The sequence below is a fragment of the Hemiscyllium ocellatum genome, chromosome 5, assembly GCF_020745735.1.
Source record: "Hemiscyllium ocellatum isolate sHemOce1 chromosome 5, sHemOce1.pat.X.cur, whole genome shotgun sequence".
NCBI classification, from domain to species: domain Eukaryota; kingdom Metazoa; phylum Chordata; class Chondrichthyes; order Orectolobiformes; family Hemiscylliidae; genus Hemiscyllium; species Hemiscyllium ocellatum.
This window is the reverse complement of record NC_083405.1, coordinates 54,146,928-54,719,427: the sequence shown is the minus strand read 5'-3', so window position 1 is coordinate 54,719,427 and position 572,500 is coordinate 54,146,928. Positions and strand designations below refer to the sequence as shown.

Here is a 572,500-nt window from a genome sequence, read left to right as displayed (position 1 = left end):
CCTCTGGGACCCTCTATGATTCTAGCGATTCCCGAAAGATCACCACTAACGCCTCCACTATCTCTTGAGCTATTTCCCTTAGAAATCTGGGGTGTAGTCAATCTAGTCTCAGTGATTTATCCACCTTCGGTTTTTCTAGCACTTTCTCCTTGGTGATGGCTACCATACTTAGCTCTGCACCGCCCCCCCCCAACTTGCTTGAATGTTTGGGATATTACTCGTGTTTTCCACCATGAAGACTGACGCAAAGTAATTATTCAGTTCCTCAGCCATTTTCTTGTTCTTCATTACTATCTCTCCTGCGTCATTTTCCAGCAGCCCAATGTCCACTTTTGCCATTTAGATATCTAAAGAAACTCTTAGTCTTCCTTTATATTACTGGCTAGCTTACGCTCATATTTAATCTTCTCCCTTTTTTGTTGCCCTCTGTTGGTCTTTGTAAGTTTCCCACTGCCCTTCACCAAGTTATATGCCTTTTCTTTTGCTTTCATGCTATCCCTGACTTCTCTAGTCAGCCACTGTTGCCTCCCTTTACCTTGCTTCTTTTTCCACAGGATGAATCTCTCCTGTGTCTCCTGAATTACTCCCAGAAACTCCTGCCATTGCGGTTCGACCGTCTTTCCTGCTAAGCTCCTCTCTCAGTCAATTCTACCCAGGTTCTCCCTCATATCTCTGTAGTTGCCTTTATTCAGCTGTAATACAGTTACATCTGATTCCACCTTCTCCCTCTCAAATTGCAGAGTAAATTCAATCATATTATAATCACTGCCTCTTAAGGGTTCCTTCACCTTAAGCTCCCTTATCAAGTTTCACTCATTGCTCAACACTAAATCCAATATCGCCTGTTCCCTAGTGGGTTCCACCACAAGCCGCTCTAAGATGCATCTCGTAGGCATTCCACAAATTCTTTTTCTTGCAATCCACTACCAACCTGATTTTCTCAGTCCAGCTGCACATTACAATCCCCCATGATCACTGTAACTTTGTCTTTCCTATCTGCTAGTGTATCTTGCACCCCAGCTCCTGACTACTGTTTGGAGATCTGTACATGAGCTGCAAATGTGTTGCTGGTCAAAGCACAGCAGGTTAGGCAGCATCTCAGGAATAGAGAATTCAACGTTTCGAGCATAAGCCCTTCATCAGGAATAAGAGAGAGAGAGCCAAGCAGGCTGAGATAAAAGGTAGGGAGGAGGGACTAGGGGGAGGGGCGATGGAGGTGGGATAGGTGGAAGGAGGTCAAGGTGAGGGTGATAGGCCGGAGTGGGGTGGGGGCGGAGAGGTCAGGAAGAGGATTGCAGGTTAGGAGGGCGGTGCTGAGTTGAGGGAACCGACTGAGACAAGGTGGGGGGAGGGGAAATGAGGAAGCTGGAGAAATCTGAATTCATACCTTGTGGTTGGAGGGTTCCCAGGCGGAAGATGAGGCGCTCCTCCTCCAGCCGTCGTGTAGTTGTGTTCTGCCGGTGGAGGAGTCCAAGGACCTGCATGTCCTCGGTGGAGTGGGAGGGGGAGTTAAAGTGTTGAGCCACGGGGTGATTGGGTTGGTTGGTTCGGGCGGCCCAGAGGTGTTCTCTGAAGCGTTCCGCAAGTAAGTAAGATCTGTACATGACTCTGTTTTTTTTCACTTTTACAGTTCCTCAATTCTACCCACATGGATTCTACACCATCTGATCCTATTTAGTTTCTTACTACTGATTTAATTTCATTTCTTACTAATAAGGCAACCCCACCCCCTCTGCCCACCTGCCTATCTTTTCAATACAATGTTTATCCTTGAATATTCAACTCCCAATCCTGATCCCCTAGCAGCCATGTCTCTGAAATGCCCAGCATGTCATACCTGCCAATTTTGATCTGTGCCACAAGTTCATTTACCTTATTCCTTATTCTGCATGCATTCAGATGTAACACTTTAAAGTAGAAGTAAGTTTAAAGGAAAGGTGGAGAGACAGAGGGTCCCAAAAGTTTAAGAACACCACTGAGCACATGGGACTTTGATAGCAGAAGGCAAATAGTGGTGTTGGGTTGGGGCAAAGGCAGGAGGCAAATAATGTAATAAAGTAGAGGATGGCACGGTGGCTCAGTGGTTAGCACTGCTACCTTTCAGTGCCAGAGACCCGGGTTCAATTCCCCCCTCAGGCAACTGTCTGTGTGGAGTTTGCACATTCTCCCAGTGTCTGCGTGGGTTTCCTCTGGGTGCTCTGGTTTCCTCCCACAGTCCAAAGATATGCAGGTCAGGTGAACTGGCCATGCTAAATTGCCCATAGTGTTAGGTGCATTAGTCAGGGGTACATGTTGGGGAATGGGTTTGGGTGGGTTGCTCTTCGGAGGGTTGGTGTGGACTTGTTGGACCAAAGGGCCTGTTTCCACACTATAGGCAATCTAGTCAAATGGGAGAGCAGTAGTAAAACTTGAGGTTATACAGTGATAGAGAAGGTCAATACCATTAAAAGGATTTGAAGAAAGATTTGAGTTTTGGGAGAAGCAGAAGCTAATGCTGGTCAGTAGAAGAAGTAGAAGAATAATTTGGTATGAGATCAGAGTTTTGGATCAGTCGAATTTAACTCAGGAGGCTGGAGAAGAGGAAGCTATTAAGTATCAGGGATTAATCCTGTTTTACAGCTGCCCTAATCAAAGGAAATACACTCACTATTCATGCCAACAGTGTCCATCATGTTAAGAGTTTATTGTAAAGGTAGTCTTGGTATTACAGTCTGTGGCTTATAATGAGACCTCATCTTATACAGCAGCACAAAGATGCTGGAACTTTGGCTATCAAATATTACTGCTTGATAGAAACAGTTCTACTCCACACTTCTGATCTTTATAAGGGATCAACATTTCTCCACAGTCGGGGTAAAAGCTGTTCTGTAATCCTGTAGTGAGATGAAAAGTATTATACACTTTGCTGCCTCCCATCCTTGCAATTTCTCATTCTCACTGAAGTTCATTTTCTCAAAATATGTATGATACCCTCTCCCAGCAAGCTACCTAAAAAAGGAAATTCACGTGAAGTAACTAAACAAATCAAACATAATGTGCGAAAATTTAAAAACAGAAAATGCTAGAAGAGTACAGCGAATTAATCAGTGTCTGAAAAAGAAACAAAGATTAATATTTCAGGTGTGACCCTTCATACAATCAAGGGTCTAAATATATGAAATGCTCAAGCATTCCAACAGACTTTGTCTTTAAATAGTAATTAAAGTAAAACATGTAAAACAAATGCTCACACCAATAGGCAAATGGAATTGTAATTTAAAGTTTCCTGAGCTGGGGCCTCTTGCAGGTGGGCTCGTTTTATATTCAGAGCATTGAAAATATAATGCGAAAGTTTTTACTAGGGCAAGGTTACCAGGATGATGGACAACTCGCAAATAGTGGCACATGTGGGGTACAGGAAAGTGGAAAGAGCACAAGCAACAAACACAGACACCAAACTCTGTTGCAAGCATAGCTAAAGGCAATGTCCAATCAAAGGGTTGTCACTGGTGTACTCAACGAATAAATGAGCTGCTTTGACAGGAAATTCCAACAGCAATTTTAATTCTGATCAGGCTTCAGGAAGTGGAAAGAATAAAAACACATCAATTATAATGACAGGAAGTCTTAAATAACATGGCATACAGCTGCTGCCAGCAAACATGATGGTTTATCTTAATTTTTTTTGAAATAGTAACATAATATACATAGAACGAGAAAATTCTTAACAGGATGGGGCTGATTCCCAAAACATATTTTTTTTTAAAAAAAAGAATACTGGTATTTTCTTTCTTGGCTGGACTTCTTGGGAAAGCTTCAGCTTTGCTTTATGGATAGGGCATAGTTTTCCCCTCAATCACAATCTCCCAATAATCAGTTATAACAAGTAAACATTTGTAAATACTAATACAAATATCACATTTGCAGAATTGCAAACAATTTTTTTTCATCTAATGTTTTTTTTTACAGAATTAATGCCAAAAAGTGTTATAAATGATGTTAGGCTTACAAAGTATTTTGCAGCAATGCAGCTGCAGGAAATTGCAATTTTATTCTGTTGTTAAAAACTAGAAAGGCAAGCACCAATCATCATTCCTAAATGCAATGCTCCATTTGCCTTTCTGACATTTTAAGTGCTTTACTTCTGTCGTGGTCAAATACAACAAGGTTTTTTGTTTTCATTTGAAATAGTACCACAGAATAATATATGAGTACAAAACAACTCCTGGCTAAATTGGCATTTCAAAGCTCAACCACTTCCAAAGTCTCTGATAGGTGATCACGTATAAAAGAATTACATAGAATTTCTATATTTTCATTATTTAAACTAAATTCAACATAGCAAATCTGTACTTTAAAAGATATTTCAAAACATGTACATATCTTTTAAAAATCTGCTCCGATGCAGATATTAACAAAATTGTGTAAGTGCTGTACTGCACTGGGTTTCGTTTATACTCATGGTACTAAAATTTCTTTAATTTTCAGACTTATTTTTAAATAGAGAATTATTCATGGTAACATTCAAGTTCTATAGCCTAGAGCTACAAATCAAGGTGCAATCTTCATCCATTTTCCCATTAATTATGCAGTCTGTTTCATGGTATTCATGATGGTTAATTTAATTTTTAATACCTTCATTAAAAAATTGTGTACACTAAACTCCAATAGCTAAAGTAATATTCGCTTTCAACAGTTTTGAAATACTGAACATTTTGATTATTTAACTACATTCCAGATTTTAATGCACTTTATTGCATTTTGATCCATGTACAACTAAATGACTTCTAACAGCATCATTAAAATACAAAACAGATTCAAATGAGGAAGGCCATTTGGTCCATCTTAACATATTTTTTTGAAAAACCTAGAATTCCCAATTTTAAAACAAATATCTCAAATTAAGACAAGGTTCCAGCCAGTAGGACAGAAGCCCATTTTAGATGCAAATTATGCAATGAAAGGAAAAAAAACTAAGAAATTTTGCCAATTTGAATTGGTGCCCCTATCAAAGTCATATTTCAAGGAGTCCTCTGTTCTCCTTTTTTCATCTCACTGACTATATTACATGCACCCATGAGATTCCTTCTCAGTTGCCTCCTTTCAAGACTGAATATTTACATTTTCTCCAGTCTAACCTCATAAATCAATAACCGCTGGATTGTCATTTGACTCCAAAGTTTTATTTGTCTGATTAGAGAGTTGAATTCTACCAACAGCGAACTTATCAAAATACATATGTGTATGCATGGTAAAAAGTCACTGGGGGTTAAATTGGATAGTCTTTGAAAATGGACGGAAGGATCACAATGCATGATTAACGTGAGCTTCATTCAAAGCAATGCAGGCAGAAAGCCAGCTTCGTGCTGGCTGCTCATTACATTGATTTCTGCAGGCAACCAGCATTAACCTCCCTATTCAATGGTTGCACGCAAAAGTAGGGAGTCCAATTACTTATTTTTCAGCACTAATTGAAGCTGGACCTCTCTTCTTAAAGGGAAGCTGCATTATGGTTGCGGGAGGTGTTGAGATAATTGGGAATACTGCTAAACAACAATGATTAGCCAGAAAAGCAAATAAGCCAAAGGTATTTGGGTACTAAGTTTGAGATGTTGGTTGAAGACATCAAACAAGAGAGAGATGCTCTGAAAGCTCTGGCTGGAAATCGGAGGCCATCCAGACACGTACTTAGCAGGCAGTGGAAAGAGACAGTGGACACAATTAATGCACGGAGTTTATCTCCAAGAACAAAGGATGCAGTGCAGAAGGAAGAAGTTGAATTATCACACCAAAGCAGCCACTGAAAATGAATACATCTTTAAATGCCATATCTCAAGTCAAGCATTACTCAGTTCACACACCCTACTCACTGATTAACAATTTCCATCAGTCAAAGCTGCAATGGAGCCAGGGCACATGAAAAAGGGTAACAATTATGTCAGCTCAGTGGCTGATAAAAGTTAGAACTCTATTCTGAAAGTATCAATTAATAATTAAGTTTAATTCAGAGATCAATAGATTTTTGTATTATCCACAGGTATTAAGAAATAATGGGTACAGATGGTCTGCTACGTCACAGATCAATCAGGATGTCACTGCAGAGTTAAATAGTCTACCCTTCTTCCTATAGTCCAGAGCTCTTCAGTACTACCCAGTCTTACCTGAATACCAACTAAATTTTGACCAGTTCCAAGAAGCATTCAAACATCAAATGCCGCAACAACCTGAAGAAATTACCAACAACTAACCAGTAAGTATCTGATGACCCCTTTAAAATAGTGCAGCTAGGGGAAAAGGGGTCCCTCATGCAGTTTAGCACAAGGCCAACTGTAACAAGAGGATGAATTCCAAAGTGGAATCATTAACTATTGTACAACATTAATTTACCACTATCATGGTCTTCAAACAGACATACGCGCACATTGATAAATTATTTAAATGTAACAACCGGTACGTTTTGGACCAGAGGTATGCATACACATCACGGACACCATTTTGGAAACTTAAGAGACATTACTGAACCTAAATTTACTGTCCCAGTGCATTTAAATTTATTATGGAGTTGATAGTTTATATATTTTGATTGGAAATAGCACTAATTTACACTTTGAGAGACTCAACAAGATGCACAAAAAAGTAATAGCGCAGTACAGGCCCTTCGGCCCTCGATGTTGCACCAACCTATGAAACCAAACTGAAGCCAGTCTAACCTACACTATTCCATTATCATTCATATGTTTATGGAATGACTGTTTAATTGCCTTAAAGTTGGTAAGTCTATTACTGTTGCAGGCAGGGCATTCTACACCCTTGTTATTCTGAGTAAAAATACTTGAACACGGCTTTGTGAGGGGCAGGTCATGCCTCACAAACCTTAGAGTCCTTTGAGGATGTGAGTAAGAAAGTTGATGAGGGTCGAGCTGTGGATGTGGAGGATATGGACTTCAGCAAGGCATTTGATAAGGTTCCCCATGGTAGGCTCATTCAGAAGGTCAGGAGGAACGGGATTCAGGGGAACATAGCTGTCTGGATACAGAATTGGCTGGCCAACAGAAGACAGCGAGTGGTAGTAGAAGGAAAATATTCTGTCTGGAAGTCTGTGGTGAATGGTGTCCCACAGTGCTCTGTCCTTGGGCCTCTATTATTTGTAATTTTTATTAATGACTTGGATGAGGGGATTGAGGGATGGGTCAGCAAGTTTGCAGACGACACAAAGGTTGGAGGTGTTGTTGACAGTATAGAAGACTGTTGTAGGCTGCAGCGGGACATTGACAGGATGCAGAGATGGGCTGAGAGGTGGCAGATGGAGTTCAACCTGGATAAATGCAAGGTGATGCATTTTGGAAGGTCGAATTTGAAAGCTGAGTACAGGATTAAGGATAGGATACTTGGCAGTGTGGAGGAACAGAGGGATCTTGGTGTGCAAGTACATAGATCCCTTAAAATGGCCACCCAAGTGGACAGGGTTGTTAAGAAAGCATATGGTGTTTTGGCTTTCATTAACAGGGGTATTGAGTTTAAGAGTCGTGAGATCTTGTTGCAGCTCTATAAAACTTTGGTTAGACCGCACCTGGAATACTACGTCCAGTTCTGGTCGCCCTGTTATAAGAAAGACGTGGATGTTTTGGAGAGGGTTTAGAGGAGGTTTACCAGGATGCTGCCTGGGCTGGAGGGCTTATGAGGAGAGGTTGACTGAGCTCGGACTTTTTTCATTGGAGAAAAGGAGGAGAAGAGGGGACCTAATTGAGGTATACAGGATAATGAGAGGCATAGTTAGAGTCGATAGCCAGAGACTATTTCCCAGGGCAGAAATGACTAACACGAGGGGTCATAGTTTTCAGCTGGTTGGAGGGAAGTATAGAGGGGATGTCAGAGGCAGGTTCTTTACACAGAGAGTTGAGAAAGCATGGAATGCGTTGCCAGCAGCAGTTGTGGAAGCAAGGTCATTGGGAACATTTAAGAGACTCCTGGACATGCATATGGTCACAGAAATTTGAGGGTGCATACATGAGGATCAGTGGTCAGCACAACATCGTGGGCTGGAGGGCCTGTTCTGTGCTGTACTGTTCTATGTTCTATGTTGAATTCATTTTACAATAATTTTGTACAAGATACTCTTACATCTGTACTAAATAAGGCGAAGAAACATTTTTCCCCTTTGAAGACTTTGTCCAAATTAGCTTCAAAGATTAACTTCATGATGATGTCATCGGAAACTAAATGTGTACTATCTTCTGCTCAAATCTCAGTAATTTTGTCCTATTCCCACAATTATCTGAGTACTTTTGTTTTTATGGACAGACGTATCAATTTAGCAACAAATTTCATTTGTAAACATACAGAAATAAATTAATTAAACAAAATGGGAAATGAGGCATTTGCCAAAGTAAGACAGAAAGCTAACTTGTTCTAGTAATGTTGCCAATGATTTGATCAATTGAAGTAATTTAAAATACTGGTCAATTTTGGCCAATCTTTCTTTACCTTGATCATGCAGAGGTGAATGAAATCTAAAAGTGGAATTCCAAAACAATCTTGTAATTGGCCCTATTACATGCAATTCCAGGTCTCTGCCTCATCTACAGTTCTTAATCTTATGAGGATTCGAGAAAACAATCTTCAGGGCACACTCTGTTCCAAGGATGCTACATTTGATTGTTTTAAAACATTGACATGATTCAAATCGGACTAGCAACTGGGAAAAGGCTATTCTCAACACAGGGAAGATAGAGGAGTTGTTCAAAGGTTACAGGCAATGCATGAGAATGCAAGAGGGAGAAATGAACAGACCCAATGTTATACATGTTGCAGATGGCTGCAATGCTGGGAAAGCAACTGAACCATACAGATTCGGTGTAGGGGAGTTGGTAGCAGTCAAACGGTTCAGTGTTGCGTGAACTCAAGAGAAGTTTTAGGAATTAGAAGGTAGCTAAGTGCTGCAGTTAAAACTCAGAAATAATCCAGGATAGCTGAGAAAACAGGAAAGTTGCTGGCCATGTTTGGGAAGCAGTGAGGGGTTCGGAACCAGTTGAGTGTGTTTATAATTGCTAAAAATGCAACTCAAATCTGGAGCTTTGAAATGTACAGTAGACTTTAGCCGATCAAATGTAAAGTTATTAGGAAGCATGGTTTGGAGGTTTACCTTCATCACACAATAAGCTATGAGCTATTTGATTTGCAGGTGGTGAGACATGTTACCTAACAAACATAATACAAGTGGTAAAACAAATTAGTATGTTTCATTTCTTAAAATGTCAACAGACAAGTATTGAATCCACAAAAGCAAATAACAAAATTATCCTCTTCTAAATATGAAAATGCTTCAACAACATCTACTACTACCACACTGCACCCAAGTTATCGTAATGGTTTGGTGTCATCGCTTGCGTAACTTGCTCAAGTACATTTTAAGCATTTTATATGGAAATCTATTTATGGACAGTTAAACATGGGATATATGATTGTTCTATGTATTTGCTGGATTTAACTGATTTTAGCTTGTTGGCAATAATTTTAAAATGGCATAATCACAAGTGAGAAAGGAATGTACAGCTATTTTGCTACAGAGAGAGAGAGAGAGAGAGAGAGATGAAGATGGGAAGGGGATCATTAGGAGCATGTACACAAATGTCAGTTATAGCAAGTAGAATTTACGGCATAGTCACTTGTTGAGATATGTGAGACCTTTCAATATTTCCTGTTCGCTGACCATTTATTGCAAACTGAAGCACAGCCAAGTTTCCATTTCAACTACACCACTGCCAGTAGAACGATGAAAAACTTGCTTTCTAACTGACCTGAAAGCAAAGTAATGTGATCCAAGAACTCTGACTTTATACTACACTATTACATCATTTAGTTAATCAAAAAAGCTTAAAAATCATTTGATTGCAATAGCAAGGAAGTAGTGTGTTTGACTGTTAGACAAAAGCAGGCAAGGTCTCATCACCTATTCAGAACATCACAAGCTTGATCAGTTCCTGCATAGTTGGTAAATAAATGTAAAATCACACTTGCAATATGAATAAATTCCAGTTTTCAGAAAAAAACTATACAACAGTCAGATTATTCAGAAACGATGAAATGCATTTCCAAAATATCTATCAAACTCAGTTTGTTTTGATAAAATAGTCCACTGATTACTCTAAATATGTACTCTGATGAAGTGCACATCTATCTCAACTGGTCTAGATGTCATTATTAATCAACTTTAACACAGTCAGCATGAAACAGAAATGGTAGATTGGTGACAATTTAAACGATGACCAAACATTTAAGTTTTAGAACATCTGTGACGATATTATGGCCTTGAGGGGTGTATTTTGTCCTGTTTTTCTTTGAAAAGAGATTTTGAGTCCAAGATGCTGTTAGGTAATTAACCAATTTATTATTCGGTTCAGTTTTCCAATATAATTAAAGTTATAACAATTCTTTCTTCTGTTTGCATTTTAACTGGGTGTAAGAATAAGAAGTGCTTTGCTTAAAGCAGAGTAGCGTAACTAATTGAATTATATCTGGAACTCAGCAGCTGACACTTGCCTTTACATAAAAGTTATAGACTAGACAATCTCCTTGATATATTGACGGAGTTTGGTCTGGTCCATAACAAAACCCAAAGTACATTATGAGCCTACTATCCTTCAAATATGGGGATACAACTGTCATTCAAGTCCGCACATTATCCAAATTAAGATGCACAGCTAAGAATCTTTCTTTCTTTGTAAATTACTTTTTCTCACCACCTTTCTTCTTTTATAGAATAACAGAAAATATAAACAGAAAGTTGGTTACAGAGGTTATCACTATAAAATTTTAGATTATCACATGAACTGCAATGGACTGCTAACTTTCTTTGTTTACATCCCTATTTAAGATCTACTGACTCAAACATGAAAATGTTTACCCTAAACATGAAAATGTTTACCTTGTGAGAATATAAATTGCAAAGAGAAACTTAAGGCTGCATGATATTCATTTTTCTACTCAAAATGACCAAGTCAATTTCATTCAAAGCAGCACAAAAGATAACTGGGAGAAAGTATTAGGTTTATTTAAGGGACATGCGGGGCGCGGGGGGGGTGATGGCTCGTGCAAATCAAATGGAAGTGCCTGTTGTTTTTTGCTCAATGCGGTTGATCAAATTTAAATGTTGATCTATTTTTATTTGCCAGATGTCCTACATACTCCTGAAGTCACCTCAGAGCCTCTGCACCTTATTCACTTGTGCTGTGGCCAAAGAAAACTAATTTAACAGAGTGACTCCAGAGAATGTCAATACTTTTCCAAAAGGTATTTGCCAATTAGTTGTAGAGAAATACTAATATTTGCAACAATATCTAGTATTGCAAATTAGGTAGTCTTCTTTCACTGTATCTTTCAACTATCACCACAAGAGGGTGCATTTTTGCTTTGCAAGTTAAAAAAAGAGGGCAGATATGCATCAAAATTTGTCTTTTTTTCTATCAAGTTTTGTTCCAAAAGAAAAACTGATGGAAATCATAGCATATATTACAGCATGCGACTGGATATAAACATTTTAAATTGTTGTGATGTGAAAAATCTGAAATTAACACAGGTCATTATAATGGAGTGGCACATCAGTATATTATAAACTCAACACTGGTAGTTCATGTTGACCTTCAACAGATGGAGCTTCTCATTTCACATACGAAGAGTTAACTTTGTAACTGATTTAGCAATTTTTAATATATTTCATTCTGAGGTTTAAGCAGGCTGCATTAAGTCATTGACACAGCTCTTCCTGAAGCATATCAGACTGTGTTGGTTAGAGTGCAAGGGCTTACTACTGCCATATGAATGGAACAGAATGGTGTGTGGTAGATGCCATCATTTTGTCTTAATTGGAAGTTGGACACCATTTTATTATGAATTTACTACTGGAAATACAAACGATGCACAATACGCCTAAATCAGTGAACACTTCATTGCTAGAAGATTAGAAAAGTACGCATCAAAACAAATTGTCAACTTCTGCCCAATTTTCCTCAAACTCAAAACTCACACTTCAATAACAAGACCATTGTTCATATTACATAATAAAGACCTTGCCTAAGCATGGATTTCTGCTGTCATATGCTGCTAACACACAATGACATTTTGTCAACAATTGCAGTGTCAGAATGTAGGCAAACATTTATATTGGAAATACTCCTAAGTAAAATGCTGCCCATTACAAAATGGGCAGTGTGAAGTAGGTAGAATAGCTTCCTTGAACTTTCAGGCAACTTTAGCAAAGCTGTTTCTTTCTTACCTTTGTCTGAATCTTAAAACCCAATTTTCTGCTTTTCACTTGTTAACTGGAACACACAAGACCTCATGCATGAATTTACATTTTTCCCAATACTCACTTGGTTTTTCACTCATTCACAATGTTCACCAGCTTTTCACCCTTGCCCCAACACCCGAAAGTCATTTCTGGCTAACTTACCTATTCAATTTCAGACTAGATCCCATCAAAGTCCAAACATTCCTTGGTAGTAGTGTGCCCCTGTTAGCTTTCTTTGGTAATATTATGGTCAGCACATGCATTTAAATTGAGAAAATAGGGAACTAAGGCTATCAACAAAGTAGTTCTATGCTTCCCAGAAATCTGGAAGCCACCATTCCAGGGTGAACAGCATTTTAAGGAGACACTGTAACCACTTTTGGAGAAGTGCGACATCACAAAAATTGCAAAAGGTAATGAGTTGGATAATAGCCATTAATTCAGAGGCCTTTAGGAGAGACATCTAGTGAGAAAACTCTTGAATTGGCCACAAATATCAGGCTTAGTTTTAAATAAGAATTTGAGTGAGCAAATAGGAGACAAACAAGTTCTAAATAAAATACAACTGAAATGCAGATTTCCAAATATATAATACATCCTGAAGATGTTTGAAAAGCAAACTACCTTCTGGCTGGTGAGCAATGGGCGTTTGGGTCTCTTTGGAGTACGACACCACTTCTCGAGGTAAAAAATCAACTTGGGTAATTTTTGAAATCACAAGTTTCGGCATGCGACGGCTGCATCAAATAATGAGAAAGATCTTTTATATTTTCAAATACGTTATTCCAAATGACTTATTTTAAAATCAAAAGGCACATCATATTTTCAAAAACAAATGAGGGGGAAGGAAAATTAAACACATCTGTTTGAAGTCTAGATTATTGCAGGTTATATACATTTGCTATTGTTAACTCAATTCCATTTCATTCCCTGAAAGGTATATTCATATTATATCTATGAATGCAAATAGATGTTGTACGTTTGCCATTTAAAATATTGGATGTAGGCTTGCTCGCTGAAGTTTCATTTTCAGACATTTCGTCACCATAATAGGTAACATCTTGAGTGAATCTCTGGATGAAGCACTGGTGGTACAGCCTGCTTTCTATTTGTGTTTGGGTTTCCTTGGGTTGGTGACATTTCCTGTGGTGACATCATTTCCTATGGTGATGTCATTTTCTGTTCTTTTCTCAGAAGGCCATAAGTGGGATCCAAGTCAATGTGTTTGTTGATAGAGTTCTGGTTGGATCCCATTTACCACTCCCCGAGAAAAATAACAGAAAACTATGTCACCACAGTAAATGGCATCACAAACCCAAACTCAAATATTAAGCGGGCTATACCACCAGTGCTTCAACCAGAAGCTCACTGAAGAGGTTGCCTAATATGATGACAGACGAGCTGAAAACGAACCTTCCAGCTCAGCGAGCAAACCTTCATCCAGAACTTCAACCTGAGCTACAAATCTTCTCAAAACCCGCTAACGTTTAAAATATTATTTTCGTTAAGTTAGGTGCATCCAGGTTAGTTGCATGGTAATAGATTATTTTTATCAAATTGTATTTGATTTTCTTTTTAAGAAAGATGATCAGGTTACTGTTTAATTATTGTGTACAATAAAGCATGGAGAACAATTATCACAGATACATACCCAAGGTCAGAGTCAGACTGCAGCTGGAGCACAGAAGGATCAGTATCCCATTGCAATGCTCTAAAAGACATACAATATCTCATCAGAATACAGACTAATAAGATGGCATAACAATTATTAACACCTGTAAGACCAACTATTGCAATGTGTGTATCTATTATCCAATGTATGAATTTTTTTTACCATTCTCCTAAATACTCCATAACAAATGGCAATAGTTTGTGTTTTAATATTGGATGGAACACTACTAGGTAAAAATAACGCTGACAATAAAAGGTGGTATTAATATGGAAATTAGCCAGCAAGTTCAGGGAGATCTGGCAGCACCTGTGGAGAGAGAAACATTGTTAACATCTGCAGTCTAGGATTTTTCATCGGAACATTTCTCTTTCACAAATGCTGCCTGAGCATTTCTGGCTTTTAATTTCACATTCCTAGCATCCACAGTATTTTTATTTTGTTGTCGTGGTTCTGCTCGCCGAGCTGGAAGTTTTTGCTGCAAACGTTTCGTTCCCTGGCTAGGGAACATCATCAGTGCTGTTGGAGCCTCGTGTGAAGCGCTGCTTTGATGTTTCTTCCGGTATTTATAGTGGTTTGTTCTTGCCGCTTCCGGGTGTCAGTTTCAGCTGCAGTGATTTGTATGTGGGGTCCAGGTCGATGTGTCTGTTGATGGATGTTCTTGTCGTTTCCGGGTGTCAGTTTCAGCTGTAGTGGTTTGTATATGGTGTCCAGGTCAATGTGTCTATTGATGGAGTTTGGGGATGAATGCCATGCTTCTAGGAATTCTCTGGCTGTTCTCTGTCTGGCTTGTCCTATGATAGTGGTGTTTTTCCAGTCAAATTCATGTTGCTGGTTGTCTGAGTGTATGGCTACTAGAGATAGCTGGTCGTGTCGTTTTGTGGCTAGCTGATGTTCATGGATGCGGATTGTTAGCTGTCTTCCTGTTTGTCCTATATAGTGTTTTGTGCAGTCCTTGCATGGTATTTTGGAAACTACGTTAGTTTGGCTCATGCTGGGTATTGGGTCCTTTGTTCTAGTGAGTTGTTGTCTGAGCGTGGATGTTGGCTTGTGTGCTGTTATGAGTCCTAAGGGTCGCAGTAGTCTGGCTGTCAGTTCTGAGACGCTCCTGACGTATGGTAGAGTGGCTAGTCCTTTTGGTTGTGGCATGTCCTCGTTCCGTGGTCTATCTCTTAGGCATCTGGTGATAAAGTTGCGTGGGTATCCGTTTTTGGCGAATACCTTGTATAGATGTTCCTCTTCCTCTTTTCGCAGTTCTGGTGTACTGCAGTGTGTTGTGGCCCTTTTGAATAGTGTCCTGATGCAGCTTCGTTTGTGTGTGTTGGGGTGGTTACTTTCATAGTTTAAGACTTGGTCTGTGTGTGTTGGTTTCCTGTGTACCCTTGTGGTGAATTCTCCGTTGGGTGTTCTCTCTACTAACACGTCTAGGAATGGGAGTTGGCTATCCTTTTCCTCTTCTCGTGTGAATCGGATTCCTGTGAGTGTGGCGTTGATGATTCGGTGTATTTTTTCTATATCTGTGTTTTTGATGATTACAAAAGGTGTCATCAACATATCTGATCCAGAGTTTGGGTTGGATTTGCGGTATGGCTGTATGTTCTAACCTTTGCATAACTGCCTCTGCTATGAGTCCCGAGATTGGTGATCCCATGGGTGTTCCGTTGATTTGTTCGTATATCTGATTGTTGAATGTAAAGTGTGTGGTGAGGCACAGGTCCAGTAGTTTAAGTATGCCGTCCTTGTTGATAGGTTCGGCCTCCTGTGTTCTGTTATGTATGTCCAGTAGGTTGGCTATTGTTTCTCTGGCTAGGGTTTTGTCAATTGAAGTGAACAGTGCCGTCACGTCGAATGATACCATGGTTTCTTCTTTGTCTATGTGTGTATTCCTGATGACGTCCAAGAATTCCTGTGTTGATTGTATGGAGTGTTTGGATCCGCTGACTAGGTGTTTCAGTTTTTGTTGTAGTTCTTTGGCCAGTTTGTATGCTGGTGTCCCTGGTAGTGATACTATGGGTCTGAGTGAGATGTCTGGTTTGTGTACTTTGGGTAGTCCATAGAATCTGGGGGTGTTGTTGCTTTCAGGTTTCATTCTTTGCTGGTCCGCTTTGGTTATCTGTCCGTTTTTTTGTAGATTCCTTAGTGTGTTGTTTATTCTATTGGTGAGTTGTGGTGTGGGGTCGGAATCCTTCATTTGGTAGGTGTTGGTGTCTGCGAGTAGTTGTTGTGCTTTACTGATGTAGTCTGATTTATCTAGGATGACCGTCATTCTGCCTTTATCTGCCGGTAGTATGATTATGTTTTTGTCATTTTTCAGTGCTTCCCTCTCCTTGGTGTTGAGGTTATGTGTTTGTCGTTTTCTTATCATCATGGGTACTACCGTTTGTCTCACTGTTTGTTGTGTCTCTTCTGTCAGTCCATTGTTCCTGAGTGTGCTTTCTAGTGCTGCTAGGAAGTCTGCTGTGTTGGCATCCCTGTGGTTGTATTTGAGTCCCTTGGCCAGTATAGTTCTTTCCATGTCTGAGACCAAGGAACGAGGACATGCCACAACCAAAAGGACTAGCCACTCTACCATACGTCAGGAGCATCTCAGAACTGACAGCCAGACTACTGCGACCCTTAGGACTCATAACAGCACACAAGCCAACATCCACGCTCAGACAACAACTCACTAGAACAAAGGACCCAATACCCAGCATGAGCCAAACTAACGTAGTTTACAAAATACCATGCAAGGACTGCACAAAACACTATATAGGACAAACAGGAAGACAGCTAACAATCCGCATCCATGAACATCAGCTAGCCACAAAACGACACGACCAGCTATCTCTAGTAGCCATACACTCAGACAACCAGCAACATGAATTTGACTGGGAAAACACCACTATCATAGGACAAGCCAGACAGAGAACAGCCAGAGAATTCCTAGAAGCATGGCATTCATCCCCAAACTCCATCAACAGACACATTGACCTGGACACCATATACAAACCACTACAGCTGAAACTGACACCCGGAAACGACAAGAACATCCATCAACAGACACATCGACCTGGACCCCACATACAAATCACTGCAGCTGAAACTGACACCCGGAAGCGGCAAGAACAAACCACTATAAATACCGGAAGAAACATCAAAGCAGCGCTTCACACAAGGCTCCAACAGCACTGATGATGTTCCCTAGCCAGGGAACGAAACGTTTGCAGCAAAAACTTCCAGCTCGGTGAGCAGAACCACAACAACGGATACCCGAGCTACAAATCTTCAATCAGATTTTAATTTTTATTTTGTATTAACACACTAAGACTTAATTTTACGCAGTGGATATTGGCTTTAAAAACAAATCCTCAATTTGACTCTTATTTGTATCTTGGGGGCTCAGAATTTTGCACAAGTTAAAAAAAAGGAAAATAATTCAGTGTACGCTTAACCATGAAAAGTGGTGTATCGCAAGACAACATTAAAGAAAACATCAAGTGCACTTTTGTAGGACAAATCTACAGGATTGATCTAGTGGGTTTAATCTCTTTAAAAATATATATTAAATAATGGGAATAGTTGTGTAGTCTCTGTGGGAGAATGATTTATTGGAACACAGGAACAGGAGTATGCCATTCATCCCATCAACTCTGCTCCACCATTTAATATGACCATAGCTGATCAAACACTTCAATATCACACTATCCCCATAATTCTTTAAAACACTAGTAATCAGTAACCTATAAATCTTACTTTAAATATACTCAAAACTGAGCTGCCAGAGCCCTCTGTGGTACTGAATTCAGAAGATTTCCCACTGTCCATTTAAAAAAAAATCTCATCTCAGTCCTAAACAGTATCCTGTCATTTTTAAATTATGTCCCCTGATTCTAGACTCCCCAACCAGGGGGAGCATCTTATCTGCACCTACTCTGTCCGCTCGTTTAAGTATTTTGTGCATTTCAAATGTGATCACGTTTAATTTTTCAAAACCCTACAGAATACAGGCCTAGTTTGGTCAACCTCTCATCGTAGGACATCCCCTCATCTGAGGAATAAGTCTAGTAAACCTTAATTGCACACCCTCCATGTCAATAATCTCTTTCCTGAGACAAGGAGACCAAAACTGCACAGTGTTTCAGGTACTCCTATAAATCTGAAACAAGACGTCATTACTCCTGTACTCAAACCTTCTTATGGTAAAGGCTAAGATTCCATTAGTGTTCCTAATAGCTTCCTGCAGTTTAGTTTTTAGTGACTTGTTGACAAGGACACCCAAGCCCCTTTTTATATCTGCATATTTGTGAATGATTGTCTGTAGTGCAAGTAAAGGGAAAACATCTGGGATAGAATTTTTTCACTCCCTTGATCTGCATATGCCATCACAACAAATGTGAGAAATACAGTAAAAGTGGAAAAATCAAAAAAAGTGTACTTCAATAACAAAAAAATCTTCAGGTTTAAATGATGGGTTTGGTTGTTGCAAATGAGCGGCAACCACCTCATTTCCATGTTTGTGCATCTCATTATTAGCTGATCTTGTCTTGCTTCTATGCAGCTTCCAACTCTCTTATTTCCAGAAAAACTGTAGCAAAAATCCCCGAGTGAAAGTCAGAGCTATTACCAAGCAACAGCACACTGCTTGCTTCTTCCAAAGCAGACTTTATCACAAAGTCCATGACATGCCCCCATGGACACAATCCTCCTTCATTCACACAAGTCAGCATTGCAAAAGCACCAGCCTCATATCATGATGACTGCTTTCAGACCAAATTACGCACCATTTTCACTTCGAAGCTCAGGAGCACTTGTGACTTGCAAGGTTTTGCCAGGTTCCTTGATGCATAGGGACACACATGTACCTACAAGATGTTACCTTATGATACTTAGTTTAATTTCTTCATGCTCACTCATTTCAATTCAATTCAAGATTACATGACAAGAGGATGCTAAGCCACTGTTGTGTACATCACCATTTTGCATTAACTTCTAACATCAAGTCAACATGGCTGTGTGCTGGAAGTAAAAAGTGAGGTCTGCAGATGCTGGAGATCAGAGCTGAAAATGTGTTGCTGGTTAAAGCACAGCAGGTCAGGCAGCATCCAAGGAACAGGAAATTCAACGTTTCGGGCCAGAGCTCTGGCCCGAAACGTCGAATTTCCTGTTCCTTGGATGCTGCCTGACCTGCTGTGCTTTAACCAGCAACACATTTTCAGCTGTGTGCTGGAAACCGTGTGTCACCTGGTTGTGGTATATTTAATTGTACCACCAGGTAGCCAAGTGACACCATCTCTTTATCTCCAAAAAAATAAGCTAACCACTGAGCCACCACGCTGCCCTATACATACATATATAATAAAGGATCATATTCCATTTGTGACCTTAGTTACTTGCTTTAAGTAAACACTGACATTTTGGGGCCCATGCACGAGAACATTCAAATCCTTCAGCACCGTGGAATTCAGTACTCATTCACTATTTAAGTAATACTGTTTTATTTTAAAAACTTTCCCTTCTGAGGTGAACAATTTCAAGTTCCTCACATCATACTACATCTGCCAGTTTTCTGCCCACTCAACCCATCCATCTGCAACCTTCTATATAGACTTCACGACATACAAAACAGATAGGAAAGTATCATCTGCAAACAGCTACCATGCTTTTGCTCTGCTTGAGACACAGCACAGACTTCACTCATCTCATCCTGCCAGAAGAAAAAGACCCATTTATGCATACACACACACATTTTCCTTCCATTCATGCTAATACACTACTTGATACACCATGGGCTACTTTGTACAATTACTTTTCCTGTGGCACCTCATAAATAACCTTTTGAAGATTAGATTAGATTAGATTCTCTACAGTGTGGAAACAGGCCCTTCAACCCAACAATACTGAAATACTGTAGTTGAAATCCAACTACAGTATTTCAACAGGCTGTCCTTTACCTACAGTGCACATTATTCCTTCAAACATAAAATGCAATATATTGGTAAAACAAGATTTTCCCTTCTTCAAATATACGCTGCTTCTTTCCAATTACCTGAGGTTTTTTTTTCAGAAAGCTCAGCTGCAACCTCCTCAGTGATCAATTCTAATATCTTCCTTACAGTTGACATTAAGCAACTTGATGTCACCATCTTTACCAGGCATCAGTATTAGGGCCATTGTTTGTTTTGATATGTATTAATAACCTGGGTTTATATAAAAACAATATGGATAACAAAAATCAAATGTACTGACCGATGAGGATATTTAAAATTAAGAAACAACACTGAAGATGGTAGAACTCTGAAATGAAAGCCAGTGGTGCTGGGACCACTCAGCAGGTCTGGCAGCACTTGTGGCAGGTGAAACTATGGAATTCACTCCATACTCATTGCATTTTTAAACTTTGCAACACTCATTTAGCATAAATCTTCCCAAGGCAATAGGAACAAGCAATAAATGCTGACCAGCCAGTGACATCCATGTCCCACAAGTAAATAATAATTTTCAAAAATTGTGGTGGTAAAGCCAGGCAGCAAAGTATGAATGTTAATTTTGTTCAAAGGCCATTGTGTAATGTACGTCATATCTTGTGTGATTAAATGTTAGGGAAACATGTTTTTTCTGCACTAAAGACAATGGCAAAGAAAAAGATAGTAAACAGTGAGCCCACAAAGTTACAATAGATGTAAGTGCAATTAAACCATGTTAGTTTGCTGAGACACAAAGTAAAGGGTAAACAATAATGTAGTCCAAATCTAATCATCTCAGTCTGAAAAAGCTATTGTCTAATACGACAAGGTACCAACAACTTGCAAGAGAGAGAATCGCAGGCATCAGTGGAAATAAAAAAGGACATTCAACCAGGGACATCCAACAGTAACGATTAGAGTTATGGTATTTTTGTTAAGTATCAACTCTATGTTAATTGAGTTTAATAAACTTGTGCCAATAATCAGGGCAAAGAGAGTGATTGCGACCTGTATATTTGAAAACATTACAAGAGTTAACATATTAAGTTGAATCTAACCCTTTAAACTTAAGGGAAAGTAGAAAGGAGATGGACCATATCCCAAAGAGGAAAGTAGAGGCGGAAAGAGGAAGAAAGAACTAAAGGTAAAGCTTGAAACACGATCACAGGTAGGAGAGATTGAATGCCAAAGATGTCATGAAACAAAGACAAAAGGTAATGGGTGTAGTTTAAAAAAAGACAAAAGAAATAAAATATTTGCTCAGAGTGAGTGCAAATGCCAGAATAATGAACAGCAAAAGACATGGAAACTAGTTTCAAATAACCACATAGCAAAAGAGATCAAAATAGAAACAGACTTCATGGTTTGAGATTGCCGGCCCCATATGGAGTTCAGAAGTGCTTTAATCAGAAGCTAATGTGTTGAACTTCAGTGGACATAATTAAAAATCACAAAACACCAGGCTATAGTTCAACAGGTTCATTTGGAATTATAACCTGGTGTCGTGAAATTTCTAACTTTGCCCACCCCAGTTCAACACTGGCATCTTCACATCAGAACTTAAGTGGAACATTATGGCAGACAGAGGTCAGAGATGTCAGCAAGTCCAAGGAACTGAAAAGGAAAGCATCTGGGAGCTTATTCCTGTTTGCAGACTTGACAAAGGTGCTTGTTAGGTTTCAAGGAAGACCAAAGAGGCCGAAGTGCTTTATTACGGTGGCAGACAGCAGACTTAGCGGTTTCCCGTTCAAAATGGCTGACGATCATTACAACACATAATCGGGCTCTCAATCTTCCATACTTACTAAGTACATAACATCCCAACAAAAACAAAAACAGAAATTTCTGGAAAAACTCAGCAGATCTGCCTGTATCTGTGAAGAGAAATCAGAGTTAATGTTTTGGGTCCAGTGACCCTTCTTCAGATACATATCATCCCACCCCATTACATCAGAGGTTCCTCCAATCAAAACGTTTACAATATTTACAACATATCTTGGGGGCAGCACATAGCTAGCACCGCTGCCTCACGGTGCCAGGGACCCGTCTTCAATTCCAGCCTCAGGTGACTGTCTGTGTGGAGTTTGCACATTCTCTCATTGTCTGCATGGATTTCCACTGGGTGCTCTGGTTTCCTCCCACAGTGTAAAGATGTGCAGGTTAGATGGATTGGACAGGCTTAATTGCCTATAGTGTCCAGGGATGTGCAGGCTGGGCAGATTAACCATGGAGAATACAGGATCACAGGAATAGGATAGGAGCGTGGTCTGGTTGGACTTGATGGACCAAACAGCCTGCTTCCATATTGTAGGGATTGTATGATTTTACGATATATAGAATAGCGAGTGGATAAATAATTCCAGAGGACACTATTCTTATGTGGGTGTCAGCATAACTCAGGAGTCTATTTATTTTTATTGTTGGCTTTAACTCCTGGGGTTTTAGGTGTACAAAGGTTGGTGTGCAGTGGTTGGTGTGCAGATTGAATGTTCAGAGGTTCACACAATGTCCTGGTAATCGCCACTAAGATACAGTTTGCCCCAGACATTCCAGTTACTCTTCTGCCACACGCATACCCAAGAAATATCCTGGCAGTTATTTGTGTATCTTCAATCTGCCGGCACATTTGATCTGTCTGCCAAGCCTTCACCTACATGTCTTCTCCATATTACATCGTCTCTTGTGCAATATGTGCTACAATGATGGATGGTACTCATTTCTTCCCACTGGCGTAATTCCTCGCTAACACTTTTTTGACATCATTGGAAAATGTACTGTCTGGCCTTATACTCATGGGAAAACTTATATCTGTTGGTTCCTGTCAAAATGTCTTTTGCCATGGATGGTTTCAACAAATCAAATGCCACGGGCAATGGTAGAAAAACTCAGTTTTCTAGTGAGTTGCAGTTGTTGTAACAACAAAAATTGGGTCAGTATTTTGGATGAATGATCCTTGTTACCAAGTTGCCTTTTTGGAATGTTTCACTATCTGCATGAAGTTTTCGGTCAAACCACTTGTGGCTCGGAGATAAGGATAGTCTCTTCAGATAGTCCATGAATACTTGCAATATAAAGCATTATCACTAACAAGTTGTTCCAGAGAAGCAAACCTTACAAAGACAACCTGTTCATGATGGCAACTTTGGGCCATTTAATACATAGCTAACCACTATGAAAATAATTCCCCTGCATAAGATCTGGCATAATTCGCATAAACCAAATCATCAGCCAACCCTTCTGCCACCTTCAAAAAGACCCCACCACCATGGATATATTTCCCTCCCCACCCCTTTCCGCCTTCCGCAAAGACCGTTCGCTCTGACCACCTTGTCAGGTCCACGCCCCCGGACAACCCATCCTCCCATCCTGGCACCTTCCCCTGACACCGCAGGAATTGGAAAACCTGTGCCCACACCTCCTCCCTCACCTCCATCCAAGGCCCTAAAGGAGCCTTCCACATCCACCAATATCATTTATTGTATCCGTTGCTCCCGATGCAGTCTCCTCTACATTGGGGAGACTGGACGCCTCCGAGCAGAGCACTTTAGGGAACCCACACCATAATCAACCACACCGCTCTGTAGTCCAACATTTCAACTCACCCTCCCACTCTGCCGAGGACATGGAGGTCCTGGGCCTCCTTCACCACCAGACACCTGGAGGAAGAACACCTCATCTTCCACCTCAGAACACTTCAACCCCAGGGCAGCAATGTGGACTTCAACAGTTTCCTCATTTCCCCTTCCCTCACCTCACCCCAGTTCCAAACTTCCAGCTCAGCACTGTCCCCATGACTTGTCCTACCTGCCTATCTTCTTTTCCATCTACCCACTGCACCCCCCCCCCCCCCCCCCCCCCCCCCCCCAAAACTATCACCTTCATCCCCTCTCCCATTCACCTATTGTACTCTAGGCTACTTTCTCCCCACCCCAACCCTCCTCTCATTTATCGCTCCACCCTTCAGGCTCTCTGCCTGTATTCCCGATGAAGGGCTTTTGCCCGAAACATCGATTTTACTGCTCCTCGGATGCTGCCTGAACTGCTGTGCTTTTCTAGCATCACTCTACTCTAGACTCGTTTCCAGCATCTGCAGTCATTTTATTATGGTAAAAACACTTTATTAAAGCTCATTTTTTTGTGCATTTTCCACAAAAGAGTTACTTATATACAAGGATAATGGACTTAGCATTGTACATTATTGCTTTATATTTCCAAGAACTGCAGTGCTTTCATTAAATGAGCATTACAATATCATTCTAGAATGTCGAACCATTAACATTCTGTATTCACCCCAAGTACTTGCAATGTGTAAATGAAGCAGCTCCATAACTTCCAAACCCAATTACATTCTTCTCTTCAAGCATTGATGCTTTAAAAAACAATTAAAATGATGTTCAATTATTACAACGGGAAGGCAATGGTTTGTCACTGAACTTATAATCCAGAACCTCAGGCAAGTGTCCTGAGGACATGGGTTCAATTCCCACCATGACAAATGGTGAAATTTACATTCATTGAGAAGCTGGTCTAACGGCAACCATGTACCCGATGTTGATTATTGTAAAAAAACCATTTACTTCACAAATATCCTTTAGAGAAGGAGATCAGCTGTCCTTACCTGGTCTGACCAAAACATGACTCCAGACCCACAGTAATGTAACTGACTCTCAACTGCTCTTTGGGCAATTAGGGATGAGCAATAAATGCTGGCCTAGCGAACAATACCCACATCCCATTATCAGATTTTTAAAAACTACTGCCAAAATGTAAATACTGAAGTTACCATAATCCTGCAAGGGCAGAGGTTGCTCTCTATTAGAGAGAGACATGACTGACAGCGGATTAACTCAAGGGTCATCACACCTCAGGGATTGAGAAGGAAGGTCTTGCATGGTGACCTCAGGCAGTTTGGGAATTGAACTCACGATTAGTGTGACTTTGCATTGCAAACCAGCTATCCAGCCAGATGAGCTAACCAACTCCCAAATGTTAGAATTATTGCTTCAATTTTGTTCTCCTTTGGTGTTAAATGAATTATTTGCCCAACTGAGTCACACATCAACGATGCAAGCAATAGTGTTAATGGCATCTTGTCAAAATAACACTAAAGAAGTTTTAAATTGTACTTGCTAAGTCATGACGTTACAAAAAAAAAGCGATTACCTTCCACCATGTCCACCATCCACTGAGTCCTGGCTACCAGCTTCACTGGGTGTACTCACTGATTTCGAGGAGGGAGACATAGGGGTTGGGACTAAATAATGAAAATAACAGGCATCCCATGTTACTAATTGCAGTGGTTGCACTGATGGTGAGCAACATCAGTCAAAAAACGTAACAAAAAAGGTTTAAATAAGTAGGGTACATGGCAGAAAATGGAATTGAAATGGTAAAAGCCAAAAGGAAAAAAAAGGAAATAAAATTGACATTTAATTTTTTTGTAAAAATAATCACTCAAAATATGTTTGGAATGTACATATTACAATCATTAAAATGCAGCAGGGTTTCAGCTGTCACAATAAAATTAGAATGTCAAATAATCTGAAACAAATATTCTAAAAAGTGATATGTTACTTATCACAATACTTTCAGAGGTCAATGTCAATAAGTAGGCCAACAACTGAAGTTACACCAAATTGTCAATAACACACATGGATTAGAAATTTTCCAAAAGAAAAATAAACTTTAAATACAAGGTAATATTCAGAAACATCTGGCTTCTCAGAATCATTGAAAAATGACTGCTTTAAATTATTTAAACAATTAACATTTCTGATGTTGACATTCATTTAAATTTGACAATATAAAGGTTTCCAAATTCTCATGGTCAACAATTTCCTTTAGAGAAGCTACAATTAACGCAAAATAATAGATTAAAATTGGACAAGTATATATATTGTTTGCATACAGTTAAAAGATATGGAAACAAAGTTTGACATTACAATTTCAAAAAATGCTCAATTTTATTCTAAAATTAAAAATCTCACCATCAGGTTCCAGTCCAATGGTTTATTTGGGAATACTAGCTTTCAGAGTGCTGCTCCTTCATCAGGTAGCTTTGAAAGAGGATCATAAGGCACAGAATTTATAGCAAAAGATTACAGTGTCACGCAACTGAAATGATATATTGAACTAACTTAGACTTAACAACAATCTAGGTTTGTTCAATATATCATTTCACTTGCATGATGCTGTAATCTTTTGCTACAAATTCTGAGTCTTATGATCATCTTCCAAAGCAACCTGAAGGAGCAGCGCTCTGAAAGTTAGTGCTTCCAAATAAATCTGTTGGACTGTATCTGGAGTCGTGATTTTTTAAACTTTGTCCACCCTCGACCAACACCAGCACCTCCACATCAATTTTATTCCAATTTATCTTATTGAAATTGTGAAAAAGCAGTTTTGACGTAGATTTTCAATTTTTGAAATAAAAACATTTATTATCAATTAAACTAAATCTAAAGGTTCCAAACAAGAGCCATATTGGGCTCAAAATGTGTCTCTTTCTACTGATGCTATCAGACCTGCTGAGTTTCTCCAGCACTCTGTTCTTATTTCAGATTTCTAACATTGAAGTATTTTGCTTGCATTTAAAGGGAGTAAGATGAACTGAATAGAAGAAAGCTAATGATAGCTCTGTTTAAAAAAAAGTTCAGGTACAAAGTGCTAAGTGGCCACATTTTGTGCTGCATAACTCTATAATTTAAAATATTGCTGTACTTCATTTTTCTTTTAAAAAAACAGCTTCTGAATAAATGTCAAATTTTTGTGAACAGATTTTCTAAGTTTCAGCTGAAACCCTGTAAGAAAAGCACAACCATATGTTTAAAATTCATCTTTGGATATTTGCAAAAAAATCAAAAACAAAAAAGAATCATACGTATGAAAAACGATGGTTTTAAATCAAATGTATTTTGAAGAAACAACAGAACAAAGCTGAACTTAACATAAAACATACATCACAATACTTAATATGGGAAAATAGGTATGAACTGAAAATCAAAATACAATATTAATGAATTCAGTAAAGTTGAAAGATAGATCAATCAATAAAACAATTTCTTCAGACATCTAATTATTCATTCTAACTAAATGCTAACATCAGTGTATATTTTGGTTACAGGTGATTTCAACCAAAACTGAAGTTGAAATAAAATATAGATGACTGTCACATGGGTTTAACAATACTCTTGAAGACATTCTGGACTCCAACTGCAAAATGTGGATACAAGTTTGACCTCAAGTAAGAAAACACATGATCTGATTTTGAGCAAATAGATAAAATACTACATACACACGTGCCTTATCATAGTGACTTTTTAAACAATTTGAAAGCAAACTTCATAAATAATGTTTTTTTTTAAAAAAGGCCTGCATTATTGTGCTATATTGATTTTTCTCCAAGAATGTTAACACTTCTTGTTTAACTTTATAAATCCTCTTTTAAGAGATCTGTCAAATTTGTATAACAGAGAAACTAACATTTTGCGATTGTGCTTAAAACTCAACTAAGTCAATGAATCAATTAGTATACTTTTTATTTAATATTATTGTCCTTTAACAGTAACTAATGCAGATATTGGTACTTTAACAAGATTCTGCTTAGCTTCACTTGACAGAAAAGTGCCTTGGGGTCATGAAGATTATGCACCTGCATCTTCAAAACGTTAGTGCAAGGCCAAAGGAGACCACGATTTAGCTTCTTCCCATCTCATGACTGAGAATTTGCAAGCCAAAGAAAGTAGAGTTGATACAATCGCAAATCATTAGCCCTCATCAAGAATGCATTGTCACAGCTATGCTTCTATGCTGGTGTTGTTTTAATTTGCTTTAGAAGCAAAATGATTCTAGAAGACTAATCATAATATTTTAACTAAATGTAACCTTTGTAATGGTGTTAATTTTGTGAAGTTTATAATTGCATGGTCATGATGGAATAATAATTAAATATTAGTTTAGAATGGAACTGTGATCATCTATACCAGATTTTATGTATTGTTAAGTTTATCTCACTATATCTTGTGAGTTTGTACACTATATCTGTCACCTTTTTTTTTTAAAAGGCAAAAATCTTCTGCTAAGCAAACACAGCACTAACAAAAACAAACATCAGCAAACAAGCATCCTAAGGAAAACCACATGGTCAGTCATGTCATATTTACTGGGAACTTTATCAATTAAGCTAGAATTGAGAAATGAGCTCAAGAATATCATTGGGTCCTGACTGTATATGCTTCTTTTTTTAAACTACTGCCTCCCTTTTCCCTAAAACAGGTATAGAAGGTATAAACCATCCTATTATCTGATTACAGGTCATAAAATGACTACAAACAAACCAAAGTGAGAAATGAAGGGCTGATGATTATTGAAAACGTAAGTAACCAGTCGTCAGGAAATAATGGGACGTGACATCAACGTCCCTAATGAAAAGATTGATCATGCTTCCCTTAAACTAATTAGCATTAAGCCTTACCTAAACTCGGCCAATCAGACTGTAATAGTGTAACTGATCATGATGTAATTTGCGACTAGCACGCAAGAAGTTTAAATGTGAAGTTATCCTGCTATCCAGTTGAAAACAGAAGGCCCTTGAGATGTTGGAGACAGATCACAGATTCAGTGTTAATCTGCACTCTATGAATGAAAATCAACAGTTGTAGTACTCTTGTTAAGTCACTGCCCTGCTTCAATAGATATTATTTATAACTTAATAAAAAGTTTCTTGAGTGACTGCACTAGACTGTCACCAATTGCCTTATTAGTTAAAGTCTCGAATGAATGAATTATGATTGGTATTGGAGTTTCAATTATGACCCATAGAACTTACAAATCTCAAATAGTTCAATATAGAATTTCTGTTCCAAATATGTGTTGAGACATGTACTGGCCAAATACAAAGTAAAAGCATGATTTCCATACTGTAGGGAATCTAATCTAATCTAAACACATTATAAATTCTGAGAAATAGTATTTGTTATATATATTTCTCTCCACAATTCCTATCTAAAGGCTAGTTAGTGTCATTAATTAAATGTAAAAGTCAAAAGCGGATTAACAAGACAAAAATCTGGTTTAGCTACAGGCACAAAACATATTGTACCTTACCACTATGGTGCCATAAGCATGAGCAGATGAGACTGAATTTGTGTGATCAGCAACCGTATTGTAAAAACAAAAAAAAGTGCAGGAACAAAAGCAACAACATGTTAACATTATTTAACATGTTCACTTAATCTCTTGCTGGATTCTGGCTCAGGATGGCAATGGCAGAGGCTGGAGAACAGGTTTCCTGCTCATATTCATTACTAGCCAAGAAAACATTAAAGTATTCTGATGGTCTTTTCTGGACCTGAAAAGTCAACTTCTTTCCTCCCTCCATAAATGCTGCCTAATGTGTTGAGTATTTCCAATACCTTGTTTTTATTTGTTTTTCTTGATTCCATAATCAGTAATAGTTTGTTTCAGAATTAAAAACTGCAAGTTGATTTGTTATCAACAGTTTTGCAGTTTGAAACATTTTTGAATGAGTAGAGCTACAAATGAGTCAGTTTTATTCCAAGAGCATGGTAATTCAGTCCAGTCCTTGTTGTCTATTCTCTTTCCATTAATCTAGATTGATAAATTTTAACTTCATAAAAAAAAGGCTTAAAATTAAAAAATATTGCTTAGCTCTCCCATTTTTCCCTTTTAAAAAAAGTTGCTCCCTATATTTTAAAAAGATTCTTGGACTTCTTTTTCTTTTATCAAATTGCTTTGCTGTTCAGGGCTAAGTTTTCTGCAGTTTTCCAATTTTAATATTTCTCGCTTAATTTCTACATCCAACCAGCTAATCAGCAAAGCTCTCGTTATCATCACTAAATTCCAATCTCTATCCAATGAATACAAAGTGAGAAATCACAACTGCTAGGAATATTTCTATACATGTACTTATAAGTACATTTGCCCAACAGCATGCCAAAGGCATGTACTTTAATTCTTATTTCACCTTTCTCCTAGTTTCAAAGTTTTATATTTAATTTACCCAATCTATGGAGCATGTGGGGAAGTGTGGAGTAAGTGCATGTCAAGGAAGTTGTTTCTAGTCAAATACACCGAAGTAATCAAGCCAACAGAATCAAATCAATAAACCAATCAGAATCTTTTTCCCCATAGTTGAAATTTTTAATACTAGGGGCCATGCATTTAAGGTAAGTGTGGGGTAGAGAGAGAGAGAAAAGAGTTCAAAGGAGATGTGAGGGGCAAGGTTTTTTTAAACAGTGGTAGGTGCCAGGAATGCACTGCCAGGGATAGTGGTGGCAGAGGCAGATGTGGCAGGGGCATTTAAGGAGTTTTTAAGATATGCATGCACGTGAATATGTAAGGTTTAGAGATATGGTCATGGGCAGGCTTAAGGAACTAGTTTAATTTGGCATCATGCTTGATACAACATCATGGGCCGAAGGGGCTGTTCCCATGCTGTACTAATCTTTGTTCTATGTTGTAATATAAGCCAAGTGAGCCAACATAACCTGCTGTATAAAAATGGCTAGATGATCATTTGCATGTTTTCAATTGATTGTAAAGCAGACTAAAAATGATAAACTCAAAATTTTCACTGATCTGAAGGTAAGATATTCAAGGAAAACATTTACATAAGCCTCATTCGGCATTTCTTTTCCTTCACCCACTGATGCACCATTACTTTAGACTTATTACTCCTCTTAATTTTCAAAATCACTTGCATAATCCTAAAGCATTGGATTGGACATAACATAAATGCCAGATTTAACATGAGCACCTCCCATACAACAGTGACTAGACACCTTACCTAATGCTGGCTCTGGGGCAATGCCAATGCTCTGTAGCAATGCTTCGGTCTCCCTTCGCTTGCGATCAAGGTCAGAGTCCTCAGGAGGTGGCTCTTTCTTCTGTTGCATTTCAGCCTGAAAGATCAACAAGAAACATTATTAACTTAGCACTGGATAGAAAATATTTTGCTTTTCTTCAAGGTGGAATCAATTCCATATTCTACTAAAGGATGATATAAAAATGGTAAATATGAGGCTTTAAATAAATATTATGACACTATTTATTCAAGACTGATGTTCAAATAGTTCCACGATGCCCATAACTGCAACATTCATTGATGTAAAAAAAACCTTAAATAAAATATTTAGAAGGAGTTATATCCAGGACTTGATGGGGCAAATTACAGATTTTCCTTCATGCTTTATTTTTTCTGCAGAAATACAAAGCAAATTTCCTCATTTAAATTGTCTGCACTAACTTGCCACACAGTTTGAATTATTATGCAGCAGGTATTCATATTGTTCAAAATTTCATGGAGCAAATATACACAGATCTACAAATATCACTGTCTTATTCCTAGATGCTGACTTAGTTATTTTCCAATCGAACAAACTAACAGTTGTTCTTAAATTTTCCCAGAAAATCTCTTAACAAAATTAATCATCATAGTGAAGATGAATCCATGTCTCTGGATCAGCGCAAATAGAGGCAGTGTGCAGACAAGCAATAATTTTTGTTTCCGAGGTTGGGTGAAAACTAGGGAGACAAAGGCCAAAGTTGTCAAGGCTGATCAAGTTCAACAGCTGGAGAATTTCCAATCTTCTGAACTGGTTTAAGAACAACTACGAGAAACCTGATCATCCTGCATTTATTTAACCAAACTTCGGATTGTCAGAACAAGATCGCAAGGTCCCAATGCTTGGCTAACATGTTATCCGGCATTTCATTAACCAAACAAAATATTCCCCCGCCCGTGTCCTTCGGATAATCCAGGTTCCTCTGTGTACCATAAGAGTGTTTTTGTGTTGCAACGTTAACATTCCTACCTTTGGACCAGAAGACCTGGGTTCAGGTATGCCCTCAAAACCTACACAATAACATCTCTCAACAGGTTAATAAAATAAATCTTTGAATTAATTTTTACCACCTAACTGCTCATATGAAGCAATCAACCATTTTTCTTAGTTCACTGACCTCTTTCTTTTTTCTTTCTTCTTCTTTTCTTTTTTTCTCTTCTCGTATCTGAGCCAGTCTTTGTTTTTTACGCTCCAGTTCAGCTTTCAAATCACTTTTATCTGACATTTTGATATATCTGGAAGATTCAAGTTAGAAGCAAGACTTAAAAGATGTAGCATCCATTATGCTTTATATTGCAGATGCATGCAATCAAACATCATCTCAACCTTTTTTCTATGATTTAGTTTTGTATTTACTCTTTATCTCAAAATTTCAGTGGAATCTGAATTTTAATTCTTTACAGCCAGATTGCTGAAGGCTGGGCAACTTCAATGTTTGCAAACTCATTGGTGTGCAAAACATTGATCATATATATTGTGGGTTATTGACAATAACGCCTTAATTCCAAATCATGATTTGGAGGTATTGGTGTGTACAGAGTTAAAAATCACTAGGGTGCAGTCCAACAGGTTTATTTAGAAGTGCTAGCTTCTGGAGTGCTGCTCCTTTATCCACAGTACATTCGATATTTACTTCAAAAGAGAACAAAACCTGGAATGATGCAAAACCAACTTTCTGACCAATTTAGTCAGTTTGCCCAACAAGCAAGTTAGGTTAAAACTACTTCAAAAGCAAAGGCTTAATGTCACAATCAGGCCGACTATAAACATTTCATTGTTGAATAAGCAATTTTGAAAGACTGCACTTCGTCCTATGAACTTTTAATAAACAAACTTTCAGCAGATACAAATTTAATCCTTAAAACACGGAAGTCTTAATCTTATTGATAGTTTGTAAAATACAAAAGGAATGCAAATGTGCATAAATTGAAACACACAACACAAATAGTTATGTAAACGAAGTGTATTATTGATTCAAAAGTTTCATCTTTACAAATCTCTCAATTGTGCAAAAGAAAACAAATGTATCTCCTGTACCAAGATGGGACTTCAATGGCTTCTCAAGTCCAGCAGGTTTTGGACAAGGACAGAAATACCTCTCATTCCAAAAGTCAGTAGATTTTCTATTGCCATTATTACATTCACTGTGAAAAGCCTATTAATTTCCACAGCTACTAATTTTTTCATTTAACCTGAATGATGGTTCTACAAAAGGAAAGTGAGTCCTGGTGAGGCCTCAGGACACCTGGAAGATTAGGCTTCCCCAAACATTGTGCAGAAATTAACTGCCGATCACATTACAGTAGTGCACTGGACCAACAGCTATACTTCCTGTCCAAAGGGTCTCCAGACTATGAACAAGTATGAGGCAAGGTCAACTTTGATGGTACTAGACAGGAACTTTTAAATGTTGATTGGAGGATGATCGCTAATAAAGGGATGCCTTGCAAGTAGGAGGCTTTCGGAAGCAAGATAACAAGAGTTCAGGACCAGCATAATCTTGTTAATGTGAAGGGCAAGGCAGGTAAGAGTAGGAAACACTGGATGACTAGAGATATTAATGTTCTGATCAAGAAAATGGAGGCACATGTCAGGTATAGGCAACTGAGATCAAGTACTTCCCTTGAGGAGAATAGAGGAATAGGAGTACACTTAAGAGGGAAATCAGGCGGTCAAAAAAGTGGCCATGAAATAGCTTTGACAGATCAGGAAAAGAGAATCCAATGAGATTCAACAAGTGCATTCAAGTAAAAGAGTGTCTAGGAAGAGAATAGTGTCCATTAAACATCAACAAGGCTGTCCACGTGTGGAGACACAGGAGAGGGTGAGATCCTAAACAAATATTTCTTGTCAGTATTCACCACGGAAAAGACAAGGAAATTAGGCAACTCAGAAGTAGTGAAAAAGCGTCCACATTATAGAAGAGGAGGTGCTGCAAGTGTTAAAATGCATTAAGGTAAATTAAGTCCCATGGACCTGATCAAGTGTATTCCAGCACATTGTGGAAAGCAAGAGAAGAAATTACACACCCCTAGCAGAGAGATTTGGGTAAGGTAAGGTGAGGTGCCAGAAGACTAGAGGATGGTCAACATTGTGTCATTATTTAAGAAAGGCTGCAAGGAAAAGCCAAAGAATTACAAGTGGGTGAGCTTAACATCAGTGGTACATTTTTGGAGGGGGGACCGAGAGATAGGATGTACATGCATTTGGGAAGACAAGGACTGAATAGAGAAAGTCAGTGTGGTTTTAAGCATGGGAAATTGTGTCTCACAAATTTGAGATTTTTGAAGAGGTGACCAAGACAGACATATAAAGGACAGTGCAATAAACATTTTCTACATAGACTTTAGCAAGGCACTGCATGATAGACTGGTTAGTAAGATTAGATTACAGGATCTAGGGAGAGCTAATTAAGGGATATAAAATTGGCTTGATGGTAGAAGACAGTGGATGATGCTAGAGGATTGTTTGTCAGACTGGAGTTCTGTGTCTAGCGGCGTGCCACAAGAATCAGTGTTGAGTCCACTGCTGTTTGTCATTTATATAAACGATTTGGGCGAGATTACAGGAGGCATGGTTAGTAAGTTGTGGGTGACACCAAAATTGGTGAGATCATGAACAGTGAAGAAGGTTAGCTAGAGTACAAGATCTTTATTAGATGGGCCAAGGAATGGCAGATAAAGTTTAATTTAGATAAATGTAAAGTTTTGCATTTTGGGTTGACAAACCAGGGCAAGACTTACACAGTTAATGGTAGAGCCCTGGGGAGTGTTGTCAAATAGACAGACCTAGAGGTGCAGGTACATAGTTCCATGAAAGTGGTATCACAGGTAGACAAGGCAGTGAAGGCATTTGACATGCTTGCCTTTATTGGTCACAGCACTGTGTACAGGAGCTGGGTCATGCTACAGCTGTAGAGGACATTGGTAAGGCCATATGTGGTGTACGGTGTACAATTCTGGTCGTCCTGCAAATCGCAGCAAAAAAGATCGACAAGTACGGCACTGAAACTGGAAAGTTTGAGCTGCAAAGAGAGGCTGGATAGACTGGAATTTTTTTTTCCCTGGAGTGTAAGAGATAGAGGGGTGACATAAAGATTTATAAAATCATGAGGGGCATGGATAAGATAAATAGTCAGATTTGGGGAGTCCAAACTGGAGGGCATAGGTTTAAGTTGAGAGGGAAAAATTTGAAAGGGACCAGAAGGGAACTTTTTCACACAGAGGGTGGTGCATATGTGGAACGAGCTACCAGAGGACGTGGTAGAGGCTGATACAATTACAACATTCAGAAAACATTTAGTCAAGTACATGGATAGGAAAGGTTTAAAGGGATATGGTCCAAACACAGGCAAATGAAATTAGTTCAGTTTAGGAAACCTAGTCAGCAAGAATGTGTTGAGCAAAGGGCTTGTTTCCATACTGTATACCTCTATGAATAAGTAGGAGGGGAGGGGAGGGGGAAAAAGAGTGAATGAGAGAGATTGCAAGCTGTGATGATGGGACTCCGAGGATGGACAGAGAGCTACAGAAAGGTCATAGGGTTAGTCTACCAAGTTGGTTCTTGAGCCTAAAGGAAGCATTCTCTGAGCAGGAATGTTGCTGCAACAATGCTGTCACTTTAAAAGAGTTATTTTTCCTTGGGATTTTTTTCCCCTCAAGAGAGGTAGTAAAGGCAGGGATGCCAAAGACTCTAGGAAGAGGCTAGTTTAACAATGGAAAGGAAGTGGCCAGTTCTCCAAGTTCAAGTTTTTTCTAGTTTGCTTTAGCTGTAGCAGTCACAAGATATGAGTGTCCAGGGGAGTTGTAAGCTTCAGTAAAGAACTCCTCAGACCTTTTTCAGAAATCTCTTTGGATGTTGTTCCCTGCCTGTAAGAATGTGCTTGAATTTACTTTTTTACTAAGGGGTGTGTTTATAGGTTGTTGCTGTATTAAAACTGCTAATTAGAAATAGTTACTACATTGAGTCACTTAAGTTTTTCCAATAGTTAAGTTATTCTAAATGCCATTTTCTTTTGTTTGCATTTCAACTGTAGTTTTAAAATAAATTCTGTTTGGCTTAAAGCCAAGTGATTTGACCAGGTGTATCACACCTGGAGTATCCACTTCACATCTGCCTTTAAAATAAGAGGGCATCTGCCCTGATCCGTAACAGTAACATTATAGTCAAATTTGTAGATAACAAAACAAATGGGAAGACACGTGGTGAAGATGAAACAGAGGCTGCAGGTGTTTCAAATATGGTGAATTTGTGACGGATATGGAAGGATTCCTTGGGGCCTTGGAGGGAAGTGGGGGGGGGGGGGGGGGGGGGGGGGGGTGGAGAGGAGGAGGAGGTGTGGGCACAAGTTTTGTATTTCTTGCAGTTGCAGGGAAAGGTGCCGGGAGTGGAGGTTGGGTTGGTGTGGGGTTTGGACCTGATGAGGGAGTCGCGGAGGGAGTGGTCTCTCCTGAATGCTGATAGGGGTGGGGAGGGAAATCTATCCTTGGTGGTGGGTTCTGTTTGGAGGTGGCGGAAATGACGAAGGCTGATACGATGTATCTGAAGGTTGGTGGGGTGGTAGGTGAGGACCAGTTAAAATATGTTTTGATTACTGGATTACAACTAAAACTGTAAAATGCGAACATCCCTTGTGTATAATGAGTAAAAATCATCATTGCAGTCAGAATAGCTTGAGAGAGTGGTTAATAAAGCAGATGACATCCTGGCCTTTATCAATAGTGGCACAGAGTAGAATTAAGGAAGCAAGTTATGTTAATCCTATATGTAACACAGGTTCAGCAGCATCTAGAGTAATGTGTCCAATTCTGGGCAACACATTTTAAGAAGACTGTGAGGACACAAAAGACAATATAGAAAAATTTGCAAGGGCTCCAGGGATGAGAAATCTGATACATTTTGAAAATATATAAACTCTGAGAAAAGATAATTTAGAAACTATTTGATGGAGATTTTCACAATCATCTGGATAAAGTAGTTGGGGAGAAACTGGAATGATCAATAACCAAAGGGCACAGATAAAAAGACAATTGGTTTTTAAAAAAACAGCAATGGTAACAGGAGGAAAAATGTTTTCAAACAGCTCATTGGTTGAATCAGGAATGCACTGTCTGGGGGCTTGTTGGAGGCAAGATCAATAATAACATTCAAGAGGAAATTGGAAAGAAAAGATTTGAAAGATTATGTGGAGAAGATAGGGTCTATGTGAACTATGGAGGGTATTGTGCCTTTGAGAGAGAGAGAGACAGAGAGAGAGAGAGAGAGAGAGAGAGATGTTCTGTGCTGTTTCTCTTGCAAGAGGGGGTTGCCACAGTGGTGTCAAAATGTCTCCTTCAAACAGGCAGTTGGTAAACAGCTTTTGAGGTCTCCTGGAGTGTTTTTGCACAAACAAATTGAGTGGGCAGTGTCAGAGCTCACATAGATCCAGGCAGGCTTTTAATTTTGCTTTCGGCTAGTGAAAAGATTTCTGCTGGCTGCTGAGCAAAACGTTTGAGCTCATGGCTATTAGAGTAAACTGAAAGACAGCAAGGCCTCCTTTAAAAAAAATAAAAAAAGCACAGATTTCTTTCTTCTGGACTGGAGAGAGAATGTGAGAACCATAAATGTTTTTTCTAAACAAAACAGTTTGCTGAATTGCATTTTTGCCAAAGGGTGTGTTTATGGGTCACTGCCTATATTGGAACAGTTGTTGATTAGCCATTAAAAAAAACTAACTCTATTGAAATAGCTAACAAGAGAATAAGTTAAGCTAATTCTTCATGTTTTTGAATTTTAACAGTGTTGCAAGAATGAAAAGTGTGTTTTGATTAAAGCTTAATGGTGGACCAACTGAAATCACATTTACACTTGCCTTTAAATTTAAAAGTTAGGATCTAGACTATCTCCTAATAATACCTGCACCTCCACACACATCATCTATTGCATCCGCTGCACCCGATGTGGCCTCCTCTATATTGGGGAGACGGGCCGCCTACTTGCGGAACGCTTCAGGGAACACCTCTGGGACGCCCGGACCAACCAAACCAACCACCCCGTGGCTCAACATTTTAACTCTCCCTCCCACTCCACCAAGGACATGCAGGTCCTTGGACTCCTCCATCGCCAGAACATAACACGACGGTTGGAGGAAGAGTGCCTCATCTTCCGCCTGGGAACGCTCCAACCACAAGGGATGAACTCAGATTTCTCCAGTTTCCTCATTTCACCTCCCCCCACCTTGTCTCAGTCGATTCCCTCGAACTCAGCACTGCCCTCCTAACCTGCAATTTTCTTCCTGACCTCTCCGCCCCCACCCCACTCCGGCCTATCACCCTCACCTTGACCTCCTTCCACCTATCACATCTCCATCGCCCCTCCCCCAAGTCCCTCCTCCCTACCTTTTATCTTAGCCTGCTGGACACACTTTTCTCATTCCTGATGAAGGGCTTATGCCCAAAATGTCGAATGTCCTGTTCCTTGGATGCTGCCTGACAGCCGCGCTTTAACCAGCAACACATTTTCAGCTCTGATCTCCAGCATCTGCAGACCGCACTTTTTACTATCTCCTAATAATACTTCGGCAGGAGGATGAGAGATTTGTTTTGGTCCATAACAGAACATCTTTGCTTAGTGGTTAGCAATTTCTGACTGCTGCTTCACAGCTCCAGGGACTCTGGTTCAATTACACACTAGGGTAACTTTATGGAGTTTGCACTTTCTTCAGCGAAACCCACAAAACATGGATGCCCTGGTCAATTGATCTGGTTAGGTAGATTGGCCATGGTAAATTGCCCTGTAGTGTCCAGGAATGTGTAGGTTAGACGAGCTAGCCATGGTAAATGCAGGTTTACAGGGATAGGGTTGAGGGGGGGGGGGGGGGTCTGGGTGGGATGCTCTTCAGAGGGTCAGTACAGACTCAGTGGGCATAATGGCCTGCTTCTACACTGTTAGGGATTCTGTTTTGTAAGCACACTGCTCTACTTTAATTGAGGAGCAAGTGCTGCAAACAAGCAAAGCTCCAGAAACATCACACCCTGAACAACTGAAATCTTATCAGATGCCTGACATTAAAAAAAAACTTAGAAGGAAGTTAGAAAATGTCTTTGTGTCGAGGAACAATTACGAAAGATCAAGTTTCCAGCATAGGTCCTAAATTAGTATAGCTTTTAAGTGTCTTAAAGTGAAGTAACTAACAAAAGAATTCTCTCCTTGATGTCATTCTGCCTGCAGCACATGGACAGCAGTGGTTCAAAGTGGCAGCTTATCACCACAATACATACTGTCTCAAGCAGAGTGAGCAAGAGAATAAAAATTACCTTCTAAATTACATTATGCATTCTTTGTTTAAAATTAATCACTCATTGGCAACTGATTACAAAACCAAAGTAAAGGAAAATCTCTACATTATTTGAATGTAAAGTGAATTTCACTTGTTCAGCTTTAACACAGTTTTGTAAAGAACTATATACTTTTCCTGTTTGGTATAAACCAGGATGAATGTTGGACACTACTCTGTAGATATAATAGTAGAAGAAAGTGAGGATTGCAGGTGCTGGAGAGTCAAAGTCAAAATGTTTGGCGCTGGAACAGTACAGTGGGCTAGGCATCATCTGAGAGTTGATGTTTTCGACATAAGGACTTCATCAGGAATATTGAAGGGGAAGGGGGCTGACGGATAAATAGGGGTATGGGAGTGGGAGAAGGGCTGAGGAGAAGATGACAGGTGATTCAGGTGGGGGATAACTGTGATAGATTAGTGAGGATGGTGGAGCGGATAGGCGAGAATGAAGGAAGATGGATAGATAGGATAGGTCGAATTGGAAGGGGAGTTTGGGATGAGGTTGGGTGGGGGCATTGGTAGGGGATGAAGAACAGATGGGAAGGTCATGAGGATGGTGCTGAGCTGGAAGGTTGGAACTGGGGGGGGTGGGGGAAAATGAGAAAATGGTGAAGTCCACATTGATGCCCTGGGGTGAAGGGTCCCGAGGCAGAAGATAAGGCGTTCTTCCTCCAGGCGTCGGGTGGTGAGGGAGGGGCGATGGAGGAGGCCCAGGACCTGCATGTCCTAGTCAGAATGGGAGGGGGAGTTGAAATGTTTGGCTACGGGGCAGTGGGGTTGATTGGTGTGGGTGTCCCGGAGAAGGACTTGGATGAGAGCATAGAAGGATGCGTTAGTAGATTTGTGGATGACACAAAGGTTAGTGGAGTTGTGGATAGTGCCGAAAGATGTTGTGGGTTACAGACGGACATAGATAAGCTGCAGAGATGGGCTGAAAGGTGGAAAATAGAGTTTAATGCAGAAAAAAGTGTGATGGGATTCACTTTGGAAGAAGCAACAGGAATAAAGAGTGCTGGGCTAATTGCAAGATTCTTGGTAGTGTAGGTGAGCAGAGAGATCTCTGTGTCCATGTACATAGAGCCTTGAAAGTTGCCACCCAGGTTGATAGGGTTGTTAAGAAGGCATACGGTGTGTTAGCTTTTATTAGTTGGAGGGATTGAGTTTCGGAGTCATGAGGTCATGCTGCAGTTGTACAAAACTCTGGTGCAACTGCACTTGGAGTCTTGCATATAGTTTTGATCACTGCATTATAGAAAAGGATAGAACATAGAACATAGAAAAATACAGCGCAGTACAGGCCCTTCGGCCCTCGATGTTGCGCCGACCGAAGCCTACCTAACCTACACTAGCCCAATAACCTCCATATGTTTATCCAATGCCCGCTTAAATGACCATAAAGAGGGAGAGTCCACCACTGATACTGGCAGGGCATTCCATGAACTCACAACCCGCTGAGTAAAGAATCTACCCCTAACATCTGTCCTATACCAACATCCCCTTAATTTAAAGCTGTGTCCCCTATATCAGCTGACTCCATTCGCGGAAAAAGGTTCTCACTGTCAACCCTATCTAAACCCATAATCATCTTGTACACCTCTATCAAATCTCCCCTAAACCTTCTTTTCTCCAATGAGAACAGCCCCGAGTGCCTCAGCCTTTCCTCATACGATCTTCCTACCATGCCAGGCAACATCCTGGTAAACCTCCTCTGCACCCGTTCCAATGCCTCCACATCCTTCCTATAGTATGGCGACCAAAACTGCACACAATACTCCAGATGAGGCCGCACCAGAGTCTTATACAACTGCAACATGACCTCAAGACTCCGCAACCCAATAAAGCCCAGTACACCATATGCCTTCTTCACAGCACTATTTACCTGGGTGGCAACTTTCAGAGATCTGTGTACATGGACACCAAGATCCCTCTGCTCATCCACACTACCAAGTAGCCTACCATTAGCCCAGTGATCCATCTTCTTGTTACTCCTACTAAAGTGAATGACTTCACACTTGGTTACATTGAACTCCATTTGCCACCTTTCTGCCCAGCTCTGCAACTTATCTATATCCCGCTGTAACCTGCCACATCCTTCTTCGCTGTCCAGAACTCCACCGACTTTCGTATCATCTGCGAACTTGCTCACCCAGCCTTCAAGCCCCTCCTCCAGGTCATTTATAAAAATGACAAACAGAAATGGTCCCAAAACAGATCCTTGTGGAACACCGCTAGTAACTGCACTCCAAGATGAACCTATACCATCAACTATTACCCTCTGTCTCCTTCCAGCCAGCCAATTCCTAATCCAAACCTCTAATGCACCCTCAATGCCATACCTCCGTAATTTTCGCAGTAGCCTACCACGGGGTACCTTATCGAACGCCTTGCTAAAATCCATATACACCACATCTACTGCTTTACCCTCGTCCACTTCCTTGGTCACCTTCTCAAAGAACTCAATAAGGTTTGTGAGGCACGACCTGCCCTTCACAAAACCATGCTGACTATCCTTGATCACATTATTCCTATCCAGATGTTCATAAATCCTATCCCTTACAATTCTCTCCAAGACTTTGCCCGCAACAGAAGTGAGACTCACTGGCCTATAGTTACTAGGGCTATCCCTACTCCCCTTCTTGAACAAGGGGACCACATTCGCTAACCTCCAGTCTTCTGGCACTATTCCTGTAGACAACGACGACATAAAAATCAAGGCCATTGGCTCTGCTATCTCCTCCCTAGCTTCCCAGAGGATCCTAGGATAAATGCCATCAGGCCCAAGGGACCTATCTATTTTCATCCTTTCCAGTATTCCCCAGACCTCTTCCCTACATACCTCAAAGCCATCTATTCTAATCACTTGTGACTCAATATTCACATCAGCAACAATGTCCTGTTCCTGAGTGAATACTGACGAAAAGTATTGATTTAGTGTCTCTCCAATCTCCTCCGCCTCCACGCACAACTTCCCACTACTATCCTTGACTAGACCGATACCTACCCTAGTCATCCTTTTATTCCTGACATACCTATAGAAAGCCTTTGGGTTTTCCCTAATCCTACCAACTAAGGACTTTTCATGTCCCCTTCTCGCTGCTCTTAGCTCTCTCTTTAGATCCTTCCTGGCTACCTTATAACTCTCAATCGCCCCAACTGAACCTTCACGCCTCATCTTTACATAGGCCGCCCTCTTCCCTTTCACAAGGGATTCCAATTCCTTATTAAACCACGGCTCCCTCACAAGACCCTTTCCTCCCTGCCTGACTGGTACATACTTATCAAGGACACCCAATAGCTGCTCCTTGAACAAGCTCCACATATCATTTGTGTCCTTCCCTTGAAGCCTATGTTTCCAATCCACGCATCCTAAGTCATGCCTCACCGCATCATAATTTCCCTGCCCCCAGCTATTACTCTTGCCCTGCAGTGCACACCACTATCATAGGACAAGCCAGACAGAGAACAGCCAGAGAATTCCTAGAAGCATGGCATTCATCCCCAAACTCCATCAACAGACACATTGACCTGGACACCACATACAAACCACTACAGCTGAAACTGACACCCGGAAACGGCAAGAACATCCATCAACAGACACATCAACCTGGACCCCACATACAAATCACTGCAGCTGAAACTGACACCCGGAAGCGGCAAGAACAAACCAACATAAATACCGGAAGAAACATCAAAGCAGCGCTTCACACGAGGCTCCAACAGCACTGATGATGTTCCCTAGCCAGGGAACGAAACGTTTGCAGCAAAAACTTCCAGCTCGGCGAGCAGAACCACAACAGTGCACACTTATCCCTCTCCATCACTAGAGTAAAAGTCACCGAGTTGTGGTCATTGTCCCCAAAGTGCTCACCTACCGCCAAGTCTAACACCTGGCCTGGTTCATTACCTAGAATCAAATCCAGTATAGCCTCACCTCTTGTTGGCCTGTCTACATATTGTGTCAGGAAACCCTTCTGCACACATTGGACAAACACCAACCCATCTAACGAACTCGAGCTATAGCTTTCCCAGTCAATATCTGGGAAGTTAAAACTCCCCCATAACAACCACCCTGCTACTTTCACTCTTCTCCTGAATCATCCTTGCAATACTTTCCTCTACGTCTCTCGGACTATTAGGAGGTCTGTAGAAAACTCCTAACAGGGTGACCTCACCTTCCCTATTTCTAACCTCAGCCCAAACTACCTCAGATGGCAAGTCTTCCTCCATCGTCCTTTCCACCGCTGTAATACCATCCTTGACAAGCAATGCCACACCTCCCCCTCTTTTACCCCCACCTCTGACCCTACTAAAACATTTAAACCCTGGAACCTGCAACAGCCATTCCTGTCCCTGTTCTACCCATGTCTCTGTAATGGCCACAACATCGAAGTCCCACGCTGCAAGTTCACCTACCTTATTTCTTATACCTCTGGCATTGAAGTATACACAGTTCAAGCCACCTTCCTGTTTACAGGCACCCTCCTTCGAGATCGATGCCATGTTCCTAACCTCCCTACACTCAAGGTCCTGTACCCTAAAGCTACAGTCCAGGTTCCCATGCCCCTGCAGAGTTAGTTTAAACCCTCCCAAAGAGCACTAGCAAACCTCCCCCCAAGGATACTGGTGCCCCTCACGTTCAGGTGTAGACCATCCTGTTTATAGAGGTCCCACCTTCCCCAGAAAGAACCCCAGTTGTCCAGAAACCGGAATCCCTCCCTCCTGCACCAAAAAAAACAATAATTGGACTATACCGCGACTTTAAAAAAAAACCACCACCAGACAGCCGTTACCCGCTCCGCCGAGAGAGTGAGGCCAAAGGCTTGGAGCTGCGCTCTTTTATAAGAAAAAAAACCTTCCCAGGTATGCTAGCGCGACACCAGCTTCCGGGTCCGCTAGGCGCTTAAAAAAAACTTTAAATTTTAGCCGTTAAAAAAACAATAACTGGACTATACCGCGACTTAAAAAAAAACACCACCAGACAGCCGGTACCTGCTCCGCCGAGAAAGATGTGGAAGCTTTGGAAAGGGTTCAGAGGAGATTTACAAGGATGTTGCCTGGCATGGAGCGAAGGCCTGATGAGGAAAGGCTGAGGGACTTGAGGCTGTTTTTGTTAGAGAGAAGAAAGTTGAGAGGTAACTTGAGACAGAAGATGATCAGAGGTGTGGATAGGGTGGACAGTGAGAGCCTTTTTCCTCGGATGGCGATGGCTAGCAAGAGGGAACATAGCTTTAAATTGAGGGGTGATAAGATATTGGACAGGTGTCAGAGGTAGTTTCGTTACTCAGAGAGCAGTAAGGGCACAGAACAGCTTGCCTGCAACAGTAATGGACTCGCCAACTTTAAGGGCATTTAAATGCTCATTGGATAGACATATGGATGAAAATGGAATAGTATAGGTTAGATGGGCTTCAGATTGGCTTTCAATATTGCGCCAACCTGTGAAACCAAAGTGCCTGTACTGTGCTGTAATGTTTTATGTTCTACAATCAGTGTAAGAACTGCTTTATGTAAATCCCAAGTTGTTACTTGGGTTGACTGTCTTTGAGACCATTGAAAGTTTATATCCTGACTGGCTTTCCAATGCACAATTCTGACAGGTTTAGCAGAGTTAGAGTCAGAGTCTTACAGCACGGAGACAGGCCCTTTGGCCCAAAATGGTCCTGCCAACCAAAATGTCCATCAACGCTAACCCCATTTCCCTGCACTTGGCCTTCTAATCCTTTCCTAACATTTGGACAAGTAAGTGGATGTTAACGTACCGTCTCAACCACTTCCGCTGGCAGCTCATTCCATATACGTACACCCTCTGTGTAAAAACATTGCCCCACAGGTTCCTTTTTATTCTTTCCCCTCTAACCTACCTCTAGTCATTGATTCCCCATCCTGGGAAAAAGACTGAGTGCATTCCCCTGATCCATACTTCGTATAATCTTACACACCTCTATAGAAGGTTCCCCCCTCCTACGCTCTAAAGAAAAAGATCCCAGCTTGTCCAACCTCTCCCTACAACTCAGTCCATTGAGTCCAGACAACATCCTTGTAAATTTCTTCTGCACTCTTCCCAGTTTAACAACATTCTTCCTATAACTAGGTGACCAAAACCAAACACAATACTCCAGGTGCAGCCAAGTCTTGTATAACTGCAACATAACTTTCCAACTTCTACACTTAATGCCCTGATGTAGGCCAGTGTGCCAAAAGTCTTCTTCACTGCCCTGTCTACCTGTGACTCCACTTTCAGAGAACTGTGAACCTGAACTCCAAGATCCCTCTGCTCCACTACACTCCTTAAGGCCCTACTATTCACCATGAAACTCCAACCTTGGTTTGACTTTCCAAAATGCACCCTTATCTATATTAAATTACTTTTGACATTTCTCAAAACCACCACCCCAGCTGATCTAGGACCTGCTGTAGTTTCTGATAACCTTCCTCGCTGTCCAGGATACCACCTATTTTAGTTAGTAAGTTTGCTGGTGACACCTAATCATGCCAAATACATTTTCATGCAAATCACTGATATAGATAACAAACAGCACTGGGCCAAGCACCAACCTTTGAGGCACTCCACTAGTCACAGGCCTCCAGTCTAACAAGCATCTTTTCACCATTATCCTCTGTTTCCTATCATCAAGCCAACGGTGTATCCAAATTTGCTAGATCCCCCTGGATTCCATGCGATCTAATCTTCCAGAGCAGCCTACCATGTGGAATATTATCGATGTCCTGATTGAAATCCATCGAGACTACGTCTACCACCCTGCCCTCATCAACCCTTCTGGTCACTTCAAAGATCTCTAACACTCAGCAAGATGGCGACGGTTCTGTAGAACCGCTGTGGACAGCTCTGCCTAACAGCCAGGCATACTGGTGTTTTTTGCCATCCCTGGCCAACTTATGTGGTAGAATTATTAGTTTAAAACCTTACAGAACAGATTTGTTAATATTTGGGAGTGGGAAGGATGCCAAAGGGAAAAAGGAGCGAGCAAACAGCAGCAGGGAGGACACTCCCCTGCAGCACCAGGCATACCAGAGACTGCAGCAACAGTAGCCTCTCCTGGACACCCCGGGGACCTGACAGACTCTCAGGAATTGGCTGCAGTGATGGAAAGACGCTCCTTGAAAGTTGTAGTTGCGATTGAGGAGAACAGTGGGGAGATTCGTGCCCAGATCCAATCTATCACATCCATGCTGCAGAAGCATGAGCAGGGGATCCAGGGCCTCAGGGAGCGACTGGAGGAGGTAGAAAGTCAAATTAAGGCCTCGGAAGCTGTGATGGAGTCCTCATCCAGTCGAATCCAGGTGCTGTAGCGAGAGGTGCGGGCGTTGCGAGACTAAATCGACGACCTCGATAAATCTCCGAGTTGTCGGGCTCCCTGAAGGTAAGCAGCTAGTCAGCTTCTTTGAAAGCTGGCTGCCAAAGTTTGTGGACCTTCACATAGATTGAAAGAGCTAATCAGGTTACAGTGCACAGGTCAGGGCTAGTGCAGCGCCCCTGCTGGGTCCTAGTGCACTTACACTCATAAGGACAAGCAAAAAGGTGATAGAACCTTCCAGATCCCTGGGAAAAGATCTGCTGTACAAGGGGTCAAAAATCATGTTTTTCCAGGATCTCTCTGCAGCTTTGATTTGAAAGAGGAAGTCCTTCGATGAAGTTAAAAAGAGGCTGAGGAACTTGGGTATCCAATCTCCATGAGGTACTCCGCAGTGCTTTGTTTCAGCCACAAGGACTCAGTTTTAACATTTGACTCAGCGGATAAAGCTAAAAACTTTGTAGATACTTTAAAATAGATGGATTGGTCTGACGAATATGGTTAATGTTTGTTCTCTTTTTGTTCTTTCCCCATGTTTTCCCTTCCTTTTTCTATTCCTTTCTTTCTCCCTAATCATTTCTTTCTTGGAAAGGGGAGAAAAACCTTGGAATAAGTTGTTCCTTTTTTTTAAATAACTGGATTTTCTGATGGGAAATTTTGTGGATGTTCTTCATTGTCTCCTTTTTTTGTTTGTTCTGTTTCTTTTTTAGTCACAAGTAGGGGTGACATGAAGCCGGGGATGGGTGAACTGCTCATTCTGACTGTCTTTTTTCTGTTGACTTAAGGATCATCTGCTTGCTTTTTTTTCTGGCCTATGGCTAGGGCACAATTTGGGTTTGAAGGAGTGTACAGGAGGGGATGGGTAGATGGAGTGCCCCCTATGGGCTGGGGGAGGGGAGGGTGGGAAGTGAGTGGGGGGAAAGAGTCTTCCATTCAAGGTTTTATAGTTGGTTTTCTTTGTCGTTTTTCTGGCAGTAATAGTTGCATACAGTCATGCTACGAGTAGTTTTTTTTTAAATATATAGTTCTTCGACTCCGTGAATCTTTATTTACTTGTGCTAGGCGCTTTGTGAGCAGGGTTCTCCCTCCAAGGAGTTCAAGGGTCTCTGAAAGGGGATATGGCTAAGTGTCTTATTAAATGGTGCACCTAGAACATTAAGGGAAGTCATTCGCCTGTTAAATGGAAAAAAAAGGTGCTTTTTAGCCTTAAGAGGGAAAGGGTTGATATTGCTTTGTGGCAGAAAACCCATCTTGATGATGGGGAATACCTGAAATTACAAGGGGGGTGGGGGGTGGGGGGGGTTATGACCAGGTATTCTTTTCATTCTTTATTACTAAAAGTAGGAGAGCTGCGGTACTTATTCAGAAAAACCTTCCGTTCACACTATCAGAGCAGGTGAATAGTGAGCAGGGACAGTTTGCAATATTTAAAGCCCTGATACATGGGGAGAAATGTGGCATTTTAAATGTCTACTGTCCTCTGGCACTTCCCCTCAAATTTTTGTTTAGTTCTTTCTAAGTTGAGTGCTTTCGGAACACGGCATATTATTATTGGGGGGGGGGGGGGATTTTAATTGTCTTTTGGATCTTGTGGGCCCCCAACTATTTCTTAACAGGCCAAGCAGGTGGTTGACTTATGTGCGGAGTCGGGGCTGGTGGATATTTGGAGATGTGTTCACCCTACCGGCAGGGACTTCACCTTTTTTTTCAAACCCACATAAATGTCACAAGAGGATTGATCTCTTTCTGGCTCCCTCGATCCTTCTGGATTCGATTATGGGTTGTAAAATTGGGAATATAGCTATCTCTAATCACGCAGCGGTATGTTTGGAGGTTAAGGCCAAGAATGAAGGGCTAGGTTTGCGGCACTGATGTTTAGACCCTTTAGAAGGTTGCTGAATATGGTCCAAGTTTGTCAGCAACGATCGATTCAGGGATTGGCAATTCGCTTAGATGCAGAAAAAGCATTTGACAGGGTGGAATGGCCGTATCTTTTTTATGTCTTATACAGTTTGGGTTGGGTGGGGTCTTTGCTAGGTGGGTGGAGGTTTTATATCACCACCCACTGACTGCAGACATCATCAAGGGGTGAAGTCTGGGAATTTTAGGATTGGTAGAGGTAGTCGGCAAGGCTGTCCCCCTCTCACCACTGTTTACATTGGTGATATGGCCTCTGCCAGCAGCTCTTCGTCAGAACGTCCACATAACCGCTGTGGGAAGTGGGATCGAGGGTACAAAATATTACACTGTATGCGGATGATATCCTTCTGTTTTTAATCGAATCCAATGACCTCCGTACCCCATTTGATACAATGTATCAATTTAGTTGGGGCTATTTCAGGATGTAAGATTAACTTTGCAAAATCAGAGGCTATGCCTTTGGGGAACCTTAAGGATGTGCCAGAAGTTGAAGCTGGCCCTAAGTTCCCTTTTAGGTGGTCACGGGCAGGGTTCCGATACCTAGGCATTTTTATTACCCCCAAGTTTGATCTGTTATTTCGGACTAGCTTTGCTCACTTGCTTGACAGCATTAGGCGAGATCTTCACAGATGGGAGGCTCTTCCAATTTCATGGCTGGGCCAAATATCTCTCATTAAGATGAATGTTCTTCCTCGTTCGCTTTATCCCATCCGTATGCTCCCTATGATGTTTCCCAGGTCAACGCTGCGGAAGCTTATGGGATGATTTGTTTCCTTTGTCTGTCATCGCGGATGGCCCCTCATCAAACTTACTAAATTGCAGTTGCCTCAAGGAGGTGGAAGAGTTGATTTCCCAGACATCAGGAGCTATATCAGTTGAGTTCCCTGCTGTCCTTTGTTTGTGATTGGGTAGGTAATGATCCAAACACAATATGACTGGATATCGAGGCTTTCAGGCAAAGTGCCCTCTTATTAACCTGTTGTTCCTGGATAAGATGAGGACAGTTATGGACCACTGCCGGAACCCCACTGTCATTAGTACAGTCAAGGCATGGAGGGCAATGCATCAGCATGAAGGTTGCTTATGCAAGACTTTGCCACTTACGCCTATAGTTGGCATGCCAGGGTTCCAACCAGGGATGATGGACTCAGGGTTCAAACCATGGGCAGTAAGAGGAGTTTCTAGTTTGGGAGACTTGTTTGAGGGGGAGATTACGATGTTTTTTGAGCAACTGAGCCGCCTAGCTGAGATCGTTTCCATTTTTTTCAGGTTAGGGATTTCATCCAGAAGCCGAATACACTTCTCATTAAGCCCTGTAAGCCCAATATGGAGAGGTTGTTGCTACGTTCCACAAGCATCCTTTCAGTTAGTGCCCTCTATAGCCTTCTGGGTGACAGGGCCTGGCAGGATATTAACCTGTTATAAGAGGTCTGGGAGCAAGAGCTTAGAGTGGAGATCTCTTCTGAAACATGGGAGAACATATGGGAGAATGCTCGAAAGATCTCAATTTGTAATAGGACATGCGCTACACAGTTAAAAGTTCTACACAGGGGTCATCTGGCACCCAGACCGTCTGATGAAGTTTAAAGGGACAGCTTCAGTGTGCCCCAAATGTAAAATAAGTGTAGGTACTCTTACTCATTACTTCTGAACATGCCAGAGGCTCCGTGTTTATTGGGGCGCTGTGGCAGGAGAGATAGGGAGGGTTTTGAGGACTGAAGTCAAAGTAAACCAGGTATCTGCCCTCTTAGATCTACCGAATTACCATCTTTAGACGGGCATGGGAAGAAACTATTTAATATTCTTGCACATGGAAGAATATTCTGATGAACTAGGTGTCTGAGATCCCGTCGGGTTTGCTGGGATGACAGAAATTAATTATGGAGCACATTCCCTTGGACGTCTTTACAAACATGGTGTACCACACAACAGACAATTTTTATAAGACATGGCAGCCCTACTAGAGTTATTTTACTATTGATTTGTAAGCTATCTTAACTAGGGCATTTGTTTAACTAGGATGGTTAGGTTTGTCAAGCCTGGGACCTGGAGGGGGTCTCCTGAGTTAATAAGGGTATATATACAATGTTGCTGTCCCTTTGTTTGGGAACTCTGCGCCAAGCATAGCTGTTCTGTATTTTGTGGGTTTTTTTGGCTTGTTTGCATTTCTTTATTTGATCTATTTGTTATTAGTGTTGCTTTGCACAGTGTTAGAGTTTGTTTTGTATTATTGAGTACGTTAGTAGTTAATAGACAGTAGTTGTAGTGCAATTTGTGTTTTTTTTCTTTTTATTACACTAATAATATTTGTTATTGATTTTATTTTCAATAATTTTATATGTTCGAAAAGTTAAAAAAATTGCTAATAAATATATTTAACAAAAAATATCTCTATCAAATTTGTGAGGCATGATCTCCCATGCATAAAGTCATGCTGACTATTCCTAATCAAATCCTTTCTTTCCAAATGCATGTATATCTTACCTCTCAGAATTTTCTCAAGTAACTTACCTACTACAAATATTAGGCTTACTGGTCTATAGTTCCAAGGCTTTTGTTTGCAGCCCTTCTTGAATAAGGGCACAACATTCGCTACCCTCCAGTTTTCCAGGTCCTCACCCATGAAAAATGTCAGCCTGAGCCCCTTCAATTTCTTCTAGCCTCTTGGTGTTCTTGGATATATCTGGTCAGTATCCACCTTCATACATTCAACATCTCCTCCACTACGTTATGGACTGTCCCCAAGATATCACCTCTAATTTCCCCAAGTCTTCATATCTTTCTCCACAATAAACACAGGAGAAATATTTACTGAGGACTTCACCCATCTCCTGTGGTTCTACACATATATGTCCACCTTGGTACTGGAGAGGTCCTATTCTCTCACTTGTTATTCTTTTTCCTTTAATACATTTAAAGAATCCCTTTGAATCCCTAATCTTCTTATCCAAGGCTATCTCAGGCTCCCTTTTCACCCTCAGTAAACACCTGTATATCTCCAGGGACTTCCTTGATCCCAGCTGCCTGTACTGGAGCCATGCATCCTTCTTTTTTCTGGTCAAAGCCTCAATACCTCTTGTCATCCAGGTTCCCTATTCCCGTCAACCTTGCCTTTCACTTTTACAGGAATATATAGACCTTGAACTCTAGCTATCTCACTTTTAAAAGGCCTCCCATTTGCCATAAGGTCCCTTTACCTGCAAAGAAACTACTCCAATCAACCCCTGATGTCTAACTCAAACAAAAATTCACCTTGCTCCAATTCAGAACTTGAACCTGTGGACCAGTTTTGTCTTTCGCCAGAGCTATTTTAAAATTAATAGAACTCTGGTCACTGGTCCCAAAGTGCTCCCCCACTGTCACCTCCGTTACCTGTCCTACCCTATTTCCCAACAGTCGGTCGAGTTTTGCCCCTTCCCAAATAGGGCCCTCTATATACTGCTTGAGGAAACTTTCCTGAACGCATTTAACAAATTCCACCCCATCCAGGCACTCAATACTCTGGCAGGCTCAGTCAATGTTAAAAAAAATTAAAATCCCTTACTATGTCAACCCTATTGGTCCCGTATGTCTCCCTAGTCTCCCTAAATATTTGTTCCTTTAATTCCTGTTGACTATTTGGGAGCCTATAGTACAACACCAATAATATCACCATCCCCTTATTTCTTAGCTCCATCCACACCTCCTCACTGGATTGTTCCTCAGTTTTTTCACCTCTGATTACTGCTATGATATTCACCGTAATCAAAAATGCAACTCCCCTTCCCTTCTTTCCACCACCTCTATCCCACCTAAAGCATCTGTACCCTGATACATTGAGCTGCCAGTCCTGTCCCTCCTTTAGCCATGTTTCTGTAACAGCCATAACATCCCACATACCTATCACACCCGGAGTGCCTTACCTGTCACCTTCTAGCACCAAAATAGTTGCAATTTAATCTAACAGGCATTCTTTGTTCCGTCATTTTCCAACCTGACCAGTCTCTTCACATTACAAATTCCGATTATTGTATCTCCTTCCAGACTCGCATTTACCTCCCTCTTGTTGAGGATGCCAGCTTCTGCCAATCTAGTTTAAACCCTCCCCTCCTTTGAAGCACTAACAAACCTGGCCGCCAAGATATTAGACCCCCCTCCAGGTCTGATGGAACTCGTCCCTCTTGAACTGGTCACCTCTGTCACAAAAAAAGATCCCAAATGATCTAAAAATCTAAATCCCTGGCCCCTCACCAATTCTTTAGCCATGCATTCATCTGCCATATCCTCCTATTCTTATCCTCACTAGCACATGGCACTAGAAGTAACCCAGAGATTACCATCAACGAGGTCCTGTTTCTTTTTAAAAAAAGATTTTTCATATCTCTATAAATCATTCCACAGGACCTCCTCCCTAGTTCTACCTATTTCATTTGTGCCAACATGCACAATGACTTCTAGCTGCTCACCCTCCCCCTTGAGAACACTCTGCAGCCATTCTGAGAAATCCTGGATCCTGGCACCCAAGAGGCAACTCACCATCCTGGATTCCGTTTGTGACAATAGAATCTCCACTCTGTCCCCTTAACTATTGAGTTTCCTATCACTAAAGGTCCTATTTACCTTTACCCATTTCCACTGTGCCCCAGAGTCAATCGTACCACCACCGACCTGACTACTGCTGCTTTCCCCTGAATGGTCATGGTTCACAATAGTATCCAAAATGATATACTTGTTCGAGGAGAATGGCCACAGGGGATTCCTGCACTCTCTACCTACTACCTTTACCTTTCCTGGTGGTCACCCAACTACTCTCTGCCTGCACCTTAGATGTGACCACCTTGAAATATTAAAGGGTTAATTTGCTCAGTTGACTTGCAGAAATTGGATGTCCTGAGGCTAGGATGGGATGCCTTTGACTTACAGGAAGATTGTAAGAAATTTATATTCCCATCCTGTGCCATTCAGAGCCATTTGCATGGTCATTTCTTAGTTATTCAGAGTAAAAGAATTGCATTATCATCCTATTCAAAATTTATAAGAACATTGCAGTTGGAATTTTGACTATTCCCGATAGTTAAAAAAAGATTCACAACAGATTTGACCATTAATGGATGATTTATATTACATTGTTTCCAGAAACAATGTGGTCACTGCATTGTGTCTTGAGTGCCACGTGACTGAGGGTTGTCTTGTGGGCATTACTGACTGTGGTGTAAAGATTTTGTATAAAGGAAGAACAATTGTTCCTTTGTTCAGAGAGATCCTTTGACATGGCTTTATAAGCATTGCGAAGAGTTTTAAGGGTTTCTCCACACCTTATAAGGTGCTTGCTTAATAAAATTTTGCTTGTTCACAGAAGTTGGCGCTTGCAGTTGCATCGTGTAAGAATCTCAGGAAAAGAACACAACCACCTCTCAAACTGTTAACTATGAAATGTTCAGCATCTCAGATGATCCTGAGTGCATCCAGCTCCAGTTCCACCTCAACACAGTATTACCCAAATCTCACTTTGCCATCATTCTTCCTCAATTTTATCACAAACATGTCTTTTTACACTTTTGGTTTCAGTCATCTTTTTTGCCTTTGGAAGAGTAGTTTGGATGTCACTGTACAGGACTGCTATCCTTGTCTTTTTTTCCAGTCACTATCCCACCCCCACCAAGAATTGTCATGTATACACTAGTGCCGGATTTGCTCAATTTGTTTGACTCATTCGACGTTCTTCACTGCTGCTTCATACTTTTCATTTGACTGGGGTGTTGTATTTTGTTGTGTTGTTCACTTGCTTTGAGGAAAGTGCTTGTCCGTTACATTCAATGTCTCCATTGCCTTGACAATTTCTAAAGAATGGTGAGCTGTTGCTTCAAGTTGGATCTGGGACATGTCTTGCTCACGTAACATCCTCTACTTTGAGACAGAGTCAGAGACGTACAGCACAGAAACAGATCCTTAGGTCCAATTCATCCATATTGACCAGATATCCTAAATTAATCTAATTCCATTTGGTAGCACTTGGCCCACATCCCTCAAAACCCTTCCTATTTAATATAACCATCTAGATGTCTTTTAAATGCTATAATATCAGCCTCCACTACTTCCTCTGACTGCTTATTCCATACACACACCACTCTTTCTGTGTAAAAGTTATCCCTTAGGTCCTTTTCGTATCTTTCCCCTCACACCTTAAACCTATGCCCTCCAGTTCTGGACTCCCCAATCCAAGGAAAAGATCTTGGATATTTACCTACCCATGTCCCTCAGCCTCTAATGCACCAGGGAAAATAGCCCCAGCCTATTTAGCCTCTCCCTATAGGTCAAACCCTCCAACCCTGGCAACATTCTTGTAATCTTTTCTGAACCCTTTCAGGTTTCACAACAACTTTCCGAAAGGAGGGAGACCAGAATTGCACACAAAATTCCAAAAGTGGTCTAACCAATGTCCTGTACAGTCGCAACATGACCTCCCAACTCCTATATTCAATGAACGGACCAATAAAGGAAAGCATACCAAACACCTTCTTCACTATCCTATCTACCGGAGATTCCACTTTCAAGGAGCTTTGAACTTGCACTCTAAGGTGTCTTTGTTCAGCAACACTCCCTAGGACCTTACCATTAAGTGTATAAGTCCTACCAAGATTTGCTTTCCCAAAATGCAGCATCTCGCATTTATCTGAATTAAACTCCATCTGCAACTCTCAACCCATTGGCCCATCTGATCAAGATCCTGTTGCAATCTGAAGTAACCTTCTTCGCTATCCACTACACCTTCAATTTTGGTGTGATCTGCAAAATTATCTTTAGCTCCTAGGTTCACATCCAAATCATTTATATTTATAATGAAAGCAGTGGACTCAGCATCGATCTTTGTGGCACACTGCTGGACACAGGCCTTCAGTCTGAAAAGCAACCCTCCATCACCACCTTCTGTCCTCTACCTTTGAGCCAGTTCTGCATCCAAATGGTTAGCTCTCCCTGTATTCCATGAGCTCTAACCTTGCTAACCAGCCTATGATGAGGGACCTTGTCGAACGCCTTACTGAAGTCCATATAGATCACGTTCACTGCTCTACCCTCATCACTCCTCTTTGATTCTTCTTCAAAAAACTCAAGCAAGTTTGAGCGACATGATTTGCCATGCACAAAGACATGTTGACTATCCCTAATTAGTCCTTGTCTTTCCAAATATATGTAAACCCTGTCTTTCTAGATTCTCTCCACAACTTGTCCACCACGGATGTCAGGCTCACCGGTCTATACTCCCTGGCTTTTCCCAACCACCTTTCTTAAATAGTGGCACACGTTAGCTAACCCCCAGTATTCCAGTATCTCACCTGTGTCTATTAATGATACAAATATCTCAGCAAGGGGCCCAGCAATCACTGACGGTCAGGCAGCATCGGAGGAGCAGGAGAATTGACATTTCAGGCATAAGCCCTTCACATGGAGGGCTAATTCCTGTTTTTCCAGCACCACATTCTTTGACTCTCCAGCATCTGCAGTCCTCACTTTCACCCAGTAATCACTTCCTAGGTTCCTACAGAGGTCTCACATACACCTGATCAGGTCCTGAGAATTTATCCACCTTTATGCATTTTAAGATATCCAGCACCACCTCCTCTGTAATACGGGCATTTTCCAAGATGTCAGATACCATCTTATTCCCCCACATTCTGGATCTTCCACATCCTTCTCCACAGTCAACACTGATACAAAATATTTGGTTAGTAACTCCCCCATCTACTGTTGTTCCACACATAGGCTACCTTGCTGATCTTTGAAGGGTCCTGTTCTCTCCCTCGTTACCCTTTTGCCCTGAATATATTCACAAAATCCTTTTCGATTCTCCTTAACCCTAGTTACCAAAGCCATCTCATGTCCCCTTTTTGCCCTCTTGATTTCCCTCTTAAGTATACTCCTACTGCATTTAGGAGAAAGTGAGGTCTGCAGATGCTGGAGATCAGAGCTGAAGAGGGCTTCTGCCCAAAACGTCGAATCTCCTGTTCCTTGGATGCTGCCTGACCTGCTGCGCTTTTCCAGCAACACATTTTCAGCTCCTACTGCATTTATACTCCTCTAAGGATTCACTCACTCAATCTCTACATCCTCCTTTTTCTTAACCAAAACATCAATTTCTCTCATCATCTAACATTCCCTACATCTACCAGTGTTGTCTTTCACCCTATACTGTCTCTGGACTCGTTATCCCATTTTTTTGAAGGCTTCCCATTTTCCAGCTGCCCCTTTACCTGCGAACATCTGCCTCCAATCAACTTGGGAAGTTCGTGCCTAATACCATCAAAATTGGTGTTCCTCCAATTTAAAACTTCCACTTTTACATCCTGTCTATCCTTTTCCATCACTATTTAAAAACTAACAGAATTATGTTCGCTGGCCCCAAGTGCTCCCTTGCTGACACCTCAGTCACCTACCCTGCCCATTTCCCAAGAGAAGGTCAAGTTCTGCACCTTCTCTAGTAGGTACATCCATATACTGAATCAGAAACTTTTCTTGTACACACTTAAATTCCTCTCCAACTAAATCCTTAAGACTATGGCAGTCCCAGTCTATGTTTGGAAAGTTAAAACCCCCTACCATTAGCACCCAATTCTTACAGATAACGGAGATCTCCTTACAAATTTGTTTCTCAATTTTGACTATTGGAGGGTCTATAGAACAATCCCAATAAAGGTAATCATCCCTTTCTTATTTCTCAGTTCCACTCCATTTCATTGGACATGTTCCCAGGAACATCCTCCCTAAATACTGCCATGATGTTATCCCTGATCAAAAATGCCACTCCCCTTCCCTTCTTACCCCCTTTCTATCCTCCCTTTAGCATTTTGTTTGTAATGTGCATCTGATTCCCTTGTTTCAACATTACATTGAGATGGCATTCCTGTAAACAGAGTAACATTCTTTGGAGATGTTTTGAAGCAAACATGACTGTCACTTTTTCTCTTCCAAGTAGAAATTGATAAAAAAAATGTCCACAAGCAAAGACAACAACCAGATTCCCTTTCTTGATTGGAGTACGGTATTGTTGCATTTGTGTTAATGCCCTGGACAAAATGCAACTGGTTGTCCTTACTGAAATAGGGCTGCTGTCTCACAGCTGTCACGTCACAGTGCAACTTCATCACTAGGTCATACTTGCACCGAGCTGGTGCTGCTATCAACAGTAGCTTGATTTAATGAAGGTTGCTTTTTATTCTGTGCATCAATGCTAATCTTTGACCTTGAGTTGGCATAATGGTTCACATTAGAATTAGAGCAGAATCTTGTTAAGCAGTTGCAAAAGATTTTGATTGTGGTCAGCAATGGCTTCTTCCATCACGTTACTCCATCCACGAACTAGCAAAACCACTCACTAACCCTCTTATGTTTTCTGTATTGATATTCCTCTGGAGCAATGGATATTGCAATCTGTATCTCATAAATGATAAAAACAAAAGCTGCTGCTTTTATCCAGCTCCCTTGCCAATAACAGTCTTTGCATTTAGGGTAGAGAAGATGTTAGCTTTTGTACATTGTGACAAAATTCCTTCAATATTTGGCATGAAGTAGTGAGATCTCTTCACAGCTTTAGTTAGAACCTTTGCGTCAATTTGTATGCTGAACTATGATTCCTCTAATCTATTCTGAGAAGTTGTCATTTTCTTGATTGCCTCTTTCTTTTCTATTTTGTTTTAATCTCATCTTTCAGGCTGGCCTTGACAGTGGCTGTAATTTTTCTCAACAGTTATTGAAGTGTTCTTACACTCTTATCTACTTCAACGTTATATTGTCCTTGTAAACAAATCATTGTACTCCAAGATCTGATCTGCATTCAATGATGGTGCTATGACATTTGAAATTTGGTTTGACAAGGATTACCAGTTCAAGCTCAAGATTTTCTTCAGCTGAAACACGCAACCTTTGCTTTCCAGCAAGATCCAGAACTTAAGATCTTTGTTCTTGTCATTTTAATTGGGCTCTCCAATTAACTTGTCCTGATCATAAATATGTTGCCATCATTTCGTCACAACTTAATTTTTGAGGTCTTCATATTTGAAATGATGTTGAGCAACAGATCTGAGAAGGTCAAGATGTTGTATGGAGCATTGATATCTGACACCATGTTGATTTAATGATCTCCTTCTGTAATCATTATTCCAACAGTCACAAACCATTTATCACCCGTCCAACTGACTGAATCAACCTGTGAGATGCACTTGCATGTTCTGCTGCCTTCTAGCCATATCTTTGTATGCAAAATGATTCACCTTCTTGTAGTAACACTATGTTGCCCATGCTGGATAGGACTCTTCTTCATCCACAGAAGAATCCATACACTAAACAAACAGTTCTTCCTCGCCATATCGGAAATTAAAGATAGTAAGTACCAAAAACTTCCGTGTATTTACCCCCACACTTCGGATTCCTCAACCGTTCCAGAATCTTCCATTGGACTCCTTCTCCCACCTCTAACACACCCCAAACACCTGGACATCCCGTGCTCGCCTCTTACCCGCCCTTGATCTCTTCATAGCCAACTGCCGCTGTGACAATGACCGCCTCAAGCTGTCCACCCCTCTCACCCACTCCAACCCCTCACCCTCGTAACGTGCAGCTCTCCACTCCAACCCCAACCTCACCAAACTGGCAGACAAGGGAGGCGCGGTAGTAGCTTGGCACACCGATCTTTAGCCTCACAATATAAACGCCAGCTCGCGGACACCTCCTTCTACTGCCCCCTTGAGCATGACCCCACCTCACACCAGCAAATCATCATCTCCCAGACCATCCATAACCTCATCACCTCATAGTCCCACAACCCCGCATCCCCCGTTTCTACCTCCTGCCCAAAATCCACAAACCTGACTGCCCCGGCCAACCCATTGACTCAGCCTGCTCCTACCCCACCGAACTCATCTCTGCATACCTTGACATGGTTTTGTCCCCCTTAGTCCAAGAAGTCCCCACCTACATTCGGGACACCACCCACGCCCTCCATCTCCTCCATGATTTCCGCTTTCCCGGCCCCAATGCCTTATCTTCACCATGGACATCCAGTCCCTCCTCCATCCCCCATCACAAAGGCCTCCAGGCCCTCCACTTCTTCCTTTCCCGCCAAATCAACCAGTACCCTTCCACTGACACCCTCCTTTGAATGACTGAACTTGGTCCTCACTCTGAACAACTTCTCTTTCCAATCCTCCCACTTCCTCCAAACCAAAGGAGTCGCCACAGGCACCTGGATGGGCCCCAGCTATGCCTGCTTCTTCGTTGGATATGTGGAACAGTCCATCCTCCGCAGGTACACTGGCACCACCTCCCCACCTTTTCCTCCGCTATATCGATGTCTGTATCGGCGCTACCTCGTGCTCCCTCGAGGAGGTTGAACAGTTCATCCACTTTACTAACACCTTCCACCCCGACCTCAAATTTACCTGCACCGTCTCAGACTCCTCCCTCCCCTTCCTAGGCGTCTCCATTTCTATCTTGGACGACCGACTCAACATGGACGTTTACTATATACCGACTGATTCCCACAGTTACCTAGATTACACCTCCTCCCACCCTGCCCCCTGTAAAAACACCGCCCCATAATCCCAATTCCTTTGCCGCATCTGCTCCCAGGAGGACCAATTCCAATACTGAACAACCCATATGGCCTCCTTCTTCAAAGACTGCAATTTCCCCTCAGACGTGGTTGACTATGCTCTCCACCGCATCTCCTCCACTTCCCGCTCCTCCGCCCTCGAATCCCGCCCCTCCAATCGCCACCAGGACAGAACTCCACCGATCCTCACCTACCACCCCACCAACCTCCAGATACATCATATCATCCTTCGTCATTTCCGCCACCTCCAAACAGATCTCACCACCAAGGATATATTTCCCTCCCCACCCCTATCAGCGTTCCGGAAAGACCACTCCCTCCGCGACTCCCTTGTCAGATCCACACACCCCCACCAACCCAACCTCCACTTCTGGCACCTTCCCCTGCAAACTTGCACCCACACCTTCCCCCTCACTTCCCTCCAAGGCCCCAAGGGATCTTTCCATATCCGTCAGAAATTCACCTGCACCTCCACACACACCATTTACTGCATCCGCTGCACCCGATGTGGCCTCCTATACATTGGGGAGACAGGCCGCCTACTTGCGGAACATTTCAGAGAACATCTCTGGGACACCCACACCAACCAACCCAACCACCCCCTGGCTGAACACTTTAACTCCCCCTCCCACTCTGCCAAGGACATGCAGGTCCTTGGCTTCCTCCATTGCCAGACCATGGCAACACGACACCTGGAGGAAGAGTGCCTCATCTTCCGCCTAGGAACCCTCCAACCACAAGGGAAGAATGCAGATTTCTTCAGCTTTCTCATTTCCCCTCCCCCCACCTTTTCTCAGTCCCAACCCTCAGACTCAGCACCGCCTTCTTGACCTGCAATCTTCTTACCGACCTCTCCGCCCTATCACCCTCACCTTAACTTTCTTCCACCTATCGTATTCCCAGCATCCCTCCCCCAAGTCCCTCCTCCCTACCTTTTATCTTAGCCTGCTTGGCGCACCCTCCTCAATCCTGAAGAAGGGCTTATGCCCAAAACGTCGATTCTCCTGTTCCTTTGATGCTGCCTGACCTGCTGCGCTTTTCCAGCAACACATTTTTAAGCTATGACTCCTTCTTTGTGATGTCCTCCATAGTACTTGCATCCTGCCTTTTGGACTTGGAGTATTTCATCATCATAATGCAAGAACTTGTTTGATCTAGCACGAGTATGCTCCTGCTTCTGATTTACAATGTTAGCACTAATGCATACGTTTTGTTTTGGGGGATGGTCCTCAGAACAAGTTCACCTCTCCCAGTAAACATGTTCTTACTGTAGATCTCTTACACCTAATATATTACAGTCTTAAGTCAGATCTTTAGTTCAGTGAATAGGTGCAACTAAAATGAGTTCATATATTGATCAGTGAACCTTGGGTCCTAATACTGAACATTCGTAAGGACATTCACTTGGAGTTTAAAATATGCTTTTGCTGAAATCTTTAAATCCTTCTTTTTTTTTGTCCATTCTTCAGAGAGAATCGAGGTAGAAAGAGTCTCTTCCTAGGGTGATGGAAGTCTGGAAACATGTAGCTGCTCTGCCTTGTTAAACAGATCTTGGTCGGTTTTGTAATTTTAACAAAGCATGCGAAAACTTGCCAGTTTAGCCCATTATAAAATGTACATTTTGACCACAGCTGGGAGAAGCAAAGCTGCTGTCATTTTTTCTCTTCCAGTGTTTCAGCTGTGGACTGTTCTTTTGTGCATTTTCAAGTGCTGTTGACAGCTTTTATAGCTCTGAATCTTCATGTGTCACTTTGTCAGCGGTTGTGTTCATTTTAAAACTCTTCAGCACTCAATATCAATGTGACTTCTGACACCAACTTTGGGTTCAGCAGACAGCAGTATGGTCAGAATGAGTCTTTACAGATGTTCCTAATAAGTGAGTTTTGAGAAGATTTGTAGCTCAGGTTGAGGTTTTGGATGTAGGTTTGCTCACTGAGCTGGAAATGAACCTTTCAGCTCAGTGAGCAAACCTACATCCAGAGGTTCCTTCTAAAATGGCTGCCTTTAGTGTATGCATACCTCATCCAAGTCACATGACTATAGCAGATGAAAGGCTTTTATATATACTTGCATTCGAATCCAAACAAGAGATTGGAAAAAAAACTACTCTGATTACCTGCTTTAAATTATACTTTGCAAGTTCAAGAGCATGACAAAGAGAACTTTTCCCCCACTTTGATTTTTAAAATTTGCATTAAATTTTGAAATCAAGCAGACTCTCTAGGTAAACAGATGGAACAAACAAAAAAAATTAAGAAGTTTTTGTTCTCCCACATTTGAAAAAAGTAGTGAATTGATCATGTGTAAGAGTAAGTGATAGCCAAGCAAGAGGAAGGTATGATCAATGGAAGAGAATGGGTGGGGGTGAAGATATTAGAATGGTGAAGAACTATGGAATACCACAGTAACAAGTGCTTAGTGTGAAATTTGAATAATTAGGCAAAAGGAGAAGAGAACTATAGTTCTGCATTTAAGGTAACAATTTCATGGAGACGAATGCATTCACTCTCCCAACACAATACCATGTCATTACTAACCTCACTTCAAAATAAAAGAAATTAAGATAGGAAAAAGCAGAATAGAACACAGTCAGAAAAAAGAGACAAAGTGTACAGACTGATCAAAAAGTGACTACATTTAATTACACATTAGTGGAGACATAGTGGTAATGTCAGTGGACTAGCAATCTAAATCCTCAGACTAATTATCTGGGAACGTGAATTAGAATCTACAATGAGATGGCAAAATTTAAAATTAATTAAAATCTGTATTTAAAATATAGTGCATTATTACAATCAACAGTGGCTGCATTGCCAAAGATTCATCTAGTTCACTAATGTCCTTAAAGTAAAGGAATTGAGCTGTATTCGGCTGATTTTGTCTATACGTGACTCAGGTAACTCCTAAATGCCCTCCGGAATGGCCAAACAAGCCAAATGTACTGAACTACTATAAGGACTAAAAGAAATGAAGCCAGTCAGACTGTCTGGCATTGACTTAGGCACCAGAAACAATGGCTCTGCAAAGTCCTCCTCTATAATATCTGGGGGTTTGTGCCAAATTTAACTGTTCCACAAATTAGTCAAACAATGGCCTGACATAATCATCTCTTACAGACAAATGCGCCAAAGAACACCAGCATCTCTGGGTATGTCCTGTTCCACCTGCCAGTCAAGCCTAGCAGAAGCCATGGAATTGTGGTTGACAGTTGGGAAGCACTGTTACATGAGTCCTCAACATTGACTCTAGACCTCCTGAAATTTCCCAGCAACATGTCATATGTGGAAAGGACACTATTTGCTAAATGTATTCTACTAATGGTCAGTCATGGTGCTGCTGAGGTACTCTTGGTGATGGACATTGAAGTCCCCCACAGTGCATTCTGTGCCCTTATCATCAGTGCTGCCTCCAAATGGAGACCAAAATTTAGGAATAATTGTTCATTAGCGGAGTTTAGCCAGAGGTGGGGGTGGGACAGCAGAGTATCTGGTGTCCATCCCATTTTTCAAATGATGCCATGTTACTTCATGGGGTCTGAAGTCAATTTGAGGACACAAGGCAAGTCCCTCCCAACAGTCTCCCATAATCATATAGAGTTATAGAGTCATACATCACAGAAACAGACCCATCAGTCCAAGTCTTCCATACCAACCAAACATCCTAATTTGACCTAGTCACATTTGACAGTATTTGGCCCATATCCCTCTCAACCCTCCTATTCACGTACCATCCAGATGCCTTCTTCCTATTCTTCCTATAGAAGGACAACTAGAACTGTACACAGTAGTCCAAAAGTGACCTCATCAATGTCCTGTATAGTCACAACATGACATCCCAACTCTTGTACTCAATGCTCCAAAAAATGAGTAAAATGTGCCTAACACCTTGTTCACCATCCTATCTACCAGCAATGCTACTTTCAAGAAACTATGCACTTGCATCCTTAGGTCTCTTTATTCGGCTACACTCCTTAGGCCCTACCATCAACTGTATAAGGAGAAAGTGAGGACTGATGATGCTGGAGATTCAGAGTTGAGAAGGCACAACAGGTCAGGCAGCATCCAAAGAGCAAGACAGCCAACATTTCGGGCATAAGCTCTTCATCAGGGGTTAAGAGATTAGATTAGATTAGATTAGATTAGATTAGATAAATAGATGGGGTGGGGGAAGATACCTGGGAAAGCAACAGGTGGATGCAGCTGGGAGGTAATTGTGATAGGTTACTGGAGAGGGTGGAGCAGATAGGTGGGAAGGAAGATGGATAGGTAGGACAGGTCAAGAGGGCAGTGCCAAGTTGAGGGTTTGATCTGGGATGAAGTGGGAGAGGGGAGATTTGGAAACTAATGGAGTCAGTATTAATACTGTGTGCTTGAAGGGTCCCAAGGCAGAAGGTGAGGCATCCTTTCTCCAGTTAACGGATGGCTTTGGTTTAGCAGTGGAGGCAGCCCAGGACTTTCATGTCCTTGGAGTGGGAGAGGAATTGAAGTGTTCAGACACAGAACAGTGGAGTTGTTTGGTGAGCGTGTCCCAGAGATATTCCCTGAAATGCTCCATGAGTTAGTGTCCTGTCTCCCCAATGTAGAAGAGACCACATTGAAAGCAACAGACACAGTAGATGAGGTGTTTGGATGTGCAGGAAAATCTCTGCTGGATGTGGAACGATCCTTTGAGGCTTGGATTGGTTTTACACCTCTTGCAGCATCAAGGAAAGGTGTTGGGTGTGCAGTGGACTGAATGAGGGAGTCACAGAGGGCATGGTCTCTGAGGAACGCAAATAGGGGTTGGGAGGGAAATATATCTCTGGTAGTGGGGTCTAATTGTAGGTGGCAGAAATGGCAGATGATTGTGCATTGAATCCAAATATTAGTGGGGTGGAAGGCAAGGACCTGGGGTGGGTGAGTGTGTGTGTGTGGGGTGAGGGGGTCTATCCTTATTGCAGTTGGAGGGATGGGGTTCAAGAGTGGAGATGCAGGAGGTGGAGATGTGCTGGGCAGCATTGTTGATCACCTTCCCCCAGCCCCACCCCCACTTCCCCTTTCCCCTCCGCATTCCTGATTAAGGGCGTATGCTCAAAACATCAACTCTCCTGCTCCTCAGATGCTGCCTGACCTGCTGTGCTTTTCCAGTTCCACACCTTTTCTACTCTATAAGTCCTGCCCTAGTTTGCCTTGCCAAAATGTGACACCTCTTATTTACCTAAATTAAACTCCATCTGCTGCTCCTCAGCCCATTAGCCGATCTGATCAAGGTCCCATTGTACTTCTTCACTGTCCACTACACCACCAATTTTGATGTCATTTGCAAACTTACTAACCATCCTTCAAATCATTTATATAAAATGATAAAAAGCAGTGGACCCAACACAGATCCTTGTGGCACACCACTGGTGAGAGGCCTCCACCTTGATGGATCTGTGCTGTGATGGAACGGGAACATACCCAAATATTAGTTCGACCAATTTGACTTGATTCACATCAAATGGCTGAAAGTACTAAATGTTGCCTTTTGACTACTACTCACTTCAATTCCCACAGCCTGGCAATTTGCAGCCTACAAAGAGTAGGGCAAACTCCAAGTAAAGTTCAAACCAGGATGATATTCCAAGTTGAACCGACTTATGGCATCAGTTTGGCATTGGGGTGAATTTGATCAATAATGCAGGAGGCAGTAGGGGCACCTGTGGAGCAGCACTTTGCTTGTTGGGCTTGTTTGATGGCTTTCTACAAGTTGGAGAAAATGCATTTTCATTCCAAGCTCTTTTCCTCAGTTTCATGCAACTGGTAGACAAGCAGGAGGCTGATGAAGTGCGTTAATGGCTGAACCCCAAGATCCCTCTGTTCTACAACACTACCGAAGATCCTAACATTAATTGTGATAGCTCAACCCTTGTTTGTTGTAATCTAAATGCATTACCTTGCATTTACCCACATTGAACTCCATCTGCAGTTTTTCAGACATTCACGTATTTCATCAGAAGAAAACAGCAAGCCAGGCAGCATCCTGCTTGTCTACTTGGATTCCAGAATGTGCAGTTTTTTTTTTGTCTCATCATTGGATGGCACGGTGGCTCAATGGTTAGCACTGCTGCCTCACCGCACTAGGGACCAGGGTTCAATTCCAGCCTCAGGTGACTGTGTGGAGTTTGCACATTCTCCCCATGTCTGTATAGGTTTCCTCTCACAATCCAAAGATGTGCAAGTTAGGTGAATTGGCTATGCTAAATTGCCCAGTGTTGAGGGATGTGTAAGTTAGATGCATTAGTCAGGGGTAGATATAGAGTAATGGGGAATGGGTTTGGGTGGGAAACTTTGGAGGGCTGGTGTGGACTTGTTGCGCCGAAGGGCCTGTTTCCATATTGTAGGGATTCTAATTTTAACTGGCAGCCACTTCTGAAGCATTCAGGAGAACAGATGAGTTTTCTTAATTTCACTCAGTGGGAGCAGAATGCACACCAATCAGTTTCTAACGCTGTTTCTATGCCGATCTAAAAAAGGTTTTTTTCTGCAGGAGTGTTCTGACTTTAAGTTGTTATAATATTTACAGTTAAAATAAATACATCATTCCCATAAGATAGCCATATGCTCCAGTTCCTATACAAGACCTGGCTAAGTGTAAACTGGAAGGCTTAGAAAAATGTTGACAAAATAAACTTCTTTCTTCAAGCTTAAGTATTACAATCTATTACAGAACTCTTAGGGCTTTAAAATCAAGCTGGAATACAAACAAGCAACTAACTTTTCAGGAGTTCCAACTGTTCAGAACTGAAAAATAATTCAGAACTTCTGCAAGTACCATAGGAGAAAAATTATCGTTCAAATTTATTTAACTATTTTAAACAGTTTCATTTGATAGTTTTTAAAATCTTAGAGGGAAAGAGATTTCCTGGGTGATAGTAATTCACATAATAAAACTTCAGTAATAGGTTCGGCCAAAGTTGGTAACCCCCACTGCATACATTGCCATACCCCTGGTTGTTCTGAAGGCCCTTGAATACATAATTGCCTTGTGGTGCACTTTGGATAGTTTGTTTAATATTGTGCTGTATTACTTAGGGATGGTTGGAATGCAATTGTGATATTAAACCTTGAAGGATGTTTAACCAAGGCTGACCTGTTAAACGATATATTTTGACCACGTTTTCCAAGATGTACTTAATCATTTAAACTCTAGAAACTAACTGCTGTTGTTCATGGATCATAGGAACAAGAATAGGTTATTTACACCCTCAAAATTTGTTTTCCCCATTTAATAGGATCATATTTAATCTGTATCTTAACTTTATCCACTTCTCTGGGCTTTGTATCTTTTTCTAACATTTCCAAAAAGTTGATTAACCTCATACTTAATATTATTTCATTTAGCACCTACATTTTTGAAGAAATCTTGCCTAACTTGTCTAAGTGACATGGCTTTATACGCCACCAGTTGGTCATTGCAATGTGCTCTTTTGGTATCAGTATTCAAATCTTGAAACTGGTCCACTAACTGCTCTAATAACAGATTCAATGCCCATTCTGCACATTTCCAGAGTCATTTCAGTTACTGCGATCTGTGGTGGATGACAGGAAGGAGAGGGGAAAGTCACCCAACTGAGACAATACAGGCTCAACAGTGCAACTTTGGGGAGAGTACAGAAGAACAGGGTCTTTGGGGGTTCACGTGCATAACAGTCTAAAGATGACCAGGTAAGATGAAACAATTGTTAAGGTGGCATGAAGAGGCAAAGAGTATAAAAGCAAGGAAGTGATCTACATCTCTACAAATCATTGGTCAGAGCAGATTTGGAGTATCGCATTCATTCTGAGTACTTTACTTAAGGATGTTAAAGCACTGCAGGAGTGCAGAGGAGATTTACTAGAATGACACCAGGAAAGAGGGACTATAGGTACAAAGAAAGATTAGAGAAATTGGGCTTATTCTACTTGGAACAAAAAAAGATTAAGTTATCTTATTGAGGTGTTCAAAATTGCAAATGATTTTGATAGAATACAGAAGCATATTCTGCTTCCACTAGTCAGTATGTCAGTAATTGGGGATCACTATTTCAAGATTGTCAGCAAGAGCGCTAGGAGTGAGATGTGGAGAAACAGCTTTACTCAGTTATTAGGATTCGGAATGTGCTGCTGAGCACACTCCATAGTAGGTTTCAAAGGAGCACTGGATATATATTCGAAAATGATGAATTGAAGGGGCTATGGAGGACGGCTTGAACAATGGGACAAGTTGGGTAGTTATTTTGGGAGCCAGTATGGACACGATACATTGAATGACCTCTTTCTGTACTATAAAATTCTACGATTCTAAAATTGCTGGGACACATTTTTTATAATACTGCTAGATACTGGGTTTCTAAGAGTCTCTTGATCAATGAAGATATGCTATCTACAATCTGACATCAAGCAGTTTGTGAGGGATACAAAATGAGTGAGCTAAGATAGCAATATCCACCCAAGGAAATGGGAGCAATTTAATTTCATCAGTTTGCATCACAACAGAGAAAGGAATAGAAGGACAAAGGTGTAGGCCCGCACTTCCCCAATAGGGCAATTGCTGCATCGAAAGTGGCACTGTAAATCACCACTGACTAGACAAACTTATCAATATCATACTTCCAAGCAGCTGGCTCTGCAATATTAGGCAATTAGCAACAGGTGGTAGGTCATCCGTCTTGACCCATTAATGGACATCATACCATATGCATCACAAAGGATTAAAACATTTGAACAAATACCCTAATGGCTGCACTACTGAAGGAGTAATACTGTAAATTGCAACATTCCTTTCAGATTTGCTTTTGAATTTCCTGCTTGTAGTGTTTTGTAATTTCCTTCCATTATCATTTAGTATTATTACATTATTTGATGAGCAACCCCTCTCCAATGCATTGTGTCAAAGATGAAAAGTACAAACTTTTCCAGTATTTCCTCAAAATTCTGTTCTAAAACAAGTGAGCAGGTCCATGGCACTTTCAAACTCTTCTGATGCACATATCTTACTCATTTTTCAGATCAGATATTGAATAGTTTTATTACAGCTTATTTTCAGTCTATTATTTTGACTATACAACCTAATCAGCTGACTATTTTTCAGTACTACATAGTACTGCCACCAACTGCAATACGGAAAACAAGCATTTTGACTTGGCTGGAAACTTATTTATACAATATCTTTTAAAATGTCCTTAGTCTTGTGCTGCTCAAGATTGTTTTCCTTTTTTCAAATTCTGTAAATAGTCACTTTAACAGATCCCTTACCATAAGACTACCATCATTATCTTGCCACAAGACTACAGAGGGAGCAAGATCATGTGACATTATATCACTATGTGATGCATATTTTGTCTCATGAATATATCTCAATAAGCAGAGCAAATTCTCTCGAGCAGTTTCACAGGAGGAATGTTTGACACTGAACCGCACATACAGAAATATCTGACCAATTTTTCTTAATATTCATTGATAGGATTCCTTGCCCTAATTGCCTTTGAACTATGCACCCAAGAAGGCAGTTAATGGTTAATCATACTGCTGTGGGTCTGGAGTCACGCAGGCCAGATCAGGCAAAGATTACAGATTTCCTTCACGAAAGAACATTAAATGAACCAGATGGATTGGATACAAAAATTGATTATAGTTTCATGTGTTAGGGAGGAAAACCAGAGGCTGAGCTCTTGAAAGCTAAAAGCACTGTCAGCTATGCTGGAGTAATTAAAATCCAGGATTCTCAAAAGGCCAGAGTTAGTGGAGCACAAATATGTCAGAGGGCTATAGGGCTTCAGAAGATTACATAGTCAAGGTACATTAAGTGAGAATGTCCAAATTTGCTTCCTGATGCCTGATTAAGTAAGTGAAACTACCTTACAAGTGGCAAAAAGTACTTCACTACAATATCATGTACTGTTGTCAGTTTTAGTTGTGGGAAAGAGGACTGTTTAAGGACAAATATTTTCTAGCAAGTTTTTAAAATTACATATACAATTAGCTTTTTAAAAATGGCTTCATCTTCTTGACCTCATGTGCCAAAACCTCACCTATTTGACTTTTATCTTCTTCAAAATTACAAATACAGCAGCTCATGCTGACACCTTTTTCCATCATTCTATCAGCTTACCACTATCTATTTGCAGATATTTTTCACCCTCAAACTTATTCATCATTTTAACCTCAGTGTTGTTGGGAAATTTGTTTAGTAGCATTCTCAACTCAAGAGTCAGATATCATGGTTCTAATCCCATTCCAGAATTTGAGCACAAAATGCAAAGTTAATACTTCAGTGCAAAAACAAAGAAGGGCTGCACTATTTTACCTCATGACACTATTTCAAAAAATAGCAGTTATTCCAATATCCTGGAAAATATAACATTGCAAGAAAATATCATAGGACATTGCTGGTAATGTGGAAGTTTGCAGTGTGCAAATGGGTTGCTGTTTCTACAACAATGACCCAACTTAAAACTGCTTGTAAAATGCCTTGAGAGAAACACTGTGCTCATGAATAGCACTTTTTTTTTTAAAAACTTTTCTCCTTAAATGAATCACAGTTCAATCTTTCCTAAAATAGATGTGGGGCAGTTTCAAATTACTTTGCTTCTGAATTTAAAATAATTTTAAGAAGTTCACCTATCACAATATATTAAACGGCTTTTAAATAAGTTAAGTAATTTGTGTCTCCCCCTTTTGAAAAATGGATCATTACAATAAGTCACTCTTCAGCACGCACCTACATTGGAAAAAGTCGACATTTTCGGGCAAAGGAGTTTAGGTTCAATTAAAATAGCTTCCCCATATGCAATTCAGTTCGCAATGTTAAATCAATAGGCAAAGATGCAAGACTAGTACAATTCTGACAGCGTCAGGTGTTACATTGACAGCGATGGATTCAGTTTGACAGCCGAACAGCTTCATAGCCCAAGGCCAACAACTAACACATGTTCCTTTGAGCACTCTCGCTAACTGCCCATTTTCAAAGTAGGAGGAGGGAGTGTTTTTGTTTTCAATGAGACAGGCAAAAGAACAATAAAATGAATTAACAGCAAAAACACGGGATAGATAATGAAAATAACAACGATGCGGTAAGATTCAACCAATGTCTCGCCTATTTCAAACCAACTCAATTAGAAACAAATTTAATACTATGCTCGGTTCAGGTGGCGCTAAAATAAATGAATTGAGAATGATACAGAAGCACAAAGATACTGCCACTTACAGCGATACCTCCTGTCCGTCTGTCAGCAGTCAGCACGCGCGCATGGGCACTACATTCCAATGATGCAAGATGCAGCCCTTTTTTTGCCCAGGACCTTTGTGCGCCTGCGTATGCAGGCTGTTATTAGAGTGAAGCGGCAGGGTGGGTGCTGGTGCGTTGAAAGGAAGGTCACACCTATAGAATCTTCACAGTGTGGACACAGGCCATTTGGCCAATCGAGTTCACAACGAGTCTCCGAAGAGCACTCCATCCAATCCTTGTTACCCTGCATTTCCCACGGTTAATCCATGGCAATTTGGCCCATTTTAGTCCTGAAATCAACGGGCTAGATGAGTTGGAGTCTCCACATTTGCTCAGATTTGTCAGCACATATAAAACACAAAGTTTGTACAAATTGTACATTAACCCTTAAATTCCTTTTCAAGTGTAGAATATTTTACTGAGGAGGAAAATTGAGATTGCAATGCACAAGATGATGAAACTCACAATCCAGAAGCAACATCAGTTTTGTTTTCAGGAGGGAAAGAGCTTTCTGGTTCACTTGTGAAAATCATAACACTTATCGGAGTTTGAATCCAGAAAGCATAGTCCTATCATTCACATATTTTGGGAGTATAAGAGATTGGGGATTGGCCTTTTAAATGCAGATATTTGAAAATGCTTGGTTTGAAAGACTATCAAACACAGCTGAAGTATTTACAATTCAAAGGACAGCCCATGTTTATTTAAGGTCAGTTGGAAGTGGGACAGCATCAAACAATAGTAGGTCCTTTTGTTGGGTTCATGGTGGATTCGTAAGAGGTTGAAATTATATTGTTTTCACAAGGAATGTTTGGAAATTGGAAATAATGATTTTTTAAATCTCCAACTGGGACATCTCAGGGGTGCTATTTTGCTATGGAGATAGATTACAGTCAGGTTTTTTTTTTGGAGAATTGGTATATCTCACAGAAACATCAGTTGGAAGCCTAGAAAGAGTTTTGAGACAAGCTGAGGAAGAAATCTACCTTGTAGATCATAATCAAAAGGTTATCAGGAATGAAAGGTGTTGTCTGATTTTGGAGTAATTGAGCAAGAAATCAAACTTGAGCTGGAGTGTCCACAATTGCTTAAGAACAATTGTAAGGACATTAAGCCAGATGTTAGGAAGGACTCAAGCAAAATCATAACTATCAGAATAATGAGATACTGAGAAAAATCAAAATAAATTTCTCTGAGCCATGGTACTCTTTGAGAAGCGAAGGAACCTTCAAGAGAAGAACTTTTGGGTGGAAATAAAAGTAGATTGGGCAATATCTTTTGAGATTTTCAAACTTAAAGAATAAGTGTTTATGAAATATATTTAGGGTCAAGCTACTGGTAGTTGCTTTGTTGAACCAGAGTACTTTTGGAGTACTGCCCGACTACAAAAAGTACATTGTTAAATTGGAAAGGGTGCAGAAAAGATTTACAAGGATGTTACTGGAACTGGAAGATTTCAGTTATAATGAGAGACTGGAACTTTTGTCCCTGGAGCACAGGAGGATGAGGAGTGACCTTACAGAGGTTAATAAAATCATGAGTGGCATAGATAAGGTGAATAGCAAACGTCTTTTCCCCAGGATAAGGGAGTTCAAAACTGGAGGGCATAATTTAAGGTGAAAGGGGAAAGATTTAAAAGCGACATGAGGCGCAATGTTTTCATGCACAGGCATATATGGATTGACCTGCCAGAGGAAATGATAGATGCAGGTACCTTTGAAAGACATTTGGAAATGAATAGGAAAGGTTCAGAGGGATTTTGGCCAAATGCAGGCAATTGGGACTAGTTTAGTTTGGGAAACCTGGTCGCATGAATGATTTGGACCAAAAGGCCTGTTTCTGTGCTGCATGATTCTATGAGTACCACAAAAGTCATTGCTTAAAAAATTGTGTAGCATAATACTGTAAATTAATAATTGGAAGTTTGGTAATTCTTTTAAAGGTTACTGGTTTCCAATGAAAACAAAGATTTTTTTTAACAAGAACATAAGCAACTTGCTATGGATTCAAAAAGAGTTTTGTGCTTCCTCAGTTCCACTCATGAAAAACATCATACTATCATAAGTTGTTGTGCATGGTTTCCTGCAGGTTGCTCCTAATGAGGACCAGATGCTTGAATTATTGGGGGTACCTCTCAATCAGAATGAAATACCTGTCTGCCAGTCCAGTCCAGTCCACAGCAATCTTCTCTTCACTCACCTCAAGACTTCACTATTCCAAAATAATACTGCCTAGATCCCTTTATCAATTCTCCAAAAACGTAAGCGTTTTATATGAAAGCTTTTATTGCATCTTGTTACAACCAGTTGCTGGATAAGATCTCCAATTCATTGTGGTTCCAGATGGTTATGTCTTGCCTGTTCAGCTGTCAGGTGAGGAGGGATGAACTGGCTCCCCGTCTTTATTCACTAACCCTCTTGGTGGGTTGCATGAGGTAAATTTTAAAAGGATTCCTTATATTGTAGGTATGTTTCTCTCAGATCACATAAACATATGTTTTAAAAGGAGCCTGATCTAATATATCCCAGAATGTTGTGGAAGTCAGAGAGGAAATTACAAGACTCCTTACAGAAGTATTTGCATCAAAAATAACTGCAGGTGAGGTGCCTAATGACTAGATGGTGGCTCATGTTGTATCTTTGTTTCAAAGTATGTCAGGAGAAACCAGGGAACTATAGACCTGTGCATTTGACTTCGGTTGTGGGTAATTTGTTCGAGGTGATTATGAAAGATAGGATTTATAGGCATCCAGAGAGGCAAAAATTGACTTTGGGTAGTCAGCATGGTTTCGTGCAAGAAAAATCATATCTCACAAACTTGATTGAATTTTCTTTGAGGGAAGTTACCAAAGTGATTGATGATGGCAGAGAAGTAGATGTTGTTTATTGAGTTTTTAGAAAAGCCATTGACAAGGTTCCGCATGGTAGACTAATGGAATTCAAAGTGAGCTTCACAATTGGATACATAATTGGCTTAATGGCAGGAGACAAAGAGTAATGATGGAAGGTTGATTTTTGGACTAGAGGCCTGTGACCAGCAGTATTCCACAGGGATCAGTTCTGGGCCCTCTTTTATTTGTCATTTTTATAAATGATTTAGATGAGAATATAGAGTACATAGTTAGTACATTTGTGGATGATACCAAAACTGGTGGCATTTTAGACAATGAAAAATAGCAGATGGAGTTCAGTCTGGATAAATGTGAGGTATTGCACTTTGGTACAATGTACAAGGGTAGGGCTTACACAATTAATATTGGAGCTTTGGGTGGTATTGTAGAACAGGGGGACCTATGGGTGTAGATACATAACTCTTTGAAGTTTGCACCACATATAGGCAGGGTGGTTAAAAAGGTGTTTGACATGCTTTCCTTCATTACTCAATTCTTTGAGTACAGGAGTTGGGAAGTCATGTTGAAGTTGTACAGGACAGTTGAAGTTGCTGAGGCCTCTTCTGGAATACTGTGTGCAGTTCTGTTTGCCCAGTTATAGGAAGGATATTATCAAGTTGGAGAGGTATTTCAGAAGAGACTTACCAGGATGTTCCTGGGTATGGAATATTTGAGTTATAAAGAAAGGCTGGATAGGCTGGGACTTTTTTCACTGGAGCATAAGAGGTTGAGAGGCGATCTGATAAAAGTTTATAAAATAACAAAGATAGAGTTAGAGTTAATGTTAGTTATTTTTTCCCAAGGATGGGGCATTTCAAAACTAGGGAGCACATTTTTAAGGTGAAAGGAGAGAGATTTTAAAAAGGCATAAGAGGGCAAATTTTTAATATAGATGATGGATCGCATGTGGAATTAACTTCCTGTGAAAGTAGTAGATACGGGTACAATTGCATCATTTAAAAGATATTTGGATAGATAAATGAATAGGAATGGTTTGGTGGGATATTGGCCAAGGGCAGGCAGGTGGGACTAGTTTAGCTTGGGATTATGTTTAGCATGGATTAGTTGGACCAAAGGGTCTGTTTCCATGCTATATGACTCTATGAGCCAATTTATCAAGGCTTTCTTGGATTATCAAGAAAAGTGACTTCATTAATTACTACATGCACAAAGAAGTATTAATGCAATACAGATACACAGAATAGAAATAAAAGGTGAGTTCAGAAGGATAGAAGTTAAAATTAATATATACATACATTAATCACTGAGTTGTTTATATATTGCAGAGGTACTGGTAGCATTGACGTTAGTAGCTAGACAGTTAGTTTCCTTAGTTTTGCACATTGGATGAGATTCTGTAATCATGATTTCTTTTGAGTGTGTTTGAATTCCAGCATTTAAAGTGAGGATCCTTTTGTCCTATATTCTTTTGTCTGATTTGTAGCACCTGGAGTGTGAGAGCATCTTTACCTGCAAAATAGGGTAACTAGGGGATTAGAGTAATTGAGTCATAGAGATGTACAGCACAGGAACAGACCCTTCGGTCCAACCATCCATGCCAACCAGATATCTTAAATTAATCTCGTCCCGTTTGGCCCATATCCCTCAAACTTTTCTTATTCATGTACTCATCCAGAAGCCTTTTAAAATGTTGTAATTGTACCAGCCCCCACAACTGCCCCTCATGATTTTATATACCTCCACAAGGTCATCTTTCAGCCTCCAGCACTCCAAGGAAAACAGTCCCAGCCTATTCAGCCTCTCCCTATAGCAAAAACCCTCAAACCCTGGCAACATCTTTGTAAATGTTTTCTGAGTCTTTTCAAGTTTCACAACATCCTTCCTATAGCAGAGAGAGCAGAATTGCATGCAGTATTACAAAAGTAGCCTAACCAGTGTCCTGTACAGCTACAATATGACCTCCCAACTCTATACTCAAAAAACGTGCCATAAAGGCCAGCATGCCAAATGCCTTTTTAACTATCCTGTTTACCTGCAAATCCACTTTGTTTGATATACATAAATGATTTGGAGGAAGAGGTAGGTTGACTCATGAGCAAGTTTGCAGACGACACTAAGATTGGTGGAGTAGCAGATAGTGAAGGGGACTGTCGGAGAATATAGCAGAATATAGGTAGGTTGGAGAGTTGGGCAGAGAAAAGGCAGATGGAGTTCAATCTAGACAAATGCAAGGTGATGTATTTTGGAAGATGCAATTCAAGAGCGAACTATACAGTAAATGGAAAAGTTCTGGGGAAAACTGATATACACAGAGATCCATTGTTCCCTGAGGGTGGCAACACAGTCAATAGTATGGTCAAGGAAGCATGCTTTCCTTTATCAGACGGGGTACTGAGTACAAGAGTTGGCAGGTCATGTTACTGTCGTATAAGACTTTGATTCAGCCACAATTGGAGTACTGCATACAGTTCTGGTCACCACCAGGATATGAATGCTTTGTAGAGGAGTTTCATCAGGATTTTGCTTGGTATGGAGGGTGCTAGCTATGAGGAGAGGTTGAGTAGATTAGGATTATTTTCACTGGAAAGGAGGTGGTTGAGGGGGGGACCTGAGTGAAGCCTACAAAATCATGAGTCGAGAGTGTAGTGCTGGAAAAGCACAGCACCTCCTGATGAAGGGCTTTTGCCCGAAATGTCGATTCTCCTGCTTCTCGGATGCCGCCTGACCTGCTGTGCTGTTACAGCACCACACTCTCAATTCTGAGCTCCAGCATCTGCAGTCCTCACTTTCTTCCACAAAATCTTGAGAGGTGTAGACAGGGTGGATAGCAAGAAACATTTTCCTCAGAGTGGAGGATTCAATTACTGGGGGTCACTAGTTCAAAGTGAGAGGGGAAAAGTTTAGGGAGATATGTGTGGAAGGTTCTTCATGCAGAGGGTGGTGGGTGTCTGGAATGTGTTGCCAGCGGAGGTGGTAGGGGCAGGAACAAGAGCATCATTTGAGAGTATCTATACAGAAACATGAATGGGCAGAGAGCAAAGGGATCTAGATCCTTAAAAAAATAGGTGGCAGACTTAGATAGAGGATCTCGATCGGTGCAGGCTTGGAGGGCCGAAGGGCCTGTTGCTGTGCTGTAATGTTCTTTGTTCCATTTTAAGGAACTATCAATCTACACTCCAAAGTCTCTTTGTTCAGCAACACTTCCCAGGACTTTACCATTAAGTATATAAGTTCTCCCTTGATTTGCCTTTACAAAATGCAGCACCTTACATTTACCCAAATTAAACTTCATTTGCCACTCTTCAGCCCATTGGCCCATTAGATCAAGATCCCATTGTACTCTGAGGTAACCTTCTTCATTGTCCACTATACATCCAAATTTGGTGTCATCTGCAAACATACCAACCATACCTCCTATGCTTGCATCCAAATCATTTATATAAATTATCACAAAGCTGGTCCCTTTTTTCCTAAAAGCTGTCCTTGACTTTTTTTCAGAGGGGTAATAAACCGGGCCGGGCTCCAATCAGTCTGGTTTGGTACAGAGATGCAAAGGATTTTGGGAGGCCTTTTGTTTATATGTAAACAGATGTGCATTCAGGCCAAAGTGACCATGTTTTAGAAGTGACCTGTATAATGAAAGGAGAGTGGTCAGCTCTCTAGCTGAGTTGAGCAGTTTTAGTTCAGTCTTGAACTGGTCAGAAGTTCAACAGGGAGCTGTGTGAAAACTCTCTCTCTCTGCCCTTCAACTTCAACCTGTGAGCATGTGTTCCATTTATTCTGGTTTTTAAAGGCAGTTTGCTTATTTGGACTGTTATATATATTCGAAACAGCACAATTAAGTCGAGTTGGATAGGCTGAATTCTGTAAGGGTTCTTGATTCTGTTCTTTGTGTTTCATTGTGTAATTGTGTGAATAATTTTTCGTCTGTTTTAAAATCTAGTAGTCAACCTAGCTAATGTAATCCAGGTAATTTTCACTTATACACTTACCAAAACAAATTGCAAAGTTGTGGTCTGAGCTGCCTGCTTAAGAATATTTTAAGTGTCTGGCTTAGCCCATAACAAAATGATGAAAAATAGTGGACCCAGTACCTATCCTTGTGGCACACCACTGGTCACAAGCCTAGAGTCTGAAAAGCAACCCTCCACCACCACCCTCTGTCTTCTACCTTCAAGCCAGTTCTGCATCCAAATGGTTAGTTCTCCCTGTATTCCATGAGCTCTAACCTTGCTAACCAGTCTACCATGAGAAACCTTTGTCAAACGCCTTACTGAAATCCATATAGATCAATTCTACCATTCTGCCCTCATCAGTTGTCTTTGTTACTTCTTCAAAAATCTCAATCAGGTTAGTGAGACATGATTTCCCACACAAAAGCCATGTTGGTTATTCCTAATCAGTCCTTGCCTTTCCAAATGCCTGTAACTCCAATCCCTCAGGATTCCCTCCAACAACTTGTCACCACTGATGTCAGACTCAACAGTCAATAGTTCCCTAGCTTTTCCTTCCCACCTTTCTTAAATAGTAGCACCACATTAGCCAACCTCCAGTCTTCCGGTACCTCGCCGGATCTGTTCTGGGACTTCTGCTCTTTGTAAATTTTATAAATGACTTGGATAAGGAAGTGGAAGGATGGGCTAGTAAGTTGCTGATGACATGAAGGTTGACGGACTGGTGGTTAGTGTGGAGGGCTGTTGTAAGTTGCAACAGGACATGGACAGGATGCAGAAGTGGCAGATGGAGTTCAAATAGGAAAAGTTTGAAGTGATTCATTTTAGAAGGTTGAATGCAGAATACAGGATTAAAGGCAGGATTATTGGCAGTGTGGAGGAACAGAGAGATCTAGGGGTCCATGTCCATAGATCCCTCAAATTGCCACCCAATTTGATAGGGTTGGTGAGAAGGCATATGGTGCGTTGGCTTTCATTAGTAGGAGGATTGAATTTAAGAGCTGCGAGGTTATGCTGTAGCTCTATACAGTCCTGGTCAGGCCACATTTAAAATATTGTGTTCAGTTCTGATCGCCTCATGGAAGGATGGATATGGAAGCTTTAAAAAAGGTGCAAAGGAGATTTACTAGGATACTGCCTGGACTGGAGGGCATATCTTATGCAAAAAGGTTGAGGGAGCTAGGACTTTTCTCAATGGAGCAAAGAAAGATGAGAAGTGACAATAGAGATGTACAAGATGATGAGAGGCATCGATACAATGGATAGCCAGAGACTTTTTCCCAGGGCAGAAATGTCTATCACGAGGGGGCATAATTTTAAGGTGATTGGAGGAATGTTTAGGGGAGATGTCAGAAATCGGTTCTTTACAGAGAGTGTTGGGTGTGTGGAATGCACTGCCAGCACTGGTGATAGAGTTGGATATATTCAGGACATTTAAACCACTCTTGGATAGGCACATGGATGATAGTAAAATGAAGGGTATTTCATGCCGGAGGAAAGATCACAGAAGCGCTTCACAGGAGGCTCCCAAGCACTGAGGATGTCACCTAGACAGGGGATGAAACGTCTGCAACACAAGTTCCCAGCTCGGTGAGCAGAACCACAACAACGAGCTACAAATCTTCTCCCAAACTTTGAAATGAAGGGTATGTACATTAGGTTGATCTTAAAGTAGGATAAAAGGTTGGCACAGCATCGAGGGCTGATGGGCCTGTACTGTACTGTACCGTTCCATGTTCTGTGGCTATTGATGATACAGATATCTCAGCAGGTGGCCCAGCAATCACTTCCCTATCTTCCCACAGAGTTCTAAGGTACACCTGATCAGGTCCTGGAGATTTATCCATTTTAAGGCATACAGCACTTCCTGCTCTGTAGTATGGGCATTTTTCAAGATATTACTATCTATTTCCCAAAGTTCTCTATCTTCCACATCCTTCTCCACAGTAAACACTGATGCAAAATACTCGTTTAGTATCTCCCCCATCTCCTGTGTTCCACACTTGCTGATCTTTAAGGGACCCCATTCTCTCCCTAGTTACTCTTTTGTCCTTAATGTATTTGTAGACTCCTTTTTGATTCTCCTTAACCTTATTTGCCAAAGCTACCTCATGTCCCCTTGTGCTTTGTTTATGATTTTCACTACACACTAACACTTAAAACCAGGCTGCAAAACAAGAATCAAAAAGTGTAGTGCTGGAAAAGCACAGCCAGACTAGCAGCATCCACGGAGTAGGAGAGTCGATGTTTTGAGCATAAACACTTCATCAGGAATGTGGAGTGGTGGCAGGGTGAAGGGAGCAGGCAAGGGGCTGAGAGATAAATGGGAAGGGGGTGGAGCTGGGGTGAAGGTAACTGGGAATGCGATAGGTAGATGAAGATGGGTATGGTGGTGATAGGTCGGAGTGGAGGGTGGAGTGGATAGGTGGGAAGGAAGATGGACATGTAAGACAGTTCAAGAGGGTGGTACTGAGTTGGAGGGTTGGATCTGGGATTAGGTGAAGGGAGAGGAGATGAGGAAACTGGTGAAATCGCCATTGATTCCGTGTGGTTGGAGAGTCACAAGGCAGAAGATGAGGTGTTCTTCTTCCAGGATTTGGCAGTGGAGGTAGCCCAGGACTTGCATGGAACAAACTACTTTTAGGGCACCTTTTCTAGCACCAATCCTGTGCAGGGTGTGCAGAGTGATTCCTCAAGAGGGCTGCTCAGTCAAAAGAAAACTGCCGAAAGTTGCTCTCCTGTTCAGATTCCAAGAGCAAAATGACCGAGTCAAATTCTACTACCTATTAGCTAGACCAAAGCTAGGGATGTGCAGAACTCATAATCCTACCCTCATCAATTCTTGTCAGTTGACGCAGTACTTGAGTTTTGTGTCTGCGTGTACGTGAGTGTGTACGTGTGTGTATGCGGGGTGGGGTATTGAATTCCTCTATGTGGATTCCTTGTGTGAGAGATCTTTTAATGTGGGAATGTATTATACACACAGGTGCCTTGACTGAAGGTAGATTCAGTTCGAGTGGATTATGTCCCAAACTACAGTTACGATTTGTGTTTTTCCCTTTGAAGAACTACAAGGTCAGGAATTAAAAAGCCAATTTTAACTCTAGTGGAGTGCCCATGTGGGACTGCACATTCTAGTTTTCCAGGAGAAAGTAAGGACTGCAGATGCTGGAGATCAGAGTCAAAAAGTGTAGCGCTGGAAAAGCACAGCCAGTCAGGCAGCATCCAAGCAGCAGGAGAGTCGACATTTCAAGCATTAGCTCTTCATCAGGAATGTGGGGGAGGTTATCTAAGGGGACTGAGAGATAAATGGGATGGCGATGGGACTGGGGGAAGATAGCTAGGAATGTGTTAAGTAGATGAAGACGGCGGTTATGGTGAAAGGTTGGAGCCAAAAGTAGAACGTTTAGGTGGGAAGGAAGATGGACAGGTAGGACAGTTCAAGAGGGTGGTGCCAATTTGGAGGGTTGGATGTGTGTTTATCAGGTACCTGTTGTTCTTGAATACACTTGAATGCCTATACAGCATATACATACCCGATAAACACAATCCACCGATTCTTAAACAACAAACCTAAACAAGAAGACACAACAGGCCCAGAGACTCTAGCCACTCTCTCCTACATCAAAGACATCTCTGAGGTGGCTACCAGACTACTTCGACCTCTTCGCATCTTGGTAGCCCACAAACCTATCAACACACAAACAGCTACTGGTGAACCTAAAGGACCCTGTACTAACAACCAGCAAACTGAACGTCATTTACAAAATACCCTGCAAGAACAGCAATATATAATACATCAGAGAGACAGGATACGTGAACACCAACTAGCTACCAAAAGATATGACCAGCTATCACTAGTATCTTTACACACAGACGAAGAAGGGTATCACTTCGACTGGGACTATACATCCATCCTAGGACAGGCTAAACAGAGACAGAGACAGTCACGGGAATTCCTAGAGACCTGTCAATCAAACCAGAACTCCATAAATAAACACATCACTTTGAAACCTATTTACCAACCTCTGAGAAAAAGAACTGGAAATAATATCAACCACATTAAGAGATCAAGAAACACAAATAGAAAGTGAGACAGAACACCAACACTTCAAGGGAAGCTCACTGATGATGTTACCTAGCACGGTGATGAAACATCTGAGAACAAACTTTCTAGCTCAGCGAGTAAACTTACAATCTGAACTGAAAGAACTGATTCAAAGTCAGGATGGTGAGTGGCTTGGAGGGAAACACCGTCATCTGAAGTTCCCATGTATTTGCTGCCATTGTTCTTCTAACTGGAAGTCATTCTGTATATGGAAAGTGCTGCCTAAGGAGCCTTGGTGAACCTCTGCATATGTATATCTGGATATGTGGTCAGAAATTCATTCTAGGTTTAAATAAGGTTGCTTCAGTCTCTGTCATCTGCATGGAACTTCTGGCTACAGATAGAGTTTGTGATGGGGAGAAGGACAATGTATCCTTCCCGAAGCCTTAAAGATCTATTTATCCTCTTGCATGCCAATACATCTTTTAATGATCATAATATGAGCAGGCAATGATTATTCTGAAGATTACTGTACTGTTTTAGAGCACTTATAGTGTGCATAGCAATCAGATAATGAATTGTATTTCATGATACTTGCAATTTATTACTATGTGGGGATTTGTAAATGAGATCATGAACAATGTATGGCCTTAGTTAAAAATCACACAAAACCAGGTTATGGTCGAACAGGTTTATTTGGAAGCACTAGCTTTTGGAGCGCTGTTCCTTCATCAGGTGGTTGTGGAGTATAAGATCATAGGACACAATATTTATGGCAAATGTTTACAGTGTGATATAATTGAAATTATATATTGAAAAAGACCTGGATTGTTTGTTAAACCTTTTAAAATGGGCATGTTGGTTTCAGTTCTTTCATACGTAAATTCCAGAATTGTCTTAAAGTTACGTTCTCAAGTGAACTTTAACAATAGGTGCCATGTTGGCCCAGATAATGCATTGTGCTGTGTGATTTTTAACTTTGCACACTCCAGTCCAACATCAGTATCTCCAAATCAATGTATGGCCTGATTTCTTAACAGCCATTCTCATGTCCTCTCTTAACAGTCATTCATGTATCCTCTCGAGACCTTCAAATTATCTTATCATGATTTCTCAGTAACAAAGGCATCATCAGAACATTTAGATATAGGTATTAACTTGCATGTCATGATTCCTATTTAGACAGTTAAGTACATATTAAACCATAGCTCAGCAGAAGCTCATGAAATTAACAAGAGTCTGAATCAGTTTAATGATTCACTTTAATTCGTGCTCATATTTGTCTGAAGCCTGAGTCTTATTTTAGCCATTTATAATTGTGAAAAATTTATCATGGTATAATTTGGATGCATGAGGTTTTATGTACAATTTTAAATTCAGAAGATCTTATATTACATTGGCACCAAGTCCATATCAAAATATTGTTGCCTAACTGACATTGCTGATTAGCCACAGATTTGGCGATGGCACCACAACTTTTGCCGCATGCATTAATTTTATTAGAAGATTATTTATATGTGCCCACACAATATAGGCAAAACACACTTCACGTGCAGTTCGATATGAACACATTCCACCAATCAGCTATTAACTCACAAAGACACAGGAAAAAATACTTGTACATTGGTTTTCATCAAATGAATTACAGAAAAGGTTGAACTTCAACATTTAAAAAAACTGTTTTAATGAGAATATTGAGATCAGACACTGTACTCATGTTTAATTTAATAGTCAGACATGCAATTATCCACATCCAGATTGTCAATTAATCAAAAGTGACTAGTGGCTAACACTGTTTAGTGGCACTTTGATAACATTTATGATAATCATAACAGAATCATAGAACACTAACTTGTGAAAATTTCATCCTGGCCTGGGAAGCAGATCACAGCCATTTATAAATGCAAATGCTTGCTGTTGTACAAGGCAATCAATAAACTGATAAATAGTGTGGAAAATTTCTGACCACAAACATGAAGTTATACATGACTACCTTTATATAATTTGCTTTTTTTGTTGCCATAGCATGTATAGTGGCTTCAAAATTAAAATTTATTTTGTGTGGCCACCTGATGCCCCTGAAATGAATGAGAACACTTTTGACCCACAGGAGCTCTTAGAAAAACTCTTGAAACCTCACCACTACCTCACTCCCAGTAGGACAGTCAGCAGGAGGGTGATGGAAACAACAAGCTGGATGGCCAGAAGCCAGAAAGTGGTCAATGGGATATCAAGTGGAGCAGCAAAGCAAGTAACCAGAAGGACAGCAAGGAGAGCAACCAGCAGCAAGGTGGGCAGCCAAAGGAAGTGAAGGGCGACCCAGCATAACATGGGCACTGCTTCCAGTTCCACTTCTAGTATAATGTAGGCACAGAATGATGATATAATGACACTGTCAGCCTGTTATAGTGCATTGGCAATAGATATACCAGAAATGATTACATTTTTGTAAAGCTTCCCAACTGAATTGCAACTTGTGAATAATCGTGTATATACAGTCTTGAGTATAAATAGTCACTCTGATATTCTAAATTTGCTGTGTAATGCAAATTGGGCCAATTGAGAGAAGCTTACAGCCTTACCAAATTAGTGTAGACAAAATAATTTTGAAAAATAAATATTATTTCCAGGAAATACTGGTGTTCTAGCTAGCGCAGAGCTCAGACCCAATTGCCAGAAGACCGCTAATGACCATTCTCTAAAGTTGATGATTTCCTCTTATAAGTGGAAGGTATCCATTTTGAAATCTATTATTATATAAATGAAAGTCTTAAAGACATTAGTGTTGAGAACAAAATTAATTTGTTCAATACATAGAAGATTTCAAAAATCTCCCCAATGACAATTTACCCTGAAAGATGGCTAAAAATCAAAAATTGTCATTTATGACTCCCATCCATCTTTGAAAACCTACATTAAATCCCAATGAAACTAACGCAAGGTAATAAAAGAATATCATACGTAATAAATAATAATAGTTTGAAGCTCAGAATGTGTTTTTCAAATGCATCCCAAAACATTCATATTTAAAATCGGGGCAAAATCTTAGCCAAAAAAGGTAAGTGCCAGTTTAGTTGAGTTTTTTTCACTGCAAGGCATAGAGACTTACCTCACTGTTTCTTCCTGAACAGGCCTCATTCAATACCTATCCTGTCCCCAGAATGTTCCCCTCATCTGATTCTAATCCAATTTTGCCATGTGCCAATCCCAGAACAACTTGCCACGTGGAATATTCCAGAATTAATTGGCATCCCTGGCACCAGTGCTATCTTTAAGTACACATTGTGTTATACACCATCAGTTCAGAGTTGCCTTGCACAAGTCCTGACATTTGTCCCCCAAACATAGCAGACAATGGAAAAATGGTCCACTTTTCAGGCGGGATTCTGCTGGTGCTGCAGAGGTGGGATATCTTCATTCCTCAGGACCAGGAGAGGAGGCCACAACATCAGACTATGCTAGCCTGGTCTGAGGTTGCCACCTGGGCCAGTACAGTCTCAGCCTTCTGGAGGAATGCCCAGTATTCTCGGCTTTTCCATTCTGCCTGCACAAGTATCACTATCTTCTCTGATACCTTACACTCCATCTCTATTCCTGTACCCATATCTCATCAAAGCTCAAGCTCAATCACTATCAGTATGCCTAAAACACCTTCCCTTCTTGGTCTCATTGACCCCAATCTCAACACTGCTCACTGCATGCCCTCTACACTGTCTACTCACTTGTTGGAGACAACTGTCTACCTGCACCAATACTAATAGCTGTTCCACCCACTTTCATCTTCCTTAAATCTTCCTCTCGCTCATTCCAAGCGGACAAATAACAGGACAAAAAGAGTCAAGATGGATCATGGAGTGCCTGACGTTCAGCTTATCACCCTTCATGTGTAAAGCATGCAGACTCTGACCACTCTGAGTGGCTAAGTGACTGTGTCCAAATCCATGGTCTGTTATCAGAGACTGTCCTTGACTTACTGTGCCAGGACTTCTGACTGAATACTATCTCCTTTGACTTGACCAAGGACTGTTGACAACCATTGTGGCTTTGTATCTGAACTAAACAGCAATACAGCAGCACTATGAGTTTAGTATTTATAGCTGAGGAATCAAGCACAAAAAGGCAAGGCATGGCAGTATAATGCAAGACAGTGGTATTGCTGGAATCTTTGTAGGCTCATAGTGAGTGAGCACCAGGACAACAAGCCAACAGGCCTGAGATACAGACTGGTTCATTCTATGAACTGAGTGTGTGTCACTGAACAGTATCCTTGCAGCAGCATTACAATGATAGTTGCCATGCAGTCCAAGATGCAGCACTGAAGTACAGAAGCATCCTTAACTTGTTTGAAAGATGTGCCATAAGGATTCATAGAGGCTGACACATGTCAGATACCCATCCATGGATATGAGATGCTTGTGGTCAGTGCCCCTAGATAATTTACTGCCTCAATTTTAACTTCTCATCCAAAGGACAGGACTTCAAGATACATTAGTCACTCAGTACTGTTCAGGAGTATCATCCCAGGCTACAGCATCAAGACCTAAACATGGACTTGAATGTTCAAGCTACTGAGGCAGGGATAAAAACACTAACAGCTGTGCAAAAAGTAAAACAGCATAAAACAATTAATTGTGCATATTATTCATTAGACCCACTTTTATTGATATGTGATATTTCCAACAGCATAGTAACACCTGGGAACAGAAAAAGCCAAGTGCATCAAATTAGTTGTGTTTGTGCATATGTATTGCAAGTGCCACCATTCTGCTCATTCAATGTTTATGTGACAAAATTCAATTAATGCAGGTACTTTGCAATTTTGGATTACTGTTGATTGTGCTCATATGTCACTTACAAGCCCTACTCAGAATAGGGACTAATGGAACAAACTAATTGCAGCAAAGAAGTGGATTTTGTTACTGTTAATGTTAGATGCCATTATGCTGCCTAATGAGGACAAATCAGGCATGATAATGTTGTCACAAACAGATTAAAAAAAAACAACTTTAATACATATCTATGTTTGGGGCAGTTTTATAAAGACATTAAACAGCCAGACAAAAATGGCTATAATCTGGTGATTGGACTTAGCAATAATCCTCTAGACACTTCTCAGATGTCAGACAGACAATCACTGCTTCATGTACACTTGGTAGAATGGGAATGCTCCTGCTATAAACTGTCTCATGTTCTTCGAGTAGAAACCCTACACAATAGAAGTACAAATTATCCCTAACTTCTACGAAGATGTATTAATGAAAATATGCAATCTTTAAGATGGGCTACATGAGCATGTGTATAGGAGAAAAGCAGGTAGGGAAAGAGTTAAATTCTGAGATTTTGAAACGAGATTCAGCTGAACATGCATCAGATCAGATAAGAACATACAGTTAACAATGGGGTGCTGGAGACAAGAGTAATGGGTTAACAAGGTGGGAAAGCATTCATTATGTACAGCCATTTAACAATATTGGAAGAATTCATTGTGTAAGGTCAATTTAACAAGGTGAAAAATATTTATCATGTGAAGCCAGTTAAGGTCAAGAACATTCATTGTGTAACAGCAGATGGCTTAATCTTTACTGTTGATGCTTGCTGATTGTAACGGTCACCCAATCAATATATATGTTGCCTTATCTGGATGCGCCTTCCTGTAAAATGACTGTATAATTCATTAAGAAACTGCAATTCCAGAGAAGACCGAGAATTCATGTCTCTTTACATATGGGTGATCGTTCTCTCTCTCCCTCCAGGCCCCAGAATAAAGATGATGGAAGTAAAACTAAGCTGTGTCTCTGAGCATTTTACTTCAACTGAGGGGGGGGGGGGGGGGAAACGGAATAACAATATTGGCATAGTTGACAGGATCCAAACGAATAGTTACAATCAGAGTGTCAGGCTGCCCGGAACATTGGTGTCTTGAGACGGACAGGACCACAAAGTAAGATTTTAAACCTTCGTCCCTCTTGATATTCCTGTATGCCTGTGTTATTTCAGCAGGGTGGGGTGGAGGTGGTAGCAGGATGACATACAGGCAGTGGGTTATTTACAGAGCACACCTATCAATGGTAAATGTTTCTACCCCTTCACAGAGACTTGGTCACAGGACTGCCACAATGCAGAACCCACCTGTCTTTTAACCATGCAGTTTTAAAATAATAACCAGTTAAGGGGTCAGCAGTATTGATCATTCATCTATTGACAATACCAAAACTTGTAACTCCAGGCTACAATGGAAAAGTCTATAAAAAGCAGTCAACAACCTGTATATGTGTTCTGGTGTGGAGGTCCCAATCTGCGTATTCCAGCAACCTGGTGGGCGGTCCCATCACAGCATGACGATCTTGATCTGAAATGGCAGTTGCATTGGTGATCTTGTCCCAGCGTGGAGGTCTCATTCCAGTATGGAGTCTTCTTCGGTTGTGGCTTCCGGGTATTCCGATATTCATCATTTTAATTGGCTTTCCCCAGACTGAAGTTGATCAAAGTTTAGACGAGAGTGGTGCTGGAAAAGTACAGCAGTTCAGGCAGCATCCGAGGATCAGGAAAATCGATGTTTCGGGCAAAACCCTTCATCCGCCTCTATTCCTGATGAAAGGCTTTTGTCCGAAATGTCAATTTTCCTGCTCTGTGGATGCTGCCTGAACTGCTGTGCTTTTCCAGCACCACCCTAATGTAGACTCTGGTTTCCAGCATCTGCTGTCATTGTTTTTACCTGAAGTTGATCCGAGATGAACTTTGCCTTAATTTTTACTTATTTTCCTTCTTATCTATGACTTATATCATTAATACAGGCACCATGGTAAGGCGACTTATAAAATTTGTCACTGTATCTTTTTGTAAAATACACGTGACAATAAATTGCTATTCTCTTCTATCTGCAAGCGATCAACCAGCTTTCATCAAATCAGCAATTCAGAAGTTACTTTTCAGCAATATCTCTGACTATCTTTGAACAGATTTTATAAGGAGAATAAACTGTCTAGGACTCATGAAGTGCTGGCTAGTCACTCAACCACGCCCACAAAAGAATTCCAGCTTTGGACTTTTGGATTTCATCTTAAAAACAAGGATATTGATAAACTCATATCTCTCTATTTTTTTTTGAATTAAGTTGTTGCAAATGGAACAATCTGTTTATCCTTTAAATTTGATCTCTCCTGTTCAAGGTTTGTATTGCTTGGGTGTCAGTTGCAGTTGTTATGGGGACATTTGCCGAGCTGGGAATTTGGTTTGCAGATATTTCATTCCTTCTCTAGGTAACATCCTCAGTGCTGTGGATCCTCCTGTGAAACGCTGCTGTTATGTGTCAATTGGAGTTTATTTGGTTTTGTTCCCGCTGCTTCCAGTTTGGCTTGTCCTATTATTGTTGTGTTGTCCCAGTCAAATTTGTGGTCCTTGTCATCTGTGTGTAAAGATAATAGGGATAGCTGGTCGTGACATTTACTAGTTAGTTGATGTTCATGAATGTGTGTGTATTTAGGTGGTTGCTATTAAAGTTCAGGATCTGGTCTGTGTGTGGAATTTCTCTGTACTCTTTTGCTGTGCAATCCCCATTCTGTATTCTTTCTACCATGTTCACTGAGCTAGGAATTTGCTTTGCAAACACATAAAAGAGAAGCTGCATTAAGACTCTGTTCAAAAAGGCTACAACAGACTGCAGCACTCCCGAACTGTGAAAAGAACACCTCTGCAAAGTTTTTGCCAAGAACGGTATCCCCGCAACTTCATCTGCAGATGCCTGCCATACAGACAACACACCATAGATATGCCACCACACAACACACTAACCACTCCACCTTATATTAAAAAACATCTCAGAACTGACAGCCAGACTCCTCCAAACACTCGGATTTATGACAGCTCATAAACCGACAATGGTGCTCAGACAACAACTTACCAGAACAAAAGACCCTTTATGCATCATGTGCCAGACAAATTTGATGTACAAGATTCCATGCAGAGACTGCACAAAACACTACATAGGACAAACAGGCAGGCGACTAGCAATCCACATAAATGAACATCAATAGCATTGAGGACATCACCTAGAAAGGGGATGAAACATCTGCAAACTAAATTCCCAGCTCGACGAACATACCCACAACAACTGCATTCTTTCCTGTGTTGGAAAGTACCCTCACCCTGATATCTAAGCATGTGTGAAATTATCCTTACATCTAGTTTAACTTGACAATAGCATTTTTGTGGTCCTTATGAAGTCAGATTCCATCACAAAAGAAAATGGAGGAAAACACCATTACCGTTTAAAAAAGGGAAAAAATTAAACTATAATCTGCTTATGTCTAGGAGGTGATAATGAGGGGAGAAATTTGTCTTAAAACATGCAACAAATCCGCAACAAAATACAGACTTCAAATTCTCAGGAGATTGCTGCATACAAGAAAAGGTGTCGACAGAGTCATGGAGCCATATAGCACAGAAACAAATCTTTTGGTTGACCTCCCCCATATCAACCAAGTTTCCCAAACTAAACGAGTCCCACTTGCCTATGTTTGGCCAGTATTTCTCTAAACTTTTCCTATCCATGTGCCTGTTCAAATATCTTTTAAATGTTGTAACTGTACCTGCATCTACCACTTCCTCTGGCAGTTCATTAAACATATGAACCACCCTCTGTCTAAAAATGTTGCCCCTCAGGTCCCTTTTAAATCTTTCTCCTCTCACCTTAAAAATATGCCCTCTAGTTTTGAACTCTCCTGCCCTAGGGTAAAGAATTTTGCTATTCACCTTATCCATATCCTTCACAATTTTATAAACCTCTATAAGGCCGAAAAGTTATAGTGCAACTGCTTTGATTCACTTTAGTCAGTCCTTTGACTAGTAAAAGTGTGCCAGTGGGGCAGTCATGGCGTGTAAGAAGGGTGGGAACATTAAGACCTTATTAACAAAAATTAAGTTTCTCCAAGGTTCAGTGCATAAGTACATCGGGGCACTAGGAGTCTGTTGAGTACTAGCATGAATGGTGACAGGCTGTTGGACTGTCTGTGCCCTCTCTCTCTGCTGCCCTGTGCAGCTGGGAAGCCAGTAACAGCCACCTCATCCCAACTCCCAAGATCAAGTTCCTCAACAACAAGGTAAGTGTGGGGTACTGAGGGAAGGGTCCTTTTATTTTCAAAGAGTTTTCAGGACTCTGTGATTTTAAGTTGAGTCGGGGGATTGTGGAGGGAGTGGGGAATTGCTGACCACTTCCTTAAACTTTTCTAAACTTGTGCCATGAAGGGTTGCGGTACCTACCTTCCCTATTCTGCTCCCAAACAATATTGCCTGGTGATCTGTATATACATGGTATTCCCTATAGGACTACGGAGAGAGTGTAGGTAAGTGGAGTTGAAATGCCCATCGGCCATGATTAAACTGCAGAGTGGTCTCGATCGGCCGATTGGCCTTGCTTCCACTCCTATGTCTTATGGTCTTATAAGGCCAATTCCCAGCCTATCCAGCATCTCCTTAAAACTCAGCCTCCAGTCCTGGTAACATTTTTGTAAATCTTTCCTGAACCCTCTCCAATTTAATAACATCCTCCCTGTAGCAGGGTGACCAGAACTGTATACCATAGATGCCCTCACCATCTGTACAATTTCAACATGAGATTCTAGCTTCTATGTTTGATGGCCTGAGCAATGAAGTCAGAGAGAAGTGTCATCCCAAGATCTAACAAAGGAGCAATATTTGAGGCCAGATACTTTCTTTGAAAGCAGTTCTTAAACTGCCAATTATAGTGTAAGAGTTGAAGATCAGATTTGTGATCACCTCTTCTACCTATGATAATTAAAGTCACAACTGATGAACTATAGGTGTTCATTCTTTCAATGAGTTAAAAAGAAATCTGAATTGAGTGTGCATTTGCTAGGTAAGAATGTGTCATTTGTGCAAACCTAATTCAGATTATGGTTGTACTTGACATTAAAGGAAATCTTAAGTTTAAAATTCTGCAGTTGCGAGGTTTGAACAGGTTTACTTTCAAAGATTGCATTGAAAGGGTAGTCTAATTAAGAATTTGCTGAAATTGGATTCTCATTAAACGATTAAGCTTAGGTTGTTTAATTTGAAACTATATTTATATAAGTAGACAACTTGTGTGTAACTTGCAATAGAGTGGTTGAGTTCAGCATCTCAAGGAGGTCAATGACCTAAGGAGAGAGATGCTTGTCTACAGACAAATGAAGGCCAAATTTCAACAAAAGACCCATGACATGAAGAACAGATGGTATGAAAAGAGTACAGGAAATCAAGAAACTTGCTGATAGCCGTGGTGTGTTTATATTCTTTAGTAGTTAAGACCCATCTATGCCCCAAGCAGCACAGACTTAGCCCACTTGGAGTGGTGCTCATCAAACACTTCAACTGAGACTCAGTCCCCAACGTAGTCCTCAAACACAAACCACAGCATATTACGTGATACCACCTCATCACAATCCCAGTCCAAAATGAAGCTGAAAGATAACAGATAAAGATGGAATCACCACTTAAATGTGATGGAGAAGCCTCGTGGAATGAATATATAATCTAATCTGTGGACATCCCTGCACCAATGAGACTGCAGCAGTTCCAGAAGGCAGCTCATTATATATTGCTCAAAGGGAACAAGGAATGGGAAATATATGCTGGCTGTGCCAATGACACATCCCATAAATAAATTTTACAATGGTCAGTCATACGGAGTAAATAGGGAAAAGAAAGCTGAAGATTGCAGAAAGACAGCCCTCAACTGATCTGTTGGTAGCACTTATTCTGTAGAACTGTGATGTAATGTATTTCAAGATGGCAAACAAAGCAAGGGAAAACATAATAAATGTTTGAATAGATAAGGCATAGAGGTGCAAAGGGACACTGGAGTGTCTGAAAGTAAAATGACAAGTAAAAAAAGGCCACATGGGATTATTTTCTTTATTGGCATAGGCATAAAATATAAGAATGGGTAGTTTATGGTAGAACTGTGTAAATTTAGGCGACAATTAACATAATGTTTGCAATTTTGTCAACACATTACAGGAAGGATATGACTGCACTGAAGATGGTACATTGGAGCCTTATGAAGATGTTTAAGGAACGTAAAAAAAAAGAAATAGAACATAGAACATTCCTATCCAAGAGTCGCTTAAATGTCCCTAATGTATCTGACTCTACCTCCAACGCTGACAGTGCATTCCACGCACCCACCACTCTCTATGTAAAGATTGTGACATCTCCCATAAAGCTTCCTCCAATCACCTTAAAATTATGCCCCCTCATGATAAGACATTTCCGCCCTGGGGAAAAAAGTCTCTGGCTACATACTGTATCTAGGCCTCCCATCATCTTGTACATCTCTAATAAGTCACCTCTCATCCTTCTTCGCTGTAATGAGAAAAGCCATAGCTCCATCAACCTTTCTTCATAAGACGTGGCCTCCAGTCCAGGCAGCATCCTAGTAAATCTCCTCTGTACCGTCTCTAAAGCTTCCACATCCTTCCTATAATGAGGTGACCAGAACTGAACACAATGCCTGTATTCCAAAGTGAGGTTTAACCAGGGCTTTATGGAGCTGCAGTATAACTGTTTTAAAAAAGGTGTTGGCAAAAGGCAGGTAACTATAGGCCAGTTAGCTTAACATCTGTGGTCAGGAAAATGCTGGAGGCTATCATTAAAGAAGAAATAGTGAGACATCTGGATGGAAAGGTTCCAACAGGCAGATGCAGCATGGATTCAGGAAGGGACGGTCATGTTTGACAAAGTTACTGGAATTCTTTGAGAATGTAACAAGCGCAGTGGATGGAGGGGAACAGGTGGATAATGTATACTTGGATGTCCAGAAGACATTCGATAAGGTGCTGCATAAAAGACTCATCCATAACATAAGAATGCATGGAGTTGAGGGGAATTTACTAGCATGCATAGAAGACTGGTTCACCAAGAGAAAGCAGAGAGTTGGGATAAATGGGTATTTCTCTGGTTGGAGATCAGTGGTGAGCAGGATGCCGCAGGTTTTGATGTTGGGCCTGCAAATGTTCTTTATATATATGTGTGTGATTTGGAAGAGGCGACAGAATGAAACATATCTAAGTTTGCTGAAGACGCTAAATTGAGTGGAAAGACAAATTGTGCAGAGGATGTGGAGGGTCTGCAGAGAGATTTAGATAGGTTAAGCGAGTGGGCAAGGGTCTAGCAAACTGAGTACAATGTTAGTAAATGTGATGTTATCCACTTTGTAAGTAAAATTAGGTTAGAGTATTATTTAAATTGTGAAAGATTGCCGCATGCTATTGTGCAGAGGGACTTAGGAGTGCTCGTACATGAATCACTAAAAGTTGATTTGCAGGTGCAACAGGTAGTCAGGAAGACAAACGGAATATTGATTTTCATTGTGAGAGGGAGTGAATTTAAGAGCAGGGAGGTTCTGCTGCAACTGTACAAGGTGTTGGTGAGACCACACCTGGAGTATTGTGTGCAGCTCTAATCTCCTGCCTTGAGGGAGAATATACTGGCTTTGAAGGCAGTGCAGAGGAGGTTCAACAGGTTGATTCCAGAGATAAGAGGGTTACCCTATGAGGAGAGGTTGAGCTGCCTGGGACAGTATTCGCTAGAATTTAGAAGAATGAGAAGGGATCTTATAGAAACATATAAAGTTATGGAAGGGACAGATAAGATAGAGGCAGGCAAGTTGTTTCCGTTGATGGGTAAGACTAGGACTACGGTACATGGCCTCAAGACTAGGGAAGAGTAGATTTAGGACAGAGGTGAGGAGGAACTGCTTTTCCCAGAGAGTAATGAATCTATGAAATTCTCTGCCCAAGGAAGCGATAGAGGCAGCTTCATTAAATATATTCAAGACACAGCTGCGTCATCTTTTACATGGTAAGGGAATTAAGAGTTATGAAGATAATGCAGGTAGGAGGCGCTAAGACAATGGATAGATCAGCCATGATCTTAACGAATGGTGGAGCAGGCTCAATGGGCCAAATAGCCTACTCCTGCTTCTATTACTATAAAACTACTATGAAACTATGAAAGTCAATCCCCCATTAATGAAAGCCAAATACAACTCAGGTGGCAACTTTGAGGGATTTATGGAGATGGACCCCAAAATCCCTCTGTTCCTCCACACTGCCAAGAATCCTGCCTTTAACCCTGTAATCTGCATTCAATTTTGACCTTCTAAAATAAATCATTTCACACTTTTCCAGGTTGAACTCCATTTACCACTTCTCAGCCCAGCTCTGCATCCTGTCAATGTCCCATTGACCGCCCTCCACACTATCCACAACTCCACCAACCTTTGCGTCATCGGCAAACTTGCTAGTCCACTCTTCCACTTCCTCACCCAAGTCATTTATAAAAAACAGAAAGAGGAGAGGTCCCACAACAAATCCAGCAGAACATCACTGGCCATGAGCTCCAAGGTTCTACTACTACTACTACTACTACTATTACTATCACCCTCTATCTTCTATGGGCCAGCCAATTTTGTATCCAGATAGCCAAATTCCCATGCCTCCCTACTTTCTGAACGAGCCTACCATAGGAAAACCTATCAAATGCCTTGATAAAATCCAAATCCCTCACATCCACTGCTCTACCTTCATCAATGTGTTTTGTCACATCCTCAAAGAATTTATTAAGGCTTATGAGGCATGATCTTAGACTTAGACTTAGACTTAGACTTACAGTGTGGAAACAGGCCCTTCGGCCCAACAAGTCCACACCGACCCGCCGAAGCGCAACCCACCCATACCCCTTACCTAACACTACGGGGAATTTAGCATGGCCAATTCACCTGACCCGCACATCTTTGGACTGTGGGAGGAAACCGGAGCACCCGGAGGAAACCCACGCAGACACGGGGAGAACGTGCAAACTCCACACAGTCAGTCGCCTGAGGCGGGAATTGAACCCAGGTCCCTGGCGCTGTGAGGCAGCAGTGCTAACCACTGTGCCACCGTGTCTGCCCCTCACAAACCTGTGCTCATTATATCTAGTCAAACTCTGCTTCTCTAAATAATCATACATCCTGTCTCTCAGAACCCTCTCCAATAATTTGCCCACCACCGACATAATCTCCAGGGTTATCCCTATTCCCTTTCTTGAACAAGGGAATAACATTTGCCACCTTCAATCATCTGTACTACACCAGGAAGCAAAGATCATCATCAAAGGCACAGCAATCTCTTCCCTCCTTCCCGTCGAAACCTTGGGTATATCCTGTCTGGCCCAGGGGCATATCTAACCTCATGTTTTTTCAAAATTTCCAGCACATCCTCCTTTTTATCAACCTGTTTGAGCGTATCAGCCTGTTTCACGTTGTCCTCACAAATGACAAGGTCCCTCTCACTAGTGAATACTGAAGCAAAAGTATTCATTAAGGACATCCCCTAGCTTTGAGAAAAGTCTGGATATTCGGTGGGTTTACTTTTGGAATAAAGAAGGCAGAGATGAGTTTTAGATGAGGTGCAAGGAGGCTAGACACTGGATTGCAAGGGCCTGCTTCCATCAACAGAGCAACAAATAACAATTTGAGGATTCCTTGGTCCCCGACAGGGGCAGAATCAGGAATACACTGCTTGAAAGGGTGATAGTCACAGAAATCCCCAATACTTTTTAAAAAAATTGAGCTGAAGGTTTATATGGCTAGAGGCTGTGGAAGAGTCTGTTAAGTGTGCAGCAACGCAATGGACTAGATAGCCCCTCTCCATGCAGTTTCTGTTTCACGTTGTCAGCATCCAGTGTGTTTTATTTCTAAGTCATGTTTATAAATCAGCTGCACATGAAATGCCCAACTCTTACCCTGACCCACCTCGCCAGGGAAGGCGACGTCGTTTCTACAGCAACATCCAATCAAGGTCCAACTCGTGCAACAGCATCAATGATCCGACTAGCAGCAGAATCCCCTGCCGGATCTACTGTCACACAAAAAAAATCAAGTAGTAAGAGACATTTTATAAAAGGCGACATTTATCACTGCATTCGTTTCTATTTAGAGTAGTCCGAAGGAAGAAAAGGTGTGGGGTAGCGGAGGTATGTTCTGATTCAGCGTCCCCACTCTGGTCCTTGCATAGACCAGACATTCGGAGGAATATATGTGAGGTACCTGAGGTGTAGAAGTATCCGAGCGCGGGTGTTTCCGGTGAAGATACGTTCGCTCGTGCGGCGGTCGCTAGGGAGACGAGATGGTGCCGGCTGGGGCTGCGCAGGTGCGCGCTCTGTACAAACGGCTCCTGCTCGCGCACCGGCTGCTGCCTGACGATCTGCGCGCGATCGGTGACCGTTACGTCCGCGAGGAGTTCAGGAGGAGCAAAGGGCTCGGAGCGGAGGAGGCGGGCAGGTTCCTGAAGGAGTGGGAGGTAGGAGCATGCTCAAAGCGAGCGGGCGGTGAGCGCCGGGTGTCTTCCCGGGTCACACGGTGTGAGAGAGAACTGCACTGATCGTCATATCTTCCCTCACCCCCCTGTCCGGGCCCACTGGATGCATAATGTAGACTAATAACACCGGCGTCCTCTGCTCCTCGGATGCTGCCTGACCGGCTGTGCTTTTCCAGCACCATACCCTCGACTCTGATCTCCAGCATCTGCAGTCCTCCTCACTTTCTCCAACACCGGCACCTCCTCAAGGACAAGAGATGAGGTATATCTTGTGCAAACAGAGCAGTCAAATCCATCCCCACCTTATCAAATGGAACTTCAGCAATAACCTGCTCACTGACATCCAGTTTGGGTCCTCCCAGGGCTGGACTTCATTTACAGCCTTGGTTCAAACATTGGTTACAAGGACAGAAATTGAACACCAGAGGTGAGGTGAGAGTGACAACCCTTGACGTCAAGGCTGCATTACACTGAATGTGGCATCAAGGAGCCCTAGCAATTCTTGAGTCAATGGGAATCCAGTGGCAAGCATTTCACTGTTTGGGTCGCACCTGGCACAAATGAAGATGGTCTCTGTGGGAGTTACTCAGGGAATTGTTGAATTAACCTGTCCAGATATATTATGACCTGTGTCTTGAGCAGGTGGGACTTGAACCCAGACTTTTTCTGGCTCACAGTTAGGGACAATATCACTGTGACACAACAGTGATCAGAATCATTCCAGCTGTCCAAGAGCTTTCTCATTTCCTAATTGGTACTAATGAGTGAAGGGGCTGAAGTATTATCTTTCAACAGATAACTTCTATTCAGCAATTAACCTCTGAGGTAGGACCTGAACCTGGATATCCTGGTTCAAAGTAGGGTCATTAAATGTTTAATTTTATTGTGTTGTGAATCCAGTGATAGGGAGGCTGATTTGCCAACCCTATGCTGTAATGCCTCTGGAGCAGGTGGGACTTAAACTCAGGCTGTAAGTAATCTAATCTAATCTAAAGGTAGGGGCACTAGGACTGTGCCACAAGAGCCCCTGTTGTGACAGATAGTGTTCTAGGTCCAATTTCAGCTACTTCATCGATTACTTTACCTACATCCTAAGGTCAGAACAGGGATGTTCACTGTGTAATGTTTAACATCATTTGAGATGCCTTAGATAATGAAGGATGACACATATTGCTATCTAAATATAGCAAGACTAGTCAAGATGTAGGCTTTGGTTAATGAGTAGCAATAACGTTCGCATCACAATGGTCTTCTCCAAAAAGAGAAAAATCTAATCCTTATCCCTCCTTCACATTCAGTGGTGTTACTATCCTGGGTTCCCATTGACCAGAAGCTGAACTGGACTAGCCATATACATATATAGTGACCACAAGAGCAGATCAGAGACTGTTTTCATATACAGCAATGAGTAACTCACCATCTGACTCCCCAAAGCCTATCTGCCATCTACAAGACGCAAATCAGGACTGTGATAGAAGACTAGGAGGAAGTGGGGACTGCAGATGCTGGAGATCACAGTTGAGAGTGTGTTGCTGGGAAAGCACAGCAGGTCAGGCAGCATCCGAGGAGCAGGAGAATGTGTTTTGAGCATGACTGGGGTGGCACGGTGGCTCAGTGGTTGACACTACTGCCTCATAACGCCAGGGATCCGGGTTTGAGTCCTCCCTCAGGTGACTGTCAATATGAAGTTTGCACATTCTCCTAGTGTCTGCATGGTTTTCCTCCGGGTGGTCCAGTTTCCTCCCACAATCCAAAGATGTGCAGTTCAGGTGAATTGGCCATGCTAAATTGCTCATAGTCAGGGTAAATATAAGGTAGTGGAATGGGTTTGGATGGGCTACTCTTCGGAGGGTCGGTGTGGACTTGTTGGGCCGAAGGGTTTGTTTCCGTACTGTAGGGAATCTAATCATAAGCTCTTCATCAGGAGTCCTGATGCTCCTCGGATGCTGCGTGACCTGATTTCCCAGCCACACACGCTCGACTGTCATGGAAGACTCCCCACTGGCCTGGATGTCCCAACAACATTCAAGGCATTTGACACTATCCAAGACAGAAAACCTCACTGATTTGTACCACATCTACAAACACTACCCACTCACTCCATCTTCGATGCTCAGAAGCAGCAGTACCAGCCACCAGACAAACTGCACCTTTGACAGATCCTTTGACAGCACCTTCCAAACTCATGACCATGACCATAGAAGGACAAGAGCAGCAGATGCATGGAACGACCACAATCTAGAAATTCTCCGCCAAACTAGTGAATGACTTTAGTGGAACTCAAACTGAATGTCACTGAACATATTATTGCTGACCAGATACTGTTTGCCATGTAAATGCTGTGGTTGCAAGAGTAGTTCAGGGGCTAGGAATCCCACAGCAATTAATTCACTCATAGGACTTAAAACTAAGATCTTGAAACATTTTACTTTCACATTTTGCACACACAGGCTGCTGTAATAATTCTGTTTTTTCACAGGAGTGGTAAAATAGATCACCTGCAAAGTTGATATGTTACTCGAAGCCCAAATACTACACTTGCTGAAAATATGAAATGGAAGGAGAAAATATGGGAATAATTTGGGTTAGGGAATATCCGAGGAAGGTGAAATCTCGCATTTGAGGTTGGTATGTGAACCAACCTCAATCAGAATGTGCGATTGGTCATCAGAAAATACAATTTCTAAGGTTCTTTTTAAAGTATTCTAGGATTGGCAACAAATTCCTGTTGGAAGGGCTTATGCTCGAAACGTCAATTCTCCTGCTCCTCGGATGCTGCCTAACCTACTGTGCTTTTCCAGCACCATACTCTCGACTCTGATCTCTAGGCATCTGCAGTCCTCACTTTCTCCAAGTTACAAATTACCCAATTTTAGATGGGACTTGTGTGACATTGGTGACATGCATTGTTATTCTTCACTGAAGCATTTTGATTTTTTTTGTTTCTCGTATTATGTCATGACATGAAAATCCAGCAGGTGACAGAGCAAGCTTTCAATGGCTGCAAAAAGCATCTGTCAACCGTACTCTTTAGAAATGTATCTCTCGTGGGATTACATTGTCAAAAGTAGTCTCATTCCCTCATTGTTTAAATAATTAACTTTTTTCATATAAAAAAATTATTATGCTTCGTCTCATTCACTATCTTCCTGCTTCCCCATTTTGTTCCAGAATGTTGTTCAGTCACAAAGAACTCACAATGCATCTTATTGTGCAGGATAATATCCTAGCTTTCGCTAAGCATGAGCTCCCATATGGAAGTGTCTTGCCCCTTATTAAAGAATCACCACCTGGCTACCACTGTGATAACAGCATGGCCTTGATCATCTTGCATTCTCCTCCTAATCTGGTTAACGCCTGTCTGTGCCTTATCCCTTTCTAACCCTGGTTATTCCTTCTGGTATGGTCACCATCTTTGTTAAATTTTCTCAAGTAGTGCAAACTTGAATGTACCTGTCAAACAACTGACTTAGCTGTCCATTAATAGTCTGCTAAAAATATCAAAGGTTTTTTTTTCCTTCTATTAAAACTATTTACAGTATTCTACAACTTTCCTGAAGGGCAAAGATATTCCCTAGCTTTTCTTCACTATCACAATTCCTTAAATTCCTTTTCTCTGTTTCTTTCACTCTCATGTCAACAAGTGTGAGGAGCTTATGGATGACTTTGTAAGGAAATGGAGTATTCAGCTGCCTTTTTTGCTTCCCCTTTTACCTCATCTCCTATGCTTCTCCTTCCCCAAGTTACACACATCCTGGTCCTGAATCATCCTTTTTCTTGTTTCTGTCCTGTGTTTCTCAGTCCTCCGTGAGTTCATAGTCATACAGCATGGAAACAGATTCTTCAGTCCTTGCAAACCATAATTCCAAACTAAGCAAATCCCACCTGCCTGTGCTTCGCCCATATCCTTCCAAATGTTTCTTATTCATATATTTATCTAAATGTTTTCAATCATTGTAACTGTACCCATATCCATCACTCTCTCTGGAAATTCACTCCACACACAAACCACTCTGTGTAAAAAAAAAAAAGTGCCCCTTACATCTTAAAAATATACCTCCTCATCTTGAAATCCCCAACCCCAGGGAAAAGACAGCAGCCATTCATATTTTTTATACCCCATATGATTTTACAAACCTTTTTAAGGCCATCCTTCCCTCAATGCTCCTGTGGAAAAAAAACTTCCAGTCTGTCCAGCCTCTCCTTACAACTCAAATCCTCCAACATTCCAGCAACATCCTGGTAAATCTTTTTTGAACCCCCTCTAGCTAAATAATATCCTTCCTATAACAGGGTGACCAGAACTGGACACTATACTCCAGAAGAGGCCTTTCCAACGACCCTCTACAATCTCAACATAACATCCCAACTCTTAAACTTAAAGGTCTAATCAATGAAGACAAGTGTGCTAAATACCTTCTGAACCACCCTATCTATATGTGATACAAATGTCAAAGAAATACATACCTGAATCCCTAGATCTCTCCGTTCTACAACTTTATCCATGGCCTTACCATTAATTGTATAAGTCCTGCCCTTGTTTGTTTTACCAAAATTTAATACCTTACATGTATACAATTAAACTTTATCTGCCTCACTTCAGCCATTGACCCAATTGATCAAGATCTCTTTGTAATCTTTGATAATCTTTTTCACTGTACACTCCACCAATCTTGGTGTTATCTGCAAACTCACTAACCATGCCTTCTATATTCTCATCTAAGTCATTTATATAAATGACAAACAGAAGTGGATCCAGCATCAATCGCTGTGGAACACTGCTGGTCACATGCCTCCAGTCCAAAGGAACAACCTTTCGCCATTGCTTTAGATCTTTTGCTGTCAAGGCAAACATGTATCCAATTGATACCCTGAATCCTATGTGATCTAACTTTACCAATTTGTCTATCATGCGGAAACTTGTCAAAGGCTTTACCAAAGTTGAAAAATGTGCTGGAAAAACACAGCAGGCCACGCAGCGTCCATGGAGCAGGAAAATCGACATTTTGGGTATAAGCCCTTCTTCAGGAATGAGGCTGGTGTGCCAAGAGGGCTGACGTAAAAGGTAGGGGGGAGGAAATCTGGGGGAGGGGAATACAATAGGTAGAAGGAGGTGAGGGGGAGGGTGATAGGCCGGAGAGGGGATGGAGGCGGAAAGGTTGGGAAGATTGCAGGTCAAGAGGGCGGTGCTAAATCCGAGGGTTGGGGCTGAGATAAGGTAGGGGGAGGGGAAATGAGGAAGCTGGATAAATCTGCATTCATCCCGTGTGGTTGGAGGGTTCCTAGGCGGAAGATGAAGCGCTGTTCCTCCAAGCGTCATGTGGCCAGGGTCTGGCGATGGAGGAGGCCAAGGATCTGCATGTCATTGGCAGAGTGGGAGGGGGAGTTAGTGTTCCGCCATAGGGCGGTTGGGTTGGTTGGTGTGGGTGTCCCAGAGGTATTCCCTGAAACCTTCCGCAAGTAAGCGGCCTGTCTCCCCAATGTAGAGGAGACCACATTGGGTGCAGCGGATACAGTAAATGATGTGGGTGGCGGTGCAGATGAATTTGCAACGGATATAGAAGGATCCATTGGCGCCTTGGAGGGAGGTGAGGGGGGAGGTGTGGGCGCAAGTTTTGCACTACTTGCGGTTGCAGGGGAAGGTGCCGGGAGTGGAGGTTGGGTTGGTGGGGGATGTAGACCTGATGAGGGAGTCGCGGAGGGAGTGGTCTCTCCTGAATGTTGATAGGAGTAGAGAGGGAAATATATCCCCGGTGGTGGCGTCTGTCTGGAGGTGGCGGAAATGGCGGAGGATGATACGATGTATGCGGAGGTTGGTTGGGTGGAAGGTGAGGACCAGTGGGGCTCCGTCCAGGTGGCGAGTGGAGGGGTGGGGTTCAAGGGCGGAGATGTGGTGGAGAGCGTTTGTCGTCCATGTCGGAGGGGAAATTGCAGTCTTTGAAGAAGGAGGCCATTTGAGTTGTTTGGTAGTGGAATTAGTCCTCCTGGGAGCAGATGCGGTGAAGGAATTGGGAATGTGGGATGGCGTTTTTACAGGGGGCAGGGTGGGAGGAGTTGTACTCAAGGTAGCTGTGGGAGTCGGTCGGTTTGTAGTAAATGTCTGTGTTGAGTCGGTCGCCTGAGATAGAAATGGAGAGGTCTAGGAAGGGGAGGGAGGAGTCTGAGACGGTCCAGGTAAATTTGAGGTCGGGGTGAAAGGTGTTAGTAAAGTGGATGAACTGTTCAACCTCCGCGTGGGAGCACAAGGTAGCGCCAATACAATCATCGATGTAGCAGAGGAAAAGGTGGGGGGGTGGTGCCAGTGTAGCTGCAGTAGATGGACTATTCCACATATCCGACGAAGAGGCAGGCATAGCTGGGGCCCATCTGGGTGCCCATGGCTATTCCTTTGCTTTTGGAGGAAGTGGGAGGATTGCAAGGAGAAGTTATTAAGAGTGAGGACCAGTTCAGTCAGTCAAAGGAGGGTGTCATTGGAAGGGTACTGGTTGGGTCGGCGGAAGAGGAAGAAGCGGAGGGCTTGGAGGCCTTCGTGATGAGGGATGGAAGTGTATAGGGACTGGATGTTCATGGTGAAGATAAGGCATTGGGGGCCGGGGAAGCGAAAATCGTGGAGGGTGTGGGTGGTGTCCCGAATGTATGTGGGAAGTTCTTGGACTAAGGGAGACAGGACAGTGTTGAGGTATGCAGAAATGCAGGTGGGGCAGGAGTAGGCTGAGACAATGGGTCAGCTGGGGCAGTCGGGTTTGTGGATTTTGGATAGAAGGTAGAAATGGGCGGTGCGGGGTTGTGGGACAATGAGGTTGGAGGCAGTGGATGGGAGATCCCTGAGGTGATGAGGTTATGGATGGTCTGGGAGATGATGGTTTGGTGGTGTGAGGTGGGGTCTTGGTCAAGAGGGCAGTAGGAGGAGGTGTCCGCGAGTTGGCGTCTAGCTTCAGCGGTGTAAAGATCGATGCGCCAAACTACCACTGTCTGCCGGTTTGAAGGTGAGGCTGGGGATGGAGCGGAGAGAGTGGAGGGCTGCATGTTGTGAGGGTGAGAGGCTGGAGTGGGTGAGAAGGGTGGACAGGTTGCGGCAGTCAGTGTCGCGGCGGCAGTTGGATATGAAGAGATCGAGGGTGGGTAAGAGGCCAGCACGGGGTGTCCAGGTGAATGGGGTGTGTTGGAGGCGGGAGAAGGGGTCGTCAGAGGGTGGGCGAGAGTCCTTGTTGAAGAAGTAGGTGCGAAGGCGGTGGAAGAATTGCTCGATATCTAGCCGCGCATCAAACCCATTGATCCGGGAGCGTAGGAGGCTGAAGGTGAGGCCTCTGCTGAGAACTGATCGTTCATCCTCAGAGAGCGGAAGGTCTGGAGGGATCGTGAAAATACGGCAGGGCTGGGAGCTAGGACCTGGTGTGGGGCTGGAGCTGGGAGTGGGGGTGGAGTTAGTTGTGGGGGCGGAGATCGACATGAGGGCAGAGATTGACGTGGGAGCGGCATGGTCCTTGAGCAGGTGGGTGAAGTCACTGGGGGCGGAAGTGGTTGTGGCAACGGCCACTCCGGGGGCGGGTCGTTGGGGACGGAAGTGGCTGCGGCGACTGCCGTCACTGGGGACGGGAATGGCTGCAGCGACAGCCATCACTACTTTAACTTCCCCTCCCACTCCGCCAATGACATGCAGGTCCTTGGCCTCCTCCATCGCCAGACCCTGGCCACACGATGCCTGGAGGAAGAGCGCCTCATCTTCCGCTTAGGAACCCTCCAACCACACGGGATGAATGCAGATTTATCCAGCTTCCTCATTTCCCCCCCCCCCCCCCCCACCACCACCACCTTATCTCAGTCCCAACACTCTGATTCAGCACTGCCCTCTTGACCTTCAATCTTCTTCCCGACCTCTCCACCCCCATCCCCTCTCCAGCCTATTGCCCTCACCCTCACCTCCTTCCACCTATCGTATTCCCAGAGTCCCTCCCCCAAATTCCCTCCCCCCTACCTTTTATCTCAGCCCGCTTGGCACACCAGCCTCATTCCTGAAGAAGGGCTTATTCCTGAAATGTCGATTCTCCTACTCCTCGGATGCTGTCTGCTGCTGTGTTTTTCCAGCACTACATTTTCAACTCTGGTACTCCAGCATCTGCAGTCCTCACTTTCTCCTAAAGGCTTTACCAAAGTCCAAGTAAACAATGTCTACTGCTCTGCCCTCGTCAGTCTTCTTGGTTACTTCCTCAAAAAGTTCAATCAACTTTTATGAGACATGATTTCCCTCACACAAAATCATGCTGACTATTCCTAATCATTCCTTGCCTCTCCAAATGCATATAAATCCTATCTTTCAGAATCATTTCCAACATCTTACTCACCACCAAAGTCAGACTCAGGCCGACTGGTCATTTTGGAGAAAGTGAGCACTGTAGATGCTGGAGTGTCAGAGTCATAAAGTATAGTGCTGGAAAAGCACAGCAGATCAGGCAGCATCCAAGGAGCAGAAGAGTCAACATTTTGGGCATAAGCCCTTCATCAGGAATGTGGAGGAGGGAGGGGGCCGAGAGATAAATAGGAGGGTGGAGGTGGGACTGGGGGGAGGATAGCTGGGAAGGTGATAGGTTGATGGGGAGGGTAGAGTGGATAGGTGGAAAGGAAGATGGACCGGTCAAGAGGCAGTGCTGAATTGGAGGGTTGGATCTAGAATGAAGTGGGAAAGGAGGAGAGAAAGGTGGATACTAGTGAAGTCAATGTTGATGCTGCGTGGTTGAAAAGTCACAAGGTGGAAGATGAGGTGTTCTTCTTCCAGTTGGTGGGTGGTTTGGCAGTGGAGAAGTTCCAAGACTTGCATATCCTTGGGGAGTTGAAGTGGTAAGCCATGTGGCAGTGGGGTTGTTTGGTGCATGTGTACCAAAGATGTTCCATGAAACACTCTGTTGGTTGGTGTCCTGTCTCCCTGATATAGAGGAGACCACATAGAGAGACACCATAGATGAAGTGGGTAGATATGCAGAAAAATGTCTTCCAGATGTAAAAAGATCCTTTGGGGCCTTGGACAGAGGTGAGGGGCAGGTTTACAGTGTAGAGTGGCAAGGCAAGTGCCAGGTGAGGAGGATGGATTGGTGGAAGGCACGAACTTAACAAGGGAGTCATGGAGGGAATGGTCTCTGCAGAATGCAGATGGGGTGGGGAAGGAAATATATCTTTGGTGGAGTCTGATTGTAGGTGGCAGAAATGGCAGAAAATAATACGCCTGTATCTGGAAATTAATTGGGTGGAAGGTGAGGATCGGGGAGTTCTATTCTTGTTGTTTCTGTGACAAAGCTGCTCCTTTAACAAAGTTATGTTGTCCTTTGTTTTATTTTCAAAGAGGTCTTAAAAGACACAGACTCTGAAAAATCTAAGTTGAAGGGTTTTAGGGCCAGATTGATTATAGTTAACAGATATTGCCTCAGGCAACAGGCGTTCAAGTATTTGAAAAAAAAATTATGCAATGAAAGGGGAGTGACTAGTTCTCCCAGCTCAGCTTTCTCTGGTTTGGTTTTTAGCAGTAGTGTTTTGAAACTGCTGGAACCAAAGAAGCAGGTCTCTCAGAGTTCTCTCTCAGACTTCTCTACTGTAAGAACCTTTGTTTGATCTTACCTTTTGTGCCATGGGGTGTTTATGGGAATTATTGCAAATATTTGGACCAATATCATTAAGTTAGGATGAGCTGTTAGGTTTTGGATAGTTTATTATTCTGTCTTCTGTTCTCATTGTTAGTGTTTCATTCGATAATCTTATAAATGGATTCTGTTTTATTTAAAACTAAGTAAGTGGGTTGACCAGCTGCATCACTCTTGTACTATCCATGTTACACCTAAGTTAGCATCTGGGCTACTTTCCTGAAATGTTTTCAGGGGGGGGTCTGACCTGATCCAGAACACTTCTACAGTTCATTTTGACCATCTACACACTGGACCAAATACCACTTAACCATACCACACAACAGCACTTCGTAATCCTCTGAAGCCTCCATTCCTTTGGCTTTGGCCTTTTTTTTGTATCATCTGGTGCCTACCGTTGACAGCTGTGTCTTCAGTCTGCTCTGACTTGTACTCTTTATGTTCATTCTTATACATTTCTGCCTTCTCCTATCCCTCTCTTCCTTTTAAGACCCTCCTTAAACCTACCTCTCTAAAAACGCTTTAGTTACTCAATTTGATTTAAACGTTTGCATGGCAGTGTTTATCTGACAAAGTTTCTCCTTAGATTAGAATCTCATATTAGAGGGACTACATAATTTTTACAGTTGCAGTCAGAAAACTGATTGCAACCATGGTAGTCAGCATTATGCAATTAATGGTATGGCTTAATCAGGGATGTCAATGTGGACTTGTAACAAGTGGATAATAGTTATAGGTTAAATTTAAAAGAGTAGCTCTTGTGGTGCAGTGGTAGTGTATGTACCTCTGAGACAGGAGACCTGCTTACAAGTCTCACCTACTCCGGAGTTGTGAAATAACATCCCTGAACAGGTTGATTAGAAAAAATCTATATTGATCAGAGATGGAGTCCGATGCTCCAGTGGAGGTGTTCCTACCGCTGAGCCATGATACCTGGGTTCAATCCCATCTGCTACAGAGTTGTTTAATAATATCTCTGAACAAGTTGAGACATTATCAAAATTGATCAAAGACATTCTTGTTGATCAGTGGCAGTGACCATACTTCCGAGGCGGGAGGATGTCCAGGTTTAAGTCCCACCTGTACCAGAAGTGTGTAGTGACATGTCCGAACAGGTTGGTTGGAAAATATCTGAATTAATCAAAGTGAATACTGAATGAATGAATGTACAAAGACTGCCCAGATGCGATATCTTTTTGGCCTTTCAGAAAACCAGATAAAGTTACAAACATTAAAATTCATGACATTAATGGTGAGGTGCTACGAAAAAAGTATTGTCTGAGTGCAGAATTCGGGTGTAAGTGGATTGACAAGATGTAACCAATGGTGTGCCTCAGAGATCACATTCCATTTCTGTAAGGTGCAAGGAGCTTCTGACGTCAATACATAAGGAATTGTCAAAATGCAAAGCTTCCCTACTGTTTCTGCAGCTACACTGGCACCACCCTCCACCTTTTCCTCCGCTACATCGATGACTGTATCGACGCTGCCTCGTGCTCCCACGAGGAGGTTGAACAGTTCATCCACTTTACTAACACTTTCCACCCCGACCTCAAATTTACCTGCACCGTCTCAGACTCCTCCCTCCCCACCTAGACCTTTCCATTTCTATCTCAGGCGACCGAATCAACACGGATATTTACTATAAACCGACCGACTCCCACAGCGACCTAGACGACACCTCCTCTCACCCTGTCCCCTGTAAAAACGCCATCCCATATTCCCAATTCCTTCGTCTCCGCTGCATCTGCTCCCAGGAGGACCAGTTCCAATACCGTACAACCCAGATGGTCTCCTTCTTCAAAGACTGCAATTTCCCTCCCCAGACGTGATCGACGATGCCCTCCATCGCATCTCCTCCACTTCCTGTTCCTCTGCCCTTGAGCCCCGCCCCTCCAATCCCCACCGGGACAGAACCCCACTGGTCCTCACCTACCACCCCATCAACCTCCATATACATCGTATCATCCGTCGTCATTTCCACCACCTCCAAACAGACCCCACCACCAGAGATATATTTCTCTCCCCTCCCCTATCAGCGTTCTGAATAGACCACTCTCTCCGTGACTCCCTCATCAGGTCCACACCCCCCACCAACCCAACCTCCACTCCTGGCACCTTCCCCTGCAACCGCAAGAAATGCAAAACTTGCCCCCCCCCCCTTACTTCCCTCCAAGGCCCCAAGGGATCCTTCCATATCTGCCACAAATTCACCTGCACCTCCACACACATAATTTACTGCATCCGCTGCAACCAATGTGGCCCCCTCTATATTGGGAACGTTTCAGAGAATGCCTCTGGGACACCCAGACCAACCAACCCAACCACCCCGTGGCTCAACACTTTAACTCCCCCTCCCACTCCACTAAGGACATGCAGGTCCTTGGACTCCTCCATTGCCAGACCATAGCAACACGACGGCTGGAGGAAGAGCGCCTCATCTTCCGCTTAGGAACCCTCCAACCACAAGGGATGTACTCAGATTTTTCCAGTTTCCTCATTTCCCCTCCCCTCATCTTGTCTCAGTCAAATCCCTCGATCTCAGCACCGTCTTCCTAACCTGCAATCTTCTTTCTGACCTCTCCGCCCTAACCCTCACTCAGGTCTGTCACCCTCACCTTGACTTCCTTCCACCTATCACATTTCCAACACCCTCCCCCAAGTCTCTCCTCTCTACCTTTTATCTTAGCCTGCTGCACACACTTTCCTCATTCCTGAAGAAGGGCTCATGCCTGAAACGTTGATTCTCCTGCTCCTTGGATGCTGCCTGACCTGCTGCCCTTTTCCAGCAATACATTTTCAGCTACTGTACTAAAAGCCTTCTTCATCTGTAATTATTTGTACCAGTTTTATACAACTTGATCTTTCCTATCCCGATTTAAGGAATTGTATTTGCAGATACATTCTATTTTGCTCAATAAATGCAGAACCTGCAAGCAGTTAACGGAGGCAGTCAATCCATGTAAGATTTGTAAATTCCACTTTGGAAAAAGAACCAGTCTGACTCAAGATTGGGATACAGACTGACTATAATCTCACAACTTTAAGGCATTGGCTGAGCTGAGATGTCACTTTTTGTTATAAAACCTTAAATTATCTTGAGAATGTGACTTAAAAGATGTTCTGGGATTTAAATATTAAAGAACTGAAACCAGCAAGTACATTCTGAAAGATGAAAGACTTAACAATCTAGGTTTGTTCAATTTATCATTGTATCACTGAAATCTTTTGCTTTAAATTCTGTGTCTTATGGTCTTGCTTCACAACCACCTGATGAAGAAGCAGCACTTCAAATGCTAGTCTTTCCAAATGGTGTTGTGATTTTTAATTTTGTCCACCGCAGCCCAACATCAGCTCCTCCAAATCACAATTTAAGGTATAATCTTAAGTCTCACCCACAACCCTGCAGAGAGTTATTTTTTTTAATAGAGCTGTACGTATCATAGAACCACTTGTGCTAAATTTTTTTCTCTCTGAATTTTCTTTTAGAACATGGACTTGGAGTATTTGCACCATTACTGAACTTGCCGTGAACAAGATCTGTAATAATTGTAGTTCCATCGTTTTCCATTGGATGGCACTAAAGACTTGAATACCTCATTACTTTAAATGGTTACAGTACTATAGGAGGGGCTATTCCGCCCTAAATATGTTCATTAAAGAATATTTTACCAAAAACATAAAAGTTGCTGCAAGGAAGTTAATAACTCTTTTTTTATTCTGATACAATTCACTCCTGAAATAGACTAAAGGTTGATGACTCTTCTCAAGGCTTCTGGAAATTAAAAAAAGAACTGCACTGCTGTGGGTGAGAATTACACTAAGGTTATGCTTTAAATTGTGGCAGTAAAGATCTAGTTATATAAGACAGGCACAAAATAATTACAGATGAAGAAGTCTTTTGACAGATCTTAGTGCATTAAATCCTTCCCCCATTAAATCAAATTCATCTTTAGATGATTCCAGGATTGTTCTGCTACATGATACCAGCACTGTTTGAAGAATTTCTTTCAGTCTTAGCTACCATGTACTAGTTTGAACATATGTGTCCTTGTGCTCCTTTCTGTCTCAGATGAAAAACATTCTGGATTAATTTTTTTATATCTCCTTAACAATCTTGTGTAACTTTACCCTTGGGCAACTCACCTTTGGCCTCTTTACTGCATATACTAATCACTCTTCATCTCCAGTAATCACTCTAGACCTCACATGGAGACATTACCTTCAGTTAAATATTGGGAAGGCAGAAGTTAATGACTTGATTCCTAACACTATCTCAACTCCCCAACCACAGATTGAAAAACTCATCCATTTCTATGGTCACTATTTTAAACAGAACCATATCCTTGTCATTAAGTGAATGCTTAAGGGGCTGGAGGAAATAAAGCAGTCTGCAATTTATTGGGTAGCATAAAGCTTTTTCAGTGGCACTAGTGCTGATCACATCCAAGCCCATCATCATCCCAACATATGCCTTATCATAGACTTTAGAAATTCAGGAACTGAGATACTCCCATAATTCCCTATCTCCTAATATGCTCTTGTAGTCACACTGTATAGACTACATTTTTATGGGTCAAGTTATGTTTCTGATCAGTGATGGTCTGCACTATGTTAGTATAATGGAAATTCAACAGAGCTAATGATGATGAATATCATGGCAACCTGGTTTTTAATGTTAGCTGTTGTCTGGGAAGAGGATGGTATGGATACTAGCAAGTCACAATATCTTTTGTAAGCAATGAAACAAGGTGCTTGTTATAAATAATTTATTAATTATCAGGATCTTAGTGTAGAGGGGACAATTTCAAATTTTGCAGATAACACAGTGCTTGGAAACATTGTCACTCTGAGAACGACAGTGTGGAACTCCAGAATGGCATCTATTTCGTCTATGTGAAGTGGCTGAATTGAAGGCAGGTGAGGTTCAGTGCAGAGAAGTAATGCACTAGGTGGGAAGACATTGTACCCCCACTTTTATTTTGTCTTTCAATTTGAAAGCGGTAGAGGAGCAGAGGGAACTAAGTGGACATGTGCGCAGATCATTGTCTTTTGTAGGACAGGTGTGGAGAGTAGTTAATAGTGCACACTGCGTCCTTGACTTTATTAACAGGGCATAGAGTACAAGAGCAAGGTGGTGATATTGAATTTGTATAAAACATTTGTTAGACCTCACATGGAGTGTTATGTACAGTGTGGGTACTATATTATAGGAAAGACATGAACGCCTTGGAGAGAGTGCAGAAAGGGAACTCCCCTATAAATCTTTCCCATGGCCAAAAATGACCCATTGACCCTTACTCTGTTTCCTGTAATTCAGCCAATTTTGTATCCACATTGCTACTGTCACCTTCATACCATGATCGCTATCTTTTCTTATGAGTCTGTTATGTGACATAATTCACCTTCAAAACCCATTACCACTTCCACCTAGAAGGACAAAGGCAGCAAATATATTGGAACACTACCACCTGTAGGTTCTCTTCAAGCCAATCACCTTCTTGATTTGGAAACCTATCACCACTCCTTCACTGTTGCTGAGTCAAAATCCTGGAATTCTCCCCCCCCCCCCCCCCCCCCCCCCCCCCCCCCCCCCCCCCCCCAAGGTCATTGTGGGTCAACCTACAGCACATGAACTGCAGCAGTTCAAGAAGGCAGCTCGCTATCACCTTTTCAAGGGCAACAAAGAACAGGCAGTGAACACGTCCCTAAGTGAAAAATATAGTCTTCTGGAAATTCATGTGTACCACATTGACTGCATTATCCCCATCCAGTGTTTCCAACCCTCATTTAAAAAAAACTTTCCCAAGTTAATTAAGCACAATAGAAATTTATGCTGACTCTTCCTAATCAACATAGCTTTTCATACAGGCCTACTATCTAATACCATGCTGAATAATTCTTTCAAGAAGCTGCTCCACCATTGAAGGTAAACTGATAGATCTGTAACTGCTGGGTTTATCCTTAACAAGATAGTGTTTGCTATGTGGATATGAAGAAACTTACTATTAGCAGGTAAACATTAGCTAAGGAACTGAAAACAGGGAGAAGTTGGCTTTCAATGTGGCAAATGTATATAATGGTGTCCTCTGCAGGCAGCAGAAGGAGCATACCTCTTTTGATTTTACCTAAATTGAGTTTTTGATATACAGTGCTCTGGAGAGATTGGGGTGGGATAGAATTAGCCAAACAGCCCTGGGAGCCAGTGTTTAACAATTAGTAATAAAAAGTAAATGGTACAGTGGGTGACGTGAAGCCTTTGGAGTGTTGTTGAAGTGTCAACATTCCAGGTAAGTGGGGCATAGTAACCTCTGGGTTACTGATAGTAAGGGATTCAGCAATGGTACTGCTATTGAATATCAGTGGATCTATGTTTAGATTTTCTCTATATTATTGCTTGGCATTTGTGTAGTGCTGTTTAAATTTAATCTAAATGTGAGTTCAGTACTCGCTGCTGAGGTAATCTTTGCTTTTGAAATTTGGCTAATGACACAGTAGGCCTTTGGACTTCAATTGAAACCACACAAGTGATGGTACGATATAATTCTAAAGATTATCAAATGGTCTGTGAATCAAAGTTACTCTGCACAGGTTTTATTTGTAAAAATTGATAGCATTAGCCTTTTCATATCATTGAGAATTTTGTTTTAAAAATCAGCTCAAGATACCCAACCAGACTTTACCTGCTATTCAAGAACATTTGTATGTGTTGTTCAGTTTTTAGATCCAATACTGTGAATTAGGGTTATTTAACCAGCCAAAACGGTCTCTGCTTGAACTCAGCACTTGGTTCAAATTATACTATTAAGATCAGATCTCACTCCTGTGTGAGTCTGTGCTTCCCCCCTTTACCCACTGGCAAAAATTTGATGTCCAGGACAGGGGTCTTCCTTGTTTAAATTCTGCATTTCATTTCTAAAGATTCAAGGAGTTTAACTGATTCAACATAAATCCAGCCTACAGGTTACAATAATATGGAAGTTATGTTAAAACTTTGTAGAACATTTTTTTAAAATCCTCTTGTGGGATATGGGTGTCACTGGCGAGGCCAGCATTTATTGCCCCTCCCCAATTGTCCAGAGGGAAGTTAAGGCCTTGTGTGGATCTGGAGTCACCTAGGTCAGACCAGGTAAGGATGACAGATTTCCAGATGGTAAAAACAATGACTGCAGATGCTGGAAACCAGATTCTGGATTAGTGGTGCTGGAAGAGCACAGCAGTTCAGGCAACATCCAAGGAGCAGCAAAATCGACGTTTCGGGCAAAAGCCCTTCATCAGGAATAAAGGCAGTGAGCCTGAAGCATGGAGAGATAAGCTAGAGGAGGGTGGGGGTGGGGAGAAAGTAGCATAAAGTACAATGTATGAGTGGGGGAGGGGATGAAGGTGATAGGTCAGGGAGGAAAGGGTGGAGTGGACAGGTGGAAAAGATAATAGACAGGTAGAACAAGTCTGGATAAGTCATGGGGACAGTGCTGAGCTGGAAGTTTGGAACTAGGGTGAGGTGGGGGAAGAGGAAATGAGGAAACTGTTGAAGTCCACATTGATGCCCTGGGGTTGTAGTGTTCCGAGGCAGAAGATGAGGCGTTCTTCCTCCAGGCGTTTGGTGGTGAGGGAGCGGCGGTGAAGGAGGCCCAGGACCTCCATGTCCTCAGCAGAGTGGGAGGGGGAGTTGAAATGTTGGGCCACGGGGCGGTGTGGTTGATTGGTGCGGGTGTCCCGGAGATGTTCCCTAAAGCGCTCTGCTAGGAGGCGCCCAGTCTCCCCAATGTAGCAGAGACTGCATCGGGAGCAACGGATACAATAAATGATATTAGTGGATGTGCAGGTAAAACTTTGATGGATGTGCAAGGCTCCTTTAGGGCCTTGGATAGAGGTGAGGGAGGAGGTGTGGGCACAGGTTTTACAGTTCCTGCGGTGGCAGGGGAAAGTGCCAGGATGGGCTGTAGGGGTGCGTGGACCTGACCAGGTAGTCACGGAGGGAACGGTCTTTGCGGAAGGTGGAAAGGGATGGGGAGGGAAATATATCCCTGTTGGTGGGGTCTTTTTGGAGGTGGCCGAAAGGTCGGCGGATGATTTGGTTTATGCGAAGGTTTGTAGGGTGGAAGGTGAGCACCAGGGGCGTTCTGTCCTTGTTAGGGTTGGAGGGGTGGGGTCTGAGGGCGGAGGTGCGGAATGTGGATGAGATGCATTGGAGGGCATCTTTAACCACGTGGGAAGGGAAATTGCGGTCTCTAAAGAAGGAGGCCTGCTGGTGTGTTCTGTGGTGGAACTGGTCCTCCTGGGAGCAGATACGGCGGAGGCAGAGGAATTGAGAGTACGGGATGGCATTTTTGCAAGAGGTAGGGTGGGAAGAGGTGTAATCCAGGTAGCTGTGAGAGTCAGTGAGTTTGTAAATAATGTCAGTGTCAAGTCAGTCGTCATTAATGGAGATGGAGAGGTCCAGGAAGGGGAGGGAGGTGTCAACCCATCCTCCCATCCTGGCACTTTCCCCTGCCACCGCAGGAACTGTAAAACCTGTGCCCACACCTCCTCCCTCACCTCTATCCAAGGCCCTAAAGGAGCCTTGCACATCCATCAAAGTTTTACCTGCACATCCACTAATATCATTTATTGTATCCGTTGCTCCCGATGCAGTCTCTGCTACATTGGGGAGACTGGGCGCCTCCTAGCAGAGCGCTTTAGGGAACATCTCCGGGACACCCGCACCAATCAACCACACCGCCCCGTGGCCCAACATTTCAACACTCTGCTGAGGACATGGAGGTCCTGGGCCTCCTTCACCGCCACTCCCTCACCACCAGACGCCTGGAGGAAGAACGCCTCATCTTCTGCCTCGGAACACTTCAACCCCAGGGCATCAATGTGGACTTCAACAGTTTCCTCATTTCCTCTTCCCCCACCTCACCCTAGTTCCAAACTTCCAGCTCAGCACTGTCCCCATGACTTATCCAGACTTGTTCTACCTGTCTATCTTCTTTTCCACCTGTCCACTCCACCCTTTCCTCCCTGACCTATCACCTTCATCTCCTCCCCCACTCGCCCATTGTACTCTATGCTACTTTCTCCCCACCCCTACTCTCCTCTAGCTTATCTCTCCATGCTTCAGGCTCACTGCCTTTATTCCTGATGAAGGGCTTTTTGCCTGAAACGTCGATTTCGCTGCTCCTTGGATACTGCCTGAACTGCTGTGCTCTTCCAGCACCACTAATCCAGAATCAGATTTCCAAATGGGTTCACATGGTCATCACAAGGCCACCATTTCTTCCAGATTTCTACTGAATACAAACTTCACCATCTGCCTTGGTGGGATTCAATTGTTAAATACTGAATGGACTCACAAATTCTTAGCATTCACCTGTACCTGTGTTTTTGTTTTGCCTCTGTTTACCTATTATTTACTTATCTATGCTATTTAAATATGTGATCTGCCTGTATTGCTCACAAGACAAAGCCTTTCTCTGTGCCTCGGTACACATGACAATAAATTCAATTTAATTCAATTCAAATCCATGTCCTCAGAATATTGGCCTGAGATTCTGGACTGTTAGTCTCGTGACATGACCAGTATGCCACTGCAAGTTAAAGTCAGTCATTTAGGTTCCAATTGAAAAGATTGCCATTTAATGACTGCAGTTGATGTGTTAATTTAGATCAGGCTGGGGTCAGTTCTGTTGTTCCCCATTGTCAAATAACCTGCCAGTTATTTATTTTGTTGTTAGGTTTGCACCAGTTATGGCACTGGAGTTTACTTACATAAATCCTGAAATGAGTTCTACCTTTTGGAAGATAGGAAGGAATATAATTTAAGTTGATACTTAATGAGGAACTGAGAAAAGATGAATAATAAGATGTTGATATTGTGAGAAACATTTTTCCAATGTTTTCAACTTAATAGAAAGTGTACCTAATTTTATTAGTTGACATGCTTTTTGTGATATATTTTTGTCAGAGTGGTAAGGGCGTGGAATGCCGTACCTGCTAACATAGTCAACTCAGCCACATTAGAGAGATTTAAACAATCCTTAAATAAGCACATGGATAGTGTAGGGGGTCGAGCTGAGATTAGTTCACAGGTCAGCGCAACATCGAGGGTCGAAGGGCCTGTTCAGCGCTGTATTGTTCTATGTTCTATTAAGTTTATTGATTTACAGGTTAAAAACCCTCAAGTTGGAGATGGTCTTTACAACCAAAGTTTCAAAACATTGTCTTTTGAGATGAAATACTGCTACCATATGTTGCTAAAACAAAAGCAGAAATTGCTAGAGAAACTCAGCAGGTCTGGCAGCATCTGTGGAGAAAAAAACAGAATTATCATTTTGAGTCCAGTGACCTTCTTCAAAACTCAGACTTCAGAAGATTTAATTTTACATGCTGCTGAAATCCCTTTTTCTTTTAATTTTCACAAAGTTCAGATTGCTGCCTTAGAAATACAGACCATGTTCCTGTTTCTTAGAGAAGCCTAAATGTAGGGCTAAACCTCAGAGTATAGAACACCAAAGATGCAAACAGTAGTTGAACATGGATGAAGCCAAACTCAGCGGGATTTAGGAGTTCTACAGTTTTGAAGTTGTGTAAAAGATTCTAATAGAGCAGGAATCTTGATTGCAATACCTTGGAGTGTAGGGAAAACAAGTAAAATGCAGTAGCACAAAATGATGGGATAGGAATTGTCAGTTCTGATGCACTACTGAGAAACTGACTATGGAAAACATTCTGCTGAGTCACTGTCATCAGTTAGTTTCCTTTATCAATGTGTGCTGCCAGCTCACCGTAATGGTTTTTCGTACAGCCAATGCTTCCTGTGCTGTTTATTGGCTGTATATATTAGTGGACCAAATATCAGTACTAAAAACTAACTTGCACCTTTTAAAGGGGTAGTGCATTGTGATTGAAGCAGATGTTTGGTGTCATTCTACAAATAAGTCTGAGAGCTATTGTGGTGAATTCATAGTGTCCTTATATCAAGTCCATCCTATGCCAGAGATGTGTCATAACATGTTTGATTTGATTGATTTAAAAATATCTACAAATGAATCTGACCTAGGAAAATAGTGAAGAATGGACGACTGGGAGCAAGCAGGCTCCCACCTTTTCAGTACAGTGCTGGAAATCTTGGTAGAAGAACAGAATTAAAAATGAGGATGAATGCCCTTTTTCTTCTTTGGGAGGATCTCTGGGCATAGAATTTAGAAACTGTAGGAACTGATTTCTACAGAACTCCATGTTAGGAGTATGACCCCAAAGACTTTGATGCAATACTAGAAGAAACTCATCTCTCCAGTGGTCAAAATTAGTGGTTTCAAATACCATTTCCTGTCATCTGCACCACTATCTTAATTCATCACATCTCCATCTTCCATCACATCTAGTGTTCTGGAAGGTGGAATCTCTTCCAGAACACTAGATTAAAAATTGACTTTTTTTATATCCGTCTGAATGGAAAGGCAGTTCTGCAGTTTAAGGTCTCATCCAAAATATGACACCAATGACAATGCAGTTCATTGCTCCAATATTGTGCTAATGTGTCATTTTAGATTGAGCTCAAGTTTGGATTGGTGAGTCAGATGCTGCTAGTGAGCCAACCTGACAGGCGAAATTCTCCATTACTTTCACCTTGCTGCTTTGCAGTTTTGTTACTCTGTTCTACCTAAAATATTGTAATTATCTATCATATTAACAGTGCTGTATTCAGTTATGTAAAATGTGGCTCTAAACATCCAATGTGGCAAACAGTGTATACACTTTTTGTGCCAGACTTATGCCAGGTTGAAGCTCCCCTTTGCAAAATTGGTTGCGTTGAGCACAGGTGGGGTGCATTCGAGACTATGTACGTGTAGCTCAACTAGTGGCATAGACAAGTGAAGGAGTAAAAAATAATTAAGCTAAGTTTCACTGGTGCAGGTTCCACTATCTCTTTCAAGGGTACAAGGGAAGGAACTTTCCAGACAAGATAAAAAGTACAACCAGCTCATCTCCACACAACCTCATTCTTTGGAAGTATCAAATGAAATCCACCATGAGGAGTAACTTCTTTGTGTCAACTCTCCAGCCTGGAATATTCAGCGCCTAAGTATTAGTGTTTAGAAAGCTTAACTACAATTATTGGTTTGATTATATTGCATCCTTAAAGCCTTTTGATTGGCCTCTAAAATTTATTGACAACTTATGACGCATGTACTGTCAGTTCCAGAATGACTGCCATGACCCTCGTATAACCCACAAATCAATATACAATTGCATAGTGACAGCGGGAACCCATCTGGAATTATTGCCTCTAAGATTAGGAAACTCTCTTGCTCTGCTTGAATTAAGCTCAATATTTTTTGTGTGTAGGCATGTGTAAGTGACAGGAGGTGATCGTGCTCGTTTTTTTTTTAAAAATCAGTTACGTTTGTAGATTAAATCCAAAAGAAGCATTGATAACCCAGTTCAACCCTAGTATTTGTGAATTGAAAACTGAAACATTTATAATATTAATAGTGTAGGTTGATGCTTTACTAACTTGGATGAATCTCATAACTCACACCATGTTTGATTGGAATTAATATCATGTCTGACAGGCACAGTTTAATTCAATGTCATTCATCTGACATTGTAATATTTTGTAATGTTACTGTTTTCTGACATAAAAGATGTAAAATGTGTGCTTGTATATTTTATCCGGACACGATGAATTTTCCCCATTTGATAGAATACAAATTTTTGGATAAAATTCCTCCTTTTTCAACTTCTGCCTCCCTACAGCTGTGCCATTGCTTTCAGAGGTAGGAAATGAGAGTCTCGAGGCCCAAAAAGGTTCTCTAAATAATGTCAGAAGACAGCTCAGGGGAACCATCACTTATTTCATCATGTGGTTGTGCTGCGTTCCCGTCAACTTGGTGGACTTATAGGTCTTGGCTGTCAAGGTGGGGTAGGGGTGTCCAGTGGAACAAAATGATTTGAGTCCTGGTAAAATGGTGGGACACCCTGCGTCTCAGTGGAATTCAGCAGGTTAGCGGTAGATAGTAGCCTGAGTTGAAAACATGCTGAAAATGTGTTGCTGGAAAAGCGCAGCAGATCAGGCAGCATCCAAGGAACAGGAGATTTGACGGTTCGGGCATAAGCCCTTCTTCAGAGGGGAGACAGGCTGCCTACTTGCGGAACGTTTCAGAGAACACCTCTGGGACACCCGCACCAACCAACCCAACCACCCCGTGGCTGAACACTTTAACTCCCCCTCCCACTCCGCCAAGGACATGCAGGTCCTTGGCCTCCTCCATCGCCAGACCATGGCAACACGACTTCTGGAGGAAGAGTGCCTCATCTTCTGCCTACGAACCCTCCAACCACAAGGGTTGAATGCAGATTTCTCCAGCTTCCTCATTTTCCCCTCCCCCACCTTATCTCAGTCCCAACCCATGGACTCAGCACCACCTTCGTGACCTACAATCTTCTTCCCGACCTCTCCGGCCTATCACCCTCACCTTAACCTCCTTCCACCTATCACATTCCCAACACCCGTCCGCCAAGTCCCTCCTCCCTCCCTTTTATCTTAGCCTGCTTGGCACACCCTCCTCATTCCTGAAGAAGGGCTTTTGCCCAAAACATTAATTCTCCTGCTCCTTGGATGCTGCCTGACCTGCTGCTCTTTTCCAGCAACACATTTTTCAGCTCTGATCTCCATCATCTGCGGTCCTCACTTTCTCCTAACTGAGAGATGATTTAAAGCACTTTACAATTTTTCGGAGGAGCACATGTCACAAGCTGTGCCATATGATCATAAAATATAGGAGCAGAATTGGGCCTTTCATCCCATAGAGTCTGCCTCACCATTTGATCATGGCTAGTATGTTTCTCAATCTGCATAACCTGTAATCCATTTGTAATCAAGAGCTTGTCTATTTCTAACTTAAATCCACTCAATGAATTGCCCTCCACAGTCCTCTGCACCAATGAGCTCCACAGATTCACCAACTTTTAGCTGAACAAATACTTTCTCCTCTCCGTTCCAAAGGATCACCCTTTACTCTGAGGCTGTGCCCTCATGCCCTAATCTCTCTTATTAGTGAAAGCATCTTCTCCACGTTCGTTCTATCCAGGTCTCTCTGTATTCAGTAAGTTGTAACAAGATCCCCTTCATTCTTCTAAACACCTATTGAATACAGGCCCAGAGACCTCAACTGACAAACTCTTCATCATCCTTGGAAATCAGATTTGTGAACTTCCTCTGGACATCCTCCAAGACCAGCAAATCCTTCCTGAAATAAAGTGTCCAAACTTGCTCACAGTGTTCTAAACGTGGTATGACCAGAGGCTTAAACAGCCTCAACAGAAAATACATTCCTGCCGTTGTACTCTAGCCTGCTCAAAATGAAGGCTAACATTGCACTTCCTTCCTAAATTCCAACTGAGCCTGCATGTTATCCTTAAGAGAATCCTGAACTAGGATTCCTAAGACCCCTGTGCTTCAAATTTCCAAAGCCTTTCTTCCTTAGAAAATAATCTACTCTGTTCTTCCACTTCTAATATATTCCATTTGCCACTTCTTTGCCTACTCTCTTAGCCTGGCCAAGTCCTTCTGCAGCCTCCCCACCTCCTGAACATTACCTGTCCCTTCATTTATCTTTGTGTCATCTGCAAACTTGGCAACAATATCCTCAGTTTCTTTGTTCAGATTGTTAATGTATAATGGCCCCTGCAGAGCTCTGCTAGTCATCAGCTGCCATCCTGAAAAAAAGCATTTTATACGTAATCTCTGCCTTCTGCCAATTAGTCAATCCTCTATCAATACGAGTACCTTGCCCCAACACTATTAACTCTTATTTTACATAGCAGCCTCCTGTGCAGCATCTTCTCAAAGGCCTTTTGAAAATCCAAATAAGTCATGTCCACTAGCTGCCCTTTGTCTAACTTACTCATTACCGCTTTAAAGAATTCTAACAGGTTTGTCAGACGTGACCTCCTCTTAATGAAGCCATGCTGAGTCAGCACTATTTTACCATGCATTTCCAAGTATTGCACAATCTCATCCTTAATAATGGACTCTGAAATCTTTACCACTCTCCAAGATCAGGCTAACCAGCCTATAATTTTCCTTCTTCTGCCACCCTCCCTTCTTAAACAGAGGTGTTACATTTGCCATGTCCCAACCCTCTGGTATCCTCCCTGACTCTGAATAGACTTAACAATAGGTGTCCCTCATAAAAGTCAATAAGTGTTATGTTCCTTTCTTAATGGAGAAAACAGTTACTCATGCATTAGTGCAGTTACTAGTCTGTGTGGTGTCTTTAATCTGTCTGTTTCAAAAGAAAATTATTACTACCATGCCTAATGAGCATGTTTCAGTTTTAAGTTTAAAAACCTCTAATTCAGCACTCTGATTTTTATTTTTTCTCAGGCTTATGCAGATACACTGCAGGCACAAGCTACGGAGAGTGTGATGCATCCCGTACCGAAGGCCAACTATGGAATTGACCTGACAGCAAATAAACTAAAAGACTTTAACGAAGAACAGATTGGACAGTTATATGCACTAATGCAAGAAGCTACAAAACCAGTTCAATAATAAAGGTGACCCTTATCACAAGAAGTAATTTATTAATTATCACAATAATATGCAACTAACATTGGAATTGTACCTATTATATCTGCTTTCTATGTATTTTGATTCCTGGAAATAATGAATTCTGAAAATTTGAAGTGTAATTGTCTTGTATAGAGCAATGTTTAACAGTTAGCCCATTTGCTTTCAGCATGTAAATTGTGAACGGATAGTAATATTTACAATGTTTAAAAGTTTTAGAAAGATCGATTCAACTTTTTTCTAGTAATAAATTTGTGAATACTGAACCAAATTTTATGTAAACTATTTTTAATGTTTAGCAATGTGTAACCAATTTTGATCAATCATATTAAACAGCAAATAATTAACATTGATTTGCAGTTATCATGAGTACGTATGTAAATATTCTGGTTATCTATGTTTAAGAAAAAAATTCAAACTTAGTAATTATTTTAATTTTAAAAAGAACTATTTTTGAATTGGAGGCCATGCTGCCTCCACCCATCCTTAGCTCTCCTTATGCAGGTGTTGGTAATCCAAATACTTTGAACTTGGATTTTTTGGTGTGATATAGGCATTCCCAGAGCAGTGTTCAGTTCAAATCTTGCAATTCCTTAAACTATCAATAGTGAAGAAACAATTTTGCTTCCAAATCAGGATGGTTTGTGACCTGGAAGAGGAGATGGTCTCATGTCATGTCATAGAGTTGTACAGCACAGAAACAAATTGTTCGATCCAACTTGTCCATGCCAAGATAGCCGAAATGTCAGCATTTGACCCATATCTCTCTAGACCTGTCCTATTCATGTACCCATCCAGATGCCATTTAAATGTTGTAATTCTACCAGCCTCCACCACTTCTTCTGGCAGCTCATTCCATACACATACCACCCTTTTCTCAAAAAGGTTACCCCTTCGGTCCCTTTTATATCTTCCCTTCTCTTCTTGAACATATGCCCTCTAGTTTTGGAATACCCTACCCTTTGAAAAAGACCTGTTACTCATGATTTTATAAGTCTCTATAAGGTCACCTCTTAACCTCTAATGCTCCAGGGAAAATGGCCCAGCCTATTCAGCATCTCCCTATAGCTCGAACACTCTGACTCCAGCAACATCCTTGAAAATCCTTTCCGCACTGTTTCAAGTTACCAACATCTTTCCTATTGCAGGGAGACTAGAATTGAATGTAGTATTCCAAGATGGTCTAACCAATGTCTTGTACAGCTACAACATGACATCCCAACTTCTATACTCAATGCATTTTCCTATAAAGGCAAGTATATAAAACACCACCTTTAATACCCTATCTGTGGCTCCACCATCAAGGAACTATGAACCTGTCCTCCAAGGTCTCTTTGTTAGGCAACACTCCCCAGGATCCTACCATTAAGTGTAAAAGTCCTACCTTGATCTGCCTTACCACCCCCTCATATTTATCTCAATTAAACTCCATCTGCCACTCCTTGGCCCATCTGATCAAGGATTCCATTGTACTCTGAGATAACTTTCACTGTTCACTACACCACTAATTTTAGTGTGATCTGGAAACTTACTAACCAGTCTACCAGGCAGAACCTTGTCAAACACCTTGCTAAAGTCCATCTGGACAATGTCCACTGCCCTGTCTTCGTCAATCCTCTTTGTCACTTTGTCAAAAAAAACTGCTGCTGTTGTCTTTCTAGATGGTAGAAGTGCACATTTGAGAAGTGATCTTGAAGCAGCCTTGGCAAGTTGCTACACCGTATCTTGTAGATGGTATATACTCTGGCAAATGTACAATAATATATGTGGGGTTCTGATCAAAGACTTATTTTCTCGTAAATGATGTTGAATTTCTTAATAATTATTGGACTTGCATATGTTGGGGCAAGTGGAGTGTCCTTCATTGGACATTTGAGCTTGGAAGGATAGAAAGGCTTTGGGAAATCGGGACCTGCGTAACAGTGCTTATATGGCTGTTCCAGTTTGGTACCTGGTCGATAGTGAACTCCTAACTATTTCTGATGAAAGGTAATTTGAATAAATCTAAATGTGCCAGTATGCACGGTGGCTTAGTGGTTAGCACTGCCCCCTCATAGTGCTAGGGATCTGGGTTCGATTCTGCCTTAGGCAACTGTCTGTGTGGAGTTTGCACTTTCTTCCTGTGTCTTGTGGATTTCCTTGCACAATCCAAAGATATGCAAGTTAGGTTAATTGGCCGTGTTAAATTGCCAAGTCGGGGTAAATTAGGTCAGGCAGCATCCAAGGAGCAGAAGAATGCTGCCTGACCTGCTGTGTTTTTCCAGCAACACATTTTTCAACTCTGATCTCCAGCATCTGCAGTCCTCACTTTCTTCCAGGGGTAAATTAGGGTAGGGGAATGGGTCTGGGTGAGTTACTCTTCGGAGAGTTGGTGTGGACTTGTGGGACTGAAGTGTCTGTTTCATATTGTAGGGAATCTAATCTAATTTAGTAACTTTAATGTTATGATCTGGAATAGACAGCCTGGCATGTTGAGACTGCACTGCATATTCAGTTGCGGTCTTTTTAAGAAGTTAAATTGAGGTCTGTCTCCCCTCTTGGGGAGCAAATGTTCCTGTAGAAAAAATTGAGAAGAGCGGTAAAATTTTGGGACGATAAATACTATCTCCAGATTGTATTCCCCAGTTATGACTCTGGAAAAGCTAATTGCATGAAAGGTAACAGCGCTGGTCATTTCATATACTGGTCATGTGTGCTCACCTAGGTCTCTCACAGCTTCCTTGATGAAACTAAATTTTGCAGGATACAATTCTTCATTCAATATCTTTAAATGAGCCCCAAAATCCATTAAAATGATGCAGGTGGGCTCGAACCTCTTAATGGTTAATAGAATTGTTTTTGAACCCTCTGCATGCACCTCTTCCATGTTCAAATGTGTGTAGAGGGAAATCCATGGTGAATACTGGTTCACTATGGAATTGTGTAATGAAGCATGGAGTAAAGACGTGTGTAGTGATTTCATCATTCAAGAACATCTAACTATAAACTTGCATCTATCATATATGCCTATATGCGACAAACAGGATTGTTGTTTTTACGTCTGGCCAGTCCAGCTGTTCCAGTAATCAAACTACCTCACCAGTGATCTACATTGCTTCCAACCTCAGCAGCTATGACAAACCTCAAGCCAGAAACTTCTTTCACAGAAATTGTGGATCTGCTTCTGTTGCATGACCAAGTACAGAGTCAGTGACATGCCAAGTAACACCTGTTTCTGTATGCATCACCATCACACATCTACTGCTGTCATTCAAATGTTGTGTCCAAGTCCACATAAAATCTTTTGGATTCAATCAACAATGTGACACTAAAGCTGATCATAGATTCACTCCTGTAGCAGAGCTGACTACTTGCTCATATGCATTAATGATTACTACACAAACAATTCCTGTTGAAGATGTGACACTGGAACAGGTCATTGATTGATTTCCTGCATTGGTCCTGTTCCATGGTTGCCCACCTATGTCACTTCCACTGAGCTTGTCTTAGTCTGGCAGGAGGATCTGTGGATCTTCTTGTGCCATCATCAGAAACAGCACCTCCTGCCTTTACCTGATTGCCTGGAGGCAAATGGAAGCATCTTTAAACCACTATGTTATTCTGTTTTGCTGGTCATCATTCTGTAGTAGTGAATCAGCCTGGCAGTGATCACAACCACCACTGGTGAGCAGGAAGCTTTATAATAGACCATATTTGTTGCAACATTATCAGCTGATGGCAGGATTCATCAAAAAGTCTCTTCCCACCACCACCACCCCTCAACTAAATTGCACATATTTTTCACGCACCCACTGGCTTTAGAATGTTATTTATACTCATTTGAAGAAAAGGCAAAAAGCAGAAAAATTGATACTCAGTTTGGGCTATAATGTAAGGAATGATATGGTGTTTATCAAAATCTTGGCCGTTGGAAAACTTTCCTGTCAGAAATACAAACTCCTGGTGTTTAATTTTTAAAAAATACTCCACGGAACCTGATAAAAAAAATTTTGTAAATGGTAATATGCTTCAGAAAATATTCCGTCTTGCAGTAGTGTCAAACCATGCTCCAAATTTACTGTCTATGTTCACCTCTAGCTCTAACTAAAAATAAAAAAAGTCAATGCTCTTCTTAAATGACTCACTAGCTGTTAATATCCACTCTGATTAATATGTGCCCTAAGCAGCAGCTTAAATCTGAAACGTACAAACATACAATGACTTATGCTTCTAAATCCAGTACCTGTATTACAAAATGTGGTGCTAGAAGTATAAATATTCTCTCTTTACAAGTGTTACATTTTGGCTCAGTTGCTTCTGCACAAGAATGGAATCATGCAAAAACTAAAGGCTGTTGCCTTCAACAAGTTGAATGCTTTTCCAAATGGAACTGTCATAGAAAGTGAATATGAATCTAAAAAGATCATTAAGGATATTTCAACACAAAATACTCAAATACAACTCAATTGTTTAAATCCACATAGGCTTTGTGTGGTCATTCTGTTCTATAGTATTTCTGAACATGCTGATGTTTGGACTAATACAGGCAACAACTGTCAAATTTGATGTCTTAAACCCTACAGCTCATAATTCAAGATTATTTGTTCAACTATCACAAATCAAAAATTACTGAATATTTGTATGAAACATTAGTTGGAGCTTTGTTTTTATCCTACATATGTCATATTTGCCCATGATAACAAAATTTCAACTTCACAAAATAAAGTTTGAAATCTCTATTTCCTGGTGTTATGATTCCAGGTGATGGTAACACTGGACAAATTAGATCCCAAAGTGCAAACTGGTTTGATAGACTGAGAGTTTTATTTTAGTTATTTGTTGACTGTAGTGGGCAATGAACATATTCACAAGAGGTTACCAATGTACATTTGACAAATGTTTGTTACAAACAGAAAGAAAACAAAACATGGATTATTTTAAACTATACAAGAAATATTTGAAATGGCCTTATCACAAATCAGAAATAAAAAATCAAACTTCTTTCCTTCAACAACCACTGTAGGCTTTTATTCTCACTTTGCCTGGTTCATCAAGTTCATCTGGATATCAATACATCAAAGCTGAAAATGTATTGCTGGAAAAGTGCAGCAAGTCAGGCAGCATCCAAGGAGCAGGAGAATCGACGTTTCGGACATGAGCCATTCTTCAGGAAATCTTGGTTTCCTGAAGAAGGGCTTATGCCCGAAACGTCGATTCTCCTGCTCCTTGGATGCTGCCTGACCTGCTGTGCTTTCCCAGCAACACATTTTCAGCTCTGATCTCCAGCATCTGCAGTCCTCACATTCTCCTATCAATACATCAAGGCAGTTATAACAATGGAATATACCCAATGTTCCTCGTTAAAGAATATACACTATAAACGTTATACAAAACTTTTATCCATACAATGCTCATAATCACAAGTGAACCCTTTTAGCTGTCTTGTCTGAATATCAGATCAGAACAGATGATGAACATGCTTATCTGACCCGTAGTGATCGCCAGCATTCTTTATTTTCGAACCAGGCTTCATATGTTTTATCATCATTTCATCTCACTTAATTTTGGCTTACTGTGCAAATTTTAGGTTAAGATCTATGCAACTTTACAGATAGTCAAATCGAAGAAGGGTAGCCGCAACTCCATTTTAATATTTCTTCTTCAGATGGCACATTTGCAATAGGATTCTGGAGCTTTCTTCTTACTGACTTCTAAATAATTAAAGAGAAAATACATGGGTTTTCCACCCTCTCGGCTTCCACCGTTTTCTGTTTCTGGATGTTTTTGTCTTAAGCCACTGAGAACATTTTCTCCAGCCCTGATTTTTTGGAAATTGCTAAAATTACAGCAACTGTTCATTCTGACTGATTCTGCACACATTTCCTGACCTTTTGGATAGTACTGCCATTCTGTGACAATGGATTCTTGTCACTAAGCAACAGCAAGTCTTTTTCCATCTTGTACTGTTTGCCTTAAGTTCTACTCCAAGAGTATAAACTCTCATTAAAAATGAATGTATTAACAAACATCAGTCACCCTATGTCTAGATTAGAATGGTGCTGGAAAAGCATAACAGGATTCTGGGTAATCCAAGATGGAGGACAGGAAAAATTTCTGGCTGTAAGAGCTGCTCCTTTTTTTGAGGTTTTTTTAGGTGTTGGAGGTGATTTCCTCAAATTCCAAGAGCAGTAATGACTGTTTTATATGCTGTTGCATTGTTTTGGAACTTTTGAAAAAAAAAGTCAAAACAACAGAGGTTAAAAGGGAGAAGAGCAGACAAAGGAAGCACATGGTGAGGAGAGTGAGAGTGAGAGTGAGAGTGAGAGTGAGAGTGAGAGTGAGAGTGAGAGTGAGAGTGAGAGTGAGAGTGAGAGTGAGAGTGAGAGTGAGAGTGAGAGTGAGAGTGAGAGTGAGAGTGAGAGTGAGAGTGGCCTTTGCTGTTTTTGAATTCATGTATCACTGGACATCGGATTGCATCTGGGAAAATTAACAAACAGTGAAATTCACAAAATTTGCAACAGCAACAGTATGTGATGGATGGCAGTTATAGGAAGGAGGGAAAATCTCAGATACAGTCACATAGATGGGTTAACTCCAGGAAGGGTAAGAGAAGTAGGCAGCTAGTGCATGAGACTTTTGTGGATATACTCATTTCAAACAGGTATGCTGTTTTGGAAAATGTACAGGGTGATGGATTCTCAGGGGAATGAAGCACAAACAGCCAAGTTTCTGGTATTGAGACTGGCTCTAATGCAATGAGGAGGACGTCGGCTTCCAAGAAATCAATTGTGTTCGGGGATTCTGCAGTCCGAGGTACAAACAGACGTTTCTGTGGCCGGCAGAGAAAAAGCAGAATGGTGTGTTGTTTCCCTGGTGCCAGGATCAAGGATGTCTCCAAGAAGGTGCAGAATGTTCTCATGGGGGAGCGGGGCCAACAGGAGGTCATTGTCCACATTGGAACCAACGACATAGGAAGGGAAAAGGTTGAGATCCTGAAGGGAGATTACAGAGAGTTAAGCAGAAATTAATAAAGGAGGTCCTCAAGGGTAGTAATATCTAGATTACTCCCTGTGCTATGAGCTAGTGAGGGCAGGAATAGGAGGATAGAGCAGATGAATGCATGGCTGAGGAGCTGGTGTATGGAAAAAGGATTCACATTTTTGGATCATTGGGATCTCTTTTGGGGTAGAAGTGACCTGTACAAGAAGGACAGATTGCACCTAAATTGGAAGGGGACTAAAATACTGGCAGGGAAATTTGCAAGAACTGCTTGGGAGGATTTAAACTAGTAAGGTGGGGGGGTGGGACCCAGGGAGATAGTGAGGAAAGAGATCGATCTGAGACGGGTACAGCTGAGAACAGAAGTGAGTCGGGCAGGCAGGGACAAGGTAGGACTAATTAATTAAACTGCATTTATTTCAATGCAAGGGGCCTAACAGGGAAGATAGATGAACTCAGGGCATGGTTAGGAAAATGGGACTGGGATAGCATCGCAATTACAGAAACATGGCTCAGGGATAGGAAGCTTAATGTTCCAGGATACAAATGCTACAGGAAGGATAGAAAAGGAGGCAAGAGAGGAAGGGGAGTGGTATTTTTGATAAGGGATAGCATTACAGCTGTGCTGAGGGAGTATATTCCCAGAAATACATCCAGGAAAGTTATTTGGGTGGAACTGCGAAATAAGAAAGGGATGATCACCTTATTGGGATTGTATTATAGACACACCCAATAGTCAGAGGGAAATTGAGAAACAAACTTGTAAGGAGATCTCAGCTATCTGTAAGAATAATAGGGTAGTTGTGGTAGGGGAGTTTAACTTTCCAAGCATCGACTGGGACTGCCATAGTGTTAAAGGTTTAGATGGAGAGGAATTTCTTAAGTGTGTACAAGACAATTTTCTGATTCAGTATGTGGATGTGCCTACTAGAGAAGGTGCAAAACTTGGCCTACTCTTGGGAAATAAGGCAGGGCAGGTGATTGAGGTGTCAGTGGGGTAGCACATTGGGGCCAGCCACCATAATTCTATTCGTTTTAAAATAGTGATGAAAAAGGATAACCAGATCTAAAAGTTGGAGTACTAAATTGGAGAAAGGCCAATTTTGACAGTATTAGGCAAGAACTTTTAAAAGCTGATTGGAGGCAGATGTTCGCAGATAAAGGGACGGCTGGAAAATGGCAAGCCTTCAGAAATGAGATAACAAGAATCCAGAGTAAGTATATTCTTGTCAGGGTGAAAGGGAAGGCTGGTATGTAGAGGGAATGCTGGATGACTAAAAAAATTGAGGGTTTGGTTAAGAAGAAGAAGGAAGCATATGTCAGGTATAGACAGGATAGATCGAGTGAATTCATAGAAGAGTATAAAGGAAGTGGGAGTATACTTAAGAGAGAAATCAGGAGGGCAAAACGGGGACATGAAATAGCTTTGGCAAATAGAATTAAGGAGAATCCAAAGAGTTTTTACAAATATATTAAGGACAAAAGGATAACTAGGGAGAGAATAGGGCCCCTCAAAGATCAGCAAGGCGGTCTTTGTGTGGAGCTACAGAATATTTTGTATCAGTATTTACTGTGGAAAAGGATATGGAAGATATAGACTGTAGGGAAATAGATGGTGACGTCTTGCAAAATGTCCAGATTACAGAGGAGCAAGTGCTGGATGTCTTGAAACAGGTAAAGGTGGATAAATCCCCAGCACCCGATCAGGTGCACCCGATTAGGTGCACCAAAGAACTCTGTGGGAAGCTAGAGAAGTGATTGCTGGGTTTCTTGCTGAGATATTTGTATCATCGATAGTCACAGGTGAGGTGCGGAAGACTGGAGGTTGGCAAACGTAGTGCCACTTTTAAGAAGGGTGGTAAGGACAAGCCAGGGAACTATAGACCAGTGAGACTGACCTCAGTGGTGGGCAAGTTGTTGGAAGGAAACCTGAGGGACGGGATGTACATGTATTTGGAAAGGCAAGGACTGATTAGGGATAGTCAACATGGATTTGTGCGTGGGAAATCATGTCTCTCAAACTTGATTGAAGAAGTAACAAAGAAGATTGATGAGGTCAGAGCAGTAGATATCATCTAAATGGACTTCAGTTCAGGTGTTCGACAAGGTTCCCCATGGGAGACCAATTAGCAAGGTTAGACCTCATGGAATACAGGGAGAACTAGCCATTTGGAAACAGAACTGGCTCAAAGGTAGAAGACAGAGGGTGGTGGTGAAGGGTTGTTTTTTAGACTGGAGGCCTGTGACCAGTGGAGTGCCACAGGAATCGGTGCTGGGTCCTCTACTTTTTGTCATTTTCATAAATGATTTAGATGCGAGCAAAAGAGGTACAGTTAGTAAGTTTGCAGATAACACCAAAATTGGAAGTGTAGTGTACAGCGAAGAGGGTTACCTCAGATTACAACAGGATCTGGACCAGACAGGCCAGTGGGGTGAGAAGTGGCAGATGAAGTTTAATTCAAATAAATGTGAGGTGTTGCATTTTGGTAAAGCAAATCTTAGCAGGACTTATACACTTAATGATAAGATCCTAAGGAGTGTTGCTGAACAAAGAGACCTTGGAGTGCAGATTCATAGCTCCTTGAAAGTGGAGACGCAGGTAGATAGGATAATGAAGAAGGCATTTGGTATGCTTTCCTTTATTGGTCAGAGTATTGAGTACAGGAGTTAGGAGGTCATGTTATGGCTGTACAGGACATTAGTTAGGCCACTGTTGGAATATTGCGTGCAATTCTGGTCTCCTTTCTATCGGAAAGGTGTTGTGAAACTTGAAAGGGTTCAGAAACAATTTACAAGGATGTTGCCAGGGTTGGAGCATTTGAGCTACAGGGAGAGGCTGAACAGGCTGGGGCTGTTTTCCCTGGAGTGTCGGAGGCTGAGGGGTGACCTTATAGAGGTTTACAAAATTATGAGGGGCATGGATAGGATAAATAGACAAAGTCTTTTCCCTGGGGTCGGGGAGTCCAGAACTAGAGGGCATAGGTTTAGGGTGAGAGGGGAAGGATATAAAAGAGACCTAAGGGGCAACGTTTTCATGCAGAGGGTGGTACGCGTATGGAATGAGCTGCCAGAGGATGTGGTTGGAACAATTGCTACATTTAAGAGGCATTTGGATGGGTATATGAATAGGAAGGGTTTGGAGGGATATGGGCCGGGTGCTGGCAGGTGGGACTAGATTGGGTTGGGATATCTGGTCGGCATGAACGGGTTGGACCGAAGGGTTTGTTTCCATGCTGTACATCTCTATGACTCTATGACATCAGGCAGCATCCGAGGAAAATCGACGTTTCGGGCAATTATCAGTCACCCTATCACCACTCACAAAAACAAATCTGAAATGAATTTAAAACCATCTCTCTTTCTTAATACATACAGCATGAAATACAAATTAAACCTAATGGTTTTCATGGTTCTGCCTATTTTAGAACATGCTTTTCCAATTAGTAATATTACCTAAAACATATCACACTGAAGCGAACCTGTTGTCTCCTGCTTTCTATTTATATGTCTGTCCTGGATGGGGTTCCGGGGGTTTGTGGTGATGTCATTTCCTGTTCGTTTTCTGAGGGGTTGATAGATGGTATCTAGATCTATGTGCTTGTTTATGGCGTTGTGGTTGGAGTGCCAGGCCTCTAGAAATTCTCTGACACGTCTTTGCTTAGCCTGTCCCAGGATAGATGTGTTGTCCCGGTCGAAATGGTGTTTTTTTTCCCTCCGTGTGTAGGGCTACAAGGGAGAGAGAGTCGTGTCTTTTTGTGGCTAGCTGGTGTTCGTGTATCCTGGTGGCTAACTTTCTTCCTGTTTGTCCTACGTAGTGTTTCTGGCAGTCCTTGCATGGAATTTTGTAGACGACGTTGGTTTTGTCCATGGGATGTACTGGGTCTTTTAAGTTTGTTAGTTTTTGTTTGAGAGTGTTTGTGCATTTGTGTGCTACTAGGATTCCGAGGGGTCTTAGTAGTCTGGCTTTCATTTCTGAAACTTTTTTGATGTATGGTAAGGTGGTTAGGGTTTCTGCTATATTTGGTCTGCTTGTTGTGGTTTGTTCTTGAGGAATCTGTGAACTGTATTTTTTGAGTATCCGTTCTTCTTGAATACGTTGTATGGGTGGTTCTCCTCTGTTTTCCGAAGTTCATCTGTGCTGCAGTGTGATGTGGCTCGTTGGAATAGTGTTCTGATACAGCTTCGTTTGTGTGTGTTGGGATGGTTGCTGATGTAGTTAAGTATTTGGTCAGTGTTTGTTGATTTTCTGTTTAGCAGGTTGTAGTTCGTTGTCCGTGCTTTCGACTGTGACGTCCAGGAATGCGAGTTTATTGTTGGTTTCTTCCTCCTTGGTGAACTTTATGCCTGTGAGGGTGTTGTTGATGATGTTAAATGTCTCTTCTATCTTGTTTCATTTTGTGATGACAAAGGTGTCATCTATGTAGCGGACCTAAATTTTTGGGTTGATGTTGGTAGGGCTGTTTGTTCTAGTCTTTGCATTACCGCTTCTGCTATGAATCCTGATAGCAGAGATCCCATGGGTGTGCCGTTCGTTTGTTTGTAGATTATGTTGTTGAAGGTGAAGTGGGTGGTGAGAAACAGGCTGGTGGTGAACACCAGCTAGCCACAAAAAGACATGACCTTCTCTCCCTGGTAGCCCTCCGCACGAAGGAAAACAAACCACCATTTCGACTGGGACAACACATCTATCCTGGGACAGGCTAAGCAAAGGCGTGCCAGAGAATTCCTAGAGGCCTGGCACTCCAACCACAACGCCATAAAATAAACACATAGATCTAGATACCATCTATCAACCCCTCAGAAAACGAACAGGAAATGACATCACCACAAACCCCAGGAACCCCATTCAGGACAGACATATAAATAGAAAGCAGGAGACAACATCTTTGCTTCACTTGGAGGTCGTCACTTATGATGTTACCTAGCCAGATAATGAAATGTCTGGATATCAAACCTACAGCTCAGTGAGCAAACCTACACCCTAAACCTCAACCTGAGCTACAAACCTTCACAAACTCTGCACATATCCCACTGTTTTAGATGACAGTGGCTCAGAGATTGGCTGTGAAGTCTCCAATAAATTACTGCTATCAGACAACTAATATGAAATATTTATCTTTTAAAAATCTTTAAAAAGCAAGAAAAGTGAAAACAAGTTGAAATTATTTAAAGTAGAAATTGATGACTAGATTCCGTACAGTGTGGAAACAAGCCCTTCGGCCCACAAAGTCCACACCGACCCTCTGAAGAGCAACCCTCCCAGACCCACTCCCCTAATGAATGCACCTGACACTACGGGCAATTTAGAATGGCCAATTCACCTAACCTGCACATCTTTGGACAGTGGGAGGAAACCGGAGCACCCAGAGGAAACCCACGCAGACACAAGGAGAATGTGCAAACTCTGTTCCCTCTGTGACTACCTGATCAGGTCCACGCCCCCCCTCCGACCCACCCTCCCATCCTGGCACTTTCCCCTGCCTCCGCAGGAACTGTAAAACCTGTGCCCACACCTCCTCCCTCACCTCTATCCAAGGCCCTAAAGGAGCCTTCCACATCCATCAAAGTTTTACCTGCACATCCACTAATATCATTTATTGTATCCGTTGCTCCCGATGCGGTCTCCTCTACATTGGGGAGACTGGGCATCTCCTAGCAGAGCGCTTTAGGGAACATCTCCGAGACACCCGCACCAATCAACCACAGTGCTCCGTGGCCCAACATTTCAACTCCCCCTCCCACTCTGCTGAGGACATGGAATTCCTGGGCCTCCTTCACCGCCGCTCCCTCACCACCAGACGCCTGGAGGAAGAACGCCTCATCTTCCGTCTCGGAACACTTCAACCCCAGGGCATCAATGTGGACTTCAACAGCTTCCTCATTTCCCCTTCCCCCACCTCATCCTAGTTTCAAACTTCCAGCTCAGCACTATCCCCATGACTTGTCCGGACTTGTCCGACCTGCCTAGCTCCTTTTCCACCTATCCACTCCACCCTCTCCTCCCTAACCTATCACCTTCATCTCCTCCCCCACTCACCCATTGTACTCTATGCTACTCTCTCCCCACCCCACCCTCCCCAAGCTTATCTCTCCACGCTTCAGGCTCACTGCCTTTATTCCTGATTAAGGGCTTTTGCCCGAAACGTCGATTTTGCTGCTCGTTGGATGCTGCCTGAACTGCTGTGCTCTTCCATTCTTGTTCATGTACATGGATGCAGGTTATTGCTATGCATAGATCTGAAGGAACTGATTAAGGATATATGAGAAAGGCAATAACTTAAGAAAATCTCTTTCTCAACATTCAGGCCTATGAAATTCAGGCCTATGATTTTTAACCCAAAGAGGACTGAAGTGTCAGGGCTTAGGTCAGAATCCTGGGGTTCTAATAAGATTAATTAAACTTGCAACGTGAATTACATTGTGATAAAGTTTCATGCAATTTTAGTTACCCTGAGATTTCAGAATAATCTCATTCGTCAAGTAATGATATATCATTAAAATTGAAATTGCAGCCATTTACTCTTAAATGACTTCTGAGCCATAAATTCCAAGACTAGTTGTTGCTAAGGAGCTTTTACAAGAAGACACACTCTTATTGTGTACTAATGGCTATGTAATATATTTGGAGGAGGGGTTCTAGTGTCTTTAAAACTCCACATTTAACCTTGATATCCAAATACAAGACAACTTAAAACAGTTTATCCGAACATAAATTTTTCAATTACAGAGTGTCCTTGTTTAGCATTGTTTTGCTTTAATGTTAGTTAAGCTATTGAGGTCTGGAATCTTGTGGAGAATCACAAGGTTTGTTTTACTGTATCTGATCCAATTGGTGCTATTTTGGCTCAGCCTCTCCCAATCTGTCTAGCCCCGACATCCAAACACAACACTACCTGGGTCTGCATCAGCAAGCCTCCACCAAGACCACATGTCGTCTGCTGCAGCCACCGCCTCATGCCCCTGAGAGGTCGCACACCTCCCTTCCCCACCATCCTCCTAAAGGAAAAGTCTGGGTATGTTGGAGCCATTCCCTCCTGGCCTCCAGTTTGACTGGAATTGGTGTCAGTCACAACTGGACATGGCAATACATCCTTTCCCTCAAGCATGTCATAGAATCATAGAATGTTGGCGGGAACTGAGGGGCATCCTTGATCTACAGCCGGTGGAGCAATACAGAAGCTACTGCGTTCCCTCTAGACCAGATCTGCCATCACCCTGTGTTGCCACCCCTAGCTTGGACAAAACCCAGGAGCCCTCCCACACTAACCCACTGGCTGTAATTCATAATGTGCTGCAAGCCTCGATTCAAGCCCAGCTATAATTGGTGGGAAGAGAAAGGAAGGCAAAGGCCCTGCAGCCAACCAAGAGGATCAGCTCCACTGAGTGCTGGGCTGAAAGGAATCCAGAAGCAGAAAGAGCCAGCAAGGAGTGCCATGGCCCCAAAAAGATGTTACCAGGCAGCAGCCACAAGTCAGGCAGCCTGAAAAGCTGCCTTCCATAAACTCCCTCCAGTGGCTGCCCAAGCTCCAATCGGAGGATCCGCAAAAGGACAAAATGTACATAGAATGTTATGTTTTAAATTATTTTTAAAAGTAATTTTTTTACAGTTATTCCATTTACCAATTTACAAACTTGGCCATTTAAAATACAGCAAAAATGTTTTAATTTTTTTTTATCTGTTAAGGGAAGTGCTACAGAACCTAAATCCAGTTTTAACTTTGATTCTTGGGAATCAGTGCTTTGTTTAAAGTTGTCTCACTTACAGTTGTAGTTTTAGAAACACAACTTTAAATTAGGACTTCCTGAACAATGTAGATATATGCAGAAAATAGAAAGACTCCGACCAAACACACAACGTCTTTTCTAAAAGTAATACGTAAACAATTTATAACAACACACAACCGAGTGTATAAGAGAATGGAATTTTGATGCAAAGGAATGTGAATTACCAGGTACTACTTTATGATAAGTGACTAAACTCAATGGCAACGAGAATGGCATAAGACAGACACTATATTAGTATGTTGAGCTATGTAAAGAAACAGGTCAACCTTAATTTTGGAAGTCAGATTTCACTTTTATTTAGCCTTTAGCACAATGAACAAAGTAATTCATATTCCACTTCAGTTGTAATGTAAGTGGATACACAACAGCGAAGTTCAGCAGTTTCTTTTACAAATCACAAGCATTTGAATGTAAAGGAGCATCTAGTTTTGAAAAAAGAATACTGTCATACAATACATGAAATAAAATTAAGCCCAGCTCAGCTTGTAACAATTGTATGTATTTTGAAAAATTAAAAGTGACAATTCATTTTCAGGATTAAAAATTAATAGTAGAGAAACATGCTCTTTGGCAAAGCTTGGGCCTTCCTGTAGCAGATTTGGTCAATTTTGGTTTTGCATGCCAATGCTCTGTCAGAAAAATATGAAATGTTATCTTTAAAGCTGACTCATTCAAACATGAACATCTCAAACATATTGACAGTGATCATAAAAGACAGCAGCAGCAGCAGCAGCGGCAACAAATGTGCCTGCTGAGTACAGACAGCAACTTCTAGCCAACAGTTTTTAACCTCAGTAATCAACTTCCTGTGTTTGGTAGCAAACTCATTCAGAGTTAGTATTAGTTTTGAGTCTTGGTAAGTGATTATTTAGGATTTTACTTGTAAAATACAAGGTAGGAATACATTGTAATTTCTCCAGGGTTCTTTTTTGGATTTGGATCCTTGCCTTTAAACCAGCCAAAATATATAATGCTGTTTGTTCCAGCTATGTTTACCTGGGCGGGAGAGAGAAGATCAAAAATGAGTTAATGAACATTTTACTGAATGAATGTTACTTCAATTGAAGTACTACTTCATCACTGTCCCTTTTATCTATTTGCTGCTTTTATGTGAAGAGAATAAGATCTGAGTTTTTTTCCCCCATTAATCTGTTTAGAATAATCCATTCCACCACTCTCTTCAGAGAGCTGCTTTATTTTTATTATTTATTTACTTTCTAGGTCTTGAAGTATTTTCTCCACTTACTTGTCCAAAAAAAGAGACCATAGCTGAAAGACAAATTTATTGATGTTTTTTTCCACAATGGAGGTTAACTATGACTGATAGTCAACAGACAAAATATTTCCTAGCCTTTCGACAAAACTGCTGTTTATTGTTAAATTAGAGAAAGCTGAAAGTATTTAATTCATGCCCAATATAAAATAGGCTGAAATTAATCAGATTCATTTATCTCATGAACTGCTGTTATAGAAATGAGACTTTCCACACGGTGCTCCCATTTTATCTTGAGTTTTTCCAGTGGATGGTTAAAATTAATACTCTACCCATACATCTATATGCCCTATGTACTTTGGCACACTTAACTGTAGGAAAGAACATAATACACACAGATTTTGTTAATTGTTACATTTAGATCATTTTGTAATGAAGGTAAAATGTTTAGTTTTGTGAGCTTAGCTTTGTTCACTTCGAAAAAACTAACATTATTCTAATACCCCACCTCATAAGACCAATTGCAAAACCCAAATTGATCCGAGAAACCTGGTACACAAATTCCTTTCTAACAGGAGTTGATTATACATTCAGCCTAGCACAGAAATTTGTAATAATCATCAAAATGCAAGTATTTTGTTAGTATCCTTGGAGTTTGAAGTTATAAAACTACGCTTCAGTTCTTTTGAATTCCTCATATAGCCATAAGTGCTTTTGAGTTTTTTACCTTTATTTCAACAAAAGGTAAGTTGCATCAGCGCTCTGAGAGGAAAGCTAGCAAACTTAGTGAGTTTGGACAACTGAAATAGAGTTCCTTTAGTAAAACACATTTTTGCAACATTTATGTGTCTCTCACTCTCTTTGATAGTATTATGAATAATTGATATTCAGATGTTCACTCTCCCACCTACTCACTAATTGTCTTACCATTCTTATGAAATCAATCTCAAGATCGTATAAATTATTCCCAATTATCTTTTTGCATACCATAGCAAAATGAAAAATAGTCATTGGCCTGAAATGTTAACTCTGTTTCCCTCTCCAATGATGCTGCCTGACCTGCTAAATGTTTCCAGTATTACGTTTCTCATTTGACCTTTTAATCTAGCTTCCCACATACATTTGGGGAAAAAAGGCAGTAATTTACATGCACTTTCTTCAATTTAGGTATTATATTTGCTATTCATATCTGTTTCGATCTATTGATAAACACATCTATTCAATCCACAGGTGTGATCCCAACTTTCCTGTGAACTTCTAATCCCTTTTCTTTTTCACTGTTGCAATTAAATTCAGCAGAAACTTCATGTTTATCTTTATACATACCTTTCAGCCTATGGTCTGAAAATTTTCATTTTTACTGAAACATTCATAGGGTGTGTGTTGTTGGCAAGGCCTGCATTTGTTACGCATCCCTAGTTGCTATTGATAGGTTCATGATGATCTGCTTGTTGAGCTACTGTAGACTGTGTGGTGTAGGTATATTATCAGTTATGTAGGAGTTCAAGATTTTTGACACAGCGATGATGTAGGAACTGTGGCCTGGATTTTCCAACTGCCAGATACTGGTCCTCCAGCACGGATAATGGTTGTGCATCAGGGACCTGCAGAATCCCCAACACAGCAGACTCAAAGAACTGCATGAGAATTTGAAGGTTCCATTGAGCAATTCCTAAATGTCTTGCATCTTCTGAAAGTGTCCAGAGAGTTCTGCTGCAGTTCAGTAAACAGTTACTCAGAATAGGATCTTATAGGGACCTGACTGGGCTATGGCGATGATGAAATCTGTTACAGAAATTCACAAGAAGTCTGGGGAGGCCGATCTTGATGTCAAGAGCAAATTTTGCATCTGCCAAGTGGCTAGGTAGGTTTCTCGCTAGGCAGGGAGGAGGAGTTGCTGATCAAAGGAAACTATAGTTTGTTAAATGCCTTATTAACACCACAACTCACCTCAGTAATATTTAGTTTCTTTCCTTACCAAACATGACAAACAAGTTAGACGTCGAGAATTCTTGATATGAAAGTCCTGGTGACTTCTGCTCACTGCCTGCAGTAAAGGGAACATTGGACACTGGGCACGAATGTCAGGGCATTCTCCATGGATTTAAACAACATGCACCCCTTGTCCACATACACTGGCATTAACGTGTGCCAGTCTCTCAGAACTTTCATGGCACGTCTCTGACTCACTTCTTGGATGCTTCTGCACTTTAATGCTGAATCTCAGACTGCACTAGCAACACTTATTGAGATGCTGCTGCAAATGCACTGCAAGCTCAAGGACACACAGCCAGCTCATGGACTGTATCTCCAGCCTGTTCACTTACTGTCCTAGCACTCACTCGCTTTCAGCCTCCCTGAGTTCTCACAGCCTTGCATTACCTTGCCTCTTCATGCATTATTCCCCCCAGCCACAAAAACAGATTCATAATACTGATGTATTGTCTTGTTATTTAGCACAGACACAAAATCAAGACATTTGTCATGGGCATGCCTTTGGCAGCAGTCCTCAGTTCAGCCTTCGCTCAGGGCTCCCCAGAAGAGTGAGGCAAGAGCAGCTTCTGATACCAGTCCAGAGGCTTAAACATGCTCAGTCAATCACTGGGTAGTCAGAGTTAGAATGTTTTCACCATAAGGAGTGACGAGCTGAATGTCAGGTAGACCTTATCCATCTTTACTCTTTCTGAGCTATTGAGGCTGTTTACAACTAGAATAAGAGAGAGAGAGAGATGATAAAGGAGACAAAAGTGAGTGGGAGAGTTATTACTGATGATGCAGATGGATAGGTGTTTGAAATGACGGAGTGGGCAGTGCACAGGATGTGCAGGGTTAATGTATCAAGAGTTTTGGTGAGAGAGAGTGAGTGAAGAAAGATTTTGTAGACAATAGTGAGAATGGTACAACATAAACCATGATGGGAGGTGAGTACAATAGCAGAGACAGAGTGAGTGTGAGGTATGAGAGAGAAGACGGTGGCCATCATGCTGGCAGAGTGGAGAAGGATATTGACCTTCTTCAGAGAGTTGTGGATGTTCATCTAGATGACTGAGACTGGACTGAGATGGATGACAACCTCGGACCAGTCTGGCATGATCTGGTGTCATGGTCTCCACAGCCAGTCCCAGGAAGGATGAAGTCCCACCGCTGCACTACACTGTTCAGCAGGCTCTCCAATTCCTAGCCTACAAAACAGGCCACCACATTTTCCCTGTCTGTCATGTCATGTCCACAGCAAAGTCAGGAACAACGTAAGGCAGCTCCAGACTGTCTGTGCTTCTTTGGGTGCTCACTGTGCTTTTCAAGATAGTGCCAAGACAGGGATACTGGCTAGATCTTAGTCATGGTATGTTGTTTTGGGAGTGGTATGTGATAAAAATCCCTACGGTGTGAAAAACAGGCTCTTCAGCCCAACAGGTCCACACCAACCCTCCAAACAGTAACCTACCCAGACCCATTCCCCTACCTTTTAACTCTACATTTACTCCTGACTGATGCACCTAATCTACACATCCCTGAACACTAAGGGCAATTTGGTTAGAATCAGGCGAAATGGAACCCTCTTTCCTGGGACTCAACAACCCCTCTCCGTCTGAGAACACAACATCCTCAGTGTCCCCAAGGGAACCAACAACCCTGACTTCTCCTAGGACCCAACAATCCCCCATTTCCATAATCTCCCAACACTCCCTTCTGCTATCTCAAGATTTGATACCCCAAACCGCCAATCACAACATCTTTCGGAATCTGACATCACTACCTCCCTCCCTGTGACCTGGCACCCAGCACCAACCCAGTGCCTGTAGCAGGGCATGCCATCCCCTCGTTCCCTCCCTTGGGATCTAAAACCCCTTAGCTTTGCCTGGGACTTAACACCTAACACACAATACTAACCCCACTCCCTGCCACCAGATCTGACACATTCTGCTGGAATTTGATGCCCTTCCTCTCTAGCCATGACTGGGCACTGGGCACCAAACCCATATCCATTGCCAAAGTTGACACAACCCTCATCTCTGAGGGAGCCAACATCACCCCTCTCTGCCTGAACCAGACACAAAAACACCAGACACCACAAAACCTCCCTCCAGCCAGGAACCCAGCATACTCCCCGCTCTGACACCAAGCTAGAAATCCCACTAGACAACCCACAACTCCAGCAACACACTTCCCCGCCCCAAACCCCCAAGCCCCCAACTCTACACACCCCTGCACCCTTGATGTGACCCAACTTTCCCTTCAGAATCTTCCCCATCCACAACCGTCCCCACCATGGACAAAAAAAGCTGAATCCATATGGATAGTGAAACTGACTGCCTTTGATATTCAGGCTGTATATGACCAAGTTTGGTATCAAGGAACACTAACAAAACTGGGCTCAGTGGGAATTAAGTGGAAAACTCTCCACTGGTTTGAATCAAACCAAGCATAAGATGGTTGTGGTTGTTGGAAATCAGTCATCTTAGTGCCAAAACATCTCTGCAGTGTTTCTCTGTGTAGTTTACTAGGCCGAAATATCTTCAGCTGCTCATTGTTGACTTTCTTATGGTCAGGAATGGGAAGATTCGCTGATGACTGCAAAACGTTTAACACCATTTATGACTCCTCAGACACTGAAGCAATCCATGTCCAAACACAGCGAGACCTAGACAACATCCAGCTTTGAGGTGACAAGTAACATATGTTTCACTCAAATGCCCGGCAATGACTATCTCCTATAAAAGAGAACTTACCTTGACATTCAATGGCCTTACCATCACTGAATCCTTCACTATCAACATCCTCAAAGTTATCATTGACCAGAAGCTTAACTGAACTAATATAAATACTGTGGCTATAAGACCAAATCAGAGGCTACAAATCTTAAGTCAGTCAGAGTCAGCGTCATACAGCACGGAAACAGATTCTTTGGTCAAACCAGTTCACGCTGACCAAGCGCCCAAACTAAACTAGTCCCACTTGCCTGTGCTTGGCACACATCCATTCATGTATTTGTTCATGTCTTTTAATCATTGTAACTGTACCTGCATTTGCCATTTTGTCTGCTAGTTCATTCCACATAGAAACCACTTGTTGCAAAAAGGTTGCCCCTCATGTCCTCTTTAAATCTTTCTCCTCTCACCTTGAAATTATGCCCCTGAGCTTTGAACTCCCACATGGTAGGGAAAAGACCCTTGTCATTTACGTTGTGTATACCCCTCATATTTTTATATACCTATATAAGGTGACCCCTCAACCTCCTACAGTGCACTGAAAAAAAATCCCAAGGGCTGCTCAGACAATTGTTTCAAGGTGTGGCCCCTCTGTGTGGGGACCAAGAGATTGCAAAATAAGACAAAGGGCTCAGACAAGGAGTGAGATACATATGGAACAAGCGTATAGTTGTTGGTCTAAATGGGATATTTCTGAACTGTAGGTTCAGTGAAGGACTGAGAGCCAAAGCAGACTATAAATAAACGAAAAGTGTGCCTTCGTGTTTCTCAAAATTATAAGTTGAAGGTTTTATAGGAAATGACATAAGGGGCTGGTTAAGGTGGTATTAGAGTCATCAATGTGGAAAAGAAACAGTTTGGCCAAGGGCGCACAATAAAACAAATAAATACACAATTCTGCAGATTGCACTAACATTATCCATAGAAATGTGTCGTTCACCTTGTAACAATGGAAGATGCCCATTTTGCTCACTGATTTCAGCCAAATCTCAAACAGTTGAATGAAACAGATTTGGATCACCTTAACACTTTACCCACCCATCAGGCATGTTCATATGCACCAAATTCATTTGGTGGTCAAAAGCTGTGTTTGTGTCACTGAGTGGTTTACATGGGCCAGATGAGTGCCATCTGACCCCTTTACTGACAATATATTTATAGCTTGAGAACACCTCTCCTTACCTAATCGTCCCCAACTGTAACACACTACATTAGATCCGTGCCAATATTTACCTCTCCAACAACATCACAAAAAAAATCTGGTCATTATTTGGATACTGTTTATGGGAGCTGCTGCTTATTAATTGGTTGCCACATTTCTGATTATATTAGTAACTATGTTTCAAAAGTACTTACAGAGTCATAGAGGTGTACAGCATGGTGACACATCCTTCAGTTCAACATGTCCATGTCAACCAGACCTCCTAAACGAATCTAATTCCAATTGCCAACATTTGGCCCATATCCCTCTAAAACCTTCCTATTCATATCCGCATCCAGAGGTCTTTTAAATGTAATTTTACCAGCCTCCACCACCACTTCCTCTGGCAGTTCATTCCGCACACACAACTCCATGTGAAAAGTTGCCCCTTAGGTCCCTTTTAAATCTTTCCCCTCTCATAATAAAGAAAAAGACCTTGGCTATTCACCCTATCCTATACCCCTCATGATTTTATAAGATCACTCCTCAGCCTCCAATGATCCAGAGAAAATAGCCTAGCCTACTAAGCCTCACCATATACATGAAGTGCTTTAGGATGTCTTAGTCATACAGTCATAGAGATTATACAGCATGGAAACAGACCCTTCCATCCATGTCGACCAGATATCCCAACCCAATCTAGCCCCACCTGCCAGCACCTGGCCCATACCCCTCCAAACCCTTCCTATTCATATAGTCATCCAAATGCCTTTTAAATGTTGCAGTTATACCAGCCTCCACCACATCCCCTTGCAGCTCATTACATACACGTACCACCCTCTACGTGAAAAAGTTGCCCCTGAGGTCTCTTTTATATCTTTCCCTTCTCACCCTAAACCTATGCCCTCTAGTTCTGGGTTCCCCCACCCCAGGGAAAAGACTTTATCTATTTATCCTATCCATGTCCCTCATGATTTTAGGAGAAAGTGAGGACTGCAGATGCTGGAGACCAGAGCTGAAAATGTGTTGCTGGAAAAGCGCAGCAGGTCAGGCAGCATCCAAGGAGCAAGAGAGTCGAATTTCGGGCATGAGGCATTCCTGAAGAAGGGCTCATGCCCAAAACATCGACTCTCCTGCTCCTTGGATGCTGCCTGACCTGCTGCGCTTTTCCAGCAACACATTTTCACCTCATGATTTTATAAACATCTATAAGGTCACCCCTCAGCCTCCTACGCTCCAGGGACAACAGCCCTAGCCCATTCAACCTCTCCCTGTAGCTCAAGTCCTCCAACGCTGGCAACATCCTTGTAAATCTTTTCTGAACCCTTTCAAGTTTCACAACACCCTTCCAATAGGAAGGAGACCAGAATTGCACGCAATATCCATACAGTGGCTTAACCAATGGCCTGTTCAGCCGCAACATGACCTCCCAACTCCTGTATTCAATACTCTGACCAATAAAGGAAAGCATACCAAATGCCTTCTTCACTATCCTATTTACCTGTGACTCTACCTTCAAGGAGCTATGAACCTGCACTTCAAGGTCTCTTTGTTCAGCAACACTCCCTAGGACCTTACCATTAAGTGTATAAGTCCTGCTAAGATTTGCTTTCCCAAAATGCAGCCCCTCACATTTATCTAAATTAAATTCCATCTGCCATTTCTCAGCCCATTGGCCCGCCTGATCAAGATCCCATTGTAATCTGAGGTAACCACCTTCGCTGTCCACTACACCTCCAATTTTGATGTAATCAGCAACCTTACTAACTATACTTCTTGTGTTCACATCCAAATAATTTATTTAAATCATGAAAAGCAGTGGATCCAGCACTGGTTCTTGTGGCACTCCACTGGTCACAGGCCTCCTGTCTGAAACATAATCCTCAACCATTACCCTCTGGCTTCTACCTTCAAGCCAGTTCTGTATCCAAATGGCGCATTCTCCATGTATTCCATGAGATCCAACTTGCTCATCAGTCTCCCATGAGGTGCCTTGTCAAACGACTTACTGAAGTCCATATAGATCGCATCTGCCATGCTTCCCTAATCAATCCTCTTTGTTACTTCCTCAAAATATTTAATCAAGTTTGTGAGACATGATTTCCCATGCATAAGCTATGTTGACTATTCCTAATCAGCCCTTGCCCTTCCAAATACATATACATCCTGTCCCTCAGGATTCCCTCCAACAACTTGCCCACTACACACGTCAGGCTCACTAGTCTCTCATTCCCTGGCTTGTCCCTACCACCTAAATGTTAGCCAATCTCCAATCTTCTGGCTGGATGATACAAATTGATGATACAAATATCTCATTAAGATGCCCAGCAATCACTTCTCTAGCTTCCCACAGAGATTTAGGGTACACCTGATCAGGTCCTGGGGAATTAGCCACTTTTATGCAATTGAAAACATCCAGCATTTCCTCCTCTGTCATATGGATATATTTTCATGTCCTTTTCCACAGTAAATACTGATGCAAAATACTCGTTTAGTTTTTGTTTCATCTCCTGCAACTCCACACAGAGGCCACCTTACTGATCTTTGAGGGGCGCTATTCTCTTCCTAGTTACCTTGTTTTTCTTAATGTATTTGTAAAAACCCTTCGGTGTTACCTGTTGCAGTATTCCTAGCATCTGACCTGCTCTTGTAACCACTGTATTTATATGGTGAGTCCAGCTGAGTTACTAATCAATGATACCTTTCAGGACGTTCATAGTGGGGATTCGGTGAAGTTAATATCATTGAATGTCAATGAATCTTCAATAAGAAACAAGATAGATTGTAACTTATTGGAGATGGTCATTGCCTGGCATTTGTCTGACACAAATGTTACTTGCCACTCATCAGTCCAAGTCTGGATATTGTTCAGGTCTTGTTACTTTTGTACATGTTTCAGTACCTGAGGAGTCACAAACAGTCATCAACAAACATCTGCATTCTGACATAATGAAGGGAAAGTCATTGATGAAGCAGCTCTCTGCTTCTTCCTTGAAACAAGGCCAGAACCACCTCCAACCATCACTGCTCTCCTCTGCTTGGCCAAACTTACCTGAACTTCAAACTAATTTTCCAGGTCAAATACTTGGCTTTGGGTATCCAATTGTGCCCAGTCATGTTTACCTCTTTGAGAATTACATAGAACATTCCTTGTTTATTTTCTTCACTTTATCATATTGCATTCTTGTACATCCTTAGTGTTTTAAATCAAAGATAATCAATCTAATGTACTCATTCACGGCACCTCAACGGCAGATGTTATCATACTTTAAAAACAGCATATTATTTATTGTGCTTCTTATTTTCTGTTCACTTTTACTAATTGCAATCTTTGGAACATTTTACTGTAGGCCTTGGCATTGGCAACCTAGCTTTTCAAGTCAAAAATCTACTAGTGCATGAAATACTTATGATTGATTTTCTTTTTTTTAGCATAGATTGTCCTTTCTACAATATGATGCAGGAACGAGAAGGCCCAAAATTGATGCTTGGATTTGGTCCTTTTAGTTGCTGAGGTTATGATACTTAAAACTATAGAACATAGAACGTAGAACATTACAGCGCAGTACAGGCCCTTTGGCCCTCGATGTTGCGCCAACCTGTCATACCAATCTGAACCTACACTATTCCATGTACGTCCATATGCTTGTCCAATGACGACTTAACTGTACTTAAAGTTGGCGAATCTACTACCGTTGCAGGGAAAGCATTCCATACCCTTTGTAAAGAAACTACCACTGACCTCTGTCCGATATCAATTTAAAGCTATGCCCCCTCATGCTCGCCATCACCATACTTGGAAAAAGGCTCTCCTATCCACCCAATCTAACCCTCTGATTATCTTATATTTCTCTATTAAGTCACCTCTCAACCTTCTTCTCTCTAACGAAAACAGTCTCAAGTCCCTCAGCCTTTCCTCATAAGATGTTCCCTCCATCCCGGGCAACATCCTAGTAAATCTCCTCTGCACCCTTTCCAAAGCTTCCACATCCTTCTTATAATGTGGTGACCAGAACTGTACACAATACTTCAAGTGCGGCCACACCAGAGTTTTGTACAGCTGCAGCATAACCTCATGGATCTGGAACTCGATCCCTCTATTAATAAAAGCTAAAACACTGTATGCCTTCTTAACAATCCTGTCAACCCGGGTGGCAACTTTCAAGTATCTGTGTACATGGACACTGAGATCTATCTGCTCATCTACACTACCAAGAATCTTACGATTAGCCCAGTACTTTGCATTCCGGTTACTCCGACCAAAGTGAATCACCTCACACTTGTTCACATTAAACTCCATTTGCCACCTCTCAGCCCAGCTCTGCAGCTTATCTGTGTCTCTCTGTAACCTACAACATCTTTCGCCACTATCCACAACTCCACCGAACCTAGTGTCGTCTGTGAATTTACTCACTCACCCTTTTACGCCCTCATCCAGGTCGACCCTTGCGGTACACCACTGGTAACTGGACTCCAGGATGAACATTTCCCATCTTCTTTCAGCAAGCCAATTAATGATCCAAACTGCTATATCTCTCACAATCCCATTCCTCCACATTTTGTACAATAGCCTGCTGAAATCCATATACACCACATCAACCGGTTTAATCTCATCTACCTGTTTGGTCACCTTCTCAAAGAACTCAATAAGGTTGGTGAGGCATGACCTACCCTTCACAAAACAGTGCTGCCTATCCCTAATCAAATTATTCTTTTCTAGATGATTATAAATCCTATCTCTTATAACTTTTTCCAACACTTTACCAACAACTGAAGTAAGGTTCACTGGTCTATAATTACCATGGTTGTCTCTACTCCCCTGCTTGAATAAGGCAACCACAACCTCCACTCTTCTGGCACTATTCCCGTAGACAATGACAATTTAAAGATCAATGCCAAAGGCTCGGCAATCTCCTCCCTGGCTTCCCAGATGATCCCAGGATAAATCCCATCTGGCCCAGGGGACTTATCTATTTTCACACTCTGCAGAATTTCTAATACCTCTTCCTTGTGAACTTCAATACCACCTAGTTTAGTAGCCTGTATCTCAGTATTCTCCTTGACAACATTGTCGTTTTCTAGAATGAATACTTTTGAAAAATTTTCATTTAGTGCTTCCCCTATCTCGTCTGACTCCATACATAACTTCCCACTACTATCCATGATTGGCCCTAATCCTACTGATTCCTGATGAAGGGCTCTGGCCCGAAACGTCGAATTTCCTGTTCCTTGGATGCTGCCTAACCTGCTGTGCTTTAACCAGCAACACATTTTCAGCTCTGATCTCCAGCATCTGCAGACCTCACTTTTTACCCTAATCTTACTCTCGTCATTCATTTATTCCTTAAATTCCTATAAAAAGCCTTAGGGTTTACCCTGCTCCTATCCGCCAACAACTTCTTATGTCTCCTCTTGGCTCTTCTGAGCTCTCTCTTTAGGTCTTTTCTGGCTACCTTGTAACCCTCAAGCGCCCAAACTGAGCCTTCACATCTCATCCTAACATAAGCCTTCTTCTTCCTCTTGACCACAGATTTCACTTCCTTCGTAAAACACGGCTCCTGCGCTCTACAGCTTCCTCCCTGCCTGACAGGTACATACTTATCTAGGACACACAGGAGCTTTTCCTTGAATAAGCTCCACATTTCTAATGTGCCCATCCCCTGCAGTTTCCTTTCCCATCCTATGCTTCCTAAATCTTGCCTAATCGCATTGTAATGCCTTTCCCCCAGCTGTAACTCTTGCCCAGTGGTATATACCTATCCCTTTCTATTACTTAAGTAAACATAACAGAATTGTGATCGCTATCACCAAAGTGCTCACCTACTTCCAAGTCTAACACCTGGCTGGGCTCATTACCCAGTACCCAATCTAATGTGGCTTCTTCCCTTGTTGGCCTGTCTACATACTGTGTCAGGAAGCCCTTATGCACACACTGAACAAAAACTGACTCATCTATAGTACTCGTACTATAGTGTTCCCAGTCAATATTTAGAAAGTTGAAGTTCCCCCATGATAACTACCCTGTCTCTCTCACTCCTATCGAGAATCATCTTTGCTATCCTTTGCTCTACATCTCTGGGACTATTTGGAGGCCTATAGAAAACTCCCGACAGGGTGACCTCTCCTTTCCTGTTTCTAACCCTCAGCCCATACTACCTCAGTTGACGATTTCCCAAACATTCTTTCTGCAACTGTAATACTGTCCTTGACTAACAATGCCACACCTCCCCCTCTTTTACCATCTTCTTTGTTCTTACTGAAACATCTAAATCCTGGAACCTGCAACAACCATTCCTGTACCTGCTCTATCCATGTCTCCGAAATGGCCACAACATTGAAGTCCTAGGTACCAATCCATGCTGCATCCACCTTACTCCGGATGCTCCTGGCATTGAAGTAGACACACTTCAAACCAACTTCTTGCTTGCTGGTGCCATCTTGCGTCCCTGAAACTTGATTTTGGACCTCCCTGCTCAACCTTTTCTATACTCGAACTATAATTTTGGTTCCCATCCCCCTGCTGGATTAGTTTAAACCCACCCCAATAGCCTTAGTGAATTCCCCCACCCCCCCAAGGATATTGGTACCCCTCTGGTTCAGATGAAGACCATCCTGCTTGTAGAGATCCCACCTACCCAAGAAAGAGCCCCAATTATCCAAGAATCCAAAACCCTCCCTCCTGCACCATCCCTGTAGCCACGTGTTCAACTCCCTTCTCTCCCTGTTCCTCACCTCACGAGCATGTGGCACGGGCAACAAACCAGAGACAACTACTCTGTTCGTCCTAGCTCTAAATTTCCATCCTAGCTCCCTGAATTTCTGCCTTAAATCCCCATCTCTCTTCCTATCTATGTCATTGGTGCCTATGTGGATCACGACTTGGGGCTACTCCCCCTCCCGCTTAAGGATCCCAGAAACACAGTCAGAGACATCACGAACCTTGGTACCTGGGAGGCAACACATCAACCGTGAGTCTCTCTCATCCCCACAGAACCTCCTATCAGTCCCCCTAACGATGGAGTTCCCAATGACTACTGCTCTGCTCATCTTCCCCCTTCCCTTCTGAATAGCAGGGACAGACTCTGTGCCAGAGCCCTGTGCCCCACTACTTTCCCCTGGTAAGTCATCCCCCCCAACAGTATCCAAAACGGTATACTTATTGTTGAGGGGAATGGCCACAGGGGATCCCTGCACTGCCTGCCGGTTCCATCCCCTGATTGTAACCGATCTGTCTTTTTCTTGTACCTGAGGAGTGACTATCTCTCTGTAACTCCTCTCAATAACCCCCTCTGCCTCCCGAATGATCCGAAGTTCATCCAGCTCGAGCTCCAGTTCCCTAACGTGGTTTTCGTGGAGCTGGAGTTGGGTGCACTTTCCGCAGATGTAGTCAGCAGGGACACTAGTGGGGACCCTTACCTCCCACATTCTGCAGGAGGAACATTCAACTGCCCTAACCTCCATTCCCACTATTCTAAATTCCCAAAGAGACTGTTGAAAAATAAGGAATAAAAAAAACTCGTTACCTTACCAAGCTGGCATACAGAACCTTTTTTTTTGGTTAGAGGAGGAGGATGGATGGGAGACACTACTCGAGTAGTGTTTTGGGTAACGCAACCACACAAATATATGACTTCTCAGAGGTCCTTCACTCCTCCCTCGCACATCTTGGCAAATGGATTTGGATTATATAATTAAATCCAATTTGAACAGTTACAAAAAAAATCAGAATTTCTTGGTCTGTATGCAAGATTTCTCTTTATTAAAAAAGTAAAGGTGAAAGACTGAAGCCCACCATGGGGCAACTGCAATAACGTATTCATCCCAGCAGCAAACATTGATATCTAGGTTTGCAATTTGCAATTACATGGTGTTGTTCAATCATGTATTGAGTGTTGCCACATAGCCATTGAAGTTGGCTAGGTAAAACAAAACATAATGAAGAGTATTTTTCACCAGCACCTTTAAAAGCAGGCTTGCAACAGCAGTCATAAATGCTACCTCTGGATATTAATTTCTGTGTTCAGATTCCACAGCAGGTTTTGCAGTTTGAAGATTAACTATTTTCATACAGTTATGCATGTGCTGACCTATTGCATCATGTTCTGGTGCTGTATAATCTATGCACAATTATCTATGATTCTAAGAGGAATGGATGGACTTCAGAACACAAGCCAAGTTCAGTGATTAAGGTATAGTATTAGAGGTTGCAACATTTGAAAACAACCAGTATTATAAACACTGACATTAGCTTTTTGATTATTCAGTCATGATTGGCAATGTAGTTAGGGTACCAACTGAAAGTAGTTACTGAGTAATGCAAGCAACAACTTCTGATTGGTCAAGGTTTCTAATATAATGTGTTGTGTGCAGTATTACAGAGAGAAACACAATACCTAGGTGATAAGTGAATCAACCAAAGACAATGTCTTTTAGGTGTTTGAAACAAAAATTAAGGATTTAGCAAGAAAAAAGAATCTTGCAGCATATAACACAGCTCCTGACTCCCCAAAGCCTATCCACCAGCTGCAAGGCACAAGTCAGGAGTGTGATGGAATAAGTCCCATTTGCTTGGATGGATGCAGGTCTAACAACACTCAAGAAACTTGACACCATTCAGGACAAAGCAGTTTGTTTGACCAGCACCACATTCATAAATATTCATTCCCTATCACTGCATCAGTACCATCTACAAGGTGCCCTGTAGAAAGTCACCAATCTCCTTCGGCAGCATCTTCCAAACCTGTGACCATTACCATCTAGAAGGATAAATGCAGCAGTTACATGGGAACACAACCAACTGCAGGTTCCCCTGCAAGCACTCACCATATTTACATATATTGCCATTTGTTCAGTGTCTTTGGGAAGGGAGGTCACCAAGGGCTTTAGCCTGAAACATTGATTCTCCTGCTCCTCGGATGCTGCCCGATCTGCTGTGCTTTTCCAGTGCCACACTCTCAACCACCTTCTCAAAGGCAACTGGGGATGGGCAATATCTGCAATGCCCACATCCCATGAAAGAATTTAAAAATCTGAAGTTTCTGTCAAAGATGAACCCCAGGATGTTTTGGTGGGAGATCAATGTATGACACTATAATGTAATAATGTAGTAATGTCATTGAATGTCAAGTGGTAATGGTCTCTGTTTGATCCTAAGCTTTACTTCACAAAATGTGAAATGTATGTTACTTGAAAAGTGTAAGCCAAAGATTAAGTGTGTTCAGGCCTTTTTACACGTGAGCACAGATTGCTTCATTAGCTGAAGAGTTCTGATGGAACCAGACTCTGTGCAATCATCAGTGAACTTTACAAATAATATTTTGCATCAGTCTTTACTGTGGAAAAGGACATGGAAGACATAGAATGTAGTGAAATAGAAGGTGACATCTTGAAAAATGTCCATATTACAGAAGAGGAAATGTTGGATGTCTTGAAACACATAAAAGTGGATAAATCCTCAGGACCTGATCAGGTGTATCCTAAAACTCTGTGGGAAGCTAGGGAAGTGACTGCTGGGCCCCTTGCTAAGATACTTGTATCATCTATAGTCGCAGGTGAGGTGCCGTAGGACTGGAGGTTCGTTAATGTAATACTACTGTTTAAGAAAGGTGGTAAGGACAAGCCAGAGAACTATAGACCAGTGAGCCTGACGGCGGTGGTGGGCAAGTTGTTGGAGGTAATCCTAAGGGACAGGATGTACATGCATTTAGAAAGGCAAGGACTGATTATTGATAGTCAACATGGCTTTGTGTGTGGGAAATCATGTCTCACAAACTTGAATGAGTTTTTTGAAGAAGTAGCAAAGAGGATTGATGAGGGCAGAGCAGTGGACGTGATCTATATAGACTTCAGTAAGGTGTTCGACAAAGTTCCCCATGGGAAACTGCTTAGCAAGGTTAGATCTCATGGAATACAGGGAGAACTAGCCATTTGGATACAGAACTGGCTCAAAGGTAGAAGACAGAGGGTAGTGGTAGAGGGTTCTTTTTCAGAGAGGAGGCCTATGACCAGTGGAGTGCCACAAGGATCGGTGCTGGGTCCTCTACTTTTTGTCATTTATGCAAATGATTTGGATGTGAGCATATGAGGTATAGTTAGTAAGTTTGCAGATGATACCAAAATTAGAGGAGTAATGGACAGCGAAGAAGGTTACCTCAGATTACAATGGGATCTTTATCAGATGGACCAATGGGCTGAGGAGTGGCAGATGGAGTTTAATTTAGATAAATGTGAGATACTGCATTTTAGGAATGCAGGACTTATACACTTAATGGTAAGGTTCTAGGGAGTGTTGCTGAACAAAGAGACCTTGGAATACAGGTTCAAAGCTCCTTGAAAGTGGAATCGCAGGTAGATAGGATAGTGAAAAAGGCGTTTGGTATGCTTTCCTTTATTGGTCAGAGTATCAAGTACAGGAGTTGGGAGGTCATGTTGCGGCTATACAGGACATTGGTTAGGCCACTGTTGGAATATTGCGTGCAATTCTAGTCTCCTTCCTATTGGTAGGATATTGTGAAACCCGAAAGGGTTCAGAAAAGATTTACAAGGATGTTGCCAGGGTTGGAGGATTTGAGCTATAGGGAGGGTTGAATAGCCTGTGGCTGTTTTCCCTGGATCGTCGGAGGCTGAGGGGTGACCTTTGTTGAGGTCTATAAAATTATGAGGGGCATAGATAGGATAAATAGACAGAGTCTCTTCCCTAGGGTGGTGGAGTCCAGAACTAGAGGGCATAGTTTTAAGCTGAGAGGGGAAGGATATAAAAGAGACCTAAGGGCAGCTTTTTCACACAGATAGTGGTGCATGTATGTAATGAGCTGCCATAGGAAGTGGTGGAGGCTGGTATAATTGAAACATTTAGAAGGCATTGGATGGGTATATGAATAGGAAGGATTTGGAGGGATATAGGCCGGGTGCTGGACGGTGGGACTAGATTAAGTTGGGATATCTGGTTGGCCTGGACGGGTTGGACCAAAGGGTCTGTTTCTATGCTGTATATCTATATGACTCTATTTGCTGCTTCCAACATTATAACAAGGAATTTTGAGATACTTTTGCACCAATGTCCAGTGGTTGAGATGATTTGTCTCCAACAATGAAAACCATCTTCTACAATTCTAGTTATGAATCCAACGAGCAGAGAGTTTTCCCTGTCATCCCCACTGACTTCAGTTTTCCTAGGACTCTTTGATGGTCAACTAGAGCTTAATTATAAAATGCAGCATTTATCCATGTTGTAAGAAATGCATTTTCTTCCATCCATTAGTGCTCTATGACCTGGCAGTTTGTTGAGGCAATAACATTTGTGCCGAATGTGTTTCAACGCTGGTTATATCGCTCCTTGCCAGAATCAAGGGTGGAATTTTTGAGAGATCTTTAATAGGTTACTCAAAGCAGTTCAAGAGTTAGTTTTAGTCAGAGAGCAGATGGAGCCAGAGAAGCCATAATCTGAAAGTGTTGCTGATAGCTGGCTGCACACAACTGGGGCAATCTATGGTTGATGTAATATTGAAATGGAGTTTAACAGCAGAAAAGATCTTTGAGGGGGACATCTGACAGAGGGGGAGATAGGAGCAGACTGGATGGATGGATTGGACTGTTGAGGGAATGGGGAATATCAAAGGGGCTTCTCCCATTCTCCTGCCCACAACCCTTTAATTAATGAAACCTCCCAGCTTCCACTCCCCATGCAAACCTCTGGTTCTCTCCAGAGTGTCAATGCCAGACTCATTACTCTCCCCCCTGCCATGAACATGATGAGGATGTGGGGACACCACTATGTATGCGGCGAGTACTCATGTAACTTGGCCAAAGTTGTCTCATATGCTGCAGGAAAGGATGCCCTGAGGCATTATATACTGGCGAGACCAAGCAGATGCTATGACAACGGGTGAAGGGACACTGTGCAATAATTGTCAGACAGGGATGTTCCCCCAACCTGCCCTTCTCCCCCCAGTCAGGATACACTTCAGTGGTAAGGGACATTCGGCCTTAGATCTTCAGGTGACCGTCCTTCAAGCTGGACTTTGGGAAATGCAACAATGCTGAGTGGCCAAGGAGAGGCTGATAGCCAAGTTCAATACCGATGAGGATGGCCTCAACCGGACCCGGGGTTCATGTCACACTACAGGTGGCCCCACTGCACTATACTCTCTCACACACAAGCACACATACACACACACACACCCTTGCATACTCTCACACTCACACAGACCTTCTCTCATATGCACAGTCTCTCAGACACACACACTGGCATCCCTCGTACTCACATCCACATTCACACAAAGGCTTACTCTGTCACACTCACACACACACACTCTACCAAGCATGCACACACACAAATACACACATGCATGCACATACACACACTCTCTCTCTCTCTCTCTCTCTCTGTCTTCCTTCCATGCACGCACAAACACATATTGGTTTATGGGGTGAATTTGCAATTGTGGAATTGTACTTGCAGATATATTCTATTTTGCTCAAAAAGCACACAATCTTCAGGCAGTCAATCCATGTGACATTTTATAAATCCCTACTTTGGAAATAGAACCAGTCTGACTCAAGATTGGGATACAGAGACAGACTCTTAAACTCACACCTTTAATGCATTGTCTGAGCTGAGACGTCACCTTTTTTTATAAAATCTTAAGTTATCTCAGGAATGTGATTTGAAAGAAATTCTGGGATTTACATATTAATGAATCTAAACCTGCAACCCATTCTAAAAGATGAAAAGCTTAACAACAATCTTGATTTGTTCAATATATCGTATCAGTTGCATGACACTGTGATCTTGTGCTCTAAATTCTGTGTCTTATGATCCTGCCCCACTAGCTACCTGATAAAGGAGCAGTGCTCCAAAAGTTAGTACTTCCAAATAAACCTGTTGGACTAAAACCTGATGTTATGCGATTTTTAACTATGGTAGTGATGGCATAGTAGTAATGATACAAGACGACTAATCGAGAATGCCAGGCTAATGCTCTCTGGCCAGGTGCTGAAAACCCTCCAAGGCAAATGGTGAAAGTTGAATTCAATAAAAATGTAATAAAAAATTGCCTAATGATAACTATGTAACCATTATTACAAAATCCCATTGGGTTCATTTTTGCCTTTTAGGGAAGTAAATCTGACTTCCTTACCTAGTCTGGTTTACATCTGACTCCAGATCCACAACAATGTCATTGACTCTTAATTATCCTCTGGACAATTAGGGATGGGCGATAAATGCTGGCCAAGTCAGAGACACCCACATCCCACAAAGAAATAAAAAAGTATGTCACTACAGGAAAAAAACATTTATTATAATGTAGATTTTAAATATGTATATTGCTGATATAATTTTCTGGAACTAAAATTAACAAAAATTCAAAGGGCATATTTAAAATCTCTATCCATTGAAAATATGTAAACAGATCATTATTAGATTTAGTTATATTTTAGCTTTATCTATGAGGTTTAAGTTCTGCCTTTTTAATTGTGGAAAATGTCAAATAATGACCTGAAGAACTAGTGATTGTTAGTAATTTGCTCGAATGCTCACTACACGAACTGTAACTGAAATTCTCCATTACAAGAATGATTCTCAATCATTTAACACATGACTGAGAACCTTTATATATACCGGCAATTTTCCCCTTCTTGTAAAGCAGCTAATCCATCTTAAAAGGTCTAACAAGTTCTGATGCTGTTATCTAAAACCAAATAATTCACACATGCACGAATACACTGGAATTAATGGAATTAATTCCTTAAGAGATACACAAAAATTCAATTTATCAAACATCCATCACAAGATACAATTACTTCTGCATGATGCATCATTCGGCTATCTTCAAAAATACATGTTTTACTGATAGCTTTTTATGAAACAAAAGGCAATAAAAAACACAAGCAGTTTATTAGAAAAACTTCCATTTTTAAACATGAACATTAAAGGAAAGCATTATGTGAACCAGCATTATGGTTCAATATTAGTTCAGAGGCTTGGAAATGGTCTTTGGCCATTTGGGACAGTAAGGGTCAGGACTTCATTATCTCTACCTTGTGTGATGTGGGCCATAGTCAATCCTGCAGTTCTTGTTCAAACAGTTTGGGGATTCCTGATAAGCTGGTAAGAGCCAGCTGTACAGATATCAGTCAGGGGTCTGGTCAGTCATCAGTTACCTTGTGTGAAGTCATCTTTTATTGTCTAAATGATTTGATTATGATAAGGCCACATTGCTGTTTAATTCCAACTGCAAGTGCATTTATCTCACTCTGCTTTTTCTATACAGTTTATATTTTTGAATAAAAGTTAACATTACAAAGATTTGGAAGTCTTGCCAACATTCAATGCTCCCTCATAGCAACATTTCATGCTTGTATGGGAGGAGAGGTAAGGACAGCCATCATTCAGACAAGGTTAGAAAATTATGATATAACTCTTCTTTGAACAGTTAACTCTATATTTCTCTCCACACATGCTGCCAGACCAGCAGATCGTGTTTTTATTTCAGATTTCTAGTATCTCCAATATTTTGCTTTAATTAGAATGTTGCGTGATGCTAAAAATGGCTAGCCTCTCTACCTTAATTTTTGTAGTTGCAACTGAAATGACATTCATGTTCATAGCTAATGATGAAAAGTGAAAATATATTTACAAATATGACAATGTATTTGTAATAAAATTTCAATTTTGCCAACTCTATGCCCCTCATGGATCATCTTTTTTTCTCTCAAACTATGACAAGGTGCAGTTCTGGTGTCTGAACTTGGCATGGAGTTTGTCCTATAACGGAGCCTGCTGACCTTGGTGAATTGGCAGGTGACCCTAGACATGTTCATCTCACTGGCCCTTATCATTGACGCTGAGCACCGATATCAATAGCAATAGAGTATACGTCTGTGCATATTTCCAGCTGACTCTGAGACTGCTGATCCTGGCTCTCCACAGCAGCCATCAACATGTCCATGGAGGCAGCTAGATGCTCACATGCCTGTGGGTTGGTGCAGTCCTGCAACATATTGGTCAGTTTGCTCAGTACCTTTGATTGCCTGCTACTCCTGTGCATTTCGATAAAGTTGTGAATATCCAATACCATGACATCCTCTCACCTGCCTGGTGAAGGTGCCTGGTCTCTGGTAGTCCTTTATGTGCCAGTAACCTGGACTACTGTTTGCAGTTGTTGTCTCCTTACCTGTGAAAAGATATACTTGCCATAGAGTGAGTGCACTCAAGATTCACTCAATGATTCCTGGGATGGCATGCTTGTCATATGAGGAGACTTTGCGTTTACTGGGCTCGTATTCACAGGAATTTAGAAGGATGAGAGAGAACTCATTGAAATCTACAAAACTCTAACAGAGTTGAATTAATTGGATGCAGGGATGATGCTTCCCTTATCCTGGGGAACACCACATCTCGGATACTGTGAAGTTTTGCTCTCCTTATTCAAAGAAGGATATAAATGTGATTTTGGGAATTCAGAGAATGGTTAATAGATTGATAGCTAATATAAGCAGATCATGTACGAGCAATTATTAGACAGGCTGGGTTTGTTTTCAGTGGAGTGAGTACACAGAGAATTAGTTTGATTGAAGGCGTTTATAAACTTGTCAAGGTGGATGTGACAAGAATATTTACTCTTGTAGGTGGATCCAGAAGTAGGGGATAATATTTGAAAAGTAGAGGTTGCCTTTTAGAACAGAAGTGAGGTGATTTTTTTCCCCTCCAAGGATTGTGCAATTTCATTGAATAATTTTAACAGAGATATACATAGATTCTTGTTAAGCAAGAGGATCAAAAATAATTGGGGATGGATGCAAATGTGGAATTTGAAACACAAACAGATCAGCCATGATCCTTCTGAATGGCAGAAGGACTGAACGATCTATTTAATTCATATATTCATATTGCCTACTCTTGACAAACCCTTTGGGAGAGAAGAACATTTGGTGCTGATACTCATGAGACCAGTTGGTGGTGGGGAGAAGTATCAGAACGATAATTTTGTCTCTTTACCAGTTTGACTCAGTGCAATGTCAGAAGTGAGTGTTTTGTCGTGACAGCAAGCTCAGTAGCTTTAGTTTCAGTTGTGATGTAACTGTTTGCAACTCTGTTTTGAGACACCCACAAAAGGGCTGCAAGCTAGTTTTTCCAATGGGTCCCACTGATGTTAGTAACCCTGGTAAATCACGTCACATAAAGTTCATTGAGTATCCCCACACAGTTTCCCACCCTCACCAAACTTCACACCATCCTATCCCCCACCCACCCCCCCACCACCCCCCTCTCCCCACCACAAACACCACCTCCATGCCCATAGTAACCAAACTATAGCAGGGCCAGAAATAGGGACTAGTATTTGTTATGGCTGACTGAAGTCCAGAATAGTACAAGGCATTTGAATTGTTACCAAGATATTCACATTCAATGCTTTTCCCCCTCACTTTGTTTCTTTATACTCTTCAAATGACAAAGTGATCAGTTGATGTTTACCTGCTTGGTGACATCCTTCCTCCACGGTGCCACATCCTGTCCATCGCACCATCCATTTCGGCCGTACAACCATGTGCCATGCTCATTTGGGATCACACCATTCAAAACCTTGTTAGCACAACCTAAAGGTGTACCTAGGTGAAATAAATTTCATATTTTATATTTGATATTATGTTCAGTGTGTACATAAAGCATCTAAAGGTCTCATGTTTGCTTTTTGCAATAGTAGCTAAGATATTCACCACAATTGAGGGACCCAGCAAGTCCACTTACATCAAATTCTGGAAGTTGTATGCTGGGGGATGCTCCAAAGGAGCTCACTCTTCCTATTCCTAACATGGCATATGCCTTTCATTGAAACTATTAACTACTTGCCCTTAACTGAATATTGTGGCTACAAGTTTAAAGAAGAGAGGTTATGCAATCTGCAACAGGTGTCTTAGATCTGAACTGACAAGGTATTTCTACCAATTACAGGCCTCAAGACAGGAATATAACGGAGCAGTCACCACTCAGTTAGGTGGTTGCAAATTCAAAGCTATCTATAAACTTTCTCTGGAGAACGCTCAAAACTGCCAACAACAGATCTATTCACTCATTTTGTGACCCTAATATAGACTCTATATTCACCCTCTTCATCAGCTATGTACCATGATTGAATATATGATCTACAGGAATACACTGCAGTGCTTTAGCAGCACCTACATTCCCTGAAACCCCCACAATTGGGAATGACAGGTGGTCAAAACTCATGACAATGTCAAGAATAAGGATAACCAGTGCTGGGGAAAAATGCATTCTTATGAGAATCTCAAATAAGACCTTATAAAACATAGTTGTGTGAGCCATTATCATTATTAGCATTTTATATTTTAAAAAGAAGATAGCTCATAGCAAAACATGGAAACTATGCAGTCAATTTTTTTTAAGTACTGCTTTCTCTTTGGATATCTACAACACAATTTGTTCTTTCAAAACAGATAATTGTTGCTATGTGTACACCCCTGCTTCTCCTTGAATTTTCACCTACTATTTCCTAGGCAATTAACTATAAGAGGCATGCGCTTGCAAAACAGCATCCAACATTAAAACCAGGCACATCCTATAAAAAATCGTGAAAGTGCTTATCAACATTGTTTACCATTTAAAAGAGGCTGCCACCTGCATAATAATGTATTACAAAGATTTTTTGCAAGAATGAATCCATTACTTTTAATGAGGTTGAGTTCTAAATAGTTGCTCAGAGTTCACTAAATTTATTAGAAAAAAGAAATTACTAATAAAATTTTAAAGCTGTGTGATTTTAACAGTCTGTTTTTTACAATAATGCAATGGATCATAAGTTATTCCCGTCTCTAGAGAATTTTATCGTCTTCCCTCATTGGACAGAAGAGAACAGCTCTGTCATATATCTGTGAAATAAGACTTCCCTTTATTTAAGATGTCTTTCTTCTTCTTAACTGAGAGTTTCTGTTCTCTAGTGAAGTCAAAACATCTTACAATACATGCTATGATTCCCCAACTGTAGGCTCAGCCTGATATCAACTCTTGGCAATCGCTCAATAGGGCAGAATATTCCCCTCCCTGATGCAGGCAAGGGAAGTAGTCAGAGGAGAGATAATTGGGTGAAAGGGTCCATTGGCAATCTCCTCAACCCACCATCGATTAAAGCCCTTGCATACTTAATTAAGGGCCTTAACTCATCAGCTCCCCAATTTAGATTTTCACAGAAGACACAGAATCATACAGGGCATAGAACATAGAAGGTTACAGCGCAGTACAGGCCCTTCGGCCCTCAATTTTGCACCGACTTGTGAAAATAATCTGATGCCCATCTAGCCTATACCGTTCCATCATTATCCATTTATATGTCCAATGCCCAATTAAATGCCTTTATGTTGGCGAGTCTACTACTGTTGCAGGCAGGCCGTTCCACGCCCCTACTCTGAGTGAAGAAACTACCCTTAATATCTACCTAAACCTATCACCCCTCAATTTAAAGCTATGTCCCCTCATGTTAGCCTTAACCATCCAAGGAAAAAGGCTCTCACTGTTCACCCCATCTAACTTTCTGATTATCTTATATGTCTCGATTAAGTCACCTCTCAACCTTAATCTCTCCAATGAAAACAGCCTCAGTTGCCTCAGCCTTTCCTCATAAGAACTTCCTTCCATACATGGCAACATCCTAGTAAAACTCCTCTGAAACCTCTCCAAAGCTTCCACATCCTTCCCATAATGTGGTGACCAGAACTGTACACAATACTCCAGGTACAGCCTTACCAATGTCTTGTACAGCTGAAGCATGACCTCATGCCTCCAAAACGCAATCCCCCTACCAATAAATGCCAACATACTATACGCCTTCTTAACAACCTGGATGGCAACTTTCAGGGATTTGTGGACCAGGACACCAAGATCTCTCTGTTCATCTACACTTCCAAAAATTTTACCATTAGCCCAGTACTCTGCAATCCTGTTACTTCTTCTGAAGTGAACTACCTCACACTTTTTCACATTAAACTCCACTTGCCACTTCTCAGCCCAGCTCTGCATCAGATCCATGTCCCTCTGTAACACACAACATCCTTCGGCATTATCCACAACTCTTAGCCTTCCTTAGTGTCATCCACAAATTGCCCACATCCAGATCATTTATAAAAATGACAAACTGCAGTGGCCCCAAAATAGATCCTTGCGGCATACCACTGGCAACTAAACTTCAGGATGAACATTTCCCATCAACCACCACCTTTTGTCTTCTTTCAGGTAGCCAATTTCTGATCCAAACCACTAAAGCACCTTCAATCCCGAAACTCCATATTTTGTGCAACAACCTACAATGTGGAACCTTATCACACACCTTACTGAAATCCATATACACCATATGAACCGCTTTACCTTCATCCACCCGTCTTGTCACCTTCTCGAAGAACTCAGTAAGGTTAGTGAGGCACAACCTTCACAAAACTGTGTTGATTATTCCTAATCCCTAATTATTCCTTTCCAGATGATTACAAATCCTATCTGTTATAACCTTTACCAACACTTTACTCACAACCGAAGTAAGGCCCACTGGCCTATAATTACCAGGGTTGTTCCGACTCCCCTTCTTAAACAAGGGAACAACATTTGCTATCCTCCAGTCTTCTGGCACTACTCCTATCAACAATGATGTCATAAAGATCAAAGCCAAAGCCTCTACAATCTCCTCCTTGGCTTTCCAGAGAATCCAAGGATAAATCCCATCTGGCCCAGGGGTCTTATTTATTTCCAGATCTTCCAAAATTGCTGAAACCTCCTCTTTGTCAACCACAATCCCATCTAATCTTGTAGACTGTATCTCCGTATTCTCACAAACATTGCTCTTTTCGAACGTAAATACTGATGAAAAGTACATATTAAGCTCTTCCCCTGTGAGCTCAGATTCCACATACAACTTTCCATTACCGTCCTTGATTGGCCCTAATCTTACTCTCGTCATTCTCTTATTCCTGATATACCTATAGAAGGGCTTAGGATTTTCCTTGATCCTATCCGCCAACAACTTTTCATGTCTCCACCTGGCTCTTCTCAGCCCTCTCTTTAAATCTTTTCTGACCAACCTATAACTCTCAAGCCCCCTAACTGAGCCTTCATTCCTCATCCTCACATAAGCCTTCTTCATCCTCTTGATAAGAGCTTCAATTTCTTTAGTAAACCATTGCTCCCTCTCTCAGCAACTACCTCCCTGCCTGATAGGTATATACTTATCAAGGACTCACAGTAGCTATTCCTTGAATAAGCTCCACATTTCAAGTGTGTCCGTCCCCTGCAGTTTCTTTCCCCATCCTATGCATTCTAAATCTTGCCTAATTGCATCATAATTGCCTTTCCCCAGTTGTATCTCTTTCCCTGCAGTATATACCTACCCCTGCCCATTGCTATTGCAAATATAACCAAATTATGGTCACTATTGTCAAAGTGCTCACCTACCTCCAAATCTAACACCTGGCCAGGTTCATTCCCCTGTATCAAATCCAATATGGCATCTTCCCTTGTTGGCCTGTCTACATACTATGTCAGAAAATCCTCTTGCACACATTGAACAAAACCTGACTCATCTCACCTACTTGAACTACAGTATTCCCAGTCAATGTTGGGAAAGTTAAAGTCTCCCATAACAACTACCCTGTTACTCTTGCTTCTATCGAGAATCATCTTTGCTATGCTTTCCTCTACATCCCTGGAACAATTCGGAGCCCTATAGGAAACTCCCAACAGGGTGACCTCTCCTTTCTTGTTTTTAACCGTAGCCCAAACTACCCTACACACTGGCCCCACCTTACCATCTTCTCTGTTCTTGCTGAAAAATCTAAATCCTGGAATCTGCAACAACCATTCCTGTCCCCTCTCTAGCCATGTCTCTGAAAAGGCCACAATATCAAAATCCCAGGTACCAACCCATGCTGTATGTTCACCCATCTTATTCCGGATGTTCCTGGCACTGAAGTACACACATTTTAAACCAACATCCTGATTGTCGGTGCCCTCTCACAACCTTGTAAACCTATCCCTGACCTCACTGCCCTCAACCTTCTGTACACTGGTGCTACAATTTAAGTTCCCATCCTGCCACTGCCCTAGTTTAAATCCCCCCTAAAGGGCATTAGCAAATTCCCCCCCAGGATATTGGTACCCCTTTGGTTCAGGTGAAGACCATCCTGTTTGTAGAGGTCCCACCTTCCCCAGAAAGAGTTTCAATTATCCAAGAATCCAAAACCCTCCCTCCTACACCAACCCTGCAGCCATGTGTTCAGCTCCACTCTCTCCCTGTTCCTCATTTCACTACCACGTGGCACGGGCAACAAACCTGAGATAACAACTCTGTTTGTTCTAGCTCTAAGCTTCCATCCTAACGCGCTGAATTTCTGTCTTAGATCCCCATCTTTCTTCCTACCTATTTCATTGGTGCCTATGTGGACCACGACTTGGGGCTGCTTCCCCTCCCTCCCTCTCAAAGATCCTGAAAACACGATCAGAGACATCACGAACCCTGGCACCTGGGAGGCAACACACCAATAGTGAGTCTCTCTCGTTCCCACAAAACCTCCTATCTGTCCCCCTAACTATGGAGTCCCCAATGACTAAAGCTCTGCTCCTTTTCCCCCTTCCCCTCTGAACAATAGGGACAGACTCTCTGCCAGAGACCTGTGCCCCCTTACCTACCCCTGGTAAGTCAACCCCCGCCCCAAACAGTATCCAAAGTGGTATACTTGTTGTTGAGGGGAACCACCACAGGAGATCCCTGCACTGCCTGCCACTTCCCTTTCCTACCCCTGACGGTCTCCCTTTTACATTCTTTACATGGCTGTGAAGTAACTACCTCCCTGTAACTCCTCTCAATATCCCCCTCCACCTCTCGAATGATCCAAAGTTCATCCAGCTCCAGTTCCCTAACACGGTTATCAAGAAGCTGGTGTTGGGTGCATAAATGCAGTCAGCAAGGCCACTAGAGGTATCCCTTACCTCCCACATACTGCAGGAGGAACATTCAACTGCCCTAACCTCCATTCCCACTATTCTAAATTCCCAAATAGACCGCTGAAAAAATGAAACACAAAAGAAAACACTTATCACGTTACCAGCTTATGCACAGAACTTTTTGTTTGGTTAGAGGAGGAGGATGGGTGGGAGACACTACCTGAGTAGTGTTTCGAGTAAAGCAACCGCCCAAATACATAACCTCATGACCTCTCCGACCGCCTCCTGTTCGACGCTCCCGCACCTCCTGCTGCTAGATCAATAAGGGCAGAAGTCCTTCAGCCCATGTCTGCACCAAAAAAACTCACTACTCTATTCAAGTCTATTCTAGTCCTACTTTCCAGCACTTGACCCATAGCCTTGAATGTTATGACATTTCAAGTGCTCATCACATACTTTTTAAAGGTTATAGGATTTCCTACCTCATCTAGCCTCCCAGGCAATGTTTGGAGGACATTGTTGAAGTAGCCTCGGTGAGCTGCTGCTCTGCATCTTACAGATGGTACACACTGCAGCCACTGTGCATTGGGTGGGGAGAAAGTGAACGTTGAAAGTATTAGGTAAAATAGCAATGAAATGGCTCGCCTTGTCTTGGATGGGGTTGAGCTTCCTCAGTATTGTTGAAGCTACGCTCCAGGCAAGTGCAGACCATTTCATCACACTCCTGACTTGTGCTTTACAAATGGTAGCCAAGCTTGAAGGTGAGTTACTCGCTGCAAAATTCCCATCCTCTGACCTGCTCTTGTAGCCGTGGCGTATATACGGCTGGTCCAGTTCAGTTTCTGGGCAATGGTAAACCCAGTGTACTGATAGCAGGGGAGGGGCAGTTTCAGTGGTCCCAATGCCATTGAATGTAAGAGCCAATAGTTGGATTCTTCCTCGATGGAGATGTTCATTGCGTCACACTCGAGTAGTTTGCTAGGATGTTGTCTTGGTTTTGCTGCACTTGTGCACAGACTACCTCAATATCTGGGTATTGAGTCTGGATGGGGTACTCTTCAGAGGATCGGTATGGACTTGTTGGGCTGAAGGGCCTGTTTCCATACTGGTGGGAATCTGGAGAGTTGTCAATGATGCTGAATATTGCACAATCAGCAGTGGACATTTGCAATTTTGACCATATGATTGAGGGGAGGTTATCGTTGAAGATGGTTACGCCTAGGACACGAAACTGAGGAAATCCTGCAGGGAGGTCCTGGAATGAGAAGATGGCCTGATGGAAACCAAGCTAAGTGTCATTGAGCAGTGTCCATGATAGCACTGTTGACATCCCCTTTCCATCATTTTGTTGATGATTGAGAGCATGTTGATTGTGCAGTAATTAATGGAGTTAGATGTCCTGTTTTGTGCACAGAATAAACCTGGATAAGTTTCCATACTTCAGATATGCCAGTATTTTAACCTTTCTGCTAACAGCTTGGCCGAATAGTTCTGAAGCATGCCTTCAGACTATTGTCAGAATGTTGTGAGGGTCTACATCTATTGCAGTAAACAGAGCATTTGATCATTTCTTGATATTGTGTGGAGTGAGTTGAATTGGTATAAGTCTGGCAGGTATGATACCAGAAGGAGGCTGAGTTGGATGTCCTCTCCACGTTTCTGGTTGTGAAGGGTTGAAAATGCTTCAGTCCAGTCCTTTGCACTGAAGTGCTGGGCTTCTTGATCTTTGAAGATGTGGGTATTTAGGGAGCCTCTACTAGTGAGCTGGTATGATTTGCCAGAGGGTGGTTGCATATGTGTTCTGCTCTGCACAACTCAACTGAAGACTTAATAAGATGTCATTCAGAAAATGGTGTTGCAGAGAGAAATTCTTGATGCATTCAAAGCCTGTCTGAAAGCCTGTGGTTACTGTCAAGAAGCATGGAGAAGTTCAGCATCAACCACGCACATGTCATAAACTTTCCAAGTGGAAGTGAACTGAATTGAATTGAAGTGAATTTATTGTCATGTGTACCGAGGCATAGTGAAAAGCTTTGTCTTGCGAGCAATACAGGCAGATGACATCGTTAAATAGCATAGATATGTAAGTAATAGGTAAACTGCAGCAAAAACAAAAACACAGGTATGGGTGAATGCTAAGGGTTTGTGAGTCCATTCAGTATTCTAACAATAGTAGGGTAGAAACTGTTTTGAAAGTTGCAACTTGCAGCGTGGGTTGGTACTTGGGAGTTCGATGTTGTGGCTATTATGAGACATGGGTAGAACAGGGACAAGATTGGTTGTTGCAGGTTCCAGGGTTTAAATGTTTTAGTAGGGCCAGAGGTGGGGGTAAAAGAGGGGGAGGTGTGGCATTGCTTGTCAAAGATAATATTACAGCAGTGAAAAGGACGATGGATGAAGACTCGCTATCTGAGGTAGTTTGGGCTGAGCTTAGAAATAGGAAAGGTGAGGTCACGCTGTTAGGAGTTTTCTACAGGCCTCCCAATAGTCCTAGAGACGTAGAAGAAAGTATTGCAAGGATGATTCAGGACAAGAGTGAAAGTAGCAGGGTGGTTGTTATGGGGTCTTTAACTTTCCAGATATTGACTGGGAAAGCTATAGCTCGAGTACATTAGATGGGTCGGTGTTTGTCCAATGTGTGCAGGAGGATTTCCTGACACAATATGTAGACAGGCCAACAAGAGGTGAGGCCATACTGGATTTGGTTCTGGGCAACGAACCAGGCCAGGTGTTAGAATTGGAGGTAGGTGAGCACTTCGGGGACAGTGACCACAATTCGGTGACTTTTACTCTAGTGATGGAGAGGGATAAGTGTGCACTACAGGGCAAGAGTTATAGCTGGGGGCAGGGAAATTATGATGCGGTGAGGCATGACTTAGGATGTGTGGCTTGGAAAAGTCAGCTTCAAGGGAAGGGTGCAATCGATATGTGGAGCTTGTTCAAGGAGCAACTACTGAGTGTCCTTGATAAGTATGTACCTGTCAGGCAGGGAGGAAAGGGTCATATGAGGGAGCCGTGGTTTAATAAGGAATTGGAATCCCTTGTTAAAGGGAAAAGGGCGGCCTATGTAAAGATGAGGCATGAAGGTTCAATTGGGGCGATTGTGAGTTATAAGGTAGCCAGGAAGGATCTAAAGAGAGAGCTAAGAGCAGCAAGGAGGGGACATGAAAAGTCCTTGGTTGGTAGGATTAGGGAAAACCCAAAGGCTTTCTATAGGTATGTCAGGAATAAAAGGATGACTAGGGTAGGAATAGGTCCAGTCAAGGATAGTAGTGGGAAATTGCGTGTGGAGGCTGAAGAAATTGGGGAGACACTGAATGAATACTTTTTGTCAGTATTCACTCAGGAACAGAACATTGTTGCCGATGTGAATATTGAATCACAATTAATTAGAATGGATGGCTTTGAAATATGTAGGGAAGAGGTGTTGGAAATTCTGGAAAGGGTGAATATAGATAAGTCCCCTGGGCCTGATGGCATTTATCCTAGGATTCTCGGGGAAGCAAGGGGAGAGATTGCAGAGCCATTGGCCTTGATTTTTATGTCCTCGTTGTCTACAGGACTAGTGCCAGAAGACTGGAGGATAGCAAATGTGGTTCCCTTGTTCAAGAAGGGGAGTAGGGATAACCTTAGTAACTATAGGCCGGTGAGTCTTACCTCTGTTGTGGGCAAAGTCTTAGAGAGAATTGTAAGGGATAGGATTTATGAACATCTGGATAGGAATAATGTGATCAAGGATAATCAGCATGGTTTTGTGAAGGGCAGGTCGTGCCTCACAAACCTTATTGAATTCTTTGAGAAGGTGACTAAGGAGGTGGACGAGGGTAAAACGGTAGATGTGGTGTATATGGATTTTAGTAAGGCGTTTGATAAGGTTCCCCATGGTAGGCTACTGCAAAAAATACAGAGGTATGGCATTGAGGGTGAGTTGGAGGTTTGGATTAGGAATTGGCTGGCTGGAAGAAGACAGAGGGTAATAGTTGATGGTAAAGGTTCATCTTGGAGTGCAGTTACTAGTGGTGTTCCGCAAGGATCTGTTTTGGGACCCTTGCTGTTTGTCATTTTTATAAATGACCTGGAGGAGGGGCTAGAAGGTTGGGTGAGCAAATTTGCGGATGATACGAAAGTCGGTGGAGTTGTTGACAGTGAGGAAGGATGTGGCAGGTTACAGCGGGATATAGATAAGCTGCAGAGCTGGGCAGAAAGGTGGCAAATGGAGTTCAATGTAGCTAAGTGTGAAGTGATTCACTTTGGTAAGAGTAACAAGAAGATGAAGTACTGGGCTAATGGTCGGATACTTGGTAGTGTGGATGAGCAGAGGGATCTTGGTGTCCATGTACACGGATCTCTAAAAGTTGCCACCCAGGTAAATAGTGCTGTGAAGAAGGCATATGGCGTACTGGCTTTTATTGGTAGAGGAATTGAGTTCCGGAGTCCTGAGGTCATGTTGCAGTTGTATAAGACTCTGGTGCGGCCGCATCTGGAGTATTGTGTGCAGTTTTGGTCGCCATACTATAGGAAAGATGTGGAGGCACTAGAACAGGTGTAAAGGAGGTTTACCAGGATGTTGCCTGGTATGGTAGGAAGATCGTATGAGGAAAGGCTGAGGCACTTGGGGCTGTTTTCATTGGAGAAAAGAAGGTTTAGGGGTGACTTGATAGAGGTGTACAAGATGAGTAGGGGTTTAGATAGGGTTAAAAAATGAGGTCTGCAGATGCTGGAGATCACAGTTGAAAATGTGTTGCTGGTTAAAGCACAGCAGGTCAGGCAGCATCCAAGGAATAGGAAATTCGACGTTTCGGGCATAAGCCCTTCATCAGGAAGGGCTGACCATAAGAACCTTTTTCCACGTATGGAGTCAGATATTACTTTACTCAGCAAGTTGTGAGTTCATGGAATGCCCTGCCAGTAACAGTGGTGGACTCTCTCTCTTTATGGGCATTTAAACGGGCATTGGATAGGCATATGGAGGAAAGTGGGCTAGTGTAGGTTAGATTGGCTTGGATCAGCGCAACATCAATGGCCGAAGGGCCTGTACTGCGCTGTATTTTTCTATGTTCTATGTTCTATGAAACCGGCTGGTGCGTGTGTTCGGTTTCTATACCTTCTCCCCGATGGTAGAGGCTGTAGAAAAGCATTGCCTGGATGGGATGGATCTTTACGAATGCTGGCAGCCTTTCCTTGGCAGTGGGCCTGGCAGATGGATTCTATAGATGGGAGGTTGGCCTTTGTGATTGTCTGGGCTGAGTTCACCACTCTCTGTAACTGTCTCTGATCTTGAATGGACCAGTTGCCATATCAGGTAGTGATACATCCAGACATAATGCTATAAAAGTTGGCAAGGGTATTCACCTGCTCCTTTTTTTGAGGTATTTTAGGTGTTGGAGGTGATTTCCTTGAATTCCAGGAGCAGCAATTACTGTTTTATATGCTGTTGCATTGTTTTGGAACTTTGGAAAAAAAAGGTCAAAACAACAGTAGTTTTAAAAGGAAGAAGAACAGACAAAGGAAGCACATGGTGAGGTAATTGCAGGAGAGAGAGAGAGAGAGAACCCACACAGTTACTCTCTTTGCTGTTTGAATTCATATATCGTTGGACATCGGAGTGCATCTGGGAAAATTAACAAACAGGGAAATTCACAAATGATCTTGGTGGAACTGTTGGGCAAAGTTCACAGCACAGAATCAGATAACTTAATCATTGTTTTAAGTGTGGCCTACAGAGAATCTGCAGTAGTGGGTGGAGTGGGTTCCTTCTTGATTATATGTTTTTGGAGATATGTCTCTTGATTAAACTTAAAATATAAGCCATAACTATTAATTTAACCCTGGGGCAGTGTTCGTACAGGAATAAGACGGTGTTATTTTCTGGGTGTGTAGATTGTGAAGGAGCAAAAATGGCCTATAATAGAGTGATATGTATTTCTTGTCAGATGTGGGAGTCTGAAGAGAGTTTAAGGGTTACTGTGCATTATATCTGCCATAAATGCTTTTGGATGCAAATCTTATCAGATCGAATGGATCAGTTGGAGAGACAGTTAGAAGCAATGAGGAATTTGCAACAGCAACAGTATGTGATGGATGGCAGTTTAGGAAGGGGAGGAAGTCTCAGATACAGTCACATAGATGGGTTAACTCCAGGGAAGGTAAGAGAGATAGGCAGCTAGTGCAGGAGTCTTTTGTGGATATACCCATTTCAAACAGGTATGCTGTTTTGGAAAATGTAGGGGGTGATGGATTCTCAAGGGAACGTAGCACAAACAGCCAAGTTCCTGGTATTGAGACTGGCTCTAATGCAATGAGGGGTACGTCAGGTTCCAAGAGATCAATTGTGTTCGGGGATTCTGCAGTCCGAGGTACAAACAGACATTTCTGTGGCCAGCAGAGATGGTGTGTTGTTTCCCTGGTGCCAGGATCATGGATGTTTCAGAGAGGGTGCAGAATGTTCTCAAGGGGGAGAGGGGCCAGCAGGAGGTTATTGTCCACATTGGAACCAATGATATAGGAAGGGAAAAAGTTGAGATTCTGAAGGGAGATTACAGAGAGTTAAGCAGAAATTTAAAAAGGAGGTCCTCAAAGGTAGTAATATCTGGATTACTCCCAGTGCTATGAGCTAGTGAGGGCAGGAATAAGAGGATAGAGCAGATGAATGCATGGCTGAGGAGCTGGTGTATGGGACAAGGATTCACATTTTTGGATCATTGGAATCTCTTTTGGGGTAGAAGTGACCTGTACAAGAAGGACAGATTGCACCTAAATTGGAAGGGGACTAATATACTGGCAGGGAAATTTGCAAGAACTGCTTGGGAGGATTTAAACTAGTAAGGTGAGGGGTGGGACCCAGGGAGATAGTGAGGAAAGAGATCGATCTGAGACGGGTACAGCTGAGAATAGAAGTGAGTCAAACAGTCAGGGCAGGCAGGGACAAGGTAGGACTAATAAATTAAACTGCATTTATTTCAATGCAAGGGGCCTAACAGCGAAGGCAGATGAACTCAGGGCATGGTTAGGAAAATGGGACTGGGATATCATAACAATTACAGAAGCATGGCTCAGGGATGGGCAGGACTGGCAGCTTAATGTTCCAGGATACAAATGCTACAGGAAGGATAGAAAGGGAGACAATACAGGAGGGGGAGTGGCATTTTTGATAAGAGATAGCATTACAGCTGTGCTGAGGGAGGATATTCCCAGAAATACATCCAGGAAAGTTATTTGGGTGGAATTGAGAAGTAAGTAAGATGGTCACCTTATTGGGATTGTATCATAGACCCCCCAATAGTCAGAGGGAAATTGAGAAACAAACTTGTAAGGAGATCTCAGCTATCTGTAAGAATAATAGGGTAGTTGTGGTAGGGGATTTTAACTTTCCAAGCATCGACTGGGACTGCCATAGTGTTAAAGGTTTAGATGGAGAGGAATTTCTTAAGTACAAGACAATTTTCTGATTCAGTATGTGGATGTACCTACTAGAGAAGGTGCAAAACCTACTCTTGGGAAATAAGGCAGGGCAGGTGACTGAGGTGTCAGTGGGGGAGCACTTTGGGGCCAGCGACCATAATTCTATTCGTTTTAAAATAGTGATGGAAAAGGATAGACCAGATCTAAAAGTTGGAATTCTAAATTGGAGAAAGGCCAATTTTGACAATATTAGGCAAGAACATTCGAAAGCTGATTGGAGGCAGATGTTCGCAGGTAAAGGGACGGCTGGAAAATGGGGAGCCTTCAGAAATGAGACAACAAGAATCCAGAGAAAGTATACTCCTGTCAGGGTGAAAGGGAATGCTGGTAGTAGAGGGAATGCTGGATGACTAAAGAAATTGAGGGTTTGGTTGAGAAGAAGAAGGAAGCATATGTCAGATATAGACAGGATAGATCGAGTGAATCCTTAAAAGAGTATAAAGGCAGTGGGAGTATACTTAAGTGGGAAATCAGGAGGGCAAAAAGGGGACATGAGATAGCTTTGGCAAATAGAATTAAGTAGAATCCAAAGTGTCTTTACAAATATATTAAGGACAAAAGGGTAATTAGGGAGAGAATAGGGCCTCTCAAAGATCAGCAAGGTGGGCTTTGTGTGGAGCCACAGAAAATGGGGGAGATACTGAATGAATATTTTGCATCAGTATTTACTGTGGAAAAGGATATGGAAGATATAGACTGTAGGGAAATAGATGGTGACATCTTGCAAAATGTCCAGATTACAGAGGAGGCAGTGTTGGATGTCTTGAAACGGGCAAAGGTGGATAAATCCCCAGAATCTGATCAGGTATACCCTAGAACTCTGTGGGAAGCTAAAGCGTCTTGCTGAGATATTTGTATCATCGATAGTCACAGGTGAGGTGCCGGAAGACTGGAGGTTGGCTAACATGGTGCCATTGTTTAAGAGAGGTGGGAAGGACAAACCAGGGAACTTTCGACCAGTGAGACTGACGTCGGTGGTGGGTTGTTGGAGGGAATCCTGAGGGACAGGATGCACATGCATTTGGAAATGCAAGGACTGATTAGGGATAGTCAATATGGCTTTGGGCGTGGGAAATCATGTCTCGCAAACTTGATTGAGTATTTTGAGGAAGTAACAAAGAAGATTGATGAGGGCAGAGCAGTAGATGTGGTCTATATGGACTTCAGTAAGGCATTCAACAAGGTTCCCCATGGGAGACTGATTAGCAAGGTTAGATCTCATGGAATACAGGGAGAACTAGCCATTTGGATACAGAACTGGCTCAAAGGTGGAAGACAGATGGTGGCGGTGGATGGTTGTTTTTCAGACTGGAGGCCTGTGACCAGTGGAGTGCCACAAGGATCGGTGCTGGGTCCTCTACTTTTTGTCATTTACATAAATGATTTAGATGCAAGCATAAGAGGTACAGTTAGTAAGCTTGCAGATGATACCAAAATCGGAGGTGGAGTGGACAGCGAAGAGGGTTACCTCAGATTACAACAGGATTTGAACCAGATGGGCCAATGGGCTGAGAAGTGGCAGATGGAGTTTAATTCAGGTAAATGTGAGGTGCGGCATTTTGGGAAAACAAACCTTAGCAGGACTTATACACTTAATGGTAAGGTCCTAGGGAGTGTTGCTGAACAAAGAGACCTTGGAGTGCAGGTTCATAGCTCCTTGAAAGTGGAGTCGCAGGTAGGTAGGATAGTGAAGAAGGCATTTGGTATGCTTTCATTTATTGGTCACAATGCTGAGTACAGGAGTTGGGAGGTCATGTTGCAATTGTACAGGACATTGGTTCGGCAACTGTTGGAATATTGTGCAATTCTGGTCTCCTTCCTATTGGAAAGATATTGTGAAACTTGAAAGGGTTCAGAAAAGATCTACAAGGATGTTGCCAGAACTGGAGGACTTGTGCTACAGGGAGAGGCTGAACAGGCTGGGGCAGTTTTCCCTGGAGCGTTAGAGGCCGAGAGATGACCTTATAGAAGTTTACAAAATTATGAGGGGCATGGATAGGGTAAATAGGCAAAGTCTTTTCCCTGGGGTCGGGGAGTCCAGAACTAGAAGGCATACATTTAGGGTGAGAGGGGAAAGATATAAAAAAAACCTAAGGGGCAACGTTTTCACACAGAGGGAGGTATGTGTATGGAATGAGCTGCCAGAGGAAGTGGTGGAGGCTGGTACAATTGCAACATTTAAGAGGCAATTGGATGGGTATTTGAATAGGAAGATTTGGAGGGATATGGGCCGGGTGCTGGCAGGTGGGACTAGATTGGGTTGGGATATCTGGTCGGCATGGACGGGTTAGACTGAAGGGTCTGTTTCCATTCTGTACATCTCTATGACTCTATGACTCTCTGAAGAGACGTTGTTGGGCCTTTGTAACCAGTGTCGAGACTGTGGTGTTGAAAAAGCATAGCAGGTCAGGCAGCATCCGAGGGGCTGGAGAATTGACATTTCGGGCATAAGCCCTTCATCAGGAATGAGGTTTGTGGGTCAGGGCTGAGAGACAAATGGGACGGGGTGGGGTTGGGGGGAGGTAGCTGGAAAGGCGATAGGTAGATGAAGGTGAGGGAGAAGGTGATAGTTCAGAGGGGGCGATGATGGATGAGTCCAGAGGGCGGTGCCGAGTTGGAGGCTTGGGATGGGATAATGTGGATGGAGGAGAAATGAGGAAGCTGTTGAAATCCACATTTATCCCATGTGGTTGCACGGTCCCAAGGCAGGATATGAGGCGTTCCACAGCAAAATCCTTTTCTGAACCCTTTCAAGTTTCACAACATCCTTCTGATAGGAAGGAGACCACAATTGCATGCAATATTCCAAAAGTGACCTAACAAATGTCCTGTACAGCTGCAACATGACCTCCCAATTCCTGAATTCAGTACTCTGACCAATAAAGGAAAGCATACCAAATGCCTTCTTCACTATGGCACAGTGGTTAGCACTGCTGCTTCACAGTGCCAGAGACCCGGGTTCATTTCCCACCTCAGGTAACTGTCCGTGCGGAGTTTGCACATTCTCCCTGTGTCTGTGTGGGTTTCCTCCGGGTGCTCCGGTTTCCTCCCACACTCCAAAAATGTGCAGGTTGGGTGAATTGACTATGCTAAGTTGCCTGTAGTATTAGGTGAAGGGGAAAATGTGTGGGAATGGGTCTGGGTGGGTTGCTCTTCAGAGGGTCGGTGTGGACTTGTTGGGCCGAAGGGCCTGTTTCCACACTGTAAGCAATCTAATCTAATCTATCCTATGTACCTGTGACTCCACTTTCAAGCAGCTATGAACCACCACTCCAAGGTCTTTTTGTTCAGCAATATTCCCGAGGGCCTTACCATTAAATCTATAAGTCCTGCTTCCCCATACTGCAGCACCTCGCATTTATCTAAATTAAACTCCATTTGCCCCTCATCAGCCCATTGGCCCATCTGATCAAGATCCCATTATAATCTGAGGCAACCTTCTTCGCTGTCCAGAACAATTTTGGTGTCTTCTGCAAACTTACTAACAATACCGAGGCTGAGTTCTGTCTCCATTATTCACATTTTGACTAGTATTTGCGTGTGTTGCAATTGAACCTGAGATATCAATTACCTCACTTCGATTGGGAAGGAGATTCTGGGGCTCCACAGGAAGGAGAGCATCCAAAAGAGGGCAGCAGGGAGATGAGAAGAGAAGGATTCTGGGATTTGTAGACTCATTCAACATGACTGAGAAGAGGTCACGGAGGATTCAATGTCAAAGAATGGTGGCACCTAAACATTACATTACTGTACTATTTCCTCTCTCCCTTCGTCTTGAACCAAATCGGGTGGTTCCCTGAGCAGACTGTCAAAGCCATTTGGCAGAATGCCTCATCGCCAGAACTTTCCAAAAGAAACCACATGTGGCTTGGCTGATGGTGAGAAGGGCTCTGCCTGTGAGATCCTTTATGCACGCCCGGATTCTCAGCCGCACCGCACGCTGCCCTCAAAGCGGCTGCGGGGGAATTGAGACTGTCACACACCTCCTTCTGAAATGTGCCTATGCAGAAGAAGTCTGGAGAGGAATGCATTGGTGTTTGTCAAGGTTCGTCCCGAGCAGCGCCGTGACGTGGGACTCCGTGCTGTACGGTCTGTTCCCCGGGACGCACACCAAGACGAACATCAACTGTGCCTGGACGATCATCAACTCGGTGAAGGACATTCTCTGGGCGGTCCGAAACCTGTTGATCTTCCAGCTGAAGGAGTTGACCCAGACTAAGTGTTGCAAACTGGCACATTCCGAGGTTCAGGACTACGTGTTGAGGGACACGCTGAAGGTTGGGGCAGTTGCCGCCAAGGCGCGGTGGGGAAAGACCACCATGTAACATCTGCCTGCCTAAAAAGAACAGGGGGCCCACGCAGTCATTTGGGCTCTGCTGACGCCTCAGCTAAAAATGTAATCATACAGACCTGTATATATGAATGATTACTCTGTCTCTGTATACCAAGTAGAATGTTTACGGATGTATGGCATGATCATCAAAATATTTTATGAATCAAGTATATTTTTGAAATAAAAAAAAAGAGAGAACAAACATCAACTGTGCCTGGAGGATCATCAACACGGTGAAAGACGATCTTTGGTCTGTCCGAAACCTGTTGGTTTTCCAGCTGAAAGAGGTGAATCTGACTGAGTGTTGCGGACTGGCACATTCCAAAGTCCAGGATTATGTGCTGAGGGATGCGCTGAACCTTGGGGCAGCTGCTGCCAAAGCGCAGTGGGGAAAGACCACCATATAAAGCCTGCCTGCCGAAGAACAACAGGGGGCTCCACTCAGTAATTGGGCTCCGCTGACATCTCAGCTAAACATCTGGATGGTCAACATACAGACTTGTCAATATAAATGATTCACTCTGATCTCTGTATGTAAGTACATGTAATGTATATATGAATGGCATCACTAACTGTACAGATATCAAAAGATTTCTAAGCACAAAGTATATTTTTGAAATAAATAAAAATAAGAGAGAAAATGGGGGGTCCACTCAGTAATTGGGTTCTGCTGACGTCTCAGCTAAACACCTGGATGGTTGACATACAGACTTGTAAATACAAATGACTCAGTCTGATCTCTGTATGTAAAGACATGCAATGTATACATATGAAAGGCATCACCAACTGCACAGATACCAAAAGATTTTTACGAATAAAATATATTTTGGAAATAAAAAAGGGAGAAAATTTGGTTATAGGTTAAAACTATCACAGCTCTAGAAACAGCAGTGAGGCTGAAGTGTTTCTGTTGAGGTTAAAATGTGGGCTTTGGTGAGCATTGGGCTTTTCTAAGGAGTGTGAGCAGCATTAAGTTTTGACCAGCAAAGTCTTTCCTTTTAATCCAATGGTTATTAGATGCTCAGTAAGTGGAGTGGTATGCTCCACCTGTGAAATCATAGACAACCTACTGTGTGGAAACAGGCCCTTCAGCCCAACAAGTCCACACCGACCCTCCAAAGAGTAAGCCACCCAGTTTGATTCCCCTACCCTATTATCACCCCTGACTAATGCATCTAACCTCTACATCCCTGAACACTATGGGCAATTTTTCACGGCCAATTCACCTTACCTGCACATCTTTAGATTTTGTGAGGAAACTCAAGCAGATGCGGGGAGAATGTACAAACTCCACGCAGACAGTCGCCTGAGGCTAGAATCGTACCCGGGTCCCTTGCCTTGTGAGGCAGCAGTGCTAACTGCTGGAGATGTAGGAAATCAGGGAGAACTCAAATGTCCCTGACAACTACGTCTGCAGGAAGTATGTCCAACTGCAGCTCCTCTCAGACCACATCGATCAACTGGAGCAGTAGTTGGTATCAGTAAATAAGCATAAAGGAGACAGAAGGTTTTATAGATAGGAATCTCAGAGATATGGTCATATCTAAGCTGGAGCCAGATTAATAGGTGACTGCCAGGAGGGGCAGGCAAACAGTGCAGCTATTTCCCTCTCAAATAGATAAACTATTTTGGATACTGTTTGGGGGATGACCTCTCAGGGGAAAGCAACAGCAGCAGCCAGGTCAATGGCACTGTGATTGGCTCTGTTCTACAGCAAGGAGAGTTGAACTGTAGGCAAGTGTTAGTGATAGAGGATTCTATAATCAGGAGAACACATAGGCATTTCTGTTGCTGTAAGCAAGATTCCAGGATGTTGCCAGGGTTAAGGTTATCTCTGAGCGGACACAGGACATTCTGAAAGAGGACGTGAGCAACTCAGAGATGTTAGATATTGAAACTAATGATTTAGGTTGATGAGAGATGAGATCTTGCAAAAAGTAGATAGAAAGTTGAAAAGCAAAATGTCAAGGGTTGTAATCTTAATATTACTCCATGTGCCACATACCAATGAGGCCAGAAATAGGAAGATAATATAGCTGAGTGCATGGCTAAAGTGCTGGTATAAAAGGGAGGGTGACAGATATGTTTTAGATTCCCTACAGTATGGAAACAGGCCCTTTGGCCCAACAAGTCCACACTGACTCTCTGAAGAATAACCCACCCAGACACATTCCCCTACCATATGACTAATGCACCTAACATTATGGGCAATTTATCATGGCCAATTCACCTGATCTGCACATCTTTGGATTGTGGGAGGAAGCTGGAGCACCCAGAGGAAACCCACGCAGACACGGGGAGAATGTGCAAACTTCACACAGACATCACACAGACATTTCCTGAGGCTGAAATCGAACCTGGGACCCTGGTGCTGTCAGGCAACAGTGCTAACAACTGGGCCATTTTGCCACCCAAACCGGGATAATTGAGATCTCTTTCAGGGCAGAAGGAACCTGGACAAGAAGGAAGGATTGCATCTAAACTGGAGAGTCTCCAATATCCTGGCAGGGAGATTTGTTAGTGCCACTCAGGAGGGTTTAAATTAGTGTGGGTAGGGAGGTGGGGACCAGAGCACTTAGTCAACATAAGGAATGATTGAGGAAAAATTAGAGGTTAAATCAAATATGTCTAACAAAAAGAACAGTCAGGGCAGGGTTTATAAACACAGCGTGACTGGTGATCTGAATTGTATTTAGAGTCAAACAGCAAGGAAATAGACCCTTCAGTCCAACTAACCCACACCAACCATGTTCCAAACTAAACTAGTCCCACATGCCTTTGCTTGGTTCACATCCCTCCAAACCTTTCCTATTCATGAACCTATCCAAATGTCTTTTAAATATTGTAACTGTGTCTGCATCCAAAGCATCTTCTTGGTCACATTTAAACCAATCACCACAGTGTAACAAAGTTGTTCCTCATGTCCTTTTTAAAACTTTCTCCTCTCACCTGAAAAACGTTTCCTAGTTTTGAACTTGCCTATCCAATGGAAAAGACCATTGTCATTCACCTTATGTATGCCTCTCATGATTTTATAAACATCATTAAGGTCACTCGTGAAAAATATTCCTAGCCTATTTAACTTATTTTTATAACTCAATCTATACATTCCTAGCAACAACCTGCTATTTCTGAAACCTCTCCAATTTGGTAATACCCTTTTAAAACTGGGCAGCCAGAACTGCACCCAGTACTCCAGATGAGGCCTCACCAATATCCTGTACAATGTCAACATTATGTCAGGCAGCATCCAAGGAACAGGAAATTCGATGTTTCGGGCCAGAGCCCTTCATCAGGAATGAGGAGAGTGTGCCAGGCAGGTTAAGATAAAAGGTAGGGAGGAGAGACTTGGGGGAGGGGCGATGAGATGTGATAGGTGGAAGGAGGTCAAGGTGAGGGTGATAGGCTGGAGTGGAGTGGGGGTGGAGAGGTCAGGAAGAAGATTGCAGGTTAGGAGGGCGGTGCTGAGTTCGAGGGAATCGACTGTGACAAGGTGGGGGGAGGGGAAATGAGGAAACTGGAGAAATCTGAGTTCATCCCTTGTGGTTGGAGGGTTCCCAGGCGGAAGATGAGGCGCTCTTCCTCCAACCGTCGTGTTGTTATGGTCTGGCGATGGAGGAGTCCAAGGACCTGCATGTTCTCGGTGGAGTGGGAGGGAGAGTTAAAGTGTTGAGCCACGGGGTGGTTGGGTTGGTTGGTCCGGGCGTGCCAGAGGTGTTCCCTGAAGCGTTCCACAAGTAGGCGGCCTGTCTCCCCAATATAGAGGAGGCCACATCGGGTGCAGCGGATGCAATAGATGATGTGTGTGGAGGTGTATGTGAATTTGTGGCGGATATGGAAGGATCCCTTGGGGCCTTGGAGAGAAGTAAGGGAGGAGGTGTGAGTGCAAGTTTTGCATTTCCTGCGGTTGCAGGGGAAGGTGCCGGGAGTGGAGGTTGGGTTGGTGTGGGGTGTGGACCTGACGAGGGAGTCACAAAGGGAGTGGTCTTTGCGGAACGCTGATAGGGGAGGGGAGGGAAATATATCCCTGGTGGTGGGGTCCGTTTGGAAGTGGCGGAAATGACGGCGGATGATACGCTGTATACGGAGGTTGGTGGGGTGGTAGGTGAGAACCAGTGGGGTTCTGTCTTGGTGGCAATTGGAGGGGGGGGCTCAAGGGCGGAGGAGTGGGAAGTGGAGGAGATGCGGTGGAGGGCATCGTCGGTCACGTCTGGGGGGAATCTGCGGTCCTTGAAGAAGGAGGCCATCTGGGCTGTACGGTATTGGAAATGGTCCTCCTGGGAGCAGATGCGGCGGAGATGAAGGAATTGGGAATATGGGATGGCGTTTTTACAGGGGGCAGGATTGGAGGAGGTGTAGTCCAGGTAGCTGTCAGTCGGTTTATAGTAGATGTCTGTGTTGAGTCGGTCACCCGAGATAGAAATGGAAAGGTCTAGGAAGGGGAGGGAGGAGTCTGAGACAGTCCAGGTGAATTTGAGGTCGGGATGGAAGGTGTTGGTAAAGTTGATGAACTATTCAACCTCCTCGTGGGAGCACAAGGCAGCGCCGATACAGTCATCGATGTAGCGGAGGAAAAGATGGGGGGTGGTGCCAGTGTAGTTGCGGAAGATGGACTGTTTCACATATCCTACGAAGAGACAGGCATAGCTGGGGCCCATGCGGGTGCCCATGGCAACTCCTTTAGTTTGGAGGAAGTGGGAGGATTGGAAAGAGAAGTTATTCAGGGTGAGGACCAGTTCAGTCAGTCGAAGGAGGGTGTCAGTGGAAGGGTACTGGTTGGTTCTCACCTACCACCCCACCAACCTCCGTATACAGCCACTACTACTGTATCCTACCATCAGCCAATTTTGTATCCATTTAGAAAGCTCAGCTTAAATCCCATGTGATCTAACTTTACTAATTCAGAGCATAACAGGTATTAGTGCACAGAACTAAGATCTTATATCAGTATAGAAACTTCGTTGAGCAAAGAGTAGGACTGGCAGCTCAACATTCCAAGGGCTAGATGTTTCAGGCATGACAGAGGGGGATATATGAAGGGTTGGAGAGTTGCATTACTGAATCAGGAAAATGTCACAGCTGCACTAAGAGAGGACATCATGGTTGGAGAGGCCATAGAACTCAGGAATAAGAATGGTGCAATCACTATGATGGGGTTATACTATAGCCCTCCCAATAGCCAGTGGGAGATAAAGGAACAGATATATTAGCAGATCATGTAACCAATTAAAAACAACACAGTTATTGTAGTCGATGATTTAACTTCCCCAATATTGGCTGGGAAGCCTTTAATTCTCAGTACTTAGATGGAGCAGAATACATTAGGCGCATCCCAGAATATGTCAGGTGCATCCCAGAGGGGCTGGAGTATATCTTGTATTGGGGAATGAGCCTGGTCACTTGAGCAAAGTTTCAGTGGGGGAGCATTTTTGGAACAGTGATCATAATTATGTAGGTTTTAAGATACTTATGGATAAGGATAAGACTGGTGGAAGTGCTAAACTGGGAGAAGTCTAATTACAACAGTGTTAGGCAGAGCTGGAGAAATTAGATTGGGGTTGGTTGTCTGAGAATAAAACACATCTGACATGTGGAAGTATTTTATCAGATTTGAGGACCAGCATAGTCAGGATGAAATATCGGTGGTAAGATTCAGGCAGTCTGAATGACAAGGGATATAGAAAGATCATTTATAAATTAAAAGGAAACACGTGCAAGGTTTGGGAAACTGAAATCAGGCGGGACCATGAGGAATATAAAGGAAGCAGGAAAGAAAATAAACAAGAAATTAGGTGTGCTGAAAGAGCCATAAAATGTGCATGGCAAGTTGCAATAAGTAGAATTCTAAGGAATTTTATACATATGTTACGAGCAAGAGGGTAGCTAGGGAAAGGGTAAGTCCAGTCAAGGAGTTGGATACAAAATTAACTTGGTCATAGAAGACAGAGAAGTTTTTTGTTATTGGAGGCCTGTAATTAATGGTGTTCTGCAAGGATCAGTACTGGCACCTCAGTTGTTTATAATTTTATATAGAGTCATACTGTTATAGAGAGTCAGCATGGAAACAGACTCTATGGTCCAACTCGTCCATGCCAACTAGATATCCCAACCCAATCTAGTCCCATCCTCCAGCACCCGGTCCATATCCTTCCAAACCCTTCCCATTCATATACTCATCCAAATGCCTCTTAAATGCTGCAATCATACTAGCCTCCACCACTTCCTCTAGCAGCATTCCACACATGCACCACCCTCTGCGTGAAAAAGTTGCCCCTTAGGTCTCTTTTATATCTTTCCCCTCTCATCCTAAACCTGTGCCCTCTAGTTCTGGACTTCCCCACTCCAGGGAAAAGACCTTGTCTAGTTACCCTATTGAGTGAAAAAAAACCCCAGCCCTCTCCCTACAGCTCAATCCCTCCAATTCCAGCAACATCCGTGTAAATCTTTTCTGAACCCTTTCAAGTTTAACAACATGTTTCCTATAGCAGGGAGACCAGGATTGAACGCAGTATTCCAAAAGAGAACTCACTAATGTCCCGTACAGCCACAACATGATGTCCCAGTTCCTATACTCAATGCACTGATCAATGAAGGCAAGTATTCCAAATGCCTTCTTTACCACCCTGCCTACCTGCGACTCCACTTTCAAAGAATTATGCACCCCTTGATCTCTTTGTTTGGCAACACACCTTGAGTCCTAACATTAAGTATATAAGCCCTCCCCTGACTTGCCTTTCCAAAACGTAACACCTCATATATATCTAAATTAAACTCCGTCTGCCTCTCCTCAACCAATTGGCCACCAGATCAAAGTCCTGTTGTTCTCTGAGAAAACCTTCTTCACTGTCCACTACAGCACCAGTTTTAGTGTCACTGTAAACTTACAAACTATTCCTCCTATATTCACATTTATGTAATGATAAAAAGCAGCGGACCTAGCACTGATCCTTAGGGCAGACCATTGGTCATGGGCCTTCAGTCTGAAAAATGCTTATGAGTTCACCAAAGTGATGTTTTGTGTGACTCACTTTGGAAGTGGATAATAATTCTGCATTGATATTTTGGAGCCGGAGCAGCATCTGAAGCTCCAAACTGTAGTTCTGAATTGCACAACTTCAATAATGCATATACCTGCCATATTTGATAAGAAACATCCATCGGACAGCTTCTAGCCTTACTGCTTATCCTTAGAAAGATTAGTTGTGTTGATTTTGGAAAATTCCTCCAAACCAAAGTGTTTGTAGCTACAATTGTTCTCTACATAAGACACAGTAATATTCTTTTAAAAATGTTTGACTGTTGATGGTAAGCCTAAAATGATTATATAAAAACAATTTATCGTTCTGTGCGTGCATTTCAATCATCAGTCACGTCATTGATATCTTCTGACAAAAATAGTTTCTCTAATCTCTGAGGATTAGAATTTTGGATGCCAACAAGTAGATTCATGGTTCTCTTATTTGGAAATGTTATACTCAGTAATTATTCACTGATAAAACATGAATTTCTAGCAATCATAAAAATAAAAATTTAAGGGCTCTTATGGATCAGTGCTAGTGTACCTACATCTGAATTAGAAGGCCCAGGTTCAAGTCCAACCTGCTTCAAAAAATTGGCATAATGTATCTGAACTGGCACTTTATAAATACCTTTTGAGGGCTCTTGTGTCACTGGGTTCAAAAAGACCTGAGTTCAAGACCTACCTGCTTCAGAGGTGTGTAACAACAATGTCTCTGGTGAAGCTGATTAAAAATTCCTATAAATACAAATTTGAGCACTATTGCTTTCATTTGCATTATACTCTTAATAAAAGTGAATTCTAATTACTTACAATATTTAAATTCTACTTGAATTCCATATAGCTTCAATATTAATTTCATGAAATCATTTAATCAAAAAACTGAATACTACTGGACTGTCAAATTCCTTACCAGCATCATCAAATGTCCTCGTATTATTAAATATGCCATTAATTACAAAATGATGCGAAGTAACACAGAACTCTCCACAACCATTCTCGTCACTTCCGTGGCCTGTGATTACAGCATATAGCTCAACCTGAAATACAATTGGAACGGCTAAATGAATATTTAAAAGCTTCAAAAATTAAAACACAGATTTCTCTATGCCGACCATTTGCAGTTTAATCTTACTATATGCAATATCAGTATACAGTATTTTAACGTGTTTAAGTATGTGGGAATGCTTGCAGTAAAATGTAGGGCAAAAGAATTTTCAATAAAACTGTTATGTTTGTCTGATCATCTCACATAATATGGGTTAATTCCAAGAAGTACATCAAAAGAACATTGCATTGACTAACACCCACTCAAGCATTAAAATTAATGCCAATTTAATTCAGACTTCAGAAAAGCATCAATCCATAAAGAACTGCTGCCATGAGGGTGAAGTAGCAATTCTGAACATTAAAAGGTAAAGCAGCAGGAATCATAATCTTTCAGAATCTGAACTAGAGAAGAACCAGTTACCTTATGAAACAGACAGAAACAGAAATTGCCAAATCTGTGAAGAGAAAACATTGTTAATACTTTGAGTCCAGTAACCTTTCTTCAGAATCTTCTTTCACTTATGAAGAAGAGTCACTGGACTCAAAATGTTAACTTTTTTTTCTGCACAGCTGCTGCCAGACCTGTTGTGTTTCTCCAGCTATTTGTATCTTCGTTCTGATCTCTAGCATCTGCAGTTCTTTGTTTTATTTTAAGGTTACTTTATGACCTGGATTGCAACAGCGATAATTTGTATTGTTTTTGATGTAATGAAATATTCCAAAATTTTAATGAAGATGTTTCATATACTGTATAGAAATGATTTCAGTTTTGAAGTTTTGTGGAAAAATTGATTTATTTCAAGTTTTGTGGAGATACCTGGTCATTAAAGAGTCAGTGTGAACTTTGGAGCTTTTTTTTAATGAAAGCCTCCCTAGAACTCACATGATTTATAATAACTGCTTGCTTTTTCTGGGGCTATTGAACAATGTGTGGTTTGCAGTTTATCCAGGTCTTGAATTGGGGAAAAGCCAGTGAGGAAGGGGCTGCTTAGCTGTTCTCTCCTGTTTCTGAAAAATAAATACTAAGTATGAGTTCAGGGTGAAACAGACGTTTTATTATGCAGAAAGAAGCCATTTCGTCCATCTTGTCTGCTCCAGCACTGAGCATTTTAACTTAGTGACATTCTCCTGCCTTTGTCCATAACTCAGCACATTGTTATTGCTTAAATAATCACCCAATACACTCCTGAATGCCTCAAATGAACCCACCTCCACCACATTTCCACACCTTAACTATTCTCTGTGTGACATTATATTTTCTAATTTCTCTCACTTCACAGTCTTCTTTTGCAAGACACTTTAAAACGGTGCCCTCTGGCTCTCAATCCTTTTACAGTGGGAACAGTTTCTCCCTGTTTACTTTGTTCAGAATCCTTATAATTTTGAAAACTTCAATCAAACCTCTTCTCGGCCTTCTTGCTCTCCAAGGAGAAAAAACCCCAACATCTTAAATCTTTTTTTCATAACAGAACTGTCTCATCCCTGGAACCATTCTCATAAACTTCTTCTATACTCTCTGAATGCATTCATATCTTTTCTAAATTGTGGCATCTAGAATTGCACTCCAGCTGAAATCTAATAAGTGTCTTATACAAGTTCTTAATAACTTCTCTCCTCCTCTATCCTATGGCCTTATTACAGGAGTATTGTATACCTTATTAACAATTCTCTTTAAATATCATGCCACCTTTAATGACTTACGGTCTCTCTGGTCCCGCACATCTATTTGAACAGTACCTTTTATTTTATACTGCCTGTACACATTCTTTGTACTAAGGTATGTTTCACATTGCACTTTATTGAAATACATTTGTCATCTATCCACCCACTCCAACAACATATCAATGTCCTTTTGAAGTTCTACATTGTCCTATTTACAGTTTACAAGTCTCCCAAGTTTTGTGCCAAATACAACTTTTAATTGTCGCCTGCACACCCAGATGTAGATCATTAACATATATCAAGACAAGCAAGAATTCCAATACCGATCTCTTGGGAACTTCAGTGCAAACCTTTCCCCAGTCAAAAAATACCCACTGATCATTTCAGCATCCTTTGTCTGCATATTTTAAAGCTGAAAAGACCTAAAAACTGAAGATTTTTTCATCAGTAGGGCTAAGCAGACCACATCAGACCTGTAGAGTCAAAAGGGTGGCACTGGAAAAGCATAGCAGGTCAGGTAGCATCCAAGGAGCAGGAGAGTAGATGTTTCAGGCATAAGCCCTTTGGCAGGATTGGTACTTTTACTTTATACTATGCATGTTCTTTGTACTATCAATAGTGCATTCCTCAAACCTTAGTTGTAACACAAGATACTTCACAAATGCATTATAAAACAAAGTATGCCTCGGAGCTGATAAAACTATTAGGTGAGATGACCAAAAGCTTGACAAAGTGGTAGGTCTTAAGAAATGTTCTAAAAGAGTAAGGTGAGACAGAGAGGTAGAGAGATAGTAGATATACGTTCAAAAGCTTAGGGCCTAGATAGCAAAAGCATAATCAGTAATAGTGGTGCAACTAAAATTGGGAAATTACAGAGACAGAGAGGCATAAACCAATTTGAAAGTAGGGATGAATATTTTATCATTAAGATGTAGTTTAACTTAAATGTAATTCAATCAGCACAGGGGTGCAAGGGAAATGAAACCTGTTGCACATTAGTACAGCTGAGTATTTGGATGGCCTCAAACTTTCAGAGGGTATAACATTGGAAGCCAGCCAGGACACCATTGGAATAATTGAATCTAGAGGTAACAAATGAATAAATAAGGGTTTCACCAGGCAATGATAGGGTGAAGACGATTGATTTTTCAGAGGTGGAAATAGGTGTTCTTCGTGATGACTTGACACCAAGTTTATGAACACACTGGCATAATTTTAAACTGTTGCCAAAAAGAGCAACATAATCAGTAGTTAGTGAATGGAGTTTGGAGGAAAGAGTAAAGGCAAAAGTTTTACTGTCTAGCATCGAATCCAGGTCCCTGGAGCAATGAGGCACCAGTGCTAACCACTGAACCTCTGTGCCACCCTAATTTCTTGATTTCTGGACATACAAACAAAGAACAAGAGTGAGCCCCTTGACCATTGGAGCTTGATCCACCATTCATTAAGACTAATTAAGCCTGATTTGATTTTAACTTCAACTCTGTATTCCTGAATATCCTAATAATCTTTCATTTACTTGATCATCAGGAACGTACCTAATTTTGCCATGAAAATATTTAAAGATTTTACATCCACTGCTTTTGAATTATCCTACTGTCTTCAAAACAACGTTGTATGGAGTTATACAGTGTGTCGGTGATAAAACCCACTAAATTACTTCCCAGGCAATAGAATTGCCGATTCCAGCTGGAAAATCACAAATAAAACAACCATGATAACCCTTAAGACAGACTCCGACAAGGAGTGGATAAAATTATCCAAACAATTATTTCCAAAATAATTTTCAAAGGGAGGCTCTGTGAATCTTACCTTCGCTCTGACAATGGAATACTTTGTTTACTTCGAAAGTAAATGCAGAATGGTAGTTACGTGTAATGTGGTCAAAATTCGCCTTGGACAGTGATGAAAAATCTGTTATCAGATCAGTCACCCATCATGTGCATCATCAGATATTCTGCTCCATTGCAGTCAATGGCATTAACCATTATTTCCATCAAACAGAGAGTACTGTATGTAAGTTGCCTGTGAATTTGCCCATATAACAATAGTGACATCTTTACATTGTATCCATTGTTTCAATTATATTGCAAACAGTACCTGGTTTTGGAGTTCAGTTAGAGAATATTAACCTTCAGAATAGTTGGGTGCTTAGTTTGACTGGTGTAGCTTTGATGGGCCAAAAGGCCTCCATTACTATGATTTGATTGGCTGTTTTGGAACACCGAGGGAATTAAAAGCCCCTTCTAAAAGCAACGTTTTTTTCTGTATATTAGGCATAAAGAACAAAAGCTGGTGAGGTGTATAGCTAGAATTTTACAGAATTTTGGAAAAAAGATGTCTGTGCAACAAAGGAAAAGCTAATGACTATGGCTGAGACGACTGAAACATTCAGTACCAATCTTGAAACTACAGAAACTGTGTGCAGGTTAGTATCAACAACCACATTTCCAAACCTGAAAAGAATATAACATTTTTGAAACAAATTATATTGCTGCAGTACTGATGCGAAAATAACTCTCTAGGCCAGGGAGAGAGATTCATTAACAGAGAGAAGCCAATGTTATATCCTATGAAAATGCCAATACTCTGGTAGTTTCTCCCACTGGACGAAGATTTATTCTGCAGCATGTCGAACATAAAGAAGGATGGAATATTGTATAAACTAGGATGTGTCCCGAGTTGTTCTTCTGTTTTGTCTTAGAGATGCCTTAATTCACAGAGTTAGACCTTGGAGATAGGTATCGGGAGAAGCTCTATAATAAAATTAAGCATGTTAAGTGTTGGTGGTATTGCTGTGCTGAAGGTATGATTAAGTTTCTTTGTGTTTAATTCCATGCCAAGCGTTTATTATGTTTTGAAGGAGAATTCTCAAAGGAAGAGACATCATAGATGAAAGTGTACTCTGCTACAAATCATCTCATTTTAAACTTGTTACAAAATGGAATTCACATATTGGAATTTCTTTCAAATATTTATTTGTAATCTGTGTGTAAGTACCTCAAAGGGAGAGACATCATAGATCAAAATGCACTCACATCTTGGAATTTCTTTCAAACATTTATTTGTAATTTGTAGTCGGCTGGCCTGTGAAGCCTAGAGTGTGACTCTCACTTGTTGTGTCTAAATGGGACTCTGACAACGGAATGGAATAGGCTGGTGAAGCCCAGGCACAACTGTAGCAGCAGAGAAGGAAAACTTGGGCTCTCTTTAACTTGAAGTCATGGATTCTTTTGCCGAGCCGGTTTGTTTTTCTGCAAAAGTATCGTCGCCTCACTAGGTGACATCATCAGTGCATGTTTGATAAGGTGTTGGTGATCTGCCCCACCTGGATTTATATGTCTCTGTTTGTTGGTACTTCCGGTTCTGTACCTGAGTGGGCTGTGTATGGGCTCCAGTTCAATGCGTCTATTGATTGAATTCCGGTTGGAATACCAGGCTTCAAGGAATTCTCTGGCATGTCTCTGTTTTGCCTGAGTTATGATGGCTATATTGTCCCATTTGAATTTGTGTCCTTCGTTGTCTGTGCGGTTGGAAATGAGAGCGAGTACTGGTCATCTCTGGCAGGGGCGAGCTGATGTTTGTGTACTCATATGGTCGGTTTTCTTCCTGTTTGTCCAAGTAGTGCTTTTCACAGTCTTTGCAGAGTATCTTTAGATTATGTTCATCCTGTTGGATATGGGTCTTGGGTCTTGAACTTTTGTGAGGAGCTGGTGGAAGGTGTTCCTGGGCCACTAAGATTCCAAGGGGTATGAGTAGTCTGATGGCTATCTCTTATGTCTTTGATATCTTTGATGTATGGTATGTTTGCTATCGTGTCTGGTCATGTAGTGTATTTTTCTTTGGGTTTGTCCTGTACATACCAGAGGATAGTGCTTTTGGTGTACCCATTTTGTTTAAATCCCTTGAATAGGTGCTCTTGTTCTGCCTTCTGAAGTTCTGGGCTGCTGCAGTGTGTTATTGCCCATTTAAATAATGTCCTAATGCAGCTCCATTTGAGTGTGCTGGGTGGTTGTTGCTATAACTCAGTATCTTGTCAGTATGGGTGTTCTTCCTGTACACACTGGTCTAAGTTCCCTGTAGGTGTGCATTCCACTAATACGTCCAGGAAGTGCGGGGGGGGGGGGGGGGGGTCTGCTGTCGGTTTCCTCTTCTTTAGTGAACTTTATTCCGGTGAGGATGTTATTGATGTAGTGGTGGGTTTCTTCCAGTGTGCACATTTAATGATGATAAAGGTGTCATCTACATACTGGATCCAGAGTTTGGCTTAAATGGTGGAGAGGGCTGTCCATTAAAAGCTTTGCATTACTGCTTCTGCTATCAGTCCTGATATCGGGGACCCCATTGGTATACTGTTGATTCGTCTGTACACTTGTCTATTGAATGTAAAGTGAGTTGTAAGGCATAAGTCTAGCAGTTTTAATATGCTTTTTTTTTTGGTGCTGCTGGTGTCATCGGTAACCACTTCGTCCAAGAATGTGGCAATGGTATCCTTGGCTAAGTCACTATCCATAGATCTGAAGAGTGCTGTTACATCAAATGAAATCATTTGAAAACACACCAGATCGGTGCATGAATCCATGACTTCATCCACAAGCCAAGCTACAAATCTTCTCAAGGTCACTTTTACTTATCTTTCTTTATTTTAAGTTAAAGTGAATGGCACCTATGCATGGTGACATTACACACTTTTCACCACTTTATATTGATTACACGTGACAATGGCTGAAAATGTGTTGCTGGAAAAGCGCAGCAGGTCAGGCAGCATCCAGGGAGCAGGAGAGCCCTTCCTGAAGAAGGGCTCATGCCCGAAACGTCGACTCTTCTGCTCCTTGGATGCTGCCTGACCTGCTGCGCTTTTCCAGCAACACATTTTCAGCTCTGATCTCCAGCTTCTGCAGTCCTCACTTTCTCCTACACGTGACAATAAGTAAGTCATTCTTGATTCTTGGCAGCTATAATCAACTTTCAATGTTACCAGGATCAAATAAATAGTGGCTAGAAGTCTGAATAGTGACTGCCTTGCAGGCACTGATTAAGTGCTGGGATTATGTCATCACATACATTTTTGTTACTTTATGAGTTTCGAGTACACCTATTGCACATGGCATGAGGTGATCTTAGATGTCTCCCCACCTAGATGTAATGGATAGCTAATGTTATGTCTGATTCCCCCAACTTTATGGTCAGTTGGACTCAGTTTGGCTTGGCACTATGGCAATGACCCCAGCTAGGATTTTGCAAACAATCTAATGACACCCGCTTATAGAGCAAAAACAATCAGAAAATATTTCCAAGAACTTTTGTGAAGGTGTTAAATAATGGTAAAAGCCTGTAGAGAGATAGGTTGAGGAGTTTTTAAGAGACAAGGAGTACCTGGAGCGCTTTTTAAGAAGCATTTCTTTCATTGGTCTACGTATATCTGAAAATTAATTCTTGACTAATTATTGTGAATTACAGAACTAAAATCCTTGTAAACAATGAATCTTAAACATTAAAGTATCTCATCTATTACTGAAACGTTTACTTTCTAATTGTAATTGGGGGGAATAGCAGTTCCATGTGGGAGTTGAGCAACCACTCTTTAAATGTGGCAACATCACTGCTGTATCTAAACGAAACAAAAACCTATAGGTGGTATTCAATGCATTCTTACTGCAGCAGCCACTGACAGAAACACTGCATTTTGGCATATAGTGATATAAGTGAAAACAAGGAGAATATTGTCCAGGAGTATCATTAACTGGGGTCATAACAAGTCAGATCCCAAAATGAAACTTGGCTTGACAGATCATACCTTATTTTTGCAATTAACATTGTGGTTAACTGCTGAAACATTTTCACATGCAGCTGCAGATGTCCTTTGCAATCAGAACATGAGTTTATTACACAAAAGAAAAGAAAACAAACAAAACTATATATTTCTATTGATTCGGGGACGTGGATGCACTTGCTGGACCAGCATCTCTAATTACCCTGGAGAAAGTCATGGTGAGCTATCTGCTTGAACTGCTATGATTTATTTGGTTTAGGTAGACCTACAACCGGTAAGAGGGAGAGTTCCACGAGTTTGACTCACTGACCATGAGGGACAGTGATATATTTGCAAGTCAAAACGCTGAGTGGCATGGATGCAAACATGCAGGTATGGTGTTCCCATATGTGTCCTTGATGGCAGTGGTCATGGACTTAGAGTAGTACTGTCTAAGGAGCCTTAGTGAATTTCTGGCATACATTTTGTAGATGGTGCGTACTGTGTGTCAGTGGCAGAGGTCAAGAATGTTTGAGGCTGTTGTGCCAATCAAGAGGACTGCTTTATCCAGGATATTATCAAGCTTCTTGAGTGTTATTTGAGCTAACATCATCCAGACAAGTGGAGAATACCATCACACTCCTCACCTTGTACCTTGTAAGTGATGGACAGATTTTGGGGGGCAAACATAGAAAATGCTGGAGAAATTCAGCAGTTCTGGTAGCATCAGTGGAAAGGGAAACAGAGTTAAAGGTTCAAGTCCATTATGGGTGTTCTTCAGAATTGAAGATGGCTGGCCTAGAACGTTATCCTGAGGAACACCTAGAGACTCTAAAGCAAAAATTACTCACTCCCAACAATCAAAACCATCTTTGTTTGTGATAGGGATGACTCCAATCAATGAAGAGTCTTCCTTGTCATTCTAATCGACTCTAATTTTGCCAATAATGCAATGCTTGGAACGGACAGCCCTCCCCACCATCCAACACAAACTCTGCATCCGGTATGCAGATGACACTTTTGTCATCATTAAATGTACACAACTGGAAGAAACCCACCACTACATCAATAACATCCTCACTGAAATTTAATCAAATGCTGTCTTGATGACAAGCACAGTCTATCTCAACTCACATCCTTACAGTTAGAAAGATCTTAGCATAAAATCAAAGAAAACATTTCATCTGTTAATCAACATCATCCATTACAGACCTCAACACGAAAGGAATTACATCCTTATCTCATCTCTTCAGGTTTCTATTATTTGATGTTTCATGTTTCTTTCTTGTGGATTGTGGAGATAGTTTGATTATTCCTTTCCAAGTCTGCTGACAAGAATTTTTCATAACTCTTCGAGCCTAAACTTTAATTGTCCCAATTTGTAATTTGGGTAATTTAGTGGTTGGTTTTTTAACATGTACAACAAGAAGAGCTGGGTTCTTTTCCCCTCTAACCGCCCTCACCACCCCAGCCCCACCCACCCGCCTGCACCCCACATTATTTTGACTTAATTCCCTCTCTTGTTTTCTCGTTTCTTGAGTTTTTTGTTATTGTTGCATTGCCCATAGCTGGCAATGTTTTTTAACTTGTTAATTGGATATCTTTGTTAATTTGGTGATGGGATATTCAAGTCAAAAATGAAAAAGAGCTGTATTCTTTATCAAATAATTAAAAAAAAAACTGGGTTCTTCCCAGGAAGGTGCTGGCTTCTGGACAGGGAAAGGGTACATGAGGGAAATGTGAAAACTGGTGGGGGTCTATGCAATAAAGTATTGTAAATCCCTGAAAGTCCTTTGCTGCCTAATTCAGCATATGGATATTGGGCTGTTCAACACTGGGAATTACCTTAATCTGCAGTAGCATTGCTGGTATCTTGCTAGTTGCAGAAACTCAACACAGGTACAGCAAAACCTTTATTATAGTGGCTGGAATAAAAACAGAAATTGCTGGAAAAGTTCAGCAGGTCTAGCAGCAACTGTTGAGAGAAATCAGAGTTAACATTTCGGGTCCAGTGACCCTTACTCAGTTCTGAGGAAGTCACTCGACCTGAAACGTTAACGCTGATTTCTCTCCACAGATGCTGCCAGATCTGCTTTGCTTTTCCAGCAATTTCTGGGTTTTTTCCCTGATTTCCAACATCTGCAGTTCTTTCATTTTATTGGGTTTCAATATTGTTCAAAAAGAAACTTGAGTTGTGTTGTTAATTGTTTTTATGTTAACTGAACATACATAATTTCAATTGATTTGAAAACAAGAACATGTACTTTTATGGAGTTACATATGCAGCAATTCATTAAATAAAGATCCCTTATGTTCTTGCTCTATTGACAAATTATAATAGAAGAAGAAAGATTCTTGAATGTTTGCATTAGAATTTATTATCTGTTCAGACCATCTCTCATTTCCTCTGTTCAGGTCCTAGGGAGTGTTGCTGAACAAAGAGACCTTGGAGTGCAGGTTCATAGCTCCTTGAAAGTGGAGTCACAGGTAGATAGGATAGTGAAGAAGACATTTGGTATGCTTTCTTTTATTGGTCAGACTACTGAGTACAAGAGTTGGGAGGTCATGTTGCGGCTGTACAGGACATTGGTTAGGCCACTGTTGGAATATTGCGTGCAATTCTGGTCTCCTTTCTATTGGGAAGATGTTGTGAAACATGAAAGGGTTCAGAAAAGATTTACAAGAATGTTGCCAGGGTTGGAGGATTTGAGCTATAGGGAGAGACTGAACAGGCTGGGGCTGTTTTCCCTGGAGCATTGGAGGCTGAGAGGTGACCTTATAGAAGTTTACAAATTATGAGGGTAAATAGGCAAAGTCTTTTCCCTGGGGTTGAGGAGTCCAGAACTGTAGGGCATAGATTTAGAGTGAGAGGGGAAAGATATGAAAGAGACCTGAGGGGCAACCTTTTCACAGAGAGTGGTACATGTATGGAATGAGCTGCCAGAAAATGTGGTGGAGGTTGGTACAATTGCAACATTTAAGAAGCATTTGGATGGGTATATGAATAGGAAGAGTTTGGAGGAATATGGGCCGGATGCTGGGAGGTGGGACTAGATTGGGTTGGGATATCTGGTCGGCATGGACGAGTTGGACTGAAGGGTCTGTTTCCATGCTGTACATCTCTATGACTCTATGACTCTATGACTCAGTGCAGTTAGACAGACAGAAAGTGATACATTTTCAATTCTTCTGGCATCAATGTTTTAGGCACCAAAACAAACAGAATTTATCAAATGAAATATTGAAAACATTAATCTCCTCTAAGGAAGAGTAGAGTTCAGCCTTAAGCATTTCCCATAGAAGCAGTGTAGAGTTTTTCAGTTTCTCCTGATGGAGATGAGTGCAAGTAATTCTTCAACACTGCTCAACTTGAAATATTTTGTAAGTACTGTGTAAGTTGATTTTCGTTTTTGAAAGGATTTTTCAAAGATTGATAAATGAATTGAATTACAGAAGTGAGATAAGAATGACTGCTTTTAAAATAAGTTTGTGAGCAAATTGAGAGCAATTCACTCCATGTGGCATTAAGGATGTCGAGTAAAACTGGAGTTAGCAGGAATCAGGAATAATTCTCCATTAGTTAGAGCCCTACTTCGAACAAAGGTGGATAATTGTGCTTCTTAAAGGTCAATCAACACAGTCCCAGAACATCACAACTGAAGTTCCTGAGGCTAGTGTCCTAGTTCTAACCATCAGCAGATGCTTCTTCAATGATCTTGCGCCCATCATATGGTCAGAGGTCATTAGTGGAGTAGCTTGCTGACATTCAGCACTATTCTCAGTTGGCTAGATGGCTGGTTTGTGATACAGAGTGAAACTAACAGCAAGGGTTCTCTTCACACACTGGCTGAAGTTACCATGAAGCATTCTCCTTCTCAACCTCTCCACTGATCTGAATGGTAGTGACCTTCAGGTTAAACCATCACCAGTTGTCTCTCCGCAATGAGAGAGCAGCTCTATGGACCAGTTTAAAAATAAATAATTCCACAAGGACTGAAGTCATTTGTATATCAGCAGGAGCTGGACAATATGCAGGCTCAGGCTGGGAAATGGCAACATTTGTGCCAGGCAATGAACATCTGCAGCAAGAGAGCACATAACCATCTCCCTTTGATATCTGATACATTACCATCACTGAATCTCCCACTATCAGCATTCTGGCGGTTACCATTGATCAAAAACTGAACTGGGACAGATATACAAATACTGTGGTGACAATGACAGGTCAGAGGCTGGGAATTCTGCAATGAGTAACTGACCTCCTGATTCCTCAAAGTCTGACCACTGTCTGCATGGCACACGTCAGAAGTGTAATGGAGTACTCTCCAAATGCCTGGATGCATGTAGCTCCAACAACAATCAAGAAGCTCAAAATCCTTCAGGAAAGAACAGCCTGCTCAAATGATACCCTATTGAACAGCTTACTCATTCAGTCACTCCACCACATATATAACCATATATATATAGCAGCACATACCATCTACAAATTGCATTGGAATACCTGCCAAACCTATGATCATAACCCTCAAGAAGGATAAGGGCAGCAGATGCATTGCAGCATCACCACCTGCAAGATCTCATTCAAGCTGCATACCACCCTATTTTGGAACACTATGGCATTTCCTCATTGTATCTCGGTCAATATCCAGGAACTCCAATCCCACATAACTGTGGATACAGCTATAGCCAAGGACTGCAGCCGTTCAGTACCACCATCTTCTCAATAGTAATTACCATCAGCCAGGCTACTGATTCTTACATCCTATAAATGGGCATAAGTAAATTCCAATTCAACAATTTTTAGTCTATTTGACGAATTAACTATCTCTTCTTTCACTGAGACTTCAGCAGCATATTCTTTAGTAAAGACAGACCATCAGGGAATGGATGATTGCTGAACAAGTACCGCTTGATAGACTGTTGATGATCCTTCAAACACTTTGCTAATGATTGAGAATAGACTTACAGGGCAGAATTAGCCAGGTTGGGTAGTTGGGTAATTTCCACATTGCTGGGTAAATGCCAGTGGTGTAGCTGAACTGGTAAGTCTTAGTTAGCAGTGCTGATGAAGGGCTTATGCTCGAAACGTCGAGTTCTCTATTCCTGAGATGCTGCCTAACCTGCTGTGCTTTGACCAGCAACACATTTGCAGCAGTTAGTTAGCAGTGCTGTTAATTCTGAAGCACAAGTTTTGCTGTTAGGGCCCTGTGGCTCTTGCAGGATTGAGTATTTTCAGATATTTCTTGATATCATATGATGTGAAATGAATTGGCTGAGGACTGGCATCTGTGATGCTCAGGACCTCAAGAGGAGGCTGAGATGGATTACTAATTGCCACTTCTGGCTGAATATGAATGCAAATGCTTGAGGCTTTTACACTGGTATGCTCCTCTAGCATTTTCATTGAGGAAGTCTTATCCTCATATTGAGGATAAAAAATTAGGTCTGCAGATGCTGGAGATCACAGCTGAAAATGTGTTGCTGGTTAAAGCACAGCAGGTTAGGCAGCATCCAAGGAATAGGAAATTCGACGTTTCGGGCATAAGCCCTTCATCAGGAATCTGATTCCTGATGAAGGGCTTATGCCCGAAACGTCGAATTTCCTATTCCTTGGATGCTGCCTAACCTGCTGTGCTTTAACCAGCAACACATTTTCAGCTCATATTGAGGATAGCCAACATTGTGTTGTGTGGCACAACTAGCATGCTCAATGGAACAGATTTTGAATACATCGAACAAATAAAAACCAGGCATTCATGTGGTGCTGTAGACCATTGGTTGCAGCAAAATTATGTGCAACCACATCTGTAAGCCTGTCATGTCCAGCATCAAGTTCAAGGACTAATCCTGATTCAATGAAGAATGTAAGAGGGCATGCCAGGACCAACAACAATGAGCTGTCATCCTGATAAAGGGGCAGTATCAAACTCTTCACATGTCAAACAGTAGAAGCAGCATACAATAAGCAATCCTACAAAAAAAATCTAAGCCCTGCAGTTCTGCCACAAATGGTATTTGACAATTAAACAACTAACAGGTTGTGGACTTATAGACCAGACAGCAAAGGTGAAATCCAGCAATGAAAGGGAACACAGCAACATGGATATATAACCGGTTGAATGAGACGAAACATAGTAGTGATAAATAGTTGATTTGCACTGGATGGACATATACAGGTGTGGTTCTGCAGGCCTTAGTTTATATTAATTATTTTGCCTTGTATGTAAAGAGCATAAATCCAAAATTTGCAGATGGCACAAAAGTTGGAAGCATTGTCAACTGTGAGGAGGACAGAGATAGACTTGGAGAGGTCACAGACAGGCTGGTAGAATGGGTGGACACATGACAAATAAAATTTAATGAAGAAATGTATGAAGTGATGCATTTTGTTGGGAAAAATGAGTAGAATCAATTTTAAATAAAAGATTTGATCCTGAAGTAGATGCAGGAACAGAAAGAGTTGTGGGTATATGTGCAGAAATCATCGATGTTGGGAAGAGACTGAAGAGACATACAGAGTCCTGTGTCAAAATATATCAGATAAGTTTGGATTATAAAAACTAGAAAGTTAAGAAGAGCTTTTATAAAGTAATAGTTCAGCCTCAACTAGAGCATTGTATCTAATTCTGAGTACCATCGTGCAGGAAGGATAAGATGAGATTGATGAAGGCAAAGAAGGTTTACAAGAACAGTTGAAGAGATGAGGGACTTAAGTTATGTGGAAAGATTAGAGTAGCTGAGGTTATTATCCTTAGGGTAGGTTGAGAAGGAGTTTGCTAAAAGTGTTCAAAATCATCAGTAATCAACTCAGAGAAATTGCTGTGATTGAGAACTAGAGGGCTCTGGTTTAAAGAACCAATGACAAAGGGGACCACTTCTTTATTCATTGAGTGATTATGATCTAGTATACAATGTAAAAGAGTGTGTTGGAAGCAAAATTAATCATGGATTTCCAAACGGAATTGAACAAATATCTAAAGAAATCAAATTTTCAGAGATGCAAGGTAAGAGATAAAAATGGAATTAGCTGAACTGCTCTTGCAGAGTCAGAATGGACATGGTCTTCTGTGCTATATTAATTCCATAACTCATATAATATATGCAGGAATTAATAACAGAGGAATAGGACAAAGCCATTCAGTCTTTCTGCCATTCATAATAATAAATCCTACTTCGTTCATGCAGCCTGGCTCCATATCCCTTAGTATCCCTGGCTAGCAAAATCTATATATGACAGATTTAAAATTTTTAATGAAACTAATATCTACTGTTACTTGTGGGAGAGAGTTCGACATTTGTGAGATCCTTTCAGTGAAGAATTGTGTCCTGAATCTCTCCCAAATAGTCTGGCTCTGATTTTAAGATTCTGTCCTCTAGTCTCAGATGGCTCAACCTACGGGAAATGTTCTGACTACCCAAGCAATTTCTGTCAAAATTAAATGCGAACTCAATCGTCCTTTATCTTCTGTTCCAGGCAATCCAAACCTACTTTATGTAACTGCAGTCTTAATATAATCCTTGGAGCCCTGATAACATGTGTATGAACCCCACTGCACACATTCCAATGCCAAGCTGTCCTAAGATGTGATACCCAGATCTGTAAGTAGTATTCCAAATTTAAAAGGAGGAAATATTGTTATTGATAGCATTGAGTTGATAATCCATTTAAAAATGTTAATTGCCCATACCTACATTTTTAATATCTATCTATATATTATATAGCTTGACTGAGTACACTCATAATCACCAAAAGTGACCTTAAATAGCTTAACAAACAAACAACTATAAAGGAGGACTAGAAATCCTTCCAAGAATAAGGGGAAGGGGATAACTGAAGTGAATATAAGATCATGAAATCACACATCAAATGTTGGTGCACTCTAATGTAGTCAGGGATGAGAGTGGCTGAAGAGAAAAAAGGCCTGAAATTTGTTTGACACAAGACGTTATGTACACATTAAAGTGAAAAGTAGCAAAGACAGCAGTGTGAAGTGTTAGAAAATTACAACACTTTTTATGATGCTTCTAAGCCACTTCAAGTGGATGAAATTGTGGAAGAACTGTGAGGTGAATGTGGGCAGGCTCATTTTTGAACTGTAAATCTAATAATTACTTGACTCAACCAGACTGTTAATGCTCCAGTTACTCAATTTTACAGGTATACAATTTACCAACATGACATAAACTGCATGATTTAAATGTGGCTCGTGGTTAGCGCTGCTGCCTCACAGTGCCAGGGGCTTGTGATTAGCACTGCTGCCTCACAGTGCCAGGGGCTTGTGATTAGCACTGCTGCCTCACAGTGCCAGGGGCTTGTGATTAGCACTGCTGCCTCACAGTGCCAGAGGCTCAGGTTCGAATTCAAGGGAAGTATGGAATGGATGCTCTTCAAAGGGTCAGTATTGACTCAATGGGCCGAATAGGCTGCTTCCACACTGTAGAGACTCTATAATTCTATTGCACAGAATTCAGCAGATAGCAGAGATTGCTTTAATCCTGGTGGTAACCTCAGAAGAGGCTGGCATGGTCTGGTGTTGTGGTCCTCTGCTGATCCTGGTTTAAGAGGAAGTTCCGTCTCTGCACCATTCTGTTCAGCAGGACCTTAGATGTCCTGCCTACACAGCATGGTGCAGATTTCCTTATGTCTGTTATGTCAGGAACTGTGCAGAGCAACTGTGGACTGACAGCACAATGGGCTGTTAAAGATGTCATGGGCTGTAGGGATGCCGGTGAATTTCAGGACATCTATTGAATGCTGAGTTCTGGGAATAGTGCATGGTAAGATTGGGCCAGAACTGGATGTGAAATATGCCATTTGACAGGGTAGGTTGTTAGTGTGGTGAGTTTGGTAGGGTACAGAGAGAAAACTCATGAGGCTTCATAGTTGCATCCCTCCAAAAGACACAATACAATTTGGATTTAGCCAAAAATAAAGCAAGATTCAATCCAGAGACATTTGGTTTCTGTTGGTAGTTTAAATGGGTAGACATATTAAGTTTTTGTCATAAGGTCACTTTAGAAGAGTTAATGCCAACCACTAGAATTGTTGGGAAAGAACCCTGATGAGATTACTTAAATAAAGCAGTATTTTGGGATTAATGGGATTAGACTTTAACTGTGATTTTAAGTCTTTGATTTATTTTATTTTGTCTTCATTTCTTTTGTTCATCAAGTTCTACTTTATTTTTAAAGCAAAATTTGTAACATTCAGTTATGTTTCAGTGAGACACCACTTCATTAAAACCAAGACAAAGAAAAATATGATTGATCAAGCCAGGCTCAGGTATAGGATCTCACTTGCCCAATAATAAAATCAAATAAGATCATAACACCAAAGTATACACTTGGGGAAGGAAGAAAGAAGGTGGGAAGTAGGAGAGAAAGAGTGTAGGGGAAGAAATGGTGATTGAGAACAGGTAGGATAGTGTAGTGGCAACAGTCCCTTCACACAGCCATTCTGATTGTGTAGTGCTCCCTCATTTGAACTATCTGGCATAGCAATACTTCCAACTGCTACCTATTTGATAGTGAAATGCTCCCTTAGTCCTGGCCCTAAGTGCAGTGCAGCACTACCTCATTCTGTCCCTCTTGTTAATGCAGTATTCCCTCCAAGCTGCATCTCCAACCATGTAGATCGAGATTAATATTTAACTTCTGACATTATAAAAATCCCTCAGTACCATCTGCCTGACAGTGCAGCAGCCTTCCAAACACTCTCACTATGATAGCGAAGAACACCTTTATGCCTGGCCCCTGAACATTGCAGTGCTCTATCAACCCGAACCCTTTAATAAGGACTCCTCATTATTGCCACACAGTCTCCAATCTGGCTTTTCTGCACTTTCTGCAGAGGAATTTAGATCAATAAGAAGAGTTATCCAAAGGAGCACTTTTTGGACAGCCATGAAGATTATTTAACTCCCCTGAAGTAAATTCCATCTTCAGCCTCAAACTATCCTAATGTTTCACCTGGAATCCAATAGGTTTTTAACATGGAGGCTGCATCAGTGACAAACTATCTAATTGTTATATACTTGTATCTTAAATCAAGTATTCTAAATGCTAATTATGCAGCATTGCTGCCACCCAATACACTGTTAAACTTGCATCTAAATCAATGCATTTGTTCTCCCCGAAGACATCCATGGGAAAATTCAATACAGAGCAAATTATCCTTAATTGCTGCATATAGTTAAAAAGATGGTTTACATTTCTTGAATGATGGGAGATAAGTTTATGCAGTGTACAGATTAACACAAAGAACTCAGCACCCACTTACTCCTCCCCTCCTTATGCTCATTCAATACTAGGCCTCAGACTTTGCTGTGATCTCGCAACATTATGCACTTAACACTGTTCTCTCAGTACTGATCAACAGATAGGTGGATTAGGGCTGACACAAGGCTGAATCAAGATTAGAGTGGTGCTGGAAAAGCACAGCAGGTCAGGTAGCACCCGAGGAGCAGGAAAATTGAAGTTTTGGTCAGGAGCCCTTCATCAGGAATGAGGCTGGGAGCCTCCAGGATGGAGAGATAAATGGAAAGGGGGATGGGGCTGGAGAGAAGGTAGTGCAGAGTGACCTGGGGGTGGCAGTGAGAGAGAGAGAGAGAAACTCACTGAGATCTTCGTAGAGAGAGAAGGAGAACTTCTTCAAAGTTGGCATCCTTTGAAGAATTGAACCCGGGACCCAGTGCTGTGAGGCAGCAGTAAAAAGTGAGGTCTGCAGATGCTGGAGATCAGACTGAAAATGTGTTGCTGGTTAAAGCACAGCAGGTCAGGCAGCATCCAAGGATGCTGTGAGGCAGCAGTGCTATCCACTGAGCCATCACGCCCACCCAGCTCCATTTTTACAGAGCGGCAAGGAGAGAAGGTGGAGTGAAGCGAGGGCTGCCAGGAAGGATAAGTTTTCCCACTTAAAAAAAGGGACTTACCTCGGGAGTCGTGCCTCCATTTTTACTGAGTAGCGAAGAGAGAATGTGGAGTGAAGCGAGGGCTGCCGGGAAGGTAAGGGCTTAATTTATATTTGGGCAGTGGCTAAACCCAAGATACTACACACGTAGTATCTCCCTCCCGGCCCCTATCCCCCTCCTCTAACCGGAAGAAAAAGACTTTTTTTTTGTCTTTCTTTTCTCATATATTTAAGTGCATTGTTTGGTTTTAGTTAATTCACATAAAGCTAAGCTTACAATGGCAGGGAACCTCAGATCCGTGGCATGTGCCTATTGCTTGATGTGGGAGCTTAGGAACATGTCTGATGTTCCTGACTCTTACACTTGCAAGAAATGTGTCCAGTTGCAGCTGTTGTTTGACAGCATGACAGCTCTGGAGCTGCGGATGGACTCACTGTGGAGCATCCGCAATGCTGAGGAGGTTGTGGATAGCACGGTTAGTGAACTGGTCACATCGCAGGTTAGAATTGCTGAGGGAGACAGTGAATGGGTGACTAAAAGGCAGAAAAAGTGTAGGAAGGCAGTGCAGGTGTCCCCTGCAGTCATCTCCCTCCAAAACAGGTATACCGTTTTGGATACTGTTAGGGGAGATGGCTCACCAGGGAGGGCAGCAGTTGTCAAGATCATGGCACAGTGGCGGGCACTGCTGTTCAGAAGAGAGGGAAAAAGACTCGTAGGGTCATACTCACAGAGGATTCTATTGTGAGGGGAGTAGATAGGCGGTTCTGTAGCCAAAAATGGGGCTCCGGGATGGTATGTTGCCTCCCAGGTGCTCGGGCCAGGGATGTCACCAATCGGCTGCAGAGCATTCTAAAAGAAGTGGGTGAACAGCTAGTTGTATTGGTGCATATAGGCACCAATGATATAAGTAAAAAATGAGATGAGGTCCTGAAAAAAGAATTCAGGGAGCTAGAAGAGAAGCTAAAGAGGAGGACCTCAAAGGTAGTGATCTTGGGATTACTACCAGTGCCACGTGCTAGCTAGGGTAGAGATGAAAAAATAGGCAGGATTAACATGTGGCTTGAGGGATGGTGTGGGAGGGAGGGGTTCAGATTTGTTGGACATTGGGACTGGTTCTGGGGAAGGTGGGACTATTACAAAATGGATGGTCTACATCTGAACCAGATGGGAACCAATGTCCTTGGGGGAGTTTTTACTACTGCTGTTGGGGAGATCTTAAACTAATGTGGCAGGGGGCTGGGAATCAGAAGAGAAAACAAGTAAGCAGCGAGGTGGAGACTGGAGACTGTAAGAATCATGAAGATAGCATTAATAAAGGAAGGAGTAGGCAGACAGCAGGTGAATGCAAAAGAACTGATGGCCTGAAATGCATCTACTTTAATGCAAGGAGTATAGTGTGTAAGGCAGATGAACTTAGGGCTTGGATTGGTGCCTGGGAGTATGACATTATTGCAATCACAGAGACTTGGTTGAAGGAAAGGCATGTTTGACAACTAAAAGTTCCGGGATATTGACGCTTCAGACATGACAGGCAGGAAAGTATAAGGGGAGGTGGAGTTGCATTGCTGGTCAGGGATGATATTACGGCTGTGCTAAAAGAGGACACTATGCAGTCTTGAGTAGTGAGGCATTATGGGTGGAGCTGAGAAATAAGAAGGGTGCAGTTACATTGTTGGGGCTGTATTACAGGCCTCCCAACAGTGAGCATGAGGTAGAAAAACAAATAGGTAAACAGATTATGGAAAGATGTAGAGGCAAAAGGGTAGTGGTGATGGGAGATTTTAATTTTCCCAACATTGACTGGGATACACTTAGCATCAGAGGTCTGGATGAGGTAGAATTTGTAAGAAGCATCCAGGAGAGTTTTCTAGATCAGTATGTCAATAGTCCGATGAGGGAAGGGTCCATATTGGACTTGGTACTGGGGAATGAGCCAGGGCAGGTGGTAGAAGTTACGGTGGGGGATATCTTTGGGAACAGTGACCACAATTCTGTAAGTTTTGGAATACTCTTCGATAAAGATGACAGTGGTCCTAAGGGAAGAGTACTAAACTGGACTAAAGCCAATTATATCAAAATTAGGCAGGAGCTGGGAAATGTGGATTGGACACAGCTATTTGAAGGGAAGTCCACATTTGATATGTGGGAGACTTTCAAAAATAGGTAGAAAATAGTGCAGGATAGACATGTCCTGTTGAAGGCAAAGGATAGGAATGGATGACAGGAGAAATTGGACGACTAGCCAAGAGGAAAAGGGAAGCGTATATAAGGTCTAGGCAGCTAAGAACAGAATAGGCCCTGGAAGAATACCAGAAGAGTAAGACAAGTCTTAAATGAGGAATCAAGCGGGCTAAAAGGGGTCATGAAATAGCTTTATTTAGCAAAATTAAGCAAAATCCCAAAGCATTTTATTCTTATATAAGAAGCAAGTGGGTAACTAGAGAAAGGATTGGTCCACTAAAGGATAATGTAGGAAGGCTGTGTGTTGAACCTGAGAGAATGGGTGAGATTCTGAATGATTACTTTGCATCAGTGTTCACTGAGAGGAACGTGATGAATCTTGAGATTAGAGATAGAAGTTTGATTAGTCTGGATCACATTGACATAAGGAGGGAAGATGTGTTGGGTAGGCTAGAGGTTATTAAGGTGGACAAATCCCCAGGACCGGATGAGATCTGTCCCAGGTTGCGAGGGAGGGGAGAGAGGAAATAGCTAGGGCCCTGATAGACATCTTTGTGGCATCCTTAAACACAGGTGAGGTGCCAGAGGACTGGAAGGTTGCTCATGTTGTCCCCCTGTACAAGAACTGTAGTAGGGATATTCCGGGTAACGACAGACCAGTGAGCCTGATGTCGGTGGTGGGAAAGTTGCTGGAGAGGGTACTGAGGGATAGGATCTATTTATATTTAGAAAAAATGGGCTTATCAGTGATAGGCACAATGGTTTTGTGCGGGGGAGATCGTGCCTTACCAATTTTATAGAGTTCTTTGAGAAAGTGACCAAGTTGATAGATGAAGGAAAGGCTGTAGATGTCATATACATGGACTTTAGTAAGATGTTTGATAAGGTTCCCCATGGTAGTCTAATGGAGAAAGTGAAATCACATGGTGTGCAGTGTGTTCTAGCTAGATGGATAAAGAACTGGCTGAGCAACAGGAGGCAGACAGTAGTAGTTGAAGGGAGTTTCTCGAAATGGAGAAAGGTGACCAGTGGTGTTCCACAGGGATTGGTGCTGTGGCCACTGTTGTTTGTGATATACATAAATGATCTGGAAGAGGGCACTGTTGGTATGATCAGTAAGTTTGCAGATGACATGAAGATTGATGCAGTAGTAAAAAGCATAGGGGACTGTCAAAGAATACAGGAGGATATAGATAGACTGGAGAGTTGAGCAGAAAAGTGGCAGATGGAGTTCAATCCAGACAAATGTGAGGTGATGCATTTCGGCAAGACTAATTCTAGAGTGAATTATACAATGAATGGAAGAGCTTTGGGAAAAGTTGATGAGCAGAGAGATCTGGGAGTGCAGGTCCATTGTATGCTGAAGGTTGCTGCACAGGTGGATAAATTGGTCAAGGAGGAATATAGTATGCTTGCCTATATTGGACGGGGTATTGAGTATAAGAGCTAGCAAATCATGTTAAAATTGTACAAGATATTGGTTCGGCCGCATTTAGAATACTGTGTACAGTTCTGGTTGCCATATTTCCAAAAGGATGTGAACACTTTGGAGAGGGCGCAGAGAAGGTTTGCGAGGATGTTGCTTGGTATGGAAGGTGCTAGCTATGAAGAGAGGTTGAGTAGTTTAGGTTTGTTTTCATAAAAAAAAAGGAGATTGAGGGGGGACCTGATTGAGGTTTACAAAATCACGAAGGGTATAGACAGGGTGGATAGAGACAAGTTTTTTCCCAGGGTGAAGGATTCCATAACGAGGGGTCACGCTTTCAAGGTAAGAAGTGGAAAGTTTAGGAGGATACATGCGGCAAATACTTCACACAAGTAGACTCATTTAAGATGCGTCTGGACACATGCATGAGTAGGTGGGGAGCAGAGTGATACAGATGCTTAAGAAATGGGTGACAGGTTTTCAGTAGATTTGGATCAACTCAGGCTTAGAGGGCCGAAGGGCCTGTTCCTGGGCTGTAAATTTTCTTTGTTCTTTGTTCCTTACAAGGGGATTCGCAGTAAGGTTAAAATCAACCAGGTGAAAGTGAGGACTGCAGATGCTGGAGATCAGAGTCAAGATTAATGGTACTGGAAAAGCACAGCAGATCAACCTTACTGTGAATCCTCTTGCAAGGGTGCCTACCTCGAAGAAGTTCTCCTTCTCTCTCTACAAAGATCTCAGTGAGTCTCTCTCTGTCACTGCAACCCCCAGGTCACTCTTAGCTACGTTCTCCCCAGCCCCACACCCCTTCCATTTATCTTGACTTTGATCACCAGCATCTGCAGTCCTCACTGACAAGGCTGAGCAAAGGCATCTCCTGGGCTTGCTCCTGGCTTCATTATAGCAGAGATATATATGAGATGCTGCATAATATGAAGAATAAGGAGGCCATACTCTTCAGAAAATTAGATTCTAAGTGGATTATATGAATGAGGGAATCTAGATATAGAAAGAAAATATCTTTAAAAGTAGCAACACAGGTTAATAAATTTATAACTGCAAATGTGTTGCTGGTCAAAGCACAGCAGGTTAGGCAGCATCTCAGGAATAGAGAATTCTCTATTCCTGAGATGCTGCCTAACCTGCTGTGCTTTGACCAGCAACACATTTGCAGCTGTGATCTCCAGCATCTGCAGACCTCATTTTTTACTCTAATAAATTTATAATAAAACAAATACTAGGGTTTATTTGTGAGAATTGAAAAATAACAAATTTGTGTTAAGCTTGTTTAGAGTTTTAGTTAGGCCACACTTGGAGTACTATAAATAATTCTGGTTTCCGTATTATAAAAATGATATTGAAAGACTGGAAAAGGTGCAAAATGATTCACAAGCTTTATTTTTCTTTCTTCCTTTGTGTGATGTAAGTGTCGCTGGCGGGGCCTATGATTTGCCCATCAGTAATTGTCTCAGAACTGAGTGACTTGCAAAGCCATTTTTGAGGGCACTGAGGCATCACCCACATTTCTGTAGATTTGGAGTTCAGTGTGAGCCAGACCAGATAACGATGGTTGATTCCCTTCACTAAAGAACACTAGTAAACCAGATGTGTTTTCATGACAGTTTTGTAGCACTGTCACTGAGAATAGCTTCCATATTTGAAATTAATTAAGTTCAGATTTCAGCAGTTGCTCTGGTGGGATATGAACCCAGGTCCCCAGAACATTAGTTTGGGCCACTGCCTCTCCGAATTATACCACAAGTGGGAAATTGTCCTCTACAAAATTATGCATGAGTTTGATAACATAGATGTGAAGAAGATGTGGAAGAAAACAAACCAGGATATGAGGGATAAAAACCAAAAGAAGCACAGATTCGGTAAATCAGAAACAGAAACAGAAATTGCTGGAAAAGCTCAGCAGGTCTGACAGCAACTGTGGAAAGAAATCAGATTTAACATTTCAGATCAAGTGACTAGGATGTGTGGGGTAGTCATTAATAAATCCTATCAGTAATTTTAGGTAAAATACTTTTACTCAGGCACTGATTGGAATGTGTGATTCACTATTATAAGAAGGGAATGCGACAAATTCACTTTGGGAAGAAAGAAAAAGAACAATATGTTTATAGGGGTGATGAAGCAGGGCAGGAGGAGTCCATCACAAAATCACAAAATTGTTATAGCCCAGGAGGCCATTTGGCCCATCATGAATGCACCGTCAGTTCAAGCAAGCATCATTACCCAGTGCCGACCTCCTATTGTATCCCCACGTCCTTACACATTATTTCTTTCCAAATAATCATCCAATGCCCTCTTGAATGCCTCAATTGGACCTGTCTTCACCACATTTCCAGGCAGTGTATTCTGTACCCTAACTACTCAGTGTGTGACAAAGTTTTTTTTACATATCACCCTTGCATCTTTTGCAAATCAGTTTAAATCTATGCTCTCACTTTCTAGGAATGGAACTGGAAATGGAAAAGCTGAAGTAAGAAATCACAGCAATTAGAAATTATTTCAATACCATTTAGAGAGATGACCAACACCTATGTTCCTTTACAGTCCCAGTACTGTCACAGGCAAAGTCTTACTTCTCATATTCTCTGCAGATGTTTTGAGGAAACTCCCAATACAGTGCAAGAATTAAAATGAGCCGGCACAGATATAGAATAGTAAAGAGCAGAAAGGTAATTTGGTCCACAAGGTTTGTGTTAGTAGTATTTCTAGTTCTGCCACTGACCTCATAGTTAAATACAAATACTCTGATTTTCCTTACCTTCTTGGTGGAAGATGGCACAACAAATTTAATAGGATGATACTTCTTGTTGTAATTTTTGTCAAATATCCCGCCAGTGAAGAGTTGCAGCAGTTTAAAAGGGTGCAGTGATGACCTGTATCCTAGAAAAAAAACATATACACAATGTCAAATTCTGTAAAACATATGCTGCAGTTTTTCAGAGCCAGAAAACTGAAGCAAAGGTACCTTAAAAAATTGCCAACAGTGTACTGCTTTTGCAACAGCTTTCTCTAGCAATTTCCAGCAATTCCCTGTCTAGAATGTTTTGAATAAATAGTATCCAAGGGGAAGCATGCATGGGTTTAATGGTCGATAATAGGTTTTTGCATCCTTTTAGCCTAAATGCATAGTCATGATCGTTTTGTTCATCATTATTACTCAGCCTAAAATTGATCAGTTTTGCTTGAGTCATTTTGAACCTCGTATTTGAGTGTGTTGCAATTTTAGCATAACATCACTAATGTTATGCTAAAGATCCAAAACATACCATTTATCGTCAGGTAATCAGATAAGATAACATTGAGAATATTTTGCATTATGTTGTCAAGTACAAATTTCCCTCTCAGCCAAATTTTATAGCTAGGACTAAATACATTTCTATAACACTCATGATACAGATAAACCTCAGGTATAAATATGAACAATCATGTCAACATCCTAACCAGTCACATAAGATATAATAGTCAACATCACAAATAGTTAATGATACACAGTGCAAGTACTCATAAATACTCGTGAGCTGGAAACAAGTAACAACAGATACACACAAATGATTAAATGTACATGAGTGGGAAGAATCACAAATCCTAGAAAAGGGTCTACCTTCTTGGTTCTCCCTTCAGTTAAACTGGCAATCAATCAATCACACTACAGCAGCTACAAATGATAATTTACTTCCAATCTCTCATCGCCAGGCACAATATTTTCTAATCAACTTCTTCAGGCACACCTCTGGAGCATTTGGGACTTGAATCCAGACCTGACTGTCAGGCACATCATCCTGAACCCTCTTTGAATCCAAAGAGACCAATGAAGATAATCATTATTTGACTTTTAGACAACTCGACCCAGATTGGGCAGACGGCAGATTAAAGACATAACATCAGTGGTCGGCATTAGAACTTTTATTTTTCTGGCTTTTATTAATAATCTACATTTTAATATGCAGTGGACAATCTCAAAATCTGTGGACTACATGAAACTTTGGAGAATTGAAAGCTGTAAGGAGGACAGTGTAGGACTATAAGCTGGGTGGGTACACAGCAAATTTATTTCAATGCAGAGAAGTGTGCTGGTATACACTTTGGTACAAACAATATGCAGAGAAAATGTAAAATAAAAGGTACTAAAAGATCTTCAAGATCAAAGAGACCTGAGTGTAAATATGGATAAATTATTGGTGATGGCAGGACAGGGTGAGCGATTGGTTAAGAAAACATCAAATATCCTAGATTCACTAATAAGTATCAAGAATATAAAAGTAAGGAAATTATGCTATTTCTTTTGGAATACTGGTTTCAATTGGAGTGTTGCTTCCAGTTGTGAATATTGCACTTTAGAAAAGATATGAAAGCATTAGAGATAATATTTACAAGAAGGAGGAACTTGGAGACAGTTTTCTTGAGGGAAGAGAAGGCTGATAGGGAATTTAGTAGTGATTTTTAAAAATTATAGTGTATGGCCAGAATAGCAATGGAAACTGTTTGCATTGGCAGAAGAATTGAGAACAAAACATCTTATCTGAAAATAAGGAAATGCAGGGCCAACTAGGGAAGATAGAGTGACAACAAGTGAACTAATCCTTTGGAGAGCTGGCACAGCCACACTGGGTAGAATGGCCTCCTGTGCTATAAAAATTCTGAGATTTAGTAGCTTATTCAAACTGTGGTATCGTTGTGATAGGAGATATATACTTGTAATGTTTAATCTGTAAATAATTATAAAGAATGAGTAGACTGCCTGATGAAGAAAGGCCTGCAGACTTGGTATGTATCCTCTGGAGTTTACAAAAATCAGAGGTGACTTGATTTAAATAGATAAAATTCAGAGGGGACTGGGTGGATGTGGAAAGGATGTTTCCTCTTGGGGGAGCATCTGGAACTAGGGGTCATGGTTTAAAAATCAGGGGTCACCTATTTAAACAGAAACAAGGAAACAATTTTTCACCCAGACAGTTTGAATCTTAGAAGGCAGTGAATGTAGATTCTTTAAATATTTTTACAGTAGAAGTAAATTAAAATGGTGAGATATAAATGAATCAACCATAATCATATTGAATGACAAAGCAGACTCAAACAGCCAAGTGACTTACTCTTGTTGTATGTAAATAGTGAGTAAATATTGGCTCCGGTACTATCCTTTACCAATTATTCTTATGGACATTAACACATTCATCTAACTTCCTAGCCACCGGAGATCAGAAACTCTCCACCTGTGACATAGAGAGCAGCATGATTCATGGAGTTCACTGTCCAACCACACAAGCAGAGAATGGTCACCAACAAATGATCCCTTCAACAGCAGCACTAATTTCTGGATATTAGACCAGTAAAATAATATACCAATATTCCATTTAAGAATTTGTTAAATTTATGGCCTTCTACATTTTTATTTTTTGGCAATTTCATAGACATTAATACAAATGCTGCAACTGGCTTCAAACTACGTGAGTTAGGAAGGGGGAAAATCAACTACTCATGAATGCTTTCCTACATCTTGTTAAGACGGTTCTACCGTCCCCGTGTTCGTTTCGGAGGAATGAGACACCGGGTCAGATTCTAAGAAACAGACTGCTTTATTCGAGAGAGAATCGGTTTACAGCAAGACATCTGTCTGGCTGGAGAAGGCGTTCTGACCCCTTTGTTTATTCTTATACCCCCCTTATCCCTGCACCGTTCCCTTATTTGGTAATGATCGGTTCTACAGTTTGTCATTGGCCCCAGTCTCTTATCAGTGTTTGACCATGCCTTATTCTGTTTTCCCAAGTTTTACTGCTCTTTCAGTACTTTTCCACTGGTTCAGTTATCTCCCTCAGACCTCGTGTCTGTTTCCCCCTCTGGGGCCTCCTGGCCACCTCAGCCTGAGAGCTATTTCTATCTAACATTTTAGTGTTACATCCATCTTACATTTGCCTGAGTGTTAATCCTACCTAACAATCTCTATAACTCTATGACTCTAAGTGAAGAGAAAGTCAGGTTTGACTATGATGTCCACCGTTGTCTATTAGCTTGCCAATACTCATTGCCTAGACACATTTGAAAATTGGCCACTAGCTAAGATATTGGGGTCACTGACCACATCAAGGAGACAACACCTTGATAAGGAGAAACAATTATAATATCCAATTTGAACCCAAAGCCAAAATAGTTAAAATGATTTTGGTGGGTGGTGGGAATAGCATATTTCCAACAGTAAAGATTTTTTTACAGCAGAGTTTTACACATAAAAATGGTTATAGTGAAGCAAGTCACTTCACCATGGAATGAAATGAAATGAGTCTCAGTACATAGACTGTAATAAAGCTAGCCCCAACATCGAGGGTCCAAAGTTGCTTCCCACTATAATAAAAGCAGATTTTGTTCTATTGTGAATTGCTCTTGTGATATTTCTATGAAGTTAGATTTATACCTGTAGATAATGATTAGAATCCCTCCTATCTCTCAATATCAAATACTCACCTCAAGATAGCAAAAATGTAAGAAAAATAAATTTATTTAAAACGCGATACAATGCTCATTTACTTTCAACACCAAGATATGGATCTCCACATGTATATTATTTTGTAGAGTTTGTAACCAAAAATTTATTTTTGGAGATGTGTCTAAATAAGTACTTCAACTGTCATAGAGTCATAGAGATATATAACATGGAAACAGACCCTTCGGTCCAACCCGTCCATGCCAACCAGATATCCCAACCCAATCTAGTCCCACTTGCCAGCACCCAGCCCATATCCCTCTAAACCCTTCTTATTCATACACCCATCCAAATGCCTCTTAAATGTTGCAATTGTACCAGCCTCCACCACTTCCTTTGACAGCTAATTCCATTCACGTGCCAACCTCTGTGTGAAAAAAGTTGTCCCTCAGGTCTCTTTTATATCTTTCCCCTCTCACCCTAAACCTATACCCTCCAGTTCAGGACTCACCCCTCAGCCTTCGATGTGAGATGCTGCATTTTGGGAAAGCAAATCTTAGCAGGACGTATATACTTAATGGTAAGGTCCTCGGGAGTATTGCTGAACAAAGAGACCTTGGAGTGCAGGTTCATAGCTCCTTGAAAGTGGAGTGGTTGACAGGATAGTGAAGAAGGCGTTTGGTATGCTTTCCTTTAATGGTCAGAGTATTGAGTACAGGATTTGGGAGGTCATGTTGCGACTGTTCAGGACATTGGTTAAGCCATTGTTGGAATATTGTGTGCAATTCTGGTCTCCTTTCTATCGGAAAGATATTGTGAAACTTGAAAGGGTTCAGAAAAGGTTTACAAGGATGTTGCCAGGGTTGGATTGTGTATAAAACAAACTTGTATTTTGACTTTAAACACCCTATTACTTTAAAACAAACATATTGTTATAATTTATCATTGACAATAACCATTAGATTTTAACACACACTCCCTGTCACAAATTATTTTTCTCCATTTTATTTTTCTGTATTATTGGCCAATCTGTATTTGTTTAAACATTTTTTTTTAGTTCAAGCAGAGTTCTCCATACTTTTTAAAATATGAGATCATGTTTTGGAATTGAAATGCAACTCAGAATCTACCCCAAAGAAAATACAGAGTAAACAGTTTATTTTTATTGATTTGATTAGCAGTATGGAAACAGACCCTTCGGCCCAACAAATCCACACCGATCCTCCGAAGAGTAACCCACCCAGACCCATTCCCCTTCCCTATATTTACCTCTGACTAATAAACCTAACACTATGGACAATTTAGCATGGCCAAATTCACCTGACCTGCACATCTTTGGATTGTGGGAGGAAACCGGAGCACCCGGAGGAAACCCTCGCAGACATGGGAAGAATGTGTAAACTCCACACAGATAGTCACCCGAGGTTGAAATTGAACTCGGGTCCCTGGTGCTGTGGGACAGCAGTGCTAACCCTATTGTCACATGTACCAAGGTACAGTGAAAAGTTTTGTTTTGCATGCAATACAGGCAGATCATACCATTCAGAGGGCATAAGTATAATAAAACAGAGCTATGTAAATGGAAAGACAAGTACATATAATTATTTATTTTGTCCTCTACTCAGCAAGTCTTAGTGTGATACTCTGTGATTCACATTATCTTCCAGTGCCTTGAAGTCTGGATTGTAGTTTGAGTCTGCTAATTGCATACAATCCATGAAATCGGTATCTGTCAGATGTTGGCAACATGTGGACTTTATTATCTTCATTTGGGAGAAATCTGTCTCACACAGATATGCAGAGCCAAAGCAAGCTTTCATTTTAAAAGTACAGAATGATAGAAGTGAGCATTTTCCTGTTTTCAATTCCCCAAAAATCACTGTCTCTTGATCCGACTTTCATCTCAATATCATTTTGCATAATTATTTCCATATCAACTCCATTGCTTTGTAAATCTTCCTTCAAATTAATCATTTCAGATCAGCATGGAGGAGTAATTTATTGCAGGCAACACTGAGCTTGTCAAGTCAGGATTTAAACAAATGGTGCCAAAGGGCTATTGTTCAAATTAAATTTACAATCTTAACAACAATTTTCATTACATAAGAAAAGCCCATAACTTGCTAATGCTTGCTGCTGGATTATATAATGATAATTGACAAAAAAATAAAAATAAGTATTGGGTTAGGATGGCAGTTCCCCTCTCTAAAGTATATTATATTTTTCTGACAGTTGGCAATTGTCATTGTTAACCTCCTAACTCCAGATTTTCAAAATTGAATTCAAATTCCATTGTTTTTGATGGCAGGATTCAAACCTGGGTCCCCAGAACATTAGCTGGCTCTCTTGATTGATAGTCCAATGATAATACCACGAGACAAAATGCTTGCACAAAAATACAACAAAACCTACATTTTCTCCAAGCATGGCTGGACACCATCAGTTGTGAGGAAAACCATTTTCTTGATTTTCTCAAGCATGTACCTTTGACTGCATTGTAGATATTCTCACCCCTTGTTCTCTCTTTTAGGGGTAAAAAGGAAAGAAGATCTTCTTTAATTGTTATGTCTTCAAAAACCATACACACAAAAACAATCATTTGGGCTGTGTCTGTCATGTTGATGGATTCATTGAACTCGGGTGAGCAGCATTCACAGCCCTGCAGGCCCCACTGTAGTTGCTGCAAGATGTTTTCAGACAAAGATTCCTCCCTTCTTGCTACAGTGAAAGCACCAAGTGGCATGCTCTAGTTTGTTGTTATTATTTTGTCTTTATCCTGACAATAATAAACAAATAGCGGCTACCGTCATTGCCCTTTTAATTACTTCACCACCTGACTGATCTCTTGCGCTTTACCAGAAGATGGCAAATGTAAAGATGCTTCAGTGCATCTCTGAATCAGATTGTCAAATTTATTTGTCAAAAGCATCTGTTCAATGATAAGCTATTCTTGAATTTACTGTGCATCATTCCTTGTTTTACTGGATGTATTTCTGGGAATATCCTCCCTAAGTACAACTATAATGCTATCCCTTATCAAAAACACCACACCCCCTCTTCTCTTGCCTCCCTTTCTGTCCTTCCTGGAGCATTTGTATCCCGGAACATTAAGCTGCCAGTCCTGTCCATCCCTGAGCCAATTTCTGTAATTGCTATGATATCCCAGGCCTCTTGCTTTGAAGTAAATGCAGTTTAATTTACTTCAAAGCAAGATGCCGAACAGGGAAGGCAGATGAACTCAGGGTATGGTTAGGAAACATGGGACTGGGATATCATAGCAATTGTCAGTCCTACCTTGTCCCCAGCTTTGTTCCTTCCTGCCCTGACTGTTTGATTCACTCCCTTTCCCAACTGTACCAGTCTCAGATTGATCTCTTTCCTCACTATTCCCCTTGATCCCACCGTGTCCCGAGCAGCTCTAGCACATCTCCCTGCCAGTATATTAATCCCCTGACACTTTTGAGGGCCTTTGAATGTTTTAATGTTGATGTGTTGTGAATCCAGTGATAATGAGGCTGATCTGGTTAAGCTCACTAACCCAGTGTTTAAACACTCTCCATAACCATTTAACCTACTGGCTCTTGTAAACCCTTAAAAGGTATCAATAAATTACTGATCTGCTTTCCCAATTCAAACCGTTGGATTTTGCAGTCAGCCCTGTCTCCAGCTCTGTCTTTTCTATCATTCCTTGTCCTGTTTTAAAAGACCCAGAACATCTGCTCCTTTACTGTACTGAATCCTCACACCTTTTAAATTCACTGACGTCTTTTTATGGATCACAGTTAGATTGGCACTGAGTTGGAGGTCAGTTGAATAGATACCGAGGAGTTATACTTGGATTTTAATTCGCTAAACATGTCCTGTGTAACTATTAACTTAATTGAGGCAGAGCCTTGCAAATTGTCCAACTTTAATACATGCTTTCTGAGGGTTCCAAATGCAGGGCAATTTCCCATTAGATTCTTCAATTTCCCAGGCAATTTCCACAAAACAGCTATGTCTGGGATTCCATAGTGTCTTGATGTTTAACTCCAGCCTTCACTGTTCTAACAATTACCTGGCCATCACAATATCTGATCAATGTCTCTCAACGCTCATTCATGCTGGACTTTATGCAATTTACGTCATGCATTAGCATAGCACAGTAGATTTATAATAGCTTTATTTATAGAGACCTGTCTCTCCGAGTACACCTGCTTCATTGAAGTCTTGAGCACAGTATTACTTGGGGAATGTTCTCTGACCTGTTGTGCCATTTTTGTGATTTTGCAGAACTTCAGCTGTTGCCACAAACCTCAGGCCTTGTTATCACACAGTCTACCATTACATACTACTCATTGTTAGCCACCAACAGTCACCAATAACAGCTGTTCACCCTCCTAGCCAGAGCATTATCGACTCCTTTGTCTGTCCAACTATTCTTGTCTCTTTTTGGGCTCTATTCCCATACAGCTCAGCTTTGCAGATGACACAAAGGTTTGAGGTGTCATTGACTGTATTGAGGGCTGTTGTAGGCTGCAGCGGGACATTGACAGGATGCAGAGATGGGCTGAGAGGTGGCAGATGGAGTTCAACCTAGATAATGTGAGGTGATGCATTTTGGAAGGTCGAATTTGAAAGCTGAGTACAGGATTAAGGATAGGATTCTTGGCAGTGTGGAGGAACAGAGGGATCTTGGTGTGCAGGTACATAGATCCCTTAAAATGGCCACCCAAGTGGACAGGATTGTTAAGAAAGCATATGGTGTTTTGGCTTTCATTAACAGGGGGATTGAGTTTAAGAGTCGTGAGATCTTGTTGCAACTCTATAAAACTTTGATTAGACCACACTTGGAATACTGTGTCCAGTTCTGGTCGCCCTATTATAAGAAAGATGTGGATGCTTTGGAGAGGGTTCAGAGGAGGTTTACCAGGATGCTGCCTGGACTGGAGGGCTTATCCTATGAGGAGAGGTTGACTGAGCTCAGACATTTTTCATTGGAGAAAAGGAGGAGAAGAGGGGACCTAATTGAGGTATACAAGATAATGAGAGGCATAGATAGAGTCGATAGCCAGAGACTATTTCTCAGGGCAGAAATGACTAACATGAGGGGTCATAGTTTTAAGCTGGTTGGAGGAAAGCATAGAGGGGATGTCAGAGGCGGGTTCTTTACACAGAGAGTTGTGAGAGCATGGAATGCGTTGCCAGCAGCAGTTGTGGAGGCAGGGTCACTGGGAACATTTAAGAGACTCCTGGACATACATATAGTCACAAAAATTTGAGGGTGCATACATGAGGATCAGTGGTCGGCACAACATCGTGGGCTGAAGGGCCTGTTCTGTGCTGTACTGTTCTATGTTCTATGATTGTTTTTGTGTGTATAGTTTTTAAAGACATAACAATTAAAGAAGATCTTCTCTCTTTTTTACACCTAGAAGAGAGAACCAGAGGTGAGGATATCTACAATGCAGTCAAAAGTACATGCTTGAAAAAATCAAGAAATTGATTTTCCTCGCAACTGATGGTGTACCAGCCATGCTTCTTTACTCCTTACCCCTCCCCCAATCTTATCTTCTGCATATAAACCAACATTTTCCTAGCCATCATCAGTTCTGAGGAAGGGTGACTGGACACAAAACATTAACTCTGATTTCTCTTCACAGATGCTGCCAGACCTGCTGAGCTTTTCCACCAACTTCTGTTTCTGCTTCAGTTGTTCTGTGGCCAACTCTCGCCTTTACTCCAGGCAGACAAAATGTGCAATGTGGCTTGAATAGCACAGGTTAACTTTCACTGGCCATAAAGAAGCTCTCACTCTCTCTAGTATGATCAGCAACTTGATCCTTTTGCCTGATTTCGAGAGCTATCCATTTTACTCTCCCATTCTATTGAGACTGTAGAAGATGCAAACAATGCTGTTTGGGAATTATGGATAACTCATGAGAGTGAGTGATAATAACTTGAATTTCTTTGACTAGAAAAGTAAATGTTAGTTATGAACAGGTTAAAATGACCAGATACATCCCAAGCCTTATCCAAAGTTCATAGGTTTAGGCTCAGAACTTTATAAATAGAAACATAGAAACTAAGGGCAGGAGTACGCAATTCAAGCCTAGAATTGCCATTGAACACAGTCATAGCTGATTCTCTGTCTTAATGCAATATTTTCACTTTCTCCCCGTACCCCTTGATGCCTTTAAAATCGAAAAGATTATCTAGCTTTCACTTGAATCTAATCAGTGACTTAGTCATAGAGTCAGAGAGATGTACAGCATGGAAACAGACCCTTCGGTCCAACCCATCCATGCCAACCAGATATCCCAACCCAATCTAGTCCCACCTGCCAGCACCCAGCCCATATCACACCAAACTCTTCCTATTCATATACCCATCCAAATGCCTTTCAAATATTGCAATTGTACCAGCCTCCACCACATCATCTGGCAGCTCATTCCATACACATACCACCCTCTGTGTGAAAGATTTGCCCCTTAGGTCTCTTTTATATCTATCCCCTCTCACCCTAAACTATGCCCTCTAATTCTGGGCTCCCGAACCCCAGGGAAATGTTTTTGTCTATTTATCCTATCCATGCCCCTCATAATTTTGTAAACCTCTATAAGGTCACCCCTCAGTCTCCCTCAGTCTGTTCAAGTGTTACATGTTTCAAATAGAACCCCTCTCATTCTTCTAAACCCTGGTGTTTGCAGGTTCATGTGAACCTGAGATATCGATATGCTAAACCTTATTAAAATATTATCAATAGCTAAAGTTAGTAATTGTGACATGATTGACAAGACTTATGATGAAAATACAACAGTTGTAGCAACATTATCAGTTTCATTTGCCATTTCTGAAAAAGATAGGACTGGACAGGGATGCCTACAATATTATTGCAGTGGGTAACAAGGGACGTGTCATATCTCTTTTATATCTTGTCCTGTATCATAGGGTGCCAGGGGAGACCATGGTGTAAAGGGTGAAAAAGGACAACCAGGGCAAGGTGCTCCTGGTCCAAAGGTAAAAAAAAATTTAATTTCAAAAAAATCACTGAAAGCTTCCTTTTTTGTTGGCGACCAAACATGTTGAAGGGTATGATAGGGAGCTGTGCTGAGCAGAGAGAGTCCAGTTACAAGCTATCAGTTCTTCAATCTCACTGGGACAATGAACATATGATTTCAGTGCTTCCAGGTTTAGGATGACGGTATTGGCCAAATTTCCTACTCTTGATTATTGTCCAATTATTGGAAAGTGTAATCTGTGGCAGGCAAAAGTTAAGTTTAGTTTGTAATGTCCCCTGTTGTCAAGTAGACCACTAATACTCATGATTTATTTCATCACACATTGTGCATGAATATTTTGTTGCCAGAGCTCTTGGAACTGTACTCAAGGATAATTCACTTCATTTAGAAGAAGTTGAGGAAATTGAAAATGAACCCAATCAAATGTTGATTGTCATTGATTGTCACATAGGGAATTACCGTCAGATGCTGAGAAAAATTGAATATTAAATTTGCACAACAATTAACCGGAAATGATCCTCCTTCTGTGCTGATTTTATGAATGCAAGATAACAATTCAGACCAAGATAACAATTCAGACCAAGATAACAATTCAGACCAAGCAAATATGCATTTGCCCATGTATTTCCAAACACAAGCGATTTAATGCAGAAACACACTTCAAAAGATCAAACAGTTATTTCTCCATCTGGGAATTATCAATGGGGAAAGTTGAGAGGAAAAAACAATCACCTGCTTGCAACAAGCAAATAAAGTAGTTGTGGGTCTTTTGGTGTTCAGTATTCTTCATGACATATGATTTTAAATTTTACAGACCACACTTTCTGTCTACAGGAGATGACTGATGGATTTAAAACAGGTGAAAAACACAAGGCTTGGGAGGGCATAAGCATAACAGAAAGCTCACTGGCCTCTTTTGCCTCATGTACTTAGAGACAAAAATGAGTTTTGTCGAGTAGAAAGGGAATTGTGTTTATAAAACAATATTCCAGAAGCTGCAAAATATATTAATAGCATACATGAGCCTAATTGGAAACACAGAAGTTTAAAATAATAAATCCCTGTTCATGCGGAAAAGAAGGATTCTTTTTACTGGATGCACTCCAGAATTTCCAACTGGTTTTGGCAGTTATTTGCTTTCTCCATTATATTTTCCTTAATCTGTTTTGTATGTTGTTTATTATTGATGTCCAATTCCTCTTTCACAGACAGGTTGTACAATTTTAGTTGAACTTGAGGCCAGTTACCAAGATTTCAGAAACATTAACAACAATTCAGTACTGAGTTTGTCTGGGATATTACAATGTATTTTTCTTTTTTTTAAGAGTTTTATTATTAAACATTGTTGCACCCAACTTACAACATTACAGTTAAACAAACAGTAGTAAGAATCAAAGTATGGAAAAATACCTTGCAAATGAATCTTTTATATTTTCGTAAATTACTGGAGTTGGGAATTCTTCAACAATTGTCATCAATATGTTAATTTATTTTAAGTCAATTTGGACTCCATATTCTAAAGAAATTGACATTGAGATCAGGTTATTGAGAACTGTATCCAGGACACAATATGAATGGAATATTTCAGGCTATTAGTTAATAGTTTAGATCTGCTGAAGATCTCTTGTTGCAATGTGGAGAGATATCACAATCAAATCTCAGTTCTGATAATTGTGACTTTAGAATAAGATTTTAAACTTTGTACAGTAGTCAAATATACATTTCTTTGCTTGTTTAATTATGAAAAATCAAAGTGACTCATTTTGCTGAGGACAGCAAGAAAGAGAGATAGCAAAATAACTTGTTTCAAATCACATCTACCACAAAGTTGGATAGAATTAATGTTCATTAACAGATTTCTGAAGTTTTCATCAGATGACGTCTCACCTCCTAATATCTTTTCTCATTAAAGACCTTTAAAATTCCATCTCAAATATTTCAAATAACTCATAAATTAACATTTTCCAGAGAACTTATTTGAAAAAGCGACATGTTTTTAATGCTGTTTTGGTGCTTTACCTCTGTCGTTTGAAGTAGTGTCCAGGCAATTAATCTTTAATTTTTAAAGACACCAGCACAATGTTGAAGGGTTGGCAACCCTATTGTCAGATAGAAATCAATCACTGATCAATACTGATGATATATGATTTGCTTTTACTTAATGGTTTTGTAAATACCTTGTTTTTTTTCATAGGGCCACACAGGCTACACAGGTTCTAAAGGCTCGCGTGGACCGACTGGAATTGGGATTAAAGGTGTCAAGGTAGAAAAAAACCATCAAGCCTTTCTTATCATTGTTTCAAAAAGCCAGATAAGAACTCTCAAGGTGTCTCTAGGTTAACATACAGTGTAGTGTCATACTGATCAGGATAATTATAGGATCAAACCCACCACTGATTTAGAAATTGCTGAAGAAAGCCAGCAACATCCATGGAGAACCTTCAGAAAAAAGAGTCATCTTCATTCGTGTTACCCTCTGCAGACCTCCTGAGTTTCTCCAGCAATTTCTGTTCTTGTTTGTTCCAGATCTCCAATGGCCACAGATCTTTTGTTTTATGTTACTGATTTAATCTCACCCAAGACAATACACCAGGAGTGGTGGAAATACTTTTGGACTAAGGACAAAAAAAATCAAGAATACCTTCCCTAAATACTATTAGACAACAGTTGTTGATTTGAATATTTTGGGATAAAATTGACCTTATTTCTCATTTTTCAGCAGCATTCTAATACTTGGTACACATCGGTATCAATTAGTTCCAGGTGACTATAAATGCTCAACACATTCCTTCCCGAGTTTGTGATTCTGGGATATTTGAATTTCCAGGCTTTATGACCATGTTGTCAGTCAGTCTCCCGCCAAAAACAGGTAAAAAGTAGCAACTGGCCAGCAGCCAGGAGCAAAATTTTAGCCACCTTGAGTCCGTTGGTCAGCAGTTTTCTATTAATATGATCCTGGGCTAGACCACTCAATTTAAGTTATGATCTGTCCTGAGACCAATAGCTTTTATTTTTAAAGTTGACAAAGTGTGAAATTCAGGGATCATACTAAGAGAATAATGCTACAAGATCCAATAGTTTAAACAAGCAACAATTAATTTACTGTACAAAGTTGAAACTGTAATATAATCAAGCTCCAAGTGTGACTAATTTCTCCCACCTAGAAGTAACATGTGGTAAACGTGGGTAATTAATGTGAACTAACATCTCACAATGCACATTAAACTGCAAATCAAGACTGATCCCATGGATTTCTCAGCAAATTCTTCCCAGATATTAATGATGGGATGTGTCATCAAATCTCACTTAATTTCACAAGGAACTACAATTCTTCACTTTCGCTCATCTGTCCTTGAAATTCCTTCTCAAGAGCTGTTCTGTCATGGACTGGCTCAATGAATGCTCCCATTCTAGTAAAATATCTAGTAAAATATTATGTTCACCTGCACTCCGAAACTATGCAATCTCAACATAACAAGGCAGCTCACCACTCCTTTCTCATGGGATACCAGTGATGGGCCCTGAGGACACCTCTTCCTACTGCCCCCTCGACCATTACCCCACCCCCCATCACCAAACCATCATCTCCCAGACCATACAGAACCTCATCACCTCAGAAGATCTTCCACCCACAGCTTCCAACCTCATAATTCGGGAACCTCGCACTGCCCGGTTCTACCTCCTTCCCAAGAACCACAAGCCTGACCAACCTGGCCGACCCATTGTCTCAGCATGCTCCTGCCCCACTGAACTCATCTCTACCTACCTCGACACTGTCCTATCTCCCCTAGTCCAGGAACTCCCCACATACATTCGAGACACCACCCACACCCTCCATCTCCTCCAAGACTTCCATTTCCCCGGCCCCCAACGCCTCACCTTCACCATGGATATCCAATCCTCTACACCTCCATCCGCCATGACCAGGGTCTCCAAGCCCTCCATTTTTTCCTCACCAGACGTCCCCAACAGTACCCTTCCACCGACACTCTCATTCGTTTGGCCGAATTGGTCCTCACCCTTAACAATTTCTCCTTTGAATCCTCCCACTTCCTCCAGACCAAAGGGGTAGCCATGGGCACACGTATGGGCCCCAGCTATGCCTGTCTCTTTGTTGGCTATGTAGAACAGGTGACCTTCCGTAATTACACTGGCACCACTCCCCACCTCTTCCTCCGCTACATTGATGACTGCATTGGCCCATCTCATGCTCCCGCGAGGAAGTTGAACAATTCATCAACTTCACCAACACATTCCACCCTGACCTTAAATTCTCTGACACCTCCCTCCCCTTCCTAGACCTCTCCATCTCCATTAATGACGACGGACTTGACACTGACATTTTTTACAAACCAACGATTCCCACAGTTACCTGGATTACACCTCTTCCCACCCTACCTCTTGCAAAAATGCCATCCCGTATTCCCAATTCCTCCACCTCCGCCGTATCTGCTCCCAGGAGGACCAGTTCCACCACAGAACACACCAGGTGGCTTCCTTCTTTAGAAACCGCAATTTCCCTTCCCACGTGGTTAAAGATGCCCTCCAATGCATCTCATCCACATCCCGCACCTCCGCCTACAGACCACCCCTCCAACCGTAACAAGGACAGAACGTCCCTGGTGCTCACCTTCCACCCTACAAATCTTCGCAGAAACTAAATCATCCATCGACATTTCCGCCACTTCCAAAAAGACCCCACCACCAGGGATATATTTCCCTCCCCACCCCTTTCCGCCTTCCGCATAGACCGCTCCCTCCGTGACTACCTGGTCAGGTCCACGCCCCCCTACAATCCACCCTCCCAACCTGGCACTTTCCCCTGCCGCCGCAGGAACTGTAAAACCTGTGCCCACACCTCCTCCCTCACCTGTATCCAAGGCTCTAAAGGAGCCTTCCACATCCATCAAAGTTTTACCTGCACATCCACTAATATCATTTATTGTATCCGTTGCTCCCGATGCAGTCTCTGCTACATTGGGGAGACTGGGCACCTCCTAGCAGAGCGCTTTAGGGAACATCTCCGGGACACCCGCACCAATCAACCACACCGCCCCATGGCCCAACATTTCAACTCCCCCTCCCACTCTGCTGAGGACATGGAGGTCCTGGGCCTCCTTCACCGCAGCTCCCTCAGCACCTGATGCCTGGAGGAAGAATGCCTCATCTTCCACCCCGGAACACTTCAACCCCAGGGCATCAATGTGGACTTCACCAGTTTCCTCATTTCCCCTTTCCCCACCTCACCCTAGCTCCAAACTTCCAGCTCAGCACTTACCCATGACTTGTCCGGACTTGTCCGACCTCCCTAGCTCCTTTTCCACCTATCCACTCAACCCTCTCCTCCCTGACCTATCACCTTCATCCCCTTCCCCACTCACCCATTGTACTCTATGCTACTTTCTCCCCACCCCCACCCTCCTCTCATTTATCTCTCCACGCTTCAGGCTCACTGCCTTTATTCCTGATGAAGGGCTTTTGCCTGAAACGTCGATTTCACTGCACTTTGGATGCTGCCTGAACTGCTGAGCTCTTCCAGCACCACTGATCCAGAAATAAATGCTAGCGTAGCCATTGATGCCAGTAGGCTTCAACTAAATAAAAAAAACACTGTTCTCTTCAGTGACAGGTAGCTTCACATGCCAGTGCTGCCCCTGAGATTTCCTCCAATCTCCAGTCTTGTTCAAATGCACCAAGCAAATAATGCTTGTAATCTCATCAATCATATTCTTTTTAGATTAGATTAGAAACAGGCCCTTCGGCCCAACAAGTCCACACCGACCCACCGAAGCGTAACCCACCCACACCCCTACATTTACCCCTTACCTAACACTACGGGCAATTTAGCATGGCCAATTCACCTGACCCGCACATCTTTGGACTGTGGGAGGAAACCGGAGCACCCGGAGGAAACCCACGCAGACACGGGGAGAACGTGCAAACTCCACACAGTCAGTCGCCTGAGTCGGGAATTGAACCCGGCTCTCAGGCGCTGTGAGGCAGCAGTGCTAACCACTGCGCCACCGTGCCGGCCACAAACTGCACCAAAGTGCCAATGCTCACAGGCTATTTCTAAGCTCCTTTTAGCTCCCTCCAAGGCCTAGCTAGTGACCTTTTCAGTTTCCCTCACAGGACTTCCTCTGAGCCCTGACTTAACTACCTTCTGATTCTCAGAACTACTTCTGAGTTCTACCAGCATAAGAGCTGTCCAATGGTCTTGACTCCTCTCTTCGGCACAGAATCTGTGTAGTCCAATTGCCCTCTCAGCAATAGACCTAACGCAGCATTTTGTAACTTGGGGTCTATATTTCTCACATCTTCATTTCACTGTCTGTAATCAAGAGAGTGTCTTCTGTGACACTCTCCCCCCAGTGATCCTGAGTAGCCTGTTGAGAATCTTGCAATAAGTCCCTAATCTACTGTTGGGCAGCGCTGAATGTTGCTCACATTTTGTATCAGCCTTGGAACTGATAGAACCCTAGAGGTTACATTCTCATCAAATGCTAGAATTGGATTTCACTGCATTATGCATATACAAAACATAGTGCATGAAATTAACTTTATGACCTCATTTTCAAAGAATGATTTCAAAGGATGGTGTGTTGTGGGCAATGTAATCATGATTGCCCAGTGTGTGAGGTAAAAGCATACTGTAATTGACCTGTCAGATCGAGCAACATCACTATTAAGTGAGAGAAGCTGGAAAGATTACAAATTATGCCGCATAATTAACTGATCAAAAAATGAAGACTTCAAACATAAAGCAAAAATTTATCACCAAATTTTCAATGAAAAATCCAAACTACCACAACGATGGATGAAGAAAATGAACACTCACCGTGTAGACATAGATTGCTAATGGTTTGTGTCTGGCTATATTCAGGTGACAAAATTCAACCTAACGTGAAAATATTTGAAACTCCTTTAGTTTTTGAATCGTCTAGGAAGTTTGAGGTAAAACTGTGAGAGATTTACATGCTGTTTTCTCAGGGTGATATTGGACCTCCGGGACCACAAGCACTTACAGGCATGACAGGAATTGGTTTGGGTGAAAAGGTAAAGTTACCATCCATTTATTGATAATAGATGAATAGCATGTACTTCCTGTTTGCCATAATTACTTCACCTTTCTTGATTTTGTAATTCAGGTCACACACTGTTCAAATCAGTGGCACCACGATTGTGTTGCAATATCAGTGTATTATCTAACATTAGTTTCTATTTTGTGAAGACTGGAGTTAAACAAGACTGTGCTACTGCACCACCTCCCTTTTCTATTTGTCCCACTGCAATAGTGTGAACTCATGGACAGCAAATTATCCACAGGCATGGAGATAATCTGCAAAACAGCTTGGAAACTGTTCAATCTAGATGACCTTCAGTCCAAAACCATAACCACTGTCCATCAGTCCACCATTTCAATATAAGGGTGGTGCTCATGTGTGCACTCACTCATGAGGAAATTGAGTTTCAAGTCATTGCTGACTCCTTGTCTAAAGCACATTAGAAAATGAACCTTGTATTAAACACCCTAAAAACTAAGGTATTCTTCCAACTGACTCCCTCAGCAAATTGCAGTAGAAGCAAGTCATCCTTAATCTCAAAGGCATGTCTAAGATGAAGACGAAGGTTTAATGTATGCTTTTTATCCTCTCCTTTACACACATTTTTCCATCCTTCTAAGACTACACATTTTGAAGAAATCTGAACTGACTCGTTTTGCTAAAGGAAGGAAGAAAGATATAAATAACAAAGGAACAAATCTATTTATGTATATTTACATTTTCAACTTTTCACATTTTTATAGTGAGGTCTGAGCTCTGAGGTTGAATTCAAACATCTTAACTTGGAAAGAGCTGGCTCCACCAGCTATGCCTCAGTTTCCAGTTCCTCTAAGCCACTTGTTTTCACCAGGATAGCTTGCCTTTTTAGTCATTCTTACTCCTGCTTTACTTGTGAAACAATTCTTTCTCCTAGTTTCTTTCTGGCAGGGCCTGCTTCCTCGTGCAGCCCCAAGCTGTGTGTGCCGAGCTCCTTTCCTCACCAAGGACTCTCCTTACAAATTTGTTTCTTAATTTCCCTCTGACTATTAGGGGTCTGTAATACAATCCCAATAAAGTGAACATCCCTTTCTTATTTCTCAGTTCCACTCAAATAACGTCCCTGGATGTATTTGCAGGAATATCCTCCCTCAGTACAGCTGTAAAACTATCCTTTATTAAAAACACCACTCCCCCTCCTCTCTTGCCTCCCTTTCTATCCTTCCTATAGCATTTGTATCCTGGAACATTAAGCTGCCAGTCCTGTCCATCCCTAAGCCACGTTTCTGTAATTGCTAGTATATCCCAGATCCCATGTTCCCACCCATGCCGTGAGCTCAACTGCTTCCCTGTAAGGCCACTTGCATTGAAGTAAATGCAGTTTAATTTACCAGTCCTACCTTATTCTCTGCTTTGTTGCTGCCTGCCCTGACTGTTTGACTTGCTTCTTTTCTCAACTGTACCTGCCTCAGATTTATCTCTTTCCTCATTATATCCCTGGGTCTCACCCTGCCACCTTACTTGTTTAAATCCTCCAGAGCAGCTCTTGCAAATCTTCCTGTCAGTATATTAGTCTCCTTCCAGTTCAGGTGAAATCCATCCTTCTTTTACAGGTCACTTTTATCGCAGAAGAGATTTGAGTGATCCAAAAATGTGAACCCTTTTCCTCTGCACCAGCTCCTCAGCCACGCATTCATCTGCTCTGTCCTCCTGTTCCTACCCTCACTAGCTCATATCACTGGGAGTAATCCAAATATTACTACCCTCGAGGACCTCCTTTTTAAATTCCTGTCTAACTTTCTGGATTCTGCCTGCAGAAGATCATCCTTTTCCCTTCCTATGTTGTTGGTTTCAATGTGTACAATGACCTCCTGTTGGGCCATTTCCCTTTTTAGAACATACTGCACCATTTCTGATAAAGCAATCTACACTAAGGATTTTTAACAAGTAACTTTCATTCATCCTGCCAAGCACATGAGAATATGTACATACATACATTCAAAGAGAGGCGAGAGATATAACTTCATCATGATCTGCAGACAAACACTAAAACACTAATGAATAGCAAATAGGAGGGATTTCATTGGAGCAGGTATCCTGCCTTACTTCCATGGCTACATCCTGTCTTAGTATCCCTGGAGAAGGAGCACACATATTTTAAGCCTTTTGTGCGCAATGGGCTTTTAGGTGCTGGAGTGCATCATCGTTGAATGGCATTCTACTTTAGTTTTTTTTTGATTATATGATTTTTGTTCCCGTGCTCATTTAAGGAGATATTAGAAGATAATCCTGTTTAATTTGACTTCTTGGTTTAAGAATATAAAATTTATATCATGACAGATGTGCAGATCGTTGTTTATGAACATTAAACCAATGCTTTAATGAGTCTCATGCAACAGTTAACACCAGTGGCTCACAGGTTTGAATGGTCAATTCCATGCCAGCTTTCCATTATTATAGCCCACAAGGGTTGTGATTTTCTCGTGATCAAATTGAATCGGTAGAAGATTGTGGATTTTTTGCACAGCAATGGAATTTAGAGTATTGTAGAGCAGAGTGACCTTTTGTTTGTGTTTTCTACCGTTTACAACTAATACAGTAAAATTGAGACAGCGCTCCCCCAGGAGCGAGGGTGCTACATGGACAGCACAAACTACACAATCGTACATGGCATAAAGTGCATAAGAAGTGCAAAACATGCAAGAGACAGTGTAATAGAAGAATGATAAATAACAGACATTGTTTTTCTAGCAGCAATTCGAAGTCGTGCAAAAGAATTTCAAATGGGAAAGAGTCCAATCATACTGTGTTAAGGAGCCTGATGGCTTGGGAAAAAAACTGTTGCACCTCATTCAATTTTAATAAAACATTGTTATTCAGTGTTGCTTTTCAATTCCTTTGACTGGCTGCTGTGAAATTTCACAGCATTCAGGAAACATTTTCCAAACTTATTCTGCATTTTCTTATATATTAAAGAGTGTCTATGGTGTTCAAAGATTAAATGGGATGACATCCAAAAACTGGAAGTTAACTCCAGTAATCTAGTTTTTTTTTCACCTGAACTTATTTCTCAAATATATTTTTGATTCAACAATTACAAAATATATTCCAATAAAAAAGCACTATTCTGTTATAACAACTTAATTTGATCTGACCCGAGTTCTTCATGAGGAAATGATAACTTTATATAAAAACAAAAGGAATCACAGTGACAGTAACAATTATGAAAGTAATACCTGTTAAGTATTTTGGGGAATGTTGTTACTGGCATTGCTCTGACCAGATTACATACCTTAGCATCAAGCATCTACCCTGAACATCACTGCAATTTCAGAGTTAGCACATCAACAGTTGACATGACTTTCTTACTTCAAGATTAGAGAAGAGCACAGACCATAGCTGCTTTCATAGATCTCAACTAGTCCTTCAACTTTGTCAGCAGAAATAGACTCTTTAAATTTCCAGAGAAAATAGGCTGCCCATCTGGAATCCCAGCATCACTTCTTTCCAGAAGAACATGCAGAGTTTTGTCAATTATAACACAGATGGATTATGTTCAGGAGCAGGGAAAAACAAGCTGTATCCAGGCCCCGACACCCTTTGGTATATTTTCTCCAACCTGTTGTTGCACATTTTCAGTGATTAAAATGAGGGTTTCTGTTTAACTTGACAAAACTATGTGCCAAGACCCAAGAGCATAATTTCCTTGTCTGTGAGTTGCTGTTTGCTAATGACGCTATGCTGACATCCCATGGTTAAGTTAACTTCCTAAAACATGCAGGTGAGGTCTCTGGGGCCTGCAAAAGGTTTGAACTGACAATCTGAGTAAGGAAGACCAAAGTTATAGGCAAGGATGCAGAGACTCCACCTTGCTTCAACAGGGATAACGTCACTCTGGAGGATGGCAATAGCAGTCATGACAAAGTTCAGAACTGGAGTGTGAACCAGCAGCAAGCCAACTGAAAATGCAATGCTCTGCCTTTACCAGGATTGTGTTCCTAGTATCACCCTTTATTGTAGCAAAGCATAGATAACTTATGAAAGCCAAGAAAAGCATTGAAAAGTTTCTACCTCTACTGCCTCACATGAACCTTAGGTATGTGCTGGCAGCACAGAGTGCTGAGATTTAAAGTATACCAGAAAGAAGGAATGCCCAAAGTAACTACCCTCTTAAATCAGCAGTAACGCTATTGGCTGGGCCACATGAGCCAAATGGATGACAACCAAGCCTGAAAGACATATGACCATTAAAAAGAGTTAGGCCACAGATCAGCCATGATCACATTGAAGGGGACAACATGCTTGAGGGACTGTAAGAAAAACAAAAGTTGCTGGAGCATCTGTGGAGAGAAAGCAGCATTCACGTTTTAGATCCAGTGACCCTTTTTCAGAGCTGGGGCCTAGAGAGAGCTGAATGGCCTACTCCTGTTCCACATCTGCAATAAGATAATGTCTGTAAGCGAGACTTCAAATTGACCAGGATCAGATTGGATAGATAGGAAGTCACTGCTGACCAGAATCACTGGACACAAGCAGCCAGGAAAATAAATAATAAGAAGGCAGGTGGAGAAGGACAGAAACATCAGTCAAAGTCATGCCAATGCAATTCATCTGTGCCAGCAATAGAAGGGGTTGTCAGTCACAGATGACCTCTGCAGAAATAACAGACGATGAACAATACAGATATGACACATGCCCTGAGCACTGTCCAATGTCTCCGAAGATGAACCAATGCCATTGAGCTCAATACAATGGAGTGTTGAAGCTGACATCCAGATCTCTCTATAATACAGTATCATTTTTAAGTTGCACACTCTCTTGACTATGAGGGTATGAAAATTTTAATTTAAAGGAACTAGAAGACAAGAGATACCTTTTGCTCAATAAGAACATAAAAATGCTACAAAACCTCAGATCAGGGAGCTCTGACAAGAGAAACAGATAACACTTCAGGTCACTGAACTTACATAACAGAATTGAAGAGAAGGAGAAATCTAAGAAATCTTTCCCTGTAGGAGACAGGGGGCTTAAAGAAAGACAGGGAAGTTCAGTGATAGGCTTGCAACTGGCAAATAAAGTCGTTGTTGCAACTAATGAGTGCGTCCTTATGTGGTCAGTGAACTGGAGATTGATAAAGCATATATAGCTTTTTTAAATTGTAATAATTAAAGTGAAAGCAGTGCAACGGTCAAGCTTTCACTGTGAAGGACTGTTTATTACAAGTTATAAGTGAAAATTTTTAGAGATAAAAAGCTGAAATTATTAACAAGAAATTGTAGACAAAGATTAAAATAAATAAATAAGGCAATGAACAACTCAAGAATAAAGTCTGTGGTATATTGCTGGGCCCAGTTATTGACTTCTTTGTTGCTGAAGTGAAGGATTTCACATGTAAAGTCAGATCAAAGCCCTGTGATGGATTCTGCTGTTGAAATGAAAGTACAGGTAGGTTCTTGAGAAGAGCTGATCTTAGGAGAGAGAATAGAATCCTGTCTTCTAGTTCTGCAGGAGTAGCATTTTTAGTCACCCAGTTACTTTACAGCAAACCACTGTCTTTATTGAGATGTCTCATTCTCTGCCTGAAGAGGTGTTTACTTAGCTGTTCGAAAAGAGACCTCTCTTTATCTCTGCAGTTCAAAATACCACTCTGAGGGGCCTTCTTCTTGAAGTTCTGCACAATGGTTTTGTTTTAGCCTGATTTGTTCAATAGGTCAAAATGGTGGTATGTTAATTTTAAGGAATCAGGGGTTCCACAAAGCAGTCAATTATGTTCAGACTCTTTGAAGTTCTTACTCCAGAGCTAGAATTCTCAAACCTCCAGTATCTATTTGAAAGCTCCTTATATTTCGAGAGTCTTTATGTGTTTGGTAATTTCTCTCTGCAACCCAGTTAAAGCTTGTAGCTGTAAAGCCAAGTAACTTGTAGCAGATTTTTTTCTTAAACCTGTTGTGTTTGGCTAGAATTTAAAAATAAGGGGTTGTTGCTTAAACTTGCCTTGAGCTTCACTGGAACACTGTAGTAGGGCATTGCTAAAATAGGATTTTGGTGGAGAATTTTAAAAATGTCTATCCACTCTTAATTCCATTTGTTTTATTTCTGCAGTAAGAACCAAACCTATTTAATTAATATTGCACAGTATGATTAACAAATTCATGTTCTGCACTTCAATTCCTTGTTACTTTTCACTTAATTGGAATAGGAATACTGCTTCTGGATAAACAACGCACTCTCAAACTTGTTTTTTGCCTAGCTCTGCACATGGAATAACAAAAAGGGACTGACTCGTGCTTGACCGTTGCAGGAATATTCTCATTTACACAGCCATTGTTTGTAAGAATAAAACACATTGAGCCATTATGAAAGCCATGATAATGAGAGATGTTAAATTTGGTGAACTGATTGCCTTCCTTTATTCCATGCTTCTTTTCTTCATCAATACTATACATTTTATGTAGTTGATTTTACCTCAGGGCAAGGCAAGTAAGGGGAGGGCCAAAATGGACACTGTACTCAGAAGTTTGGAAGATGATGAAGCCTAGCCAGACCTTATTTTAATATTGGAAGTCCTTCCAGAAGCAGTAGGGTTGGCTGAAAGGAAGATGAGTCAAAGGGGATTCAGGGAACTGTTGTTAGGAGACCCAGAAAGTGAAAAACACCCTCTTCTTCGGCTGACAGTAATTAATCACCCAACCTGAAGTAGTCAAAACAAAGCATAAACAATTCGTAAAACCATAACTCATTAGAAATTTAGCTCTCAAGAGAGCCGAAAATAATTAAAACACAATATGATTTGTCATCTCAACATCTGTACAAAAATGTTTGTTGTCTAATGAAGAGTTATTGCTGACTGTTAATAAGCCAAAGCCGAAAATTCAGTGATAACCTCATACAAGATGATGACTGAGCCCACAATGCTCATTGAAAGGTCTAAGCTGAACATTCAAGAAACCAAAACGTAGTAATTGTGTACAAAATACAACTTAGAAAATTTAAACCAAAACCAACAAAAATCCTATGAAGAATGGCTGGATTTGTTAAGTCTTAATGTTTTTCATGCCGGAATAGGCTAGTTGATTCCTGAAGCCTTCTTCTCTGATTGTTAAAGCCATGGGGGAACTAATTATGGCCTCAACTTCACTTGCCTGCCCACCCAATGCTGCTTGACTCCCTTGCTGCCGATCTACCTCTGCCTTAAAGACATAGAGTGACCCTGCCTCTATTATTTTCTATGAAAAGAGTTCCACAGGCTAACAACCCTCTGAGAGAATGAAAGAATCTCATCTTCATCTTAAATGGGAAACTTCTTTATTTTTAACCTGAGTCTTCTAGTTCTTGTCTCTCCTACAAGGTGAAACATCCCATCAAGTATCAAGATGCCTCAGGATTCTATAGGTTTCAAAACGATAGCCTGTCAATCTTCTCGATCCTGATGGATGCAGACCTAATCGATTCAACCTTTCCACTTAGAAGAATCATCTCATCCAGAAATTAGTCAGGTAAGCATTCTCTGAACTGCTTCTAATGCAGTTGTCTCCTTTCCTACATATGCCAATCAAAACTATACAAAGTGGTCCAGATATTGTCCCACCAATACCCTGTAGGGTTATAGGGAAACATCCCCACTCTTATATTCCATTTTCCTCACAAAAACCATCAACATTCTACTTCTTTTCCAATTTATTTGCTGTGCCTGCATACTAGCATTTTATGATTCATGTACCAGAACACCGAGATCCCTCCATGCTTCAAAGTTCTCGAAGCCCTCTCTATTTAAATAATATGCTGCTTTTCAGTGCTTCCTGTCAAAGTGAACAAGTTCATATTTTCTCACAATACACTCCATTTACCAAACTTCTGTCCACTCGCTTCATCTGTATCAATTTGCATTTTGCAATAATGCTTTTGATTCCTTCATTCAAGTCATTAGTGCAATACACCATTCATTACATCTTTCCAATAGGAAAATGACCTAATTATGCCTATTCTCAGTTTCCTCTGAGCTAACCAATCTCCTATCCATGCCGGTGTGTTATCCCATAGGCTGTGAGTCCTCATTTTGTGCAACAAAATGTTCACATGACACAACCACACTGAAGCCAACAAAAATGGCAGCAACACCATAAAAATGTAAAGCCAACTTAAAAGCTGAACAAAAAACAGACGGAATGTTATTAAGAACAAAGAGTACCAGGATCACCAACAGAAACTGTATAATAAACATAAATAATTTGTCATAAATTAGACCATTTATAAGGCAGAGGTAGTTAGAAAACATTGAAAAACAAAGCCCTAGAGTTCAGACTACTATCATGACCATATAATTATAATACTATATATTTTAAAAAGGATAATCTGTCTACAAGATGCTTCCAGAAGTCACAAAAAAGCTCTTGTTGATTCATTGCTGCGAAAAGCAGATAGGCTAATCTACATCAATCCAAAGGAAAAAATTTTGAATTTAGTTAATCCTTGGACAGCACAATGGATCCATCTAGTGATGGCAGCATTTAAAACTTCTGAGAGAACAGGAGGCTGGAAGGATATTACAGGGAATTCCATTTTAATTAATTTCTTTGCCTGGTGGAACAAATATTCACCAAAGTTACTAGAATCCCTACAGTGTGGAAACAGGCCCTTTGGCCCAACAAGTCCACACCAACCCTCCTAAGAGCAGCACTCCCCACCCCACCCCCCACCTCCCCAGCACCCCCCCACCACCACCAGCTTCTGACCAATGCAGATAACCTACACATCCCTGAACACCATGGGCAATTTAGCGTGGCCAATTCACGTAACCTGCACATTCTTGGATTGTGGGAGGAAACCGGAACACCTGGAGGAAACCCACGCAGACAAGAGGAGAATGTGCAAACTCCACACAGTCAGTCACCCATGGTTGGAATCAAACCCAGGTTCCTGATGCTGTGCGAACCACTGAGCCACCGTGCTTACCATAGAAGCAAACTTAATTAAAATAAGGCGGATTATAAAACACAACTTTGAGTGCAACTCAGCAGAAAGGACTCTGAGAGACACTGTAAAGAGTTTTCATCCAAAGGAAACACAAGAAGAATAGTTTCAGAAATCAACTGTTGTTCTGCTTGAACAGCCCAGGGAACCTACAAGTGCCATAGCCACTGAACTCGTGAGAAAGAAGAATATTTTTCTCCATTACTACCAATGGAATCCATCTCAATGAGCAAACTCCAACTATTTGACTACAGAAGCTATTACAGTGGTTGAACTCTGACATCAAGTTTTCAATCCTTTAACCTCACGAAAAGCAATTGACAAACAGACCAAGCCTGCAACAGAAACAGAGTTTCTTAAGTTAATCTTGATGTGTACCTTTTATCCATCCCTATTTTAAATTTTGGTCTCTGTGTTTTAGGGCGGAAGATGGCTAGTGGTATTACTGCTGGAGTGTTAATCCTGATATCCAGACAACATTCTGGGGACCCGAGTTCAAATCCTGCCATGACAGATGGTGGAATTTCAATTCAATAAATATCTGAAAGAGTATAATGATGACCATGAATCAATTGTCAGAAATATCTGTCTGGTTCACTAATGTCCTTTAGGGAAGGAAACTGCCATCATTACCTGGTCTGGCCTACAGGTGACTCCAAACCCACAGCAATGCGGTTGACTCTTAACTGCCCTCTGGACAAATTAGGTATGCTGCCTAGCCAACGACACCCTCATCTCATGAATGAATAATGGCAAAAGAACATATTTTAGCTGTAGCATGTTTTACTTTAGCAACTTTGAGCCATCATGTTGTGTGGTCCATAAAATGTGAAACAGGTAATGAGTTGTTTTAAAAGCTTTATTTTTTGTTTACGTTTTAAGCCAATTCCCATTGGCAAAGTATCTCAATGTAGTTTATTCTTTTCCCACAGTATAACTCCTTGATATTTGCTGTTTATATCGTTCCTACTTCCTATTTAACCCTTCCTGCTTTCTTGGCCTTGCCCATTTGTACGGTTCTGTCCTTGAGCCAACCTCTGTACACTGTGGTTCCCATTTACTTTTACTATTATTGATTTAAAAAGATTAATCTTTAACTCATTAAAACTGATTCATCACTTTCAGAGACCAATACTGTACACAGGACTCCAGCTATGGTGTCAACAATGCCTGTATAACTGAAGTATAATCTTTCTATGCATTCAATTCCCTTCACAATAAACAATAGCATTATATTAACTTTCCTGCATTATTGTACCTGCACACTAACCTATTTGTGATTCAACCCTAGGATATCCAGATCTCTCTGCAACTCACAGTGCTGAATATCTGACCATTTTGATCATTGTTTTATTCATCCAGCCAAAATGGATAATTCTACATTTTCTCACATTATAGTCCATTTGTTTTAATCTAAATCCCTTATGCCTTCTTGAAGATGTATGTTCCTTCCTGTCTTGGTACCATCAGCAAATGAGGCAACTGTACTCTTGATTCCTTCCTCCAAGTAACTTATATAAATGGTAAAGTTGTGGCCCCAGTACTGATCCCTATGACACACCACACATTACATCTTGCCAGTCTGAAAATGGCCAATTTAAACCTATTCTCTCTTTCCTGTTAGCTAGCTATTGTTCTACCCATGCCAGTTAATGTTATTTTCAAGACCATGAGCTTTTATTCTCCACAATAAACTTTGATATGGCACTTTATAAAATGCCTTCTAGAAATCTAAGTACAGTGTGTCTACTAGTTCCCCTTGATCCACAGCATATGTTACATCAATGAATTTGTTAAGCATGGTTTCACTTTGACAAATCAATTTTAACTCTGCCTGACCTTGATAAGTACCCACTGAGATACCTTTAATAATAGCTTCTAACATTAAGTTAACTGCCAGTAGTTTAATGCTTCCTGTCTCCTCCTTTGAACTTGCGGGAAAAACATGACAGCCTGTTTTAAAACAGAAAAAAAATTTAAAACACATTTGCTCACAAAATGATGAGAATAATCAAAGAGTTCAATCTGCCTCTCTCCTGTATCCATAGCAACGTAATAAATCAACCTTTACCATGTTTAAGTATAAAACCCTGCTGCTGTTCTCAAACTGAAACACTGAGAAAAGAGTTAAATAAACTGTACAAATTCACAGTTCACAGAGCATTCTGAGGCCGCATCTGATGTACTCTGTGAAACAGGAACAGAAAATGCTACAATGACATAGTGGTTGGAATTGTCTAGGCCCACTTGGAGATTTTAGAAGTGTAGGCAGGAGAACCTAATTGAGTGGGAAACATCAAATAGGTTTACCAATGGGAGGTTAAAGATTTACCATTAATATCTCAGAACCTTTTAGATGGGTTGACTTTAGCAAACCTCTCCAGTTGCAGGCTAAATACTCATGGCACAGTGGCTCAGTGGTTAGCACTGTTGTCTCACAGTGCTAGGGACCTGGGTTCAATTCCAATCTTGGGTGACTGGCTGGGTAGTTTGCACGTTCTCTGCATGTCTGCATGGGTTTCCACCGGGTGCTTCAGATTCCTCCTACGTTCAAAGGTCTACAGGTTAGACGGATTAACTGTGCTGAATTGTCTATTGTGTCTGGGGATGTGCAGACTAATTGTTTAGCCATGGTGATTGCAGGGATATGGTAGGGGAGCTGGGTCTGATCTGGGATGGGATACTGTCGGGAGGGTCAGTGCAGATTCAATGGGCCTCCGTCTGCACTATAGGATTTTATGATTAGTCAAAAATGGGAAACTGAAGAATTCACAAACCTAACTATATATGTAAGATAGGTACCAGGCAGGATTTATTGATCCTCCAAACTCTGGTGGGTACAAACTCCTTCAATTACTTTGCTCTTTTGTATTAAAGCTGCTTCTTTGCACAAATGCTTACAAAGTTGGGAGACTATTTCTCCATGTTGTCAGTTCATGAATAGTCTTAGTCATATGCAGCCTGGATATTTGCTATTATAAACACTTAGTGTTTAGGGTGAAATATAACCAGACCATCAAACTGTCCAATTGAGGTAGGCTACGCTGGCTGATAAGCCCATAAGTCAGTGGAGCAGAAGTAGTCCATTCAGCCCAGTGAATCTGCTACACCATTTAATGAGATTGTGAGTAATCTGATCATCCTCAACTCCACTTTCCTGCCTTTGCCCCATACCCTTGATTGTCTTACTGATTAAAAATCTGTCCATCTCAGCCTTGAATATACTTAACAACCCAACCTTGGCTGCACTCTGTGGGAAACATTTCCACAGATTCACTGCCTTCTGAGAGATGAAATTCCTCCTCATAGCTGTCTTAAATATGTGACCTCTTATTCTGAGATTACACTCTAGTCTGGTCCTAGACTTCCTCTCAAGGGAAACAAACTCTGTTTACACCCTGTCAAGTCTCATAAGATGTAAGGTTGCCTCTCATGCTTCTAAATGCCATTGAGTACAGGCCTTACCTCTGCTCATAAGAAGGTCACCTGGAATCAGTCCAGTGAACCGTCTCTGGACTGCCTCTAACATTGGTATACCATTCCATAGATAAGGGGCCCAAAGCTCTTCACAGTATTCCTACTCTGATCTGATTTAAACAATTTTAGCAAAACTTCTTTACTTTTATATTCCATTCCTTTTGAAATAAAGGCCAATATTCCCTTTTTGTGATCCATGGATGAAGACTCCCTAACACCTCTATTTTGTAGCTTTCTGTGGACCTTCTCTACTTAATACATTCAGTAACTTTATTCTTCCTGCCAATGTGCATAATCTCACCCACACACTTAACTTATCTCTCACTCTCTGCAGATCCTGAGTCATCCTCAGCACTTGCCTTTCCACCTATTTTTGTGTCAGCCACAAACGTGTTTATAGTGCCTTCACTTTCTTCATCCAGGTCAATGATCAAGACTCCAAATAACTGTGGCCTAGTGCAGATCTCTGTGCCACACTGTGAGTTACAGGTTGCCATCCAGAAAATGCCTCCTTTACCCCAGCTCTCTGGCTTCTATTAGATGACCAATTCCCTATTCATGCTAATTTATTACATGCAACACCATGGGCCCTTATCTTAAACAACCTAATGTTGTTTGCAAACATGATCGCTTTGCAAGTGGAGTTGAACTCAGAAGGAGGTTCACTTCTAAAGGCTATCGATCATGGTTGTATCTTTGTTCTATACGTACATTTGATGAAAAGCTATTCAGTGTTTACATTCCCCCAATGATGAAAAGACGTTAACCTCAGTGTGTGAGCTGTTAGGTGCTGTAGCTCCTTTTATGTTTTGTTTTTAAGTGTGAATGCTGAGTGTGAGAAGCAAGACCACTGTGATGCCATCAGTAGGTATAATGACCTGATAGACATTGATTGCAATGAACTATCTGGTGACTGTTTGACAGTCATCTGCACGAGCACCCTTGCATTCCATCTCTTACTCATAGGAGCTTGAAGCATTGAGTATGTAACCAGGTAGAGTGCAGGGAATTATTCATTGCCTATGAGCACTGGGGTCAGGGTCTCATTGGTCACCCACACATGCTGATCTCCACTGCCACATCTATCTCGCTGCCTTTGTCAGTCAGGATGGCTTTCAATTTCCATCCATAGGGAAAAGAACTTCCCATCTGTCATGGGTAGTTCTCAAGAGAACCTCAAAGGAGGCATCACTAAAGGATGGTGATGCTTTTTTCTTGTTTCTGACATCTACAGGAGGGGGTGAAGATGCTGAGTAGAGGATAAATTATGTTTCGGGGTTGCAGACAGTAATGTACTATCTGGGGCCCTTTTCAGCATGGTGTCTGGTTATTGAGTACCAGAGGGTCGTGGTGGGCATCAGAATTTCTTGCCTATCCATCCATAAAATTTGGTGTTGCACCAGTACAGGGATTTGTAATAAGCTGAGAAGAAATGTAATTATATAGAAAGACCTGCCCTTCCCCCGAGCAGAGGCCCATCCTGCTTTTACTACCTTCTCAAGCTTAGTCTCAAAACAAAAGAAAGTTTTGCTCAGTGAGTCAGTAGCTATCTATTTGGATAAAATGTCAAGTTTCTATTTCAGATGCACAATTATTTTAACAGAGTTGAAAAGAAGAAGGTTGTAGTGATCGTTATAAGGTCAGCCAAGTAGACCTTACAGAATGTGAGTTCCCTGATTGGGGCTGTTAACCTTCTCAAATCAGGGAGTCCCAGCTGACAGATATAAGTAGGAATATCAGAGGTTCTGTTCACTCTGAGAGCTGTCTCTGAGAAAGCTAGATTTAATTAAGCTACAGTTTAAACAATGATCTTTACAAGGATCATTCCCTGCATTATGAGAAGAAACAAAAAAAAGCTTGCCTGAATGAAAAGTCAGTGAATGAATGTACTTAAAATACAGGATGTCATCAGCCACCATTCTCTAGTTTTGGGTGTTACCTTCTACTCCTTCCTGGTCAATGACTCCCATTTTCAGACCATCCCTGTCATTTAACATCTACATGAATGACACAGTGCTGAAATTAATATAGTCTTTAACCAGCTGATTAGGGATACCCAGCAAGAATGCACTGTTGCTGGTCTAATGTCTAGTCTGATTACAGTTCCCATGTCCAAAATCTGGGAAAAGTCAAAAATATACCTGATAGATGCTGCCAGATTTAGGGCATCAGACCTATATTTGTTTTTTACAATGGTGACCCTCTCACAGTCTCAACTACTGCCAAGTTGTATTGTGTTGAACATATTCCTACTAGCTGTTCGAGAATAACACATCTAACAGCTAAACAACACATAGCAACAATTATCACAGATCAAAAGGATTGAGGAAAGAAAGGCATACTTAAATTATGGCAGCAGTTGTTTATCTTCTTTACCAGTAAGACATTTTATAATGCCTTGAATTCAGCCAAAGATTGAAATTGAACTAGACAAACATCTAGCTGAGTCAGCAAAAGAGATGGAGAATGGTGATATAAACAATCAAATGGATTAAGAGAAGACCTTAGATGTGCGCAATTGGAAATGAAGTATTAAAGACTAAGACAAGACCAAAATTGCCAATAGGCTTCACTGTCATTGAAACATTCTACAAAGCATGCCACTTCAGATGTCGGAAACCAGGAAGAGCCCCTCGCACATTGCGGGTCAACCATTATCACCAAAGACAAGACCCAGAGGAAAGGAGACCATAGATAGGGGCTTGGAGGTATTGGTGAGTGTGTTCTTTAGAGGAGGGTTGTATTTTCCAACTGAACACCACGGAGGCAATGCTGCCAGACATAGTCAGCCTGGACCCAAATTGCGGCTTGGGTGAATGTTGAATCCAGGTTCAAATGGATGTCCATCAGTGCAGGAAGAATGTCAAAGGTTTTCTGCACTCTACAAGGGGAAGTGTCACCATCTTCTCTCTAAGACATTTACATGGCCACCATTCACTCTAACTCTCCCATTGTACACGCATCCATTCAAGATGCATGCAGTACAATTCTCACCATTACAGGCATCATATCAATTTAATGTCTTTCACCATTTCATCCTCCCAAACTACTAACCCTTCCTGACCTTTGCACTTTCTATTCACTCACTGAAATCTCTCACCACTTCTCCTGCTTAGTCATCGTCGCTAACTTCTCTTCTTCCACTTCCATTATACTAACTCCCTTCCTTTGTTTCATTGTAGGGAAATCTGAACCATAACTGGGTCAAGAGAATCAGGGCAGGGAAGGGGAGAAAATACTGGATTTGGCTGAGGAAGAGTGTGACTGATGAAGTGAAGGTGCAGGAAGACCTCAATGGCCCATCAACCCATTAAGCTTTATTGTGTTCCACTGATCTTCCTTTATTATCAGGGATTACTCATTCTTAATCTTTTATCCCTCATAGGAAAATAATTCCCTCTTCTCCTACACAGGTACAAGTGCTACTCCATGAAGCCCTCAGAGGGGGTTGCTATGATTCAGTTGAGAAAGTGTACTGATTTTTGAGCCCCACTACTCTCAGTGTCATGACAAAGTTAATAATTTGATCAATGTATGCAAAGTCCTCAATGTCACGGAATCAGGTTAACAGAGAAGACTGAACTGGTTCCCATAATTAACAAGAACTACTGTGTATTACAAATAAAAATGTGCAGTCACAGGTAAACAAAGCCATTATAAAACTTGATTAGTTGAAACTCTAATGCCCTTTTAAACCCTCACACAAACACACACAGATAGCAACAAAGAAAATTTGGAACTATGGGTGCAGGGGAATAAACTGGGGAAACACAGTTCAATAATAGCAGACCAAGGACTTTAATGAGATGTTCCTTTATATTCCAAAGTTCTTCTGTTCTTCAATCCCCTTCCTCCAGGCTCTTTCACTTCTTTGCAAGAGGCACTGTGCATTTGGTAGACTAAGTATAAAATTAATTGTCAAAGGCGTAATTTGCAGAAACTGGTGGGAGAAAATAACTGGCTTCCTTCAGGCTTCAGGTACTTTTACTGCAGACAGATAGGAAAACAGAACCTGCTCTTCTAGCAGTCCAGAGGTTTCTCACTTCTGTTGTTAACCTGCCAGGAAACCAATCAGAGAGCTTTTATCATGCTGATGATTTCTAGCACCCACAGCTGGTCATATTGGCACAAATCAATCAGTTACCTGTTACCTGCCAAATTCCTCTCCATGGACATCCTGTGCCATACTGTTTTATCTCACCGCTTCCATCCACTCCACATGCAAACCAACAGTAAAAATAAAACTCACTAAAAGTTCCAGTAACTTGTTTTCAAGAGTGCAGTAGTTCCTTCAGTTTAAAAACAGACCTTTTTCCGTTTTAGTCCACAATCAAAAAAAAAGAAAATTAAAGGATACAATCCTTACAGTGCACTGACAAGGCTTTCACTCAGACACTTTCACCTCGGCAGCTAGTCTATCTAGATTAGACTCCAAAGGATAGTCTGATGAGCACATCAATGACATGTCTCAGCAACTAGTTCAGGAAGAACCAGCTGAGATTTCTGACATTCAGAGAACTGCAGAGGCCAGCACCAGCTCAGCCCCAGGCAGAAGGCAATCTCCTGTTCTCAGCCATTACTGACTTCGTAAAAATGTACAGAAAGTCCCAGGTACAGCAGGCGGGTTTTTCAGAGACAGTCAGTAAACTGGGTTGCACGGTGGCTCAGTGGTTAGCACTGCTGCCTCACGGTCCCAGGTTCAATTCCAGCCTCGGGTGACTGTCTGTGTGGAGTTTGCACATTCTCCCCATGTCTGCGTGGGTTTCTTCCAGGTGCTCCGGTTTCCTCCCACAGTCCAAAAATAAATCTGCAGGTTAGGTCTATTGGCCATGCTAAATTGCCCATGGTGTTAGGTGAAGGGGTAAATGTAGGGGAATGGGTCTGGGTGGGTTGCTCTTCGGAGGGTTGGTGTGGACTTGTTGAGCTGAAAGGCCTGTTTCCACACTGTAGGGAATCTTATCTAATCTAATCAGTACTGAGCTGGTTCCAGCCTGTGTGTATCTCACTCTCTCTATGGTAACAGAGCCTGCCAGATATGCCTGCCAGATAGACATGTACTCCATTGCTCTAGCCCTGGTTGCTCAGCATCAATAGCAAAGTGAGAGGAGTGAAGGAACCTTGACCTCAGTCTAGGTTCTCCCCCTTCTTTGCAGGGAGACAGTCTGGCACCAATGGTCACATATAATTTGAACATTGATGGAATGAAAATCATTTCTATTGATGAACTGGCAGCCAATGACTTTGAAATCCCCATGTCAGGTTAGACATGCACCCTCCCCCTGTAGAGACAAAGTTAACACAGTCAGCTGAAACACCCTTTCAGAGCTCCCAGTCTCTTTTTATTCACTATGAAGTCTATTAGCACCAGCTATCCTCCATCTTTGTCACCATTTCCTCAATGGTACAGTCCCATAAAGTTATCTAGATTTGAGTTATCCACTCTCCCCAGGACATCACGGACTGGCCCTGGTAAGCCCAGATGAACATGACTGACCAAACCCCCAGGACTGATTGGCAGGACAGGCCCATTCCCCAAACTGATTGGCAGGACAGGCCCAACTCACTGTGACCCAACCCTGGCCTGATGTCTCCACAGGAAACGGACTGCCATCCCTGTAATTGGTGGTCTGTTTGCACTTGACTTGCAAGACTAACTAAAGCCAATCCTCAGTTTACAAGAATATGGATTCCCAGACCAATTTAGGAGCAAACACCTGACTAACTATGTCCAACCACCTTGATTGGAATAGGGCCATCCCCTTGCCTGACTGTGCTGACATCCCTGACTGACTGTTCTCCCGTTTCACCCCAATAAGGACTGCTCCCTTTTAATTTACACAAGTGACCATTTAATTGAAGCGCATGTGTGGTTACTACACAAACTGTTGGCACATGCTACACGTGTGACGTTGATAGAGTACAGAACTACTCACTGACATGTCCACCCACTGCCAAACCTTTCAGTTCTCCCTAGTGTGACAAGCTGCCTGCCTTTCCCTCTCTTCCAAAAGGCAATAAAAACCACAAAGGCTGATGGCCTATAGCTGAGTACTAAAGACTCTGTGTCATAACATGATTCACAGAGAGACTGGCAACTCCAGCATCAGTGCTGAAGTCAATGAGTGAGCATTAAGAAAGCGATCTGAAAACTAAAAGATGCATCCTGCATTTTTCCCTGTATTCAAAGTGACATGGCAGAAGCGCACCAGTTATTGGTGCCCCTGAGCTCCAAATTGATATGAGATAGTAGGTCTGAGAGCAAGCATGATGTGTTGAGGCTGATGGTTTGTTGATTATGACTTTCATGAATGTGGGGTTGAAGTGCATGGTGGCCTTGAAACATACAGAAACATTGTTGTAAAGAGGCAGCCGGAGAATGGCTGCAGTCAGTAAACTCCAGCCACCAGGTAGCCATGCTGATTTACTTGTCAGGAAGTTGCACCATTTCGCTTCTCAGGGAAGGAATGGAGAATTGGAAGTGACATACAAATAAGCTGAGTTAGTGTTTTAATAAAGTGCAAGTGCATGGAAACAAGGTAGTCACTACTTAATGACAAGATTTTGAATTTGTTATTTAAGGCTGGAGGTATCAGACGATTTTTTTAACAGTAAGATTCTGAATTTTTCGTTCTGTCTGTATTTACCACATCTCAACATTGCTCCCACTGCACCAGGGAGGGGATATTCAGCACTATGTGCTTGAGCCTTTGGACTGGAGCTTGAACGTGTAAGCTTCTGACTGCTCTGAATTTATAGTTTCTGCAATGTCATAAAATAACTTTTCACTCTTTAATTGGCTGCTCCGACTTTACTCTGCATCCTCAAGGCCCAGTTAACTTCTGGCATTAAATGGTATAGAGAGACAAAACTTTGCCACTGAAACAAAACAGAAATTGCAGAAAGCCTGAAACAGTACTGATTTCATGGCAGCAACATATTGGAAATAAGTTAAAGTTTCATAATGATAACTGTCTTTTAAATTGGAAATAATTTAATGTAGTTTGTGTTTAAATGTTCCAGATTAGCAACAGTCAATATTAATTAAATCTAAGTGTAAGTAATTTGATGTAATAGACATTGCCAACCTACACTATTAATAGACTACTGATTCCTTGTTTTAAACTTCAAGGAATCATTTTGCATGATTATATCTGGTTTATTTCTTCTCTAGATGTACAGTCACGTAGAATTTAATAAATTAAAATAGGTCATACTAAATATAATTAGCTCTGAAAGAAAAATAAATTGATGATTATTAAAGTTGTATTTTTCTGACCCAGAAAAAGACTTCATTTCCTTCCTCTTCACAATAAAAAAAAAGAAGAGTAAAGATCAGGTTATCACCAAGACTCAGACGTAGTGGAGCAGAATTACACACATTTTTTTCAATTGTTCAAATAAGTACTGGTCTCAGAAAAGATGCTAATAAAAATACCACATCTGATGCCCAGGCCTTATTGTGAAATTGGATTTTGACAGACTGATTCACCAGGCTTTATTCCTGTCCAGGGAATCATTATGCAAACAGGAAGGATATTCCAGCTGCAATATTTAATGGATCTGTGGTTGCTGGAAGGACTTTATGCATGTGCCTGAACCAGCACACAGGTTGGACTTCTCTATGCTTTTTAACATAGTTTCCAAACTGTCTAATGGGTAGAACGCCCATGCAGTTGGCTATCATTTTTATGTATATTGCAGTCTTAAACATTTCTCTTTGCTTACTGTAATTGGGCTAAAATGCAAGGTTCCCATGAGATGCCTCCCAGGCTATCATTGTTGCTGCCTTTGCCTCATCACAGAAGGGTTTGGTAACATTTTAGCTAAATCTCTGAAGTATCCATCTCTGAACTGATACCTGATAAGGTCCAATGACTTCTCATTTTCTTGTTGGCGGCTCAAATTTTACTCCACGTTCTCAAGGCCCAGTTAACTTCAGGAATTAAATGGTATAGAGAGGCAAAAGTTTGCCACTGAAACAAAACAAATATTGCTGGAAAAACTCAGCAGGTCTGGCAGCATTTGTGGGGAGAAAGCAGAGTCCAGTGACTCGACACTGACAGCAGCTCGGAAACGTTGGTAAATATGATACATACAGAATTGGGTGTGAGGGAGGTGGGTGCTGCAGGAAGGGGAGGGAGTCGGGAGAGAGGTCAGCATATTGGTGATGATGGAGCCCAGAAAGACGGAAATATGAAAGGGATAGACAGAAAAGAGGATGATTGATGGTAGCAGGACTGAAGAGAAACTGGATAAATGATCATTATTAGATTATTTACAGTGTGGAAACAGGCCCTTCGGCCCAACAAGTCCACACCGACTCTCCGAAGAGCAACCCACCCAGACCCATGTCCCTACATTTACCCCTTCACCTAACACTACGGGTAATTTAGCATGGCCAATTCACCTAACCGGCACATTTTTGGACTGTGGGAGGAAACCGGAGCACCCGGAGGAAACCCACGCAGACACGGGGAGAACGTGCAAACTCCACAATGAGACCTAACAATAGAACAAAATGGGTAAGCTGTGCTGAAAACAACTTATATCATGACAAGACCTGGATGAGGGGGTGAGTAAAAAAATGTGGAGGGCGTGATCAAGCTCTAAAGTTTTTGATCTCACAGTTGAGTCTCAGAGGCTGCAGAGTTCCAAGGAGAAAATGAAGTGCTGTTCTTCCGGTTTGTGCTGATGCTTGCTGGAGCATCGCAGGAAGCCTAAGGCAGAAATGTTGGTGTGGGAACACGATGGTGTGTTAAAGTGGCAGGCAACGAGAACCATTGGCCTCATGTTTGTGGACAGAACATAGGTGCTCTGCAAAGTAGTCAGCCAGTCTCTGTTTTGCCTCCACAGTACACAGGAGGCTTCTTTGTGAACAGCAAATACAGTATACTAGATTGAATGAAGGATGGCAGGTTATGTGTGTCTGGTTGTGGCATCCCATTAGAGCTGATAGAAATGGCAGCTGAAAATCCTTTTAATGTAGAAGCTGATGGAGTGCTATGTCCCCACTGTTGTTGTGGGAGGGATGAGAAAGAGTGAGGGCAGGAGAGTGAGAGATGGATCGGACACAGTTGTACAACCTGTCCAACAGCATTTATAGTTAGGGGCCTCTAAACCAGTCCCATGAGTGACTTTTTACTTTTACTTTTTATCATCTCTACCGAAACTGATTCTATTTCTTGATCTCCTAAACTAAGGGCATCTCACTCTATTGCACCAATGTTTTCTTAATTAATAGAGCTGATAGACCCTGAGGTCTAAAAGACTATTAGACTATTGGACCTATGAGCAGAGATAGGGCATTCAACTCATCGAATCTCCTCTGCTCTTTAATGAGATCATGACCAATCTAATAATCCTCAACCTCATTTTATTCTCTTTTCCCCATAACACTTTATTCCATTACTGAATAAAAAGCTATCTCAGCCTTGAAATACTTAATGACCCTGCCTTTTCAGCCCCGTCATAAAGAATTCCACGGATTTAACACTTCCTGAAAGAAGGAATTCCTCCTTAAATTTGTTTTAAATGGGTGAGCCCTAACTCCAACATTAAACCTTATGGACCTAGATTTTCTCACAAACAGAAAACAATCTCTCTGCATCCACCTGTCAAGCTCACTAAGAATTTTATATGTTTTGATGAAGTCACCTTTCATTCTTCTAAACTCCAATGAGCACAGGCACAACCTAGTCAATTACTCCTCATAAGAAAATCCATCCATATCTGGGATCAGCCGAGAGAACCTTCCCTGGACTACATCCAATGCCACTATATCTTTGCTTATGTAAGAGGACCGAAATATTCAGAGTATTTTAGCTGTGGCTTGTATAGTTTTAGAAAGACCACCTCATTTTTATAGTCCATTCCTTTTGAAATAAAGGTCAATATTCCATTTGCCTTTCCCTTACCTGATAAACTTAAATCCTAACTTTTAGGGGTTTCTGTATGAAGAGCTCCAAATACCTATGAGCTGCAATCCTTTTCCATTTAAATAATGTCTGGATGCTGCATTCATCTTTGCCAAAATGTCAAAGGTAGCCTTACATTTTCTCAATATTAAATTCTACCTGCCAAATTTTTATGGGTAAAATAACTTGTCTATATCCCTCTATCAATTCTGTGTGTCATCCTCATCACATGATTACCCACCTATTCTTTTTTTTTAGATTACTTACAGTGTGGAAACAGGCCCTTCGGCCCAACAAGTCCACACCGACCCGCCGAAGTGCAACCCACCCAGACCCTTACATTTACCCCTTACCTAACACTACGGGCAATTTTAGCACGGCCAATTCACCTGACCCGCACATCTTTGGACTCTGGGAGGAAACCGGAGCACCCGGAGGAAACCCACACAGACACGGGGAGAACGTGCAAACTCCACACAGTCAGTCGCCCGAGTCGGGAATTGAACCCGGGTCTCAGGCGCTGTGAGGCAGCAGTGCTAACCACTGTGCCACCGTGCCGCCCACTAAATAATGTCTGGATGCTGCATTCATCTTTGCCAAAATGTCAAAGGTAGCCTTACATTTTCTCAATATTAAATTCTACCTGCCAAGTTTTTATGGGTAAAATAACTTGTCTATATCCCTCTATCAATTCTGTGTGTCATCCTCATCACATTCTTGTGTCATCTGCAAATATATTGTAGTATGTTGACCTCCCTTATCTGAGTCATTCTTTTATATTGTAAATAATTGTGACCCCAGCATTGACCCCTGAAAATAACCCCTCATCCCAATTATTTATCCTCTATTAGTTAACCAATCCTCTATCCATACTAATATGCTACCCACAGCACCATGAGCTCATATTATTAAATGACCTTACATATGATACCTTATCAAATGCCTTTTGGAAATCCAAATATAATTCCTCAACTGGTTCCCCTTTGTCTTTCCTGCTGTTACATTCTCAAAGAATTTTAACAACTTTGTCAAGAATAATTTTCCCTTTATGAAGCGTTGCTGACTGCATTTGAGCCATCAAAACAACCAAACAGTGGCTTGCAATTGGTAAGGGTATCCACTCATGAAATGGTTCAGATCATTCATGCATCATGCATATAACAAAAACCACACTGCCACTACAGACTGTGATGCACTTACACAGCTTTCTGACTGTGCATTCACACAGGAACCCTAGAGTACTTGCCACAAAAACTGACATGATTCATGGTGGTCTGATGTGTGCTACAGAATCTCGTCATCATGTGGGTGGAGTGAACACCAACAGCTATATGGCAAGAATCTGATCAGCAGGTGGAGGGGAAGGAGAAAGAGGAAGGTATAGCAAGATGTAGAAAGCCCTTTGCTGCCCAGGATGCTCAAAACAACCTGATCAGAATTAGATTAGGTTCCTTACTGTTGGAACTTCAGCCCAACAAGTCCACACCAACCCTCCAAAGAGTAACCCACCCAGACTCATTTCCCTTCATTTACCCCTGACTAATGCACCAAACACTATGGGAAATCTAGCTTGGCCAATTCACCTAACCTGCACATCGTTTGGAATGTGGGAGGAAACCCACACAGACACAGGGAGAATGCGCTAACTCCATACAGTCGCCCAAGGCGGGAATTGAACCTGGGTCCCTGGTGCTATGAGGCATCAGTGCTAACCATTGAGCCACCACGCCACCCCAAATATAATGCCAATAGACACAACCTTAATTTCCCATTTACCAATAGTCCAACACCTCATCTTCCCTTTGTCAGGCATAATCATAGCATTCATTTCACTGCAGTACAGAAGGAAAAGCCATTTTAAAATAAACATTCCAAACAAAATTCATAAATTGTACCATTCCATCAATCATTAATCATGTAATCACTCTTAGTATTCATGGTGTTCCTATGAAGTGTTATGATGGAGGGCTCTAGACATTCAGTGAGGAAGTTTACACATAGCTCTGCAGCTTTGGATCCAGACAGTTTCACACTGCACCATCTCTACATAGATGTCAGTCATCTGCAATGAAAAGAGTGCTGCCGCAAAATGTTTGCTGGCCATTAGTTTGTTGAAACAACAGTTCCACTGTCCAGATTACTTTGGAGAAAAAAGCAACATTCAACAGCGTGCAACAAGACCCATGAGGGTTTACCATCATGAAGATGTAGACCTTGTCATCAGCTAAACATCAACCAGTTAAAGACAAGGAAAAGGAGCAAGAACAGGAATAGGTACAGCAAGAGAAGAAGAAAACCTGGTAATCAATTCTGGTCATACTGCCAGAGAATTATTCAAAATCATAATTTGTATCTAATTTGATAATAGAGGGAATTTGGTATGGTGAGCCTTTTACAAAAAGCTGTGGGCCTAAAGACAGAACAGAAGACAGTGAGATTCAAGAGTTGGAGGCCACAGTCACAAACAGCTAACACAGTTAACAATTTAAACCAGTATTGATGTAATATAAACATTTTATTACCCTTACAGTTTAACAAGACCATAACATAAGTATGGATAATGGTTGAGTCATATTTTTCACATGAAATCGAAGATGCAAAGTAAAAACAGAATGAAGATGTCAAAAAAGGTGATGTATTGCAGCTGTACAATGTGAAACTAATGAATATCTGTGTAATCCACAGCAACAATATCCACAGTGTTTTCAGCTTAAGGAACTTTGGCTTGGAGTTAATTAGCTGGAGTCTAGCTTCAAGTAAGGTGATGCATTAGGAAGGGAGGAGGTTATTAGGACACCTTGCTCCAGGAGTCAATCATACCCATTAAGCTAGCTGCTTCAGATTTGATTTACTTTCAGAGACAGGAGAATATGACTGCAAGAGAATAAAACAAAGAACTGTGAATGCTGGAGACCCCAAACAAACACAAACAGAAATTGCAGGTCTGGCAGCATCTTTGGAGCAAAAACAGAGTTAGTGTTTCGACTCCAGTGACCCTTCTTCAGAATTGTTTAGATACAACCGTGGCTAACTAACACCATAAGACAGTAAAATATGAGAACATATATATCTAATTGCCTCATTGGATCTGGTCTGCCATTTGATCATGGCTAACATGTGTCTCAGCCTTATTGAATCATACTTTCAGTACCAAGAGCATTACACTTCAAAGCAATCAAAACTGCAGATTTGAAACTAGGTATGATTACTTATTAAATCATTTTGCATACTTATATCTCAGATCCCTACAGTCAATTATAAAATTTGTTGCAGTCTGAAATCTATAAAAAGCAACTTAATTATGTACAGTAAATAAATGTTTTTTTGAGCAAGTCAATATTGCAAGTTTTACTTTAAAAACCAGAACAAAAATTTTATGTTATGGATGTCTGAGCATTTGTACATTATTACCAAATAATTCTAAAACGTGCATAATATATAGTCGGTACCTTTTAAATTACAGTCTTAAAAATATATTGATTGTGTGATATAGATTAGATTTCATTTAAGAATTGAATTAGAAATTTTTAGCTTAAACAACTGCATGGATACTGTAATTTCTCTCAGCAGTCAATGGGTTGGGGAGGTCAAATACTGGCCAATAGTTCAAAGGATTATTATTCAGAGTCCTTTTTTGGATAAGTGAATTCAGACACTAGATGAAGACAGGATCAGGCTATGTTATTTTCAATGTTAAAGACTCAAAACACTCTTAAAACCCAGGCTGACAAAGGCATTTGTGTGAGATGTTGGTGCATAGTACTAGCACGGTAATGCAGCATGAGACATCTCAATCAAGAAAGAAACTGGTGACGGGAGTAGTGAGGAAGGAGGAGGTTGTTGAAAGGGTCTGGAGAAGAACTTGAGTGTTATATGGCACATTTTCACATTTGAAGGCAATTATAATTATAGGAACTAAAGGTAGCCAAAGTTTCAACTAAATGACAATTACAATGCTGCAAACTGTATTCTGAAATATCTTAATAAGATTCTCCCTTGTCAAACAGCTATTAAAATCATTCAGTTTAGACAGAATAGGTGTGAAAATGCTTTTTGTATGACTCACTAAATCTTTATTGTCAGAGCTATTTGACATATTCAGCTTAATGCACCAGGGTGTTAAGTAACATTCTCTAGAGTAATCACCCAAACATCACAGAATAAATGCCAAGAAATAGCATATAATGAAAACTCCACTAGATATGGAAATTTCCATTAATGTCAAATTGCTTTTATTAAAACCAATTACATAACCTAATATAAGTAATTGAAATGAAGAAATGATATAATTGGAACATAATTCAAACACATTGATGAAATAGAAAGAATGTTACACACCAATGTAAGCTTTGGAACATATAATAACTGTTTCATGACAGCTCATTGAAAAATTTAGCACTTGAAGCATTGTTCAAATATTGACAACACATATTAGATTTTGAAATCAATAAGCGAATGGTTATGATTAGGTCATTTACTTTAGAAAATAATCTTTTGGGACACAGTATATGAGTACTTTGGGTAATCACATTCGGCAAGAGTGAACGTTTGTGAAAAAAAAAGATGAATTTGGACCTAGGATTTCCAGAAATGTAAGTTCTCTTATTTCCTTAGTTGGGTAGACAAGCTGGATAAAGATAGCAGAAAAAGCCATTGATAGTGTTGTGACTCAAACCACATGATGATGGAACCAATGAGTGGCAGATACCTAATAGGTATCTCCAGGCTGGACAAACTGTTTTGAAATGTGGTTACCAAGGAAGGCTGGTGATTTAGATTTAGATCTTTCAGAGTTTACAGAGTAGTGGAGGAATTTGACCAATAGCATGAGAGTTTTAAAACTGAGACAAAACAATTGACTAATCTCTGACCCTTACTTCATCAAAACCCATCATGGGTTTGAACATTGCTATTGGATCAGGCTCAGTGAATGCAGCTCTAGGTTTTTATACTTTATGTGCCATGATCCTAATTTGGTTTTGTCTGGCAAATGTAATATTGCCCAAATCCCCACAGCAATATTGTTGTGATTGTTTGGAGGTCAGCCAGATGGGCCTCATTGAATATGAGTTCCTTGATTGGGACTGTTAATCTGGGAACCCTGGCTGACAGACAGGATAAGGGGTGTCAGTCAGTGTTTAGTCTGAAAGCTAGCTCTGTGGGAGCTGGCTCAGTGTTAAAGACTCTCCACATGCAAATAAAGGGTGACTTAGTGATAGAAAACTGGTCTCTATGGAGATATTTCAAATACAAAACATTTTGGTCTAAAAATACACCATGTAAATTTAAGTCTGATTACTGCAGGGAGTTACCTACGATAGAGTAGTAACAAAATCTGTTCTCTGCATATAAAAAGTGTTGAAACCTACTTTCTAAAAACTCATTATAGAATAATGGATATGTGGCACAGGAAATATAATGGATGAATTTCATTTTAGCATTCACTTGGGAAATTTATAGTCATTCCCATCCATTTATTATTTATTATTTTATTGCAAAACTAATGTATAAACAGATCAACAAATAAAAATTAGCTTTCAGAGTTTCTGAAGTACAATCAACAACTGCCAGGTCAAAACGTTCAGTAAAACTACATATGTGCTAAGCAGAATAAACTGTCATTCTGAATCCAAGATAAGGACTTTTTTTTGGTCAAAGCTACATATAAATGGTTTGAATATATACACACAGTAGCTAACTTTCTTAATCCAAATTAATTATGGAACCATCTGTACATTCACATAATGGCTTAGAATATCTTTAGTTATAATTTTACCCATTGGTCGTTTTACCTTTTTCAGATTCTGCTTCAATAAATAATCAATCCGTTAGAACACATTCTAATTATTAGGCCAGCTACTGCGATTCACACAGGTAGATCAGAATTCAAGGAAATGAAACATCCAAGAATCATGACATATTTTCAGTTATGAAGGTAGTTTGGAGAAATTAGAACTGGAGAAAGGAAGGCTAAGAGGAGATTTGACACTAGGATTGAAACTCATGAGGGGTCTGGACAGAGTAATTAGGTAGGAACTGTTCCTAATTGGGAAAAGATTAAGAACAAGTGCGTCCAGATTTAAAATGCTAAAAGATGCAAGAGTGATTAGAGTCTACAATAAACTGCATTATTGTGATGGAGGCAGTTTCAACTGAAGTATTCAAAGTGGAATTAGACTGTTATTTGTAAAACAAAAATGCGGAGAATTACAGGGGAAAAGCAGAAAGTGCACTCAGTGGGATGCCTAATTTCAGAACCAGTGCAGACTTGATTGGCTGAATGGCCTCCTTTCACATTGTAACAATTCTGTGATCCTGATATGTTTAGCTTAACTAGCTGCATACAAATTAAATTCAAGATGTGGAAAATACAGAGCATAAACCTACCTTCTATTGACAATAAATGAAAACCTGGGCTAATTTGTGTCCATATTTGTCGAGCTATGAGTTACAGCTACAAAGTTTGATCCTTGTGAAAAACAATGAGGTAGAATTCAACAGACAGTATAATGGTGCTGGCAGATTGCAAAAGCCCATTGAAAGTGTGTAGTGCAGGCAGAGATCATGATATCAATATGCAATGTTGACTTCTTGGCAGTGGTATGTCTTTATAGCTCAATGCTCCAGTGGATATTTTCACTTAACACACATGGAAGATCAACATTCTGTAACAGAAAGGACCCAACATAAAGCAACACGCTTAACTGGCACCACATCCACAAACATCCACTCCCTCCACCACCAACACTCAGTAGCAACAGTGCGCACCATCTCCAAGGTGCACTGCAGAAATTCGGGAAGGTTCCTTAGACAGCATGCTCCTAAGCCATGACCACACCGTATAGAACAGCGGTGTGCTGTGAGAACTGCCCAAATGTGCTGTTAAATTTTGTACAAAGGGAAGGAAATTGTATGTTTCATTGTAAACAACTCAAACCAACATTAAACTAAAACTCATGAAAATTAATCAGCAAAATTAATAATCGGTCTCTCAATTCTAAAATGTGTGAACATTCTAGATACAGGTACCATGGGCAAATTGAAATTCATGATAGTTATAGGCAGTCATATGTCTTTTTGTTGTGAGATAAAATAAGCTAATGACCGAAGGGAGTTCTTGTCAGTGCAGCAGGATTGCAAGGTGGACCTGTCATAATTCCTCCCTGGGATTAAAAGACTCTGCACACACCAACAGACCCAGGTTTCCCACTAACCCAGTAAATTACAATTTACTATACTTTGCATTTTGTTCTGATCCATTGATATTTCAATTATGCATTAGTTCAATTCAGTGAGTGGAACAGATTTAGGGTCGTGAAAAATCAAGATAGTTGAGTTGAAAATCTGTCATTATGAAATGTGAAACATGAATGCATTGGATCTTTGGTGTAAGCACTATATTGCAAACCTCTCTAGTAAGGCTATAACCATAAACTGTAAATTCCATAAACGTGATTTAAAAGCAATTAATTCAGCTGGAAAAAATGGATGTACCATAGAACAGTTGGTCTCATTGAAACCTGCCATATTACTGAAGAGGTTGGAAACCAGTGATCTATAAGGATAAGGGCAGCAGGAACATGGGGCATGGGGGACCAGCACTTGCAAGTTCTACTCCATGCCACTTGCCTTCCTGACTTGGAAATATATCTTAGTTCTTTTATGTTGCTGTATCAAAATCCTGGAACTCCCTCCCTAACAGCATTGTGAGTCTACCTAAACCAAATGGACTGCAGAAGATCAAGAAAGCAGCTCACCTTCTTAAGGGTATCTAGGAATAGACTAAATTGCTGGCGGGGCCAGCAATGCCCACTTCCCCTTTCTGATTAAAGTGTTATTTAAAGGAATAATCAACTTCTTTAAGTTTGGTTCCCTGGTTGATTTCTTCTGGCTTATCCAATACTGGCACTAATGTTTGGTTTTCCTATAGTTGTTACAAATTGCAAAAATCTACTGGGAGTGTATTGGAAAGCACTAAATGACATTGTGCTAAGCTTAAGCTTTCATTATAAATCAGTTTCTCCTAAATGAGTTGCATCCCTCCATTCATTTCCATGACTCTTGGCCTTGAATTCTATGATTATCTGTGCCAACTGCCATTTTTATATATATCCAGAAGGTCCCCAGGCTGTGCACATACAAACATCTCTTTTACTTCCTATCTTTTCTACCAGAACATTAGTTTTATGTGATTATGGCCTTGATACAAACATGTACAAAAGAGCAGAATCCCAGAGCTGAGGTGAGACTGCCTGTCCTTGACTTCAAGTCTGCATTTAATCAAATGGAGCATCAGTGTGCCCAGCAAAACTGGTGTCAGGGTAATCAAGTGGTGAACTTTCCACTGGTTGGTGTCATACCTGATACAAAGGAAGATGGTTATGGTTTGGTTCTTTCGGTTGTTATTAAGATGGCCATAGTGGTTGGAGGTCAATCATATCAGCTTTAGGATAGCTGAACTTTTTATTTCTTTATCTTTCTAATTCATTCCTAAAATCCTGTACCTAGGTACCTTTGTACCTAAGCTCGCACCGAAGGGGCGACCTTGTAAACTTTTCACTGTACTCATTAGAGTATATGTGACAATAAACCTAATTCTAATTTTAATCTTTGCAGAAGTCCCTCTGAGTAATGTCCTTCCATCAATCAAAAGTTAGGACTGAGAATTTTCACTGATGATTGCACAATATTCAGCACACCATTCACAATTCAGATCCTGAAGCCCTCCCACATAGTCATCAATGTGATAATTTTATTACTGTGTACTGAACTATTATGGATTTGGTAGTGACTGAGTTGGTGGAGTGGAGTCACTGCAGAGAAATAAAAATAAATTATTAGGTAGAAACTGCTATCTAATTAATATTACTTGTATATGGAAATTAGGGACTTGGCTCATGATTGAATTACTGGATCCGAAAATTGGACACAGCAGGCAGTATACTTGTGTACCTCAGCTGATTTTCTACCATAAGCATGGACAGTACAAATACAGGTCTGTAATGTTGATGTTTATAAAAAGGTGTATAAATTCACATAAAAGCACAATGCTTTCATTAAGCAAAAGGTATCCATGTGCTTTTAATTCGGAATCAGTGTTTAAGAAGGTGTAGTTTAAAATGACTTACATTTCTGTTCATCAGTTTTGAAACATCTTAGATGAATATTTGACAAAGACAGAACAATCCACTGTTACAATAGTGAGTCAAAACATGTTTTCCTCCGTACAGCTGGCAAATTATTAACAACTCACCTGAACCTTTCTATGGATTGCGTTGACTCAGGAATAATGGCCTGGATTTTCATCGATGAACAGGAGTGAAGAAAATTTCTAATTTTCTTTGTCTGCCACAGATAAAAGTGCCTCCAAAATTGTTATTACTGTGGTGGGGATAGGTGCAAGTTGTATTCAGGCTAACTGATCCAGGAAAGAGATCAGAAACAACCACAGTCGATCCTGGGGCCAAGATGAACTTTTTAAAAGGCAGACTGTGGGACCTCTCACACCATCTCACGTTTACGCAGTCCTTATTCCTCAGTCAAGCCACTCCATACCCTTTATGCACTGAATAAAGTGGCTAGGTGAGTAGCGTAGTAGATGGGGAAGGTGATGGATGAATGAGGTAGTACATTGGTAAGTGTTAAAATGGAGAGGGTGGTAAGTGTGTGATGTAGCAAGTGGGTGAGGTGAAAGGTAGGTGAGATGGTAGGTGATTGGGATGACTGGCAGGTGAGGTGGTATGTAGATGAGATAGCAAATGGTTATGATGGCAAAAGTGTAGGTTGGTAGATGGATGAAATGGTAGATTGGTGGTGTGGAAAATGGATGAGGTGATTGGTATGTGAGCTGGTAATTTGATTTAGGAGGTATTTGGATAGTCAGCAAGGTAGTGCAATGGTTGAGTAGATAGTTTCGGAATAACTAGGATTTTCAGCATAGTTGAGGACAGTCAAAGCATCAATGTGAATTATTGGAGGTCAAATGTGGAGCTACTCTGGATTTAGGCAAATTATTTTCCGTATAAATTTTCCAGGATAACTATTCAGGTAAGTATGTTGAAACTGTCCAAAGTCTCTAAATCTAGGTCAAAGTTAGACACCTTGAGGAGGATCCTTGGGAGAAAGTGAATTACCAATTCCAATTTGTAACTTCCCAGGGAATTCATGGTATGTCCATGCCTTAGAACCTCAATAGGGTGCAGATACACATATTTGGTTCGGTGTCCAGTCTCTGATGATCCAGAAACCTGTAGAGTTGGGCCATTGTATCTGGTAATCTAAATCAATAGTTCAACATTTATCTAATCATTGGGCCTATTGACTTTATTTGCATATTAATGCATAAGCATACAGGCCTAGAAATAGTTTGAAATGAGACATATTTTACGGATCAGATCTAAGCACTGCAATCCTGCCGTATCTATTCATGGATGGTGGTGGACAAGGCAGAAACTAACTGAAGGAGCAAGCTCCACAAAGAACCCCATACTCACTGGATGGGGTGGTCAGCACATCATTGCAAGAAACAATGGTGAAGCACTTGCAGCGATCTTCAGACAGAAGTGCCAAGCGGATGATCCATTGGGTCCTTCTCCTGAGATCTCTTTCACTATAGGTGGCTATTCAGCCATTCTCTCCACTTGATATCAAGAGACAAGTGGATACTGTAAAGGCTATGCTCCCTGACAGCACTCTGGTTACATTACTGAAGATTTATACTCCAGAACTGCCTGAAAAACTACACTTCTTTGAAAGCACCGTCTGTAACCATAACCTCTACCTCCTGGAAGGGCAAGAACAGCAGATGCATGGGAATACCATGACATGCAGGTTCCTCTCCAAGCCACAAAGCATCCAGACTTAGGAGTATATCACCATTCCTTCACAGTTACTAGTTCAACATTCTGGAACTCCCTTCCTACCAACACCTTTGATGTAACCTACACCGCATGGTCCATGAAGGAATCTCATGGTATAGCCTTTTCCAGAGTAATTAGTGATAGGCATTAAATGCTGGCTCACTCATTAATGCCCACATGGAGTCATAGAGTCATAGAGATGTACAACACGGAAACAGACCTTTTGGTCAAACACATCCATGCCGACCAGTTATCCTAACCTAATCTAGTCCCATTTGCCAGCACTTGGCCCATGTCCCTCTAAACCCTTCTTATTCATATACCCATCCAAATGCCTTTTAAGTGCTGTAATTGTACCAGCCTCCACCACTTCCTCTGGCAGCTCATTCCATGCACATACCACCCTCTGCATGAAAGGTTGCCCCTTAGGTCCCTTTTATATCTTTCCCCTCTCACCCCAAACCTCTAGTTCTGGACTCCCCCACCCCAGGGAAAAAACTTTGTCTATTTATCCTGTCCATGCCCGTCATGTTTTGATAAACCTCTATAAGGTCACCCCTCAACCTCTGACAATCCAGGGAAAACAGCTCCAGCCTATTCAGCCTCTACCTATAATTCAAATCTTTCAAACCTGGCAACATCCTTGCACATCTTTTCTGAATCATCTCAAGTTTCACAACATCCTTCTGATAGGAAGGAGACCAGAATTGTATCCTATGTTCACATCCAAATCATTTATATAAATGACGAAAAGTAGTGGACCTAGCACTGATCATTGTGGTACACCACTAGTCACAGGCCTCCAGTCTGAAAAGCAATTCTCCACTACCACCCTCTTTCTTTGACCTTTGAGACAGTGCTGTATCCAAATGGCTAGTTCTCCTTGTATTCCAAGAGATCTAACCTTTCTAACCATTCTCCCACGGGGAACCTTGTTGAACGCCGTACTGAAGTTCAAATAGATCATGTCTACTGCTCTGCCCTCATCAATCCTCTTTGTACTTCTTCAAAAAACACAATCAAGTTCATGAGCATGATTTCCCATGCACAAAGCCATGCTGAATATCCCTAATCAGTCCTTGCCTTTCTAAATACACGTACAGCCTGTCCCTCAGGATTCCCTCCAACAATTGCCCATTATTGATGTCAGGCTCGCTGGTCTATAGTTCCCTGGCATTTCCTTCCTACCTGCTTAAATAGTGGCATCACGTTAGCCAACCTCCAGTCTTCTGGCACCTCACCTCTGACTATTGATGACACAAACATCTCAGCAAGGTGCCCAGCAATCACTTTCCTAGCTTCCCACAGAGTTCTGGGGAACATCTCAAGCCCACATCTCATGAATGACAAGGAAAAGAAACTCAGTCCTATGGACAATTCTAAGAGTAATAGCTCTTCAATAGCACATTAGGAAAAGTTTCCACTCTGTACAAATTCGGGGAACTTTGCTTAAATTGTACTTGAAATCACTCTGATTCGATATAATTGAAGTGAGTCATGGAGTTGAGGTCACAGATTCATTCGCCAAACTGTTTTCTGCAGACGTTCCTTCATCTCGCTAGGTGACATCATCAGTGTGTCTTTGATAAAGTGTTGGTGACCCTTCCCACCTGGTATTTATGTGTTTTGGTACCTCTAGTTCTGTATCTGAGTGTTTGTATACAGGTTTCAGTTCAATATGTTTATTGACTTAGTTCTAGTTAGAGTGCTAAGTTTCAAAGAATTCTCTCACATTTCTCTGTTTTGCCTGCGCTATGATGGTTATTTTGTCCAAGTTGCATAATCACACTCATAAAATATTTCATGCACCATCATAAATGGACAGCATAGTAGAAGATTTTTTTTAATTCTTTGCATTAAAAATATTCATTCACATATTTTAGGGGATAATTGGAAGAAATGTTTTGAAAATGGATATGTAATTAAAAAAAACTAAACCTTTTTACTAAGTATCTAGTCCTCCATCTCTCAGTAATCTGATTTTATCATTGATGAATGTTACTTTAAAACTATGCCGAACCACTTAGTAGTTTAATTGGTATGTACTAATCAATTTCTTCCTGAATTAAATATTTTTACTGTGAGTAAAACTTTCAAAGTGCCCACTAATGTCAGTACACTTACAAAAAGTAAATCAATTTGAGAACCCTTATCAAATGGCTAATATCAGCCACAATTGGCAAAACTTGCCATTCTTTTTGTTACCATTGTTGGGTGTGGCCAACTTTGTGATAGGTCTTGTTTGGGGAAAAAATTATTCTTAAGCAATTATTAAAGATAGTGAGAACCTGATTTATCCTTGATACAACTTAGGTTTGAATTTCCCTGATATTTTGCTTTGGTTTACCCAGATTGTGCTGAAAAAAAAATCTGGTCAAAACTGACACCTAACATTTTAGTGCTATCAGAATAAGCAACTTGTAATTTGCTTTCTTTAGAAATGATCATTCAGACATGAATATGTAGCCCTAAAGATGAAAACCAGCAGATTCCATTTAACAAACTTAAACAATTATGCAAAACAAAATAAGTTTTAGTGCAAACTCAGGGACAGTATCTTGTCTTTTGTTTCAGTAACCGTATGTCTTCTAGAGTCAACGTTGAGTTCAACAACTTCAGATCAAAACCTCTGCCTCCATCTTGTACTATGTACTTTTCATCTTATTTTGTTTCTTTAGATGGATCAGTCTTATCTTATTTCTTTCCTTACCCTTTCAGATTTTTTAATGTAGTAATTCAGGCCTTGGTCAAACATACTCTTTGTTTCCTCATTTTATTTATCACCATTCTTTTTGACTGCTATACCATGAAATTTTCTGCTCTCTTCCCCAGATCTTCATTTCATCAGAGATCTTTGTCTTTTGTTCTTCCTGCATCCTCCATGGTCATAAAAACTGCTAATCTTATCTGCTTTCCCATGGCAACACCCTGACCAATCACTATCAACGTGTCTGGTCTAAGAACTAAGATTGACAATTAACTGTTCTTGTTATACCTCCATGCCAATGATGAACCAACCTTGCATCCTAGTCCTAATGGGTACAAGACAAAAAGTTTTGATTCTTGTTTCCTTTAGCAAATATGCTCTGTTGTTGTACAAACTTGGAAGCAAATGTCCTCAAACCATTTTCTTTTCAAACAAACAAAAAAATGAGAAAAGCCCATTGAGCCGATTCCTTCAGTCAGGTAATTCTTCTATTGCAGCACTTAATTCTATTCTGATTGTCTTTGAAGTTTTAGGCTCTAATACCTACCTACAGATTATTGCAAGCATTTATCAAAATTTGAGGATATTATTTCCTAATTTCTTCATTGATTTGCTTTTTTACTATTTCAGTGTTTTGCCCTCTGGTTCTACTTTCTTGATTTAGTGTGTAATAATAATTTGGGTTTAGCTCAGTTATATTATTTAATATTTTACAAGCATCTGCCAAATTCTCTTTTATATTCTAGACCTTCTTGTTCTTTTTGCCCTCCATTAATGCACATATATCTTTCACAATGTGGTGAACAAAGCTTGAAATGTGATGTGATGAGTATATTGTAATTCCTTCACATTACTGCTGCAAGCCTGAACTCTATTCTGATTGAAAATCGTAGCATTTTACTTTAGTTTTATTGCTTCGACACATTGTCCAACAGGGGTAATAAGGAGAAATGTTTTTATGTTGAATATCTAAAGATTTGTAAGACACCAATTCATAGCCTTATGTGGTGGTCACTAAGTACTTATGTTTTTAGTAGACATCAAATGCCAGTGATAAAACAAAATTTTTAGAGACATTGTGTTTTATATTAAAACATTGCCAAGAATATAGAGTTTTATAATATCAACAAAGGGTAAAGAAATGTTGGTATAAAGAGTTTCAATAAATAATAAATAGGCTTTATAAAAATTGTTTTGACATAAGGTACATGAAGGGTTTCAGATTTCTGGAATTGTTATTGCGGTCACGCTATGCATACGTACTTGTCACTGAACTATATCAAAAGATGTGGGAAATTGCAGGATGAGTTGGTTTCGTTCTAATATCACTCAGTCACTTCAGTTTACATGTTTCCATTCCGTGAAATTGATTGAATCAAAGGAATCTGCACTTTGCAAAAACTGTAATCAATTTCAGTAGACTGCATCTTTTATCTTTTAGTGAGTTTTCCTTCGATGTACGTGAGAAACAACATGATTCAGATTTCCAAAAAGAAAATTGTTTAAAATATTCACAAGATTGAATACAAAAATTCCCCTGCTGCATCATTTGAAGTCTTATCTTTCTGAAATCTTGAAGTATAAACAAGAAATGTTTTAGCAGTGTTTTAACAAGAAAGCAAAGGGAAATTGTAACATTGACAATGGCCAAGCAAAGCCCTTCCTAATAAAGGGCTTTTGCACGAAATGTTAATTCTTCTGCTCCTCAGATGCTGCCTGACCTACTGTACTTTTCCAGCACCACACTCTTGACTCTAATCTCAAGCATCTGCAGTCCTAATTTTCACCTAAAGCTCTACGTATGTCAAGAAAAAAGAATAAACTGAGCTACATGCACAAATATAGCAAGTTAGTTACCTTATGAGTTGGTGAATATTGCAAAATGTCTTTCTTATCTTATCTAAAAGAAACTAGCGTCATTGAAATTTTGTGCTACAGTGCCTTCTGCCTCATGCTGATGCTGGCACTACAAGCATCAGGCGGAAAAAGAGTCATATTTGATTCAAAGCATTAACTCTGATTCTTTCTCCACAGATCCAGTCAGATCTATTGAGATTTTTCCAGCACTTCTAGTTTTAGATGAGAACATATTGCAACTTAATTATTCTACTGTGAGGGTAGTGCAAAGTTCACAAGTAATGCCAAATTATGAGCCCCATACAGTACATAAAGCAAATATACCATTTATAACCAAAAGCGCTGTGTGGTTGCTTCATCTTGGCCTCCTTCTCAGAACATCTCACAGAAGTCATTCTTCAAATAAGTCAATTCGTTCCATGCGTTATGAAGAAATGGCTGAACATACAGAATACAGTAAAGCCTTCAGCACCAATGAAATCTCAGCTGAATTGCTAAAGACTTGTGTACCATAACTCAATGTACCTCGACTCAATTTATTCCAGTGCAACTATCTGATAAAGTAGACAGTGGCCAATGTATGTCCTGTGTATAAAAAGCATGACAAATCAGTTTTGACCATTTATCAGTCACCTCTTACCTGTTGTTGTATCGCCATAGTCTTACCAGAACATAGGGACTGCTCTCTCATTAGAGAGAAGAGAATGGTGGTGATTTACCCTGAGGGCCACCAGACCTCAGGCGAGGGAACAGGTTGAGAAAGAGAACCCATCATGGTAACCTCAAACCAGTGATGGGAATTGAACCCGTGCTGTTGGTCTTACACTGCTCTGTAAACCAACAATTCAGCCAACTGAACTAAACCGATTCCTCGTCAGTTACCATGCAATTAAACATATGCAAAGTTCCGGAAGTCCCCTGAATCATGCTCGCAATTGACATTTACCCAGAAAAAGCCTGCCTACCAATGCTCAGTTTGGATTTCCCATAACCTCCTGGCTCAAACATTGAGAAACTAGCAGAAGTCTAAAGGTAAGGTGTGAATGTCTGCCTTTGGCATTAAAGCCACATTTGATCAAATGTATCAAGGATCCTTAGTGACATTGAGTTAATGGCAATGAGGGGAGATATTTTCCTCCATTTATAGTAACACTTACCACAAAGGAAGATTGCTGTGTTTGTTACAGACAATTATCTCAGCAGGAGTTCCTTGGCATGATATCTTACACAATCATCTTTAGATGCTTCATTAGATCAAAAATAGAGATGTTCACTGATGATTGCATAGTAATCAGTTACATTAGCAACTACTTAGATATTAAAGCAGTTAGTGCTCACATGAGTTATGAAGAAATGGCTGCAGATACAGAATACAATGAAGCCTATAGCCCCAACAAAAATCTTAGCTGAAGTGCTAGAGACAAGTAACTTACATACCACACAAGCGTGAGGTAGTGACCATCTCCACCCAATACAGAGTCAAACCACCCTCCTTTGGTATTCAATGCCATTACCATAATCAAAACCCCCACCATCAACATATTTGGGGGACAGATGCATCATGATCAAGAAACTTAACTGAATCAGTCACTTCAATGTTATTATAACAACAGACTGTCAGAGGCTGGGAATTCTGCAGCAAGTGACTCAATTCCTGACTGCACAAAATCTTTCCTTATTTACAGGGCACAAGCCATGAGTGTGATTCAGTACTGAAAATGTGTTACTGGAAAAGCGCAGCAGGTCAGGCAGCATCCAAGGAACAGGGGATTCGACGTTTCGGGCATAAGCCCTTCTTCAGGCTTCTGAAGAAGGGTTTATGCCCGAAACCTCGAATCTCCTGTTCCTTGGATGCTGCCTGACCTGCTGCGTTTTTCCAGCAACACATTTTCAGCTCTGATCTCCAGCATCTGCAGTCCTCACTTTCTCCCTGTGATTCAGTACTGCCTGCTTTCCTGGCTGAGTCCAGCTCAAAAGACAAGTAGTTCAACATCAGTCAGGTACAGCACCCAGCTTGTTTGCAATCCATTCACAACCTTAAATATTCACCCCTTACTACCCTCTATAGCAGCAGAGAGCACCAAGATGCACTGCAGCAACCATTTCATGCTTCTTTAACAGTGCATCTCAAAGGAGGACAGCAGGTAAAGAATAACACTCCCAAATGCAGGTTTTCCTCCACTATCCTGAAAGGCATTACTGTTGCTTCATCATTACCAGGTCAAAATCCTGGAAAACCCTACCTGGCAGTACATAGGAACATCAGAACAGGAGTAAGCCGTTCAGCCCCTCAAGAATCTTCCACCATTCAGTGAGATTGTAACTGATCTGCAGTCTAACTCCATATACTTGACTTTGACCCATATCCCTTAATAACTTTGCTTAAGAAAAACTTACCTCTCTCAGATTTAAAGTTAACAACTGATCAAGCATCAACTGCCATTTGTGAAAAAGAATTCCAAACATGTACCACCCTGTGGCAGTATTTTCATCACACTGTAGCAATTGAAGAAGATAACTCATTCTGACTTTCTCAAGGGCAATTAAGGATTGACAATAAATATCAACTTTTCCAGTAATGCTTGCATCCCATGAATGAATCATTACTAAAGTGCCTGTCTGGAGTACAGACAAACAGCCTTCAGGCCATTGTGCAAAACTGGATAGTGCACCAGACAAGGAACTATCCAACTTTGGAAACATTAAAGAGAAAATTGGCAAGGATGATCTCTAAATGAAGAGGCGGTTTTTCATTTTTTTCACCAATTATGTTTCATATGGTTATTGGTGAAGCTTGTCAGCTCAGTGCTTGTTAACTGGAATGTACAGATGGAGAAGTTTACAGTAGAGAGGCTGCATTGAATTGTGACAAATTATGCAAACAGCAGTGATGTAGTGAATGACTGGGACTTGACACAGGACAGCAGAATTTTGGGTGTGATTCTGGAAATTAAAATATCTGAGGTCAGCCAGCAGTGTGTTGGGATTGTCAAGTCCAGAAGTTAAAAATCACACAACACTAGATCAGAACTTTATTTAGAAGTAAAAGCTTTTGGAGTGCTGCTCCTTCGTCAGGTAGCTAGTGGGGCAGGATCATAGGACACAGAATTTATGGTAAATGATCAAAGTGTCATACAACTGATGTGAAGTATTGAACAAACCTAGATTGCTGTTAAAGTCTTTAATCACTTAGAACGGGGATGCAGGTTTCAAGTGATTAATATGTAAACCCCAGAGCTTCTGTCAAGTCACAGCCCCAAGATAACTTAAGGTTTTATTTAAAAAAGGTGACATCTCAGCTCAGACAAAGCTTTAAAGGTGTGAGGTTAAAGTCTGTCTGCATCCCAACTGGTCACTATCATACGAATATGCTACAGCTTCAATTTTAGTGTGCTGTTATGGCCATTTACCAGTTAGCATGACAAGCAAAATAATTTCTTCTTGTGATTTCACTGGCATACTTCAGTAATTTGGAGAAAGTGAGGATTGTAGATGCTGGAGATCAGAGTTGAAAAGTGTGGCACTGGAAAAGCACAGCAGGTCAGGCAGCATCTGAGGAGCAGGAGAATCATCAGTTCAGTGCCACACTTTTTGACTGTTTCAGTAATTTCCTAAGTTACCAGCATACAACCTGGGATTCTCCATTTTTCAAGTGAATGAAGAACTGTAGAATTTTCACATTATCCTATTTTGCACTCCTGGAAGTGATCTATATTACAGTAGTTTATCAATGAAGAGTATGTCCTTTGTCTCATGAAACAATTATTGATTACAATTATTAATTCAGATTTTGCAGCTGAACAATCCAAACAAAACCACAGTTACTGTAGCTCTTATTGGCTCTTGTTAGATTACTTCGCTGAGTATTTTTCTCTTTCTTACACAGATTTTTTCCCTTCATAATACTTTAACAACAATTGCTCCATTGTTCTCTATTCTGTACATAATGAAAAATGAAATGTAGCCCAGTTCAATTATTTTAAACAGGTTCATTAAAGAAAATTTAAAATTGGTTTTAATCACTCATGACAAATCTATTCAATATAAACAAAATATAGTTGTTTCCTACCTGATGATGACTGGCTCCTTTTACTAAAACGAAGATTGAGGGATGGTTTCCATGGCATGGCCCAAGGTGCAGTTTTCATTGTAAATGTGCATTGTTTAGTAGTAATCAGTGGTAGAAGTGGTGAGACATCTGTTAACCAGCGGCCAATACGTCTGTAATTATAAATGTAAAGGTCAGATTGAAGTTTTTGGCATTCAATGGGAAATGGAGAAGGAAGAAGCTCAAAGTTTCTTCCTCAGAGATGCTCCTACCTGCAATGTATAATCAATGAAATTACAGCTCAGGAGTGAGAGAATCTCTGAGCACATTCCCTGGCTGTGTCTGCAAAAGATACTGCAATGCTAACTGAATAATTGGTAAACTAAACATTTCTGAGGCAACTTTCTGAATTTTCTCAATGACTCAGTTGATAAATACCCTGCTTGTAGAACCGAACCACAAAATCTGTGAGTTCAATGTCACAAAGCAAGTTGTTCTGAGCCTGAGTAATGGTAAAGACAAGAAGAATAGCCAGAATTCCAACTTTTATTTCCTGTTCGGTGATTGCTGCTGGGAGTTTCATGCATGTGAACAAGATTATGCTTGAGCTTTGCTGCCCGTGCTGCTGAGTAATTCAGAACTGCCTCAGCTCACAGATGAAGAATAAATGGCTAATACATAGTTGGGCAAGTTAACAAAAAGCAACTGCACCAGTGAATTCAAGTCCTCATAGATCAACTGTCTTTAGAATGGGAAAAAAAAAATTTAGCCATGGAGAATGTTAATCAAAGCAATTTGCATTAGTTTCTAATCTCAGCTATCACACCTAAGTTACAGGACAAAGGTAGCTGGCTGCCTGTCAGGAGAGGGAAAAGGAATAGGCAGACAGTGCAGGGACCCCCTGTGGCCATAACCCTCAATAATAAGTATATCGTTTTAGATAATGTTGGGGGAGGGGGTTCCTACAAGGGGAAAGCCACAGCAGCCAGGATTCTAGTACAGAAGGGAAAAGGGAGAGAATAGGAGAGCAATAGTGGTAGGAGATTCAATCGTGAGAGGAACAGACAGGAGATTCTGTGGTCACGAGTGAGACTCCCGAATGGTGTGTTGCCTCCTGGGTGCTGGGGCAGGGGTGTCTCTGATTGCGTCTGCAGGATTCTTAATGGGGAAGGAGAGCATCCAGAAGTCATGGTACACGTTGACACCAATGACATCGGCAGGAAAGAGAGGAGGACCTGAAAAGAGAATATAGGGCATTAGGTTGGAAGCTAGAAGGCAGGGCAAACAGACTAGTAATCTCAGGATGGCTACCAGTGCCACGTGCTAGTGAGGCTAGGAATAGAGAGCGAGTGCAGATGAAGATATGACTGTAGGGCTGGTGTAGGAGGGTGTGTTTCTGATATGTGGATCATTGGGATACCCTCTGGGCAAGGTGAGACCTATACATGAAGGACAGATTGCACCTGAACTGGAGGGGCACCACTATCCTGGGTGGGAGGTTTGCTTGAGCTCTTTGGGAGGGTTTAAACTACATTGGCAGGAGGGTGGGAATCTGAGCTAGGAATCAGATGATGGAGTAGGTAATGAACAGCCAGATACAGCATGCAGAGAGTCTGTGAGGAGGGACAGGCACTTGATGGGGCAAAGGTGCAGTCAGTGTGTTGTGTTGAAGTGTGTCTATTTTAATGCAAGAAGCATCAGGAATAAGGGTGACAAACTCAGAGCATGGATCAGTACTTGGGACTATGATGTTGTGGCCATTACAGAGACATGGATATCGCAGGGGCAGGAATGGTTGTTCAATGTTCCAGGGTTTGGTGTTTCAAAAGCAATAGCGGGGAAGTTAAAAGAGGCGGAGGAGTGGCATTGTTAATCAAGGGAAGTATCACGTCAGGAAGGGTTCCTGACACAATATTTAGATAGGCCAACTAGAGGAGAGGCCATATTGGATTTGATGCTTGGCAATGAACCATGCCAGGTGTCAGATCTCTTGGTGGGAGAACATTTCGATGATAGTGATCACAATCTCATGACCTTTACTACACTCATGGAGAGGGATGGGGCAGATGATATGGGAAAGTATTTAATTGGGCAAGGGGGAATTACAATGCTATTAGGCAGGAACTGGGGTAATTAGGGAGGGAACGGATGTTCTCAGGGAAATACACAACAGAAATGTGGATGTTGTTCAGGAAGGACTTTCTGATAGTGCTGAACAGGTTTGACCCACTGAGGCAAGGAAGGGATGGTAGGGTGAAGGAAATTTGGGTGACAAGGGATGTGGAACATCTAGTCAAGGGGAAGAAGGAAGCTTACTTAAGATTGAGGAGGCAAGGACTGGATAGGGTTTAGAGGGTTACAAGTTGCCATGACGTAACTGAAGAATGGACTTAGGAGAGCTAGAAGGGGGCATGAAAAAGCTTTAGGAGGTAGGATTTAGGAAAACCCTCAGGCATTTTACACTTATGTGAGGAACAAGAAGGTGGCCAGAATGAGAGTAGAGCCGATCAGGGATAGTGCAAGGAATGTGCGCCTGGAGTTGGAGGAAGTAGGGGTGGTCCTTAATGAAAATATTGCTTCAGTATTCACTACTGAGAGGGACCTTGATGTTTGTGAGGACAGCATGAAACAGACTGATATGGTAGAACAGAATGATGTTAGGAAGAAGGAAATGCTGAAAAATTTGAAAAACATAAGGATAGATAAATCCCCTGGGCCAGACGGGATATACCCGAGGTTACAACAAGAAGTGAGGGAAGAGATCGCTACGCCTTTGGCAATGATCTTTGCGTTCTCACGGTCCACTGGAGTAGTGCCAGATGATTGGAGGTGGCAAATGTTATTCCCTTATTCAAGAAAGGGAATAGGGATAATCCTGGGAATTATAAACCAATCAGTCTTATGTCTGTGTTGGGCAAAGTGTTGGCGAGGATTCTGAGAGACAGGGTTTATGATTACTTGGAAAGCCATAGTTTGATTAGAGATAGTCAGCATGCCTTATGAGGGGCAGGTCATGCCTCACAAGCCTTATTGAATTCTTTGAGGATGTGACAAAACACTTTGATGAGGTAGAGCAGTGGATGTGGTGTACATGGATTTTAGCAAGGCATTTGATAAGGTTCCCCATGGTCGGAAAGTAAGGACACATGGGATACAGGGAAATCTGGCTGTCTGGGTACAGAACTGGCTGGTCCATAGAAGGCAGAGGGTGGTGGTTGATGGAAGGTATTCAGCCTGGAGCTTGGTGACCAGAGATGTTCCACAGGGATTGGTTCTGAGACCTCTGTTCCATGTGATTTTTATAAATGACTTTGATGAGGAAATAGAAGGGTGGGTTAGCAACTTTGCTGGTGACACAAAGGTTGGTGGTGTTGTGGATAGCGTGGAGGGCTGGTGTAGGTCGCAACGACACATTGACAGGATGCAGAAAAGGGCTGATAAATAGCAAATGGAGTTCAACCTGGAAAAGTGTGAAGTGATTCACTTTGGAAGGTCAAATTTGAATGCAGATTACAGTGTTAAAGGCAGGATTCTTGGAAATATGGAAGAAGAGAGGGATCTTGGGTTCCATGTCCATAGATCCCTCAAAGTTGTCACCCAAGTTGATAGGGTTGTTAAGCAGATGTATGGTGTGTTGGTTTTCATTAGTGGGGGTTTGAGTTTAAGAGCCACAAGATTTTGCTGCAGCTCTATCGGGCCCTGGTTAGATCACACTTGGAATATTGTGTTCAGTTCTGGTCTCCTCATTACAGGAAAGATGTGGAAGCTTTGGAAAAGTTGCAAAGGAGATTTACCAGGAAGCTGCCCCTGGACTGGAGGGCATGTCTTATGAAGAAAGGTTGGGGGAGCTAGGGGTTTTCTCATTGGATCAAAGAAGGATGAGAGGTGACTTGATAGATGTGTACAGGATGATGAGAGACATAGACAGAGTAGTTAGCCAGAGACCATTTCCAATGGTGGAAATGTCTATTACGAGGGGGCATAATTTTAAGGTAATTAGAGGAAGATTTAGGGGAGATATCAGGGGTAGGTTCTTTACTCAGAGAGTGGTGGGTGCACAGAATGCACTGCCAGCAGTAGTAGTAGAGTCAGATGCATTAGGAATATTTAAGTCACTCTTGGATAGGCACATGGAAGATAGTACAATGAAGGGTATGTAGGCTAGACTGATCTTACAGTAGGATAGAAGGTCGGCACAACATCAAGGGCTGAAGGGCCTGTTCTATGCTTTACTGCACTATGTTCTATGTCCTATCAATAAGAAATTTAATGCTTTGAAAACTCTTTAAAAAACATAAGTTCTAGAGAATAGGCAGTTTTCATTTTTCCTTGTTGCCATTTCTATTTTAAACAGAAATTAATATTTGAAAGTCCAATTTCCCCAACTCTGCAAAAACGTGTGACCATATGATGTCACATGCCAAAAGAGATATGCTCTCCCAGTTAGTTATAAAAACTAATTCCATCAGTAAACAGTTTTGTAGTGTTGCTCATCTTTCATAATTCATAAAAATATTACCAAATTTTATTTTCAAATAACAATTTCTTGCTTTACTTATACTTTAGTTGAAATGTATAAAATTTAACTTTTAAATAGATAACTATTTTACTAATATTACTGAATAGTTGCTTACAGTTTTGAACAAAAAAGTACAATAGAATGAATATTGTTGTACTATTTGATGTGTATTATTGAGCATTTTAATGCTTCAATTTGATGAGTGGTGTTATGCTTTTGCTGCTGATAAAGTGGGATCAAATCCACATTTTAAAGGATTGATGCAAAATTGCTTTATTTTGAAAAACAGTTTATTTTTATTTACACTGTTCTTTTGCACCTCCTCCTCCCCTGAGGCGTTGACACCTTGCTGGGGTACAGATCCACAGGAGTGATGACCTTCAGAATTTCATTAAACTGAAAGATTGTAAAATGGAGGTATGGAGCCATCTCAATTTGCAAATTGGCAGTGTCACACGCAAGGCAGATTATGCGCTGATTCCACCTCCTCACACTGCTTCAACAGTCCAAACATTTCTCAATTCTATCACAAATAAAAATCATTAACTGTTTTCATTCAACCTTCTGATTTCTTGGTGAGAGAATACCAAAATGAAGGAAATGATGGATAAATCCACCAAGTAGATTTTGAACTATTTAAAATCTGTTGGTAGTTCAGTGTATTGTAGAAATAAAATTATTGGACATGGGTTCAGACATGACATTATTTGTAACTAGAAATTAAAGAGAGATACAGAGCACATACAGGAATCCCAGAAAGGAGGGAAATAGATTAGAGCAGAGCATTTTTAAAATAAGAACTTACCTCCAAACAGTTGACCAGACAAATCTGAAATTATCTAATATTATCTAATAAAACAAAATAACTGCAGATGCTGAAGATCTGAAACAAAAACTTAAATTGGTCAAGAAATTCAGCAGGTTTGGCAGCATCGGTGGAGACAAAGAAACGTTAATATTTTGAGTCCAGCAACCCTTCTTCATAACTGTTCTGAAGAAGGGTTACTACTCTCGAAAGGTTAACTCTGCGTTTTCTCCATGGATACTGCCAAATTTAAAACTATGTATCCTGTCCTTGCTGCTGTTTTGGAGAAGCAGAAAAAGATAATGTAGCTTTTATTTGTTCATAAATGTCTAATCTAAGTTATTGTTATCAAAGGAATATTTCTGGCAATCAGCTTTGGACAGATGCAATCACCAGATCATTATATATCTTAATTACAAAATATATTTTATTCATAAAACAATCTTTATTTACCTACACTTTTACTAATGTAGTTTGATTCTGTCCAGTCTTTGCATTTGGAGAACAAACAAACATTGGACTTTGATTTTCTTTACAGTTACAACAAACTCAAATGCATTTCTTAATTATGCAAGGTATAATATACATGTATTTGAGACATAGAGTGGGAGTAACCGACAAGAGGAAAGCACAAACTTGACATCATCTTTTCCAATCTGCTGGCTGCAGATGCATCTGTGCATGACAGTATCGATAAGAGTGACCAATGCACAATCCTGTGGAGACAAAGTCTTGCCTTCACATTAATAAAACCTTAAATCATGTTGTGTGGTACTGTGTGCTAAATGGGACAGACTTCGAACAGATCTAGCATCTTAAGATTGAGTATCCATGAGGTGCTGTGAACCATCAACAGCAGCAGAATTGTACTCCAACACAACCTGCAGCCTCATGGCACATGGCCACAGACATTAACCCTGGTTCAATGGAGAGTGCAGAAAGAGCAGAAAAGGCATACGTAACCATGAGGTGTCGACCTAGTGAAGCTACCATTCAGGACTAATTGCATGCCAAATAGCACAAGCAGTGAGTGATAGACATAGCTAAACAATCTCACAATTAATGGATCAGATCTGAGCTCTACAGTCCCGTCACATCTAGTTCTATTTGGTAGTGAACAATTAAACAACTTACTGGACAAGAAGGCTCCTCAGATATCACCATCCTCAATGATGAGGCAACCCAGCTAATTGCTACAAAAGATAAGAATACAACATCGTGACAAACCTCAGCCAGAAGTGCTGGTGGATGAGCCATCTTGGCCTGCACCAAGGATCCATAGCATCACAGGTGTTCATTTTGAGCCAATAAAAAGGTCAGAGGTGAGAGTGATATCAAGATCACATTCAACTAAGTTTGGCTCTGAGGAGACCTAGCAAAACTGAATTCAATAGGAATCGGGGGAAATCTCAGTTCGTGGATACATACTTGGCACATCGGAAGATGGTTGTGATTGTTGGAGGTCAGTCATCTCAGCTCCAGCACATCTCTGCGAGAATTCAGAAGTCAGAGGTGGGGATGCTTGCTGATGATTGTACAATGTTCAGCACCATTCAAGACTCTTTAGATACTTAAGAAATCCACATCCAAATGCAAGAAGACCTGGACAATATCCAGACATTGACCGAAAAGTCATCAGTAACATTCATGTTACACAAAAGCCAAGTAAGGACCATTTCTAGTGAGAGACAATCTAACCATTGTTCCTTGACATTCAATGGTGTTACCATTATTGAAGTCTCCACTATCAACAGCCTACAGGTTACCATTGACCAGAAACTTAACTGGACTCACTGTATAAACACAATGGCTACAAGAGCCAGTCAGAGGCTAGGAATACTATGACAAATAACCCGCTCCCAACTCCCCAAAGCCTGTTCACCATCTACAAGGCACAAGTCGTTAGGGCGATGGAATTCTTCTCATTTATCTGGATGAGTGCAGCTCCAACAGCACTCAAGAAGTTTGACACCATTCAGGATAAAACAGCCCACGGGATTGGCACAGCATCCACAAACACCGACTCATTCTATCACCAATGCTTAGTAACAGCAGTGTGCACCATTTATAAGATGCATTGCAGAAATTCAGCAAAGATCCTTAGACAGCACCTTTCAAACCTAGAACCACTTCCATCTAGAAGGATGAGGGCAGTAGACACATGAGAACACCACTACTAGAAAGTTCCCCTCCAAGCCACTCACCATTCTAACTTGGAAATATAACACGATTGCTTCAATGTCACTGGATCAAAATCCTGGAAATGCCTCACTAATGGTATTATGGGGCTACCTACTGGAAATGGACTGCAGTGGTTCAAAAAGCAGCTCACCCCCACCCATTCAAGGCATAGTAGCACATAATAAATACTGGCTCAGCCAGTCACATCCCATGAATGGTTAAAAACTCAAGATGGGAAGTGAGGGTGACTGCCTTTGACATTAAGGCCTGCACTTTGCTGAGTCAAGTCAATAGGAATCATGGGGAAAAAAAAAGATCTCTTCACGATTTGAAGTCATATCTAGAGTAAAGATTGTGGCTGTGATTCTAGGTAACTTTCAGCCCAAAATATCATTGTACGAGCTCGTCAGTTTTGTATTCAATGCCTAATCATCTTCATCTGCTTCATCAATGGCCTTCCCTCCATCATAACATTAGAATTGGGATTTTCACTGATTTCACAATGTTCTGCAACACTCGTTACTGAAGAAAAAAGTGTCCAAATGTAGCAAGATTTAAATAATATTGAGGCTTAGCTGATAATTCGCAAATTGCATTTAAGCCACACAAGTGTCAGGCAACGACCATCTTCAACATAATCTATAGTCTCCTCTTAACTTTTAAAAGAATTGCCATTGCTGAATTCACCATCATCAACATCCTATTGAAAAGAAACTCAACTAGATCAGCCACATAAATACTCTGAGTACAAAAGCAGGAACTCGGAGTTGTGCAATGAATAACTTACCTCCTGATTTAACGGAGCTTGTCCACCATTTATAAAGCATAAGTCAGGAGAGTGATGGAATAGTCCTTGCTTGACATGGTGTGCCTTGCTCCAATAACACTTAGGAGCTCAACATTATTTAGATAAAGCAGCCCACTTGATTGAGCATGTCATCCATCATTTTAAATTTTCACTTCTCCCAGCATTGGCAGACAGTGGCAGAAGTATGTTCCATTTACAAGATGAATTGCAACAACTCACCAAGGCACCTAGGAATGCATCATATGTATAACCTACACCATTTTGAAGAACAAGGGTAGCAGATGCTTGAGAACACTCTGATCTTTTGGCTCCTCTCCAAACTACATATTATCCTGATTTGGAGCAATTCTTTACTGTTGCTGGCCAAAAGCCTGGAATTCCCTGCATAACAGCACTGTAGATACATAAGACAGCAGTGATTCATGCAAGTGACTTAATTATCACTCTCACTGGCAATTCGGGATGGATTACAGAATGTCCCAAGAAATGAAAGCTGTTTGTTTTCTTTTCCAGGGAGTCACATTTTTCAGTATTCTTTGCATCAAACTAGTCTTTGTGACTAAAACCCAATGGCCTGGATACAGGACAGTTCTAGTACATTGAACTTTATTACATCACAATATTCTAGATTTGAGTTGGATACATGAAAGTTTTTCAGACTAGTTGTGAGCTGCACCTGGAATACCCCTCGCTGGTCGGAGTGCTTTATGGCTGAGGCATTGATTTTCTTCTCTCAGATTTTTGGGCCTTATAATGTCTTGTTGCTGATTGGCTGCTCATTACTGATTGAGTAATTTGATGACCTGCCCAACAAACATAAGTCCTCTCAGAGACGGAGTGATACATGTATCATCTAAATCTTTGACTCGAACAATAACATAATCCAGGAGGAGCAATGCAGTGCCTCTATGTGATTCAGGATTTGTCTTTGAAGTGAAAGAGGCTGTTTATTATCTTAAGGTCATGTTATAAGAAGGATGTAATTTTCAATTGGCTTTACCATTGTTGTTTTCCCATTGCTTCCACTCTAGATGTCACAGTTCCAGTGCCCATAACAAAGTTCCCCTGAAGAACGGTCTCCCCCTTTTGAGATGGCTTTTGACCACAGTGGTCTTTTCAATTAATACATATCACTGGCCTGAATAACCAAACATTATTGATAAGCACAATGATGAGCCTATGGAGTATCAACTGAGCAATCATAATTCAAGCTGACTTCACTGATTTTCCAAGGAAAATTTACAACAGGAATTATTTTATGAAAGATAATTATAAGCCTAGTTAATTATCTGAATATTTTTACATTTATTTTATTACTTTAATGAGGAAAGATCTTTCTCATCTAGATCTTAAAAGGTAGCCTTTTTTATCTCACACTTCAAATACAACATTAATGGATTGAAATCACACAGATTCCCGATACATATTCTCATGAAGCAAACTTCTCTGGAGTTAAAGTGGATATTGTTTGCTGTGGGTTACCCATCTCATCATGTAAAGTCTCTCTTCCATTATGTTATATGGAACAGTATTTTACTAGGTAGATACTGAATAATTGATCCTGATAAATGCATAGAAAAATAATTTATTCTCTCACTGTTAAGATAATATTCCGGTATGATTTTCTCAAATCCAAGTGGGTGACCTCAAACTCTCCATATAACTCTACTCGTTACAATTTTATCTAATCACTTATTCTATGTATTTTTATAATTTTTACCTTCACAACAAAACCTACCATGCCACCCAATTTAGTCAAACTTGGATATCCATGCTCTCCAGGTTATTAATATATATAGTGAGGAAGCCCAAGCCTAGATCAGACAGGAACACCATGTGTCACATCCACCAATGGAAAAAGGATTTCACTTACTTCTACTTTCTGTCTCCTTTCTTAGAACAATAATTAACTCAACAGACAAGCTTACCTCTAACTTCATTCAGCACCTTTGTAAATGACCTCATCCAACCTGAGCAGATGCTTTTGAAAATCCACCCAGAAACAGCCACTGACATTCTCTATCCACCATGTCAGTAATGTCCCACAAAAAGTTCAAACGTATTGCACAGATATGACCTGCCTTTGTAAGTCCATGCTGATTCTTTTAGATCAATGATGCAAATTAAAATGTTAACTCAATTTTTCTCCAACAAGTGATTCTATCTCAATAATGGTTTTAAACAAACCAATTATGTTTTCTCTCTCCTTTTCTTCTTTAATAAAAGAATCATATCTGTAACTTCACAATCAATAGAGACAATTCCAAAATCTGGACATGTTGAAAAAAATATGATTAATGCATTCAAGAGTACTACTTGCCCTTTAATAGATTTCATTAGAAACGATTAGGTTCCAGAGATTTATCTTTCATAAGTTATGGGGAAAAAAGTGGCTAGTCTCCAAAAATGCACAGGATTCATGATGTGGTATTAATAGGTGCCTATTCAATCTACTACAGATGGCTGACCAACATCATTTACTGCATATCCAGAAGTTCCAAATTCACAAGACCCGAGCACCCCATAAAGCAAGCCTGCACCACTTAATGGGCTGATTTATACTGGTTTGAATTGTGGCTGGCATTAAGGAAAGAAATGAATTTGATCAAGGAAATAGTGAAGATTGACACAACATAGCGATTGTGGATTCCAAGGCTTTGCACAACACTGTTGAAGGTTTGGTGAAGGATGTGGCACATAAGTAATGTGTTCTATACCTACAAGAGGCCAGAAGACCCTCCAAATTGCTTAAAATGTTGGATAGCATGAGTTCATTACTGGGACTCAAACCCTGAGGACTCAGATGTAGTGCTGCAAGGTGTGCAATGGCCTCACACAAATGGTCAACAATAAATGCATCTTCAATTGCTTGATCCTACATTCTGTACCACAAGCCTGAGACACTGCTCAAATCACTGCATCCCAATCACTCACCTAATGACAATTTTTATCAATTAGAGTTCAATCACTATCAGCATTCCTACCCATGGTAACAGTTATATGTTTCACCTCAAGTTCACACATCCAACTGAAAGTCTAACACCAAGTCGCACAGCTTGAACTTGCTGCCAATTTCTCAATCTTCTGTATCACACTATCACACTTAATGGTGAACCTCCTTCTCATTCTCTCTCTTCCAGGGCAGGGTAGCACAATAGTAGATACAACAGAAGCTAATAAGTAAGGGCATGAGCAATTGCATGCCCCATAGAGATAACAGTATTGGCCATTATTGGGATGTCTAATGGTGAAGGTGTAGCTAATGGCATGGCTGAAGAAATTGAAAATGGTAAACTTATCTTTAACCTCACGTTCTACTTGGCCTCTCCCCTCATTCTCTTCCAATGTAGATGTTTACCTTCCCCTCCTGTCCCATTTACACCATAGACTTAAACTTAGGTGTCAAAGAGTAACAAGAGGTGCAATCTAATCAGGTAATATGAGAATAGCAACTGACACATCACCATCAGTTGATTTCATATTGGCTGTAACAACCTGAATAGTGATATTTTGCATATCAGAGATGTTAGGTTAGAGGCTGGATGTATATGTGATGCGACTGTGGAAAGCTACAACACATGGGGACATGGAAGACTTCATGCATCAGTCAAAAAAGCCAACACTCAAGTTCAGCAGGTTATAGGGAAGGCAAATGGAACACTGGTCATTATGTCAAAGGGAATGGATGACTTGCTAAAATTATACAGGGTGCTAGTCAGTCCACACCTGGAATAGTGTGATCAATTTTGTTGCCCTTATGTAAGGAAATATATATACTGGCATTGCAGGCAGTTTACCAAGGGTACACAAGGTTGATTCCATGTATGGATGGATTTTCTTATGAGGAGATGTTGAGTTGGTCGGCTTGTAAATATTGGGATTTGAAGAATGATTCTTCTGGGACTTGACAGGTAGATGCAAGGAGGTTGTTTTCCATTTAGGGAGAGTTTAGGACCAGTGGACATAATCTTAGAATAAGGGGCGGCATATTTATAACAGAGTTAAGGAGCAATTTCATGTCTCAGAGGATAGTGCATCTGTGGAATTCTTTACTGCAGGGGCCTATAAAGGCTGGGTCATTAATTACATTCAACACTGAGATAGACAGAGTTGTAATCAATAAGGGAGTCAAGGATTATGGAGACAAAGCAGGAAAGTGGAGTTGAGTAATAGCAGATAAACCATAACCTCATTACATAGATTAACAAACTTAACTGACCTGAATGGTTTACTTCATATGGAAGGATCCTTTTGGGCCTTGGATGGAGGTGAGGATGGAGGTATGGGCACAGGTTTTGGACTTCTTGTGCTGGGGGACCCTCTGGGACTGACTAACTATGGATATCTATTACAAAACCACTGACTCCCACAGCTACCTGGATTACACCTCCTTCCACTCCGCCTCCTGCAAAAATGCCATCCCTTATTCCCAATTCCTCCGCCTCTGCCACATATGTTCCCAGAAGACCAATTCCACCACAGTACATCCCAGATGACCTCCTTCTTCAATGACAGCAATTTCCCTTCTGTCATGGTTGACAATGTCCTCCCCAGCATCTCCTCCACTTCCTGCAGTTCTGCCCTTGAACCCCACCTCTCCCAACCCCACAAAGACAGAACTTCTCTGGTCCTCACCTTCCATCTTACCAACTTCTATATACATTGCATCATCCTCTGCTACTTCCGCCATCTCCACCTCACCACCATGAATATGTTTCCCTCCCCATTTCTATCAGTGTTTTGGAGAGACCATTCCCTCCACCACTCTCTTGTCAGATCCACGCACCCCCCCACTCCCAGCACCTTCCCCTGCCACTTCAAGAAGTGCAAAACCTGCGGTCACACCTCCCCCACCTCACCTCCATCTAAGGCCCCAAAGGATCCTTCCACATTCGACTGACATTTAACTGTACTTCCACAAATGTCATCTACTGTATCTGTTGCACCCATTCTGGTCTCCTCTGCATCGGAGAGGCAGGACGCCAACTTTCGGGTCCTGTCAGAGAACATCTCTGGGACACCCACAATAACCAACACCCCCGCCTACGGCTGAACACTTTAACTCCCCCTCCCACTCCACCAAGGACATGCAGGTCCTGGGGTTCCTCCATCGCCAAACCCTAACCACCCGCACCTGGAGGAAGAATGCCTCATCTTCTGCCTTCAGACCTTGCAACCACACGGGATTAATGTGGATTTCACCAGTTTGCTCATTTCTCCTCTCCCCATCTTACCCCAGTCCCAAGTCTCCAAATTAGCACTGCTGTCTTGACCTGTCCATCATAGTTCCCATCTATCTTCTCCACCCTCATCTCCGACCTATCACCTTCTCCCCCACCTTCATCTACCTATCACATTCTTAGATACCTTCCCCCCAGCCACACCTCCCTTCCCATTTATGTCTTAGCCCCCCGACCCACAAGCTTCATTCCTGATGAAGGGCTTATGTCCAAAAATTCAATTCTCCTGCTCCTCAGAAGCTGCCTGACCTGCTGTGCTTTTCCAGCACCACACTTTCAAAACTGTGAGATGTGCCAGCTATGACCAGGTCAGTTAAAAGCATGGTCACCTTCACAGCACTGAATATATAACCCTTATCCTGCTCTGACATTGTAGATAGCTGATTGCAGCAAGAATATCTTTATTGAAGTGGAGATATCTTATATCTTGTTCTTTTCAGGAGTTCGTTGGAGAATTACTCCTTTAATTTGCTGGAGAAAGGCGTTTCACTCATTTTCCTTCACTTTCTAAAAATCTTCTTCTGTATTATATTCCATTTGGTGTGCCATTCCCATCCCAGCAAGTGGACTCCTCTAGGACTGGAGCCCCATCCCCTCCCACAACCTCCGACTACTCCTCCATAATCACCCCTTCCCACCAATCAGAGCAGACTCAGCATTGGACCCCATATGATTGGATTCCACCCATGATCTTTATTGCCCCTGCGATCAGTGATTACTGCTTCCAATAATAGCCCAACCATCATGAACTCCTCATTCATCAATGTTCCTGTGACCAGAAAACCCTCATGATCATTGTCCTGAGCCCCACCTTCATGGCCATCAAACCCACAGCAATCACCAATACTTTTACAATAATGAGTTCCTTTGTCATTAGCAATCTCCGGGAATCAAAGCCCCCTCCTACAATCATCACAAAACTATCCCCTCTCAATCCCACTATCTCACTGAAGCCCGGTGATCTCACACACCCTCTTGCTATCCTAACCCTATGATCTCTGTTCCTGTAGCAGGTTGTTGCCTGTTTGCAGCTTTTGCTGCTCAGCTGAGAGCAAAACCTATTAATCCAGGCAGTGAATCTGTTTAAGAAATCCTGCAAACCATGGGGTTAAAAACAATATAACACATTCAGTTTCAACCAAATCTCCTCCGTCTTTTGAGGTCACCTGTCCCACATGTGTCACAGACTCTGGATCCTGTATTTTTTTAGATATAGCTCTGTTCCATCCAGGATTGAGAAGATAGTGGGGCAATGGGCTTACTGTTGGATTGCTTTAACAAAATGCAAGCAAAATTAGATGAAAAACCTATCAATTGTTTTGCATCAGGTTGTTAGCAGCTTAAATGTTTCAGAGGAAAATGGTAAATAGAAAGTTCATAACAAATAAATTCTCTCACAAACCGGCAACAGCCAAGAGCTGATCAGGAAAAGGAGAGTCAGTGGAAATTGACTCTGTGCGGCTTGCTAATGTGAGCAGCGCAGATCTTTACTGCATATCTCAGAATCAATACTATGGCAACCATATCCGGATCATTAGTACATACAGAATTAATTAACAGATCTTTGTTTATTTTTATCACTGGAATAGGGAAAGAGAAAGATCAAAGAAAAAATATACAAAGCTGTAATAAAGACTGCAAATATGTGAGCGATGCAAAAGTAAAATTAACTAGAAAATGTAAAACAACAAACAACTCTGAAGAAACAGTTCTGAGGAAGAGTTACTAGACCCAAAACATGAATTTGCTTTGTTTCTGCAGATGCTTCCAGACCTACTGAGTTTTTCCAGCAATTTCCGTTTTTGTCACTGATTTCCAGCATCCGCAGTTCTTTCGGTTTTTGTTTCGAAATAAGTCATATTCTCTACCTCATAGTGTCCTCATCATTTCTTACACACCATTCAAAATGTCCTGTCACTTAACAATCAGGATAAATTCAAAATGGCGAATTACTGCCACATCAGCCTACTCTCGATCATCAGCGAAGTGATGGAAAGTGTCATCAACAGTGCTATCAAGCAGCACCTATTCAGCAATAACCTGTTCAGTGACATCCAGTTTGGGTTCTGCCAGAGCCACACAACTTCTGACCTCAGTACAGCCTTGGTTCAAACATAGACAAAAGAGTTGAATCTCAGAGGTCAGACGAGAGTGATAGCTCTCAAGATCGAGGCTGCATTCGACCAAGTGTGGCATCAAGAAGCCCTCGCAAGACTGGAATCAATGGGTATTGGGGGAAAGTTCTCCAGTAGTTAGATTCATACCAAACACAAAGGAAGATGGTTGTGGTTGTTGGAGTCATGTCAGCTCTAGGACATCTCTGCAGAGCTCCTCAGGGTAGTGTCTTAGGCCCAACCATATTCAGCTGCTTTATCCATGACTTTCCCTCCACCATAAGATCAGAAGTGGGAATGTTCACTGATGATTGCACAATGATCAGCACCATTCATGATTCCTCAGATACTGACACAGTCCATGTTCAAATGCAACAAGATCTGGACAATATCCAGGCTTAGGTTGACAAGTGGTAAGTAACATTCATGCCACACAAATGCCAGACCATAACCATCACTAATAAGAGACAATTTAACCACAGCCCCTTGACATTCAATGGTGTTATCATCACTGATTCCACACTATCAATATCCTGGGACATTTCATTGACCAGAAACTCAACAGGACTCACCACACAACACAGTGACTGCAAGAGCAGGTCAGAGGCTAGGAATACTGCAGCAAGTAATTCACCTCCTGATTCCCCAAAGCCTGTCCACCATCTACAAAGCACAAGTCAGAAGCATAATGGAAAACGACCCACTTGCCTGGATGAGTGCAACTGCAACACCACTCCAGAAGCTCGACACCATCCAAGAGAGAGCAGTCCACTTGACTGGCACTACATCTACAAGCATTCACTCGCTCCACTACTGACACGCAGTAGCTGCAGTGGGGTGTGTACTATCAACAAGATGCACTGCAGAAATTTACCAAAAATCCTCAGACAGCACCTTGCAAACCAAAACAGTTCCATCTAGAAGGACAAAGGCAACAGATATATGGGAACACCACCACCTTCAAGTTCCCCTTCAAGCCTTTCACCATCCTGATTTGGAAATATATCACCATTCTGACTTGGAAATATATCACCATTCCTTCACTATCGCTGGGTCAAAATCCTGAAAGTCCCTCCCTAATGGCATTGTGGGTCAACCCATAGCATATGGACTGTGGCAGTTCATCACCACCACCTTCTCAAGGGCAACTAGGGACAGGCAATAAATGCAGGCTAGCCAGTGATGCCCACAACCCGCAAATGAATAATTTTTATTTAAATAGTTTGATACTGATTGGTTCTGGGAAATTGCCTATATTTCCAGGACATCATGAGGACCATCTCCAGTTGTCCCTTCACATGTTATACTGAACCCAGGAATTGTGTGTTTATTGTTTTTCCCTTTGTAATCTAAAAGTAGTTTCCCTTCAAATATACCTGACAAAATAATGAATAAGTAGAGTTAAGGCAGCATGGTGGGAGCATAGGAACATACAGCAGCAGATGAGGGATGCTATAATTCGTACAATGTCAGGCAGATGACATTACTTCCATTGACATCTAGGCTCCTCCACTCACCATAGTAACCATAGCAAAGCTGTTGTTTAGGACAAAGGATATTTCAATGTGTGATAGTAACACTATTGAATGTCACAGGGAGAGTTTGGTTTTTTTCTTGTTAGGGATGACCATTGTTTGGTGCTTGTGTTACAGAATTCTGCATGCAATCTATCAGCCTTGGTCTAAATATTGTCTAGATCATGCTGAATGTCAACACAGATAGTTACATTATTTGTTGAGTCAAGGTGGGACATGGACATTCTACAATAACCACTGAATATTTGATCTTATCTTCAGTGATGAAGCAACTGAAGATGGCTGGCCCCAGACTTCCCTGGGCAATGTCCTGTTGCAAAAATGGTTGGCCTGTACAACCAGAACCACCTTCCTTTGTTGTAAGATGGGCCACCAGCGAGTGAAGAGATTTTCTAATTTTTTTTTTATTTCAGTTTTGATCAGGCTTTGTCGCTATTTTCAAATACTGTCTTCATGTCAAAGAAAGTTGTGCTACAGCATCTCAGGAATTAGCCCTTCTGTCCATGTTTGGACAAAGGTTATAATGAGATCTGGACCTAAATGATCTTCACCAGCCCCAGAAGAAATATCAGCAATCAGTTGTTATTATATAAGTACTGTTTGGTTGCGCTGTCAATCACGTCTCATCACTTTGCTGATGGTTGAGTGGAGACTGATGTGCTTTTGTCCTGACATGGCATATGCAAAGGCAATCTCCTAGCTGGTCAAATTGTCAGCAAGGTTGTACTGAAAGAGCTTGACTTGGGACATAACTAATTCTGGAGTTCATATCTTCACAACAGTCAGGATATTGTCAGTGCACATCACCTTTGTTTATCCAGAATAGTAAGCTGTTTCTTAATATTTTGTGGACTGAACTGTAGTAGTTCTGAGACTGAACTCAATACTTCTGAGTCAACTTTTGCACCAAGTTCCACCTTCACTGAGGATGAGGATGTTCATGGAGCCTCCTACACCCATTAGTTCTTTAGTATATATAGTCCACTTCAATTCATTTCTATATGTAACAGAACTGCAGTCCTTTGATCAGACCCCTTTATTGTGGAATCACATAATAATGTATGCAGTTCATCATAGTGTTGAAGATTACACCTTCTAGCTTATTGTCCTTCATTTTTAATTGAGCCAAGATTAGCTCCCTGTCATAATGGCAACAGTAGAATGAGGGATATTCCAGGACAAGACTTGATGATAGTGGTTGCATGTAATTCTGCTGCTGATGACTGACAGCACCTACCAGTGGTGATGCACAGTTTTGAACTACTAAGCTGGGTCTGAATCTAAAACAATAAGCATGACAACACTGTCACAGAACAGGATGAAGGGCATCCTTATTATGAAGACAGGACTTTATTTCCATACAAATAGTACGGTGATTTCTTTTACCAGTATTCTTACAAATAAATGCATCTACAACAGGTAGATTAGCAAAGACAAGGTCATGTAGGTTCTCCTTCAAGTTGGTTCCCTTATCACCTGCCACCTTCCACAATCAACATAGTCATAAATGCTGTTGAGCATTTGGTGATGTATATTGAAGTCACCCAACTAGATTACAACCTGACACTTTCCTACTCTCAATAGAACGCATGAGAATTGTTTTCACTCGGCTGAAGTAATCAACATGATGCTTCCTTGTCTGTATTCGACCTGATGCCTTGAGACTTAAGGGGTGTTAAATCAATGTTGAGGACTTCTAGGGCACTCCCTCCTGAATGTAGACTACTCTGCCAACATCTTTGGTGGGTCTCTCCTGCCATAGATTAATGATAGTAGCGGACCCTGGAACATTTGTTGTAAGGCATAAAATTCAATGAATATATTTGCGTCATTCTGAAACTTAGCTAGCCGATGGGATGCCTTTCTCAATTTTGTCACAAGTCCTTATTCTGTATGGGGCATTTATTTTGTCCAGTCACAACTAAGAAGATTCAAACTCACCATTGCTGCAACCCAACAGAGAGGCTTTTTTACAACTTTTGGATAAACTCACAAACACGCGTGAACAAACCCATAAGCACTGGCTGAACATTCACAAGTGACACATGACTCACTTCATGAATATATCAACTATAATACACAATAATTCTCAGAAGTCAGAGAGAAGGACTTTGCAGGATTGAATGGACTGGCTATGTCAGAAAACAATGTGAGTTTTTAAAAAAATGTATTTAATCATGAGGTGATGTTTATATCATTGGCTGAGTCTGCATTTATTACCCATCCCTAGTTGCCCTTGAACCACTACTGTCCATGAACTGTATACAGACCTATAATGCTGTATGGGAGGGAATTCCAGGATTTTGATCCAGTAACAGTAAAGAAATGGCTATATATTTCCAAGTCAGGATGGTGAGTGGTTTGGAAGGGAACATGCAGATGATGATATACTCATGTTCCTGCTGCTCTTTTCCATCTAGCTGGAAATGGTTCTAGGCTTGGAAGGTGTTGTCTAAGGAGCCTTAGTGATTTTTTGCAGTGATTCTTGTAGGTTGTGCACATTTTTGCTACTGAGCATTAAGGAGTGGAGGGATTTTGTGAATGTGGTACTTTCTCCTGGATGGTGTCAAGCTTCCTGAGTGTTGTTGGAGCTCCATTCCTCCACGCAAATGTAGCATATTCCAGCAAACTATTGCCTTATGCCTTGTAGATGGTAGACAGGCTTTGATCAGTCAGGAGGACTATTACTAGACTCTGACCTGCCCTTGTAACCATCTGGGTCAATCATTTTGCTCTGGGTCTGGATTCACAGTTAAGAATGAATCACCTGATGTGCATTTGGAGGCAAGATCAAGTAAAGACATATTTCCAAATGTAAAGTACATTAATAAACAATAATATCCAGTAAAAATGTTGGCATACTCTGCAGATGAAGTCCTTGCAGTGAATGTCATTCGGCAAGGTGTTCCAGAATTTTGATTCATAATAATGAAACAGCAAGAATAACATCAATGCTGGAAAGGCATGCAACATGGAAGGGGATATAGGGATAATACTATTCTCTTGGTCTTGCTGCCAATTTTTCCTAAGTGGCTGAGATTATAAGTTTGGGAAGAACTGCAGAGAAAGCCTTGCCACCTGCTATAGTGTACTTCGTAGTTAGGATTACATTGACCTCCCACTTAGTGTTGCTGCAATGTTTAAGCTCATGTATAGGGCGCTGAGCAAATACTGCTTTACCTTGCATGCTGTTGTGCTTCTTCAGTGTTGCATCCATCCTCGGTCAGTGGAAAGCCATATGATGATTGCATTAGTAGTGATGCCAGTAATTCCTTGCAACAATTTATTTTGTAATGGTTGTTAATGACAACACTCCCCCATCTGAGGATTTTTATTTCTTCTTTCCTAATCAACCGAGTGGGCAGACAAGTAACCACTGTGTTAAAATTTGATGAGGGTTCATCTCTCCTGAAACTGACCATCACATAAATGACACAGAAATATGGCAAGCAATAAAATAAAACTGCTGTGTTGTTTGACATTTTAGCTGGCAGAATACAAACTGATCGCCAAGCAACTCGGTAAAGGAGTTTTCAAAAGACTCTCTTCAAATTCCATTCTCATCTTGGATATTAAAAGGAACATTATATTTCTCACTGACTATAGGCAACATCATGGGCAATTTAACTAGTATATTTAAAAAGTAGCACAAAATGGCGAAGAAAATTCTAGAACAAAACTTGTTTTAAGTGCATGCTTTTTATTCAAAACCCAGGGATACTCTTTACAAAAGTTGACTCATTTAAGAGAAAAGCCAAAAGGATTCATTCTTAATTAATAATTATACTTTTGAACCTTTTATGCCCTGTAAATTTGTAAATTTTCCTCAAATCACTTCTATTTTACTTCATCAAGTTATCCTAATTTCAAAGGTGCTCACTTAGGAAATAATTTAACAGCCATGAACATCTAGAAAAGTAAAGTAACTATTCCAAGATGGTATTTGCTAGGTTTTTGCCTTAAAATTTGAATCCATACTGAAAACCATTAAATACTCTTGAGAACAGCCCAGGGATTTCACACAATTTGGGAAAACTAACTCAAATGACGTATAATAGCCACTGGAAACCTTCAAATGGGAAGACAACAATGCCCAGTCACAGTTTTGTTCCATCAAGGATTATGAAAGGTGTATACTGTCCTCATTAGTCAGTAGAGGCTAAAGACATCCTGTACATATACTTCAGGAGATGCCTCCAGAACCCAGCAAATATATACTACAAAATCTGAGCTGCCAGAACTAAAGTAAATCCTTCACCTTTTGCATACTGAGGTCTTCCACTGAAATTAGGAGTGACTTCCTTTGTGCCAAAAGTCACTTGAAATATATAGGAGAACTAAAGGAAGTTCAGCTGAAGAGAGAGTAGTGTAGTGTGAATGGTCCGTATCGGAATCTACTTACAACAGTAACCCATTGTTCAATTTACAAACTGGACATGTATGGTGCTCCAAGGAAATTTACTGAACAATATTCAACTAGGAGAAAGTGAGGACTGCAGATGCTGGAGATCAGCGTTGAAAAGTGTGGTGCTGGAAAAGTACAGCCAGTCAGGAAGCATTCAAGGAGCAGGAGAATCGACATATAATGAACATTACGACTGTAACTACTCTCCTCTCTGACCTATCAGTTTCACCCCCACCTTCATCTGCCTATTGCACTCCCAGCTACCTTTCCCCATTCCTGAAGAAGGACTCATGCCCGAAATGTCGACTCTCCTGCTTCTTGGATGCTGCCTGACCTGCTGTGCTTTTCCAACAACACATTTTCAGCTCTGATCTCCAGCATCTGCAGTCCTCACTTTCTCCTCCCTTTCCCCAGCCCCAGCCTCCTCCCATTCATCTCTCAGCCCCCTTGGCCCACAAGCCTCATTCCTCATGGAAGGGCTTATACATGAAACGTCGATTCTCCTGCTCCTCGAATGCTGCCTGACTGGCTGTGCTTTTCCAGCACCATACATTTTGACTTTGAACAATATTCAAGCATGATATTGCAAACAAAAAAAACATAATTTTTCTGATGTTTTACATTTAAGACTTTTACTTGTACTATACACAGTAAGTTGTTAATGGTGTTGCTGATATCATTTGATGAATACTAGCCTTTTCTTTTTAAATCCAAAGATATGCTTTGTCATTAAATTCATAAAAATGCATTATTACTTTTTAACGTTGTCATTTCATAAAGTGCAAATCAACTCAATGTCTTCCAGTACTACATTTGTTACAGTTATAATGTTCATTACATGTCTTTCATACAGGCCATGGGACATTTCAGTTTCCAGCCTGTCAATGTAAAAGGCCTTGGGACAGTGGCCTTTCCCCATTGTGCCTTTCTGGTAGCTGCCCCAAGCTTTACTGCTTCCCATAGCACACAGTCATGAACATTGGTCTGCAATATTGTTGTCATGGACAACTCACTGAATTGGAAAACCCAAACATTTTGGGCAGACAAATGAACATTTTTCACTGAGGTAATGGTCCTCCACCTCCAACTGATTTTCTCTGTGTGTATCCCTGACAGAATAGCCGATGGAGCACAGGACCACGGAGCTGCATGTGCTGAACCTCAATAAAAACACTGCATCTTTCTCCAGAACTACTTTGCAAAAGCACTATTCGTCCTCTCCAGAACAGCCATCTTTAGAATGACAAATAGTGGGGTAGGGATTCCAGGCTCACAAGAAGAAACTGGTAAGACATTCCTTCTTATCAAGCGACCAAGCTATGTCTTGGATATTTGTTTGAAAGTTATAGTGAGGAGGAATTGTACCAAATGGTCCAGTTCAGGAAAACATCTGACAAAATCCACTATCTTTTTTTTCCCATTCAGTCTGAGGAATGTTACACTGCCATGGTCCTCAAAGATATTTTCCTGCATAGAATCCTTCAGGAGGAATAGGTGACTCAGCACAATCCAACTGTGACAACGTGGCCAAGCTTGTCTTTTGCAACAAGAGACAGATAAAAGATTGAATCATTGCGGGCATATGATCAAGGTTGAAATAGATTTTTAATCAGAAGGGGAATCAAGGGATATAGATAAAATGCAGGAAGGTGAAGTTGAGGATTATCAGATTGGTCATGATCTCATTGAACAATGGAGCAGAATTGATGGTTTGAATGGTCTATTTCTGCTCCTAAATCTTATAGTCTTATCTGAGTCCCATATGGTCAATGCCTTATTCGGAGATCTCCAGTCTGACCTTAAAGCTTTTCATTTTCAATTCCTTTGAGAACTTACCTTATACAATGGAAAACTACAAACAAGATTCCTTGCTAAGTACTAATATTTCAATCATATTTTGCTTAAGAGATCATTAAATCTCTGACATAAACTTATCACTGAAAAGTAAATAGTATTAGTGGTACTGGTCCTTTCAAATATTTCCAGATTAAAGCAACATTCTGTGGAACAGGATGTGTACCGGAATGAATGTATCTCTTTGCAAATAGCAGGAAGCAATATTGTGGTTTCCCCCTGTTTTCTTCCTTGTTATTAGTGAGTGATTACTAGCCTGTTTGGCACCTCGCCAATATTCTAAGCATAATTTATTCTTCCTGCCTTGACATCATCTAAAATGCTGCTGGAAAATTTATTTGCAATTGCTTTGGGATCTGCAATGTTCCCAAAAAAATTAACAGACACACTCTGTTTTCACCATCCTAAATGCGAAGTCTAAATGAATTGGTAACAAAGTACATTTAATATTTAAATCTGAGTTTATCTGGATGGTGAAGCTATAATAAAATCATATTGCCTCCAGAACACAAACACCTGACTCCTCAGTCAATTTGTACAGACACTGGTTAGATGTTTGGTTTTCAATACTTATTATAGTGAGGATATTAGAAAAGGCACAGTGAATAATTACTGTAATCATGCCAGAAAAAATAAGTTAAAGTTATGAAAAGAAATCTACAAAATTGTTTTTTTCCATATATTTATGTGTATTTATATGTTGGACTTGAAATACTAATGCTGTTTTACTGTCCACTGTTGGTAGAGACCTCCTGAGATTCTCCTTTTTGGTTCTAATTTCAAGTCTTCAGCATCTGCAGTACTTTGCTATTTTTGAAAAATTAGTCTCTTTTTCTGCAAAATTTGTTTCCATAAGCTGACAAATTTGTGATATCGAGACACAGGCTTAAAGTTATCACTCAATGAATATCAAAGGAAACTTATAAGATTTTCTTTCCTCACTATGAACATGAACTGTTACTCAAGCTATCGAGACAGACATTATGAATGATTGATTTTATTGTCAGGTGTATTTTACAGTAAGTGCACAATAAAATAAGAATGAAAAGCTTTCATTTGTTGCCACGACTGTCATTTCGAATAATTTAAGAATAAAGAAAAACAAAAATATAGCTTAAGGAGAGAATATCAGCCCTGAGTCAGCTTGTCATCATTTACTGCCATCCCTCCTCCATCGCTTTGCCAATATCTACTCAGGACCCAACCAACGAAGTCGCCAATCCTCAGGCGCCATCTTTATCACAGGGCCAATTCTCCTCCACCACTACCTCACCACCACCTGTGCTGGACCAACCTACATCAGATTAGGATCTCTAATCACTGGCCCACTTCAATGTCACAATGATGCCCTGCTGCCTCCTCTTCATTGTCACCAGTGTTGGATCCAACCAATGTGAAGTCACCAATCCTCAGATGCCACCTTTGCTGCTGCTGCTGGGCCTACCTCACTGATGTCAGCTCTGCTGCTGTAGCAGCTGCCAGTTCTGATGCCAGGTCCTGAGCTCTCCCCAGAAAAGTAAGTAAGGGCTCAATGGAGTCTGCACTGGACCTCTTCGCCTCTGAGCTGGACTTGTTCAAGGTCTGCACGGGGCCCACGCAATGTCTATTGTGGGCTTTCTTGAGGTCTACCCTGGGCTCTTGCTGCTGCCGATGCTATCCAAACTCAACAGAAGAGGTGAGTAAAAGTATAGAAAGAAAAGAAACAAGAGAAGAGAGACAAATAATGAAAGAAAAAGCAATCAGAGCAAATGAGCTCCAGCTCAGGAACCCTACTCCTGATGCCAGCTTTCTCTCTCTCTCTCTCTCTCTCTCTCTCTCTCTCTCTTCCATCTGCCTCTCTTTCTCGCTCTCCTCTGAAAGAATCTGGGTAAGTATTTCAAAACAACGAGCTCAAATGAATATGTAGAAGTGAGTAGAAAGTAAATAGTTTCAAGTTAAGCACTGATTCCACTATTTTGGACTAAATAGCTTGTTCTGTTCTCACTGCCATGTATCTGGTACTGCATATGATACTTATGACATTCATATATTAGGTATTGGCTTACCTGCGAAATGGTGTAATCCATCTTCCAAGTTCAAGATTGCAGAATGAGCTGCTGTGCATACAGCACACATACAGCTGAACTGTGTGATCCCAATGGGGACAAGTTTCATCTTTTGTTCCAGGGCATGACAATGAAGCATCAAGTTCCAAATGGTCATATGCAAACAGATCTAAGGAAACCAGAAACAGCTAACTTCAATATCATTTGTTACCATTATATGCATATTTAAATTTTAACTTGCTGATCTTCTCATTTATGCTAATAGTTTCAATGCATCAAAAATATCTCTGTTGAGAAGCAAACATGGAAGTGCAATCTGCACTAACACAAAAAAATGATTTTGTCAATTCCAAACAAAGTAAATAAATACAAAAGCCAACTTAAGGGAAAACGTTTCAAAATCACAAGGTTACAAATGGAATGATTTAAGGATAGTTATTGGACAGAAGACAAAGTACAGAGAATGGAGTTGTAATGTTCACATGTTCTGTGCTGTAATGTAAAGAAAGATTGAGAGATTTTACACAACCAGATAGTTGAAGAAATATCTTCTTTTCATTGCACACTGTTGTCTTAATCTATGAGCTCAGTTTATAAAAACTGTCAACTCCAAATCCTCCATTTACATCCACGTAGGTAGGTAAGAAATGGGAACAAAGTTGGACCTTGCTGCGTGAAGCAGTAGTCTTGTGGATCTCAAGCCATCTAAACTGCATCTGACCCCAAATCCAGTCCTACAATCATCTGGAAGTCTGCGACAATGGCCTAAAACAGTTGTTAGGCACATTACATATGCAAATCACTAGCTTACTACCTGTTTTAAGAATATTCCTGCTCTTCCTTCATTAACATCAAAAGCAATTGGGATTGGTTTTGCCAATAATGCTCATAGATAAATAAAACACATGCAAAGATAAATAAAACACATTCCCTGGCTGTTGTATGTCTTCCCCTCCACCACAACTCTTGACTAAGCTTAGGGATGCTCCTCATAAGAATAGTGACCCTCCTGCAATGGGGCAGTCATCTCCAGAAGGATGACAGGACTGGTAATTTGCCCAAGGTGTTGAAATGAGGCTCAATGCCTGACCTATGGGAAGCTTTGAACCACCTGCTTTATGCACACACTGTTGTTGAAATGAACCATAACAATTTAAGATGCAATCAGTATTTTTTCTGATGGAATCTTTAGTCTGCTACTACCTTTTTATTCTTGTGCACAACAAATATAGTCTAAGGTTTTGCCTTTCTCATTAACATGTCTTTCTGTAGTTCTTACACACAAACAAACAGTAATCAATCAAAAACTAAGTATATCTAATGCATGTATTTATGATCTGTCATCCTCCTTAAACAGTAATTATCATCTGTGCAGTCCCAAAGCAGATGTTTTTCCATTTGTAGCATTGATCACAAAGCTTTACACATCTGCAAAGAAAATAAATTATCACTCTATTATAATATTCTGATAAATCAAGCCATAATTATACAGCCTGTTTCTCCTCAGGTCAATTAATGGGTTTCATGTTAGCCATTAACCTCAAAAAAAATGAAAGCATAACTAGTTCATATACAATGCTAAATTCAACATCATTCAAAATCAATCCATGCAAACCATCGTTAGTACAAACATGTAAGCTATCAGCAACTTGTATTATTCTAAACCACCATCTCTACCTACACAAGTCCTACACTGCAGTATTCTGCTCCTACAAACATTCTATAAAATAACCATTCAATGTCTCAGGCCAATAACTCTTCCTCAATCTACTATTTCATAGAAACTCTTCAAAAATGACATTTAGCCTTCTACCTAGTTTGATTTATTCCCTTTGTTTGTTTGGCCTCATACAATATCCATTTCATATTTCCTATTCTTGAACAGAGTTACTCATTGGTAAAAACTCAGATCACAAACCAAACTGAATTGATAGAGATGAAATTTGTTGCAGCATCTAGTTATACTGAGCCTTTTTAACCAGTCACAAGTTCTTGTGGAGGAATATATAGGTAAATACTGTGCTTGTATCAAGCAAGAGGCAAGGCGGCAGTCCTGCATGAGCTACCACAGCTTAACAAAAGGAGCAAATAAAACATAAGAATGTGCAGGCAGGATAAGTCAATATATGGCATCATTGGGGGCAAGGTACTGACTCAGATTGAAAATTGGCTGACTGACAGGAAGCAAAGAGTAGTGATAAACGGGTCCCTTTCGGAATGGCAGGGGGTGACCAGTGGGGTACCACAAAGTTCGGTGCTGGGACTGCAGCTGTTTACAATATACATTAATAATATAAATGAAGGCATTAAAAGTAATATTAGTAAATTTGCTGATGACACAAAGCTGGGTGGCAGGGTGAAATGTGAGGAGGATGTTATGAGAATATAGCGTGACTGGGACAGGCTAGGTGAGCGGACGGATGCATGGCAGAATCAGTTTAATGTGGATAAATGTGTGGTTATCTACTTTGGAGGCAAGAACAGGAAGGCAGATTTAGCACTGCTGCCTCACAGCGCCTGTAGACCCGGGTTCAATTCCCGACTCAGGCGACTGACTGTGTGGAGTTTGCACGTTCTCCCCGTGTCTGCGTGGGTTTCCTCCGGGTGCTCCGGTTTCCTCCCACAGTCCAAAGATGTGCGGGTCAGGTGAATTGGCCAAGCTAAATTGCCCGTAGTGTTAGGTAAGGGGTAAATGTAGGGGTATGGGTGGGTTGCGCTTCGGCGGGTCGGTGTGGACTTGTTGGGCCGAAGGGCCTGTTTCCACACTGTAAGTCTAATCTAATCTAAAAAAAAATTACTATCTAAATGGACTAAGCAAAAGTGAGTACTGCAGATGCTGGAAGTCAGAGTCTAAATTAGAGTGGTGCTGGAAAAGCACAGCTGATCAGGCAGCATTCGAGGAGCAGAAAAATCTATATTTCAGGCAAAAGCCATTCATCAGGACTGACAGCAGGGAGCCTCCAGGGTGGAGAGATAAATGGGAAGAGTGTGGGGCTGGGCAGACGGTAGCAAAAAGTACAATAGGTGAATGGGGGTGGGGCTGGAGGTGATTGGTCAGAGAGGAGGGTGGAGCGGATAGGTGGGAAGGGAGATTGGCAGGTAGGACAGGTCATGAGGATTGTGCTGAGCTGGAAGGTTGGAATTGGGGTAAGGTGGGGGGAGGGGAAATGAGGAAACTGGTGAAGTCCAAATTGATGCCATGGGGTTGAAGTCCTCCGAGGAGGAAGATGAGGCGTTCTTCCTCCAGGCGTCGGGTGGTAAGGGAATGGCAGTGGAGCAGGACCTGTATGTCCTCGGCAGAGTGGGAGGGGGAGTTGAAATGTTCGGCCATGGGGCGATGGGGTAGATTGGTGTAGGTGTTCCGGAGATGTTCCCTAAAGCACTCTGCGAGAAAGCGTCCAGTCTCCCCAACGGAGAGGAGACCGCATCAGGAGCAACGGATACAATTAATGACATTGGGGGATGTGCATGTGTATGGCCCCAGCTATGCCTGTCTCTTTGTTGGCTACATAGAATAGTCCATCTTCCGTAGTTATACCTGCACTACTCCCCACCTCTTCCTCCGCTACATTGATGACTGCATTGGCGCCACCTCGTTCGTCCGTGAGGAGGTTAGCAGTTCATCAACTTCACCAACACATTCCACCTCAACCTTAAATTCACCTGGACCATCTCTGACACCTCCCTTCCCTTCCTGGACCTCTCCATCTCCATCAATGACAACTGACTTGACACTGACATTTTCTACAAACCCACCGACTCCCACAGCTACCTGGATTACACCTCTTCCCACTCTACCTCCTGCAAAAATTCCTCCTCCCAATTCCTCTGCCTCCACCGTATCTACTCCCAGGAGGACCAGTTCCACCACAGAACACACCAGCAGGCCGCCTTCTTTAAAGACAGCAATTTCCCTGCCCACGGGGTTGAAGATGCCCTCCAACGCATCTCATCCACATCCCGCACCTCTGTCCTCAAATCCCACCCTCCAACTGTAACAAGGACTGAACCTCCCCACCCCGGTCCTCACCTACCACCCTATCAACCTTTGCATAAACCATATCATCTGCCGACATTTCTGCCACCTACAAACAGACCCCACCACCAGGAATATATGTCCCTCCCCACCCTTTTCCGCTTTCCGCAAAGCCTGTTCTCTCCGTGACTACCTGGACAGGTCCATGCCCATCAACAACCCACCCTCTCCTGCTGGCACCTTCCCCTGCCACCGCAGGAATTGCAAAACCTGCGCCCACACCTCCCCCCTCACTTCCATCCAAGGCCCCAAAGGAGCCTTCCACAGGCCATCAAAGTTTCACCTGCACATCCACCAATGTCTTTTATTGTATCTGTTGCTCCCGATACGGTCTCCTCTACATTGGGGAGACTGGCACCTTCTTGCACAGCCCTTTAGGGAACATCTCCGGGACACCCGCACCAGTCTACCTCACCGCCCCATGGCCAAACATTTCATCTCCCTCTTCCATTCAGCCAAGGACATGCAGGTCCTGTGCCTCCACCACCGCCACTCCCTCATCACCCGATGCCTGGAGGAAGAACGCCTCATCTTCTGCCTCGGAACACTTCAACCCCAGAGCATCAATGTGGACTTCACCAGTTTCTTTATTTCCCCTCCTCCCACCTTATCCCAGTTCCAACCTTCCAGCTCAGCACCATCCTCATGACCTGTCCTATCTGCCAATCTCCCTTCCAACCTATCCGCTCCACCCTCCTCTCTGACCAATCACCTTCATCCCCACCCCCATCCACCCACATTTTACTCTTTGCTACCTCCCCCCACCCTCGTCTCTGACCTATCACCTTCATCCCCACCCCCATTCACCTATGGTACTCTTTGCTACCGTCTCACCAGCCCCACCCCCCTCCCATTTATCTCTCCACCCTGGTGGCTTCCTGCCTTCAGTCCTGATGAACGGCTTTTTCCTGAAACGTCAAATTTCCTGCTCCTTGGATGCTGCCTGACCAGCTGTGCTTTTCCAGCACCACTCTAATGTGTACTATCTAATTGGAGTCAAGTTAGGTAAAGGAAAAGTACAACGAGATCTAGGTGTTCTTGTACATCAGTCAATGAAAGCAAGCATGCAGGTACAGCAGGCAGTGAAGAAAGCTAATGGCATGCTGGCCTTCGTAACAAAAGGAATTGAGTATAGGAGCAAAGAGGTCCTTCTGCAGCTGTACCTGGTGAGACCGTACCTGGAGTATTGTGTACAGTTTTGGTCTCCAAATTTGAGGAAGGACATTCTGGCTATTGAGGAAGTGCAGCGTAGGTTCACAAGGTCAATTCCTGGAATGGCGGGACGATCATATGTTGAAAGATTGAAGCGACTGTACTTGTATACACTTGAGTTTAGAAGGATGAGAGGGGATCTGATTGAGATGTACAAGATTATTAAAGGATTGGACACTCTGAAGGCAGGAAGCATGTTTCCGCTGATGGGTGAGTCCAGCACCAGAGGACACAGTTTAAAAATAAGAGGTAGGCCATTGAGAACAGAGTTGAAGAGAAAACTCTTCACCCAGAGAGTGGTAGATATATGGAATGCTCTGCCCCAGAAGGCAATGGAGGCCAAGTCTCTGAATACTTTCAAGGAAGACATGGATAGAGCTCTTAAAGATAGTGGAATCAAGGGTTATGGGAATAAGGCAGGAACAGGATACTGATTGTGGATGATCAGCCATGATTATAATGAATGATGGTGCTGGCTCCAAAGGCTGAATGGCCTACTCCTGCACCTATTGTCTATTTACAACACCTTTCAAGTGGGGAGATGCTGTGGTCTTGGAAAAGACCAATCGATTAAAACCCAGTACAAAACTAATGGGTAGTTATCATATTAGGGTCAAGAGAGAGGTCTTTTTACTCAAATAAAGCATTGACTTTAAATTTAATTTTGCATTAAAATTGTACAAAAGTTAGACTTTGTGCATATAGATGTCATATTTGAATTAGATAAGTTATGGAGAATGAGAACACCAAATTGGTTACATCAGCACAGAATCATATATATTCAGGAGAAGTTGCTTTTTCCTAGAGATCCTCAGAATAGTTTGCCAAAACCTGCAGAAGATCCAGGTGCACTGCAAAAGTTCCTGAGGAAGCTGATATCAATGTCAACTAACCCAAACTGGATGCTCGGAATCCTGAATCTTGTCTTCATTGTCTTTTTAGATTAGATTCCCTACAGTGTGGAAACAGGCCCTTTGACCCTCCGAAGCGTAACCCACTCAGACCCACTCCCACTAACTAATGCACCTAACTTTACAGGCAATTTAGCATGACCAATTCACCTGACCTGCACATTTTTGGACTGTGGGAGGAAACCGGAGCACCCGAAGGAAACCCACGCAGACATGGGGAGAACGTGCAAACTCCACACAGACAGTCGCCCGAGGCTAGAATCGAAAACTCTTAGTTTAATCACTTTTTGGGCTGGTAAAGAATGGCTTTTTAAAACAAAACTTGTGCTCCTACCTTTCTCAGGAAATTACATGGTTACTGGTGAGTAGGGAGCATTGGGATGTTGACTAGTTTCAATATGGCTGAAAGGAAGACTCAATGATTCAGCTGTTTTCACTCTTTATATGATTATATATTTGCATGCTTGTAGCTGCTTGTTTTTGGAATACTATTACAACATGCAAATGAGAAAAATATATTATTTGTTGCAATGGATGGGCAATAAATGCTAGCCATGTCAATTACATCCATGAGCTATGAATGGATAAGAAGGCAAAACAATAATTCAGCAACAAGTGCTAGCCATCACTATTTAACATTTCAAAACCTTCTGAAAGTCATCGATCACAAAGCAACTTCTTACTGTTGGAAAACCAGTCCCTGGAACAAAACAATTCCTATTGTTCTGTTCTGTGGCTCAAACCTGACTCATATTCCAGGCTCACAAGGTGAGGTTGAGGAGAGGAGCTTTTTTGTTTTATTCAGTTACAAAATGTGGATGTGACTGCTGGGTCAGCATTTATTGCCCACCACTAGATGTCCTTGAGAAGGTGGTGGTGAGTTGCTTTCCTAAACTTCCTAGTCCATTTCATATAACTAACAATGCTGTTTGAGAGGGAGTTTCAGGACTTCAAACCAACAACACTGAAGGAATGATGATATATTTTCAGTCTGGATTCTGAGTGGCTGTGTAGGATGTGCTGAAGAGCAAAACTTGTTCATGACATTTGACAGCTGCATGACCTTGAATGAGTCCTGTGAACATTCCTGTGCATGCCGAAGATTGCCAGTTATCTGCATTTGCTTTTCAGTATTGGCGGTTTGATACACTGTATAAGACAGCGAATTTTATTGCAAGTTGTCAGACTTCACTTTCAACCGGAATCACGAATGATTCCAGAAACAAACCTTGGCCTCCAGTCCAGCATCGATCAAGGGGGCCCCAATGTGCAGGAGGGCATGAGACTCATTGCTTTCTTTTCCTTCCTTTTTCATCTTCATTTATTACTTAATAAATGCTTATATATAAGCAAATTGCTGTTGCTGAGTCTTCTCTTAACTACATTTAACCAAATCTGAAAAGAACTGCTTGGACACTCCCTCTGGTCCAATACAGTGCTTTGGAGGAGAACCTAATGGTTGTGCTGTTCCCATGTATCTACTTATCCTCTAGGTAGTAGTTTAGAAGATGTTGTCTAAGGAGCCTTATTGAATGCTTGCAGTGCATCTTGTAAATCATATATATTGCTGCTACTAAGCATCAATGGTAGAAGGACAGAATGCTTTATTTTCTGCCAAGTAAGTGGGTTACTTTGTCTTTGGTGGTGTCAGGCTGCTTGAGTGTGTGGAATTGCAATTGGAGAATATTCTATCTCTAGTGTCTTGTGTACAGAGAATGGGCTTTTAGGAGTCAGGTGAATTACTCCCAGAAGCATTCCTAGCCTCTGACTTGCACTTGTAGCCACAGTATTAAATGGTTAGTCTAGTTCTGGTCAATGGTAATCCCACAATGTTGATAGTGGAGTTTCAGTCACGGTTACAACATTGAATGTCAAGGAGCAGCGGTTACATTATCTTTCATTGGAGATGATCATTGTATGACATTTGTGTAGTGTCAATGTTAGTTACCACATTTCAGCCCAAGCCTAGATATTTTCCCGTCTTGCTGCATTCAGGCACAAACTGCTTCAATATTTGAGGAGTTGTGAATAATACTCAACACTCTGAAATCATCGGTGACCATTCCTACTTCTGATCTTATTACTGACCAACAACTTGCTGAGATTGCCAGCAGAAATTCAAGGCTTAGCCTTGTTATAAAAGTCAATCTAAAGTGATTTAGTGGAAATTGATAGCTTATTGGTAATTATAAATTAAGAATTTCACATTTTACCACAGTTACAATGCCCATACTATCCACAGATATTAAACTGAATATTAACATTGACTAAATTAAAACCAAAAGAACCGCAGATGCTGTAAATCAGAAACAAAACAGAAATTGCTGGAAAAGCTCAGCAGAACTGGCAGCATCTGTGAAAAGAAATCAGAGTTAACGTTCCGGGTCCAGTAACCTTTGCTCTGAACTCAGTTCTGGGTCACCAGACCCCAAGCGTTAACATTGATCACTTCAGACAAAAGAAAATGTAAAAAAAGTCCATTATATTATTGTGTGTCTTAGGTGACTACATGGTCCAATGGTTTGACAGGCTGGAGCAGCTAGTCTTTACATGAAGGTGAAAAATTAGACATAATGATGGAAAACTGGCATTCTGACAACTAGTCCAATGACTTCAAGTCATGTCCTCCAACAGAGGCGATATCAAATGACAAAAACATCTATCCAAATGACATATTCACATATGGCAACAATAATCAAATTATATTTCACAACAAAGGCTAAACTCCGCTGATATATGGAAATGTAAGGAGGTCAGTAAAAAAAATGAGCAGGCAGTTGGGAAGAGACAGTGGTGAAGTGGTGACATCACTGGATTATCAACTTAGAAGCCAAGTCTAATGTGCTGGGTTCAAATTCCACCATCACAATTAATGGGATTTAAAATTCAATTAATAATTCTGGAATTAGTAGTCTTAGTAATGGTGACCATGAAAACATTTGACAATTGCTGTAAAAAAAAAGGCTGGTTCACTAATGTCCTCTCAGCAAGAAAATCTATCATTCTTACTTGGTCAGGCCGACGTGTGACCCCAGACCCACAGAGATATCTTTAGCTCATAGTCACACTCTTAAATGCCCTAGCAAGACATTCAATTCAGTAGCAACTAGGGATAGGCAATAAATGATAGCCTTGCCAGAAATGTCCACACATCACAAAATGCACCGTGACACCAGTGTTCAGGACAATCCAACCTTTTTGATAAACTGTCCACTATGTCTTACTGGTTCTGGATGTATAGTTACACAAGCTCTAGATATAACATCTAACACAAGTGCAGCACTTTCTTGGCAGCATTATTCTGCCTAGGTTGTTACCTTCAGCAATTCCAGTTAATAGCTTTAGTGGCAGCAAGCCAAGTGTAAACTATTAATTTATTCACAACCTCTAGATCAAATACAAAGACTGCAGAGGACATAAAGTGACGTAATTTGAGACTGCGTGTGCTAAGGGCTAATTGTCAGGAAGCTGCCACTTTGTAACATCTAGCAAATAACGCAATGGTCAATTAGCCATATTACTAATGACAGCCGTTACATTTTATAATAGAGGGTTAGATGTCAGTATTAAATTCTCTAGGGGCATTACTCATAGACCAATTTTGCTGCCGTGTAATGTGGTTACTGTCTATAAAGCCATTTCAGTTTTAATTATACTCTTCACCTTGCTAAGTGGCAGTATAATGAACCTAGAGAAAACTGTAATTTCTCTGAAAAATGTTTCTCCTTAAACATTGAACAGAGAAAGCAAATGATTCCATTAAATTCTGATCTAAATCTTATGTTTAATCTTGTCTCCAGGTCGATTCTTTAACCAATGTTTCTATTTACCCTGTCCTCAAACTTCCCAACATTTAAACACGCAATTACATTGACACATGATCATTAGTGTTCTATTGAAAAATATCCTAATTTACAGGTCTTTCTTCATATTTATATTTTCCTATATTTGGTAGAGTTGAAAATCTGAGCTAGAAAAAGTATAGTAGATGATCAGGAAAATCCCATTGAAATATATTCCTTAATATCCACTTACATCTAGGATTCAGTTTTATCAATCTATCTCCTCATTGAATACTGTAAAAAAAATTTGAAATAAATATTAAAACTGAGCTATAATAGACTTAAACCACTTAATTTTCCAAGGGAAAGTGCACACAGTTTCTTTGCATTTCTTTCAAAGCAGAAGACTGACATAATCATTTCACATAGCCACTCCTCTGTCACAGAAAACTTTCTAATTCGTAACTTATTTGAAGTAAGATATGTTTTGAACTTGTATACTTCAGGTTAAGTGGTTTAATTTCATTTCCATTATCCATGCTTTTCAGCATGTTGAAGATCTGCAGTATCTACAAAGGAGTACAGAATAATTCCAGGAAACGATGGTCAAGTTAGCTTGATAGGAAAGATATTGGAATAGAAAAGCATCTAGAAACCAAACAGTTAGTCGAAATTTCAAAAGGGAATGTCATCTGTTACCAACCTTAGCAAGTTATTGGAAGAAGCAAGATAAAGAGCAGAGAAGGATAATGTAGAAGACATAATGTGTTTGGACTTTCAAAATGCCTTCAAAAGTGCCACAAGTAGCTGTATGTCTAAATTCAGGATATGTAGACGCAGAAGACAGCAGTAGAACAGACAGCAATTCAGCTATAAGACAGAAACCAGAGATTAATGGTTAATGACAGCTCCTCAGGTTGATAAAAAGGGGAAGTGATATTCCACAGGGATCAGTACTGATAGCAGTGCTTCTTGTAATTCATAATAATGATTTGACTCGTGGAATAAGAAATCAATACTAACCTTAAGCACAGTTAACACAATGGAAACACATGATAAAATACAAGATGTTAATAGACTTACAAAATGTGTGTTTAATTGGCAAAATAATTTCAAGACAGGCAAATGTGAGGTGATATGGTTGGAAAGGAATACTAAGGAGATGGAAATATTAAGAGACACAGGGATGTATAGGAACAAATAGATTGAGAAATAAAGATTTAATCATTGTGACACAAAATGTAAACGAAGTGACACATTTTAATTAAGTCCATTAAATAATGAAAACAAAATTGCTATGCTCATTTCTGGAGGAATTGGACTGAAAAAAATAATTAAATAAGAACAGCAAGTACTTAGGGCGGAATCTGAACATGTCAGAGAAGGGGAAGATGGCGTTGTGATTCTTCAATATGAAGGTCCTGGTTGAGGGCAAAGAAAAGGTATCCTCTCCCTAGAGCATAGGTAGAGGAGGCCAGCCTGCCAGACCCATGTAGCCTGGTCCAGGTTTGGCACCCAGGTCAGTGCCATCTCTACTGCATAGGGGAATGACCAGCATTAAGAAGGTGAATGACTGTCTCCATTCCACTAAGGTAAGTGACACACACTTTTTTCTTCTACATCACACTAATTTTATATCTTCATACTTCACATATCTCCCAATGATACTCATGCTTTGCCACTTTGACCTCTGATGGTAATATCTCCCTCATTTACTCTCATGCCCACCAATTTCCCATACCACTGACCAGGCATAGTGTCTGCACACCTCACCACCTTCTAATCACCTGCAGTAACAGTCGTGCTACCCATAATCAACACTCTTAACTCCTCTTGCACATATGCCAAGCCATTCACATTCCAGCAACTGAATAAGTTCCATTCTTCATTCCATCGCAACTCTCAAATTAACCCCTCTGTCAGTGTAATTCTTTGCACACCATTTCTAACCACTGGGCATGACATCAGCCCTTGCTTTTGTCCTGTAGCTACCATCAGGATGTCTACCACTACCACGGAAAAACATCCAGTTGCACCAGAAGCCTTTCCTCAACCTCTAGGGAGGAGAGCACGGAGGTATCAGAATAAGCATTGGCAAAGCTGTCTCCAGTAGCCCAGACAGGCTCCGAAATTGTGGGAGCATTAGCATTAGAGAGTTTTGGTGCACAATCTGGTGCACTGTGACAGTCATCAGATAGGGATTAGGATACTTTTGTCCAGGGCTGTCCGGTTACTTTGCTTAAGGAGATGAGCAAAGGATAGGCCATCAAGTCCGTACACAGTAACAAAGGGGATGGGGATCAACAAGGAGGGGCTGCTGCAGTGGGAAGAAGAGTTGGGAGACTATTACTTCAGTGGCATAATCCTGTCTCCTTGTGGGGAAGGGACACATCAAATACTCACCAGACTCATCGTCCTATGTTAACATGCCCTCAGTCCTGAGGTTCAGGAGCCAATACCCTGGACTGGTTTGGGAGGCAGCCCTAGACTTATTGTTCTGGAACTTTTGACTGATGGGGAGAACTACTTCCCTGAGACTTGGTTGCTTGCTTGCTGCACATATAATGTGTTTGCTGTGTAAACAACTGGCACATGGTGCAGATATGAGATTGACATAGCACACTGCCATACTGCAAGAGCCATACCCCCTTACCTGAGGAATGCTGACTAGCAACGCGAGCTGCCTGGTTATGTGATTGTACTAATTGCCACAACAGTGTTTGGAGACAGGTTGCAGCCAACAACAATCTAAAGCTGCCAGGTACCTACTTCATATTGTGAATTCTCAAGAATCACCTTGTTCGGTAGTATTGGTAAGATAGAAAACTAAACATTAATGAGATAAATTGAAGTGCTAATAATGCACTTAACAAGCTATAATCCCCTTTAATTAGCAACTCGCCGTTACCTATTAACAAAGTTGCCTCACTACTCAGAAACACCATAAAAGTTGCAACAAGATGTTGCTAATGTGAAGATTGACTTTGCTCGATAGCTCATCCAATTCAGCCATCATAGCATGGCCAATCCACCTAACCTGCACTTAGACTATGTCACTCAGACCTCTATAAAAGATTCCACCCAATGTTTTGCAGACCAATATGACTATTTCGTGGAACACATATTAACTGAGTGTAAACTTGTGGAGAACTTTGGTTAGACAACTTTATAATTTTAATTTGGAGGTGCCGGTTTTGGACTGGGGTGTACAAAGTTAAAAATCATACAACACCAGGTTATAGTCCAACAGACTTATTTGGAGGGACTAGCTTTCTAAATGCTGCTTTGAACCACCTGAAGAAGAAGCAGCACTTAGAAAGCTAGTCCCTCCAAATAAGTCTGTTGGACTATAACCTGGTGTTGTATGATTTTTAACTTATTAATTTTGAGATACTGAAGAAAATGGCACATTTTCAAGAAAGATAGCAGAATTGAGCAGTTAATTGCAACAACAAAAATTAAACAGCTGGGGCTTGTGTCTCTAGAAGAGAGACGACTGAAATGTGACCATGGTCTTTAAATTATAGAAGGGTTTGATAGAGTAAATTTGGAGGAAATATTTATATTTGAATAAAGCTAAAGGCACTGATAAATCCAATAATTAGTTCAGGAGAAGCCTCTTTACCCAAATAATGATAAAAATATGAACTGCTTCACTATAAAGAGTAGTTCAGGCAAATAACATAGATGTATTTAATGTGAAGCTACATAGCATTTGAGGGAAAGGGAATAAAAGAGTAGATAAAGTATAACGCCAGAAGGCTGATGTGATACATAAATATGAAAGGTCTTTTTCTGTGCTTTAATCTCATGTAATTCGATGACTCATGCCTTCCCCTCATGTGAATTTTCTGTGTTTTGAGAAAAAAGTGTTGAGACTATACTACTGGACTTATCCATGACATTCGTTTCCATTAAATAATATTCTTTCATAATCAGGATGTTCAAAATAACTATCAATATTCCAAATGTGATATTAATGATAATCTATATCAGAAATTGCAGCAGGGCCTTGATCAGCAGGGGAAGTGGGCCGAGAAACGGCAAATCGAGTTGAACATAGATAAGTGTGAGATCTTGCATTTTGGAAAGTCAAATCAAGGTTGGAGTTTCACGGTGAATGGTAGGGCCTTAAAAAGTATAGTGGAACAGAGGGATCTTCGAGTTCAGATGCACACTTCTCTGAAAGTGGAATCACAGGTAGACAGGGCAGTGAAGAAGGCTTTTGGCACACTGGCCTTCATCAGTCAGGGCATTGATTGTAGAAGTTGGGAAGTTATATTGCAATTATACAGGATATTATCGAGGCCTCACTTGGGAGTATTGTGTCCAGTATTGGTCACTTTGTCATAGGAAGGATATTATCAAACTGGAAAGAGTGCAAAAGAAATTTATAAGAATGTTGCCAGGACTCAACAGTCTGAGTTACAGGGAGAGGTTGAACAAGCTAGGACTTTTTTCTTAACAGTGACGGAGATTGAGAGGGGGTCTCATAGAAGTTTATAAGATCATGAGAGGCATGGATAGGGTGAATGCACTCAGTCTTTTTCCCAGGTTTGGGGAATCGAGGACTAGAGGGCATCAGTTTAAGGTTAAAGGGGAAAGAATAAAAAGGAACCTGAGGGGAAACTTTTTAACACAGAGGGTGTACACATAAGAAATGAGCTGCCAACAGAAGTGGTTGAGGCAGGTACATTAACATTTAAAAGGCATTTGGACAAATACATGGATAGGAAATGTTTAGAAGGATATGAGCCAAGGGAAATAGGGTTCGCATGGATGAACATTTTGGTTGACATGGACCAGTTTGGGCCAAAAGGCCTGTCTCCGTGCTCTATAACTTTATACAAAATTAAAATGTATATGTTTATTCAGTCAAGTACCTGTTTTCCTTACAACATTCTATGGACTAAAAATGTGTAATAACTACACAAATAAACTTTTGTCAAATTATGTCCACATTTTTACATGCCAACATTCATTGAATCCCTATGGTGTAGAAAAAAGCTATTCGGCCAATTGAGTCTGCACTGACCATCCAAACAGCATCCTTCCCAGACCCACCCTATCCTTCTAACCCTGCATTTCGCATGGCTACCCATCTAACATGCACATCTTTAGACTGTGGGAAAAAACCTGAGAACCTGACAGAAACCCATGCAGACACGGGGAAAACTTGCAAACTCCACACAGACAGTCACCCAAAGCTAGAATCAAACCCAGGTCCCTGGTGCTGTGAGGTAGCAATGCTAACCAATGTCCCATCGTGCTATTCATGATTGACAATTGATTAAAGAAGATGTTTTATATCACATCAAATAAAATGTCATTATTTCAAATTTTATTGGTGTCACTTGTTGGTTGGCACTGCTGCCTCACGGTACCGGAGTCCCAGGTTCGATTCCAGCCTCGGGTGACTGTCTGTGTGGAGTTTGCACATTCTCCCCGTGTCTGCGTGGGTTTTCTTTGGGTGCTCTGGTTTCCTCTCACAGTCCAAAGATGTGCAGGTCAGGTGAATTAGCCATGCTAAATTGCCCATAGTGTCAGTGCATTAGTCAGAGGGAAATGGGTCTGGGTGGGTTACTCTTCGAAGGATCGATGTGGACTTGTTGGGCTGAAGGGCCTGTTTCCAATCTGTAGGTAATCTAATCTAATCTAATCTAATCTAATCTAAAAGTAAGGAAGGTATATTGTCATTCATATAAGGAACGGGGATGACAGCTTTAATGGTCTCATTGTTTTACTGGAATCACATTTAGGACTGGGCAGCAGACATATTAAGATGGTACCAGTATATGAGATAATACCAAAAGAAAAACTGGGAATGACTTCTTTGGAAAATAGGAGTTTATCAAATTATGTGATAGAACTTTTCAAAGATATCAAGGGTAGGAGAGAGAAGATAGTAACAGACTGCTTCCAATCATTGAAGGGTCCACTTATACAGGAAAAGGAATCTTTGTATTATTGATTAGTTTGTCCCTATTAGAGAGTCATAAAATTAATCCCTAAATGTTATTAGTTTAATAAACAATTTAAGGAATATTACTGAGAATTTGGTGCATTTGTAGTCGGTGATAGTATTTCTAAAATTAGCAGCATAGAAAAATAGCTGTAGAAAAGATAAAGAACTTTACCTTCTGGGAGTTCCACAGTTGCTACTGCTCCTTTGTCCCCTTGCATTACAGTGTCATTGAAAACATTTTTTATGGTAGCTGGCCTCTGAAGCTTTGTATTCAAGATTTTCATATAAATGAACCTTTGAAAAAAGCAAAAAAATTACTGTTGACATGACTGGCATGATTTGACATATTTTATTTTATACTGTTTAAATCAACCTCCAACTCCTGTTGAAAGTTATGGAAATTCTTGACATTTGTGTACACATTGCTCAAAAATAAACAACTAATTTTCAGAAAATAGATATCCACAATCCCCTGGAATTCCTATAAAAATCTATCCACAGGAAAAGAGCTCATGATAAAACTATTACATAGAAATATAGAAAATAGAAGGATTAGGCTAATCAGCCCTTTGAGCTTAGTCTGCCATTCATTTTGATCATAGCTGATCATCCAACTCAATAGTCTGTTCCATACCCTTTCATCTCTTAGTCTCAAGTGCTCATATCCAATTCCTTCTTGGAATCATACAATGTATTGGTTTCGACTGCTTTCTGCGGTAGCAAATTCCACAGGCTCACCATGCTCTGAGTGAAGAAAATACTTCTCATCTGAGTCCTAAATGGTTTACCCCCTATCCTCAGACCTTTAATTCTGGACTCTCCATCCACCAGCAACATCCTTCTCACATTTAACCCATCTAGTTTGGTTAGAACTTTTCAGATTTCTATGTGATTTTCCACTTGTTTTTCTGAATTCTAGTGAATATAATTCTAATAAATTGAACCTCTCTTCACCCCACTCCCGGCACCTTTCTCTGCCACCGCAAGAAGTGCAAAACCTGTGCCCAACCTGCCCCCACCTCCGTCCAAGGCCCCAAAGGATCCTTCCACATCTGACAGAAATTTATCTGTATCTCCACAAATATCATCTATTGTATCCGTTGCACCCAATGTGGTCTCCTCTACATTGGGGAGACAGGATGCCAACTTGCGGATCATTTCAGAGAACATCTCTGGGACACCCGCACCAAGCAACCCCATCGCCCTGTGGCTGAACACTTCAACTCCCCCTCCCACATGCAGGTCCTGGGCCTCTTACATCACCAAACCCTAACAATCCATTGCCTGGGGGAAGAACACCTCATCTTCCACCTTGGGACCCTGCAACCACACTGAATTGATGTGAATTTCAGTCAGTTCCTCATTTTTCCTCCCCTCCAACTCAGCACCATGCTCTTGACCAATCCATCGTCTCTCCCATCTATCTGCTTCACCTTTCTCTCTGACCTATCACCTTCTCCCCACCTTCATCTACCAATTGCATTCCCAACTACCTTCCCCCCAGCCCTACCCCCCTCCCATTTATCTCTCAGCACCCTGGCCGACAAGTCTCATTCCTGATGAAGAGCTTATGCCCGAAACATCAAGTTTCTTGCTCCTTGGATGCTGGTTGACCTGCTGTGCTTGTCGAGCACAACACTCTCGGCTCTGATCTTGAGCATCTTAGCACCCACTTTCTCCTAGTTGATTACAGGAATCAGTTTGGTAAACCTCGTTGCACACCCTGTATCGCAAGAACTTGCCTTTCTAGATAAAGAGAGCATAACTCCACATGATATTCTAGATGTGATCTCACTAAAGCCCTGTATAATTGCAGCGAGACATTACTGCTCCTGTACTTGAATCATCTCACTATGAAAGCCCATGCACCATTTGCCTTCTTTATGCCGGCTGCACCAGACCCCTAGGTTAACAAGGTTAGATTGAATGGAATACAAGGAGAACTAGCCATTTAGTTACTGAACTGGCTTGAAGGCAGAAGAGGGTGGTGGGGGAGGATTGCTTTTCAGACTGGAGGTCTGTGACCAGTGATGTGCCACAAGAATCGGTGCTGGGTCCACTGATTTTCGTCATTTATATAAATGATTTGGATGTGAACATAGGAGGTATAGTTAGTAAGTTTGCAAATGACACAAAATTGGGGGTGGAGTGGACAGCAAAGAAGATTACATCAGAGTACAACTGGATCTGGATCAGATTGGCCAATGGGCTGAGGAGTGGCAGAGCTTATGCTCGAAACGTCGACTCTCCTGCTCCTCGGATGCTGCCTGACCGGCTGTACTTTCCAGCATCACACATTTTTAACCCTTATTTTCAGTGCCTGGTGTATGTGGATAACTAGATCTCATTGCACATTCCTCTCTTTCAATTTTTAGCCATCCAGATAATAGTCTGCCTTTCTGTTTGCTGCCAAAATATATAACTTCACATTTACTCACATTATACTGCATCTGCTATGCACTTGCCCACTCACCCAGCTTGTCCAAGCCACACAAACATCTCTGCATCTCCCTCGGAGCTCACACTGCCACACAGTTTTGTGTCATCCACAAATTTCGAGATATTACATTTAGTTTCCTCATCTAAATCATTAATATATATTGTGAATGGCTAGAATGCTAACACTGATCTCTGCTGTATTTGTCATTGGCTGATAGTCAGAAAATTACCTGTCTATTACTACACTTTGTTTCCTATCTACCAACTTGTTTTCTATCTGCCTCTACTGTACATTCACCCCAATTTTATATGCTTTAATTTTACATGCTAATCTCTGATGTGGAAATTTGTTGAAAGCTTTCTGAAAGTCCAAGTAAACACATCCACTGGCTCCCCCTCATCAACTCTACTGGTTACATCCTTGAAGAATTCCAGTAGATTTGTAAATCTACGCTAACTCTATCCAATTCTGTTATTATTTTCTGGGTGCTCTGCTATTAAAACTTTCATAATGGCCTCTAGCATTTTCTCCAATACCACAGTCAGGCTGACTGGTATATAATTCCCAGTTTTCTTTCTTCTTCACTTTTTAAATAGAGGAATTATGTTAGCTCCCCTCCAATCTGTAGGAACTGTTTCAGAGTCAATAGCATCTTGGAAGATGACCACCGCTTTTCTATCTGATTACATTTAGAACTCGCAATGTCAATGTCATACAGGGGATTACCGGATTTAAGTATCTATTTATTCATAAGGTATTTGCACTGCTAGGAAATTTGGTTTAATTTGATATAGGGAAAGCATAAGAGGTGTTTTATGCTTCTTTTTCCTCCCTTCATGTGGAGATAACGGAAGCAGTTTGAATCTATTCACCCAGTGAAACCAGGCAGGTAAATGAAAATGATTTGAGTAATTTACCCATTACTATTCCACCCTGCTGTTCTGACAAAAACATTAACCCAAATCTAACAGTGTTCTTCCTTAAATCCACAGAGTGTGTTATTTTTAATTGGTCGTCTGAACAGAAACATATTAGAATTTCTCATCCTGCCTAATTGCAAGGAGAAAATATTGGGTAGCAAAATATAGATAATCATTTTGCATTTATTTTTACTTTCTTTGTGGTAAAGAACATTCAGCATTGCTCCACAAAGTCTGACAAGTCAGATTGTAAACATAGCCATATGCTGGTAATTGCTCCTCTGGTCTTAGTTAATAGCCTTCTGCTGCCCAAGATAAAAACCTGTGCCAGTTAGCACATTCTGCATGATCAAACTATGTAGCTTACTATGAAGCATGCAAATCAGGCCCAGGAGTTAAAAATCATACTTTAGCATTTGTCCAAGCTCTCCACACATCCATTCTCCATGCCACTTAAAATCAGGTCTCACCTCTAATCATTAGAAAATGACAGCACATCGGAAGTTTAAACAGTTCTCCATGGCTCCTCATCCTCAAAGTCCAAAGAGGATGATCTCATAATTCCAGACATTGAAATTCATCTGCTAGTTTTGCCCACTCACTACCCTATCTGTTAAGAATGTATTGGTTTCATGAGTCTATATCTATATATATGTAACTTTCTGCTTTTCCTAAGTATGATCCAGTGAAACACCGTTCATTCCCTTCGTCCCTATTCACTGACACCTACATCACATGACACAAGATTTTGTGCATTTTTATTTTTACTAATAATCTCAGCATGTCACTACCATTATTTCTCATGTTCAAATTTTATAGAATATTCAAAGGCAACAAAAGAATGAATTGCCTTCTCAAATGGAAAACAAAATCATTATTTAATATTGAAAAATGAAATCTAATCTAAACTATATTAAAATATTACTTTTTTTCTGATGGATTTGCTTCCTAGCTTCCCGAAATTGCCGACTTATTTGGTGCAAGAAAATTAAATATGGAATGAAAATGTAAACAGGAATCAAAAACAAATTAGAATATAGTTATTTTCTAAACTACAACATTTCCTTTAAGATTTCCAACCAAAATTATGAAAGGAACACCTGTTTAATATTGAGCAGTTCCTTACCATTGAGCTTGCCAGACAACGAAATTAAATGATGGATAGAGGAACCAGCCCGATTCTGACAATTTTCCTTCCTTGTCAATTCCAAAGTAAAAATTGGGTGAAGGCGTGTGCTGGAAAGTCACATTCACTTTGGCATGATTTCTGTGTAAAATAGCAATTAAACAAGTGAATTTAAAATAATGATGAAATATTTTGAATATTAATGCTACACCTGCAAAAGCAACATTTCAGAGGAATTTCCATGTCTATCTGATTCTCTGATGGGAACTTTGGCAGAAGATCAGCAGAAACACTACAGAAATCACAAAATACGTGCTTTAAGTCGTTTATATAATCGATCTGGACATTCCCCTAATCTTCTGCCAGATAATCCCGAGGGAAATTTCAGGCAATTGTGCACAAATTTCCAGCTTCAGATGGTTTCGATTTTTGGGTTCATTAAACAGTTCAAGATTTTCTTGAATCCATTCAGTAAATTTCATCAACAAAATTATTTTGAAAGTCTTTGTGACAAAAACTATCGCTGAAAAAACAGATATACTGCTGAAGCTTTTTATCTTACACTCGTCAGGACAGAAGCAAAAATGTCAAATTTCAAAGGAAGCAACAACTTTTCATTGTGAATAAAGGTGCTGATTGGTGGACAAGCCAACTCAGATTGATCAAAGCGCTACCATGGAGAATGCATCAGGGAACTGTTATCCCTTATGCTTTTATTTAATTTGAAAGAGGAGCAATACCTGGAATTGAGTAACATTATTGTTCAAGAATAAAAGGGACATTACTATGGAGGTGAAATTGGTTCAGAGACAGGAAACAGACAAAAGTGATGAATGGATGTTTTTCCGAAGGAAGAAATGTTTGTGGTAGAGTTCCCCAGAAGTCACATGACCTGATTTAAACGACCTTGATTTTGGTAGTCAGGGCACAATTTCAAGTATTAATGACAATATGAATCTTGGAAGCACTGTGAATTTCAAAAGGACACAGATAAGTAGATAAAATCAGAGCACTGGCAGGTGAAATTTAATCCAGAGATCTGTGAAGTCATTCATTTTATTAGGAAGGACAAAAAGAATATAAAGGAAGATTTCTAAAATGTAGTTGAGGGACCTGCGTGTCTGTGTTCATAGATCATTTAAGAAAGCAGAACAGGTTCACAGACCAGTTAATAAAGCATACAGTGCCTTCGGGTTTGTTAATCAGGACATAGAGTACAAGACCAAAGAAGGTAAAAGTTATGTTAAACTTGCATAAAATGCTTCAACTGGAACACTATCTCCAGTTCTGAGTGTCACACTTTCCGAATGATTTGGAGATGCCAGTGTTGGACTGGGGTTTATAAAGTTAAAAATCACATTGGAAGCACACTAACTTTTGGAGCTTTAGGAAGGATTTGAAGGTGAGTACAGAAAGAAAATCATGAGAATGATTCCAGGGATGGGGACCATATGTTATGTAGGTAGGTTGGAAAATTCAGGACTGTTTCCTTTGGACAAGAGAAGCTTTGATAGAGATGTTCAAAATCATGATGGAAATCTAGACAGAGAAGATCGGGAAAATTTATTCCTGCTAGCGGAAGGATTGAGAATGAGAGGAGACAGATTTAAAGGTAAAAGACGCAATGACAACATGAGCAAAAACATTTTTCCAGTGTTCAGAAGGAAACTGGATATAAGGAGAAGGAAGAAGAAAAATGGCACAAGGTGAATTGCTTACTGTTTTCAAAGTTCAACAAGAGCCTGCATTAATGCTCTACTTTTAACATAGATGAAAAATATGAGATTTTCTTTTCACTCATTCAGGGGATATGGTTTATTTCCTCTCCTGGTTTCCTCCGGGTGCTCCGGTTTCCTGCCACAGTCCAAAGATGTGCAGGTCAGGAGAATTGGCCAATCTTAATTGCCGTAGTGTTAGGTAAGGGGTAAATGTAGGGGTATGGGTGGGTTGCGTTTCGGCGAGTCGGTGTGGATTTGTTGGGCTGAAGGGCCTGTTTCCACATTGTAAGTAATCTAATTGTTCTACAGAGAGATCGGCCAAATAGACGGGTTTCAAGGAAATTATTAAATACAAAGGAATTTGGAAGCTGTGGAAGTTCTGAGAGAGAACTTTGAAGTAGGCGTTAACTGCCCAAATATTTGACTACTGTATAAAGATGGCGGGAGTGTAGATAAGGCCAAAATTAAATGTCGGGGAAAACCATATGCCTGGAGATTGGGGATGCATGGAGAAGGAGGATAAGAAAACAGGGGAAATTGTAAATTTAAAGAGAAAAGATCAGCAAGCATGTGTTCATAGACAAGTGGGATTTGGCATGGGATAAGGTACTATTGTTATGAAGAACTAGGGAGGAGGGAAAGAAGTTACAATTTTAAGAGATGCTGGATCTGGTCAGTCTCTAATAGTAAGAGATGAAAGTATTTGCACTCTTTTTGACATGTCACCCGAGAGGGTGATAACTGGTGGAATAGATTGACAGGAATCAGAATGTATTCCTGAGGGTAATTATCTTAAGGATAAAATCCTAAGGTGAAAATAGAGACCACGACAGGTTAGTGCAGAGGAGAAATGGGTGGAATTCACCAGATTTTGTTGCCAGTAGCATACAAAAAAGAAGTACTACAAGTAGCACATGAATTACCAGTGGGAGGTCATCTAGGTGTGAGGAAGACTCAGCCTAAGGTACAAAAGCACTTCTTTTGGCCTGGACTGCATAAGGACGTGGTTGAATTTTGTCGTACCTGGAAATGTGTCAAATGATAGGAAAGCCACCGGAGAAATATATGTTAGTACTTCCCTGCAGAGAGAGGAATAAAATCCAGGTGGCGTTGGTTTTGATGTGCCCCAAAATGCATTAAATAACAAGGAAGTTCTCGAAAAATGGGGTAGAATAGTGAGCTGTCTCAGGAGCAAAGAACCGAGTTGAAAGGCTTATTGTAGCAGTATGAAAACATGCGCATGAATAAAATGGGGAAGACTAATACTATTATGCATGAGGTAGAAGTAGGGAACGCTGTTCCAATAAAACAACACCCCTGCAGGCTTAATCCTCTCAAAGCAGCACAGATCCAGAAGGAAGTGGATGTGATGCTCAACAAAGACATTATTGAACTGAGTCAGAATGAGTGGAGCTCACTGATCGTGTTGGTTCCCAAACCTGACAGGACTCAACAATTTTGTGTTGAACATCGGAACATCGGAAAGTTAACTAAATTCAATACCAAGGTTGAAAACTGTAGAGAAGGTTGGACAATCCACTTATATCACAAAGTTGAACTTACTGCGTGGTTATTGGCAGGTACCATTATCAGAAAAAGCAAAAGAAGCAAAATGGACTATATCAATTCAAAGTGATGCAATTTGGAATGAGGAATGCACCAACCACATTCCAAAGACTTGTAAACAGAGGTATGGGCAGATTAAGTAATTGTGCTGCATGTCTTGAATAACGTGGTGATTGTTAGCCATTCGTGGAAAGATCACATGGTACAGTTGGCAGAGCTCTTTGAACGATTACGAAAACTGGTAATAAACTTAAAGATAACAGAATTTGTGAGGACAGAGGTCATGTTTTTGGGACACAACATCGGACATGGAAGGATGACCCCAAGGAACGTGAAGACGAAGGCTCTCGAGGAATTTCCATGACCACACTCAAAGAAAGAGGTTCATCGATTATTGGGACTGAGCGGATTCCACCGCTGAAGGCTTTATTAATGAAGAACACGAAATTTCAGTGGACAAAGCAATGTCATGAGGCATTTGAGAATTCCAAATTTCCGTGTTTTTTTAAATCCCCAGCATCGTATCCTCTCATTGGTCCAATGTTGTCAAAACAATAAATTCAAACTCAATTGTATCCTTGGTATAATCTAAACTTATTGCTTAGATTTAATTGTTGTCAAAATAGCAACCAAAGCATAACAGCCAGTTGTTACATGTACCTATTTTGGAAGAGCCCTTCTCTCAGCCATTCTGTTCAGGTAGCTGAGTGTGTACTTTAAATTCACTCCAAAATTCAGAAAACACTCTCTGTTTTAAAGTGAACATACACTCTTTCAATTTTCTAATACTATTCAAGCAAACATGAGGAGCTGGACCTCACAACACAAGATATCAGCTTGGAAGTCAAAAGAATGCATTAAAGTAATTGTGTCTGTGTAATGTTATGATATGGAGACAGATAGCAAAAATCAAATCAGTCTCCCTATCCACAACACAGCAGAATTAAAATACTCAATGACCCTTAAAATTGACCCCAATATTTCTAACCAGACTTCTTGAATAACCAGTAGCAGACTTTTTCAGTAAACAATACCAGAGATCAAGTTTATAATATGAATAAAAATTTCAAAAACTTTTGAAGTTAGCTTTAGCAGAGCAAAGCTAAACTGCTAGGTAATCTAATTAATATGTTTGACTTAAACCCATTCTGCTGTGATTCTAGCTTCCTCCTCCACTCCACAAAGACAGATAAACAGACCCAGTAAAGGAATAAATCAAAAGAAAGAAATAAATGAGATGCGATTGACCAGTTCACTTAAGCAGACTTCACAAACCACACATAGTAGATATATGGTATTGTATCTTGCTTGGTTTCCAAGTCATCGGAAGGCTCTGAGAAATATTCAGTTAATGTTTAAAACCAAGATTCAATTCTTCAAACATTCAGTGAGTTGGAAGGTCAACCAGGGAGCAATCAAAGCTCCAGCTGCCACTTTCGCAGACACAGTCATTCTGACTTAAACACAATCCTAAAACTAGTTCAAACTCTTGCTTCTCTCTACCAGTCTCCCCACAAAATCCTAGTTAACATTCAATATCTGCCTCTGCTTTAGCATTATGCCTCTCCAGAGTCAAAGCATCTATAGAGTATTCTTAACAAGAATCAGCCACACTTCACTTCCAAGATGGACTTCATTATCAAATAACAGTTTATTTGATCTCTTTATTGAAAAATACAAGTAGCTGCTCACAGTCCAATGTTCACCTCCTACTCTCAGCTTCAAAACAATAATGATAAGAAATAAAAATCAAAAAATAATGAAGGTCTCAACAGAAATATATACTGATATTAGCACGTAGATAAATGGAGAGATGCAACAAAATACCATTGCAATCCCTATTCCTGACAAACAAATCCACAAACAGGATAGGTACAGATAGGTCTATGCTTGCCAGCAGTCAGTTAAGAAAACTCTACGAAGGAAAGAAAAGAAAGACTTTGTATTTATGATGCCTTGTACATCCTCAGGATATCTCAAATTACTTTCTAAACTATAGTCAGTGTTAATATTCACAAAATCAAGGGTCTTAGCAGCAATTACAGGTCTCTAACCCCAGCTTGACAATTGCTAGCTACAGCAAACTACGGAGAGGGAAAGGCTTGATGTACTTGATCAATCCCAAACTGAGTTTCTTCATCACCTCTATTTCATTGCTAGGACTGCTCCAGTTTCATTTCCTCGTTTCAAAATCATAATCCACATGAACTAAACCTCAACTTCCAGCATCTCTTTCAAGAAACACCGCAATTAAATCTATCCTCATTAAACTCTAATAACAGCCTTTCAGTCCAAGAACACATTTCAAGATCTTCATCTATTTTATAACTTTTCTTTAGGACCCAGAAGGCCATGGAATGATATTGGCCAGAAGCACAAAATCTTTGAAAGAAAATCGGCATCCTATTTTGTAACATAACTGATAATCTTTTCTATTGGTTTCAATGGAGAAGAAAATGCAGCATGGTGTAAAATAGGCTACTGTTTGTCAATAAGTCCCTCACACACTGTCACAGAACTGCACATAAACTCCAATGCATTGAACGATAGTGAAGATTCTGGTGTGGTAAAATAACTTAAGACTGGTCTCTAGCATACATTTGATCATCCAGTTACGTTAAACATCTACCTTCTTATTGTCTCAATGTAACTGATTTGTCAAAAATATTTCCAAATAAATAAAAACTCTCTCAGCAGAAATAACATGATAAATAAAACTGCATGTAATTCAATGAAAGATATGTCACAGCAGAATCGTCAATATGAATTCATATGAACCCACCCCACACGTAAGGGTTGACAAACACAGAGAATTTACAAAGGTATTTGCAGGGTTTCACAAATGACACTCTTTCTGACATCCAATAAACTTCTGACACATTTCTGCACATTTTGTTATAATAAGGAGTTTCAATTTAAGTAAGTGGGTAATTAATAAAGATCTGTGTTGGTGTCATGCAGCATGCCCAAACAGATTTGACATTTCTGTGGTAGAAGAATCCACAGAGCTATGTTCTATATATCTTTATGAACAGCTAACGTACAAAGATTTGTATTAGCTTTCAGGGACACAGGAACTGAAGTAAGCTAGTTGGCACGTGTAATCTGTTTCTCTATTCAATGAGGTCACAGCTGATCTATGATTTAATTCCATTTACTTTACCATAGCCCTATAACCTTCATTGTAGAGGTCCCAAAACTAAGGGTCATGAGTCACCCATCCATTGATGGAGTCACAGAAACAGCTCCTTCTACTAGGAGGCACCGATGATGACTCTGGCAACCTCTTGACTGATGTACCAAACAGCAGAAGATAGATGTTGAGCAGAAAATGTTCTTTAACTTTAGAAAGCACTTCTACAGGCAAGTGTCATACAGGACCGGGATGTGTGAGTGCCATGTTGGTGCAAGGATAAGTGTAATTCAGTCACAGACTGAGTACAAGAAAAACAGGAAGTCATGCAGCTTAGCTAGGAAGGTAAGTGGCAGCCTCAGACTGTACTGTATTTCTGATGCTATTGTACAGGCAATTTACTCCAATTTGACAACTCTACTTTGCAGGTATCGGCAACAAAAACAAATAAAAAGGATGGTAGCGGGGGTGAGGGGGTGAGGGGGTGGGGGGAACAATTGTGTTGAAAGAGGTACTGGTGTTATGTTTGTGAGAGTGATGATAGGAGAAGAGGAGCTGATTATGGTGTGCATTGGTAGAACAAGGGAGAGGAGAGGTGCTGATTTTGGGTACGTATGGAGGGAAGGTGCTGAGTGCAGTATGTATGGCAGAGGGGAGATGATTACTGTCTCCGGGAGGGGAAGTGGAGAGAGTTAGGTTATAGTGTTGGTGAGATGGGGAGGAGGGCTTCAGTGTGCCTTCTGTCACCAGAGAATATGCAGAACTTAGCAGAAACCAACATGAGTACACATAACAAAATTTTTACAAATTATGATAAAACATGTTTGTATATATATGCTGTATTATATGTTGATTCTCTAAAATGTACAAGCATTAATAATTATATACTGAATGCCTCTATGCTATTTTCTCGCTGCTTCAGTTTTGCTGGCACTTGGGTTGCATTAATTTTCAGTTGTCAAAATGCGGTCAGATTAGAAAACTTGCTTGAAATACTGCCTTAATACATTTGGATAACAAATGTTAATCAATCTCAGATTAGGTAGTTACTGTTAACATGGTATCAACTGATGTTTGTGGAAGAAAATTCCAACTTCTATGTAGAAGTGTTTCCAAAATGGCCTGAGTTTACATTTTTAGATTATGCACCCAGACTTCTCAACCAATGAAAATAATTTTACTCTATATTACCTGTTCCCTTAATATGGTGGAAACTTGCATCTAACTGAAATAACACCACAGAGGCTGGTATCCTGTCACAAAATCACACTTTATTTACATTTGGAGAGTGCTTGACACTGATCCAGCTCCTTCAGAGCCAGCTCTCAGTATGAGTAGAACCTCTGACACTCTTGAGCTCATCTGCCAGCTGGGACTCCTCGACTGGACCAGATTAACAGCCCCAGTCTGGGAATTCATATCCTATGAGGTTCACCTAGCTAACCTCGTTACAATCACAACACTAACCACCACATAACTTTAACAGTTATGGGATACAACTTTGTCCAATTGCGCCTTGGATCACAGTTTAACACTTAAGAGTCCAGGAATCATTCTGCAAATTTAGGCCACAGTCCATCCAAGTATTCTTCCTTAGATGTTGTGCCCAGAACTGCACACAGTATTTTAGTTATAGTCTAACCAGAGCTTGATACAGTCTTCGGATCTTTAAATCATGACAAACTAGAATTAATAAAAAATACCCTGTTCTATACTTGTAAAAAAAAATTCAAAGCCTGACATATATTGATATCAAAATCTATTTGCAAAATTATTTCCTACCAACTAAATTTATCAATAACTTATTTTAATTTCATACTTCAATGTACATTGCTTACATTGTTGTCTTTTTGAGTCTTCACATGGCTTTTCAACACATCCTCTAAATATTTAAATATCATGAATAGTTGAGAACCTAGCATAGATTGTTATGAGGCATCACTAGCCACAATCCTGACAATTAGAGTGCCAACGATTATCCCTACTCTGCCTCATGCTATTTCACAGTTTCCTAACCAGTCAATAATTTGCCTTGAATCATGAACTTCAATTTTAACAAACAGTCTCTGAGGAAGGGCTTCTTCAAATGACTTCCGAAAATCAATATAAATAAAATCCACAGACATTCCCATAATCTACTACTATAATCATCTGAGCCAAAAAATAATTCATTGAGCTGCATAAGGCGTGACCTGCCTTTTACAAATTCTTGCTGGCTCTCTCTGTTCAACTGAAAACTCAGTCATTCCATCCTGACTTACAGACTCTTACAATATCCTGGCAACAAATGTAAGGAATAACACATCTTTCATTTCCTAATTTCTCTCTATTAACTTTAAGAAATGGGGCGGGGGAGTGAAGAATGTATGAGAGCCAGTGCGGAGATGAGGAGGGAAGATAGCAGATGCATGATTGAATAGTCAGAGGGAGGTGTAAGATTTGGTGGGCTTGTTTGAAAGTAGCAAGAGTGGAAAATTGTGTAAACTAAATTTATAGAATCATCGAATCCCTACAATGCAGATAGAGGCCATTCAGTCCATCAATTTGTCACTGATCCTCCAAACAGCATTCACCCAGATCTATTCCCCATCTTATACCCATAAACCCACACTCACCATGTTTAATCCACCTAACCTACACATCCCTGGATATTAAGGGACAATTTAGCATGGCCAAACCATCTAACTTATACATCTTTGGACTGTGGAAGGAAACTGAAGCATTGAGTGGAAACCCATGCAGACATGGGGAGAACATACAAACTCCACACAGACAGTCACCCAACATTGGAATCAAACTCAAGTTCCTAGCACTGTGAGGCAGCATTGCTATCCACTGGGCCACCATCGACCCGTAAAAGGTACATACCTATTCTTTGTTTTTTTTTCAGAATAGGAATTAGGCCTCACAAACCAGCTAGTTAGGCTATGCTAACTACTTATTAAAAATCCAGAAGCATGAAGCCATCAGCACTTGCTCGGGGCTCTATGGTAGCTCGAGGATCACAACCTCAAAATCTCAGCTAATGCCCCAACACAAAATCACACTTTTGGAAGCCCTGAAATAGACACTGAGAAACTGTTTCTACTAGCCAGGGACAGGCTATCCAGATAAAAGGGAAAGAAGAGGAGAAATGTCTTCATTCAAATCTTTGTAAGTCTTTGGAGTTCTCTACTCCAGAGGGTTGTTGGTTAAGGCTAGAATAGGTGCATTTTGGGTTTTGTAGTGAATCAAAGGATATGGGAAGTGGGCAGGAAAATATCACAAGGCAGGTCTCAAAGCTGTTCACATGTCTAAAGAAGCAAGGGTACCACATTACCCAAGAGTTGATGCAAAACCAATGTGCTTATACAAACTAAGAAAAGTGTATGCAAAGAAAAAGAATAATTTCATCAATTATGATGCTAACAAGATGGCGTTCAGCTCTGGTTATAGGACCAAAACCAAATGGTTCAATCCGAATTTGCATCAATTTAGTGAAATTCAATAAAGTAGTGGAACATGTGACCGCCCAAGGTCTTCAAATGGATTAGGTCAAGCAAAAATAGCTAAATGTATCCTATTCATCAAATGGATGTGAAAATGAATTTTGGCAATTACCTCAAGATTAAGAATCCAGAAAACTGACTATGTTTGTTATGTTTTGGGGTCTATTGTTTGAGCACCAGTAATTATTCAAAGAACAATATTGAACACATGAGAAACTATTTACAAAGTAACATTTCACGTGGATGACATACTAATACAAAGAGCCACAAGTGAACATGAACATGTCACTTGAGTTAGAGCAGTCATGTCAGAACTACAGAGTGCATGTCTCATATTGAATGAGAACTGCAAGATTTTAAATCCAATATTCTCGTGCCCAAATTTTCCAAGTTACAGAAATCACAGCAGATCCTGAGAAATCCAAAGCTATTCAGGAATTCCCACCATCTAGGAACATCACAGAACTTCAAAGATATATTTGAATGGTAAATAAAATGGAAAAGTTTTTATCAAACTTAAAATATATTAATAAGCTTTTAGACAGTCAAGATCAAAAATGGTGTTAGAACATGAACCAAGAAAGGTTTTGGCAAAATCAAGCACCTCTTGATTTCATCAGAAATGTTAGCACACTATGATACAATGTCTAGTCAGTCTAATGGTAGCTAATTCATCTTATATGGGATTGGGGTGATGTCATACTCTTTCAGGTGTAGAAAGATGGAAAGCATAGACCAGGCTACAATGACTCTTGCTTAGGGTTTTCAAACTGTGTCACTAACCCCAGTGGAGTCGTGAGCCAAAACGTTAGGTTGAAAGCTCTGATGCAGAAATGGCTGCCATGGAACTGTGACCAATTGCTAAAAGTTGTGAGTTCACTCTAAATTGTTAATAGTGGGTGTGGTTTAATTGTTGGATCATGTAGATTTTATTACCTTCCTAAAGAGGAACATTGTTTCTTTTTACTTTATAACTCCATGGTTAACTTCCCATCACTCTCACCAATCTCTCACCCCTTCCCATCTCCCACTCCCACTTCTTTCATAAGCTTCTCGATCCCACTCTCATTGGTCTACAGTAGTGGCAGCTTCAAAATAGGATCATAATGAGAAAATGTTTTGAAAGTTCTGCTGTCACTCGCTGAGATGGAACAATGGGATGGCCACAATTGAAAAAGAAGCTTTAATAGTAATATGTTATGGAAAAAAAACTGTACGATGAGCTTATTGTTTAATATAGAAGATATTTTGCCTTCAATCTCCACAAATGAGGAGAAATTCAATCACATAGCTCTGTAGCTTTACATCAATTCACAGTGGGCAGACAGCACTATGGAGTATGACCTGCACAGACAGTGCCATGCTAATCAATAATATCAATAAGAACATCACCAAGACGATGCAGTTATTAGACTGTAATATGGGTAGACCCCTGAGACTCACTGTTAATGTGTGTAATGCCCCAAGAAACAGCACTACATAAATAGGTTTCTCCCTTAATGTATTCATTTAACACATTTGCTCTTTCCCTACTATTGTTCATTATCTCACCTGCATCTGTCTTCAATGGGCCAACATACCGCCTGAATTCTCTTTGCATTACATCCATGATAATTCATATGATTAGCTTTGATTAAAATCCTGTGAAATTATTTGCCGTATTTCCTTTTATGTAGATCTCACTACTTTCCTTGTATCTCTTGGGTGCTTTTAATGCCTTTTGAAGTCTGGTGGATTTTGCATTTCCCTGCGTTTATGTGAACTTTTTGTTTTAGCTTCACACAGTATCGTACATTGTTGACCATGATTACATAACTGCACAAGTGTGTCTTTTGCCTTTTCAGGAAATGTGCTGATCCAATGTTTTGATAAATATTTATGTGACTATTTTTCTGTTATTTATCTGTAGGTTTAAAAATTAACGGCGTAATCCTGAATACTGTGATAGATGTGTTTCGTATTTGCCAAGTAAATGAATCTTAAATGTCATATTTTGATTGTTAAGTCTTGTTCTTCCTTTTCAAACTTTATTATTAAATGGAGAAGTTAAGAAACATATTGGCAGCTTGACAACAGGAGGAGACAAAGCAGAGAAGAACGTAAAGTTGAAAGCTTGAAATGAATAAAATTAAAAGGCGAAGGTTGTCATCCTGAACAACTACACTCGTCTCTTCGTCCCTCCACCAATAGCTCCAGGATGTGCAACATACATGTTTTTGTCACTGAGATGAAGAAATCGAAGAGATAGAAATTGGATTGTATCCATCATGCAGAGTCAAAGAGTTACAAGCAGACCACATTTCAGGGACTGAAATTAAACTCTCAAGGACAGCTGAAATGTAATTACCAATACTAATTTTCTAAAATAGACTTTCAGTCCTTGAACTATGTGAATGGGTATACTATTGTCTATTTTATACCTTCTTTGATTATGAAGACTTGCACGATGGATTGCACTCAATAATTTCTATTCCCGCTAAGCATTGTTAGCTTTCTGAACATCAGCAATTTAAGTTTAAAAACCTGTTTATCATCTTCACACCCTCTTTAACCTTGGCTCACTCAAGATAGCCTTTTCGTCAGACATCTCCTCATATATCCTCCTGTGCTCAGACATGTATTTACATCATTGTCTTTCCAATCATGAACCACATCTTAAAACAATCTTCCAGTCTTCTGATACTTCTTCCTTCAAACTCCATTTTATTTTCCTCTTTTGCTCAGAGTTTCATTTGTTCACATAAGTTAGAATGCTTTGGGATTTTCCTTAATCGTACCCACTAAAGCTCTCTCATGTCCCCTTCTAGCTCTCCTAAGTCCATTCTTCAGTTCCTTCCTGGCTACCTTGTAACCCTCTAAAACCCTACCTGATCTTACCTCCTCAACCTTAAGTAAGCTTCCTTCTTCCTCTTGACTCGATATTTCACATCCCTTGTCACCCAAGGTTCCTGCATCCTACCATCCCTTTCTTGCCTTAGTGGGACAAACTTGCCCAGCACCACCAGCTAGTGCTCCCTAAACAAACTCCACATTTCTGTTGTGCATTTGCCTGAGAACATCTGTTCCCATTTTAGGCACAGCAGCTCCTGCCAAATAGCATTGTAATTCCCCTTTCCCCAATTAAATACTTTCCTATACCATCTGCTCCTATCTGTAGTAAAGGTCAAGGTGTTGTGATCATTATCACCGAAATGTTCTCCAACTAAGAGATCTGATACCTGGCCTGGCTCGTTGTCAAGCACCAAATCCAATAATTGCCTCCTCTCTATTCACCTATCCACATATTGAGTCAGGAATCCTTCCTGGACACACCTGACAAAAACTGCTTCATCCAAACTATTTGAACAAAGGAGGTTCCAATCAATATTGCGGAAGTTAAAGTCACCCATGACAACAATCCTATTACTTCTGTACCTTTCCAACTCTGCCTCCCAATTTGCTCCTCTGTGTCTCTGTTGTTATTGGGGGGGTCTGTAGAAAACTCCTAATAAAGTGACTGCTCCTTTCCTGTTTCTGACTTCCCACCGAGCTTTCAGGTAAGGAGTGCTGTAGAAATGCAAGTTGTTCATTAAAAGTCTAGGAACAGAAATGATTATATAGGTTATTCAGCACATTACGCAGACCATTTGGCCGAACATATCATTGATGACATTTATGTTGTCAGCGAGCCTTCATAATTTCTTATCAAAATGAGCTATGTAGCCTTTTATTTCTGTTTTTATCATCAGTGTGCCTTGAAACGCATCGATACTGCTCACTTCAACCACTGTATATTGGTAACAAGTTCCACATTCTTCCTACTGCTTAAGTAAAGAAGTTACCTCTGAATTCCCTTTTAGATATTTTGATGTCTTCTAGTTATACACTTTCCCACAAGAATAACATTCTCTCCTTATTCACTCTACGAATATCTTTTAGAATTTTAAATTCTTGCATTAGGTCAACCCTCAGCCTTTTTGATTTATATGTACATATACCATGCATTTCTGTTATCATCCTTGTAAATCTTCTATGCACCCTCTCCAGAAATTCTGTAACTTTTTTAGCAATATGGTGACCAGACCTGCACACAGTGCCGACTAAGCTGTCAAGTGTTAACTAATCAAGCTTCCATATAGATTCGGTGTAACTTCTCTATTTTTGAATTCTATTCCTATTGAAATAAAGTCCAATGCCTGCTTTCTATTTTCTTTCTAATCTGTGGTGTATCTTCTCATGTTTGGTGTATTTTATTCCTAAATCCCTTTGTTCCTCTATCTTGCCTTGATGTGCACCTTTCAAACAATAGATCTTCTTTTTCTCTTCTCCTTACTGAAATGTACTGAGCTCCATTGCCCAATTATCTGCCATTCTCTAAGTTTAATAATTCTCTCCTCTAACTTGTTGTAATCATCCTCAGGGTTGACTATCCATACAACTTGGTATCATCTATAAATTTTAAAATCATGTTTATGATTCCAAAGTCCAAATTGTTAATGTGGTAATGAACAGCAGTGATCCTTGTGGAACATAATTTTCACTTTATGCTATTGTGAGGAACTTCTGTTATTTATCAGTCACTCCACATTCATTGACAGTATTCATTAATCTGTAATGGGGAGCCGGAGGTGAAAACATTTTGAAAATTCAGATGGATTACTTTTATTGGAATACCAATGTCTACTCTGCCACCTCATTAAAATCCAAAGTGTTTGATTAAGCATGGTTTTTCTTTTTGAAATTTTTGCAGACTATTTATAATGTTCTTCTAATTTCCAGTTGTTCTATTAGGTAAAACATAATTATTTTTCCTACTAATAACCTTAAATGACTTATTTTATTCAATGGATGTGCTTTATGTTGTTACTTAAATATAAAAAAATAATTATGGGTGTTGGGGATACAGCAAAAGAACATCCAATATAATTAGGCAAAAAAGCACCTGTACAATAAGGGATGGTCTCTTGCATGGAATGTTTCCACAATAATTCCACATATTAAAAAAAAACAATTTATTTTGGTAAACATGATCTCATATTCCCAAAAGGGAAAATAACAAGCTAACCTTGACAAAGCCCCAATAAAAGCCAATTTAGGTTTTTTTAGCACATGAATTTCCTTAAGAAGTCTTTGGAAATAATTTAATAATTTTTCTTTAAACCTCAATTTTGTGAAGGAAGTAACCAGATTTCTAATACTTTAAAAGTTATTTTCTTCTCATCACTCTAATCAATAAAGCAGAGTTCATCAATGGAACTAAATGTGGTGAGTCTGATCCCCCACTGACTTTCAATGTAAGCAAAAAGACAAAATAAACTTTTAAATAAATTATATTTTTTGTATCCTATCGCTGTGTACTTGAAGGACTTTAATGCAACTGTATTATGTGAATACAAAGAACATTGACCTGTTTGTCCAAGCAACAGCAACATTGGTCAGTAGTACTATGCCTAAGGATTGCTGCAATCCAACACCTTTGTACGCTTATTCAACATGTTCCAATCCAAGCCATTAGAGAATTGCATACATGGAATCCCAGGGACCAAAGTAAAGCCAGGGGAGAATAGGGCATGGCTCCTTTTTATAAAACTAGTTACTGAATGGTATGTTTAAGGGGTCAGTCCCAATGTTGGTGAATTCATGACTGAATGGTGAGTCATTGAATGGTTAATGAGCAAACGGGTAGATAGCTATGTAGGTAAGGCAGGTAATTGCATAATATTGGGGATGGATGGGTGGACATTGGATAGGCTGGGTAGCTGGATAGGTTAGTTGAGGTGTATATGTAAATGAGTTAGTGAGTAGACAGATAGGGTCAGGACAGTAGCCAGGCCAAATAAGTAACCAAGACTGGTTGGAAGGTAGTTGGGTGATCTACAGGGGGGCTCAGGTCTGGGGTCCAGTAAGCTGGACGAAAGAGTAGATAGTTAGGTTGTAGGGAGGTGTAAATGGCCAGGCCAAGAGGTTAGGAAGGGTAGTCAGGTCGATTCAGAAAAGAAATACGGGTGTCAAACAGTGTTGGTGAGGTTCTGTTGTCATTCAAGTGTTAGACTAACTATTACTTTGTCGAACATTTCCCGGGTAACTCTCAAATAAGTTCTGCAGAACAGCTCCCAGTCTCAGCTCTAACCCAAAGTCAAAGGCATTCAAGGAGGGTGCCAGAGAGCAGAGGAATTGCCCATCATAAGTTGAGGCTTCTGAGCAATTCTCATGAAGGCCCACTCATCAGTTTTTCCACAGGTTCCTGACTTAGCATCAAAAGGAAGTCTCAAAAGGAAGGATTTGGCATATTATTTACTAAAAGGAATATTTTCTGATCCGAGAGGCATCCAATTATGCCTAAAATTAAATGAATAACTTTTCCAACCTTCCAGGATCAATGCTATCTTTAACAATTTCAAGTTGTTGTCATGGGTTGTGGTCCTCACCAGTAAGGCCAGTATTCATCCATAACAGCCCTTGAACTGATTGACCTGCAAGGCCATTTCAGAAGGCAGGTAAGAGTCAACCACATTCTTGTGGAGTCTGAACTCACACATGGACCAAACTAAGGGAGTGTAGCAAATTTACCTCTCTTAAATATATCAGTGAACCAGATAGATTTTCATGATTGTTGGTAATGGTTTCCCTGCTATCCTTAGACAAACTCTTTTAGCCTCAGGTTTGTTAACTGAATACAAATTCAGAGATCGTAATGATTTTGAATTCATGTCCCCAAAGCATTAGCCTGGGTCTACTAATCTAATGACCAACCACTCTCCCATTGACCTCTGCTCTTATTGTTTTATTTAGACAGCAGCCATTGCTGAAAATTATGCCTTTTAACTCATCTACAGGCCTTCTAGATACATTTTTCCTTTCTTCAATTGTTCCATTACTATTATCTCCTTTTCTTTGCACCATCATGTTTTGCCACAGAGTCTTTCCGAACTTGCACCCCTACCATAGACCTCCATTTTTATTTTCTGCATTCCCAGATTCTGAACTTGTTAAAACTTATTATAACCTTGATTCTTTTGCAATTCTGAGGTAAGGTCTTCAATTTGAAATGTAACTCTGCTTTGCTCTCCATAGATGTTGCTGGATATTTCCAACATTTTCTGCTTTAGTTATAAATAATCAAAAGTTTGCAAAGATACTGAAAAGTTTACTGAATACAACATTCATTGAAAAAAATAGTATGCTTAATAACTACATTTTTCTCCTCATTTAACATTCAGAAAGTCTCTTGAGCAGATATTGCAAACTGGGCGCATGCAACTTCATGATTTCTTAATCAGAACAAAATTTATCACCCTAAATGGGCTTCAGTTAAAAAAGACAGAAACTACAATATAAGACGTGGAATAACAATACTGAACCTGTAAATGCATGAGATAAAATAGTTTAATATGCAATGCATAGAAGAATAAATCATGAAATATTATGAAAGGATAGAGATGTTCTCAAAAGCAAAAGTGGAATCATATCTGAAATGCTCTAAGAACAAACATCAGGGTCACCAGGCATCCGGAAAACTACCATAATAAGACTGGCTTCACTGACAGTGACAAGCTAATGAAGCTGTTAATTTCTGTATTGATTCACAGACAATGCAAGTCCAAATTACTTGGATTTTCAGATTCACTACAGTAGAAACATTTTTCAGGATCTTCAGGTGGACAAGGTTTCTAGTGCAGAAATCCTGAAATCAGCATCTATTTACACCACAATATGCCAAAAAGAAGCAACTAATGAAGCACCAGAAATTGTAAACACTGGTAATGATTTGCTATTTAACAATGCAGAATTCCGAATATAATTTAGATTATGTCAATTACGTACCATACCATGTGGAAAAATGGATCAGTGATGACAATTATAAATACTGTTCAAAATACAGGATGGATAGCTTACATTGAAAGAAAGAAAGCAAGAATATGAATTCTGAAGCTTTTGAGAAATTATCAAACCTATGAAAATATCAGGAACAATGTTAAACGGTTAAAGATTGAGGTATCATTAGAATTTGCAAATACCTTTATCACACATCACCAAATCAAAGCACAGTGATCAGTTTGATAGGGGTTGTTAAGGATGAAAAAATAAATAAGGCATGTTCAAACAAAAGATGAAAAAGTATAGGTGAAAAACTGCAGAAATAACATCATGCTCTTCATGCAATGGATAAAAAATGTATTGCGATATAGAACAAGCTCTACCATGGCTGCAAAATAACAATAGTTACAATGCACTTCACAGCAAGAGCTCCAGAAAAATTTAATTCCTGAAAATCTGAGGCCAAATGAAATAGTATATAGTTAGGACAGAATTAGAATCAAACAACTGCAGGTTGGACAGACTGGGAACTATTCAAACTCAAATGAATAGATGACGTTTTGCATATCTGCCAGTCAATTTTGTATATACTGTCAATTCAGAATTCAATAATGGAACTATTTGCTGGTGGGAGATTTCCTGTTGAAAGGATTTGCATGCATTCTGCTCAGATGTGGTAAATTATATTTTTATTAGTGTTTTCCTTAGTCACTACAGGTAGATAAATGAATCTACTCTACATATACATTTCAGTTAAATAAATCTCCACATGCCTCACAATGACAGTCACTCCTTACATAGAATATGAAACAGTCCCTGTCGAGTCACTTAAAAGGCATCTTGTATACTAAAAGGCAAAAAGTACATAACAAAGAAAATAAATCTAATTTGCATTTCTCTTGTTTTAGCCAAATATTAAATCCATCTCCAGTCTCACATTTCCATTAGGGTAAACCCCAACTCACAATAATGGAAGTCATGGGAGATTTTTGAATTACATACAGAGATTAATGACTAAATACAATTCATCTTTTCGGAATTAAATTTATCACATGCGAACATTCAGTTTCTGAACAAGGGATATATTTTTCATAATTCTACAGTGTAATTTTGCCTGTGAACAGTAGAAAAAGCAATTAGGTAATAATATAATTTGTATGGCACATTGCAACAAGTACAATAATTATGTTAAAAAACTTTGCTTAGTTCTGCTTTCAGAAAGTGACTGATAGCTCTAACTTTATTTTCCTATATAAATTATATAAACATCAATCAAAAGTGAGAAGCCATCACAAACCTTGGAAAACTCAAAATATTCTGATAACAAAAGAAGGGAGATTTCTTAAGTAAACCTGAGAGAAAAATCATCATGGACAGATGGTTACTTATCTAATTTTTATTAAGTTAGATGTCTTAGTGTGCGTGCCAATTATATCCAACAGTGAAGTGGGATGCTACAGACATGAATAAGCTCATAAATTATGAATAATCATTTGAATTCAAACCTTAGCTCAAAAAAAAGCACAAGGTTCATTTTTGGGGATATGTCAAGGTGTAAGATGTATATGTATCCTTTTCCTTTTTATTTTCTCTCTTTGTTGTGCTGGTGGAATGAGTGATTATTTTTGTTTGTACGTACATCCATAATCTGTGCTCCATCAAAAGTCATGTAATATAACTAACTATAAATTCTGAAAACCTGAAAAAAATGAAACACCTTGAAATGCAGCTTTTTAAAAGAGGATTGAAACATAGAAAACTGTGGAGGGTTGAAACATTTATTTTTCCCCTTTCAAATTATCATGGGCTTGGTATGTTTCCAACTGTTTATGCATTTATTTATGCTATAGAATTTGCTTAACATCAAAACCAGCTGATTAACTGTGTCTGATAGGAAATAACTCACTTCATAAACAGCAGCCCTTTATACTGATGCAGATTTGTCAAATGTTTATTGCCTTACACATATTTTGTGTTATGGCATATTCTCAGTGACAACTTTTGTATTAAAACTGAACTGTAAAAAAAATGCATTATTCTAGTAGTGTAGTGGTAACGTTACTCAGTTAGTAATCCAGAGACTCCAACTAATCCTCCAGTGATATAAGCTGAAAATCTCACCACAGCAGTGGAATGAATTTAAATTTTAATTTAAACTCAATTAACAAAGCTGATCTCATTACAGTGATGATGGAACTACCGACAGTCACAATCATCAAGTTTGACCTAAAATTCACAGAGAGTGAGTGTCCCTTAACTGTTCTTTGAAATAGCAGAGTAAGCCATTTTCTTATATTAAACCACAACAGAAAAGTGAAAACAAAACGGGCCTTGCAGCAGATATTACAAAGTCATATTTTGCCTAGTCAAAATGTTCCGAGCTGATATTTGAGGTCTTGTGCTAAGAAATAGAAGAGCTACCCTACGGAATAGATAAGCAACATCATGATGTAATCATACTCATTGAACCCCAACTCTCAGTTTTTGTCTCAGATTCCTCCCTCATCATGCTTATCCTTAATCACTGCCAGGACAAACAATAGTATGCAATTAGAAGTGGTCCTGGAACTTTCCATATTGACCCTAAACTCTCTGAAGTCTCATGGTATCAGATTAAACATTGGCATGGGAATCTCTTGCTGATGCCAACTACCACCATTCCCACTTGATGAATCAATAATCCTTCAAGCTGAACATATTTTGAAGAAGTGTTGAGGGTAGCAAAGGCACAGAATTTACACTGAGTGGAGGAATTCCAAATATATTTATATACTATGAGTGGTTCAGTAGCACCAGTACTAATCACTCTGGCCAAGTCTTAAGCAACAGAATTGCCAGACAGGGCCAAAGGCATGTGTGAGACACCCAAATGAGGGGAACACTTACTTGACCTCACCCTTACCAATCTATCTGTTGCAGATACATCTGTCATTGCCAGAATTGGTAGGATTCATCATCACTTGGTCCAATCTTCACATTATATGCCACTGTCACCATAGATTAGATTCAGAACAGACCTAGCAATTCAAAACTGGATGTCCCTAAGGTATTGTGGGTCATTGACAGCAATAGAATTGTCTTCAACCATTTACCTAAACTTCATGGTTTGACAAATCCCCCATTCTATCATTGTTATCGACACAGGGAGATCAATAAAAGCAAAACACTGTGACACTGAAAGTTTGAAATAAAACAGCATGTGCTTGAAATATTCATCAGGTTTGGTAGCATCTGTGGAGAAAGAAACAGATCTGTTATTTTAAATCAAGGACCCTTCTTTCGAACCAAGGGATGAATGAACCTTGCTTGAATGAGAAACGCAGCACAGCATGCCAGAAGTACCAACAGACATATCTAAAAATGAGGTGCCAACTTGAAGAAGATACAATAGAGAGCTACATACATACATACAAAGTCATGAAAGCAGTGAGTGCAATGGACAAAGGAAAGTAATTCCACAAATAATGAGTGAAAGCAAAGATTTGGAATCCTGCCACATCAAGTTGCAGATGGTGATGGGTAATTAAACAATTCACTGGTGGAGGGGTTCAGTATATATTCCTGTTTTCAAAGATGGATGAGCCTTGTATGTTAAGCAAAAGACAAGGATGAAACATTTTTAGGTACCTCGTGGATAGCCCATCTCAGTATTCTCTTCCTGAGGTCCAAACCTTCATAGATGCCAGTCTTCGGACAATTCAATTCACTCAACATGATATCAAAACTGGCTGAAGGCAGTGAATATAGTAAAACTATGGGTCTTGAGAACCAGATTTGCACTCCAGAGCCAGTCATGCCCTAAGTCAATATGTTCAGTAGAACATTGGGCATCTACCCAAAAATGATGAACAACATTCGACTATATCCTGTCCATAAAAAGGACACATCTACTCATAGCAATTGCTGCCACAACAGTCTACTCTCAATTATTAGTGAAGTGGCAGAAGGTGCTATTGACAGTAATATGAAGTGGCACTTACTCAGCAATAACCTGCTTACTGATGCTCAGTTTGGGTTCTGATAGGGCTACTCAGTTCCTGTCCTACTTACAGCTTTGATGCAAACATGGACAAAAGAACAGAATTCCAAGGTGAGGTGAGAGTGGCTGTACTTGGCATTAAAGCAGCATTTATCTAACTGTGGAATCAAGGAACCCCAGCAGAGTTAAAGTTGATGAGTACAGGGGGATAAACAATCCACTGTTTGGAGTCATATTGAGCACAGTAGAAGATAGTCATAGTTGTTAGAGGTCAATCATCACAGAAGTATTACAGAAAGTTACAAAGCACAGAAAGAGGCCACTTGGCCAATCATGCCTACACCGGCTCATTAAATGGGCATCATTGCCTAGCTCCAATCTCCTGCTTTTTCCTCATATCCTTGCACATTATTTTTATCCAAATGATCATCCATTGCTTGAATGCTTCAATTGAACCTGTTCCATCTCTTTGGATAATGCTAAGAGGCAAATTTAGATGAGAATTAAGGGAAAGCCAGGAGTAGGCTCGACAGTAATGATGTGTGGATAGGAAGGGAAACTATTCAGGAGACATTCTGGCCACAATTGGATAGGTAAGTGATTATGGATAGTCAGAATGGCTTCGTGCATGGGAAATAGAGTCTCTCAAACCTGATTGAGTTTTATGAGGATGTGACTAAGGATTATTGAGGGCAGAGCGGTAGATATTGTCTGCATGGAATTTAACAAGGTCTTTGACAGGTTCTGCATGGTAGACTACTTAGTAAAGTTAGATCCCATGGGATTCAGGGACAGCTTGTCAACTGGATACAAAATTGGCTTGATGGTAGGAGACAGAGGGTGGTGGTGGAGAGTTGATTTTTTTTTGGACTGGAAGCCTTGACCAGTGGTGTTCAGTGTTGGGTCCATTGTTGTTTATTATTTATAAAAACAATTTGGAGGAGAATATAATAAGCATCATTAGTAAGTTTGCAGATGATACCAAAATTGGTGAAATAACATACAGTGAAGAAGATTATCTAAAAGTCATCTGGATGGATAAATGAATAGAAAGAGTTTAGAGCGATATAGGCCAAGTGCTAGCAAATGGGACTAGATTAGGTTAGGATATCTGGTCGGCATGGACGAGTTGGACCGAAGGGTCTGTTTCCATGCTGTACACCTCTATGATTATGACTCCATGACACTTACAGGCAGTATATTCCATAAACTAACTACTTGCTAAGTGAAAAAGCGTTTCCTCACTTTGCCCTTTCTTCTTTTGTAGATCACTTTAAACCTAAGCCCATTTGTTCTTGTTCATTTTATGAGCAAAAACAGTTTCTCCCTATCCATGCAGCCCACACATGATTTTGAAAACTCTATTAGATCTCTTATTAACTTTCTTTCCAAGGAAAGCAGTACCAACATCTTCAATCATATCATTCCTGAATCTCCTACTACCAACCCAAGGTTTACTGTGGACATAAAACTGAACTGGACCTGCAATCTAATTACTATTGGCTACAAGGTTAGGTCAGAGACTGGGAATTCAGCAGTTGGTAACTCATCTCCAAACATCTCAAAATATGTCTACCTAAACATCAGAATTGTATTGGAATATTCACCACCTGCCTGGATGAATTCAGCTAAATTATTGAAGAAGTTTTCTTTCATTCATTTAAAGGAATGAGGTGTCAGTGGCTAGGTCAGCATTTATTGTCCATCCCTAATTGCCCAGAGAACAGTTATGAGTCAACCATATTGCTGTGGGTCCGGAGTCACAAGTAGGCCAGACCAGGTAAGGTTGGCAGTTTCCTTTCCAAAAGGATGTTAGTGAAACAATTGAGAATGGATTTTGGTCATCATTAGACTCTTAATTCAAGCTTTTATATTGAATTCAAATTCTACCATCTGCCATGGCAGGATTCAAACCCAAGTGCCCAGAACATTACCAGGGTGTCTGAATTAACAGTCCAGTGACAATATCACCAGAACATTGCCTTCCCTTGTGAGATGTAAGATGTCATTAGGATGAAGCAGCCTACTTGATTGGTGCCATACTTCAACACAGAGCACAGAGGCTTTGACTATAAGAGTAGGGAGGTGATGCTGGAACTATATAAACATTTGGTTAGGCCATAACTAGAGTATTCTCATTTCTGGAATCCACATTGTAGGAGGAATGTGATTGCAGTGGAGAAGGTGCAGAGGAGATTTACCAGGATGTTGCCTGGCTGGAAAGTCTGGTTATGAAGAGAGATTGAATAGAATGGGGCAGTTTTCCATGGAGCAGAGAAGACGGAGGAGTGACATGACTCAGATGAATAAAATTAGGTGTATAAATAGGTTAAACGGGAAGAAACTTATCTGCTTGGTGGAAGGATCAATCACCAAGATAGATTTATCGTAACGGGCAGGAGATTTAGAGTGAACAAGAGGGAAAACAAATTCACCCAGTGGGTGTGAAAATCTGGAACTCGCTGACTATAAAGGTGGTAGAGGCAGAAACCCTCATAACATTTAAGAAGTATTTTGATGTACACTTGTGGTGCCAAGGCATACAAGGCTATGGGTCAGGTGCTGGAAGTAAGATTAGAATTCTTAGGTGTTTGTTTTGACTGGCACACATTCAAGAGGCCAAAGAGTCTTCTCAGTACTGTAGACCTCTATGACTCTATGCAGCAAGTGACCTTCCCACTATCTACTAGATGCAGTTCAGCAATTCAGTAAGGCTCCTTTGACATAACTTTTCCAAACCTGTGACCCCTACCTAGAAAGCCAAGGGCAGACGACAGATGAAAACACTACCTCCTGCAAATACTCCTCCAAGCCACAGACCACCTTGAAACCATATTGCCATTCTTTCACAGTTGGAGAGTCAAGAAATTGAAATTCTCTCCCTAGTAGTACTGTGAGTAAACCTGTACCAGTGATTCAAGAGAGTGGCTCACCATCACCTTCTTAAGATTAATAAGGTAACAAATGCTGGCTTTGTCAGTGATGCCCACGGCCCATGAACAAAAACATAAAACTGAATACATGGATATTATCGCAGCACTTTCATGTTAGTCTGGTTATTGTGCTTGAAAACATTAATTTTATTCAGAAAAGTATTCCATCTATATCCTAAAGCCAGTCAATGTATAATTTATTTCTTGTGAAATCCCTGGACCTGCACACTGAACAGGAAAACATAATTTATCAAAAAATAATATTCACAAAGTGTACCAGAACTCCAACAGACCTGTAAATAAGAATCAATTTGCAGGCTCACAAATAACACTTTTGGTCACAAAATAATGCATCAATTTTCATAACATTAGCCCTAATAGTTTTCTTCTTGCATATTTTTTCTATTTGCTTTAGCCATTGATTCATGTTCAAAGTATTGCTATTAGCATAAATTGATAAAATTGTTTCACAGTTCATTTTTTAAAAATTTTGCAAACATACAATGCAATTTTAAGTTCATGGCAAATTTGTACCATGTCACACAGGAAACATTTCCCATGTGGAATCTAATATTCTTCAGCGATTTAAATTTGGAAGTTTAGAATGGTCCTTAAGGTTTTTGTTGCTTTGTATTAAATGAACATTCATTACCTAATGGGTGATTTGGTACAGATGTGTGTCTCTCGTCCTCAGACTAATGACTAATTATGTACACACTAAATATTTAATAGTAACAACACTAAGATTACAGATTTGAATGATATTTAAGACACATGTCTAGAGGTTACAGCATGAAATATCACTATACTAATGCTTTGTCTGAAATTCTTTGTTCTAGTGCTTTAAAACCTTCCTCCATCTGCTTAAAAGTAATTGGCTCAGAATTTACCACCAAAGGACATCTCATTCTTCAAAGAAAAAAAACTGTCTGGACTACAAATTACTCAGAGTGTATGCTAATAACATCATGACAAGGTCAATGGGATATCAAAGATCTGATGAAGGTCAGGACCAATAGACTCAACTAATGACGTTTATGGATAGTGACAGAAAACAGGGAAAGCCAGAGAAACAGACTGAATATGAATTTAGGCAACAACAAAAAGTATGATAGAAGGAAAGAAATATTAGTCAGTAGAGAAAAAGGCAAAGTAAAAATTAAGAAACAATAAAATAAATTTCAAAAATCTCTGGGAACAATTTATTAGCTGCAGGCTGAAGCCTTAAAGTTTCAACTGCCCAAGTTTTGGGCCTGAGAGGTTGAGTGACACTGCAGGAATTTAAATCTCACCTTTTTAAAGGATCCTTATGGCATGAAGTACTCGCCCTAAATTTCTGAGACAAATTTAATTCATATTTGCTATTCAAATACAGCAATTTGTTGTTACTTCCAGGGAGGCTGATGCCTTAAAAAATGCACAAAAATTAAAGATCCATTAAACCTTCAGATGTTAGAAAGCTGGGCTATAATATCAGAGCTCTAACTCTAAGCAAAGTATCCAATAATATTTTGGATATATTTTTATATTATTACTATTCTATTTTAAATATTATTGTGCACTCATACAAGCATGGTAGCTCTAACGGGCTAACTTGTACATTGCATATTTGGGAACCTACATGTATACCATCTTCCAAACAGCAATAATATTGAGCTTCACTTATTATCTGAAAATATCACTGATAACATTACAAAATTGAGCATTTTTAAGAAAGTAAATAACCACTCATACTCTCAGAGAGTCATAGTCATACAACATGGTCCAACTCATCCATGCCAACCATGTTCCCAAACTAAACTAGTCCTACTTGAATGCACTTGGCCCATATCCCTCAAAACCTTTCCTATTCATGAACGTATCCAAATATCTTTTAAATGTAACTTTACCTGCATCCAGCACTTTCTCTAGCAGTTCATTCCACACACAAACCTCTCTGTATAAACAAATTGCTCTCATGTCCTTTTTAAAAATTTCTCCTCTCACCTTAAAAATATGTCCTTAGTTCCTGATATGCTTTCTGGTTTTCCATATATCATCCCATGTAATATATATCACAATGAATAGGTTCATATTGAGTCAAATATCTGCAAATTTATTAACAACTAACTATGTACATTAATATGACACTTCAGATTAACATATATAGTCTTGATTATACACTTAGTGGGTACAGTTACATACAATACAGAGTTGACTGACTAACTGCTTGCTAACAGACTAACTGAACAGAAAGTAAAATGGAGACTTCTTATGCTAGAGTACCATAAGTCATGATGTCATCTAGCTGTCTTAAAGGAGATGTGTGCAATAATACAACATTATCTTGTACATTTTGAATAACAGGAAAGCTATGCTGATAAATATAGACAAAGATAAACATCAGTACATTATATTTACTCAGTGGTGGATCCAGTTGTATAGCTTCAATCTGTGGTACTGTCTGTTATAGTGGACAGATATGTATTCTGCATAATAGATGCATGGCTGTTGTCAAGTGTGATACATTTAATTTCAGACTCATCATCAGTTTGACATCCTGGAGTTGAGATGAATGACCTCCAACATTGACTCCAGTTTTGCTTGTTAATCCAGTCAATGACTCCCTTCACCATTTTGATGATGATTGAGCTGATAGCACACGGAGTGAATCAAATTGGTGAAAAATTGGTTTCGGTGAAGCTGAGAACTGCAGGGGCAAGGTCAAGATGGATCATCCATTTGGCAATGCTAGCTGAAGTTGGATTCAAATATACCATGTGTTATCAAGAAATGTCTGAAGACATTGGATATTGACATGAGCCCTGGGCCTGTGTGACATAGCAATAATTGTATTTAAGACTGGTGCTTCAGAAATAGTTGCATTTCTAAGCAGGCTGCCCCATTACAGCTACAACACTGGCACTCATCCCACACATGGAAAATTCCCCAGTTACAAAGAGCAGGGCAAATTTAATCCAAGTCTTTACTACCCTATTAATCCAGTCTCAATCAAGTAAATATGGAAGGAGTCATCGACTATTATCAGATACTTGCAAAATTATTCCCAGCTCACTAACGCACAGTTTGAGTTCCATTGGGGACATATAGCTGCTGATCTCATTACATCCTTGCTCCAGACATGGTTAAAAGAATTGAAGTTTAGAGGCACAGTGGGAATGGCTACCCTTGATATCAAGGTTGCTTTGACAAAGTATGGCATCAATATTTCATCATTAGGTGGAACTTTGTAGAACATTAATGCAAATGATGAGTACAGACCTGATCAGAACCTCTCTCCAAAGTATTGTAAGGAGATAGCTTAGACCCTAACAAATATATATATTAACTAAAATTGTAAGGTGTTCCAGATCTGATTCAATTGGTCCACAATGAGACTTTAATCAAAACATACTTTATTCTTACAACACAATTAAAGCACAAAAAAAGAGTTAATATAACTTTAACTCTGAAGGAGAAAGTGAGGACTGCAGATGTTGGAGATCAGAGTTGAGAGTGTGGTGCTGGATAAGCACAGCAGGTCAGGCAGCAGCCGAGGAGCAGGAGAATCAACATTTCGGGCAAGACCCCTTTATCAGGAATCATGACCTGCTGTGCTTTTCTAGCATAATTTTAGCTCTGTTGAAATACTTAATAAGAGAATGTATTGTTTAACCAATAATCATCAACTGTTCCAATGTAGGCAGCCATCCCATCAACATTCCAATTGTCAAAAATGCAATATAGCAACTTAGTTATGGTTCTCACGTGCTGTCCCTCTCCAGTTCAGAAGAAAGAAACAATTTGTCCCTTTTGATTTTTAAGAGGAAGCCTCCCTGTCTAAGACTTCTCACTAGCAGCCAGGAACTCAAGCTTTTCGCTCAGCAGCCACTAGAAATCTTCTCACTAACTGAAAGCAAAACTAAAGATCTTCCTGAGTCTATGTAAGACCTGACCCTGCCCACTTATAATTCCTTTATCTCATTCAAAATAAAAATCAGTGAGAACTCAGAAGCTATTTTGCAAACCTATCTCAAGAACACATTTCAGCATCATTGTGGCAACTCCCTCTGCCAGGGAAACAGTACAGAGCATATCTCTCTTAAAGACACAATACTATCACAGATGTCATAAGCAAGACCGATTATTCTGGAGCACATTCACTTATATCAACTATTTTAATCATCTTCAATATATTTCTTTCAGCCTGGCTTAGATGTTATTAACAAGACAAGAATATTTGCAATAACTTTAACAGGGACTAGTTATTCTTAATAGCCAATGATGAGAAAATAATACAGCTCTTAAATTTTCTCAACAGTCTCCATAGAACCATAGAAACAAGACAGCAGAAAAGAGGGCCATTTGGTCCATCTTGTTTTGCTAACCCAAAAACACCCAGATGCCCTTTCTAATCCCATCTTCCTGTACACATTCCATAGCCCTGCAGCATACAGCACTTAAGGTGCAGAGCCAGGTATTTTTAAAAAGAATTTAGGGCCTCTGACTCCACCACCAACTCAAGCAGTGAACTCCAGACACCCTTCACTCTCTGCATAAAAACGTCTTACCTCATTTCCCGTCTAGTCTTTCTGCCACTTAGCTTTAATCTATGACTCCTGGATTTTGAATTCTCTGCCAAGGGCAAGGATTCCTCTTGTCTACCCTATCTCCATCCCACACAATTTTGTATACCTCTATCATATCACCCCTCAGCCTTCTCTGTTCAGAGGAAAACAACTCCAAACTCTCTGATCTCTCCTCGTAGCTACAATTCTCTAGCTCTGGCAATATTCTTCTCTACACTTTCCCCAGAGCAATTATGTCTTTCCTATAAAATGGTGATTAGAATGGCACATAATACCCCAGTTGTGGCCCACCACTGTCTTATACAGGTTCATCATTACATCCCTACTTTGGTATTCTACACCTCTGCCAATGAACGAAAGTATTTAACATGCATTTTTTACAACCATATCTACCTGTACTGCTACCTTTAGGGACCTGTAAACTTGTACATCAAGATCTGTTATTTAATCTACCCCTTTCAGTATATTCCCATTTACTGTGTGTTGCCTTTCACTGTTTGACCTCTCTAAATGCATTATATCACACTTATCATGGTTGAACCCCATCTGATATTTTCCTGCACACTCCACCAAACCATCTAACATCATTTTGGAGCATTATCTATCCTCTACACTATCCACTAATTTTTGAGTCATCTGCAAATTTCCATGTTGTGAGCCCATGTTCAAGTCCAAATAATTAATGCATAAAACCAACTACAGGAGACCAACACTGAGCCCTGAGGAATACCATTTGAAACAGCTTTCTTTCACAAGGGAAACCATCAACCATAATGCTTTGTTTCCTGTCACTAAGCCAACTTTGAATCCAATTTGACATTTTACTCTGCATTTACTTTTTTGACCAATCCACCATGTGGCATACTAAATATCTTACTAACATCTATGCAGACAATATCCATTGCTCTAACCTCATCAATCCTCCTTGTCACTTCTTCAAACAATTCAGTCAAATCTGTAAGCCATGACCATCCCTTAACAATGCCATGCTAACTATCCCTGACTAATCTATGCCCTTCTAAGTGACAGTTTATCCAGTCTCTCAGGATTGATTGCAGCACTCTACCCTCCACAGACTATCTGGCCTATAATTATTTGGCATTTCCTTTATACCCCTTTCAAATAACAGAACTACATTTGCATTTCTCCAGTGCTCCAGCACTTCACCTATATCTATTGAAGATTGGAAAATCATCCTCAGTGCATCTGTTACTTCCTCTCTTCCCTGCTTCATTATCCTAGGGAATAATCCATCTGGCCCTGGGGAACTTATCCACTTTCAAGGATTCCAACTTCTCCAAAACTTCCTCTCTCATTATGATTATCTTGTCCAACATATCACACTGTTTCTCTTTGATTACTATATCCACGTCATCCCTTTCCTTTGTGAACACAAGTTCCTTCCTTCATCTCTGATAGGTCCCACTTTTTCCTTATATATTGATAAAATATCTTTGGATTTTCCTTTATCTTGCTTGCTAATATTTTTTCATGCTGTCTCTTTGATGTCTTTATTTTTAAACTTGATTCCTGTATCTTCTACACCCATCTAGGCTATTTGCAGTGTTGAGCTTTTTGTGACTATCTGGCACTGATGGAGACAATTAGCTTACTGTACAATTTTAAAGATGAATATCAGCCACAGTACATCACTTCCAATCTGAGTACCATCACAGTGAAGTGCTGTCTACAACCTTTGATGCGTCTTTTTAAAGTTTGTACAGCTCATCCATCAAACAATAACATCAATTTTACAATCTTCATCTTTCAGAGTGGCAATTAGTCATTCTGTGGAAAGTGCCAGCTAAAAGCACACTTTTGAGGACACCCAGCATATCATTAAGATATAAACAGAGTGCAACCTTGAACAACCATCTACAGGGATGTCATAATACATCCATTCATAAAAGCATTTATGATATTGTGGTACTTGTAAATCAAATTCAATGACTTCACAATTGGTTAAATGTCTGTTTATTTTGAAGCTGACTTTTTAAGATATATGCAGCTCCTCACTGACTCATTCTTTCTAACACAAAGTATACTTTCAATATGATAATTGTTTTCTATAAGAAAAAAACAAATTCTTAAAGGATTTCAACTTAAGAAGTGCTAAGTAAACATTTCCAAACATACTTGATTTTTGTGATTAAACTCTAACAGTTTTTCACCTATAAGATTAATATCTCTGTTTACCCAGATATTAACCAGTTCCGGGCACACTTGGTCTTGCAGCTCAGTACATTAAGGCATTTAACAAGGGGAAACATGGGTTGATCAAGAAAGAGTGCTAAACAGATCTTGTTATCAGTGGTTGTTCATGGAAATCTATTTCCTTGCCTTGCCCCATATAGAGCATTGAATGGAGACAGATGGAACAAAATGGCTCAAAGTAATTTAGTTGTCAAAAGAAGATTTCAGATGCAAGAATGCGGAAGTTTCTTGCCATTATGCTGGATTATCCTTTGCATTGTGTTGATGCTATGGCTGCTCCTCCTTCTATCCATTCTTTTTCCTTGACCCTCATGAAGCTAATGTGTAAGGGAAGATTTTACATCTTGAAGCAATCATGAAACAAGAGATTTTGGCAGACCTGTACTGGGGAATGTCTCTCAATCACTTCATGCTCCTAAAGCATAGACTCCCTACAGACTGGAAGCAGGCCATTTGGACCATTGAGTCCATATCAACTCTCGTGAAGAGCACCACATCCAGACCCACCTCCTACCCTCTCCCTGTAACTCTGCATTTCCCATATCTAACCCACCTAAGCCTATACATCCCTGGACACTATGGGCAATTCAACATGGCCAATGCACCCTAACCTGAACATCTTTGGACTGTGGGAGGAAACCAGAGCACCCAGAAAACATTCACAAAGACATGAAGAGAAATGTGTAAACTCCACACACACAGTAACCTGAGGATGGAATCAAACCCAGGTCCCTGGCACTGTGAGGTGCAATGCTAACCACTGAGCCACCATACCGTCACACACGTACCAATTATCTGTTCAATTTCCCCTTCTAACACAGAAATTGTACGCCTCATGCTATTGATGCTTTCCAATGTCCTGAGAAGGTGCAATATTCTGAAAACCTACTGGAGTATAAGAAACGCAGGAGTTATATTAAAAACGAAGTTAGAAATCAAAGAGAGTGCATAAAAATTTTTTGGTTAATCAAATCCAAAGCTATTTTTATAACAAATGTTTATTCCCAAACATTCCGGATGGCACTATAAAAAATGAACACCACGATCCATGTGCGCATGTGTGTTTCGATCATGACAACACCCCACTGCCAACCACAAGTTTCTTTGCTGTATCTTCAGTGCATGCCTGAAAAGCTGAACAGTCTTCTGACAGAAAATTAAAAGGTAAGTGTTAGGATTTGATACTTACATGCAGGACAAATAAAGGACATCCTTTATGGGAAACTTGGGTTGGAGAATAGCATTCTTTTAGTTTTTGCATTCAGCTTATGCAGCTAGTCAAATGTGGCTGTGCCAGTAGCATGTTTACCGAGTTCGGTGGTTGTGGGTTCAAGTCTCACATCACAGGCTTGGTCCCACTTTTACACAGAGGCCCATTGAAAGAAAATGGGGAATTAGCTCCATATTTGCATCAACTCAAAAGCCGTCCTTAATCACAATACTAATAACTTATTTATATAATGCTAATTGCAAGACTATTAGCTTAACTATATTTTGCCAAAAACAAAATGGGAGCAGTAGTTAAGATTTGAAATTGTTGAACTCATTTATCGACTCAGGAAGCTATAAAGTCAATTGGTATTCATTCTCCAGGTACAAAGATTCTGGAGAAGTTAAACAGTCCTTGAAATGAATTCAGCTATCTTTCTGTCATCAAACAGCATCACAGTTTCAAAAGCTTAATTTTGATTTGTGGGTTTATTTTTCAGAAGTAATAACTGCTTGGCATGATTTTAGGATCTATTAAACAGTGCAATACGAGGCAAAATTGGCAACATATTTTTAGTTTGGCAGAACATACATAAAATAAAACTAATTGAAATGAGTCCTGAGAGGGTCTGATTACAAAATGGTCCAACAAAACACCTGCAACCATTACATAAGATCAGCCACCATACCGAATCAGTGTAGTTTTAACCCACCGCACAAAGATGAGGAAAATGTAATTGAAAGCTTACCTTAATGCTTCAATCACATCCTTCTGATAATGCATTATTGAGGCCGGTATGTTGATAATGGTGAGACATTCTTCTCTCCTACAGTTCATATCCTGCAGTGGCCTGCCAGGCCTTACATAAACTAGGACTCCTAGTGCTTCAGAATTTGCCATATTGTTGACCTGCAAAGAAACAGACAAAAAATAACTATTATGCAGAAATCTACCCAAAATTAGCAATATACAGATAGATAGAAATGTGCCTAAAATCAACAATGAACATAAGGTAATCCAGACGCTGAAAGTATAAAATATGAACAGAAATGCAGTTCAGGCAGTTTCTGTGCAGAAAGAAACAGTTTAAAGATTCCAGTGACATTCTGTCAAAATTAGAACTTATTATCGATCTTACAGGTTTTAAACAAGCACAGGCACAGGGAAATGCAGGGGAGGAAAGAAAAAAAGGGTAACTCTCTGATAAGATAGAAAAACAGGAACGATAGAATCATTACCATGACTTGTTACCAAAAACAAAATGGGAGCAGTGGTTAAGAGTTGAAACTGTTGAACTCAATATTGAGGTCAGGAAGCTATAAAGTTCCTGATCAAAAGATGCTTATTTTGAAGCTTATGCTGAGCTGCATTGGAACAGTGCAGGAGGCCAAAGACAAAGAGATTAGAATGGAATGGGACAGACAATTAAAATGACAAGCAGCCTGAAGTTCAAAGTCGTGTTTTCTAACTGAACAAACAGGTTCAATCAAGAAATCAGCCAATCTGCATTTTGTCTCCCTAATATAAGGACCACACAATCACAAATACAATATATTCAACTTAAAGAACTTCAAAATGAATAGCTGTTTAGACTGGAATTAATGTTTGCAGCCCTAGACAGTGGAGTGGATGAGGTGAAAGGTCAGGGCTTGCAATTTTTGCTTTAGAATGAGCAAGCATCTTAGCAAAATAAAGAGTGTTGTGAGACAAACTAGATTTGCTCTACTCATAATGTGCTGCTATATTAGTAATCCTTCTCTGTCCGAAAGCAGCTGCAAGTTCAGACATATGGTTTATGTGTTTGGCTGAGGAGCCAATGGTATGAAGCCACCATCTGCAGGTTTGTAACTGAATGCCTCTAAGTCAGAATCCCCCTAGGTAAAGGCAAAACATTGTGAATGTTGGATATCTGGCAGATGGTAGAAATTCAGCAGGTCTCGCAGCATCTCAGGAGAGGGAAACTGAATCTATGCTTCAAGTCTGATATGATTTTTCTTCAGATCCCAAGAAACATAACACCGGATTCAAGACCTAATTCTGTTTCTCTCTCCACAGCGGAGGCTGATGTGTTATTAATCCAGAGACCCAGGTAATGTTCTGGGGAGCAGGTTCAATTCCCACCATGGCAGATGGTAGAATTTGAATTCAATTTTTAAAAACCTGGTTTTAAACATCTAGCATTGTTGTGACGGAAGCCCAGGTGGTTTACTAATATCCTTTAGTGAAGGAAACTGCCATCCTTACCTGGTCTGACCTACATGTAAGTCCAGACCCTCAGCAATGTGATTGACTCTTAACCGTGCTCTTGACAATTAAGGAATCGGACAATAAACGTTGGGCTTACCAGTATTGCCCACATCCTGTGACTTAATAAAAGAAAAGATGCTGCCAGACTTACTGAATCTTTCCAGTGTTCTCTGTGTTTATCTTGGGAATAGGCGAGGGTGTTTGGAATGTTAGGAAAATAGACCAGGTAGTCAAGAGAGTCTACTTTCTACATTTGAACTTTTAAGATTTACCCAGTAGCTACCTGATGAAGGAGCAGTGCTCTGAAACCTAGTGCTTCCAAATAAACCTGCTGGACTATAACCTGGTGTTGTGTCATTACTCCTAAATGCTTTCATACACTGAAATTAAAATAACCAACTTGTAAATGTTAGGTTATCCATGCACCTTTTTTTCATTGAAAATATATCAGTTGTAATCCTCCAGTCATCGTCAGGCATCAGTCTTGCACCAAAGGATGCTTGGAAGACCACAGCCATGACCTCGGTATCCTCAAATGCATCTGATTCAGTTCAGTCCTGCTGGCTTAGCTATTTTAATACAGCCAGTCTTTGTACTACGTCTTCCTTAAGAATTTTAATTGATGCAAGGTCTCAACTGCAGACACAAAAGTAGAAACTGAGGAAGGATCACTCGACCCGAAATGTTAACGCTGATTTCTCTCTGCAGATGCTGCCAGACCTGCTGAGCTTTTCCAGCAATTGTTATTTTTGTCTCTGACATCTGTAATTCTCTTGATTCTCATTCAGTGTCTCAACCACCTCTTCTTTCTTTGACTTTGGTAGCAATTTGATCAATGCTAAAGACAGATGCAAAGTATCAATTTAGTATCTAATTCTTGTCATTGGTTTCTTTGCCTAAATCCTATTGTTGGTTTTTAATCATTTGCACTCCTCTTTTCACTTATCTTTTACTATTTATATGCTTACAAGACATTTCTGGATTCCCTTTTATGTTACCTGACAGTCTTTTTGTTGCTTCTCTTATTTCCTGTTATTTCTTTTCATCATTGAATTTTAAGCATTTGACCTGTTTTTCACTTTATATTGTAATCTATGATACTTGCCATTTTTTGCTTCAGTCCACTCTACATTTCTTTCACCACCAGGAAACTCTGGCTTCTTCCGTCCCACCCTCCCTCCTTGTATGAATGCACTTTAACAGTAGCCAAACTAACTCCTCTTTAAGGCAGCCAATACAGTTTTGTTTATCAATCTCTGTTTTCAATTTGGCAGTATTTGCTGACACCAGGAACTGCAGGCAACTAAGCATGTAGGCTCACCCAGGAACATGCATGCACATGGTTGAAAACACAAATGTCATCATGTAATGTGTGATGTCACACATAAATGTAGTACTGCATATGTACAGAAGAAATGTGCACAATTTTGAACTGGGTTTTCAATTTAGCTGGGCCAGATCCATTCTTGCCCCTCTGAAAATACCTCCACCCCACTCCAGCCCACCGCCACCGCCAAGTTATTATCTTTACTCCGGATTGCTCCTTCTCCTTTTCCGCAGTGTTAGGTCTAGGTTAGCTATGATCATGGTTCATTTGATGTTGCCTTACTATACCTGATCCCTTTGACCTATCTCATTCATTAGAACCAAATCCTCCAATGCCTCTTTCCATGTTAGGCCTGAAATATGTTTATATAGAAAATTCTGCTGAACATTTTTCAGAACCTCCTTCCTCTTTTTGCCCTTGGTCATTTATAATGTACACGTGTTCTGCATAATGTACTATACAGAGATATAAACCCTGTTTTTAATCAAAACAATTACTTTCTAGAATGGACTGAAATCATATAATAGATTTTAAAACACCAACAATGTTACTTTTAAGTAGTGTCAACAGCAGTTCTTAACGTGGCAAAATATTTAGATGACTTCACTTTGCAAACTCCAAAGCTGTCTGGAAAGAGTCACCAGAGCAATCAATTTAAACAAGTTAAATGGCCCATCCCCTCAACTATCCCAGACATTGAGACATAATACAGGTAGGTTAGGACCAATCAATTCAACTCATCACTTTGGACAATGAACCCCACTGGTAAGGAACTCTACTGATCACTTAACCAGATTCCTTTAGACAATAGAACCCAGCTGAGGATGCTCTATACCTCAGATCATACAGACAACTCAATACCGTAAGCAATTAACTCAAACAATTGACTTGGAAGGATGCTGTGATATAATTTGCTGTGACTGTTTAGTGACAGGCTAGATTGCAAATGGGTATCATGTAGTGGCAAACTAATCCCGTTTCCAGACTGAATGAAACATACCAAAGGAACATATTTTCTCCCTGAATTTTGGAGGGCCCTGTACAAACTTCATCAATTCCCTTTCTGGACTTTACATATTAGACAATGATTTTTTTCCCATTAGATATGTCTTTTTATCATGGAAGGGCAATGGTATGGTGGTAATGTCACTAGCCAAGTAATCCAGAACCCCTAATGCTTTGAGTACATGGCTTTTAATACTACTATGGAATAAGGCAGCTTCTCAAAGGCCAAACAAATCCAGAAATACTGATCTAGCCAGTGATGCTCATGTTTCCTGAAAAAAATAAAACTTTAAAAATCTGTGCTTTTCTAAAGAATTTAATCTGTTTTGTATATAAAACTGGGCGTATCCACTGCAGCACCCCTCCAGTATATTTACAATCATCACTGCTGATCTTTAGTTATAACAATCACATCATGAAAATGTCTGTGGTAAGCAAGGTACTGGAAAGGATTCTGAGAGATAGGATTTATGACTACTTGGTCATAATATATAGTTTGATTCAAGATTGTGAGCATGACTTTGTGAGGGCAGCTCATGCCTCACAAGCCTTATTGAGTGCTTTGAAGATGTGATGAGCCAAGTTGACAAAGGTTGAGCAGCAGATTGGGTGTATATTAAATTCAGTAAGGCATTTGATAGGGTTCCCCAAGGTAGGCTCATTCAGAAAGTTAGAAGTATGGGATACATGGAAATTTGGCTGTCTGGATACAGGATTGGCGTGCTGAAAGAAGACAGCAAGTGGCAGTAGATGGAAAGTACTCCACGCGGAGGTTGGTGTCCTGCAGAGATCTGTTCTTGGAGCTCTGCTTTTTGTAGTTTTCATAAACGATCAGGATAAAGAAGTGGAGGCTCATTTAGTATGTCTGCCAATGACACAAAGGTCAGTGATGTTGTAGATAGTGTAGAGGTCTATTGCAGGCTACAACAAGACACTAACAAGATGCAGAGCTGGGCTGAGAAGTGGCAGATGGAGTTCAACCTGGATAAATGCAAAGTGATTCATTTTGGAAGATTGAATTTGAATGCTGAAGACAGTGTTAAATTCAGAATTCTTGGCAGTGTGGAGGAACAGCAGGATCTTGGGGTCCATGTTCATAGATCCCTCAAAGTTGCTACCCAAGTTGATAGAGTTGTTAAGAAGGTGTATGGTGTTTTGGCTTTCATTAACAGGGGTATTGAGTTTAACAGCCAATGAGGTTTTGCTGCAACTCTATAGAACCTGGTTAGACCACACTTCAGGTACTGTGTCCAGTTCTGGTCACCTCATTATAGGAAGATGTAGATGCTTTAGAGAGGGTGCATAGGAGATTTACAAGGATGCTGCCTGGATTGGAAGGCTTTTGTCTTATGAAAAGAGGTTGATTAAGCTCGAGCTTTTCACACTGGAGAGAAGAAGGAAGAGAGGTGACTTGATAGAGGGGAACAAGGTAATGAGAGGCAAAGATAGAGTGGATAGCCAGAGACTTTTCCCTAGGGCAGAAATGGCTTGACAAGGGGTCATAATTTTAAGGTGATTGGAGGAAGGTGTGGGGGAGATGTCAGAGGTGGGTTCTTTACGTAGAGAGTGGTGGGTGCATGGAGTGTACTGCCAGTGGTGGTTGTAGAGTCAGATGCATTAGGAACATTTAAGCAACTGCTGGACAAGCACATGGACGGCAGTAAACTGAGGGGTGTGTAGGTTAGATTGATCTTAGAATAACTTAAATGCTCGGCACAACATCGAGGGCAGAAGGGCCAGTACACTGACGAGATACAGACATACTGAGTAATGTCCCAATGGCCTCCTATGTTGCAAAAATTGTGTAATTCTGTGAAGGACCTTAACCTGCAACATTTAAGCAATACCTTTGTAAAGTATGAACAGTTTCCTTCATCAGAGACGAAAGCCACAGCATTTTTTACTCTAGATGAAATATTACAGCCATCTCCACCATCTCTGAGAATATACGGTAGTGAACTCCAGCCTTTCATTATCCAATCATATCTGGCATCTAATCGTTTGGTAACTACTGTCATTTTCAATTCTGCAATAAAACATTTAGTGTTAGAGTGATATAGATCCATACAATCTAGTTTGTGACGCATATTAGCTCAACATCAACAGAAACTTATATTTATATATCACATTCAATGAACTTAAACTCAGACCTAGTCACAGAAGGTGAGTCATATGATTAAACCTCCTGAATTGAAAAGGAAATCTTAGCTAAATTAATCCTGGGTTGAAAATGTGTTGCTGGAAAAGCGCAGCAGGTCAGGCAGCATCCAAGGAACAGGGAATTCGACTTTTCGGGCATAAGCCCTTCTTAAGGGCTTCTTAACGTCGAACATTCTGTTCCTTGGATGCTGCCTGATCTGCTGCGCTTTTCCAGCAACACATTTTCAGCTCTGATCTCCAGCATCTGCAGACCTCACTTTCTCCTCATAAATTAATCCTGGGTCTCAGTCACTGATTAATGATGTATAGACATTTTTTTAATGCTAGGAATTCAGGTATTTCTTCCAAATAGGAAGTTCTGTATAAATAAGTTATTCAACTATTAAACATAAATGCATATTATTGTGAACTGCTTATGTCAGAAATTCAGATGCATTTTCAGACACCTTTTTTTATACTGATCATGTAAGAGCTATTGCTTTTGCGAGAGAAGAAAACTAAAGGTCTGTTCATAAACCAAATAATTTTTGCATAATTGGCAGCCAAACTCAAATTCACAATCTCAAAGTCACCATGGAGAAACATCAATACTTCTCAACACAGCAAAGAAAAACATTCAACATTGTCAAAATGCACAGTGATTTGTTGCCTTGCAAAAATAAGTGAGTAAAATACAATTTACAAAAATTTAACATGAGATAGGCCCTATATAAGAATATAAGAAAAGGAGGGCTAGGTTATATCACCTCTCAAGACTGCTCCATCATTTTACATATTAAATAATCACTATTTATTTGCAATTATATTGTTGTAATAAAACCATAGGTAATCTGGAAAGAGGATGTGAATATTGGCAAGACTATCATAGAAAATTAAAATTATATGTTGCAGAAGGAGGCTAGCTTTCTCTCAACCAATAGCACAATGAAAGCTGATGATTTATTTTCTTGTGGTTGGGCCTTGCAGAATCAGACTTCTGTATTTACAACAAGAAACTTCACTCATATTTCCACTTGAAAAAACAAATTGATGGTGAAAAGTGTAGTTCATCCTACAGTCTTGAAAGGTGATATACAATTGCAAGTTATTTTTTGTTACTCACCTCGCTGGACCAAGAATGAGAGGGCATAGATTTAGGTTGATACACAAATAAAGCAAGGGTGATAAAGACTTTTCTACACACTGAGTAGTTAAGGTTGGACTGAAAGGCCTCCTTCTACACTCTACCAATTCTGCAACTTTGCTTTTTGTGAAACTAGGAGAAAGTGAGGACTGCAGATGCTGGAGATCAGCTGAAAATGAGTTTTTGTGAAACTACAAATGTGTGTACTTTGACAATTTAAGTTACACATCAACCAAGAAGAAAATTACCAAAACAGAAAAGGAACATGATACGTTAAAAAAATTCTGAAAGGAAGCTTTAATATACTTCAATTTACTTTAATTCAATGTACTTTAAAACACAAAATAAAAAAATCTGTGCTAATGGCATTGCTTAGGATGAGAATTCTCTATGCAGCACAGACAAATACTAATGCCTTTAATGCACTATTTCATAAATCCTTTATCGAGAGTAAAAAAAAAAGTAATTTCTGCTTTCTCCTTTCCTGATCACAGGCATGACATTTAGCATCCCACAAACACAGTTGACAGTATTTCCTTCTAATGCTTTTTTAGAAAATCATGGTTAGAATGTTCTCTTCAAACTTTTCTAGCATTCAATGCTGATATTTTTCATGTTGCTATTCCATTCATTTATTTTATTGATACTGTTTTAAATATCTATACATTTTGTCTTCCAGTAATAACACTATGCGAAGTATATATATATCAATTAGGTCAAAGGCAGTGTGTTCAAGATTAGGCTCATGTGCATAAGATAACCACAAAGCATTAAAATATTTCACTTCAAAAACCATTCATTATACCTGCCGAAGTGAAAACAATTTGTGCAAGCCCACAATTGTGCTGTTGACATCTCCAGGCATAGAATATCGCAGGGATCCAGTTTCCCAGAGCATACACAGGAATTGGTACGAAATGAAGTTGAGATAGGAAGTCTTTAAATCTAGTGATGTTCTTCAGCCTGTAATAAACATTGTTTTAATATAACAGCATTAATATTAAGCATCAACATCTCTTTTTTATGATCAGGTCCACACATCTTTAGTGTCATTAAGACCAAATTCCTGTAAGGGTGGATGTTGTGGCATACTTCCATAGTAATATGCAAACCACAACGTATGCAATTTCATTGTGTTCATGCTGATAAGCTAGTTCCGGAATTAGACCAAATTGCCAAAAAGGGATCGAGAAAAGAAATACTTTGACTTGTGAATGGTGAAGTGAGTTAAGCGCAAAGGTTGCATGTGCACAACAATTGCACATGGAAGGCGGAGAGGTGAATTTAAGGGTAAATGCTAATGTCACCTATCCATCATCTTGGCCAACAAACATTGTATGAACTGGAGATTTTATAAGGAGGGGAGAAATATAAAATAAGCAAAAATGTTGTGAAATCTCATTTTTATGACTTTGCTGGAATTTTATCTTCTCAACATTTCATTTTTATTGCATAGTCACAAAATATTAAATGGCAGTTCCATTCATCAAGCAGCGTAATCATGCCACAGGCAGGTGTGGCCCTTGTAAGGTTTTAAAATTCAACATTTGTTACATAGTTGCAACAGAGAGTGTTTTTCCAATGAATTTATGGTTCAGAGCATATCAACCATTAGCTTGAGACAGTAACATATTTCTCAATTTTCATCAGTTATGAATACATGCAACATAATACTTCAACTTGCAAAACATTTGCATTTTCCATATTTCAAAAATAATGACTAATACTTGTGGTGGTGGGAGCCGAATACATTTGGAAATATTTAGCATTTAAAAGATGTATGTCTTTACGTCAACTCCTACTGTGGAAAATATCGAGTTAATAAATATTTCACAATATATTACTTAATTCCTATTACCTGTCAGTTGAAAATATTTCAATCTCAGATAACCTCCTACACTGTTCAGTTCACACAGCTTAAGTAGATAGGAAGGTAAGAACCAGAGTAGGCTATTTAGCCCATGGAATATATTCTGTCCTTCAATTAGTTCAAGTCTGATTTAAGATTTAAGTGTGCAATTACATTTGCCCCCATATCCCTTAATACCTTTGGCTAACAATAAAATGCTCAAAATTCAACTTAAGATATTCGCAGAGTAGGCGATGTACTTTTCTTTACAACATGTTTTGTTGAAATCTTCTAGTTTTCCCTCTCACTCCTCAGATCTAATTCCAGATGTGGCAATTTCATCCTATCACCCTGACCTCTTGCTCTGCCCAATACCAGTAAATCATAGAAGGTGGACTAGCAGCTTTAAAAGGTGGGTGTTATGCAAAATAATGGATAAAAAGCTATCAGCTATGCAGAATGAATCTCACAGCACTGAGAATGCAGGCAAGGAATTCCAACACTAGTAGAAAGGAGGTTTCTGAAAATTCTGGGAAGTTGTTGAATCTGGGACCATTGGGAGGTTACCTCATTTTTTTCGGGAACATCAATAAAGGGTCCCAGGATCTGGGAATCGCAGAAGGACAAACTTGGGCTCCTTCACAATCCTATCATTCCAGGATAGAATTCAAAATTATTGGAAGAAAGTTTCTGGAATTAGATATTACTGAGGAGGGGGAGGTGTGGGAGATCAGTTCCCAGCAACTTGAGAGAATTGAATGGCCAGAGGAAGGTGCTTTAATGTTTCCCTTTCCTCCTTAAAGACCAACAAGTTGAATTTCACCAAATATCAGCCAAGTAAATTCTAGGCAGTTCCATGGATGGTGTGTTGATGATAGGTCAGAACACTGTAATACTATGGACGTTTTCAGCCCTTAATTCCACAATGTGTTTTTTTTAAAAAGGATTGCTACAGAGACATAGTATCTGCAGATGTAAAATCTTCTATGTACAACCGATGGGATGTTATATGGAAAGGAGTCAAAAAAACTTCAAACAGGTTGGACTATGATCTCTTGCAACTGCAAAGATAGCAAGGACCTAAATCCCCTCTGTCCAACAGCAAGCTAACCCCTGCAGATGTTGTGCACATTTTGTGTTTTACCCTTTGAGGAATACAGGGTATTCAAGGACAGGGATTAAAAAGCCAGTTTCAACTCTACTGGCATGCAGAAATGGGACCGAATGCTCCTGTGTGCACCAGCATGGATTCAACTGTTAGTCAAGGAACTATGGCTTAGTTACTCCTGTTTTGCATGTAAATGCACTCTCTGACTCCAAGTGCTATAAATCAGACAAAAGGAATAATGCAAGGAAGTTCCCTCATCCTAAATGCTGGTATCCAATTATGGTTAAAAGGGATCAAAACTACAGAATCTCGAATAAACTGCAAAACCAAGGATCGCAAAGCTAACTATTAAAATAGCAAAGCCACCTGTACCTTTTACTGCAATGGCTGCAGCCTGCAATATTGCTGCTCTTCACAAACAATTCAGAAATTGATTTGGAAAATCAATTTTTATGTTTTTATATTTTTGAACTTAATTTTATTTATGATCTGTGTGTGTATATGTGTTGCGTTATTATTTATTCTTGCATTTTGTACTTAATAAACTCACTCTTTAGGATAATTTAAGAAAGCCTGGTTAAATTGACCCTTTGCAAACCATTAAATTCATGGGATCTGAGAAAAAGAAATTTACAAGGGGAGGGATCCTTTCTAAATTAATCTTATTGTAACCAATTATGAACATGAGTGAATAGTGAAGGGGAGCCAGTTCATCCCTTCTTACCTAATAGCTTAACAGGTTGGGGTAATCCACTGAAATTGTTAAGAACTGGAATTATGGGAAGTACTGGCATAGTGACTGGCATAGCTCACACACAAACAGAGCTTGGCACTAGAATGGTAGCTGCCTGCAACAAGAGTGGAGCTGCCAATACAATCACAGTGCAAGGTGGAATCAAATTCCTACATCAGCTCACTGAAATAAATGGACATTTCACTTCCTGCTGCGATGATCATTAAAAAAAATTGAAATATAAAATTTAGAACTTTGAAAGCGGTTTAATGTCCTCATTTTCTTCCTTGGGAGACTGCTGCCATTCTCCACTTCAGTGTCTATCACATCTCCTCTTTGCCTGTGCCAGTTGTATTTAGCAAAAAAAATACTAGTATTATGTAACGTCCTCTGTCTGGAGTGTAATGCAAAGGCCCACCAGACCAATGCAAGCACTGGAACCTGATCATTAAGAAAGCTTATTGTCTGCTCCACTGTGATTTTGGTGGGAAAATGGGCTGCAATGTTCCTATACTCAGTTTCAGTCAAGGGACTACGTAATGGAGTTATCAGCCATGATTGCAGAAGTAGTTCTCGTTTTCCAGCATCCATCCTTGTAAGACATCCAGTTCTGGAAATTAAGTAGAAATCTGAGAATTTTCAAGGATATAGGTACCAGGGCAACTTCCAAGGTACTTTAAGATGTGGTACCAATGATCACAAATATTAATCAAATGAAATCGTTATCTATTGATGAAGTCAGCTGATTATGCTATGGAGCTTTCAATGTAACAATAATAGTCATTAGAACTCTACACCTAGGGGAAGGCAACTATGTTGGCAGAATCTGTTCAAGCTGCAGTACCTACCTTACCCTCATGGGGAAACAAGGCAGTGTGATCTGGCACAAACTGCATCACAGTCACAGCCTTGATACATTTTGTGTGCTGAGAGTTGGGAGATCCATACAGGTCTCCAGCAGATCCTTGAAAACAGCCAATTACATTCACATTTAATACAGCTGTCACTTTGACAGCCACTTCAGATCACCAGTTCTGCTCCAGCAAAGTCACAGCTCTGAGACTGTGTCCAGGTACATCCTCAGGCTGCTGTAACATCTGGAGGAAATGAATTCAGGGACAATGGTCTTTGGTTCTCACACACATGCAGAGGAGGACCTTTCACTGCAGCTTCTTTAAATGGAGGCTGTTCAGCAGCTGCTTGACGTTGCTGCTGTTACTGCACTTGCTGACATATTTGTTCCTCTTCAATTTCTCAGTGCCTTCATTGTACATTAAGTAGAGACAAAAAAAAACAGATGCTGGAATCCAGGGTAAACAAGGAGGCTGGAAGAAAACAGCAAGTCAGGCAACATCAAGAAGTGGAAAAGTCAATGTTTCAGGTGTAACCCTGAAGAAGGGTTACACCTAAAATGTTGACTTTTCCACCTCCTGATGCAGCCTTGCTTGCTGTGTTCATCCAGCCTCCTGCTTGTTTTCATTGTACATTGGCCACAGCAGTGATAACAACTGCAGTGGCTGGATCAATTGTTTGTGGCTCCAAGAAATCTATGTGAGGAATATGAGAAACAATGTGAGCAGTCACCAGTTGCATGACTCACAAACGACAGTTTTGCATAGTGTCAATACAGTGGGACATGGAAGACTGCCAACAGGAGGGCCATGGGACATCTTCACATGAAGCTCTGACATAGTGGACCAGATACCACTATATGCCATGTATAGTGGGCGATTATAGGTCAGGTAGGATTACAGAAGCTTTGATTCCCTATCCACCCAAGAAAGGCAGCATTACTTGAAAAAGCATGTTGGTAAAAAATTATATTCAAGGTGAGAGAACAGCAGCTTACATCCTAAAAAAACTCCATAAAGTTAGTTCAGTATGATTTCTATTTCAAAAATCCATGCTGTCTTTGTCTATCATGTTAATGCTTTCGAATTGTTATGTTATCATGTCTTTTGGAATAGATTCAGCATTTTCCCTACTACTGATGTTCAGCTAACTGATCTGCAATTTTCTGTTTTTCCCTCTTCGCTTTTTTAAATAGGGGATTTGCTATCCTCCAATCTGTAGGAACTGTTCCAAAGTCTTTGGAAAGTTGGAAGATGACAATGACTGCGTACAATATTTCACGGGATGCCTCCTCTAATACTCTGGGATGTAGATTTTAAGGCCTGAGGTTTCGTCTGATTTTAACATCAATAATTATCCCAGTACCTTCTTTTTTAAATGAATACTGATTTATTTTCAATTCCCACCTCTAACTAGATTCTTGGTTCTGTAACATTTCTGGGAAATTATTTGTGTCTTCTTTTGTGATGAAAGTTGTGTATTCAATTCTGCTCCCATTTCTTTCATCCCCATTATAATTTCTTCATTTCTGACTGTAAGGACATACTTTTACCTTTGGTCATCCTTTGCACATCAAATATTTTTAGAAGCTCTTACAATTGGTTTTTATGTTCCTTGCAAGTTTACTCTCTTACTCTACCCCTCTTGGCCAATCTTTTTGTACGATTTTGTTGAATTCTAAACTGCTCCAAGACTTCAGGCTTGCCAATTTTCCTGGCAATGTTATATGTCTCCTCTCTTACCTAATAATATCCTTAATTTCTTTTCTAAGCCACGGTTCAGTCGCCTTTCCTGTATTATTGCTGTGCCAGATAGGAAAGAATAATTGTTGTAATTCATGCATACACTCCTTAAATGTTAGTCATTGCTTAGCCACTACCAACCCTTTTAGTAAGTTTCCTCAATCTATCCACTGTGAATTCATACCCCATATCCTTATAGATGAGTGACCAAACCTCAGACTGATCTCTGTGTAGTTAATCCCTGGACTGGTGGCACTGGACTCACAGGACTGACTATGGCCCACCCAGTCTGTAATAATATTGAATCCCTAATCTGAGTGCCTCAAGCAACTGACTGTGTTTAAACCCTGAGACTGAGATTGGATGATGTCCTTGACTGACTGTGACTGGACATCTTGACTGACATAAGATCCCTTTGGCTTAACTGAAGACTTTGAGACATGGCTATCTGGTTGGAAAACCTACAGATTTTATTGCCATATTATGCTTGCTGCATAAACTGCTGGGGCATGCTACAGGTGAGGAATTGTTGTAGCTCAATGTTGTAGAGTAACATGCCCAGCCTTTAGCTGATCGCTATAGAAACTATGACAAACTGTATGGCTTGTTGCCTATGCTAAAAGGTAAGGCATAACTACTGCAAGCCTGAGAGTTCTGAATCATGAAGGGTAGGATGGAGATGCTGTGAACATCCAAGGTGATGCAAAGTGAGTAAGAACCAAGAAAGCAAGCAAAGAACCCCAGGATGCACCATGCTCTGTTGCATGAGATTGGCGACTGTTCCTGTGCACAAACTGGCCTGGCAGAAACATTGCAAAGTAAAGTACTAGTGTGCTCCAAAATGCAGTATCGAACTGGAGATGTGCCATGATGATGCATTGAGGCTGGTATGGGTGGCATGGTGGCTCAGCAGTTAGCACTGCCACCTCACAGTGCCAGGGACCCAGGTTCGATTCCTGCCTCGGGCAACTGTCTATGTGGCGTTTGCACATTCTCCCCGTGTCTGCATGGGTTTCCTCCGGGTGCTCCGGTTTCCTCCCACAGTCCAAAGATGTGCAGGTCAGGTGAATTGGCCATGCTAAATTACCCACAGTGCTAGGTGCATTATGCAGTGGTAAATGTAGGAGAATGGGTCTGGGTGGGCTGCTCTTTGGAGGCTTGGTGTGGACTTGTGGGGCCAAAAGGTCTGTTTCCATACTGTAGGGAATCTAATCTGTGTGTCTGATGCTAACTTTTATGGACATTGGCTGCCCATACAGTGTGCCCTGAAATGATGGAGACAGGACTGACTACATTAGAGGTTCAGAGGAACAAGCAAAGATAGCAAACAAGGATAGCAAAGATGATTCTCGAAAGGAGTGAGAGAGGCAGGGTAGTTGTCATGGGGGACTTCAACTATCCAAATATTGACTGGGATCACTACAGTACGAGTACTATAGATGGGTCAGTTTTTGTCCAGTGTGTGCAGGAGGGCTTCCTGACACAGTATGTAGACAGGCTAACAAGGGGCGAAGCCACTTTAGATTTAGTACTGGGTAAAGAGCCTGGCCAGGTGTTAGATTTGGAAGTAGGTGAGCACTTTGGAGACAGTGATCACAATTCTGTCAGGTTTACTTTAGTGATGGAAAGGGATAGGTGTACTCCACTGAGCAAGAGTTACAGCTGGGGGAAGGGAAATTACGATGCAATTAGGAAAGATTTAGGAAGCGTAGAATGGGGAAAGAAACTGCAGGGATGAGCACATTAAAAATGTGGAGCTTATTCAAGGAAAAGCTCTTGTGTGTCCTAGATAAGTATGTACCTGTCAGGCAGGGAGGAAGATATAGAATGCGTGAGCTGTGGTTTACTAAGGAAATGGAATCCCTGGTCAAGAAGAAGAAGAAGATTTATGTCAGGACAAAATGTGAAAACTCAGTTAGGGTGCTTGAGGGTTACAACGAAGTCAGGAAAGACCTAAAAAGAGAGCTCAGAAGAGCCAGGAGGAGACATGAGAAGTTGTTGGCAGATAGGATCAGGGTTAACCCTAAGGCTTTCCATAGGTATGTCAGGAATAAAAGAATGACGAGAGTTAAATTAGGGCCAATCAAGGATAATAGTGGGAAGTTGTGTGTGGAGTCAGAGGAGATAGGGGAAGCTCTAAATAAGTATTTTTCGACAGTGTTCACTATAGAAAATGAAAATGTTGGCGAGGAAGATACAGAGATACTTGTATCTAGATTAGAAGAGATTGAGGTTCACAAGGAAGCGGTATTAGAAATTCTGCAGAATGTGAAAATAGGCAAGTCCCCTAGGATGGGATCTATTCTAGGATCCTCTGGGAAGCAAGGGAAGAGATTGCCGAGCCTTTGGCATTGATTTTCAAATCATCATTGTCTACAGGAATAGTGCCTGAGGACTGGAGGATAGCAAATGTGGTTCCCTTGTTCAAAAAGGGTAGTAGAGACAACCCTGGTCATTACAGACAAGTGAGTCTCACTTCAGTTGTTGGTAAAGTGTTGGAAAAGGTTATAAGAGATAGGACTTATAACCATCTAGAAAAGAATAATCTGATCAGGAACAGTCAGCACGGTTTTGTGAAGGGTCGGTCGTGCCTAACGAATCTTATTGAGTTTTTTGACAAAGTGACCAAACAGGTAGATGAGAGTAAACCGGATGATGTGGTGTAAATGGATTTCAGCAAGGCATTCGATAAGGTTCCCCACAGTAGGCTATTGTACAAAATGCAGAGGAATGGGATTGTGGGAGACAGCAGTGTGAATCAGTAATTGGCTTGCTGAAAGAAAACAGAGGGTTAGAGTTGATGGAACATATTCATCTTGGCGTCCAGTTACTAGCGGCGTACCGCAAGGGTCAGTGTTGGGTCCACTGCTGTTCATCATTTTTATAAATGACCTGGATGAGGGCTTAGAAGGGTGGGTTAGTAAATTTGCGGATGACACTAAGGTCAATGGAGTTGTGGATAGTGATGAAGAATGTAGTAGGTTGCAGAGAGACATAGATAGGATGCAGAGCAGGGCTGAAAGGTGGCAAATGGAGTTTAATGTGGACAAGTGTGAGGTGATACACTTTGGACGGAGTAATTGGAATGCAAAGTACTGGGCTAATGGTAAGATTCTTGGGAATGCAGATGAGCAGAGAGATCTTGGTGTCCATGTACACAGATCCCTGAAAGTTGCCACCCAGATTGACAGGGTTATTAAGAAGGCATACAGTGTTTTGGCCTTTATTAATAGAGGGATTGCGTTCCAGAACCAGGAGGTTATGCTGCAGCTGTACAAAGCTCTGGTACGGCCACACTTGGAGTATTGTGTATAGTTCTGGTCACCACATTATAAGAAGGATGTGGAAGCTTTGGAAAGGGTGCAGAGGAGATTTACTAGGATGTTGCCTGGTATGGAGGAAGGTCTTACGAGGAAAGGCTGAGGGCCTTGAGGCTGTTTTCGTTAGAGAGAAGAAGGTTGAGAGGTGACTTAATAGAGACATACAAGATAATCAGAGAGTTAGATAGGGTGGACAGGGAGAGCCTTTTTCCAAGTATGGGGATGGCAAACACGAGATAGGTATAAGACAGATGTCAGAGGTAGTTTCTTTACTCAGAGAATAGTAAGGGTATGGAATGCTTTGCCTGCAACTGTAGTAGATTTGCCAAGTTTAAGTGCATTTAAATCGTCATTGGACAGGCATATGGACATAATGGAATAGTGTAGGTGGGATGGGCTTCAGATTAGTATGACAGGGTGGCGCAACATCGAGGGCCGAAGGGCCTGTAACTGCTATGTTCTATGTTCTATAAGCTGTGAGCTGGGGCCACAGGTACCTGCTCAGACTTTCTAGTCAGATATTTTCACCATCCAGTTTCTCCCTGCTGCCAGAGAAAAGCAGTTTTCATATAAAAGGGGCAAGAAGAGCTAATAAGGAGATGACAATATAGGCAAATAGACCCTCACTGCTTAATAAGGAATTTTTCTTCTCACTCTTAAAACCTTGTGTTGAAAATCAGACTCATCAGACTCATCCAACGAAGCAGCTCAAAATGAGAGTGCAAAGGTTAAAACTGTTCAATTTTGCTTCCAGCATTCTCAATTTAAAAGTACAATTAAAATTAACCTTTAAAAAAGTATATTTCAATACTGTTCTTTAGAATACCGGTAAACACAGCATACTCAATTGAAGTTTTCTTTCTATGTACATCACCCAAATGAGCGTGATGCACACAAATAAGGCCACATCATTCAGGGCCTGTAAGATTCCATCTAACATTTCAACTCACCATTTTCCTCCCTAGTGGAGCTACAACCTTTGTCTTACATTCACTTATTCGCTCACTGTTCGTAATTGCAGTGATAAAATTCCTGCCAATCACGGTTTTTTAAATTTCCTAGAATGTACTCATGGTGCATCTAAACTTGAAAATAGAAACATTTATTTTTCAGGAATCAATCTAGAAATGCTTGCTCCTTATCTCTCAGGAGAGAAATCTCAGAATTTCAAAAGAAACACATTTCAATAAATGTGTACACCCCAGTTGCCTGACTCACCATAAGAACTGGAATAGATTGAATAGTTCTTAAATTTTTCAGCTTTCATTAATGTCACATAGTTAAACACAACTTCACCCTTCATAAAGTAATATACAATCTTCAGTTCAGAAAATCAAAAGTAAATCTGAGGTTCTCTCTTTTTTGTTGTTTCAGGAACAATAGCATTCAATCCACTGATGCTGTTGAAATGAAGCTAAATGAGATATTGTCGCTTGCCATCTATCTGAACATGCTCCTATTGGTAGTGTCATAATCAACTTCTGTTTAAACAGAAGTACAACGGAAACATAATGAGTTTTTTTAAAATCGAATTTGGTGAAGTGCCAAATGTAAGTGAAAGTTCTACATTAATTCTAGCAGTTTCAGTTCTTACTTCTGTTCAGTCTAAAGTTCCTTAATGTCAATAAATAAATTGGTGAATCATTTGTGTATATGAAGGATTAAAATCTTTTGTTTCACAAAGCATAAACCAAAAACCTGATTTCAACTGTTGGAATGACAGAATCATTCATCACAGGAAACTTAGTTTAATCTAAACCTATTCGAACAGCTTCAGGTTCAAATTGAAAGAGAATAGCTGTTTATTTTTTTCCCTAAAATAACACTCCATGAATCTGTGCTCGTCAATAACATGCATGACGAAGCAAGAGGTCAGGTGGATTAGAGGTCTTTGTTTACAGTTTAGAAGCACCACCAAAAGATTTAAATCTACAGCTGCTTAAAAAGACTAATGACTTGAATGTTAAAATTCAAAGTGAAAGTGTGATTTAAAAAAAGATGTAAACCTAAAATACACAATGACCCATAATTGGGCATTTACAGGCAATTCTGCTGACAGATAAACTTCTAACAAAGAAAATAAAGGGAGTCATTCTTAAGTGCAAAGGTTAAAACTGTTCAATTTTGTTTCCAGCAATCATTCTCAATTTAAAAGTACAATTAAAATTAAACTTTAAAAAATGTACATTTCAATACAGTTCTTTAGAATACCGGTAAACACAGCATACCAATTGAACTCTTCTTTCTTTGTACATCGCCCAAATGAGAGCGATGCACACAAATAAGACTGTTTTCTGTCCACTCCTCACCCTCACAGACATTGCCAGACATGTTTATAGGAAAAAATGAGGACTGCAGATGCTGGAGAGTCAGAGTCATAGAGATGTACAGCATGGAAACAGACCCTTCGGTCCAACCTGTCCATGCCGACCAGATATCCCAACCCAAATTAGTCCCACCTGCCAGCACCCGGCCCATATCTCTCCAAACCCTTCCTATTTATATATCCATCCAAATGCCTCTTAAATATTGCAATTGTACCAGCCTCCACCACACCCTCTGGCAGCTCATTCCATACACATACCACCCTCTGCGTGAAAAAGTTGCCTCTTAGGTCTCTTTTATATCTCTCCCCTCTCACCCTAAACCTATGCCCTCCAGTTCTGGACTCCTCGACCCCAGGGAAAAGACTTTGTCTATCCATGCCCCTCATAATTTTGTAAACCTCTATAAGGTCACCCCTCAGCCTTCGATGCTCCAGGAAAAACAGCCCCAGCCTGTTCCGCCACTCTCTGTAGCTCAGATCCTCCAACCCTGGCAACATCCTTGTAAATCTTTTCTGAACCCTTTCAAGTTTCACAACATCGTTCCGATAGGAAAGAGACCAGAATTGCAAGCAATATTCCAACAGTGGCCTAACCAAAGTCCTGTACAGCCGCAACATGACCTCCCAACTCATGTACTCAATACTCTGACCAGTAAAGGAAAGCATACCAAACACCTTCTTCACTATCCTATCTACCTGCAAGTCCACTTTCAAGGAGCTATGAACCTGCACTCCAAGGTCTCTTTGTTCAGCAACATTCCCTAGGACCTTACCATTAAGTGTATAAGTCCTGCTAAGATTTGCTTTCCCAAAATGCAGCACCTCGCATTTATCTGAATTAAACTCCATCTGCCACTTCTCAGCCCATTGGCCCATCTGGTCCAGATCGAAAAATGTCAGGAATGTGAATATACCCACCAATCCCATTCTTCAAGTGAGCAACAGCTCTGATTGCTGCACCCTGTACTGCAATTCAAATAGATGTGGCACAGGTATTCAATGGCAACCATGTACATATTACTATAAATCAGCATTGCATTCAGTGGTATATTAATGAATTGGGATGAGCGGGCAGTCTTATGAGATGCTGGGTAAATTGGACCTATATCTGCTGGAGTTTAGAAGAATGAGAAGCAATCATTGAAAACTGCAAGACATTGAAGGTTGTTTCTCTGGCTAGGGAATCTAGCACACGTAGGTGCAGACTCAGTATAAAGGCCTGGTCATTTAGGACTAATGAGGAGAAATTATTTCCCTCAAATGATTATGAATCTTTTGAACACTCAACCTCAGGGGGTGATACTCTATCAGTGGATACATTTCAGGCTCAAACAGAGAATTTTTCAGTTTCTTCAACAATTGAGGAATATGGGGAGAAGGGAGGAAAGTGGAATTGAAGCCCAAAATCATTCTCAACCATACTGAATGTCAGAATAAGCTCAGTCATATGATCTGCTTCTGAGTTTGATCAATTTGTATTGGCTTAAAATTTATCGTGTTCCCACATATCTGCTGTCATTGTCCTTCTAGATGGAAGTGGTCATGAGTTTGAAGGTGCTGTCTAAAGAACTTTCCTAAACTTCTGCAGTGCATCTTGCAGATAGTACACATTGCTGCTACCAAGAGTCGGCTACGGAAGACGTGGATCCTTGTGGAGGTAATGCCAATCAAGCAGGCTGTTTTGTCTTGAGTGCTGTTAAATTTGGACCCATCCAGGAAAGTGGGGAGAATTCCATCACACTCCTGACTGGTGCCTTGTAGTAGATGATGGACAGGCTTTGGGAAATCACAAGGTGAGTTACTCGCTGCAGTATTCCAAGCCTCTGACTTGCTCTTGCAGCTGCTCTGTTTATGTGACAAATCCAGTTGAGTTTCTGGTCAATGGTAACCCCTCAGGATGTCAATAATGGGGGATTCAGTGATGGTAATACTATTGAATGACAAGGGGTGATGGTAAGATTATCTCCTATTAGTCACGGTCATTGCCTTGCATTTCTGTGGCATGAATTGTGATAAGAGGTCATCAGTAATCATGGGTGATTTTAATCTATATATAAACTGGATTGACAGGAGTAGCCTGGATAAGAAGTTCACAGAATGGTTTTGAGGTAGTTTCTTAGAACAGCTTATTCTAGAACCAGCCAGAGAACAGTTTTTTTCAGTTCCCTAAACGGAGTGGATTCTAAATCTACTGGTTATATTTTTCTTTCTCTAATTCTCCTGTTTTTTTTAAAATCTTTTTTCCTCACACTACTGCCTAACAGCAGTAGTGCTTGTATTCTCCTGGTTATGTTTTTTTTTCTTTTTTTCCTTTATTCCCCCCACACTACCACCTAACTGTGGTAGTACTTATATTTTTCCCCAGCACCCATGTTGTGTGTGCGCAGGTGTGAGACACAATAAAAGACACAAGGTGTGCAAATCTTTATTCAATTTCCACCAGCAGGAAGAAAAGAAACAGCCAAGTGGCCCGTGTCAAGCAGTGCCCTTCACATCAAAGGACAATGCTGCATGATCAAAAAGGTGAAGGGGAGGGCAGGGATTAAATCAAAATAGAGTTGGAAGAGAACAGTTTATTAGACTTTATGATATTAATGGCCTCAGAATAAAGTCACCCATAGGTCGCAGAAACCACTATATAGATTAGATTACCTACAGTGTGGAAACAGGCCCTTCAGCCCAAAAAGTCCACACCAACCCTCCAAAGAGCAACCCACCCCCCAACACTTCGGGCAATTTAGCGTGGCCAATTCACCTAACCTACACATCTTTGGACTGTGGGAGGAAACCAGAGCACCCGGAGGAAACCCACGCAGACAAAGGGAGAATGTGCAAACTCCACACAGACAGTTGTCTGAGGTGGGAATTGAACCCGGGTTTCTGCTGCTAAGGGCAGCAGTGCTAACCACTGTGCCACCCTGACTGAGTTTTACATCTAGTTCCTAAGGGAAAAGAATGGGTCTAAGAATGAAACTGTATTACATTAGAAAAAAGCGAGGACTGCAGATGCTGGAGACCAGGGTCGAAGAGTGTGGTGCTGGAAAAGCACAGCCAGTCAGGCAGCATCCGAGGAGCAGGAGATTTGATGTTTCGAGCATAAGATTTTCATCAGGAATGAGGTGTGGCCCAAGAGGGCTGAGAGATAAATGGGAGGGGGGGTGGGGCTGGGGGCTGGGGGGGAAGGTAGCTGTGAATGATAGGTAGATGAAGGTTGGGGAGCAGGTGTTAGGTCGGAGAGGAGGGTGGAGTGGATAGTTGGGAAGGAAGATGGACAGGGAGGACAGTTCAAGAGGGCAGTCCTTCCACATCTGACAAAGATTTGCCTGTACTTCCACTCACTTCACCTACTGTTTCTGTTGCTGTTGATGTGATCTTTTCTGCCAATTCTGCCAGGATGCCAATTTGCAAAATGTCTCAGAAAATGTCTCTGTGACACATGCACTAAACAATCCACTGGCATGTGGCCAAACACTTTAAATCTCCCTCCTAATTCGCCAAGGATATGCAAGTCCCAGGTCTCCTCTGCCACCAAACTCTCGCCACCTGACACCTGGAGGAAGAACGCCTCAACTTCTGCGTTGGAACTCTCCAACCACATGTGATCAATGTGGATTTCTCCAGTTTCCCATTTCCCCTCACCCCACCTTATCCCAGATACAACCTTCCAACTCGGCACTGCCATCTTGAACTGTCCTAACTGTCCATCTTCCTTCCAAACTATCCACTCCACCCTCCTCTCCGACCTATCACCTTCACTCCCACCTTCATCTACTTATCACATTCCCAGTCACCTTCCCCCCAGCCTCAAACCCCCTCCCATTTATCTCTCAGCCCCCTTGTGACACCTTCACCCCCCCCCCCCATTTCTGATGAAGAGCTCATGCTCGAAACGTTGATTCTCCAACTCCTCGGATGCTGCATGACCTGCTGTGCTTTTCCAGCACCACAGTCTTCATGTTTTGTACTGTCTCAGAACTTAAAAAGAGCAACTGTATGGATATGAAAGCTAAACTTAACTGGGATGTTAAGTTAGGGGAGAGATGAGCTAAGAAGGTGAATGGTGAACATTTAAAGGGATATTTCAGAATACTCAGAATAAATATATTCCTACAATAAAGAAAGCCCCAAACAGGAGACCCACCATACATAATTGTCTAAACAAAGTTAGGGAAACTATGTAATTAGAGGAGAAAACATATAATTGCATAAAGAGGAGAGCAAGGTCAGAATACAGAGGATGACTTAAAGAGTAATTGAGCAAGAGAGGAACTTCATATCTTAGGATACAGGTTAGGCCTGAAATAAGGGGATAGTTTTCACTCAGACGATCATGGACCTGAGGAATTCTCTGCTACAGACGACAGTGGAGGCCAAGACACTGAATATATTTAAGAAAGAAATGGATATAGTTCTAAAAGCCAAGGGTGGTGAGATGTATGGGGAAAGAGTAAGTGTATGATGTTGAAATAGAGCATTGTCTCTGATCATGTTGAACGATGGAGCAAACTGGCTGGGCTGATTGACCTAATCCGGCACCTATTTTCTATGCTTGTTTCGTACAAGCAGGAACGAAATGCCATAACTTACATTTTCAGCCTGAACTGGCCATTGTAATTTTGAATCCTAATTTAATTCACCACATACACTCTGCTTCCCACTCCTGGAGTGATCATTAGATTCAGCCCTCTATTTCGGTTGCAAAGAATCTGACCTGTAAATATCTGAAAATATAAAGAAAAACGAGCAGAGCAGCACCCTGCTGGTCTATAACAACTTTCATCCTGCAGGTAAACAGACTGAACAGATGGTAATATTCACCCCACACACCCAGCATCCTGAGCCTTCTCACTGTGCAGCATGTGGTGGTACAGTGGCATATTCAAAATCGCATCTGTCAATCCAACCAACTCGGAAACACACTCAGCTGCATAAAGTGGTTGTCAGCTTTCCAACCTTTTCAAATTACATATGAAAGGACATTTCAAAAAATTAAATGGGTTAAATCTGTATCCAATTGCATCAGTCCTTAGCACAAAAACATTTCTGAAAAATAAATCTCATACAAAGAGGCCACAAAAATAATAAGTGTACGAAATGGGCAATGTCCCATTGAGCATTGCAGAAGGCTTTTCTGCAAGCATATTATTGATATTGTATAGAGGACGTTCTTCTGAAGCTGAGAACATTGCATCAGATTTGGATGTTTTCTATATTGAGACAAGTACGAGACAGCTTGAACTACACAAAACGTATATCTTCACCATCGCCCAATGACTGTAACCCAGTCAGTTTATCTTTAGGGACGGGGAAGCTTCGAGAAACAATTATTCAGGATACAATTAGTAGTAACACAGAAATGATGAGTTGTTTGGGAAGAGCCAGTATGGATTTCTGAAGGGGAAACCATGTTTGACTAACTTGCTGAAGTTTTTCTTAAAGAAGTAACAAAGGCTTGATGAGGATAATTCTGTTGATACAGTACACTTGGGCTTTCAAAAGACATTTTGTTAAGTATTGTGAATACTTCACAGTACTGCACTGTAGGAAAGATGTGAACACATTGGAGAGAGTGCAAAAGTGATTCTCAAAACTGGTTATAGGGATGAGATTCTTTTAGGAATAAGGAATCAGATTTTATTGTCACATGTACTCAAGCACAGGGATACAGGAGTACACTGAAAAATGTACAAAGTCACCGTGCCCAGTGCCATATTACTTACAAATGCCCGTAGATATAAAATCTTAGGTATAAAAAAAAATAAAGAAATAAAGTTAGAAGTTCAAAATTACAGTCCTTCTTAAGTGCTAAGCCATTGGCCAGGTAGAGTCCAATACCAGCAGGATGCATTTGCTCCGGGTGAGGGTCTACCTGGGTTGGGCCCACTTTCCATCTCCTCCTCAATGGGCTCATTTCTCATTGCACTCCTCTGTGCTGGACTTGCTCTCCTCTACCACAATTCAAGTAAAAAGTAAGCAAACAAGAACAAAATAAAAAGACAGAAAAAGAGAAGGAACAAAAAACCAGTGGAACAGATGTGTCCTGAGCTCAGGAATCCTCTCTGCTTTAGTTGTCATAACTAAAGTCATAACTTACAACTTTAGTGTGAAATTAGATTGGAGAGGTTGGGACTGTTCTCACTGGAGAGAAGAAGGCTAAGAGGAGATCCGATTTCAAATGTTTTTGAAACCATGAGATGTCCGGATAGAGTAGACAGGGAGGAACAATCACCCTTCATAAAGGTATCAATAACATGAGGACACAAATTTATAAAGCGAAGCTGTGAGTGTCTCAAGAAAAACATTTTTTTTTGCCAAGACTAAACACAGAATGAAGTTGAGCTCAAGAGGGTCTGACAGAATCCATGGTGAGAAACAGAGTTAATGTTGAGTCCAAAGACCTGTCGAGTGAGATTTTACAAAACACTTCAGACTCAGTATTAACCTTGTCTATTAACAGTGCCTATCTTTTGGCCCTTCATTTACCACAACATTTCAGCAGCAGTCAGTCAATCTTGTCAATGACTCACTCACACAAGAACACAAAAAATAAGATTATGAATGTACCATATAGCCTGCCAAGCCTGCTTCACCATTCAGTGCAATCATAACTGATATTGGACTTCAATTCCATTATTCCATGAGCTCCCATATCATCAAATCCCTAAGACACTAAAAATCTGAATACTTTATAAGCTGGCATTTATAATGATAAAGTATCCACAACTCTTTGTGATGGAAATTCCATAAATTCACATCCATTGGAGTGAGGATATTTATGCTCATCTTAGTCCTAAATAATTGGATCCCTAACCCTGAGGCTGTGTCTCTGTGTTTTAGATTCTCCAACTAATGGAAATAGTCCCTCAGCACCCACCCTATCATGAATCTTCTGGATCTTGTATGTTTCAATAAGTCCATCCAGTCTTTCTTAGAAATCACAGAGACATTAAAATATTCACCTTTGGTGTCCATAGCAAAACATTTACCCTGTCCCATGTTGATTGGTATTACTTCAACTTTGATCTGTTGTGTCCAAGTGATGTATACTTGAGTCCTTCTGGCCTGGAACTGGAATAACCATTGAATCAATCTGTATTTGAGTAATAGCTACTGGTTTTTATTCTCCCTTGTTAAAAAACACACAATTCCAAATCAGACTGAAGATCAAACATAACTGATGAGTAAAATTAGGCTTGGCCTGATCTTAAAAAAAGATTAAATTCTAGTATGAAATGTATCAGAACAAGTGTTTGGATTGAAATGCAATCATGTATAAATCTCCTTTCTAGTCTTCTGCAGTGAAGTGAGTTCTACCACAACAAAGGCAAAGGATATGAAAAAAAAGGTAAAATGAGCTAAGGTACAGACCACTGTGATTCATGTTAGGTCAGATCACTCTAATTCTCTCCTCTTTATTCTCTACTTTGAGCATTGGAATGTAGATGTCAACTAAATCAATGTGTATTCTGTACCTCACAAATGGATGTTTCCACTTTGGAATTAAAAACAATGTCTTATCAGATAAGAGTTCATGTTCTGGGTATCAGGTTAATTCTTTAATTATATTGGCACAACTCAGACTATACAAGCCTGTAGCTCCCTGCTGCAAGTCCATAGCTCCCTGAAAATGGTAACACAAGTGGAAAAGGTGGTAAAGAACGCATTTGACACGCTTGCTTTCGTCAGCTGGGACACTGAGTCTAAAACGTAACAAGTCATGGTGCAGCTGTACAAGACATTAGATAGGCCACATTTGGAGTATTGTGTGCAGTTCTGGTCCCCACGCTATAGGAAGAATGTGGAACTTTAGAGAGTGCAAATGAGGTTTGTAAGAAAATTGTTGAGATCGTGCGTTGCTGGAAAAGCACAGCAGGTCAGGCAGCCTCCGAGGTGCAGGAAAATTGATGTTTTGGGCCAGAGGCCTTCATCAGGAATGAGGTTGTGAGCCTTGGGGGTGGAGAGATAAATGGGAAGGGTGTGGGGCTGGGAGAAGGTAGCTAAGAGTGCAATAGGTGGATGGAGGTGGGGTAAAGTTTATAGGTCAGAGAAGACAGTGGAGCGGATAGGTGAGAAGGAAGATTGACAGGTGGGACAGATCATGAGGGGGATGCTGAGCTGAAAGGTTGGAATGGGGTAAGGTGGGAGGAGGGGAAATGAGGAAACTGGTAAAGTTCACATTGATGCCCTAGGGTTGAAGGGTTCCAAGGTGGAAGATAAGGCGTTCTTTCTCCAGGCGTCAGGTGGTGAGGGAGTGGTGATGGAGGAGACCCAAGACCTGCATGTCCTTGGTAGAGTGGGAGGGGGAGTTGAAATGTTCAGCCACGGAACAGTGGGGTTGGGTGGTGCGGGTGTCCCAGAGACGTTCTCTGAAGCGCTCTGTGAGAAGGCGTCCAGTCTCCCCATTTTAGAGGAGACCGCACTGGGAGCAATGGATACAATAAGTGACATGTGTGAAAGTACAGGTGTCACCTGCACTTCCACATGTCATTTATTGTCACCTGACTTCCACATGTCATTTAAGTGGTATATATGCCTCCTGGAACAAAGTATCCAAGTAACTTTACCCCTTGTTGTTGTATGGTGACTGAAGTTCAGATTCACTCCTGCCTCCAAGGTGTAATGCAAAGACACTTCTCAAAAGCATTTCCATACTATACTCTAGAGGTTCTGGAACAGCCCTACTCAAGTTGTTGCACTGCTGTAAGTTTAAAGTTGAGGTTAGTATCAGTATTTGAAAACAAGAATAATATCGGACAATGTTATAAAAGAGGCAGTAATGTATCAGACTGTTTAACACACCTCTCATAGCTCCCACTATCTGCATGAGAAAAGCTATACCAAGTAGAGTATAAACAGTGTATCATGGATTGTTGTGCAAGTTGCTTTACGACCCAAAATGAATTTCACCCCTAATTAAGTCATAAATGGCTACTATAAAATGCCTGAAAAGGACTCGTTAACTTGTCTTTATTGTAAAGACCAGGATATCTAGGAGAAACAAGTGTTGAAAAAGCTTTGTCTTCCCAGACAAGGTCAGGCCTAAATGGGAACAAACAATCCCTTCTCCTTTGCTACAATAAATCAGACACTGATCACAAAAAACATAACAAGGCAGATCAGCTGGAGTTTACAGTGAATTGAATCCCTCCAGTGTGATAAGGGCAGAAGTAAACAAAACGAGTATGAGCATGAATGTGTTGAATGAGTACAAATGTCAGAGGTCTACTTCATGAAACTATACAGCGCAAATACAACAGATGTCCAGACCAAAAAAGCGATTCCAAAACAGAAATGCTTGATTAAACACATTGTTCATTTCATGCTGAAAGCTTAAACTAGCAAATGAGTAGTTATGTTAATTAGGATAACCCTGCTGCAACAGTACTAGTTCAGAGATATTATCAAGTAGTCATTTAAAATAAACAAGCAACTTTATTATGTTCAGAACTAGAGCAGAATAGTTCCATAGGAACAATGATTAGAATAAGTATAGAATAAGTATAATTTAATCTTGAAGACGTAATCCCTAATATCTGATTAGTGTGCTGATGGTCCAAAAATTCCAATCATGATCGGAAATCCTAATTCCATTCCACTTCAGACAAAAAAAATGCAGATACATTCAAATGACCTCTGTTCTGGAAATTTGAGGACAGGAGTCCCTGAAACAGGGTAGACCTGTCTAAGAGTCCTTGGAGTTGGGAAGAGAACCATCATCAAAACCAGGTCCACTTTTGGAGCAGCAAGTGTGCAATGTCCAGTGATTTAAATGTGAAGCAGTGCAGCCAGGTGCTTTGACAGCAATTGTGTATGTAATGTAAGTGAAAGTAATCATAGGGATAGGACAGTAGGGTGTCAGTTAGTGAAGAGGTTGAAGGTTTCAGGTCAGGGGAAGGAAGTGTCAGGTCTGGGGTGTCAGGGAGGTCAGGGGTTGGAGGTAGTTGAGGGGTGTCAGCAGTTTGTCAGTTTAATAGTTACCCAGGAGTTGGAGTAGGTTTTCAATCCTTCAACTTTTCCTGGACAACAGTAATCTTAAGTGAGTGGGAACTCTCAGAATTATTTGAATTTGGCAGCCTTTTTCAGAGAATTCCAGGAAATTGCTCACTGGAATTTCCATGTCCTGGGAAATTTCCTCAGAGTCTGCTACGTTAGGAATTCTATGTAGTCTCAACATGCAACTTGAGTCGACTGTGCTTTGACAACATGTCACCATGAAAAGAAAATTAATATTCAAGACAAATGTCTCCAAAGTTTACAGTCATTTAAAGAACACCAAATCCAAGGGGATATAACCTTAAAAAGAGACCGAGGCTTTCAACAATGTTTGAAGCAATCCAATCAATTTTTCAAGGGAAATGAGAGAAAGGGCTTGCATGGTCATGGGGGTAGGGTATGGTTGTGCAATTGGCCCAATTACATAACAGAGAGCCAGAAGGCACTCAATAGATGGAATTACATTGAGATTATGATGCCAAGAAAAGTTAGTAAACCTATCTTCATGAAAGATAGGTAGAAATTTAGAACTCCTTTCCTTAAAACACAGTAAATTTTCAATCAAATAATAACTTTAAAACTGAGATCAATAAATGCTTGCTAGTCCAGTATTTGCAAGATATGAAGTCGAAAAGTGTGGCACAGCAGGTCAGGCAGCATTCGAGGAGCAGGAGAATCGACATTTCAGGCATAAGCGCTTCATCAGGAATGAAACCATGTGGACAGTTGGCGTTAAGATATAGATCAACCATAAGATAAGAGTAGTGCATGGCAGAACAAGTTTAAGAAGTTCAATGGCCTACTCCAACTCCTACTTTCTGAACAGGTATTGTCTATGTACATTTCATATTCAGTAAGGATATGCATATGGGACATGGGGATGAAATAACCTCCCCACAAGTATCAGTAGATAGCTCAAAAGAAAATCCATGCAACAAACATTGTATCTGAATAAGATTTACAGCATTCACAGGATAAATAACACCTCTACAAGTAACCAACTGCTATGCAACCACTACACTCCACATTTTTCTGTTAGCCATTAATTCCAGCCATTTATTCCATCCAATTGAAGTTAAACACCAAAATAGATGGGGAAAGAATTCTTGCAGATAGAAGTGCCAAGCCTGATTCGTACCCAATAAGTCCCAGAATACATTATAATCTGCAACCATAAATGATCATTGTTTACAAAACTAAGAAACTTTTACAGTGTACAACAGTCTTTGTATTCTCCAAGACATTTGAGACATTCACAAAGGCAAAGTTATTTGATTCAAGTCAATAACTCCTTAGCCTTAATTATATTTGCAGTTGGTGGATGTTTGAACCTAGAATCTTCAGAGTGGAAAACAAATGCAACTAACTAGTCAAGTTGACACCAGGTGTTTCAACTCAGCAGCTGAGAGAGCCACTGCTGACTATAAATTCAGAACCAACTTCTACTTGTCACAAGAACCCTATCTGTCAAGTGGTTGCAACCCCATGGCAAAGTTGTTGATGAACAGAGTGACAAATGCAAATGAATGCTATTATTCATAGTCTGCAAGCAGCTTTATATATTGGATAAGGCAAACATTTTGCCACTGGTATAACATAATGAAATAAATTGTAAGCTATTCAAAAACTGCTCCAAGGCTTCAAAGTACCGCATTTTAACTACAAAGAATTAATTATTGAAGATTATATTGCAAAGCGATGTAATGTGCTGTGTGTAGCTTGTTAGCCAAGCACTGTCTAATTTCTAATCAATAAGGTGCAACACACTCGAGACTATAAAAATTAAATACTTTAAACAAGTGCATCAATTCCACCCACCCATATCAATATGTACCACTATCCAATTTCACTAGTGAAACAAGGTCACAAAAACAATACAGTAGTCACAATAACAATACTAAATGACTGAAAGCAATACCTTTAAACCTATCTGTTCCTTTGCTGATAATTCAACATAATATTTCCTAAAGGTTGCTAAAATAAAATCACACTACATTTATGATATGTCCACCAATCGATTTCTACATCCTATGTTTAGCTAAGAAGAAGACCAAATAACTCAAGCTATTATCTCTAAAAAAAACTGCCACTGGAATACATTAAAGTGATAACATAACTGATTTAATTATTCATTAATAATAAATAAATGAATCCAGTTTGTATCACATTTTCATTTCCACCTATCATTGTTACTGAATATCTGAATAAATCTCAATTTTTACAGACATCCTTCCACACAGATGCAAGCATGAATAGAATAACAAGAGCTACTCAAAGACAAAGTTGCTGTAGACCTACTGGATAACAGGGTTATTTTCCTAATTAGACAGACGACTCATGGTGATTTAACCTGAGGGCCACCAAGAGGTTGAGTAGATGAGTCCTTCATGGTAATCTCAGCCAGTGCAGGAATCAAACACATGATCTTTGCGTTGCTCTGCATCATATTCAGCAAACTGAGATAAGGAATACACCTTATATTCCTCCTATCCAAGTGCATAAGCTCACGCTTTCCCACATTGTATTCCACCTGCCACTTCTTTGTCTATTCTCCTAAACTGTCCAAATCCTTTAGCAGCCTCCCAAATTCCTCAACACTACCTGTCCCTCCATCTACCTTTGTGTCATCTGCAAATTTAGCAAATATGCCCTCAGTTCCTTTGTCCAGAGTAGTAATGTATAACACGAATAGTTGTGATCCCAACACTGACCCCTACATAATTCCATTAATGACCAGCTGCCATACCGAAAGGGACCTCTTTATCCCTGTTGCGGACTTAGGAGGCAATGGCCTAGCAGAATTATTGGTACACTATTAATTCAGAGGTTCAGGTAATGTCCTGGGGACCTGGGTTCAAATCCTGCCATGGCAGATGGTGGAATTTGAATTCAACAAAAATCTGGATTTAACAGTCTTTGGATTATTGGAACCATCTGGTTCACTAATGTACTTAAGGGAAGGAAACTGTCATCCTTGCCATCTGACCTACATGTGTCTCCAAACCCACAATTGTAATTGGCTCTTAAACTGCCTTCTGGTCAATTAGGGATAGGCATTAAATTTTAGCCTAGCCAGCTACACCCTCATCCCGTGAATGAATTTTTACAACTCCCCACTTTTGCGTTCTATCAGTCAGCCAATCCATGCCAGTACCTTGCACCTAATCTCATGCGCTTTTATCTTATTTAACAGTCTCCTGTGCAGCACCTTGTCAAGGCCATCTGGCAATCCAAATAACTTATATCCACTAGCTCTACTTTCTCCATTACCTGCTTTAAAAAATTCTAACAGACTTGGCAGGTATGACCACCCCTTGGCAAAGCCGTGTTGGCTCAGCCCAATTTTATCATGCACTTCCAAATACTCCATAATTTCATCCTTAATAATGGATTTTAAAATCTTAGCAAAGACTGAGGTCAGGCTAACTGACCTTTAATTTGCTGACTTCTACCTCCCTCCCTTCTTAAACAGGTGTGTTACATTAGCCAATTCCCAGCCTTCTGAGACCCTCCCTGACTTCAGTGATTCCGGAAAGATCACCACCAAGTCAACAATCTCCTCCACTTTCTCCTACAGAACCCTGGTGTGTAGTCCATTTGATCCAAGTGTATTATCCACCTTCAGACCTTTCAGCTTCCCCTGCACTTTTGCCTTAGCGATGGCCTCTACACTCACCTCTCCCCCAATTCTTCTAAAGGTTTGTTACTGGTGTCTTCCACCAAAGAAGACAGAGGCTAGGCACTGTATCAGTTCCTCTACCATTTCTTTGTTCCCCATTATATGGGTGACACAGTGGTTAGCAATGCTACCTCACCGGACCAGAGACCTGGGTTCAACTCCCACCTCAGGAAACTGCTTGTGTGGAGTTTGCACATTCTTCCTGTGCGGGTTTGCTCCAGTTTCCTCCCCCAGTCCAAAAACGTGCAGGTTAGGTGAATTGGCCATGCTAAATTGCCTGTATTGTTAGGTGTAGGGAAATGGGTCTGGGTGGGTTGCTCTTTTGGAGGGTTGGTGTGGACTTGTTGGGCCAAAGGGCCTGTTTCCACACAAGTAATCCAATTATTATTTGTACAAGAACACTACCACTGTAGCACAGTACTCTCCCAGACAAGTCACTGTTTTCACTGTGTGTTTACACAGGGGCGGAGAGAGACCACCCAGTGAGAAGTGTCTGGACCCTGCTTGCTTCAGCCCCCAATCAATATCTAGGCCCTGCCCCCATCCATCCATCGCAGCCAGTGCCTGGATGGACCCTCCCCCAGAGTCAAGACCTTCCTACAGACACTGTCTGGACCCACCCTCCCTCAGCCCTAGCCAATGTCTAGAGCCTTCTCCCTTTCTGAAGCAGTGCCTGGGCCCCTCTCTCCCTCAGCCCCAGCCCGGACCCACCCTCCCTCGACCCCAGTCAGTGTGTGGACATTCCCCCCCTCTGGCCGGTGGGCGGGCAGGGTTACCTTGCCTCCATGACGGGGATGAGCTGCTGCTTCATCCACCTGACGTCCCTGGGGGCCGAGTCATCGAAGGACATGAAGACCAGGTGGGTGTGAGGGGGGAGCCCGTCCACCAGGGCGACCAGAGACGCCGGCGAGCTCCAGAGGCACTCCAGGAAGCCGGACTTGTTGGTGAACGCCTGGAAGATGAAGGAGCGCTCCGGGACGGCCGGGTAGCTCAGCCTTCCGTCCAGGGTGTCCAGGCTGAAGGGAGGCGCGGCCATGCCGGGCGTCAGGCCCAGGCCGCCGTCCGCTCCGAGCGGCGCCTCGGCCCCGGAGCCGAACTCCTCGGCGTTGACCCGGGGCATGGCGAGGCCGGAGTCGTGGCCGTACACCGTGTGCTCTTTAACCTTCCACAGCCTCTCGCAGCCGAGACAGCCCGCCGGCGGCAACTGGGCCCGGGACTCGCTCCCCGGGAGAGCCCGGCTCAGGCTCAGGCTCAGGAGGAGAAGCTGCAGCGGGCCCCAGGCCCCGGCCGTGGCTCCGAGCCCCCGGGCCATCGCCACAGTCAGTCAGTCAGTCACCGAGTGTCGGCCTGAACTCGGTCACCTCTCACTTCCCCTCTCTCAGGGGGAATCACCAGACACAGCCTGACAGGGTTTATTCTGCTCTGCAGCCTCTCTCTAGTTTTGTTTTGGTTGTATCCGCCTGTTTAACGGGCCGGTGAGTTACGGCACAAAGTGATGTACAAGTTCTCGATGTTCCCGTCCTTTTTTTTTATCTTTTATCTGTTTGGTGTCAAGTTCAAGGAAACGTCTAAGAATTCGGATTTGTAGCCAGGCCAGCTCCTTCCAGGCAACAGCAGCCGCCCTCTGAAGTTAACCATGAGGACTGGGACCCAGTTCTGAATGTTCACCGGCTGTACTTGGGAACGAATAAAAATAAATTACAGGAAATCTGAAGTGAAGGGGGCACAATTAGGTCAACCTGTTGGGCAGGGTTTCTCAGGGCACTTTTTGTTAGTTCTTCTCAAAGTTTCTTCAAGATGGCACCAACATGGTAAGGTAGTTTTTGGGCTGGCCAGGGCCCATCTGCTCCAGGCTGGCAGCATTGTTTTCTCTCTGTACTGTTAGTCTTTTCTTTTTTCCTTCTCCTCCTCCTCCTCCTCCTTCAAGTCCAGAGCAGTGTCAGCGGGGTGTTGGCTGCAGTATCAGCAGCATGGATCAGGATTCCTGGTGGTGACAGTGTCTGGAACCGGAACTCCTGGTGGCAGTAGGCTCAGAGCCTGGATTCTTGGCAATAGCAGTGCCCAGAACAGAGACTTCTGGCGGCAGTAGGCTCAGAGCCTGGATTCTTGGCAATAGCAGTGCCCGGAACAGAGACTTCTGGCGGCAGTAAGCCCAGAGTCCAGATTCTTGGCAGTAGCAGTGTCTGGATTAGGGACTCCCAGTGGCAATAGGCCTGGAACCTGGATTCTTGGCAGTAGTGGTTCCTGGAACCTGGAGTATTGGTGGTATCGGCAAGGTGGCAGCAGAGCTGGGGTCTCCTGGGGCATTGATGTCGACATTGCTGTTCCTGGAGTGGAACTTATTGAGGACAGAACACCTTCCAGCCATCTTGCAGAAGTTATGCTTGAGATCCCAATTTCACCAAAAGATGAACTCTCTAAATTATTTCTTTTTACCCTTGTAACTTAAAATGGCTCTGGATTGTGGCAGCAAAACACTTTTCATTCAAACTTCAAGATATGTGACAATAAACATTCATTCTTCATAATTCATCCATTCATTCAAGTTGGTATTGCTGACAGGGTTAGCATTGATTTCCTGTTGAGTCTCTGATGCTTGACCCAATGCTGTTAGATCAGGATTTTCATGGCTTAGCCCAGAACTGGTGATTTGTATATGAATTTGGTGACAGTGGTGGTGATCCTTCACATTTGTTGACCTTGTCGTTTTGGATAAAGATTGTGGGTTTGCAGACTTTTTTTATAAAACAGTTGCCAATTTGCTATTATTTTGTGCACCTGACATGCAGAGCACACCGCGCAGCAGCTGGAGAGGGAATGAATATGTAAGGTGATCAATAATGGTGTTCAAGTGCGCTAGTTTGGTCTGAATAGTGTAAAGTTTCACAAGTGTTGTTTGGAGCTGCATTCATCCACACAAGTGATTGTAACTTGTACCATATAAACAGACACAGTCAGAAGACGAACCTCTTGCTGCAGAATACTCATGCTCTGACCTGCTCCTGCAGCTCTGGCATTTATGTGGTCGGGCCAATTAAAATTCTGATCAGTGGGATTGCTATGGATGTGAAAATCACAAAAGTAAAAGCAAAATTCTGCACATGCTGGAAATCTGAAATTAAAAAAAGATGCTTTCGAAACTCAGATCTGGCAGCATCTGTGGAGAGAGAAACAGTGTCAAGATTGAGTCCAATGTTCTAAAGAAGAATTCTTGGACTAGAAGCTTTACCTGTTTGCTTACACATATGATGTCATAACTGCTAATTTTCTTTAGTAATTTGTTATATAAAAATCATAGAATTGAGTTCTCCAGTTTCAAATAACTTCCCTTCACATCCACATCCAGCCCCTCCACTCCCCATCCCATCTACTGCTCCCTACCACCAACAGGATTCATTCCTCCCATTGACCAACCAAATCATACCCTCTACCTGTCTTCACCTATACCCTCTTCACCACTCTGCACCTGCTACCCCCTTTACCTGCAGCTTCCTCCACACCCACCCCCAGTCCTGAAGAATACTTACACCCGAAACGTCAACTTTTCTACCACCTGATTCTGCCTGGCTTGCTGTGTTCTTCCAGCGTTTGCAGTTTTTTTGTCTCTAAGGTTCAGAAGAAAGCAGTTCATCGTATTGTGTATACACCTGCTCTTTGAATTAATATTTTGACTAGGTGCCATTCTGTTGCCTTATCCCATAATCCTGAATGTAATAAACATTAAATATCCCTTTCAATATCTCAATTGAACCTGTCTCCTCTGCACTCTCAGGCAGTGTGCTTCAAATCCTAACTATTCACATTGCGACAAAAGTATTTCCCACATCATGTTTTGTTTGTTTTGCAAATTACTTTTATCTGTGTCCTTTTCTGTGCCTTTTATTCTTTATCCTTTTGAGAGGGAACAATTTCTCCCTATCTAAGCTATAGAGACCCCTCATGATTTTGAAAACTTCTATTAAGTCTCCTTTCAGCCTTCTCCTCTCTAAGGAAAACAATTACAACTTTACAATATATCTTCATAACTGAATAGTTTCATGTCTGAAGACACTTCCTGTAAACTAAAAGTGCATCTGCAATTGGCAAATGCAGGCCCCCACTGATTCCTGAAATGTCAAGACAGATCTGCTGATGACCGGCAAGAGCCCATATAAAGTTCAAGGATTTGGCAATGTTCACCTCATTGATAATGTCCTTGCAATATAGTTTGTGCCATGAAGTTGTACAGAATCTTAGGCAATTTCTGAGTTTCTCTGTGAACTACAATCATTATTATGAAGGCTCTTAACAAAGTGCTACCAGTGTACTCTTATTGAATAGGCTGGTGCCTTACTGTTAAGGCCTCCATATCTGCACGCAGGCCATTCAGCCTATTGAGCTTCCTTTGCCATTTAGTACGAGCAAATACTTGCATGTCTTTTATGTGTACCAGCCCATAATCATTTACTACATTGACAATCAAATAATTATTAGCCTCTCTTTAATAAATTCAAAGACTGAGCTTTCAGAGTCCACTTGGGTAGAAAAAGATCCACCGCTCTGCGTTTTTAAAAACTCACCTCATCCTAAATGGCATCACTTTATTTTTCAGTTGGGCCCTCAGTTCATGATTCTCAACAAAGGATAACAACTGTCATGTTATTTTCAAGGATTTCTGGACATGAGCACCAAGCTAACCTATAGGTTTCAATGAAATTCCCTCTCATTCTTCAAACCTCTAGAAAATAACGAATTTATATTCCTAATAACTGCTCTGGTCCCCTTCGTATTCTAAAAAGCTCCCAATATACATTTATTTCTGGGAATTCTATAAGCTTTTTCTTTTAATCTTGTACAATGCTTAATATCCTTTGACAGCCATGATTGATTGTTTTAAGTTCTTTGCACCTTGATTGTATAATTATTGTAAGTCATGTAATAGTTTTTTAAATATGGCCCTTCAATTAAAAGTCTTTGCAGTTGATTCATTCTTCTGGAAATCTTGGTGGATGAAGATCCCAAGCATTTTGTTTCTTACAGTACCTTGATTTCAGTGCATGACTGAAAAAAATAATTAATAAAGCATCACCCAGTAATGTGTCCAAAAGTTTAACCATATCAAATTGAGTAACTAATTTTAAAATGAGCAGAAATGCAGGAAGAGTTTATAATCTCAGTGGGTGAAAGTGACTATACGAATGAGTTGGACATTTTTAGGAGGACAGAAGATTTGAGGAACCTCCGTCATGACCTGGGTTCTTGGGTAAGTATTTTGCATACAAATTTTAACAACGTTTCAGGCTGACAACCAGCATTGCACCATATTTGTGCTGTTATTTCAGTTCAGATTTCAAGACATTGCACAGTCCAAATTTGAGAGAGAAAGATAGAGGTTAGAAGTCAACAAGAGCTCAATATCTAGGCTTAGGCTGATGAGTAGCAAATGTCAGGCAAACATCATCTCAAACAAAAGACAATGTAACCATTCAACAGCATTATCAACTCAATCCTTCATTATCAATATCTGCACATTACCATTGATCTGAAGCTAATCTGGAGTAGAGTTGATTTTGGAGGTTTGTGATCACAGTTAATCCAATATAGGTGGTTGACAATTTGTTGATTTTGCTAAGGAATAGCATTTAGATAAAATACAATTAGAGGTGTGCAACTGTGATAATTGTGGATGGTTTAGTGATACCAAGGAACAAACATGCTGTTTGCAGAGTGCATGACTGTTGTCAAGTTGCGAAGTCTTCATCCTGTATAGCTAAAGTGTTAGGTGACTCTTTGGTCTTCCTCCTCCTCTTTTGGTACATCTTCCTTCTGGAGAAGTCAGCTTTTTGACAAGGAACTGCTGCCTACAAAGGCCAGACAATGAGGACTGCTGTCTGCCCCTGTGCACGTTTCTAGGGGCCAGTAGTTTTCATACTGTCAATTAATTGTCTGAATCCTTTTGACCAGTGATCTTGGGGTAGCTACTCATGACATCAATGACTATTGTTTCCTTGCCACCTCAATTTAAAAGGTAAGTTTTCATTCTTTCCAAGAATAACATCTTTTATTTTCTAAAATACTGCACTTAGAATAATGTGGCAGGGTCAAAGAGTGTGGTGCTGGAGAAGTACAGGCAGTCAGGCAGCAACCTGATGGTGAGCTTATGTTTGAAATGTCAACTCTCTTTCTCCTCGGATGCTGCCTGACAGTGATTTTCCAGCAGCACACTCTTCGACTTGAACATCCAGCACCTGCACCTTTTTTTTTCTTAAAATAATGTGGCACCTGGTATATATTTAGTTTGTATTTGTACAAGGCTGGTTTCCACTGTATCAGAGTTAAATGATATGCTACACAGGAAATACTAAATATGGAATACAATATGTAAAGATCACAGTCTTAAAGGGTATCCTGATTTCCAAGCTAGCCATGTGAATACTGGGGCTACAAAAACAGGTCGCTGGCTAGGAATTCTGTGGTAATTCCTCCTGTCTTGCCAGTACATGATCTACAAGGCACAAGTTAGGAACTTAATGGAATAGTCTCCCTGTGCCTGGATGAGTAGTTGCAACAATACCTGAAGGTTAATGCCATGCTGGACAAAGCTGTCTGTTTTAGTGGGTCTCCATTCACAACATTCAACATTCATTCTCTTCACATAAGCTAAGAGTTTCAATGGAACAATTCACAAAGGCTCTTTTAAGAGGACCTTCCAAACCAAGGATCTTTAATGCCTGGAAGGATGAGGACAGCAGCTACATGGGAACAGTACCACCTACGCATTCACCTTGAAGTCGCACACTATCCTGACTTGAAATTATATCCTTGGTCGTTCACTGTCATCAGGTCAAAATCCTGGAACTACCTAATGGTGCGTGCACGTGAAACCCGAGGACTGTTGTGGTTCAAGAAGGCAACTCCCACTGTGTTTAGTGATCTTTTGAGCATTGTCAATTAATGCTACCTCACCAGTGCTGCACACACCATGAACAAATTTTTAAAAGCCCGAAAAAAGACAAAACTTAAAATAAGATTTAATAGAAACTAAGGATGTAGTTTATATTTAAATTTAGTTTGAACAGAAAACAAGACAGTGGAGAGTCTCAGAATATTTCCAAGTCCAGGAAGTTGATTTAATGCTTGTCAGAGTACAATTCTAGTCAGAACCTGAAGTTGAATGCATCTTGATAGGCTTGAGGATTCACTTTGGATAAAGAGGATCCAGCTGCAAATTGTGCTCACTTCAAGTATTGTTTTTCCCTCTCAAGTTTCCACTTGGACTCATTTGCATAATTAATGTAAAATCTGCCATGAACTAATGCAATCAGATTGTGTTTGAGAATTCAATGTTTTTTTAAAAAAAAGTTAAAGATACTCTTCTTTTCAAAGTGGGAACTAGGTATTATTTCCTTAATATAATTGAAAATGTGTTTGTCACAAAAATAAACATTTTTATTCATTGTTCAGTGCATCACCATGAATAAACTGATTAAATAACTAGAAAATACTTTGAAAGCTACGCAGGATCATTGTCTAATTAAATTGGTGTAACGGTTGTCAGTTTCTTAGTAAATTAAAAGTATAAAATAGCAATCTACTGCAAAATGTGACATCATTAACAACATCACCAATGGGTATGATAAAAACTGCAGGTATTTATAATAAAGAACAAGGAGTTGTGAAAATTTCAGTTCTGTCAACCTTTGTTGTGAGAGATTTCAGGTTAATATGATTTTTTTTGGAGGTGACAATGTGATGGGTTTTATGTGGTTGAGACAAGTGGAGGAGGCAGTGGAGCAAAAGAAAAGGTTAGGAGAAAGTCAGGGGGAAAGGTTCAAAGGAACAATAGACAAATGGAGTGATAATAACTGTGGAAAAACATACAACCATTTATCCTGAGTAGATATGCATGCTGGGTTTCTGCTTGCTAATAATCTGTTATGGAGTTTTCAATTGACTATGGATCCTGTGGAAAGTCACTCATGAACATGTTGAAAATGAAAATTGATAGATCTCTGGAGAGTGATCTCACTGGCACAAATTTGAATGGACAAAAGTGAGGACGGCAGATGCTGGAAACCAGAGTTTAGATCAGAGTGGTACTGGAAAAGCGCAGCAGGTCAGGCAGCATCCGAGGAGCAGGAAAATCGACATTTCGGGCAAAAGCCTTGCGTCAGGAATAGAGGCAGGAAGCCTCCAGCGTGGAGAGATTGGGGGGGGGGGGGTGGATGCTGGGGAGAAGGTAGCAAAAAGTACAATAGGTGAATGGGGGTGGGGATGGAGGTGATAGGTCAGAGGGGAGGGTGGAGCAGATAGGTGGGAAGGGAGATTGGCAGGTAGGACAGGTCATGAGGACAGTACTGAGCTGGAACGTTGGAACTGGGGTAAGGTGGGGGGGTGGGAAGGGAAATGAGGAAACTGATGAAGTCCACATTGATGCCCTGGGGTTGAAGTGTTCCGAGGCAGAATGGCCTATTTCCTTTCCTACATGCTTTCATTTCACATTTAATTTTTTTGTTACAAGAAGTCAATTTTCAGGTTTTGCGCATGGTAAGTCAGAGATTCTGGTAACTTTCTAGCACTACTATTTCCCTCTCACCTTCTCCTTTAAAAAAAAACCACAGAAAATAGGAGCAGGAGTAAGCACATTTCAGTATGTTTATGGTGGATTCTCTATCTCACTGCCATTCAACCGCCCTCTCTGCATAACCCTTTTCTCGAAATCAGTTTCTTTCTATCCTAAATACAGTCAGTTCTGCTATAACACGATAGTTCCTTTCTTGTGCAATCCCATTTTACAAGAAAGTCATGTATTAGTAACACCATTTAAATTAATGGAGCCAGAATCACGTTATAACCAATACAATCTTTAAAGTGTATAGAAACAGTTTCCCCAATTCATCGTGTTATAGTGAATTCGCATTAACAAAATGCATGTTATGGCAGAATGATCTGTATTTAATTACTAGCTGATCTCCACTAACTTTATAGGGTACAGAATTCCACGGCTTTGCTACATTCTGGGTGAAGAGATTCATCCTTATCTTAGTCCTAAATGGTCTACCCCATATCTTGAGACCATGATTCCTGCTCTAGAACCATCAGCCAGGGTGCACGTCAGTCGGCATCCAGTCTATCCAACCTGATCAGAATTTTATATGTTACAATGATACCTCCACTTTTTTTATTTATTCATTTGTTGGATGTGGGCAATGCTGGCTGACCAGTATTTATTGCCTGTCCCTAGTTGCCCTTGAGAAGGTGGTGATTCTTGAACTACTGCAGTCCATCTGCTATGGATTGACTCACAATGCCTTCAGGGAGGGAATTCCAAGATTTTGACCCAGCGACAGTGAAGGAATGTCAATATATTTCGAAGTCATTATGGTGAGTGGCTTGGAGAGGAATGTGAATGTGAAGGTGGGGTGGTGTCCCCATAATCTGCTGCCCTTGTCCTTCTAGATTGAAGTGGTTGTGAGTTGGAAGGTGCTATCTAAGGACCTTTGGTGAATTTCTGCAGTGCGTCTTATAAATAGTACACATTGCTGCTCGTGAGTGGTGGAGGGAATGGATGCTTGTGGATATAGTAACAATCGTGGGCTGATTTGCCCTGGATGGTGTCGAGCTTCTTAAGTGTTGTTGGGGCAGCACTCATCCAGGCATGTGGGGAGGTATTCCATCAAATTCTTGGCTTGTGTCTTGTAGGCTTTGGGGCATCAGGAGGTGTGTTAATCACCGCAGTATTCCTAGCCTCTGATCTGCAGTTTAGTCCCTGTGTTTACGTGGTAAGTCCAGTTGAGCTTCTGGTCAATGATAATGCCCAGGATGTTGATAGTGGGGGATTCAGTGATGGTAACACTACTGAATGTCAAGTAGCTGTTTAGATTGTGTCTCTTATTGGCGATGATCATAGCCTGTCATTCATGTGTTCCAAATGTTACTTGCCACTTGTCAACCCAAGCCTGGTTATTGTCCAGATCTTGTTGCATTTGGACACATACTGTTTCAGTCTCTGAGAAGTTGTGTTTAGTGCTGAATATTGTGAGATCATCAACGAACATCCCCACTTCTGATCTTATGTTGGAAGGAAAATCATTGAATCATCTGAAGATGATTGGGCCTAGGGCACTATCCTATGACAGCTTTATCATTTCTTGGGTAACAAAACCAAAATTGAACGCAATAGTCCAGGTGTGATCTCATTAAAGCCCTGTACAGCTCCACAAAGACATTCCTTTGTGTACCATTTGTGACGGCATAAAGGCCAGCATACCATTTACCTTCCTAACTTTTTGCTTCCGCGACTAGTGTGCAAAGATGTCCAGGTTCCTTTGGGTAATGTTGATGTGCAATCTGTATGTATTCGAGTAACACTCCGCCATTCTTTTTATTCGACCAAAACAGATAACTTCGCACTTATCCATGTTATACTGTATCTTCCACATATTTGCCTTACTCACTCCATTGTCTAAATACTCTGTAGCGACTTCCTCGTGTAACTAAATTATTCTAGATGTGTGTTGTCAGAAAACTTGGAAATTTCTCATTTAATGGCTCATTCAAACTGTTGATACGTATTGTGACTAGCTCTGGCCCAAGCACTGATCCCTGCAATATTCCTGCCACTTGCTATTCAACATGGCAGCAAACTAAGACGGTCGAGTTCAGACGGCCCCTGCTCACCAGTTTCTTTTTATTATCCTCTTCGCAGCAGTTTTTTTTAATTTCAACGACACCCACCCCGACCGTTTAATTTCTTAAACTCCTCTATCCTACCGGGAGAATGGAGGTAAGATGAAGGGATATGAGTCATGGCTGGAGCGACAGCAGAGTGAAAGCGGACCAAGTCTGGGGCGGCACGGTGGCACAGTGGTTAGCACTGCTGCCTCACAGCGCCAGGGACCTGGGTTCAGTTCCCACCTCAGGCGACTGACTGTGTGGAGTTTGCACGTTCTCCCCGTGTCTGCGTGGGTTTCCTCCGGGTGCTCCGGTTTCCTCCCACAGTCCAAAGATGTGCGGGTCAGGTGAATTGGCCATGCTAAATTGCACGTAGTGTTAGGTAAGGGGTATATGTAGGGGTATGGGTGGGTTGCGCTTCGGCGGGTCGGTGTGGACTTGTTGGGCCGAAGGGCCTGTTTCCACACTGTAAGTAATCTAATCTAAAAGTCCCGTAGCGGGGAGCAAAGCAAGTCGCAGCAGAGTAAGTTGCAGGTCGATTCCCAGAGCGGTAGCAGGGTGAGTCCCGGACTGGAGCAGTAGCAAAGCGAACACGGACCGAGTTCTGGAGTAGGGAGCAGAGAGAGTCGAGGTCAGAGCATCAGGAGAGTGAATACGGGCCAAAGCCTGGAGTGGGAACGAACTGAATCCTGGATGGAGGCCAACGTGTGGAAGCACCGGTGACCTCATATTCTGAAGCCCTGGCGGGTACGGGCTCATTAGAAAAGGACTATAATTTGAGTATTTTAAAGACATTTTTGTTTTTATTCTGGACTTTCAAACTGTGTTCCCCCGCGAATCTACTTTTTATTATTCCAATTCTTTGACAACACTTAAAAGTATCTGTACCTAGGTATCCTACCCTGTACCTAAGATGGAGCTGAGAGGCAGCATTACAAACTTTTAACTGCACTCATTTGAGCGCACGTGACAATAAAGGCTGTTCTAAATCTAATTCTAATGCCATTTGTCAGTACCTTCCACTCTGAAAATGACCCACTTGTTCCTACTCTCTACTAATTCTCAGTCCATGCCAGTAGATTACCCCCAATCCCATGTGCTTTAATTTTGCAAATCAGTCTCTTATGTTGGACTTCATCAAAAGCTTTCTGAAAATCTATATACACCATGCCAGCTTGCTCTCTATTATCTATTCTGCTGTGTATGTCCTCAAAAAACAACTCCAGTAGATTTTCAACAAAAATACTCATGCATTATAACCACCTGGATACAGACATCCTGCAAAATTAAGTTCAGAATGTATAGTTCAAACAAAGATCATAGAATCACAAGTCTGAACAAAAGTATCAATTAAAGCTTTTAGGAGAGGCTGATATCTGCAAGAACTTGTGAAGGCATTAAAGAATGCAAACAATTCAGTAAATATATTTAATATTGTGAAATATTTCTTGATTTTATTTTGTTTAAATCTTTATTTTATACTTGCAAATTTCAGTTATAGGGGAATACAGGTGTTTAAAAAATTCAGAGCATTTTGTTTTAAGTCAGCTGTCATCATTTAATTGTAGGCTGAAATGCTCACTACAACATTTCAGCTTTGATGTGTATTAAGTGTAACATTTTTAAACTGAAAGGCCCATCAAGGCATAATGCTTACAGTAAGCCCAAAATATATTTTAGTGGTGCGTGTTTCACATACTGAGTTCAATGCCAAAATAGATATTAACGCATACAAGCAGTGAGTTTGACACTGACCTTTCTATTCAGCGACGGGTTCAACTTTGGTTCAGTATCCATATTTTTCAATGTCAACACCGATGATCCCTGACAATGTTAATCTTGAAAAGGCTTTGAATCTAGTAGACTGTTTGCATTTCATTGCAATTGAGTGGGTTTCTTTGTAACCATTTTGTGGAATGCCAGTTTGAACCCGTTAATGTTTGGGTGACCATTGTATATCAGTTTCTGTAGATATTTAGACAATAGTAACAGTTAACTCAATAGGAAAGTTCTGCATTCCAATATACATTTTTTAAAAATTTAAAGATTGGTTAACATTTTAATGTCCGGTGTAGACCAGCAGTTTGCTTCCAGCCTTGGATAGTAACTTGTATGTTTGTAGATGAACTGCCACCTGATCCGCCTTTACTCCAACTTATTACAATGTAACTTGTCTACTTTGCTGTTTTAAAGACAAAGTGTACAATTTTTCAGCATTTGGAGTACGCCTGCATAGGGATGATGTGCAACTTAAGGTTTTGCCTTTTGGAGGTTTGGTACAACAAAGTGGCCTGTTAAGCCATTTCAAAGGTCAAATGAAAATCAAGCACACTTCTGGAGTTTGGAGTCAAAATTAGCCCTGATTGGGTAAAAGCAGCACATTTCATTTTATCAGCATTTTTCCTCCGAGATTTCCATATTTATATTTAAAATAGGAAACCTAATACAGCCTGAAACAACAGGCAGTCTCCAGGTTACCCATGGTTTCTGTTCTTGAGTATTCATAAATCAATTTGTATGCATATGGAGCACAATGCAAAACAATATAAAATAGCCATAATAGCCATAACAATGCAAAACAATATAAAATAGCCATAAATATGAGGAAACATTTATATCGGGTCTTTAATATTAATATGGATCTCGTTTGTATGTACAAGCATTCATAAGTTGGATGTTCATAAGTTGGGGACCATCTGCACAGCTTCTAGCTGTTTTGCTCGTAATTCATTCAAAATATTTCAAATATTGAATTATAATTTCAATCATAAAATGCAAGGGGCTCTGTAGACTAGTTGTTATTGGAAAGAAGGTGACAGATGGAGAATAATGTGGGGAAGTATGAAATTATCCACTTTGGAAAGAATGATGACTGCATGATTAATTAGAGTATGATCACAGTGATGTTTCACAGTAACATTGAATAATGTTCTATAGTATAGCTGGTAACAGTAGCCATGCCAAATCGAAATAATACATCTTCAACACCAGCATGAAATATCTGCTCATTGATGCCATTTACATTTGCAACTAGCTGCCCCATTACTACCAAAGTTTTACTTTTGCTCTTTTAAAAGAGTAATCCTTTGAAAGACTAACTCCTCCCATTGCTTGAATCATCCATGGATATTTTTAACATGTCAACACAATGCCAATCTGAAAACCATTGGTGCTTGAAGAAAAAAAATCGATGAATGAGCAATGTATAGGTTATCACCAGGTCACTTTCAATACGAAAAGGACAGAAGAAATCCCGATAGTATGACACACACAACTGGTAATCTCCAGAGAGGCCACTTGACCTGGTCACGTTGGAACTGAATTATGAACATTGAAGAGAGAGTGAAGTAATATCCAAAACATGAACTAGTCCATTGAAATAAAAGTTCTCAAATATTCAGCTCATATACATTGCTCTGGCATTCTTAAATCATTATCTAACATGGGTTGGTAAAATCTAATGTTATTTTAATAATAATTTGAATTGTTACATTGATGTACAATCAAGAAAATGTATTGGTTAGCAAGAAAGTGATATTGTCACTTTTTTTCAGAGTTACAGGCTTTCTGAAGGCTAAGTAATAGAATAGCTACCCTGAGTATATGCAAACATTTGAGTGTTCCTAAATCACAATGGTTGCATTTATATAGTGCTCTGTTGTATTAAAACATTTCAAAGCACTGCACACAAAAGAAACTATAATGGAACAATGGGTGATCTTTAACAAGGGGCTGTTTCAGGTTCAGGCTAGATACATTCTAAAAGAAGGAAAAAGGAATCAAAACCAGGGCATCTCAGGTGATGAGAGAAATAATTTGAAAGATGAAACAATAAAAGAGAGAGGATGATGCACATAGGGGAAACACTTAAAGTCAAAACCTATCAAAATATGTTAAGTTCAAAGGGGAAGCAAAACCAGTAAATAGAGAATGAGACAAGAATAACAGTTAACATGAGAAGTAACTCAAAAATCTTCAAACATGTAAGTAATAAACAGATTTTAAGAAGCATGTTAGGTCCTATTCAGACAACGAAGGTGCTTATGCTCAGAGGTGCAATGAAAAGCAAGACTATTTCATATTTTGTATCAGTGTTTAGTAAGGAACAGCATGCCAATGTAATATTGGTAGAAGAGATAATAAAGCTCTTGATATAAAACATGGAAAGGCTGACTATTCTTAAAATGGGTACTCAACTGGAAGAAAAGGCTTACATTCCAGGTTGCTAAATAGAGTGGGGGGAAGATAATGGAAAGGCTGCAACATTTTTCAATTGTCTCTAGATATTGGAAGCATTTGGAAAGTGACAAATGTCATATGAAAGACATTTTAAAAATACGAGGCATTCCTAATAACTTTTGGTTAGTCCGTTTAATGACAGTGGTGGATAAAGTTTTAGAAACAATACCCAGGAAATAATTAACAAGCACGATAAGAGATTGGCATAGTTAAAGACTACCAGCTTAATAAGCAGGTTAATGAAGGGAATCCAATTGATATTGTAATGGATTTTTAAAAACTATTAACCAAATATGACATAAAAGGCTAATTAATAAATTCATGGAGATGGAGTGTTGGTTACAGTTTGGATAAGACATTGGTTTATGGTTAGTAATCAAGTTGTGGTTAGTGATTATTTTCCAAAATAATCTTCCGGTCCAGGGTCCACTCCGTGGAGCAGAATGAGACGTGCTCATGTTTCTTCTTCCAGAAGGAGCACACAGAGAGCTCCATGTTCAGCAGCCTGAAGGAAGAAGATGGCTTGATAATGTCATCTCAGGCTGATGTCATGAGGATCAGCAAATCCTTCTATGCCAGTCTGTATGACTCAAAGTCAAGCAACAGCGCGGCCTCCCAGTCATTCCTGTCCTCTATCATGGAGGTCTTAGACAATAGAACATGGGAGAGGCTGGACCAGCCGCTATCTCTCGACGAACTGACCAAGGCCCTCGAGTCCTTCGAAAAGAATAAAACCCCCAGAAGCGACGGCTTTCCGCTTGAACTCTATTCTGCTCTGTGGGACTTGATTGGTAAGAGCCTGCTGGACATATATGTCAGTATGCTTCTGGCAGGTACCATGAGTGAATCCATGAGGAAAAGCATCATCACCCACATTTACAAACGGAAGAGGGAGAAAGAGGAAATCAGAAATTGGAGACCAATCTCACTATTGAATGCAGATTACAAAATCTTGTCAAAGGTCATCGCCAACCGGGTCTGGTCTGCTATGGGATCAGTGATCCATCCTGACCAAACCTGTGCTGTACCGAGCAGGAAGATCGCTGAGAGTCTCACACTCCTCAGGGATATGATTGCTTATATGCAGGACAGGGGTTTGGACACCTGTCTCATCAGCCTGGACCAGGAGAAAGCCTTTGACAGGATATCAGATATGTATATGAGAGATGTTCTCTCCAAAATGGGCTTTGGGGAGGGAATCTGCAATGAGATCTGACTGCTCTACACCAACATCGTCAGTGCAATCTGAATCAATGGGTGGGAATCAGATAGCTTCCCAGTCAGATCTGGAATCAGGCAGGGCTGCCCTCTCTTTCCTGCCTTGTTTGTGTGCATTTGCCGAGTCCATCAGGAAGGATGTGAGCCGAGAGGGGGGGCTATTCCTGACAGTGGGGGCCTACAGGTTAAGACCTCCCTGTACATGGAAGATGTTGCTGTTTTCTGCTTGGATCCGCTGTCCGTGCACAGGCTCGTGCATATGTGACCAGTTCGAATGGGCCTCGGGGGCCAAGGTGAACCGAGGCAAGAGCGAGGCCATACTCTTTGGGAACTGGGCCGACCAATCCTCAATCCTCTTCACCGTCAGGATTGACCACCTGAAGGTGCTGGGTATTTGATTCGGAGGGGCTGGGGCATGTGCCAAGTCTTGGGAGGAGCGTATCAGGAAAGTGAGGCAGAAACTGGGCAAATGGAAGCTACGGTCGCTCTCCATGGTGGGTAAAAACCTGGTCATCGGGTGTGAGGCACTGTCATTGCTGTTATACGTAGCACAGGTCTGGCCTATTCTTAGAACCTGTGCCGCTGCAGTCACCCAGGCTATCTTCCATTTTATATGAAGATCAAAAATGGCCAGCGTCCAAAGGGATTCGATGTATAAAGAGCTGGACAACGGGGAAAAAAAACACATCCAATGCCACCCTCACCCTGATGGCCATCTTTGTGTGTTACTGCATTGAGTTGTGTACGCTAACGCCAAGCGTCACTACGTACTGAGGTTCTACCTGTCCCCGGTGTTGCAAAGGATGGGTCTGGCCTCACTGCCACGGAATGCTCCAAGTAGTTGGACCATTCTGTATCACCTGTCCTTCGTGGAGAAATTTATGAAGAAAAACACCTTTGACCACAAGTCCGTCAGGAAGTAGTCAGCACATAGTGTCCTTGTGACCCTTCAGGACGTGATATGGGACTCTGGGTTCTATGGTCTGTTCCGCAGGACGCACACCGAGATGAATATTAACTGTTCCTGGGGAGTCATCAATTTGGTGAAAGACGCTCTTTGGTCTAAACGAAACCTGTTGATCTTCCAGCTGAAGGAGCTGACCCCGACTGAGTATTGTGGACTAGCGCATTCCAAGGTCCAGAACTATGTATTGAGGATGTGCTGAAGCTTGGGCAGCTGCTGCCAAGGCACGGTAGGGAAAGATCACCGTGTAAAGTCTGCCTGCCAAAGAGGAAGAGGGGTCCCATGCAGTAAGTGGGCTCTGCTGATGCCTCAACTAAACTTATGGATATTTGTATGGTAAACATACAGACCTGTATATACAAATGATTAATTCTGATCTCTGTATGCAAAGAAATGGAATGTTTACGTGTGTATGGCATGGCCAATTGTACAGATCATCAAAATATTTTATGAAATAAATATATCTTTGAAATAAAAAAAAGTTAGTGATTGGTGAGAGAAAGGTAGACAAGAGTTAGGACCTAAAAAATATTGATGGTATTAAGCTTAAAGGTGTGACAAACTGTGAATGATGCTAATTGATTGCAGCAAGAGATAGGTTAGCAGAATCAGAAGACAAATGATGACCGGAATTCCATACAGGGAGGTGATCTGTTTAACAGAGAAAATTAAGAGATGCAAATACTCTTAATGGTGCTTTCCTTTTTTCAGCATGTGCAAGGGACAACGGGACCAGAGGGTTCATTTGCAGGACCAAATGAAAATGAAATTAGCAAAGCATTTGGGATCTTAGGCTTTATAAAAAGGAATTGAATACAAAAGCAGAGAAGGTGTGCTGAATTTCTATAAATCTCTGGGCCTCAAGTAATTATTGCAGTTTTGGTCACCATATTTCAAGAACAAGATTAGATCCTTGAGAGGGTGCAGAAGAGATTGACCAGAATATCTCCAAGGATGAAGACGCCTTATCTAAAAAAGAACCATTGAAGAAACTGGGATCTAGCCCAACTGACACTAATAAAAGCAATTGTTGAAAGGTTGTAAGTAGAGCAGATGTGATCACCATGAAAGAGCGACAGAGCATCATGTGTCTTTCAATAACAATAACAACGTTTTATTTATAAAATCAGTTTGGTTCCACCGGGAGAGATTAGAGATTGCGATATGGGAGTGCCATTGAAAGGTGAATATCAATTAGACATTACAAAGAATGATATCCCTTTCCAGCATTGCTGCTCTCATGCTTGTTCTTTCTTTTCCATCGGAGCTAGGGATCTCCAATTTGTTTTATTTATTCGTGGGATATGTGATCATTGGGAAGCTTAGCAATTGTACCTCATCCCCAATAGACCTCTTCTCTGCCTCTCACCCCTCCCTTTACTAGGTACCACCTACCTCAGAATGGCGTCAGCAGTGGGAAATGAAAGTTTCCATAGAACAGAGGACCCTACCTAGGCTGCTGTCTCATTGGAGAGATGTCTGGTGGTAAGTTTCACCTGAAGGTCGCCACCTCTTTGGCGAGCTTGCGAAAGGAGATGGCCTCATGGTGGCTTCAGCGGTCCAGCTCTTGGCGTTACTCTTGTTTGCAAATCAGCCTTCCGGTTCACTGAGCTCAGCGATCTCCGCCAGCAGGGTGCACTATCTACCGTCTCCAATCGCGAGGAAACGATGTACAGGGCGAGAATAGCGCGGGCAAACTCACTTTGCGCTAAGGGTTTTTTGTCTCCGTAGTTAGAAATAAACCAAGCACCGTTCTCATCCTTTCCCCAAACACAGGTTTAAATTAGTCCCTGTACCCCAGTCTGTTGACTTTGATTGAAGTACATTTGATGCGACATAGCAGAGTGTGTATTAGAGTGGTCTCGATTAGAGTGGTGCTGGAAAAGCACAGCAGCTCAGGCAGCATGGGAGGAGTACGAAAATCGACGTTTCGGGCATAGCCCTTCATCAGGAATATGCATTCCGGCTATCCACTGCCCACATCACTACTGCTTATGTGATCGGAGAAAAGAGTCATTTAAAAAAACTCATCTCATCATTTTCCTAACTTCATCCAAACATGCTTAAGGATGTGGTCATTTCTTTTAAACAAATCCACCTAGTTTGATTAAGCATTTAGAGCCATAGAGTCATAGAGATGTGCAGCATGGAAACAGACCCTTCCGTCCAACCCATCCATGCTGACCAGATATCTCAACCCAATCTAGTCCCACCTGCCAGCACTCGGCCCATATATCCCTCTAAACCCTTCCTATACATCTACCCATTCCAATGCCTCTTAAACATTGCAATTGCACCAGCCTCCACCACGTCCTCTGGCAGCTCATTCCATACACGTACCACCCTATGCGTGAAAAAGTTGCCCCTTAGGTCTCTTTTATATCTTTCCCCTCTCACCCTAAACCTATGCCCTCTAGTTCTGGACTCCCCAAACCCAGGGAAAAGACTTTGTCTATTTATCCTATCCATGCCCCTCATAATTTTGTAAACCTCTATAAGGTCACCCCTCAGCCTCCGACGCTCCATGGAAAACAGCCCCAGCCTGTTCAGCCTCTCCCTGTAGTTCAGATCCTCCAACCCTGGCAACATCCTTGTAAATTTTTTCTGAACCCTTTCAAGTTTCACAGCATTTTTCCGATAGGAAGGAGACCAGAATTGCATGCAATATTCCAACAGTGGCCTAACCAATATCCTATACTGTCACAACATGACCTCCCAACTCCTGTACTCAATACTCTGACCAATAAAGGAAAGCATACCAAATGCCGCCTTCACTATCCTACTACCCGCGACTCCACTTTCAAGGAGCTATATTTAACTACAGATGACATCATAGTTTTATTCAGAAGGTATGTCAAAGACTTGAGTTTATCCGTAGGGAAGATTTGGCTAAAATCGATCATCCACAATGTTCTCGAGAATAATTGTAATGACCGACAGGGCAAACGAGTTTGTTAGGTAAAAATTAATACTTTATAGAGAATTGCAATGGAGGAGTTGCCAAAGCTGTTGTATTCTAACCAGTCCAGGATCTGATTGCACTTCAGCCAACAAGGCCCCGGTTACATAGGGCGCAACCTCCACCCCACCCACACACACACACACACACACACACACACACACATATATATACAGGTTCCACTGGTGACCGGCCACTTTTAAAAATCTGGAGAAACTCAGCAGGCCTGGCAGCATCTGTGGAGGGAGAAACAAGAGTTAATGTTTCAAGTCCAGTATGATTTCTTCACAACTCTCCACTGTGTTTCGGAGGAGCACCGTTTTGAGTTGGAAATGTTACCTCCTCTCCACAGATGCTGTCGGACCTGCTGAGTTACTCCAGCCTTTTCAGATTTCATGCACTACCAAATGATGCATGGCACAAATGTGGTGCTAGACAGTAATTGCAATTTGAGAAAGTGAGGACTGCAGATGCTGGAGATCAGAGTGCACAGTGTGGTGTTGGAAAAGTACAGCCAGTCAGGCAGCATCCAAGGAGCAGGAGAATCCACGTTTTGGACGTGAGCCCTTCATCAGTAATTGCAATTTGGGAGACCAGAACATAATGTCCTTTACTCAAAGGTGTGAGCAATGAAAGCAAGTGTGCTAAATGCCTTCTTAACCGCTCTACCTAGCCCTTATCACCTTACTGCGAATCCTCTTCCAAAGATACCAACTTTGAAGAAGTTCTCCTTCTCCCTCCACAAGGATCTCAGTAAGTCTCTTGCTCACTGGACTTCCCCGCCCTCCACCCCCCCTCCCCCCAGGCCTTGTCCTCTGCTCTGAAGTTCTTCAACCAAGTCCTGAAGCAGATCAACTAGAACAGCCACATCACCTCCCATCTGTAACCATCTAACTCCTTCCAAGCTACCTTCCTCCAAGGCGAAAGTGAGGACTGCAGATGCTGGAGATTAGAGCCCAGAATGTAGTACTAAGAAAGCACAGCAGGTCAGGCAGCATCCAAGGAGCAGGAGAATCGGGGCAGGACATAGTTAAAAATCACACAACACCAAATCATAGTCCAACAGGTTTAATTGGAAGCACTAGCTTTTGACTGCTGCTCCTTCATCAGGTGGTTGTGGAGGAGCCCTTCATCAGGAATGAGCTCATGACCTGCTGTTCTTTTCCAGCACCACACTGTCCACTCTACGTCACCCCCCAGCTCCCTCCTATATAACTCTCAGCCCCCTTGCCGCACTCACCCCCCACAATCCTGTGAAGGGCTTATGTCCGAAAGGTCCACTCTCCTGCTCCCAGGATGCTGCCTGACCTGCTGTACACTTCCAGTGCCACACATTTTGACTGTCTATATGTGATGCTAACATTGGAGGTTGAGAGGTAACTTTATATTGGTTTATAAACTCATTAGGGGTATAGATAATATAAATAACAGATGTCTTTTCCAAAGGTTGAGGGTTTTCAAGACAATGGGACATTTTTTCAGGCAAGAGGAGAATTTTTTAAAAAAGACATAAGGGGCATTATTTTACACAGAGAGTGTGTGGAATGAACATCCAGGGGAAGTGGTGGATGGCGGGTACTGTACCAACATTTACCAGGCATTTAGATAAGTACATGACTAAGACATATTTGGAGGGACCTGGGCCAACCGCAGGCACTTGGGAGTAGTTTAGTTGCGATTATGGTAGGCATGGACTGGTTGGATGGAAGAGTCTGTTTCCGTGCTGTATGATGTATGAAGTTGAATCTGTGACCATTGACCTTGATCAATAGCGGCAGTTCAGAGTCAACGGCTCACGGTTTAGATTGTCTGACTCTCCGAGTATGTGTATCTGCCCAGCCAGTAAACTCTAACATATTTAACTTCAGTCGAAGCGTGTAGAAGGTCCAACTGTTTTAAACTAGAGGAAAGCTCCATGAAACTGAATAATTATGACAAGAATTCTTGTAGGGATTTCCGCAACAACTTGTTTTTATAGGAAATGCTGAGGATGCTGAAGAATGTGCCTGGCGGGGAAAACTCAGTATGTCTGGCAGCATTTGGAGAGGGAGAGAGAGCGAGAGAAACTATTATTTATTTATTCTCACCTTGAATCCGTTAAAATCTCCCAAAGCCCATCACTAGCATGAAAACAGACCCAACCCTTGGCAAGTGTAACAGACTAAGGTTGGAGCACATGACCAATGCTCGATCTAAGATGATGAGGAGCATTTAGTAGGAGGAGCGAAAGAGAGAGGGTTGAAATAAATTTCATACAGGAAATCCTGAGTTTCCCCCACACAGCTGAAGACAGAGCCACTCTGGGACAGCAATTAGGACTGCAGGACTTCACAGAATCTCTACAGTGTGGAAAAAGGCGCAACAAGTACATACCGACCCTCCGAAGAGTACCCCACCCAAACCTAGTTCCATACCCTACACTTGCTAATGCACCTAACCTACACATCCTTGAACACTATGGGCAATTTAGCGTGGCCAGTTCACTTAACCTGCACAGCTTTGGATTATGGGAGGAAACCGGAGCACCCGAGGCTGGAAATGAACGGCCACCGTGCCGACCATTTTTATAGAATCCCTACAATGTGGAAACAGGCGCAACAAGTCCATACCGACCCTCCGAAGAGTAACCCAGGGGATCAGGGTATCTCAGCAGTTTGCAAGACTGGAGGGAATTAGAGATGGGGGTGGCGGAACCATGAGAGCAATTTTAAAAGATGTTGCTTAATTTGGGGTCAATGTGCATCAGTGAGTACAGTGTCAAGGGGCTGAACAGGCTTTAGTGCGAGTTAGACAGCGCGGATAATTATGACCTTAATTTAATGAAAAGAGGATGTTTGAAGCTGACGGAGACTGAAAGCGACACAGAGGTGGGAGCAGGCATTCTTCCTGATTTAAAAATCACACAACACCAGGTTATAGTCCAACAGGGTTAATTGGAAGCACACTAGCTTTCGGAGCACAGCATCTTTATCAGGTGATTGAAGGAGCGTCACTCCGAAAGCTAGTGTGCTTCCAATTAAACTTATTGGACTATAACCTGGTGTTGTGTGATTTTTAACTTTGTACACCCCAGTTCAACACCGGCATCTCCAAATCATTCTTCCTGATGGCACAGATATGTGGTTGAAAGATCATTTCGGTCAAGCGTAACAGGATTCCGAGCCGTCTCGTTCAGGCTCCGGCGTTGTCAGGGAGAGGGAGTTTGGTAGCTAAGGAAAAGGGGTTTGCAGCAAGGCTGAAGGGCAGTTGTTTTTAGTCGCCTCAACACTTTTTTCAGGGATGTCTCTGCCCTCTTAACATTGGATGCCAGACAACAGTTTGCTAAGTTTGAGAAGTGAAAGAGCTGTTGGGACGAGAAGGGGTGGTAGAGCTGAATGTGGTCACATCTGATACTTTTCTCTATCGTCAGGTCGGCTCTAAATCCAAAGTCATGCCTTCACATTCGCACCTCTGCTTTTGGAGGTTAATTCCAGAATTCAGCGCCGGACTCTGGAGAAAAGAGATGTATGACCCCTAGGAAAGGCGTGAATCTCCTCTCGTGTGAATGAGATTAGGGATTTGAGGTTGGAGCATCGTAGCTCTCCATAACTACAGGAATAGCATTGGCACCGAGCTGCAAAATATGCATAAGAACTGCGGATGCTGAAGATCAAAAACAAAGAGACATTAAGAATCTGGCAGCATCTGTAGGGAGAAAGCAGAGTCAACGTTTCAAGTCCAATGACCCTTTAGAAGGTTGTGAAGATTTTGGGTCAGTGGATTAGAAACGTGAACTCTGCTTTCTCTCTACAGATGCTGCCAGAACGGCTGGAAAATTATAGTTTGTGTAGGCGCTGTTCCCCCTCCCGCGCTCAGAATTCGAAATAGTGGGAGTAATCCTCACGAATGCAAAAACACTTCCAGAGCTCTTTGGATTTGCTGTGCATTTCTATAAAAGTGTTAAGTGTGCAGATGTTCCTGTTGTGGAAACACAATTTAAGGGTTGTCAGGGGAGTGGTGTTTTCCTGAAGCCACACATCTGCAGATCCCTCCCCTGGGTAGGGGAATCCCAGCGTACTGATCAGATGAAACAGGTGCTTAGACTGGTAACTACAGTAAAAGCACATTTTAAAACTTACTCTGGAATGAAGCAAATTATGGCTAACCGTTTTTCTTCGTGAATATTCTTACATGCTACTTTACAATTAATGTTTTAATGTGAATATAAACCCACCTGCAAGGTGGATGTCTCCATGACTACATTCCGCTCCAAGTCAGTTTCCTTCTCAAACCTTCAACCGCATTCACTGAAGTGCGTATTAAAGTCTAACAAGCGGTTCAACCGAGTGCTGGCTGAGGATTTCAGTGGATTCCAACTCTATTGTCATTCCATTCCATTTCCATCCCTTGCCGCCATTGTGCAGTGTCTGCAACCCGTCAGTGTACTCTTCAACATGATCTCATTGAGTGGCGAAACAGGCTCGATGGCCCGAATGGCATACTCCTGCTGGCAATCCATATCTACTACTTCTTAATGAGTTTTTTTTAATCTGAAAATTTGAAATTACCCCTCTAAGCCTCTTCACCTTTTTCTGCACGCTTAAGCTTTAGCCCTTCGCCAGTGTTTTTAGTGACTTGTCCTACTTCCTAATATGGGGGTGGGGTGGGGGTCTTGGATTTTAATTTTGGTTTGAGAATTTTCCTGTGAAGCATTTTGAAATGTCATAACTTATGTAGCTGTTGATATGAACGATTTTAATTCTCACCAATCGGGATTTGAGATCTCTTTTAAAAATCCTGCTAATACTTTTCTAATCATTAAAATGGTGACAGAACTCAAATCTGGTATATTTACATAGCGGTAGCTATCAACACCTAACTGTAGGATTTGTTAGGTGAAGTGGAGCGAGTCATTGCAAACATGAATATCTGACGAATTCTGGAATCGGTTTAAACGTCCTGCTGGTTTTGCAAAAGGATACAAAAATATCCAATTCTTCTTTTCAAGCTTTTAACTATCAACGTGTATTTACTCCTGTTTTACCCGGAATTTCTAGGTGCATTTTGTCATGTTAACTAATTACGGGTGTAGGGTTTATTGTTTAAGCTTCCTTACATCATAATTAGGAAATTAAAAATTTGCTCAGTGTAATTGAATCTTGAAATGACTTAGGAAGAGCCGGTAAAAAATACGGCAAGGAATATCCCGTTAGAGAATATCCTGACTTCCCATCAAAGATCTTGTAATTCACGCATTATCTGACTTTTGACATGGTAATTTCTTACCTTTCAAATATCGACAATGACTCCGCACATTCAGATTTGTTGGCTGAAGTGAAGTTACTGTATACATTTCCTCTGATATTGCATTTGAGACTAACCTTCAAAAACGCTGAAACATCATGTCAAATAGTTATGTAAAGTGCAGGAATACTTTGAGATCTAGGTTATGATCTGAACTCTTGTTTACCCAACTACGAAATAGCTGCAGAGAAAATAACTCCCACAACAAATGATTTGAGTCAATTCACAGCTGCAGTAATACTGATAAATGTAAATTATGTATCACATTTGCGTCTGTATGGATATATGATTTGTAAGTGCTTTCCTAATCTTAAATTCTAACCATTTAGTTGGTAATAAACCATAACTATAATTTAAGTTACAGTTACAGTTCTTCTTTGCTTAACTTTCAAGTAAATTACATCCTCAAAAGGTTTTGCTATGTCTGTACAAATCAAATTGAGTGCATTTTCCCTCAGCTTAAAGTAATTTGTATTGTACAACTTGATTTGTCCCTGAAGCCAATTCGAAGTTTCTCATTTGTATTCAAAGAAGCTCCTTTCTTTCAACAATCTGATTACAATTTATTAAAAACTGAATCAAAACATTGACTCCGGGGTACCTATTAGGTGAAAATGAAATATTAAACCGAAGTACTGACGTCGGTTTGAGCACTCATTCACAGTGTTGCTCATATCTGGGAAAATGACTTCAGCAAACAAAGGACAGAAATATACATCTTGACATTTCTGCGCTTGAATATTGATCTTTCAAGTCAATTCGTCAAACGGAGGGGGGAGGGGTGAAAGGCTCATTCACCTTCGAATTCCTGGAGCGCTGTTGACTCCCTGGTGCAGGGTATAAATTGCAGGGAATTCAATGGGACTTTCATTCAGCTACCAGTCCTGAGACCCGGAATCTGAGACATTCAAACCCATCTTGGGTGAGGACTCTGTTAGACAGAGCAGGAGTTGTTGATTCTGCCAGTGCAAGTTGGCAGATAATTTGAGCGGATCAACAAAGGAGCCAGTGAGCTCGGGCATTTCCGGGATCGGACGGAAAAACACGAATTGGACTTGGGCCAGGTAGTGAGCATCCATCCTCCAGCACAGGCAGGGAGAGAGCGCAGGCTCTTCACAGCTGCCACTCGCTGCTCACGGTCTTCCGCAGCTCCAGCTTCCCCACGTCCAGAGCCAGAGCGGCCAGCAGTCCTCCCCAGTCCCAAGATGAGAACTTTCCGGCTGCTGGCTGTGACTGTCAGCCTCCTGATTTTGACAGATGTCTTTTGTGAAGAGGTTTCCCGGAATGAAGGCGTGTCTGTATGGGACTATAGCGACCACGGCCAGGTAAATTTTCAAAGAATATAATATTTATTATAATACGATATAAACATTGAAATTTAATTTTACTCAGTTTGCGTTTTCCCTGTGTCTCACCATTCCACATATTTAGAGTCATGATTTGGAGATGCCGGTGTTGGACTGGGGTGTACAAAGTTAAAAATCACACAACACCAGGTTATAGTCCAACAGGTTTAATGGGAAGTACACTAGCTTTTGGAGCGATGCTCCTTCATCGGGTTGCACTGATGAAGGAGCGTCACTCCAAAATATAACCTGGTGTTGTGTGGTTTTTAACATACTTAAAGGTTCGAGACCGTTAGTGATTATCAATAGTGCAACCTCAAAGTACTTTATTTTGGTTCCACATGGTATAAATGCCTAACTCCCATCTACAGGAATGTGTCAGAAATTATGTCACTTATTGCTGTTAAAAAATCAGCGGGCATCTGTCGGTAATGTACGAATGAGGATGGCGATTTAGATAAGATTCCTGTACGAATGAGTTTCTATTTGATTATTTTGATGTGGGAAGTCAGGTATGGGCACAATTAAATGTTACAATAGTCTTCGTGAGCGCGAACAGCAACAATTGGCAATCCGCAGTTGGTTTCTCTCACAAGAGGGGGGGAAAAAAGGCCTGTGACATTACACGTTGGAATAGGCACCAGGAACCGTTTTTTACTTGTGGACCGGTCAGCTGTTTCCTGGCATATCACTCGGTAAGACGCCAGTCACTGACACGAGGCAGGAGGAGTGCTGGAGGAAAGAGAGAAAAGCGACAAGAAGAGTAATCCTGGCTAAGGACTATGACTCGCTTTAGTCCCGGCTGGCTCTGTTAGAGAATGGGCTGCCACTCGAGGTCAACCTTTGCCAGCCCCGGTCCAATACTGAGTGAAAATATTAATTAACACAGCGAGATAGAAGCAGCGACATCAATAACGAGTTGCTATGGCATTATAATCCTCTTCAATAGATAAGAACATGTCTATTGTAGGAACATAATTGCAGGGACCTCTGTCAGGAGTGGTTCAGCGAGCGGAAGGTGGATTTAGTTAGATCTACGTGTACTTGTGCAGGTTAGGTGAATTGGCCATGCTTAATTGCCCGGAGTGTTAGGTGAAGGGGTAAATGTAGCGGAATGGGTCTGGGTGGGTTGCTCTTCGGAGGGTCGGTGTGGACTTGTTGGGCCGAAGGGCCTGTTTACACACTGTAAGTAATCTAATCTAACTTGGCCGCGGGTGGCTCGGAATGAGCTGCAGTTAAACCTTTACAACCAAACTGAGTTATGTATGTGTCGAGAGTGTGATACTGGAAAAGCACAGCAGGTCAGGCAGCATCCGAGGAGCAGCAGAATCGACATTTCGGGTGTCATCAGGATTGGCTTATGTCCGAAACGTCGACCCTCCTACTCCTCGGATACTGCCTGACCTGCTGTGTTTTTACAACACCAGACTCTCGACTCTGATCTCCAGCATCTGTAGTCCTCACTTTCTCCTCCCTGAATTATATATAAACCTGATGGAATCAAATTCCTCTGTGCGTGAAAGGAATTTAGTGCTGACTTCCAATTTGTTTCCAAGCCTTGTGCGTTATTATGTAGAGGATAGATCGATATTTTCTCTCAAATCCCCTCCTTTATTAACACATCGTGTAGGTAGTCCGGACAATTAGAGAGATCTGTATTTATAAATATTCAATTGTTTATTTAGCAATAAACAGATATTTGTGAACATTGCCGTTTAGAAATTCAAAATGCTATTTGCAAGACTATAATGTTTGGATACCTTTTCCCAGCGCAAATCTGGTGTCTGTACATGTTCCCGAGTAAGTAACCGCAAAGTCGTGTATCCAGTTCGATGGGTGGAGCACCCGCCCAGGAGCTGGCGCATGTGAATGTATGCGCTGTCCTCTATATAAGTTTGGACCATAATTATCCTCAATATAATTGTAACTTACTTTTGCAATGGTGCACTCAGTTTGCTGAACCTTTTGCTCGAAGTGCTAGAAAAATAAAAGTCCAGTCGGACGCGGATTAGCCGCTCAGCAACATGGCTCATCATATGTCAACGCTGAAAATGTGTTGCTGGTTAAAGCACAGCAGGTCAGGCAGCATCCAAGGAACAGGAAATTCGACGTTTCGGGCCAGAGCCCTTCATCAGGAATGTCAACTGCAACATCCATGCAGTGGGAACATATAAACAACCCGCAGCAAACCACGGCAGAGAATCGCCCTGGGATTTCTACACCAATTTGTCTTTTTGTGATCTTTAGAAAATTAGAATGCATTAAAAAAATAAAATAAGCGGAGCCCTGAAATAGCACATTGACAGTGTCAGTGCTCGGGCACAGAGCCATATCGCGGAGGATAAGTTGATAATTGTGTATTATTTTCTCCCCTGCTTCGATCTGTTTTCAGGACAAACGACTGCAGCCGGATTCGTTTCGGGAGCTCCTGAAGCGTGTGGCCAGGAAACCACAATACAAGCAGTTCTTTGGCTTAATGGGCAGGCGGTCATACGGTAACGTGTATTTTTACTGTCGTGTTGCCGACTAACCTGAAGTTTTACCTGGTGACACCAAAAGTGCCTTTTCACATGAGCGCATGGTCAAATGACAGAGAACAAACGTCTTGGAATATACACAGAAATAAAACCGATCAAACCGTACAAAGCGGGAATGGGAATAAGTCAAATGTATTTACACAGAGAGAAGGTGCTGGAAATATACACCAGAGCAGGAAAGGTTTTAGAGGAGCAGGGTCAAATCTAGTTTCACCATTCCAGTGATACAGTGTTTTATAATCGAGCTTCATATTTACAAACTACTCTATTGTGTCAAATATCTGGATGATAATTGGGATACATTTCCTTTGGTTCCATGTGCTACAGTTGGTTGTTAAGTAATCGCTGGTAAATTAAAATCTTATCCTTTAAACTGGATTATTCTTTCGGATTTTCTCAGTTGTTGTCAAACGTGGCTGTAGTCTGTTGGTGAAACTCATCTCGGTGGTCAGCATTGGATGGGAATACACCGCAGATACAGGCAAATGCCAGTCAGAGAGTACAGTCACACAGCCTTTGACGTTTGCTGTCACAGCCCAAGGTATCACTATTGAGGAACCCATAAAAGCTGAGGTTCATTTGGATTTGTAAAACCAATTTCTTAGGGGAAAAAAGCAGACTCTCCCTCCTTTCTATTGTGCTTTCCCGTGGGCGTAGATACGGTGGCTAATGTAAGCGATGAGAAATCTTAGCCAACTCCAGGGCGGAGTTGATACCTGGTGATGTCATTGCTGCCTGACAGTTGTCAAGGGACCAGCTGAGGCTTGTTTTGTATAGTAATTGGAATATAAATTCTTTGGTCCTAAACATAATGAACAACGCAGTATCACAGTAAACGTTAAACATAACATATTTACATATTACCTTGTAGTCAATCACTTTGAAAGTGTTATGCAGTATTCACATTTATTCTTTCTTGGGATGTGAGCATGGCTGGCGATCTTCATGGTGCACACCTCATAGCTTGACAATTAATTACTTGATGGGCCAAACGGCCTCTTTCTTCACCATAATGATTCTGCGATTCTTATATCATTATCATGGATATGTTACAGAAGAAAGTAATGAGCACAACTAAAGGATTGCAGAGTTAATGATTTGGACTAATTTCACCAAATCACTACATATACATCTGCATATCTAGAACCCACATAATATATTATTTCACGACCTTCTCAAATCAGAATATTGCACCTTTGGATCAAAGACAGTCATAAAATAACAAAGTTCAAAACAAATCTTTGAATTTAATTATTTCCCACTTAAGTTCTTCGGTGGGAAATTGTTAAATTCAAAGGTTTTTGAATTTAATCATTTTAGAGTCATAGAATCAAAGAGTTGTACAGCATGGAAACAGACCCTTCGATCCAACCCATCCATGTCGACCAGATATCCCAACCCAATCTAGTCCCACCTGCCAGCACCCGGCCCATATCCCTCCAAACCCTTCCTATTCATATATCCATCCAAATGCCTCTTAAATATTGCAATTGTACCTCCAGCAGTCTCCACCACATCCTCTGGCAGCTCATTCCATACACGCACCACCCTCTGTGTGAAAAAGTTGCCCCTTAGGTCTCTTATATCTTTCCCCTCTCACCCTAAACCTATGTCCTCTAGTTCTGGACTCCCTGACCCCAGGGAAAAAACTTTGTCTATTTATCCTATCCATGCCCCTCATAATTTTGTAAACCTCTATAAGGTCACCCCTCAGCCTCCGACACTCCAGGGAAAACAGCCCCAGTCTGTTCAGCCTCTCCCTGTAGCTCAGTTCCTCCAGCCCTGGCAACATCCTTGTAAATCTTTTCTGAACCCTTTCAAGTTTCACAACATCTTACCGATAGGAAGGAGACCAGAATTGCACGCAATATTCCAACAGTGGCCGAACCAATGTCCTGTACAGCCGTAACATGACCTCCCAACTCCTGTACTCAATACTCTGACCAATAAAGGAAAGCATACCAAATGCCTTCTTCACTGTCCTATCTACCTGTGACTCCACTTTCAAGGAGCTACGAATCTGCACTCCAAGGTCTCTTTGTTCAGCAACACTCCCTAGGACTTTACCATTAAGTGTACAAGTCCTGCTAAGATTTGCTTTCCTAAAATGCAGCACCTCACATTTGTCTGAAGTAAATTTTTGAATCTATTGTAAAGAAGAATAAAGTAGTTAAAATTGTAAATTACTTTACTATCACAATTAATTTTAATAATTATAATTTTAGGAAATTATTTGAAAAATAGAATAGAAATAAAATAATTGAAATAATCCCATAGAAAAATCTAACAGTCAACCCTGTGGTGCTAACTTCTCAACTGGAGTTAAGTATTAAAATGCAATTTCCCTATATCTCTATATTCTCCCTTTTTGGACAAGTATCTGAGTTCTTTTAAATGCTATTCTAGTCTCTAGTTCAATAGCCACACCTTTTAAGATATTTCATGTACAATATACTCTGCACAAAAAATAGTCCTCTAACTCCTTACTTTATTCTCTAGCAATGACCCCCAAGTTTATGCTGCCATGTTTTTGACTTGATTTTACTGTAAACCGTTTAAAAAAAAATTAACCACTTAAAACATCTTACAAGTTTAAACTCTGCAGTTGGACTCCCCTCATTTTCTTTTACTCAACTAAAAAGGCCTGCATTAGTCAAACCTTTCTTCACAAGCATTTTATGATTTCTGGTATTATTCAAGTGAATCCTTTGCATGGGTCTATCATTTCCACAATGCCAGACTGCACGTAGCCCTCAAATTGTGACTTGCACAAATTTTATTTTCCTTTCTTCAGTGTTGTACTCAATGCCTTCATAATCTAAGACTCACCTATCTTTTCAACATTTTCTCATCTCAATTTAATCTTTAAAGTACTGTAATGCAATGATGATCCAAATCTCTTCATTGATCACCTTTGTATGAATCTCAGAAGTTAGTCTAAGTTGTACTTTCTTATGATCAACAAACTTGAATTGTATCTTGTACACATGTTCAAATCATCAATATGGAAAATAAAGTTGATTTTGACATAGAGCCTTGGACTACAGATTTAATCACATCTCACCTATCCAAAAAAGCATCCATTCCCTATACTCTGCTTTTTGTTCTTTAGGTAGCACACTATCCTGTTAGATACATTCCTTTTAATTTTTGCAACAAATGAATTCAACATGAGATCTTCTGGAAATGTACATATACACCAACTGCCATATTCTCTTCATCTGCATACTCAATGATTTCTGGAAAAAAATCAAAACAAATGAACCAATTCATAACTTAAGTAAGTTGTCCATGATTTATTCCAGTGTTTTTAGGTATTGGGTGAAAATGTGAGCATTAGTGTTCAATAGGAGGGCAATTAAACAGTAGTTGCTAATCTGAGCAAAAGGATCCTTGGAGTGTTATGCAACTTGTAGTGCTGGCTGTTTGGTGGTACTCTGTCCATTGGTAAAGGATCTCTCTTCATTTTGTGGTTAAATTATAATTCAAGGACAGATCTCATAGGTGCACTCATTCTTAATAACATCAAAAATATTGGAATTTAAGTTCAGCAAATTCTAAGATGATTCATTGGATGAGGCTTCATGTCAAAGGTTTAGTGTAATTGATTGCCAAGTTTTCAATTCAGATTCTGAACTATGCTCTCACATTTAAGCTAAGCATGCAAATTATTTTGGATACAAAGGTGGTCCCTTCTTCATTGAACCCAGCAAAATCACACAGAGATCTAAATGCCTTAAGTGGATGCATTCTTAAGAAAATTTCAAAATACAAATTGTTCTACTAAATATTTCACTGTATTTTACACTCAGAAGGCTACTTCATGATGATTTAAACACAATGTGCATTTCTGTACCCCCACTACCCCTTTTAGCATATACCCCGAACAAAGTAGTTATTTTGACAATAGCATTACAGGTATAGTTGATTATTAATGAAAATTCCACAGTTTGAAACATATTATTAATTTCAGTTGAATAAGCAAAAGAATATGTGCACATATAAGGGCTAAGATGAAGTTTAATATGAAGTGTTTAATAAAATGTACAAAACATAATGAATTGGAGAGTATGCACCCATATATTCGTGAATCTGTCTATATTTCACATATTTTCTTTAACTAGAACAAATACAAAGAAAATTTACAGCCCAGGAACAGGCCCTTCAGCCCTCCAAGCCTGAGCCGACCTAAATGTACTGTCTAAACCGGTCGGTCAATTCCTAAGCATCCGTATCCCTCTACTCCCCACCTACTCATGCATTTATCTAGATGCATCTTAAATAAATCTACCGTGTCTGCCTCTACCACCTCTGCTGGCAACGCGTTCCAAATGCCCACCACCCTCTGTGTGAAGTACTTGCCGCTTTGAGATTTGTATAAAATATCTAACTGCTTAACTCATGGTCTTATATTTGAATGATTCAGCATTTCCTCAACTGGATAAACATACATATATTGTATTTATAGTTAAATATATGCCATGTTTCTATCAGGAAGAATTAAGATTTATTTTGTTCCATCCTCCTCAAAAATATTGGTTCATAGTTTCATACAGATTTTCCGATATTTCCATTTCTTAAGTGAGGAAAATACTGTAAATAAGCAAGTTACTTTTCAGAATAGCATATCAGATCCAAACAAGGGGACACAGGCATGATGGTTAAATTTGTAGATGACACGAAGACAGGTGGAAAAATATGTTTCAAAGAAATACCAAGGATGCGCCTGATTCTAGCATGAATCTCCCATACAGTACAGTTTTGATCTCCTTAAAGAAGGATGCAAATGCATTGGGGATATTTCAGAAGAGGCTATAAGATTGATATTTGGAATGAAAAGATGTCTTATGAGTAAAAATTGAGCAAAGTGGGCTTGTTTTCACTGAAGTTTATAAGAGTGAAGGGTGACTTGAGTGAAGTGTTTAAGATCCTGAATATTCTTGATAAGGTGGACACGAAAAGGATGTTTCCTCTGGTGAGTAAGTGCAGAATTCAGTGACACTGTATTAAAATTGTGTTTGCCCATTTATGACAGTGATGAGAGGAAGCATTTTTCTCTGAGGGTTGTACAACTATCGAACTCTGCCTTGGAAGCTGGTGTAGGTGGGGTCATTGAATATTTTTAAAGTGGAGGTGGGTAGATTCTGTTAGACAATGGAATCAAAGACTACCTGTACTAGTTGGAATGTGGAATATCGGAATACAAACATATCAGCAATGATCTTATTGAATACCGCAGCAAAGGTCTGCGACTGTTTCTACTTTGTATGTTCATATGTCTAATCTGCAACTAATGCCTATAAACATAATCCATTCTAACACATCACACTGACCTTGCCCTCAAGGAATTGGAGTAGGCCTTTTCCCCTTACAGCTGCAAATTGATTTACTAAGATTACAACACATTTAATTATAATCACATATCTGCATTATCACTTAATTCCCTACAAATTGAACCACAAATTCCAGCTGGTCTTTTGCTGTCCTGATCTATCAACATTGAAGTAACGTGTTATTCTCTCATTTTTACCCCAAACCAATATTAAGTTAGCTCAGTGTAAAGTAAACTACGTTGTGCTCCTTCCTGGATGACTGCCGTGTATAAAGAGTCTCATTTATGTAGGCTTTCTTTCCAGAAATGAACATTGTTTACTTATCAGAATTCTACTGCATTCCACGTGATTATTAGGGCTGTTGGATTTATAGTTTTGTGTAGGTCAAATATCCAAAAGATGCTAAACGCTTGAAACTTACATGTATACTTTATGTGTATGTGTCTGTTCTTAGTACTTGAAACTTGCTATAGTAATTTGAGAGATTATAAACATTTGTCATTATGACAGGTTAAATTTTGACAGCCACTTCTGCCATCCATGCTTGTGCATTTAGATGTGAATATTCGAAAGTTACTGTCAGAGGTACCTTTTCCTTCAAAGGATGCACTTTTGCAAACCTCAATGTTAGATTTTTTTCAATTAAACTACTGTGACAACATGAACCTGGACTATTTTTTCCATTAGTACCACAATGAAATCAGCTAAAAAAGTTAAGGTCAGTGTGTTCAAGAATGATTGAGTTCCTTAACAGAGTAATTTGTGATAATCCATACTAAATAATAGACAAGGTCTTTTCCTTATGGTGGAGGTGTCTGGAACTAGAGGGCATTGGTTTAGGATGAGGGGGAAAGATTTAAAAGAGACCTAAGGGGCAACTTTCGCACAAAGAGTGGTGCGTGTTTGGAATGAGCTGCCAGTGGATGTAGTGGAGGCTGGTACAATTACAACATTTAAAAGGCATATAGATGGTTATATGAATAAGAAAGGTTTAAAGTGATATAGGTCAAGTGCTTGCAAATAGGACGAGATTAATTTAGGATATCTGGTTGGCTCGGATGAGTTGGACCAAGGGGTCTGTTTCTGTGCTGTACATCTCTATAACACTGTGACTCTAAATACAAAATGAGAATTTTAGATATCATTTGTATGTTCTTAAATTAAATACTGCTTTAGTGTAATTTCTTGTTGCACTTAGATATTTCTAATGGTCTAGATTAACCATAATCAAATTTGCTTGATTTCTTTAACAAAGTAATGATGCCAAAATTAATGATAATTTTGAAGTTTTAAATTTGGTATTGGAAGAAATGACTTCTGGCTGGAGTTTGAAATACTACTAAAAAGTTTATATTATATTACTTAAAATGCACTCACTATGCTCTCAATGAATGGTGACCTTTTGTTATAGTTTTCTTCAGTTAAGATGAAGCACGGATAGATTATCTCTTTAAGATGATGAATATGGTAACAGACACAGTTGTGTTGAAAGGAATAATGATTAAGGTACATCTGAAACTATTCACTCATTATTGGAAGCCATTATCAGAGATGCACTAAACAGATCTGATTATCTTCATTTGGAGAAATAAAGGCAGGAATAACCATTCTAAAGAATCAATGACTCAGTCAGGGCAACAATTCTTTTTTCAGGAAATTTAATAAGAAAAATAACTTTTTTAGTTTTTCCTTCCTTTTCAGAATACAAGCCACTGATTCGCAAAAGTAAGTTTTGAAAAGTTAATGGTTAATAATTGAGAAAATCAAAACAGAAAACCTTTGAAAAAGATATATTAAATTAATTATGATTTAATGGACAGATTCAAGATTGAAGTTTTATGTCTCTTTTGTTGTATGAACCTAAAACCATGATGTCATGCATTTGTCTTGCAAAATGGATGCTGAAAGATCCAGTTCAAAGGAATATGTACAGAATTAAAACAACCCCAGAACATGATGCTAAAGTTAGGTTTCAGTCATACTATGCTAATTAGTCTCAAATTTGTGTGAAGCACAGATTAATTAATAAAGCATCACTCCTGTTTGTTCTTAGGTTCAGTTCTATTTACTTTGCTGGTTTTCCAAATAAGTTAAAATTTTCATAAAATTGCATACCTTCTGACTCCTAATTGCTTCAACTGCAGTAATTGTTTTCAATAGACAGGGACTTGCAATTGCTGCAGTCCTAAAAGTAAATCATAACATTTTTGTGGTGTGGTGATAGTGTCCCTATCTGTTGGCTTGAAGGCTTGGTTTCAAACCCCACCTGCTTCAGAGGCGTGTCATAACCTGTTCAAACAGGTTGATGAAAAGTCTCAAAAAAATTATAAGTCTCAGCAAATATTGCACTTGAGTAATCATTTTCAGTATTTGTATCAGTACTTGTCAGTATATCTCATAAATCTGCAAGTACAATGGTGCTTTCAGCAATCATCTTCAAACATGATCTTACAGATTTGCACATTAATGTTCTTGAATTGTCTTTATTCCAAAACATGACAGGTCATTTTTAAAAAATGAAGTTTTCTAACATACGGTATCATTTGGCAAAACAGTTCCTTCACTATTATAAAGGTGGAGAGTTTCTTTATATAACATCATCTCAATGAGATAACAGAAACCTTTGTGGCATTGAGAATTGTAATAACTAGATTGCAGTAGTTACATAAATTGCACAACAGATCTTATGCCCTCTAGTGGAATAAACTACTGTACTTTATATGGGTCTTCCAGGTCAAATCTATATTGGCATCAACTTAATTTATGTATATGAATGAATATTAATGAATTTTAAATTCAAGCTCATCTTATTGTTACAAAATAACAATTCAAGCTCATCTTAGCATTACAAAATAACACTTCAAGACATGATTATATTATGATTTTAATCAACATTTTCTTTTTTTTATTTCTAACACTTTTTTTCAAAAGTAATGGGATGTTCTACTTAATTCATTAAGTTGTCCAATCTTTTCTAATTATGGACATATCTTTAATTCTGTGCTTAAAATTGTGCTGAGACCACCCAAATTTAATATATGTCCCTGAACAGCTTTAAATTTTAGCACACCAGTTTTGATATTAGAAAATTAGTTTCTCACTGGTAGGGTTACCTGTAAATTTTCATGACTATAGAACATCTAACATTTTCACGCATTTTAACAATCTTTTGAGAAAATGCAAAAGAACAAGTTTTGTTTTAGCAAAGGGCAATTTCAAGACATATTCCACTCTCACCCCTGTAGGCAATCAGATTGGGTCCCTGGAGATGAATCACCATCAGATACCAATCTAATGTCCCACTTGCAATTTACAGCTGGTGGTAGACACCACTGCAAGGAACTTATTTATCTCCTGTTTGAAGTGTTGCATCAAATATGTGATTGCCTTACAAACTGGTAACTTGTTCTGAGTATTGATGTGCCTCTGTAGGATGATTACCTAAATTACCTTTTTGAAATAATTCATCTGCACAGACATAGTTTTGAGTTTTGTCATTTTAAAACCCTCAATTAAATCTGTCCAAAGCTTATATCTTCTTTCATCTCAGCCCATCATTATAGCTAGGGGCTTTTAAAGTAAGGCTGATCCTAATATTGTACTTTTAGATATTTTGGCAGGACCTCTGTAACTCTCAGCACATTATTGTAACATTGAAAGCTTGTTTACTATTTACATACATTTATTCTGAAATATTTCACATGAGTTCTGACATAAATCAAGTTTGAATGAACATTTTATATTTTGTGTGCAAATGCCAAGTTTGTGTGGTCTGCAGAGATGGAAGCAAGATGAAAAATAAATCATATAATATCATATCTATACCTTTGGCTCAGGTTCATTAAAATAATAAATTACATGGTATTCTAATCAGAAATTAGTATTTAAAAACTCAAATTAAGTTATTTATGGGTGCATAATTTAAAATGAATACTGGGTTAAATTTGAAATGCCCAGGAAAGCAAAATGTTAGATAATTTATTGTCTGTAATCTCCGAACACGCAAATCTATTTTCATGTGATTTGGTATTTGATATTTGTTCAAGTGCTCAAGTAAATTATTGTTCAAATTTCACACTCAATCATGACTTGTCTAGGAAAGGAAAACAAAATATATTGCCATTAAAAATGTTTCACAATAAATGCATAGTAAAATCAAAAATGTAATTGGAAAATAATTTACTTATAATTCTTTTGTTTTATAGGACATAAGTTGGGGAGTTTTGTTGGACTTATGGGAAAACGCTCTTCATCTGCTGGTAAGTAAAAGATGTCAAAAGTAAATTGATCTATTTACAATTAATCTATTTATATCACAATATTAATATTATTGTGGCATTATAATATTAGTATATTAAATAATTTTCTATAAAACACTTTCTCTATGCTTTGATCTGATCACTGAAGTTTCACCAATGATATTTTTCCTTCTACAGATTCCTCTTCTGAGTGGAAAACAGCACAAGACCTTGTCCAAAGACGTTAATAACAATAATAAAGAATTATATTGAATGCTATTTATTTTAATTTGCTAGCACAAGTGTCTATAATATTATATACCCACTTGTATCAGTTGATTGTTGAAAAAATAGTTGTTATGACTTCCCCCAATAGAAGTTATTCTATTTTATTGCTATTTTAGCAAAATATAAAGTGTAGTGAACATTGAGGCAGTGCCACATATTATTCAAAAACATAATAAACAGATTTTGATAACACTCGACTGTGTCAGTTGTAATTGGAAATAATGTTCTCAATTGATGTACTGCTATTTTGTATGCTCTGTAATAAAATATCTATTATTCACTATTTGATTTTCATTAGTTATGAACAGAGAAAGTCACAGGTAATATGAAGTGAATGATAACAAAAACAAAAACTGTTTTATGTTTCAGCACATATCGTTACAATTTGTATTTTAATGTGCCTCATTGTTTCATAAATAATAAATGTATTATAATAATTGCAACAGAATGTATGGTTATTATTACAACATTTTTGCAAAGTTTGACAGCATTATTCAACAAATTGATTAAAAAGGCATTTCTCTACATTTTACTATGTAGTGCAGTGAGAAAATCTTCAACTTCTGAAGAACTACATCAATGTTATGACTGGAGAGATGATATATAGTGGTAAAAATGAAGGGCCTATTTCCATGCTGTATAGCTCTATGATTCTATAAAAAAAAAGGAACTATCATGACCTTTCAGCCATCAGACTTACACTTCCCCATTTCAGCTGATCGTTTTCATTCTTCCTAAAGCAAAAAACAATGAAGAAACAATGGAACTAAAACACTTGGGAAAGCTAACATTTATTTCACAGTTTGCATGTTTAATCTACAACAAAACTTATACTTATGCTAGTACCTTAATATTTTCCAAGGATGAGGATTTCATAAATAGAACAACCTCAATTATCTAAACGAGACGGGCAGGGAGTATTTTGTTCAGATAACTGATTGTTCGGTTAATGGATAATGCTTTTACGGAACCTTGAGATCCTGTTCAGATAATCTGAAATTCAGATAATTGACGTTTGGATAACTGAGGTTGTTCACAGTCAAGAAAATAGTCAAGAGGCTATTAGAATGCTGGCCTTTATATCTAAGGGGCTGGAGTATAGTGATGAAGATATTATGCTGCAGTTATACAAAATGCTAGTTAAACCCCATTTGGAGTATTGTGAACAGATGTGGGCACCACAACGTAGGAAGAAAGTTTTGGTCATGGAGGGAATTCAGTGCAGGTTTACAAGGATGGCACCTGAATTTCAGGAATTAATTATGAGAAATTAGACAAAATAAGCCTTAATTTAGAAGGTTAATGGGTGATTTGATCAAGCTCTTCAGGATATTAACAGGGAAAAACAAGGTGGATAAAGATAAACTATTTCCACTGGTTGAAGATTCTCGAACTGGGGGTATAGTCTAAGAATTAGGGCCAAACCATTCGGGAGAGATGTTAGAAAACCCTTCTACACATAAAGTGTAGTGGAGAGTTGAAACTTTCTTCCTTAAATAGTGGGTTGATGGTAATTCAATTGTTAAATTTATCAAGTAACAGCATCATAAGTATGGAGTTAGGCCACATCAGTCATGATCTTATTGAATGGCAGAGTGGCTGAATAGCCTACTCCTGTTCCTATGTTCTTATACAGCTTTGTGGTTGGGCATGGGCATGGGCATGGTGAGATTCAAAACTGCTACCAAGCACACTTCAGTTAGCTCTAATCTAGGCTAAATGAGAGAAACGCTTCTTTTATTTTGCATAGAGACAGGTAATAGATAATTATAAGAAGTACACAAACATGACAAATAAGCCAAACATGCATATATTTGTTGTCATGTTACCCTTCATAGAATTGCTATGTATTAGTATCATAGCTCCCCTTGCGCCTAAACTTGTACTTGTTGCTTGTACTACCTCATTGTCAGGAAATTGTGAGGCTTGATGAAGCAATTGAAGTCTAAAGTGACATTCATCCTGGTGATATATATATTATCTATATGACTGGTAGTAAACAAGAAACTTCAGGAAATGCACTAAGAGGTAAGATATATTGCTTATACTAGACAAGATTTGGCAATGTCTGCTGTTGTTTCAAATACATATAGACAATTAGGACTCTGATTTTTGTAGCCTAACATTGAACTTTGCTCATGACACAGAACAAGGAAATATTCACAAAGATCAATGAATGAAGAGATTGCAACTCAAAACAAAGAATGACAAAACACATTCAGTGGAGACACAGTAGATTATGAAGGAAAATAATTTATTTGCAGGCTTATAAGTGAAAATGAAATAATTCATTCAAAGTCTAAGTTCAGGTAGAAGGAGCAATTAAGAAGATCAACACCATTCAGTTTTTAGGGGATAGAGTACAAAAGTGAAAAAGTAAGGATAAATCTGTACAAGAGAATTATATGGAACAACATGGAGATAGGACAATGTTATTCTTAGAAAATAGACAGAACCCATATACGATGTATTACATTGACTTACATAGATGATGGCAGGGATGAGGTAATATAATTAGGTGGAAACACTTGATACACTGGAGGATGTTTTTCTGGCCATGGTAGGCAGGTTTGACTGGGTTCAGGAAGTTGAACCACATAAGAATGTCAGCAGATTTGAATCTCAACATAATCCTGCTCACTTATACAAAAGCAAAACTGCTGGGAATGATAGAAATCTGAAATAAGAATGTGCTGTAGAAATTCAACAGGTCTGGCAGCATCTGTGGAGAGAGAGAACTAGAAATGAAGAATAGTCATACGGATTCAAAATGTCAACTCACTTTGTCTCTCGACAGGTGCTGTCAGATCTACTGAGTTTTTCTCTGGCACTTTCTGTTTGTTTATTATACAGAACACCTTTGGGTTTCATTTGGTTCAGTTTTAAGGCAAGCAGGGAACTTCCATACAGCTGTAAGGTAAGTTAACTAATATCATCTAGGCCCAGGTTTTCTTGTCTCTGTATAGTTGGAGACCGAGTGTACCCTGAAAGTTGCACATTGGGACCTCTCAGATGTCCCAAGGCACTGAATGTGTGGACATTACCCACAAAGTTTAAACTTCCAATGGGCAACTACCTGGGACCCTCTGAAAGTGTCTCAACTCTGACAGTCAGGGACTACAGAGAATTCCAACTTATTTACCTTAATAGTTAGTCAGGAAAAGTTAGAGAAATTAAAATTTGCTCTAACTCTTGGCTAACTATAAATCTATAACACTGACCTCTCATACTGACAGTCATAACCAGGACATTCAACCCAATCTATGCCCTCCCCATTCCAACATCTGGTCCCACCCCTGATACCTGATCCTATCACAACACTCAACCCCACTGACCCACATCCATTTCACCTCACCTGATGCCTCCAATATCTGACCCTACAGTCTTACCTCCTTAACTGCTACCCTACCTCTGTACCCATATGTCATCCAACCCCATTATCCGCCTGGCATCCAAGCCTCTCACCCACCTGGCATCCAACTCCCCCTAACCATCTGCCACTGCCACTCCACCCACTTACCCAGCTTGTGTCCTATCCCCTGAATGACCCAATACGCTAACCATATTACCCCACCTGGTACCCTAACTATTTGTCCACTTAAACATTGAACTTCTTTTAATAGCTGTACAAGAGGCTATTGAATCTTTAAACCTGTGTTTACTTACTGGAAAATTGCAGTAATTGCACAAAAAGCAGACACCAGTTATGTGAAGATTCATTCCTGTGCTGTCTGTGTGGTTTTCTGGACTGTGTCTCTTGGGATGGATCCTGCATCAGAAATCTGGAAAAGTAACAAGATGAATAGGAATATTGACTTAGATTGGATGATTCAGGACAATGTGTATTTAAGTACTATTTTAACCCTACATCATGACTTCTATGGCCAATGCATAGTCCTACAGCTAGACTGTCATTTGCTAGGGTGCAAAGCAGAGGATGAGGAGTTGATTAACACAAGTTGCCTTGCCGAGAAAGGTTAGGGAGAATTTTCTGCCAAGCTTTGTGGTGAGATGGGCGCTTGATTAGGGGGATGGTGGAACCTGAACACCATTGCTTTCTTGATTCCATCTCCAAGCTCATGTTCAAAGTCCTGCTAATTGAGATTCATGATTGGCCAATTAAGGACCACTAAAGAAGTGTCATCTTCCAGGTATTCCAGCTGCCTGCAGTACGATCTTTTCCAGGAGTGGCATTCTCAGCCTGGTGCGGCAGCCTCCTTCAGTGGAGACTTCCGGCCTAGTATTCCACTGGCCCAGTGTAGTAATCTTGTCCCGGCATAGTGATCTTGTCCTGGCTGTGTCTTCAGGCATTCCATTGTTCCTTAATCAGCTTTCCTTGAGCCCAAGAAACTTTAACTCAATGGTGATAAACTTTGTCTTAATTCTACTTTTTTTTTGATAATTATGTATGACTTCTGTCACTAATATAGATGCATGGTAAGGTGACTTTTAAACTTTTCATTGTATTTTTTCATGTGACAATAACTTTCTATTCTATCCTATTCTCAAGGGATTCATTCTGCTACTGCTGTGTGTGAGTGGGCCTGTCCTGTGCATAGTGCATGACAAATCAAATTGTTGTCCACTTATTACTCCTGGGGATATCCCTCAAACAAAGGCAATTAATCAAGTAACTGGGTGTCAGAAGGTTTTGTTTCAAATGAAAACCACTCTTGATTTTAATTCCCTTGCCCTGTATCACCACAATCCCAACTGAGCATAAATAGCTGTAGCTCATGTTGAACAGTACATCTGGAATTTCTTGATTTTGAGAGTCCTACTCAACATCTTCTCCGCTCCTTGATTGTAGGTCAGTGGGATTTCCCTGGAAGAGGCAGCACGGGTCTTTTACCTGATCTCGAGTCAGCCAAGGAGAGCCATATAATGCCTTAACATGGTTCTGAGCCTTGAAATAATAACATCTGTAACTTTGTGAAAAGCTTTTGTCAAAGGCTTGTGCTTGAAGAATTTCAACAGTCAGGCAGAAGTCCCAAATTCCGCAATCGGTTGCATACTTTCTATGAAATCATGATTTACAGTATTTAGTACCACTTACATTTCAACTTGATTCCTGTCATTCTTCATTGTACCATTGAAGCATGGTATGTAGATTAGATTAGATTAGATTAATTACAGTGTGGAAACAGGCCCTTCGGCCCAACAAGTCCACACCGACCCGCCGAAGCGAAACCCACCCATACCCCTACCTAACACTACGGGCAATTTAGCATGGCCAATTCACCTGACCTGCACATTTTTGGACTGTGGGAGGAAACCGGAGCACCCGGAGGAAACCCACGCAGATACGGGGAGAATGTGCAAACTCCACACAGTCAGTCGTCTGAGGTGGGAATTGAACCCGGGTCTCTGGCGCTGTGAGGCAGCAGTGCTAACCACTGTGCCACCGTGCCACAGAGAAAAGGTTGTTTCTATTGTCCTTTGAATAATTTTGAATTTGGAATGTTTTGCCTCAAGCTGTACATATGACATGGAATGAAGTTTGTAAATATTAATTCTATTGCAATTGCAATAGAACATACTGCATGGAGACAAATTGAACTTTATTGCAAGTTCTTAATTATGTAAGTTGAAATGTTTTGTAATGTAGTTTTAGCAAATTTTATATATTAAGTATGTTTTTGAAAAAAATTGCAGGAGTACTGTGGACTTCAGTGTAGGAAGCTCAGCTGCAACAAGGGCAACCTGTACCTTAACAACAACAACAACAACAACAAGAGCAGCACCAACAAGAACAACTCTACCAACACCTGCTACCTTCTCCTCAGCCACGTGGAAGTCCACAGGGAAAAGGCAATTAAGACACTAAACAAGATCAGTTCTCTAAACATGATTGAGCACCAGTTTAGATTTTCACACCGGATGATTGATGATGACTGCAGCATTCTGGAACAAGACTGCCTTCCGACTGGGTTCATTGGGCATGCATTGCCAATGGCCACCCATTGGGCTCTGCCTCTCTCTTCCATGAGCAAAAATATCAAAGAGTGAAAATTGGCTTGTGTAAGTGGAAGGGAAGGACAACACTTGTGAACAAAGTTAAAAATCATATAATACTAGATTATAGTCCAACAGATTTAATTGGAAGTCCTGCTTTTGGTGCATTGCTCCTTCATCAAGTAGCTGTGGAGCAGGATCAGAAGACACAGAATTTATAGCAAAAGATCAGTGTCATTTAAGTGAAATGATACATTGAATAAACGATACATTATATTTTACTTTGCTCAAAAACTGCATGAACCCATGCAAAATTCTGTAAATCCGTTTTTAGACTGGAATCAGTCTGACCTTTGTGGCACAGACAGCTCACACCTTCAATACATTATCTGGACCAATGTGACACCAGTTGTTAAAGTCCACTTGAGAACGTAACTTTTTAAAAACGCTTTGCGATTTACAAATGAAAGAACTGAAGCCAAATGTCATTCAAAAAGATGCTTAACAAACAATCCAGGTCTTTTTTCAATGTATAATTTCAGCTACATCACACTGTATACTTTTGCTATAAATTCTGTGCCTTACAATCTTATTCTCCACAACCACCTGATGAAGGAACAGCACTCCAAAAGCTAGTGCTTCCAAATAAACCGATTCCTGATGAAGGGCTTTTGCCCGAAACGTCGATTTTCCTGCTCCTCAGATGCTGCCTGACCTGCTGTGCTTTTTCAGCACCACTCTAATCTAGACTCTGGTTCCCAGCACCTGCAGTAATTCTTTTTACCTTCCAAATAAACCTGTTGGGCTACAACCTGGTGTTGTGAGATTTTTAACATTGAATAAACCTAGATTGCTGTTAAGTCTTTCATCTTTTAGATTAGGTTGCAGACTTCAGTTCATTAATATGTAAATCCCAGATCTTCTATCAAGTCACATTCTCGAGATAACAAGGTTTTATAAACAAAGGTGACATTTCAGCTCAGACAATGTATTAAAGGTGTGAGGTTAGAGTCTGTCTATATCCCAATTTTGAGCCAGGCTAGTTCTATTTCCAAAGTAGGAATTTATAAAATGTTACATGGAATTAGCGCCTGCAGATTGTGTGCTTTTTGAACAAAATAGAATATATCTGTAATTATAATTCCTGCAAATGCAAATTCATCCCATAGACGTGTGTGTGTCTGTGTGTGTGTGTGTGTGTGCGCGCGTGCGTGCGTGTGTGTGTGTTTGCGTGCATGTGAGAGGGAGAGAGAAAGAGAATGTGGGTGTGTATGTGTGTTTGAGTGTGAGTACGTGAGACTGTGTGTTTGCGTGTGGGCATGCTTCGTAGTGTGTATGTATGAGTGTGATGGAGTATAAGCCTGTGAGAGGGTGTGTGCTGGGATGTGGGATGTGTATATATGTGTGTACAGCGTATGTATGAGAGAGGGCCTGCGTGAGTGTGACAGTATGTAAGGGTGCATGTGTGTGTGCGTGAGAGACAAAGTGTATAGTGTAGTGGGGTCACCTGGGCACCTTGGCAATCAGCCTCTGCTCGGCCACTCTGTGCTGTTGCATACCCTGAAGTTCCCAAGGCAGACTTCGGGATATGCAACAATGCTGATTTGCTGAGCAGAGGCTGATAGCCAAGTTTGGTACTCATGAGGATGGCCTCAACCGGGACCTTGGGTTCATGTCACATTATATGTGACCCCAGTACACACACACACACACACACACACACACACACACACACACACACACACACACACACACACACACACACACACACTTTACCAAGCGCACGCCCACACACACAAATACACTCTCACACTCATACACTTACACTTTCTCTCTCTCTCTCTCTCACACACACACACTCTCTGTCTCTCCTCCCCTCTCACATGCACCACATACATATAAAAATCTATGGGGTGAATATGCATTTGCAGAATTGTAATTACGGATACATTCTGTTTTGTTCAAAAAGCACACAATCTGCAGGCGCTAATTCCATGTAACGTTTTATAAATTACTTCTTTGGAAGTAGAACTAGCCTGACTCAAGATTGTGATACAGACTCTAACCTTACACCTTTAACGCATTGTCTGAACTGAGATGTCACCTTTTTTAATAAAGCCTTAAGTTATCTCAAGAATGTGACCTGAGAGAAGTTCTGGGATTTACATTTTAATGAACTGAAACCTGCAACCCATTCTGAAAGATGAAAGACTTAACAGCAATCTAGATTTTGGATCAGTGGTGCTGGAAAAACACAGCAGTTCAGGCAGCATCCAACGAGCAGCAAAATCGATGTTTTGGCAAAAGCCCTTCATCAGGAATAAAGGCAGTGAGCCGGAAGCATGGAGAGATAAGCTAGGGAAGGGTGGGGGTGGGGAGAGAGTAGCATAGAGTACAATGGGTGAGTGGGGGAGGAGATGAAGGTGTTAGGTCAGGAAGGAGAGGGTGGAGTGGATAGGTAGAAAAGGAGCTAGGCAGGTCGGACAAGTCCGGACAAGTCATGGGGAAAGTGCTGAGCTGGAAGTTTGAAACTAGGATGAGGTGGGGTAGGGGAAATGAGGAAGCTGTTGAAGTCTACATTGAAGCCCTGGGGTTGAAGTGTTCCGAGGCGGAAGATGAGGCGTTCTTCCTCCAGGCGTCTGGTGGTGAGGGAGCGGCAGTGAAGGAGGCCCAGGACCTCCATGTCCTCGGCAGAGTGGGAGGGGGAGTTGAAATGTTGGGCCACGGGGCGGTGTGGTTGATTGGTGCGGGCGTCTCAGAGATGTTCCCTAAAGCGTTCTGCTAGGAGGCGCCCAGTCTCCCCAATGTAGAGGAGAACGCATCGGGAGCAACAGATATAATAAATGATATTAGTGGATGTGCAGGTAAAACTTTGATGGATGTGGAAAGCTCCTTTAGGGCCTTGGATAGAGATGAGAGAGGAGGTGTGGGCACAGGTTTTACAGTTCCTGCGGTGGCAGGGAACAATCTAGTTTGTTCAATATGTCATTTCAGTTGCATGACACTGATCTTTTGCTATCAGTTCTGTGTCTTATGGTCCTGCTCCACTGCTATTTGATGAAGGAGCAGCGAAAGCTAGTCCTTCCAAATAAACTTGTTGGACTATAATCTGGTGTTGTGCGATTTTTAACTTTGTCCACCCCAGTCCAACACTGGGACCACCACAGCATTAGCGAAAGACAACTATGAGGTAGGAATATGATAGATAGTCAGTGTGATTCTGGCTGCTCAGATGGGGATGTGAGATACTTAAAGATATAAGAATGAGTGCAGGCGGATGTTGGGAAAATCAGTGAGTCAGGCTTGGCACTTGAAAGCCTTGTGTACTCATCTACAGTCCTGGATCATCTTGCCTTGAGTGGCTACATTCCTGCTTCCTATGTTCTTGATAATCTTCTTGTAAGCCTGGAGAGGTTGGTTTTGTCATCGCAGTCATGGGAAAGATCCTCTCATTGCAATCTCTGATATTCTGCAGTAGTGCTTCCAGTTGAGAGTGGAAGGTCTGAGGAGCGGTTTTGCCCTGTCCACCAGGGTTCTGCAGCCTCAGACATCCAGCTGAGCATTCATGCCCCATGCCATGGCCCCTTTATTGGGAAATTCTCCATTTGACAAATCCATTATATGATTTCACCTGTCTTATAAGGTGACAGAACCTGAATGTGGGATGCTGATCCTTTCACTCTTAAAATGCAAAACCACGGCCAAAAGCAGGCAGCTTATTCAGAATCATGAGGCGTTTAGACAGAATAAACAGTAAAAACCTGTTCCCATTTACAAAAGGATTAAAAACAAAAGGGCACACATTTAAGGAATTGACAAAAGAAGCAGGTGACCTGAAAAGAAACCCTTTTTGCAAACAGGATTAGGCATTTTTATAGTCAAGGATGTGGGCTGGTCTCACATTTATTGCCCATTCCTGGAATAAATTACCTGCATGTGGTAGAGGCAGATTCAAGAGCAACATTAGATCAGGAATGGGATTGTTAACTGACCAAAAAAAAACTGGGGCTATGAAGAGAAGGTAATGTAGCAGAACTAGGTGAATTGCTCCTTCGAAGAGCCCGAGGAGACCACATTCATCTTGAACAGCCCCATTCTGTGTTATTAGCTTTCTGTGATAACCATTCTGAGGCTATTTTCAGTGGAGCTTAGGAGAACAAGAATAGGTTTACTATTTTGAGGACTTTGAAAAAATCTCCTTCCTGTGATGAATCAGAGGGTATATAATTCAAAACTGTTGTAAGGAGAGTGGTCATGGGAATTTCATTGTCCAAATATGTGGTTGAGCATAGAATGTTTTAGCAGAGGGATTAATTGATGCACAGAAAGAGACAGGACAATGATTAAAGGTAGATTTATTTTGGATTGAACCAGCAAAAAGCTAACACAGGCACAATAGACTGTCAGAACGCCACTGGCCTGTCCCAGGAAACTGTGTAAATATGCTATAAAAATTTCTCAGTTCCCACTGAATGAACATTTTATTGAGAGAGCCCTGAGGAATGTTTCTCTCATTCCACCTCCCCCCACCTCGCCCCCCAATGTTGCAGTGGTTCTGGGGAAGAGGCAGGGATTTGACTGACATTACATCAGTCAGTGTTGTAAACCAATGACTCACTTTACCACGTAGGCACATTGTACTAGATTTTCAGTTTTGTACAGTTCAGCTAATCAACAGTTTTGTTACAGCAAGTACAATGCAAAACACATTGATCACTTTTGAAAAGGTTAAAGAGGATACACACATTAGATGAATTAATTTAAGTATAGTTGTTTGCTTAAACCTTCAAAATCATTGGGATCATTAGAGTGTTAAAAATCCATTCATACCTCATGCCTAAATGTATTAATGAAACTAATGTTAAATAAATCAATTATAGATATTATAAAAAGACCCCAAGCTTCCAATTGACTCCCACTTCAATGCACCAACCTGTCCCCTGGCCCAACATCTCTGTCTCAGGCTTGTCTCAGTGTTTCAGCGAAGCTCAGCGCCAACTGGAAGAATAGCAACTCATTTTTCTTGTAGGGACCTATAGCCTTCTGGACTCAATATCAAGTTTGACAATTTTAGGGCTTGAGGCACCTTCTCCCATGTCCTTACACCAACCCCCACACACCAGGCCTTGGTCTGTTATTACACACAGTTTATTGTTAGCCATTAATAGTCCCCATTAGTAGCTATTAATTGACTCTATAGTCTTCTGGGAAAATGACTGTCCTTGTCCTTGGATTGTGGAGCTACCTTTGCTTTCTTCTGTGCCAGTTCTTCAAACTAACAGGTGAGCATAATAGTTTGAGGGGTCATTCCTGACTTAAGCTGATGTCTAACGTGGCTTTTAATATGGTAGATGTGGAAAGTGGAAGACAATGAGCATTTCCATCTCATTCACCACGATATTCCCTGAAAAATGTGCCCAAATCTTGCTTGTCTAATCAATGAGGAAAGAAACGAGCAATTTCACAAAACAACTTGTCCTGAGCCAGGGCAGATCTACTTCCATGAAATATGCTCACCACCATAGTTTATCTGTAAATGGAAAGTTTTGCTCTTTGACTAATGGTGAGAAGAATCGTGTGCACTGAGTCTTTTAAAGCTATTCATCATTGTAATCAGGCTTGTTGTGCACCATATATACTTAAGACTGTGTGTGTGTGTGTGTGTGTGTGTGTGTGTGTGTGAGAGAGAGAGCATGTGCACACATATGTGCGTGTGGTATTGTTGACTTATGGGGGGGGGGGGAGAGGCACAGGAAAGGGATTTGGACATTTGCAAACCTATGGAGTGCTGGTCGCTTTTATTCCAGCAACATTGAGAAGCAAAAATTAATGGCTTCTATGCAGTTGATAAACTTGTGAAAGGGACAGAGAAGAGCAGGCAATATAGGAGCAGATTCATCTGGAGAATAAAAATTGACATTGGAAGAGATGGACTCTGTGCTAAAAGATTCAGTAGATAGGAAAACATTTTTCCAGAGAGTAGAAGGAAGTGACAGGGAGGTTCAGAAAATGCCATTTGGCACACCTTTATTGTTTTTAGTCTGTATCCAGCTTTTGTAATTGTTCACATTGCTGAAGGTCTGAGTGCAGGCTGTAGATCTACATTTTTGCAGTGGAATGTCTGTAAACTACACTCCTCTGAGCAGAATGGGCAGTGAACAAGTGGAATGTGAGGGAATATCCTTTGCATCCTACTAAAACAAGGAGGCTAGGTAACAATATTTTGTTTTAAGGAAACTAAGGAGAATCTAGGCAACACAATGAGATAAGGTAAAGTTGCCATAATTCCAGAGGATCACAGGGCTGCTCTTTCATTAGAGAGAAACGACAGGTGGTGGTTTAACTTGAGGTTCACATGCCTCAGGTGAAGGGCAAGGTTGAGAAGGTGGGACCTGCATGGTAGTCTGAGATGGTGAAGAGAATGGGGTGGGAATCTGATGTGACATCCATTTATTTTTCTTTTGTCTGAGAAGATAAAAACATTTCTATATTTCCTGTTGGCTCCTTGTACCTATGTGCTTAGGGCTCCATCTGCTGTTTTAGTTCGACTTGAAAATGCTGAAGGCACAAAAAGTACAAATATGGAAAAAATTAAGATAAAAGTCTCATTTTTTCTTAATTAATTTCAATGGAAAGCAAAGACTTCTTAAATATATTGATCGCATTTTATTTACAATATTGATGTCACCTCATGAGACAGAAGCTAAAAAAATTCTTGATATTAGCAAATGAACATTTTACATACATCCATGAAATATCTTTGTCCATTAAGTGAACGTAACAGTAACTCAACCAGCCAGAGAGCAGGTTATACATGACTTGGTATTGTGCAATGCCACAGGATTATTTATGAACTATAGAATAAACACACCCCTGGTGTCACACCCATTTTCACAATTTCTATTTCAGCCACACCCTCAATGAGCTGGAACATACCAACTTTCAGTAGGATAGCCAGCAGTGTTTTTAAAGAGAAAATGTTCCATTGTTTGGACTGCTCGTGAAGAACCTTACTGGATCCACCAAAGCATCTGTCCTGATTTGTCTGAAGAATTCTGAAGGGTAACTGGGTTTGAAACATTAACCCTGCTTTCTCTCCACAGATGCTGCTGAACCTGCTGAGTTTCTCCAGCAATTTCTGTATTTATTTCAGATGTTCAGCATCTGCAGTTCTTTGTTTCATTTTCACTCTGATTTCTGATTGGCTACTGAATTGTCCGCAAGATGGACATCGTGAAGGCACAGCCCTTGCAATAGGGGAGAGCGAACAAAGCTGATGCAACGGCAAGAAAAGGAGGAGGAGGAGCTGGAACACAAGTAGGAGGAACAGTATGAGTGGGAGGAGAACAAAGATGGGAGAAACAAAAGGATAAAGATGAGCAGGATATAAAGAGGAGTACAAGGTATGGAGGAAGAAACCAATTCCTCTCCTTTTCAACTGAGCTATCTCAGCATTTATTCAAGCACCTCCTCTGAACACGGCCCCGAATCTCTCATTTATAAAAGTCCCACAACTGCCCATATAGCTGTTGCACAGCATCACAGTACACACTTTGTTAAAAAACAAAAACATCACCATAAAATGAGCACGCAAAACTAATTTCATCCAACAAACCGTCTGATATTTCATATGAAAGTGAATTATTCAACCTTGTGTCAGTTATGTGGTTGCCTTGACTGATCTTAAGCACCCCAATTTAGTTCTAACCCAGTATAGCTAGTGAAGATTGCTGACTTTCAATCATGTAAGGGCTACTTAAATTGCCCTTCAGGACACACTCTCCCAGCTCTAACCCCTGAATTTCTGACTTTGCACAACAGCTTCTCCAATGACTGGGTCTGAGCTGGCTGTCTGACTGACAACAGTAAGGAATCAGCTGAATGGCACTGTTTGACAAATGAGTGGTGTCTTCTGCCTGGGAGATGTTACAACAATCCAGGAATGTTGGTGCATGGGTTATTGGACTCTGAAGGGTCCTTTAAACACTGGTCTCCACACTGTGAGGGCAGTGATCTCACCCAGTACAGGAGCAAATGGAGATTTCATGACTCAGCTTGTGAATTCATTGTAACCCTTATCATCATAGTTGGATCTACAAGTCCTCTCATGGAGTTTCTCCAACTTCTTTTCCACCTGATATGACTATAGCAATACATTCCGAGCTGACTTCGTACATTTTACTCTCTGTAAACTCAAAGTCATTCAAAATGCTGCTACCTGTGCCTTTGCTTACACTAAATCCCACTTACCCATCACTGCTACACTTGCTGACCTACATTATCTCCTGATCTGACAGTAGCAAATCCATTTTAAAATTCTCTCTCTTGTCTCCTCAATAACTCTTTAAAGTTCTTTAGGCCTGCAGCTTCTGAGATTGCCATACTCCTCCAAACCTGGTGTGTTAGACATACCCAGTTTTAATTCTTTCACTCCTGGCAGTTGTGTTTTAGCTCATTCCTGATGATGGGCTTAAAACCAAAACATCCACTCTACTGCTCCTCGGATGCTGCCTGACCTGCTGTGCTTTTCCAGCACTGCATTCTCAACTCTGATCTCTAGCAACAGCAGCCCTCACTTTCTCCTAGTTGTGCTTTGGCTGCCTAAGTTCTAAGGCCTGGAATTTTCTTCCTAAACCTCTCCTTCTCTTTACCTCTCTTTCCCCCATAAAGGTGCTCCTTAAATTTTGCATCTTTATATTGGTTTTTATTCTCATATTCTAATACCTTCTGACACGTTTCAGTGTCAAATTTTGTTCAAGAACACTTCTGTGATGCACAACGATTTCCTTTGCAATGTCAAAGACACTATATAAATGCAAGATGGTGTTGTTGATGATGCAGTATTACCAACAGTAGCTTCCAAGCTACTGATAGCTTGCTGACACACTTTGTTTTCTGAAACTGTTTTCTCAGATATCCTGATGTCAATAATCTCTGCACTAATTGACAGCATTGCAGACTGAGGCCGTACAGGATACTTTGACTGTTGTAAACACTAGTTCATGTATTTCATTTTGATTTAACACAGGAGCAAATGTTTAATGCTAAGAAGCAAACCGAATTCTTGGGAGAATCCAGGTAAAGCTAGAGCCATGGTCTACATCCTGAACAAACAAAATATATTAGATCACTGTTCTTACTCACACGGATACAGGCTTTAACAGAGCAAACTAAGCAATTGTTTACAGATATAAAATATACAAAGTGATTAAAGGAAAAGTAAAGTCCAAATGTATGAACACCTGATAAAAGATAATTTTAGGGGAGTAGTCATTATGCTCAGGAAAGATCGAGTCTAAATATGAAATAGTACAAAGAGATTTCAGGAAATAACTCGATTAATAGCAGCTGGGCCTCCGTCTGTCAGAGCACTTGGCTCTGGGATTGCCTCTCTTTACCTCTACTTCACTTCCTGTCTTTTCTACACACTTTTTAAAACCCATCTCATCAATCAAATGTTTGGTCTTCTGATCTAATAACTCCTTATGTGGCTTGGTGTCAAGCTTTGTTCCATAATGTTTCTATAAAACTAAATTTTATGAAGCTAAATGCAAATTTTGTTGGAACAGTTTTTGGACTATAATTGTGGTATAGGTAGTGTCTGGGTTGTGAATGTGTTCCGTTCTCAAGTCTGTTCACAGGTCGATTTGTATAAAGTAACCAGCTGTAAGTACAGGAAACGTCCTTATGTCAGATCTTTAAAATTACACCCCTGTATGGAATTGCATTTGTAAGAATAAATGATTGTAAGTTGCGCATTTATATTGAAGACCTCCTGTATGCCTTAGCTGTAATTGTGCAGTCATTCATTTATATTGGCTTTTGAAAGATGTACTTTCTTATTATCTAGCATCTAGCATCAATGCCATCTTTGAAAACCTGCTGTGCACCTGGAGGCATTTTGGCATCTGGTATTTGTGTCAGTAGTTGTTGGCGAATAAGGAAAGTTGGCTGAGAAGGGGAAGCTGGTACCATCTTCCTCCGACATGGAAACTGAAGGTCCTGGGTTGACAGATTGGTGCAGAGGAATCCTTCCCGGAGGATTGGCAGAGGAGGCCACAACACCACACCTTGCCAGTCTGGTCAGCGTTCACCATCTGGATCAGTGTTGTCTCAAGATGGTGGAGGATTGGGCTGCAGATCCCAGTTCACAAGAAGGTGACTGATCCTTCTCTGCACTAACAGGGTAACTCTCTGCTACAGCACGCTCAGTCTATCTCTGCCACCGAACCCATCTTGCACCAAAGTGTTGTGACACCACCTCTGTTGTATGACATACTTTCCTCAGTTGCTTTTGTGAACACCCATCGTTCCATACCATGAACCCTGCATCACCTCTGGGCTACCTTCTCAATGCTTTGAAACACTTCAATTTCTTTCCCCTAAATGCATCAGCACTAAAAGCCACAACATCCACTTGTATCTTATGCATTTGCCACCATTTGCAGAAGACATCCTATAACAAGGTGGAGTGAGGCTGTATGGGTCAGAGTGATCAGAGTGGTGCCTGATATCTGTGTCCTAACCCCATACAAGGTGAGCATCCTTGCCTCAAAGTAGAGCACCAGGACTGCTCCTGTGGGGATGAAGAGGCACCTATACCCCAGCAACCAATTAAGTCCACTTGTCACTGCACTGTAAAGCTGACCAGATAATCGAGTGCCATGCATTGTGCACCACTTGTAACCAATGTCTTCTACCTCTTGTGCCTCTCAGGAGCAATCAGCCTTCATCCTCCTGAGTACCTCAGCAGAAAGCCACCTGTCTCTCCCATAAGACACGCTGCCCACCTCTGCAAGTGACCATGTTGAAGCCCTTGTGGAAGTTTTGACACGGCTGCCTCCTGCAGGCCCTAGAAACCCCGATATGGAAATGTAAGTGGATTCGGAGAGTGAAATGAGAGTGGAATGATGGTGAGACCACACACCAACTGTAGTGCAGAGGGACAAGCAAGAAACACCACAGGCTGCTGGCAGATGGAGCAAATGCAAATGGAGGATCAATTATGACTGACAGACGTGGTCATCGCTGAGAAGTTGGAGTGATGCAGCCAATCCAAGAATAGACAATCTTTCTCTCCATGGACAGGTTGGTGGCTGCCATGGAGAGACAGGCCTAGCACCTTTTGACGAGTCATGTCTACTCACACTCCATCATCCCAGACTTGACCCATGTCCAGGTAGCCCGCCCTCACAGAAACAGTGCAGTGATAGGAAGGAGGAGCCGTAAACCAGCCCTTGGTAGCTTCCACTCAAAACACAGTGGAGGTGGCTGGGCCCTTTCTGCCCAGTCTTCAGCCTTTGGAAATTCAAGCTGTGAGGGGACAACTCGCCTATGGCAAAAAGACTCTTGGCATGTTCAGCCTGTCTGGACCTAAGCACCCCTCTCCACCCCCATCCCTGGAATAAACTGACCCTATCACCAAGGCTGTTGGGCCCTAGTATGGTCCAGGCTCTATATCCATATAACAGAGCAGCTCAGTGAAGCCCAGTGGCAAGGAGAGGAGAATGAGATATAATGAGGGTGTGTGAAAGCCATGCCTGAGAGATTGTGAGTAGTTTGTTGATAAAAGCTAGTTTTTCACGGTTCATGTGATTGGTTCTGTCTCCGTGTGAAGATTAGATGAAATGTTGCACCATAAGGCATCACCCTTTGAGCAGTAACAAAGTGTAATAGTTAGGAGTTTATGATGAACACCAATTTCATCTTGGGGTATGGGGTTATCAATGTGTGTACATGCCATGGACTCTCCTTGACACCTTTAACCACCCTGGATTCTGGATTAGTGGTGTTGGAAGAGCACAGCAGTTCAGGGAACATTCAAGGTGCAGCGAAATCGACGTTTCGGGCAAAAGCCCTTCATCAGGAATAAGGGCAGAGAGCCTGAAGCGTGGAGAGATAAGCTAGAGGAGGGTGGGGGTGGGGAGAAAGTAGCATAGAGTACAATAGGTGAGTGGGGGAGGAGATGAAGGTGATAGGTCAGGGAGGAGAGGGTGGAGTGGATAGGTGGAAAAGGAGATAGGCAGGTAGGACAAGTCCGGACAAGTCATGGGGACAGTGCTGAGCTGGAAGTACCCCTTCTTCAAGATGGTCTACTGTTCAGCTGGTGGTGTGTGTGAGAGAATGTATATCTGAAGTGTTATCTAGTGGCCAGCAGCAGAAATGGCTATGAGACAAGCAAAGAGCTACATTCAGGTATGCTGGAGATTTTGATCGAGCTAATTTAAATTCTTACTTCAGGTAAAACTGCAGCCAGGATATATTGTGACCTGTAGTTTCCTGTGTTGACCAAATAAGGCAAGTGTCATGGTGGCCTCTAGACAGACTGGCACCATTATTAACTTAAATGGAGCCTGGAATGTAGCTGTTTACGACTTGGTGTAAACATTTGGGAGGTAAACTCTATTGACTGGGATCGAACAACGTGATCAGGCTTTGATCAATTCATTGGCTGAGTGCCAGAGATCTTTCTGGAAAAGGACACATTTTCAGATAAGTTAACAGAACACACTTTTGAGACCACATATGAGAAGCACGTGCCCTGAAGTAATTTTCAGACAACTCAAAGAACGACGAGGTGGGACCTACACTCGAGTCGGGGTAGTATTTCATTCAACCAAACTTATAGAGTTAAAGTTAAAATTAGGTTTAAATACGGGTTAAATAAAATAAGGTAAAGTGAAGTTAAATGAAGTGAATTAAAGTTAAAGTTAGATGATATAAGAAGTAAATGTTACATTAAATGTATTTTTATATTGAGTATTAGTACTTAAAGAGTTAAATAAAGAAGGGTGTGTTTAATTAAGTTGTGGGTTGGTTCCCTGTCTTTTGTGTGTTACACAAGGGAATGCTCCTTTTTGGGCAACAGAGGGAATTTTCCAACTCTGATGCTGACAGGGAGTTACAACACACGGATATGGTCAATGCCATTGATCAGCAATGTGTCATATGTTTGCAGTAATATTCTTCCCCTGTGAACGCCAAGCAACTATTTGCAGGTAACCACCCTGCCTGCCCCCATCATTCACAACTGACTCACTTACCTTGCCCAATATGAATGTGTTTGAAGCTCTTCTCCTGTGGCTTTCCATGTGCTTCACATTTGAAAATACAGCAGGTGACCCTCTGGCTTTCATTCTCAGAGTTAATGTGTCTCATTAATCTCACTCATTAATACATAGATTTCCATTCTACTATTCACCAGATAGAAATTAGATGCGAAAACTTCCCAGCACGAAAGCCAGAGCAATTCCAGCTTGCTCCCCCAGGCCTCCATTTGGACACACTGCAACAACATCTCAGCGTATACTCTATAGGCAGTGGCAGCACACACTTCATGTCCATAGACATTGGCATCTGATAAGGGCTGGTCTCTGTGCACCAACATGGCACATCTCTGATCCACTTATAATGCCCTTCTGAACTTTTAATGCAGCATTTTTGGAACACACCAGCCCCTTTCATTGCAGTGCAGGTAAATGACACTTTACACACGGGATTGGCACATCTCATGGATTGAATCAAGCTGCATCTCAGAGCTGCTTGCTCATTCACTTAGTGCTCACTCAATACTTAACCAGATGCTTGCAACAATTCTTCCTTGCCTTGCCTTTTAGGTACAGCATATTCCAGTCTTATTAAAAGTTTAACACAGACAAAAAGCCAGGCAGCTTGCCATGCCTGTTTGCAGTCATCTGTCAAGAGGATGGATGTATTGCTACATGGCACCGTGCCACTTCAGTGACACATCTACAGCATATGCCAGAGGCTTGTGCAACAAAGACACTGCATATGTTTCAGAGAAATGGACATATTTCAAAGGGGAGCTTTCATTGGTCAAATCATTGGGTTCTAACTCAGTTAGTTGGTCTCAGTTCAGGGATTGACTGCAGTCCACTGTTCTCTTGAACTGGAATGAGAATGAGCTTTATTGTCACATGACTCAATTGAACACAGTGAAAAATGTATCAGTTGCCAGTTACGGTACCATCTTAAGTACAATGTCTCGAGGTACAGCTTCTTCAGTGACAGTTCTTAGAAAAGTAGAGAAGTAAAAAACCCAGCATTTCCGGTTTTACGAGTAACTTATAAAATGGATGAAAGAAACAATGTTCAGTACAACTGTCTTCCAATCTGGTCCATGCTGACACTTAGCATCCCATCTGCACCAGACCTGGACTCTAGACCACACAGGGCTTTACCTCAGGATTCATGGGGCCAGGAGATCATTCTGGAATCACTTTGAGACTGTAAGCCCACACTGAGGCCATGCTGGGCCAAGAGGACTCCATACCAGTCACTACACCAGGCAATGAAGATGCCTTGTGGAGTCCTACGCAGATGCTGAGAGTACCGAGATCGGAGGCCATGGATCTGGAGGCCGGAGTTCTGAAGCCGGGAAGGTGTAGGCCGCGAGTCTGGAGGCCAGAAATTCCAAAGCCATGAGATAGGAGGTTGGGAGACCTAGAAGAGGAGAAATAAAGACAAAAAAGAGAAAAAAAGAGAAAGAGAAAAACAAGAAAACGAACAGAGTAGACAAGCTCTAGCTCAAGAGTCCTACTCCACTGCTACCTCAGATCAATATGAGTGGTCAGAGCCTCAAAGTCATTCTTATCTGGAGGGTGGGGCGCAGTCAGTCCTGCAGATTCAATGCAAACAGTCAGGGGACTGGCAGATTGTTAATTGGTGACCTTTGCGGAGAATGGGGGAGGGAGCACAGTGGCTTGGGGGACTCTCAATTTGAGATGGTTATTGGGTGGGAACACGTGGAGTCAGTCAAGATTGGCTGTGTGCTGCTCAGGGAGTGCTCAGCAGAAAGGGACATGGAGGTTTAGTGGGACCTGACGATTAGGGTAAGCTGGATACTCACAGTGTTAAGTGTGACACCCTCATGATTTGCAGATACCTAAATATGATCAATGAATGGAAAATGGTTATGAGCACATCAGGAGTGGCTGGGCCCACCTTCTGCTCGATGGCCAAAAGATGAGAGCTGCACTTCTGTACAACAGAAGGTCCTTCAAGGAACATTTCTATCAATCCTGCGCCTGCAAAGTGCAGATTGAAACCATTTGTATTTAGATGTGAAATGCACGCAGTGTACAAGTATGGGAATGCTGGTTACAAGCAATTTCAACCATGTCATTAGTCTTTATAAGTAACAGATAGACGTCTCTGTGAAGCAGAAATAATCACAGACAACCTTAAAAGAGGTACCTGAGAGACCCATCGTACACAGATAATGCAAGATCTCCTAAGTTGTCCGGGGGCATGGGTCTGATTCATTTCTTTCCTGAAGGGTAACTGCAATGATGCCTTTCGTGGGTGATGGGCATCTGCGAGGAGAAAGGATCACTGCTCATGCAGCACTTAGACTCTGCTACTATAAATTTGCCTCATGACTGCTGGCCATTGTCGTTAGTTCTCATGATGAAAAACACTGTCCTCTCCACAAGTTAAGGATACGTAACTAATTCTCTTTTAGTTAGCTCTTGTTATCTTTCTATGCTCCATTTGCCCTTCAAGAAAAATGGAAGTATCAGTGAATGTGGTGTGATGTAATAAACCAGAATAACTTAGTGGATTTGGCAACAATGGTGAATGGAGAAACAGAGTGATATTTTCAGGTCAATGATTCTAGTCAGGTAGGAGAAAGTGAGGACTGCAGATGCTGGAGATCAGAGCTGAAAAATATGTTGCTAGAAAAGCGCAGCAGGTCAGGCAGCATCCAAGGAGCAGGAGAATCGACGTTCCGGGCATAAGCCCTTCTTCAAGAAGCCACATTCCCCATCTTGAATGCAATACCATCTATTCAATCAAACTTCCCTCATTCCTGAAGAAGGACTTATGCCCGAAACATCAATTCTCCTGCTCCTTGGATGCTGCCTGACCTGCTGCGCTTTTCCAGCAACACATTTTTTCAGCAATGATTCTAGTCAACCTGCTAAGCAATTCTAACATTTTATTCTTTTTTATTTTATTTATTGTCATGTGTATTTTGTTACAAAATATAGTGAAAAGTGTTGTGTGGTGTTGCCACTCTCTGGCACCATTTTAAAACATAGAAAAATAAATCAAAACATAGAATATAAAGGTAGAAAAATGAAGAAATTGGAAACAAAGTTCAACTTGACAGTACTTCCTGTGAAATGCTTGGCCATGGGCCTGGAGTGACCAGCCATGAGTCCCCTCGCTGTGCTACTGGAACAAGAGTCACCATTCTTCAGCGCCATCTTATCTCCAACGATGCTGCCACAAAATGTGTCCTCCATCTCTGGGCCCACGTATTTCCTATCAGATAACCAGGCTCTGCAGTACTTTACTTTTGCATTAGTGTGGTCTAATGTATTTGGGTGATATGAATAGATGGTATTGCATTCAAGATGGGGGATGTGGCTTTCTGGTTTATAATCATGTTAGGTGTGTGAGGGTGTGATGAGACATGTGATTATTAGGCCTGAGTTGTGCTTAATAGAGACTTTTGATTGGGTGAGCAAAGGAGTTGCAGTGCATTAAGCAGTTTTTGGGGCTCATGGTGCAGTTAGTTGGTCATGGCAGTGATCACTCCTGAGAGGTCATTGATACATCTTGCTGCACTATATTCAGGTCCTCAGTCTGAATGCCTTGCATTGATAACCATTGGCTATCTGCTTTCATTACCTTCTAAGAGTTTTACATGGAGGGCCTCCTGTGGATATGTGACATCTCTCCTCCTTTGGAACTCCTTAACCAAGGTTTCCCAATGCAGTGTCAGAAAATCTGGGAGTCTGCTGTCTGCCATGCTGTGTCATTATTCAGTCCTCATCTACATTTTCTGTTGCATCTTGTTTCAGTTCCAGCCAGAAAAATCCGAAAAGGACTAAAAGGCTCGCTTTAAAGTGCCTTCAGTCTCTCATGATTTTATCCTTTCATGGCCACACAATAGTACATCTAGAGCTGGAAATCATTCAACAATTAGTGAGCTGTCTATATCTGAATTAACAAGTGGAATATAAGTATGTGTCCTGAAGCCCCGTAATCATTTTTGATCCCGATCAGATTGTGTGACCAAAAATTCTAAAAAGGGATGTAAATATGTTGAGCAAGTGGGCAAGCACATGGCAGATTTGAAAAACGTGGCATTGGAAAAGCACAGCAGTTCAGGCAACACCTGAGGAGCAGGAGAATCGATGTTTCATCGGACTTATGCCTGAAATGTTGATTCTCCTGCTCCTCAGATGCTGCCTGACCTGCTGTGCTTTTCCAGCACCACACTTTTTGACTCTGACCTCCAGCATCTGCAGTACTCGCTTTCTCCAAGAAGATGACAGATAGAAAATAACATTGGGAAATATGATATTATTCACTTTGGTAGCCTAGAAAATTGGGATATTATTTCATTTGTGAGAAACTGGTAAATGGTCATACTCAGAGGTACCTGAACACAAAGTACAAAGTTAAGAAACATAGCAAAATGCTAAATCGATTTTTATTTCAAAGTGATTGGTGAGCAAGGGTAATTACGTTACACTGTAATTATTCAGCATTTTAGTGAAACTGGATCTGGAGTGTCGTGTGCAGTTTGGAAGGATTTATTTGCGTTAGAGGTGATGGTATGAAGGTTCACTTGATAGATTCCTGTACAGTTCCATATCTTTATATTTTTCTTTATTTTTGTTTGTGGACTGAAATAAGAAAAGAATTGTTTTAAAAACTATTGCCTGTTGAAGGATTATTGTACTTTTTAAAAGCAGGAAACGTGCCACTCACAGTTAAGTATGTTCAAGCAGTCGTTGCTCATGAGCTGAAGGCTGAGGCGGTGGGAACATTGGTGTGTAAGAATGGGACTTTGATTGGCAAAAGTAGCTGGTTGATCTCTGCAATAATGAGTAATTATTGATGACAAAGCTTTATTGCCTGACAACAACTAGATGATTGACTCCTAGGTAGCTGAGCAGGATGTGAATATGTTGGCAGAAACCATGGAATCTCTGAAGGAGAAGGAGCTACTTTACCTCTGCAGTAAAAAGTATCTTAAACCTAAAGGTAGCCAGATTATTTCCCATTCCAATTGCTGTAAGTAATGGCTTTTAATTGATAAGTCAAATATCTTCATAAATTTGAACCAGCCATCTTTTAATTCCTCAAAACAAGTGAAAGTCTTTGAAGAAGGGAGAATGAGGGCAGCGTTCTGGTCAGCAAAAGGATCCCTAGAGACAGGGACCACTAAACTATTTTCCCAGCCTTTCACTCTACTCATAGCAACTCTAGGGGTAAAAAATGAGGTCTGCAGATGCTGGAGATTACAGTTGAAAATGTGTTGCTGGTTAAAGCACAGCAGGTTACGCAGCATCCAACGAACAGGAAATTCGACGTTTCGGGCATAAGCCCTTCATCAGGAATGGGAAGAGCCACTCATAGCAACTCTACCCATGTGTGTCTGAACATTTGTATAGGAGAGGAGTTGATAAGGGTGTTAGGGTTTACTAAGTAGTTATATACTTAGAATTCATAACAGTTTACCTGTAGCAGGAATCTATTTGTAATAAACTGCAATTCTTAATAAGTACTGAAACCTGATCTGTGCTTTTTGTCAAACTGTCTAACAGCCAGGTAGATTGGAGAACTTACTTTTCAAAATCTTTTACTTTTATGATGGCTCCAGGAATAATTGGGTTTGATTTCTAGCATGTTAATGTCAATGATACATTACACCTGCCATGAGACAGTTATTTATGAAGGGGCAGGCTTTCAGGACTAAATGTGGAGAAATTCCAGAATTTTCCACCACAAAGACTGTGGCAAATGTTGAATCTATCCAAGGCTAATTTTGGTAGGTTGTTGGGAATCGAAGAGAATCAAGGAATGAGGATTAGGAATATAAGTGAAGTTGAAGATCATTTGTGATTACACTGAATGGTAGAGTGGTCTTGAGGGATCATATCGTCTACTTCTGCTCTGATTGTTTTATTTTTGTATTGAATACAACCAGCTGTAGGTGCACATCTCTTCTGATATTGTTTATCTACAATAAACAAAATCTGTAGGAAACTGCTGACAGAGCAAACTGTTGAAAACATGCATTGATGGATCTGATGGTCAAGGTGGTCTATTCTAGGAAAATTCATTTTTATTTTGAATGCAAAAACATACTGCTAAAAACTGCTGTTTGAGTAATAAGGGAGAGTGTATTAACTGTGGATAACAGGAAACAAAATTATGAAGTAATTCTATTGAATAATAGCTGTGTAAACAAGACTATCTACTAAAATAAAACTAGCTTTATGGATAAGATTATTTCCTCAAAATATAATGATTAATCCATGGATATTCATGACAAACCCTGATTTAATGCCATATTTTAGTTTAATATATAATTAATGTTTCTGATTTGTAATCTGTAAACAATTTTTCAGGATGTTTTATTGTTTGAAATAATTATAAAAGCAGATGAAGAAACATTTTTACAGATTAATAACAGACATCATTCAGCTATGTTTATTTTTGCAACTATGCAAAGGTATTAGGTCAGTAACCCGAGGATACAGATTTAAAATGCTTAGTAAAAGAATAAGATGAGCTGAGGAGAATTTTTTTTACAATGATTATTATTATTTAGAAATCACCACCTGAAAAGTAGATTCAGAATGGATTTAGAAGTATTCTTGAAAAGGGAAAACTTGCAGGTCGATGGGAAAGGAACAAGCAAGTGGAGTTAATTGGAGGGCTCTTTCGAAGAGTCAATATGTGAATGACAGGCCAATAGGAATCCTTTGACATTGTAAACCTCTCTGATTACATGTCCTCTAGTTCCTGACACTCCCACCATTGGAAGCAGTTGCTCCTATTTACTCAGACAAAATCGCAAATAAAATGTAAACACTGTAATCAAATCAATGATTACAATGGTTCATTAGTTACTGCATCATCAGTTATCAGTTATCTTAAGTAAAGCCAATGTGTTGTATTTTAATCTGCAAAGACAAAAGTATGAGGCAAAAAATAAATTAAATGAACTGTAAAAAGTAGTTGTTAATAATATGCTGCAGGATGAAATATTACACTAAAATATTTATAGTGAAACTATATAAACAATATGGACCTTTGGAGGAATTCTTAGATGATTAAGGTGTGAAATTTGAAACAATAATGTTGTAGGAGACAGTGCTTAATCAGGCCCTGCTTGAGGTGGATGCCTTTAGCTTTGACCAACACAGCTCCTCTAATGTTTGTGCACAAAGCATACCTGGTGGTAACATGACATCTCTCAACTTGACCAAGTGCTGAAACAGTTAACTTCCAAGTTTGGGCCATGTAGGTTCATTCAAGAAATTAACTGGTCACTTTTTGAAGAACAAGAATCATTTCAAAGAAGGACCAGATGTAAAGCTGTAAGTAGGGCCACTTGAAGAAGTCATAGACAGAGTCATAAAGATGTACAGCATGGAAACAGACCGTTTGGTTTAACTAGTCTAAGCCAACCAGGTATCCTAAATAAATCTAGTCTCACTTGCCAGCATTTGGTCCATAACCCTCTAAACTATTCCTATTTGTGTACTCATCCAGATTCCTTTTAAATGTTGTAACTGTGCCAGCCTCTGGCATCTCATTCCACACACGCACTACTTTCTGCGTGAAAAAATTGTCCCTTAGGTCCCTTTCAAACCTTTCCTTTCTCACCTTAAACTCTAGTTTTGGACTCCGCCACACCAGGGAAAAGACCTTGGCTATTCACCCTATCCATGCCCCTCATGATTATAATAAACCTCTACAAGTTACCCCTCAGCCTCTGATGTTTCAGGGAAAATAGCCCCAGAATATTCAGTCTCTTCCTATTGCTCCAACCCCATCCCCAACCCTGGCAATATACTTATAAATTTTCTCCGAACCCTTTCAAGTTTCACAATAGCCTTTTTATAACAGAGAGACCACAATTGCACAGTTTTCCAAAAGTGACCTAACCAATGTCCTGCATAGCCGCAACATGACCTCCCAACTCCTAAATTCATTGCACTGACCAATAAAGGCAAGCATACCAAACACCTTCTTCACTAGCCTATCTACCTGCAACTCTACTTTCAAGGAGCCATGAACCTGCACTCCAAGGTATTTTTGTTCAGCAACACTCCCCAGGACCTTACCATTAAGTGTATAAGTCCTGCCTGACTTGCCTTTTCAAAATGCAGCACTTCACATTTATCTAAATTAAATTCTATCTGCCACTCCTTGGCCCATATAATTAAGGTTGCATTGTATTCTGAGGTAACCTTCTTTGCTGTCCACTACACCTCCAATTCTGGTGTCATTTGCAAACTTACTAACCATACCTCCTATGTTCATATCCAAATAATTTATATAAATGATGAAAAGCAGTGGACTCAACATCGATCCTTGTCACTGCTGATCACAGGCCTCCAGTATGAAAAGCAACCCTTCACCACCACCTTCTGTCTTCCACATTCAAGCCAGATCTGTATCCAAATGGCTAGTTCTCCCTGTATTCCATGTGATCTAACCTTGTTAACCAATCTACCATGAGGAATCTTGTAGAATGCCTTACTGAAGTCCATAAAGATCATATCCACCATTTCTGCCCTGTTTAATCCTCTTTGTTACTTCTTCAAAAAACTCAATCAAGTTAATGAGACATGATTTCCCACGCACAAAGCCATGTTGACTATCCCTAGTCAGTCCTTACTTTTCCAAATACATGTATATCTTGTCCCTCAGGATTTCCTCCAACAACTTACCCACTACTGATGTCTGGATCACTGGTCTATAGTTCCCTGGCTTTTCCTTAACACCTCACAAGACATCATACCTGCCAGTAATAATTTTGAATGTCTTCTACTAAGTGTCAGAAAATACTCTGGTATTGCTTTTCAGGTATCTTGATGAATTTCTAGATTTGACAGGAGCTGTTATTGCATCTTTATAGGGAGCAAAGTTTGCAACAGGTAGAGGAAATGTATTTGCAGTGTCTCTGGATCTGCACCATAACAGTGAGAGAGAAGGGAATCCAAGAGTGATACCCTCCATCCAGCTGAAGTCAAAATCCTATATAGTCATTGAACGTGAAATGAGATTACATCCTCATCTGAGATTCCTGTATGCCATCCTATCAAAGTCCTCAATTAAATGCTGTGCAGCAGAAATCAACTATTAACTCACCCTCTTTTAAGCTGACACACGAACCATCTTTTCCCTTTGGCATGATACTATCCTGCTGTAATGCCTATTAAATCTGGTATGACTATGCAGTGAAGAGAAGAGCAAAGTTGATGGGATTCACAGGGAGAGCAAAGAAGATGAGATTATAAAGATGTGCGTGAGTCACCGAGACTGAGATTATCCTCAACCAAATCACAAATGCACAATGGAAATGATAATAGCTGCCACCACACCTGGAGTGGACATTCTCTGAGGTTGAGGGGAGGGATGGTTATACTTCTGAACAATAGATGTGAAGTCCTTCAAAGGGCAATAGCATTAAACACACATCCACACAATACAGATGAAAAAGGTTTTAGTGATTACACAATGCTATATGTACACTGTACATGTTGACCAACTTTGTTGCTTAAAACTCTTGGCCTCAAGGTTTCCTTTGCACATCATTCAAGAATACAAATCAATCCTACTAGTAACTATGAGGCAGAAGCAATGTTTTGTGGCCTCGAAAGATTCACCCTGGTTGCCAAAATAGCAATCACCTTCCAAGGACCCATAGCCTGTACAGCAAGCAGGACATGCGCACTTCACAACTTGGACTATATAATGTCTAAATCTTTATCATTCATACTACACTTCTTTTCATATGATGGTATTGAGGGTGGGAAGAAGTGTCCTCATTATTGCTGCCACACATGCAATCTTCTAATACATGTGCTTAGAACAATTTGAACACCAAACATCAAAGGAAATTGAATATAAAAATAGGGGGAAAATACACAAAGCTACACCTGGAATACTGTGAACATTTTTGGTCCCTTTATCTCAGGAAAGATATACTCAACTTGGAGGGAGTCCAGAGAAGACTAATTAGGTTGATCCCAAACATGGAGAAACTGAATTATGAGAAGAGATGGAGTAGATTGGGCCTGAAGTCAAGAAGAATAAGTGGTAACTGTACTGAATCAAGCAAGATTGTTGGGGGACTTGATGAGGGATGGACGCAGAGTGGATGGTTCCCCTTATGGGAGAGGCTGGGACCAGAGGGCATCATCTCGAATAAGGGGTCTCCCAGTTAGGACAAAGATGAGGAAAGATTTCTCCTCTCAGAGGGTAGTGTATCTCTGGAGTCCTTTACACAGAAGGTTGTGGAGTATGGATCATTGAGCATGTTGATTGGCCAAGTTTTTAATCAGTGATGGAATTGTGGGTTATGAAAGGTAGGCAAGTTGAGAATTATCAGATCAGCCATGATCTCATTGAATGGCAGACTCAACGGAATGAATGGTTTGCATCTATTTCCAAATTTTATGGTCTTGTGGTGTGAATCAGAGCAATGATATGCAAAGTCCATGTGCAGGCATCCCAATAGCCTCCTTGTCAGAGGCATTCCAATACTTGGATGATGTTCTTTAAATTTTATTCATGTGTGTTGTGACTGCTGAATAATCATATTATTGAGGAACTTCTAATATTGCCTACATAAGCTCACTGGACTCATCTCCAAAGGATCCCGACAAGGAACTTGTGATCTTCAATATGGCCACTGCATTAAGGGCTACTACATGGATAGATGAGGAACAGAATCAATCTCTAGGTGATGTGAAACTGACCTCCACCAAGGGGCTTATAGCCATAGGTGGCCTCATGATGTAGTGAAAATGCAGAGAGCCACCGTTACTTGTGTTCTGTGGAATGCCATGAAAATGAGAGCCAATGGGAAAATTTGCCATTCTCTGTTCAGAGGTGGCTGTCAGGATGCCACATCATAATATCCAAAATACCTGCAATACAATATATTTGTCCACTGAGGCCACCTAGGGCCAAACAAAGGCCGCATTGCATCAAATTTCCATGAAGATCACGTAAGGGGCTTTGGATTGCTCCCATCTAGACAAAGCCCATGGCATGAACTTGGCAATCTGTTCTGGGCAACTGAAGGATGTATCGAAATGGGTAATTTGTGATGATAAGGGACATTCTTCAGATGGAGCAGCACCTTCAGCATCCTACAATGCAGGCTTATTGGCCAACACAACACTGGTAGGACTTCTTGGTGAACCTAATGTAATGGAATTAAATTGCATGAAGTCACCTTTCACTGACTTTAAAAGTTTAGATGCTACTCAGACCAGCATCCCCTGTGTAATCCCAACTGCAAGTGTAGCTGATACTCTGATCTTTCTGTGTGGTTCATGCTGTTAAGCGGTAAAACAGATAAAAAGCCTTCACAATGCCTGATTCTCCCTCATTAGAAAGTTTCAAACTAACATAAACACTATGGATAGCTACTGCTCAGACAAAGTTAGACCTTTGTGTAACACTAAGGATGGCCAGCCTTTGTACCTCATCCTTTATAATTGCATCTAAAATGATATTTGCTCACAGAGCTGATGATAAAAAGTGAATATGTTATTACAAATGTAATAATATATTTACAATGAAATATACCTACGTCTCCTATGTACTTGTAGAAGGTGTTCTTCTTTCTTCCCCTCTCACTTTGTCTACTCCTGGGGTCTGTAGCCGAAGTGGAGGGGACCCTGTCCTGTGGTGAAACCTGTTTGCTTGGAGCTTTGGGCAGGTTACCCCAGAGGCATTTGTGGTGAGAACATAGAACATAGAACAATACAGCGCAGAACAGGCCCTTCGGCTCTCAATGTTGCGCTGACCTGTGAACTAATCTAAACCCATCCCCTTACACTATCCCATCATCATCCATGTGCTTATCCAAGGATTCCATGCCCTTACCACTCTCTGAGTAAAGAACCTGCCTCTGACCTGTGACTTAAATCTATCATCCTCAATTTGTAGCTATGCCCCTCGTACAAGCCAACATCATCATCCTAGGAAAAAGACTTCCACCGTCTACCCTATCTAATCCTCTGATCATCTTGTATGTCTCTATCAAATCCCCTCTTAGCCTTCTTATCTCCAATGAGAACAGACCCAAGTCTCTCAGCCTTTTCTCATAAGACCTTCCCTCCAGACCAGGCAACATCCTGGTAAATCTCTTCTGCACCTTTTCCAATGCTTCCACATCCTTCCTGTAACGGGGCGACCAGAACTGTACACAATATTTCAAGTGCAGCCGCAAAAGTGTTTTGTATAACTGCAGCATGACATCATGGCTCCGGAACTTAATCCCTCTGTCAATAAAACCTAGCACACCGTATGTCTTCTTAACAGCACTATCAACCTGGGTGGTAGCTTTCAGGGATCTACGTACATGGACTCCAAGATCCCTCAGCACATCTACACTACCAAGAATCTTTCCATTGTCCCAGTATTCTGCCTTCCTGTTATTCTTCCCAAAGTGAATTACCTCTGTCTGTATTGAACTCCAGCCCAATTCCATAGTTTATCCAAGTCCCCCTGCAACCTGCAACATTCTTCCACACTGTCCACTACTCCACCAACTTTAGTGTCAGGGGACATTGGGGATATGACTCACTCTCCTTAGCTTGAACTCCCCACAGAGCTGAGTGTGACAGGCAGATGGAGATGGAGGGTCTAGTCCATCTCTGGAGTGCCTTGAGAAGTGACTTCCAGGTATGTGATCCCACTCCTGACTGGTACTTACCATTAGTGACCTTGTGAGGAAGATACACCTGGAGTGACATCAAGGTCCCTTGAGCCCCTCTTATCTTGCAATTGATGCTGAACACCTATGACTAGAACGATGGAGTGCAGGTCTGTCCACATATTCAGCAGACACTGAGACTGCTGGACCTGGGACTGTATTGCAACCTGTCCATGAAGGTAGCCAGACACTCACATGCCGCAGACAGCATTGTACAAAAAGTATTCATAGTCTTCTCCAAGTCAATGCCTGCAAGAAATTTACCTGAAGCTCTTGATTATGCTGGTGCATTTGGATGATGTTATGAATGGCTTTAACTGCCTGCAGCAGGTGACTCTTCTCCAGAAATCTCAAAATGCCAGAAACCTGCCAGATTTCTTTCTTGACCAGCTGTGAAGAATGGCAGGCATGTTCTCATCAGAATGCACTCCCAACTCTAACCTATACTCACAGAATATCTGAACAGGTGCAGGTTGGAGGGAGCAAACCTTGCTGGTGCATTATCTGAGGGTTCTGTGGTTCTTCTTCAGAGGTGAAGGAGGGGGTGGGAATCTGGTGGGGCTGCTGTCCAGATGGTGATTACTGTGCAGATGCCACTGGAACCCACAAAAGACAAAAGAGAGAATGAGTTGCAAAAAAGACTTAAAGTTTGTGCATGTTAACAATGCATTCACAGTGGTGGTTACGGAGAGCATTACAGCACATGACAATCATCTTGTCAGCATCACAGCACGTGACAATCATCTTGGCATCACCACAATGGTGGTCTCTATCTTCTCCCGCCAAGGCAAGCATCACAGAGCGTGAGGTGATGGATGTTGGGCAAATTAAATTGACATGTGACTCCAAATCCACAACAATAAAGATGACTCTTGACTGAAATCTGAAATGATCTAAAAGGTCACTCAGTTGACAGGTAATTAATGCTTCGCAACAAGGTTTGGCCTTGTCAGTGATACCCACATCCTATGAAAGATTAAATAAAATGCCCATGTGCGCAACTTAGTGAGAACATTTGTTTGATCACGGGAAACTAATTTTGGGTCAAATGTAAGCTGAGTTCCATTTGTGCTGATTTTGATACTGCTTGCTACAATTTATTCAACTTAAATTGAATTATCACCATTTACTGGAGCAAAATCAAAGCATCATCAGTGCTTTTGTGTCAAAAACAACTGAAGACACAAAATGTCATGTACCACTCCAAACACAATGCATATCTTCTTGAACAAACTATCCTTTTGGGCATATTGATGTCCAGCAGTACTATACTTACATTGTGCGTCTGTATTAAAACTTGTACATTTTGTACATGCTCAGGCATTAAATAGGTTAAAGTATTAAATATGAATTGTGGTAGGGGTATGTGGCTATTTGGCAGGTCTAGAAGTTTTAACCTTGTACCCTAAAGTATGAATAGGCTGCCAGGATGTGCTACTGTGAGCTTGAGAAAGCAGAAAACTATGCTTCTAGATTGTATCATGAATGCTAAGACTAAAAGCAAAATCTGGAACAATGTAACAGGAACACACAAGAGAGTTAGAGAAATTCTGTCAGTAATGCCTCCATCACATTTTCGGAATTCAATGGGATAATCATTGAACAAATGCTGAACTTCTGGAATAAAAATGGGAAATGCTGAAGAAACTCAGCAGGTCTGGAGGCATCTTTAGAGGAATAACATTAATGATGTGACTGAAATGAAAGGCACTGGAAAATAACGATCTTTTATGTTGTTCTCAAAGTGGGAGGAAGAGTGAGTGGAACAGATGGTGAGGGTGTCCAAACAAAAAGCAAAACGGATGACAGTGTTAATTTTCTGAAGTTGCTGAACTCAATGCTGAGTCCTGAAGGCAGTAAAATGCCTAAGCAGAAATGAGATGCTGTTCTTTCAGCTTACATTGTACTTTGCCTTAGGACTGAAGCAGAGTTAGGGCAAAAATGCTAACACGAGAGTAAGGTGCAGTACTGAAATGGCAAACAACGAGAAGGCCATTCATATGGAGAGAGTGGAGGTATTCCTGAAAGCAGTCAGCCAGTTTGCATTTGGTCTTGGCAAAGCCACCATGTTTTGAACATTGGACACAGTAATCTAAGTAGAAAGAAGTAAAAATACACTGCTGCTTCACCCGGAAGGTATGTTTGGGGCCTTGGACAGTGGGGATTGAGGAAGTAAAACTTTCTATGATAGCATGGCAAGGTGCAATTGTGTGGTGAGAAAGAATTGGAAGTGACAGATGAGTGGATGAGGGTGGAAAGCTGACAAGGGAGGGGTGGGGAAGATGTGTTTGGATGTGGCAAACATAATGGAGGATTACCCTTTGAATGTATGTATTTTGGGGTGGAAAATGAGAAGAGGGAAAATAATTGTTCTGAGAGGAGGGAAATGCGAAGATTTGTAGCTCGGGTGCTTGTTGTAGTGGTTCTGTTCGCCGAGCTGGAAGTTTTTGTTGCAAACGTTTCGTCCCCTGGCTAGGAGACATCATCAGTGCTCTGGAGCCTCCTGCGAAGCGCTTCTTTGATGTTTCTTCCGGCATTTATACTATAAATACCGGAAGAAACATCAAAGAAGCGCTTCGCAGGAGGCTCCAGAGCACTGATGATGTCTCCTAGCCAGGGGACGAAACGTTTGCAACAAAAACTTCCAGCTCGGCGAACAAAACCACTACAGGAGGGAAATGTTGAGTCTAGAAGTACAGGAAATGGATCAGACATGACTGAGAGATGGTGTGGGGGAATCCTTGTTTGGAGATACCGAAAGAGGTGTCAGAGGCTTCCCTGTGGAAGGTGGCATCCTCTGACCAGATGAAATGGAGAAACTGGGAGGATGGATTGGAGTTGTTGCAAGAAGGAGATGTGAGGAAGTGTAGTCAAGGTAATTGTGAGAGTCGGTGGGTTAGTAGTGTACATTAGTGGAGAGCCTACCTCAAAAATGATAACAGAAGTCAAAGAAAAGAAACAAGGAGTTAGAAATGAAGGTGAGAGAATAGAAGTTGAAAACAAAATTGGATATTTTGTCCCAATTCTGGATAAGAGAAGGAAAATGTCATCAATGCACAGGAGAAATATTTCAAATAGGATTGAAACAAGGGAATGTCCAGATATGACACAAAGAGACAGGCATATCTGTGCCCAATGCCATGTTTATGACTTGAAGAATGTGAAACAAATTAAAGGATAAACTGTTCACAAAGTGAAAATGAACTCAACAGATGAAGGAGGAGAATGGGAAGTTTTCAGGCCTCCTTTCAAGGGAAAAACAGAGTGCCTTCAGACCATCCTGATGGGAGATGAATTGTGTAGGGGGATTACACATCCATAATGAAAAGGAGGTGGTCGGAGACAGAAAATTGAAAATTACGGAATTGACGTAAAACCTCAGCAAAATCTCTAGTATCAATGGGAAGAGACTGGATGAAGGATTAAAAAAAAGTCAATGCAGGAAAAAATAAGATTAGAAAGTAATAAACTGAAACAATGTGTCTGCCAAGAAAGTCTTGTTTGTGGACATTAGAAGAAAGTAGAAGTAGACAGTACATGGTTGAAGGCCTATGAGGTAAGATCCTACAGATCCAAAATTTCTCTTGAAATGAAATGTGTGATCGTCCTAAAATAACAGCTTGATACTCATTGTGAAGTCATGGTCCAGATGAAGATTGGAACAAGTGTCTGAGAGTTGGTTCTCAGCCTCAGCCAAGAAAAGTTTGGTGCACCAGATAACAGGTTTGATAACAAAGTCTAGGCCAGACCTGAGACAATGGTGTGCAGTAAGTTCAGAGGGAGGCAGGTTAGTATGGTTGAGGGAAGCAGAGAAATTAAGGCAGTCAATGTCATTTTGGCAGTTTTCAGTGAAGGGATCAAAAGAGGAAGGGTCTTTCTTGAAACTAGCTTCACAAGCATCAGGCAAAACTCCTGTAAGATTAGCTTTGATAGACAGGAACCTGTGTGGAAGGCTGAAAATTGTCTTCCTGATGAAGGGCTTATGCCCGAAACATCGAATTTCCTATTCCTTGGATGCTGCCTAACCTGCTGTGCTTTAACCAGCAACACATTTTCAGCTGAAAATTGTCTCTGTCTATTCAACTCTCACATGGTTAAAATGCTTCAAAACAAGCAAAAGCTCTCCTTGAACAATGGCAGCTTTAGCATTAATGACTGGGGATGTTTGCTACCAATGGTTCAAAATGATGACAAGTTGTCCATTAAGCTTTGATTCACAATGTCTTAATAAAAATCAAGTGGTGGCAAAGCAAAGAAAGTTCTGGACTCCGTAACCTGGTGGAACATTTTTTTGAGATTTATTATTTCATGAGGTGTGAGTGTTGCTCCAAGGCCAGAAATTTTTTCTGAGATCAGAAGTTCCCAGGTTAGAAAGCAAAACTAACATAACAGAATTAAATCATTGGAATAGAGTCACAGAGTCATAGAGATGTACAACATGAAAACAGACCCTTCGGTCCAACCTGTCCATGCCAACAAGATATCCCAACACAATCTAGTCCCACCTGCTAGCACCCGGCCCGTATCATTCCAAATCCTTCTTATTCATATACCCATCCAGATGCCTTTTAAATGTTGTAATTGTACCAGCCTCCACCACTTCCTCTGGCAGCTCATTCCATAACATACCACACTCTGCATGAAAAAGTTGCCCCCAGGTCCCTTTTATATCTTTTCCCTCTCACCCTAAACCTATGTCCTCTAGTTCTGGACTCCCGAACCCAGGGAAAATACTTTGTCTATTTATCCTATCCACGCCCCTCATAATTTTGTAAGCCTCAATAAGATCACCCCTCAGCCTCCGATGCTCCAGGGAAAACAGCCCCGGCCTGTTCAGCCTCTCCCTATAGCTCAAATCCTCCAACCCTGGCAACATCCTTTTAAATCTTTTCTGAACCGTTTCAATATAACTAAATGTTTTTTGTTTATTTGTTCATGGGATGTGGGTGTCACTGCCTCGGCCAGCATTTAATGCACATCCCTAACTGCCCAGAGAGTCATAATATAGTTATGCTGTCTTTAGCTTAGTTTTGCTTTGATTCCAGTTTCTAGAACAGTTAAATAACTCCATAAATGACAACTTAGTATAAAGTGTGTTTTAGCTCTGCTGAAAGAATAAGGGAATTTTTTTTGTGATTTAAATTATAAACTATATACAAAGATAGCAATTAGATATCCTTATTTGTTTATGGGATGTGGGCATTTCTGGATAGACCAGCACTTATTGCCCATCCCTAATCACTCAGAAGGCAGTTAACAGTCAACCATGTTGCTGTGGGTCTGAGGTCATACATAGCCCAGACATAGAGCGACCCGGATTTCCTTCCCTAAATGACATTAATGAATCAGTTGGGTTTTTACAATCATAAATGGTACTCACCTGATAATAATTTTAGATTCTATAGATCAGATCCTTATTCCAGATTATCTTACTTGTAGAATTCAAATTTCACGGTGGGTTTCGAACCCATGTCCCCAGAAAATTGGCCTGAAGTTTTGGACTGCCAATGACATTACTATTCCACCACTGCCTCGCCGATAATAATCAAAGGGTTAATTGTGCTTTTAGGCTTTAGTTACAATAAAATCTGTAAACTGTGAAACCTTAGCACTGCTGCCTCACAGCGCCTGAGACCCGGGTTCAATTCCCGACTCAGGCGACAGACTGTGTGGAGTTTGCACATTCTCCCCGTGTCTGCGTGGGTTTCCTCCGGGTGCTCCGGTTTCCTCCCACAGTCCAAAGATGTGCGGGTCAGGTGAATTGGCCATGCTAAATTGCCCGTAGTGTTAGGTAAGGGGTAAATGTAGGGGTATGGGTGCGTTGCGCTTCGGCGGGTCAGTGTGGACTTGTTGGGCCGAAGGGCCTGTTTCCACACTGTAAGTATTCTAATCTAATCTAATCTTATCTTGCCATCGTTTCAACTATTAACTGGGAGTTCAAGTTTCTTTTTAGAAGTGATTTGGAGGAGCAGGTGTTGGACTGGGTGGACAAAGTTAAAAGTCACACAACACCAGGTTATAGTCCAACAGGTTTATTTGGAGGCACTAGCTTTCAAAGCGCTGCTCCTTCATCAGGTGGTTGTGAAGCAGGACCATAGACACAGAATTTATAGCAAAAGATTACAGTGTCATGCAGCTGAAATGATATTTTGAACCAACACAGATTAAGTCTTTCATCTTCTACAATGGGTCTGCTGGTTTCAGTTCCTTAACATGTAAATCCAATAACTTCTTTTTAGTCACATTCTCAAGACAATCCAAGATTCTACAACAAAAGGTGCCATCTCATCTCAGACAATACATCAAAGATGTGAGGTAAAGTCTGTCTGTGTCCCAATCTTGAGTCAGACTGGTTCTATTCCTAAAGTAGAATTTACAACATATTATATGGATTGACTGCCTTTAGGTTATGCATTTTTTGAGCAAAACAGAATGCATCTGCAGATATAATTCTGCAAATACAAATTCACTCAATAAACTTGTATGTGTGTGCCCATGCAGGAGAGAGAAATGGAGTGCATGTGTATGTGAGTGCATGTGGGAGATTGTGTGTTTTCATGTGTACAAGATTGGTAAAGTATGTGTGTGAGCACATGATGTGGTACAATCTTGTGGCAGGGTGTGTGCGTGGGTGTGAGTGTGGGGAGATGTATATGTGTGCATATGAGAGAGAGCTTGTGTATGAGAGAGAGTCCACATGGAGGTTCCACGCAGAAAAGAAATCTTATTCGAACCTATGAATGAAAATGTTGGCATATTGGGGTGCAAATTTGGTCCCCATTGCTGCTCCATGTGTCTGCATGAAGAACTGGTTGTCAACAGTAAAAACGTTGTGGTTGAGGATGAATCGGATGAGTTGTAGGACAGTGCTCAGAGATTGGCAGTTATTGGTATTGAATACTGAAGCTGTTGCTGCAATGCCTTCATTATGGGGGATACTGGTGTAGAGTCCTGAAACATCCATTGTGATGTGGAATATTCCTGATTGAACTGGGCCATAGGTGCTGAGTTTCTGTAAGAAATCTGCAGTGCTGTGACAGAAGCTGGGGATCCCTGTACAATGGGTTTCAAGATGCCTTTGACATAGCCAGGAAGGTTCTCATACAGGGTCCCACTGGCCTGATACGATGGGATGTCGTGGTGTTGGCTTTGTGTATTTTTGGAAGGCAGTAGAATTCACTTACGCGAGAAGTACGTGGGATGAGAGTGCGTAGGGAATTATGAAGGACTGGATCAAAAGTCTTGATCAATGTGTTTAATTCAAGGAGGTGTTCATTTGTCGAACTGGCCAGTAGTTACCTGCAGTCTTCCTGGTTGTTTAGTTGTCAGTACACTTCCTTGCAGTAATTTGTTCTATTCTGAATGACGATGGATCCTAATTTATCTGCTGGTTTTACCCCAATTTTGCAATTTGTTTTGAGAGCATGGATAATGTTGTATTGTGATCAGTTATGTTTGCTCTGCCTTGTAGGTGTAGCTGATGAATCCGGCATTTACACAGTTCCTGATGTTTCAGCATACATGTCAAGCCCAGAACAGCGGTCCTCCGGTGGGGTCCAAATCAACTCCTTCTTTGATCACTCCCCGACAGATCTCTGTGATGACTGTTCCAGTTCATTGGTTGGCTCATTGGGATCAATGCTTGAAAGAATTCTCAGAGTCTCATTCACTTGATGAATTCCTCCAGGTCTGCCGCAAGACCCGTTAGGTCCATTCTAGTGGTGGGGCAGAAATTGAGCCCTAGGCTAAGGACTTCAATCTCTTCCGGTTAAAGGGTGTGGTCTGCTAAATTGATGATTGATTTCCCCGTGGCGATAACGTTTTCAACTGTGGTGCCAAGTGGGCTTGGCTACTGCTGGTGATGATGCCAGGTTTCTCCGGTTTCTTGTTCTGGGTGTGCGTGTGCAAGGCGTAGTTCTGTCGCCTTGTCTGGATGACAATGTCGCGTAACTGTACTGTTGTATCATGAGTGCAAGTTGAAAGCGTAGACTCTATTTTGATTTCAATGTTATGGTGTCTGGTGTAGGGTTGGCACATGAGATGATTGAGGAGTTTGCGAGAGGTGTGACAGCAAAGTCTCAGTGTAGTCAGTGTTGTAGGTCGACTTGAGCGGGATTGTGATCGTAATCCTTTTGGGATCTTTACTGCTTTCTTGCATGTCTGCAGAAACTTGATGTCTGTGTCGCGACCTTCTTGGAGATCCTCTCCACTTTGAGCCACAGACCAGTTGAACTAGGAACATTCCTCGTCACAATGGACATCTCCCACGATGACGGCATTGCGGCAACAACCTCGGTATTCAATACCAATAACTGCCAACCTCTGTGCACCATCCTACAACTCATCCGATTCATCCTCGACCACAACATTTTCACCTTTGATAACCAGTTCTTCATGCAGACACATGGAACAGCCATGGGGTCCAAATTTGCACCCAAATAGGCCAACGGTTTCATGCACAGATTCGAATAAGACTTATTTACTGCATGGGACCTCCAACTAACTCTATACACCAGATATATTGATGACATTTTCTTCCTCTGGACCCATGGCAAGGAGTCACTGAAACAATGACATAGTGGTATCAACGAGTTTCATCCCACCATCAGACTTATCATGGACTACTCTTCAGTATCTGTCTCATTCTTGGACACATCCATCTCCATCAGCAACTCACCCTACTGCAAACCAAAGGATAATCTCATGATGCTATACTTCTCTAGCTTGTACCCTAAACATATTAAAGCAGCCACCCTCTATGGACAAACCCTATGCATACACAGGATTTATTCAGATGAGGAAGAATGTGACTGAGACCTGAAGGTGCTCAAGGATGACCTCAGGGTATGATGCTGAACTCATTGATCATCAGTTCTGACATGCCACAGCGAGAAACCGTAATGACCTCCTCAGGAGACAGACACAGGTTGCAACCGATAGGTACCCTTCGTTATCCAGCACTTCCCGGGAGCCAAAAATCTATGTCATGTTCCTTGCATCCTGCAATACATTATCAAGAAAGTTGAGTACCTCGGAAAGACCTTTCTTGTGCTTCCACTTCTTGCCTTTAAACAACTTAAACAGATCATTGTTCGCAGCAAACTGCCCAGCCTTCAGACAACATCGATCTCAACACAATACAACCTTGTTACAGCAACCGCTGCAAGAAATGTCAGAATGTCGACATGGATACCACGATTACACATGGGGACATCACCAACATGTAAGCGGCAGGTACTCATGTGACTTGGCCAACATTGTCTATCTCATACATTGCAGTCAAGGCTGCCCCAAGACATTGTACATTGGCGTGAGCAAGCACATGCTACAACAACAGATGAGTGGACACCGCATAACAATCATCAGGCACTGGTATTCCCTAACAGTCGGGGAACACTTCATCAGTCAATGACATTTGGCCTCAGACCTTTGGGTGACCATCCTCCAAGGCAGACTTCAGGACAGGCAACAATGCAAAGTGGCTGAGCAGAGGCTGATAACCAAGTTCGGTACCCATCTGAGTGGCCTCAGCTAAGATCTAGGGTTCATGTCACACTACAGGTGACCCCACTGCACTACACACTCTCTCTCGCACATAAACACAAGTGTGCGCGTGCGCGCACACACACACTCAAGGAGATCCTCTCTCATACACACACACACACACATTCAAGGAGATCCTCTCATATACAAGCTCTCTCTCACATGCACACATACAACCCCCCCATACTCATATCCACGCATGCACCCTCTCACAGGCTTATACCCTATTACACTCTCAGTCACATACTTTACCAAGCTTGCACACATGCAAACTTACATTCTCTCAAATGTACTCACACACACATGCACTCACGTGTACACATGCACTCTGTCTCTCTCTCTCTCGCGCGCGCTCTCTCTCTCTCTCTCTTACACGCGTGTACACGTATAAGTTTATGGGGTGAATTTGTATATGCAGAATTATACTTGTAGATAGATTCTATTTTGCTCAAAATGCATAACCTACAGGCAGTCAATCCATATAATATTTTGTAAATTCCACTTGAGAAATAGAACCAGTCTGACTCAAGATTGGGACACAGACAGACTTTAACCTCACACCTTTAATGCATCGTCTGAGCTGAGATGGCACCTTCTGTTGTAGAACCTTGGATTGTCTTGAGAATGTGACTTAAAAGAAGTTCTTGGATTTACATATTATAGAACCGAAACTAGCAGACCCACCGTAGAAGATGAAAGACTTCAATGTTTGTTCAAAATATCATTTCAGCTGCATGACACTGTAATCTTTTGCTATAAATTCTGTGTCTTATGGTCCTGCTTCACAACTACCTGATGAAAGCTTGTGTTTCCAAATAAACCTGTTGGACTAAAACTTTTTAGAAGTTATTGTGTATACAAAGGTCATAACAGTCAAAATTCAGCCTCTTTAATCAAATGAAGACCCATGCCAAAGACTGGTGACTCCGAGTAGAACTGAATTATGGGTCAACCAACAGCAGCAGTGATTACGACTCTGATGGGCAGATAACATTGGTGATCAAACCTCACTCCTCCACAAGCTGTACCATAGTGCTAATGTTTTAATTCAATTATGAATGTGGCCAGTTTGTTTCCCTTTATTGATGTTATACAAAACTAAAAAAAGACTTAATTTTTAAAAATAAATCCCCAAATAACTTACTCGTAGCAACAGAATGCATACTTTAAACACATGGCATACCTGGTCAATAAATGAGACATCTTCCAGTATAAAAGTATATCTCCTCAGTCTCAAAAACAGCATATTTGACATGGCAAATAAGATAAAGCAGTTGTGCAGAGATGATATGGTTAGCTTAAAAAAGAGGGAAACAAAATACCTCTGTGGATTGAAAGAAAAAATATAGTTTATAAAATGATGAACGGCATGGATAGAGTGAACAACCAAGGTCTTTTCCCCTGGGTTGTGGAGTCCAAAGCAAGGGGGCTTAAGTCTAAGGTGAGAGGGGTTGGATTTAAAAGGGACCTAAGGGAGTTTTTCACACAGAGGGTGTTGCATGCATGGAATGAACTGCCAGAAGAAATGGTGGAGGCTGCTAAAATTATAACATTTAAATGTCATCTGGATGGGTGTATATGAATAGGAGGATTTAGAGTAAAGGGTTTGTTTCTTTGCTGGACATCTCTATGACTCTATAAGAGGCCTCATTAATGTCCTGTACAATCTGAACATGATGTCCCAATTCCTGTCGTCAAAGGTCTGAACAATGAAGACAAAGATGTTCAATGCCTTCTTAATCACCCTGTCTACCTGTGGCAAAAATGGCAAAGTGTTATGGACCTGAACCCCGATATCGCTGTATTCTACAACACTACGCAGGGTCCTACTATTAATTGTATAAGTTCCACCCTTGTTAGTTTTACCAAAGTGCAATACCTCGCACTTATCCGAATTAAACTCCATATGCCACTCATCAACCCATTGACCCAATTAGAGTCATAGAGTCATACAGATGTACAGAATGAAAACAGACCCTTCGGTCCAACCCGTCCATGCCGACCAGATATCCCAACCCAATCTAGCCTCACCTGCCAGCACCCAGCCCATATCTCTCCAAATCCTTCCTATTCATATACCCATCCAAATGCCTTTTAAATGTTGCAATTGTATCAGCCTCCACCACATCCTCTGGCAGCTCATTCCATACACATACCACCCACTGTGTGAAAAAGTTGCCCCCTTAGGTCTCTTTTACATCTTTCCCCTCTCGCCCTAAACCTATGCCCTCTAGTCTGGACTCCCCCATCCCAGGGAAAAGACTTTGCCTATTTATCCTTTCCATGCCCGTCATAATTTTGTAAACCTCTATGAGGTCACCCCTCAACCTCCGACACTCCGGGTAAAACAGCCCCAGCCTGTTCAGTGTCTCCCTATAGCTCAAATCCTCCAACCCTGGCAAACATCTTTGTAAATCTTTTCTGAACCCTTTCAGGTTTCACAACATCTTTCCAATAGGAATGAGACCAGAATTGCACGCAACATTCCAAAAGTGGCCTAACCAATGTCCTGTACAGCCGCAACATGACTTCCCAACTCCTGTACTCAAAACTCTGACCAATAAAGGAAAGCATATTAAACACCTTCTTCACCATCCTATCTACCTGCGACTCCACTTTCAAGGAGCTATGAACCTGCACTCCACGGTCTCTTTGTTCAGCAACACTCCCTAGGACCTTACCATTAAGTGTATAAGTCCTGCTAAGATTTGCTTTCCCAAAATGCAGCACCTCACATTTATCTGAATTAAACTCCAAGTGCGACATCTCAGCCCATTGGCCTATCTGGTCAAAACCTGTTGTAGTCTGAGGTAACCCTCTTCGCTGTCCACTACACCTCTAATTTTGATGTCATCAGCAAACTTACTAACTGTACCTCTTATGCTCGCATCCAAATCATTTATGTAAATGACAAAATGTAGAGGGCCCAGCACCGATTCTTGTGGCACAGGTCTCAGTCTGAAAAACAACCCTCCACTACCACCCTATGTCTTCTACCTTTGAGCCAGTTCTGTATCCAAATGGCTAGTTCTCCCTGTATTCCATGAGATCTAACCTTGCTAATCAATCTCCCATTGGGAATCTTGTCAAACGCCTTACTGAAGTCCATATACATCACTTCTACCGCTCTGCCCTCATCAATCCTCTTTGTTACTTTCTCAAAAAAACTCAATCAAGTTTGTGAGACATGATTTCCCACGCACAAAGCCATGTTGACTATCCCTAATCAGTCCTTGCCTTTCCAAATGCATGTACATCCTGTCCCTCAGGATTCCCTCCAACAACTTGTCCACCACCGAGGTCGGGCTCACCAGTCTATAGTTCCCTGGCTAGTCCTTACCACCCTTCTTAAACAGTGGCACCACTTTTGCCAACCTCCAGTCTTCTGGCACCTCACCTGTGACTATCGATGGTACAAATATCTCAGCAAGAGGCCCAGCAATCACTTCTCTAGCTTCCCACAGAGTTCTCGTGTATACCTGATCAGGTCCTGGGGATTTATCCACCTTTACCTGTTTCAAGACATCCAGCACTTCTTCTTCTACAATCTCAACAGTTTGTAAGATGTCACCATGTATTTCCCTACAGTCTATGTCTTCCATATCCTTTTCCACAGTAAATACTGATGCAAAGTATTCATTTAGTATCTCCCCCATTTTCTGCGGCTCTACATAACAGCCACCTTGCTGATCTTTGAGGGGCACTGTTCTCTCCCTAGGGCCCCTTTTGTCCTTAATGTATTTATGAAAACTCTTTGGATTCTCCTTAATTCTATTTGCCAAAGCTATCTCATGTCCCCTTTTTGCCCTCCTGATCTCCCTCTTAAGTATACTCCTACTTCCTTTATACTTTTCTACGGATTCACTCGATCTATCCTGTCTATACCTGACATATGCTTCCTTCTTTTTCTTAACCAAACCCTTAATTTCTTTAGTCATCCAGCATTCCCTATACCTACCAACCTTTCCTTTTACCCTGACAGGAATATACTGTCTCTGGATTCTCGTCATCTCTTTTCTGAAGGCTTCCCATTTGCCAGCCATCCTTTTATCTGCGAACATCTGCCCCCAATCAGCTTTCGAAAGTTCTTGCCTAATACTGTCAAAATTGGCCTTTCTCCAATTTAGAACTTCAACTTTTAGATCTGGTCTATCCTTTTCCATCATTATTTTAAATCTAATAGAATTATGGTCGCTGGCCCCAAAGTGCTCCCCAGCGACATCTCAGTCACCTGCCCTGCCTTATTTTCCAAAAGTCAAGTTTTGCACCTTCTCTAGTTGGTACATCCACATACTGAATCAGAAAATTGTCTTGTACACACTTAACAAATTCCTCTCCATATAAACCTTTAACACTATGGCAATCCCAGTCTATATTTGGAAAGATAAAATCCTCTACCATGACTACTCTATTTTTCTTACAGATAGCTGAGATTTCCTTACAAGTTTGTTTCTCAATTTCCCTCTGATTATTAAGGGGTCGATAATACAATCCCAATAAGGTTATCATCCCTTTCTTATTTCTCAGTTCCACCCAAATAACTTCCTTGGATGTTTTTCCGGGAATATCTTCTCTCAGCACAGCTGTAATGCTATCCCTTATCAAAAATGCCACTCCCCCTCCTCTCTTGCCTCCCTTTCTATCCTTCCTGTAGCATTTGTATCCTGGAACATTAAGCTGCCAGTCCTGCCCATTCGTGAGCCATGTTTCTGTAATTGCTATAATATCCCACTTCCATGTTCCTAACCATGCCCTGAGATCATCTGCCTTCCCTGTTAGGCCCCTTGCATTGAAATAGATGCAGTTTAATTTATTAGTCCTATCTTGTCCCTGCCTGCGCTGACTGTTTGACTCGCTTCTGTTCTCAACTTTACCAGTCTCAGATTGATCTCCCTGGGTCCCACCGCCCTCCCACTTTATTAGTTTAAATCCTCCCGAGCAGCTCTCGCAAATATCCCTGCCAGTATATTAGTCCCCTTCCAATCCATCCTTCTTGTACAAGTCACTTCTACCCCAATAGAGATTCTAATGATCCAAAAATGTGAATCCTTCTCCCATGCACCAGCTCCTCAACCATGCATTCATCTGCTCTATTCTCCTATTCCTGCACTCACTAGCTCGTAGCACTGGGAGTAATCCAGATATTACTACTCTCGAGGACCTCCTTTTTAAATTTCTGCCTAACTCTTAGTAATCTCCCTTCAGAATCTTAACCTTTTCCCTTCCAATGTCCAGCATCTCACCCATGGTTATAGATGTCTCAAACATTTCTGCTAGGGTTCATGCAATTTCTTCCTTAACTTCCCATATTTGATTTTTCAGTAATTATTAGTTCATGTTACAGATGAACCTTTCTAAGAAATCACACTTCCCTTCAAATCCTTGGTAAATTATTTTTAACTGAAAATGTGTTGCTGGAAAAGAGCAGCAGGTCAGGCAGCATCCAAGGAACAGGAAATTCGACGTTTCGGGCACAAGTCCTTCATCAGGAATCAAAGCCAGAATGAGTAATTTCAAATTCCAGTCCCTCGTGGCCCTTAAAACATATATTCCCAACACAGTTAAAGGAAAGGAAATTTAGGCAGTGTTTATGATAGATGCCAAATTACTATTGTCCAGTTTGCAAAACAGAAATTTACTAAAATAATCAAGAATTGTGACATTTAGCTGAGAACTATAAAGATGATCTTGTACATTGCCTCTGCCTTACTGAACTATTCAGTCAGGATCCATATAATTTAGTCTTCCTGCATGAGCTTTCTTCTCTATGTCATTTTCCTAATGATCATTATTCCAGCTCTCTATCCTCTTTACAACTTAGATAACCCAATTTTTCTCTCTGGCTTCCACATTTATGGCAGGGAGATGTTATTATAGCATGTTAAGTTTGAACAACTAAAGTGTAATTAAAGATTTATTATGAAATTGTATGGATATAAGGTGTGACTTCTGGTATATGTCTGGGATTTATAGGTGTAGATGACTGGCTGGAAGATATGGGGAAAGAAGTTTGATGTTCTCATGCTACCAAAATATTTCTAAAAGTGGCAATGACACTCTACTAACAATTGCTTTACTATTTCAGAAGGGCTGCTCCCTTCTCATACCATTGGGTGAGGAGTCTGGCAGGTACATGAAGGTGTCCTCTTGGGTTTTATTTTGTTTATTAATGGGATCTGAATATTGCTGACTGGGTCAGCAATTATTGCTCATCTCTAGTTGCCCTTGAGAAGATGGTGGTGAACTGCTTTAGTCCATTTGCTACAGGGTGACCCACAATGTCATTCGGGAGTGCTCTTACAGTGTCAGAATGGTTACACCATTTTCCGCCAGTGGGTGGGGAACACGTGTCTGGTACATGAATGTGCCCTCTTGGGGATGAAGGATTTAAATCTCACGCACTGAGCCCCCTAGGTGCAAGTTGCTAGAAAGGCCTTTCATTGTCTAGTAAAAAATGAGGTCTGCAGATGCTGGAGATCACAGCTGCAAATGTGTTGCTGGTCAAAGCACAGCAGGCCAGGCAGCATCTCAGGAATAGAGAATTCGACGTTTCGAGCGGCTTATGCTCGAAACGTCGAATTCTCGATTCCTGAGATGCTGCCTGGCCTGCTGTGCTTTGACCAGCAACACATTTGCAGCTTTCATTGTCTAGGCCTACCAGGCATTAGGAAAATTCTTACTGTTCGTTTGAGGCCATCTCAACATGGAGATGTCTCTTCTTCCAGCATCTTCAGATATGAGCACCTCTAATTAGTGTACTGCCCAGGCTACATCATTTTGGGCCAGCAAATTTAGAGATGCAGGGTGCTGTCTTTAGATAAACGTTTGGCTGCCTTTTAATTGGGCACCACCCTTCATTCACACAGGCTGCACATTTGGTCCAAGTTGACTTGACCCATGGGTGTGCTGACAAAATTCCATTCTATGAGGGCTACTGTCTTATCTCTGCACACTCTCGGCCCAAAACTGCGATCAAAACCCCATCACCAGTTACCTGAAACACAAGTTCAAATTTATTTTTTCAGATGGCTACTGTTAGCATGAGGTGAAGTAGCTTCAAATTGGGGGGCGGGTGTGATAGATATATGACAGATATCAGAGGTAGTTTCTTTACTCAGAGAGTGGTAGGGGTGTGGAACGCACTGCCTGCAACAGTAATACACTCACCAACTTTAAAAGCATTTACACTGTCAATGGATAAACGCGGATGAAAATGGAATAAGGTTAGATAGGTTTCACATTTGTTTAACAGGTCGGCGCAACATCGCTGTACTGCGCTGTAATGTTCTATTACATTGGAATTAGCAGTTACACGTTGGAGAATTTCCATAACAAACAAGCACTTTCCGATTGAGAGCAAAACCTATCACACTCACGTTCAGCAGCAACTGTCCACATGACCAGCCCACCCGCCGTCCTCTTCAAGCGGCGGCGTGGTGACGTCAGTGAGAGCCTGCGCCCGCGCCCGCTCGCGGCGGGGCAGCCAATGCGATTGCGAGCGAGAGCCCCGCGGCAGGGGTCAGGTGCCAACTGCCAATTGCTCGGCGCGCGCTTCCAGTGTTGGTGCGTTCCGAGCGGTGACAGTTGGATTGGGGCGGCCGCTCGCTCGGTCGTTATGAGTTAGGCCGCTGTGGGCTTCACCAGACTGACAGGGGAAGGATGCCCTGTGGCCTGGCTTAAATCCTGCTGTTTTGGACCGGGGGCACCAAGCATCACGGAAGTAACGGGAAGCGCCTTCTCGCTTCGACAGATCGGTAACGCAACTCTCGTGTGTCAAAGAACACTCGAGCCGGTTACAATAGCGGTGAAAGGCAGTGAGTAAGCTGACGTTGTGCAGGCGACTTTTGAGATATTTTTCAGTTTTGTTTCTTCAAACAACGCATGGGTTTGCTATTTAAAGGGATCGCGTTCTTAGCCAAATGGAGAGTTAAACTGCATTGATTTGCCTTCATCACCGGCGCTCGGCTGTTCAGTCTGTCGTCCAAATGATTTCATTTTGTTCTGACGCCGCTGCTTCAGTGCCTTTTTGGTAGATGAGTTGACAGAAATGATCGGTTTTTGGCAGCAATAGAAGGAGTGTTTGTGAAGTTGTTTGCAGTCATCCGGGAACAGACTTGTCGGTTGAGCGATTGCATTTGTTTCCCCAGGATGTGGGGACTACAGGTGAGGAGAGTGCAGTTTGCAGAGTGTTGGGCCAGTCATTGCGGCCACCCTGTACTTAGTGAAGGTGTAGGTGTGTACAGTGAGTGCCCACTGGAAATATGCAGCGCATGAGGTCGGTTCGCATGCAAAGCTAAAATGATTTCATCTCTGCTATTTTTGAGTCCAGCACTTCAGATTAACGCGCTCTCTAATCTTGTGCGACTGGAAGGATCCCATATCAGCGATTTTAAAGGGATCATCAACAATTTGCATTTTATTTCCGTGTTGATTTTTTTTCTCTCTAGTTGTTGATATGCTTGCTCAAATGCTGGTATTTATTCTAGAGCTACGTCAAGTTAGGGACGTTAGTGTGTAAGATGCTGACGTGCTTTTTGATTTTGTTTCTCAAGTACTTTTTAATATTCACCTCGAACCGTTTACTCTCAGACCTGGTGCGGAAGGATTCCCATTGAAGTGCAGTGTATCTGGAAGAATCAGTAGAGACCACGGAGAGCAAAATAAACTGTTGGGAGAGGGTATGAAGTAGAATAGTATAAGGTCGTCAACAGGAGTCTGTACTCGCACTGAGTTTTCAGGCAGCAATTCTTCGACAGTACTTTAACCCCAGTGAAATATGTTCATTTCAGCAATGATAACTTCATTGAAATCATCACTTAATCAGCCTCCAAGCAGATTGAAATAGAATTGTTTGTGACTGTGAAGATGATATTGATTATGCCGATTCCTTCCTTGCTGAAGGATTTGAAATACCTCAAAAATATTATCCACTTGCCAATTGTGGTTATTGAGGCTCACTGTACAATGAGGATGAATGTAATTTAATTCCTCTTGCCAGATAGAAACAAGCAGAGTGAGTTCACAGCTTTGATTGAATTACAGACTTCCCTGCAACGTGCACATGTTTCTTAGTGGGTTCCACATGATAGCTCTGTCAGGTACCGGAACTGAAACAGATTCCATTCACTTGATGTCTAGCTGGTGTGTAATTATTAGCATAGGTACTAGGTGTCTTGATGAACTGGAAAACTGGCTGACTGGATCAGCAAGTGTACTGGCAGCATTACTAGAATGGGACCATGAATGGTATTTTCCTGAAGAGTGGAGGATCACTTTCTGTGGAGGTATTACTATTCCCTTGGGTAACTTCCTCAGCAATCCTAACCTTTTGGAAGACAGATTATTGGACTTGTTACTCTGCAATCCCGTTTCAGATTGTAATCCACAATCATGATGGTGGCAGTATGAGCTTCCACTGTGACATCCTGACGTTGGATTACTTCTGCTTGCACTGCAATGGATATTGTGGCATCAGCCATCAAACTGCATTATTGGTGGTGAGGAATTGACTACTGCTTCCACACAAGAAAGGATGGACCAAACTTTGCAAAAGCATTGCACTAATTTGGTGCTGAACTCCTCTGTACTATTTGACTGTGAGTGCAAGGTCTTTTCAATGCATCAAACATTTAATTCTATTTTGACATTAGATTAATCTTCTTTAGATTAGATTACTTACAGTGTGGAAACAGGCCCTTCGGCCCAACAAGTCCACGCCGACCCGCTGAAGCGCAACCCACCCATATCCCACCCACATTTACCCCTGACCTAACACGGGCAATTTAGCATGGCCAATTCACCTGACCCGCACATCTTTGGACTGTGGGAGGAAACCGGAGCACGGGGAGAACGTGCAAACTCCACACTGTCAGTCGCCTGAGTCGGGAATTGAACCTGGGTCTCAGGTGCTGTGAAGCAGCAGTGCTAACCACTGTGCCACCGTGCCGCTCATACTACTATACTGCTGAAATCTTCGATCAAAAGCAAAATGCAATGGATACTGGAAATTTGAAATAAAAACAAAACTTTGGTGAAATTTGGCAGGTCTGGCAGCATTTGTGGAAAGAGCAACAGTTAGCGTTTCACATCCAGTCTAACTTCAGAATTATAGAAGTCCTGATCTCAGGCCTCTGGTGAAAAGTGATGATACTCTGAAGTGTTTAAATTGGAAAAAAAGAGGCAGATTAATTTAAAGTAATTGGCTGTTGGCAAAGAAAATCAGAAATAGCAGAACAGTGTAAGCAAAGGACTAAATACATTTGGCAATTTATGAAGAGGAAAAGTGGCAAGTTGGATTTATGGAAGTCGCTTACCGCAGGATTAGATTCCCCTACGGTCCAAGAAATCCACACAGACACTGGGAGAATGTGCAAACTCCACACAGACAGTTGCTCAAGGCTGGAATTGAACCTGTGTCCCTGGCACTGAGGCAGCAGTGCTAACCACTGGGCCACTGTGCTGCCCCTTGTCACTGTAAGGATGGTCATTATAGCAAAGTGTCATTAAACTGAACTGTTCTCTTCATGTCTTGTACTCATCCTTGGTCCACTGCGAACTGCAGAATATATATTAGAATTGTCTCTGTACTTGCGATACTTTTGTCTCATGTAGGCCCCAAATAAATCTAATCCATCGGCTAAGATGGCTTGTCTTATGATTTGGCAGACTTGTTTAATACTGTGAAGAAAGTGAGGATGCACATGCTGGAGGCCAGAGTCGAAGAGTGCTGGAAAAGCACAGTCGGTAAGGCAGTATCCAGGGAGCAGGAGAGTTGACGTTTTGGGCATAACCACTTCATCAGGAATAGTATCTCCCTGCTTTTTGCTGGATACTCCTTTTTATTTGCAACACAATATTCTTCTAGCATTCTTACATTACCTGTGACAATTTTCTCCTTTTCATGGATTAGGTTCACTATTATCAAAGTGGGGCAAGGTCCAAAATTTTATTTTATTTTGCTTATTTCAAGCCATAAAACTTAATTTGTGTACCGAGTACAAAGTAAGAAAGACACTTTTGGATCCAAAATTGAGTTAGTGGTAGGAGATAGAGGGTAGTGGTAGAAGGCTGTTGTGTGACTGGAGATATACCACAGGGTTCAATGCTTGTAATTTTCATGATAAGTAAGTTTGGGGATGATACAACCTAGGGTGGTTGACAGTGAGGAAGATGGTCTTGGTTTACAGAGCGATTATAAATGGATTGGACAGATGGGCAGATCAGTGGCAGGTAGAATTCCGCCCTGTTAAGTGTGAGATGATGCACTTTGAAAAAAGTAACAAGAAAGGGAGTACTCTGAGGGAAAAGAGATCTTGGACTGTTAGTCCACAAATCCCTGAAGGTGGCAGGACTTGTTTATGGGTAGTGAAGACAGCAATGGGCACTTGCTTTTATCAGTTGAGGCATAGATTATAAGAGTAAAGAGCTTATACTGAAGCTGTACAGGACTTTGGTTAGGCCATAGCTGGAGTACTGTGTGCAGTTCTGTCTTCACATTGTAGGAAGGATGTGATTGCAATGGAGATTGACCACATTGTTGCCTGGGATAAAGCTCTCTAACTATGAAGCGGGGTTGGATAAACTTGGGTTGTTTTCTTTGGAGCAGAGAAAGTTTGGGGGTGTGTGGTGTCTGATAAGGGTGTATAATATTATGAGGGCATTGGCAGGGTGCATAGAAAGGAGCTGTACCCCTTAGTCAGAGTAAATAATAAGGGGGCAAGCTTTTAAGTTGAAAAGCAGGAGGTTTAGAGCAGATTTGAGGAAACCTTTTTTCACCCAGAGGGTTGTGGGGTCATGAAAGCACTGCCTAGGAGGGTAGTTGGGGTGGGTAAACTTGCACAAGTTTTTAAAAAATACTTGGAAAAATCCTTGAAATGTCATAACATGGCAGTGAGCCTAGTGCTGGAAAGTGAGACTGGTGTAGATTGTGTCGCTTTGGTAGTACAGACTTAATGGGCCAAAGGGCCTTTTCAGTATTGTATGATTCTGTGACATGTTGTGATGGAGGAATCATCAATCACTTGGTGATTTTTCAAAGTTTGTCACCAAATTGGTTGTTCTTATTTATATATAGTTAGTTACCGGTACTTTTATTATGGATAGTGTAAATTTCATTAAAAAGCACCCTGCTAGTTCAATCTAGTAAGATGTCAAAGAGCTAAAGTGCACGTGGAACACCTACTGTAATGAGATTCACTACCTTAATGAAAGAAGAAGATAAAAGAAAACATAACAATGTGTTTCAGTTGAGCTGTTTCATTTATTATCTTTAATACCTGGTTGGGAGTGTGACACAGTGCTATATAGAGTATATAGCAAGGGTACATCTGGATATTGCTGGGAAATGGAAATTCTGTTATGAGAAGCAACTTGAGATTCTAGGATTCTTTATAATGGAGAGGAGCAGGCTAAAATTACCTTTTTAAAATTATGAAGACTTTTTAACTAGAATAGCAAAAGATCATTTACCTCCGTTCAGGAGACAAGTGCCAGTTTAAAACCTTCCATTAGAGAAAGCAGAAAGATAAGTCAGTTTATGTGAGAAAAGGGGATAAAATTTTGAAGCATTTAGGATGGCAAGGCCTTTGTGAATGGAATTTAACATTGATGACATCACCACAATAGGTTGGAGACTCGATGCTGTGACCTTGATTTCAGTGATTTTTGACTGTTGCCTTTCATTGGGATATGGTTCAAGCGCTGATCTAGATTTAACATTGTTAAAAATCTCACAACACCAGGTTATAGTCCTACAGGTTTAATTGGACGCAATAGTTAAAGCATCACGCAATAGTTAAAGTCAAATTGGACGCAAAGCATTGTACTTTGCTCAAAAAATTGCATGAATCTGTGTAAGACTCTGTTAACTCACTTTTTAGATTAGAATCAGTCTAAACATTATGGCATAGACAGGGAACACAGGGGTTAACACCTTCAACATCTCAACATCCTATCTGCGCTGACCAATTGTTACAGTTAACCTGAGAATGTAACTTTATTAAAAAGTTTTGTTGATTTTCATATGAAAGAAGTGTAACGATCATGGTCATTCTAACTGATGAGAGACTTAACAAACAATCAAGGTATTTTTCAATGTATAATTTCAGTTACATTACACTGTAAACATTTGCTATAAATTCTGTGTCTTACAACTGTGTACTCCACAACGACCTGACGAAGGAACAGCGCTCTGAAATCTACGCAGGGTCCTACTATTAATTGTATAAGTCCTGCCCTTGTTAGTTTTACCAAAGTGCAATAACTCCCACTTATCCAAATTAAACTCCATCTGCCACTCATCAGCCCATTGCCCCAATTAGTGTCATAGAGATGTACAGAATGGAAACAGACCCTTTGGTCCAGCCCATCCATGCTGGCCAGATATCCCAACCCATCCCACCTGCCAGCACCCGGCCCATATCCCTCCAAACCCTTCCTATTCATATACCCATCCAAATGCCTCTTAAATGTTGCAATTGTACCATTCTCCAACACTTTCTTTGGCACCTCATTCCATACACGTACCACCCTCTGTGTGAAAAAGTTGCCCCTTAGGTCTCTCTTATATCTCCTCACCCTAAGCCTATGTCCTCTAGTTCTGACTCCCCCACCCCTATTTATCCTATCCATGCCCCTCATAATTTTATAAATCTCTGAGGTCACCCCTCAATCTCCGACACACCAGGGCAAACAGACCCAGCCTGTTTAGTCTCTCCCTATAGCTCAAATCCTCCAACCCTGGTAACATCCTTGTAAATCTTTTCTGAACCCTTTCAAATTTCACAACATCTTTCCAATAGGAACGAGACCAGAATTGCACGCAATATTCCAACAGTGGCCTAACCAATGTCCTTACAGCCGCAACTTGACCTCCCAACTGCATACTCAATACTCTGACCAATAAAGGAAAGCTTACCAAACACCTTCTTCACTATCCTATCTACCTGTGACTCCACTTTCAAGGAGCTATGAACCTGCACTGTAAGATCTTTGTTCAGCAACACTCCCTAGGACCTTACCATTAAGTGTATAAGTCCTGCTAAGATTTGCTTTATCTGAATTAAACTCCATCTGCCACTTCTCAGCCTATTGGCCCATCTGGTCAAGATCCTGTTGTAGTCTGAGGTGACCCTCTTCGCTGTCCACTACACCTCCAATTTTGATGTCATGTACAACTAACTGTATCTCTTATGCTTGCATCCAAATCATTTATGTAAATGACGAAAAGTAGTGGACCCAGCACTGATCCTTGTGGCACTCCACTGGTCACAGTCCCCAGTCTGAAAAGCAACCCTCCACCACCACCCTCAGTCTTCTACCTTTTTGAGCCAGTTCTGTATCCAAATGGCTAGTTCTCCCTGTATTCCATGAGATCTAACCTTGCTAATCAGTCTCCCATGGGGAACCTTGTCGAATGCCTTACTGAAGTCCATATAGATCACATCTACTGCTCTGCCCTCATCAATCCTCTTTGTTACTTTCTCCAAAAACTCAATCAAGTTTGTGAGACATGATTTCCCACGCACAAAACTGTCTTGACTATTCCTAATCAGTCCTTGCCTTTCCAAATGCTTATACATCCTGTCCCTCAGGGTTCCCTCCAACAACTTGCCCACCACCGACATCAGGCTCACTGGTCTATAGATCCCTGGCTTGTCCTTGCCATCCTTCTTAAACAGTGGCTCCACGTTTGCCAACCTCCAGTCTTCCGGCCCCTCACCTGTGACTATCGTTGATACAAATATCTCAGCAAGAGGCCCAGCAATCACTTCTCTAGCTTCCCACAGAGTTCTTGGGTACACCTAATCAGATCCTGGGGATTTATCCACCTTTACTCGTTTCAAGACATCCAGCACTTTCTCCTCTGTAATCTGGACAGTTTGCAAGATGTCACCATCTATTTCCATACAGCCTATATCTTCCATATCCTTTTCCACAGTAAATACTGATGCAACATACTCATTTAGTATCTCCCCCATTTTCTGCGGCTCTACATAACAGCCACCTTGCTGATCTTTGAGGGGTCCTATTCTCTCCCTAGGGCCCCTTTTGTCCTTAATGTATTTGTAAAAACCCTTTGGATTCTTGTTAATTCTATTTGCCAAAGCTATCTCATGTTCCCTTTTTGCCCTCCTGATCTCCCTCTTAAGTATACACCTACTTCCTTTATACTCTTCTAAGGATTCACTTGATCTATCCTGGCTATACCTTCCATATGCTTCTTTCTTTTTCTTAACTAAACCCTCAATTTCTTTAGTCATCCAGCGTTCCCTATACCTACTAGCATTTCCTTTTACCCTGACAGGAGTATACTTTCTCTGGATTCTCATTTCTGAAGGCTTCCCATTTTCCAGCCATCTTTATTTGCGAACATTTGCTCCCCCAATCAGCTTTCAAAAGTTCTTGCCTAATACTGTCAAAATTGGCCTTTCTCCAATTTTGAACTTCAACTTTTAGATCTGGTCTATCCTTTTCCATCATTATTTTAAATCTAAATAGAATTATGGTCGCTTACTTAACATGAAGTGATTTTACAAGCAGTGAAGCAAATACCAGTCAGATTAATTTGATGAGGGTAGCCCAGTGGCTATGGCAAGTTGAATTCAGTGATCTGGAAATTTTAATGGACCAGCATCAGAAAATAATTCACTGACTTGTCACTTTTTAATAATTTTTACGAACATAGTTAACTGGTTTGCTTCTGGCCTTCCAGGAAAGGAATTGGCTATTCTTAATGGATTTGATCCACAGTTCTTCCCAGTGTCTGTATTAAAAATATTGCTGCCTGGGGGTTACCTACAACCCATACTTGATGTTCTTTCCTTCTGGGTAGGAATGTGGGTACTGCAGCTTGATTTCCATACAAATTACCTCATTCTTTAATTAATTATTTCATGTTTTGAGTCCCAGCACCTGATTATGCATAGTAGCAGCACAGAAAGTAAGGAAAGGAAGCAATTCCTGTTCTCTAGAACTCACTACCTTATATGATGTGCTTGAAGGTGTGTGATTAAGAATTGGCCTGCTCACTCTCATGAAGATACATAATGAATATTCATGACTCTGAGTAAAGGTCATCTATGAATTGAGGGACAGCTGCTACCGTTGAGTCACTGAGCCTAAGAAATAAGTGCATGTACTCTCCTTTTCACAACTTAGAAATGCTGGTATATTTTTATGGACATTACAGTGCAGTTGAGATTAAATATAGAATATCTCAAATGAAATAGTGTCACAACACAAGTGATCGTATTGTCAATGAAAAAATATGTACCTCATGAAAGATTAACTAGGGAAAATGTTTGCTGAGATAATTTAATCAAATACAAATCTGGAATGGGACTATCAGTGACACTGGTGATGGAAGAAGCAGCATTTCTGAGAGACAGGCTTTAAAAGGTTAAATTAGGTATTTATGTTGCTTACGTTACGTGCAAAATTCTAAGTTCAACATAATTGATCAATGTTATCTGTTATTCTTATGGTAGTATCCCTACTTCTGGGTCACAAGGTCTGGGTATAGTCCCACCTGCATCATAGATATGTCATAATAGTTTGATTAATTTTGATTTAGTCTTTTGTTCTTTAGCTAGTAACTGGTAATTTGTTGAGTTCTGGTTCACATGGGAATGGCTTACAAGTAAGTAATTTCATAATGACTCTGTTTAGTACAGAAGAACAGGTTTGGTCACTCTACAACTGATTTTCATTTTGCAAACACTTAAATTTAATGGGTCATTTAAAATTAACATATATAAGAAATGCCACAATCCTGACTGCAGACTAAACGATCAGTCAGGATTTCATAGAGGGGAGAAAAGCAGGCCATTGTTCTATCCACAGAGTTATTTTTAAAAAAGACAAAATAAGAAATCATTTGAAAAGCAGAGCAAAATCAGAAATTGCTTGAAAAACTCAGGTCTGGCAGCATCCGTGAAGAGAAAGCAAAATTACCATTTCAAGTCCACTGACCGTTCTTTAGAAGAGAAAAACAACTCTGAATGAGGATGTTCTCCAGTGTATCAAATCAGGATCCTCCCATACTGTAGTACTGGGTTCCAAACCATCATTGAATATCCTCCCATACTGTAGTACTGGGTTCCAAACTATCATTGAATGGGAGACAACAATTTGCATGCACTTCCTCCTCTCTCCTATGCTTTTTTGAACTCATAGGACCATGTTGGCTGAAATTGGTGTGGTTCATAGCAGTTTGATGACACGTCTGTGAAGGACTTTGGAATGTTTTGATGTATCAATGTTATAAACACAAGTTTGTTGTTGGAAAGTTTCTCTTATTTCACCACTTCATCAAGAGCCTGACTAGTTTTAATGATGAACTTTAGTACTGTAACAAGTCTGACTATCATTAGTTGCATTGGTATGCGATCTGAAGGATCAGGGATGTAATTTTTCACAAATTGCTTTGAGGGACACTCACTTAAGTCATTTTAAAAACAAAATACTGTAAACTATAGGACATAGGGACAGAAGTAGGCCAGTCAGCTAATCAAATCTGTTACACCTTGATCTCAATGAGATTAAGGCTGATCTGATAATCCTTAACTCCACTGTCCTACCTTTTCCCCATAACCCTTGCTCATTAAAAATCTGCCTATCTCCTTATATTGCCTTGAATATAGTTAATCACCCAGCCTAAACAAAACTATACAGTAAAGAATTCCACAGATTCACTAACCTCTGAAAGAAGGAATTATTTCTTGTTTCTGTGTTAAATTTGAGACCTCTTCCTCTGAGGTTATGCCTCCTGGTCCTAAACTCTCCCATGAGGGAAACAACATTTCTGTATCCACCCTATCAAGTCCCTTAAGAATCTTGTGTGTTTCAATGAGATTACTTCTCACTCTTTTAAACTCCTGTGCATAAAGGTGCAATCTACTCGACCTTTCCGCATAAGACAGCCTGGTATCAGCTGAGTGAACCTTCACTGGACTGCCTCCAGTGCCAGTGTATCTGTCCTTAGATAGGGGACCCAAAACTGTTCACAATGTTCCAGTTGTGAGTCGACTAGCGATTCGTATAGTTTTAACAAACCTCCCTTCTTTGAACCACCATTCCCTTTAAAATAAAGGCCAACATTCTATTTGCCTTCCCTATTACCCACAGTACTTGGATGTTAGCTTTTTGTGATTCAAGGGCGAGGACTTCAAAGTCCCTCTCTTCCATAACTTTCTGTAATCTTTCTTCATTTAAATAATATTCATCGCCTCTATTCTTTCTGCTAAAGTTTATACACAAGAATTCTGAAAGTAGCAGAGAAACTTAGCAGAAAGAGAACAGACAACTTTTCTGTTTGGCCCTTTCCTTAAAGCTGAAAGATATTACAAGTAAATGATGTTTAAAAAATAAATAGAACAAATGGAAGGTGAAATAGGTACGATTACATCAAAGAGAATAAAAAAGAATAATGTGGAAAGAACTTGAGTGGTGAACAGGAGATGCCCAAGAGAAAGTTGAAACTACAATTTGAAGTTAGAGAGTCATACACCATGCAAACAGACCTTTTGGTTCCACTTGTCCAAGTTTCCCAAACTAAATTAGCGCCACTTGCGTGCACTTGGCCTGTATCAATTTAAGCTGAAAATGTGTTGCTGGAAAAGCGCAGCAGGTCAGGCAGCATCCAAGGAGAAGGAGAATCGACGTTTCGGGCATGAGCCCCTCATCAGGATTCCTTGGATGCTGCCTGACCTGCTGCGCTTTTCCAGCAACACATTTTCAGCTCTGATCTCCAACATCAGCCATCCTCATTTTCTCCTACATCAATTTAAACCTTTCCTATTCACGAACCTATCCATTGTCTTTTAAAAAGCATCGTGGAGAGTTTAGACATACTTCAACCCTTGCTGTCAAGTTTGCAGCCTAGACTTAACACTTTGAGGAGATCACCTGAGACCAAAGCTACTGTGAACACTTTAATAGATTTATGTTTCCATTCATGTTTGTATACGTGATTTCATGAGTGCCTACTTTTCTGGGCGAAAATGTTCATTCTAGCTATGTGTCACATAAGGGAGTGCATTCAAGGATGGGTGATGTCCGGTGCTCCCTAACATCCAAGTTCTGCCTCAGCATATTGTTCTAGTGGAGAAACATTTCTCTAAGTGCAGCCTCTTCAAATGAAGCAGGAATTTAGGCATCATGGAAGATCACAGGGTTCCAACCGCTGACCTCATATGATTTGGGCAGCAATGATCACAGATGAATTAAACGTCGATTGGCCAGAGCTCTTTCCTGTTAATCAATTTATTTGCATTTTAGTATGGTATTTGCAACCTGACGTGGTGACCAGGTGGTGTTGTGCACCTGCGATAACTAGTGATTTTGGAAAATTACCACTGCCAGGGCTGTTGCATTAACCTAATCATGGGGAAAAGAGAAGAAGAGGTGTAACCTTTAATAAATTTTGTTGGTAAAGTCCTTGATACATTTGTGGTTTTAGGATTGGATGATTTCTCACAGGAGCAGAAGAATCGACGTTTCGGGCATAAGCCCTTCATCAGGAATGAGAAGAAACCTGATGCCCGAAATGTCGATTTTCCTGCTCCTCGGATGCTGCCTAAACTGCTGTGCTTTTCCAGCACCACACTCTCAATTCTGATCTCCAGCATCTGCAATCCTCACTTTTCTCCTAGTTGATTTCTCGCAAGGCCCCAGTAGATAATTAGACAGTCCAACCACATAAAAATTAAGCACTGATGATAGCTTAATTGGCAACCACTCCTCCGCAGTGCAAATCCTGGTGCAGCAGAGGCCACAATTCTTTAGTTAGAGCCTGCATTGTGCTTTGAACTTGAAGAAATGGCAATGCAGACAGTTGATTTTTGGCTATCCTCATTCACGTCCTGAGGGGACCTAATGCTGAGGCTTTGTGTGGGATGTACAAATTTCTGCTGCTGTTTGTGTGAAAAAATTTCTAATTTTTCCCCTGAAGGGCCTCTCTCTGATTTTAATTATTGGCATTATTCTCAACGACCTCGTCTGCCACTTTCTGCTACCAATATAACAGGCTTCCATTTATTTCTCTCAAAACCCCAAAAATCTCAACTGAATCACTCCATAAGTTTCTACATTGCCAAATCTGATACAAGCTGATATAAATTAAGCATTGTTAGTAGCTGTGTTGCTGCTGGTTCTTCACTGAAGTCCAACTCCAGGCCTTGAGCAAAGAAATTCAAGGCTGATCTCGAGTGTAATACTGAGGGGGTGTTGAGCTGTCGGACATTCATCTGAAATTTCATCTGCCAATTCAAATGAATGAAAAAGATCCCAGGGCACTATTTGGAGAAGAGCTTGGAAGTTATCTCCAACCGTTTACTCAGTTGTTATCCCTTTTTCAGCATCACAAAAAGCGGATGCTCACTATGTTGCTTGTGGGTGTTTTGCTCAAATTGGTTACTGTGATTACAGCAGTGACTACACAATTTTCCTGGTTCAAAGAATATCACATAATTGCAGATACTTGGTGAATTAGTCGGACACGCTTTTCAGCTATGATATGTTATGCTCGAATTAATAGTCAACATAAGTTTTTTTTAAACTTTAGATAGGCCTATCCCACTTACTAGTACCTTTTACAACTGGGCACTAAGAATGAAGCAGATGATTCAGGCTGTGTTGCAAAGATGCTTGAGAGTTTAAGACATGCTCGCACAGAACAGATCATACATAGCGAAAGACAAAAATGATGATCATCCATACTGAAGAAACAATTTATATTTGACATATAAATTGACTCCCATTCTTGGAAAGTTAATTTGAATCTTTAAATATGACTTGTATGCCAACATCTACAGCACTTAATTAATTGTAAGGTGTTTTGTGAAATCTGTTAATGGAAAGCACTGTGCAAATGTAAGTCTTTCCTGTTTTCATATGATTACACTTCATAATTTAACCTTTGTAGACCTGATATATTTTGGCATATTTGCCTCACATTCCCACTATGGCTTACTGTTCAGTGTGTTTTTGAAGGTAAGGTGCACCGTTCTAGATATAACATCTCTGTATCCAAGGCATTTGGGAAGGGGCAATAAATTCTGGCCCAGTCACGGACACTTTCATCCCAAATGAATACAATAACCAAAGCTTTTGTCTGAGATTAGATTAGATTAGATTACTTACAGTGTGGAAACAGGCCATTCGGCCCAACAAATCCACACCGACCCGCCGAAGCGCACCCACCCAGACCCATTCCTCTATATTTACCTCTGCACCTATCAGTACGGGCAGTTTAGCATGGCCAATTCACCTAACCTGCACATTTTTTGGACTGTGGGAGGAAACCCAGAAGAAACCCACGCAGACACGGGGAGAATCTGCAAGCTCCACACAGGGAGTCACCTGAGGCAGGAATTGAACCCAGGTCTCTGGCGCTGTGAGGCAGCAGTGCTAACTACTGTGCCACCGTGCTGCCCTTTTGTGTACTGGAGGAAAACTTCTTTCCTTTTATATTCAAACCATCTAGTTTTAAAGACTAATATTCCCTTAGCTTTTTGTTTTCACTTTACTTTTTTTCTGAAGTGAGTTCTGAAGAAATTATAAAGTTAACAGTTTCTCTCTCCTCAGGTACTGGAGGCCTATTGAGTTTCTTCAGCATTTTATTTTCATTTCATAAATCCAATATCTGCAGTACTTTGCTTTTATTCCCCTGCAAATATTCTCTTATAAGAATCATTAAGTTAAAAACATCAAACATTTAATTGGCTGTTATATTTGAAAAGTTGCCCTGTAATGAGCTGTCTATAATCTGTTCATGGTGGCATTTATTTTGTTCTTTTTCCCCAGCATATTGCTACGAGGAAATGGCAATTTCACGGTCTATAATTTCTCTGCTCATGTTTTGTTGTGGCTTGGGCTTAGGATTCATCATATGCCATCTAGCCATTAGTGCAATAAATCAAGAAGCACCTCAGCACAGTCATCTGATTTTCAATGACCCTCATGGCCACTTGGAGGACACTCACCACCATCAACACCATCAACACCTTCAAGGAGAGATGAACTTCAATGCTGATGTCAGTCAACATAAAGGTATCCTTCCAATTTTATGTGCTACGTCAATGTTGTTCCATTGACATTTGAACTCTGATAAAATATGTATTGATATGAAATGGAAAAATTCTATTATTATTGACTTCAGGATACATTATAATTCAGAGAACTTCAAGTCTTTTAAACAAATGCTATCTAAAACCCAAGATCTTTGAAATGTTTTTAATCTCACTGTAACTTTACATTAACAACTCTTGGCATGCTTATCAGAAAGTGTTCAGGACAATTATTGAGAAGAACTCAAACAACAGCAAATTAGAGCTTCTCCACTAGTTGTAATAGAGTGTCAGATCGGGCCATAGGAATATTGATTAAGATAAATTTGTTTAAACTCAAATTGCTTTTTGATTTTGTTCCTTTGAAACCCGCATCAGAACACTAGTTAATACTCCCACCTTAGGTTTTCTTCCTTTCACTTCTAAACTATTAAGTTTTAGACTTCTGTTGGAAAGATGTTGTTAAACTTGAAAGGATGCTGAAAAAAATTTACAATGATGTTGCTAGGGTTGGAGGGTTTTAGTGATAGAGAGAAGCTGAATAGACTGGGGCTATTTTCACTAGAGCTTTGGAGGCTGAGGAGTGACTTTATAGAGGTTTATAAAATCACGACGGGCATGGATAGGTGAATAGCCAAGATCTTTTTCCCAGAGTAGGGGAATCCAATACTAGAATTAGAATTCCTACAGTGTGAAAACAAGCCCTTAAATCCAGCAAGTCCACACTGACTCTCCGAACAGTAATCCACCCAGACCCATTCCCCTATTATTCTACAGTTCCCCCTGACTAATGCACCTAACCTACACTGCCCTGAATACTATGGGCAATTTAACATGATCAATTCACCTAACCTGCGCATCTTTGGATTGTGGGAGGAAACCCACAGTGATGCAGGGAGAATGTCTTTGTGGAGTTTGCAGAGTCGCTCAAGGTTGGAATTGAACCCGGGTCCCTGGTGCTGCGAGGCAGTACTTAGGTGGATTTAGGTTTAAGGTGAGAGGGGTAAGATTTAAAAGGTATCGAAGGGACAAAGTTTTCGCGGAGAGTGAGGTGCGTGTACGGAATGAGCTGCCAGAGGAAGTGGTGGACGGTGGTACAATAGCTACATTTAAAAGGCATTTGGATGTAACAGGAAAGATTTAGAGAGGGATTGGGCCAAATGCTGGCAAGTGGGACTAGATTAATTTAGGAAATATGATTGACCTGGTTACGTTGGACTGAAGGGTCTGTTTCCATGCTGTGTGACTCTATGTATGCTGAAACTGCTATTAGGATGGTTTTTGAAAGGGATCAACTTGGATCGTATCTCTTTCTTGAAAAATGCATGTGTCTGCTACCATTTTTGGTAACATAAAATAACATCAATGCTCCTTAAAAAGAATCCTTAATTTCTTTCTAATCCTTTTATCAATTAAATATCTAACGGGATTGCTGTCAGTAAGCATAACAGCCTGTTCCATCCAGTCAGTTAGGACCTAAACAACAGCATACCATACTGTCTTTCCTTGCAGCTAAAAATATCCAGCCCTTCAACACCCTTGTAAATCTCCATTGTACTTTCTCCAGGGTGTTTGCATGCTCCATGCACTGCAGTGACAAGCAGTACACACGCTATCTATGGTCAACTCATATTGTATGCAGTTCTAGCCTAAGTTTCTTGTTCCCATTCTGTGCCTCAGTTAATAAAAGAACGTAGCCCATGTCTTTTTTATCACCTCATCGACATGCCTGGCTACCTACAGTGATGCGCAGGACATGCAATTCATTGTCTCTGTTCCTTTGCACATTTTTATCATTTAGTTTTGGATTCTCTTGCTTGGTTTGTCTGCTGCAAGTGTGTCTCTGTTGTTTGTTCACACAAAAAGACTGAAGAGAAAAAGTAAATTTGTGACTTAGACTTAGTTAATAAATGAGGTTTAGTGATTCTTTTTTGATTATACGAATGAGTCAATGCCATCAGCTGATAGCTCAATAGGGTAAAATTGATTTTCTACCTGAAAATAAATTATCTTCAAAGTGATTGTATGAATATAACTGCTTGTTCCAAAACACTCATGCGATGTAATGCTTTATTCGGTACCTGAAATTGCTGAGCTTAGTTTATCAAAAGCATTGAGACATTATTGCAGGTACAGTTTACATTCAATTGTTGGTTACATCGGGGAGACAGGACACCAACTCGCGGAATGTTTCAGGGAATATCTCTAGGACATAGGCACTAAACAACCTCAACTCATCCTGTCACTCTCCCAGGGAATTGCAAGTTCTGGGCCTGCTCCACTGCCAAATCAAAGCCACCTGTCAACTGGAGAAAGAGCACCTTATCTTCCACGTTTTGGGACCCTTCAACCACACAGCATCAACATTAACTTTAGCTTCCAAATCTCCCCTTTCCCCCACCTCATCCCAGATCCAGCCCTACAAATTGGCACTGCCCTCTTGACCTGTCCTAACTGTCCACCATCCTTCCCAGCTCTCCACCGACCTATCACAGTTACCCCCCACCTGCATCCACCTATCGCCTGACCACCAACCCCATCCAACTTCCCTATTTATCTCACATCCCCTTCCCACTCCACATTCCTGAAGAAGGGTTTATGTCTGAAACATCGATTTTTCTGCTCCTTGGATGCTGCCTGACCTGCTGTGCTTTTCTAGCCCTACCCTTTTCAACTCTGAATCATTGCAAGTGTGTTAGTCTACTTGTTAATACTGAATAATCAGAAACCTTTTATTTCAAAATTTGTCGTCTTTCCCAATTGGAAAACTTTGGTAATTTGTCAGCATGAGCAAAGTAACTGCCAGGTATGATAGTAACCCCTGCATGCACTTTGGTTTCACTTATTTTCAATGTTCTAGATAGTTTATCTGAAACAATATGGATGCAGAATATTCTGAATGTTTGTGGCTGATATTTTAAATGGATAATGTTTTGTTAATGATTTTAAATAGTGTATGTACTTTGTATAATCCAGATGAAAACAGAAGTGTTGCAGATGAGCTATATAAAAGAGTGCGAATCCTGTGCTGGGTGATGACTGGGCCCCAAAACCTTGCCACAAAGGCCAAACATATCAAAGCCACATGGAGCAAAAAATGTAATGTTGTGCTTTTCATGAGCTCAGAAGAAGATAAAGATTTCCCTACAGTGGGACTGGGCGTTAAAGAAGGCAGGGACCAATTATTTTGGAAAACGATTAAAGCTTTTCAGTATGTTCATGAACATCACTTGAATGATGCTGATTGGTTTATGAAAGCAGATGATGACACTTACGTGGTTGTTGACAATTTGCGCTGGCTGCTATCAAAGTACTCTCCTGACCAACCTATATTCTTCGGAAGAAAATTCAAACCATATGTTAAGCAAGGATACATGAGTGGTGGAGCTGGATATGTGTTGAGCTCTGAAGCACTGAAAAGATTTGTTGATGCCTTTAAGACAGGAAAATGCACTCATTTTACATCTACTGAAGATTTAGCCATGGGGAGATGTATGGAAACTGTTAACGTAGAAGCTGGTGATTCCAGGGACACAATTAAAAGAGAAACGTTTCATCCTTTTCCACCAGAACATCATTTATCAAAAAGTTACCTTCCCAAAACCTTCTGGTACTGGAACTATTGTTTTTACCCTGCTAAAGAGGTAAGCCATCTTTATCCATATATGATTCTTTATCTTTCTTGAATATAGTAATTCAAAACAGGCTGTATATTTCACTGAGAGAAAGATGAACAGATGCAATGTTCACTACATTTTAAGTTACACTACTTGAAGAGGCAATGATCATTATTGAGGCAATAATGCAGTGACCCAAAACACAGTAGAATTTGTTTTCACTTTAGAAGTGAAAAAAAGAAACACTAAGCCAATTCTTAATCTGGAAATTGTGTTTATAGATCTGAATTTTTTTGGTTACAAATATCGAGAAGTCAATAGCTTGTAAGGTCCCTTGGATTGAGTGTAAATCTGAAAAGTGAACTTTTTTTCTCTTCAACATTCTTTCAAAAATGATGTACTTTGAGCTCACCAATGTACCTAATGTGTGTAATGTGTTTGCAAGTTATCTGTGATAAGTTTTTTAAAAAATTACTGCAATTCATCACTATCAATTGTGACCATTTTAACAAATCGTATGCCATTCAACTTTTATGAACTTATTGAGCAGGGAAAGAAACACTTAATTTGTATGTGAGGAACTTGTGCTTTTTTAATACATTAAGTAAGGTTTAGGGACATGAAATATCATGACAAAGCAGTGCAAGGACTTGGAATAGTTGCTGGATTGTTGAAGAGGAGGGAATAATTGGGATGGGGTAGGGAGGAAGGCAGCAGTGAGACTGAGATTGTTGAAGTGGAGAGTACTTCCAGTGTAACATGCTAGTCCCTGGAATTAGTTGTCCTGAGTGATTTGCCCACTGATAATGTGCATCAGCTTTTGACCTACACACTGAGAAACTATGATTAACCGGTCTTGACTCTGCCTGAAGCATCTTGCCAATCTCATTCATTGAAGACATTAATAACCTAGTCCTTGTTGGTTTATTTGGAAAGAGAGAAAAACGTTGGTTCATAAAGAACATTTTACAGCTTCTGGATTTCAAGAGTGTTGTAAATACGTCTGAAGGAATTTTGTGTGGAAAAGTGGAGTTGTAGCCAAAATTGAAAAATTGTGATCTCATCAAACAGCGTATCTATGTTCAAAGTGAAGTCAGTGTTGTATATAGGGAAACATGACAGCCAATGTATGCATGACAAATTCCCATTGGCAACAATGCAAAATTTCAGTATCATTTTGGTTGAGAAATAAACATTGACCCATAAGCACTGGAAAGAAATCTCTCTCTGACCTTTGAAGTGGGTTCTGTGGGGTTATTTACATCCACCTCTACTGATGCCACAATGTGCGGGCAGGTAAGTGAGAGTACATAGCCCTTTGTGAGTATTATTTTGGAGGGTGTTCTTTACCCATCAGAAATATTCCCCATAAAGTATCCACCTTCTTCCCTACTTGCACTGCTTATAAAACCCACTTCTATACTCCTCTGCCTTAAATGGCAAACCCTGCTGACCCAAAGTCCCCGTACTTGCCTCACTCTAAAAGCCATCAAGCCTCCTTTGTGTATTTTCCTGTGGTTCTAACAGCATCCAATATGGAGCCACAGGCATGGAAATTCCAATCTCTTAACAGTTGAGTCTGCTGTAGCTGTGAGACATGTGTGTTGGCATGTGGTAACTCGCCATTGATTGTTCTTCCAACCATTAGGGGCCAGCCATAAATTACTGCCCAACCTCTGTCTCACCTGCCAAACCATTTCAGAATCTTGTGTGTTTCAATGAGATCATATCTTATTTTTCTAAACTTCTAAGTCTAGGCACAATTTACTTAGCCTCTAATCATAGGACCACGCTCTCATTTCAGGAATTGATATAATGAACCTTTGCTGTGCTACCTTCAATGCCACTATATTCCTCCTAAAATGTGGTGAACAAAACTGCACACAGGGCCCTGTATAATTGTCGCAAGATATTTATATTCTTGACCTCCGATCCCCTTCAGTAAAGACCAACATGACACTTATTTGATTCACTCATAGGACCTGGGCACTGCTGGCTCCAGCATTTATTGCCCGTCTCTAGTTGCCCTTGAGAAGGTGGTGATTAGTTACCTTCTTCAGCTGTTGTAGTCCATGCACTTGAGGTACACTACAATGCCCTTGGAGGTGGAATTCCAAGATTTTGACCCAGCAACAGTTAGGGACCATTAATATGTTTTCAAGTCAGCATGATAGGGGAGTTTACAGGTTGTGGTGTTCCTATGTATCTGCTGCCTTTGTGCTTCTAGATGGTTGTGGATTTAGAAGGTGCTGTCAAGTGTATCTTATAGATACTACTGAGCGTTGGTGGAGAGGTTGTGTTGTATATCCTATGAGCCCTTCACCTTTCTCCCTCTTAAGAGGTTTGAAGAAATTGATCTTCTAACTTTGTTTCTGATTCCCTTCAGCATCATGTTCATTTTTAGTCTGCACTTCCTGGTTTGAAGTGGGAACATATTCTGCATACTGAACTTTATTTTTTTTAAAGTGTTGCACTTAACCTCCACTGAGGTATTAAACAACTTTTACCACTTCCTCGTCCAGTGTTAATCAGTTTAATTCAGTTGTTCCTTAACTTTAAAGCTTGTTTTTAAAATATAGCACAAAGCACAAGTCGAGCTACTTCTCTATCTCCAACTGCTACTTTGAGATGCAGTAATCTGCAAAAGAATTCTCTTGTGTCCAATATAATTCCACCGCAGCTAGTGCTAAGTGTGTGGAGAATTCTGTAGGAGTAATGTGGAGAAACAACATTTCCTCTGGGCACCTGAAGTTCAGTGGGATGGACCTCTACAAATGCCACTATGCTATGTGGAAATTAGATTACTTGTTATATTTAGAAATCTTCACAGATGTGGTGCAGATCTCATTTTAATAGAAATGAAAGTGCAGAGTTAATTGTTCCACAACCTAGTGGTGTTTGGTTGAACTTTGAACAGAACATTTCCTTGATTTAATCGTGATATCATTATTTCAATATTTATGTATGGTTATTTCTTCAACCTTATTGAAATGAATGATCCTGGAAAGGGTTATTTGCAAGCATTAACTCAATCACTGTCAGGTCTGAAATTGTTTTAAACTACATGTAATGCTTTCTTTTTAATCCATGAAGAACAAACCTGAGTCAGGATCACATTACTCCCAATCATGTTTTTTTATTCATGATAGTATAAATGTCACCTTGTTATGACAGTGTGTCATAGTTGAATGTAAAGATACAGTGACCAGATTTTACAGATATAATAGTGATGGTTATACAGAAACGTAGTCAGTGGCTTGTATTACAAATCGGTAAATATCCAAGGTTAGGTTCACCAGAAATTATGAATGAGGCATTGAGAATAGTGGATTTGCAGTCTATTTTTGTTTGTTATTGGAAAATTAAAATTTGCTGTTCCTATGGTTACAAAAGCTCTCAAACGAAGATATATCCTTCTGTACAGGGCACGTCTCTATCTTTAATTGTTGATGCTGAAATTTTTAAACTGTTTATGCTAGGGAACATATTCAAGATTGCTATTCACAATCTTAGAGCAGGTGCCATCAATGTAATTGCTTTGAAACAGATTGAGTCAAACTCGAATAGTGGCTTCTAAATTTGATGCAATAAAAATCAAATGTTCAAATTAAAATTATCAAGCATAATTTGAATTGCCACTTTTGGGTGGTGGTGATATATTCCAGCCCCTACAGTCCATACCAGTTGCAGAAGGCCTCAAGTGTTGCAGTGAAAACTTTGTGCTCCATTTCCTGGCACATAAGCAGCTGCAGAGAGTGAACGTATAGGCAAGGTGGTTAAAAAGATATTTGGCATGCTTGCCTACATTGCTCAGTCCTTTGAGTATTGGAGTTGGGAAGTTATGTTGAGATAGTAGATGACATTGTGATGTGAAGTTGGTTAGAATAATTGTAGCTTGGGAGACTGGAAGTTAGAATTCGTAAAATTTTTAAATGGGGAAAGTTTTGTGTGGTTGCTTTAAAAGATGGTGTATTTTCTGTGCTTAAAGTTAAAATGGATGTCTGGCAGCATGCTTGAGTTGGTTGCTACACAGGGAGCCCAAACTGAAACATTTGTATGGAAAGTACAGTTAGCAGACCAAATTGCATTTTTATCAAGACAACAGATTTTTAATTTAACCAATCAATTTAAACCAGGCCCTTAGATACTAAATTTAAATGTGATGGTTTTGACAATATTGCACCAATCCAATTGTAAAAATATTGATAAATCATCAAGGGTATAAAGAAGAGGGCAGTTGAAACATTGGCAGAACCAACTGCCATCAGCTAAGAGAATACAGCTCTCAGACTAAACACCATCTATTTACCAGTGCATACCATCTAAGTTCCTGACAGATGAATCTACAGATTCAGCATTCCTGATAGAAGAATCAGCGGAGAAGACACAAAGTTCTGGAAGCTATAGCTTGGCTGTAATTTCGAGAGACTAAATTCACTGTTTTGTTACCTAAGTGGGACTTGTATTTATTGGAGCAGGATACTATTGAAATCTTGCATAATTCGTGAATTGTTAGTAGTTAGAGGGAAATTGTTTGGTCCATTAATAGTTTAGTCAGTTTGTTCACTGTTAAAGTTAGGTTGTTACTTGTGGATTGTAAAGTAAGTATCAGGGATTTCTTTTACTTAACCACTGGAAATTGCTGAAACAACAGATTACACCCCTTCTCATACTTCTTTTAACAGACTGTAGGGTGAGGTGCTCATTTTTGGATGTTTTGATTTTAATTCACAGAAGGGTGTCAACCTCAGCTCTATAACAATTGGTAAGAATCTTCTTGATTACTGTGTCCAGTTCTGGTCACCCAGTTATAGAAAGGATATTATTAAGCTGGAATGGGTTTGGAAGAGATTTACAAGGATGTTGCTAGTTTGAGTTTTGAAGTAAGTCTGGGACTTTTTTCACTGGAGCGTAGGAGGTTGAGAGTTGAGCTTACAGAAGTTTATAAAATTATGGGAGCATAAATGGAGTTAATGGTAATTATCTTTTCTCTATAATGGGGGATTTCAAAACTAGGGAGCACATATTTTTAAGGCGAGAGGTGAGAGATTTACAAAAGACATGAGGGACATTTATTTTACACAGAGGGTGGTTAGTGTGTGGAATGAACTTCCAGAGGAAATGGTGGATGTGACTACAGTTGCAACATTAAAAAGACATTTGGATAAGTACATGAATAAGAAAGGTTTTGAGGAATATGGGCCGGGGGCAGGCAGGTGGGATTCGCTTAGTTTGCGATTATGTTCAGCATGGGTTGTTTGGGCCAAAGGGTCTGTTTTACTGCTATATGACTCTTTGCCTCTTTAAACGGCAGTCAGGTCAAACCCCACCACCTAATCACCATTGCCTGAATCTGTTTATGGCCACTGTGGGCAGATCCAGGAACAGGCTCATAAGAACATCTTCTAATCTGCTTGTCCACACCTCCCCACCCCCATACATCCTTAGCAAGGGGTTTAAATTTCCAACAAAATGATTAGGAGTCCCTTTAAGAGGTGAAATTCATGTTGAAATCTATTACATCTAGTGTGCACACATAACACAAAATCCTCAAAATTCGAAAAGTACTGGTGACTTGTGAGGCTGAGCTCAGTGTTAAAGTGATCAGCAGGCAGAATGGTCAAAATCATTGATTGCTGGATGTTTAATAGGAAGGTGGTAGAGTTTATACTTTAGCTCAAATGAGAAAGCCTTCAACATGAATCTATTTTTAAAAAATTAGCATTGGATGGATTTACACATTTGAGTTTTTTTCAGTGTTAATGTGGCTTGTTTTATTTTCAGGGACCTGAATGTTGCTCTGATTTGGCAGTGTCATTTCACTACATTGATTCCAAGACCATGTACTATTTGGAATACATGACTTACCATCTACGACCATATGGCTACAAATTTAGGTATAATCCAGATTCTCTACCAAAGAAGTTGGAGTAGAGAAAATGAATTTCTGTAACAATACTGTTTGACACAGCAATGAAGAAATTGTAAAAGTGCAAATATTTCAAATGAATGAAGATTTTGATTATCAAAGATACTTTGAAACCCCTCTCAATGCAAGTCTGACAAAACAACAGAACTTTATGTAAGTTTATAATTCACTTGAATGAAAATTAATAGTTGACATCAATCGGATAATTTTATTTTGAGTGTATTTTCTCTTAATGCTGGCTTCAACTAACGAGCAAAAAGATTTACAACGTTACAAATAAAACCCGTTTATAGCTCTCCCATAGCTCAGTGGAAAACATAGTACCTTACATCTTGTTTAGTTACAGAGATGAAAGATAGCTGATTTAATTTCCAGTTTTAGTTGGGGAAGTTTGAGACCACCGCAATTGACTTCAGTTTTGCTAGGCTACGATAGAGAAAAATCATTTGGGTTTCTGTTTCTCCCTATTTCACATCTTCTGCTGAAAAAAAGACACTAGTTGTAAGTAAAAAGAAGTAGTGACATTCATTGATAAGGAACAGGAACTGCTGTATCACCTGAATGACCATTTTGGGAAAATACTGGAGAATTGGTATCATTTTGGAACTGTAAGATTTACGGCAGAAGGAGTAATTTAGGGTAGAATATTAGATGAAACCACAACAAAAATGAACATTGCATACAGTGTCCAGTTGGTGTTTAATGATTATGCTTGTTGATAGTTTTTTTTTGAAATTTGGAATTAAACCTGGGATAAATTTAAACTTCAGTGGAAATAAATGTGAAATTGGGCTGCCAATTTGCCATCACTAATTTTACACTGGATGCACAAAGTCAAAATTATCCTGATGTTAGTCTTATTTTTGAGCCTTTGTACCTGTGATGGCTGCTTGGCAGGGTTATTCAATTGTAATTTTTTTCCCTACTCTCTTTTCCTATAGCCTTGCATTATCTTGTTTTATGTTTTTGGATGTCAAACCTGTAGCAGATGTTATATTCAGTTTAAAAATTGTGTTGTGAAATTTAAATCTCTAGCTTAAGTATCTTGAGAACCATCCACGAGTGACATTATAGTGTTGAAAGATGCTATTTTGCCTGTCAACACAATTTTTTATGACATGAACTCCCTTGTGTAATCTCAAATTTCTTTGACATTCCATGCCCTTCTAGCATTCCTACATGTTCCTATGTTTGGCATCTTCTAACTTTAAATGGTTTGATGGACTGCTATTCTACTTGGATTTATGACACATAATTCAACTTTTTAACCTTGCTCTTAAATTTGCCTTTAATATCACACATTGGAAAATTATTTTTTAAAGCAATTAAACATGTATATATGTAATCTGCAAATCCACTATTATTGCTAAATTAAAATTTGCAGATTTTCTACTTTAAAATTGTATCACTTATTGAGTAATTTGATTTGGACTCAAAAAATCTTGAAATTTAGGAGCCTGTGATAAGAATTAAATTGTCGTACCAGTGGATGAATGATTCATTGAATAGAAATTATCTGGTTGATGTTCTTTTGCCTAAAAGTGCCAAGCAATTATAGGTAACAGATAGGTATGCTTTTAACACCAATGTCAAAGACATTTAAATCACTATATAAACTGATTGGAGCTGGAAATTTAACATTTGGTTCTGATGTTTTTCAATTCCCACTGAGTAAAGGAGTGTGTTTTACATAAATGCACTGCCCATATATTTAGATTCAGGAAAGATGTTTGACTTTTCTATAACTGGTTACTCTATTTACACAGATCATATGAGGATGACTTGTTAATTTTAAATTATATTGCATTTGATTTTGCTAGAAATGGCAAATATGATATGAACTGTTTTGGTGTCACAATGTATTTGTTGTGCACCATACATATTTAAACAGATATAAAAATATTCTTTATGTTGCTTGCTTATTTAATGTAATTGTAAGTACACATTGGCAGCTGTCAGTGACAATACAGGATTTAGATAATAGTTTCATAATTAAGAATTCCTTCATGTAGCAGCCTGATGCCTTTGAAATGAATTAGAAAATAATTGACCCAGAGGACCATTCCGGAAGAATCCTCACCCAACGCATCCCTTGCTGCCCCACTCCAAATGAACTGGAAAACTAGGCAGCAAGAGATATGACTGACGGGACAGCAAAGTGGCACCCACTGGGACAGTCAAGTGAATGGTCAGCTATGAGGGGTGTGCCAGGAGGATGGCCAGTGGTGAGGAGGTCAAGCAATACGACGATGCAGCAGGATGGTTACATTTCTTTCTGTTTCACAATTCGTGTGCTATTTCTGGTTTTGGTCCAGTGTGGTGGAGATGCATACTGATAACATCAAGGGCACTGGCTTCCTGTTCAAATGCATTGACAGGAAATGTAGTGTTTATTAATTGGTCCTTATTGTATCAATTGGCATTTCCCATGTATTACTCTCCACTTGGACAAGATTATGCTACAAAGTCAAAAAGTAAATCTAAGGAGTCTCGTACTACAATGATTATGTCCCTACCCCTGGCCTGGGAAGCCTGGGTTTAATTCTTACCTGTTCCAGAAATGTGTAGTAATGTTTCTGAATAGATTGATTGGAAAAATAGGTCAAATTAAAACAAGAAGTAAATCTGAAGTACAAATTAAAAATGAGTACCAGACAAATCTGCATTGGTCTACATTGACTTAATATAAAAAGCTTTATGTTTAATTTTGTTAACAAAGTATTTTAAAGCTGGTGCAAGACAATTTGGAGTTCCATTTAGTTAACCTTGAAATTTTGTCCATTTTCAAATATCAATTCTTATTTAGTTACACTTTTTCAACAACTTGTTGCAACGGTCTGTTATAGTCACCTGGTTACTTGTAATTAATAAATTATCCTGTGCCATATTCAAACCGCTAATGCCCTACTTGATTATATAAGTTTTTGAAATTATGCTGTTAAATACTAGCTATAATGGTGATTCTGTTAATCTGAAATTTGTCAGCTCATTACAGGAGACATTAATTCACTGATTCTTTTCATATAGAGAGCAGAAGAATGAAACTAGATGTTGATTCATTACCCACAATAAAATCATAACAGGGTGTTCTTGCATTTCAAAGACTACAGTGGTTCAAGAAGGCAGCTCACTACCACCTTCTTGATGGTGGTTAGGGGTGGTCAATAAATGCTGAGTTAGCCACCAATGTTCAAATTCCATGCAAGAATAAAAATAATTGAGAATCTCCTTTTTTAACCTTATATAGTCAGAAGCCAGTTTGAGTTTTTTCAATTAAAACTTTGCATACTTTAAATTTTAAAGTTCCCAAAGAAGAATAATTTAGTGGTTGAAGATACAATTATTGGAAATGTATAGTACAACAGTAAGCACTTGAAAAACAACAGCAAGTTAATGTTTGCATATGATATCTGCTTGTTTTCTTTAAAAAAAATTGTTTATTTAATGCTTTGACTTGTTGCTTTAAAACCAAATGGGCAAAAAATAGTGCAATCAGTTGGACCGATATATATTCCAAACATTAATAAAGTTGCCTTTATGAATAGTACTAGTGGTTTAAAAATAATTTTCAGCATTTTCAAAGCAAGTTACTTGGAATGTTTTACTTTGTAGAAAGTTAATTTATATGTACACTGTTTTGTGTGGTAGTATACCATGTAATAACTCTTCTATGTACAATAATTTTTATTTAAAATATTGCCTGTCAGTTCATATCATAGACATCTTTTACTAAAATGGACCAGTTTGATTTACTATTCGATAGAATATGTTCATGGGGAAAAAGATGATTATAGCTGCATCTGTTTAGTTACAGAGATTGCATGTATGCTATCTTTTATAACGAGTATGTTTTGATTCTTTGATCAAAGCATTAAGAGTTTTTGTAGGCCTTAAAATTTAGTTTAATATTTATACATGTATTGTGAAATGTCAATATGATTCCAATAATGATGTAATGAGTTATATCTATCAAGATCAGCCTTTTCTTTCATTGATTTGATTGAGCTTTTTGTTTCAATGGCAGGGATGACCACCAATGCCTCTTTATTTCAGAACCTCTCCCAATGTAGTGTTGTATTCCATCATTGCTATGTTTGGCCATGTGTAGCACATGTCTCGTTTAGTCGTTTTAGCCAGCGCTTAGATATTTATTTCATGTTCATATTTTCACCATTGATGGAATGTATTGGTCAGCTGCTAACTCACTACTAAAGCCAAGTACTGCAATTGGGAATATTTGGATTGCTGTGGATTTATGTTCTAAGTCACCACCAAAGTCCTTCAGTCACTGTTAGCAGCCATCCAAGTTTCAAGGATGCTTTCAGTGACCTAGAGCATGTAATGTAAACTTGAATTGTGCACTGCAAATGCAAATGTCTTTGCTTTGACAGCTACTATTCTGTTGGAATGAATGATATTGTGGAGCAGTGCTCTCGATGAGGTATTCTTTTACTGGGCTTTACATAGTTATGTTTGTGAAAAATTACTATATAAATGAAGAAACACTCATAAATGGGTTTGTTGTGGATGACCTAACTCTGTTTACTGAATTATGTAACTCCAACTTCCAACAAGTTCAGAATATGTCACATGAAGGACATGCCTATAACTCGTATTAGAACTAAAAGCAAAAATGTGATCTGAATGCATAAAATGCTGTCCATCCCAACCGAGTTGTTATTGGTAATTTTAGGTCTTTTGAGACATAGCATTGTTTAATTTAGAAGCCTTTCAGGTTTATTTTTACATGCCTCTAAAGATTAAAAAACTGCTTTGCTTATGTCAGTCTGTTGTAAGTTGCTGATGTAATTGGATAGTTCCTTGAATTTTGCATTTAATTGTTTCATTTTAGTGATTAAACACTTGTTATAATGAACCTTTCTGTATATAACTATAAATGTTTTGATTTGAATAAAATGAAGTTTTGGTTCATGAATATCATTTTAGCTTTCAACAAATAATTGAAGTACTTGAGAATAAAGATGTTAATAGAGGCTTTTTTCCACTTGCAGTGAATGATGTAGTTTTCATTTAAGATCATCCATGTTATATTTAGGTCCTATTCTATTGCATATATTTAAGATCTCTATGTAATACACTGTACAGATTCATTTGCAGTCCTTCCCAAGGCAAGAAGAATGGTTACTTCCCAAGAGGGAATATTACAAGAGACACAAATTAATTTGAGGTCTTCAAGGTACAACTTCCTGGATGACAAAGGAACCAGATGCAAAATAAGATTGAAAAAAATAATTTTTCATAAACCTGGGGTCCAGCATCCAATAGAAACCAAGTAGAACACAGAGTTAAGGGGAAAACTGGAAAGGAAAAAGGAGGGCAAAGTTTCAGTAAAAAAGTATTAAAAAAATCAAAACAAAACTTCTAATAAGTAAAATGATTAAAGGAATGGTGGGACCAATTAGAATCTTGGAAATGGACCAAATGGAATCTTGGGAAGGTAGCGGGCATGACTGAGGTACTGAATGAACATTTTTCATCCTGTTGTGAAGATAGATGCAGTCAAATTCACAGTAGAGGAGGAGACAGTAAAGGTATTGAATAAGGTAAATATAGATTATTAAGGGGATACTGAACAGCATTACTTCTGAAGTTGCTGGCTTCATAGATGGCAATCTTTAATCAATTTACTTCACTTCACATAATATCAAGAAACGGCAAATACCATGATAAAATCCCTGCTGTAGTGCTAAAGAGTTGAGTTCCAGAAGAAAGTGTAATTCTAGATAAACTGTTGCAGTACAGATACTACAATGGCAACAAATAGCAATATGCAATGTTGACCAGCCATGTTCTGTCCAAAGAAGGTAGGGCAAATCTAATCTTACCAAATATCTCTCCGTCAGTTTACTCAAAATTATCAGCAAGTGATGAAAGATATCATTGACAAGTTGGCTATTGATAGCATTGTCAATGTTCAGTTTCGGTTTTGTCAAATCACTGAGCTCCAAATCTCAATGGGTGGGTGTGGAGAGAGCTAAGGGACAAATAGGGAGGGTGAGGTGAGGTAGCTGGGAAGGCAGAAGAAGGTAAATGCAGGTGAGGGCTGATGGCGATAGGTCTGCAGTTCCTCATTTTCTCCTAAACATCCCAACCATGTCCAGCAGCTGCAGCAATTATCCTCCCTTCTTCATAAGTTTAGAAGTGGATGTGATCTTATGGATGATTGTTGTCCTATGTCTGACAGAGTTGAAGCCTAATATGCATGATGGGAAATTATGCTAACTTAATTTACAAATCAGACTAGCTTGCTGTGTAAGAAGTAAAGCCAGACTACTGACTAAGCAAATGGCTGACGCTAAAGGTTATTCAACCTCTGTGGTTGCAAAGCTGAATAAAATAATTCTGATAAAGAGGAAACATGGACACAGATGTCTGCTGTTTATGAGTCTTGGTCAAATTAGCTCAGAATTATGAGGGTATTCTGCAAGGGAGTGTTGAAGAATGTGGGAAAACTGGGATAAACACCTGTAAAAGAAGACGTTAACAGCAACAACTCGAGACTGACTGACTGTCGTAAAGAGGAGACCCTGAGGCCAGAGCACAGAAGACTACAACTTGTCAAAGTGAACAAGGCCAGTTCATCATGGATAGTATCTAGACTCTAGGGAAGCAGATAGTATTTAATGTTTGCTTTTTAAGAACTAAAAACTTGCTAAGAAAGAAGAAGTTGAATTAGATTCTAATTTGGCTGTCTGTCCTTTATTTGTCACAATATTCAAGATCCAAGTGGAATAACAGGTCAGCATGGGATGTTTGATGATTGTTCTACGTACTACTCATGGTGGAGCAGAGGTGAATCGCCTACTTCTGCTCTAAATTTTTATCAGGTAAAGAATCATGCCTGCATGCAGCAAAACAGAGGCAGTTTTCAGGCTTTGCTGACAAGTGGAAGTAACATTCATGCCTCAGAAGTGCCAGACAACATCAAGGTCCCACAAGTTCTTGTGGGCGGCACGGTGGCACAGTGGTTAGCACTGCTGCCTCACAGCGCCAGAGACCCGGGTTCAATTCCCGACTCGGGCGACTGACCTTGTGGAGTTTGTATATTCTCCCCGTGTCTGCGTGGGTTTCCTCCGGGTGCTCCGGTTTCCTCCCACAGTCCAAAGATGTGCAGGTTAGGTGAATTGGCCATACTGAATTGCCTGTAGTGTTAGGGGCAGGGGTAAATGTAGGGGAATGGGTGGGTTGCGCTTCGGCGGGTCGGTGTGGACTTGTTGGGCCGAAGGGCCTGTTTCCACACTATAAATAATCTAATCTAACCTGCTCCCCTTAAAAGTCAATGGCGTCAATATTTCTGGATCCCTTACAGTTTACAGTCTGGGGGTTGCAAATTGGTCCAAAACAGAACCGGACCAACTATATGAATATGGTGAAACTTTGAATTCAATGATGAGTAACTCAAACACTGACTCCTCACAGAGTCTGTCCAGCATTGAGAAGGCACGTCAGGAAATTAATGAAATGTGCTCCACTTCTCTGTGTGAGTGCAGAGTCCAGAAGCTACCCATCACCTGTGACAAAGCACCCATTTGGTTGCCATCCCATCCACAACCTTAAACATTCACTATCTCTACCATTGCCATACAGTGGCAGCCCCAAGAATGCAGAAACAATGCAGCCCTAAATAATAGTTAAATTTACCCTGGATATTGCAATTGCACACACACCTGTGATTTTTCCATATGTGTAATATTTATTCAAATACAATGTCTGAAATATTGGTTACTTAGGATTTATTTCAACTAGGGTCCATTTCAGCTATCAGCATTTGATGAAACTTCTGCCACATCTTTGTAGTAATTTACCAGATTACTGTAGCAGAAACCTGTTAAGTAAAATCGCATAAGTTTGCAGTGGAAGATTTTAAACTAAGGGAAAAGTCACAAATAACACTTTTTAATAGGGGACATTGTAGTCCCAAATATCAACAATATATTAAGAATTAATAGCCAGTTATAGGGGGTTTAATGTTGCCAGAAATAGGTAAAATATTTTAGACTATCAGTCCTGGATCCTCTGCCCCAGCTAGCACAAATTACATAATCGAGGTTTTTCTTTACACTTGTGCCTGACACTGGCCGTTGGCATTTAAAACAATACTCAAAGTGGATTATTTGATTGGGTTATTAACCCAATTTTAGCCATCTGGGACCACCCCAACATTGTCATATCCTGCTCTCTGTTTAGGTCCCTGTTGCCCTGGCAATTTCAGCTGATATCTTCAGCCAGAGTCCTTCCTCTATGGCTCCATCTTCCTATCACCATAAGACAGTCCTTTACTGGACTCTCTCACAATTAGCTTACACTTGACAATATAAATAACAGGAAAAGCATGACTTGCATAACCAACTTCTGCTGTAAAAATTAGTTATCTCATGATGACATAAAGAGCTACTATTATCACATCTATTGTATTTTACTCTATTAGGAATCATACTTTTCTATCTTGTTTTACTAAATGCTAAGGATCACACAGGTGAAATTAATTGATGCAGTACAAAAGAGGGAAAGTCATCATAATCCCATAGAGCTGCTCTCCCAGAGAGAGATGACTGATGATGGTTTAACCTGAGGCTCACCGTACCTCGAGTGAGGATGAGAAGGTAGGACCTTAACGGTGAGCTCAGCCAGTTCAGGAATTGAAACCACACTTCTGGTATAATTCTGCACTGTTAACCAGCCATCCAGCTTACTGACCCCCAGTATAAAGGAGAAATATGAATACAATACTGATTAAAAATAATGGAATGGTTTACATGTACAGCACTGGAGCAATTCCCAAGGGTCCATTGACAATATTTTTGAAACCCATGACATCTACCATCTAGAAGCACATGGGCAGCAAATACCAGTGAACACACCCACCTGGTCTTTCCCTTCAAATTATATGCCGTAGTCTACAAGGATACAAAGGTTTTCACTAGGACTGGTGAAAGAACCAACCAAAGTGAAAAATGTACTTGGTCTTTGTTGTAAGTGAAAAGTGTAACACAAAGGAAAATGGGTTGTGGTTGTTAGATATCAATCACTAACCTTCAGAACATCTCTGCAGTAGTTTGTCAGGGTAGTGTTCTGGGCTCAACCATCTTCAGCTATTTTATAAATGACTTTCCCTCCGTCATAAGTTTGAAATTAGAATGCTCACTGATTGTGCAATGTTCAGCACTATTCATGACACCTCATTACAAAAACAGTCTGTGTTCAAATAGAGCAAGACATGGACAACAGCCAGACTTGGGTTGGTAGGTAGCAAATAACAATCATACCACTCAAGTGACAGCCAATGACTATCTCCAAGAAGAGAATCCAGCCATTGCACTTTGATATTCAATGGAATTACTAACGTTAAATCCTCCACTAACAACATCCTCGGGATTACAGTTGACCAGAATCTGAACTGGAGGACAGATATAAGTACATTAGTACAAAAGCAGCTCAGGAGCTGGAAACTCTGTAGAAAGTAGCTCACATCCAGAATGTCAAACCCTGAATATTATCTGTGAGGCACAGATCAGGAGTGTGATGACATACTCTCCATTGTTTGAATGACTGCACCTCCAACAACATTCAAGAAACTTGTCATCATCCAGATTAAAGCAGCCCACTTGTTTGGTAGTATTGCGTATCGGCTACAAGATTCACTGCAGTCATTCACCAAATCTCAAAACCATCTTCCAAGTCTGCAAACTCGACCACCTAGAAGGGCAAGGGCAGTAGAAAAATGGAAACACCATAACATGCAAATTCTCCCCCAGACATCATCTTGGCTTGAAACCAAATCAGTTTCTTTATTGTGGCTGGGTCAAATATCTGGTTATTGTGGTTATGCCAACTTCCCCTCCTCCCATCGCATGGATGACAGAGGTTTAAAAAAGTTGTTCATTACAAACCTCAGGCCTAAAGTGAGTAATAAATACTGGTTTAGCCAGTGATGGCTATGGCCCATGAACAAATTTAAAAATCACATGAACAAATCACGATAATGTTGGAAATTACAAAGTATGGATTTTTTTCAGAATTAGTGAAAGCAGGTAATGTTAGAGGGATGGAATTAGTCTTTGTGGTGACTACAAATTGAAGTTTGAAACTTGGCTAAAAGTCATCTAGAACTTTGAGAATGTGCGATATCAGATTTGACCATTATGAGCTACAGAGGACAGTGATGGAGTAATGGAATAAAGTGTTGAAGTTTTTTATTGGTCTTGAATAGAGTGTAGCTTATTGATGGCTTCTATTTAAGTAGAGCATTAGTGGAAATAAAGAATTTTGGGAGTAATACCACTATGCTCTACTTTCTTTTTAACATTTATTGAAACCTATCAATAACCACCTTACTGATATTAACTAACCTGTATTTACAGAGAATAGATGGTGCCAGCAGGTATCATTTGGGATATTTAACAGAAATGTTATGATCCCAGTTGATGTTATTACTGGTCAAGTCAGATTCCTGCTGGAAATCTGGCTTAATAGATCCTTTTATTTTGGTTTTAACAAGGTAATTGTCCACTGAAACACAAGCACGCAATGCTGCGGTATTGGTTTTAAACATAAAACAAAAGAAAGGAAGATAAAGCGGAATAACAAGCTATTTACATATCACACAACTTTAAAGATTTTGAAGTATATGGCAAAATACAGTCCCATTAATTATAACAGCCTGCCTTTACAGTTCTCACACCAGAAACAAAATTATCTTCCTTATCACACATACAGGTTGATTTAACTGTGGCTTAACATTTTAATCCTAACAATCTGATAGCTTTTTCCTTGAGCCTTCATACAACTGAGCACAGACTCACTCAGCTTCAAGTAACCATTTCAGGTTTAACCAGAGACTTATGATCTGGAATTTTTTGATTGCACTGAGGGGACTTATTCTTAACAGTTCTCAACTATAGAGTCATAGAATCAGAGAGATGTACCCTTCAGTGCAACTCATCCATGCTGACCAGATATGCTAACCTAATTTAGTTACATTTGCCAGCACTTGGCCCATATCCCTCTGAACCCTTCCTATTCAAATACCCATCCAGATGCCTTTTAAAGGTTGTAATTGTATCAGCCTCCATCAATTCTTTGGCAGCTTATTCCAAACACACACCCATTCTCTGTGTGAAAAAGTTGCCCCTTAGGTCCCTTTTAAATTTTTCCCCTCTCACCCTAAACCTATGCCCTCTAGTTCTGGACACCCCCAACCCAGGGAAAAAACCTTGTCTATTTACCCTATCCAATCCCTCATGATTTTATAAACCTCCATATGGTCACCCCTCAGCTACTGATGCTTTGTGGAAAACAACCACAGCCTATTCAACCTCTCCCTGTCGCTCAAATTTTCTAATCCTGGCAACATCCTTTGTGAATCTGTTCTGAAACTTTCAAATTTCACAACATCCATCTGATAGGAGGGAGACCAGAATTGCACACAATATTACAAAAGTGGCCTAACCAGTGGCCTGGACAGCCACAACATGACCTCCCAATTCCTATACTCAATGCTCTGTCCAATAAAGGAAAGCATACTATTCCCTTTCTCAGGAATTTTGCACTTCAGCTTCAGCCAAGATTTCTGCAAACCTGCCACAGTGAAGTCCAGAAGTTTTTTTTTCAGCTACAGGTATTTATTTCATCAATCTCTGACCTCCTAAACTGAAAATCTAATGCATAACTGTTTATTTTGTTCACTTGTAAAAACTGTCTCAATTCCCAGTAACATCCCTGTAACAGTCTGCTCAAATTGTTTTCCTTAAGACAAATCACCATGGTTACAGAAATACTTACAGGTTAATCATCAAACCTCTTGACACACAGATCAAAACCCAAATGCCACTTTGTCCAAATGATGTTAAATTATAGTTGAGTCATACACCTTACATCACATAAAGATAAAATGCATACAGAGGATGTCTTATGTACGACATGTCTGAGAGAACTCTCAACAATACAAATTCTGTTACCACTCACCAAGTTTTGACTAAGATAGAAAACTGATCTTTTTTTAAATTGCTACAGAAGAATTTCAAAGCAGGCACATTTCTTAAAGAAAACCGTTATGAATTATGGTTCATGGAATTTTGGAAATTATGGAAAAACATTATGAATTAATTGAAAAAATAAATACCTATTTTAGCTTTGCTCTTTTATTGTGCTGCAATATTTGTGCTGTTAAGTTGTATTTGTTTCTCACTAATGACTTCAATCTAATTTCAGTTTGAGAGGGCTAGAATGATTAAAATTCTAAGTAAATAATATTTACATTATTATGTTTTTAAATCCTGCACCCAGAAGTCTTCCACAACTGAATTAGTGCTGATTTGTTTTATGGGATGGATACGTACACTTGATAGAATGCGAGATGGCGGAGGGTTTCACATTTAGATCATATTTTGAGTGAAGAAATTTCTTCTGAATTTGCTGTTGGATTCCTTGATGATTATTGTACACTGAAGACCAGCAATTATGTTCCTTCCCATCACAGGAAACAGTGGCTCAATTTTTAAAAGCCACCTCAGAGCAGCAAAGCATATAAATTAGGCACGGTGCTGTTGGTTGTGTGCCCTATTCTGGCACAGCTGCCCTACCACAAATGTTATGACTAACACTGGGGGGCAAAGCTGGGCTGCCAGTTTTTGACCCATAACTGAGCAATTAAGGATCACATCCCACTGCCACATTGATTTGAGGCGTGGCAGGAGAGAGTCTGTGCTCAACATTTGGTCTGGCAAGTTTGAACTCTGTGGGCTGCAGGCCTGGGTGGGGAGGGTGTCTCATTTGATGTCCCCAGTGCCAATTGGTGAATCCCTCCCAAAACCATCCCCTTCACTTCTAAGACAAAGATTACATTTAGTCAATTGCTAGACTTTTTAAATGCACCAATACAAGATCATGATTCATTGATAAAGGCAAACAAGCTGGGGAGTATACCATCTCTGTCTTACTTGACTTTGGAAGTTGCATCTGCAATCAAATACATGTCTCTCAGCCTTGCAAAGTAGGTCTGAGCATTAAGTCATTGTCATCTCCCTGTCTTTAATCCCATGATGTATTTCTCTGTCAAAAAAAGTGATAAGTATTAATTACATAATGTTAAAGTGCTAAACTCTGGATTGGCTTTACTTAAGCAGATTATTTTTAACACCTGGCATATTCAATATAGTAATTGATTATTCAAAGTTTGGGAGAAGATTTGTAGCTCGGGTGCTCGTTGTTGTGGTTCTGTTCGCCGAGCTGGGAGTTTTTGTTACAAACGTTTCGTCCCCTTTTCTAGGTGACATCCCCAGTGCTTGGGAGCCTCCTGTGAAGCGCTTCTGTCATGTTTCCTTCGGCATTTTTAGTGGCTTGTCACTGCCGCTTCCGGTTGTCAGTTGCTGTCCGCTGCAGTGGCCGGTATATTGTGTCCAGGTCGATGTGTTTGTTGACAGAATCAGTGGATGAGTGCCATGCCTCTAGGAATTCCCTGGCTGTTCTGTAAGTGGAATGGGTCTGGGTAATCCAAGAAGTAGGATAGGAAAAATCTCTGGTTGTAACAGGCTGCTCCTTTTTTGAGGTATTTTAGGTGTTGGAGGTGATTTCCTCGAATTCGAGGAGTAGCAATTACTGTTTTATATGCTGTTGCATTGTTTTGAAACTTTGGAGAGAAGGAAAGTCAAAACAATGGCACTTTTAACAGGGATAGGAACAGAAAAAGGCAGCATGTGGTCAGCTCAGTGCAGAAGAGAGAGTGAGAAAGAAACCCACACTGCTAACTGCCACAGCAGTGAACCTGCGCAGTTAGTGCCTTTGCTGTTGAATTCATGTATCACTGGACATTGGAGTGTGTCTGGGAAAATTAGCTAACAGTTAAATTCATAATTAATCTTAGAGGAACCTGTTTGGGAGAGATCACAGCACAGAAACAAATAAGTGAATTGTTTTAAGTATAGCCTTACTGTAAGTCTGTAGTAGTGAGTAGAGTGGTTCTTTATTGATTATATATTTTATTGGAATATGTCTCTTGATTAAACTAAAAATATAAGCAATAAGTATTAAGTTAGCCTGGAGCAGTGTTTTGTATAGGAATAAGACGGTGCTATTTTCTGGGTCTGCAGATTGGAAGAAGCAAAAATGGCCCTTAGTAGAGTGATATGCTCTCCTTGTCAGATGTGATAGTTTCAGGAGAGTTTACATGTTACTGAGGTTTATATCTGCAATAAATGCCATTGGTTGTGAATCCTATCAGATTGAATGGATCGGTTGGAATGACATTCGAGGCAATGGGGAATTTACAAGAGCAAGGGGGTGTGATGGATGGCAGTTATAGGAAGGGAGAAAAGTCACAGATGCACTCACATAGATGGGTTAACTACAGGAAAGGTAAGAGAGGTAAGCAGGTAGTGCAGGAGTCTTCTGTAGCTATCCCCATTTCAAACAAGTATGCTGATTTGGAAAATGTAAGGGGTGATGGATTCTCAGGGGAATGTAACATGAACATCCAAGTTTCTGGTATTGAGACTGGCTCCAATGCAATGAGGGGTACATCAGGTTCTAAAAGATTGATTATGATAGGGGACTGTCTAAGCTGAGGCACAAATATTTTTTCCGTGGCCAAAAGCGAAAAATCAGAATGGTGTGTCGCCTCCCTAGTGCTAGGATCAAGGATGTCTCAGAGAGAGTGCAGAATGTTCTCAAAGTGAATAGGGACCAGCAGGAGATCATCGTACACATTAGTACCAACGACATAGGAAGGGAAAAAGATAAGATTCTGAAGGGAGATTAGAGACAGTTAGGAAGAATTTAAAAAGGAGGTCCTCGAGGTTGGTAATATCTGGATTACTCCCGGTGCTATGAGCTAGTGAGGGTGTGAATAAGAGAGTAGAGCAGATGAATGCGTGGCTGAGGAGCTGGTGTATGGGAGAAGTATTCACATTTTTGGATCATTGGAATCTCTTCAGGGGTAGAAGTGACGTAGAGTCATAGAGATGTATAGCATGTAAACAGTCATTTCAGTCCAACCTGTCCATGCCGACCGGATATCCCAACCCAATCTAGTCCCACCTGCCAGCACCCGGCCCATATCCTTCCAAACACTTCCTATTCATATACCTATCCAAATGCCTCTTAAATGTTGCAATTGTACCAGCCTCTACCACATCCTCTGGCAGCTCATTCCATACCATCCTCTGCGTGAAAAAGTTCCCCCTAGGTCTCTTTTATATCTTTCCCCTCTCACCCTAAACCTAGGCCCTCTATTTCTGGACTCCCTGACCCCAGGGAAAAGGCTTTGTGTATTTATCCTATTCATGCCCCTCATAATTTTGTAAACCTCTATAAGGTCACCCTCAGCCTCCGACACTCCAGGGAAAACAGCCCCAGCCTGTTCAGTGTCTCCCTAAAGCTCAAATCCTCCAACCCTGGCAAATCCTTGTAAATCTTTTCTGAACCCTTTCAAGTTTCACAACATCTTACCAATAGGAAGGGCACCAGAATTGCATGCAATATTCCAACAGTGGCCTAACCAATGTCCTGTATAGCCACAACATGACCTCCCAACTCCTGTACTCAATACTGTGACCAATAAAGGAAAGCATACCAAACACCTTCTTCACTATCCTATCTACCTGCGACTCCACTTTCAAGGAGCTATGAACCTGCACTCCAAGGTCTCTTTGTTCAGCAATGCTCCCTTGGACCTTACCATTAAGATTTTCTTTTCCAAAATACAGCACCTCACCTTTATCTGAATTAAACTCCATCTGCCACCTCTCAGCCCATTGACCCATCTGGTCCAGATCCTGCTGTAATCTGAGGTAACCCTCTTTACTGTCCACTACACCTCCAATTTTGGTATCATCTGCAAACTTACTAACTGTACTTCTTATGCTCACATCCAAATCATTTATGTAAATGACAAAAAGTAGAGGACCTGAACAGGAAGGATGGATTGCACCTGAATTGGAAGGGGAGTAATATACTGACAGGAAGATTTGCTAGAGCTGCTTGGGAGGATTTAAACTAGCAAGGTGGGGGAACCCAGGGAGATACTGAGGAGAGAGATCAATCTAAGACTGGGGTACAATTGAAAAAAGAAGCGAGTCAAGCAGGGCAAAGCAGAGAGCAAGGTAGGACTGATAAATTAAACTGCATTTACTTCAATGCAAAAGGCCTAACAGGGAAGACAGATGAACTCAGGGGAATATGGGACTGGAATATTATAACAATTACAGAGATGTAGCTCAGGGATGGACAGGACTGGCAGCTTAATGTTCCAGGATACAAATGCTGTGGGAATGACAGAAAGGAAGGCAAAAGAGGAGGGGGAGTAGCGTTTTTGATACGGGATAGCATTACAGCTGTACTGAGGGAGGATATCCTGATGAAGGGCTTATGCTCGAAACGTCGAATTCTCTATTCCTGAGATGCTGCCTAACCTGCTGTGCTTTGACCAGCAACACATTTGCAGCTGTGATCTCCAGCATCTGCAGACCTCATTTTTTATTCCAGAAATACATCAAGGGAAGTTATTTGGATGGAACTGAGAAATAAGAAAGGGATGATCACCTTATTGGGATTGTATTATTGACCCCCTAATAGTGAGAGGGAAATTGAGAAATAAATTTGGAAGGAGATCTCAGTTATCTGTAAGAATAATAGGGTAGTTATGATAGGGCATTTTAACTTTCCAAACATAGACTGGGCCTGCCGTAGTGTTAAGGGTTTAAATGGAGAGGAATTTGTTAAGTGTGTGCAAGAACATTTTCTGATTCAGTCTGTGGATGTACCTGCTAGAGAAGGTGCAAAACTTGACCTACTCTTGGAAAATAAGAGAGGGCAGGTGACTGAGGTGTCAGTGGGGAGCACTTTGGGGCCAGCAACCATAATTCTACAGTGATGGAAAAGGATACACCAGATCTAAAAGTTGAACTTGTAAATTGGAGAAGAGCTAATTTTGACAATATTAGGCAAAAACGTTCAAAAGCTGATTGGAGGCAGATGTTCGTAGGTGAAGGGATGACTGGAAAATGAAAAGCCTTCAGAAATGAGATAACAAGAATCCAGAGACAGTATATTTCTGTCAGGGTGAAAGGGAAGGCTGATGGGTGTAGGGAATGCTGGATGACTAAAGAAATTGAGGGTTTGTTTAAGAAAAAGAAGGAAGCATATGTCAGATATAGACAGGATAGATCGAATGAATCCTGAGAAGAATATAACGGCAATAGGACAAGGCGGCCTTTGTGTGGAGCCGCAGGAAATGGGGGAGGTATTAAATGAGTAATTTGCATCAGTATTTACTGTGGAAAAGGATATGGAAGACATAGACTGTAGAGAAATAGATGGTGACATCTTGCAAAACGTCCATATTACAGAGGAGGAAGTGCTGAATGTCTTGAAATGCATAAAACTGGATAAATCCCCAAGACCTGATCAGGTGCACGCTGGAACTCTGCGGGAAGCTAGGGAAGTGATTGCTGGACCTCTTGCTGAGAAATTTGTATCATCGAGAGTCAAAGGTGAGGTGCTGGAAGATTGGAAGTTGGCTAACGTGGTGCCACTATTTAAGCAGGTTGGTAAGGACAAGCCAGGGAATTATCGACCTGTCCATCTGACATCGGTGGTAGACAAGTTGTTGGAGGGAATCCTGGGGGACAGGATTTACATGTATTTGGAAAGGCAAGGACTGCTTAGGGATAGTCAACATGGCTTTGTGCAAGAGAAATTATATCTCACAAACTTGATTGAGTGTTTTGGAGAAGTAACAAAGAAGATTGATGAGGGCAGAATGGTAGACATGATCTATATGCACTTCAGTAAGGCGCTTGACAAGCTTCCCCATGGTAGACTGGTTAGCAAGGCTAGATCTCATGAAATACAGGGAGAACTAGCCATTTGGATGTAGAACTGGCTCAAAGGTAGAAGACAGAGGGTTGTGGCGAAAAGTTGTTTTTTAGACTGGAGGTCTGTGACTAGTGGAGTGCCACAAGGATTGGTGATGGGTCCACTACTTTTCATCATTTATATGAATGATTTGCTTGTGAGCATAAGAGGTATAGTTAGTAAGTTTGCAGATAATACCAAAATTGAATGTGTATTGGGCAGAGAAGAAGGTTACCTCAGATTACAATGGGATCTTGATCAGATGGGCCAATGGTCTGATGGAGTGGCAGATGGAGTTTAATTTAGATAAATGCGAGGTGCTGCATTTTGGGAAAGAAAATCTTAGCAGGAATTGTACACTTAATGGTAAAGTCCTTGCGAGTGTTGTTGAACAAAGAGACCTTGGAGTGCAGGTTCATAGCTCCTTGAAAGTGGAGTCGCAGGTAGATAGGATAGTGAAGAAGGTGTTTGGTATGCTTTCCTTTATTGGTCAGAGTATTGAGTACAGGAGTTGGGAAGTCATGTTGTGGCTGTACAGGACTTTGGTTAGGCCACTGTTGGAATGTTGCATACAGTTCGGGTCTCCTTCCTATTGAAAGGATGATGTGAAATTTGAAAGGGTTCAGAAAAGATTTACAAGGATTTTGCCAGGGTTAGAGGGTATGAGCTCGAGGGACAGGTTGAATAGACTGGGGCTGTTTTCCCTGGAGCATCAGGGGCTGAAGGGTGACCTTACAGAGCTTTATGAAAGGTAAAAATAATGACTGCAGATGCTGGAAACCAGATTCTGGATTAGAGTGGTGCTGGAGAAAGAACACCGCAGTTCAGGCAGCATCCGAGGAACAGGAAAATCGATATTTTGGGCGAAAGCCCTTCATCAGGACTAGCCCAGATGAAGGGCTTTTGTCCGAAACATCGATTTTCCTGCTCCTCAGATGCTGCCTGAACTGCTGTGCTTTTCCAGCGCCACTCGAATCCAGAGCTTTATAAAAGCATGAGGGACATGGCTAGGATAAATTTACAAAGTCTTTTCCCTGGGGTGGGGGAGTCCAAACTAGAGAGCATAGGCTTAGGTTGAGAGGGGAAAGATATAAAAGAGACTAAGGGGCAATGTTTTCACGCAGAGGATCGTGCGTGTATGGAATGAACTGCCAGAGGAAGTGGTGGAGGCTAGTACAATTGCAACCTTTAAAAGGCATCTGGATGCATATATGAATAGGAAGGGCTTGGAGGAATGTGGGCCGGGTGCTGGCAGGTGGGACTAGATTGGGTTGGGCTATCTGGTTGGCATGGACGATTTGGACTTAAGGGTCTGTTTCCATGCTGTACATCTCTGTGTCTCTATGTGCCATGTTGGTTTGAAGATGTTCAAAAATGTGTTGTTGGAAAAGCGCAGCAGGTCAGGCAGCATCCAAGGAGCTTATGCCCGAAACATCGATTCTCCTGCTCCTTGGATGCTGCCTGACCTGCTGCACTTTTCCAGCAACACATTTTTCAGCTCTGATCTCCAGCATCTGCAGTCTTCACTTTCTCCTGGTTTGAAGATGTTGGCATGAATCATATGACAGCATCTATGGATATCAGGTGCATGCTGTCACTGCCCTGAGATGTTAGTGCAACATGGATGTTTTGAAGTGTAAGTGGTGAGCTAGAGTCACCAGGTTCTGGATCAGTGGTGCTGGAAGAGCACAGCAGTTCAGGTAGCATCCCACGAGCAGCAAAATCGGCGTTTTGGGCAAAAGTCCTTCATCAGGAATAAAGGTAGTGAGCCTGAAGTGTGGAGAGATAAGCTAGGGGAGGGTGGGGGTGGGGAGAGACTGGCATAGAGTACAATGGGTAAGTGGGGAAGGGGATGAAGGTGATAGGTCAGGGAGGAGGGTGGAGTAGATAGGTGGAAAAGGAGCTAGGCAGGTCGGACAAGTCCAGATGGACACACCAGATGGCCTCCTTCTTTAGAGACCGCAATTTCCCTTCCCACGTGGTTAAAGATGCCCTCCAACGCATCTCGTTCACATCCCGCACCTCCACCCTCAGACCCCACCTCTCCAACCTTAACCAGGACAGAACGCCCCAGTGCTCACCTTCTACCCTACAAACCTTCGCATAAACCAAATCATCCGCCGACATTTGCGCCACCTCCAAAAAGATCCCACCACCAGGGATATATTTCCCTCCCCACCCCTTTCCGCCTTCCGCAAAGACCGTTCCCTCCGTGACTACCTGGTCAGTTCCACGCCCCCCTACGGCCCACCCTCCCATCCTGGCACTTTCCCCTGCCAGGAACTGTAAAACCTGTGCCCACACCTCCTCCCTCACCTCTATCCAAGGCCCTAAAGGAGCCTTCCACATCCATCAATGTTTTACCTGCACATCCACTAATATCATTTATTGTATCCATTGCTCCCAATGCGGTCTCCTCTACATTGGGGAGACTGGGCGCCTCCTAGCAGAGCGCTTTAGGGAACATCTCCGAGACACCCGCACCAATCAACCACACCGCCCCGTGGTCCAACATTTCAACTCCCCCTCCCACTCTGCTGAGGACATGGAGGTCCTGCGCCTCCTTCACCGCCGCTCCCTCACCACCAGACGCCTGGAGGAAGAACGCCTCATCTTCCGCCTCGGAACACTTCAACCCCAGGGCATCAATGTGGACTTCAACAGCTTCCTCATTTCCCCTTCCCCCACTTCATCCTAGTTCCAAACTTCCAGCTCAGCACTATCCCCATGACTTGTCTGGACTTGTCCGACCTGCCTAGCTCCTTTTCCACCTATCCACTCCACCCTCTCCTCCCTCACCTATCACCTTCATCTCCTCCCCCACTCACCCATTGTACTCTATGCTATTCTCTCTCCACCCCACCCTCCCCAAGCTTATCTCTCCACTCTTCAGGCTCACTGCCTTTATTCCTGATGAAGGGCTTTTGCCCGATACGTCGATTTTGCTGCTCGTTGGATGCTGCCTGAACTGCTGTGCTCTTCCAGCACCACTGATCCAGAATCTGGTTTCTACCATCTGCAGTCATTGTTTTTACCTCGGAGTGACCAGGTACCCACTCTGACCTTCATGTTGGGTATTCTTGGCATCTAGTTTCTGTCTGCTGCATACCAGAATAGTAATCTGCATACTCATGAAGTGAAATTCAGTGTTAATGAAGGTGATAATGAGCAATAATCCACATTAACAGCTGCTACTTTAGCAAGAATCTCTTTGATGCCTGGGCAATGTGACTCATTGCTCTCGATGTTGAGAAACACCTCACCTGACTCTTCCCACAATTGTCCCCAATTTCTCACTAAAGCCCATGTTGTTCAGGGCCTTACAAGAGTCTGTCCTCTTCTGTTTCTTTCTTTTTCAATTGACTCAACATTCCTGTCAATAACTTTTCACTTCTCGTTTCTTTAAAGAGCTATCAAAATCATCATGTAGTTTTCCTCAATGGTTTGGTTTTTAACAAACGTGAAAATTTATTTATGACATTTACCTTGCTTATTACAAAATGCAATTTTGATTTCTTTAAAAAAAACATTGACAGCGGGTTAGATTTATTTCGTGACCTTGGAGACATTTTCCTCAGAGATTCAGGGAGCAGTGTTTTTAACCTGACATGACAATTGGTGTGGAAATGGCTGTTGCAGATGCTCAAACAGAGCAGGCAGTCATCGAGACTGAATTCCCGGGAATTAAATACACCATGGATGGCAAGCCATGTCAGAACAATTGTACATTTTATACCATGTTTCTCGCAGATGTGAAGTAAGTTATCTGCTTCAGAGTGACTCCTTGAACAACACCTCATTTGGCCTTAATCAAATCAACGAAATAAAAATGAAAATGAAGGCAAATGCTGGAAAGCTGAAGCAGAAACTTAAATTGCGAGAACACATGCTGGTCTGTTTGCAACTGTAAAGAGAGAAAGATAATAGCTTATTGACAGACCAGTCCATTCACTTTCAGTCTAAGGAAGGGTATGTATCCTTTTCTGTTTGTGTATAAAGTTCTGGGTGAGTGTATGGGTCTGTAGAAGAGTGTGTCTGTGTGTAGAAGTGTCTGTGTCTGTCTGTGTGTGTGTATAGCACAATGGGGTCACTTGTAGTGTGACATGAACACAAGGTTCCGACTGAGGCTATCCCTATGGGTACTGAACTTGACTATCAGCCTCTGCTCGGCCACTTTTATTTGTTGCCTGTTCCGAAGTCCATCTTAGAGGATGATCACCCGAAGGTCCGAGGCCGAATGCCCTGGAATGCTGAAGTAGTCTCTGACTGGGAGGGAACACTCCTGTCTGTTGATTGTTGTGCAGTGTCCATTCATCTGTTGCCGTAGCCTCTGCTTGGTCTCGCCAGTGTACCATACCTCAGGGCATCCTTGACTGCAGTGTATGAGATAGACAAAATTGGCTAGTTGCATGAGTACCTGCCAAGTACCCATATACTCACGCAGACCCTCTCTCATATGCTCACACCTACACTCCCATACTCCCACACGCACCCTCTCACAGACTTATGCCCTTTACAGTCATGCTCACACACACACATACACACACTCTCTCACATACACTCATAATGCCCCCCCCCCCACGCATGCACACATATACATATACATTTGTGGGGTAATTGCAGAATTACATTTTACTTTGCTCAAAAACTGCATGAATCCTTTACGATTCTGTAAATCTGTTTTTTAAATTAGAATCAGTCTGACCATTGTGGCACCGACAGTCTCACATAAGACAGTCCACATCCTCAATGCATTATCTGAGCCAACATGACACTGATTGCTAAAGTTCACTGGATAATGTAACTTTTAAAAAACATTTACATGTGAAAGAACTGAAACAAACATGGTCATTCTAAAAGATGATGACTTAACAAACAATCCAGGTCGTTTTCGATATATAATTTCAGTTACATCACACTGTAAAGTTTTGCTATAAATTCTGTGCCTTATGATCTTATACTCCACAACCACCTGATGAAGGAGCGTAGCTCCAAAAGCTAATGCTTCTAATTAAACCTGTTGGACTATAACCTGGTGTTGTGTGATTTTTAACTTTGTCCACCACAGTCCAACACTGGCATCTCCAAATCAGGACTGTGCATGTTTGCTAACTTGCTTTGTATTTTAATTTTTAAATTTTTATTTCATCAGACTATTATACTGAGAGAAATGCATGTCACTAAACTATTCACTTCCTCTTTGTGACAATCTTCATGCTTTGATTCTTTGCCCCAATATCATTTCTCTAACTCTCCAAAAACACTGTTGATCTTTCACACATGCATGGTCTCCTAGATGAAGTAATGAAGCAGTCAGGCTCAAACTGTGTTCGCCAGATTCTGAAACATTAGCCTTACGTCTTAAACATTTAAAACAATCGGAGTTGCATCCATCATTAATTCATTTTAATTTATTGTAATATATAAAAGCTCTCACACATACGTGTTTCTTAAAAAAATCTATACGATGACCTTACCTTCCTTTCGGATTGGTGAATGATGAATCACTGGAAGAATATATAGCATAAGGCAGTTTACAATCATTTTATAGTGTCATTGTCAAGCATCACACCCAGGATTGGTAGACTCTGCAGTTAAAAAAACAAACATTCCCATCCCATTGTTAGTTGATAAAAATAAACCTGTTTTCTTTGCTTTTCAATAGTGTGTTATGTTTGATGAGGTGGCTGTGATGAGTAATGCTGTGAAAAGAGATCCTCATCAGGAAAATAACTATTTACAGCCCTCAAAACTGAGTCTGAGCTCCGTGACTGTCTTTGTGACTAAGGATTGTGACTCCAGAATCAATACTTTGGGAACTTTTGACCCAGAATTTCTGTGACATGAATTTTACTTGACACCTTGGACAACATACAGAATTGATGTACCATGTGGTGTGGTGTATGGACAGTGACTGCTTCAGTATCTCATATGTTGCAATGTTACTTGAACAATGAACAGTCATCAGCAAACTTCACCACTTCTAACTTTATATAGGACGGAAGGTGCCAGAGGAAGCAGGGGGTTTTATTTGAAAGTTGCTTTATTTATTTTGATTGTGAGCGTACCTACACCATATGGATTGCAGCAGTTCAAGAATGTGGGTCTCCACTATCTTCTCAAGGACATGTCAGGCTGGGCAACAAACACTGGCCGAAAACCCAGTGAAACCCATATCCTGTGATTGAATTAAAATATATCTGTTTCCTTTTTGCCTTGATCTACTTTTAATTTTTAACATAGTTTTGGAATGCCTTCGAGATTAATGTGACTGCCTGTCAAGTATACTGTGTGAATTACAATAATTACTAAGCATTAGGCATATTGGGGCGGCATGGTGGCACAATGGTTAGCACTGCTGCCTCACAGCGCCAGGGACCTGGGTTCAATTCCCGCCTCAGGCGACTGACTGTGTGGAGTTTGCACGTTCTCCCCGTGTCTGCGTGGGTTTCCTCCGGGTGCTCCGGTTTCCTCCCACAGTCCAAAGATGTGCGGGTCAGGTGAATTGGCCATGCTAAATTGCCCATAGTGTTAGGTAAGGGGTATATATAGGGGTATGGGTGGTGTTGTGCTTCGGCGGGTCGGTGTGGACTTGTTGGGCCGAAGGGCCTGTTTCCACACTGTAAGTAATCTAATCTAATCCATTGTTTATTGGAAAATAACCTTGTGTGAAGATAGAACCATCCCTCAAGAGGTGCAGAACAGGGCAAATTACACCTTGCAGAGGACCTCTCCCTCTCGTGGGATAAACTCCACTGTTCCATCATCCCATGGCTGTCCAACTGTTCCGTCCATTGTGTAAATTAAGGTCTTGAAGTCTGCAGGCTTGATTTTGCAGTGATTGCTGTTCACTATGTCTTTCATGTATTCCATCCTGCCTTCTGGTTCCTCCAGGTCCTATGGTCCCAGTATGGGTTTAGGTGACTGTCCTGGTTCTCCTTTTCCTACTGATGCTTTTCTATGAAAACAGCATACCTTGATGCGACTCTGTGCAGATTACACAATGGCTGGAGCACTCTGTTATTGTGCCAAGAAGTGGTCAGTTCTCTATTCAGAAGTTATACAGTTCCAACTTTTTGGTTCACAAATACATAGTTCGAGAAATGCAACACATGACTTCTTTAAAGAAGGAAATTGAAACTTTCCTGTTTTTTCTGCCCAATATTTATCTCTAACAGACACCAATTAACTGGTAGTTCACCTCATTTGCTGTCTGTGGGACCTTATTATATGCACTTGGTCTTCATTTCTGCATAGAAATATGATAACTAATGACAGTTGCTAATGGCATCTTGTGGTGAACTGGAAACTGTCTATACTTAAGATGGTACTCATATGTGCAGTTTGTTAATAAATATTCACCCACCTTCACTGGAAAATATGTACTCTTCCTGTTTCACTGACTTTTGAAATTCTGGCACGAGTTATCAGAGACTTCTTAGGCTGTAAAGTGCTTTTGAAAATCTGGTGGTTGTGTGAAACACTATAGAAATGCAATTCTCTCTTGCAATTCACTGAAGCTTCTAGATTTTAGCTATTATGAGAGGGTTTTTGACTTCAACACTATGATTGCTGAGACCTTTGGCATGTGTGCCAGACCTGTCCTTGCTCCAACCCATTAGATGCAGCTTGCCTTTTTCATTGGTGTGCTCTATTCAATCTTTTTGTAATTAGTTGACCATGTTTTCTGCCTTTGTCACAGTGAGATTATGATGATTTGCTAATGAATTTGGTAATGATTCTGAAATGGACAGAACGGTTACTCAGTGGTTAGTACTGCTGCCTCACAGTGCCAGGGTCCTGGGATCAACTCCTGCCTTGGGCGACTGTTTGTGTGGAGTCTGCAATTTCTCACTGTGTCTACGTGGGTTTCCTCCCACACACCAAAGATGTTCAGGCCAGGTGAATTGGCAATGCTAAATTGCCCATAGCGTTAGGTGCATTAGTTAGGGGAATAGGTCTGAGTAGGTTACTCTTCGGAGGGTCGGTGTGGATTTGTTGGGCTGAAGGGCCTGTTTCCATACTGTAGTGAATCTAATCTTAAACATTATTAAGACTAGATTAGTTACAGTGTGGAAACAGGCCCTTCGGCCCAACAGGTCCACACCGACCCGCCGAAGCGCAACACCACCCATACCTCTACATTTACCCCTTACCTAACACTACGGGCAATTTAGCATGGCCAATTCACCTGACCCGCACATCTTTGGACTGTGGGAGGAAACCGGAGCACCCGAGGAAACCCACGCAGACACGGGGAGAACGTGCAAACTCCACACAGTCAGTCGCCTGAGTCGGGAATTGAACCCGGGTCTCAGGCGCTGTGAGACAACAGTGCTAACCACTGTGCCACGGTGGGCGGCACGGTGGCACAGTGATTAGCACTGCTGCCTCACAGTGCCTGAGAGCCGGGTTCAATTCCCGACTCAGGCGACTGACTGTGTGGAGTTTGCACGTTCTCCCCGTGTCTGCGTGGGTTTCCTCCGGGTGCTCCGGTTTCCTCCCACAGTCCAAAGATGTGCGGGTCAGGTGAATTGGCCATGCTAAATTGCCCGTAGTGTTAGGTAGGGGTAAATGTAGGGGTATGGGTGGGTTGCGCTTCGGCGGGTCGGTGTGGACTTGTTGGGCTGAAGGGCCTGTTTCCACACTGTAAGTCTAATCTAAAAAGACTACTTGCAGATAATTCTACATTTGGAAAGAGGGAATCTTTTAAAAGTAACATGGTAAGAATCCAGAGCCGTGTGTTCCTCTGAGAGTGAAGGATAGGAACTCTAGGGAATGCTGGATGTCAAGGGATTTTGAGAGTTTGATAAAGGAAGTGAAGGAAACCTAAGTTAGGCAAAGTGCATTAAAAAACAAGGGAGGCCCTTCAAAATATAGCGTGTAGAAGGCTGCTTGAAAAGCAAATTAGGAGGGTCGGGCCTCAAAGTATCCTTGGAGATGGGTTCAAAGAAAACACTAAAGCTTTTTAAAATATGTTAAATGTAAGAGGATTACAAGGGAAAGAGTGGGACTTACTGGAGACCAAAGGGACAAACTGTGCATGGAGCCAGTGGATGTGAGTGGCGAGGTCTTAAATGAATATTTCTTATTTGTATTCATGGAGGAGAAACACATTGTAGATGGAGATTTCAGTTGAGAACATGTTAAAATTGGGAAGGAGGAGTCATTAGATGTCTTAATGGGCACACAGGTGCATAAGTCTCTAGGGGCTGATATGATGTATCCCAGGCTGCTATGGAATGCAAGAGTGGAGATTGCTGGGGCCCTGGCAGAGATGTTTAATACTTTGCTAAACATAGATGAAGTGCTACCTGACTCGAGGATAGCTAATGTTGGTTCCTTTGTTCACGAAGGGCAGCAGAGATAAGCCATGTAATTACAGACCAGTTAGTCTGATGTTAATGGTTGAGAAAATATTCAAAAAAATTCAGAGTAAGGATTGTTCAAGGATAATCAATACGGATTTGTTAAAGGAACTTCCTGTCTGACTAATTGAGTTTTTTGAAAAAGGTGACTAAGTATATTGATGTGGGTAGTACAGTTCATTTGGTGAAACCTTCAGTAGACCCTCTCAAAAGGCACCTTTTGGAGGGCTGATACAAAAGATAAAGCAAAATTGACTTGCTAACAGGAAACAAAGGTAATAGTGGAGACATATTTTTGTGATTGGAAGCCTGTGACCAGCAGTGTAACATGATCAGTGCTAGATCCTTGCTGTTTGTTATGTACATGTGAACATAGAAAGTACAATTAATAAGTTTTCAGATTATATGAAAATTAGTGATATTGCTCATAGTGGTCTCAAGTTGCAGTCTGATATTGATCGACTGGTAAATTGGGCAAAGCAATGGCAGATGGAATTTAGTTTTATAAGTCTGAGGTGATGCATTTTGGGAGGTTTAATAAGGGAATGACACAAGCAATGAATGAGATTTCGCTAGGAAGTACAAGTTCTGAAGGTGTCAATACAGGTAAACAGGGTAGTGAAGAAGATATATGGGATGCTTGCCTTCATTATCCAAGGCATAGAATGTAGGAATAAACAAATCTTGTTACAACTTTATAAAACATTAGTTTGGCCACAGAAGGAATACTATGTATGGTCTGGTCAACATGCTATCATAAGGACGTGTTTGCATTGGAGAGGTTGCAGACGAAATTCAGTAGGATGTTGCCTGGGATGGAATCTTTCAGTTAGGAGGAGAGAGTGACTAGGCTGGATTTGTTTTCTAGGAGAACAGGAGGCTGAGGGGAAATCTTACTGAGATAAAATTATATAAAGGCAGAGTAGATCATGAAAATTTCTTCCCCATGGCAGATGTGACTAATACCAGAGGGCATAAATTTAAAGTGGAGAGCAAGGAGATCTGAAGAAGTTTTTTTCACCCAGAGGGTGGTGATGTATGGACAGTGTTGCCTAGAGGTGGTGGAAGAGGAAGGCCAGTACTCTTACAACATTTAACAAGCATTGGATGGACACTTAATATGTCAGGACATAGTAGGCTAAGGATCAAGTGCAGGTAAATGGGATTAGTGTAGTTTGGTGTTTGCTGGTCAGCCTAGACCAAAGTCATAGACCATAAATCATGAGCCAAAGAGCCTGTTTCTATGCTGTACGACTCTATGACTATTTACATTTCTGTTACTGTGTATTCCTGCAGGCGCGAGTCATCTAGGGAAGATGGGCCTTGTTTTATGTAGAAACAAGGCTAAAGCTCTGGAAGAGGTAGGGCAGACATAGTAATCAGCTCAGTTTCTTTCTCTTTCTGGTAATATTTTATAAAGAAGGTCTTGTAGCACAGTGATAACATCCCAACATCTGAGTTTTAAGTTTCACTTTAGGACATGTTGGCCACAGAAGGCACATTTATAACCAAACACAATGATCATCAGCTTGTAAATGTTTCCAATATGTCTGATGACAAATGGTAAATATGGAAGAGTTTTCTGGTCAGCTGTGCTGCAAATAGCCATAGCAACCAATTTTGTACTTTGCCAAACAAAATTATCAACTGATCCATTAAATCCACTGTCTTCATAGAGTTATTCCCAGCACAGCCAACCCATTTTCAACCATTCATACTTCTCATTAGCATCCTACCAAGCAATTATCTCTTTCTCATTTTATAATAAATCTGTTTGTTTGCCTATCCTTTTTCTTCTCTCTCTCTACATAGGCCTGCTATCTAAAAGCCCAACGCTCTAGGAAGAATGGGCATCTGCTGATCCAGACAGTAGGCAGTAAGCAAAATCCACTTATCTCAGCTGAACCAAGTCTAAACCTAAACATGCCAAAAAAGATTTGCAGCATTTCATACACATTAAGCGTGTTAGTGCTCAACAGATCTTAAAATATGTCTTTATAGGTCTCAGATGTCTACCTGGTGAACATCACCTTGAAGTAATTGGAGACTAGCTTCAAAATTACTTAAGAAACTTCCAGCTGCTTCAAGTTAAGCCTGAAAGGCAAGTTGGAAGAGCTGGAAAAGAAGGCAGTAATTGAGAAAATGATAATTGCTACAAAGCGAATTAACAGAACGGTTACAGTGAAAAGAACCTGTACGTCTGAGAGTATGTAGAGTTCCAGAGGATCTCAATGAAACTGTAGAAAGATCACCCAAGGCCAAGCAAACTATTGAATAAATTTTGTTACAACTCACCAAGACAATCCAATCAGAGATGAGGAGGAATTTCTTCTCTCAGAGGGTTGTGAATCTGTGGAACTCTGTACAATGGACGTCTGTTAAAGCTGGGTCATTAAATATATTCAAAGCTGAGATAGACAGATTTTTAATCAGAAAGGGAATCAGGGGTTTTAGAGAAAAGGCAGCAAAGTGAAGTTGAGGATTATCGGATTAACCATGATCTCATTGAATGGTAGAGCAGACTCAATGGGCTGAATGGCCTACTTCTGGTCCTGTGTCTTATGGTCTTATGATCACTGTCTGGCTTTCCCTTGACATTTAATACTTTGCTCCTCAGGTTTTAACGAACTGCAGTACTTCAGTCTTGAGTGTGTAGTGCTGGAAAATTACAGCAGATCAGGCAGCATCCAAGAAGCAGGAAAATTGACGTTTCAGGCATAAGCCCCTCCACAGCCCTCCTGATGAAGGGCTTATGCCCGAAATGTTGATTCTCCTGCTCCTTGGATGCTGCCTGACCTGCTGTGATTTTCCAGCACTACACTCTTGACTCTGATCTTCAGCATCTGCTGTCCTCACTTTCTCCTAGTACTTCTGTCTTGCCTTGCTGTTTAACTCAGCCACAAAGCAAGGCAACTTGCTATACTTCAGATTAATCAGAGTTCTGAAGAAGGGTCATTGGACCCAACCCCGATTTCTCTCCACAGATGCTGTCAGACCTGCAGAGGTTTTCAAGCAATTTCTGTTTTTGTTTTTGAACTTGTCATGCTTGTCAAGAGTCATTGATTAAGAGCGTGGCTATGTTACTATACGGCACCATGTAATGTCAATCTCACACCTACATCATATACCAGCATTCTGCCTGGCAAACACACCGCATTTTCATCAACCAAATGGCCAAGACCCAGTGTAGGAGAGGAATAGCCTTTTGTTAACTCAGGAGAATTATGCCATTCAAGGGTGTTGGTACAGTCAATGTCTGGTGTCAGTCCAGGGGTTTGGGCATGGCATGTCGCTTGTTTGAGGTAGTCAGAAGGGTAGTCTCCCTATAGAACAGGATTTAGGCCATGGTCAGGTGTTTAGCAGATTGTCATTTTCACAGACAGCAGTCAAGGTTTAAATCAGGGCTGCCCTTTCAAGTTAGTCAGGGTTTGGAGCAGGGTCAGTCCGGGGGTGGGTGTGTGTGTGTATGTCAGTGGAATTAATGTCATGAGTGATATATGTGAAGTGGTGCACTTTGGAAGAAGGAACAGACAAGGGACTACTCAATAAATAGCAAGACATGAGGAAGCCTAGAGCAACAGGGACCTTAGAGTGCTTGTCCATAGATCGTTGAAAGTGGCAGGACAAGTAATAGGGTAGCTAAGAAGGCATACGGGATTCTTGTCTTAATCTGTCGTGCCTTAGATTATAAGAGCAGGGAGGTCATGTTGGAGCTGTACAGAACTTTGGTTAAATCACAAGTGGAGTACGGTGTGCAGTTCTGGACACCTCCTTGTAGGATGGATAGGGTCACTGGACCTGGAACATTAAACTCTGCTTTCTCTCCAGAAATGCTGCCAAACCTGTTGAGTTTCTCTGGTAATTTCTGTTTCTGTTTTAGATTTCCAGCATCTGCAGTTCTTTGGGTTCTTGTTGTATTGGAAGGATGCATTTGCACTGGAGGGGATACAGAAGGGATTCATTAAGATGTTGCCTAGATGGAACATTTCAGCTGTAAAGAGAGCCTGGCTATCAGATCATGCTTGTGATAACAGAACTGAAAACTGGGGATTGTAGGTAGGAGCCTAGGGATGTGAACAGTACAAAGACAGTGAGAGGGGGAGTTTGATATATATACAGATGGGGAGCTAGCGGTAAGGTGAGTCTGGTATTCACGGTGCTCATTGTGATCTGCGTCACTTTCCATGATCTGCCGATTGTTAAATGTGATCAACAAATGGAAAATGACTGTGACTGAATTGGGCAGAGTCCATGTCTGTGTAATAACCAAAGTTAGGAGCTGCACTTTTGTGCAATGGGAGGCCCTTCAAGGGGGAATTGCATCCATCATGCGCATTCATATCACTTGTAATAATATCATCGCACACGTGAAATGCGCACAATGTACACATATAGGGATGAGGGTTCAAATGCTGCTCACTGGCAATGTTGATCATTTCCATCTCTGTGAAGCAGAAGCAATCAAAGTGATTTTATAAGAGGTACAATGCACACAGCTAATGCAAGACCTCTAGAGATACACAGGAACATGGAACTGAGTCCCTTTTCACCTGAACTGTAAATGTACTGCAAAACTGTTTTAAATGCAGTGATGCCTTTAATGGGTGATGTGATGCTGGGGAGAAGGATCAATGCTCATGCAGCACTTACACTCTACTGCTATCTCTTTGCCACATGACTCTATGACTGGTGATGCATTCATTGGAATTAAGGCCCTAAGTTAAAGTGCAAAGATGAGTCAATAAATGAACCCCCTTGTTGGAAAGCTCCATGCCAAGGGGCTGAATATTTCACATATTTTTCTATTAATTTTATTTTCTTATTATTCCTGTCTCTAGGGATATTTTCTTGGAAAAATCTCCAGGAGCAATATGGGAGCAGGATTGATTTTTCATTGCATGGAGGTCGATAGACATTAAATTCAATCAAAACTCTTACAGAGGCACCAGTATAGATATATTATTGTCATCAGAACAGCCGTGTGCCACACTTAGAGGGCATGCGTTCTGTCGAGGCAGTCTCCTGGCAGCAGGCCGGACAACCATTGGAGCTGGGGACTCAATTCCCTAATGATGGGGCTGTTGTAATGAAGGACTGCAGTGTTGTCACTACTAATTCTGTAGAATAGTTCTCCCTCCTTCATAATGACCCTCCTGTCTTCAGGTTTCCTTATTTCATGAATTCTTTGCAGACAACTTCGTGAGTGTTGTTCCAGTGGGCAATCAGGCTGGGTCCATATCAAGGTTTTGACATCTGGAGGAAAATCCAGCCCATTGCTGCAGACAAAGAGATGGAAAACTAATTTTGGACGATCCAAACTGAACACATATATTAGCATAGACACTCTAAATTTACACAGCCATTAACACTGACACTTCAACACGAGCATTAACCTAGATAAGTCACTTTCAGCATCATTAACAGGAATACTCAAACCTTGAACTAACCCAGACATTCCAGTATCTGGGTGTTACTTGGAAATGTAACATCCTGATGCAGAGATGAGAGAGCTACCAATTTTTATCACTGCTGACTAAAGAATATAATTTTTAATCTAAAAGTATACACTTTTTGATTTGAAAACTTGCACATTTGTTAAGTCAATCTAGATGACTGTTTGGATTCTTGTTTTTTTATGTTTAAAAATTAAAATGAATTTATATTTAAGAAGAGCACTTAGATGCCACAAAAGGGTGGCACAGTGGCCCAATGGTTAGCAATTTTGCCTCACAGTGCCACGGGTTTGGATTCCAGCCTTGGGTGACTACCTGTGTGGAGTTGTACGTTCTTCCTCTGTCTGCGGGGGTTTCCTACTGGTGCTCCAGTTTCTTACCACAGTTCAAAGGTATACAATTTAGGTGGATTAGCCAGGGGAAATGCAGGATTATGGGAATAGGATGGGATGCTGTTCAGAGGGTTGGTGCAGACTCAATGGGCCAAATGGCCACTTTCTGCACTGTAGGGATTTTATCTATCAATAAAATAGCTGATGATAATCTAGTCTTTTCTTGGCAATAAGCATATTGTAAAATGTATTTAAATAAATATGTTAATCAAAAAGGTTTTCTGATATTTAGCATCCAAAGGACTTTTCACATAATGATAATTTTAGGAGTCCACACTACTGTTCAAAGCATGAGGCTTCTGATTTCCTGACCTATGGGATGGGATTTAATCCTGATACATGTGAGGTGATGCATTTTGGGAGGTCTAATAAGGAAAGGATTTGCACAATGAATGGTAGATCCCTAGGAGGTACTGAGGAACAAAGAGATCTTGTACAAGTCCATAGATCCCTGCAGGTATCAGCACAGATAGACAGGTTGGTGAACAAGGCATGTGACATTATCTGAGATGTAGAATATAGAAGCAAGGAAGTCTTGATACAACTTTATAAAACATTGATTAGGCCACAGATGGAATATTATGTACAGTTCTGGCTGCCATATAATTGGAAATGTGTGATTGCACTGGAGAGGGTGCAGAGAAATTCCCAAGAATGTTGCTTGGGATGGAAAGTTATGAGGAGAGACCTAGATAGACTCAGTTTGTGTTCCTTTGAGCAGGGGAGGCTGAGGGGGGTTTGATTGAGGTATATAAAATTATGAGAGGCTGTAAATAGGGTAGATTGTGAGACTGCTGCAAATGTGTTGCTGGTCAAAGCACAGCAGGTTAGGCAGCATCTCAGGAATAGAGAATTCGACGAGACTCTCTTCTCCAGGACTGATGTATCTAAGATCAGAGGGCTTAAGCTTAAGGTGAGGAGGAAATGGTTCAGAGGAGATCTGAGGAAAGGTTTTTCTCATTCAGAGGGTGATAGAAATATGGAACATGCTGCCTGAGAGGATGGTAGGTAGGTACTCTCATAACATTTAAGAAGCATCTGGACGAGCACCTAATCTGCCAGGGTGCAGTAGGCTGTGGGCCAAGTACAGGTAAATGGGATTAGTATAATTTAGTGTTTGTTGGTTGGCGTAGACATAGTGAGCTTAAGGGCCTGTCTCTATGCTGTATGACTATGAATCTGAATCCTGAGGTGGCCACTTAAACAGGCAGTAGAAATTCAGTGTTTACTTGTAAAATGTGCAACACAATGATCAGATGGAACATCAAGTTTAAACTTCAGAGTAGTGAGAGAGTAAGTAAGTCTTGACAGCTGTCAAAGTGAAATTATTAAAATCGGTGTTGTTAAAGAGGGGGTAGAAGGACTGATATCTTGAGGGTTGGAAGACAGGAATGAGATGTTTAATTACAGAAAACAATTTACGAAGACAATTTCCATTACAGATATAAATACAGTTATATATAATGGAAAAAAGTGAAGTGACATGTACTGACATATTTCATTATTATGTAGAAATATAAAAGTTAAGGTGTGTCTGAGAGTTTATTAAAGTCTCAAATCAATTTTTGAAATTAATTAAATCTTTACTTTTAACTGACACAGATTCATGTAATTTTTGTGTCAGTTCTGTAGAAGTGTTTTAAGATGTTGAATAAAAACAGCACAATTGAACCACAAATGGTTTAATGAATAATTGATTCTTTCAAAGGTTTTTGAATTATTAATGGTAGAGTGCTTCTGGTAAGTCACTCCACCTGTTTGATTGATCATTTTAAAATTACATTTAAGTTGCAGTTAATGGAAACTGAGATGATACTGCAAATATCACGTTGAAAATGTTGGTGTACAGTTGATGTAGCTTATTCCATTCTGAGAAACTACAACTTCCAAAACGGCTAAGCAGCATCTTATGATATAGCCAGTTCTTTGTCACTTATCAATAACCCTTCCCACAAACTGTATTTACCTTGAGTTTTGTCAATGTATTGTAAACCAGTTAGAATACAGACTTTCTTTCACACAGTTTTAATTTTTATTGACTCAATAGGGAATACACATTTGCATTTAAGTTGATTTACCCACTATTACCACAGTTTAATGATAAGTGAATCACTCTTTAGTACTATGATTGCACTTCAGCAGGAAATCCTTATTAGAAAGCAAATTTCTGGGCTAATATATCCCACAAAGCATTGAACAAAACAAATTGCAATTTTCAAGAAGACCAAAACAGCATTTTAACATCTTATGTACTAATATATAATTTTGTGTTAGTGTTCTTTACTTAGCAGGGTAATTGCACAGAATTTCATTCAGGATGAATGTTAAAAGACACAGGAAAAACATTTCTCACTTACTGAATTATAACACTAATGTGCTGATGAAATGTGCTAATGCAAACAGCTTCTTTGGCATGAGTGCAACAAACCTAAATATCATGGCTGATTTCTAAACCTGCCAGAGCACACTGTTTAAAACAAAAGTGGGAAAATACAGATAATTGGTAAAATGCATCTACTAGAATGTTATCTCATTGTTACTTACAGTAAGATCTTCCAAGGAATTTCAATTTTGTTTGCCAAGTTTCCTATACAGTATATTAACCATATTCAAAGTTTGGAAAAAGCTAGCTAGTTGTGGACCTCCTCTGGTGGTAAGTTTGGATTACAATGATTAGCTGGGTCAGAAAACAGCAAGACTTCTGGGTTTGAACATTTGCAGTACAATATGTACCTTATTATCATCAAGGCATCTGGACAACTGGATTGTTACTTTTGACCTGTCAAAATATCTCAGTTTCTTTAATCCATTGTTTTTGTTCTGTGTTTGACGGTCCACGAAAAGTAGAGTTCATATTAAACAGGAACTTTTCAGTGGCTCACAATATTGCTTGGATGGAGGCTTCAATCTCAGAATCACCCCAACTATATTACCTTCCATTTATCCATTAAACTCCTAAAATTACCTGAGTGTGATCCTTACTGAATTACTGAAAATTATAGCAGTCCATTTGGTCCATCAAGTCTGAAAGGTGTTTTCCTCTTCAACTTTCCACCTGGTCTAATCTCACCCTGTCATAACTTCTGTTAATATTTAATTTTCTCTTTTTAACTCAGTTATCTCATAATATTTTAAAAGAATTTATGGACTCAGTTTAAATAACAGATCACTGATCGAAGATTCAGGAGCATGCCAATTTTCATAAAGACATAAGTACTTGAAAAGCCATTCAGCTCCTTGAGCCTGTTCAACCATTCAATTACATCATGTCTGATCTGTGTCTTAGTTCCAGTCACCCACATTTGTACCCATATCACTTGGTATACTTATCCAGAAAACATCCGTCAGTGTCACTGTTGAAAGTTTCAACTGAACCAGTATTCACAGTCTTTTGGTAGAGAGAATTTCAGATTTCCGCTACATTTTCTGTGAAATATTTTTCTATCTCCACTCTTTAATGGCCTCAGTCTAATTTTGTGATTATGGTCTCTTGTTCTGAATTCTCCCAGCAGAGGCCTTTTTGGGTTCTTTATAATTTTAAAATGTCAGTTAGATTAGCCATCAGCCCTGTAATATAAGAGAATACAGAACAAACATAAACAATTTGTCCTCATAACTTAATCCTACTCTCTAGTGAATCAGTGCTGTGCTATTTCTGAGACAAATGTATACCTTTCCTGAGATTACGTGCCCAAACCTGAACTCAGAACTCCAGAAGTGATCTAACAAAGGCATTCTTTTCTCAATTTATAATTCCAACTATTAATTTCTGGATATTTTCTAGTTAACACGTTCAGAGATGGTATTACCCCAACCTGCACCACCTGGCCCAAAGGCAGGGAATGACCAGTACACCACAACAGCCCTGCCAGTAATGTATTATACTTGGATTTTAAAATACTACAATTGTTAAAGGGACTTGAGATAAAATGGTTGTTTTCACGGCAATAGGCTAAGAGGAAATTTAATTGATTTCTTTTAATTAAGCAAGGGCTTTGACAGGGTGAATAAATTATGACTATTTTCTCCGATTGTAAAGTGAGTAACAGAAGATTATCAATTTAAATGACAGTTAAGGCAGACATCAGAGTTTAGAAGAAATTTCTTCATCCTTTCACTTCAGCAAGGAATTGACTAGAGAGGGATGATTGAGATAAATATTTGAACCACAGGAAGATATGGAATTCGGCAGAGACACAGTTAAATTTTTTTTGGGTGAAAAGCAAATGCAGACATACTGGACTAAGTGGCATTTTTCTATACTGTGTGATTCAGTGGGAATGAGTTGCAAGTATCCCCACTTGCATTCTTGGAAACAAAGTACACCATAAAATGTATTCTATCCTGAAAGAATGGTTAAACTTTTGCTAAAATTAGTACAGAAAAATAATTATACAAATAAATTAAGAGCGTCACAACTCAGTAAACAGGAGGAACTCTTAGCCTGCTTAGTAAGAATCAATTACTATTTACTAATCAGAAAATTAATCAGTGTGTATCAGTTATTACTAATTGATTGCATTAGAGGATTCAGTGAAAATTCAAAAAAATATTAATTTAATGGGTTAATACTGAATGTGAAATGACAGTGGTAGTTTAACTCTATGGAAATTGGCAGATGAATAGTTCAAATTGATAGTGGGTGCTACCTGGTGACGTCCTGCTCTCTTTCTGCAAGTTCTTATTTACAAACATTGGGCTGGATTTTATGCCGGGGTCAAGGCACCCATCCCGGTGTAACAACGTCAGGGTAAGCTCACCTCGACTTGGCTAGCTCAATCTGCAGCCATTTAACAGCTATCAAGACATTCATTGGTTTGTGGCATGACATTGGCTTCAATCCAAAAGCCAGCCCCACTTCCAACAACAGTTGGTCGATTAAATGACCAGGAGCGCCCTTGTCGTGGGAGCATCGTTGGTAACGATCGTCACTGTTGGGACTACTGGTAGGCTCTGAGGGAAGGGAGCTGTGATGGAGCCAGGATGAAAGGTGAGTTTTTAGACATTTGTGTTCTGGCAGACTGTAGCAAAGGGCAGTGCCAAGTGTGACAGGTCAAGAGGGACCATGGAAGGTGTTGGGGGGGGGTGGTAGAGGTGAAATGTCACACCTCAGGAAGTACTTTACAATTTGGCAGAGTGGGGCCTCTGATTGGGACAGGGTGCCCAAAGAAAGGAGGTATCCCCTTCTGTCTGGCCAACTGGCAACCTGGCCACTTGGCACTGGCCACCCCACCCCAAGTTTAAACTGAGGGGGGAGAAGGCAGTAAAATTCCAGCCATTGGAATACAAGTATGCCTTTCAGTCCCTATAGTCTGTTCTGACATTCAATTAGATCATGAGTGATCTGTACCTGCATGCCATTTATTTCTGGAGCTTCTGAAAACCTTCAGGTGGATTTTTGGGTTCAATTTTAATGCTGGGGTAAGTGCGAAACACACTTATTTGTGACAGCTTGAAACCAGGGATTGTATTCTTTGCTATCCTGATTAAAAAGTCTGCAGTCGACATGCTCATCTGAAACCCCTCCCCTGCAGCTGTCTTATGCTGCAAAGATGTGGCAGTGCCGGTGTTGGACTGGGGTGGACAAAGTTAAAAATGACAGGACACCAGGTTATAGTCCAAATGGTTTATTTGGAAGTACAAGCTTTTGGAGCGGTACCTGATGAAGGAGCAACACTCCAACACTCCAAAAACTTGAATTTCCAAATAAACCTGTTGAGCTATAACCTGGTGTCCTGTAATTTTTAACTTTATGCTGCAAACACCTTTAATATTTTGAGGATGATTATATCCAATGGAATTGAATCATGGCGTGAATCATGAATTATAATCATTTCCTGAGAACACTATTGTTTACAACTCATGAGCCTCTCTTACACGGAACCACTAAACATCTATTCTGTTACACGTTGTGAGTGTTTTGTAACCCAGGATAATGCTGGCTTCACTCCAGATGATAAATATTCTTATAGCACTCACATATTAATCCCTCCATCCTGTAAAATGGTCTTCACTTCTGTAACAAAACAGAAGAGTTAATCAGACAGAACCCATAAATTATAGCCTGATTTGATTCCCCAACTCCTCCAATTTAAAAAAAAACTATTCTTGTACTTATCTTCTCCATGGTGTGTGTCTCCCTGCTGTGTTCTCCCCACCTCCAGGAAAGTGATGCCTGCTTGACTTCCACACCCTTCTATCCAAGCTCTTATCTGTGCTGCCTTCCTTCATCGTGGCACTTGCACCTTCAGCTGTCAAGACATCATGCTGTGGAATCTGCTTCCTGAATCTTTCTGATTCTGTAACTCTCTCTTCTCCCTTAGGGCTTCCTTTAAACCTCAAACTTTTTCCTACCTCGCTGCATTACTCCTTCTTTGGCTTAGGATTTGTTTTCCTTTATGTCTAAGTGAAATGACTTGAAATATATTTCTACAAGTTGCTCTTCTCACATTGAATGAACATTGGTTTGGGCTAATGATATCTGTTTTCTACTTCATTGTATTTCAATCAAGTTCGATGCTAGGATACACTTCATTAGTGTTAAATTAGTGTATGTGGCAAAGTACTGACTTCTACAAAATATCACGATGGAAAGAGATGGTATTTCAGATATTTTTGCAAATTGTGACACAAAATTAAGATGAAAAGCACCCAGATATTAACTTTTCCATAGGTTTTCCTTGAAACTCATCACTCAGTGTCTGGAGTGCTAAGCATACCCTCCGACACATTATAGGGCTTGCAGGAATGTTAGAACTTTACTGAGCCATGTGCTGACTGTGTATTCAGAATTAAAATTACAATCCCTCTGTTTGTGGGGCACTGGTACATTAGCCACTGAAATATTGAAATTTCATTGAATGTAAAAGACTTTTGTCGAGAAGTGTGGTGCTGGCAAAGCACAGCAGGTCAGGCAACGTCGGAGGAGCAGAAGAATCGATGTTTTAGGCATAAGCCCTTCATCAGGAATGTTTAGATGGGGGGAAGGGGGCTGAGAGATAAATGGGGTGGGGTGAGGCTGGGAGGGAAAGTAGCTGGGAAGGCATCAAGTAAATGCAGGTGGGGGTGATAGCTGTAAAAGACTGTTGGCTACATAGACATGGAATTAAAATCAGAATGCTGTGAAATGAAGCCATTGACATACCATTCAAAGGAGGGACTTGTTTAGTACTTATTGGCAAAGTTGAATTTCAATAAGACAGAGGGTGTATTTGTCATGTAATGGTGTTACGCGTATTTGCAGAGCTTGCCAAACTTGTCAAGCAACATGTAAACTGTGGTGTGTCAATAGCACTAATTGAAAACACAGGAATTTCAAGAGAAAAACATAGACAGATCATTGGACTGCGAGAGAATGAGCCAGAGAAACAAATTTATCACCTTCATCTTTTTGGCACCACCCCTGAGATAAAGTTGTGTAATTGTTTAATCTTCTAAATTGTGAATGAAATAGCAAAATAAAGCTTATTTTAAAATAATACCACATTTGTCTGTGGCTGGTCACTAACTGTCAGGTTGAAGTCTAAAAAATAAATTCTTACACTGAGTGGGTTTTGGATCCCTACCCCTGAAGACACCTGCATTGTACCCAATAAGTTCAAAATCATACTGCTGTCTTCTCAAAACAGAACAGCAGAAAACTAGGAAGAATACAAAATAGAAATCTATAAAACCTTAATTGAGTAGAAGAAGAAACAATCCATAAAAAAAAGCATTGAAACAACTCTATGAAAATGCCTATTTCTTTAAATTACTGCTCAAAGATATGCCTAGCAAGTAACATAGAAACATAGAAAAATACAGTGCAGTACAGGCCCTTCGGCCCTCAATGTTGCGCCGACCAAATCCTACCTAACCTACACTAGCCCAATAACTTCCATATGCCTATCCAATGCCTGCTTAAATGACCATAAGGAGGGAGAGTTCACCACTGCTACTGGCAGGGCATTCCATGAACTCACAACCCGCTGCGTAAAGAATCTACCCCTAACATCTGTCCTATACCTACCACCCCTTAATTTAAAGCTGTGTCCCCTAGTAACAGCTGACTCCATTAGTGGTGAAAGGTTCTCAGTGTCTACCCTATCTAAACCCCTAATCATCTTATACACCTCTATCAAATCTCCCCTAAACCTTCTTTTCTCCAATGAGAACAGGCCCAAGTGCCTCAGCCTTTCCTCATACGATCTTCCTACCATGCCAGGCAACATCCTGGTAAACCTCCTCTGCACTCGTTCCAATGCCTCCACATCCTTCCTATAGTATGGCGACCAAAACTGCACACAATACTCCAGATGAGGCCGCACCAGAGTCTTATACAACTGCAACATGACCTCAGGACTCCGGAACTCAATTCCTCTACCAATAAAGCCCAGTACACCATATGCCTTCCTCACAGCACTATTTACCTGGGTAGCAACTTTCAGAGATCTGTGTACATGGACACCAAGATCCCTCTGCTCATCCACACTACCAAGTAGCCTACCATTAACCCAGTAATCCATCTTCTTGTTACTCCTACCAAAGTGAATGACTTCACACTTAGCTACATTGAATTCCATCTGCCACCTTTCTGCCCAGCTCTGCAACCTATCTATATCCCGCTGTAACCTGCCACATCTTTCTTCACTGTCCACAACTCCACCGACCTTTGTGTCATCCGCAAACTTGCTCACCCAGCTTTCAAGCCCCTCCTCTAGATCATTTACAAAGATGACAAACAGCAACGGTCCCAAAACAGATCCCTGTGGTACACCGCTAGTAACTGCACTCCAAGATGAACCTAGTCCATCAACTACTACCTTCTGTCTCCTTCCAGCCAGCCAATTCCTAATCCAAACCTCTAATGCACCCTCAATGCCATACCTCCGTAGTTTTTGCATTAGCCTACCATGGGGTACCTTATCGAATGCCTTGCTAAAATCCATATACACCACATCTACTGCTTTACCCTCATCCACCTCCTTAGTCACCTTCTCAAAGAACTCAATAAGGTTTGTGAGGCACGACCTGCCCTTCACAAAACCATGCTGACTATCCTTGATCACATTATTCCTATCCAGATGTTCATAAATCTTATCCCTTACAATTCTCTCTAAGACTTTGCCCACAACAGAAGTGAGACTCACTGGCCTATAGTTACTCGGGCTGTCCCTACTCCCCTTCTTGAACAAGGGGACCACGTTTGCTATCCTCCAGTCTTCTGGTACTATTCCCGTTGACAATGACGACATAAAAATCAAGGCCAATGGCTCTGCTATCTCCTCCCTAGCTTCCCAGAGGATCCTAGGGTAAATGCGATCAGGCCCAGGAGACTTATCTATTTTCATCCTTTCCAGTACTCCCAAAACCTTCTCCCTACATACTTCAAGGCCATCCATTCTAACAGAGTAGAGAGATAAAACATTACAAAGATGCATCAGAATTTGCTGAGAGCTTTTTGATGTGTTGTCAGTATAGTGATGATGAAAATGCTATTGTACATTACATTTTAAAAATAAGTTATTGCCTTAACTAAAATAGAAGGTAAAGGCATTTCAGATGAATATGGGTATCACCACAGCATAAGTAACATTCATTTGTTACCTATAAATGTCACTGACCTTTTTAAATTGTAAGCATTTGGCCTGGCATTCTTCTTGGCTGTTAAAACGGTTATTATTCCCCTCACAGCCTCCATACCAAAATTGTGCACAGGAATTAGCTGTGGTATCATAATACCATTTAATAACATAACTCCTACATGATCCTTGATCAAGGGGTTCATTGCAGGCCTGATCTGGAATGCAAGATCCGAATATTGTTAGTCATTTGCAAATTTGTACTTTGGTTTTGAAATACATAACAGAACATAATGCCCTGTTCAAAGTCATTTGTTTGAAAAGCAAAAGTTGTCACTTGTGTTACAGGGCTTCCTCCTCGCTGCTCAGCATAACATCAGGAGGTGAGGGTGAAAATTGGGAGTCACCCTCCCGCTCTCTGCTGTTATCATCCAAATCAGGGATTCCTACAATCATACAATGTATTGGCTCACATGTGCAATACAATGGAAACATAGGCACTCCATTCAACATTTTCCATCATTCACATCTAGCAGCAATAGAAGGAGACAATGGTATTGGGCTGAACAGCAAAAAGCAACTTGAAGTTCATATGGCCAAGAATCTAATGGAATCAACTAAGTACAGAGAAACTCCTTTTTCTATTTATCTTTAAAACAAAACTCCAACAGGCAGCAGAGCAATGACAAGGCTTGGGAATCTGTAACAAGTAAAATTCAACACAACTTCCAACCTCTTCACTGCCCCACCTCTCTGGTGGATTACCTGTAAAAGGCACAGGAGCTTATCTAACATATGCACATGAACCTGCCTGTGGAACCTGCCTTGGGTTAGAGTTACATACTAGTGTCAGAAGGCAGGCTCACCTCACTGATAAAGCTGCAAGATTTGATGACAGTGGAAATTCCAGCCTTAATAATCTAACATTTGTGGGCGGCACGGTGGTTACCACTGCTGTCTCAGAGCGCCTGAGACCTGGGTTCAATTCCCGACTCAGGCGACTGACTGTGTGGAGTTTGCACGTTCTCCCCGTGTCTGTGTGGGTTTCCTCCCACAGTCCAAAGATGTGCGGGTCAGGTGAATTGGCCATGCTAAATTGCCCATAGTGTTAGGTAAGGGGTAAATGTAGGGGTATGGGTGGGTTGCGCTTCGGTGGGTTGGTGTGGACTTGTTGGCCCGTAGGGCCTGTTTCCACACTGTAAGTAATCTAATCTAAAACATGTTTTATCATTGTGTCCAGAATGACTTGGGGCTGCTGCTTTAATATACAAATTTCTTATTTAGGTTTTGCCATTAATATTTTATGTGGGACTTAAAAAATCGAATGGGCAAACCTTAACAGAACAGATCCTTATGAGACCAGGAACTAAAGGTGGTGATTCGTGCCATGATTCTGTTGCAGTGGATAGTTTTGATGATACTTTCCTTCAGTCTGTCTGTTCCCTACATTAGGATTTCACAGGTCACTTTGCAAGATAGTTAAACCCCAAGGTGTAATTTTTTGTAGGAGAATGTAGAGTGCATAGGAATTCTCAACAAGTCATTAATTGTCTAAGCTAGAGAGTGAGGTGAGATTGCATAGGGCGACAAGTATTTTGCATCAGTATTTACTGTGGTGAAGGACATGCAAGATAATAGAATGTCTTATATAGGGAAATAAATGATGACATCTTGCAAAATGTCCATATTACAGAGGAGGAAGTGCTGGATGTCTTGAAACACATAAAGGTGGATAAATATCCAGGACCTGATCAGGTGTACCCTTGAACTCTCTGGGAAGATAGGGAAGTGATTGCTGGGCCCCTTGCTAAGATATTTGTATCACCGATTGTCACAGATGAGATGCCAGGAGACTGGAGGTTGGCTAATATGGTGCCACTATTTAAGAAAGGTGGTAAGGACAAGCCAGTGAACTATAGACAGGTGTGCCTGACATCAGTGGTGGGCAAGTTGTTGGGGGTATTCCTGAGTTGGACCGAAGGGTCCGTTTCTGTGCTGTACATCTCTATGATTAAATGCAAGCCAATCAGCCGCCTTAAAACCTGTCTCACTGTTAAATGAAATGATGATTGATCTGTGCCTGAGGCTCATTCATCTGTCATAGAGTCGTAGAGTCATAGAGATGTACAGCACCGAAACAGACCCTTCGGTCCAAATCGTCCATACCAACCAGATATCCTAACCTAATCTAGTCCCATTTGCCAGCACTTGGCCCACATCCCTCTAAATCCTTCCTATTCATGTCAACCCATCCAGATGCCTTTTAAATGTACTAACTGAACCAACTTCCACCACTTCCTCTAGCAGCTCATTCCATACACGTACCACCCTCTGCTTGAAAAAGTTGCTCCTTAGGTCCCTTTTAAGTCTTTCCCCTCTTCTTGCCTACCCCAGGGAAAATACCTATTCTATTTACCCTATCCATGCCCCTCATGATTTTATATTAACCACTAATGCCTAATGAAAATGTATTATTTAACAGTTGACTGTACATAAAATTTATAGGTCTCAAATAATTCCTAAGCTTTTCTGTGATTTCTTGAACTGTAATTCGTTTTGAACATTCTGTTAAAGGTCGTGGAACAACAGCCTGTCAATAACTAGCCTTCACTCCTTACTGCCACCTGCTGATTGAGTTAATTCTCCAAATCAGCAGCATGAATGAACCAAAGTACTTTTTATGACTTTTTCAGAGGTCATGTGCAATTTCCAGATAGGATGCAGTGAGTTATATATGTTCAATACAAATATATTATTAAATCTGCTATTAAAACATTCAGATCATATTTAAGTGTTCAACTAACTGATTTTGGCTACAATTGGCCTGAATATCCCTGAACTAGGAAAGACAATCAAACAGCATTTTATACTGTGATCTCAAAGCACCAAGAGGGATCCAGAAATCCTTTATTTCTTTTCCAGAATTTGGCATTTTGTAAATTGCTATGGTAAGTTGATGGTCCTGCTGGGAATACAGACATTGAATGAAGACGAGATTGGACTGAGCTCGTGTGCCCTATATGACTGAACATTTTACTGGCTAACATCCACTTACTTATAGTCTTACTTACATCCACTAAGACTGGCTCGTTGGCCAAGAAAGTGCGGGAACCTGAGGAAGGAAGACTGGAAGTAAATCACTTAGAAGGAAAACACTGTTTTGGAAATGCATGTTCCATATTTTTCTAATCAACCTGTTCAGAGATATTGTTGCACATTCCTGAAGCAGATGGAACTTGAACCCAGGCCTCCTGGTCCAGGACAGGGATACTACTAGTGTGCCACAGGTGTCTTAAAAAAAATGAATGCTTCATGAAGCTCTGAGCTTTCGTTGCATAGGGAGCATGCTAATCTTCTCTGTATTGGTCCAGTTTTCATATATGTTGTCAAAGCAAGCATTTAAATAAAACTAACCTATTTTTCTAACTAACCTATTCAGAGATGATATTACATACCTCTGGAGCAGGTGGTAGTTGAACCTGGGCCTCCCAGTCCAGAGATAAGGAGGCTGCCATTGCATCACAAAACAGACCCCTGATTACATTTGAGCTTGCAAACACATGGAAGATATGACCTGCAGAGTGTTCAATCATAAATAATTTGTTCAGGAGTGTGTAGGCTAGGTGCATTAGTCAGGGGATATTAGGGTAATCGGGGTAGGGGAATTGGTCTGGATGAGATACTCTTTGGAGGGTCAGTGTGGAATTGTTGTGACAAATGGCCTGTTTCCACACTGTAAAGATTCTATGAGTAAAATACTTCATGACAGCTAAATTTTGCATACCTCCATGAATTTCCTCTGTCGGTATTTGTGCTGAAGTGGATTCTGGGAGAAAGACATTTGACACTACAGTATCATCTTCAAAAGAACTTGGCTCTCTCCTTATTCCTTGATCATCAGTTCCAGATCCTACATCAGGACTCGGTAAACCTGGCTGGGGAAGTGTTTCGTACGGCCTTGTAAATACTTCCTCACCATGTGATTCTATTTTATTTCCATTTCCTCCCGGAGGACCACGCTACAGGGATAAAAAATGAATTCACAGAATATGTTATTCAATTTAAATAATTGCAGATACTCTTCCAATATGTGGTCCTGGCTATTAATTATCTGGACTGAGTACACACAATTCTGACATTGAATCTGAAAGGGAATCTGAAAAATTCAGCTTTCACTCAATTGCTGGGAACAGAGTGAAACTGGAAAGAACAGTGTTTTAAAAATATTGTATATCAGCATTCATAGTTTATATAATCCAACATTTCTTTCAATAAAGTTTATGATGTTGTGCCACAAAAAGTTGAAATTTGAGCCACTTTTAACAAGGGGTTGGTACACTTTGGCAATGGTGCTCACTAACCCAATAGATGTTGACACACTCCAAAAGAATTAATAAATTGCTTCCTGGCCAATTTTTACAGTCAGGTCACATTTCCATACATCTTGTCAGACTCCAAGTCTGGCAGAATCAGTATCCAGCTGGAATTGTGATGGGAACGTGAGCATTAGGAGATGATAACAATCAATCTTTAGGGAAGGCCCCTCCAGTAGACGAAATGACAGGACAGTAATTGCAATTTTGGGGATGTGAGGGGTAACACGGAGGAAGCCATGGACAAGGGATTCCTAAGTTTCCACAATTTGTAAGGCCCAGAAGAGAACTCCTGCCCTTTCATTCCCACGCACGTTTTAAAAAATAAAGTAAACTTTCCGTGGCTGTACCTTCTGGCTAAGACTTGGTTCTGAGCAATTTAACCTGATGGAGGAATCACTCCTGCTACCCTACTCAGGCTTGACTAACTTTGCAATTGGGTCTTGAAGACGTAATTAGGATCTACCTTTCAATAGCTGTCCTTCTTGATCATGCATATGAGTTTATAACAGAACTTAACAGGAAATTAGAAGTGTTAAAGATGGTAAGTTGCAGTTGTTATCGAACTGCCCCTTTGTTGTGGTTTCTGCTGGGTTGTAGTTATGAGTGTGGTGGGGATGGGGGTGAGAGGGTACAGTTTTCTGAATTCCAGGAAACATCCCGCCAGCAGATGATGTGTCCATTTTTGAACAGCAATGTGTATGAAAGTGACAGGGAAGAGCTGCTGTGCCAGAAAATCACTTATTTACATCAAATGGAGTTGATGCAAGTTAAGGAACGCAAAAACGTAGTGGTTACTTGTGTAAACTTGATAAACCAGAATATGGTTGTACTAACAGGCCTTGAATGTCCATGGATTTTCTGCAGTATGAATTATGACTAATGCTTTGTGAAAAGAGGTATTTTAAAAACACAAATCTAAACAAGAAACAGGTACATCTTAGAACACTCAACTTCTTATCACAAGGTAGTTTTGTTTCTTAGATTCAGATGCTTCTTTTTTTATTGTATTCTTCTCATTTTTGTCCACATTGCTCTATGCCAAGGTGATATGTCGGGGGATGGTATGTCATTGCTATTTTGTGGTAACATAAGCTTCTTGAGCTTGATATTTTCCCTGCTTAGAGATGCCATTACACACCTCTGGAGTAAAAGGAGTGTGAAACCAAACTGCATCATTCAGTGGTAGGGTCACTATCACTGTGCCACAGGAGCTCTTTACAAGTCTCTGGAACTAAGGTGGTGTTAAAAATACCTTTCAGCTGTTTCAGGCAGTAATCCTTTTCTTTCTGTCATATATCGAAATGAAAGGGTTAATACTGTGGAGTGCCATAAGCACCACGCATACCTGGGAAATTTGCAAACACAAATGTTGGACATGTAATGGATAGTGTAGAGGATAGCTGTACCTCCAAAATTATATAGATGGGTTAGTGGAGTGGGAAGCAAAGTGGCAGATGGAGTTCAACTTTGATAAGTGTGAGGTAATGCATTTACAGAGGTCAAACAGTAAAAGGGAATAAACAAAAAATGGGAATATAAGGAGGTGAAGTGAGAGATCTTGGAGTGCAAGTGCAAATATCCATAAATTTGGCAATGTAGGTAGACAAGGTTGTAAAGAATGCACATGGAATGCTCTCCTTCATTGGCAGAGATGCAGAATACAAAAGTAGGGATATAATGGTGAAAGTGTATAAAACATTGGTGAGGCCACAACTGAGTATTGTGTGCAGTTCTGGTCACCACATTACAGGACGGATGTAATTGCTCTGCAGTGGTGAAGAGAAGGTTTACTCAAATATGCCAGGGCTGAAGAATTGTAGCTACGAGAAGAGAATACAGAGGTTGGAGTTGTTTTGCTTGGAATAGAGAAGGTTGAGGAGTGACATGATGGTCGTATACAAAATTGTGAGGAGTAGAGATGGACTAGACAGAAGGAACTGGCTTCCGTGGCAGAGAGTTCAAAAAACAAGAGCATAGATTCAAGCTCAGTGGCAGAAGGATTAGATGCAACGAGGGGCAAGATGTTTTTATGCCGAGAGTGGTGGGTGTTTGGATTTCACTGCCTGAGTTGATGGTAGAGACAGAGACCCGAAACTCTTTCAAAATGTACATGGATCTACACTGTAAATGCTGTGAGCTGCAGGGCTATGGGTCGTATGCTGAGATTAGAAAGGGCATCTGGGTGTCTTTGGATCAGCATGGACAAAATGGGCTGAATGACCCCCATCTGTGCTGTATCATTTCTATGGTTCTATGGACAAACCTGGCAAATGGACTTTTGTGGGCAGAATAGCTTAGGATCTCAAAGGAGTGAGACCAAACCTCTCGTCCTCCTCATAGGGTGGTCTCTGTAACAAAGTCTATCATATCAATGTAACCTAAAACTAGCTGCTAACATGTAATAAACCATATTTTGTTGACTAGAAATAAATCTACAAGGTTCCAGACATACCAATTGGTGTGCCAACAAATTGGCTTCCACTTGCCATGTATGAATCCCTGAGGTTGGTCAGTAACATCTACATCTGAAAACGTGTTGCTGGAAAAGCGCAGCAGGTCAGGCAGCATCCAAGGAGCAGGAGAATCGATGTTTCGGGCATGAGTCCTTCCTCAGGAACGAGGAAAGTGTGCCCAGCAGGCTAAGATAAAAGGTAGGGAGAAGGGATTTGGGGGAGGGGCGTTGGAAATGCTATAGGTGAAAGGAGGTTTAACGTGAGGGTGATAGACCAGAGTCGGGGTGAGGGCGGAGAGGTCAGGAAGAAGATTGCAGGTTAGAAGGTGGTGCTGAGTTCCAGAGTTGGGACTGAGACAAGGTGGGGGGAGGGGAAATGAGGAAACTGGAGAAATCTGAGTTCATCCCAACTGGTTGGAGGGTTCCTAGGCGGAAGATGAGGCACTCTTCCTCCAGCTGTCGTGTTGCTATTGTCTGGCGATGGAGGAGTCCAAGGACCTGCATGTCCTTGGTGGAGTGGGAGGGGAGTTGAAGTGTTGAGCCACGGGGTGGTTGGGTTGGTTGGTCCGGGTGTCCCAGAGGTGTTCCCTGAAACGTTCCGTAAGTAGGCCTGTCTCCCCAATATAGAGGAGGCCACATCGGGTGCAGCGGATGCAGTAAATGATGTGTGTGGAGGTGCAGATGAATTTGTGGCAGATATGGAAGGATCCCTTGGGGCCTTGGAGGGAAGTAAGGAGGGAGGTGTGGGCACAAGTTTTGCATTTCTTGCGGTTGCAGGGGTAAGTGCAACCCAGTTTCATCTCCCAGATGTTTCTCCCAGTAACATCTACATCCATGATAAAATAAAAATAATGTGGTCTTAGAAAGTGATGAAATGTACAAGGAACCTTGGATGAATGATGTCCATTCATATCAAGTGGACAATAAGTAACTGATCGCCAGGGTCACCTGAAGTTGTGTGACATGTAAACCATGTTCCAGTTTTCTCTCCCTCACCTTTGGTATTACTGCATATCCCTTTAATGAACTCTCTGTGTACATTGAGCAACAGGAGATTTGGTGATGGAAAAAGCCATTCAGTTGTGTGTGGTAGCGTTTCCAGGTATAAAAGAAAGAAAGTCACATTCAAGTTTGGGTCTCCACTGCATTGAGTGGGTCAATTGCCAAGCCAAGATGTTAAATCAGGTGGTTTTCTGATGTGGGAGGTAGTAGATCATTAAAATGGAGACAAGACACCATGAAGGGGTGGCCCGGTGGCTCACTGATTCGCACTTTTGCCTCATGGCATCTGGGACCCTGGTTTGATTCTAGCCTTGGGTGACTGTCTGTGTGGAGTTTGCATGTTGTCCCCATGTCTGCTTGGGTTTTGTGGAGGCTTCCCAGCCCAGGAAATCTGCCAGACTTGTCATCGAAGGGTAGGGTGCTGTCATGTTGTGATCCTATTTAAAACATTTCCCAGCATGGGAAGTGGTCCGTTTACAGAAGGATGTGAGAGTAGGTTCTGCTCCCTTCTTAGAGGCTTCGGTTTCCTCTCACTGTTCAACAATGTGCAGGTTGCGTGGAATGCTTTTCAAAGGGTTAGTGCAGACTCGATGGACTGAAGGGCCTCTTTCCACACTGTAGAGTTTCTTTGATTCTAAACCCAAAGAAGACTGCAATAGTGGTTATGAGGGAAGCAAATGGGTGGAGCCAGTGAGGGGCTGGAAGTCAGTAATCTTTATGGAGTTGGAAGGAACACTCTTGTTGTTCTTGCATCCATAAAACACACAGAAAAGACAGGTCATTTTGTGAGGAGTGCTTGAAAATTTAATTTTGTATGTGTGTGTACATTTGTTTGTGCATGGCTATGTATATGTTTGTGTGTGATAGAGATGAATGTCAGTGCTTTTTCAAATTTTAAAATCCTTGGCTAATGTATTTTAGCTTGTGTGGTTTGTGATGGTTGAAAATCATTCCCTGGGACTAGCAGAAAGCAGGGGTCATTCAAAGCATGTTAGGTTCACTGTTTGGAAAGTATTTATTGTACACCCCTCTCTCGGCATAATGGAAATTTTAGCACAAATAAACTTTATTGTATACATAAAGCACATGCTTCTTCTTATCACTTCCTCTCCATATTTTTCCAAAACCTATCCTGGTGCTATGCTAAGGTGGTATCTGAACTATTCAAATCTCTCAGAAGCTGCTTTTCATTGTTGTCTCAAAGCTGTTTCCCAAGGCTGCACTGACTGTACTGGAAGCATACTTTTCCACGAGATGTGTGTGCTGCAGTCACTCGCTCCAGATGTAGATGTAATATGTTGCATCCCTTTTTCTCAATAGAATTAAAGGTGGCAGTGGATTAATTTGTATCATACCGTTCAAGATGGTCTAAGTGCCTCCAAATGAGCCAATAATATCCCAGCATTCCTTTTAGAACATGGATAACAGATCTCAATGCCCAGGCTCTGGAGCTAAGAGTTGATTTCTGCAATGCTTCCACTCCCAGTTCTCAAGTCACACTTTCACCTATGACCTCTCTGGCATCCTTGTGTCAGCTTTGACTCAATACCACTACTCCTGTCTCTGAGTCATAAGGTTGCGGTTACAAGTTCCACTCCAGTGATCTGAGTACATAATACTGCCTGGTACTGGCAAGTATGCACCATACAAATGCAAAGAATGATAATCTCCAACAAAACAAACTTGGGGAAGTGAGGATGGTTAAAATGTCATGATTACATGACATGATATGATTAGCGCACCCCCCCCCTCACCCCCACCCCTACCCCCACCCACCCCTCACCCATCTCACCTCCATGTAGATGTAAGGGTCATCAAATGTCAAATGTATTTGTCATTCCTTTTTACTTACTTCTATTGTTTTAACTTCATGTTCTTCTTCGGTGTGTATGCTGTCACGGCCTGGTGTCTGATGATTTACTTCAAAAGCTGGTGTCACACCAGGGGGTAGTACGGAGCTAGGAATTGAACTGAACAGTGTGTTGTTCTCAAGCACACAGATTTTACGGAACAGTTTACTTTCAAGTACTGAAATGGGACAAGCACACATTATATTAAAAAAACCTTTCCAATCAGTAACAGGAATTGTCCAAAATGTGATCGTTCTAAGTCAGGAAAAGAGCATTCAGAGACATTATCCAATCTGGAAACTTAAATATTTGATTTTTTAAGGAGTTTTCACTGCTTTGTTTTTCATTTCTCTCTTGATCGGCTATTCACCGTCTTTAGCTGAAAACTGTCTGGGTAGGAGATCAGTTTCTGGACTTTTATCAAGATCCCTTGAAACCAGCTGCAAGAAAATTTGAGAGTGCAGCCTGAGATAATTCTCCCACTAGCTTTCCCTCCTTTACCATTGGAAGCACATGGCCTTCTGCCAATAAACAACAACACTTGCTGGGATATTATCATGACAATACAGCTTCATTCATCAAATGTTTTAGCAGCTTTGCTGATTTATGATAAAGCTAATTGCAATTTTGGAGGCTAGCGTTCATGTAACTATAATCGCGCAGAAATAATTGGTCTCATTGAGACTGCAGACCTAGGGCAGGGATTGTAGCATATGAATAAGGCCCAGGCTTCATCCCAGTTATCAAGTGAGGCCTGGCATATTTTAATAACAGGAGGCTTGACTCCTACCCAAACCTAACATCAATTGTAAACAGCCGAACAGCAGGAATTGAGTGAGTGCAACAGAAGGCTCTGATTTAGGGAAATTGGAAATAATTTCAAGAAATGACATTAGTGATGTACAGAAGGGGTAGGAGATAGGGAGGGCAGTCCAAGGTTCAGAGAAGCATTCCAAAGCTTAGTGATATTTAAAAATACTGATCTCTCCAGCTGTCTCAGGACCTGCTGCTCCTTTGTGCCCAATCTTACTGGCGAAGGCCAGTATTAGAACAACATCACCAAATGATAATTTGTGGTGTTCACTGAGGTCTTTGTTTTGCCTGTCATTGGTCCATCAGACTGTACCTTTAAATGACACAAGATCTTTGAAAATTGGATGAATAGTTTGTTGCAAAGATATTACCTTCCTGGACGAACCACACTTGATGGGCACAAAGGATGAAGACAGACTCCTATTATTATAATTGCATGTACATAATTTTCATTATTAAAATATTGGAAATGATAAAATGTATTTACTTTTAGAACTCCTTTATCTATATACTTACTTGGAAGAGTCCTAAAGTCATTAATTAGATAAACATGTTCCGTATCAGGGTCAGATGCAATTAGGTTCATTTCGCTCTTAAAGGCAGAGTATGAAGGATCATCGGTACTAACAATTCCAATTACAAACACCTCTATGCCCATTGCGTGAGCTTCCATCACCGCCACATTTAGATTCTTTAAATCTCTTTTGTCTGTCTGCCCATCGGTTATCACTATTGCCACATTGTGTACATCCTTTCGAGCTGACTTGAAAACCTGGTTTGCCATTTTCATGGCTGTACCCGTGTAGGTGCCTTCTCCTAAGTATGGCATGTTTTGAATTGTTCTCTTGACAGTTTCCAAAGTCGCACCTTGCTGTAAGTGAGTAATTATTTGTGCTTTATGACTGTAAAGTATTACACCAATCCGGGTGGCTTCACTGCTTCCGCTAACTCGATCTATCAGGGCATTGACAAACTCTTTAACAATAGCAAAGTTTTCTGGCCCAACACTTTCAGAACTGTCAATCACAAATACCAGTTCCAAAGGCTTTTCTTTGCATTTCTTCCCACATCCTGAAATAAGAGAGTTAAGTATTAGATTTTCAGACAAAGAAAAACGCAAGAAGCTAAAAAATCCTAGAAGTTATATTTGTCGGAGTGATTCCGTGATTTCAATGTGAACTTCTTGCTTGTAGTTTGTAAAGGCTGGAGATGGGTTTGTCCTGCTGGCAGATTCCCTATTGTGTACATGAGACCACAAATTAATCCTTTCACTATTGGCATTAGTACTCAGTTCATGAACACTCAGTGCTTAGTATGACATTCTTTAATAGCAATAACAACTTTAAATCATAACATAGCAAAACAACCCAGAGTGATGCACCACCTGCATTTGACAGGACAGGAGTTGAATAGAATTTCACACTGAGCCACAAGAAAAGAAATTAGGACACATAACCAAAAGTTCTCCAAGGGCTAAGATTTATGAAATGTCTTAGACTTTGGAGGGTAGAAAGTGAGGAAGGAGAAAGAGAATTCTAAAGCTTAGAGCATTAGTTGCTCAGGGCTGGAAACAGTGATGAAAATTCAGGATCTGTAAGACACTGAAACAATGATAGGATGTGGCATGACCTTAGAAGGATTTGAAAGTAATGTCAAGAATTTAAATTAAGGTGTGGCTAGACCTGGAACCAAAGTAGACCAATGTGGATTGGAACGATTGGTGAATTGGACTAGGTGAACATTGGGATATGGGCAGCAGATATTTGAGTAAGCTTTAGTTTCTGGAGGATAAGTGGGCAAATGAGACCTGGGTAAACCAATGAAAGGATGAAAGTGGACATAGACAGTATTAGTGAAGGAAAGGATATGGAATTGGATGCTCAGTTCAGAGTCAAATAGGAAACCAGAGCAATCTGGTTTAGCCCCTGTCAATAACAGGAGGAGCGGTTGAATTAACGCTAGGGGAGTGGCATCTGGAATTGGGACTATTGTCAATGGCTTCAGTCTTCCTGAAAGTTAATCAGAGGAATTTTCTCCTTCTATAGTACTAGATACTGAACAAGCAATGTAGCAAATCACATTGGATTCTGATGAAAAGTCACTGGACTTGAAATGTTAACTCTGTTTTCTTCCTACACATGCTGCCAGACCTGCTAAGTTTCACAAGCAATTTCTATTTTTGTGACAAATCAGAGACCTTGTGGTGGTAATAACTTAAGAGCTGTGTGTCATCGATGTTGTACATTCAGATAATATCATCAAGAAATGTATACAGATGATAAACAAGAAGGGAGCAATGGCAAACTCTTTGGGGATTCCAGATATACATTATAGGAATGGGAGCCAGAGCACAAACAGAAAGAAAAGTTATTATTTTAATAACTGTTTAAGCTGCTTAACCCATTTATCATTCATGTTAGAAATAGGAGAGTTAAGCACTTTAGCAGAAACCGAAACCATAGAAAATATAATACATTAAATGAGAGTGTCATGGATTTCTAGCTAAAGAGAATTATGAAATGACAAGGGCCTGGGAGAGGGTGATGCAGATGGTGCTATTTTCAGTGTCTGTGCCTTTGAAGGAAAGCATTAACTTCATAGACACTACAGCATTTAAATTAAATATTTAACAAGACAACAGACATGAATTAACAAATATATTTTAAAAAACAACTGAAACATACTTCTGCACACAAAATGTCCATCACGCTAAACCCACTTTCCACAGACATAGCGAGATCACACCTAATGTGTTCTAACACGTATGGAGATAGCTGAAACATTGTAACTAAGCAGCTACAACCCTTTTAACTGCATCTCAGGTCTTGATCTTAGACTTATATTGCACAATTGATACAGCATGTGCTGCATTTTTCCCCACATGGGAGCTCCTGAAGCTATATGTTAGAAATTTTATACTTAATGGCAAGAAATTAATTATCTCAGTGATTTCAGATTTTCCTGGCTGCCATCAATTGAGTATTCCTTCACTAACAGAGTAAGTGCATACTTGTCTATGTGAGTGTGAGAGCATATGAGAGTGAGCGAGCATGTTTGTGAAAGAGTGAGTGTGAGAAAGTGAGTGTGTGTGAGAATTAGTGAGTGTGTGTACTTGAAAAAATGTGTGAGCAAGAGAAAGGGAGTGTGTGGGTGTAAAACTAGTATTTAGGTGTGAGTTATCAGTTGAAGGTATCAAGCCTACAATCAGATGGACAAAAAGACAATTATTCAGCAGTAGACCAGGCCATGGAGTGCAAAAGCAATAGGATTTGCGCTAAGCCGAAGCCTCTTACCATTATTGTCAATAGAATGTTAAATGAAGTCCATACTCTGTGAATTCTTCCTGGAAGCAAGTACCAGTTAGTTCTCTCTGATTTCTCAGGCTTGAGAATGCATTGCTCTTCTATGCTCTTGGGCAGCTCTCCAGTCAATGTTTTGATCCTCAACCTCATCTTCTTCCTCAAAACATTGCAGTCAATCTCCCATTCAGGATATCCTCCTCAAACGTCCCAACATGTCACACTGATGAAATATATCCTTTCTTGGAATAATTGCAAGGCCCCTACAAGAACTAGGACAGGGATTGAAACCTCACCATAATGAGGCTTGTAGCCTGTTCTAATGTGACCCAGGTGGAAATTTTTGTAGAGGTGAGGAAACTGGAGAAACCTGAGTTCATCCCTTGTGGTTGTGGAATCCCTCGAACTCAGCACCGCCTTCCTAACCTGCAATTTTCTTCCTGACCTCTCCGCCCCCACCCCACTCCGGCCTATCACCCTCACCTTGACCTCCTTCCACCTATCACATCTCCATCGCCCCTCCCCCAAGTCCCTCCTCCCTACCTTTTATCTTAGCCTGCCTGGACACACTTTCCTCATTCCTGATGAAGGGCTTATGCCCGAAACGTCGAATTTCCTGCTCCTTGGATGCTGCCTAACCTGCTGCGCTTTAACCAGCAACACATTTTCAGCTCAGGTGGAAGTTTTGGCAGCATGTTATCTTCCTTCTGCTCATTCTGAAGGTTTTTGAAAAATTGGCATTAGTCACATTTGGAGGGGTACCCTTTGTCTCCCAGCAGCTATCCCTGACTTGCCAGAGGACCCAGGAGTGAGGCAGGAACCTTCAAGTTCTCTGGTATGTAATGGCAGCTCCCAGGATATCTGGCACAGATCACCCCCTCAAAAGATTTGGCATCAATGTTTGAACATTGACAGAATGGAAGCTTTTGCTGTATTAATGGAGCAGGTTGGTGATAGGGCACTCTCAATAGAACCCTGCACCCCTGAGGGAAAGCGGTGATGCTGAAGAATTCCAATACCTTCACTACTTGACTGTCAATATCATGGGAGAAGGATGAGAAATGGTGTGTTTGGCAAAAATGATATTAGTAACATCCTTGAGGCATTTATGGGTTGAGGGCTGAGAGATGCATTGCCAGGTGCTCCTTGAATCAGGTCACTGGCATAAGAATTCAATGCAGTTGTGACCTTGATAGCCACCAAGATGGGATTGGCAGTCAGTCCTTCTCAGCACATATCCTGCTCCAGCACATGACACAGTTCAGAGGTGACAGCCCAGGACATCCTCAGTTAGGGCTCGCACTGTCTCAGATAATTGATGAAAATGACAGAACGTTCTGTAAATATGGACTCTCATCATTCTCTTCTGCCTCCAGTGGATCTTCACCCGCTGTGTGTCTCTCTGGAGATGCAGTTCTTGCTGAGTTTACTGATGATGTTATCATTGCTGTCTCCTTTAACCTTGTCTTGGGAATTGATTCAAGGTCACGAGGATTCCAGCCACAGTGACCACCACAGGAGGTGCATACGCAGCTAAGTTGTGGAGATGGTCAGATATATAATACACGTTATTAAAGAGACTCCTGAGCCCTGACGTTCCTGTATGAAGTGGCAGAGTGGGACACCTCAGACAGAGATCGTCCATTTCGCCCGATATTTTTCTTCCTCATTCTCTCCTCCCTTCTCCTCGTCTCAGTCACACCCAGTCACAGCCTCCAAACTCCAGCCTGTAAAGCAGTCAGTGGGAACACAGTGCCCAGAGCGGGGACACCAGCAAACAGCAGCCAGAGGGGGGACACCCGGAAACAGCAGCCGGAGCGGGGGATGTCGGGGAACAGCAGCCGGAGCGGGGGACACTGGGAAACAGCAGCCGGAGTGGGGGACACTGGGATATAGCAATCAGAGTGGGGGACATCGGGAAACAGCAGCCGGAGTGGGGGACACCGGGAAACAGCAGCCGGAGCGGGGGACACCGGGAATCAGCAGTCGGAGCGGGGACACAGGGAAACAGCAGCTGGAGCGAGGGCACCGGGAAACAGCTGTTGGAGCAGGGAAATAGTAGTCGGAGCGGGGACACCGGGAAAAAACAGCCGGAGCAGGGGACAACGGGAAACAACAGTAGGAGCAGGGGACACCGGAAAACAGCAGCAGGAGCAGGGGACACTGGAAAACAGCAGCCGGAGTGGGGGACACAGGGAAACAGCAGCCGGAGTGGGGGACACCGGGAAACAGCAGCTGGAGCGGAGACACCGGGAAACAGCAGCAGGAGCGGGGGACACAGGGAAACAGCAGTCAGAGCGAGGGCACCAGGAAACAGCAGCCGGAACGGGGGACACAGGGAAACAGCAGCCGGAGTGGGGGCACTGGGAAACAGCAGCCGGAGCGGGGGACATAGGGAAACAGCAGTCAGAGCGAGGGCACCAGGAAACAGCAGCCGGAACGGGGGACACAGGGAAACAGCAGCCGGAGTGGGGGCACTGGGAAACAGCAGCCGGAGCGGGGGACATAGGGAAACAGCAGTCAGAGCGAGGGCACCGGGAAACAGCAGCTGGAACGGGAGACACCTGGAAACAGTAGTTGGAGCGGGGTCACCGGGAAACAGCAGTCAGAGCTGAGGCACCGGGAAACAGCAGTCAGAGCGGAGGCACCTGGAAACAACAGTCGGAGCGGGGATGCCGGAAACAACAGTAGGAGCGGGAGACACCGGGAAATAGTAGTCAGAGCGGGGACACCGCGAAACAACAGTAGGAGCGGGGACACTGGGAAACAGCAACTGGAGTGGGGGACACCGGGAAACAGCTGTTGGAGCGGGGTCACCGGGAAATAGCAGACAGAGCGGGGACACCAGGAAACAGCAGCCGGAGCAGGGACAGTGGGAGACAGCAACCGGAATGGGGGCATCAGAAAACCGCAGCCGGAGCGAGGACACCTGGAAACAGCAGTTGGAGCAGAGACACTGGGAAACAGCAGCCGGAGCAGGGGACACCGGGAAACAGCAGCTGGAGCGGAGACACTGGGAAACAGCAGCCGGAGCAGGGACAGTGGGAGACAGCAGTTGGAGCGGAGACACTGGGAAACAGCAGTTGGAGCGGAGACACTGGGAAACAGCAGTCAGAGCAGGGGACACCGGGAAACAGCAACCGGAGCGGGGGACACCGGGAAACAGCAACTAGAGTGGGGGACACTGGGAAACAGCAGCCAGAGTGGGGGCACCGGGAAACAGCAGCCGGAGTGGGTGCACCGGGAAACAGCAGCCGGAGCGGGGGACACAGGGAGATAGTGACTGGAGCGGGGATGCTGGTAAATCGAAACCCAGAGCGAGGAGGACAGTGACCCAGCAGCCTGGTGCAGGAGCGAGATTGGTGTTCCAACATGGAATACGGGGGCCGCTTGCTGTCAGGTCATGTGGAGGCCCCCTGTGCTGAACTGCTGCAGAGATCCTTTACAGAGAGACTGTGTCTTTTCAACTGTGCTTCTTGTTTTTTCTGACCTGTGGTCATACTTTGTATAAATATAATGCAACCTTTTCCTTCATTTCTCCATTCTGTTACGAGAATTGTACCTAGGTACCTTTGCACCTAAGATAGCACTGGAAAAGGTGACTTATAAATGTTTCACTGCACTCATTTGAGTACATGTGACAATAAAGCTAATTCACTTCAAGCTCTCACATTCATCACAAAGAAGTCTCATGCTATGCCCGCACACTGTGTGGCATAGAGGCATCCCAAGGAGATCAATATAATGTCTCCACAAAGACCTCTGAGGAACATAATTCAAATGGAAATTTTTAAGCTACATTGGATGAGGTAAAGTCTGTCAGTAAGCTAACATGATAGCAGCCCCCTCCCCCCCATCCAAAAATCCATGTCACAGACATACAGGTGACTTTTGATCAAGGTGGCACGATTCCAACTTGGCGTTTGTGTGTGTGATTTTCAGGCTTTGTTTGCGATCTATGAGTTTCCCCTCCTTCATGTTCCCTTTTGTGCTGCAGTCTCTATGGCCCCTACAACCTTTCAGTCTTTCTTCTATTTCTGTTGAGCCCCTTTTTTCGAACTACTAATGTCCACAATTTATCCCCATGCACAGTACTTTGTAAATTCCCTTGTTGCCCCTACACTCTCCTCATGTAAGGATCAGCATTATCATGAACTTTTTTAACCACCCTTTCCGGAGCTCCCATACCCTCCTACATATCTTCAAGGTACCATGCTGTAATTTCCAATTGCCCTCCATCACTGTCATCATTCCCTCAGCAACCCAATGTAATGAAACCCATCACCAGGTCTGAGTTGCCTGCTTTTCCAGGACTCCACAGAGTGCCCCTTGATAAGCCTCTTGACCATATCAAGCAATCCCCGATACTGACCATGGTCCAACCCCAAGATTAAGTTAGCAAGACAGCCCCCCATGACAACAGTCCACCCCTCCCCAGATTGACCGCTCCACAGTACATCATCTGACTGCACTCAGTTTGCTGGATTAACTGGGACTCAGTGCCCAACCACAAAATATTGATCCCTAGTCTCTGATAGGGCCCAGTGTCTTCCTGACTGCAGCCAAGACCTTGGACTTGATTAGGACAATCTCCTTGACTGACTGTGGTGGTACCTCCTGACTGATCACATAGTCCCTTGACACCATAAAGACTGTTCCCCTTTGAATTTTATACATGACCATTTGCGAGAGGCTTGCGCATCATGTTTGCTTCATAAACTGCTGGAATATGTTGCAGAATATTGTGACACTGATGCTGTGACAATGCCCACCCCCTTAACTGTTCTGTGCTCCCCACTGTGATAAAGTCCCAGCCTCTCCTTCTGACAATCTGTAACTGAGTACTGAAATCCTTGTGCATTAAACAAGCAATGTGAACCACAATGCAAACCATAAGTCAATGAATAAGTGCGAAGAAAATGAGATACGATGTAGCTTGACTTGGAGTTAATGTAGGTCAGTGAGCACAATGATGATGGGTAAATAGGACTTACTGTCAGTTTACACAATGGCAGGCACTAGAGTTTTAAATGGCCTCAGCTTTAAGAAAATCATTATGTGTTGTTGTTTTGATAGTTATAGGAAATAGAAACAATGTGAAACCTTTAGTTTCCTATAAATGCCAGTGATTCAATGCTGAAAAGCAATGTTTATCTTTAATAACTATAGTGCAGTACCTATTTTTCTTTATCTCAACTCACCTGTTAAAATGTAGCACAATATTAAATATATGTTTACAGATGGTTCATCTCATACATAAATACAAAAAAACAAATTGAAAATAAAATCATTACATGATCTTGTAAACACTGTTCAATATTTCAGAATTTACTCATTGCCAAAAGAACCATGAAGTTTCAAATATTTGCTTGGTGGTATAGAATCTAAAGCAATTTTATAAAGTTTAATTTTTGTCAATAATCCATCACTTTCACAAATGCATGGAGTTCCTGAGTTATAACTTCCTGAACACATTGGAACTTATCAAAATGAGATGCACTTGCATGCTGTGCTAAGATATTCAATCATAAAATAGGTTCCACTTCATTGCCCTTTAAGAAGGCCATAACACATACATGAAACAATGGCTAAGGGTGATTGAAAGTCACTCATCTGAAAGCAATGGAAACAAAATTTGCTGGAAAAGCTCAGCAGATCTGGCAGCATCTGTGAAGGGAAATCAAAATTAACATTTCGGACCAGGTGACCCTTCCCCAGAACAGTTGAAGGCAATGTTTACTGAAAGATTTCCTTCAGTGAAGAGATGGTACATCGCATTTTGGAAAGTGGTATGAAGTTACATTGAGGAGCTTTGTGCAAGCATTTAATTACACACAAACAGTGCATTACTTAATACCCAGAAAGGGCCAGCAAATTCGTTCAGACTAACAATAGATCTCCCAAAAGCCACAACTAGTTCAGTATGTGATAATATTGTAGATCAATTTAAATCTGTCCCATTTTACAGACATTGGATTGGTATCTCTAAAAGTAATAATGCACAGCTGTATTTACCAAATTTTATTTTGTTTTAAACATATTCTGATAAAAGTCACTGCAATAATATAAAAGTTGCATCCCTCTCTGTGTCTCCCTTCATATCTCTCATATGCTTGCTCTGTAATGCCTCCTTTAGTTTATGGGTCTGGTTTTGATGGCAAAAGACAACCAGCAGCAGTTCTGAGGTGTTTTGCTTCTTGCTTTGAGTGTAAACTTTTGAAATAAGATATCTACATTCTGGTTCTGAGAGAACACATCCAGCTGAGAAGTACTGTCATTGCATTGAATGTCTATTTTCAATCTTTTCAGAATATGTTGTTCCCTGGATTAATAACTTTGAAGGTCACTTTAGTTAGAATAATTGTTTACATCACATTGTGTCAATTTGTACATTTGAACTCACCACAGATTGATCTGATCAAAACGATTATTTCTTCACGCTAATAAAAGATGAGAAGAAATAGAATTACCTTAATACCTTTAATAAATTGAGGTCAAACAATAAGGTCACTCTTTGAAATATGACACATATTACCTCATTCCAGATGGTACAATTCAATCTTTGAGGAAAAAAAATTGCAGCAGGACCTTGATCAGCTGGGGAAGTAGACCAAGAAATGGCAAATGGAGTTTAATATAGGCAAGTATGAGGTCTTGCATTTTGGGAAGTCAAATCAAGGTAGGAGTTTCATGGTGAATGGTACGGCCTTAGAGAGTGTAGTGGAACAGGGGGATTTAGGAATTGAGGTTCACAGTTCTCTAAAAGTGAAGTCACAGGTAGACAAGGGAGTGAAGAAGACTTTTGGCACACTGGCCTTCATCAGTCAGGACATTGAGTATAGAAGTTGGGAAGTTATGTTGCAGTTATATAGGGCATTGATGAGGGCACATTTGGAGTACTGTGTTCAATTTTGGTTAAAATCAGTGTCCAAAGACAGATTAAATTTTTAACACTGAGAAAGAATGAACAAATCAGAAGCAAAATACTGCAGATGCTGGAGTTCTGAAGATTAAAACAGAAAGTGCTACGAGAAACTCAGCAGATTTGACAGCATCCGTGGAGAGAGAAACAGAGTTGACATATTAAATTCAATATGACTTCTTTGGAACTAACAGGACAGTTCATTCTTTGATACTATGAAATTGCTTAAAGATGCGATTTATAAATATGGAACTGTTGCAGTTGTAGTTATACCATAGACTCTGTGCAATGAAAGCAATTTAAGATCCCTATCTTTTGTTCACTTCCTAATTTTATCTCATTTTTTAAGTCGGTGAACAGATTTAAATGCCCTCTTAACCTGCCAACTTTGGTGGTGAAAGGTGTTTTATCTGGCAGGAGGCTGGAAGGTGGGTATTCTGTCATTTGCCTGTCATGACTAGATTATGTCTGAAGGAAGAGCACTGTACAGCACTAAATGGGTAATTAATACCTCTCATTCAAAGGCAGTCAGTGTCTGAAAAGAATCTGGCATCAGGAAGGAAGTGGCCTGCTGAAAGCCTACTCTTGCTGTGACATGCTTTATTGTGAATGTCCACCCATCATTCCCCTGGGATCCTGCTATGATTTTGGCCTTTTGTGGCTGCCATCAGCAATTACCACCTCTCCAACAGCTGCTGTTCAATGGGCTGCTGGCTTCTGAAAGATTGGTAGCTCTCTGTGTTCAGGCTTCTGCCTAGAAGGCTCGTGATCCTGGGGAAGTCCAGCCACTGTCCCATAAGTACCTGGCGTTGGCTCTTAAAGTGGCCTTAGCTAAAAAGAGGCCACTTGAAGCTTTTTACAGCTCTAACCAACTGGTAAAACCTCCATCATAGAGTCATAGAGATGTACAGCACGGAAACAGACCCCTCGGTCCAACCCATCCATGCCAACCAGATATCCCAACCCAATCTAGTCCTACCTGCCAGCATCCGGTCCATATCCCTCCAAACCCTGTCTATTCATATACCCATCCAAATGCCTCTTAAATGTTGCAATTGTACCAGCCTCCAACACTTCCTCTGGCAGCTCATTCCATACACGTACCACTCTATGTGTGAAAAAGTTGCCCCTTAGGTCTGTTTTATATCTTTCCCCTCTCACCCTAAACCTATGCCCTCTAGTTCTGGATTCCATTTAGTTTGGGACAGCATACTGGAAGAAATTCCAAGTCAATTAATATCACAGCAGGAAGATTTCACACCCATTCTGTTCCTAAAACCATTTTTAAACATTAATTTTCCATGTACTGTTTCTGTTTGATCTTCAAAAAGTTCAAGTATAAACATAAAACAGTTTTTCTGACAAAGTAATCACAAAAGTGGGGCAGGGAGAACAAATTCCATGATGTCCTCCCTGTCATCTTCTATAATCTAGTGGAAATCCTGGAGTAAATGTTTAATAGTGGCTATTCGTGCTCAGTCTGTGCCATTTCCATTGCTTTTCTACCAGTATTACAAAAGGAGATCAAATGAACCACACAAAACTCAGGGAAAATTACTATTCTGGAAGAAGCAACTCATTTGGTGGTGCTTGCACACTCAGAAAAGGATCATAATTAGATTAGATTAGATTAGATTCCTTACAGTGTGGAAACAGGCCCTTCAGCCCAACAAGTCCACACCGACCGTCAGAAGAGTAACCCACCCAGACCCAATTCCCTCTGTCCAATACACCTAATGCTATGGGCGATTTAGCATGGCCAATTCACCTGCTCTGCACATCCTTGGACTGTGGGAGGAAACTGGAGCACCCGGAGGAAACCCACGAAGACACGGGAAAAATGTGCATATAAAATCATCAGTGATATAATTATTCTGTTTGATGGATACTTACCGTGAGACCTGCTTCACCTTTCTCTCCGTTCTTTCCCTAAAGTTTCAGGAAGTACAAATCATCAGTTCCAGTGCACACTAAATGTTCTCTGAATTGATGATATTAGACAATGATTGTCATTTTGTACAGAAACAAGTATCTTACAGGATCGCCTTTAGAACCAGAGAGCCCTTCATCCCCTTTGTCACCTTTGTTTCCTCTTTCGCCTTTATATCCACGATCTCCCTTAATGAAGCAAAATGTTAAAGTTAAATAGAATTTCAATGCTAAATGAGATGGAATCAATTGATTAATATACTTTATATAAATGCAATAAAAGAAACAAGTTCTCTCCCACCAGCTTTCAACCGTTGCCTTACTAAGGAAGTAAGCACTGAGTTGTAGTAAACATGGAAATAAAAATATTTAGGGCCATGAAGGTTAACTATATAGTGGTAGAGAAGGGTTCTTGGAGTGGAGTGGTGGTGTCGCTAGGCTAGGAAGCTTGGGTTCAAGTCCCACTTGCTCCAGAGGTGCATAATAACTTGTCTGAGTAGTCTGATTAAAAACTGAGAGTGTGAGGTGAGGATAGACAGCAAGGGTGACAGGCAAGGCCTACAGCGGATGCAATGCCAGGAGCTAAGGGCAACAATTGGGACAAAAAGAGTCTGAGGGTGAGAGTGGAAGCAATTGGGGAAAGGTCTCGTAAGCATACACCCCATGGTAGAGGTTGTCTGTAGCAAGCAACATTAAAGTGAAACTGGCAACATTAAGTGGATATATTTTAGTTATGACATTAAGTGAAGATATGCTAAGTGAGTCAACATTAAGTTGAGACATTAGATTCCCTACAGTGTGGAAACAGGCCCCTCAGCCCAACAAATCCACACTGACCGTTCAGAAGAGTAACCCACCCAGTCCTATTTCTCTCTGACTAATGCATCTAGCACTATGGGCAATTTAGCATGACCAATTGACCTGCCCTGCACATCATTTAGACTGTGGGAGGAAACTGGAGCACCTAGAGGAAACCCCCACAGACATGGGGAGAATGTGCAAACTCCACATAGAGAGTTGCCCGAGGCTGGAATTGAACCTGGATCCCTGGTGCTATGAGGCAACAGTACTAATCACTGAGCCACCATGCTGTTCATTTCAGAAACATTACCAAATTCATTAGCACATTGTAGCAGCTGTAGCCTCACTTCACCTGCTCACTTTCCTGAGGCTCAGGAATCTCAAGCAGCTGACATTAATGCTGGATTAGGGCTCTTTGATGCAGTGATAGTGAGTCTACTTCTAGGCCAAGTGGTCTGGGTTCAAATTCCATCTTCCATGTGGAAATATGCCTGAACAATTGGTTAAAATTGAAACAGAGAAGTCAGCCAAGGAAAGTCACCTCTTTAATTCAATGAGATACAAGCTTTAATGTTTAACTTCCTATCTGCCTCACATACCTCCATTTTGGGGTTAAAATTACCTCTGTAATTACTGTTGTAGGAAACACGGCAACCAACTGCATACAGTTCTGCAGTGTTACCATGTCCAATCATAAATGGCAGTGGACAATTACAATATATACCTGTGTGGAAAAGTCAGATTTCTGAGACTAACTTTCACCCGAAAAGTAGGGGGGATCAACTTATGCATGAATAATATTTATGAGGAATTGAATCCCCCACCCTCTCACATTTTCTGACCTGTTTACAGTGGCATATTAATTCATTACAGAGTTGCCAAGTCAGCAACTGTGCTCATCAGTATACCCCACCTCCTCACTACCCCGCCACCAAAATAGCACAATTGCAATCACAAAAATTCTTATTGTTGACTTATTATTTAGGACATAATAATCTCTGTAGAAACTAATTTGTATTTACACCATTTACTTTATTCTTTATCGCAGTAGAGAAAAGAACACTATTTAATAGAAGAACATACACTGAGTATGTATTAAAATCAATAAAAATCACCTTCCTCCTTGGTTTCACAATCAAATAAATCAATTCAGTTGGATTCTTAAACTGCATCGTCATCCATTTATGGTCAGAAGTCACATGACACCAGGTTATCGTCCAACAGCTTTATTTGAAATTGCAAGCTTTCAAAGCACTGCTTCTTCACTTCATCTGATGAAGAAGCAGCTCTCTGAAAGCTTGAAATTTCAAATTAACGTGTTGAATTATAACCTGGTGTTATGTGACTTCTGACTTTGTCCACCCTAGTCTAACACTGGCACCTTCACATATAGATCATTAACATTATCTTCATCAGTAATCATGCAATCATGGGCCATATCATTCCACAAATAATCATTTCTGTACCATGAGATGAACTAAATATCCCATGTTCCTTGATCAATTTGATGGTGATTTCCTTTTTGATTTAATCTCAGGCCTTTCCAAATCACTCAGATAGAATTACTAACATTGGAACCTGTATGTTGCCTCCCTAGCTGAATGTCTACCTTCCTTCAATCATCCAGTCATTCCACTTTTCCTCATGCTATCCTTGAAGAGAGAGATCCAATGGTTGAACAAGACTGGTTTGACTACTGGGAATCTCTGTTATCTCACTGATTCCTGAACCAACTGCAGAATCAACATCATCAACAAGGTGTGATCTGAACATGGCTGAAAATGTGTTGCTGGTCAAAGCACAGCAGGTCAGGCAGCATCCAAGGAACAGGAAATTCGACGTTTCGGGCCAGAGCCCTTCATCAGGAATGAGGAGAGGGTGCCAGGCAGGCTAAGATAAAAGGTAGGGAGGAGGGACTTGGGGAGGGGCGATGGAGATGTGATAGGTGGAAGGAGGTCAAGGTGAGGGTGATAGGCCGGAGTGGAGTGGGGGCGGAGAGGTCAGGAAGAAGATTGTAGGTTAGGAGGGCGGTGCTGAGTTCAAGGGAATCAACTGAGACAAGGTGGGGGGTGGGGAAATGAGGAAACTGGAGAAATCTGAGTTCATCCCTTGTGGTTGGAGGGTTCCCAGGCGGAAGATGAGGCGCTCTTCCTCCAACCGTCGTGTTGTTATGTTTTGGCGATGGAGGAGTCCAAGGACCTGCATGTCTTCGGGGGAGTGGGAGGGAGAGTTAAAGTGTTGAGCCACGGGGTGGTTGGGTTGGTTGTTCTAGGCGTCCCAGAGGTGTTCCCTGAAGCGTTCCGCAAGTCGGCGGCCCGTCTCCCCAGTACAGAGGAGGCCACATCGGGTGCAGCGGATGCAATAGATGATGTGTGTGAAGGTGCAGGTGAATTTGTGGCGGATATGGAAGGATTCCTTGGGGCCTTGGTGAGAGGTAAGGGAGGAGGTGTGGGCGCAAGTTTTGCATTTCCTGCGGTTGCAGGGGAAGGTGCCGGGAGTGGAGGTTGGGTTGGTGGGGGGTGTGGACCTGACGAGGGAGTCACGAAGGGAGTGGTCTTTGCGGAATGCTGATAGGGGAGGGGAGGGAAATATATCCCTGGTGGTGGGGTCCGTTTGGAGTTGGCGGAAATGACGGCGGATGATACGCTGTATACGGAGGTTGGTGGGGTGGTAGGTGAGAACCAGTGGGGTTCTGTCTTGGTGGCGGTTGGAGGGGCGGGGCTCAAGGGCGGAGGAGCGGGAAGTGGAGGAGATGCGGTGGAGGGCATCGTCGATCACGTCTGGGGCGAATCTGCGGTCCTTGATTCCCCCCAGACGTGATCGACGATGCCCTCCACCGCATCTCCTCCACTTCCCGCTCCTCCGCCCTTGAGCCCCGCCCCTCCAACCGCCACCAAGACAGAACCCCACTGGTTCTCACCTACCACCCCACCAACCTCCGTATACAGCGTATCATCTGCCGTCATTTCCGCCAACTCCAAACGGACCCCACCACCAGGGATATATTTCCCTCCCCTCCCCTATCAGCGTTCCGCAAAAACCACTCCCTTCGTGACTCCCTCGTCAGGTCCACACCCCCCACCAACCCAACCTCCACTCCCGCAAGGTCAAGGACCGCAGATTCCCCCCAGACGTGATCGACGATGCCCTCCACCGCATCTCCTCCACTTCCCGCTCCTCCGCCCTTGAGCCCCGCCCCTCCAACCGCCACCAAGACAGAACCCCACTGGTTCTCACCTACCACCCCACCAACCTCCGTATACAGCGTATCATCCGCCGTCATTTCCGCCAACTCCAAACGGACCCCACCACCAGGGATATATTTCCCTCCCCTCCCCTATCAGCGTTCCGCAAAGACCACTCCCTTCGTGACTCCCTCGTCAGGTCCACACCCCCCACCAACCCAACCTCCACTCCCGGCACCTTCCCCTGCAACCGCAGGAAATGCAAAACTTGCGCCCACACCTCCTCCCTTACCTCTCACCAAGGCCCCAAGGGATCCTTCCATATCCGCCACAAATTCACCTGCACCTCCACACACATCATCTATTGCATCCGCTGCACCCGATGTGGCCTCCTCTATATTGGGGAGACGGGCCGCCTACTTGCGGAACGTTTCAGGGAACACCTCTGGGACGCCCGGATCAACCAACCCAACCACCCCGTGGCTCAACACTTTAACTCTCCCTCCCACTCCACCGAAGACATGCAGGTCCTTGGACTCCTCCATCGCCAGAACATAACAACACGACGGTTGGAGGAAGAGCGCCTCATCTTCCACCTGGGAACCCTCCAACCACAAGGGATGAACTCAGATTTCTCCAGTTTCCTCATTTCCCCACCCCCCACCTTGTCTCAGTTGATTCCCTTGAACTCAGCACCGCCCTCCTAACCTGCAATCTTCTTCCTGACCTCTCCGCCCCCACCCCACTCCGGCCTATCACCCTCACCTTGACCTCCTTCCACCTATCACATCTCCATCGCCCCTCCCCAAGTCCCTCCTCCCTACCTTTTATCTTAGCCTGCCTAGCACCCTCTCCTCATTCCTGATGAAGGGCTCTGGCCCGAAACGTCAAATTTCCTGTTCCTTGGATGCTGCCTGACCTGCTGTGCTTTGACCAGCAACACATTTTCAGCTGTGATCTCCAGCATCTGCTGACCTCACTTTTTACTCGGTGATCTGAACATATCCTAGTTGAGAAAACCTTACTCATTAAATGCCCTCCTGGTCAGAATTCCAAACAGTCCTGTTTCAAGCTTTGACTGATGAATGGCAAGTAATATTCATGCCACACAAGTGTCAGGAAATGATCACTTCTAACAAAACAGAAACAAACCATCTCCCTTTGACATTCAATAGGTTTGTTGAAAACCCCATCATTAACATCTCAGGTTAATATTGACCGTAAACTAACTGGGGAGCAGGAGATTCGACATTTCGGGCATAAGCCCTTCTTCTTTTAGCTTATGCCCCAAACGTCGATTCTCCTGCTCCTCGGATGCTGCCTGGCCTGCTGTGTTTTTCCAGCACCACATTTTCAACTCTGGTAATCCAGCATCTGCAGTCCTCACTTTCTCCTATGTAAACTAACTGGATCAACCATCTAAAGATTGTTGTTGTTACACAAGCATGTCAGAGACTGGGAATTCCATGACCAGTTCCTCATCTCTTGACTTTCCAAAGCCTGCCTACCACCTGCAAGGCACAAGTCAGGAGTATGATGGAATATTCTCCAGTTGCTGAATGAGTGCTACTTCAATTGTACTCAGGAACACTTAAGAAGATTGACATTGCCAAGTTCAAAGCAGCCTGCTGTATTGGCACGCCATCGACTACTTTAAATATTGATGCACTGTACAACTGATGTACAGCAACAGTAATGTGAGTTCTCTATAATTCACCAAGACTCCGTCAATGGTGGATACATGGGAATACTTGCAAGTTACCCATCATCCTGACTTGGAAGCCCTCCCCACTCCTTCACTGTCGCTGTGTCAAAATCCTGGTACTCCCTCCATGACAGCACTGTGGATGTACCTACATGGACAGCAGTGGTTCAAAATAATGGCTCACCAACATCTTCTGAAGGGTAAGTAGTGATGAGGAATCATTGTTGGTGTTATCAATGACACTTCTCACAACATTGAAAACAAATTGAGGTCTCATGAACAAAATGAGATAAATCATGACATAATCTGTTTAAATGCAATTGTTTGAGGGATTAATGTTGACCAGGGTAGCAGGACAATTCTGCTGCTTTTCCTGCAATGGGGCCTTTTTCCATTCTTTGAAGAGGACAGATAATTTAACATCTCATCTGTAAAATGGTACTTCCAAATCTGTAGTACTCTTTCAGGGTACTGAAGTTTTAGCCTAGCTGATATTTTTAAAATCACTGGATCTTGAAATCACAGCCACTTAGATTAAATCAAAACAGCTGATGGAAATCTGAAATAAAAACAGCAACTGTCAGAGAAACGCTTCAGCTCTAACAGCATCTGTAGAGACAGAAACAGAATTAACATTTCGAGTTTGATATGATTCTTCATTAAATCCCATTCTGGAAAAGAGTCACATTCAACTCAAAATGTTTCTTTCTCCACAGACACTGCTAGACCTGTTGAAGTTCTCTGGCATTTCTGTTTTGATTTCAGATTGTAACATTTTGATTTAGTAATGGGAGCATTACACCAAACCACACCTAAATATGCAGCAATATTAGAAATACCTATGCAAAGTTATCATTCGGTGTCATGTTACAACCTTACGTTTTTATTTGTTGATTTTTCTGTATATGATAAATGGCAACCCCTGGGCATCTGTACTGAGTTCTCAGCTACTCATCATATTTCTAAATGATTTGCAAGAAGGAATGGAGAGCCATAAGTCCATATTTTCTGAAGTAACTTTATTAGGTACTGCCATAAACAGTGTAGATGCCATCAAGAAGCTGCAAAGGTGTATTGGTGAATCAATTGATTGGATAATACTATAACACATGGGATTATAGAACCGTGGAATTGGGGCAGAGATGCAATCCATTCAACCCATCATGTCTGAGGAGAGATATGTTGTCATGCATCTTAATCTACCTAAGATCAAGCTATCTGAGTTTTTTATATAAAGATTTAGAAGCTAGGAGAATGGACGAGTGAAGAAATTTAGGGATCCAAGTACAAAGCTACCAATAACTAGAGACCACATATAATGAGAGTTTGAAATGAAGAATAACATTTTGGCCGTTATTTCAAGGGTACTGGGAAAATAAAGGCTGCAAGTTACATTACTTTATACAGGGTTCTGTCTGTACCCCAGTACTGTATTCAGTTTTGGGAACCACATTTGTGGAATAATAGTGGCATTTGAATGGGTGCAGCACATTTCGTTAGAATGATACTGGGATAAACAGGATTAAATTGTAATGACTGGTCGCTTAGACTTGACTTGCTTTTCTTGAAGATTATGGGGTAATATAATTGATGTGTTTATAATGATTAAAATCATTGATAAAATAGTTAGAAATTATTTCCTCTCATGGGGGAGTTTGGAACAAGAGGGCATTAACTTACAATTACAATTAAACCATTCAGGAGTGATGACAGGAAGTGCTTCTTGACATAAAAGTCGAAGGAAAACCACAAACTCTCAGCAACAACATCTTGTATCCTTATAATGTATCCTTATATAACAAAATACTCCAATGTTCTTCACAAAGCAATATCAAACACAATTTGAAATTTTACCATAAAAGGAGATTGTTAGACAGATGACCAAAACCTTAGAGTAGCAGATAGTTGGAAGGATTGTTTTGTAAGAGGGAAGGTAGATTGAGAGGAGGAGAGATTTTGGGAGTTCAGGCCTGAGCAGCTAAAAGCATGGCCATAAATGATGGAGCTGCTAAAAATCAGAGTTATGGGAAAGGCCAGAATTAGAGAGGTGGTGATTTGGCAGAGCCAGTAAGACTGGAGAAGCTTTCAAAGATGGACAGGGATGAGGTGATGGAGAGATTTAAAAACAAGGCACAGAATATTAGAGAGACCTGAATGACGTAAGGTAAGGTGAGAAATCTCGGCGAATTACATGAGAAATCAGTATTTTTGATGGCAGGATGTTATATTTTTTAAAACAGTTTAAAATAAGATTCTCACTAGACAGTGGCGAGGTGTCTATTAAAGGGGATTATTGCTTGTTAATGGGCTCATGAATGCAGAATCTCACCTCATTTATATGGAACTTCCTATCTTCTCACATGCCATGTGGAATCAAGACCTTGACAATTCTCAGCATTAATATCTGAGTAGGTACCTAGTAACTCCAGGCGAAAGTGAGGACTGCGGATGCTTGAGATTAGAGTCCAGTGTAGTGCTGGAAAAGCACAGCAGGTTGGGCAGCTTCTGAGGAACAGGAAAATCGACCTTTCGGGCAAAAGCCCTTCATCAGGAGTGAGGCTGGGAGTCTCGGGAGTGGAAAGATAAATAGGTTTGGGGTGGGGCTGGGGGGAAGGTAGCTGAGAGTGCTATAGGTAGATGGAGGTGGGCTAAAGGTGATAGGTTGGAGAGGAGGATGGAGCGGATAGGTAGGAAGGAAGATGGACAGATGGGACAAGTCATGAGAGCAGTGCTGAGCTGGAAGGTTGGCACTGGGATAAGATGGAGGTAGGGGAAATAAGGAAACTAATGAAATCCACATTGATACCACCTAATGACTTCAGCTTACTGCTTGCTCTACTGGACCATTATCTTGGATACTCAGAAACAAACTCTGAGGGCAGGTCTTGTGGCACTCCATTTACTCGACTGCATTTACAATTCACTCCATTTACAGATGATGGTGCCCGACATCTCCCAGAACCCTCGAGTTACCTTTCCAATCTACTCCTGGGACCATGCTGCATGATGGTCTTCAGGATCAGTCTGACTAACAGCACTGCAATGCTGCTGCAAGGGCACTTTAAGCTATGGGATAGACATCCAGCTCACAGACTAGATGAGGCTGCATCTCAGAGCTGCTAGCCTGCTCTCTTACTGCTAACTCATCTTGACCCTATCTGAATTCGACCTTGCCTTGTTATATAGTTGTCAGCAGCTACCAGTCAGGTGAAGGGAGATCGCCTTCTGTCAGGTGGTCCTTGGATAGCAAGCCAGGGCAGAGACTTGAGCAGCATCAGTCAGAGGCAGGATCCTCTCCTTGTCAGTGGTGAGGGTAGTGTTGGGCATTCCACCACCTGTTTTGGTTATTTCTGCCCTTTTATGGGCTGCTTTCACAGGGCATTGAGAAAAATGGAGTGATTGAATAAAATGAAAGTGGGTGTTGTTGTTGGTGCTGGTGGAGGAAGAAGTGTTAAAGTGTCCTGAGCAAATGATGTCCAGGGTAGGTGGGATGGGGGATCATCTCGGAGAGTGTGAAGGAAGAGGGAGGGTGGTAGAGCATGAGCTTTGATGGGAGGTGGGTAAAGTGGCAGAGAGAGTGTGAGTGTGAAATATTGGAGAGACGATGGTGGTCATTGACCTTCATCCTTAATGGCTGGCCCTTACTCCAGTCCACAATGCTCCACATGAAAAATTTGGACCAAGATGCCACAATATTATAGCATGGTCTCCTTTTCCTGGGAGAAGAAGCTGTCTCTGCTCTGCATAACTCTATCCTCCCAGATCTCCAGGTCTCTGTCTGCAAAGCATGGCACTAATCTCTGCTTCTCTGCCACATCTAGGGTAACTGTCACAAACTGTGCAGGGCAGCTCCAGACTGACAGTGCTTATTCTGTTGCACAACAGTTTTTATTCTGGGATATCCATGCAGTGATATGTTCTTTCAGATATGGTGAGTGGTAGAATCCAGCTGGCACTAGATGAGAGGGGTGCTATAGGAATGTAGTAGGTAGCTAATGATGTGAGTTTACAGTGAGAAATCTCACTAGGCCTCATGGAGAGAACCACCCCACCCCGTGACACATAGTCAAAATATCGTAACATTTAACCAAAAATGAGAGCTTAAATTTGAAGAATTGTTTCTTGGAAGCTTCCATAGATTGTGAGCAAAGTGTTGAAAGGTGAGCCTCACTTAACAATATAAGGGGCAGAATGTTCCCTACTGGCAGTTCCACTCTTCAACACTTCACTTTGGAGCTCAAGAACTTGCAAGTTTCTGAAGGTCATTTTGCAGCAGGGACACTCACATCTCACGCATCTACACTGGATGCTTTTGCACCCGGATGGAGCATGCACCATATGCCTCCTAGCTTGCTATCATGGTGCTCAGACACTTTGCTCTCACCTAGAGGCTGTCACACTCATTAACTTCAGTGCTGACCAACAGGCTGCCAGCCTCTGAGTGGGCACATTGTTTTCTAAGGTCAGGGCTGATTCATCTCTAGTTATAGGCTGCTGGCCTCAGTGCTTACATTGCTTTCTAGTGCAGAGATAGAAGCAGACAGCTAGTGATAGTGCAGAGCACTAAACATGACAAGGTGTGGATTTGTCACTGTGAGGCATTGTGCAACATCAATATCACACCTGCACCATGTTCCAGATGGTTAAGCTGCAAACACATTGCATATGCTTCAAACAAATGGCCATATGTTAAAGTCAAAGGGGAGCAATCCTTAGTGAACTGAAGGGGTTCATAATCAAGGAGTGTGGTGTTGTAAAAGCACAGCAGGTCAGACAGTATCCGAGGAGCAGGAGAATCGATGTTTCGGACATAAGCCAATCCTGATGAAGGGCTTATGCCTGAAATGTCAATTCTCCTGATGCTCGGATGCTGCCTGACCGGCTGTGCTTTTCCAGCACCACACTTTTTGACTCTGATCTCCAACATCTGCAGTCCTCACTTTCTCTACATTTATAGTCAGTCAAGGACTATTGTTGCAGTCAGTCAATGGGCTCATTTTATTCTTCTCCAGGATTTCGGCCATTGTCAGGCAATCATTTGGTCGTCTCAGAGTTCAGGATTCATGTCTTTCCAAGGATTCATCCATGAACCAGTCCTACAACATATGGACTGCATCGATTCAAGAAGGCCATTCACCACCACCTTCTCAAGGACAACTAGGGACACGGAGTAAATTCTGGCCCAGCCACTGATGTCCATGTTCCTTGAGCAAATTAAAAAAAACTTATATTGGAAAAAACAAAATTATGTAGGAGTAGGCCATATTGCTACTCAAGCCTGCTGTATTATTCCACAAGATCATGGCTGATCATCCTCAGCTAAATTTCCTGCCCAATTACCTAGATTCCCTTACTAGATCAACCTTGAGTCTATTCAATGATCTAGAGCTAATGATCAAGACCACTGTGTAAGTAAGGCTTGGGTAGCAGAGCTTTGGATGAGACCAAGGATAATGAGGATTGCAGATGGGACATTGGGCAGAAGTGCATTGGAATACTGAAGTCTAAGAGTAACAAAGGCCTGAATGTGGATTCCAACAGCAGATGTTGAAAGGGATAAACAATAAATGCTAGCCCTGCCAGTGGTGCCCATATCCCATGAGTGAACTTTAAAAAGGTGTGCCATGGCAGAGCAGACTCTTACAATGACACTGCATTCCAAATCGTTAATCTGAGATATGTAGATGGAAGCTTATCTTGACATGAAATTATGGGCTTTAGCCCGAAACGTCGAATTTCCTGTTCCTTGGATGCTGCCTGACCTGCTGTGCTTTAACCAGCAACACATTTTTAGCGATGAAATTATGGACAGTTTGGTTCACTCTGAGTTAGTCAGTAGAGAGATGATGGAATGAATGTGGAATCAGTAACTGGTGTTTGGAAATTTTGGTGGTGACAGGGTTAGGGTTAGGGTAATCATGAGGGGCTGATTGTCTTAGTCTTGATCCTATCCTCCTGTATGTAAGGATTAGATCAAAGGAAAAGGCAAAGTGTAATTATTTCAAGAATCCACGGCAGCTTAAGATTTATTTGTCTATGGTAGAAATTTTATCTTGAAGAGGCAAACAATGTATGATTTACGTGACACTAATATTTCAGATAATTTACTAAACATTCTAATAATGACGTTAATTTTCTGTACCTTTTGTCCTGGTATACCTTCTCCTGCTGGCCCTCTAGGGCCCATCAAACCTGGAGATCCTACAGCTCCCTGGAGTAAAACAATGACCTGATTAGGGATTAAGTTGACAATGTTGAAATTAATTACAATTTTTCTCAATAACACAGGGTACTTCGGTGATACTGAAATTATCTTCCATTACATATGTGCACTTATAAAAGGAATCCAGTGTACCTTTAAAGTAATTCTCAAAGATAAAAGTGATTTGAACTAATGTTCTCCTTATATACAATGTGTTTTGCCATTTCTCCAAAATTGATGTTTAAAACAATGTTCCCTCCATTGTTTTGTGAAGTTGTAAAGTAGTCCCTTTAGATCATTACTGCAATGTAAGTTTACCCTCTCTCTGTCGTAATCGGACTGAATGATTAATGCAATATGCAATGAGATATATCAGGATTTGATGAGGGTTCCATTGGGAATGTAAGCTTCAGCTTGATTACCTTTGGTCCTTGTATGGACTCTCCTTGGGATCCTTTTGGTCCAGGCAAACCCATTCTCCCAACAGCACCCTACATAAATTAGGAACAGTTGTAGAATCAAATAATATTGTCCCATGGTTTACAATGAAATTTTCTGGTGAACTTACACGTTACTTTTGACCCATGCGTTGTTACATTGCTCTTGCAATTTTAGCGATAGAGGTACTCATTTAGTTTACTCATTTTTATCAATTAAAGTGACATAAATGATCACATGATCACAATTTGCATCCATGGCAAATCAATCTTTGTACAACTTGCAAAATACTGTGCTAAAAGGTGACTCACCCACAAAACAGGCCATGCTATAGTTTGTATTAATCATCATGACTAATTTTCACCAAAATGGTAATACTGACATTAAAACAGCATTGCACACAATTTCAGTTCTCCATGTACATTAAATTCTGGGCTGACAAGTGACAAGTGATAGCCATGCTCCACAAGTGCCCAACAATGACCTTCTCCAAAAAGAGAGACTCCAACTATCACCCCTTGATGTTGAATGGCATTACTATCATTGAATCTTATACTATCAACATCCTAGGGGCTACCATTGACTAGAAACTGAACTGGTCTCACCATATAAGTACTGTGACTACAAGAGTAAGTCAGAGGC

General features: G+C 41.1%; 6 protein-coding genes, 1 long non-coding RNA gene and 1 other non-coding gene across 13 annotated transcripts in view; 4 read left to right on the top strand and 4 right to left on the bottom strand.

The window, feature by feature from the left end:
- Nucleotides 1–97,250, bottom strand: part of LOC132816034 (cytoplasmic dynein 1 intermediate chain 1) — a 282,803-nt gene extending 185,553 nt beyond the window's left edge. Inside the window, exons 1-7 of one of the 2 annotated variants that reach the window (XM_060825446.1) lie at nt 97,045–97,250; nt 96,751–96,856; nt 31,862–31,979; nt 30,687–30,801; nt 25,043–25,133; nt 13,917–13,976; nt 12,890–13,002 (exon numbers count right to left, since the gene is read on the bottom strand). In XM_060825446.1, the coding sequence (XP_060681429.1) occupies nt 12,890–13,002; nt 13,917–13,976; nt 25,043–25,133; nt 30,687–30,801; nt 31,862–31,969 (487 nt within the window). In that variant the 5' untranslated portion in view covers nt 31,970–31,979; nt 96,751–96,856; nt 97,045–97,250. Of the gene's footprint in view, nt 1–12,889; nt 13,003–13,916; nt 13,977–25,042; nt 25,134–30,686; nt 30,802–31,861; nt 31,980–71,083; nt 71,129–96,750; nt 96,857–97,044 lie in introns of those variants that run through there. The other variant, XM_060825447.1, reaches the window with a different exon arrangement.
- On the top strand, nt 97,044–122,802 carry sdhaf3 (succinate dehydrogenase complex assembly factor 3). Its single transcript, XM_060825448.1, has 2 exons — nt 97,044–97,297; nt 122,321–122,802. The coding sequence occupies exons 1-2, from the start codon at nt 97,124–97,126 to the stop codon at nt 122,486–122,488; spliced, it is 342 nt and encodes a 113-aa protein (XP_060681431.1). The 5' UTR covers nt 97,044–97,123; the 3' UTR covers nt 122,489–122,802.
- A 14,772-nt stretch (nt 122,803–137,574) lies between these two features.
- Nucleotides 137,575–384,019, bottom strand: si:dkey-256h2.1 (uncharacterized protein LOC337520 homolog). Its single transcript, XM_060824762.1, has 12 exons — nt 383,116–384,019; nt 357,543–357,700; nt 355,302–355,480; nt 349,624–349,784; nt 316,270–316,410; nt 311,956–312,077; nt 295,878–296,046; nt 270,393–270,544; nt 210,842–210,963; nt 185,998–186,124; nt 160,810–160,943; nt 137,575–138,265 (listed from the first exon to the last, which is right to left on the bottom strand). Exons 1-12 carry the CDS (start codon nt 383,649–383,651, stop codon nt 138,146–138,148), a joined length of 2,121 nt encoding a protein of 706 aa, XP_060680745.1. The 5' UTR covers nt 383,652–384,019; the 3' UTR covers nt 137,575–138,145.
- LOC132816033 (uncharacterized) lies at nt 221,435–228,546 on the top strand. Its single transcript, XR_009644736.1, has 3 exons — nt 221,435–221,497; nt 223,694–223,762; nt 228,490–228,546. It is a non-coding gene; the product is annotated as an uncharacterized LOC132816033 (long non-coding RNA).
- A 24,502-nt stretch (nt 384,020–408,521) lies between the features above and the next one.
- LOC132816032 (protachykinin-like) lies at nt 408,522–421,709 on the top strand. Its single transcript, XM_060825445.1, has 5 exons — nt 408,522–408,980; nt 411,394–411,496; nt 418,573–418,596; nt 421,077–421,130; nt 421,308–421,709. Exons 1-5 carry the CDS (start codon nt 408,861–408,863, stop codon nt 421,355–421,357), a joined length of 351 nt encoding a protein of 116 aa, XP_060681428.1. The 5' UTR covers nt 408,522–408,860; the 3' UTR covers nt 421,358–421,709.
- A 48,403-nt stretch (nt 421,710–470,112) lies between these two features.
- Nucleotides 470,113–499,103, top strand: LOC132815692 (glycoprotein-N-acetylgalactosamine 3-beta-galactosyltransferase 1-like). 5 transcript variants are annotated; one of them, XM_060824757.1, is made up of 4 exons: nt 470,113–470,381; nt 484,432–484,677; nt 487,671–488,338; nt 494,096–499,103. In XM_060824757.1, the coding sequence occupies exons 2-4, from the start codon at nt 484,449–484,451 to the stop codon at nt 494,243–494,245; spliced, it is 1,047 nt and encodes a 348-aa protein (XP_060680740.1). In that variant the 5' UTR covers nt 470,113–470,381; nt 484,432–484,448; the 3' UTR covers nt 494,246–499,103. The 5 variants fall into 5 exon arrangements, with proteins under 5 accessions (XP_060680740.1, XP_060680744.1, XP_060680743.1 ...); XM_060824761.1 differs by having other exon boundaries at nt 470,256–470,381; nt 484,507–484,677; XM_060824760.1 differs by having other exon boundaries at nt 470,256–470,441; nt 484,507–484,677.
- A 30,266-nt stretch (nt 499,104–529,369) lies between these two features.
- The window catches only part of LOC132815691 (collagen alpha-1(XXVIII) chain-like), a 238,398-nt gene continuing 195,267 nt past the window's right edge, over nt 529,370–572,500 (bottom strand). Inside the window, exons 27-37 of the mRNA XM_060824756.1 lie at nt 571,843–571,911; nt 571,361–571,429; nt 559,636–559,716; nt 559,492–559,527; nt 557,080–557,116; nt 547,894–548,448; nt 546,567–546,742; nt 540,669–540,903; nt 536,927–537,102; nt 533,304–533,340; nt 529,370–530,891 (exon numbers count right to left, since the gene is read on the bottom strand). Of these exons, the coding sequence (XP_060680739.1) occupies nt 533,335–533,340; nt 536,927–537,102; nt 540,669–540,903; nt 546,567–546,742; nt 547,894–548,448; nt 557,080–557,116; nt 559,492–559,527; nt 559,636–559,716; nt 571,361–571,429; nt 571,843–571,911 (1,440 nt within the window). The 3' untranslated portion in view covers nt 529,370–530,891; nt 533,304–533,334. The remainder of the gene's footprint in view (nt 530,892–533,303; nt 533,341–536,926; nt 537,103–540,668; nt 540,904–546,566; nt 546,743–547,893; nt 548,449–557,079; nt 557,117–559,491; nt 559,528–559,635; nt 559,717–571,360; nt 571,430–571,842; nt 571,912–572,500) is intronic.
- Nucleotides 540,179–540,281, bottom strand: LOC132816263 (U6 spliceosomal RNA). The gene has a single exon (XR_009644759.1). It is a non-coding gene; the product is annotated as a U6 spliceosomal RNA (small nuclear RNA).

What these genes read in the sequence shown, in the direction of transcription:
- sdhaf3 (XM_060825448.1), top strand. Translation starts at nt 97,124, where the DNA reads ATGGTGCCGGCTGGGGCTGCGCAGGTGCGCGCTCTGTACAAACGGCTC. An exon ending in GGTTCCTGAAGGAGTGGGAG is followed by an intron (nt 97,298 to 122,320) that starts GTAGGAGCATGC and finishes ATTTTTTCTCAG; the next exon opens with GCTTATGCAGATACACTGCA.
- si:dkey-256h2.1 (XM_060824762.1), bottom strand. Translation starts at nt 383,651, where the DNA reads ATGGCCCGGGGGCTCGGAGCCACGGCCGGGGCCTGGGGCCCGCTGCAG. An exon ending in AACTGTGGAACTCCCAGAAG is followed by an intron (nt 296,047 to 311,955) that starts GTAAAGTTCTTT and finishes TGGTTTCCTTAG; the next exon opens with ATCTGTTTGCATATGACCAT. An exon ending in AAGGAGCCAGTCATCATCAG is followed by an intron (nt 210,964 to 270,392) that starts GTAGGAAACAAC and finishes TTTTTTTTCTAG; the next exon opens with GATACAGGTCATCACTGCAC.
- LOC132816032 (XM_060825445.1), top strand. Translation starts at nt 408,861, where the DNA reads ATGAGAACTTTCCGGCTGCTGGCTGTGACTGTCAGCCTCCTGATTTTG. An exon ending in ACTATAGCGACCACGGCCAG is followed by an intron (nt 408,981 to 411,393) that starts GTAAATTTTCAA and finishes ATCTGTTTTCAG; the next exon opens with GACAAACGACTGCAGCCGGA. An exon ending in AAAACGCTCTTCATCTGCTG is followed by an intron (nt 421,131 to 421,307) that starts GTAAGTAAAAGA and finishes TTCCTTCTACAG; the next exon opens with ATTCCTCTTCTGAGTGGAAA.
- LOC132815692 (XM_060824757.1), top strand. Translation starts at nt 484,449, where the DNA reads ATGGCAATTTCACGGTCTATAATTTCTCTGCTCATGTTTTGTTGTGGC. An exon ending in TGATGTCAGTCAACATAAAG is followed by an intron (nt 484,678 to 487,670) that starts GTATCCTTCCAA and finishes TGTATAATCCAG; the next exon opens with ATGAAAACAGAAGTGTTGCA. An exon ending in GTTTTTACCCTGCTAAAGAG is followed by an intron (nt 488,339 to 494,095) that starts GTAAGCCATCTT and finishes TTTTATTTTCAG; the next exon opens with GGACCTGAATGTTGCTCTGA.